Source organism: Dreissena polymorpha, chromosome 16 (assembly GCF_020536995.1).
Source record: "Dreissena polymorpha isolate Duluth1 chromosome 16, UMN_Dpol_1.0, whole genome shotgun sequence".
Lineage (NCBI taxonomy): Eukaryota > Metazoa > Mollusca > Bivalvia > Myida > Dreissenidae > Dreissena > Dreissena polymorpha.
The window spans coordinates 29,121,817-29,531,806 of record NC_068370.1 but is presented as its reverse complement, the minus strand read 5'-3'; the positions used below and the strand labels follow the sequence as shown (position 1 = coordinate 29,531,806).

Sequence of the window (409,990 nt, the reverse complement as noted above, 5' to 3'; positions counted from 1 at the left end):
AAATGTAGTGAGGTATAGTTTAATATTGCAGTTGGCATAGGAAATAAAGTGCTAAGTAAATCTTTATAGAAATTTGACGGTTTGCCATTTCCAATAGACATTAAACATTTGTGTGATGGCCCCTCATTTCCGTTGATTCCCTCCATTTCAAAGCCCAACACAAGAAATGTATAGTTCAAACTTCCAACAAAAAACACTGCAAACATCGTCCCCTTCCTTAGTGTAACACAGTAAAATATAGACCTGAGCTAGGTTATATAAAGAATCTTAGTGGATGCTGAATACAAATCTTAAAATAAAAAATAATAATGATAGATTTTCACACTATCAAGTATGCAACTTTCTTAGCATTCTAGATTTAAATATTATTATGCCCCCCTTCGAAGAAGAGGGGGTATGTATGTTGTTTTGCTCATGTCCGTCCACCACCAGATGGTTGAATTATAACTCAAGAACGCTTAGCCTAGAATCATGAAACTTCATAGGTACATTGATCATGACTCGCAGATGACCCCTATTGATTTTTAGGTCACTAGGTCAAAGGTCAGGTCACCGTGACCTGAAATAGTAACATGGTTTCCGGATGATAACTGAAGAACGCTTATGCCTAGGATCATGAAACTTCATAGGTACATTGATCATGACTCGCAGATGACCCCTATTGATTTCAGGTCACTAGGTCAAAGGTCAAGGTCACGGTTACCCGAAATAGTAACATGGTTTCCGGATGATAACTGAAGAACTCTTATGCCTAGGGTCATGAAACCTAATAGGTAGATTGATCATGACTCGCAGATGACCCCTATTGATTTTCAGGTCACTAGGTCAAAGGTCAAGGTCACGGTGACCCGAAATAGTAAAATGGTTTCCTGATGATAACTCAAGAACGCTCATGGCTAGGATCATGAAACTTCATAGGTACATTGATCATGACTCGCAGATGACCCCAATTGATTTTCAGGTCACTAGGTCAAAGGTCAAGGTCACAGTGACAAAAAACATATTCACACTATGGCTGTCACTACAACGGAGAGCCCATATGGGGGCATGCATGTTTACAAACAGCCCTTGTTTGAAATTATATTAATTTGTAACATTTTTTTCCACAAAATACTATGCAAAAAAAAACAACCTTAAAAGCAACAACAAATTGTTGTTACGGTTATTAACCCTAAGGATTTATGTCAAAATGCTTTCATTCTTACATATCCTATGAAATATATAATCACAAGAGGAGGGGAGATTTATAGAGGAGGGCTTGTAACAAATTCTTTATCTCATGCAATATTGAAAAACAGAGTTAGGACTTTCGTGCTGACTGCACAGGCTAATCTGGGAAGACATTTGCATTGATATTATGCACATGCATTAACCCAGTTTTCCCAGACGCGGCTTATGTAAGCTAGTTATTCTCCTCGAACGTTTTAGGGGAGCATATAGTTGCAAGTTTTTCCTTCCGTCCGTCACACTTTTCTTTCAGCTTCTCATAGCGCTTTCATTATTTTACCGATCTCTTACATATTGGCATGGACCGTCTACCTTTTGATGAGGTTTGAGGTCACTGGGGTCAAGGTCACCGAGGCTAATAATGGATTTTATCAGGTCACACTTTGGTTACAGTTCCTCATAGGAACATAAGGGGAGCATCCATCGTTTTCAACAATACTTGTTTTTGTTTTTATGCATTCGAGCTAGAATAAAAAGTATTGATTTAATCTTAATACAAATTTTCATCAAAAAAACTATTTCAGAACTCTGCATGTTGAAGCCTAGTTTCCCAGATACTCAGAGGCTCCTATAAGCAAAGGCTCTCAATGCAGTTGATCCCGAATAATTATGTTTTAAAAACAACTTTATAACCAATTATCATAAAAACTATTTCCATACTCTGCAGGTTTCATCCCAGTTTTCCCAGAAACTCATATAAGCTAAGGCTTTTAATGCATTCAATTCCAAATAATAATTAATAACAAATTATCATAAAAACTATTTTCGAACTCAGGTTTAAGCCCAGTTTTCCCAGAATTAAAGAGGACTTATAAGCTATGGCTTAGGATGCAATTGAATAATGATGCTGGAATAAATAGGTTACAACCAAAATTAATAATAAAATTATCACAACTATCCTGACGCTGCAGGTCTGCCTGGTGGAGGCCGAGAACAAGCGACTGAAGCAGGACGTGGAAAAGATGCGTCGGCGAGTGGCGCGCTGGGAGGAGCTCGAAAAGGAGAACATCACCGTTGAGACATTGCGCAGTCTGAAGGGACGTGCAGACCGCCTGGACGCAGTTGAGAAGGAGAACGCCGAATTGAGTGAAAAGATAAAAAAGTGAGTGAGACTTGTTTTGGGCTTATATTCTTCTGTCTTTTTTTGGCAGAATTACCTGCATGATGTAAAGTGTAATTAATGTACATTTTGTGCCAAGATCTCACAGCCGAAGATTAGGTTAAGAAGCACTTGCTTAGAATTAGGTTTAAGAGATCACACTAAAATATGATTTAGCCTAACTATGAGAAAACATGGTTTGATAAATGTGTGTAAAGTGTCATTCCAGATGAGCCTTTGCAGTTGGCACAGGCTAATCAGGGACAACACTTTCTGCTTAAAGTGGATTTTTCCTAAGAAGAGACTTCCTTCAAAGGAAAAATACCCTAAAAGTGGAAAGTGTCGCCCCTGTTTATCTGTGCGGACTTCACAGGCTAATCTGGGACCACACTTTAAGCTCATGTATTAAGCCCATTTTTCAAAGAATGAGACTCCAATGATTTCATATTTTGTTGTCCACAGAATGCAGGAGAAGTTAACGGCCAACACACGAGGTCAGAGGGGATCAGGCAGCTGGGAAGGTATGCTTTCATATTCAATCAGTCCTGGTAAAACTGGGCTTAATGCAAGAGTTATGTGTCGTCCCACTTAGGCCTGTGCAATCTGCAAAGACTAATCAGGGATTATACTTTCAGCCAAACTGGATTTCAAGAGGTTTCCTTTAGACATAAAAATTCACTTATGCGGAAATTGTCTTCCTTTATGGCCTGTGCAGGCTGACCGGAGAAGACACTTTAATGCAACTGCATTAAGCCCTGTTGTCCCAAAACTAGGCTAATATTGAATCCATTCTCTGGCATACACATTTGAGACACATTGTTGTATAGTGACATAATAGCATGCATTTCATTAAAGGAACTGTCAACCACAAATGACGAAAAAAGAAAAGTTCTAAAATACCGTATTTCATTACAATTATTATTGATTAAATATCACAACTGGTACACAGGTGGAAGTAACATACCCAGGATAGTATTTTTTTATTTTTTTAAGGAGCCCAATATATGCATTATTTGACACGCCTCTTTGTTTAAAAGGAATCGGACGCGAGCTATCGATTAAGGGGCAAAAACTGAGAAATATTGTTTAAAGTCTGTCGAAGATTTATTCGGGTTGACATACGGACTGGCAATATTGCTTGGTTATCGACCGACTGTGAGTTAACAGCAGGACAGATTTTTTTTCAAGTTAACTTTTTATGCCCACCTTCGAAGAAGAGGGGGTATATTGCTTTGCTCATGTCGGTCTGTCGGTCGGTCCGTCCACCAGGTGGTTGTCAGACGATAACTCAAGAAAGCTTGGGCCTAGGATCATGAAACTTCATAGGTACATTGATCATGACTCGCAAAGACCCCTATTGATTTTGAGGTCACTAGGTCAAGGTCACGGTGACCAGAAATAGTAAAATGGTTTAGAATGATAACTCAAGAACGCATACGCCTAGGATCATGAAACTTAATGGGTAGATTGATCATGACTTGCAGATGACCCCTATTGATTTTGAGGTCACTAGGTCCAAGGTCACGGTGACCCGAAATAGTAAAATGGTTTCCGGATGATAACTCAAGAACGCATACGCCTAGGATCATGAAACTTCATGGGTAGATTGATCATGACTCGCAGATGACCCCTTAATTTTGAGGTCACTAGGTCAAAGGTCAAGGTCCCGGTGACCTGAAATAGTAAAATGGTTTCGGATGATTACTCAAGAACGCATACGCCTAGGATCATGAAACTTGATAGGTAGATTGATCATGACTTGCAGATGACTCCTATTGATTTTGAGGTCACAAGGTCAAAAGTCAAGGTCATGGTGACTCGAAATAGTAAAATGATTTTCGGATGATAACTCAAAAACGCTTTTGCCTAGGAACATGACACTTCATAGGTACATTGATCGTGACCCGCAGATGACCCCTATTGATTTTCAGGTCACTAGTTTTTTTTAAACCTCTTATAAATTACCACAGCCCACATTATAATTTTTTTTTTTTAAACAACTTATAAATTACCACACCCCACATTATACCCCCCCTCTCACTCCCCCCACCCCCCCTACCCCCCCCCCCCAATTTTTATGCCCCCCTTCGAAGAAGAGGGGGGTATATTGTTTTGCTCATGTCGGTCGGTCTGTCGGTCCGTCCACCAGGTGGTTGTCAGACGATAACTCAAGAACGCATACGCCTAGGATCATGAAACTTCATGGGTAGATTGATCATGACTTGCAGATGACCCCTATTGATTTTGAGGTCACTAGGTCAAAGGTCAAGGTCACGGTGACCCGAAATAGTAAAATGGTTTCCGGATGATAACTCAAGAACGCATACGCCTAGGATCATGAAACTTCATGGGTAGATTGATCATGACTCGCAGATGACCCCTTGATTTTGAGGTCACTAGGTCAAAGGTCAAGGTCCCGGTGACCTGAAATAGTAAAATGGTTTTCGGATGATTACTGAAGAACGCATACGCCTAGGATCATGAAACTTGATAGGTAGATTGATCATGACTTGCAGATGACTCCTATTGATTTTGAGGTCACAAGGTCAAAGGTCAAGGTCACGGTGACTCGAAATAGTAAAATGGTTTTCGGATGATTACTCAAGAACGCTTTTGCCTAGGATCATGACACTTCATAGGTACATTGATCGTGACCCGCAGATGACCCCTTTTGATTTTCAGGTCACTAGTTTTTTGAAACCTCTTATAAATTACCACAGCCCACATTATAATTTTTTTTTTAAACAACTTATAAATTACCACACACCCACATTATACCCCCCTCTCACTCCCCCCACCCCCCTACCCGCCCCCGCCCCCCCCCCCCAATTTTTATGCCCCCCTTCGAAGAAGAGGGGGTATATTGTTTTGCCCATGTCGGTCCGTCCACCAGGTGGTTGTCAGACGATAACTCAAGAACGCATACGCCTAGGATCATGAAACTTGATGGGTAGATTGATCATGACTCGCAGATGACCCCTATTGATTTTGAGGTCACTAGGTCAAAGGTCAAGGTCACGGTGACCCGAAATAGTAAATGGTTTCCGGATGATAACTGAAGAACGCATACGCCTAGGATCATGAAACTTCATGGGTAGATTGATCATGACTCGCAGATGACCCCTATTGATTTTGAGGTCACTAGGTCAAAGGTCAAGGTCACGGTGACCTGAAATAGTAAAATGGTTTTCGGATGATTACTCAAGAACGCATACGCCTAGGATCATGAAACTTGATAGGTAGATTGATCATGACTTGCAGATGACTCCTATTGATTTTGAGGTCACAAGGTCAAAGGTCAAGGTCACGGTGACTCGAAATAGTAAAATGATTTTCGGATGATAACTCAAAACGCTTTTGCCTAGGAACATGACACTTCATAGGTACATTGATCGTGACCCGCAGATGACCCCTATTGATTTCAGGTCACTAGTTTTTTTTAACCTCTTATAAATTACCACACCCCACATTATAATTTTTTTTTTTAAACAACTTATAAATTACCACACCCCACATTATACCCCCCCTCTCACTCCCCCCACCCCCCCCCCCAATTTTTATGCCCCCCTTCGAAGAAGAGGGGGTATATTGTTTTGCTCATGTCAGTCTGCCGGTCGGTCTGTCGGTCCGTCCACCAGGTGGTTGTCAGACGATAACTCAAGAACGCATACGCCTAGGATCATGAAACTTCATGGGTAGATTGATCATGACTCGCAGATGACCCCTATTGATTTTGAGGTCACTAGGTCAAAGGTCAAGGTCACGGTGACCCGAAATAGTAAAATGGTTTTCGGATGATAACTCAAAAACGCTTAGGCCTCGGATCATGACACTTCATAGGTACATTGATCGTGACTCGCAGATGACCCCTATTGATTTTCAGGTCACTAGGTCAAAGGTCAAGGTCACAGTGACAAAAATCGTATTCACACAATGGCTGCCACTACAATGGACAGCCCATATGGGGGGGCATGCATGTTTTACAAACAGCCCTTGTTTTGAAAGATTGTCCAATTGCCCATAGGAGGATCAAGGCATGCTTTGAATTAAAGCTACTTTTGACATTTTTGCGACCTGCAAAGACAGGTCTATGATAAATTCTAGTTAATGACCTTGTTATGATTCCAATATCAGCGGTTGGGGATTTTTTTTCATGGCTCTTTGTCAATTTTTTCTCATTACACATGATTTTATATATTTATTTGAATATATTGGGCTCCTAAAAAAAAAAAAAATACTATCCAGGGTACGTTACTTCCACCTGTGGACTGGTATATTACAATACTTGAAAAAAGTTCATATTTTCAGTATATTCGGTAATAAAATTTTGTGATGTGAAATAGAAAGTACATCGCGAAAATAGGTGACATAACGATATACACACTATAAATAACGCAAGTAGATTGTTCATTTTATGTATAAATATATACAATTCACTATTCATGTACAATTTGCATTCCTGGGTTTACCACGTGACGAATATGATCAATCTACTGACGTTATTTATAGTTAACTGGTAGTTACCTGGTACAAAGACCTATAGATAACACAGATTGGAAACTCTCGTCTTCGCGATAGCGATATGCGATAATATCTAACGCCGGACGCGGGTCACGTGACATCGATTTTGGAGATGCCGGTGTACCTGTAGATTCTTCCCTGTTCCAGCTACTTGCGGCCATTTTGTTTTAAAGCAATCAATTATTGGCAAAGTCGGTCGCCGCAAACAAACATTGAATATTTTTTGTGTAAATAATAAGTTTTTATTTTCTTTGTTGATAATGCTTCAGGTTTTGGTAGTTATTATTCTTATGTATTATTAATTTATCGGAATTTGAAAGAGAACAATGGATTTGTTCATTTTCGATAATTTTTGAAAAATCGAAAGGCCCAAACGATTTTTTTCAAAAACTTCTTCATTTCTCATCACAGATTGATTAAGTAAGATGGTTATGCTAGGTGAGATGTTAATCTAGGTATGATTTATAAAAGAAGACAAAAATAAGGCATTTTAAAGGATTTTGCCTTTGTACAATTTTATACTGTTATTTCATTCAATCATTTTCACACCTGTCGCCAAAGTGGTTTGTTTCTTTTTTTTAAACTTTTCTACTTCTCATCCCAAATCGTTGAAGTATGATTTTTATGCTAGAAGAGATGTTAATCTAAGTATAAATTACAAAAACGTAGAAGAAAATGTTCAATCTAAGTATTTGGCCTTATACAATGTTGGTACAATTTTAAGCTCTTTTCCTCTTTTGTACACGATTGCTGTCAAACGTGTTTTTGTTCTTTTTGATAAACTTTTTTATTTTTCATCCTAAATAGATAAAGTAAGATTTTTATGCTTGGTGATATGTTTATCTAGGTTTTAATTAAACAAACTGGAGGAAAATGTTCATTTTAAAGGATTTTGGCCTTGTACAGAGTTGGTACAATTTTTAGCTCTTATACCCTATTGTACACACCTGTCGTCAAACGTACTTTGGCTCATTGTGAAAACCTTTGTCATTTTTCATACAAACATAACATCTCCTTCAGTTTGCTAATTGATCCGACAATTTACACGCGCGTGAAATGTTTTTTTGTTGTTTTTTTTCCCGAAATCCTTGTCCATGACACTTAGAGCTTTTATTTATTACCAATGGGAAAATAACTTGGTTACAAACAAAACTTTGATAACCTATAACTCATGAATAAGATCTAAATAAAAAATAGAGAATTAAAAAAATTGAAAAAATCCACAGAATCAATATTGAAATAAGACTAACTGAAACTGTTTTGGATCTAACGATCATAGCATTTATTATACTGCAATGTTGTTTTTATCAGAGACCTAGATCTATGTGTCCACATATTTCTATCCGTTTTGAAATAATATTATTTTATAAGGTTTTAAATGTTTGGATTAAAAATGAATACAAGAAAATTTTATCAGCAAAAGCCTTTCAAATAAATTATTCAACGGCATTCTCGCCGCGATTTGGAAATTCTTATAGCGCTATTACACCTAACGATCGCTGCATTATAAATTCATATTTAAGGTTAATAGAATCGAGATTTTGTAAAAGCATAATTACTCAGGTTTCTATGAAACTTTATTTTATAAAAATTGGATCATTATTGACCAAGCTACAGCCGCCTTTCTATAGCGAACTAACATTTTCGCATAACTTTGCTCGATAATCGTAGCCGTTGCTACTGAACACGTCTCTATCTTATCGCAATCGTGATACATCGGCTGTCTTCGAAATCCTCCGATTGATTGATCGAGTAAATCGTCTGCTGATCCAAAGTGTTCTTATCAGTTTCTCGACCACGTGACCCCGCCTCGAGATAGCCCGATAAGGCGCGAAGTTTCCAATCTGTGTATTCTATAGGTCTTTGCCTGGTAGACATACCCAGTAAATTTTATTACCAAATATACTGAAAATATGAAAACTTAACAACTTGTTTCAAGTAATGTAATATACCAGTCGTGATATTTTAATCAATATAAACTAATAATTGTAAAAAATACGGTATTTTACATCTTTTCTTCGTCGTCGAGGTTGACAGTCCCATTAACATATGCTGTAGTGTATATTTAAGTGTGGTTAAAATATTGTGAAAAATCTAAATATTAATTAACAAGTAGGTAGTTAGTTAAAATAATACTGTTGTACGGTCTCGAGGATTATCTACATGATGAGATATTCTTTTTACACTGCATCATTTTTAGCTCGGCTCTTTTCGGAGAAAACACGAGGTATTGTCATTGCCAGCTCGTCTGCTTCGTGCTAAAACCTTAAAATAATATGCGCATTTTTATGCCCCCAATAGGGTGGCATATAGCAGTTGAACTGTCCATCAGTCAGTGTGTCTGTCCGCCCATCCGGAAAAAAACTTAAACATTGACCATAACTTTTTAAATATTTTTGAAGATAGCACCTTGATATTTGGCATGCATGTGTATCTCATGGAGCTGCACATTTTGAGTGGTAAAATTTCAAGGTGAACATCGTCTTTCAAGGTCTCGGGTCGAAAAAAACGAAGTCAAGGAAAGTAATAAGTTTTAAGTGGACATAGTTATCTGACCTGCTCACGTATATTTTTGTTAAATAAATCAAAGCGGCGCAGAAGGCGGCATTGTGTTTCTGACAAACACATTGTGGTAAAAGGTCAAGGTCATCCTTTACGGTCTACGGTAAAAAATACAGATTTAAGGGAAGTAATAAGCTTTAAAAAGGGAGAAAATTATTCAATATTGAACATAGCCACTTCATATATTTGGCATGCATGTTTATCTCATGGAGCTGCACATTTTAAGTGGTGAATCTACAGTCACGGTAGTGGCTTTTAATTATTTGCTACTAAAAATAGACATTTGTTTACAGACAATTATTATCAAGGGAAGTAATTTATATAATTATAAATCTCATATTGTATATTTCCTTACCAAGAATTGAAGTTCTATTCACAGTTATTGTACAGATTTTTTATTTTGATTATTTATAACCCAAATGATTGATTTGTCAAAGTTTTTTTTTAAATGATATAATTATAATTTCTTTGATGTTCATTACATACCTGTGGACTAATGTCCATAGATACATGATCAACTCTGGCTATGAATTTTATGAAAAAGAAAAAAAAACACTCTTGCTATGATCTCTTTTAAACCACAGGCTTTGGTTGTCAGTGATGTCTGACATGGTCATAACTGACTGTGAGACCCCCCCCCCCCCTCCCCCTACTAGGGAAGTAATAACCTTTAAAGGGAGATGATTTCTATACCTGCCAAATGATAAATAGAAATTTTATTCCAATGCGGCGCAGTAGGGGGCATTGTGTTTTTTGACAAACACATCTCTTGATCACTGTTGCATTGAGCTGAAAAGAATTAACAAGTCAAAATAGTTAGTTAAAATGTGGTAACTGACCAATTATCTGCAACTCATCTTGCTACCAGTTGTTTATAAAAAATATATATTATATTCGATATTTTACATGACAGTACAGTCCTCTTAGCCGAGTGAAACTGTCTTTTTATTAGGATCGAAGTTAGTGTTTGTGTGTCGTGTGAACAAAGCTGTACTTAAACTGAAATTAGATTCACATCGTATATGCATGATCAGTTGTCAAACCAAAGTACGGTTGATATTCAAATGCAGTATTTTTCTCTTTCTGTGATATTGTTTTATTATATTGATGCTGCATTAACAAATATAAGTTTATATGAAGTGAAAACACCAAAAATAAACAACAGTTGCGATAGACACCTATAAACATAGCATAATACTGTTAGATGAGCATATCACTTTAACATATGCTCTAAAATCAAAGAGCTTCCACCTACAACTTTGAAACTTCATATGTAGCTGCACCTTGATGAGTTCTACACGCCACACCCATTTTTGGGTCACTAGGTCAAATTCCAAGGTCAATGTGACCTCTAAAAAGAATAATTAATACTGCACTCGCAGCCGAGTGTTGGCATCCCGCTTTGCGGTGCTCTTGTTTATATTAAAAATTAATAATTAAAAGCACTATTCAAAAAGGTTTTCTGTATCGTTTTATGTTAAAATTAATGTATTAATCAATGTTACACACCTGCATGTAACTTTCATTTATTTTATTTAGACTTTACTAAATCACATATCTGTTAACAGTTAAAACTGTCTAGTTAAATGCATTTTCCAATTATGAGTTCTGATTGTATGTGAACAATTCACATGCTCTAATAGTCTAGAACATGATCTTTGTGTGTGTTCCTGCGCAGACAAGTTTCGGCGCGGAATGGACTGTTCCATGTTGGAGGTCAGCACACTGAGCGCCAGTCCCAGCAAGTCTGCACGCAGTCCTAGCAAGCCTGTAAACGGCCCCAGGTACCACGTGCCAGACCTGAATCCTGGGCCCAAGAAGACACCTGACGACGTGGATGGCTGCAAGCCCTCATGAAGGAAGAAAACGGGTTTAAATGCATGTGTTTAAAGTGTTGTCCCAGATAAGCTATAAGGGTTATTCTTTCTGCCTAGACTTGATGGCTGAAAAACCCTTGTGGGAACGCTCACACTTTGCTAGAAATACATTATGACTTCAAGTGCTTGAAATGAAGTAGCATTGAGCTGTTGATTTGGTTCTAAAATGTGTTTTAAAATGTTTGCTACATTTGTTATTTCCAAGAGATGTTTATAATTATCTAAAACCAAAAATGGCTTTGCGTTTGAATGTGTTCAAAATGACCCCAAAAAATGTGATAATATTTAGTAAAATTTGTAGCTTTTTATGTCCCCCACTATAGTACTGTTGGTCTGTTGGTTGGTTGGTTGGTTTGAGCCAACTTTAACATATGCAATAACTTTTGCAATATTGAAGATAGGAACTTGATATTTGGCATGCATATGTATCTCACGGAGCTGCACATTTTGAGTGGTGAAAGGTCAAGGTCATCCTTCAAGGTCAAAGGTCAAATTTATGGGTCAAATCGCTCATTTAATGTACACTTTTGCAGTATTTCAATATTTAAGATAGCAACTTGATATTTGGCATGCATGTGTATCTCATGGAGCTGCACAATTTGAGTGGTGAAAGGTCAAGGTCATCCTTCAAGGTCAGAGGTCAAATATATGTGGCCCAAATCACTAATTTTATGAATACTTTTGCAATATTGAAGATAGCAACTTGATATTTGCCATGCATGTGTATCTCATGGAGCTGCACATTTTTAGTGGTGAAAGGTCAAGGTCATCCTTCAAGGTCAAATATATGGGTCAAAATTGCTCATGTAATGTCACTCCTGCAATATTGAAGCTAGCAATTTTATATTTGAAATGCATGTGTATCTCATGGAGCTGCACATTTTGAGTGGTGAAGGGTCAAGGTCATCCTACAAGGTCAAACATCATATAGGGGGACATTGTGTTTCACAAACACATCTTGTTGTTTTCATTCTTGGGGAAATAATTGTTTTTCATTTGTTACATTATGGTTGATTTCTTAATCAATAAATTTCTATGTTTTTATCTATGTCCAACAAGCCAAAAGTGTTTAAGCAGGATTCCAGGAGAAGAAGGGCATTCCATTTTTTGCCACACACATTAAAATGAATTCCAACCTGTTTTGTGCATTTTCCATTTGTACAGATAGACCTGATGTGTTTTTGTAAAGGCTATTGTCAAATTTATTAAGTATCACAGAGTATAACTTGATATCAACATCAACTTACTTTTACCTAACACAATGTTATATGAAGTATTTGCTGAATTAATGTGGAAACAGCACAATTAAGTTCTGTAACTTACAATTAAAAAGGTTACCTATTTAACCCTTTCAGTGCGGGAACCGAATTTTGAAGGCCTTTGCAAACAGTTTGGATCCTGATGAGACGCCACGTTCTGTGGCGTCTCATCTGGATCCAAACTGTTTGCTATTCTGAAAGTATTCTTTGAAAAAAATCAAAGAAAATGCTAATTTTAGAAATTCAGCAGACGACATTTTAGCAGACGACAAATTTCCCAGCATGCAAAGGGTTAACAATAATCATTAAGGAGGTCCGCACATTCCCGCCTTTCAGGCCTATATAGTTTTGTATATAGTAAGGCTTCATTACTAAATGTTTAGATTGTTTCATATGACTGATATAAATGTTTGTAAATACACAAGTAACTATAATATATTCAATTTATATTTTGATGCTCGTATATACACGACCTTTGTAAATATGTTTGGTTTGTACAGACTTGATTCGCACATAACAAGAATTGTTTCTGTACAAAAAAATTCGGGGAAGCATATAGTTCGCAGTTTGTCCTTACTTCCTTCTTTCCTTAATTCACACTTTTGTTACACTATCTCATAGCGCCTTCAATAATACTTCCTTGTTTACTTCTTTCCTTCCTTCACATTTTTGTTACACTTTCTCATCGCGCCTTCAATAATAATAGATTTTCTCCAAGGGAGCATCCATCATTTTCAACGATACTTGTTATGTTTACCGCACCTAGTGAGAGAAACACTTGAGAGAAACACTGGGCGTAGAATCAAATGTCAATACCTGTAACTGAATCAGAGTACCGGTAATATTTTTCCGTTTGTATTGTATATTAGATGATTTTGAGTGTACTGTAGGCATGCAGTTGAGAGACATTGGAAATTGTGTGGCATTTTGTCTGTCAATGATATTCTTGTGTGAATAGTGTCAACAGTCTGCACCTAGCTACGTATATTAAAATACTGCATGCAAGTAATAATCTTTTGTTATTGTTTGGAAAACGCACCAGAAAAGTAGAAATTCTGAGTACAAAACAACAGACCTGAAGATAAAACAAAAAATATACATGTATTATCGTTTTTACTCAGGTGTTGAAGTCTTTGTAGGTATTGCTATTACAGTGTTACACAACGGTAATACATAAAGATAGATATAATAAGGATGTCACCCTTTATGTACCAGTCCCCTTATGTACCACCCCTTTATGTACCACTATCTGACCCTATATGTACCATATATATAATATATAGAGATAAGTAATATATGGTTTAATATGAAGGTGTGTTAATAATTAAATGTATTTTGTGACATATTATTTATGAATTTATACTTACAAGTAAATTCGTAGAATTGATATCCCCCGCAACATATGCTTTGTTTGAGGATGGGCGCAAATCGGACGGATGAACAAACTGACAGATTTTTTCAAGATACAAAGGGCCATAACTCTGGTTTTAACAGATGGTGTACAATGCCATTTGGCGTGAATCATCCTCTTATGCATATATATACTCATACGAAGTTTCAATGAAATACGCCAAAGCAATTCCAAGATATGGCTCCAGACAAAAAAGTGACGGAAGGACGGACAGCTGTACGGACAGCCGGACAACACCAAAACAATATCCCTCCGCCTCTGGCGGGGGATATATACTTATACCAAGTTTCAATGAAATCCGCCAAAGCACTTCCAAGATATGGCTCCGGACACAAAAGTGCCTATAGTAAAAAGCATTTTTAACCAGGTTTTCTGAAGGAAATTAACCAGGTTTTCCGAAGGAAAACACTGGTTATTAGATTGGCTGGCGGGCTGGCGGAACAAGCTTGTCCGGGCCATAACTATGTCGTTCATTGTCAGATTTTAAAATCATTTGGCACATTTGTTCACCATCATTGGACGGTGTGTCGCGCGAAATAATTACATCGATATCTCCAAGGTCAAGGTCACACTTTGAGTTCAAAGGTCAAAAATGGCCATAAATGAGCTTGTCCTGGCCATAACTATGTCATTCATTGTGAGATTTTAAAATCATTTGGCACATTTGTTCACCATCATGGGACGGTGTGTCGCACGAAAGAATCACGTCAATATCTCCAATGTCAAGGTCGCCACGACTAAAAATAGATTTTTTTTTTAAACAAACTTACAAAGGGGGTAAATTTTGTTTGTTCATTTCAAAAGTTCAGTTTGAGTTTTCTCCCTTTATCAGTTTTTTTTTCACAATGAAAACCTGGTTTTGTGACAATTTTGTCCCTTGTTTCAAAATAGAAAGGGCCATAACTCTGTTTTTAACAGATGGTGTACAATGCCATTTGGCGTGCATCATCCTCTTATGCATATATATATATATACTCATACCAAGACAACGCCAAAACAATATCCCTCCGCCTCTGGCTAGGATAATATGCTATATGCCGGTTAAGTCGTGGGTAATTTTAATAAAGATGTTGCATCTCAAATATTTTATAAATATATGACCATGAATCATAATGAAAATAATTATTAACCTTTCGTCTTTAAGATGTGTTGCTTTTTTTCAAATGTTTATCGTCTTTAAACATCAAAATAATCGACTGTGTTGATAGTGTCAAACTACCATCATGAAAACAAGCTTCCGGTTGATTCGTGGGTTCTGATTGGCTGCCAGAATTTCAAGATTTGCATACTATAAATAGGCGCGCCCTATAAATAGCCTTTAAACTGACCTTGCAGGACAGGTTAATTTCTTGTGAAAAAATGTCAACAGACGATGTAGCATGGTAAATACTCAAATAAACAATTTTGTGTTACTTTGAAACACTATATGAACAATACATAAATGAGAAAATACTTCATAAGGACCTATCAAGTTATGACGAATTACACTATTTACTTGTTTTTGACGCATTTTTTATCGGAAAAAAATGGTGACCGTGTCAAAACATTTTTCCGTAACGAACTGCATCATGTACGAACGTTCTATCGCGAGATTTCACGCGATTTCTATACCCACGAATCAAACAGAACCCACGACTCAACCAGTAACAACCATATATTGCAATATATTATATTTTATGCCAGCTTGTGTGTCAGTGACTGTCTTAGTATAATTTATTAGCCCCAGTAGAAATAAATGATTCATATTCTTACCTGAAATTAAAGTATATTATAAAAATCCATTTGTCACTATCTTATCCTGACTAAGTATAACTAAAATGTTTGTATTTCCTATATCTTATTTTCCCCGACTGCATTCATAACGGGCTTGTTCACATATTATAGAAATTAACTTGTTTGTCATAAAATAAAGCACCGTGTGTAAATGATTGAAGCACATAACATCAATATAGGGATAATACACGTTTTCGAGGGAATGATCATCTGCGGGCGCTCGAAAAATCCTTGCGCACTCGGACAGGAACGGATTTTGAGAGCGCCCGCAGATGATCATGTCCGAGAAAATGTGTATTTTCGCTATTATTGCATAAACAAATCACACATACCAAAATAAATTAAAATAACATTGAAAACAATGTTTTGATCATTCGACATCGACAAAATAATTAGATTTTTTCAATACAGTTCAAGGTTGTGTTTTACATATGCCTCACTCGGTCATCATCCGAAATGACGAGGCTTTACCTTCGGATAGGCAGTTTACGATTTAAAATGTGTTTAAACAGTGGATTAATGCAAAATTGAAATGCATCCGCGCAAATTAAGAAATGAGTACTTATTTTGGAATTTACAGCAGGATCGTTGAAGGTACATAATCACTTAAATTTACAGCATAGCCTTTTGAAAGTGTTGAGTAAATAACCTTAACTTCATTGACGTTGCCAATACAATAACGCTGTTGTCAAGAGAGTGCAGATGGTATAAGTTGAAAAGTGGATTGAAATAGTCATTGCCATTATGCCTGCATGCATGAGGAAACTGGTGCTTATTTAGTTCCCCATTTATGCTTGTAAAGTCGTCGAATGCTGGAGAAGGGAAGTAACTGCGTGTGGACCAGATTATGGATATGAAAAACACATAACAGGGCTTGAACGGCACGTGAATCGCCTTGTTAAAGCACGATTTCTTCCGTTCAAGCCCTCCTTTTGCCAAGTTTCTGCACCCCACCAGAAGGCATTATAGATAGAGTTTATGCAATAATGACCTATAAAACATGTTTGTAAAGGTCCTTGCAAAGACGTAGACCGCTACAGAAAATGTCAGTAATCCTCATTTGATAGTATAGAGCGATTCAGACGCGAAATGAAAACTTTCGAATGCAGGGAATAATCTACATGCGCGTCCCGCGTCTATGACGCACAAATATCGAAATAGACGCATAGTTTTGAAATATGTGCGTCCTCTCGGACGCATTGCTGAAACGAATCCGTTAACACATACGCGAATCACGATAAGTACAAACCATCTTGGGTACGAGTCAAAAGTGTAGCGATGAACGTTGAGTTTAACCGAATGAGGCTTGAAGACTGCAACAAGTCTTTTGATTGGCTCTAGTCGAGCCGCTGCTGTATAATACGAACCAATTAGAATCGACCTTTTAAATAGACCTTCTAAATAGAGTATGTTATGATATTTTCTAGAGTCCCCGGATGAAAACCTGCTTTAACTTTTTGTAACTTAGTCATAAATAATACAGAAAAAATGCCTCCGAAATAAGGTGTTAAAACAAACAACTCTAAACTTTAAAGGGATCTTTTCACGCTTTGGTAAATTGACAAAATTGAAAAAAGTTGTTTCAGATTCGCAAATTTTCGTTTTAGTTATGATATTTGTGAGGAAACAGTAATACTGAACATTTACCATGGTCTAATATAGCCATTATATGCATCTTTTGACGATTTTAAAACCTAAAAATTATAAAGCGTTGCAACGCGAAATGATTGAATAATTTGGAGAGTTCTGTTTTTGTCGTTAAATTTTGTGAAACTACGAAGATTTCTTATATAAGGTATAAAATACCTCAACTAAGGGTACTCGGCGGAATAGCTCAGTAGGCTAAAGCGTTTTTACTTCAGGAATCCAGGGGTCACTGGTTCGAAACCTGCTCCGGGCAATGTTCTCTTCCTTTTTTTAATTTTATTCTTGATTTTTTACTGGAGCTTTTACGATCCAATGTTTACAATTATCAATATAAAGCATTTAATGAATAAGTTAAAAAATGCCAAAATCTGTGAAAAGGCCCCTTTAATAACGGTTGGTCAACGGCTCACAATTCGGACGTTAACAATAATATTATCAAGCTCGCAATTCGGATCTTAACAATAATATTATCATCGATTTGAATCAAGTTGAAATGTTGTAACAGGTTACATTCATGTAACAGATAATGTTATAGCCTATGTAAAGGCAAACAATATAGTGATAACCCTGATTTTTTTTTGGTTTCAACATGTCTTTGAGATAATGATTATTAAAAGTTTAATGCAAAATATAGTTATTGAGCTAGTGTGAATTAGACTCATTTTCTTCACTACTTGGTATCTTTCAAAATTTGGGACCCATTCTTTTTCAAGGTGGACTCATTAATTTTGGCCTGGGACTAATTGGTCTAAAATCTGCGAGTTCAGGGACCCATAGATTGTAAATTCTAGATTATTTCCTGCGAATGTGGTATTTTTGTGTTCTACAAGTGAAACCATTTGGTTGCTATGCAAACAAATATATATATATATATATATATATATATATATATATATATATATATATATATATATATATATATATATATATATATATATATATATATATATATAGTTATATAAGTAAAATGTAATAATCCAGATTGTGAATATTATATAATAAAAGTGAAAACACGTGTCTGGGATTTTAAATATATATTGATTTAGCCAACGCGTTTCGCATAGCTCATCAGGGCATAATACAATATATTACAACGTCAAAATGTCATGGAGATAACGTCATATCAATTATGACGTCATAACGTCAATAAATATTAAATGAAATTTAATTTGGGTTTAAATACATGTATAAAATGTTGTTCTTTTGCTAACCTAGCTGAAATATTGTTCGAAAATAGCTTATAAAATGGAAATATTTTAAATTTTGGTTCATTATGTGAACATTCATCTAAATGTTTACTTAAAGGCATCTGTCTTGTTGAGGGGTCTCGCATTTGTTGTTCATGGACAGATCGCCTATTTCTAAGTTTATCGCCAGTTTGACCTATATAATATTGTTTGCATCCATTGCATACTAATACATAAATCACATTTTGTATATCACATGACATATTAGTTTTTATTTTGAACATTTTGCCATTAAAATCAAAAGAATTCCCTTCAATAATATAACCACACAGGGCGCATCTAGGGTCATTACATTTGGATACTATTGGTTCTTGAGATGAAAAGTAAGATTTGGTTAACAGACGTTTTAAATTAGGTGGCTGTCGCTTACATTTTATTATCTTCTGATTTGAAATTATTTTATTCATAACCGGGTCTGTTTGTAAAATGTCAATGTTGTTTTTTAATACGCCAAACAGTTCTTTATTTTTTGGATTTTGTGTTGAAATAAATGGAATTATATTACTCTTGTCTTTTTGTGTTGATTTTGAAAGTAATTCATGTTTAGGGATGGAAAGTGCTTTTTTAATACCTGTATTTATAATAGATTGTGGATATTTTCTTTGAATAAGGGAATGTTTAAGTTCATTTAAACGTTTTAGTTTAAGTTTATCATTCGAAACTATGGTGCAGATCCGTTTCGCTAAAGTGAAAGGAATATTTATCTTTGTGTGTTTATTATGACACGAGGTAAAATTAAGATATTGTTTAGAATCAGTTTCTTTGTAATATATATCAGTATTAATTTCAGTATTGTTTTTTATAATCAATATATCAAGAAATGGTAACTCGAGTGTGCTTGTTTGCATTGTAAACTTGATATCCGAATGTAAGTTGTTTAAAATAGTATAAAAGTTTTGAAGTTCATGGGGAAATTTTGTCCAGAAAATAAAGCAATCGTCTAGAAATCTTTTCCAAAATGTTTTTATAAAAGAAAGAAATTCATCATTATAAATTGATCCAATTCTTGCATATAGTTTTTGTTCTAAAAATCCCACTACCAATGTAGCGTATGTTGGCGCGAATTTAGTACCCATTGCAGTCCCTTTAGATTGGTTGTAGTACTTATCATCAAAATTGAAGTTATTATTTTCAAGTATTATTTTTATGCCTTCTTTTATAAACCGTTGCGAAAACCTTTCATTAACCGAATCTGGATATTTTTGAAGCCAATATTCAATAGCTTCTAAACCAAGAGTATGCGGTATATTAGAATATAAATTAATTACATCAAATGATACTAATGTACTTGACTCTGGAACTTGTGAAGGTATATGTTTTAGGAAATCTATGTTATTTGTTATATTGCTATTGACATATTTTACAAACGGTTTTAACAAGATATCCAATAAAGAACTTAAACGACTTGTTTCACAGATAGTTCCAGCGACTATTGGGCGAAAGTTTAAATCGTCTGGATCCATTAACTCTATATATTCTGAATTGCTATGTTTAATTGCATCCTGAATGATTTTACTTTTATGAATTTTTGGAAGACCATAAAATAGGCTTGTTTTCCATTCGAATTTTACTAAGAAATCATTTTCCTGTTGAGTTAGTTTATTATTTTCCTTTAGTAAATTGCGTATTTTTGAAAGTGTTATTTGACTACCATTATCAGGGATTTGTTTATAATATTCAACGTCATTTAACATTGCTAATAATTTTCTTCTATAAAAGTCTGTATTCATTATAACAATTCCGCCACCCTTATCTGCTTCTTTAATAGTTATGGATTTGTCTTCTGCTAATAAATCTATAGCTTTTCTTTCTTTTAATGATATGTTATGTTTAGTGTCATTTTCCATTTGAGAATGTTGAAGGCAAAGTGTTCGAGTAACATTTATATAATGGTCTAGTGTATTATTTCTATGTTTAGGTGGATAAAATGACGTTTGATTTTTTACAATAGAATTGTTTGTATTATTATGATCACTATTATTAAAAAACTCTTTAAGCCTAAGTGATCTATGAAAATCATCCACATCTTTTATTTGATCATAAGAATCATTTTTATATTTAGGTGTTGGTGTAAATTTAAAACCCCTCAATAAGACGTCAATTTCAGTTTGAGATAATGATCTTTTTGAAAAATTGTAAATTTTGGTAAATAATTTTGAATTTTCAGCTAGGTTACCTAAAGTTTCTATGTCGGACTGCTCCACTCCCTGCCTCCTTCTAAAAAATCAACGTTAAATTCGCTTGGTTTGTCGTCGTTATCTTGCAATATGTCGTCGCTCGTATTGTTGTTGTTTCTATAGTTTCTTCTGTATGAAGACCTTGTGTTATCTCTTATATTGCTTCTGTTTGAAGTGGAATTGTTTCTTTGGAAATTGTTATGTAATTCGATGTTGGTATTATTAATTTTTAAAAGAACTTCTCTTACAATACTTTCCACGTCTATATTTTGTAAACAGCTTGTTTGATTTTGTTGCAGATTTCTTCTTTGCGAATGTTGTTTATTGGTGTGTCTTTCTTGACTGTTGTAGTTGTATGTTGTTTTCAGATTTTGGTAGTTGGTGGTATTTTTTCGGACAGCATCCGCATATGAAGAGGGTTGATTTTTGTTTACGAAGTCTTGTTTTTTAAAAAATGGATTTTTATTTTCATGTTCCTTTATGAATTCTTCTTCGTATTTTGAAAGCCATTTTTCATTGTTTCCCCATCTTTTATGTGAAATTTCTTCATTTCGTTGTGTTTCCGTTTTCCAAAGTTCTACCAGTGTCCGTGCTGTTCTTCCGTTGCATTTTGAATGTATCAATTTGAATATTTCTTCGTCGATGCGCTTGAATTTCTCACAGTTTGAAGAAGCACGTAATGACTGCAATTCTGTTTGGATATTGAAGTCATTCAATACGGCCCTTTCTCTAACTGATTTCTGATCGATATTTTCATTCGGTATTTCTTTTTTCTGTAAATGTTTTGGTATTACCATTGGAGTTGATGTTAACCATTTAGAATATTTTTCAAAATGGCCTTTATTTTTTATCATGGACCAGTACGTACTTTTTCGTATTTCCATTTTGTTGTGCCATATATTTGATATTTCCATTTTTATTTTTAGTGCTTCTCTTTCAAATATGTTATTGTTTTCCTCGTTATTTTCGTGGTTCACGGATATTTCGGTCTTCGGTATATTTTGAGAAATTTCATGTACAGCTGATTTTATGTCAGCGACAATGTCATCTTTCCTAATGGCAGTATTATTATTTTTTGCAATTGCCGCGCTCAAATCGTTAATTGCGGTCAATATCAGCGACAGTTTATCGTCTATTGATTTTAAGAAACAACTATTATCCTCCTCCATGACTTCCTCATTCGAGTTTGATTTCGAGCAATCCGACGAATCAGACAATTCTTCAAGTTTTGCTCTCTTCGGTCCCATGAACACGCTGCACAATCCGTTATATATAGTTATATAAGTAAAATGTAATAATCCAGATTGTGAATATTATATAATAAAAGTGAAAACACGTGTCTGGGATTTTAAATATATATTGATTTAGCCAACGCGTTTCGCATAGCTCATCAGGGCATAATACAATATATTACAACGTCAAAATGTCATGGAGATAACGTCATATCAATTATGACGTCATAACGTCAATAAATATTAAATGAAATTTAATTTGGGTTTAAATACATGTATAAAATGTTGTTCTTTTGCTAACCTAGCTGAAATATTGTTCGAAAATAGCTTATAAAATGGAAATATTTTAAATTTTGGTTCATTATGTGAACATTCATCTAAATGTTTACTTAAAGGCATCTGTCTTGTTGAGGGGTCTCGCATTTGTTGTTCATGGACAGATCGCCTATTTCTAAGTTTATCGCCAGTTTGACCTATATAATATTGTTTGCATCCATTGCATACTAATACATAAATCACATTTTGTATATCACATGACATATTAGTTTTTATTTTGAACATTTTGCCATTAAAATCAAAAGAATTCCCTTCAATAATATAACCACACAGGGCGCATCTAGGGTCATTACATTTGGATACTATTGGTTCTTGAGATGAAAAGTAAGATTTGGTTAACAGACGTTTTAAATTAGGTGGCTGTCGCTTACATTTTATTATCTTCTGATTTGAAATTATTTTATTCATAACCGGGTCTGTTTGTAAAATGTCAATGTTGTTTTTTAATACGCCAAACAGTTCTTTATTTTTTGGATTTTGTGTTGAAATAAATGGAATTATATTACTCTTGTCTTTTTGTGTTGATTTTGAAAGTAATTCATGTTTAGGGATGGAAAGTGCTTTTTTAATACCTGTATTTATAATAGATTGTGGATATTTTCTTTGAATAAGGGAATGTTTAAGTTCATTTAAACGTTTTAGTTTAAGTTTATCATTCGAAACTATGGTGCAGATCCGTTTCGCTAAAGTGAAAGGAATATTTATCTTTGTGTGTTTATTATGACACGAGGTAAAATTAAGATATTGTTTAGAATCAGTTTCTTTGTAATATATATCAGTATTAATTTCAGTATTGTTTTTTATAATCAATATATCAAGAAATGGTAACTCGAGTGTGCTTGTTTGCATTGTAAACTTGATATCCGAATGTAAGTTGTTTAAAATAGTATAAAAGTTTTGAAGTTCATGGGGAAATTTTGTCCAGAAAATAAAGCAATCGTCTAGAAATCTTTTCCAAAATGTTTTTATAAAAGAAAGAAATTCATCATTATAAATTGATCCAATTCTTGCATATAGTTTTTGTTCTAAAAATCCCACTACCAATGTAGCGTATGTTGGCGCGAATTTAGTACCCATTGCAGTCCCTTTAGATTGGTTGTAGTACTTATCATCAAAATTGAAGTTATTATTTTCAAGTATTATTTTTATGCCTTCTTTTATAAACCGTTGCGAAAACCTTTCATTAACCGAATCTGGATATTTTTGAAGCCAATATTCAATAGCTTCTAAACCAAGAGTATGCGGTATATTAGAATATAAATTAATTACATCAAATGATACTAATGTACTTGACTCTGGAACTTGTGAAGGTATATGTTTTAGGAAATCTATGTTATTTGTTATATTGCTATTGACATATTTTACAAACGGTTTTAACAAGATATCCAATAAAGAACTTAAACGACTTGTTTCACAGATAGTTCCAGCGACTATTGGGCGAAAGTTTAAATCGTCTGGATCCATTAACTCTATATATTCTGAATTGCTATGTTTAATTGCATCCTGAATGATTTTACTTTTATGAATTTTTGGAAGACCATAAAATAGGCTTGTTTTCCATTCGAATTTTACTAAGAAATCATTTTCCTGTTGAGTTAGTTTATTATTTTCCTTTAGTAAATTGCGTATTTTTGAAAGTGTTATTTGACTACCATTATCAGGGATTTGTTTATAATATTCAACGTCATTTAACATTGCTAATAATTTTCTTCTATAAAAGTCTGTATTCATTATAACAATTCCGCCACCCTTATCTGCTTCTTTAATAGTTATGGATTTGTCTTCTGCTAATAAATCTATAGCTTTTCTTTCTTTTAATGATATGTTATGTTTAGTGTCATTTTCCATTTGAGAATGTTGAAGGCAAAGTGTTCGAGTAACATTTATATAATGGTCTAGTGTATTATTTCTATGTTTAGGTGGATAAAATGACGTTTGATTTTTTACAATAGAATTGTTTGTATTATTATGATCACTATTATTAAAAAACTCTTTAAGCCTAAGTGATCTATGAAAATCATCCACATCTTTTATTTGATCATAAGAATCATTTTTATATTTAGGTGTTGGTGTAAATTTAAAACCCCTCAATAAGACGTCAATTTCAGTTTGAGATAATGATCTTTTTGAAAAATTGTAAATTTTGGTAAATAATTTTGAATTTTCAGCTAGGTTACCTAAAGTTTCTATGTCGGACTGCTCCACTCCCTGCCTCCTTCTAAAAAATCAACGTTAAATTCGCTTGGTTTGTCGTCGTTATCTTGCAATATGTCGTCGCTCGTATTGTTGTTGTTTCTATAGTTTCTTCTGTATGAAGACCTTGTGTTATCTCTTATATTGCTTCTGTTTGAAGTGGAATTGTTTCTTTGGAAATTGTTATGTAATTCGATGTTGGTATTATTAATTTTTAAAAGAACTTCTCTTACAATACTTTCCACGTCTATATTTTGTAAACAGCTTGTTTGATTTTGTTGCAGATTTCTTCTTTGCGAATGTTGTTTATTGGTGTGTCTTTCTTGACTGTTGTAGTTGTATGTTGTTTTCAGATTTTGGTAGTTGGTGGTATTTTTTCGGACAGCATCCGCATATGAAGAGGGTTGATTTTTGTTTACGAAGTCTTGTTTTTTAAAAAATGGATTTTTATTTTCATGTTCCTTTATGAATTCTTCTTCGTATTTTGAAAGCCATTTTTCATTGTTTCCCCATCTTTTATGTGAAATTTCTTCATTTCGTTGTGTTTCCGTTTTCCAAAGTTCTACCAGTGTCCGTGCTGTTCTTCCGTTGCATTTTGAATGTATCAATTTGAATATTTCTTCGTCGATGCGCTTGAATTTCTCACAGTTTGAAGAAGCACGTAATGACTGCAATTCTGTTTGGATATTGAAGTCATTCAATACGGCCCTTTCTCTAACTGATTTCTGATCGATATTTTCATTCGGTATTTCTTTTTTCTGTAAATGTTTTGGTATTACCATTGGAGTTGATGTTAACCATTTAGAATATTTTTCAAAATGGCCTTTATTTTTTATCATGGACCAGTACGTACTTTTTCGTATTTCCATTTTGTTGTGCCATATATTTGATATTTCCATTTTTATTTTTAGTGCTTCTCTTTCAAATATGTTATTGTTTTCCTCGTTATTTTCGTGGTTCACGGATATTTCGGTCTTCGGTATATTTTGAGAAATTTCATGTACAGCTGATTTTATGTCAGCGACAATGTCATCTTTCCTAATGGCAGTATTATTATTTTTTGCAATTGCCGCGCTCAAATCGTTAATTGCGGTCAATATCAGCGACAGTTTATCGTCTATTGATTTTAAGAAACAACTATTATCCTCCTCCATGACTTCCTCATTCGAGTTTGATTTCGAGCAATCCGACGAATCAGACAATTCTTCAAGTTTTGCTCTCTTCGGTCCCATGAACACGCTGCACAATCCGTTATATATAGTTATATAAGTAAAATGTAATAATCCAGATTGTGAATATTATATAATAAAAGTGAAAACACGTGTCTGGGATTTTAAATATATATTGATTTAGCCAACGCGTTTCGCATAGCTCATCAGGGCATAATACAATATATTACAACGTCAAAATGTCATGGAGATAACGTCATATCAATTATGACGTCATAACGTCAATAAATATTAAATGAAATTTAATTTGGGTTTAAATACATGTATAAAATGTTGTTCTTTTGCTAACCTAGCTGAAATATTGTTCGAAAATAGCTTATAAAATGGAAATATTTTAAATTTTGGTTCATTATGTGAACATTCATCTAAATGTTTACTTAAAGGCATCTGTCTTGTTGAGGGGTCTCGCATTTGTTGTTCATGGACAGATCGCCTATTTCTAAGTTTATCGCCAGTTTGACCTATATAATATTGTTTGCATCCATTGCATACTAATACATAAATCACATTTTGTATATCACATGACATATTAGTTTTTATTTTGAACATTTTGCCATTAAAATCAAAAGAATTCCCTTCAATAATATAACCACACAGGGCGCATCTAGGGTCATTACATTTGGATACTATTGGTTCTTGAGATGAAAAGTAAGATTTGGTTAACAGACGTTTTAAATTAGGTGGCTGTCGCTTACATTTTATTATCTTCTGATTTGAAATTATTTTATTCATAACCGGGTCTGTTTGTAAAATGTCAATGTTGTTTTTTAATACGCCAAACAGTTCTTTATTTTTTGGATTTTGTGTTGAAATAAATGGAATTATATTACTCTTGTCTTTTTGTGTTGATTTTGAAAGTAATTCATGTTTAGGGATGGAAAGTGCTTTTTTAATACCTGTATTTATAATAGATTGTGGATATTTTCTTTGAATAAGGGAATGTTTAAGTTCATTTAAACGTTTTAGTTTAAGTTTATCATTCGAAACTATGGTGCAGATCCGTTTCGCTAAAGTGAAAGGAATATTTATCTTTGTGTGTTTATTATGACACGAGGTAAAATTAAGATATTGTTTAGAATCAGTTTCTTTGTAATATATATCAGTATTAATTTCAGTATTGTTTTTTATAATCAATATATCAAGAAATGGTAACTCGAGTGTGCTTGTTTGCATTGTAAACTTGATATCCGAATGTAAGTTGTTTAAAATAGTATAAAAGTTTTGAAGTTCATGGGGAAATTTTGTCCAGAAAATAAAGCAATCGTCTAGAAATCTTTTCCAAAATGTTTTTATAAAAGAAAGAAATTCATCATTATAAATTGATCCAATTCTTGCATATAGTTTTTGTTCTAAAAATCCCACTACCAATGTAGCGTATGTTGGCGCGAATTTAGTACCCATTGCAGTCCCTTTAGATTGGTTGTAGTACTTATCATCAAAATTGAAGTTATTATTTTCAAGTATTATTTTTATGCCTTCTTTTATAAACCGTTGCGAAAACCTTTCATTAACCGAATCTGGATATTTTTGAAGCCAATATTCAATAGCTTCTAAACCAAGAGTATGCGGTATATTAGAATATAAATTAATTACATCAAATGATACTAATGTACTTGACTCTGGAACTTGTGAAGGTATATGTTTTAGGAAATCTATGTTATTTGTTATATTGCTATTGACATATTTTACAAACGGTTTTAACAAGATATCCAATAAAGAACTTAAACGACTTGTTTCACAGATAGTTCCAGCGACTATTGGGCGAAAGTTTAAATCGTCTGGATCCATTAACTCTATATATTCTGAATTGCTATGTTTAATTGCATCCTGAATGATTTTACTTTTATGAATTTTTGGAAGACCATAAAATAGGCTTGTTTTCCATTCGAATTTTACTAAGAAATCATTTTCCTGTTGAGTTAGTTTATTATTTTCCTTTAGTAAATTGCGTATTTTTGAAAGTGTTATTTGACTACCATTATCAGGGATTTGTTTATAATATTCAACGTCATTTAACATTGCTAATAATTTTCTTCTATAAAAGTCTGTATTCATTATAACAATTCCGCCACCCTTATCTGCTTCTTTAATAGTTATGGATTTGTCTTCTGCTAATAAATCTATAGCTTTTCTTTCTTTTAATGATATGTTATGTTTAGTGTCATTTTCCATTTGAGAATGTTGAAGGCAAAGTGTTCGAGTAACATTTATATAATGGTCTAGTGTATTATTTCTATGTTTAGGTGGATAAAATGACGTTTGATTTTTTACAATAGAATTGTTTGTATTATTATGATCACTATTATTAAAAAACTCTTTAAGCCTAAGTGATCTATGAAAATCATCCACATCTTTTATTTGATCATAAGAATCATTTTTATATTTAGGTGTTGGTGTAAATTTAAAACCCCTCAATAAGACGTCAATTTCAGTTTGAGATAATGATCTTTTTGAAAAATTGTAAATTTTGGTAAATAATTTTGAATTTTCAGCTAGGTTACCTAAAGTTTCTATGTCGGACTGCTCCACTCCCTGCCTCCTTCTAAAAAATCAACGTTAAATTCGCTTGGTTTGTCGTCGTTATCTTGCAATATGTCGTCGCTCGTATTGTTGTTGTTTCTATAGTTTCTTCTGTATGAAGACCTTGTGTTATCTCTTATATTGCTTCTGTTTGAAGTGGAATTGTTTCTTTGGAAATTGTTATGTAATTCGATGTTGGTATTATTAATTTTTAAAAGAACTTCTCTTACAATACTTTCCACGTCTATATTTTGTAAACAGCTTGTTTGATTTTGTTGCAGATTTCTTCTTTGCGAATGTTGTTTATTGGTGTGTCTTTCTTGACTGTTGTAGTTGTATGTTGTTTTCAGATTTTGGTAGTTGGTGGTATTTTTTCGGACAGCATCCGCATATGAAGAGGGTTGATTTTTGTTTACGAAGTCTTGTTTTTTAAAAATGGATTTTTATTTTCATGTTCCTTTATGAATTCTTCTTCGTATTTTGAAAGCCATTTTTCATTGTTTCCCCATCTTTTATGTGAAATTTCTTCATTTCGTTGTGTTTCCGTTTTCCAAAGTTCTACCAGTGTCCGTGCTGTTCTTCCGTTGCATTTTGAATGTATCAATTTGAATATTTCTTCGTCGATGCGCTTGAATTTCTCACAGTTTGAAGAAGCACGTAATGACTGCAATTCTGTTTGGATATTGAAGTCATTCAATACGGCCCTTTCTCTAACTGATTTCTGATCGATATTTTCATTCGGTATTTCTTTTTTCTGTAAATGTTTTGGTATTACCATTGGAGTTGATGTTAACCATTTAGAATATTTTTCAAAATGGCCTTTATTTTTTATCATGGACCAGTACGTACTTTTTCGTATTTCCATTTTGTTGTGCCATATATTTGATATTTCCATTTTTATTTTTAGTGCTTCTCTTTCAAATATGTTATTGTTTTCCTCGTTATTTTCGTGGTTCACGGATATTTCGGTCTTCGGTATATTTTGAGAAATTTCATGTACAGCTGATTTTATGTCAGCGACAATGTCATCTTTCCTAATGGCAGTATTATTATTTTTTGCAATTGCCGCGCTCAAATCGTTAATTGCGGTCAATATCAGCGACAGTTTATCGTCTATTGATTTTAAGAAACAACTATTATCCTCCTCCATGACTTCCTCATTCGAGTTTGATTTCGAGCAATCCGACGAATCAGACAATTCTTCAAGTTTTGCTCTCTTCGGTCCCATGAACACGCTGCACAATCCGTTATATATAGTTATATAAGTAAAATGTAATAATCCAGATTGTGAATATTATATAATAAAAGTGAAAACACGTGTCTGGGATTTTAAATATATATTGATTTAGCCAACGCGTTTCGCATAGCTCATCAGGGCATAATACAATATATTACAACGTCAAAATGTCATGGAGATAACGTCATATCAATTATGACGTCATAACGTCAATAAATATTAAATGAAATTTAATTTGGGTTTAAATACATGTATAAAATGTTGTTCTTTTGCTAACCTAGCTGAAATATTGTTCGAAAATAGCTTATAAAATGGAAATATTTAAATTTTGGTTCATTATGTGAACATTCATCTAAATGTTTACTTAAAGGCATCTGTCTTGTTGAGGGGTCTCGCATTTGTTGTTCATGGACAGATCGCCTATTTCTAAGTTTATCGCCAGTTTGACCTATATAATATTGTTTGCATCCATTGCATACTAATACATAAATCACATTTTGTATATCACATGACATATTAGTTTTTATTTTGAACATTTTGCCATTAAAATCAAAAGAATTCCCTTCAATAATATAACCACACAGGGCGCATCTAGGGTCATTACATTTGGATACTATTGGTTCTTGAGATGAAAAGTAAGATTTGGTTAACAGACGTTTTAAATTAGGTGGCTGTCGCTTACATTTTATTATCTTCTGATTTGAAATTATTTTATTCATAACCGGGTCTGTTTGTAAAATGTCAATGTTGTTTTTTAATACGCCAAACAGTTCTTTATTTTTTGGATTTTGTGTTGAAATAAATGGAATTATATTACTCTTGTCTTTTTGTGTTGATTTTGAAAGTAATTCATGTTTAGGGATGGAAAGTGCTTTTTTAATACCTGTATTTATAATAGATTGTGGATATTTTCTTTGAATAAGGGAATGTTTAAGTTCATTTAAACGTTTTAGTTAAGTTTATCATTCGAAAATAATACTTGAAAATAATAACTCAATTTTGATGATAAGTACTACAACCAATCTAAAGGGACTGCAATGGGTACTAAATTCGCGCCAACATACGCTACATTGGTAGTGGGATTTTTAGAACAAAAACTATATGCAAGAATTGGATCAATTTATAATGATGAATTTCTTTCTTTTATAAAAACATTTTGGAAAAGATTTCTAGACGATTGCTTTATTTTCTGGACAAAATTTCCCCATGAACTTCAAAACTTTTATACTATTTTAAACAACTTACATTCGGATATCAAGTTTACAATGCAAACAAGCACACTCGAGTTACCATTTCTTGATATATTGATTATAAAAAACAATACTGAAATTAATACTGATATATATTACAAAGAAACTGATTCTAAACAATATCTTAATTTTACCTCGTGTCATAATAAACACACAAAGATAAATATTCCTTTCACTTTAGCGAAACGGATCTGCACCATAGTTTCGAATGATAAACTTAAACTAAAACGTTTAAATGAACTTAAACATTCCCTTATTCAAAGAAAATATCCACAATCTATTATAAATACAGGTATTAAAAAAGCACTTTCCATCCCTAAACATGAATTACTTTCAAAATCAACACAAAAAGACAAGAGTAATATAATTCCATTTATTTCAACACAAAATCCAAAAAATAAAGAACTGTTTGGCGTATTAAAAAACAACATTGACATTTTACAAACAGACCCGGTTATGAATAAAATAATTTCAAATCAGAAGATAATAAAATGTAAGCGACAGCCACCTAATTTAAAACGTCTGTTAACCAAATCTTACTTTTCATCTCAAGAACCAATAGTATCCAAATGTAATGACCCTAGATGCGCCCTGTGTGGTTATATTATTGAAGGGAATTCTTTTGATTTTAATGGCAAAATGTTCAAAATAAAAACTAATATGTCATGTGATATACAAAATGTGATTTATGTATTAGTATGCAATGGATGCAAACAATATTATATAGGTCAAACTGGCGATAAACTTAGAAATAGGCGATCTGTCCATGAACAACAAATGCGAGACCCCTCAACAAGACAGATGCCTTTAAGTAAACATTTAGATGAATGTTCACATAATGAACCAAAATTTAAAATATTTCCATTTTATAAGCTATTTTCGAACAATATTTCAGCTAGGTTAGCAAAAGAACAACATTTTATACATGTATTTAAACCCAAATTAAATTTCATTTAATATTTATTGACGTTATGACGTCATAATTGATATGACGTTATCTCCATGACATTTTGACGTTGTAATATATTGTATTATGCCCTGATGAGCTATGCGAAACGCGTTGGCTAAATCAATATATATTTAAAATCCCAGACACGTGTTTTCACTTTTATTATATATATATATATATATATATATTATAATACTGACAATGGGGGAGTTTCACCGGTAGGGGACAATATTGATGGGCAGTCTCTTGTTTCGTTATGTTTTGTGACAAGACGTGGATTGCTTATATAGGTTTAAAATGCACTACAATGTAACAGCCAAGATAGCCTTGTGGTTAAGGCGACAGCTTTTTCAGCTTAAATTATATTCTTGTTTAATATCGGAGTTCGGACTTTGTCAATTTAATGCTTCGGCGACGAACTTTAAAAAAAGCAAAAATTCCTTTATATCAACATATTAACAACACATGCACATGTATTTATATGTTTGCCACACAACAGTTAAATGTTAACATAAACCTCTCTGACGCATAATTTGGCCGACCGCTCATACAGAGGGTGTAATCACGTGATAGTCAAGATGGCGACGGCCATAACGAGACGGTTATTTTTCGCCGTTTTATACTCTATTACTTGTGTTTATTTTTTAAATAACGCTCACTTTCCAGCCATATCAGTAACAAGTTGATAAGCGTTTATTTAAATAAATATATATCGACTTTACTCCGCGCAAATGTTTTTAGTGGAGCCCTAATTAGGTCATCCCGCTAATAAATTTCGCACCGAGTAAAGTCGAGATATAGAGCGAATATCACTATGAAATAAAAGCCAGTAACTGTCTTCCTAATATGTGGAAAGTGAGCGGAATACAAAAAAATAATACAAGTTATACAGGGTTTAAAACGACAAAAAATACCTGCCTCGACATGGACGTCGCCATCTTGTTTGTCACGTGATTACCCCCTCTGTCATACAGAGATATAATGCAGATCATAGATGCGAGTCAATTGGTTACTGGCTGTTTTCAGCCTTGCCAACATATTGGGCACGCCGTGTTGGTGCGTGCGCGTCTCACCGAGGCGACTGGGTTCATTCTCCAATCCAAGCGTATGTGTGTTAGGTTGGTGGTCACCATACCGGACAGGTGCGGTTTCCTACTGGTACTCCAGATCCCCCCCCCCACACACACACACACATACCTAACACAATACCACAACAAGATTTAATATATATTTCAGTAAAACCTTTAAAGCTGGAAGTTGTTCCAACTTTTGTGCGGCTTGTAAATTAACACATGATACAGCCTCATGCGCGGAAGGAAAATATTAACTTCGAAATGCACAGTGGACTACCGGTACTCAAGCATCTGCATACTTTGCCATGCTTCTATAATTGAGCCTCGCTCTGGGAAAACGGGGTTTAATCTATGTGCTTAAAGTGTCGTCACAGATCAGCCGGTGCGCTCCGCACAGGCTAATCAGGGAGGATTTTTTCCGCTTAAACTGGATTTTTCGCTAAGCAGAACTTCCATTGAACAAAAAAAATATATCTGAAAGCGTGTCCATGATTAGCCTGTGCGTTTTCCATGATCGAGGCTCGATGTTATTCAAAAAGTTTAAATCTCGTTTGTACAATAGAACACCTAGGCAACAGAATTCGTGAATCGCTCGCATTTATCATTTCGCAAATCGCGCACAATCATGACTATAAGCAGTTGTTGAGCACAGATGGTGAAAACATCCCGGCAGAAATGTCGCCAGCAGGTTTAAATGTCGGCGGATCAATATAAACGTTTTAACATTAAACTACCTCATTCTGTTAATTATTGAATGTTGTTGTGAGACAGTATATATAGCAAGTAGTTAAAATGGTTTAAATTTGTAGCATTGTATCTTTGCTTTCAAAAGACGGAATTAATTAGAAGTATCAGCAATATCGGTCGTCTGTTACAAAAAACTAGAAAAGTAAACAAGAAGATGGTGTCCATGAAGGCAATACAAAAGGATAGCTTTTTGAACAAATATGATATGCATTGGTTGCTAAATTACAGACCACTGTAAATATCTCTACATAAATAAACATATTTCAAGTTTGGATAACTTAATACTGTTCACTGTTCTTGGACTAAGTGGGAATCTGTAAATCTATAGACTCACGCCGGTGTAATAGGAGATCGTCCCCAGTGTGCTTTGGGAACTTAACATGTTGACAAGGGACTTGAGGGGTATATCCAGTTATGGTGAGAACGATGTTCCAAACACGACAATCATTTTCAAGGATTTTAACAACTCGTCTGCTTCTGGCGGGAATTTTTCCACAGAGGCGGGAACTGACATCGTCAGAAGAGACGACCTTGGCGCGATGATGTATGTTGTTGTTGTAATTTGTGTGTACAGCTTTGGAATGGGTGCCTTTATTGTGGGGCACATTTATAGGAAGAGCGCACGCAAACGTTTGGACGGTCAGATTTCGGACTTTTTTACGCCAGCGCATGAAGCTAAATTGGAACGATTAAAGCGTCTAGAACGCGTGTACAGGACTTCTTTAAGTGCGCCAGACGAACAAGTAAGACGACAGTCGTTATATAAATATATGTATGAACGTAAACGTTCGAGTAATGCTGAAATAAGAGTCAGCCATAGAACAGTATTTGAAAAGCAGACAGATGTTAGGAAAGTAGCTGGACTAGAAATGACGACGTACGTAAACGGTGAAACTGGGCCAGTTAATTTAGAAATTGATGTGGACGGGCTTGACGAAAACTCTGATCTAACTCCAGTTAACGAAGAAAGGATTAACGAGGACGATAGCTTTATATATTGAATCAGCGAAATACAGACTAAGAGAAAACAACCTCAATCTTGTTGACCGCGAAATAAAACAAATTCTTGAAGGATTCTAAAGTCACGAAGAAAAAACCTGAAACATGCCTGCTTTTTATCGCTGTATTAAATACGAAAATCTTGGTCAAATATTGGCGAAAGCGACACCAATATAATGCATCAATGTTTGACAAGTTATTGTATTTAATTGCATGTAAAAGTCTCTATTGTTGCTAGGCAACTAGTTGTGTGTAGTAAATCAAGCATATACATATACATATTGACTTGCTACTCCGTAGTTTCAAACTGTAAGAATGTATATATAAGAAACTGGTAAGTTTCAATATAAAAAAATTGTGTTTGTTTAATAATTGTTTCGCGGACATTAGGCATACTTATTTACATGTAACCAATGATGTCGGTCGATAAAGATCAGTCAAATGTCAGGTGTTTTGTTTTGTTCTCTATCAATCCCGTTCAACAGTTGTTCGCATGTGTTTTCGCGCGCGCGTGACTCCTGACCCCTTACACAAAAGTCCCATGACCTTGGCATATCGTTATTTTACATGTGTATTTGATCATCGTCAAATATGTTATGCTGTTAGTAGTTGTTGTTTTTTAATTGCAAATCCAACAATTTGTTGGATCGATTAAGTACAGTGCTGATATTTGCGAGTAACGAGCCAAAACAGAGCTCTCTTATCGTGAAATTTATAGAAATGGTCAAAATGGTACATATTCTGAACCAGCAAGCCGATGCTGATAAATCATAGCAAAACTAGAGTGAGACCAACGCTTGACAAGCATACTGAGCGAAACTAAGGCGTTTGGCAAGCGCAAGCAAGTTAAATATGAGCCTTGTTCTGTGAAAACTGGGCTTTATGCATGCGCGTAAAGTGTCATCCCAGATTAGGCTGTGCAGTCCGCACAGGCTAATCAGGGACTACCCTTTCCGCTTTTATGGTATTTTTAGTTTCAAAGAAGTCCCTCCTTACCGAAAGTCAAGTTGAGGCGGAAAGTGTCGTCCTTAATTAGCATGTCGAACAAGAATATATCACTACTCTCTGCTTGGCACTGATCCGTTGGTCGACCTTTCGGTCGTCGTTCTGATGACCATTTCGTTTCCTCGCTATATCTTGAGACCGTTTAGAACTACGATCATGATAATTAGCAATCTCCACGTAGGGTCGTTGTTCCATGCTCTCAAATACAATTTGATCTAGCTATGCGGGTTCAAGTCAAATCTCTGCACAGAGATTGGCTAAAGCCGCTAATTAGTGTGATGATTACTTGATATAATATGACGACACTTTTTGATTTTGCGATCAAAGGTTAAGGTCACAGCGGATTGATACATTTCATGTAAACCATTTCGTAACGCAACGATTTTTACAGAATTATTATACCAATGATAATTCCAATTGGTATGGAAAAACACGCCTTACCTTTTCGAATCCACAAATTAAAGGGGCTTGTAACATGATTTGTAGAACATTTTATTTCCGCAATAGCGAGATAATCATCTAACCTAGGATCACATTAATTACCATGAAAGCAGGAAAATTAATATCTATTTCAGATAAGCAAGGCAACATTGATGGTCGTATAGGCATGGAATATTAAAATATATCGTACAAATTGCGCGTACTGACACTTGGCTGCATATAAGGCCGCATATGTTTTACGAACATCTTTTGTTAATGAGATATTCTTCTTCAGTTGTTTTTTTACTCGAAGTAGTTTCTCTTTTTTTCAAGAAGTAAAGTAAACTTTCTATGCTAAATAAAAACTTAGATGAACGTTCAAGTTGAAAGTCCAGACGCCAAGCTTTGGATATTTGAAGTTGTTATGTGTGTGGCAGAAGTTTTTGAAGTCTTCTGACAAAACTGTGAGAAAATTCCTTCCTTTGTCGAATTAATAAAAGACATGCGACCCTGCATTTACGTGCATGCGACGTATTAAACATCATTTACATGTATACATGTACCTAACGTAGTACGACGTATAAAACATGTACATTTACCTAACGTAGTACGACGTATAAAACATGTACATTTACCTAATGAATCTAGTATATCTTCATACACCAGCGTATACGAAGACCAATAAGCAGGTAATCGTTAGTACCATTATGCAATAGAGTGGCATGACCCAACATATAAACCGCATTTGGTGTAAACATATTTATTCAAAAATGTGTTTTACAACATAAGGTACACGCATCTTAAGTTTATAGGATTGGAACGATAGCTAGGCTAGTAGGGTTCCTTTCATCAGTAGTATATTTACAAAACATAGTGGCGGTATTTGCATTTTGAACATAATTAAATAATCATTCGTGTTTAAACAAGTTTGTGAGTATGATTGGAATCAAAGTTGTTTAAAAAAAGTTGAAACAATGTAATAAGAATAAAATATATTGCTGGTGTAATTGAAATCAAAGACTTTGTTTGTAAAAACAAATGTTGAAACACAGAGAAACGATATTTATACCACTCTGAACCTTCCTGAGTCTTCGATGAAACTATGAACTGCATCAAACATTGCATAATTATCTCTGATGGAAAGATTTTCAGCTCCATACAGTTATATGCGGAGTGATATATCCGTGTATTGCTCTGCATTCCTTACTAAAGTTAATCTTATATCTGCAGATAATCGACAGACCAGTAAAAAGCGAGAAGTTTCCTCTATTTTTCCGCATTGACAAAGTGGCGATGGAACCAGATTTATATCAAAATAAGTGTTTATTAAGAGAAATACAGTTAGTTCTTAGACGTGTGTGCAGCACTTGCTGTCTTCGCTTACCATAATTGAACAATAGATTACTGCGAGTTTTGTTAAGATCCAGGGCCTTTTTAAAATCATATATGTTATCAATAAGTTTGCTTCGTCTGGAAGTGAATTCCAAGCAACAATTGTTGACGGCAAGAAGGAATGTTGAGAAGTCCTAGTCTGAGCACCATATAAATGGGATGAATTACGTAATGATCTTGCAGATCGCTCGCCAACTGATTGTGGGGACAGAGAGGAGAAATATTCCGGACTAAGGCCTTGGACCATTTTAAAGAAAAGAACCGGTTTGTGTTTGGACCCTCTTGTGCCAATAGATCCCAGCCAATTTCGTTAGAAAGTAATCTTAAGTCAACAAGTCGGGTACAGCCGGAAACAATGCGGGTCAATCTCCACGCAGAGTTGTCGTTCCTTGCTCTCACATACAACTCTGCGAAAGGCTCAGCCCTCCATTTTGTCTATAAAATAGATAAAACCGAACAAACGCATTCAACGTATATTTGATTGGATATTTAAGATCGCATGCATTAAATTAAGAAATATGACTTTTAAATGTACGATAAATCGTGCAAAAACTTGCGAGTTTTAATGCAACTCTTTGGAACTAATTTATTGCCCATTTACGCAGATGGAAACATTCCATGCACTTCACAAATGTAAACAATTGAACATATTTTTTTGAGTGACGTTAGGAATTGCTTCGACGTGTGTATGTATGTTGGTTTCTTAACATAAAAAAACATATCAATTTTATAATAATGAATTAAGACTGATATAAGATATCATGGTATGAGATGGTTTTCTTTAATGCAGTGAATGCAATGTAACCGTCGTGCAAGAGATTGTTTAGTATTCTGTAACCTCAATTATGAACGCTTGGAATGATCATGGCATAAATGAGACGCTTTCATAACAATAGTCCGTTCTGAGCCCAACACAGAGGTAAATGTAATGTAACCGTCGTGCAAGAGATTGTGAATGTAATGAAAGCGTCGTGCAAGAGATTGAATGCGGGCAGCTTCAGTTTGAATTTAATCTAACTCATTTTTTTTAACGCGCCGGTATCAAAGACAGACTTTTGAACTGGTTTTCTAGCTATCTGTATCAAATGCATCAAAGGGTAGTGGTTCCCGGGACCTCATCTTCCCTAGCCGAAATCAATGCTGGAGACGAAACTAGTTTATTCATGCTTGTTGACAGTCCAAATTCTGCAGCCGCCGTTTTAGAACGCGATATAAACAAAATTGCAAAATGGGCAGATTTATTATTGGTAAAATTCAATCCATTGAAGTCAGAATCACTTGTTATATCGCGTAAGAGGGACAAACCTTATCATACTCCTATCCATATGTACGATACTCCGATTCTCGCAGTGAATAGTCATACACATTTAGGCGTTATTCGTTCTGATGATGGAAGTTGGCATCACCACATTCAGTGTATTAACCTTTTAAAAAAGCTTCGTTTTCGCCTTGGTCGATGATCACTTGAAATAACTTACTTCACGTTTATTCGACCTATTCTAGAATATGCAGATGTTGTATGGGATAATTGTATGATATATGAAAAAAATTAGTTAAATTGCATTTAACAATATAGCTGCTGATTCAATTCTTGTTCGTTAAACATGCATGATATTTCACCTTAAAGACCAGTCAAATTTCAGAAACACAATATTCTAATTGCCGACTTGTGTATAATTCACGCACAATACGATTATTATAAAGTCACGTGACCAATAAGTTCGGATTTGATTCAATACGGTACGTCATTGCAATGTGGCATTTAAACACGGTATATGATTTTCATGCTTTGTTTATCCAATTAACAACAACCGTCTGCCTATTGATTTTTGTTAAACTTTTTAAGAAATCACGATCATCCTCTACTCAAAATAACAGAGCACCTAAAATAGTTGCAGTATGCACAGGCTAATATTGGCGACACTGTTCGCCTTTGTGGAATTTTTCGTGTAGAGAAAGTATCTTTTAAACAAAAATCAAGTCTAGGCGGAAAGTGTCGTCTCTGATTATCATATGCGGACTTCATAGGCTAATATGCCACGAGACTTTACGAACATGCATTAAGCTCCGTTTTCCCCAAACCCTGCTCATTTGCAACTCCTTCAATGATGCCTTCAGCAGGGATTGCTAGTTCAGTGGTTGGAGTGTTGGACTGTTACTCAGGAGTTCCTTACATCACTCTCTCCAACTCGGTCAAATAAGTTGTGTGGACTTCGGTCATAATACTGCAACATATCAACAGGTGTGTGATTTCGGACAGGGCAGTGAGAATCCCTTATTCCAGGACTGGGTTCCTCTAATCCTAATACTGGGTTCATCAAACCCAACACTTGGTTCATCTAACCCCAATACTGGGTTCATCAAACCCAATACTGGGTTCATCAAACCCTAATACTGGTTTCATCAAACCCAAATATTGAGTGCATCAAACCCCAATACTGATTTCATTAAACCCAAATACTGAGTTCATGAAACCCCAATACTGAGTTAACCAAACCCCAATACTGAGTTAATCAAAAACCAATACTGGCTTCATTAAATCACAATACTGGTTTCTGTGTCTGGCGCTACCACCGGTCTTTCCGGTTTGCCTGGCCATATCACTGGTCATGCAAACCCTTCCTTGAGGGAGGGAGGCGCTGCACGTGTGTCACGCTCTGTTCAACCGGATTACACCATCCGGCTAGACGATGACACGACGTTGTCGGCACTTCACACCCGTAGGCGCAGTCGCGTTCCTACACTTCGCCACAGACGTAGATGTAATGTCTTCGGCCATTCCTTCTCTCGGAATCGTCGTCGAAGGACTCATCGTCTGCTTCGACGAGCCTTCATCACTACCGGAGTGGACATCGGGCACGCTTTCCTTCTCCGAGCAGTTCTCGGCGTCGATCTTTTTGAAAGCGATCACGCCAACGCTCGGGGAGAAGCTACTCAAGGAGACCTCATTCCCAGCGTCGCCTAACAGTGTCTCGGCATCGCAGGGATAAGGGACATCGTCCCTCCTCACGTAGGCACTCTCGGACCCCCCGGTCCCCTTGGCGGCCCCCTCTGGTTCCTTTACTGAATATCAAGACTACTTTCCACATGTGTCGTCTCCAAATTGGCATCCACACACGTTTCAGCCGCTTCTACAGCCACTGGGCCTATTTTGCCTACGAACAGAAGTTCATTTAACTCTCAGGCTCCAGGTCAGGGGTTCACATCGCCACTATCTTTTCAGCCCCACGGGTGTCTTCTACGTTGCCTAAACGTATACACCCGGCTGCTACCCCATCCAATCCAAATACATTATGGATTCAGCAGTCTTCAGGACAAATTGTGCCCTTCACTACTGATCCTCTGCCGGCGACCGCTGGTTTCCAAAGTCAGTCCGCTGACTTGGTCTTTGGTCGGCCTTCTCCCCAGCTCTTTCCATTCTCGTGCTCATTCTGACAGATGACCAATTGATGCTAGAAGGTCAGGAAATACCTCCCTCAGGGTTTTCTCCTTCTGCTCGTCGGCTACATGCAGACCACTGTTCTTGTAGACGGTTCGGCTGAAGCGGGCTTGGAGGCTTACGTTGAGGCCGAACATTACCATTTGGCCTCTATTCATCAGGTCTATGAACTTATGTTCGAGACCCTAGATGATGACTTTTGCCGCCGCCCTTCCCTGTCGGCTACAGGCTCTGCGGTCACCGTCACGGAACGGGTGGTCCGCAGACGGGAGCCCGACAGGATTAGCAAGGCGACGTCTCGCGTCGACCTCCGCCTTCCAATCGGCTCGACGACAATGTCTGTCAGCGAGTCACTTGAATCAACAAATAACCCTTCTCCATCGCCATGGAAAGCCCCTAAGAACCTAGCTGAGCCTAAACCTCTTGAGGGCGGTAAAAAAGTCCCCGGTACCCGACCCGACCACCGGTTTGGACCTATCCAAATGGCCGGGTCTGGATCCTGACATTAGCATGCTTTCGCTTACTGTGCCAGTTGCTTCTACCCCGATCTCAGTTCCTTACTCCATGTTGGAGAATTGGGAACTGAGAGAGCGCCGATCCATAGGTCTGGCTAACTAGCTAGACATCATGGCGGCCACAGCCTTGGATATGGCTTGGGATCTGTCGGAATCAGTTCCCGAGGAACTCCGGACCTTATTAATTCATCTTTCGCGGACGACGCAGTTTTTATCACATAATGCTGCGTCTTCAATGTCCGAGATGCTAAGCTTCCGGAGAGACCTCCTTCTCTCCTCCCTGCCTCCAAATTTACTGTTGGAAACAGGGGTGAGCTCGCTAAGAACTGCTCCTTTCACAGCAGAGCCCTTTTTGGGGGCAGGATACAGGCGGAAATCACGGCTGACCGGGAAGACCAGATCCATGCTTCTTTAGCGAGAAACAACTCTGGCCAGCGCCAAGGGGCTTTTTAGCGTCCTGCTTCTAAGTCCCCGGCAGTCCCGCCGGCCAAGAATGCTAAGAAGAACAACTTTTTCCTTAAGCTTTATCCCTAAACTTTTACCTTCTATTCCGCCTCCGACCCCAAACAGACCGTCTTCTTATCAAAACAGGCCGTTTTCCTATCAGAAGTCGTCTGGTAAAGGACTCTTGGAAAAATGGCAAACCCAAGCCGGATCAGATGACTTTCAAGCCTTCGACCGGCATGGGTGGACCTCCCCATATTGTCACCATAATGAAGTGGATCAAAGCTTATTGATTATTATTATTATAGATGATTGTTGTCGTAAACTAGTTACCTTGTGAATTGAAATGTGTCTGAGTTGGTGTCTGTAGCTATAGGGTTTCATGACCGCTTCGAGGTTATATGTACAGTCTGTCCTCTATCCTGCTCATGTTAAACGAATACTGAAAAGAGATCAATCCAACACTATCATCTCAATGAAAATATTCTTGATAATACTTACCTTGGACGAAAATGCTACTTATCTACATCATCAAATGTGTTAAGCATATTCTCACAAAAAATATACTTTTTTACAAAAATACTTGATGAATTGATCTCTGAAAGCATAAAACACAGTATACAATCTGTAGGAAATAAAATGCATTTTCAAGTTGTTTAAATACATTTCCAATGCCAAATCATATTCATACATCATGTTCTGGTCACAAACTGTATAGTAATCGGGTAAAATGTTAGCCTGTCTTTGTATGCACTTGTCCCTATAGCATGTGGAATTATTTTTAAAACAATTGAACATGCACTTAAATGACAATACATGTATCCTGAAGGGATTTCTTCAAGCAAAAAACAGCAATCCAAATAAATATGAATAGAACTGTCTGGAGGAAAAAGAACATTTTCAAATACTCGCAAGCTATAACAAAAAGCAGCTATACCGAAACAGGCTAGCAATAAAATTCCTATTGAAAATAAAATTTTGATGATCCAGATAGCCAATTTCGTATACGAAACTAACATTTACAGTGCCTTTACATTAGATATGTATCGCTAAATGTACCCGAACATGCCAATGCGAGGTTGTTTTAGACTTATTGGGCGGAGAAAACGGTATTTCTTGACATGTGCGTGCTCAATATCAGGTTGTTCAATCGCCAAACCCTATCGAAACTCAACTTTACCTTGAAAAAAACGCCATGAGCAATCGATGTATACATTTTTTGTCAACCAAAATGCGTCCACATGAACAACTGGTACTTAAACAGTGATTATAAGTGTGAATGAAAACATTGATATTATAATTAGTCCGTGTTCAATTTCAATTGACTGTTCAGGAAATCGCAAAATATTCCAAGACTTATCTCCACACTCAAACCAATCAGAGGAAAACGGTTGATACTCGCTGAAACCGCTTCCGGCATGCCCTATGATTGGCGTCATCCGAATAAAAACAAGTAAGTAATAAGGAAGATGTACCTGTTTAAAAACTCGATTTCTCGATCGAATCGAGGCATCGGCGGCCATTATTTCTCAATTCTGACCACGTGATTGCCCGCATTGGGAGACTTCATACACAAATCTTTGTAACATTTCAGGCAGATGCATATCTTGTTATTCAAATATACATATCCGCCTTTGCCATCAACTTTACTTTTTCTAAATTAACATTTCATGTTTGAATATTTAGAGGTAATATAAAAATCTATAGCCGAAGCAGTTTAGAAGATATTCAGTGTAGAAACTTTGAAAGATTTCAGGCCGTGGCATTCTTTTTTAATTGGAAAATTCATATCTGCCTTTGCCTTAAACTGTTATTTGATTTAAGTTTCTTAATCAAGAATCATTTTAAAATTAATATAAAAAACTAATGGCTGCAATAAAATAGATTAATTTATATCAAACTATTCCGGTTATGTTTTATATAATTCCTAAACTGATATATTTCTGTATTAAAATTTTCAAATTAAGTGTAAATTTTATATTTATCTATAAAACAGGAAACCAATATATTGATTTTGGCTTCACTTATTAATGATAAATAATATTTGCAAGACAATAAACATTTTGAATAAACATCTGCGATAGAGGATCAACCGCATTCTTTTTAAGGGAGACCATGTCCCCATTGCGGATTAAGAGCGTTTACTGTTATGCTTGTGACACACCATGCCTGAACGTGTGTAGATAAGATTATCACAATACTATGACGCGCGTCATTTTCTCACGTGACTGAAATCTCATCGCAGGGCGAATTTCGGTGAAAACCCGATAACGCTATTTTTTGTTTTTTTGATATTACTTTGAAAATACAGATAATGTTCCCTTGCAAAACAACTACTCCAAGCATTCCAATCTTAATCAAAATGTATCATTACAACAACACTTAATAGATACCTTTTTAAAATTTCTCAAAATAATAATTGAAATGTGTTTTTTTTGCCAAATTTAGGTACTATTTTCTGTTACCCACTTGAAAAACCAACCTTTCAGGGGAGCAAGATCGGGTCTAGGAAGGGCAATTTCTCACACCCCTTTTGGGCACTCATTGGTGGATTCTATCCAATCATTGTGCTCCAGTATAAACTCGTCCCCTATATCCTGGTCTTTTAGCTTAATCTGAAAATAGATTTTATCTCATTAAGCACAAAAAGAGATCTAGAATGTTCATTTAGAGGTGGCAAACATAGTAATATATCCACAACAGTTATAATGAATACCACGATAGAAAATGTCATTTGAGGACTTTAAAACACAAACAAAAGACAGTAATAAAACTATCGACAATGGATTAAATAGCACATTCAATGACAGCATTTTCTAGCACACATACAATGATACCTTCCCCACAACTTTAATGTCACAGTGGAAAACAAAACCATTAAACAAATGAATCAATGCTGGCCAATTGTTTTCGCATGTGGGTTGTTATCGCTATATTTAACCGTTAACCTGCAGTCTGAAAGCTCCAAAAACAAGTTGGGCAAAATAAAGATGCTTAAGGGTATTGTAGCAATGATCTGAGACTTTTTTGTCTGATCATAACGCTTCGACGACCATATCAAACCTGCAGTGAAGGATTGGAATTGCAATCAAAAACTTCTGCATCAAATTTTGCAAGTTAAAAATATGGACACCAATTGTGATTGTCAGTGACCCTTTTTTGTTGTTCGGACACTTCTAACCATTCTGGAACCAATTGATATTGCAGGATGCAAAAAGACAGCGTTAAGCTCAATGAAGATGTTGGGTGGTCACAGTGGAGTGAACAAGGATATACTTAAGGTCGAAAACTCATTAAGAAGATTTTTGGTTTTATGAAGATGCAAAACAATTTGTTTTAGAACAGTCCAAAGGATGCAGAGTTTACAAAACATCATGCAACCTTCTTGAATGAAACTTTTTGGCATCCATATTTGTTTAGATAACAACATTTTGATACCACTGTTGTTGTTTAAAAAAAACAACAACACACAATGACTCCAGATCATTGCATATTGACCTTTACACACAATGATTTGCCAAAGTCACTATCGCAAAAGCTTTGAAGCATATGGACCCTGACACATCATGATTTGCCAAAGTCACTAATGCAAAAGCTTTGGGAACCAAGTGGAAGGTAAAAGGTTTTAAAAGCCTGTACTTATTAAGAATGTTGGTTTAGTCGTCGTGAAAAACAAGTTGTAACTGGGTGAAGAAGGCGGGAATAAGAATAAATATTAATCCATGTTAAAGCAGGCAATGGAAGAGCCTCACGTTCCCCATCCTGACCAGCTGGCACTGGGACTAGTTAATAAACCTTAAGTTACATCTCTAATACATAATGTTTATGTTCAATAGGAATTTATTTAACAAGGTTGTTTTTTTCTTTTATTACAAAATATGTTTTGTCTTTGAAAAAAAGGCAGGGGCACCTCTTTTTAGATCTGATAAAGCATAGAATGTTAACAAACTAATCAATTACAAAAGCATGAAACATTCAAAGTTATACATATTTTTTTTTTGAAAATTGGTATTTATTTTATGCTTTCCGGTGGTTTATAGAGAAATATCAGTGTAATAAAACTGATATTTCACTGTTTTAAACAGTGAAAAATAACAGTGAAAAATATCGATATTTTTCACTGTTTTACTGTGGAATGACATCATTGTTTCGACGAAATGACGTCATAAATCCAGCCAAATTATCCAGTTAAACACTTTTACAATGTAAAATAACGATGAAAAAAGCATAAAATAAAAAGAAAATTTGTTGGATTCGATGGAATATCGATTTTAATTAACCCGTGATCATAAAAATACATATTTTATATAATCACTTTTGAAATAAAATCGATATTCCATCGAATCCAACAAATATCCTCTATACATACACCAATCACGTAACGGCAAAGAATAATCTGCAATCTTCATTTTGGCCTCAAATTATATTGGCTTTTATGTGCTTAACATAACAATTGTTTTTTGTTCCCATCAAAATTTAATAAGACAATCAAATCAATCTTTATTTAACAATTACATTGACAGGGATCTTTTTGTGACAGAAAATGCACTTTTCATGACAGCTATTGACAAAGATCATTTTGTGACAGTCATTGACAGGGATGACAGCTATTGACAAAGATCATTTTGTGACAGTCATTGACAGGGATGACTATATGACTGCTCACAAGCGTGGTAGGCTAAAGTGCCCTTCATTTTTTTGACTTGTTTACTTACTTGTTTTTTTTGTGTGTTTTAAATAGCTTATTATTACTCTTTTTAAAGTTTATGTCACTATGGCTAGTGTCTTTTTCAAGTCTTTCTATTTCATCTTATCAACAAAACTGCAACAACATGTAACAGGAATCATATTTTTTCATATCAACAAAATTGTAACAGGAATCTTAGTTTTCAATAATATTGGACATTTAAATAGGAAATGAAAATGTTATCATGCTTGGCAGAAGTTTTTGTGCTTCAATCTTAAATGTGGTAAATGCAAATCAAACTGCCAGAACCAAGATCTGGCTGTTAATCTCTTTTTCTCTATCTTGTTATTTGCTCACGTTGGCCAAGTACCAGGCAGATCCAGGATGTTTTTCGTGGAAAAAAGCGCACTTTAAACGACAAGCAGCCAACGTTCACGGGCTTCACCTGTGATTAATAAGTACAAACAGGAGATGTTATGGGTCTGGCGTTGTTGTTGAAAAGCTTATTGCTGAACAATAAGTTGAATTAATTAATGAATTTGAATCAAACTGACCTTGTAGAAAGCTAAATTTTATATTGCAATACAGTGAAACCGGTCGAAATAAACCTCTGTAAAAAAACGAATATCTGTTAAAATGGAAAAGCTGCATCCGTCCCATTTTTACTATATTCATTTATATAAATACCTTAATACATTCAAATGTGTCTGAAGTGAAAACCAAAGGGGATGGTTGTTAAACAAACACATTGTCTTATGGTGGTTGAAATGTCACAGTTTTTTTTTCAAATCTAACAATATACTGCAAAGTCAAGGCTAAAACAGGAAGAATGCACAGATGTACAAATGAACAGTGTGTCTGATATATGCCGCCTTTTTAAATAGTGGGCTACATATGTCCACATTAAGTATTCATTTTCATAAAGTACTTGATGTAGGATTTATTTTTAACATTGTCTTATGTCTATAATATGTATGATTAATAATAAAATATTAACTATAATACAATTGTTTACTGGCACATATTGTTGGCTACGTGTTTCAAAGAATAAACATGGTTAATCCCCTGTTCACATTGAAAGGACAACACATTTAGTCTGAACCATAATAATGAACTCTGAAAATCGATTCTAAGATTCGAGTCTTATCTGATAATAACCAAAGGAAACTAAATAAAAAAAATCAAGAAACCGGCGCCATTTCACGCTTTGAAGAGATCTTACCAAAACTTAGGTGATAATGGAGCATGAAAAAAACATTCAGTTTGTTGTAACAGAGAGTGTATATATGTTTTTTTAATGGATCCATAAGAGACATAAAATCAACAGTTTTTATACTTTACTTTTTTAATTTATTTAGCAAATAACACAGTTTAAGATAATTTTGCGGTGTTGCTGGATAGCTTGGGTATAAAGATAGGAATATTTCAGTGCCTCTTGTTTCACAATGGAGCCAGGATTCAGGTCCTCTTTGATATTTAAGATGACTGGTGGACTTTCACCCTAAAGGCCACACAACACAACATTGATCTTCTCTTTGGTTCCCGTCTCATTCTCTGAACCGGTAGAGATGAGTACCAGCCATCTTCCTTTGCTGCGGACAAGTTTTTCAAGATCCCTTGGTATGGAGTCTAACAAGTCCACCAAGCTGGACGGCTGAACCTCTGAAAATAAATCAACCATTATTCAATTCTTACTTTTGGAAATCAGCATTTGATGAAGGCCAAAATAATGATGGTTGAAAACAGATTGCTCTGAACTTTATGCCCAAGAACACAGACTTCTTCTAGCTTTCCTATATTTCTTGGAAATAATGGCTAACTTTATACAACTATTTCCTTGACTGCAGGTGTTTCTTTGATGTAAAATTGTGTATAGTATAATAACTATAGCTAAACAGACAGTTAGATACCACATTCATTATTGCAATATAAATATATATTTATCTTATTTGTATTTTGATATAATTGTGAGCAATTTCTCAAATATGTCGATGAAGAAGAGATTTTTAAGTAAACAATTCACAAAACCAGGACAACAGCGAATCCTGTCCTGCCAGATATTAGTAACTCGGTGATTTGTGAGTCACTGGGCAGTATCCATTGGTTACAGTAGCTCACAAACTGAGTAGGTGACTTTGACCCCTCACTCGAAACCACCTGTTGAACGTACCAGCGCTCGAATGTCATATTGAAACAGAGGGGGTAATCACGTGACAAACAAGATGGCGAAATTCATACCGAGGCAGGTATTTTTCATCGTTTTATACCCTGTGCTACTTGTATTATTCCGCTCACTTTTCAGTCATATAAGGAAGAAAATTACTGGCTTTTATTTCATAGTAATATTCGTTCTATTTCTCGACTTTACTTGGTGCGAAATTTCTTACCGGGATGACCTAATTAGGGCTCCAGTAAGAAAATTTACGGGGAGTAAAATCGAGATATAAAGCGAATTTAAATACGAAATAAACGCTAATCACCTTTTAACTGATATGGCTGGAAAGTGAGCGTCATTTAAAAAATATTCAGAAGGAATAAAGGGTATAAAACGGCGAAAAATGAAAAATGACCGTCTCGGTATGGACGTCGCCATCTTGAATATCACGTGATTACCCCCTCTGTTGAAACAAAGTTACATGAATTGCCTTGATCATATACACATGTATTGACCACCTTCTGGACAGTAAGGTTCGAGCTGACTATGATATTAAATGGCATGAAAATGATCAAAACAATGTTACATCAGGATTTATTTTTGTTCCCCGTGTTTTGACTTTTGACATTAACATGTTGACTATGATTATAACTGATTTGGACATATTTGGTGATTCTGTTGTGAACTTGCTGACGGACAAGTTAACACAGTATTCTAAATGCTTACCTTGAGCACATTGTGCTCAGGCCAGCTTAAAATAGTTGATGTTATTGTTTGACAAGAGGGCTTAAAACCTGAGACATAGTGTGACATAACTGATTTGATCATGCTTTTGCCATCTTTTGGGAGACATTTTAGAGCTCAGCCAGAATATTATAAGAAAATTAATCTCAGCACATTTGATAAAAATATAAAATATAAATATAATATATAAAATATAGCTAAATATCTGACAGTGTTTCATATAAAACAAGAAATATCTTTAAAAAAGATATACGGCGTAAATTGTTTAATGAATGAGATCAAGGATAGCGAATGTCTTTTTCTGTGCAGTTCTTAGCTGCATCACACGCAGTACGGGATGTTACGGAGAGTTTTCGCGGCTTATTTTACATTATAACATATTGCTGGTCATAAACCTATAGATACAAAACAGAAAACCAAAAGAAGAATGGAAGTGAAATTTAAACATATGAGTCAACCGGCCACACGAGAAGTATCCGTATTTATAGGCGCGTTCTTCGAACAAACCTGTTTTAGTGGTTTGTCGGGCATTGCTATTTGATTCGATTATTAACAGTATCGAGAATCATCGTGCTCATGCTTAAAGTGATATTATGGGCATTTTGCACTGTTGAATTGAGCTGAAAAGAATTAATAGGTCAAAATAGTTAGTTAAAATGTGGTTACTGATCAATTATCTGCAACTCACCTTGCTACCAGTTGTTTATAAAAATATATTTTATATTCGATATTCTTACGTGACCCACCCAGTCCTGTAAGCCGAAATGATCCGTAAAACAATATTGTGTCTTTGTGTCGTATGAGCAAATCTGCACTAAAACTAAATTTAGGTTCAACTCGTAAACGCATGATCAGTTGTCAAACGAAAGTACGGTTGATATTCAAATGCATTATTTTTCTCTTTCTGGTATATTGTTTTAGTATGTTGATGCTGCATTAATTAATATAAGTGTATATGAAGTAGAAACATCAAAAATAATCAACGGTTGCGATAGACACCTATAAACTGTTACATGCTCATAATATCACTTTAGTACATTAGGCAATATGGTGGAATAATTATTATTAAATTTATCAAAAAAAATATTTATCATTGAATTGTTGAAAACACATTAAGAATCTATTATTGACATACCATAATTATCTTCATTTAACATATTTCTGGTCTAAAGAAAATTCCAGGTCACCTAGTTCACGGATAGCGTCTTTATTATATAACGATTATTTTACTGGCCGCGAACTCCGGTGATGACCTGTATATAAACTCTGAATGTCCGCGAATTGACCCGAAAACTCGCGGGTTGAAATGCAATGCTTTAAAGTGAGGCCTCGCTTCCACTGCTCTTTATACTTTTACATGTTAACATGTTGACAGGAATATGGAAGTAAGTACTAAATATGAGAACATAGCCTTTTAAGTATAAACGCTTTTGCGCTGGTAATACTCTGAAAATAAAAGGTGTACGCACAAACTGTATTGATGTCGAGAATTGAGTGTAAAACTGTTCTATCTATTAAGCCTTTTCATTAGAGATAAAATTGTGTCATACAGTAAAACAGTGTTACAAAGACGCGGATATGTTTCCAATGTTCTGGTGGTATACTCAAATCAGCCAATGGAATAAATGAAGTGTATTCATTCGTACCTAGCCGCGGGAAATTTTATTTGAATTTTATTGGACACTTACAAAGGTCAGGCTAAGGTGAAAAGCTGGCTTAATACAGCTTACGCCGAAAAAAACAACACACCCGATAGCAGAAAATTTCTACGTCCAAGGCTAACTTTGCAAAAATTCAATGGACCAGAACGACACTCATACTTAATCTGTAAGTAATGTAGGTAAATAAACAAACCAAAAAATTACCATTTTATACAACGTTAAAAGCCCTGTAATGTACTTTAAATGTTTACCATTCAATAACTTCGTTTCACTAACATGCTATGACAGGAAACTTAACAAAGTGAAATACATAATAAAGCAGAATATGCACATGAATCTGATTATGCACAGATCTACAAACATATAAATCAAACCATTTGTGTCTTCTTTTTTTTCGAACAATAACAGTGTTACTGTGTTTTTCTTTGAAAGTAGGATGAAACCAGTTAAGAAACATTTGGTTTCCTGACACACATTCACTATTTACTTTCATGTGTTGTTTGTATCTAAAACGCATTAGACGTTAGAGGACACACACTTTTCCTTAATCCATTCTTAATATATGTTGTCCGTCCGAATTTGATTATTATTTGTCATTTTTGATGAGAATGGTAATTTTTCTTAATTTTCGAATGGAGATTGGGACATCTTTGAATAATGACATATACAACATCATCATGTGTGCATAGAAAAGTAAAATCGTAAATGTCCAACCACATTCGAGTACCAATAGTTAATTCTGATGGCGTTCAGAGAAAACTCAAAAGACTCCATTAACTTTTAGAATCATTCTCAGAATTCTTAGATGTTGCTTTCAATAAACTTTTTGTAAATCATATTCTAAAAATTCTCATAAAACGTTTTTTACATTCGACTATCACACAAAAAGCAAAGTTACCGGTGTGCCAGTCTATGAACCAGTCATATATCTGTTTAGGGGTTGAATGCAAACATATAGCCACAGACAGGTCTGTTCCACACAGAATTCTGATAAAGTGCTTTAAAACAGAGATTGCATTTCAGCATCAAACACAAATTTCTTTCAGCCCTCAATATGTTTTATAAATAAAAGGGAAGCTAAACGGACCTGAGAGAAGTGACCAGGAACCTACAAAACAGCTTCACAAACAAGGATGATACAAGTGCATCAATAGTGGATCAACCAAAAGAAATAAGTGACCATGCACATACTGAACACAACTGGAAATATCAAGTTCTAAAGGCATTTAAATATGTAAAGATGGCAAGGTTTTCAATGGAAAAAAGGATCAATAGTATGGTTAGCCTTTTGGAAAAAAATAATCAAGACATGGTTAACCTTTTGGAACAAAAGAAATAAGACATGGTTAACCTTTTAGAACAAAATAATCAAGGCAATGTAAAGATGTTTGCAGAAATGAAAGAAGGTATATCATCAGTCAATGGTATTCAAGAAAAGCTGGAGGAAGACAATGTAAAGTTGCTTGCAGAAATGAAAACAGGTATATCATAAGTCAATGGTATTCAAGAAAAGCTGAAGAAAGACAATGTAAAGATGTTTGCAGAAATGAAAGCAGGTTTATTATCAGTCAATGGTATTAAACAAAAGCTGAAGGATGAACTGAAAAACCTTAATTACAACTGGTTTCATGGAACCTAAATGCACACCAACACTAGCTGGGATTAATAAGAGTACAAAAAACTGTATGATTGTATTTAATGCACATCAACCAATAGTATAGGACATTTGGAACCCTGGCAAACAATCGTCTTTGAATATGTTATTACCAATCATGGAAATTCCTATTCAGGAACAAGTGGAATATTTACAGCCCCAAGGCCTGGAGTGTATGTGTTTCATGTACTTATTCTTGGCTCAGAACGTATAATGGAAATCTGCCTGACGAAAAATGGTTCCTGCATAGTTAACCTATTTACCCATGGCACAGTGGATTATGGGGCAGATGATTTTACAGCTGTTGTGGACCTAGCTGAGGGTGACCGTGTGTACGTAGTGATATATGATAAATGGGGCAGAGCCCCATTCTATGTTCACAGAGGGTATAGCAACTTTTCAGGCTACATGTTATTTCCGTTGTAAACATTGACACTTGACTAACAATACAATCAGAGTTAAAATAACTATCATGGAAACATGCATTTGTAAAGAATGCATACATAATTATTGTAAAGGAAATTGTAAATGATTAATGTAAAAAAATATACACAACTACGTTCCATGCTTAAAACATAGCCTCTAGTTAAAATGGTAAACATCAATTGTTTGTGTTTCTTTTTCATATGTTTGAAATAATATGATAATATTATGCAAGGAGATTTTTTAAAGAAGAGCCATCAAAGTTTACATGTTAAAACAAAATACCCGGACAAAATAAGTTCTCAAATTACACCTCACCATATTTTTTTGTATTAAGCTTAGTATAAACATACACCGCAGAGCTATATTTTTACCATATATATTGTTGCCATTATAGCTCATTCATGAAAATGCATAACAGCACTACATTAAGTGAAATAGAATTACATTAATTACTCTAAGTTTTTGGACACTTAAAAATAATAAAAAATAGTGTCCGAAAATTTAGGAATTAAAAAACCCAGATGCTGAGTCTCTAAATCTTTGTAATACAAGACGAGACAAAGTTGATAATACATGTTTTTGTTTAATTTCATTGATGAAAGTTTCCAATTGTTACTCTGCTTTGCTTCCAACCATTGAGTAATGTTAAAGTTACTAATTCCTAGATGTTCATATTTAAAAATGTCATTAAATTGATCTACTAACAAAACAATATTGTTTCAATGTAAAATAATTATTATATTCACAATACATATCATGGTGGTAAACTATAATACGCTACAATTGGGTAATGCAGGCTTATGAACTGTAACTGTGAATTTTAAACGTTATTTTAGTAATGCACATATGGTAACTCGCCCTTGATTTGTGTGTTTTAATGGTAAAATGCTATAATAGCAAGCTATTAAAGCCGGAACTCAGCTTGTGCAGGCTTTAAGTATCTTATCTTATTAATTTATATTTGAAAGACCTATTTGGTTACAAGCTATTTCATTGAAAACTAGTTGATTAACAATAACCACTGAATTTGCCCATGAGTTGGACACATATTCCCTTAACTCAGACACATATTTGTCTTTAGCACTGATTGGTTTATACATTCCCTATATTTATAAACATGCAAATTTTCACAGTTACAGTCCAGTAATGAATGTGTTAGTTTATCAATTTGTCAACATGTTTTTGACGAAAATGAGTTTTTAAAAAGAGGACAATTTTTAATGTCATGGTAACTCGAGAGCGTTTATATAAGCCTTACAGTAGGCTTTCCAGGGGGGCACGCGTATACGGGAGCTTACCGCGTTTAAGTGAGAAAGTTGTTGCAAAACTTCAAAGATGGCGTCGTTTAAGTGTTTTTCGTGAAGGAGTAGCGGATATTTTCACCCGGTAAGCCAGTTTATATTTATATTTCTTTTAAATGAATAAGGCCTTTCGGCTCTACGGTGTTTGTGCTCCCCTCGGTTTTTTGTTTCAAAACCGTAGACGTCGGAATAAAAAAGTTATTGAAGCAAAACCGTCGACAAATTTGTTGTTTAATTTCTTGACCTTCGAGATGTTGGATGTTCGAATATCATTTTCTCTCATAATAAACAGTATTTGTGCATGTGTATAGTAAAATATAACATAAATCACGAATATTTTATTATCTCGACGCGTTGTTATGTCTATTAATTCATTTAATGCCGAATTATAACGGGTTAACCCCCATTTTGGGAACTTAACTTCGTTTTAAGCACATTTTCGGACCTGACTTCCAAATGATTAACAGCTCTTTCCTATATTAAATTGTTTTATGCGAAAAAACTTTCGTGAATGAATTCCGCATTGGTGCGAATGTCTTGGAAAACATTTTCACTCGAAGAAATCAAGAGTTTTCTTTTTTTTCTATTAATTGTTTTATTAATAATTTGTATTATTATATGTTTTATCGCGTACTTAACGCTAACATTTAGTGTGTGTAATATAAGACATTCGACGGTATTATAAACACAGTGTAATTCTTACCTGTTTATTTTAACACATATGGACATACTTATGTTTGAATATGCATTCAACGGAATACTATGCTTACTACTTCCAGATATCAAGACGCCAGTTATATATGTTGAGGATGCCAAGATTAAAAAAGACGGCGTAACGAAGTGTGTACCGCTCTAGAATGCGATAGGTACATGAAAACCCACCAATCAAACAAAAAAGATTACGTCGAAGTACCTTGCCCAACAATCACACCTGACATCTGCTTAGAAGATGCATATCGGTGGATGTTTTTTTTATGATACTTAAATATGAATTGTTTATTTAATACAATGACATTTGACGCGTTTTACCATAACGATACTGATACATGTATGTGACTTTGATGTGACACATTTTGGACGACCTTCTTTTAAACCAGTTCTGAGTTGGTCACTATATTATAATCGCAAAAAGTGAATTCGTAGTGGATAGAAAGACTCGTGCAAATGCATTACACGATAAGATTTCAGTAGAAGTGATCAATATAAGTTTTATACATGTATGTTTTTTCTCTTTTATACGTATGTGAATACATATTATTTATGTCTGTTGTATTGAGGGAATAAAGTATTGGTTCACTTAGAAAGATTATTTCGTTTGTTCCTAGCATTGCCTTCTAATCGTAAGTAATGTTAATATGTCAAATGCATAACGAATAAAATCCGACCCAAATCTTTTTTTAGCATGTATGTAAGTGCTGAATACAATTGAAAATTTATGCAGAGACATCGTAGGAAGAAATGACGTAACACAGATAATGGTTTATACAAAGTGATAAACTAGCTTCATGACATATACGGAATAAAACGTGTAAATAAGTAGCACTCATAGCAATTATATGTCAGACGTGTCTATGTAGACTTTATAAATAAAACAAAACACTACAAACATCAGCTGTACATGTTTTGTTATGTTCGTGTTTTTTATTTGCTGTTTTAGTCCGGCTCTGTTGAAGGATTCTTTCTTGCATATTCTACATTTAAAATCATGTGGTCCATGAATGAGGCATGATAACTCAATCCTCCCCCGATGTAAAATTCGTCATTACATATACTGCAACGAAAGATTCACTTATTTTCGCCCTTTGACCTGCATCATCTGAAAAGACAGTAAAAGAATGGTTAAAAAAAGTTCATAGCAGAATAAGGTCGACACGTCATAAAATACATGAAATTAATTATAATATTACTGAAAGATAAACGTTCTATTATCTCGTACATCAGCCACCACACAACCCATCTTCTTGCAAATATGTGAATTGATTCAATTGGTCGGCAGGTTTTTCGAACAGCTTTATTATTATTCTACAGTAAGTAACGTGATTAAGAAAACACTTATATTGCACCACGTAACATGCTATAAAACTAAAATATTGAAGAACACATATACACTTTATTTAAGATGGGTAGGTATATCATGTCAAGCTCTTTTACATATGAAAGAGCTGTTTGACATTTGGAAGTCAGGTCCCAAAATGTGCTTAAAAGGAAGTCAGTTCCAAATAAGGGGGTTAAACCAATAATGTTTGCCAATAAATTAATTATCAGTGATAAAACGGCGTCGGTAAAATGAAATAATCATGATTTTATTTATATTTTACTGTTCACGTGTGTCAATACTGTGTATTATAAGAGAAAATGATATTTGTACATCCAATTTCTCGAACGTCCCGTAAGTAGACAACAGATTTGTGGACGGTTTTCCTTCAATAACTTTTTTATCCCGACGTCTACGATCTTGAAACAAAAAACCGAGGGAAGCACACACACCGGAGAGCCGAAACGGCGTATTCATTTAAAATAATTATAAATACAAAGGGTCTTACCGGGTGAAAATATCCTCCCTTCCTTTAAGAAAATCCAACAAACGACGCCATCTTTGAAGTTTTGCAACAACTTTCTCACTTAAACGCGGTAAGCTCCCGTATACGCGTGCCCCCCTGGCTTTCGATGCAATCGAGCTTAAATAAATGAATAGGTTTAAACTAAAACTAACTTCTAGCGTATATTCAAACTTTACAACCCAACAATGAAACAATTTGTAGCAATTGGGATGACACAGAAAAGTACGCAAATACAAAGATAGAACATTATGTGATTCTTGATGTTTGTGAGATCAGGGATTTTTTTATAGATCGAGTCCTGTTTATTGGAATGGATATGTGGTTAATTTTCATCCGTATGCCTCTGACAGTAGGTACACTCGTGTTTGACATAAGGGCAAATTGTGTTCGCCTTAAAGGCTAATTGAGTTGTAACACATATTTATGGAAGCATATTTGTGCCACTACTTACCAGATGTAATAACGTGAAAATAATGGCGGATTTCGCGAAAAAAAATGTTTTTCTCGATAACAGATAAATGTTCACGAAAAGAAAATAAATTATGTTAACACGAATTTTTCCCTGTTAGTCCTCTAAACTGCCACCACATAAAGATAAATTAATTAAACGAAAATAAATCACTTATCTCGAAAACATATAACTTTGCATGAAACCTTACTTTTCGTGAAAACTTTTCACGAAACCTTAAAAAATTCGCGAAAATTGCCAGGTCTAAAAATAGATGCACTTCAGAGCCTTTAACGTGAATACCTAACGTGGTGTTCTACGCGTGGTCTGTTAGTATGTTTTAATTAACTTATACAAAATAGATCTATTAATTGTATAATATAGTGATATTAATTGTTATTAAAAATGTTTGAAATGTGTTTGTTCTACACTTCTTTTATAAATATAATTTGGGAAGGCACGTATTCATAAAAATCAATGTTTTCATTGGTAAACTTATATTTTTTGTTACAGCTGTCCCAGAGCTTTTTTTTTACTTTTTGCTGTGTCTGAGGCACTTTATAAAACCTTGTAAGACCTAAATTATTTAACATGAAGTGTTAAAACTGTTAGTATGGTCTTTTGTGAGTGTTTTTGTTTTTTTCTTTTCAGAGTATTACCTATCCTAGAATTCCAACATGCCAGATTTTCAGAGATAGATATTGCGATACCTTTTTAGACTGTGAGCACATGCTGTGCTACGTTTGCAGCTGCAAAGAAAGGGGTTCGATATGCCCCATTTGCAAGTGTCAGTTCAACATGTCAAAAAACGGTTTTACTTAATAAAACTATATTTCTTGGACTGATTTATGGCAAGGGAGTAGTTGGGTACGATTGATTAACCAATGAAAACCCAGATGGTTTTTTTATACATCAGTAACCAAGCTCATACTATGTACTATGTAGTTTTAATCAATATTTAATGAAAAGTATTAAGAAATACCCAAGGAGGGTGACACTTATGATATTATGATGTTTTTTCATTTTTTGGAACTTAGGTTTTACACACTTGAGCACAAAGTATTTCTTCTTTTGATTTTCTTGCTGTCCTGTTGGTAAATAGTTTTACATAGACTTATTTAGCGCCATCTTTGCCTTGTATATTTGACTTGAGGGTTTTAAACATGAGATGCCAGCATATATGTTCATGTATACTTGTGTACTGTAGGATTGTGTTTTATAATTGCTATGTTTTTACAATTCTTATAGAGCACTTATTAAACCAGGGTATCTTAAGTGTGGATATTAATTTGTTCAAATTTGGATATTGATTTCAAATTTCTAAATGTCAGATTGACATTACATTGGTAAATATTTGGATATTTTTTTATATAACATAGTTTGTTGAAATTTTTCCAGATTTCATTTTTTACACAATGAAAGTGTATATTTTAGCAATAGTGTCAAATGAACAAATTTATGACAATGGAAGTCATTTTTGATAAGGCTGAAAATAATGAATATTGTAAAATTAACTGTAAAATACATTTTCAATTCATCCAAACATTGCTTGATAGCTGGTAGAAATATTCCTGCTAATGAAAAGGAAACTGTGTCCCTTTATGTAAAACGGTAATTTTTGTAGAATTTTATTCTTGAGAACAAAGTTAAAACTTAAGTTTTCTGATAAAAAATGTATTCTTTTAGTAACATTTAATACAATGTTAATGTACACTTTTAGTAACATTTTAATAAAAAAAATAGCAAATACCAATGAACATAATTGTTATACATTGTCATCTTTGAGATTATTAAATAAAGCTTACTCAGTTTAAAAGGCCTGTCTGTGAAGAGTTTGAAATAGTTCTGTATTACACAAATTTTCAAGTTTTTTTCGCATTTTATAACCTTCAGTTTAAGTTGTTATCCCCCCTGATAGGTCGGAGGGGAATATGGGAATCGCGATCGTCCGTCCCTCTGTGTGTCCGTCCCTTTTTTGTCCGGGTCATAACGATTTGTCTCGCCGTAAATTAAGATTGCTACCCCCAAGATCAATGTCACACTTATAGGTCAAATGTCCATATATGACAATATGATAGTGTTTCGCGTCCAGAGTATAATTTCGTCATTTATCAAGCAAATTTCTTTTAACTTGGCAAAAGTGATCCCCATCATAAGACGATATGTCGCGCTTTACAAACCAGGGTCCCTACCTCCAAGGTCAAGGTCACTCTTATAGGTCAAATATCTATTTATGACAATATGATACAGTTTTTGGTGTCCGAAGCATAACTTTGTCATTTATCAAGCAAATTTTAATTAACTTGGCTCAAATGTTCCCCATTATTTGATGATGAGTGGCACATAACAACCATGTCCCATTCTTCAAAGTCAAGGTCACACTAATAGGTCAAATATCTATATATGACTATATGATATAATGTTTTGTGTCCAAAACATAACATCTTCATTTATCAAGCAAATTTCATCTAACTTGGCACAAATGTTCCCCATCATTTGCCTATTTGTCGCGCTTAACACCCAGGTTCCTACCCCCAATTTCAAGGTCACACTTATAGGTCAACTGTCCATATATGACAATATGATAGTGTTTCGCGTCCAGAGCATAATTTCGTCATTTATCAAGCAAATTTCTTTTAACTTGGCAAAAGTGATCCCATCATAAGACGATATGTCGCGCTTTACAAACCAGGGTCCCTACCTCCAAGGTCAAGGTCACTCTTATAGGTCAAATATCTATTTATGACAATATGATACAGTTTTTGGTGTCCGAAGCATAACTTTGTCATTTATCAAGCAAATTTTAATTAACTTGGCTCAAATGTTCCCCATTATTTGATGATGAGTGGCACATAACAACCATGTCCCATTCTTCAAAGTCAAGGTCACACTAATAGGTCAAATGTCTATATATGACTATATGATATAATGTTTTGTGTCCGAAACAGAACATCTTCATTTATCAAGCAAATTTCATCTAACTTGGCACAAATGTTCCCCATCATTTGTCGCGCTTAACACCCAGGTTCCTACCCCCAATTTCAAGGTCACACTTATAGGTCAACTGTCCATATATGACAATATGATATAGTGTTTCGTATCCGGGGCATAACTTCGTCATTTATCAAGCGAATTTCATTTAGCTTGGCACAAATGTCCCCCATAATTAAACGATGTGTCACGTTCAACACCCAGGTCATAACCTCCAAGACCAAGGTCACACTTATAGGTCAAATGTCTATATATGACAATATGATACAATTTTTTGTGTCCAAAGCATAACTTCGTCATTTATTAAGCGAATTTTAATTAACGTGGCACATATGTTACCCATCATTTGAAGATAAGTAACGCTTAACACCTAGGTCCGTACCTCCAAGGTCAAAGTCACACTTATAGGTCAAATGTCTATATATGACAATATGATACAAGCTTTTGTGTCCTGAGCCTAACTTCGTCATTTATCAAGCAAATTTCATTTAACTTGGCATAAATGTTTCCCATCATTAGATTATATGTTGCTTTTAACACCCAGGTCCCTACCTCCAAGATCAAAGTCACTCTTATAGGTCAAATGTCCATATATGATTATATGGTACAATGTTTCGTGTCTGGAGCATAACTTCGTCATTTATTAAGCGCATTTCATTTAACTTGGTTCTAATTTTTTCCCCATCATTAGACTATGTGTCGCTCTTAACACCCAGGTCCCTACCTCCAAGGTCAAGGTCACTCTTATAGGTCAAATGTCCATATATGATTATATGGTACAATGTTTCGTGTCCGGAGCATAACTTTGTAATTTATTAAGCGCATTTCATTTAACTTGGTACTATTGTTCCCCATCATTAGACAATGTGTCGCGTTAAACACCCAGGTACCTACCTATAATGTCAAGGTCACACGTATAGGTCAAATCTCCATATATGATACAGTTTCATGTTTCATTCGTGTCTGGAGAATAACTTCGTCATCTTTCAAGTGAATTTTATTTAACTCGGCACAAAGGTTCATCATGATTGTCCAGTGTGTCATGCTTAACAGCCAGGTCCCTACCCACAAGGTCAAGGTCACACTAAGACTTATAGGTTAAATCTCTATTTATGGTACAATGTTTCATGTCCTGCCTGCGTCCGTAGCACAATTTCGTCCGCGAAGTTCTTGTTTTTTTGGGGTTTTTTCTTCTTATTTTCTTACCTTTTTGATAACATTGATTTCACATTGATTGCTATGCTGTGATATGACAAAAAGTCTGTCTTATTTTATATAAAAATTTTCTAAAATAAACAGTGTCATTATTAATTTTATTTGCCCTTGCTTAACTTAATCATGTTTATGTGTTTAGCTCTACTTTTCGACGCATGTTGAGTTATTGTTGTCAGACCATTGTAGTTGAGGACATCAGTCTTGTTTAAGTGTGTGACTGGTGTCCATTTTTCAAAGGTTTTCACCTCTAGCTTTGAACACTTGCAGCCAGTTGTGTAAACTTTGATAAAAGTTATCATTGGTTATCTTTTTCAATATCTCTGGTGTTTGGATAATTTAATTTGGATTCCAGTTGTATAAAAAGATTCACGAGACCATTACATGCTTTGGATATTGTTTTGTTGTTGTTAAAGTTAACCAAGGTCTTAACCAATTTGGACAAATTTAAGCAGTTCGCAAAGATAACCGGCGGATAAGATATCCAAGTTTTATACAATAGGCTGTTGTTAACTATCAAAAGGAGAACACCAACTTGCAAGACAGATAATCCAAGAAATATTTTGGCAGAATTATACCCCATTTTCAACGTATATTTGTTCACTTAGATTTTCATTTTATAATAATTATCTAGCACTGCCCTGAGAAAAGTCGAGTGTGTGGATGTCGAACGGTTCTTGTTTAAATATCAGCTTGATTACCATCAAACAAATTCAACTAATACAGCCACCTCTGACTTACCTTTGCACTTTCGCATACTCTGTGTAGTTGTACCTTAACAAATAGTTAGTTGTACATAACTATTGATGTATTTATCCATGTTTACTGGTGTGTTTGAGGTATGTTACTCAAAGGTCAAGGTCACATGTAGACTACTGCATAATAAAAATTAGTTTGGATATGAAACACTCTTATTGTATGGCATAAAACTGCTATTCTCACCTCACATTGGCGGAACAATGCAAGACGAGAGGTGCCTTATAACAACCCCTGCATTCAAGGGAACACGAGAAAATGACACCTGACAGCCCTCTGACACGACTGCAAGAAACAATGATATCAAATTTGACAGTCGTAATGAGTCAGTTTCTCTCGTTTATCTTTAGTCTTTACAGAACCGTCTCAAGGCTCACCTTGTGTTGCATTGTTCATACCGTATGCCCAAAAAAATTATAACTATTTGACAGTATAAGGGCGATTACCACACATGGGCAGAACAGAAGCATTCCATCGTTCATATGACATTTGAAAGTGTTACGCAAACAGTGCAGTGATCCAGAAATTATATTTCCAGACACTCTACCCTTCGTGTAACAGTACTTCCCCCGTGACGGTATTGATTCCATATACACCGTAACCTGGTTTGTGTTTTATTTTTATTTCAGGGTGTTCATAACAAATGAAGCTAGCATTTTGGCCACATATTAAAATGATATTTTAAAGCGAAACTGACAAAACATGTATTGTTTTATTGACACACAATCATACATGGCAATGACAACGCATACAAAGCCAACAGCTTGTTTAAAACTAGTACTTGCTCTGCTTTCAGACACAACTATATATATTAATTGACATTTTGTCAACCAATGCACAAGTTAGCCAGCTTGTAAGGAAGTATCATTAAGTTCATTTTTGTTTCATTTCCGTGTTAAACGAGGCGTTCAATGTACATGATTATTGCAGCAAAAAGCTCTGTTCCTTCTTCTCTGTTTCTAGGTGGGTATTGAAGATTCAAATCTCCGACAGCTGCTCTTGCAATTGTCAGGAACTCTTGTGATATACCAAGTTCTGGAGGGCGTTGAGAATACTCCCGTTCCACATCATTTAATTCCCTTTGGTCAACCAGTGATATTTTACAATCTCTTGCGCCATGTACTTCTGGCTGAAAGAACAACACCTCAGGTTTTCCTGCAGGACATGAAATTCGGTTATTTCGACGAACACAATGAGTATTCCAAATATTGCAAACTTCATTGAGGTCTTTACTAATGACAAGAAGAAAACAATATCTAATGCATTCTAAGTGCACACTATCAGATGTGTCCAGTAATCCGAAATCACTCATATCTTTAAAATGGTTCATCCAGACATTTCCACACATTTCTCTAAGACTTCGCCAAAACCTCTCAATTCAGACATTTCTGTTAGATGAAACATAGACGAAACTTTGCATCCCCTGGTACTGATCTGCGTCTGTCCATCGTAATGCCATTTGCACATCACGGACAATAGAATTTTCTATACCGCGTCACCGTAAACCCGAACTGGAATGCCATCAATTTCCCTAATGTAATCTAAATAAAAGCTAGATATGTACATCGGCAGCACCTTGTGAATCAATGAGTCCTAAAATAAGACGAACCATCTCAAATGTAGCTGCAAGTCCATGATTAATCAGGAGTCTTTGACGCATTTGCCGGTAACCAGCATTTTCACCGGAAGCTGATAACTCAAGCAATATTTCTTGAATAATTTCGTCGAGACTGTGCTGACTTTGGCCTCTAGTCAGGCGGTAACGTCTCAAGACTCGGAAAATTGATCGTTCGCTTGTTATTGTTCCATGTCGTATGGCCATAACTCCAAGAATTTCACGTATAGAATAACCTCTCTGACGATACAAAACAATAAGCTGTGATGATGACATACCCCGAAGATCGGCGTCCTGAATATCGTATGCGGGCATGATCTGGAATTACCATAAAGAAAATTAGAGATCTATTATTCAAATAAAAAATCCAATGGTCTAACAGGTGGCTTTCCAAAGGGGGAAATTGGTACTGTACCGTTTTCGACCTTTGAACTCTAAATGTGACATTGACACTGTATTGACCTTTTCGACATTATTTTAAGGGAGACAACTCTGAGTGGATTAAGTGAGGTCGGGGGGGGGGGGGGGTACTCAATCATCTACTGCAGTGCGTCTGCATAGAGTTCTGTGTTGATGCAATTATAATTTCCCAATAATTTGCAGATATAACTTATATGGTATGATTTTTTTTGTAATTTGTTATTATCTTAGTATCTTTGATTTAATTGTAGTTCATGTTTATGCTTTATTTCGATTTTATTGTGTTTAAAGTAGGTAAAAAAGAAACATGCCAAAAGCGGGTGGGGTATGGAAAAATATATTATTTGTTAAGTTTGGGCCAATTAGAAGTTTGATTACCTTTGGTAAAATACTTTTCTTTGAAAAGAACAATTATTTTAAAACAGATAACTATGCTGTCTTTAAATGTTATTGAATGGTTTATTGTTGTAACTTATAGAAACCTTTTTTTCAGGAACATCACAGTGTCAACAGAAGTCAGAAACTGGAATACTGTATCTCCTTTTGCATGAAGCTCAAGAATTCTACACCTGGAATGTTATTAACTCTTGCAATTAATACTATACATCACCACAGTTACATAACTATCTTCTTTGAAAAAAATAAAATAAAGATACTTCAGATGTGTGTCTCCTTCATACCCTTACATTAAAAAATATCCTACACATTCAGAAATATAATAAAATGGATGGTGGTTTAAGTTGCTACACATCCAATGTTGTCATGTTGTCATTTAACATAACATGTGATGTGTTGACATGACTATTAACCAGAGGGGGTAATCACGTGATAGTCAAGATGGCGACGTCCATACCGAGACAGTTATTTTTCGCCGTTTTATACCCTTTATTACTTCTGTTTATTTTTTAAATGACGCTCACTTTCCAGCCATATCAGTAAAAAGGTGATTAGCGTTTATTTCGTATTTAAATTCGCTTTATATCTCGACTTTACTCGTTGCAAATTTTCTTAGTGGAGCCCTAATTGAGCATCCCGCTAAGACATTTTGCACCGAGTAAAGTCGAAATATGGAGCAAATATTACTTTGAAATAAAAGTCAGTATCTTTCTTTCTAATATGGCTGGAAAGAGGGCGGAATAAACAATAATAATACACGTAATAACGGGTATAAAACGTCGAAAAATACCTGCCTCGGCATGGACGTCGCCATCTTGTTTGTCACGTGATTACCCCCTCTGTTAACACTGCTAAGAAAACATTTACTTCGAATTAAATAAAGTGTCCCTGGTCAAATGTCCATTGGCTAAATATCCATATTGGTGAAACTTTCAGCAGTATCACAGTCATCCTGAACAGGTTGTGTGTTGGGCTATCCCCATTAACTACCCCATTAACTACCCGTCATGGCAGATTTGTTCAAAACAAGACAAGTATAACTGTTTGAAGAATTTTTATTGCTTTAACAGTCTTGACGCTAACCCCTAGCCCAACAGCCCGGGGCTAGTGAAATGTATTAAAGTTTGGCTATTAAAATTTCCTGATTCATATAGTCGGGCTAGTGGGTATTTTAATCTGTCCTATTAATGCATAAAGATTCAGGCTAGTTGTTCAAAAATGCTAAAGTGAAGACTGCTTGTATATCCTGGTTAGTCTGAGACATTCCAACAAGCAATAACTGTGACAGTCCAAATACTTGCTCATTAAAGTGTGTATAAAATTTACAGGAGCTTGTGTGTGTGTTTGGTACAAGCTCATCTCAAAAACTGATTCACTATTTAGTTTTTAACCTAATAGAAGTAAAACCTGACTGTAAAATGAATACTATCATTATAAAGATTTTGTTGTTGGGATGAAATATTATAAATTGTACCAAGGCTAATTCCTGTTGATGTAGCAGAGCCAAAAGACCTGGAAGTATAGATGGTTAATGGATGATGTTTATTATGAAAGTACTAGTAGGTACTAGTTGGTTTGTCTGTTTGATACATCTAATAGTATGTTTAATGTTTTTCATTAATAATATGGGGTTAACTTAGTTATCCTGCATAGTGGTTGAATCTTCAGGAAATGTTAACATAAGCACATACATTGTATTTGATACATTTATGTCGGTGACCCTCGACTGCAATTTGGGTTACAGACAGGGTAGCCTAAGGTGTAATTATTTCTAAGAGATGAACCCGAGTTGAGGCTTAAACTTACCAACCCATGAGCGAGTCAGAGATCAGCACTCTACCGGTTTAGCTGGCCGGCGTAAGCTGTCGGTCAAAAGCCATTCATAGCTTTAGTTATAATGTTTGTATACCATACCGACAATAAATAAATATTGATTTGATTTGGGGGACTTACTTTTGCTTAATAATGATCTTAAATAATATTATAGTTGTCAACAATATGATTTTTATGTATTTTAAAAACACAACAAGTTAGGCTTGCAACTGAACTAATAAAAATATATAGATTATTATACAATTTACAAATCAAACATATTTAACTTAAATTAGGCTTGCAACAGAACTAATAAAAATATATAGATTATTATACAATTTACAAATCAAACATATTTAACTTAAATTAGGCTTGCAACAGAACTAATAAAAATATATAGATTATTTATTTATTATTCAATTTACAAATCAAACATATTTAATAATCAAGCAGTCTTAGGTTTACTGAAATTTGCAAATACCAATTGGTTTTTATTTCTGAAAATTTAGAAAAATGAGCTAATATAAAAAAGGTTTAATTTTAATAAGTGGGTGTGTTTAAATTAACTTGAACTAAAAAATTATAATACTCATTATTAATAGTCTGGAGTTGTTTTAATTTCTGACAGGTTTCTGCACACCGTACAGTAAGGTATGATCATGTTATTTTTGTCAGTAGTTAATTACGGCGCCGCTAATTACAATGGTACTGAACTATTATCGAGCAGATGGTCGTTGAACTATATAATAAAAATAAAGATTGCTTTTATTAGTTACCAATCGGCAATTTATCGCTTCTATTTTATTTATGAAGTCCATATAGCGGATAGGTAAGGTGTGTATACTGTAGAGCGAATACTAGCAGAACCCCCCCCCCCCCCCCCCCCCCCCGAACCCTTAATCTCGCCTTATCTCGGCAGTCTCGTTACGCGTGATTTAACAAGGCGGCCCATTTAACAATGTCGAAATCGTGAATTGACCTTATCGCAACATCCGGGCACTTGCGTCAGTTAGAGTTTCTTGCCCCTTGACGACGGTGAAAACAAAAGCGCTGTCGCCATTTTATTTGCATTGAAATATTTAACACTGCTCGCAATTTTCTTAAGTTAAGGCACATCTTCGCGACCATTTTTTATAATAAAAATACCCAGAAATAGAAATTCTTTCATAATAAATTTAATTTAATGAACGAACACAAATAAGGATGAAAACAAACAACCAATAAATTTTAAAATTATGCAACATATACTATAGTAGCTGATTTGAACCTCTATATTTGTTACCTTATTACCTTGTTACGTATTAAATAAATTCTCATGATAAATGTTATTGTTTTTATTGAATTCACACCAATTTCGACACTTTTTGTTTCCGCATGTTAGGTATTTGAATGCCCCTTTCTTCATCACAAACCGATTATCTCGTTATGATCGGATACTGTCCAGACAAAGAAAACATGGTGTCATAAAGCCAGCTGAGGACCTATACTTGGGGCTCTGCATAAACCACATGTGGTCATTAAACACACTTTATGATAACTCTATGTCATCTCTTGTCATACTGAGCAGTCATTTAAGCCAAATTTTTGATGCCGAAATAATTGAATATACAGTTGCTTTATAAAACACGTTGACACCTTAAATAAACATTCAATTAAATTAAATGCAATATTTTTCATTTGATTGTTTGCTTCAGTCTTAAAATCGTGTAAGCTTTTGTATTCTGGTGTTTAATTGCCCCTTTGTTTTGCATAATTCGATTATCTCGTTTTGATCAAATATTGTCCAAACTTAACTGACAAAAAGGTGTCATAAACCACACTGGGTGGTCCAGACAGTGTCATTTAACACGATAGATGCCACCATGTCTCCTCTTTCTGGTAGTATTAAGCAGTCATTTGGATGAATAATTAACGCCGATGTAGTTAACAGTTGCTTAAATTAGATATGTGACATATGGTCAAATAAAAAGTCATGTCCAATTTAGATTATCAGAAATTTACACCGTAAAGATACTAGCCCGATTAATTTATTAAAGTATTTAATAATAATAAAATTTACGTAAAAAAAACAAGTAACGTTTATAGCGTGTATCAGTTAATTAAAAAGACGTCATTCCGTATTAAGATTTAATGTTACGACAATAAACGATCGACATCATAAAAAAGAAATTACGTTTGACAGCAACGGGGGTAAATAATGTTTGAAAAACAATTATTTATACAGATATATGTGTGTTAATTTTAATATTTGTCACTCGTACTCATTACAATGAACACACCTAAGGCTTTCAGTAAGTCATGTACCAGATGTCCCTACGTATTTTACAGCTTCACATTAGCATGATGAATTGACATAGTAGAAATATAATTTTAATGTTCGAAGATGAATGAACCCTGAAAAGAACGACAATACTCATTACATCAACATCTACAAGGATACTCCCATTATTACAGAATAAACGAATTTACCCGGTGTCTCAGTGAGAAAGTTAATCATGAATGTCGTCGTACTCGATCATCGGCCACTTGGTCGCGTCATTTTTCCAACATCCAGCTTGCAATTTGTACGGACATTCATTAAGTCCAATTAGTTTTATTTTCTGATCATATCGGGCTTTCGAAGTGCAAGCTAACCCTTCATAATAGTCAAAAGGCATTTTAAACACCAATTACAGGACATTTAATTACCTATCGACTTCCCAATAGGAATGCAATTGACGAAATATCAGCAGAGGTGCTCAATCAGCGTAGTAAATCGACCGTATCTAGGGCATTGTTTTCACCGTCGCTAAGGGACTGCCCCTTTTGTGACGTCATCGCGATAAGGTCAATAGACTGTTGCATTAATGAATACAGAAAAATCGCACATCCATTTCTCACCCAGTAATTCCATTTTTGTGTCTGAAAATAAATATGTAAAAACAGCTTCATGTATTTTCGTCAACAAAGATGCATTTACATAAAAAATAAAACAATAAAAGGAAACTTACTACTTGCTATAGTATGCACGTACACTCCAGTTCTTGGTCTGTAGGATAAAGACAATGTTCACCAATTGAAGAGCATCTATTTTTATATAACTGACATCTTTCGCGAATTAATATTCATAATTTCATGAAGTTATCTGATTTCGAGAAAAGTTATTTGTTTTGCGAAATCTTCCATTATTTTCATGAACATTTTATCTGTATCTTGAAACAATGACAATTTAATTACAAATCGGTGAACGAGTCAATTTAATGAAAATGAAAAATATTTTCGCTGATTGCTGTGTTATTGAAAGATATTTTTGCTTATTGCCATTTGCCTTATTTTATCAGTTTAGAGCACTAACATGCATAAATTCGTGTTAACAAAATATATTTATTAACGTGAAAATTTATCTGTTTTCGCGAAAAGAATTTCTTTTTCGCGAAATCCTCCATTATTTTCATGTTATTTTAAGTTGTTAAGTGGTGGCACAAATATGCTTCCATACATATTTACTGTCTTATCTATTAAATAAAACTAACCACTAAAAATAGACTTTACAGATTAAGGTAATTTCTCAATATCAAGTCATTGATGAATGATGTGAACTGCATCTGGCTTAAATGTTGATGGTATCAAAGATAATGGATATTTCAAAATAGATTTACCGTCAAGAGAAAATATTTCAGAACATTTCATTTAGAAATGTTATTACTTTTATAAAGTTTCAAATCATGTCAAACAAAATGTATCTTTGCCAACGACAATGAAAGAAAATGTCCGACTAAAGGGCAAATTACCATACTTTTTTAATTATTGGTGAAAAAAACCACACATCATTACTTTATCCATAATGATTGATGATTATCAATAAACCATACACATTTTCAAAAAAAAGCCATCAGTGTTATTTAGTCTGTTCGAACATAAACATAATTAATACATTCTTTGTTGAAACAATGACAATTTAATTACAAATCGGTGAACGAGTCAATTTAATGAAAATGAAAAATATTTTCGCTGATTGCTGTGTTATTGAAAGATATTTTTGCTTATTGCCATTTGCCTTATTTTTGCTTAGACTTAATAAACGGAATTCAATAAAAAATAATACCTTTTCCTTTACTAGTGTAGTTTACGGAAACAGCTTCTGAAAAAAATGTCTGTCCGGGTTGCCACAGCTGTCCGTGTTACGAAACCGCGCCAGCTAGTTACAGCAGCTCTGTGTCGCCGGAATGCCGGACAAAACCCCTCCCGGATAAAAACCCTCCCGTCAGTTTTATAGGGGCCGGACGAAAACCCTCCCATGAATAAACGGGTACGGACAAAAACCCTCCCATGGAAAAAACGGGGGAGGACAAAAACCCTCCCATGAAAAAACGGGACCGGACAAAAACCCTCCCGTGATCTGAGCCACGAATACACTATCAACAATTGTGCGCCGGCCAGTGCATTAAGAACATCAAAGTCGTGTTTCTTTTTTAGTCATCATCGCAAAAATCACAGAGGCGGACACAGGCTTCCCAAGACATTCTTTATTTCGTTTTATAACAAGTATTATGAAGTCTAGACAGTATAATGTTACATACATTGACAAATAAGCATAATCAATTGATAAACAAAAACCAACATTGTAGACACTTGTGTGCCTTTACACAAACAAATTGCTTTTTATATTTGCAGATTCACAGTAAAATATTTTGAACAAATGTTGTCAGCATTGAGTGATTTTTTCGGGTTAATGAATGCAACATTGTGTGAAGCAAATACATTTGTCGGCGTTTAATTGCTTTTAATTAATTCTGTGATTAAACTACTTAAAAACTAAAAGTAGTTGCGGAATCACAGTTTGCTATTTTTAGTAAATTTTACGGATTAATGAATGCCACAATGTGTGAAGCAATTACATTTGTCGGTGTTTAATTGCTTTCACGGGAGGATTTTTGTCCGCAGTTGCAGATTCACAGTTTGCTATTTTGATACATATTATTGATGCCATTAACTAGTTAATTGTTATGATTAGCTGATTAGTGGGCCTCAATAACCGAATCATTGACATATTTGACAATACAGTATGCTTTATATATTGTCTGCAAAAATGTAATTGAAAACGTTACAGTCAAAGCTAAATTAAATAAGTAATTGAGACAAATTAGTTACATGCTAACGAATTGTTAGTTGTTAACATAATTTTACTTTCATTTTCGCAAAGTTTTCAGAAACTTCCCGGAAAGCACTTTTTTGCATGAATGATAGTATGACGCGATTAAACGTTGCACTGTATCGTATTGCATTCAATTTAAATTAAAATTCAGTCGTCTATAAATGGCCTCATTTTATGTTTTAATTGATGTTGTTATTATATTGGATTATCGGATATATATGCAAATTAGAAAGCGGTATGTTTACAGTAAATGGATACACATTTTCTTTCAATTTCACACCCCTGAAAACACAATACACACGATGGGTAATTTTATCGGATTAATGAATGCAACACTAAGTGTTTCTTTTACGGGAGGGTTTTTGTCCGGTCCCGTTTTTTCATGGGAGGGTTTTTGTCCTCCCCCGTTTGTTTCATGGGAGGGTTTTTGTCCGCCCATGTTTATTCACGGGAGGGTTTTCGTCCGCCCCCTTTGAAAATGACGGGAGGGTTTTTATCCGGGAGGGGTTTTGTCCGTATTCCGTGTCGCCGTCTGGTCCAATCAGGTTGACCTTAACCTCACACTGTTCTATCCCAGCATCTTTGTAACTTCCTGTTGTCACAACTATCACATACCGCAGCACTATAATGTGATAAACAGCAAAATAGAAATCATAGTTTACAGGCAAAAACATTAAGAACAAGATGTGTTTGTGAAACACTATCCCCCCCCATATATTTGACCTTTGACCTTCAAGGATGACCTTGACCTTTCACCACTCAAAATGTGCAGTTCCATAAGTTCCTGCATGCCAAATATCAAGTTGCTATCTTCAATATTGCAAAAGTTATGGTCAATGTTAAAGTTGGACGCAAACAAACCAACAAAAAAAACAACAACAAACAGACAGGGCAAAAACAATATGTCCCCCAGCATAGACTGGGGACATAAAAATTCTTAAAGATATTTATTTATATATATATATGCTATAATAGAAACAAGGAGTGCAACTTCATTTGTCGAAAAATACACCATCTTTACTGTAAACCATGTAACTTGAATATTTTTTAACAAATCAATTACACACCGGTTGTTTTCGAAAGCTAATAAAATAATTTATCAGGAAAAATAAACATCAGTACAATTGATCCAGCAGTATTTCGATACCAGCCTTCAGTAGTTGACACTCACGGAAAACAATTTGGTCGGACACAAGTATGTCCAATAAAGCTTCAATTTCCGATCGTTTCAAAGAGCAGTTCTAAACACAAAGATTACATGACTTTTCGTTATTTAAACGGTTATTTCTCATTCAATAAACATTAAGGAATTGATAACAATACATTTTATAGTTATTCACACACCTTCAAAAGTGTTTTCCACTCCGATTTGTAAATAAACAACCAAGAGCTTTTTAAAGGACGTATGGGAATCCTCTGACATCATTCAATAAAGCATAAATTTGCTACGGGTCTTTTTATTGGTTGTTCGGAATTTCCCAAGGATCTCCATATAAAAGGTGAGTGAGAAATTGATGAAAACCAACTAATAGTATTTTGTGTTACAAATCCTTGACGTCATCACAGGGTATCCCAGAGTCAAAATAGAATTTTCTGTTTAGATTTTGTACTCGCTGATCAAAAGACACGATAAAATGGTGTTTACCATACTTTTTCGATAACAATAGTCAATGGGTTTTGTAACCGATTGAAAAATGTTTAATGTGCATACAGGTGCTGTTTATCCACCGTTTAATGACTTGGTTATTGAGTTTAAGCTCCTTTAAGTGATCAATATGGACAATCTCTATGCGGACACATTAATTTGATCAATTTCTGAGGGCTGGTATCGAAATACTGCTGGATCAATGGAACTGATGTTAATTTTTCCTGATAATATATTTTATTAGCTTTCGAAAACATCTGGTGTGCAGTTGATTCGTTAAAAATTGTACGAGTTACATGGTTTACAGTAAAGATGGTGTAGTTTTACGGCAAATGAAGTTGCACTCCTTGTTTCAAGTATAGCATATATATATATATATATATATATATATATATATATATATATATATATATATATATATATATATATATATATATATATATATTGTTTTTATAATACTATGGGCTTCCCTCCTGTGATACAGAGAGGTCCACCATTGCCAGGACAGGAGGACCAAAATTGTCAGGGACAGTTTACCATGTTAGACAGGGATGGCAAACCATAGCAGAATGGGAGAGCCAATTGTGCCAGACAGGAGGGCAAACAATACCATGACGGGAAGGGAGGGTCAACAATGCCAGGCAGGGAGGGCCAACAATGCAAGATAGGGAGGGCCAACAATGCAAGACAGGGAGGGCCAATGATGCCAGGCGGGAGGGCAAACAATGCCAGATAGGGAGGGCAAACCAGAGCAGGATTGGAGGGCCAATGATGCCAGGACGGGAGGCCCAACAATACCAGGACAGGAAGGGGAGGGTCAACAATGCCAGGCAGGGAGGGCCAACAATGCCAGGCAGGTAGGGCCAACAATGTTAGACAGGGAGGGCCAACCACGCAAGACAGGGGGGGGGGCAAACCATGCCAGCCATGGAGGGCCAACTATGCAAGGATGAGAGAGCCAACCATGCCATGTTAGGAAGGCCAACAATGTTATGATTGCAGGACCAACAATGCCAGGAGGGGAGGGCAACAATTACAGGCAGGAAGGGCCAACAATGCCAGGATGGGAAGGTCAACAATGCCTGATAGGGAGGGCCAACAATGCCAGACAGGGAGGGCCAACCATGCCAGACATGGAGGGCAAGCCATGCCATGATAGGAAGGCATACAATGCCAGGACAGGAGGGCCAATAATGTCACGGCTGGAGGGCAAACCATGCCAGGACAGGAGGGCCAACAAAGCCAGGACAGGAGGGCCAACAATGCCAAGCAGGGAGAGCCAACAATACTAGGAGGGGAGGGGATGGTAAACAATGCCAGACAGGGAGGGCCAACAATGCCAGACAGGGAGAGCCAACCATGCCAGACATGGACGGCAAACCATGCCATGATGGGAGGGCAAACAATGCCAGGACATGACGGCCAAAATGTCACGGCAGAAGGGCCAACCATGCCAGGTCAGGAGGGCCAACAATGCCAGGACAGGAGGGCCAACAATACCAGGCAGGGAGGGCCAACCATGCCAGATGTGGAGGGCAAACCATGCCATGATGGGAGGGCAAACAATGCCAGGACAAAAGGGCCAAAACTGTCACTGCCAGAGGGCAAACCATGCCAGGACAGGAGGGATTAAAAAAGCCAGGACAGGAGGGCCAACAATGCCCAGCAGGGAGAGCCAACAATGCTAGGAGAGGAGGAGATGGTCAACAATGCCAGACAGAGAGGACCAACCATGCCAGACATGGAGGGCAAACCATGCCATGATGGGAGGGCAAACAATGCCAGGACGGGAGGGCCAAAATGTCACGGTGCAAGGGTCAATCATGCCAGGACAGGAGGGCCAACAATGCCAGACAGGGAAGTTAAACAATGCCAGAAACAGTGGACCAACAATGCCAGAGATGGATGTGCACCATTGCCAGGACAGGAGGGCCAATATTGTCAGTATTGTCAGTGACAGAGATACATGTCAGACTGGGAGGGCAAACCATGCCATGATGGGAGGGCCAATTATGTCAGAACAGGGGGGGGGGGGGGGACAATGCCAGACAGGGAGGGCCACCATTGCTAGGACAGGAGGGACAAAATTGTCAGGACAGATAATCATGCCAGACAGTGGGAGCAAACCTTGCTCCCAACAGGATTGGAGTGCCAATTATTCCAGGACCTGAGGGCAAACAATGCCAGGCAGGGAAGGCCAACAATGCCAAGATGAGAGGGGATTGTCATAAATGCCAGACAGAGCAGGCCAACCATGCCAAGCAGGGGTAGCCAACAATTCTAGACAGGGAGGGCCAACCATTCGAGACAGGGAGGGCAAACCATAAAGGGATGGGAGGGACAACCATGCAGAGATGGGAGGGACAACCATGCAGGGATGTGAGGGATGTGCCTGGATGTAAGCCACAACTAATGTGTTGTCTGTTGACACCATCACACACGAGTCCCAAAGATGTGAATGGAAATGAGATGCAGCTAGAAAGACTGCTCACATTTCGAGATTGTTGATGTGAGGAGACCACATTCCTGAGATTATCAGGCTGAGTGGTTCCAGGTGAGCGCCCCAACCTTCCTTGCTTGCATCCCTTATGAGATGTAATTAAGGTTGCGGGGGAAAAAGCAGTACTCCTGCCAAGAGAGTCGCCTCGTCTAGGCACCACTAAAGGTGGGGGACTAAGGACGGAAGGATGGGAATCTGTGTAAGCAGATTATCGGGAGACCATTTCCAACCACCCGAGAGATAGTGCTGATGTAGTAAGAGATGTCCCAGCTACACAAAGTTGGCTACAGAGCTCAGGATACTGTTGAGCGAAAGGAATTCTTGAGCTGTGATGTGAAATTGGGACAGAACCCATTTGACCCGCAGGAGGAGGTCTGATACTGATTTCATCAAACCCCAATACTGAGTTCATCAAACCCCAATACTGAGTTCATCACACATAAATAAAGGGCTCATCGAACCCAATACTGAGTTCAAAACACTTAAATACAGGGCTCATCGAACCCCAATACTGAATTCATCACACCCCAATACTGATTTCAACAAACCCCAATTCTGAGTTCATCAAACCCCAATACTGAGTTCATCACAGTTTACTGAGTTTATTAAAATCAAATACTCAGTTTATCAAACCCTATACTGTGTGCATCAAACCCAAATACTGAGTTCATCAAACCACATACTGAGTTCATCAAACCCAAATATTGAGTTCATCAAACCCCAATACTAGGTTGTTTACAAGGAAATCTTTGCATTCAGGTTGGAGAAAATCAGCTGTGTTGAGAAGAAATCACAACCCTGAATGAATATCAGAAATGGAACCTTGCAGCATGAATTGGCTTCTTTTATCAAAGCTTGTATAACATTGAAATAAACACATGGCTATGATTATATATAAACAAATAAAAAGTGGTAGCAAATATTCACATGTTTATTAATGTATTGTAACCAGATGATAGCTTATAGTTTGCATACAACAAATACAAAATCTACACAATATTGAAAAACAGAAGTAAGTTTGCCAACATGATGTACTGCATATAAACATTCTTTAAGTGTATTGTTCTCACATAAATAACATTACGGGTCCGAAATTGCAAAGACACCAATACATCTATCGGTCTTAATATAAAAACCCTGAAGTAATAGTAGATGCATCATAAGTGTGTACTATCATATCATTTGATATGAACGTGGATAATGATAAATAAGAGTCTTTTTCTTGCAAAACCAGACTAAATGAGTCGTGTTCTGAGAAAACGGGGCTTAAGGCATGTGTGTAAAGTGTCGTCCCAGATTAGCCTGAGTAGTCTGCACAGGCTTATCAGGGATGACATTTTCCGCTTTTGTGACATTTTTCGATTAAATGAAGTCTCTTCTTATCAAAAATCCAATTTAGGCGGAAAGTGTCGTCCCGTCCCTGATTAGCCTATGCGGATCCACAGACCAATCTGGGACGACACTACGCACATGCATTAAGCCCCATTTTCCCAGAGAGTGGCTCATGTAAAGTCAAAGTGTAATCATTCAAAAGCGTGGGTGATAGCAAATACTAGTACTACAAAAAATTCACAATACTATGCAAAAGTTTAATGAACCCATCAAAAGAGAAGACTACTTAAATGTTTTCCAAATGATAAGTACCAGTAATATTGTTTCTTAAATGGAAATTACTGATTACACATGTATATGGGATCAAATTGTTCAAAAGTAGAAATTGTTTAAATATTATACATTAATTACTAAACTTAACATATCACAATGTATGGAAATAAAAAATACAGGTCATGAAGACAGTGTGTGACTGTTTCATGAAAAATTCAATATAGCTGGCAAATTATCTAATCAACTTAAGTGAAAGTAATGTATTTCTCACTTGTAATCCTAATATTAGTCTTATTTTAGGGGGACTTAACCATCTGGTATAATATAACTAGTCCAATTTAACAATTTGTTTAATGATTTTTTATGCACCATTTTCACATATAAAACATGAGAAACAAACATAATCATTTTTTGTCTTTATAGATTTGTATTTTTTGTTTTGGTTTCCAAATATTCTTACTTGAAATTACATAAAGGATATTTGTTGGATTCAGTGGATTATCGATTTTAATTCACGAGTGATCATAGAAAAATATATTTTATATGATCACGAGTGAATTAATATCGATAATCCACCAAACCCAACAAATTTACTTTTTGTTTAATGCTTTTTTTCACAATTTATATACATTGTTAAAGAGTTTAACTAAAGAATTTTGCTGGGAAAATGACGTCATTTCGTAAAAAAAATGACGTCATTTAACATAAACACTAGGCCGTACAATCCACACAGGCTGATCAGGGATGTGACTCTTCACCTTAACTGGATTTTTGCCAAGAAGGGACTTTCTATAAACCAAAAATGCCATACAAGTGGAAAATGTTGTCTGTGATTAGGCTGTGCAGACTGCACAGGCTTATCTGAGACAACACTTTACGCACAAAAATCAAACCCCCTTTTCACAGGGCACAGCCCATATATTTTAATCAGTTTTATCAATATAACTATTGTATGGAAATTATTTACAAATCCTATCATTATTTAAGATAATTAAGTATCAGTATAGAATGACATACTATTAAAGTTAAGGATAGTTATGTAAGAGTATAGCGTAACTTACTTTTAGCCGTTTTAGATAGTAACGTTACAGTATTGCATAACATACTTTTAATCATTATATATATATAAAAAATTTACTACCGCATACCATTCTTTTAATTGTATAAAAAAGTGTTTATTACAGATCTGGTTTATAATTTATTAAATATAATGATTGGATACAATCGTGTAATTACAGAACCTCTAAACAAAAATACAATGAAAGCTTTTTTATTACCACTTTTTTCAATATTAATTGCATTAATCTATTTCAACACATATATGAAAGGAAATTTAGATTGAATGTATTATATTGACAATATTAACAAAGCAAAGAGGTTGATTTTAAGATGTATTTTTAAAATTGGCCTAAGAACTGTGTCATGTAACCCATGTTTTGCAAACTATATTAAGCATCATCATAAAAACGTGTCATTATTCTAAAAACATTTGACACATCTATACATGTTCATACAACTAGCTATTTAAGAAATAAGCTAAACAATTATTTATACAATTGCCACTTTATACAAAATATATAAAACATTCAAAATATACAACATAGAACTGTTTAAAATATTTATTCGATAATCTGTGACAAATATATGGGGGGAAAATAAGCATAAAGTAATATAATTGTTCTTTAAAATAAGGCAATTAAATATTTGTATAGACGAAAAAAGCCTAATATAAAGAAACATGGCAATTTATAACAAACCACAGTTTCTCTTTTCCAAAATTTTGTAAATTAATATTGGATTGATGACCACTCTATTAACAAATAAAAGTGTCTATACTGTCAGTAAAAAGTTCTAACTTTTCTTACTTAAAATTATAACAATCAAAATATTCTTCTATTGTTTACTTATTGCAAGCATGAATGAGATGAAGTTATGACATACATGCCAGACGTCCCGATCTTGGCGGGACAGTCCTGCTTTTGGGGTGTTTGTCCCGGTGTCCCGATGTAACACTATTTGTCCCGACATTCGAACAAAACGATACATGCTTTTTAAGTTCACAATAAAATTCACTATTCAAGCTCCGTCTGGCTTTAATTACCATCGCTAATCCCTTTATTGACCCCTGTTAACAAACCATATCTACTAGTCCAGAGATCCAGTGTTGTTTTTGACACATTATCAGCGATATATCGGCAAATTATTGATTTTATCGGGCATTCACACCAGGGCATTTTTATGATGAGGGTCGTTAATTGCTAGGGATAGATGCATAGTGCATTAAGCAGATTGCTTTTGTATTTCATGGCCCAAATCAAGTCCAAAGATACTATTATTACGCGGTATTCAGTGTATTATATGTCAAACAAATCGAGCGCTGACCGATACCAGAGACATAAATTTACATTTGTTTTTGGCTGATTCTCAGAAAAGTATTTGTACATATTGCATCAATCTAAATTTAGAGTTAATGGATGATTGATTGAATAAAAACAGTGCTCGATGTGCGCACATCTAGTTGAACGTTGCCTTAGTCACAAATGGGTTCATCTGCATAGTGCACATGCTTGTTTACTTCCGGAAAATGGAGAAAGTCTGTGTTCATGCAATTTTAAACACATTTATCATCAATATTTGCCAGAAATTATGAGGTTTTGTAAGTAATTAGCTGATTACTGACTTCAGAAAAGGTGGCATGATTGATCGTTTTAGGTGTCCTGCTTTTTGGCAAAATGTCCCGACATTTTTAATGGACTGTCCCGATTTGGATCCGAAAATTTCTGGCATGAATGAGTTATGATTACTGGCATTGTTAAGTCGCCATGCCTTAAGCATCAACAATTTGAAAGGGCTCTGGGAAAAACCAGCTTGATGTATGTGCGTAAAGTTTCGTCCCAGATTAGCCTTTGCAGGCCGTAAAATTTGTAAAGGATAACATGTTTTGCCTAAACAGCGATTTTGGTTAGAGGAGATATCCTTTAAAAAAGCAATAAAAAGGGAAAAGGTCGTCCCTGACCAGCCTCTGTGAACTGCTAGTCAGGGACAACACTTTACAGACATTCATTAAGCCTGGTTTTCCCAGAGACCAGCTCAAAGATTGATGACAACAATGTTTGATTGCACTTAACTTTTCATTAAGATATTCCATTATACACATTTTTTCGAAAGCCAATTAAAATTGAACATGTGCTTCTTTTTCAAATGTAACAAAGAAGTGGAGACGTAACAATATCTGCATTAAACTGGAAAACTGTTTGTGAATTAAAAATCCTAAATGAAACTGTCAATTGAAAGTTGTTTGTATTTTTTTTTGCTAAATCATACTACACATGATTTTTTATATATAAGGACAGTACAAAAATAGTAGACTTAAATTTGTGATACAGATTTGTGTGAAAGATGACAATTAATGTTCCTGTATTTGCAAAACAACAAAATGTGTGAAATAATACTGCATCCTTCAAATGTTAGCTGTCTCACTGGATCAGAAGGTGAAAAGAGTATGACTTTAATTGTCAGAGTTTATTTACATAGTATATCAGAAAATATTCCACAACATACAATACAATATACCATGTAACTAAACCATAACATAAACTAACATTGCAACTCTTTTTTTTACGTCAAACAACATAATGATATATAACTAAAAGAACAATTAGTGATAATATATGGTCAAAATGGTCCGGCAAGTTTGAAAAATGAAATCATACAAACAGAGGGAACTGATAAACATTTAAAAGGGAAATAACATTTTTCACCAAAAACAATTAGATACACATAATGTTGGTGCTAATAAGCATAATGGTCTGTTAATACACACCATGAACCGCATTGTAACACATGTAAGCTTCATCAATGCGATTTCAAAAATTGCACGATGGACACTGATGCAAGTTCTAATATATTATTCTGGGTGGGGGGATTATAGTGCGTACAACACTGATACAAAGAAAACACGCACAAACGTTTAGAATGTCGAAGAGATCACAAATTTCCGCATACCATATACAGTGTTTCTGACATCTTTGTACAAAGTAATGCTTGACCTTTTGACCTTCACAGCTTTGATATCTGTGTCCTGCCCTGCACTGCTATCATTCCATTCATGAGCTGGGTCATAAAACAAACGGGTGAATCCATGAGATACCCAGCTGTTGAACGAATACTTGCTACGAATCAGCCAATCCACTGGCAGTAAGAAATAAGAATTCATGACATGAGGAAAAAATGCTGCACTTGTTATAAGTGGAAAGAACAATAGTTATTTTCATCAATTGATGAAAAAGTTTGGTGCATAATGAAAGAATACAAATTTGCTCTGATGATTGTGTGTGATCAAATATACGACAGATGAAATAATTTTCTGATGGCACTCGTAATCCAGACGTCAGGTTCTTGTTTTTTGCAGTATGCATTATGCTGTCTCATATTCTGCATCCCATTTTAAATTGCATGTTTCCATGGGAACCAGGGGAAGGTCTATGTAGGCCTGGCTGGATATGAACCTCTTACTTGGCCCTGGCTGTCTGTGGTAGCATGGGCCACTCAGGATGAACCTTCTAGCGTGATTATGAAATGGGTTGTCAAGGGCGATGGAATCTGTGAATGCAAAGAATTGAAAATGAACTAGAAACTAAAATACACATCTTGACATATTACTAGTCCCTTAGAAAATCTAAAATATTTAAAGACCTTTCTTAATAAATTCAAGTTTTGAAGGCTTCATTTTAAACACTGAGCAGCAAACAGCATAAAACAGCCTGCGAGTTACTGGCAGGCTATACTGATTTAATGCTGGTTGCATATAGTCATTTTTATGTTCTTTTTTTCCTTTTTTATCATTGTTCTGCATTTGTTTGCTGCATAAAATTATGTTGAAATCAGTTAATTTGTTTTAAACAAGTGTTTTTTTTTCAATGTCATGGTACAAATATTTAGAAATGCAATAATTAAAAAAGAGTTGTGGGTTATTCAAGCTATATATTTTTTCGCCTTAAATTTTAAGATGAGAAGTGCTGATTTTTCTAATCACCTCAAAAAACAAGACTTTCAAAGAGTCAATACCTGGTCAGATGTTTGCTGTCATCATGAACTTCCATCTCCTGAGCCTTGAAGTCATTCAGTTCCTTTCTTATGGCTGCCTAAAACCAGGATAACTGTCATTAACACATGTTTCAACATCATTACAATAAACGCACAATTCATGCACATGCGAATGCTTCTAGGTTTCTAAGCATATAAATTGAAAACTTGCAAATATTTTTTTTTTCAAAATCTACACAACATTCTGTTGTCAACAAACACAGTTAAAAGCAAACTGATTAAGGATTCTGGCTTGTAAAGAAAAACATTTACATATCAGGACTATCATAAACAAATGCGAAAATCCAGTTAAATCCAGTTAAATGCAGTGGAATATGTTGGCCATGATAAGACTGTGCAGTATACACAGGCTACTGGGACAACACTTTACCAAATGGTTTAAACCCCATTTTCCCAGAGCAAGCTCCATCCCGGGCCCATGTGCGTACCTTATCACGCGGGGTCAGTCTGGTCCAGGGTTTGTCTGCCCGTCTGTCATACTCGCTGGCGTCTGTGACCTCCAGGTAGTCGTTGAACTTAATGATCTTCTTCTCTCTCAGCTCCTCTATCGTAGGCCGGAAACTCAGCTGGGAAACGAGAGCCGAGGTTGTCATGGTAACAATGTGCTTAACGATATCTTGCACAAACAAGTTCAGGCTGTTAAGCATTATAGAACTGTAACAGCAAGCTTTTATGACAAAGTGGGTTTCCTACGCTGGAACAACACTTAATAATTGCCTTTGGAAAAGTTAGCTACAATCCCTTGCTCACTAGTTGCCACTTTTGACAAATATCACTTCAGACATTTATTTTGATTAAATATAACAAATGATCTTTTCTTATTAAAATAATACTGGTGTTAAAAATAATACTGGTGTACTTTTATATATTTTGACTGGCAAAATACTAATCGCTGAATGACCTACACAAGATTTTCCAACCTTATATATGAAGAGCCTGATTGGCCCTGATGACATACAGATTGACAGGGGCATAAATCACTGATTGCTAACTGTCTGGTAGAGCTTTGATTTTAGCACAAACTGCTACAAACATGTGACAGTAGCTCAGGAGACCAACTGGTCTGGCCAGTAGGGATAAACACATCAACAGGCTGTCAAAAGCCATGACTGTCTTTCATTTCAATAACACTGTTGTTCACACCTCACTAATTGAGAATAATTAGACACTATTATACTTTTTATAGAGTTGCAAATGTTGAAAATTGATGTTTATAGTGTTGTTATAATTTTTACAATCATTGGTTATCATGATTGTAATTGTCATCTGTGTAGATATTTATTAATGCAGGTAGAAATGTTCAGATCTGAGAGAGATCAAAAGATAAAATCTGGAAATGAATAGATAACAGATCAAGCAATTTATCTTGATAGCATCTTTGCACATTCAACTGATCAGACAATCAGTTTAGATTATTCATAAATTAAGTAGGAAGTTTCTGCATTTACATGCATAAGTGTGGCATTTATATTGGTAGTGATCTACAAGGTTGTCTACAAAAACATTGAACAAATATTTTTGGAAATATAAGGCTTTCTTTACTAGATCTTTTTAGAATATTTCGATTTTGGTGATAGACATTTTTAAATAGCATATGACTTGTTATAAATTTATATTGCATATTGAAATGGTATTTTGTTACATAAATTATTAGTAGGACTAGATAATAAATTGGCACACACATGATGGAAACAAATGAGTACATACACTCCATCAAAATAATGGAGTAAAGGGACATAAATCTCTATTACGAACAACTGTTTGCAAGTATTGGGAAAGTGTCTACCTTTCTTATAAGTAATTTCTTTCTTTCTTCTTTTTCTCTCTGTGCAATATCATCACTTTTCACTGAAAAACAAAACCAAGAAATTGAGTATAAAATATAAAATGTATGAAGTACATTACTGAATTCTTTTACATTCATATACATATTTTTGCTTCACAAACAAATTAAGTTACAATAGTATCATCAGGTTCACATTGTCAAATTCAGTTTCAAATGTTTAACTTAAGTTTTGCACAGTTTAAACTTAAACTTAAAGTCTCCAGTCTACTTTGAGTGTTTTAAAGAAATAACAGAGGTATATTTATATAGTCTTAACTAAAGTATCTGTATGATAGAAATTGAAAGCCATAACATGTTAGCCAATTACTAGTTCTTGGTCTCAAGTACGTTTGACTACCCACTTACTGTGTAATATATTCCTTTGCTCCAACTCCTCCTGCGATGGTCTCAGACTCAGTCGCCTAGAAAACAAAACATTCAACATAGACACAGTCTGTTTGAGTATAATAAAGTTCCTTAATTTCAGATATTGCCTTAGTTACTACAAAGTTTATAGCTTGTTCTATTTGTATAAAGACAAGTGTAGCATTTTACTAATCACATAAGATAATGAAAATAGTTGACTCTTTTTTGTACGAGTGTATAGTTTCCTAAAATGCTATTGCCCTGAAGAAATAGTGATTGTGAATTCTAAGTCGCCCTAGAAAATTTGTACTTCCCCATACTAAAAAATGTTATGGTAAGGAAACAAAATTACATATGTCTTTGTTTGATTACAGGTACATCAATTCTTATTTTCTCAGTACAATACATTAAAACCCGAAGAAAAAAGTGCAGATGTTTTAGAAAAAATAACAAATTTGTATTATTGGTTAACTATTATTTTATGGACATACATGAAGTGCCTAATTGAATACCCTGACATAATTTTTCACTAGCAACGGCAACCGGGCAAGTGGAATTTTACACAAATTCTTTTCTTTTACAGAGAGAGTTCAATTTTTTAGCGTTATCAAACAGTTCAAGTCCTAAGAAACTGGTCTAAACAAATTCACAGCTGTAATTTTCGCTCAGAATGTTCACAGCTACACTTTAACAATCTGCAGATTCAAGGCTATCAATACTAACACTACTTGCAAACCTTTTCACAACAAGCCCCGCCCCAATTCCCTAACCTGATCAGTTTGGACCCAATCTCCGCTCTATCATGGTGTATCTGGTCCTCCGATTTGACTGGAATTATGTTTTTCTCCACCAGTTCCTGCCGAGATGGTCGGTTGCTAAGGAAAATGGCGAGACTGTCATGCCTGGCAACCTTCGCAGCGAGGCCAGCTGGAAAGTATTTTTTGGTTTTGCGAGTAACAAGTCGGGACCAAAAAAGCTTATGCTTTAACATTCTTAAACCATTACCATTTTGATACGCACTCTGATGCTTTTGTAGTCCCTTAAAAAAATCAAATTAAATTTGAGACCATTATTTCTAGATTCAAGTTTTAAAAGCATTTTTCACCCATGTTTAGTCCCTAAGAAATTCACAAAAAATTGAAGACTTTTCTAACAAGAATCACATTTTAAAGGCTGAATTTCCAACCCTTAGGTACTGATGAGCAGAAAACAGCATAAAACCTGAAAAGACTGCGAGTTACCAAGGCTGTTCTGGGTTAATGGTTGTTGCATATAGTCTTTTAATTTGCTCCTGTTCGGGAAAGGGTTCAAACGGATGGAGGTCTAATCAAATAAATTACATGCTTGTGTCCTTTTCTCCTCTGAATTTAAAATAAGAACCAACATGAACATGTCAGGTTTCAAAGTGGTAAATGTGACAAATGAAATACAATAAACAAAGTTGAACATTCCACCCATATTCAACAATGTTGTTGACAATAGGACACATTAAAACTTCTTTGCATTTAAATCAGATAAATGCATCTTTATTCAAAACATTTTAATACATATTTTTAGCAAGAACTTACATCAGCCAAATACATGTAAGGTTTGATCATACTTTCTTTGTTGGCATGTAAAAAATGCTGGTGAAAACCTTTATCTTGTCTCATTTTATATATCGTGCAACAAAAGTTATGGTATCATTTTTGCGAAAAAGTATAATTGCTAATCAACAATTGGTACGCTAAGGCTATCACTACAAAATATAAACCCATGATTGGTCAACTTATCTCCTGGGCCCGTGTTCACAAAGATCCTGAGGGAAAACTTAAGGAAAATCCTGAAGTCTCTGGCAATGTTATTCTTTAGCAATTTAAACATTTATATGTTTTAACCCTTTATCACCTAGATACGTATTTTAACGCATTTATAGTCCCTAATGGAAAAATTAAATTTAATTAAAGATCTTTCGAACTTAATTCAAGTTTCCAACCCTTAGATACTGATGAGCAGCAAACAGCATAAAACCTGAACAGACTGCAAGGAACTCGCTGGCTGTTTTGGTTTTTTGCTGTTTGCACATAGCCATTTTCACTTTACTTCTGAGTGGGAAAGGGTTAAGCAAGTACACATTACTAAAGTGGAGTAAGATTTAAACCCTTTTTAAAGCCACACAACTTATTTGGCATACTTAATTCAAGTTTAAATAAGAAACATACTTTATTTTTGCCAATTAGAATATATCTGGTGGGTACGAGGTAGAAATCCATCTTTTTTGCGCTTTAAAAATTAAGAGTAATCGCGTTTGTGGAAATGAACGCATATGTCTAGAAATCTTACTTTCTGTTTTAAAAGCGGTACCGTTTGAAAAATAATAAATAACTTGCTAATTAGGCTATAATTATAATTTTATCTATGCCAATTAGAATATATCTGGTGGTTATAAGGTAGAAATCCGTCTTTTTTGCCCTTTAAAACTTAAAATAATCACGTTTGTCGAAAGGGACGTATATATATATAAATCCACTTTCAAATTGCATCTATATGTATTGATTAACATTGATTTCATTTCAAGGTCAGAGACTTTAAGCAAAACACTCAAGATTTCTTAGAGAAAACATTATCTGAACTTCTCCCTAAGTAAAACTCAAGTTAAAATTTCCGTAAAGAGCTTTGTAAATATTGGCCCAGGTCAATTGCAAGAAGTTCAACAACATACTGGGCTCATCGTCGTCTCGGTAGTTGATTTCCTCATCATCCGACGATGAAGACTCGTCATGTGCCGACGCCGGCGGCTTGTACGGGGGTGGGGGATGCTCTGGAACCATCTGGGCAGGGTAGGCAGGCGGCGCAGGCAGGCTGTCAGGATCACAGGCTGGAACACCCCTGGGAAGAAACAAGACTCATGGATCATTGCGACCCGTTCTGGGAAAACTGGGCTGAATGCATATGCATGAAAAGTCAACCTGTATAATCTCCACAGGCTAATCAGTGACGACACTTTAGGCCTAACCTTGATATAGATAAGAAGTGACTTCCTAATAACAGGCAAATATCCAGTGTAGGGGGAAGTGCTGCCTTGATCAGCCGGTGTACATGTGTAGGGGGGAAGTGCTGCCTTGATCAGCCGGTGTACATGTGTAGGGGGAAGTGCTGCCTTGATCAGCCGGTGTACATGTGTAGGGGGGAAGTGCTGCCTTGATCAGCCAGTGTACATGTGTAGGGAGAAGTGCTGCCTTGATCAGCCGGTGTACATGTGTAGGAGGAAGTGCTGCCTTGATCAGCCGGTGTACATGTGTAGGGAGAAGTGCTGCCTTGATCAGCCGGTGTACATGTGTAGGAGGAAGTGCTGCCTTGATCAGCCGGTGTACAAGTGTAGGGGGAAGTGCTGCCTTGATCAGCCAGTGTACAAGTGTAGGGGGAAATGCTGCCTTGATCAGCCGGTGAACATGTGTAGGGGGAAGTGCTGCCTTGATCAGCCGGTGTACATGTGTAGGGGGAAGTGCTGCCTTGATCAGCCGGTGTACATGTGTAGGGGAAAGTGCTGCCTTGATCAGCCGGTGTACAAGTGTAGGGGGAAGTGCTGCCTTGATCAGCCAGTGTACAAGTGTAGGGGGAAGTGCTGCCTTGATCAGCCGGTGTACAAGTGTAGGGGGAAGTGCTGCCTTGATCAGCCGGTGTACATGTGTAGGGGGAAGTGCTGCCTTGATCAGCCGGTGTACATGCATTCAATCCTGTTTCCTCAGAGCAAGGCTCAATAAATTACTTCTTAACCCTTTGCATGCTGGGAAATTTGTCGTCTGCTAAAATGTCTTCTGCTGAATTTCTAAAATTAGCATTTTCTTCGATTTTTTTCCAAAGAATACTATCAGAATAGCAAACAGTTTGGATCCTGATGAGACGTCACGTTCTGTGGCGTCTCATCTGGATCCAAACTGTTTGCAAAGGCCTTCAAAATTCGTTTCCAGCACTGAAAGGGTTAACTAAGTCAACAAGACACTGAGTACTTCTCCCACAAAGTAAAGGAAAATCATCATGCCTTCAGTATCACATAGGCATAGTTCTGGGAAAACTGGGCTTAATGCGTAAAGTGTTGACCCAGATAAGCATGTCCAGTGCGCACAGGCCAATCAGGGACGACAATTTCCGCCTTAACTTGATTTTGTTTCAAAGATACTTCCTATAGACAAAACATTCCATAAAGTGCAAAGTGTTGTTCTTGATTAGCCTGTACATACTGCAAACTCTTATCTGGTATGACACTGAATGCACATGCATTAAGCCCTATTTCCCCAGAATGAGGCTCATACTAAGACAAAACATCTGACAAAACTACTTATGGAGTGTTATATTTTTCATAGTCAATATCGATTATTGCAATTTTAACAAGAAATGTGTTTGTCAGAAACACTATGTCCCCTTCTGCGCCCCTTTGACTTTTTTTTTACCTTTGATCTTGAAGGATGACCTTGACCTTCCAACACTCAAAATGTGCAGCTCCATGAGATACACATGCATGCCAAATATGAAGTTGCTATCTTCAATATTGCAAAAGTTATGGCAAGTGTTAAAGTTTGACCAAACCAACAGACCAACAGACAGGGCAAAAACAATATGTCCCCCACTATAGTGGTGGGGGACATAAAAAGTATAACTTCATTATAACAAAGGCATAAATTATAAAATGTTTACACACATATCACTGTTCATATGGCTACTTTACTTGTAAGAAAATGTTTAATACTCGAGTACCATAGAAAAGCGTTAGATGTTCTATTTTTGTTAATCCAAACGTATATTGTTTATAATTGTAGAATTCAATATATCTTCACTTTCAACTATGTGTGTATAAATAATTCTATTTAGCATAACTTCACACATATAACACTATTTGCTGAAACAAACATTCCTTGCCTGTTAATAAGATTACAATTCATGATTTCATGTCATTACATGTACAGCTATCAGACAAGACGGCCATGTTGGCCCTTGATCCCCCACCTGAGTTTACAGACACTCAATGTTGATGTTTTGACCTGATTTAAGGCACAAACTTAGAGAACAATAGCAAATAACAAAAGAACAAGACATATGTCCATATGGCAAGGATGCATCAAAATCTAACTTTTGTCTCAAACCACAGCTTATGTCTCGAACAAGCTGTTAATAGCCAAAATGGACTTTTGACCTCTACATGTGACTTGACCTTCGAGGTAATGAGACAAGTGATTCACGGCACACCCAAGTCTCCTCATGGCAGTAATGTATGGTAAGTTGTCTTACAATGAAATGACAGGACAAGTTATTTATTGTAAAATTTGACCTTTGATTTCTATGTGTGAACCAGACCTCTGAGGTGGGGAGACAGTTCTTACACACAAAATGCTGAATGCAGTACCCTCATGAGTGTCTTAAGTGGGAAGTTATCTTAAATGTGCATGATTAATGACGAAGTTACAGTCCAAATAAGCTGCTTTATGGCCAAATTTGATCTATGAAATGTGACCTTGATTTTTGAGCTACAGGGACAACCTGCAATACGTTGAATAAAGAATAAAGAATGATCGAAATATGAGAACTTTGTGCTCAGGTGAGCTAAAAATGCTTATGGCACTGATATATTATACTTAATATTTTACTGATCACTATCTGTACACGAAAACTGCTACTGGAAATGAGCAAAACGAGCTTCATTAAAGAACTTTCCTATACCTTAGAAGAGTTACCCTCGGCTTGGGTCGCGGAGCACCTTGCGTCACAGGAGTTGCATTCGGCGATGGCAAAGCGCTGTTTGTAGCCTCAGTGTCTTGCAACGTTAGGGGCGTGCTAACCGGTTTAGTCTGAACATTATCACCAGCACTTTTATTTTGTTGCGCAATACTGTTCACCATTGGCGTCTTTTTTAAAGCACTTTTCACTGGTTGTTTGTTCAAGTCTGGTTCTTTGGCCTCAGTTTCATAAATCCTCGGATTTTTGGTACCAGGCTGAGGTTCGTATTCGTATTCCTCTTCTTCACTTTCATCCTCTTCACTACCTGAAATGAGAGTCAATCGAGATCATTTAAGGGTAAACCAATTATTTTAGCCTTGTTCTTGGAAAACTGGACATAATGCAGGTTAAGTTTCAGTTTTAATGAAAATTTTCATATAAAGGAAGTCCCTTCTAGACAAAAAACCAATATAGGCGGAAAGTGTCGTCCACAATTAGCCTGTGCAGACTGCACAAGCAAACCTGGGATGACACTTTACACACATGCATTATACCAAGTTGTCACAGAACAGGGCTCATAAAATGCTTAATGCCCTGATACCTGTAAAGATTACTGCAGTGTTCTCCGGAAGCACCACTTCGAAACATGGCAAAAACGCCTGTGTCTGTGTTTATAACAATTTTAACTTGATATTTTTCCTTTTGTGTTTCAAGAAACTTGTTGGATGTTATTATTCTAATTTGCATTATGTTTGCAAAGAAACAAGCACGAATAAACTAACTATAAATATTTCATATCTTTACATAACAGTTTTTCACCCGCTTTTTGAAACGCTTGTTTATGGCGAAGATTGCGGAACATGGGTATTTTTTAGCTTACTACAGAAAATTTACACCTGGCTAATTTAAAATTCGACCAGTACTCGGCACATAAACGAGCTGTATTAAACGCGTTTGTTTGAATGAGACCAAATTATGCTGAGAAGCAGACGTCATAAAAAAGAGACTAATATAGTGCCCAGTAGACTTCAGTCAACAAACCCTAGCATTAATGTAGGCCAATTCAATGTAGAATGAACAATCTGTCAATAGACCCATTATATAAGATTAAAACTTATTCTTTCAATTTCATGTGCAAAATCTTGTATATACAAGACTATTGCCAAGCAATATATGTCCCCTACCGGCTCCACCATTGTCAGAAATTCCAGAATTGTCAGATTTTTATATTTTTTATTTGTTGCCATAGCAACCAGAATTTTTGACGTAGGAACAAAATTAAATGACGTGCATAATGTCCATATTGCCATCTATCCATTTTCAAGTTTCATATAAAAATATGAAGAACTTTTAAAGTTATCGCAGGATCCAGAAAAGTGTGACGGACAGACAGACAGACAGACAGACAGACAGACAGAGCGCAAACCATAAGTCCCCTCCGGTGAAACCAGTAGGGGACAAAAACAAGACTATTGCCAAGCCATGTATGTCCCTTACCGGCTCCACCATTGTCAGAATATTTTTTTTATTTGTTGCCATAGCAACCAGATTTTTTTACGTAGGAACAAAATGAAATGACGTGCATAATGTCCATATTGCCATCTATCCATGTTTCAAGTTTCATGAAAAAATATGAAGAACTTTTAAAGATATCGCAGGATCCAGAAAACCACCATTCTCAGCAGTATTTCTAGTCTATTTGTTGCCATAGCAACCTTAATTCTTGACGTAAGAACAAAATAAAATGACGTGCATAATGTCCATATTGCTATCTATCCATGTTTCAAGTTTCATGAAAAAATATGAAGAACTTTTAAAGTTATCGCAGGATCCAGAAAAGTGTGACAGACAGAGCGCAAACCATAAGTCCCCTCCGGTGAAACCGGTAGGGGACAATAAGCACCTTGCATATAACCAGTAGACTGTGTAAAAGATGCTCTTCTGCATTTATAAACAGATGTAACATGGGCTGCAAGGGTCTGTGCAATTGTGTTGTTTTTAAGGGTACAAAATCTATGAAATTTTTTAAGATGTTTGGATGAGATACGTGTGTTAGACATTTTTGAGATATCACATGGTTTGTTTAATATTCTGCATAAAATATAATCATTAAAACTTCAGTTATAAACAGATTTCAAAGGTAAAATGTAATGACAACGCACATCAGACTTCTAGACTCACCAAGTCACTTCAACACATTCTCAAGGATCAGCAATGATCAATATCTGAATTCCAGATTGCAATGTAAATAGCTTAAACAATGATGCCAATAACTTAAACAGTACACCACTCAAAACAGATTAAAAACAAGAGCTGTCACCATAGGATGACTTATGCCCCTATAAACGCTTGATAGAAGTTATGAGCTTTTTTCGAAACCTAAACGCAGATTTCGAAACCTTAACGCGGACCCAAAGTTAAAGGTCAAGGTCACAGGGGTCAAAAATTGTGTGCGTATGGAAAAGCCTTGTCCATATACACATGCATACCAAATATGAAGGTTATATCTCAAGGGACATAGAAGTAATGAGCATTTTTTAAAACCTTAACGCAGATTTTGAAACCTAAACGCGGACCCTAACTTCAAGGTCAAGGTCACAGGGGTCAAAATTTTTGTGCGTATGGAAAGGCCTTGTCCATATACACATGCATACCAAATATGAAGGTTATATCTCAAGGAAATAGAAGTTATGAGCATTTTTTGAAACCTAAACGCAGATTTCGAAACCTAAACGCGGACCCTAAGTTCAAGGTCAAGGTCACAGGGGTCAAAATTTTTGTGCGTATGGAAAGGCCTTGTCTATATACACATGCATACCAAATATGAAGGTTATATCTCAAGGGACATAGAAGTTATGAGCATTTTTCAAAACTTAAACGCAGATTTCAAAACCTAAACGCGGACCCTAAGGTCAAGGTCACAGGGGTAAATTTTTTTGTGCGTATGGAAAGCCCTTGTCCATATACACATGCATACCAAATATGAAGGTTATATCTCAAGGGACATAGAAGTAATGAGCATTTTTTAAAACCTAAACGCAGATTTTGAAACCTAAACGCGGACCCTTACTTCAAGGTCAAGGTCACAGGGGTCAAAATTTTTGTGCGTATGGAAAGGCCTTGTCCATATACACATGCATACCAAATATGAAGGTTATATCTCAAGGAAATAGAAGTTATGAGCATTTTTTGAAACCTAAACGCAGATTTCGAAACCTAAACGCGGACCCTAAGTTCAAGGTCAAGGTCACAGGGGTCAAAATTTGTGTGCGTATGGAAAGGCCTTGTCTATATACACATGCATACCAAATATGAAGGTTATATCTCAAGGGACATAGAAGTTATGAGCATTTTTCAAAACCTAAACGCAGATTTCAAAACCTAAACGCGGACCCTAAGGTCAAGGTCACAGGGGTAAATTTTTTCGTCCGTATGGAAAGCCCTTGTCCATATACACATGCATACCAAATATGAAGGTTATATCTCAAGGGACATATAAGTTATGAGCATTTTTTTCGAAATCTAAATGCAAAGTGTGACGAACAGACGGACAGTCCGATCACTATATGCCCCCTTTTCTTCGAAAATGGGCATAATAACTTAACCCATTCTCACTCAGAAGCAAATTTAAAATGGCTATATGCAACCAGCAAAAAACTAAAACAGCCTCGAGTAACTTGCAGTCTGTTCAGGCTTTATGCTGTGTGCAGATGCTCATCAAGTTTCTTTAGATTTAAAAGGAAGGCTTACACTCGAATCTTGTAAAAGGTTTTAAATTTAATAAGATTTTCTTATGGACTTCTAACATCGCAAAGTGTGTATCTGAGAAGTAAAGAGTAAAATTTAAAACTATGAATAAATAAAGAATGCTCATTTACTTACTTTCATCAAATCGTGTCCTAAACATTGGAGATTCCCTTATTGTAGTAACATTATTACTGAAGGAGGTCATTGGTAACCGGGGGGTAATCTCCGGGGCAGTGCGAGGGGCGGGCTCCAGGGGCCGGGGGGTGGTACCAGGTCCTGTGGGCGTGTCCTGAGGCGCAGCGTTAACTGGGGGCGTGTCAGCACTGCTTGGGGGCAGGGCCGAGGACCCCGTTACCAAGGTGATATCTGGAATGCTTTTCGACGGCACTGATGATATGATCACAGGTCTAGCCTGAGAGGTGGTAGCTGAAAGAAGACGAAGGGGAAAACTTCTGAAATAAATGCTCTCAGAAAAGGGAGTTTAATGCACGTGCCTAAAGGGTCGTCCCAGATTAACCTGAGAAGTCCTCAAAAGCTGATCAGGGACACCTGTTTCTGCCTATACTTTATTTTTGCTTAAAAGAGAAAAGTGTCACACCTGATTATTTCAATTACATATAAAAAGTATAGTATAGAACCATCATTTATCTGAATCTGATCTTCTAATTTGAATTACTACATATATATATATATATATATATATATATATATATATATATATATATATATATATATATATATATATATATATATATATATATTAAATTAGTTTTTACCAATTCAGTGAACATTAAAAAAAAAACAATTCCGAAATAACATTTTTCATAAAATGGCCAGGAAAAGGCCTGAATTTTGTAGTTTTTTTTTCAAGATAATTCCGAATCAAACAAGGACTGTTTGTAAAACATGCATGCCCTCCATATGGGCTGTCAGTTGTAGTGGTAGCCATTGTGTGAATAAATTTTTGTCACTGTGACCTTGACCTTTGAAAATCAATAGGGGTCATTTGCCAGTCATGATCAATGTACCTATGAAGTTTCATGATCATTGGCCTAAGCAATATGAGATATCATCCAGAAACCATTTAACTGTTTCGAGTCACTGTGACCTTGACCTTTGACCTAGTGACCTGAAAATCAATAGGGGTCATCTGCCAGTCATGATCAATGTACCTATGAAGTTTCATGATCCTTGGCTTAAGTATTGTTGAGTTAACATCCGGAAACCATTTTACTATTTTGAGTCACTGTGACCTTGACCTTTGACCTAGTGACCTGAAAATCAATAGGGTCATCTGCCAGTCATGATCAATGTACCAATGAAGTTTCATGATCCTAGGCCTAAGCGTTCTTTAGTTATCATCCGGAAACCATCTGGTGGACGGACCGACCGACCGACCAACATGTGCAAAACAATATACCCCCTCTTCTTCGAAGGGGGTATAAATATTCAAGAATGTCAAATTTCTCATTAATTCACACTTCTGATAAATGAAGGCTAACTTTAAATGACCCACAAGATACTTGGACATTAAAATAAAGAATTAATTGGGACACACATAGAAATTGTGCAGATAATTCAGCGAGGAATAACATTATCACCAAATAATTTGAGGAATTGATCATCATGCAACTAGGTGGTACTTTTAATTACTTAAACATTTAGGCATGGAACGAACACATTTGTTCACACATGCAAATACAAAACAGTGCTCAGAAAATACCTACAATATTTAAATTATAAATAACTAGCTGGATGACTATCCCCAACATGTCGAGCTGATTATTTATAATTAATTTAACAAGCTGCACCTTACACATGTTTGACCTTCGACCTTTAGTGTGATCTAGATCCTTGTCCAAGGGGTACCACTGCTTGCAAGTGACAAATGTGTTGTAAATTATTTTTAAAATTGAGCAACAGTAGAGACAAACTATATCATGCCCAAATTTGATATTTGACCTTTGATAGTGACATTGACCTTTGAGCTAGGAGACACATCATCCATGTGACAAGCAATCAACACTTGATGAACATTAGTGGTAAGTTATTTTAAAATAGCATTATGGACTATGAAGTTGCTGTCATGATCTGTTGTATAATGCTCAACTCTGACCTTAAACTTCAATGTATGACCTTGACTTTGGAGATGGAGAGATCCCATTCCATATGGTGAGGTTTGTGGTAAATTATTATAAAATTGCATGATGGATGATGAAATTTAAGTGCGGACAAAATGTGACACAGCCAATTGAAACAATAGATCGTTAAGTGGGATATCGACCATCGAGGTGGGGAGACGGCAATTACATGCAACAAGCTGTTTTCACATCGGGGACATTGACTTTTGAGGTAGGGAGACTGATGGTATGCAGTGGTATGCTTTTCAAAATAGCACTATATACAATAAAGTCACATTCTGTAACAGCTCACATGCACATAACGATTGACCATTGTGATGGCTATATCAAGCTTTGTGCACTGCTTGACAGTAATAGGAAAAAGAGATATGTTTGTCAGAAACACAATGCCCCCTAATGCGCCGCTTTTTTTTTTACCTTTGACCTTGAAGGATGACCTTGACCTTTCACCACTCAAAATGTGCAGCTCCACAAGATGCACATGCATGCCAAAGATGAAGCTGCTGTTTTCATTATTAAAAAAGTTATGAAAATTTATGATTTAAATATTTTGACCTTTGACCTTGAAGGTTGACCTTGAAGGTTGACCTTGAACTTTCACCACTCAAAATGTGCAGCTCCACGAGAAGAAAGTAAGAGATTGATTGGAGAAATGATTTTTTTTTAAATTATTTTTGACCCTTGACCTTGAAGGATGACCTTGACCTTTCACCACTCAAAATGTGCAGCTCCACAAGATACACATGCATGCCAAATATGAAGTTGCTGTGTTCAATATTAAAAAAGTTATGATAAAACTTTAACGAAGATTAAAGTTTTAGGACAGAAAAAAACAATGATATTTGACCTTTGACCTTGAAGGATGACCTTGACTTTTCACCACTCAAAATGAGCAGCTCCATGAGATACACATGCATGGTAAATATCAAGTTGGTATGTTCAATATTGCAAAAGTTTTCAAACTTAAACTAAGGTTAAAGTTTTGGACAGAATGACAGGACAAAAACAATATACCCCTGATATATCGATCCTTGGGGAATAAAAACTCATGAACGTCATACAAACAGAATTATTTAAAAACATATTCATTTATCAGAGTTGTTAGTTTCAAGATTATTACAAAGGGAAAGAACAACTTACTGGCAGGCACAGACGTTAGGGATAAATTTTCTGTTTGTGCAGTGCTGGACAAATCTGAAGAAGATAGTGACGTGTTAGTATTAATAAAGAAAATGGCTGCTTAAATTACAAGTTTGTACAATGTACAAAAACTATGTTTCCATAAAAATATTTTCAAAGCTTTCTTCGCAGAACTTATATATTTTTTTTTCTATTATGGAAACTACAGTAAAGAACCTCTGCTAACGAAGTCTTATACCCAGAATACCCAATAGTTAACCCTTTGCATGCTGGGAAAATTGTCGTCTGCTAAAATGTCGTCTGCTGAATTTCTAAAAATAGCATTTTCTTTGATTTTTTTCAAAGAATGCAATAAGAATAGCAAACAGTTTGGATCCTGATGAGACGCCACGTTCTGTCGCGTCTCATCTGGATCCAAACTGTTTGCAAAGGCCTTCAAAATTCGGTTCCAGCACTGAAAGAGTTAAAGCAGATTCTCACAGGTACTGCTCTTACACAGGTGTTACAAGTGGTTGGCCCTTACAACTGCTGAAATTTGACCTTTAATGTCAAAGTATGACGTAGACCCTGAAGATGGCAATGTGATTCATGCATTTGATACATCAATTCAGGCTGCACCAAACCATCTCAAGATAGAGCAGCCACACACCAACAGACCATCCAACATAGTCACTCCGGTATGCCCCCTTCAAACTGAATTTGTGTAAAGTATAACATGATACAAACCTACAGTATGACCAAAGGATGTAAGTGACCATTTCCTACATGTATCTACAACACTAGTTTTTTTCATTTTGGTCGCATTTGGGGCCAAAATTCATCTCCATGCCCAATCTTAAAAGTTCTATATTTTTCTTAATTTACTGCATACAATTCCAAATAAAGAGTTTCTAAAAAAGGACAATTTAAAACAAAAGATATTTCAACTTTTACATTATTTTTCAAACTAGCTCTAAAAGTTATCCCTTAGCTTCAAACAAATAAAAAACACACCTTTTTTTCTCAAGTTTTGACTATTTGTTGGCGAAACACGACAACATAAATTTCCCAATTTTAGTCAAAATCATGTGACTTTTTCCAATGCAAAGGGTCCTGGCCCTATTCCTAAAATGATTACAAAATCTCAGACCAAAAATCTACCTATAGTATCGAGTCTAGGAGGGGCAATCTCAGCCTCTGTAGTGATGACACTGGTCTGTACATTCACAGCGTTCTTCACTGAACCATTCTCTGTCACCTTGCCTGCATCACTGAAGTCTGCCGACTTGCCCGCAACACCTAAAATAACACAAATATTGGAAGTGGTTATTATTAGACTCCCTTTGTGTTGAATAGTATCCCTGTAACCCCTGACCACTCAGATACACACTTTGACGCATTTGTGGTCCCTGAGAAAATCAAATTAAGTTTTATAAATTTCTTACTAAATGGAAGTAGCAGCGAACAGCATAAAACTTGAACAGACATTGAGTTACTTGCAGGCTGTTCTGGTTATTATTCTTGTTGCATATAGCAATGTCTTCTGAGCAGAAAAGGGTTTAAAGGAAACTAGAGACTTAGTGTAACTTGTCTGACAGTCTCAAATAATCTGATACACACAAAACATGTCTGAGGCATTTAGGCATTGTCAGACACAATGTCACAATGACATTAAAATCTCACTTTTAGCAAACATACATATCTGCCAAATAGACCAAATATCTGACAAGATTCCAAAATAATTGAGCCTTGCAGTGTGAAAATGTGGCTTAATTTTGTGCATAAAGTGTCATCCCAGACAAGCCTGTGCAATCCACACAGGCGTATCAGAAAAGTAACTTTCTGCCTACATTGGATTTTTGTTAAGATGAGACGTCCTTTTAACAAAAATAATTCATGTTTCATGATGATGATTGTAACAATAAAAAAATGATGTTTCATGATCCTAGGCCTAACTATTCTTGAATTATCATCAGGAAACCATTTTACTGTTTTGAGTCACTGTGACCTTGACCTTTGACCTAGTGACCTGAAAATTAATAGGGATCATCTGCCAGTCATGATCAATGTACCTATGAAGTTTCATGATCCTAGGTCAAATTATTCTTGAGTTATCATCCAGAAAACATTTTACTATTTCGAGTCACTGTGACCTTGACCATTGACCTAAAGACCTGAAAATCTATAGGAGTCATCTGCCAGTCATGATCAATGTACCCATGAAGTTTCATGATCCTAGGCTTAAGTATTCTTGAGTTATCTTTCGGAAACCATTTTACTATTTCAAGTCACTGTGACCTTGACCTTTGCCCTGAAAATCAATAGGGGTCATCTGCCAGTCATGATCAATGTACCTATGAAGTTTCATGATCCTAGGCCTAAGCGTTCTTGAGTTATCATCTGGAAACCATCTGGTGGACAGACCGACATGTGCAAAACAATATACCCCCTCTTCTTCAAAGGGGGACATAAATATCATCATAGGCAGCAACCTTGTGCTGAAGTGAGCTACACACACCCACACCCATGTATATAAACTAGTGTGTTCACAAGGCTTCACTGAAGCCATCAGGGGCGTAACTAGCATTTTTTCGGCGTAGCTGTATTAAGCCAGCTTTTCACCTTACCTGACCTTTGTAACTGTCCAATTAAATTCAAATCAAATTTCCCGCAGCTAGGTCAGAATTAATACATTTCATTTATCCCATAAGCTGATTTTTTGAGCATACGACCAGAAGATTGGAAACATGTCCGCATCTTTGTAACACTGTTTTACTGCGTGTTCAGCATGAAACAATTTTATCTCTAATAAAAAGGCTTCAGAGATAGAACAGTTTTACACTCAATCTTGACATCAATACAGTTTTTGCGTGCACCTTTTATTTTCAGAGGAATTCCAGCGCGAGAACATTTGTACTTTAAAGGCTATCTTATATTTAGTACTAACTTCCATATTCCTGTCAACATGTTAACATGTAAAAGTATAAAGAGCAGTGGAAGCGAGGCCTCACTTTAATGCATTGCATTGCAACCCGCGAGGTATCAGGGTCAGATACAGGTCATCGCTGCATCTTCTCGACTACCTTATGTGCTGACCAAAGTTCGCGGCGAGTAAAATAATCGTTATATAATAAAGACGCTGTAGCGTGAACTAGGTGAACTGGAATTTTTTTAGACCAGAAAGATGTTAAATGAAGATATCCAGCGATATAATTATGGTATGTCAATAATAGATTCTTAACGTGTTTTCAACAATACCGTGATAAGTATTAATTTAAATTAATTTAACAATAATTATTCCACCATAGTGACTAATGTATTAAGCATGAGCGAGATGATTCTCGATACTGTTAATAATCGAATCACATAGCAATGCCCGACAAACCACTAAAACAGGTTTGTTTGCAGAACGCGCATATAAATATTTCAAACATGTACGGATACTTCGCGTGTGGCCGGTTGACTCATATGGTTTTAATTTCACTTCCATTTTTTTTTGGTTTTCTGTTATGTATGTATAGGTTTATGACCAGCAATATGTCATAATGTAAAATAAGCCGCGAAAACTCCTTGTAACATCCCGTACTGCGTGTGATGCAGCTAAGAACTGCACAGAAAAAGACATTTGCTATCCTTAATCTCATTCAATGATTTCTTTACCTTTCAAAAACTCCAACCACAATCAACGTCGTATATCTTTGTAAAAGATATTTCTTGTGTAGGCCCAGATATGCTACATAAAAATGGGGGGTCCGGTGGTCCTCCCCCTGATAATTGTTAAATCCTATAACGACTGTGGTGAGATTTAAAGCATATCCAGACAAATAATAAGATAAGAAAATATCAGACCTCGGCCTGTTTTTCTTTGATGGTTAACTGTTTTATCTCAATGTCAACATTTTAATGCGTTTTTTCAAAGTTGAAGCATTTATATTTTTTTAATGTTTCAAAAGAAATTGTAGGCCCGGGCCCGCTGTGCCTAATAGCAGCTACGCCACTGGCCATATAAGGAAACTGCCCCACACCCTGGCTTGAGCAAACGGAATAATTTTCTAATACAACTGAGACACAATTAGAAAACAAGAGCACCGCCTTGCGGGTGCAGACCGCTCATCTATTTTCTTTTTAAAGGTGAAGAGACTCTCATTTTCAATCACAAAAAAGGGAGGGGTGAAGTGAAGAGGGGTGTATAGTGTGGGGGTGTGGACATTTTTAACATTATTTTCCATAAATGCGGAAAAAAATGCAAAAAGAAAAAAATTTGGGGGGGGAGGGGGGGGTTCTTGGGTACGATGGTTGGACGGTATTTCAAACATAAAATAATAAAAATAAATATTTGTGTTTTTTAACCGTTTCATGATCTTAAAAAAAAAAAAAAAAAAAAAAAAAAAAAAAATTAGGGGGGAAATTCGGGTGGGGGGAGGGGGGGGTGGGGGGGATTCTTGGGTGCGATGGTTGGACGGTATTTCTAACATAAAATAATAAAAATAAATATTTGTGTCAGGTAAGAGTAGTTTTGTCAAAGTATCAATCAAATCTAATCATAAATAAAGAAGTTATGGCAATTTTAGCAAAATTTAATAATTTGACCTTGAGAGTCAAGGTCATTCAAAGGTCAAGGTAACATTCAAGTTGCCAGGTACAGTAACCTCATGATAGCATGAAAGTATTTGAAGTTTGAAAGCAATAGCCTTGATACTTAAGAAGTAAAGTGGATCGAAACACAAAATTTAACCATATATTCAAAGTTACTAAGTCAAAAATAGGCCATAATTCCGTAAAAATGACAACCAGAGTTATGCAACTTGTCCTTTTACTGAACCCTTATGATAGTTTGCGAGTGTTCCAAGTATGAAAGCAATATCTATGATACTTTAGGGGTAAAGTGGACCAAACACAAAACTAAACCAAATTTTCAATTTCTTAGGAAAAAAAGGGCACATAATTCCGTCAAAATGCCAGTCAGAGTTACATAACTTTGCCTGCACAGTCCCCTTATGATAGTTAATAAGTGTTGCAAGTATGAAAGCAATAGCTTTGATACTGTAGGAATAAAGTGGACCTAAACACAAAACTTAACCAAATTTTCAATTTTCTAAGTATAAAAAGGGCACATAATTCTGTCAAAATGCCAGTCAGAGTTATATTACTTTGCCTGCACAGTCCCCTTATGATAGTTAGTAAGTGTTGCAAGTATGAAAGCAATAGCTTTGATACTTATGGAATAAAATGGACCTAAACACAAAACTTAACCAAAATTTTAAATTTTCTAAGTATAAAAAGGGCACATAATTCAGTCAAAATGCACGCCAGAGTTATCTAACTTTGCCTGCCCAGTCCCCTAATGATAGTAAGTAAGTGTACCAAGTTTGAATGCAATAGCATTGATACTTTCTGAGTAAAGTGGACCTAAACGCAAAACTTAACCAAAATTTTCAATTTTCTTAGTATAAAAAGGGCACATAATTCTGTCAAAATGCACGCCAGAGTTATCTAACTTTGCCTGCCCAGTCCTCTTATAATAGTAAGTAAGTGTACCAAGTTTGAATGCAATAGCATTGATACTTTCTGAGAAAAAGGGACCTAAACGCAAAACTTAACCGGACGCCGACGCCGACGCCAAAGTGATAACAATAGCTCATATTTAAAAAAAAAAAAATAGATGAGCTAAAAATGTTATGCCAAAGTTCAATTAAGATTTTACCATTAATGTGATGTGTTAGCAAGCTTTTTCTTCAATTTGATCACCTGACCTAGTTTTGAATGTCAAGTGACCCAGTTTAGAAGACGTTCAAGATATCATTGGGACAAAAGCTCTGACCAAGTTCTCACAACAATTATTATTCACATGGCAAATGTTGATGACGGACGACACACTATGGACAAAAGGCGATCATTGAGAGCTAAAAAGCATTTCAGAAATGAATCAGTTCTAACTTCATCCCCAAAGAGAAACAGGCACATAATCCATTCATCATTTACAATTAAAAATAACCCAGTCATGAAATACACACACGGTGCCGACTCATTTATTGCATTAGACCGACTCCCTAAGGTTTCCTTATATTACCTCAAATTTCAACATCAAATCTGCTGAGCTGTTAAAATCATTGGAATACAGACGTTTTCCATGGCATTTACAACTTCAGAACGTGGGCGACAGCCATTAAACTGCTAGAGTGCGTAGGATGGAAACCCCCTATGCCCGAGTTGTTATTCCATAATGGCCGTATTATGTTGACAATTTTTTTTCTACCATTTATGGTATGGATCTTTCAGAGTTTGTATTATGCAAAAATTTAGCCATCTCATTTAGGGAGCAAATTCAGCGGAATTTTGCTTTTGGTCTTATGTGACACAATAATTCTTGATGACAACATTAGTGATGTGCCTGAAGATACCAACTGTAGTTGTATTATTTTCCAGATGGTTTTGTATTTGGACAATATTATTGTGTAGCAGTATTTTATGTTTTAACTAAATATGAGCCTCACTATTGGGAAATGGGGTTGAATTCATGTGAGTAATGTGTCCTCCTGGATTAGCCTGTGCAGTCTGCACAGGCTAATCAAAGACGACACCTGTTTTAACGGCTTTTTTTCTTAAAAGTCTCTTCAAAACAAAAATTCATTCTAGGCAGAAAGTTTGCTGACTGCACAGGCTAATCTGGACATTGACATTTTACACATATGCATATTAAGCCTAATTTTTGCAGAATGCGGCTAATTAATTTTTTTTAACTAAATGTCTATTAAGATAATCCCAAGTGTTTCAATAATCATTCATTAATGCAAATTTGGTCTATTCAACTTTCTAATAACAATACAAAGCCAAAACTGATTTTTTTAAATTCTTATACACATTTACTTACTATTTTTAAAAGGAGCACTCAACTTGTTACGAATCAACCAAATCCAAACAGGTGATTACACAAATAGACAACTCATTTACAAATATCACACAGATTCCCTTTGTGGGATAAACCATCATGTCTTTTTATGTGCAACAAGAGATGTGTTTGTCGGAACCCCAATGCCCCCTATTGCGCTGCTTTGAAGCCATCTATTCAACCTTTGACCTTGAAGGATGACCTTGACCTTTCACCACTAAAAAATGTGCAGTTCCATGAGATACGCATGCATTTTAAATATCTAGTTGCTATCTTCAATATTGCAAAATTTGACCTTTGACCTTGACCTTGAAGGATGACCTTGACCTTTCACCACTCAAAATGTGCAGCTCCGTGAGATACACATGCATGCCAAATATCAAGTTGCTATCTTCAATATTTAAAAAGTTATGGCCAATGTTACAGTTTTCGAACGGACGGAATATTTGACATTTGACCTTGAAGAATGACCTTGACCTTCACCTTTCACCACTCAAAATATTCAGCTCCAGGAGATACACATGCATGCCAAATATCAAGATGCTATCTTCAATAGTGAAAAAGTTATGGCCAATGTTAAAAGTTTTTGGACCGACGGACAGACACCATATATTAGACATTTGACCTTGAAGGATGACCTTGACCTTCACCTTTCACCACTCAAAATGTGCAGCTCCATAAGATGCACATGCATGCCAAATATCAAGTTGCTATGTTAAATATTTAACAGTTATCATATCCGCTTTTATCTAGACACACATATGCATAGTCTACTGTGTAACCATTAACCAGCTTGTCACTCGCTTACTTTCCCAATCTTTAAAGACTAACAGACATCAGACATTACGGAAATGAGAAGCATAGAAATTGTATATTTTTTAATAAGAAATCTGAACGTCGAAGCAGGAAGTAAAATGATTGGATAGCAAAAACATTTTATAGTAGATCTGTTGTTTGTTTTTTTTCTTTTATATCATGAAAGGAAATGTGAGAGCTGCAGCAATATTCGCATTGATGTATGCAAAATATTGCAATTTAAGATTGCCTAGAGTTAAATGATTCCCATCATAGAACCTGTTGTATTACACTATTAAAATAAATATGAATTTTTACTTATCAGGTCATTAAGTTTTTTACCTTAGAAAAATAATCACCAATATTAATGAACAATAAAACTTCTTTTGATTACTTTACACAGTTTCTCCCAAGATATAGACAGAGTTAATGAATCTTTCATTTTATTATATTTCCAGAGGGACTTAAAACTATATGTTACTGGGAAAAAAATCAGTAATAATTAAACTAAAATGATGGGAAAGAACACTAAATTTAATAGTCAAGAAGCATGAAAGCAAAACTATTGGACAATGATGTTTTGATAGCCTTGGTACAAACTACCAAAATTATTGTAAGGTGGCTGTTTTTAAATAAAATAATTAATTAAATAAGGTTATAGAAGGGCAGCAAAATAACATCTGAATAAGTAAAACCCCCAACTGATTAGACATAAATCAAATCTTACCTTAATTGGAACACCAAACTGCATAACACTACATGATTAACACGCAAAGTTAAGTGGTATTTGTATCTTTTTTGAGGTGCTAACATAATATCATCCCAAGAAAGAGATTTATATAATGTACATCTTCACAAGCACTTGCAGTTTGGTAAGTTATAACCATAAAATATACCAGGCTTTCGACAAGTTATGATGTGATAGCTGGTACATTAAGTCAACAGCAGAAATTGGTACTTACAAACCTTTACCTAAGAAACAAAGCCACACTGATGTTTGCATGTCAATCTACTCAAAACTATCGTATATAATGTAGAAATGTTGAGCTTATGCAACCATTTCATAATGAACCCTTGAAATGGAGAGCTTAGTAGAGAAAATAAGTCATGATTTATAATAATAATGAACTACCTCATTCAGTTTCAAACAAATAAATTTAAATTACATAATGAAAGTAGGTAGAATTTGTATTACTTGATCCACATGTTTTTCCCCTCATAGGCCACAACCACTTCATTAGTACCGTTCATAAACATACAAGCATTGCACTGGGAATATGGGGGTTAATGCAATGTGCCTATTACGTGTTGTCCCTCATTAGCCTGTGCAGCAAGAAAAGGCTAATTAGGGATCACACTTTCCACTTTTATGGTATTTTTCATTTACATGAAGTCTCTTCTCAGCAAAACCCAAGTTCAGGGAGAAAGTTTTGCCCCTGATTAGCATGTGCCGACTGCGAAAGCTAATATGCGAAACACTTTACACAAATGTGGATATGCCTTAACCCCCAATATCCCAGATGAAGGCTCATATAAAAAATATAAAACTATGAAAGTAAAGCATGATTTCAATGTAAAGATAATCTTGTTTTTACCTGTAGCACAGGTATTCAATTTCTAGGAATTCCACGTAACATATGTCCCACTTCATATCACCTCAATATAAAATTAAAGATATTATATTACCTTAGCCGTTCAACAATTTTTTGAATTTCACAAAAACGTCCCCAAAATAACTGAAATCAGCACTTGAATCAGGTCACAGCTTCCACACTCTATAACCACAGGTGGGCATATAAACAAGATCCAGATATCTTACTCAAACATTTACATAGAACATCACTTCCCTTGGCTATAGCTCTCACTGGGGATGATGCTAGTACTGGAGCCAGAACAAATGGTTTCTGTTAATGATTCAGAGAGAAAATACTCCAATGCATAAACAGATTCACTGCTATTAGATGTATTATATGCCATACAGTGAATTTCTATTTGTTCAAACCATTTGGTTTGAGCAGTGGGTGTAAAATGTTCACAAACAAAATATCCACCAGTAATTAAAGGTGTATTTTTTATGCAAATGGGTCTAGTACACAAATAACAGGTATTCAACTGACAAGCCCTTCTTTGCAAATGAACTATTAAGACCTTGAAATAATAATCTTAACCTTATATTATAAGAGGTAGCCATTTTTTTGCAAATTGCCACATGAACTCTCCTGAAGTTGAACATTTTGTGAAGTTATTTTAACCCTTTCCCACTAGAAGATACGTATTTTATGCATTGTAGTCACTTAAAAAGTTGCATTTAATTAAAGGTCTTTCTAACAAGATCCAAGTTTCGAAGGTTTCAGTTCCAACCATTAAATACATATGAGCATCAAACAGCATAAAACCTGAACAGACTGCGAGTTACTCACAGGCTGTTCTGGTTTTATGCTGTTTGCACATAGCCAATTTCACTTAGCTTCTAAGTGGGAAAAGGTTAAAGTAATGGTATCATTGTCAGGTAATAGAGCTGACAAGTCTTATTTTGATACTAAAATGCTGTATTTTGACCTTTGAACACAAATGATGACCTTGACCTAGCTGTGGTTTTTGAGTACACCATCTCAAGCAGGTTAATCTTTTCCTGCTCAGAATCAAAGTGAAAATGGCTACATACAATCAACATAAAACCACAACAGCCTGCAAATAACCAACTGCAACTTGCAGTCCATTCAGGTTTTATACAGATGGCTGCTCATCATTATCTTAGGGTGGGTAAAGAAGCTGTTAAAACTTGAATCTTGTAAGAAAGGTTGAATTTAATATGATCTAAAGGACTGCAAACATGTCACAATGCATATCTGAGTGGTATAGGGCCAAGTTGTTTTGTGAAATCCTTAAATGCATGGAAAAGTTACAGTTTTGAAAAGTTTCAGAACACATTGATGAACAGACATACAGGACTCAGTGACTCCTACCGTATGTAATAACCCTAACAAGTGGGTGTGGGGGATGGATTATTGTAATTTGCAAATTTTATGAGTATTAATAACACTTAGGCAATTAACATAATTCACAATCTCACTATATCAATCAAAGGAATGACACTTCCCTCTGACATATGAAGCATAATTCACATCTTACAGAATGACGATAGCCCCATATTTGAAACTTTTATGAAACAGTATGTAAATTTTACAACAATTCATGCACATTTCGTGTCAGGTCTTTGTTATACAATGAATTTAAACAAGAAACTATGACAGTAGTAATGTTTTACAGACTGGGATGTCACACAACGCAAGTGTAAATCTACTGTATATTCTGCAGTGGACAAAAAGGCTATTTCCACAATAAAGCCAAAACAGGTCACAATCAAAATTCCTTTCTTTATGATCATGATGAGAGTGCACATAAAGGTCATTCAATTGAGAAAGTTTGACAGTTCAGGGATTAGACAAAGAGGAGTTACTAAAACAAAATTCGGGGAATATATATGTCATTGTGGAAAAACTAACAAAAGGTTGCAATTTTGCCAACAATTGTCACAACATCATCATTATTTATCATCAATTTTCTACATATTAAGGTCATCCAACTGAGAAAGTTTAAGTCAGACCCAAAGAGAGTAAAAAAGACAAGCTTCGTGATGTATTACCATAGGTACAGACATAAAGTAATAACGTATGTACAGACATAAAGTACAGATGGACAGCTTAGAGCAATCATATTCTTAATGCCTAACACTCTGTTAAGGATTACCAAAGTCTATCAATATGCAGAAGGGCATTGTTAACCCATTAATGCCTCGTGGACTCTCCCATCCTTCTAAATTGGATCAATTTATTTACAAAATTAGGGATGTTTAATATATTTATTTCTATATTTAGAATATTTCTTACAGAAATTCCTTAAAGCAATCAGCGCCGACCCTGATGAGACGCCGCATGCGGCGTCTCATCTGGATCTACGCTGTTTGCCAAGGCCTTTTTTCTAGATGCTAGGCATAAATGGGTTAACTTTACAAGAGTTAAGGTGGAACGCACTTCTTGTGTTTTTGTTTCCTTGTAGTTTTTGTAGCTGTTTTATCATACTAAACAGTATTTCAATGATATAATGGGGGTCAGTAATAATAAATCAACAACATTTACATTTTATTGGTGCAAGTGAGCTTAATCCTTAACCCCATAAGGAGCTAATGAAAATGGCTTTTGCAAACAGCTTAAACTCAGAACAGCCTTCAAGTAACTAGCAGTCTGTTAAGGTTTTCTGCTGTTCGCTGCTCATCAGTATCTAAGGTTCGAGATGAAGCCTTTATAAATTGAATGTAGTAAGAAAGGTCTTAAATAAAATACAACTTTCATAAGGGACTACAAGCATGTCAAAATAGTATCTAAGTGGTAAAGGGTTAACCCTCTATCATACCCCTGCACCCAGATTTGGTCTTGCACATTTCACAAGTTAATTGAGGCCATAACACTGAACTTAGTGAGGTACACTTCATTGGATACAAATGGCTTCCAGTATAGAGGGTAATGAATTAATCCTATGAGTATTGTAATAAATCTCTTCCAGTATAGAATCTAATGTATTCATCATATGAGTATTTTAATACATTCACTGAGTAAAGGCCAGGGCCAAGTTTATTTCTTGCAAGCTTTACCTTGGCAAACTTGTTTACTGAACAATCTAAGGCACATAACTGACACATGCAATACTTGAATGAGAGGTATGCAGGAAGATTGGAATGGCATCATAATAACAATACAACTAATTTGTTTATGAACTTTTTGTCATTTACCAGTAGACATAAGGTTTCAGACCGGTCTTTGACAATACTGAAATAAACCTGGGTCACATTACAAACACTTTAAACTCCAGACTGAGGTGTAGTGGACATGGTGTCTGCCTCGAGATCAGGAGGTCATGGGTTCAATCCACACAGTGAAAGCATTCTTTAGATTTCCCCCATAGGCACAAAGTAACTGTTTCTAGTCCCAGGAAACGGACATCTATCCATGTTGCAAGTTTCATTAAACAAGAGGGTCATGATGGCCCTGAATCGCTCACCTTACTAACCTTGCTACATGAACTTAAATTCTATCAGACCCATATACAATCCCAAGCCAGATTTCATTAATTAATACATTGACAAAATTTCATTAAGACATGATGAAAACTGTGACCTCTTTCATCTACACAAGGTTTTACTAGAATTTGCCCGGTGACCTAATTTTTCACCCCAGATGACCCATATATGATCCAAAATCAGATATTATCAAGATAAATATTCTGACTATATTTCATTTGGAGTTTTGTTTGATTATATTAAAGTTTTTTCAAATTTATGCGGGCAATTTCGTCTTTTTTGTTGTGAATGTAACGTAACGTTATTTGCCGCGCCGCGCTTTAGTGTAGTACGTCCTTGACGTCACGTTATATTTGTTGTTGTTTATATATGTCATTGATTATATTTGAATCAGAAGTAAAAGGAAGAACCTGAACACACAACGCTTTGTACCATTATTATCCCATACGTTGCGATATTTTTATTGATATTCTTTATGGAATAATGTCCACGTCTTTTTCCAATTCTGCAATTTTGCACTTAGACAAGTTGATGTTCTTGATGAGTTTATTTAAATTCTTGTTTTGCTTAGCACACAAATACCTTGTCATTTTATAACATTTTGTATTGTCCGAATCATCATCACACTTAAAATTTGTTTGACAAGACACTGACTGTTTTTTTTCTTAATTTAGGGATGTTTCAGATGAACTACTACTACTAGGCGGTGGGGGAGTAGGCCATGAAATTTCAGTCACGGTTTGGCACACAGTCAAATCAACGTTTTCATTGGAAACATTAATGCATGTTTTGGCAGGCACCATTTGTTCAAAATGTTTACTGTCTGTGAAATTTTGTTTCCACAACTCTGGCAGAGTTTTTGCACTTTTTTTTTATGTTGCAGTTTCTTTTTGTTTTCAGACAGACGCTGACTTTGCATAGTAACTGCATGTTCCTTACAGTTTACTAAAGGGGCCTTTTCACAGATGTTGGCATGTTTTGAAGTTTGTCATTAAATGCTTTATATTGATAAATGTAAACATTTGATCTAAAAAGCTCCAGTAAAAAATCAAGAATTAAATTAAACAAGACTATTGCCAAGCAATATAGTCCCCTACCGACTCCACCATTGTCAGAAATTCCACCATTGTCAGATTTTTTAAATTTATTTTTGTATTTGTTGCCATAGCAACCAGAATTTTTGATGTAGGAAGACAATGAAATGAGGTGCATAATGTCCATATTGCCATCTATCCATGTTTCAAGTTTCATGAAAAAATATTAAGAACTTTTAAAGTTATCGCAGAATCCAAAAAACCACAATTTTCAGCAGTACTTCTAGTATTGTTGCCATAGCAACCAGAATTTTTGACGTAGGAACAAAATGAAATGACGTGCATAATGTCCATATTGCCATCTATCCATGTTTCATGTTTCATGAAAAAATATTAAGAACTTTTAAAGTTATCGCAGGATCCAGAAAAGTGTGACTGACTGACAGACAGAGCGCAAACCATAATTCGCCTCCGGTGAAACCGGTAGGGACAAAAATAGAAAAAAAGGTAACCCACAGCAGGACTCGAACCACTGACCCCTGGAGTACTGGAGTAAAAAGTCTGCGCATTAGACCACTCGGCCATCCTTCTTTCCACAATGAAAGAAGAATTTTATACTTCATATAAGCGGTCCTCGTAGATTTTGACCCCATATGACCCAAATACAATCCCAACCCAGATTTCATCAAGATAAACATTCTGACCAAATTTCATAATGATTGGATGAAAACTGTGACCTCTACTGTCTACACAAACAAATTGTTGACGGATGCACACATGCACGCACACACGCACAACGGACATCCCACGGTCACATAAGCTCACCATGTCACTTCTTGACAGGTGAGCTAAAAATATTAAGAACTTTTAAAGTTATCACAGGATCCAGAAAACCACCATTTTCAGCAGTATTTCTGGTCTATTTGTTGCCATAGCAACCAGAATTTTTGAAAAATGAAATGATGTGCATAATGTCCATATTGCCATCTATCAATATTTCAAGTTTCATGAAAATATATGAAGAACTTTTAAAGTTATAGCAGGATCCAGAAAAGTGTGACAGACAGACAGACTCACAGACACACAGAGCGCAAACCATAGGTGCCCTCCGGTTTTACCAGTAGGGGACAATAAATAGATATAAACTTAACCCCAGATCACACCTAGTGACTATTACACTGTCAATACAATTATTATACAGTCCAACCTGTCAATAAAGACCAATCAAGGGATTTGGTCGTTGTGGTCTTTGTTCACAGGTGGTCTTTATTCGCAGGGTCGATCGAAACTTTGCAAAATATGCTAGTAGTTTTTTAACAGGTACCTTATCTATGTATGTGCTCTATTGTTTAAATGTTTCAATACTTATGCATGTATATGGAAATAAAGGATTGAAAACACAGTTTTGTTTTACATTTGTATATTTATTACATGTTGCATTTCTACACTTATGCACTAAGTCATTCACTGACGCGAATTCCGACTCACGCTTAGGGCGTTTACTTTCACAGTTTACGTTCTCCGCGAATTCGTCCACAATCTCATGTTTACGCTTTAAAATGCTCTGAATTTGAGTTTTTCCTACACCAAGATCACTAGCCACTCGTCTACAACTGTGTCCTTTACCTAACAAACTAATGACCTTAACGCGTTCTTCCAACGTCAAGAACTTACGCTTGGAAGCCATGACCTGTACGAAAAAGTTTGGGCAGACTGTAACCAGATTATGTGCAGAATAAAATATACAAAATCTGTATAGAACCTGTGCAGAAAATATTTGGTGTCCATTAAAAATGAGTTGAAGCAGATTTCTATTTATAGATTTTTTCAATATAAACAAAGAACGAATTCTGTACAGATTTTACGAATTATTTAAATTAAGCAGAATATTTTAGGGGCAGAAAAAATCTGGGCAGAATTAAATGTGGGTAGAACCAAAATGTGAGAATGGGATTCTGTGCAAAATAAAATCTGTACACAAAATAAAATCTGTACACACAAAAAATTCTGTACAGAAAAATGTAGCAAAATGTAAAGTAAAATATATAAGCTGTAAATATTAAACATTTTTATTTAATGATATTATGACATGTTTATATATATATAAGAAAAGTAACAAATACTGACAGTCAATAAAATAAAATAATTTACTCTTACACATCCCGTTAAGAAATAAATCCCTAAATACAACACACATTACTGTATCACTGTTATAATGACATAAAAACACAGTAAATAAAGTAAGTTTATGTTTTAAGAAATTACAGTTATTATATTGAGATAAAAATCCCTTTTAGAGATCTTCATTTGCCTGAACTAGACCCTGGTGAGGTACCATCACTCTGTGACTGCACTTAACTGAGCCAGTGGTCGTTGTCAGGGGAAAGTTGCTACACAATCTTTTTTGATGGTTGCTGAAAGCAAAAAATACACATAACTATTTTTAAATCATTTTGTTTAGTCAATCTGAATGAAACGATCATATGGGATCTACTAAAATTACAACTTAAATAACGCAACATGGTTCACCAACTTGCTTCTCTTTATATTTTGCTTTTCACATTATAAAATAAATATGACATTTTTTCAGATGTAGGTCATTTCATTGGGTGTTTTATAAAAAGACAATTTGTAATGTTGATTTAGTTACAAACCACATTCTTTTAAGTTTTTGCTTCACACCTTTTAAGTGATAACAGCACCATTACTCTGTGACTGCACTTCTGAGGTCGTTGTCAGGGGTAAGTTGCTACACAATCTTTTTTGACAATCGCTGAAAGCAAAAAAAATGCTATTTAAAAATTACTTTGTTTAGCCAATCTGAATGAAGTGATCATATGGGATCTACTAAAATTACAACTTAAATAAAGCAACACCCCTTAAGTGATAACAATCATAGCTTTCGTAAATATGTAATTGAAAAAAAGGCTTTACATTTTGTGACAGAGTAGTTATTCATAAATAAATCTAAGTATTGGTTACATTGCCCTTTCATTTGGTCACTGATTAGGCAATTGATTGTTACAACTATATGTTGGTTTTGTAAGATAGAGATACCTTTGACTGACATGTCTTTTATGTGAACTTACTGCAAAGATAATTGGTGTCATCATTTATTTAAAATGTTAATCACCCACCAAAACAGATCTTTGTAACTGTTAAATTATATCATTAAATTAAACATAACATTATAAGATAACAATGTAAAGAAAAACAATACAAACCTGTTTAACAGTTCAAAGCATTTCCAAAAGGGCCGCTTCATAACTCACTGAATTCCTCTTTTAGAGACTTGTTGACACACAAAATGTTGATTTCCACATTCTAATTAATTGTTTAAGAATGTCCATTAAAGTATATCAGGATATTGTTAAAACTTCAACTTTAAAAATTCCCAACATTGCTTTGAAACTACATTTCAGGTCCTGCATGGATCTATGTTTACACGTTCAAATTTGGCTCCCAACCAATCAGAAGAGATTATACACATTCCAGCAAGCCAGTAAAGATAGCCCCAGTTTCACATTACAAGTATCAAGCGGGCAGGATTTGTTTGTTAGGGGTTTATGACTATTTTCAAGTGAACTGTCACAGAGGTGTATACAAGCACTGACATTACAATTTTTCATAGATAGAGTCAGAGGAAGGCAAACTAAACATTTAACCCCAGTGGAAATACATATGTACTACCATTAAAGCAAAGCAGTTTTCATAAGTCAGGGGGGGGGGGGAATTGAAAAACAATTTTCAATTTGTATTCAACCCTAAATCAAGTTTACTGTAAGAACCTTAATTCAAAGATATTTTATGATTATAGTAGATCTACATGTACTTTAAGTGTTTTAAGGTAAATTATCATTACATACTCACATATTTTAATATTATGACATGTAATATATACATGTATGGCAATTATTGTATAAATTGAACTGAACATAAATATTGTTTTTCTTGTATAGGGCAAATGTTTCTCATAATAAACATTTAGAAACTTGAATCAGAAGTCAATTTTTTTAATTATTTAAGTCCCATTTTGAAATTTTGTTTCAATAGTTTTCTAAGTCCAATATTCTGCCTTGCTTAATACTGCCAAGTACCAAAATTCTGTCTTGCTAAAATGCAGAGTGCTAAAAATCTGTCTTATAAAAACGATAAGTATAAAAATTCTGTTTGGTATAGTAAAATGTACAGATGAAATTCTGCTTCATTGTAATTCTGCTTAAAAAATCTGTACAGTTTTCCAGGCAGATTCTAGGTCTGTGTCCTCTTTGTACAGAATAAATGAATTCTGTCTTGATTCTGGGCAGATTTTGTACAGACTCAGTACAGAATCTGCAAAGAATTTTCGTACAGGTATGGTTAACTTGAACTGACAATTTACTTTTCTATAATCTATGAACGTTTTATTACGGAGAAATTTAAGAAGAGAATGACTATCAAAATGTTTGTCTTTAATAGGCATCGTAAATGATATGAAACCGTTAATTTCCTTAATGAGTTTATGAAAGCCCAAATTTGTCTTTAATATTTTCGGCAATTAGTACATTAATCGCGAGTCACTTAAATACAAAGGCAAATCTTTACACTTTTGACAAACTGTCAAATGCATAAAAGAAGCAGGCGACTACCAATTAGCTATGCATGTTAAATAAACAAACTATGCTATCGAGTGCAATAAACTGTCACTTGCCAATATCTCCATAGCGACCGACGAGTCCACTGGTAAGATGTGTATCACGTGACTACGCAGCGTCCTGGCCGCCATTTTGTTTTTTGAAAGTTGCAAAATCGTTGATTTTTATGATTGCAGTGGTCGTTGTAAGCTATCAAAATGGAGATTTGGGAATGTGAAAGGGTGGTCGTTGGTCTTTGTTCACAGGTGGGCTTTATTCGCAGGTTCAATATATAGTGAAATTGTTCGGGAGGAAATCGGTGTGGTCGCTATTGACTGTTGGTCGCTATTAACAAGCGGTCGCTCGGGCAGGTTTGACTGTACAGTACATTTCTCTGCTATCAAAAACCCAAGAGAGCCACAATCGACCTTGATTACTCACATGTGTAATGGGCGTGGCCAGTTTCTAACCTAGGGGCATGATTTGAAAAGTCGTTGTACACACTGAGGCCTGGCATCCAAAGTCACACAACGCATAAAGCACAACAGACAAAAGGTAGCCCCAAAGGCTCGCCTGTGTATTGCTAAAAAACGTAACATAAGATACCAAATTATCAGTCATTTACCTCTTCCAAAGCATGGACAACGTAAGCTGAGTGTGAAGCCACGTCCTCTCTTCTCTTTACTCCACATTCTCAAATCAGAAGACTGATCACTTTCACATCCATAAATCAATGTCCAGTATCAGATTATCCAATCTTCTCAATTTATCTAACATTTCATTATTCACGGTTATGAAAAAGTTCCTGAACTGTCCAACATATGAATAATTTGTTGGTACTTTAGCAGTACCACACTTTGCATTTAATATGTCAAATTTGCATTCCTAAATGTGCATGTCTGTCATCTTCATGTATTGCCTTTATACATACACAAACGTTAAAACATTTGAGCCTTGCATGCTTTGGGAAAACAGGGTTTGATGCATGTGCATTAACCCTTTCAGTGCTGGAACCGAATTTTGAAGGCCTTTGCAAACAGTTTGGATCCAGATGAGACGCCACAGAACGTGGCGTCTCATCAGGATCCAAACTCTTTGCTATTCTGAAAGTATTCTTTGAATAAAACCAAAGAAAATGCTAATTTTAGAAATTCAGCAGATGACATTTTAGCAGACAACAAATTTCCCAGCATGCAAAGGGTTAAGGCCCCGTTCTCCCAGGACGAGGCTCACTTTTGTTATTGTACAATTATGGTACTTAAACCTTCCCCACTTAGATACGCATTATTACGTATCTGTAGTCCTTTAGAAAGTTAATTTAATTAAAAACCGCTCTTACTAGATTCGAGTTTAAAAGGCATCATTTATAACCCTAATTGACCTTTCGACAGCGAGAGTGAAGCCACGCCCACCGATTTCAAGGGGGGTCACTCCGCCGAAGTCCGTCATAAAAATGGCTACGCGAATCGGCCGCATAAGTGAACCAAAAAGGCCTCATGGTATACCAGAAAGGCCATACAATAGTTTTTATTATCATTGAATAGTGGTGCTGAATATAATTATCATATCTATTAAATAGTCAAAACTTTTTTATTAGTCTACTTAAAAGCCGTTAAATTTATCATCAAAGTCGGCAAAATTATCGCCAATTATCGCATACAGTATGAATTGTTCGTTATTCACAATATTTTTCCTTGAGTAATAGATGTTTCAGTTTTTTAATTAAAAGCCGTTAATTTTTGCAACCGATGGCAACATCGCAAATGTGGCACAGGTAAGTAAATTTATTATAATAGAAGACGAAGAACGTTTCTATTGAAATCCGATATAACACATATCTACAATGCGTTTGGTCAAAATGACCCATGCGCATTGTTATAATCGTATAACAAAGTCATAGTCGTCAAAAAAATAACATACACAATATATTATTATATATTATTATTTCCTCGAAAACTATCTTCTGCAATGTTTAAAATATAAAAAGTTGAAAGAATTTTCATGTACAAAAAAACTCGCTAATCAGACCGGGTTTTCAAAGGGTCATTCACAGTTTGCGGCATCTGTTTTGATAACGGATTAGTAGAAAGCCCACATATGGTGTAAAATGACACTTATTGGCCCCTATTGATAATTACTTGCGCATTTGAAAATAGTTTCTTAACTTACATTAAATTTGGAAGACTTAAACCGAAAGAAATAAAAAATGTTTTATTCTATGTGATATTATTAAAAATAATAACTGATTGTCTTTATTATTACGATTTCATTAGCATTAAAAAAATCTAGCAAAGTTTATAATGTCTTATTTATTTGCCGACTGCATTAGAATGTCAAATTTATTTAACGTTGGCCACCTTTGAAAAATGGTTTTAAATGTTCCTTTCTAATTTGTCTATATAGAGGATAAACAAGTACAAAGTTATACTCTTTTTTATAACGTGTCCGTTGCAAAACTTACATTTTCTATTTTCGCGTAGTATCTTATTATAACGACTGTGTTTTGCTTTCGGGCGATCGCTTAATATGTTGAGATTAAGCTGTTCGTGTGGACGACCACAAAGACGAATCCAACGTTTGAATTTTTCAAGATTAGTACCCGGTTGAGGGAACGGAAAAAACGTACTTCCATCTTTTAACCGTTCTGGATACCTTGTGTCTGAATAACAAGTGCCATAACAGGACCTTTCAACCATTTTCTTTGTTTAAAACACAGAATTACGTATAAGCTTATGTGTCGGACAACGGCGAGTTTGACGGACAAAATGGCGGATAGTAACGGGCCTAATCTATGCTGTAATCTGATTGGTTAATAAGCCTGTCAATCAATCGGCTGTCGAAAGGTCAATTAGATACTGATGAGCAGCAAACAGCACACAACCTGAACGAGTTACTCACAGGCTGTTTTGGTCTTATGCTGTTTGCATATAGCCATTTTCACTTTGCTTCTGAGTGGGAAAGGGTAAATAAAACAGATTCCAAAAAACTCTCATCTTGAGGTTATTTCTAGGAGACATGTGTAAGAGATAATTATTTATATGTAACTACAAAAAATTTACTGAAATACTTAAGAAATGTATCTCTTTCACATAATGTAAATTTCATGGTCTTCCATTACTTTAAACTTGAACACTCCAACAAAAATTGTGTTATAACGAACACCTACACTTTCAAATATTCAATAACTTCATTTTTTTAAACTTGATTATTCCAACAATCGCAACAAATAGAAAAAACACGTTCATAAGTAAATCCAAATCGACCAATCACAAAACCATTATTTCACGTATATAAAAGTACAAAGGACTGCAACTTTATCCATCAATAATATGCTTTTAAACACCCACAATAATTTGCAGAAAATGCACCACCATCTTTCCATATCTTTAAGACTCACAAAGTTCCCATTCATAATTCCTTCCTGATATATTCCAAAGCATGATGCTATCTTCACAATCTTATTGCTGAGTTGTGGGAATTTTGAAATAGTACATGCGTATTTTGAACCACCTGTAGCAGATTATTACATAGTTGTATTATATACTCTCATCCAAATAATTTCATTTCAAGGTGCCAAAAAGTCCTACACAATTTTTGGCTTAAAAACTATGCTCTCTCCAAACATATCAATTCAATTTTCAGGGAAAAAAATGTCCTAGCAAAACATGAGGCATGCCATTTTATGATTATTGCATTCTATGTGGACCCGAATTTTTTGCTTAATATTTAACATATCAAATGATTGCTTTTTTGCATAGAATTCTGAATGAGACTGATTGTAGAAGCAATTACAGCATCAGGAAAATAGAATTTTATATATGGTCCACACTTAATACCATACATCCAACATCAATTCAAAGATGCATTTACTTGAGTTGCATTTTTACATTTTTAACAACTTTTTTGACAGCTATGCTTTGAACCTCGCTCTAAGAAAATGGGGCTTAATGCATGTGCGTAAAGTGTCGTCCCAGATTAGACTGTGCAACACTTTCCACTTTTTAGCCTATGCAACACTTTCCATTCTTTAGCCTATGCAACACTTTCCACTCTTTAGTCTATGCACCACTTTCCACTATTTAGCCTATATAACACTTTCCACTCTTTAGCTTATGCAACCCTTTCCACTCTTTAGCCTATGCAACACTTTCCATTCTTTAGTCTATGCAACACTTTCCACTATTTAGCCTATATAACACTTTCCACTCTTTAGTCTATGCAACACTTTCCACTCTTTAGCCTATGCAACACTTTCCATTCTTTAGCCTATGCAACACTTTCCACTCTTTAGTCTATGCAACACTTTCCACTCTTTAGTCTATGCAACACTTTCCACTCTTTAGCCAATGCAGCACTTTCTACTCTTTAGCCTATGCAACACGTTCCACTCTTTAACCTATGCAACACTAAAATCCACTCTTTAGCCTATGCAACACTAAAATCCACTCTTTAGCCTATGCAACACTAAAATCCACTCTTTAGCCTATGCAACACTAAAATCCAATCTTTAGCCTATGCAATACTAAAATCCAATCTTTAGCCTATGCAACACTAAAATCCACTCTTTAGCCTATGCAACACTTTCCACTCTTTAGCCTATGCAACACGCTTCCACTCTTATGGTATTTTTTGTTTACAAGGAGTGTCTTCTCAGCAAAAATCCAGTCTAGGCGGAAAAGTGGTATCCCTTTAGCCTGTGCAGTCTACGCAGGCTAAAATTGGGCAACACTTTACGCATACTTTATGTATTATTAGCCCGGTTTCCCAAGGGCTAGCCTCATGTATGATGATTTCTCTAAAAATCAAACATAATCAGCTCCATCAATAAAACAATCATTAACATGTTCACGGTGTGAACTAATGGAACAATTTACTGAAGATCACTTAGCAACATCTACATTTTATGCCCTCATAAACAACAAAACATCAATCTTCAAACACTGAACAGATCTTCCATGAGTAACTTATAAAATTGTTCCCACTTTACACCCTCAACCCACCTGTACTCATTGAGGGATGGACTCACATACCAAATATGTTGAAGAGACAAACCACTGCAAAATCCTTTATTCGTCTGCATGAAATTTCATGGTTTTTTAATGACTCAAAAATAAGTGGATTTTTTATATTGGAAAAAAGGAGACATTTGCGTTGGTCTTCTTCTGATGTGTTTGTGTTAACCCTTTACCAGTAGATACGTATTTAACCCTTTACCACTTAGATACGTATTTAACCCTTTACCACTTAGATAATTATTTTGGCACATTTGTAGTCCCTTCCAAAGTTAAATTTAATTCAAGACCTTTCTTACTAGATTCAAGTTTTTCAGGCTTCATTTTCAACCCTCAGAAACTGATGAGCAGCAAACAGCATAAAACCTGAACAGACTGCAAGAAACTCCCAGGCTGTTCTGGTTTTATGCTGTTTGCACATAGCAATTTTCACTTTGCTTCTGATGAGTTTGTGTTAAAATCGTGAAGGCACTAAATGCACAAACATTGATATCACACAAATAACACTAATTTTTCAGTAATCAGAAGGGTGATTTATTCACAATTGAATTTAAGAAACTGACCATCTTTATGGTCTGAGCGTAATAAATTGTTCAACAGATGTCATTTGTGCACACCTGCAGCTCAACAGTTTCTGAATCAATATCAAAAACCATGCTTATCCTGTCATCATGTTAACATGTTTATTGCAAAACATACACTTTTATTAAATCGGGTAATTATTAAACGTTCCATCATCGTTATTCATAGCTTGTGTGCAAAAATCTCCACACAAATCCCACTGTAACAATCTTTAAGATTGTTGTGGTCGTTCAGGCCACGGTTACAGCAGATTCTTTAAGGGCTGCAACCATATACACTGTAGCGGCAAATATAATTTATAATGTGACGACCAAATTGTTACAATAAAAAATATATATAAAGACATTAAACACCAAAATTGACTATCCCAAGCATAGAACAGTCTAAAACTTCTACATAAAACTCATCAATTTAAACAATTGTGTTGTATTCTTTATAGCATTCATACTACTTTTTCCTTAGCTATCTTTTTCATCACTTAAACCATTTCACACAAAAATTTCTTTCCCAACACACACAACATGATATTCAGTTAATGTTTGCACATAAATCCTAAAAATGTCCTCACATTGCAGTCACCTATCACTTTCATCTGCATGCCTCTATAAACACACTTCATCGCCTTCATTCTTACTGTAACACCATCATCATTCACAAAAACTTCAGATGAACCAGCCTTTATTGTACCAAAATACACAAAAATGGATCAAATATACAACAGGTCTTCCAACAAATACACACACCTACCACCTCATTCACTGTATATAAAGTATTCTACATTTCACATAAGCTAGGTAGTTTGGGCAATAAAACAGCAAACAGGTCGTGATGGGCCTGCATTCATAATTGATGGCTAAGTAGAGGTAATATGTAAGCTAGGCAACAACTTCGCAATTTTGTTCATTGCTTGCATATCGCATCAGGTGGCATCAGGTGTCAATTAAACGAACAAATGGCTGGTAACAGTTTCATTGATTTTCTAATGATAATGCAATGAGATAGAAGGTGTAATGCCCTGAAGATGTGTTCTTTTCAACTATGGGTAAACCTGAACTTGTATTCAGTTATATTCCAGACTAGGTCAACCATTAACAGGAACAAATGGAATGAGATTCAATAGCATTGTTGCATGAATATCTACCTTGCATTCTAAAACCTTCAAACTCAATCATAATTGTAAAGCTGCACTTCAGCACAAATCTGGTTCATGCTTAATTTGTTTCTTCAAACCTGTCAAAGGGGAAAACAATTTCAGTATTTCTAGGGCTTTCCAAATTTTGTATGATTGATTATTTGGATTTTTGTGCAATTGATTATTAAGATTTTTGTACGATTGATAATTAAGTTTTTTGTACGATAATTTAGATTTTTCACCGTAGTCATGTCAAAGTTTACATTTAAATATGACTCATACTTTTCCTGGGTAGGCTGTTTTATAAAAACAAAGTGCTCATACTTATGCAAGTAACTGACAACTGTCCCACTTGAATCAAAAACAGGGGGGACAAATGGGTTCAATTGACAATCATCTTAAAGATAAGTGGCAAAGCAGGGAATCAGACCCGCAATCCTCAGATTTGTAGTCCTATGCTCTAACAACTAAGCTAGCTGGCCCTGTTACATCAATGATATACCTGACCGAAATCTGTCTAAATGTCTTACAGTACAAGAATGTTATAAAATTAAGATCATTATGCTAATTTTGTATTCACAGAACCAACCAGATATCCAGTTGTTTTTGAGTGGCACTCTGGGAAAATGGGTCTTAATACATCTGCATAAAGCGTTGTCCCAGATGAGTGCAATCCACACAGGCTAATCAAAGACAACACTTCCCACTTTTATGAAATATTTGTTATAAGGCTGTCTTTTCTTCATGAAAATCCAAACCAAGTGGAAAGTCATTAACCCTTTTAGTGCTGAAACCGAATTTTGAAGGCCTTTGCAAACAGTTTGGATCCTGATGAGACGCCACACAACGTGGTGTCTCATCAGGATCCAAACTTTTTGCTATTCTGATAGTATTCTTTGAAAAAAATCGAAGAAAATGTTAATTTTACAAATTCAGCAGACAATATTTAAGCAGACGACAAATTTCCCAGCATGCGAAGGGTTAAGCACCATTTTCCCAGAGCGGGGCTAATTTAGTACTTGGCCTGCCTATAGGTATTTTTAATGTTACTAAATAAAACAATCAACCACTGTTGCCAGAATAGATGCAAGCCAGGTGTGATAACAAGATTGGCCAGTTAAGAGGAAGCAGGTTTTCTGAGAGAAAAAAGCTGCCAATCTTAAATGTTTGGTACTTAGACATTATATGATGAGTTACAGTAGAGGGTCATAAGGAACAATTCATCTTCGTTCTGGGACAACTGGACTTAATGCATGTGTGTAAAGTGTCCTCCCAAATTAGCCTGTGCAGTCTGTACAGCTAGTCTAATCAGAGACAATACATTCAACCTAACTGGATTTTCTCTATGAAGAGATTTCCTGTAAATGAAAAATACGAAATAACAAAGTATCATACCTGATTCACCTGTGCACTGCACAGGCTAATCTGGTACGACACTTTACACACATTCATTAGCCCAGTTTTCCCCGGAGGCTCAAACAGAAACAAAACCCAACAGAACGCATCATGTCTAAAGTTGTTCTGAGGTTAAAATCATTTATTCCTGGAAAAATTATAGAAAGAGAAAATGTCTCTATTACCACCTCAAATTACACCAAAACAGGCCAAACAAACAAGTAATTATTAAATATATCTCCAGACACTCATTCCTGGATGTGCTGTCAATGGGGTTATAATCACGTTGCTATGGAAATTAATTTGAAAGCAAAAATCTTTTTAGAATAATGAGTTTTGTTCGCAGTCACATGGCAAAATCAGCTACCCATGTTAACAGTTCTTTGATAACAATTGCAGTTATGAGAACAAGGTAACAATGTCACTGGAAAAAACCATGAAATCCATATTCTTAATTATATGTAGATTGTAACATACTGAAAATACTAGTTAAGTAATTAAGACATGTTCTTTACATATGGGACATAACAGCTCCGCAAGGAACAAAACATGCATACAGTACATTCAAGTTTGAATATTATACATTAAAAACGTAGAAAGTCTTCCCAGAAATTTGCAGGGTTTTAACTCTGCCATTTTTCAAATAAGCCAATAGATCAGTAAATATGGATAAAGAAATTTCTATATTGCTACAACTTTTCTTCATAAAACTAAACAAACCACCCATAAATAATAATTCTGTAGCATTTCAGTATGAATCCCTATATAAAATTTGAGCCCAGGGGAAACCCTTCAAAATGACGGACATTCATTGTATTTCCCGTATACCTTTGCCTGCTTTAAATCAGGGGCTACATTTGTAGAATAAAAATGAGCTGTTCCCTGGCAAAAACTGTGCTTAATGAATGTGTCTATAGAATCATCCCATATTAGCCTGTGCATTCAATCCAGGGAAATCAGAGACAACACTTTCCTTTCTAAAGGCATTATTCATTAAAAAGAATTCTTTTCTAAACAGAAATCAATTCAAGGTGGAAAGTGTCTTCCCTGATTCGCCTGTGCAGACTGCACAGGCTAATCTGGGATGTCACTTTACCCACATGCATTAAAACCCAATTATTCCCAGGGCGTTGCTCAAACTGTTGCAAGACTGGTTTTAGGACTTACCTCCGTTGGCCTCCCCTCCCCCGGTGCATTCTGGGACTGTATCTGTGGCTGGCAGCCGACTGGTTTGACTAGTTTCCTGATTGGCCGACTGGTTCTCATTCACCTCCTCTATGGCGTCTTCTGGTCTCAACTTGATGACTCCCTTCTGTATCAGCTCCTCGCGCGTTGAACGCACAGAGAGATTCCTCTCGAGTTCTAAAATATTGTTGTCATACTATTTTTACTAAATGACTGCCTAGAATTCCCAACTGAAGGTTACCAACTATAAATGAAATAAATCTGAACATTAAGGTTATCTCCCTATGCAACTGTATTAGTAGTTAAACCTAAGTAAATAAAATATTGAAAATACTTGTTTTTCGCAATTTTTAATAATTGGTTAGCAGACAATAACAACACAAATTTTAAAATTAAAGTAAAAAATACGTGATTTTACCAAGCCAAAGGGCCCCCCCTGCCCCATTTACAAAATGGTGAGAGAAAAACATTATTAAGTGTTTGAGTGGATTTTTTCACTCATTTCAACAGTATTTCAGTCAAGCAACAGCAGCCACAGCAGCAACAACCCTACAACTTTTCTCCTGCATGTGCAAGAAGGTTTGGTAGTTCAATGTGCACATACTTATGTAATTTACTTTTTGCCTACTTGAGCCAGAGGAATGGAGAGAATGGACATAGAAATAAAATGATGACAATTCACCACACCGTTATGTTTGATGTCCAACCCTCTACCAACTGAGCTCGTTGCCCAGGTCATTTTAAAATGAGTTAATTTTTTGTTTATATCAATGTTATTTATTAACAGTATTTACCAATTTATGACTTAAACAATTTTGAAAGCCTGGATTTTATTGTTCAAAAGAGCTGTCATCCTAAACATTTGCTTCACTGTGAACGTGTTAATTAAAGATTGACCCGAGAATATGTGGCTATTTAAAAAACAACACTTATTTGATAGAAAAAGCATAGGATACAGTCATGCATTTCTTTGTAAAAAGCCTGGAATCATCTTCCAAAACATTGATTGCATGCATTTATAATTATCATAAAACACTCATTTTCATCACATAAACCGTTTTAGTAAGATGTTTAATGCTTAATTCATCTCGCAGATATTCTCAGTTTATGAACTTTTCACACTGTGACTCAAAAGGGAGATTACAATTAATTTAAGAGGAAAACAAAGTACACAGTTCTTCCCCTTGATAATATGGAAAGTTAAAAAAAAAAGCTTTTTTCTACATCTTGAGCATACTTTTAAAATCTTGCAAAATATTTGCTTAGACCATTCACTGAACTATTCAATTTTTTAGTGCTAACTTAAAAATAACCAATCCAAAGAAAAGCTTTAATCCACTATAAATACAAGACTGTTTCATCTGTTAAACAACTGTATTGTTCTTTCTTAGTTGATAAATTTTTAGTTTTTCTTTTAATTTTATGAAAATGTAAATTCCAAAACGTTCACAACATACTTTTGTTATAATGCGCTACCAAACTTTCAACCAAAAGTAAAATATCTCAAAGTTCTTATTTGGTTATCAATATGCCGACGCTTTTAATCTGAACTGCACAGTCCTTTTTTATTTTTAATTAGCCCCATTTTCTCAAAGCAAAATCACCTTTTACAGTTTTCTCGATCTTTTCACTTGTCTTCTTTTTTCGCTTCCACTTCCATGGTTTGAATATTTTTCCTATGGCTGCAAACTTGGACTTTCTCTCTGGGGGAGGGGTGGCCACCACAGACGTGTTGTTGTTACCCATGGAACTGGACTTTAGGTCACCATTTTTCTTTTTATCTGAAAAAACACAATAACCGTAATTTTTAAAACAACAATGGTAAAGATAAAGAAGAAAAGTATTATGTAAAACATAACAGTACCATCAATGAAAACTTCTAAGATGGTGACCACCAACCAAACTCTGCAAATGCTTCAGGGGAATTAAACCCGGATTGCCAAGGTGAGAAGCTCGTGTATTAACCCTTTGCATGCTGGGAAATTTGTTGTCTGCTAAAATGTTGTCTGCTAAATTTCTAAAATTAGCATTTTCTTTGATTTTTTTCGAAGAATACTATCAGAATAGCAAACAGTTTGGATCCTGATGAGACGCCATGTTCTGTGGCGTCTCATCTGGATCCAAACTGTTTGCAAAAAAGTCCTTCAAAATTCGGTTCCAGCACTGAATGGGTTAACCACTGTGCGAACAAGACAGCCTGAAATTCCGGACAAAAATGATACAATTAATCAGTTTAACAACAGAGCTCTTTATTATGAGAAATCGCACTCAACTGCTAACACCCTATACTGGTTTGTTATTTACCTAATATGGGGATGTTTTATATAACAATTACTTTGCACAATCAAGTGCGACACAATTAATATGCCTATCAGATAGTCTCATAGAAATACTTCAGGTGCTATGCATCGGACAGTCTTTATGATATGGAAACACACTCAGAAAATGTAAGACATAAAACCCCAATGCTCAATGGTTTCAAAGTGAAGCCTGGTAACCATTGGCTTCCATCCGTATACAATTTGGGTCTGTTTGGATGGTCACTATCTTGTCATAGAGTCCTCAATGTGGTTTTAAATTAAAGGTTTTATCCGTTCCACAGAGTAAATCAAGCCAAAAGTACATAGAAATAAAAGTGAAACCCAAAAGCACAACAAATATTCACATCAAGATAAAATTCAATTGTAAACATATTTCCTCCTTAATATGTAATGTGATACATGTAGCTACACTCTTCACAATAAAATACCCATACTATAAATTCCTGACTTCTGAAATAAAACCATTTAAGACGAAAATTGAGATAAATTCTGTTTACTGTCTGAATTCGGTCAGTAACCGCAAAAATCATCTCTTAATGAAGAGCAAATACTGAAACTTAATCTGTAAGGAATAATTTTAAAAGGTTATTTCCTTTTCAAGACTCAAGGTTAACACATTTAACATTAAAAATCCTTGGTTTAGATGAAATACAAATATATTACCATTTTTTCAAATAAAAACTTTCATGTGGGTATTTTGATACTTAACAAAACTTTTCCAAGTATGGAATTCTCAACTATTGAAATTAATGTTTTTTGAGGTCAAGAATGTGGTGTTGAATAAGTATAACGAACATTTCAGCAATAAAATGACAGCGTTTTCCAAATTGAATGCCATGCAGAAAAAGGATGTACAAATAAGTGAGGGTAAGCACAGAGAAACATATTTTTTTCAAATAAGAACACACAAATTATTTAGTTAATTGATGATCAATTATTCAACAAAGAGTTTCACTAAAAATAAGTTTTTTTAATGAAACAAACTGTTTGATGGTGACTAAAATGACCCTGATAATTACAGTTCACAAGTGTTCCATATGAAAATACTTTAAAAAGAACAGTGAGCTCAGTCTGATGAGAGAGGTCCCCTTGACTGAATCTACTTCACAAGCGGAGAGATACTAACAAATCTCAATAAACCACTGGCTGTTCAGACTGAAAAACTTCAAGCAAAAAAACTCAAGGAAGAATTTAAGGTTGCCTCACAAAAAACATCTAAACCTGAGACGTATGAAAACAAATGTTTGCATAATGTAAAAATGTCAATTCCCAGATCTTTGATGGAGCCCTAAGAATGTGGTACGAACACACATCATGGAGCCACAATCATGGTCATTATATTTGTAGGGCATTTCACCTTACAATTTCTTGCTGCTTAACCCAAGGGATTGCCAAGCAATATTGTCCCCTACCGGTGAAACTCCACCATTGTCAGTATTTTTTATGTATATTTGTTGCCATAGCAACCAGAATTCTTGCGTAAGAACTTTTATAGTTATCGCAGGATCCAGAAGTGTGACAGACTGACTGATAAAATGACTGACTGACAGACAGAGCCCAAATCATAAGTCCCTCCAGTTTCACCGGTAGGGGACAATAACAAGTGTATTTACCCTGTTAATGGAGACCCATGGATGATAACCTCCCCTGATAAGTCTGTTCAAACTGGTAGGTCCTCATAATTGGTTTACTCAGTTTTTATCATTGATCATTATAAGCTATTTTGTACACATATTTCTCTAACATCTTTTAATTTATAAACTACTTTATTTTCAGCTTATGCGTACAAGCTTTTCAAACTAATCTTCATTAATTTTATGTTATTGTTTCCTGCTTAAGTTAACATAAATTTGACAAAATAACCAACACATTCCTTCATTATTTATTGGAACACAACCATGAAAACAAATTATTCCGAATTGTTGGACCAAAATATAATTGGACTTCTGCCTTAGTCTTCATCTGCAAAGGGAGATAATTGTAAGCCACTTGATTTACAGTCTTTTTCCGACAACAGCCTTTCTACCATATTTTGATAAAAAATATTCTCTCCTTAGACAAGCAAATTTCAAAATGATATTTTTTGTCAATATTCAAATTTAAGCCTCTATAACGCTCAAAATCTATGAACCTTTCATAAAGTTTTAAGTAAAATAAAGTTAACACCTAAACAATCAGTGTTCCTTACAGCAATAGCCACAATAACACTAGATGTGGTTTGATTACATAGATTTTTGTAGATACAAAAGCTCGTTTTTATTTATTTGTTACACAATTAATTCCATTTTAATTTCCTGCAAATATATCTATAAACATGAACACCATGTTATATATATATATAGTGTTCATGTGTTGTATGAATAGATATCGTTGTGGGAAATTAAAATGGAATTAAATATGCAAAACAATAATAACAAGAGTTGTGTTTCTGACACCATGCCCCCTATTGTGCCACTTTGAAATAAAATTTCAATATATCATTTGGCAGGTTTAGAAATTATCTCCCTTTTAAAGCTAATTACTTCCCTTGGATTGTATTTTTTACTTTTGACCTTGAAGGATGACCTTGACCTTTCACCACTCAAATTGTGCAGCTTCATGAGATACACATGCATGCCAAATATCAAGTTGCTATCTTTGATATTGCAAAGGCTATGGGCAATGATAAGTTTTCAGACGGACAGACAGACAGAAGGACGGACTGATGGACAGTTCAACTGCTATATGCCACCCTACCTGGGGCATAAAAACGAGCATTTTGTATCTACAAACATCTATTTTACCAGACCAAATCTGGCGTTGAAATTTTGGCAATGGCCATAAAGGTGGGTTCTCACTGCCGATCTAATCAACTCGATAATCCCGATCACCGAAATTTCCCTACCAAACTCGACTAAAAAGGGTATACACGACAACTTCTCGACCTCTTGTCGATAACACACGACCCCCACACGACTCATTCACGACATCCACTCAACCATCTTTCCAATTTCCGCTTGATCATCTCGTCCTATACGCGACCCTATACGATCTCAGCTCAACCAAGTGGACCTCAGCTTGATCGCCACCAGATCACCACACGACCCGATCGTGATTGCCGTACTACAGTCGTATAAAGCAATTTAAAATAACTCGGGTAGAGGTCGAGCGGATCGGGTACAGAGCTCGTGTATGGTCGAATAGCAATCGGAAAGTGATCGTGTACGGTTGAGTAGCCGCCAGGTAGCAGTCTGGTAAATCTGTACATCAAATCGAATAGAGGTCGAGTGGATCGTGTTGCGAGCTATAATAACTCGGGTAGAGGTCGAGCGGATCGGGTACAGATCGTGTAAAAGATGTCAATCCGATCGCCACACGATTGCTTCACGATTAACTGTCTTGATCTTCTACTCGACTAATACAAGACCATTTCCCGAGCACTTCTCGATCCATTTCCTACTCGACCGCTACTCGATATTTTTTGACATGTCAAAAAATGTCGGGTAGGAAGCCAGACCAATGCCGACCTACCCGACCACTCATGCCGACCAAACCAGACCATTACCCGACCGCTTGGACAGGTTTGAACGAGTCGATCTGATCAGCAGTGGGAACCCAGCTTAAGGAACACTGATTTTTAATTGGTTAAGTTTATTTACGAACAAGAGATGTGTTTGTCAGAAACACAATGCCCCCTAATGTGCCACTTTTTTTGTTGTTGACCTTTGACCTTGAAGGATGACCTTGACCTTTCACCACTCAAAATGTGCAGCTCCATGAGATACACATGCATGCCAAACATGAAGTTGCTATGTTCAATATTAAAAAAGTTATTGCAAAACTTAACTGTAAGGTTAAAGTTTTTGGACATAATTTATTTACCTTTGACCTTGAAGGATGACCTTGACCTTTCACCACTCAAAATGTGCAGCTCCATGAGATACACATGCATGCCAAATATCAAGTTGTTCTGTTCAATATTTCAAAAGTTATTACTGTACAGTAAAGTTTTGGGACAGAATGACAGACAGAAAGAAAGACAGGTCAAAAACAATATACCCCCCATCTATTGATCCAGAGGCATAAAAATTCTATGAAATTTTCGTTGATTTTGAGTAGTTATGTTACTTTAATTCAATTTATTTGGATAATTTCCCCTAAAATCAAAGACTTTGAAACATAAATAGTTGAAATGACGAAACAAAATGACTCATTAATAATACATTAAATCAATCAAAACACTTTCAAGAGTCTAACAAGTGAATTACAGAAGGATAAGCCCTGGGACACGTACATGCTTCGAAACATCACACAATACAGCCTGAAGAGCACAAACTTAGAAATACACACACACGCACATATATAAACCATAGGAAATTAAAAAGACCATCTACCATCATTACCCCATTTTTCCAGTTATATGATTATCAGTGATAATACTTCGATGCATTTAAGTGCCATGGATCATATCAGTATTTAATTACTCATAAAAATGTATGACCTAGAAGCCTTACTATTTTACATGTTCACATTGACTTATTACACATACCCTTTCCCTCTCAGAAGCAAAGTGAAAATGGCTATGTGCAAACAGCATAAAACCAGAACAGCCTGCGAGTAACTCACACTCTGTTCAGGTTTTATGCTGTTTGCTGCATGCTCATCAGTATCTAAGGGTTGGAAATGAAGCCTTAAAAACTTGAATCCAGTAAGACAGGGCTTATATTAAATATAACTTTCCAAGGGACTACAAATTCCTAACAAGAGCACCGCATAACGGGTGCCACGCTCGGCCGTGATATTGAATAAATGAAAGGTTGTCAGAATTTTTTTTTATTATTTTGTTTTTTAAGAGGTCACCTTGACCTGTGTGCTATGTAGAACTCATCAAGGTGCAGCTACATATGAAGTTTCAAAGTTGTAGGTTGAAGCACTTTGATTTAAGAGCCAATGTTCAAAACCTTGACAAAATGTCATGGTTTTAGCGGATGGCGGACACGACACGACGAGCTGCCTATCAAAATACCTCGGGTTTTCTCCCAATACAGCCGAGCTACAAATACGTATCTTATAAGTAGTAAAGGGTTAAACAAGCTAAAACAATACATATGAAGAAGTCAGAAAACAAGAGTTTGCAGCATTAACTATTTAAAACATTTACTTAAATCTGAATACATGCACTTTAAAAAACTTTTATTACAGTAATTAACATAAACAGTAGTAATTTATAATTAAATGAAAGATGCACAGCACCTGTTGGTGTAATTCTCCCCAAAATAATGTTTGATACATTACTGCAATAACACTATAACACTATAAACTACATATACAACTAGACCCACTACAACTGAACATAATTATGTTTTTTTAATCACATGATTGTCATATCCAACTATTGAGACTATCACCTCTAACAAATGCCTTGTATTTTCTTATTTTATGAAGACAATTTTGTTCTATATCAACTGCAATCTACATATTGCATTTGATAACATTCAATGAAATTTCTACCTAAAACCTACTAAATATAAAAATAACAAAAAAACACTGTTGTATTACCGCTGTCAATACCAATGGGAATTAAAAAAAAACAACGACAAAATTGTTATGTTACACACAAAATGACGCGCAGAAAATTCAAAATACACTCAATCACTCACAATCCTCCAGACGGTACCAAAGAAACAAGTGTGTCCTCATATTTTATGTCCAACAACTTTAATTGACGTATAGCATCTCCCAAATACAATAGATAAGCCCCTTTTTATTCAAATGCAAATTCAAGCAAGCAATTAACAATCTCAGTAAAAAAAAACACTCAAGTATTATATATTACAGGCAAACAAAACAATGACCTCATCAGCCAAAAAACGTAAATATGCTGTTTAACAGTATATGTTCGCGGGTGTGTTTTTTTTGTCCACATAACTATTATTTATATTCTGGTTTATCCAAACGATTTAATGATTTGGTTACTTAAACAATGCAACATTGATTAGTTTTCAAATCAAGAGATTGCAAAATATTAGCATTTCCAGTAATAAACCACTTTCTGACCTCATATTAGAAAACCATCATTATGAATTATTGCTTCACCAAGCTTAATTAATAGACCACATAAGTCTTGAAACCATTGTGATAAAACACAGTTTAATAGGAAATACATTTATCACATGCAGCCTTTCTAATTCCAACTTTTACAGAAAAAAAAATACGTTTATCTAAGACTCTGAGTCTGCATACCAGAATGTACACATTTAAAATGTTTCACAAAACATGCACAAAGCCAATATCACTCATTGTACAACACCACTTATGAGGATAATTACCAAGGCCTATGATTTGTATGGCACTGACCTGGCTGGGGTCGGTGTCCAGTGGTCCACTGAGACTTGTCTTGAAGAAAACATCAATATTTACCCAGGTATGGGATGGTATTGAACTGCGCTACTTAAGCTCGCTCACTTTGGCCTGTTTATCTTAACAAGACTATGTAGAGTAAATTTTTGTTTGTTATTAGGCTAAATACTAAGTAAAATAATTTGGGCATAGAATACTTAGGCAAGGTTTTTATCAAGTTGTTTAACAGGCGTGCCATATCAAATTTTAGGCATAGTGAAACAAAATTGATGAGTTTTTTGTTGTGCACCACAATAAAACTGATCAGATGACAAAGTTGAGAGTTCTCTAAATTTCCGATAAAAATACATGTGAAAAGGTTCAAACAAACATATTTTTTAATACTTTCCAATTAAAATTAATCAAATTTAAATAAACAAAGTAAAATTGTGTAAACAATTTTGCATTTCAAAAGAAGGGACTCTGAAAGGTAAGCAATGGTTAATACAAACTGTTAAAGCCACTATTCCATGAAGTTTCTATTTATAACAAAGGTGACACAATCTTAATGATAAGGATTATCAAAATAGTAAACCAATATCCATTTTGTTTATCTACATATATTTTATTATATACTCTCCATTAAATACAAATAACATTTTCCTATAATTCTCTACATGCTGAAACTATATATAAGTAAAGTTAAAACAATCAACCCAACATGGCACAGAGTATTCTCTCACTACGCTTCTAGCGCAACTTGACCTTATAATTGCAGGAATCACACATCATCAAAAAAATCAATACCAATAACGATTCACAACTAACCAGCATTTTGCTAGAGCAGAACATAATGACAGCGAAACTGCTAAATATGTATTTAAAATATTAGAACCACAAGGAATGACATCCAGCAAAATGCCAAATTGATGGGAAATCCTTCAACATCATTTGCTTTTGAGATTCTCACATTTCTTGTGGCATTAAGATGTTCTTTAAAACATACACTCACACTAGATCACTGAAATGTCAGCAAAGAAAACAATACAAGAGGGCCATGATGGCCCTGAATCGCTCACCTGACTCATTAAGATCAGATGAAAACTATGACCTCTATTGTCTACACAATGTTTCTCTATGATTTGACCTAGTGACCTAGTTCCTGACTCTAGATGACCCAAATACAATCCCAATCCAGATTTCATCAAGATAAACATTCTGACCACAGTTCATAAATATTGGATGAAAACTGTGACCTCTATTGTCACTGACTATTGGGGTTATTTACCCTCGGGACTTCGGTTAAAAACCATTGCCCGAGCACACTGCTTAACATAGAACTCTGCATAAAAAGCCGAAAACGGCCATAAAATGGACAGCCCGATTTTACTGGGCTGTACCATTGGTATAAATATAAAACTTTGCAGTGTTGGTGCGGTGCCTTAATAAAAATCTATTGGTTTAAAAATATATAACCTTTATATGAAGCGTTAAAAAGACGCAGTGCTATACAGTGAAAAGGCCTAACGCGGTTAAAAAGCGGCGTTTTAATTGGTTGATGCGCTTATATAACGATGGCGCTGATAAGCCGAAATTTCTTATTAAGGATTGCCAGTAGGTCAATCCGTTTTTAAAATAGATTTTCCCACGGCTGACTTTGTACTTTTAAGAAAAAGTAAACAATGATGGTTTATATGCAAAAATATAAATGAAAGAACAAGAATGAGTTAATCCAAAAGAACTTGGAGTTGTTTTTTAGTATTAGATTACTATGTTTTGTTACGTTACTGTACTTATTATTAATTTATATCATTCATATGATGTTGTTATTGTATGTTATTCTTTGTATTGTTTTTTAAGGAGGAGAGAGAGAAAGAATAGCCCAATTTTTATAAGTAAAGATGGTGAAAACACACATACTGTTGTATGTGGCAGCATCATTACCAGACCCACTGTTCAGTATATACTGCAATGGGTTTGTTGGAGTCTTTAGACTTTGTGATCTGTGGTTTAAAAATTTGAATCCAAATAGGACTATTTTAATATATTAATTATAGAAAAAAGGAATACACAGATGTGTAATATGTTTGTGTAACAATATAATAATATTTGAGGGTTTTCAAGATCACAAAGTGGTTGAACATTGCCACAATATGTTTACATGCATAGTCAAGTACCATTTTTATGTGTATGTTTAAAGTTTAAACTAAATGCCAAACAACAAGATCTAATCATAAGAGAGATATGTTTATATCTAAGAACATTTATTAATAGGGATGCCAGAGCCTGATTTAACAGCTCTCAAATGTAGAGTGCAGTTTCATGTGCAAATGCAATTATATGAGAAGGAAAGGAAAAAAAAAAAAAAAAAAAAATAATAATAATATATGATATCACATAGAGTGTGTTACTCTCAATTATATATTAATATTGCAATTGAGTATTGAGTTGTTAAAAAAATTAATGAGTACAAGTTTATGTATGTGGCTCAATGTTGAACACTTGCAGACAGGGAATATAGCCGTAATGCTCCAACATAAGACCCTGTCTGTATGGAACTTAAGGAGGATTGGGCTATGGAAAAGAGAGATCCCCCCAGAGTGGCATTAAAACAATATTTAAAAGTGGGTTTAGTAATAAACCCTTATATGTTAAGGGCAATAACTTACGTGTCTCCAAACGGTCACCTTCATAGGGCCACATAAAAATTAAGGGTAAGACAATGTACTTTACAGTTAAAAATAAGACAAAGACAGCTAAATTTGTACAAGATGTACATTATTTACAATATGTACAGGACTATATGCATTTATATATTTAAAATACATGTTGCCACCCTGGAGGGTTGAAAGGAGGAGAGATTTTATGGAAGTGTAGGCCGATGTGGGTGGGGGAAAAGAAGAGCCAGCAGGGGTGGTGTCACTCAGTTGTACTAAGGGAGGTAATTGTGATGATGAAGTCTACAATGGTTGTTTCCCCTGGACCAGAGGGAGTGCACGGTAAATGAAAAATAGTTTGTATACTATTGAAGGAAAATTGATAATGGTAAAATGTAAAATGGTAAAAAGACCAAATATTACCTAGATACGTTAAGATAAACCCAAAAAGCTCTAATCTATCCAATATTATTAGTATACTGATGATAGCATTGTAGGAAATAATACTAAAGTACCTTATATGGTATCCAAAATGACAATTAGACAGTAAAACCGAGGCAATTTGCTATATAAAATAGCAATTTAATATAAAAAATTAGGATATTTGCTATTAAAGTAGCAATTTGAACATGAGTTACTGCAATAATAATAAAATTAAGGCAATTTGCTATATAAAATAGCAGTTTTCACAAAAATAAGGAAATTGCTACACAAGATAGCAGTTATAATAATCCTTAATGTGCTCCAAGGTACAAGATTAGTACTTTCAGCAAGGTCGACAATACTTTGTCCTAGATAGGGCTAAATAGGTGTTTATAATGGTATAAGGCCCTGCACCGTGCACTCCAGTCCGACATGGTTCTTCGAGTTTGAAGGGGAAAGGGTGGGGTGTCAAAGAGGAAGGGAGGGGGTGCAATGCAGCCAACAATCCCAGGTTACTGGACAGCCTCGTCCTTTCTTGTAATAAGAAATGCCATAAAATATGATTATATTAAAAAACTGAAAAATGTAAATGGTGGACTAACGTCATGCTCTCATAAAAAATGTATTAAAATAAAGAAGACCAGGTAAATGCCATTGGCCTGATTTAGAAAGGGCGGGGTAGAACAATAAACCCATTAAAAACTAAAATAAAGGTTGTGTAAAAGCGACACAAATCCAACACAATTATTTGATTACATCAGGTTTGTGCAGAGATTACACATTTTTAAAAGAAAACAGTCACAAGACTGTATAATTAGGTGGGTGTTGGCTGCTCTCCCTCCCCCAATGACCTAGATTTTGTCAGTTATTTGACAATCTAGTAAGTATTTGGCGAGGGCAGAGAAGACCGGGCCCCTAGCTGCTCCCTTGGGGTCTAGCACGTTGGTAAGGTTAAAAACTAGTCCATGGGAGTGCAATGCAGCTTCAAGGTGGTCCCTCTGCGCCTTATGGTTAGGACAGTGTAGCAGCATGTGGGGCGCAGTGAGAGGTTCCTGGCACCTAGGACATGCAGGGTCTATACCGAGGACATACTTTCCTGCGCCACCGGGTAATATGGTGGTTCCCATCCTCAGGCGCGTGATGGCTCTGTCAAGCACAATGCTTGCCGAGTATCTGTCAGGCGGCCTGAGGGTTTTCGCAGGTCTAGTAAAAGTATGTCGACGGGAAGACAAATTGTCGGTCCGGAGATTCCACTCGCCCAAAACAAATGTCTTTGTCAGGGAGTAGATCTCAGAAGGTGCCAGGGGTTCCCCAACATCTACGGCCCCCCTCAAGAGGCCCTCTTTGGCCCCCCAAATAAAATCCCAACCCAGATTTCATCAAGATAAACATTTTGACCAAATTTCATAAAGATTGGATGAAAACTGTGACCTCTATTGTCTACAGAAGGTTGTTCTATTATTTGACCTAGTGACCTTGTTTTTGACCCCAGATGACCCAATTACAATCCCAAACCGGATTTCATCAAGATAAACATTTTGACCAAATTTCATCAAGATTGGATGCAAACTGTGACCTCTACTGTCTACACAAACAAATTGTTGACGGACGGACGCACGGACAAACGCAGGTACGCACAACGGACGCCGGACATCACACGATCACATAAGCTCACCGAATCACTTCATGACAGGTGACCTAAAAATATGTGTCGGAGATAAACATGAACAGTTGTGGTTAAAATCCCATAGAAACAAGGGCTGTTTGTAAAACATGCATGCCCCCCTATATGGGCTATAAGTTGTAGTAGCAGCCATTGTGTGAATACGTTTTTTGTCACTATGAATGGTGGTGGTGGTGGTGGTGGTGGTGGTGGTGGTGGTGGTGGTGGTGGTGGTGGTGTTGGTGGTGTAGTAGTAGTAGTAGTAGTAGTAGTGGTAGTAGAAGTAGTAGTAGTAGTAGTAGTAGTAGTAGTAGTAGTAATAGTAGTTGTAGTAGTAGTAGTAGTAGTAGTAGTAGTAGTAGTAGTAGTAGTAGTAGTAGTAGAAGAAGTAGTAGTAGTAGTAGAAGTAGTAGTAGTAGTAGTGGTAGTAGTAGTAGTAGTAGTAGTAGTAGTAGTAGTAGTAGTAGTAGTAGTGGTAGTATTAGTAGTAGTAGTAGAAGTAGTAGTGGTAAAAGTAGTAGTAGTAGTGGCAGTAGTAGTAGAAATAGTAATAGTAGACGTGGTGGTGGTGGTGGTGGTGGTGGTGGTGGTGGTGGTGGTGGTGGTGGTGGTGGTAGTAGTAGTACTAGTAGTAGTAGTACTAGTAGTAGTAGAAGTAGTAGTAGTAGTAGTAGTAGTAGTAGTATTAGTAGTAGTAGTAGTGGTAGTAGTAGTAGAAGTAGTAGTAGTAGTAGTAGTAGAAGTAGTAGTAGTAGTAGTAGTAGTAGTAGTAGTAGTAGTAGTAGTAGTAGTAGTAGTAGTAGTAGTAGCAGTAGCAGTAGCAGAAGCAGCATTACAAGACCAATACTTAAGAATGATCAAATGGGAAAAGGTAACCTAGCACTGGCAGTAAATATGGGGCTCATTTACAGGTCAGATTTGGAATCTCTGCTGTAAAATGAGATTTTGAATGAATTAAAGGGAGGCAAATCTGTAATAAAAAAGAACATGCATAAACCGTAGTTGTTTCCCTTGTTTGAACCATGCTAAATCCTTACAAGTTTGGAAAGATTGGATGAAAAATTTGGACTTCATTGCATAAACACCATTTTCTCAATTCAAGGGGAGGTAATTCTGTACTTCATGGACCAATAATGCTCATTTTTTGTAGGGTTCGTGTCCTCATTGATATAAAGACACTGTGCAAATTTGGAAAGGATCGGACAAAAAATGTGGAAGATTTTTGAAAGTTTTCACAAAATAGGCAAAAACGAATAAACATGCAAAGTTCAGCGAGCTCCTGCGGCCATGTTTTTTGACGAATCAAATTTCTTTGAACAACTTTTTCAGGGGAGCCTTCAAAGGTCATCCCTGTGAAATTTTTTGAAAATCTGATGAGCGGTTTCTGACAAGAAGATTTTTTAAGGTTTTTACCATATATGGTCATGGCGGCCATCTTGGTTATGTGATCAATTTTTTTTTAACAATTCTTTTGTCCCATGACCTAGGGATGCTCCACATGAAATTTAGTTGAAATTGGCTCAATGGTTTAGTAGAAGAAGATGTTTACAAATTGTTTACAGACAGACGGACGGAAGGACGGACGCCGGACGCTGAGTGATCACAATAGCTCACCTCGAGCTATCGCTCAGGTGAGCTAAAAAGTAGACAGATTTTCCACTTGGTACCACTGTATAGACTATAACATGAATAGCTTGATGAACTAACTTTGATATAAATTAAAGAACTATGTAAAGGTTGCAGTTTATATTAAACTGTGTTCTCATTATACCTAGATTGATACACTGAAATATGCAAACAAAATAATCAATATACCGATAAATTGTCTTAAATTCACATATAACTATTTCCTTAGGCATATGATTTCACGCTTATTGATCTCGGTGACTTCACAATTTGGCCATTGTTAATGACCAAGTGATTACCATTACTATAAGTGCACGTTGTTTTGTCTTTCTGGCATCTATATTTGTTGATCTTTAGTGTTGGGGACATTTTCAGTCAAAACCAGCAAAACGCCATAACATTATGGCAGAAGTAAGCCATCATACATTGGTTTTCAGGTAAAGCAAATTTGTCCTGGCATATGTTTACTCAAATTAAAAATTGAATACAATTCAGAATTACATTAAGCCAGCTCATCTTTATATGCCAGTTATCTAAGTTTTGTAATCCTCTTTGATTATCCATTCTGTGATTTCCTTGGAACATTATCGGAACTACAATTTAGAAGCATTCTGAAAAAGTTTAAAAGAGGCCATGCTGACCCAAAAACATAATCGTTCCTTTATAACCAATGGATAACATTCAACCAATATAGATTCTAAATACTATGATACTACCTTCACAAGATGATGAATAACTCTCCATAATTAGACACTAATGATATTAATTAATGCAGCAAGCAAAGACCTCTCATCTTTTTCCCAACCTATTGTATCAGGTTTAAACGTCTCCACTTAATAAAGTTGTTAAATGCAGCTGCGGTCCCTTCCTGTGACCTGAAGTTTTTCAATCCACTTCCATGAATACTTCAGAATTAGTGCAGTCTGTCACCCACTTCCATAAATACTTCAGATTTAGTGCAGTCTGCCTCCCACTTCCATAAATACTTCAGATTTAGTGCAATCTGCCTCCCACTTCCATAAATACTTCAGATTTAGTGCAGTCTGCCTTCCACTTCCATAAATACTTCATATTTAGTGCAGTTTGCCTTCCACTTCCATAAATACTTCAGGTTTAGTGCAGTATGCCTCTCAGTAATTAGTGACATGTTTCCTTTCATGTTAAAATTTGTCCATGCAAGGGTTGCAAAAATCAAATATCTTTTTTCTGGCAAATTTGGGTCGAATAGGTTTGAAAATAAATGTCACATATTATCATGGCTCTGAAGTGAGACATTTGTTCACAAAGTCTCACATAGTGTTATGGGTCTAAAGTAAGACAATTGTTAACTAAGTCGCACATAGTATTATGGGTCTAAAGTGAGACAATTGTTAACTAAGTCTCACATAGTATTATGGGTCTAAAGTGAGACAATTGTTAACTAAGTCTCACATAGTATTATGGGTCTGAAGTGAGACAATTGTTAACTTATTCTCACATAGTATTATGGGTCTAAAGTCAGACAATTGTTAACTAAGTCTCACATAGTCTTATGGGTCTAAAGTGAGACAATTGATAACTTATTCTCACATAGTATTATGGGTCTAAAGTGAGACAATTGTTAACTAAGTCTCACATAGTCTTATGGGTCTAAAGTGAGACAATGGTTATCTTAGTCTCACATAGTATTATGGGTCTAAAGTGAGAAAATTGTTAACAAAGTCTCACATAGTATTATGGGTCTAAAGTGACACACATGTCAAGTAAAGTCACATATTATTATGGGTCCAAAGTTGGTAAAATGTCCCATATTGTGGGTCTATAAAAGGACTAATGTCCAATGAATGTCACATTTTATTATGTGTCTTAACAAGGACATGTGTCCCATAAATGTAACACATTATTATGGGTCTTAAGTGGGAATGGTGTCAAATAAATGTCACATATTATTAAAGCATGTCTAAAGCAGGAAAATGTAAGTAAAAAAACACAATTTTAAAATGTATTTACTTTTTAATTAATTAATTCAAAAAAAATAATATAATATTTTGACAAATTGAATAGCAGGCCATTGGGCATTTTTAATATATGATTATTAAACTTAAGACCACAATGAAAATAAGGGATATTGCTCTTTTTTGTGTAATCCTTGGCGTAAGTGTGCATGCCATAGTGCATTCTATGCATGTACTTTTCAATTATGATTGTTTTTACTTCATATTGTTTTATGTACATGTTGTTCCAATATATTGTGAGTATGAATGCTATCTCCGAAATAAATCTATATATCTATCTAACTTCTTATTTCCTGCTGTTTTCAAAACCTGCCAATTTCACATTGTGAAGAGTGTGTTCATTTTCCTATGTTTGTTGCTCTGACAATCCGAGAACCATATATTTGTAAATATGAAGTCAAATACCAGTATGTTATACCTTAACAAATATGCATTCTGGAAAGCATCATCGTAAAATGTTTATCAAATTGAATTCCCATGGTTCTGTTTATCAGGAGCAGTTAATGTGGGGAATCCAATAGAGAAATACTGAAAGACATTTGTTAAAACATACTTCTCTGGTTGCAGTGCTTATCACAAATATTGGCAATCTGATTCATGGATGTTAATTGCAAGCTATTTTCTGTTATTAATAGTTTTCTCTTCATTGAAAGAATTCAAAACATAAGGGTGAAATGGTATAATTGCCATTTAAGTATATCATAGTGTGAGCATCTAATGCATACATGTAATTGTAATTGTTAACAGAATCAATGCCTTTAGAAGTTTGGCAAATGTAGTTATTCCGATGTTGATTTAGTAACCAGATCATATTTTATTCCAACTTTGTCTTTTTAAATTTATTCTTAAAAGTTAGATCACCATAATCAAACATTAAACAAGAGATGTGTTTGTCAGAAACACAATGCCCCCTATTGCGCCGCTTTGAAATAAAATTTCAATATCATTTGGCAGGTTTAGAAATTATCTCCCTTTTAAAGCTAATTACTTCGCTTGGATTGTATTTTTTTACTTTTGACCTTAAAGGCTGACCTTGACGTTTCGACACTCAAAATGCGCAGCTTCATTTGATACACATGCATGCCAAATATGAAGTTGCTAGCTTCAATATTACAAAAGTCATCAAACTTTAACCAAGGTTAAAGTTTTTGGACAGAATTACAGAATGACAGACAGGCCAAAAACAATATACCCCCAATCATTCGATCCGGGGGTCATAAAAACAAACATATGCTGTGGTGAAAAATGCAATACTTTGCCCCTTGTACTATCCCTGTAGAAAAGTAATAAATTGAAAAAGACCCCCCCCCCCCCCCCACCACTAATCCAAACAAGAGGGCTCACCTGAGAGGAGTCGGTTCATTCATACCAAACGTCAAACTTGACCTAGATATTGTCCAGACAAACAGTCTGGTCAAGTTTCATCATTATTGAACCAAAACTCTGGCGTTTGGAGTGTTTTTGTTTTTGTAAGATCTGGTGACCTATATTTTGAGTTGACCCCCCTTACCAAACATCAAACTTTGCTTACAAAAATAAATATTATGACCAAGATTCATAAAATCTGAAACAAAATTGTGACCTCTAGAGTGTTTACAAGGATTTTGTATAATATAATGTTAATATCGGACAATCTGAAGGCAATAATTATTGCATTAATTATGTGATATATATAAAACCAATCTTTTCTGACCAAATTACATGAAAATTGGACCAAAAATGTGACTTCTAGAGTGTTCACATGTTTTCACTATATACATAATGATATAGAGAAAAATGCCCTGCCCACTGGTTGCCATGTTTTTTCACCAATCTAGACCATTTTCAAACTCGTCTAAGATATCAATAAAACCAATGTTTTGACCAACTCTCATGATGATTGGGCAAAAATTGTGACTTCTAGAGTGTTTACACGGATTCTTTATAGCCAAATAAGGAAAACTGCCCCCCCTCCCCGTCGACAGCAATATTATTCAACTGACCGGAACCATTTTTGAACTCAACTCTAATATCAAGGAAACAAATGTTCTGACCAAATTTCATAAAATTGGGCCAAAAATGTGACATCTAGAGTGTTCACATGTTTTTACTATATACATATAGAGAAAAATGCCCCGCCCACTGGTGGCCATGTTTATCACCCATCGGGACCATTTTCGAACTTCATCCGAGAAATCAATAAAACCAATGTTTTGACCAACTTTTATGATGATTGGGCAAAATATGTGACTTCTAGAGTGTTTACAAGCTTTTTTTATAGCCAAATAAGGAAAACTGCCCCCCCCCCCCCCTGGCAGCCATGTTATTCAACTTACCGGAACCATTTTTGAACTCAACTCTAATATCAAGAAAACAAATGTTCTGACCAAATTTCATGAAAATTGGGCCAAATTGTGACTTCTAGAGTGTTCACATGTTTTCACTATAAACATATCGAGAAAAATGCCCCACCCACTGGCAGCCATGTTTTTTCACCGATCTGGACCATTTTTGAACTCGTCCGAGATATCAATAAAACCAATGTTTTGACCAACTTTCATGATGATTGGGCAAATATTGTGACTTCTAGAGTGTTAACAAGGATTCTCTAAAGCCAAATAAGGAAAACTGCCCCGCCCACTGGCTGCCATGTTTTTAAACGGGCCGGAACCACTTTTGAACTCAACCAACATATCATTACGACAAACATTTAGATGAAGATTGGGCATGAAATGTGCCTTTTACAGTGTTTATAAGTTTTTTCTTTTTTTTTACCTAGTGACCTAGTTTTTGACCCAGTTTCGAACTTGACTGAGATTTCATTGGGACAACGCTTCTGACCAAGTTTCATGAAGAATGGACAATAAATGTGGCCTCTAGAGTGTTTACAAACAATTGTGGACGGACGCCGGCCGGCCGGATAACGGATGGACGATGGACAAAGACCGGTCACAAAAGCTCACCTGAGCAATCAGCCTTCTAGCAATAATCCTAATGAAAACCCTGTTATTGTGGTAATAACCAACATTTTTTTTTGCACCAATCCTTATTATCAAACCATTTTGGCTTTTTGATTATTGCAATGCATCAGAACATAAACGGTTTGTTTAATACCTTTACCACTTACATACATAATTTGACCCATTTGTAGTCCCTTAGAAAGCTAATTCATTTAAAGACCTTTCTTACTTTTTTCAAGTTTTATAGGCTTCATTTCCAAACCTTAGATACTGACGAGCAGCAAACAATATAAAACCTGAACAGACAGCGAATAATTAGTTACTCGCAGGTTGTCCTGGTTTTATTCTGTTTGCACATAACTATTTGCACTTTGCATCTGTGTGGGAAAGGATTTATTTCACAGAAACCAACACTTAGCCAAAAATGATTTCTCAAATAACATTTCAGCTTCCTAAACAAGTCATAACTAGACAGTTATTTGTTATCAAAAGTAAACATTGAGGAAGAAATGTTGACAAACAATATTTGAACAATATCTTATCGAAATTTATCATCTATTTATAGTAAATCACTTATTTGCTATCAGCTTAACTTCATGGCTACAATTAACAAGAGGGCCTGAAAGGCCCAAAGTTGCTCACCTGAGATAACAAGATATTATTTGGACAATTGACATGACGCCTTATGTATGATCGCTCCGCCCACTAGAATTGATCCACCAATCAGCGATCGGTTAATCGGGCGCACTCGTTAGCAACGACCTGTCCGCCATTTTCTAGACAAGCTACATGTTTAGGTTCACTTTTATTCCAACGAGTTTCTTTTGTTTTCCTCTTTAAAAAAACGATTAAAAATGGTTAAACGGTGTCAATGGGGATTATGCAACTCGGACAATCGATATCCTGACAGATTAGTTGGTGACATTGAAGATAAGTTAAATGAATTAAATTTATACCATTTCCAACGCGGCAATGCAGTCTTGACAAGAGCGAGTGCGGTCTTGACAAGAGCGAGTGGAAGCTTCCAGAATTACCGAGATCCCTTTTATAGAACATTAATTTATTTCACAAACTTGAAATGTCATATACTGTGAAACCATTATTATTCGTCTGACAATAATTTTTGCCTTTTTCGTCCTTCGACCGCTGGACGGATTCAAGATCCTAATGAACAATCATGTCCCATATTTGAAACAAATAAGACTGAATTACCGTAGGCATGAGGCATTTAAATCCAGCGTAATCCACGCATATACACAGGGCTCGAAATTAACACTCGCACACTCGCAAAATGCGAGAAAAAAAGATTGCAAGGTAAGCTATAAGCCACTAGTATTTTTTGCAAATAAAGAAATAGTGAAAAAAACGAGTTATGTTGCTTAATGCGTTCGACGGCATGAACGCTAAACCGTAGGTCAATTTTTTGAAAGCCCGAATACCCATATGCGAAGCGCGCACCTTGTTTGTTGACTGGTATACTTATAATACAGATACACAGATTGTATTGATACAAAGAACATGAAACAGTCGACTATTCACACTCAAGTTAAATCCGGTTTTGACACAAAGGGGTGTTCATTATACATTGTACTGACAACTGACATTTCCTGTAAAACGCGAATGCAATAAGGGTGTATCGAATGCGTCGACTTTGTTTAGGTATAATAGTGTTGATTAGCGCTAATTGTTAACAACTTTATTACCCATTGTGTGTATTGTGTTTTTCAAGGGTGTTGCAGATTATACAGCCTACACGCGGCGAATCCGGGTTAGAGACAATACTATAAAACGCAATTAAAGTATGACGATGTGTGATCAACACCTGACCGAAATATATTCTGCGCTTTGTTACAAATTAATAAAGAACATTTTGATTTGTGTTTGGTTGTTTGGTTTTAACTGCATCTACTATTTTTGTAAATATACATAAAAACCCATACCTTTGTTTTTTTTATAACACTTAAAACTTTAATGAAATATGACCAAAATAATTTGCTTACGTTAATTATAACCCATAATGTTCGCACCTTCTCTAATTGGCGCCGATAAAGGTAAGATTGTTATCAGTTTGACCGTGATAGTAATGGAAAAAGACTAATTGGCAATTGGCTTTGTTGTTTAAAACACTCATTACTATTATTCAATCCCACCTATCCGCTTATCATAACAATGAACGTGTCAATGACATAAAATAATAAGGGACAGTTACTATCACCTAAAATAACAGACTTGTTAATTGGCATATGCCAAACAAGGCCCACCTCCTGCAAGTGACTACCAAGTGTCACCTCTCTTTCCCCAGCACGATTTTTTCGCAACCACGTATTACATGTATTACAAACAAATCGGACGTTGTTTTTTTTCAAAACCAGAAATGGACGAATTTAAGAGCGGACGAAATAGTCATTTTTATGAAAAGGGCGAAATTTTGTGCCGACGAAAATAAATGGTTTCACAGTAAGCAATAACTAAGCATTATTGAGTATGTATTATGTCACGTGTGCATGTAAAATAATTGAGAATTTTGGTACCCAATTTGTGTGACTTCACGAAATCCCCGTTAAAAATCAGAAAGCGCGTAAAACTTCACCGAATTCCCAGTTATAAAGCGCTATTTCGTGTCAAATACACGGGTAGGGGGGAATGTTTCGGTAATAATTTTGTTAATAACACGTGTAAATACCGGTGAAGTGTTAATTTATTGCAAATACCACCATTACACGTAATAGCGGGTTTGATTTCGGTAAGCGTGCAAGCGTTTGAGAGCGTGTTTAATGTACCGATTAACCCGTTATAAATAGCTGATGTTCTCTTTAATCGTATATTTTTTGCATTTGCAGAATATCTTAATGGCATCAACCCCTTTACAAGTGTAATATGGTGTTAAACAAGTCCATAAAATCATCCGGAATATCGCGTAAATCTATATGCAGTCTATAGGCAAAGAAGCCATTTTGGTGTTAGCTTGTCTAGGTTTTCTTCCCGCTGAGCCACGTGATTAAGTGGGCGGATCACTGATAAGGCGTAATGTCAATTCCTCTGACCAAGTTTTATGAAGACCGCCCCTTGGAAGCCATGTCTTTCAAGCAAACATAATTATTTTCGAACCCATCCAAGATATCATTGAGACCAATCTTCTGACCAAATTTCATGAAGATTGGACAATAAATGTGGCCTCTAAAGTGTTAACAAAGTTTTAATATAGCCATATAGGGAAAAATGCCCCGCCCCCTGGCGGCCATGTTTTTCAACCAAAGGGCATCATTTTTTAACTCTCCCAAGATATTATTGGGATGAATCTTCTGACCAAGTTTCATGAAGATAAGACAATTAATGTGGCCTCTAGAGTGTTAACAAGATTTTACTATGGCCATAATATAGTCATATAAGGAAAAATGCCCCGCCCCTTGACAGCCATGTTTTTCAAGCAAAGATTACCATTTTCAAACTCATCCAAGATATCATTGGGACAAATCTTCTGACCAAGTTTCATGAAGATCGGAAAATAAATGTGGCCTCTAGAGTGTTAACAAGGCTTTACTATAGCCATATAAGGAAAAATGCCCCGCCCTCTGGCAGCCATGTTTTTCAACCAACCGGCATCAATTTCGAACTCGTCCAAGATAATATTGGGATGAATCTTCTGACCAAGTTTCATGAAGATCGGACAATAAATTTGGCCTCTAGAGTGTTAACAAGATTTTACTATAGCCATATATAGCCATACAAGGAAAAATGCCCCGCCCCTTGGCAGCCATGTTTTTCAAGCAAACGTAACCATTTTCGAACTCGACCGTCATATCCAAAAAACACATGTTCTGACCAAATTTCATGAAGATTGGACCAAAAATGTGAATTCTTGAGTGTTCACATGTTTCCACTTTATACATATAGAGAAAACTGCCCCGCCCCCTGGCAGCCATGTTTTTTCACTGATCTGGACCATTTTCGAACTCGTCCGAGATATCAATGAAAGCAATGTTTCCCCCAATTTTCATGATGATTAGGCAAAAATTGTGACTTCTACAGTGTTCACAAGGTTTCTCTAATCTCAACTAACATATCATTTAGACAAAAAATTTGACAAAGTTACCTGAAGATTTGGCAACAAATGTGACTTCTACAGTGTTCACAAGGTTTTTCTTCTTTTGACCTAGTGACCTAGTTTTGACCCATCATGACCCAGTTTCAGTCGAGGTATCAATGGGACAAACGTTCTGACCAAGTTTCATTAAGATCGGACAATAAATGTGGCCTCTAAAGTGTTGACAAGGCAAAATGTTGACGACGCACGACGGATGACGCACGACGGACAAAAGGCGATCACAAAAGCTCACCATGAGCACGTTTTGCTTAGGTGAGCTAAAAATGTACCTACAATGGTTTTGTGAAATGGATCCCAATTCAATCCATACGGAACAAACATTTTACACTGCAATAAGGCTTCAACAATTTAAAATGTCTTAAGGCAGAATGAACTGACAATATATGATCATAATTATTAACTTAACGCTAAAACGTTGCAGCTTCATCAATATAACAAAGCTTAAGGCAGAATGAGTCAATGACCTGAATGAACATAATTATCATAAATTTAATGCTAAATGTGAGCAGTGAAATATATAGTGTGACATCTCTAAGACGAATACAGCAACAGGTCAATTGAGCCTAAAGGCAAACTGACCATCCAGGCGACAACATAATTGAAAGAATTGTCACATCTTGACATGCCATACATCCCCCTCTCATACCTCATCCACTTATGAAAACATTAGACAGCAATTATATATTACTTGAGATAAATACTGGCTGAGGGTTTGATGAGTAACTCATACAATCAAAGTTAAATCTTAAATTAACAAGAGCTGCCAGAGGACAGCCCGCTCGACTATTCAAGTGCTTGACAGTATAACGTAAGCCATCATGGAGAGGGGTGGGGTTGGGGGGTATAATGTGGGTGTGTGGTCATTTAATAGATGATCTTTCAAATATAAGGAAAAACATTTTTTTTTTTGGGGGGGGGGGGGGGGGCGGGGGATTCTGGGTAGGGGCATGGGGAATGGTTTGGGTGGAGTGCATTGTGGTATGTCAGGTAAGTGTTGTTTTGTCAAAGTATGAATCAGATGTAATCATAAATAAAGAAGTAATGGCAATTTAAGCAAAATGTTGAATTATCTAAGTATAAAAGGGCCATAATTCTGTCAAAATGCTTGATACAGTTGCATACATGCCATAATTTTTCAGACCAATTCCGGGACATTGAGTTAAATTGTCCGGGACTTTTGCCGATTTGCAGGGACATGTAAAAAATGTAGCGATATTTATAGACATATGCATTTTTGGTACGTTTTTTTTTTTGTTTCGCATCGTTAATTGCAAAAGTTCGAAAGCCTATCCGAAATACACTTGATCTATTAACGTCAAATTAAACATTACTACTTCCGTTACTAGATACAAGCTACGTGTTTTCAGTGTAAGCGTTCTAAACAAAGATGGTGACATCACTGCGTTATTGTTATTAAGACCGGTGTGTAACGCGTAGTTGTTGATACGCCTTTATTCATTTATAACATTTATATCATAAAAAATACAACAATACAGTACCGTTAGATCGTCAACTCAAATCAATTCACAATACATACTGCTTTTAATTTTTTACTCAGCGATGTTGGACTTCAGATGTGTGAACAACTATCCTTTGCCCTTACGCAGCGGGAAATAAAGACGTAGTAGATTAAAGTCAATTAACAACCACATTAAACAATGCCGCATTTCGGTTTGACCGCGAACGTGAGACAATCGATATGATAACAGGACCCCTGTTAATTGATCGATTTTGACACGAATCGTAGTCTGCCTATTCGGGTAGGCATTGTCATGGAGACGCTGCAGATATACACAGATTCGAGGTGCAGTTAAGCCTAAGATAAGGTACATGTATATATGGATTTTGTAAATTCCGGGACATTTGACAGATTTCCGGGACAGCGGGACAAGTTCTTCATTTCCGGGACTGTCCCGGACAATCCGGGACGTATGGCATGTATGCAGTTGTCTGCTCTTGTTTATAGATTGGGATCATGTTGGTAAAGAAGTATGCAAAATATAAAAGCAATATGTCAAAGGACATAGGAAAAATTTGGGGTAGTACCACATTTGCACGCTAACCGGAATGGTAACGGAAACGCCGACGCCGGGTTGAGTAGGATAGCTCCACTATATATATTTCATATTATAATAGTGGAGCTAAAAATGCGTACTCACAATTGTATTGATACTTGTTCTCTTAATAAGTCAAATTGTCAGAGTCTCAATAAGATATTCAATATATCTTAATATTTTCAATTGCATTTGGACTCTAACATGATGATGTCTATTCAATACATTTAATAATTAAAAAAAGATTTAAAAATATTTTCTTTCATGTTTGTCATACATAAAAATTAAAAATCAACATGTTTATTTAACATATAACAGCACAAAATGGTTTAAAAAGCACAATACAATTCTGAACTTGTAGCACTGAGACTGTTGTAGCAGTAAATTATGTACAATGCCATTGAAAGGCAGTTTATCATTCAAGTACATTAAGATTTAATAACAATATTTGTTTACATGGACACAAAAGAAGGCTTATCATGTTCAGGTAGTAAATTTCTTCTCATTTTATTTTTGATTGTTAAATTATTCTCCTGAACCTTAAATAATTATTCCCTAAACCATTACTGTATCTATATACTGGACAACTACTGTACTACTTAAAATTATTCACTTGACTGCTGTACTATTTTAGACCTGTAATGTATCCAAGGTCAGTGCCCGGGCATTGGATCCCTGTTCTGTGGATAGAGCAACCCACAACCATTGGGTAGGCAAATAACCATGTTAATTTCTTTCTAAGTTATGATCTTGTCAATCAATTATTGAAACTGAGACAAAAAAGCTACTCTATAAAAAAAGCACACAGATTCACCTAAACATGCCACAGAAAAAAATGACGCATAAACGGTATCATGAAAATTTGGATCATAAGGTTCTGAAGTTTTTCATGGAAATAAAAAATACATTCACAAAATTCAATTATTAATCAATGGCAATAACTCCCTCAAAAATCAAAAGAGCTTTAATGACCCTATCAAGATGGTATTCATAGAAGTTTCATATTTGCACAAATACCCGAGATCTCTCATGGAAAAAAGTACCGAAGGGACAGAAGACATACATCCAAAAAATGGGTACTATCTTTATATGTAACAAGAGGGCCAAGATGGCCCTAGTTCGCTCACCTGAGAGGAGTCAGTTCATTCATCTTTACCAAACATCAAACTTGACCTAGATATTGTCCAGACAAACATCCTGGTCAAGTTTCATCATTATTGAACCAAAACTCTGGCATATGGAGTGATTTTGTTTTTGTAAGATTTGACCTGGTGGCCTATATTTTGAGTTGACCACCCCTTACCAAACATCAAACTTTGCTTACAAAAATAAATATTATGACCAAGATTCATAAAATCTGAAACAAAATTGTGACCTCTAGAGTGTTTACAAGGATTTTGTATAATATAATGAAAATTTGGACAATCTAAGGGCAATAATTATGGCATTAATTATGTGATATATATTAAAGCAATCTTTTCACCTAGTTTCATGATGATTGGGCAAAAAATGCGACTATTTGAGTGTTCACAAGCTTTTATATAAAAAACTGCCCCCCCCCCCCCCCCCCCCCGCCCATGTTATTCAACTGACCGGAACCATCTTCAAACTCCAATCTCATATCAAAGAAACAAATTTTCTGACCAAATTTCATGAAAATTGGGCCAATATGTGACTTCTAGAGTGTTCACATGTTTTCACTATATACATATAGAGAAAAATGCCCTGCCCACTGGCGGCCATGTTTTTTCACCGATCTGGACCATTTTCAAACTCGTCCGAGATATAAAAAAAACCAATGTTTTGACCAACTTTTATGATGATAGGGCAAATATAGTGACTTCTAGAGTGTTTACAAGGTTTATCTATAGCCAAATAAGGAAAACTGCCCACCCCCCCCTGGCAGCCATGTTATTGAACTGATCGGAACCATTTTCGAACTCTACTCTCATATCTAGACAAAAATTCCCTGCCCAGTGGTGGCCATGTTTTTTCACTGATCTGAACCATTGTCAAACTCGTCCAAGATATCAATAAAACCAATGTTTTGACCAACTTTCATGATGATTGGGCAAAAATTGTGACTTCTAGAGTGTTTACAAGGTTTCTCTATAGCCAAATAGAGAAAACTGCCACTATATATACAAATAAAGAAAAATGCCCCGCCCACTGGCGGCCATGTTTTTTCACCGATCTAGACCATTTTCAACTTGTCCGAGATATCAACAAAATGAATGTTTGACCAACTTTCATGATGATTGGACAAAAATTGTGACTTCTATAGTGTTTACAAGGTTTCTCTATAGCCAAATAGGGAAAACTGCCACTATATACATATAGAGAAAAATGCCCCGCCCACTGACAGCCATGTTTTTTCACCGATCTTGACCATTTTTGAACAGGTCCGAGATATCAATAAAATCAATGTTTTGACCACCTTTCATGATGATTGTGGTCTCTAGGGTGTTTACGAGCAAATGTTAACGGACGGACGGACATACGACGGACAAAGACTGGTCAGAAAAGCTCACCTGAGAAATCAGGTGAGCTAAAAATCAATAGGAGTCAATTTTTTGCCAGTCATGATTTATGTACCTATGAAGTTTCATGATTAGGCCTAAGCGTTCTTGAGTTATCATCCGGAAACCATCTGGTGGACGAACCGACCGACATGTGCAAAACAATATACCCCCTCTTCTTCGAAAGGGGGCATAATAAATACAGTAAATAAACTTAAAATAGACATTTAAATGGGTTACAAGCCACATTAAGTACAAACCTTTACAGATTTCAACTATACAGGCACTTAACCCTTTCAGTGCTGGATCTGAATTTAAAAGGCCTTTGCAAACAGTTTGGATCAAGATGAGACGCCACAGAACATCAAGTATGGTCGATATAATAATCGAAGAAATTCGTTTTACTGACCCCCAAAACTTAAATTTCTACCAAATTAGCACTTGAACCAACAGGATAAACTTCTATATCTTGCCCCCTTTTGAGAAGCAGAAAATTCTTTGTAAGGATTCATTTTATTTGGAGTGTGAGGTAAAAAGCAATCACAGTCCCTAACAGTCTTGATCGGCTCATAAATACACAATAATATAACTGTTATTCCAGTAAGAGGAGAAACAATGACCTAATTGTAATTAAATCTTGATTGCAAAAGTATCACATACTTCCTGCTTGAATGTAATTTCATTTAAACAACTTGATTGTTGTTTAATGATCCATTGTACAAATTCATTTTATAACAAAGAGAAAAGCTGGTCATATAAATTATACATTTTAAATAAATATCAACAGCTGTACTATTTTTTTGGATATACCCATTTTAGAAAAAAGATTCAATATATTGCAACAACAACAAATTTGAAAAAGCCCCGATGTTACATCAGTCACATGTTTTAAGTGTTATAATAGTCAGTAATGTAATATAAAGTAATATTATCAAAATTGATAAATACCTCTATGTTTCCTTTTCCAAAATCTCATTTTTCAGCAAATAATGAAAAAAAGAGCACATATTAGGTCAGCATTGTAAGCTTTATCTTATCCAGTTGTAAAACTGCCTTCACAGCCGAAACAACTTAATAAAACTGTTTCAAAACACCCACTCTTGAATTTTACACAAAATTCACCACACTGTTGCGATAGAAATACCATTCATGTACCCAAACAACTGTAGACTGCATTGCATCCTATGATTACCAAATTATCTGCTCTAACCACCCAACATTTTCGTTTCAAGATAAAAGCCTGCAATATCATATTCAGCCAGTCTAACCTATACAACTGTCAGCCTGGGATGAGCAGACCAGTTTTTAATACGCCCTCACAAGCATATTGTCAGATAGGTAACACTAGACATGGCCAACTAATCACCTGATAGCCAGGACCTGTCACTGTGGAGGCTTTTGAAGATGAATATAATATATATATATATAAAGGAGAGGAAATGAGATACAATGTGGCATAGATTGTATTGGGGTTTATGTCGGGGTTTTTTTGCAAACAGATGTTACATAGTGTTTTTATAAGAGTAAAGATAATGGAGAATTTGATGGTCTTGATGCCTTTGTCATCTAAGGGACACCACTGTGTAAAATGATGAAAGTTCCCATTAACCCATTTATGCCTAGTGGAGTATCCCATCCTTCTAAATTGGATAAATTTATTTCTAAATTAGGGATGTCTAGTATATTTATTTCTATATTTAGAATATTTCTTACAGAAATTTCTTTAAGCAAACAGCGTAGACCCTGATGAGACGCTGCATCATGCGGCGTCTCATCTGAGTCTACACTGCTTACAAAGGCCTTTTTTCTAGATGCTAGGCATAAATGGGTTGCAGACAAAAACAACCGTTCACAGAGCCCCTCGTATTCTTAAAAAAATATATTTATAAAAACTTGTCAACTTATTGTGCTATGTAACCTATGCTCCTGATTAATGTGTCAGGCACATCATCGAAATTGCACAATAGTAAAATGGGTGATGATTTGAAGTTCGATTTGCAAGTTTTCTTCGTCGAAAACTTTTTCCCTACATTTTGGAATTAAGACATTGAGTGCGTGCAAAACATGGTTGAGCGTAATACATGGTAACGTATGGTATCATTTGGTGAGGAAAAGTTGTATGTTTTCCCCTATCATGAAGAAGCAATGATTAAGTATTGCTTTACAAAAGTTTTGGATAGTGACAAGATTTTCCTTCTTGGTGATTTCTGAAATGGTCTATTTATAGGCCTGTTTACCTTGTTCTGAATATGATGTAATACAGACAATTAAATAGGTTGCAATATGGAAAAGCAATTAGTCTGTATTCCTCATCTGATCTATTGTAACCAACAAACTAAGCTATGTTCACTACCCCAAATCAAGTAACAAAAGCAATTTTCTTAACCGTATTTTCCTATACACTCAGCCAATGCACTTTTGTAAGACTGCATATTTTACAATCTACACTAGGGTGTTACCTAGCAATATCATTCTATGATAAAAAGAATACTTAAACTTGTATGTGTAAAACTGATTTATATATATTTTAGCTACACTTATCTTATTCATGGCGCTTTAAGCATTTTCTCATGTGGTTTGCATGGCAAGTGCATATTTAAGGCCTCCTTAATCTTGAGGTTGGCTGTTGTCCACAGTTAACAAAATTAAATAAAACACAAATTACAAAGGATTATATTCATCTTCACTAATTTCTATAATTAAGATACTCATAAGCAACTAAGCAACCATTCAGAGCTGGATAATGCCCAGACCTAAATTTCACACCAAAAAAGACCCATCATCAGTTATAAACCTGTCGGGCTCATTAAATATTCACATTAATCATTAGGCAGCCTAATTAGACGGATTGGATAATGCACCAGCATGCACCTATGGTGAGAAAGCAGGTCAGCCCTGATATGGGAAAACCAGGCTTAATGTGTGTGCATAAAGTATCCTCCTGGATTATAATCAGCTTATAAGAGACAACCTTTCCACTTTTATGGAATTTTTTGTTTATAGATTTAATATTGTCTAAAGAAAAATCCAGACTAGGCCAACTGCCCAGGCTAAATTCGGACAAAAATTGATGCATATGCATTAAACCTTTCCAAGAACGCAGCTCATATCTAAACTTAAAACTTTACTACTAGATCATAAAGATTCCTTAAATATAATTTAAACTTCAAAATGTACACTATTTGTGCCATTGGTCCTTTAAAACAACATTTTGTGTTTGAAATCTTACATTGACCATATCAGATTTTCAAATAGTTGTAACACTCAAACATTCATTGCTGCCAGGTTCATTTTTTTTTATTTAAAGTAACATAAATACTCAAAACTAACAAATATTTTGTAAAATAAATTTTACCCATATAATATCAGTGTTCCTTATAGCAATAGCCAAAATTTCAACGCTAGATATGGTACAGTACCATAGATTTAATTTAGATAATTGTTCAAAATGCTCGTGTTTTTTTTTGTGGCATAATATATTCTATTTTAATTTCTCACAACGATATCTATTCATATGACACACAACACTAAAAGAACATGAACATGTTTGAATATTTTGTCCCACAAAAAACTTAAAAGAGCATTGTTGTATCTTGATCAATCTATGTTTAGAGACCACACCTAGCGTTGAAATTTTGGCTTTTGCTATAAGGAACATTGATTTTTGTATGTGTAAACTTTATGTTTCTAAATATTGTTTGAAATATTCGTTGATTTTGAGTGTTTTATGGTCTTTTAATTGTCATTTCCTGAAACTGTTTTATTTAAAAAACAAGAGATGATTTGTCAGAAACACAATGCCCCCTATTGTGCCGCTTTGAAGCCACAAATTTGACCTTTGACCTTGAAGGATGACCTTGACATTGACCTTTCACCACTCAAAATGTGCAGCTTTATGAGATACACATGCATGCCAAATATCAAGTTGCTATCTTTAATATTGCAAAAGTTATTGAAAAACTTAAACCAATGTTAAAGTTTTGGGACACACACATACAATGACTGACTGACTGACAGACAGACAGGCCAAAAACAATATTCCCCCGATCTTTTGATCCGGGGGCATAAAAATTCACAGGGCTCAATCTATATTTTTAAAGATATCTGAAGCTTATAAATATCATATAATTATGAAAAGTAGCCTTAAAAGAGTCCTAAATGACAACATTTGTGCCATTATGTGTAGGAACATCTAATCTAAAACAAACACAGTTTAACCCATTTATTCCTAGTGGACTCTCCCAACCTTCTAAATTGGATCAATTTATTTCCAAAATTAGGATGTCTGGTATACTTATTTCTATTTTATACAGAATTTCGTTTAAGCAAACAGTGTAGACCCTGATGAGACGCCGCATTATGCGGCGTCTCATCTGGGTCTACGCTGTTTGCAATGTCCTTTTTTCAGGACGCTAGGCATAAATGGGTTAAGAAAACAAACCATTGCAGGCAATCATTGTGGGTAGAACTTTAATGTCTGATTATGCATTATGATGTCCTTATCAAATGATGTGCTAGAATCTTCTTGAAGGACAAATCAATTAAAGATCTGAGACTTTATCTTTAAGGAAATAAATCTTATTGATAAATTCCCTGTATCACTTTAAAGCTTTCGATGGCATGACATTCTTTATGGTTCCGACACTTAATTTTTTACCTGTAGTGTCAAAAATGTTTAAATATTTTGGTACCCAAGCCACACATACAAATGTACAAGAACTAATTTTTTTTAAACATTAAACAAATACGTTAACACATTTGATGCAACTGAATATGCAGTTCACTTGGCTTAGATACAAACTCCAACAAGCAAATTCGTTGAATTTAAATCCCTCGTCAATATGCTTCTGGACACAAAAGTGTTATATTTGACACTCAAAAAAGCATTTTTTCAAGATACAAAGGGCCATATCTTCATTATTAATAGATGGTGTACAATGACATTTGGCGTGCATTATCCTCTTATCCATATATATACCCATACCAAGTTTCAATGAAATCTGCCAAAGCACTTCCAAGATATGGCTCCGGACAGACGGACGGAAAGATGGACATACAGACGGACGGAGGGACAACGCAAAAACAATATCCCTCCGCCTATGGCGGGGGATAAAAATGGTACACATTAATGTTTTAAAATAAAATAGTATTCACATAGATGAGCCAGTGTAGATAATACCTTTCCACTTCCATAGTGATGTTCCAACCAACTAACACACAAGTAACTGTACTACTATGATATTCTGCTTAATGGTTTTAACAAATTGTATATTAAAAGTAATGATAACCACAAATAACTTGTTAATTACCAAACACAAACTATAGAATAAACCTGCAATTCACCAATGTTCAGTATTCATTCCCACACATTACTAGCCTTTGGTTTACACATACGCTAACACAGTGGGGGTACTGCGCTATATATACTTAACTAATACCTACAAAATTTCTTGAGATTAAATCTCCATTTGATGTGCATATTTTATCTTGACCATAGCTTGCATATCTCATATGATGTAGATAAGTGCCTTGCTCTGGGAAAACAGGGCTTTATACATGCACTGTAGTGACATCCCAGATTAGCCTGTGCAGTCCAAACAGGATAATCAGGGATAACACTTTCAGCTCTTATGGAATTAACATTTAAAGAAAGTCTTGTTTGAAAAAAAATCCAGTTTTGTGGAAAGTTTTGTCTAGCCTGCAGACTGCACAGGCTAATGTGCGAGCACACTTTATGCACATGCATTAAGCCCCATTTTCACAGAGCAAGGCTCATACAGCTTTTTTTTCAAATTTATGGTACCACTGAACGACAGCAATAAAAATTGGTCATCTAGTCTTAAGCTGTGTGCCTTAGGGTTTCATGTTTCCATACTTTAAAGGCACTCATTCACATATTGGAAAATGGAATTTGCTTGATAACTCTTCATGCACGATCAGTTTTGGGTTAAATACATTTTAACAATGAAGTCATACTGTCTGTTTTACTCATTGGTTGTCAAAATGAATAAAACTACAATTAGTAGAATGGCACACAAAGCATTATTGAAATAATACAGTCAAAATCCAAGATTGTTGTCTTATTTTGGACATCATGTAAAAGTGTGTTAAATTTAGTTACAGCTCAATTTGTTGTTTTGGTCTGATGTTCACTGCATCCATCTGTGTTTAAGCATTATAAAAATGCAGAATAAGCATTCAGGCATGAAGACCTGCGATAAAATCCAGTCATATAACTGTCATCCAACAGTAAAAAGTTGTAGGCTATTAAACTTGCTAAACATTCCATAATCCATATGAGCTGTGCTCTGTGAAAAGGGGGTATAATGAATATGCGTAAAGTGTCGTCCCCAATTAGCCTTAATGCAGTCTGCTTTTATGATAATTTTCATTTCAAGAAAGTCTCTTCTTAGCAAAAATCCAGATAAGGTGGACACTTTACACACATGCATTAAACCCTTTGCATGCTGGGAAATTAGTCATCTGCTAAAATGTTGTCTGCTAAATTTCTAAAATAAGCATTTTCTTCTGGGTTTTTTCAAAGAATACTATCAGAATAGCAAACAGTTTGGATCCTGATGAGACGCCACGTTCTGTGGCGTCTCATCTGGATCCAAACTGTTTGCAAAGGCCTTTAAAATTCGGTTCCAGCGCTGAAAGGGTTAAACCCTTTTTGTACAGAGAATGGCCCATATCTATCAAATTTTAAAATCAGCACATTGTCAAGCCTAGAAGTACACTGGCAGTTACAACACTAAACTATACTGTTTGTTAGTTGAATAGTTAATTGCATTTCATGTTGTTTTAAGAAAGACTCAACTCAAATCGCTATTTACAGCTTTTCTTGGCAAGCCTAGGGGATCTTACAGGTAAAATAGTACCACCAAGCCAGGATTGGTTTAAATAAGTGCTCAAAGATGTTGGCCAAATCATACCCTGCTATGACTGAAGTTAATATAATTTTATACAAAATATAAAAAAACAATTGTTGTTTCAAATAATTTTAAGTCAGGGCAAATATAAAGTATTTACTTATAAGTTAAGCTAGTTTCAAGTCACGAGAAAACCTTTGAGTAAAGGGAAACGATCCTAAACTTGTTCTCAAATATATACAGGAGAGTTATCTTTCTTTACCTTCATTTAAACTTGGGAGAAAGGATGTTAACAGGCAGCCATAATGCTATGTGCAATACCCTATTTATTAAAAGGTTATTGCTATATCTTATTTTATCCTCTTAATTATAAATTTTTATAACTTAAATAATAATTATTTTGACTCCTTAGAAAACCTCTAAGAAGCTGTCAGAAGACATTTCAGTATGGGTTATTCTAATATATGTCTTAACTTAGTTTGAACAAAATCCCTCAAGCCACTAATTAGACACACACTTACCCAAAACCATTTAACTCCCTATATAGTGCATTATGCAAATGTCTGAATTTACAATGGCCCCAATTTGTGACAAAAGTCCGATGAGAGATACTACACTTTGCCTTTTGAGCCATTTCAATAAGGAAAATAAATGTTTTAAGCTTGCATGAATTCCCTTTAGCAATTCCTTACAAACTACCTTTAGCCTAATACTGGAAAAACTTGTATCTGCCTTCATAGGGAGTGTTCAAATTTCCATGCCAAAAATGGCCCACAAAATTTGGAAAAAAAGACAAGAACTGTTAAACTTGGTATATGGGTCATTTTGATATTGAGAAAGCATGTTTAAAGTTTGAACAAAATCCCTCAAACTAATCCTGCCAAACTAGCTTACAGTAAAACTTAAACCTAGCTAGGATGCTGAAGCCAGGGGGGGATTAGAGTAGAATAGCTTTCCATTTCTTCAAACAGTCCAGCTAAAAATGATAAAAACTGTAACAGGAACACTTCTATCATGGAACCACACCCCATTAAAAACCCTTACAAATCACGAGTGTGCTCTAATTACAGTGAAGAGCTTAACTATTGTAGCATTCTATGTCAGCACTTTCTTCCTTCAACCAATACAACATATTCCATAGCACAGAAAAGAATATTGTACATTAAAGAGCACGCATTTATAGGAGAAAGCAATAAACTGCCCAGTAACAGTAATTATTTACTGCTTAGGCAATTACCCTTGCTTTGTGAAAACTGGGCTAAATGCATGTGTGTAAAGTGTTATCCCAAAGTTAGCATCTTCACAAGAAACCCTCTAAACAAAAAAAGTTCAATGAAAACTTAAGTGTCTTTCCTGATTAGACTGTGTCTACTACACAGGCTAATCTGGGACAACATTATACGCACATGCATTAAGCCCAGTTTTCCCAAAATAAGGCTAAATTAATAAGCTCTTGGGCAGCAATCGACTCATTAGTCTTAGACCTGCCTCCATTGAGCACGTTGATTAACTTGTGAAGTCTCAGCACAGGCCAATCAGGGATGACAATTTCCCCCTTAACTAGTCTCAGCACAGGCCTATCAGGGATGACAATTTCCCCCTTAACTAGTCTCAGCACAGGCCTATCAGGGATGACAATTTCCCCCTTAACTGGATTTTTGTTCAGAAGAGACTTCCTTTAAACGAAAAACAAAAACAAAACAGGGAAGTGTCGTTCCTGATAAGCCTGTGCAAACAGCACAGGTCAATCTGGGATGACACTTGATGCAAATGCATTAAGTCTAGGTTTCCTAGAATGAGACTCAATTAATAAGCTCTTGGGCAGCAATCAACTCATTGAGTCCAAGACAAGCCTCCATTGAGCCCATTGATTTTCCTGATTATAACTTCCGCCAGGGATATTGTCCCAGTCAATGAAGTAACAGAAATAATACTTTACTGTTCTACTGCTGCAGAGGCCTAAGCTGTCAAGAGCTTAGAAAATTATCCAAATGAGTTTTCAATGGGAATCATTTTTAAATTTATCGTTTTTCACATATTCTTGACACAGAAGTCATTGAAATCATCAGTTATTTTATAACAAAAATGGACAAAATGTTGAGTTGCCAATATCAACACTATTCTAACCATTATGTCCAAATACAATGAACCAACTTTTGGATAGTAAACTAGCTAGTACACTGACAATGACAATTGCAAACAAGAAACATGACAACACCAGGTGTTCAATGTTTTAGTAATTAGTTTCAATAATGGTGCAATCTCGAGCTAGGTTGCATGTAAGCAACCTACCAACCTAATTTCAGCCAAATACCTTGTCCCAAACTCAAATTATTGAGCGGAAAACAACTAACTCGCACAACATAGTCTTATGAAGGTTTATATTTCAGAAAGTTTGGTGAGAATAAGATGAAATTGTTTTTTATGTATATAAATACACGGACCATAATTTCAAAGTGCCTGGTAAGTTTTACCTAGTTATTGTACTTGGCCTAATGCTCAATCTGTTTTAAGAAAGTTTGTTTTATTGACCGGATTAAAACAGGTTGAGTTAGAGAGTGGAAACATGCAAAAGCAGAAATATGACAGACAGAACTGCAAAGACAATACGTTAACTTGGCAGGCAAAAAAATGTTTGTTTAAATTACTAATTGAAAGTTGTCTTAATAAACGTTTGTATATATAATTTAAATTAAATATGCCTACTAAAGTATTATTTTAAATAAATTCTCACCTTTACACAAGAACATAAATTGTTACATATCACAGTAAACAAAAAGATCTTAATCTGATTTGTTGTACCTGTAAGTATATAATGCTGATGTTGACATATGCCAAAAATATATTTTTCAGGTAAATGGTATGCGTATATATGAATTACACCAAAACTATCAAAATACAGTAATGTAATAACCCACCAGAATCACTTCCTTTCACAAAATATCGGTACAAATCCATTTATAATATGTTAACAATCCCATTCCTATACAATCCACATGGTAAACTAGAGAGACATTGAATGTGTGTGTTTAAAACATGTCTCAAATCATATTTCCATTCCAAATGAAGCGTGTTAATCCATTCTTTTGTTTCTGTTTCAATGATCAATGTCTCCCCATTTGCGTACCAAGAGCTTGATCTATAGCCACGTTCAAAGGCTCTTGTCATCAAAGATTCTTATCCTGATTTAATATGACAGCTTTAATTGGCGCAAGACATTTAGCAAAATTTATAACCTTATAGATCATGATCAAACATTTTGAATAAAGTTAATATTTAAAGGGAATTTTTTTTTAAACATAAAAGTCATTTTTATAAAAGAAACAAATTAATGAAATTCATATCTGCAATAATACAATCATGTTATTTGTATAAAGTAGTAAAATCTGCCATTAAAAACGTAAATAAAATATTCACAGCTACAATAATTTGCATTTACATTGATTATATGCATGTATACAAATAAAAATTAATATTTTGAAAACATGTCAATATGGTGAAAAATATCTTAATATAGTACAGTTTTGTTAATATTAATAATATGTAATATTTTATATCAATAATATAATACATCATACATGTAACTGTTAACAATAATACATTGTTTAAGAATAGTAGCATGGTAAAATGTTGTAGTGTTAACCGATGTGTAAGCCAATTGTTCTTTTGATTAAAAATTACACTGGCATGTTAGAATTTAGCATGCAATTCAGACCAGATTATGTGAAAAGCTTTAAAACATGCAATGGTGTTATAGATTAAATCAAAACAAGTATGAATATTATTAAAGATGTCAGATTAACAGATGTAGCATAGTTATCCATTATAATGATTGTCTGGACTCCTTTCAATGTAGGTTCTACCTACATGCATTTAAAAGCCTATACAAACTCAAAATAAACAAATATTTTGTACAATATTTAACAAGAGGGTCATGATGGCCTTGATTAGCTCACCTGACGGAAGTTTTACAATATTTTTACCAGATGACCTACTTTATGACCTCAGATGACCCATATACAATCCCAAGCCAGATTTTATCAATAAATACATTCGGACAAAATTCCATTAAGACGTGATGAAAACTGTGACCTCTTTCATCTAAACAAGGTTTTACTAGAATTGGCCTGGCAGGTGACCTAATTTATGACTCCAGAAGACATATACGATCCAAAATCATTTATTATCAAGATGAACATCCTGACCATACTTCATCAAGATCAGATGAAAACTATTACCTCAATTGTCTAAACAAGGTTTTTCTATGATTTGACCAAGTGACCTAGTTTCTGACCCCAGATGACCCAAATACAATCCCAATCCAGATTTCATCACGATAAACATTCTGACCAAATGTCATAAAGATTGGATGAAAACTGTCACCTCTATTGTCTACACAAGGTTTTTCTATTATTTGACCTAGTGACCTAGTCTTTGACCCCAGATGATCCAAATACAATCCCAACCCAGATTTCATCAAAATAAACATTCTGACCAAATTTCATAAAGATTGGATGAAAACTGTGACCTCTACTGTCAGAGCTTTTTTTCCTTCTTTGCGATGGGCCGTGGACGGACATTTCACAATTTTGACACGGCCAATTCACAAACCTGACATGTCCGTGAATATTTACAAAAACGGCCGTTTTAAATCGTGACAAACGGACTTTTTGTGCTCAAAACTGTCAAAAACGGCCATTTCGGAACAGAAATATAGGTTTCAAAACCTCGTTTTTAATTCCGAATTCGCGAAAAATTGTCGACTCGCGTTACCGATGTTTGCTTGTTTTAATCGATTTTTAAGTGTTGTGTAACCGGTGAAACCGGCGTAATAGTAAAAGCTCTGCCTAGCAACGTCACTATAAAAAAATGGCGACGCGGAACGCTCGTTACTACACGAAGAAATTTAAAACCCGCAAAATAATCCCGATTTATTGAAATTTGGGATAACAGTGAAGAAACAAAAGCTTTCTATAGAAGGGTAAGTTTTGAAACATGCACATTGATAACATTATAAGAAGTCATTTGATTAAAGTGAAAGCATGTAGTAATGTGGTCCCTTCATATATATATTTTTTTTAATTTAAATGCAAATTCATGACGCATATTCATGATTCAAACTTTGTATGTAGTCTATTTATGCTTTGTGAAAAAATGTGAAAAATAAAATAACTCGTTTACATTTCTTACAAAAGTACTGTTGTTCAATGTATACCTAATGTTTCAGATCAAATGACAACTTCCTAGGGAGATCATCATGCACTGGCGAGGGTCAGGCTCACAGAACATGAAAAATATCATGAAGAAAGAATTATCCTCTTTAGATATTGAGAGAATTATTGACATTTTCAAGAGTAAAATGAACAGAGGTTTAAAGCTGTAAAGTCCAGAACATGTCTGAGTTATGTGCCCTTGAAATGCTCTATGTTTATAAATGTTTTTCCTGTGGTAAAGAAGTGTTGGGACCATGTATTTTAATTGCATTTGGTACATGAATGTTTTGCAAATCAGATATATGTATATGTGTTGTTATTGTATCAAATACAGTATTCATAGAAGGAAAATATGCCTTTATTGCATTACTTAAGGAAATGAAATTTTGATAATATTCAAGTGTTTAACATGCTTTAACTATATTAATGCATTGAACTTTGAATTTCACAATTTTAAGAAGTTTGCGGCTCGTTTTTTCACAATTTTAAGAAGTTTGCGACTCAATTTTTCACAATTTTGACATGTTCGCGACTCATTTTTCACAAAGTGAGGGGCCAGGGCCGCTTCACAAAGTCAGGAAAAAAAGCCCTGACTGTCTACACAAACAAATTGTTTACGGACGCACGCACGCACAACGGACGCTGGCCATCACACTATCACCAGTGATTTTTTTTGCTCAAATTTACAGCCGATTTTCGGCTGCTTCCCAATCGCAAAAATACACGTTTTTTCCCAAAAATCTTACCAAAATTTCCCAAAAAAAGCCCAAATTCCAAAAAAAAATAATAATTTTTTTTTTTTTTATTTTTTTTTAGAAAGAAGTCTCATCTAACTTAATTATGATTTTATACATTTAGATCTCAACTTTATTTTGTAAACAAAATATATAACTTGAATTTAGTCATTTTTGTCCATAAATCATTCCCAAACTTGCCACTTTTATTGATTAAAAAAATCCCAATTTGACCAGACTCCTTTTCTAGAAAACTCCCTGAACATGCACTTAAAAACAATATCACTTCTGTTACTTATAATCCTATTTATAATGCTTAATTTTTCCCAATTTCATGGTTTATCACGCTATTTTTCCCAATTTCACGGTTTATCGCGCTAATTTTCCCAATTCAAAAGGCACAGGCTGTAACAAATTAAAGCAAAAAAAATCACTGATCACATAAGCTCACCATGTCACTTCGTGACAGGTGAGCTAAAAAAATAGGTATTTATGTTACTTTTAACAGTTGGCTACTTCAGTTTCTAGCTGATTATCTCTAAGTTAAACTTTAAAGGAAGGCTGCTTAATTGAAAATAAAAGATATAATATTATTATAAAAATTTCAAGGGTTACCTTCATCATCTATTATCTTCAATAGCATGATTTGATGAACACAAACAAGCTGTTTGAACTGTAAAGCAACATGTTGGAAACAAAAAAACATGAAGAAACACAGAACTTGTGTGTAATTAGAGTCAAAGACTAGACAAGGACATTAAGTTGAAGGCTTAACAAACTATGTGAGGCAGAAGGTGTTCTTTATTGGACATCAGTGATTACATACGAAGTGTTGTGGACTGTAAGTTACAAACAAAGTGTTGTAGACCTAATAGTAAAGATTAGAAAAAGTTTTGTGCATTCAACAAAATTGGAAAGACAAAGTGCTGTTGACTGGACAATACAGATTTGACAACTGTTTTGGACTAGACTATACAGGTTAGACAAATGTTGTGGGGTGGACAAAAAAGGTGTATCAAAGTGTTGTGGACTGGGCGGTACATATTATATAGAAAGTGTTGAAAGACTAGAAAAAATATTACATATTAGAGCTGTGGAATGGACAATATTAGTGTGAAGTGTTGTGGACTGGACAAGACAGATAAGAAACATATAAAACAAGAATATCAGTGAAACTGATGGATGCTCCCCAATGATGCCCTTTGTCAATCTATGTGTTAATAACCACCTAAAAAAAATCTATTATTAGCCTCTGTGACCTTGACCCCAGTGACCTCAAACCTAATCAAAAGGTAGGGGTTCACGCAAGGTACCTACATGCCAAATATGAAAGAGATCGGTAAAGTATTGAAGGTGCTATGAGAAACTGTAACAAAAGTGTGACAGAAAAATCTATTATTAGCCTCGGTGACCTTGACCTTGACCACAGTGACCTAAAACCTCATCAAAAGGTAGAGGTCCATGCAAGGTACCTACATGCCAAATATGAAAGAGATCGGTAAAGTATTGAAGGTGCTAGGAGAAACGGTAACAAAAGTGTGACGGAAGGAAGGAAGTACGGAAAGAACTTCAACTGGCAACTATATGCTCCCTAAAAATTTTCGGGGAGCATAAAAATAGACACAAAGTTTTGTGGATTTAAGATTGCAAGTAAGACAGAGAGTGTTGTGGACTGGGTAATACAAATAAAATAGTATCTAGTGCTGTGGACTGGAAATGGCTGGATAAAACAGATTTTGTTGTGAACTCGACAATGTTAAGTTTATAGACGTTTTTTTAATTAAAAATACATGTTAGACAGAAAATTGTGTGGACTCAACAAAAAAAATCTCAAGGTCTGGACTGTTCAGTCAGTTTCATGTTTTTCTGTAACCATAGCAACAACAAGGTGTTTTATTATGAAACAAGAGATGTGTTCGTCAGAAACACAATGCCCTCTTTTGCGCCACTTTGAAAAAAATTATATATTTTTTGTACCTTTGACCTTGAAGGATGACCTTGACCCTGAACTTCCACCACTCAAAATGTGCAGCTTCATGAGAACACCACTTTGAAATATTTGTTTGACCTTTGACCTTGAAGGATGACCTTGACCTTGAACTTCCACCACTCAAAATGTGCAGCTTCATGAGATGCACATGCATGCCAAATATCAAGTTGCTATCTTGAATATTGAAAAAGTTATGGCCAATGTTAAAGTTTTTTTCGGACGGAAGGACAGACTGACATACTGACTGACATACTGACTGACGGACAGTTCAACTGCTATATGCCACCCTACCGGGGGCATAAACAAGAGCTGTCAGAGGACAGCGCGCTCGACTATTCGAGTGCTTGACAGTATATCGCAGAGCTCCAGATACCTTTTTTGAGTAATTGGGTAAATACCCACTACTTTTGAGTTTAATTGGGTATTTTCATTTTCAATTGGGTACAAAAAAGTCGGTACCCACTACTTTAATTGACAATTGGGTATTTTTGTATTAAATTTGGGTATTTTCGATGTCTTAAATTTTCACCTGAATGAGCTGGTTGAAGTTCCACTCTTAATTGATTAGTTTCAAAGATCTTGTGTAATTATGTAGATGTATCCATAATATCTTCGCTGTCGTTCTCAAACCTCGTAGCTACAAAATGCCAACTTTTCAGGAGAGAGAAAAAAACGTCTCATTTTTTATAACGATGTTTTAGAAATTGAAATTCTGTAAAAATACCAAACAAATGAAGCTGCAAAATACGGTATAAGCCGTAGACGCGTAAGTCATACTGATAAGTCATACTGACAGTCAGACATGGTAGCTACGATATTTTGTCACCACAGTTTTGTCATTTTATGAGGTACGACAATTCGTCCTGATAGGAAACCTCGTAGTTGCAAATAAAACAAGAGCACCGCCTTGCAGGTGCAGACGGCTCATCTATTTTCTTTTTAAAGGTGAAGGGACTCTCATTTTCAATCACAAAGGAGGGAGGAGTGGAGTGAAGAAGGGTGTATAGTGTGGGGTTGTGGCCATTTATTACATTATCTTCCAAAAAAGCGAAAAAAAAAAAAAAAAAAAAAATCGGGGGGGGGGGGGGGGGCGATGGGGGGGGGGGGGTTTGGGTGCGATGGTTGGACGGTATTTCAAACATAACAGTTTTAAAAAAAAAATGGGAGGGGGGGGTATAGTGTGAGGGTGTGGTGGTAATTTGTGAGATGATCTTAAAAAAAAAAAAAAAAAAAAAAAAAAAAAAAAATGGGGGGGGTGGGGTGGGGGGGGGGGGGTGGGGGGGGGTATAGTGTGAGGGTGTGGTGGTCATTTGTAAGATGATCTTAAAAAAAAAAAAAAAAAAAAAAAAAAAATAAGGGGGGGAGGGGGGAGGGGGGGGGAGGGGGGGAGGGCATGGGGGATGGTTTGGGTGGAGTCTATTGTGGTATGTCAGGTAAGAGTAGTTTCATCAAAGTATCAATCAAATCTAATCATAAATAAAGAAGTTATGGCAATTTTAGCAAAATTTAATAATTTGACCTTGAGAGTCAAGGTCATTCAAAGGTCAAAGTAAAATTCAAGTTGCCAGGTACAGTAACCTCATGATAGCATGTAAGTATTTGAAGTTTGAAAGCAACAGCCTTGATACTTAAGAAGTAAAGTGGATCGAAACACAAAATTTAACCATATATTAAAAGTTACTAAGTCAAAAAAGGGCCATAATTCCGTAACAATGACAACCAGAGTTATGCAACTTGTCCTTTTACTGTACCCTTATGATAGTTTGTGAGTGTTCCAAGTATGAAAGCAATATCTATGATACTTTAGGGGTAAAGTGGACCAAAACATAAATCTTAACCAAATTTTCAATTTTCTAAGTATAAAGGGCCCATAATTCCGTCCAAATGCCAGTCAGAGTTACATAACTTTGCCTGCACGGTCCCCTTATGATAGTTCATAAATCTTGCAAGTATGAAAGCAATAGCTTTGATACTGTAGGAATAAAGTGGACCTAAACACAAAACTTAATCAAATTTTCAATTTTCTAAGTATAAAAAGGGCACATAATTCTGTCAAAATGCCAGTCAGAGTTACATTACTTTGCCTGCACAGTCCCCTTATGATAGTTAGTAAGTGTTGCAAGTATGAAAGCAATAGCTTTGATGCTTAAGAAATAAAATGGACCTAAACACAAAACTTAACCAAAATTGTCAATTTTCTAAGTATAAAAAGGGCACATAATTCTGTCAAAATGCATGCCAGAGTTATCTAACTTTGCCTGCCCAGTCCCCTCATGATAGTAAGTAAGTGTACCAAGTTTGAATGCAATAGCATTGATACTTACTGAGAAAAGTGGAACTAAACGCAAAACTTAACCAAAATTTTCAATTTTTTAAGTATAAAAAGGGCACATAATTCTGTCAAAATGCACGCCAGAGTTATCTAACTTTGCCTGCCCAGTCCCCTCATGATAGTAAGTAAGTGTACCAAGTTTGAATGCAATAGCATTGATACTTTCTGAGAAAAGTGGACCTAAACGCAAAACTTAACCGGACGCCGACGCCAACGCCAACGCCGACGCCGACGCCAAGGTGATGACAATAGCTCATAATTTTTTTTCAAAAAATAGATGAGCTAAAAATTATAAAAACGTTTTTGTCAAATTTGTCCAAACGAAACGACGTACCTATAGGTGAAATGGCGTCGCTACGACTTTTCGCCGGGAAAAAAGCCAACAATCATTCCACAACATTTCGTCACATGGCTTTTTCAAGGGCTCTGATTGGCGTAGAGCTACGAGATATAGCACAAAACACGCGCCAGACTGAATATATTCGGAAAAGACGAAAAAAATATTTTGAAAATTTTGGAGCTACGAGGTTTGAGAATGACAGCGACGATATACAGTCTTGATTTTAAAAAAAGTTCGACAATTTTTTCCACCAGTGTTCTTACAATGTAAGCACTGTCAGCGCTTGCCTCCGACACATTATCATCAAGAATTAGTTTCACTATATTTTCCGCTTCTGATTTTGTGTTGCTCGTGGTTAAATAACTTAAAATTTCCCTTTTTACAGCCTCGTGGTTTCGACATTTTCACAACAATAACACGTAGTTACATAGACGCTTTCTTCCATACATATTATTGTGCTGAAGGTTATACTGAAAGTGCTTGGACAAAATGGAAAGAGTCTGGGTATTCGGACCCGGGTATTTCCGGAACAGATTTACTTGTTATGCAAAGGAAAAATGCGATATGCGTAATCAGCAATTTCAATTGGGTTTCGATACGCAGAGTTTTATTTTTCAATGCGTAATCGGCAATTTTACATTGGGTATTTACGCAAATACGCACCTTATCTGTAGCTCTGATAACGTAAGCCATGATGGGGAATATTCAATAATTTATTAGACGATCTTTCAAAAATAATAAAAATATTTATTTTTTCTTTGGGGGTAGGAGGGGGGGGGTTGAGAGGGGGGTATAATGTGGGGTGTCGTCATTAATTAGACGATCTTTCAAAAATAAAAAATGAAAAAAAAAATGGGGGGGGGGGTAGGGGGGGTAGGGGGGAGGGGGGGTTGAGAGGGGGGTATAATGTGGGGTGTGGTCATTTATTAGATGATCTTTCAAAAATAAAAAAGGAAACAATAAAAAAAATGGGGGTGGGGGTGGGAGGCAGGGATTCTGTGTTGGGGCGTGGGGTATTGTTTGGGTGGAATCCATTGTGGTATTCAGGTAAGTGTTGTTTTGTCAAAGTATTAATAAAATCTGATCATAAATAAAGAAGTTATGGCAATTTAAGCAAAATGTTCAATTATCTAAGTATAAAAGGGGCCATAATTCTGTCAAAATGCTTGATACAATTGTCTGCTCTTGTTTATAAGTTGGGGTCATGATGGTAAACAAGTATGCAAATTATGCAAGCAATATGTCAAGGGACATTGAAAATATTTGGGGTAGTACGCAAACTTTAACATTTGCACCGTACGCCAACAGGAACGGATACGGGAACGGCAACGCCGACGCCGGGTGAGTAGGATAGCTCCACTATATATATTTCATATATAATAGTGGAGCTAAAAAACACACTAAAATAACATGCATATTTCACATATAACCTTCTACCCACATTATAAGTTTCATCAACTTTCATGAGTTAAAGCAGGAACCAGTCTCAGACAGTCAGGTGGACCAGATGTAAGAGTATGTTTCTTGGTGGAAAAAGAGAAAGCAATTAAATAGAATCCAGGCAAGATATGGAAGCTGTGTATGCTGCATACAAAAATATATGTCCTCTACATGCTGAAGACATGCTCAGAAAGACCCTGATTCAAACAATTTACATTACATAAGATTCATGTATTATGAATAATGACTTATTTCCAGTATTATTAATAATGACCGAATTCATGGGCTTCTCAATGTTAAAAAAATATGCAAGTGAATAATAGTATATGGAAATTTAAAACATAATTTGCTCATGTCTAATTTACAACCTAAATTTTGAGCAAACCACCACATAAAACATCATTTGAATGAGTGTAAGTGTTTTATATCAAGACAATAGAAATAATTATATATGAAATTAAATAGACTGAACAGCATGAAAATACCGATTCACTATTTACAATTAGTATCTTTGTTTATCATGGCAACCAAAATATTTGTTCAAGGATAGCAACATAACCTTTTTTTTAAAAAGATCAACTAATTTGCATTACTGTTCCAAAAATGTGACACATTTCCTTATAAATTAAGATGTCTGACATCACATGCACTTCTTGAATCTTTAATGATGCTGACAATACTGGGGATTACATATCAGTGATAAAACATCGATAAAGAGCATGCCTTCGTGCTCCATACATGTATTGTAGGACTAAAAGTTAATCAATACAATACGTGAAAGTAAATCAAAGTAGCATGCTGGCATTTTAAACGATTTAAAATGTTACATAACTTATGAAGTAAAAGATGAGCTTCTGATGTTGTTTTTGCTCGCCGGAGTAAGGTAGTTCTATTGGTTTGTAATTGAAGAAAGACCTCACAGAAAAGTTTGCTTTATTATAGTACTTGATATCACTGTTTTACCTTTTCAGGCTTAAAAAACGTTGTAGAAAAATCAATATGAGATATCAAGACTTGTAACAATGCGACAACTCCTGTAGATGTCTGTGTCTTTTATTATAACTGTAGATTAAAAACAAATACTGACAAAATTTATTAACTTTAGTTTATTATCATTTATACATGTATTATAATCATAATATGCATTCTTCTTAACTTGACCATTTTACTAATGCATAATATATACCTAATTTCAAAGTGTGTTTAAGCTTAAATATACTATGAAAGTAAAAGAATGGTTTGATAAGTAACATATTAATATTACGCCTTGAACATCATCTTAATAAGTATTGTTTAATTCACAGCAAACTTTATAACATAAAAAATGAAATTCTTCAATAAACCCACATTTTCACTTCCTACACTCATGCTTTCTCAACAAAATCAGCAGGAAGAAAACTTAATTTTAAAGAATAAAAAAACGGATGGTTTCACAGCATGAAAATTTACTTTAACACAAACTGCACAAAGTGATTTATGAACTTGAAGAATGAAAATAAATAATAATTAATATCATCATGATATTCAATTATGATCTTTCTGAGCATGTACATTTTGAGTGTAAACTGACCTGGTTTATGACTTCGAAGTTTGAACATGGTTACTGCTGAATATCTTGATGTGATTCTAAAAGGCAAATAAACCAAGCATAAACAATCTAAGTAAAAATTCTATCTATTTCCAGAGAAAGTTAAATATGTGACAGAAATTCAAGCAAAAGGGTGTGGGAAAAAAGCAAACTGGTATCTAGATCATGCAATGGTGAATCTATGAAGATGTCATTTTCATTAAAAAACAACATAGTAATATACCAGTGGTAGATCAAAATGTGCAAATAAAAAACTTAACAATAACATGCTGCTAATCAGAACTGCTTACAATTACAATGGAACTCACTGTTTACTGTATTAATGTACGTTATCAATCTGGCCTGAATGGCTATGCAAGTTGCTACAAAAGAGAACAGACTCTGCTTCCATGTCTTATTGTTGTTTCCAATGCAATAATTATCAATAAGTACCATGATGATGTAACAACTACCGGTAGCACTTAAATCTAGGCCAGAATAGTGAGAATGCTGTGATAAAAATCCTGTTTAAAGCCTTGTGTGAAAGTAAAACTGTAAAATGTTCATGTTCTGCTCTTTCCACAATGGAAATGGGGCAGGATTAATTACAGAAGCACTTGTATGATTTCATGAACTGGAATAAGGTTCATAGGTAAAAGAAAACTCCACATAAATTACTGTTATGGTGTCATTTATCTCATCGAACAGGAGCAAGAACACATCAGGTATTATTACAGGATACAATTCAAGCATGCAATTTATGCTTATACATGTAATTCAAATTATGAGCACAACAATAGGGATTCATGTTAGCAAGTTTAACAGCAGGATGAGATCTGTCAGCATCTCACTGTTAACAACCCTATTCCTAAAAGTAAATGTGTACAATTAACTGTGAACTTGCTGATGTCTGAATTCGAACAAGCGCTTTGTGACAGCCAAACAGCAGTCCCTAACTTTTTTCTTCATAAACCTCGCTTTTTTTTGTTGAGTTATTGCAGGAACCAGAATTGAGTTTCTAATTACTCCTTTCATCATAGCATCTGTAATCATAGTGACATAATTTGTGCCAGAATAATAAATAAAATAAAGTGGATGTTCCCAAATGGCCCTCCATCCAAAGACAAAGCTTCATCGAACTAGCATAGGTTCTTTCAGTCATCACTGAACCTGATTTGGATGGATAGAAGGACATACTGAAGGACACCGGGTAAACCTATAGTCCCCTCCTGTTTCGCAGCGTGGGGACTAATAAAATCAATACTGTCTAAGAATATAATTCATAAAAAAAAACAAGTCTTAGATATAATACCAATATCTGTGATTTATTTAAATTGATACATACCTGCCAAATACCGTTTACAGTAATTTAAATAATATTTTATTTCTTAATGGCAAAATACTTTATAACTCAAAATTACCAAGTAGGCCTTCCATATGAAATCATCTTTAGGAAGTGTTAGTATTAGCAATCAGTATAAACAGCAAACACTTACCAAAAATCAACACACTTAACATTATGCATTTACTTTAGCAATCACCATAACCAGACTCAACAGAAACAAGAGCTGTCACCATAGGATGACTTATGCCCCCTTTAAACGCTTGATAGAAGTCACGAGCTTTTTTCGAAACCTAAACGCAGATTTCGAAAGCTAAACGCCGACCCTACGTTCAAGGTCAAGGTCACAGGGGTAATTTTGTGTGTGTGTATGGACAGGCCTTGTCCATATACACATGCAACCAAATATGAAGCTTATATCTCAAGGGACATGAGCTTATGCGCATTCTTCGAAACCTAAACGCAAAGTGTGATGGACAGACGGACGGACAGTCCGATCACTATATGCCCTCTTTCGGGGGCATAAAAAACACTAGTAGAAATATTTTTCTAAATTTCTGAGAAATAATTCAAGAGGGAAAAGTTATTTATTTCATAGAATTTAAACTTGAAAAGAAAAATCTAGCTAAAATGAAATACCAGCAGGAAAAAAAGGCATTTATTTTTTGTTTACATTCATATGTTATTGTGCATGCCCACTCAAACACTATCTAATACATGTATGCAAGTAATTATGTGTAAACAGTAATTTTCTAGGCAAACATACCAAACAAAAGCATAATCTGCATCTCGAATGTTTGTGATCATGGTATTAACAGTTCATTTCCGTTCAAATTTATGTTTAAAAGAGCTTTTTCATTCATTTATAATATATATCTTTGTGACCAGTTTGTTGACATTTGTATCTAAATTCTGAGCTGTCATATAAGTTTGCGGCCTGGAAATATTTTTTTTATTTAAGTTTCTAAATTCTTATAATTGCTTTGTGTTTTTAAAACTGTGTCTATTGAATTATGCAAAGTGTATCCTACATGACATTGCGTTATGTTGATGCAAGATACCGGTACTTCATTGATTCCTTACAAGTATTAATGTCTATTTTGTGAAGATATTGATTCTTCTGCCACTGTCACAATCATCAGTTTCTGAAAATATTTATTTCAATGGCAAGCTGCATACAAGTATATATTTCTTGAATTTTCAATGGATAAATAAATTGTATTGTTTTAAACTGTTGGTTGTTTTAATATTTATTGTTCAATATAGTGTTGTTTAGTCTCATTTTGTAGTAACTGAGTTCAGTGACCAATTATCATAATGTCAATAACTTTACTTGACATTTTGGTCCTATGTATCCCAATCCGGTTCTGTAATTTAACAAAGTCCACAATACTGGAAGTCCCGTGGACCTTAAAAACGTTTGGAAATGTCTGGTTGTCTTTATATTATTTAAGCTTGAGTAGAATTTTGTATCATTTCTCAACAATAAGGAAGCATCAAACAATTACTGTAAACACTTTACTTTAGTTACAGCCAATCAGGCTTCCTGAAAAGTCCCAAAAAGTGCTGGACAGGCTGATGGAAAAATTAGCCTGTCAAAAAAAAAATCACCTGTCAGACCGAACAGCGTGACTTGATAACTTAATTAAGAATTAAGTAAAGTTTAACTCATATTTATTGCAATGTGCAGTCTGTGTATAAGTACACTTAATAAAGAAAAACAAAACACTTGCGTGTTCTAGCGTTGGCTTGAAGTCACCCCAGGGTGACATAAATTGGCTTCTTGTCACCCCGGATGACCTGTGGGCCATTTCAGGTCGACAATGACCCAATGAGCTTTATTATCATAGTATCAGACCTAACACTATCGTGACTTTAACGAAAAGCCCTCAAGAAATGCTGGAACATTGATGTGTGTTTTTAATTTAGTTGATGGTTATCAATGATAATAACTGCGATTATTTTTATGATTTCCAGTGTTCATTCGAAAGTAGGTCATGATTATTCCAGGGTGATACTATGAATTTTAAATAACGTACATGTAATACCCAATTATGTAATATTTGTTTATGGATTAATAGTAGCTTTATAAAATGTTTTATATGCCGCTTATTTTTTATAAAATGTAAAAAAATATGAACAAATGAGTAAGACTTAAATTTCGTTTCTTCTCAACAAAAACAAAGGGAGAGCACTCTTGCGTAAGTGTTCTTAATGACAAAAAGACTCTAAATTCATGAAAAGAGTGATTCTAACGGGGTGTTTTCGTTCTTTATGCAAGAATTAGACTTTTCAGTATTTAGTCATAATTTTTTTGGCCTTTCACAAAGACCGGCATTATTGGAAACTTCGCCGGACCGTAAAGAATTTTGCCGGACAAGACCAACGGCTGACCTTTTCAGGAAGCCTGGGCAATCAAGATGTCCACTTTTTTATTTACAATTTTGCACCTGAATATTTAAAGCTCCGTAAATGAAAAAAACAAAAGTTTGACCCCAAACAAGTCTTATCTGTTTTTATGTAATTAATAAATAAACAAGAGATTGCCAAGCAATATGGTCCCCTACCGGTGAAACTCCACAATTGTAAGTAATTTTATTTTGTTATGTTATTTTTTACATATTTGTTGCCATAGCAACCAGAATTCTTGATGTAGGAACAAAATGAATTGAAATGCATAATCTCCATATTACCAGCTGTCCATGTTTCAAGTTTCATGAAAAAATATCAAGAACTTATAAAGTTATCGCAGGATCCAGAAAAGTGTGACGGACTGAAAGACAGACTGACAGACAGACTGACCCACACAGCGCAAACCATATGTCCCCTTCGATTTCACCGCTAGGGGACAATAAATGCACTAATAATGATGAAATTAAAAAATGCCATCAGTTTGTTTGTATACTACTATCTGCTTTGCTATTGGCTGAAATGTAAATCATATATATGCACATAATGTTGAGACACAAAAAATCATTTTGAAGAGTCACACATTTTTGCATGTACAAATAAAGCGTGCATGTCAAATACATGCCAAATCTAGGAAAACAAGGGCTGTTTGCAAAACATGCATGCCCCCCATATGGGCTGTCAGTTGTAGTGGCAGCCATAGTGTGAATACGTTTTTTCTCACTGTGACCTTGACCAGGGCTCGAAATTAACACTCGCACACTCGCAAAATGCGAGTGAAAAATACCGATTGCGAGTTAAGTTTTAAGCCACTAGTAATTTTTTGCGAGTAACGCAATAGTGAAAAAAACAACAGTAATATTGCTTAATGCGTTCGACATCCTGAACGCTAAACCATATGTCATAGAACGTCCTAATACCCGTATGCGGAAGCGCGCACCTTGTATATAGACTAGTATACTTATAGTTCAGATACCAGAATGGTATTGGTACAAAGAACGTTAAACAGTCGACTAATTCACACGTGTTCATTGAACTTGAACAGACATGGCGTAGAAGCGAAAAATAACTAGTTTCATTTTGCCCACAGATCGAAATAACAATACGAAAGATAACGCAAAGCTAACTGTTGAATAAAAAAATGAAATTAAATTATGTTTTCAGCAAAATTTGCGAGAATGTTTTTGATTTTGCAAGTTGGTATTAAAGCTGCTCGCAATGTTTTGCAAGTAGGAAAAAAAGTTAAATTCGAGCCCTGCTTGACATTTGACCTAGTGACCTGAAAATCAATAGGGGTCATCTGCAAGTAATGATAAATGTACCTATGAAGTTCCATGATCCTAGGCCTAAGTATTCTTGAGTTATCACCTGGAAACCATTTTACTGTTTCGAGTCACTGTGACCTTGACCTTTGACCTAGTGACCTGAAAATCAATAGCGGTCATCTGCCAGTCATGATCAATGTACCTATGAAGTTTCATGATCCTGGGCAGGTTTTTTTTGCCCGATTTTATAGCCGAAATTCAGCTATATTCCCAATCGCAAAAAGTATACTTTTTCTTAACCAAATTTTCAATTTTCTAAGTATAAAAAGGGCACATAATTCTGTCAAAATGCACGCCAGAGTTATCTAACTTTGCCTGCCCAGTCCTCTCATGATAGTAAGTAAATGTACCAAGTTTGAATGCAATAGCTTTGATACTTTATGAGAAAAGTGGACCGAAACACAAAACTTAACCAGACACTGACGCCAAGGTGATGACAATAGCTCATAACTTTTTTTTCAAATGACCTTGACCTTTGACCTAGTGACCTGAAAATTATTAGGGGTCATCTGTGAGTCATGATCAATGTACCTATGAAGTTTCATGATCCCAGGCATAAGCTTTCTTGAGTTATCATCCGGAAACCATTTTACCATTTCGGGTCAGGGCTTAACACTAAGGCAAATCCGAACGGCATTCACTGCCTGTACCTAGGTCCGGGCTAGCCAATAAGCTTTTGAAAGATGCAAAAATCTTAATACAGTATGATCAGATGACAATTAAATCCCAGAGTGAAGTCGGAGATTACAAACAGATCGTAACTCGAAATAGATTTGGAACCCCCTGATTGCAATCAAAAAGAGGCCGACAATTCAGAAAATCCCCAGCGGTTTTCCTGGTAAAACACGTCAGTCCCTTTTTTTAAACTGAATTCCGCTAGATACGGTTTTGATTGGTTTCCTCGAAGTGACGTGTTTTCTCGATAAAAATACGTTTGATTGCCCAGGATTGTCCGAGATCGATGAAGGTATAAAACTCGACATTAATACAAAGTTAATATAAAATTATTATTTATTAATCAATTTTAAATAATTGTAATTTGTTTGATCGATTAGAAGTGTTTTGACAATCTTTTTTATGCAATTCAATTAGCAATACTAATATTAATGGTCGATCCCGGCTTTTAGTAGAGAGTTAACCTTGTACAATTGTTACGACTACCGTAAAACCTTATTTGTTATTTTGCGACACCTAAGATTCACTTACCGTTTGTTGTCAGACGGAAACTGCCGCAATCTATGTAAAAAGGTTCTAACGTTCATGTCATTGTTTAAGTTTGTCTTTAAAGGTGGGGATGGGGGTTCCTTGGATAAGAAAAGAAAAGGGAAGGAGGAAAGTAAAGAAAGTATGAGGAAAAAAAAACAAGGAAATTTCTCCCGAAATGGCTTGAAGATTACAAATAGATGTCTTAAGTAGATGAATATTGATTTCATTAGCATTACTAAGACAAGCTAATAAGAATGATTGAATCATAACTGCGCATCTCCACGCACAAGAAAATACAAGTTAAATGATAAATATAAAGGTTTTGATAATACTTTGGTCGGGGCACATGAAAGATTGGTCAGTTCTGCATTTACTAGCCCGAATGGGCTAGTTGAAAAAAAAGTTAGTGTTAAGCCCTGCGAGTCACCATGACCTTTGACCTATTGACCTGAAAATCAATAGGGGTCATCTGCGAGTCATGATCAATGTTCCTATGAAGTTTCATGATCCTAGGCATTAGCATTCTTGAGTTATCATCCTGAAACCATTTTACTATTTTGGGTCACCGTGGCCTTGACTTTTGACCTAGTGACCTGAAAATCTTTAGGGGTCATCTGCGAGTCATGATCAATGTACCCCTAGGCATAAGCGTTCTTAAGTTATCATCCGGAAACCATTTTACTATTTCGGGTCACTGTGACCTTTGACATAGTAACCTCAAAATCAATAGCGGTCATCTGCGAGTCATGATCAATGTACCTTTGAAGTTACATGACCCTTGGCCTAAGCGTTCTTGAGTTATCATCGGGAAACCATCTGGTGGACGGACATACGGACGGACATATGGACTGACATGTGCAAAATAATATACCCCCTGTTCTTCGAAGGGGGGCATAGCAAAAATTATGGGCATCAAATCCCAAAGTTTTTGGTCAAACTGAAAGTCATGCAATGAGGTAGCAGACTTTGAAGAAATTGCAATACTGCAACGCCAACAAACTTATTATGAAATAAATTGCATATGGACTGTGAGATATATTTACACGCGTTCTTAAATTATATCACATATACATTTGTAGATAAATCTAGTTTTGTCAGGATTTCACATCCAGAATAAAACAGTTATTAATATCATATGTGATGTTGCAAACTTTGACCACATAATTAATTATAAATAGGGCCATTAAGTGATCTTATCTTTATGAATAAATTAATATAAAGTAATCACATAATATTGTCACATTGAATAACTCCCTAGCAGGAGAACCTTGTCACAACATCTTGCCAAATATCATTGATCAGAGGATCTATGTCCAATGTGGGCACCTTTGTAGCAGGATGATGAAAAGACATGAAGACATGGCAAAAAAGCGTCCCAATTTACAGGCTAGACTCGCCTACGAGAAAAAATTCACAGGCCAATTGTAAATTTCACAGGCCTCAAATATAAGTGTTTTACCCAGGTGGGCATAGAGGCATGGCAAAGTAAATTTAGATCCACTACCATAAACAAAATCATGTTTGTATTTTTTCCATTTTCAAATGACAATGTTTTTAGATGTATTTTCATGTGCAAGTAGACTCAAGTCCAATTGACAAGCAAATTCTGTGACATTCAATACATATATTTTTATTATCAGTGTTTCATTTGTATCTTCATTATGTATTCTCCATAGTTTAATGACACGCGCTTACAAAACTAATCCTTACTACTTATGTGATGTCTGTTGTTAATTTGAAAATTATTTGTTATTTTGGCTGAGCTTGGTCATTTCTTTTAATTGTCCACCATCTTGGAAGCATATTTATTTTAGCAACGCCATGTTAAATTGTATAAGTCTGTCTATGTTTGCAACAACTCGAGACGCTTGGTTAATGTTTAGAATTGTTCTGGGAATTTATTGTTACTTGAGTGTCCATGTCGGGGTAGTTACAAAATTTGACAACATGGTTATTTCCAGAAATATCATGAATAGGTTATCAAGAAATAACATTGCTGCGAAAACTGCAAGAGAGTTACAATCTTTGGAGGCATAAAATTACAAGACAGTAATTCTGACAATCTGACAAAAAGCACAGAATAAAAAAACTCCGGTCAAAAGTGACCCATTAAATAAGATAATTTTTTATCAATGGAGTACATGTTATGTTTTTTTTAATTATTTACTTACTGGAGTTTGTTTTAACGTTCTCGCTTTTCTTGGTCACTTCTTCAAAACCACTGTTTTTCTTCGAAAGATTAGAACTGTCTTCTGTCGTTTCTGTTTTGGTGGCCATTTCATGAAATGACTTCCGGATAGAAACCGAATAAGGAATATCATCATGGAATATAGAGGCTACATGCAACTAAATTTGAAATCGGAAACCGTGTTAAGAAAACGCAACTAAGTATATTCATTACTCCACTACCTGTAAACTTACCAATCCATCATTTATATGTTGATATATAACGATAAGACGATAGTTTAAATACCGGCTGTTGTACTATTATTTTCTTTTGCTCATGAAACTTTTCGATGTATACCAAGTATATATTCATAGTCGGTTCAAAAGCTCACATGAGCTTATGTTTGTATATGTTGCTGTCTTGCCGACTTTAAATAAAGCTTATCTTATCTTAAGTGCTAATGTTTATATTTAAACGACAATTCAATTCAGATGTTAAACCTCGACTTTTCTTCATAGAAAACTCTGTGTACGGGATCCAATAATAACCATGCATTATAATGGATCATAACAAAATAATAATTCGTTGGATTCCTAAAAGGAATTATAATTAAGCGATTTAATCGGGACAATGAAACGCTTATAAAAATGCATCATTTAAATAACAAAAAGCACAATTTTTTTCTGAACATAAATACGTTTCACGACAATTATATATTGTGTACTTTATAGGGTCAAGTGGTCAACTACCCGTACCTTTGTGTGTATGTACGTGTGCGCGCGCGCGCGTGTGTGTTTATACATCTGACCTTACAAAATGCCAAGACGAAATGAGACAACATAAAACGAATGACATTTCACATGCGAGTGATAAGTACGGCAAATTTTATTGAAAACCAATGGAAAAGAACACCGTGATTGCCGGTTTCAGCGCGAAAATCATGTTCCTGCGCGGATCGTCACGAACATTTGACAGTGTAACGAAATGTAGCCGACATACGTTATCCGTGTTCATGTTTTGTCGCGGTTGCATCTTTTTGTCGAGTATGTATTACATAATTGTTTATCCGTATCCATTAATGCAGGCATTCGAGAAAAATCGACCATCGAAAAATTACATTTTAGCTCGAATTTCCGAAAGAAAAAAAGAGTTGTGGTTTCTCTGTCATTTGCACCTTTGTTATCGTCTGAGCGAGCTTTTATTTTTCCGATCCGAGCTCTACGAAGACGATGCTTCGTATGCATAGCTTCGTGCATTTGCGTAGTGTCGTTCAATATCAACCAGTGCAGTAAGCAGCTGCTTGGTAGGCAACCGCCATGTCAGATCAAGCTCCGTGAAAGACTCAAACCGTAAACCTCCCGCTCAAAAGGCGAACGCCATAACCTCGTACGTGGTATGTGGTGTACATGTATACTAGTTATTACATAAGCCCATCGGGTAATAACCCCTTCCTAAACCAAATCAAAATGCCAATTAACCACATCTAGTGTTTGACATGTAGAGGTAAGATACAATTATTGTATATGTAGGAGTAAGTAAGAACTGAACATTAAATAAACTGAGAAATAAATTAGTTAATTTACATTTTTTAAACACTTAAATTATACTTGAATGTATAGATATTTGACATTTGTAAATTAAAAATATTTTTGTGAAATATTTGTGAATTTGTTAATAAAAATATATAGTGTCATTGTTATCGATAAAAGCTACGGTGGTGACACCGAATTAATATATGTTCGTGTGATATATTTATGTCGTTTCCACGAGTTATTCACTCTTCGGAGGGACTAACTAACTTTTGGGAAAGACATAGCCTATAAGTGGAACGACTTCTGGGAGCAACATATTCCACCAACAGCAATTTACGCAGTTTGAAAATCATTTAAAAGCGAGAATCTATTATATATTATTTCATGCGAAATTATAAAAGACTCCCCTTGTGTCACATGCATAAGACAAAGTTAAGTAGCTACTTATGTCTTTCCACGACTTATTAATTCGATATCACGGGTAAGCTATCTCGTCCACACGAGTTTCTTAATCGTTCTAATGACTTAGCTTTGGCGTTTCCACAGATAACAAGGTCGTTACCACGGCTTACTTAGTCGTTCAGAATTAAAAATCTCGTTACCATAACTTATTTGTGGAAATGACATGAATACAAACATTCACAAACCACTTATGTGCCGCGGTGGATAGCTGATAATGTCAAGATTTAAATATATAGCACTGAAGGTATTTTCATTCCGCTGAAATTCAGAAATTCGTACATTATAATGATCATACTTATACATTTCATACCGAAAAGCCAATATCCACGAAGAGTTTTCGTTCCTTGCTCTCACATGCATTCTCTGCCATCCCCGGCTGCCATCACAGAAAATCCTACCAGATTTGGTAGGATTTTTTGTTGTTTAAGTCTTATATTGTGAAAATAAGAATCATTTTCTTTTATATTTTGAAAATCGTGTTTAAGGCTTGGCTTGTTGTGAAAAATATATTACCTAAATGTAAAAAAGTAAAATAACAACGGTAAAATAATTGTACCACATGGCTCGGCTATCATCACGTGGTTGGTTATGAAGGCGGGGATTGGATTCAGCTATGCTGGGTCCAGTCAAATCTCTGCGCAAAAACCTGCCGCAACATCCTTTTTGCAATATGAGTTTTGATAATATAGAGGTTATTGTACACAATTTGACATACCTATAACCATATAATTATTTGGAAAAAAACACTAACGACCAATTTAGCGTAAGAATTCCTGGGTCCTTTTTAGTATGTTTACCCCGATGTTTACCGTACCCGGGGTACATTTAAGTATACTTAAGAGTACCTGGGGTACATTTAAGTAGTTCCAGAGCTGACAATGACCAATCGAGCCAAAGTAAGGCTTAATGTTTAATTAATGTATAAATATGTGAGTTTTTTTAACATAATAACACGCCTATTTTTCATTTATTTTTGTCATTTTAACATGAGTTGTTTTACGTCAAAATATTGAATCTAGTGTGCGCAGAGTCACGTCGCATTGTTTATATGTTGTGTGCACATTTAATATGTACTTCGTGACATGCTTGCTGTATGATTTATATCTTTTCCGGTAAACGGAAAACTAGTTAACGTGTTTTGACCAGCTTAGTTAACGGTAAGGAACGTCTTTAAACGTAGTTGAATATGTCATATATGAAAATAAATATATATGTGGTAGAACATGGCGTAAAGCATATATAACATTCAATGTATTAAAATAATAAATGTAAAAGAAACAGTTTGATGAAAAAACTCTTTAAATACATATGCTCGGTTTCATTTGGTTTTTTCATTTTACGATAGAAATATTTATAGCTAAAAAACATACATTTACTTTGCAGAGAGATCTCAAAAGCGTTTTATATTGGTTGGGTTAGAGTAAGTAGTTGATTGTAGACTATGAACCCGTTCACTTGTGTTATGAGGAATTCAAAAGTTCGTATATCAAATGCTATAAACAAAGAGGGTATGACTAGATACCGAAAACAGTACTGTTTTCGCGAAAACAGTAAATTTACCGAAAACAGTTAGATTTCCCACCTTTACATCGTGATAGCTGCGTTAAACTACGATTTAATGAACGTAAACTCCAGTACGCATTTAAATGAAACTAAATATTAAATATATTTTTTACACCAAAGCATTTTATTCCTGTTTAAAAACGGATGCATTATATATTACGAGGACATGATACCGAAAACAGTAAATTTACCGAAAACAGTTAGATATCTCACCTTTACATCGTGATAGTGGAGTTAAACTATGCTTTTAATGAATGTTTACTATTCGCATTTAAATGATGCTATATATTTTTTTTACAATAACACTTTATTCAGGCACTGTTTTAAAACGGAAGCATTATATAATGCGAGACCATGATACCGAAAACAGTAAATTTACCAAAAACAGTTTGATGCCCCACCTTTACATCGTGTTAGTGGCGTTAAACTATGATTTTAATGAGGGATTACTCCAGCACGCATTTAAATGATGCTATATTAATTATTTGTTTCTAATAAAAAAACATTTTATTCCTGTTTAAAACGGAAGCATTATATAATACGAGGCCATGATACCGAAAACAGTAAGATTTCCCACCTTCACATCGTGATAGTGGCGTTAAACTATGATTTTAACGAATGCTTACTCTAGTACGCATTTAAATGATGCTGTATCTTAATTATTTCTTTTTTTTTACAGAAAGTGTTTTATTCCTGTTTAAAAACGCAAGCATTATATAAAACGAGGACATTATACCGAAAACAGTTAATTTACCGAAGTCAGTTAGCTTTCCCACCTTAACATAGTGATAGTGGCATTAAACTTTGATTTTAATAAATGTTTGCTCCAGTACGTATTTAACGATGCTATATATTAATTATTTATTTTCTCAAGAGATTTCGTGATACTATGGTATTTAAAATGACTCCAGGTATGGCATACCTGAAAGAATAAAAAAAACACTTCTGAATGCGTTAGTATAATGGAAAGGGATAAATAGAAGAATGAAACATACTTACTCTAAGTTTTCGGTTATTTTTTGTGATTCTTAATTTCGGACATACGGGTTTTCGTCCATATATTATGACTCTTAATATTCAGTCAGTACATTTTACAGCGCTATTTTACCAGATTTCTTTCCTATTATCACTTATCTTGTCACACTTCGAGCATGCATTTTCATGACCAGATTAAAGTTATAAAAGCTGGCAGATTTATTATTTATTCAGGGCATTTGCGTAATTGGGTTAAAAACCATGTATGCCGGTATTAAACAATGGTTTCACACCTATGACAAATACTTTACACTCCAAAAACGTAATGCACGCCTATTGTTATACAAACAGTTGATGGTGTTAGACAACGACTGACGAACGAACAAATAATTCATAGATTGCATATTTTGTTTATTTTATAGTAACTTCCTGTACAAGAATAAATCATGTGCAATTATTTCTAATAAAATGAAAATATTTATAAAAGTAAGAACACACGAACCGGTACGTTAATAAACGATTGCTGACTTTGCAAACTTATATATTAAAGCGATCAATTATGACACCCATTTGCTATGCTGTTTTCGGTAAATATGTTTTCGGTTGTATTTATTTGTTTCATAGTTTGAATTAGGATTCTTGAATTAATAGACTTCTGTATAAAAAAATTGATTATGTAGTATCGATATCTATTTGTTACTAACTTATTGAATACATACTGTTTTCGTGTAATTGTTCTCTGTTTTCGAGAGTACATTTTACTATTTTCGTATATGAAATAAACTGAATGCGGATTATTTTTATTAAAATAAATTTTATTAAAATGTTTTAACATATATATATACTGTATATATATATATATATGTACTGAAATATCTTTAACTTAATATCCCTTTTTAAACCAAACATAGGAAAAAGCGATGCTTTCGTCTAAATATTCAATGTTTTCATATAATAAAACACTGTTTTCGGTAAATTTTACTGTTTTCGCGAAAACAGTACTGTTTTCAGTATCTAGTCATACCGAACATAGACAAAGCCAAAAAATAAAATATGATATCAATCGCTGAATCAAGATTAAAATGTGCCATTGCATCACTCAACGTCGACAGAAACGTTATCGCCTTTAATGAATTTCATATTCGGATCTGGTTGCGGATTAAGCACAGTTGTGGAATTAAGCACTGCTCAGGCATTCGACTTTTTCCGGAATATAAACATTCGTTTAATTATTAGCTATTCCATGAAAAGAACCCGGAAGTAAACAAAAAAGTAAGAATTTCGTGTTAGCAACTGCAGGGTGTTATATCATATAGTTGGTGAATATTAACTACTACATCCCAGCACACACTACACGAAACATAGCCTCACGTCACGGTGTATGATTATTCATTGTTGTTTACCTCTGGTTTCTATATTTAGATTGTTTTCTCACAGGCACATGATTGTTGACGTCATATGACAATCCGTGCACAGTTTCTCTATCAAACCTGACGAATTTTAATCACAAGGCGATCATTGCGAAATCCCCCTCGTATATAGTGAAACATATATTATTTGAATTAAAAAATTAAACCTGTGTACTAACTAGGACTGTATTTGTGTCAATTGGTTTAGATTTAAATTTTACTTACCACGGCAAGGTAACTACTAATAAACTAGAACTTTTACTTATTGATTTATTATCATACACTTATGCTGTTATTTTATTTGTTTATTTAATTACGCTGATTTGAAATTTATAATTGAAATAACTACACCATTAAAAGTAAAAATGAACAATGGTTGTTAGAGGTTATTATAAAATTAATTGGTCACTTTTTTGCTTTTGTTGGTCCACATACTGAACATCTAATGATATGTACATGTTGAAACATTTCAGGAAGTCAACTACACAGCATCCAAGATGTCACTTTACCCATCCCTGGAAGATATGAAGGTGGACCAGATGGCTAAGGTAATTAAACAGTTTGTATATTCTGTACCAGATGTCTTAAACATGCTTAGGAACCACCAGAATGCAGGTACAATTTCTAAAAGCGAGTGTATGAATCTAGATTTAAAACAAAAATAATAACAATACAATAATAAATGTTTTTATCATTGCCAAAAGTGTTTCATTCTAGTTATGTCTGTAAGATGTATGAAAATATATGATATAATTTTTTGTTTCTATGTAACAATTTTGCATTTTACTAAGAATAGGTTTTATAATACCCAATCTTTTAAAAAAATGTATATATTTAACACCTTTTATTGATGCACATTTTCAAAATCAGTGAACAAGTTTCAAATAGTTCTCCTGTATATCTACTTAAATTGTTAACTTAGCAACCAGGGATGTGGTTTCTCCTGTAAATGGATTTAATTTATTTGAATGTTAAGTTTTTTTTAACCCAGTTAGTGGAGCTCGATTGGTCATTGTTGGCTCGGGTACTACTTACATGTACCCCGGGTGCTTTAAAGTATACTTACATGTACCCCGGGTACGATAAATATACTTACACGTACCCGGTCGATAGTTGACTGTACCAGAGTTGTATTCCCGTCCAAAATCCGATGTCGTAAAACGCGCTACCGATTACTGTAAAACGATATTTTGTATCTTAAACAAACTTCCCTTTAAAAAAAACTGCATCAACATGCTTTTTGAGTATAATATAGAGGCCATTTAACAGAAAAATGACATAAATAAGAACATAATTAATTTTAAAAAATAGCCGACAATGACCGATTTAGCATGAAAATTTCCCGGGTACGTTTAATTATATTTACCGTACCCGGGGTACATGTAAGTATACTTAAGAGTACCCGGGGTACATGTAAGTAGTACCCGAGCCGACAATGACCAATCAAGCGTTAGTGGATAGGATACTTTTCACCCTGAAAGGTTTTCAAAATCACACCACTGACAACCATGGTAAATGTTCTATCATTAATATTTAATGTATTGTAAAAAACATTGTTTACCAAACGTTTCTATAGTCAGATCCATGAATTCAGTTTGGTATTAATTTAAACAAATTAAAGATATATTATTCCAAGATATTTTTTAATTATGTAGTATTTTTATATTATGTGTTTTGTTAATTGACATGACCAGTGCTCCAGAAACATGCGTAAAGGCGTAAAAACGAATTAAATTTCTTAAATAATGATTTAGATTTAAAATCTTTGCGTTAAGTTACGCATTGAAAAAATAAAACACAAATTCAAAATTTTGGAACGTGCGTAAAACTTCCAGTAGCAAATTATATACGGTAAACATTTCATCTCTGTTCTGACTAGTCTAGGCGATCAATTAAAACTACAACTTTAAGTCAACGGCACTCAAGCGTTTGCTGTGAGGAAGAGCCACACCTTAGAACGGTCGAAAGGCCAAACGGTCTCGATTCTGTTCTCCTAGTATTGCAGGCGAGTCATTACTGTTAATTGTACCTTTTTAATTACCCTTATAGCAATTTTTATACACAGGTAATATACTGTATACCTATTCAAAATGCCATTAAAATTAAATGTTAAATATAGTTTTTGATATGACTTTAACGGCGACCAAAAGGCCATTATGACCTAAGCCGAAGTGTCAGTGACCGTTTTACATAAAAAATCAAAATGGCCGACCGAAGTGTGGAAGGCAAAAAAGCCATTTCAGTGTCAAAAGTCCACGCTGCATGCATTCTTTCAATTAGATTCAAATACCCAAAGCATGGTTTCGTCAATAATTGATGAATTTATAAGCTCTTGCGTTAATGACTCAATTTGTTGATGTGTCAAAAACAATGAATAAACAATTATTTTGTAATATATTGTTAAGAATTAATTTTATAACTAGGGGGTAAAATAAGAATTAAGTTTTAAAATAGGGAGTAAATAAGAATTTGACCAACATTTTATCTGGAGCTCTGGACATGACCAATAAAGAAAAATATGTTTGCTGCAAGAGAACACAATTTTCGAGTTCTAACATCTATGCATGTATAAACATTAAATTTCATTTGTCAGGTAAAAATTCACTCAGCTCTGGCAAGTTTTGAAAGGCTTACTGACCAAATGTCAGATTTTTTCTGGTGCATTTGTGAACTCTGTTTATTACTAGGATATTTAAACTTGTTTCAGGCCCAGAGGCACTATGAGCAGCAGGTGACCTACCCTGGTGCCCCACCGGCATACCCCCCTGGGATGTCCCAGCAAGCCCTACAAGCCCCTGGGTCGTCAGGCGCTCTGTATCCAGTGCTTGATGAGTACATGGGCCTGCAGCTTACCCCGCAGTTCTTGCAGCAGAACATGCCAGAATATGTAAGCTTTTCCTTTTTGTTTGCTTGTTAAAGAGTTGGTCAGTATTGTATTTCTTTTTCTATCTGACGCTTTTTATGTGTAGGAAACCATTTGATTTTATCAGAGTTATTGTATTGAAAAAAAGTAAATGTGAAGTGTTTTGTGGAATATGGATTGTTTTTTACTCTTTATTATACAAAAAAAACATAATACAGATTTATATTGTACTAATAATCTTATCAAATTTATTTATATTTTTTACTATGCCATTTTTGAAAATATACTATGATGATTTGTGAATTCAGACTTTTATCAGGTAAAAATATCCTAAATAAGATAAAATGGGTTATTTCTGGTAATTTGATAGATTTAATATTGGAAATGAATTTTCCACCCACATTCTGACATCCATAGATGCAAATTGTTTATTTCCAAATGATTTAACTCAATTAGTTTTCTGTGTATAATTTTGAACAGTATACAACAAATACAAACATGAATTTTGGGATTTACCTTGCCTTAATTATAACTACATATTGAAGAACATGTAAAAAAATAACAGTAAAAAAAATCATGTTAAAGTTACGAAAATGTGATGTGTTTGTTATCTGAGAGGTAATCCCCTTACCAAGTTGTGTCTGGTAGATAACCTTCAATGTATCTAAGGCTATGGGTATTCTTTGGTTCAGGAACTGGAGTATGAAAATGAACAAGTATGCATGTATGATTATAACAGGAACAATATAACAAATAAGTCATGCTCTGGGAAAACAGGACTTAATTCATGTGCGTAAAGTGTTGGCCCAGAAATCATGTGCAGTCCACACAGGCTTGTCAGGAACAACACTATGCTTAAACTGTATTTTCGCTAAGAAGAGGTTTCCTTTAAACTTAAAATACCATCAAATGGGAAAGTGTCGGACTGCACATGCTAATCTGTGACAACACTGTACACACATGCATTAAGCCCCATTTTCCATGAGTCAGGCTTCAATAATTATTTTGATTTATATGTAGATCAAAACATGTAAATTGTTTTATGAAATACAAAATTGAAAGGCTAAGTATCCACGCTATAACAGAAATAAAATCAGTTTGTACACTTACTGTTCAAAATTTTAAATATTTTTATACATGGAACACTTAAAATTAAAACCATGTTGACAAATGCATCTCACTGTTTGTAATGTATGTAGAAATTCATTAAGTAGATATTAATTTGATAACCAATAACTTTTAATCATATAAATTAAATCTGCTATGTGCTTAGAAATTATAAAGATTTTTTTTGTTATTTGATTGGGAAACAATTAACCTTTTTAAAATATAATTTTACCTCAACAGTGACTAATATAGGAAGTTATATTTTAGGTGATAAATCTCGCATGCTGACAAAGGGTTTATTTTACTAAAAATGAAAAAATTATTGACAGTCTTGAACATTTTTCTGGACATAAAAAAGTTGGGTGGACTTGGCCAAGGGTTCGTTGTGCTATTTGTGAATACTCCATGTGAATATAAAATTATGGTGATATCTATTATCCTCATAAGTAAAAGCTGAAGATAAAATTTAGTCTGTGGTCATCTTATTTGAATACTCAATTGAATTTAGTTTTAAATGAATGTAAATCTGGTAAAAAAAATGTTCTAATCTTTACTCCAATTTTTTTTTACTTTCTTAAATCTATTGGCATTTCAAACTTTCATACATTTGAACTGAAGTTTTATTTGGTTCAGAACTTGTCTACATTTAATATCTGTTAACCACGGATTTCAATAGATTTTGAACATCAGGAGTCAAATGTTTGAAAATGCCAGGGGTCACATGACATTTTCATGGTTAAAAACACAGAAGCACAGAGTCATTTTATTTGTGCATATTAATATAATCATCTGCAATTGACTGCAAATGTTTCTTAGTATAATTTTGTCAAATGCTATGCTATTTAGCACAATTTGTATTGTATTAACTATATGATCGATTTATCTCTCCTATAATTTCCAACAAAATGAGGTAAAACAGATGGTTTGAGCAATTCAAAAGAGAGTAAATTGCAAAATGCTTGCATCAAAAATCAAGATTCTTCTTCATTTCAAGTGCCTGTTGATGTATTTCAGAGCCAGCAGGTGGCTATTCCCCAGAACAGGCCCAGCAACATGCAGGTGGCGCCTGTCAGTGGGGCAGACCTGGGGATCAAGCGGGCGGAGATCAAGCAAGGTCTGAGGGAGGTTGTGGCCTGCAAGGACGCTGAGGGAAAGATTGGGCTGCGTATACGACACGTAAATAATGTACGTGGATTCTTGGTCGGGGCAGTTTTATGGGTTGCCTCGTTCTGGAAAAACAGGGCTAAATGCATGTGGACAAAGTGTGCTTAGGCTCATCTGGGACAACACTGACTGCTTTTATGGTTGTTTTTGTTTAAATGAAATTTCTTTTAAACAAAAATTCAGTGAAGGCAGAAAGTGTTTTTTTCTGATTAGTCTGTGCGGACTGCATAGGCTAATCTAGGAAGAAACGTTTAGCACATGCTTTTAGCCCCATTTTTCCAGAAAGAAGCAAATTGGTTGCTCTGGGGTAGCGGATATAGTGTCTGACTAGGTTTGTGACGTTTCTGGTCTAACTTTCCATTCTTAAGGTTCCTTAACGCACCTTAACACAGTACTATGTGTATAGTACTGGTTTTACCCGGAAAATTGACGTTTGAAGAAACAAAGCAATATAAAATAAAAATGTTATGCTAATTATTTCATTTTGTTGCCTTCTGCTAATTTTTCTCTTGGTACTGTACAACTAAGGCTTATAAAGACAAAGCTCATTCTCGCAAAACTAGTAAATAATATTAAAAACATTAGAATTCCATGTGTCTTTTAAGTATTGATTATCTATTAAACAGGTTGTTGAATTTTACCATTTGAATGTATTACCTGAAAATAATCATCCCTAGACAGTTGCATATTTCCCTTGGATTTTGTTTAATGCTTTGTGTAAATGCAGTGTGTTTTGTGAAAACTGGTCTAAATGCATGTGCGTAAAAATCTTATCACTTCCCGTTTTTATAGGAATTTTGTTTTCTGGAGGTCTTCTCTGAACAAAAATCCAGTCTTAGTGGAAAGTGTTTTCACTGATTAGCCTGTGCAGATTGAAATGTCTTTATCTAGGCAATCACTTTATGCTCATGCATTAAGCCCAGTTTTCTCAGAACATATCTTATATACAGCCTGCTATATGTAATAGTCTTGTTTTTATTGTGCTATATTTACTGTTGTCTTGTCTATATCCAAGGGTCTGTTTGTTGCCCTGGTGCAGAAGAACTCCCCGGCGGCCCTCGCAGGTCTGAGGTTTGGGGACCAGATCCTGCAGATCAACGGTCAGAATGTGGCCGGCTGGGACACGGACAAGGCCCACAAGGTGTTGAAGTCGGCCAACGGTGAGAGAATCAGCTTCGCTGTGAGAGACAGGTAGGAGGCATCCTTCTTTATATATATATATTTTGTAAACCAAATTAAGCTTTTTATAAAACAATTTGTGATATTTGTATGGGTTTGCATAAAGATTAAATTGAAGCCTTATTGTAAGATTATTTTAGCAGGAAGTCTCTTCTAAGTGTAAATCCAATATTGTTAGAAAGTGTCATCCCTGATTAGTCTGTGCGAACTTCACAAGCTCATCTGTGACGACACTTTATGCACATGCATTAAGCCTCCTTTTCCTATGCTCATATAGCTATTTCTCTTCACACTTTCTACTATCATAACTACTCTTTGCAGACCGTTTGAGCGGATAATCACGATGCAGAAGGACAGTCAAGGCTACATCGGGTTTGTGTTCAAGGACGGGCAGATCAAGTCTCTCGTCAAGGACTCGTCTGCTGCCAGGAACGGCGTGCTTACCGAACATCAGCTCATTGAGGTCAATGGACAGAACACTGTTGGTGTCAAGGTGCGTAGTTTTTGTAGCTCATTTTTAGCGAGGCTGTTTTCGGAGAAAACCCGAGCTATTGTCATAGCATGCTCGTCGCCCGCCGTAGGAGTCGTGCTAAAACCTTAACATTGGCTCTAAAATCAAAGTGCTTCCACCTACAACTTTGAAACTTTATATGTAGATGCAGGGTTCGCCAAAACTTGAAAAATCTGTCAGTCATTCGGACTGACAGACTTGAAATTTTTGTCAGTCCGAAACAGTTTCTGTCAGTCCCACTGTCCGACTAAACTATAACAGCAAATCACAACAAAAGAAGTACCTTTTAGATGTTTATTGGTTTTGATCACATTAAAATACAATTAAAACATGTCCAATGTCGATATAATTAAACAATTATTATATTAATAATAAACCACATATAAACCAAAGGCATACTTTTTAGACTTCTTTTTGTCAAACTGTTTTTTAGCCTCCACAGCTCTACAAATCCGTGTTCTTGAAAAGTTAGGGTGACATCCAATCAATCAAGTTTGACTTAAATGCACACACCCATTCACTATACTTTGGATGACTTAAATTTCTGTTTATTAGCCAATTCACAAGGTCTAAAACAACACCTATTGTTAAAATATTTTCTCTTAGCTGAGGTGGTTGATTTCCAGGTTCAATTAAATGAATGTATTTCACACCTATTTCTTGATAGAAAGGCCCATGATAATTACCACCATTCATTCTTGTTGTATGAAATAACACAAAACATATTGCTACAAACTATCAACAACAAATCAACACATAAATATCCCTATGTCCGAATTTTAAAATATCCGAAATATAGTACATCGGGTGAAAAATCAAATTTTGATTTCAGAAATTGTTGGTATGTAAATTGAAATATATCCTTCCCAGAACAATATAATAATGAAACTATTTAACAATAATGCTCACAAATGCCTGTTGAAACAAGTTTTCATGCGGTTTTTGTTGTGGAGAAAATAAATGGAACAAACAAAATTGCGGACGCACTCGGTTGCTTTTTTTAACAAAGACCATTGGTTTTGAACTCGGATGTGATAGTCAATTCTAATTCAACTTTAAACATCAAAATGAAGGTAAGAAAAAAAGGATTTTGACAGTAGTTGAACAAAAAGCATTTACCTTCTATTAATTTAATAGAACATTATTATTATTATACAATTTGAGTGATCTTTTTGAAACCATTTTTCATGCGATTGTGTCGGTCAGTCGGACCGATTATCTTAAATCACTTGTCGGTCCTGAGAAAAATTTACCGGTCAGGACCGGCGGACTGACGGTTTTGGCGAACCCTGAGATGCACCTTGATGAGTTATACACGCCACACCCATTTTTGGGTCACTAGGTCAAAGGTCAAGGTCGCTGTGACCTTAAATATCAAATTTTAACATAGGCTCTTAAATCAAAGTGCTTCCACCTACAACTTTGAAACTTCATATGTAGATGCACCTTGATGAATTCTACACGCCACACCCATTTTTAGGGTCGCTAGGTCAAAGGTCAAGGTCACTGTGACTTCCTAAACAAATAAAAAAATTCTGACAAGCTTTATTTATTCAGAACTGCACCCGCAGCCGAGTGTTGGCACCCGTTATACGGTGCTCTTGTTTTTATTTGTTACCTTTGCAGCTCAGGTACCGGTATGTATTTGAACCCATTTACTGTCCTTAAGAAAAACATGTTAAATTGAAGACCTTTTTTTAATACATTCAAGTACATTTAAACTCTAGTTTCCCTAATTAAGGAGACAAAAAATACCATAAAAGCCAAAAGTGGGTTCCTGATTAGCCTGTGTTGACTGCACAGGCTAATCAGAGACGACACTTTTCACACATGATTTAGGTCCAGTTTTTCCAGAATGAGGCTTGTTTCGTAGAAATTTAACCAACTTGTATTCTTTCAGGACTCCGTGATCAGTGAGATTATAGACTCCAGCCCTAGAACAGTGACCATCACAGTGATGCCGACAGTGATTTATGAGCACATCGTTAAATGGTAGGCTGTCTTCCACACAGGCTTATAATCTTATAGTCTAATTAAAAAATATTATATTAATCACAATATTTATTTTTTTTAATCTTATTGAGAACAAGTTTGGCCTTATCAGTGTGGCCTTATCAGTGTTTATAAGCCACATTTCATAATTAATTAATAGAAAGAGACTCAAGAACATTTCAAATAGCCTGTGCTTTTGATTCCATCAAGGTTCATAAATAAGTTAAAATTAAAAATCCATGGAGTAAAGTCATAATAGATTTTTATTTTCTATGCTTAACTCAGAACCAATACTTTGTTTTGCTTTGCTAATTTTGAGTTTAACATGCAGACAATGAATGTCTTCTTGATAATAGAAAAGTCAGCAATTATGCTGTGAGAGTTAACAATACAATTATTATACATGTACCCATTTTTGTTGGTCAAAACATTGTTTTCTTGATTAAGGTCTAAACAATGTCTATATAAAAAATTTTTTGGAAACTATAATCTTTTAATTATTTTTTTGAAAAATCTAAAATCATATGAACAAATTTTGGATGATTTAAAATTGGTTATTTCCCAAATGCTCGATAAAATGATGAAATTTATATCCAATTGTCAAGCCTACAGTACATACCTCTACAACACGTTTTGTAAAGCACTCGATGATGGATTGGAAGTAAGGGTAGTTTTTTTCGATATAAGCAAAGCATTCGACAAAGTCTGGCATAGTGGCCTTATATTAAAACTGAAACGCGCCGGTATCAAAGATAAACTTTTGAACTGGTTTTCTAACTATCTGTATCAAAGGCGTCAAAGGGTAGTGGTTCCCGGGGCCTCATCTTCCCTAGCCGAAATCAAGGCTGGAGTTCCACAAGGCTCCATTCTTGGTCCCCTATTATTTCTTGTATATATAAATGACATTGTAAATGACATTCAAGCTCATATAAACTTATTTGCAGACGACACTAGTTTATTTGTCGTTGTTGACAATCCTAATTCTGCAGCCGCTGTTCTAGAGCGCGATATAGACAAAATTGCAAAATGGGCCGATACATGGTTGGTAAAATTCAATCCATTGAAGTCAGAATCACTTGTTATATCGCGTAAGAGGGACAAACCCTATCATGCTCCTATCAATATGTACGATACTCCGATTCCCGAAGTGAATAGTCATACACATTTAGGCATTATTCTGTCAAATGATGGAAGCTGGCATCAACACATTGAATGTATTAAATTAAAGGCCTGGTCACGTGTCAACCTTCTAAAAAAACTTCGTTTTCGCCTTGACCGAAGATCACTTGAAATAACTTATTTCACGTTTATTCGACCTATTCTAGAATATGCAGATGTTGTATGGGATAATTGTACAATGTATGAAAAAAATGATTTAGATAAAATTCAAACTGAAGCTGCCCGCATTGTTTCCGGCTGTACCCGACTTGTGTCCTTAAATTTACTTTCTAACGAAATTGGCTGGGAAACTCTTGGCACAAGAAGGTCCAAGCACAAACTCATTCTTTTCTTTAAAATGGTCAAAGGTCTTAGTCCAGAATATTTGTCCTCACTGTCCCCACAATCAGTTGGCGAGCGATCTACAAGATCGTAACGTAATTCATCCCACTTAGATGGTGCTCGGACTAGGACTTCTCTGTACCAACATTCCTTCTTGCCCTCAACAATTGCTGCTTGGAATTCACTTCCAGACGAAGCAAAACTTGTTGATAACATATCTGACTTTAAAAAGGCCATCGATTTTAACAAATCTCGTAGTAATCCGTTGTTCTATTATGGTAAGCGAAGACAGCAAGTGCTGCACACACGTCTAAGAACTAATTGTAGTTCTCTTAATAAACATTTATTTGATAGAAATCTGGTTCCATCGCCACTTTGTCAATGCGGAAAAATAGAGGACACTACTCACTTTTTACTGATCTGTCCATCTTATGCAGCTATACGATTAACTTTAGTAAGAACCATAGAACAATACACGGATATATCACTCCGCACATTACTGTACGGAGATGATAATCTTTCAATCAGAGATAACTATGCAATATTTGATGCAGTCCATATTTTCATCGAAGGCTCAGGAAGGTTCAGAGTGGGATAACTATCGGTTCTCTTATTTTTAACATTTGTTTTCACAATCAATTTCTTCGATCACAATCACACCAGCAATATGCTTTTTCTTACTACATGGTCTCAACATATTTTAGCAATGTTGGTTCCAATTATACATATAAACTTGTTTAAACTCGAATGATTATTCAAATGATTTGTGTTTAGAATGCAAATACCGCCACTATGTTTTGTAAATATACCATTGAGGAAAGGAACCCTACTAGCCTAGCTATCGTTCCAATCCTATAAACTTTAGATGCTTGTACATTATGTTGTAAAACACATTACTGAATAAATATGTTTAAACCAAGCCTACAGTAAATTGTTGCTTCTTTGCTTCATGTAGCCAAAAGAACATTCACATGACCGTGTCTCATGTTCTGTTTTATGTACTGGTTCTAGCACAGTTTGAAAACATACAAAGGTTTATACAGCTACCACATGTTATGGCTGACTGGAGAGTGCAGAAAAAAATTAAATTAATGCTGATAACTCAACAGTATGTTTGATTTTAAGTGTAGTTTTTGCAAATTTGAAAATTGTTGCTGAATGTCAGCTGATTTGTACATAAAAAAAGTATTGTGAACTTTGTAACCTAGATGTTAATTTAACAGTTTTTGCTAGGGCAGATGTTTTATATTTATAAAGCTGTTTCCTATTTTGCAATGAAGGCAAGTTAGATAGTTACAGATGATGTTCATGTTGACAATCATGTTGGAATAGCTTTAGTTTGTAAAAATTGAATGTTTAGCCCTTGTTAATGGACACACAGCAGTGATAGTAGTTAGTGCTTATATAGGAAAAAATAAAAGGCTATAGAGCATATTTAATTAAGTAATTGTAATATGCCACGTATGAATTGTTTCCTTTTGTATATTAATATTCAATTTTGTTTGTTTTGGAGTCCATTTTGCACCCACCATGTGTAAAATAATTGACTTTTGAATGAATTTTGATTCTCTAATTTAAATAAGGTTAACACCATTTAATTATTACTCAACAATTGTTATAAATCCATAGCATAGTGGAAAATAGATGATTATTGTTTTAAAATATTTAAAAAAAAATATTTTCGTATATTTGTAGCCAAAAAAATAACAATGAGTATCATGTGTGCATATTTCAGCCGTACTCTAAGAAAATTGGGCTTTATGCATGCGCGTAAAGTGTTATCCCATATAAGCCTTTGCAGTTTGGACTGGCTTATCAGGGATGACACTTTCAGCTTTCATGTGTTTTTGTAAGCTCACCTGAGCACATTGTGCTCATGGTTTGCTTTTGTGATCGACTTTTGTCCGTTGTGCGTCTTCCATCGTGTGTTTTGAACATTTACCTTGATAACACTCTAGATTCCACTTTTATGGTCCAATCTTCATGAAACTTGGTGAGAACACGTGTCCCCTTGAAATCTTGGACCTGTTCAAAAATGTTTCCGACTTGTTGAAAAACATAACTGCCTAGCGGCATGGCATGGCCCTCTTGTTTTTGTTTAAAAAGGAAGTACCCAGTTTACAGGGTAACGCCCCTGATGGGGTGGCACTGTAAGCACACGCATTAGGCCGAGTGTTCCCAGCAAGAGCCTCAACTGATTATTGTGTTAACCCTTTTCATGCTGGAAAATATGTCATCTGCTAAAATCTTGTGTGCTGAATATAAAAATTAGCATTTTCTTCGATTTTTTTTTTCAAAGAATACTATCAGAATAGCAAACAGTTTGGATCCTGATGAGATGCCATGTTCTGTGGCGTCTCATCTGTATCCAAAATGTTTGCAAAGGCCTTCAAAATTCAGTTCCAGTGCTGAAAGGGTTATATTATTTTATATAATGATTTTGTAACAATGAAAACAGTAATGAGTATCATGTTTGAATAATTTATATTTGCAGTATGGGGAACAGTATTGTTAAGAAGTTCATGGACCACTCCATCCCAGATCTGTAAACACACGGAGCCACTGAGGACATTGTATGGAATATCATGTACAGGAATCTTTGTTCGCACTTTGATATGGGCATCCAAGGACTTGCACTCATGTTTCCGTCACGTGTTGGAATTCATCTAGTGCCAGTGTGTGTGTGTGATTTGCAAGTATATCTGAATAACTGACAAAACTTGCCAGGATTAATTGGCCATGCTAATGCTGTATGAAAGTGCGCACTTGAATGATTACTGTTTATATAAACTTTGCCTGACAAATTGAGAACATTTTCAAATTGTGACATGGTCATGTGCCGTGGTTATTGACTATTAAAAGCTTAGAAAATAGCATAATTTTTTTACCTGTTTTTATACATTGAATGGTGAAAGGTTGTATACCGATGGAATTATCAATTTCGAAGCTTTAGTTGAAGAAAAGATTCACTTTAATTAAGAACCTTTTTCTATGAAACATTTTAGTGATCTGTTAACCAGTGTTTTGGTTACTAAGTGTGCTTTAACTTGTTATTGGTTTGACTTAATTATATTAGGTACATAAAAATCACAAGTTTGTTTGTTGTAATTAAAACTTATTCTACATGTACATTTAATGTATTGTGTACTCAACTTTCAGTACTATGTTAGTGGCCATTTTCATATAGATATTGCATTATCCTTCTGAATTGTTTGTACCAGTAGCAAATTGGTACTATGCAATTATGAATTTGCACAAGTAAGGTTTTTATTAAAGATTCAAGTTCATTTTATTCTTCAGTCTTGTTTAAACAATGTTAATTTCTTTTTATATGTTCATTAACACTTCCACTGTTTATTCCCAAATGTCTGTCAGATAATTTCACAACTTGACAGTTTATATAACTTTATTTATTGGATGTCGTCTTTAAACCATATTTGTTTGTAGATAATTTTGTGGTTTTTTTTTATGTAAGATGTAACAATCTCTATAATACATTTTGTATTTGGATCTGAGGTTGTTATTCTGCTATATGCACAAACTAGTTTACTACAGAATAGATTTTAACCTTAAGCCTGTTCAAAGGGCCAATCTTCATGGACATATGGCTTTCTTTCCACATTTGATCATACAACACATGCAATTGCAGTTTTTATGTCCCCCACTATAGTAGTGGGGGACATATTGTTTTTGCCCTGTCTGTTGGTCTGTCTGTTGGTCTGTCTGTTTGTGCCAACTTTAACATTTTGCAATAACTTTTGCTATATTGAAGATAGCAACTTCATATTTGGCATGCATGTGTATCTCATGAAGCTGCACATTTTGAGTGGTGAAAGGTCAAGGTCATCCTTCAAGGTCAGAGGTCAAATATATGTGGCCAAAATCGCTCATTTTATGAATACTTTTGCAATATTGAAGATAGCAACTAGATATTTGGCATGCATGTGTATCTCATGGAGCTGCACATTTTGAGTGGTGAAAGGTCAAGGTCATCCTTCAAGGTCAGAGGTCAAATATATGTGGCCCAAATCGCTTATTTTATAAATACTTTTGCAATATTGAAGATAGCATCTTGATATTTTGCATGCATGTGCATCTCATGGAGCTGCACATTTTGAGTGGTGAAAGGTCAAGGTCATCCTTCAAGGTCAGAGGTCAAATATATGTGGCCCAAATCGCTTATTTTATGAATATTTTTGCAATATTGAAGATAGCAACTTGATATTTGGCATGCATGTGTATCTCATGGAGCTGCACATTTTGAGTGGTGAAATGTCAAGGTCATCCTTCACAAGGTCAAGGTCATCCTACAAGGTCAAACATCATATAGGGGGACATTGTGTTTCACAAACACATCTTGTTCTATCTTAGTTTAAGTTAACAACAGTTACTTAACACCAAACATGATTTTTGGCAATGTTTCAGTAAATATATTTTTGGCTTGAGCAGTGCGTATCAATGCAATGTACAGATAAACCAAGTTGTCGAATATCAACAGTCATCATTATAACCAGACATAATTAGTGTACAAGAACTCAACAGAATTACTTAGATAAACTTGCCTTGTTGTTTTATGTTTATGTAAATAATGCCCCTCCAGAAGGTTAATGAATTTTTTTTCGGAACTAAGAATCCCATTAGGGATTTGTTTCATGATTTGATTTCCTTCCACCGTGCGGAGAAATTTGTTACTGGATAAGAATTGCACATAATGGCAGGGGATTTATCTACCCCATTCCTGCTTTCTTTGCTAGTGTTTTAAATGTGTTGTTGTTTCTTTGTTGAATATTTTTGTTCTATAGTAACATTAAATCAATGAATAAATCATCCAAATAGTGTGTGTTTGATCCGTTTGTACAATGCTGACTAATTTAATTAACAGATAAATTGGCAGATAAGATATACCGGTAGATATACCTGAAATTAAGCTGCATTTTAATATAGGTCACCATAGCTAAAAATTAAATTAAAAAAAGAAAAGAAAATTAAAATAATCTCTGAAACTAAGTGGCTCAGAGAGTAAACATTTGGTTACATAAAGATGTAAAATAATTTATATGGGCAGTGCTCTGTGAAAAAGGGGTTTACTGCATGTGCGTTAAGTGTCTTCCTAGATAAGCCTGTGCAGTCCGCACAGGCTAATCGGGGATGTCACTTTCCGCTTTTATATTTTTTGTTTCAAGAAAGTCTGTTCTTAGCAAAAATTCTGTTTTGGCGGAAAGTGTCGTCCCTTATTAGCCCGTGCGGACTGCACAGGCTATTCTGTGATGACACATTACGCATATGCATTAAACCCCCTTTATACAGGGCACAGCTCATTTATATAACAAAGAAAACTCCGAAACAACCACACCCAGACGTGTTATATGTGGCATGTAACATGGTGTGTTGGTCCTCTACCAAGTTTTTTCAAATCATGCTACTTGGGTCTTAGTTGGCCACGTTTTTGAAGGCAAGTTTGTTAAAATCTTTCTCTTAAGGTCAAAACTTAACCTGCCCCGTTGGTTACTTGTTTTGCTTTTATGTATAAAGTGAAAACAAACACAAAATTGAAACTAAGAGACCAATAAGTTTGGTATTTGGTAACATGGTATTGTGATTCTCTACCAAAGTTTTTCAATTCCTGTCCTGTGTTCAACATTTGCCCCACCCTAGGGATAACTTGTACACTTTGTATGTATATAATGAACAGTTTATGAATCTCAGAAATTCCAAGGCAAGTATTTGTTTTTAACGTCAAATGATTGCCCTCAACCAAGTTTGTTCCAAGCATGTCCCTTAGGTTTAAATTGGCCCACCCTGGGTGTTGTTTCCATTTATAAAGTGAAAACCTTAAATCATGTCTGAAACCTCAAGACTGAGAGGTGAGTTTTTAGGCATTTGGGATCACATGGTTGCCTTTTACCTGGTTTGTTAAAATCATGTCCCTGGGGGTAAATATTGGCAACACCTTTGAATAACTTTTTTGTTATGTGCACTTAGTAAAAACTTATTTTTAGCGAGGCTGTTTTCGGAGAAAACCCGAGCTATTGTCATAGCCAGCTCGTCGTCCGCCGTCGCATCGTGCTAAAACCTTAACATTGGCCATTACTTTTTAAATATTGAAGATAGCACCTTAATATTTGGCATGCATGTGTATCTAATGGAGCTTCACAGTTTGAGTGGAAAAATTTCAAGGTGAACATCATCCTTCAAGGTCTAGGGTCGAAAAAACAAAGTCAAGGGAAGTAATAAGCTTTAAATGGACATTATAAGTTATCTGACCTGCCCACGTATATATTTTTGTTAAATAAATCAAAGCAGTAGGCGGCATTGTGTTTCTGACAAACTGATTGTGGTAAAAGGTCAAGGTCATCCTTTACGGTCTATGGTAAAAAAAACAGATTTAAGGGAAGTAATAAGCTTTAAAAAGAGAGAAAATAATTCAATATTGAACATAGCCACTTTATATATTTGGCATGCATGTGTATCTCATGGAGCTGCACATTTTAAGTGGTGAATCTACAGTCACAGTATAGTTGCTTTTAAATATTTGCTACTAAAAATAGAGATTTGTTACAATTATTTTCAAGGGCAGTAATTTATATAATTATAAATCTCATATTATATATTTCCTTACCAAGAATTGAAGTTCTTTTCACAGTTACTGAACAGATTTATTATTTTTATTAACCAGGTTTTCCGAAGGAAAAAACTGGTTATTAGATTGGCGAATGCGGGCGGGCTGGCGGGCTGGCGGGCTGGCTGGCGGGCGGAACAAGCTTGTCCGGGCCATAACTATGTCGTTCATTGTCAGATTTTTAAATCATTTGGCACATTTGTTCACCATCATTGGACGGTGTGTCGCGCGAAATAATTACGTCGATATCTCCAAGGTCAAAGTCACACTTTGAGTTCAAAGGTCAAAAATGGCCATAAATGAGCTTGTCCTGGCCATAACTATGTCATTCATTGTGAGATTTTAAAATCATTTGGCACATGTGTTCACCATCATGGGACGGTGTGTGGCACGAAAGAATCACGTCAATATCTCCAATGTCAAGGTTGCCACGACTAAAAATAGATTTTTTTAAAAAACAAACTTACAAAGGGGGTTTATTTTGTTTGTTCATTTCAAAAGTTCAGTTTGAGTTTTCTCCCTTTATCAGATTTTTTTTCACAATGAAAACCTGGTTTTGTGACAATTTTGTCCCTTGTTATTTATAACCCATATGATTGATTTTTCAATTTTTTTTTTAAATGATTAATTATAATTTCTTTGATGTTCATTACATACCTGTGGACTTATATCCATAGATGATTTCTATACCTGCCAAATGATAGACATTTTATTTCAATGCGGCGCAGTAGGGGGCATTGTGTTTCTGACAAACACATCTTTTGTTGGGTCACTAGATCAAAGGTCAAGGTGACCTCTAAAAAAAAAAAAAAATTCTGACAAGCTTTCGCAGGCAAGCGTGGCACCCGTTATGCAGTGCTCTTGTTCATCCCAAACTATAAAGTTGTATGAGAGCCTTTTGGTCTTATGTGTCATGTAGTGGTCTAGTCAAAGTTTGTTCAAATTTACAATGGGATCAAAACATCCCACACCCCAGGTGATCAGATGGTATATATATACAGAATTAAACATTATTTAAATATCGCTGAAACCATGGGGTGCAGTTTTTGGTATGTAACATTATATTGTTGTTTTCTACAAATGTACTGAAATCTTAACAATGTCAATGTAGACGAAATTCCCCACTTTTGCTAGTAACTTGGGTTTTCTTATAACACTGATATATTTAAGTTTTATGTGAATGTCTTGGATAATAATAAAGATAATTAATTTTATAAAAACTGTTACCTTAACAAGACATATGTAATGTTCAGATGAATACTCATATAATGGGATAATGAACATTCTTATCATAGAAGCCAGAATGTAAGCGAATGATAAAAAATAATGTCAACCATTATGGCTATAAATTTTAGTGCCTCTACAAAAAGTCATATATTTATATTTAAAGGATATAAATTTTAACATTTTAATGTTTTTAAAGTTTATTTACATTAGTTAGACAGTTATACATTTAAGTTTTTTTTCTAGCATTGAATACTGAATATTTGTAACAACAAGTGAATGTAAATATATGAAATATATATATGCATCATCATTTATGTACAGATTATTGTAAAAGAAATATAGTAACAAATGGCCCCATGAGCATAGAATACATAATAATATTAAAAAGCAACAACACATGTATCTAATCGAATAGAAGTAATACATTTGCAACAATTAGCTACACATTGGAAGACTGTTAAATTGGGTTAAATTACATTAACAGTTTAATGTGTATCTCTAAAACATGCAAAAAAACATTTTAATAGAAAATATAAGATAAGCCATTCAAAGTCATATAGAAAAAACTAATTAAATAAAACCTAGAAAGCGAAGTGTAAATTTGTTTTTGAACAATGTCTTGTGAAAATGGGTCTTATGCCATATGGGGTCAGGGTGGCTTCAGACAAGCCTGTGCAATCGAGTAGTCTGATCAGGAGCAAAGCTGTTTGATATTAAGTCAGCCAAGCATTTGAGGTCTCATACTCAGTCTCAGACAGGGTAGCTCCAAACCAGCCTGCACAAGCTTTCATGGTCTCATAAGCAGACACGATAGCTCTAAACCAGTCTGCATGTTTGCACACGCTGGTCTGGGGATACACCAGCCCTATATGGCATTAGGCTCATTTTCGCATGATGCATGTCATCTCATGGTTAATTTTTAGAAGTTTTTTAAATGAAACACATGGTGCTTTGAAACTCAAAGAATGCATTGTTTAACATGGAACACAGCACTTCAGTACTTCAAGAAAGCAGTATTTAATACATTGAGCAAAATAACGTGCTGGTCTGACAGAATTAAACCAGCAAAAATCATGTTGCATGCATGAGGTTTTCTAAAACACTGTTCAGCTAAGATATGCAGTTCTAGGCATCTGTAGTCCTTTAGAAAATAAAATTTAATATTTGACCTTTCTTTCTAGTTTCAAGTTTTAAAGGCTTCATTTCCAAACCTAAGATACTTATGAGCAGCAAACAGCATAAAACCTTAACAGCCTGTCAGCGACTCACAGGCTGTTCATGTTCTATGCTGGTTGCATGTAGCCATTTTCAATTATGCCTCTGAGCGGAAAAGGCTTAATCCTTTGCATGCTCGGAAATTTGTCGTCTGCTAAAATGTCGTCTGCTGAATTTCTAAAATTAGCATTTTCTTCGATTTTTTTCAAAGAATATTATCAGAATAGCAAACAGTTTGGATCCTGATGAGACGCCACGTTCTGTGGCGTCTCATCTGGATCCAAACTGTTTGCAAAGGCCTTCAAAATTCGGTTCCCGCACTGAAAGGGTTAAACTGACACTAACTTTCCATGCAAAGTTGTGTCATACAAGAACCATTTGGCTTTATTACCCTTTTTTACATACCAAAGTTTCAAAGCAGCACAAACTAAATAGTACAATAATTCATGAAACAAAAATTGTTGCTGTGACATGGTAAACATGATATTCTTTAACATTTTGTTCTCTAAAACATGTTTGTGTGAACACAATGCCATGAATGTATAAATCAAATATTCATAGCTGACGCATGTCTTATCATAAATATGGAATATACAAAAAAATAAACATTTAGAAAATTCAAGTACATATAAATTTTGCGAAGTGTATAAAACATCAGAAGTTGTGCAATTGCTGCTCAATGGACATCAATTGAAAATTTTAAATATATGATTTCACAATGACACATAAATATCCTGCAAAATTATTATTATATGTGCGATATTTTTTGTTCATTTTATGGGTAAACCAATCCAAGACATTAAGATCCCCACAAATAAGTACCGGGTATTTCACATCTTTCTTTTCTTTTGAGAAAAAATATGGTAGGCATGTATCACATTGAGATCCAACATAATCCACGCATACATCCTGCGTTTGTTTCGCAATTCATATACTAGAAACAGGGGAGTAAATTACACTGTGTATTGATCTGATACTTCAAATTTCTGGTAAAACACTGATGCAGTAAAACTCTATCTATACCATTTACTTTGTTTAGGTAGAATAGTAATGATTAGCACTAATTGCTATCACCCTTAATGCCAAGTCAGAAATCAACAAATTAATAAGATTGTCATTCTTTAATAAAAAAACAAATTTAATTCCAACGGATAAACATGATTTTGCAGTACTTAGAATTACAAATGGGGATTCATCAGTCTCAAAAGATCATCATCATTTGACGTTAAGAACAATTATTACCAGTAAATATAAAAACAAGGGACAAAATTGTCACAAAACCAGGTTTTCATTGTGAAAAAAAAATCTGATAAAGGGAGAAAACTCAAACTGAACTTTTGAAATGACCAAAAAAAATTAACCCCCTTTGTAAGTTTTTTTTTTTTTTTAAATCTATTTTTAGTCGTGGCGACCTTGACATTGGAGATATTGACGTGAATCTTTCGTGGGACACACCGTCCCATGATGGTGAACAAATGTGCCAAATGATTTTAAAATCTCACAATGAATGACATAGTTATGGCCAGGACAAGCTCATTTATGGCCATTTTTGACCTTTGAACTCAAAGTGTGACCTTGACCTTGGAGATATCGACGTAATTATTTCGCGCGACACACCGTCCAATGATGGTGAACAAATGTGCCAAATGATTTTAAAATCTGACGATGAACGACATAGTTATGGCTCGGACAAGCTCATTTATGGCCATTTTTGACCTTTGAACTCAAAGTGTGACCTTGACCTTGGAGATATCGACGTAATTATTTCGCGCGACACACCGTCCAATGATGGTGAACAAATGTGCCAAATGATTTTAAAATCTGACAATGAACGACATAGTTATGGCCCGGACAAGCTTATTCCGCCAGCCCGCCAGCCCGCCAGCCAGCCAGCCAGCCCGCCAGCCAGCCAGCCCGCCAGCCAGCCAGCCCGCCCGCATTCGCCAATCTAATAACCAGTTTTTTCCTTCGGAAAACCTGGTTAATAAAATGATAATGAAATCCGCAAAAACACTTCTGCTATGTAACAAAGCAATTAGCTTTTACATTTATATGTAAAACATCAAGATCATAATTCTAATTAAATGTACAATCCATATATATTGATTGCATACGAAAACAATCACAAATTAACATTACTATGGAATGCAATTATGTTACACAAACAATATTTTATATTCAAATCAACTTACAAAAAAAGTATATAAGTATATTTGATTTCAATCACATTTCACCAGACTTGCTACCTAATAAGATAAAAGGCTATATGTGCAAATTAAAACACGCAATCGTGAACAACAAGGCAAAACCCAGTTTGGATTTGCAGTAAAAATAATTTAACGATTTTGTCATACAAACCAATGAAACCATTGCTTATGTTATTATTTATAAAGACTTTCATATTACAGTAAATGGTACACTTCTGATTTGCAAAAACTTAAGTATTATTCTTATAGTCTGTTCTTATAGTCTGTAGTCTTTAAAAACTATGCTTTTAATATGATTTTGACCTAAAATAGAATGGTTAAAATTGTCCATTGTTGCACAATCTGTCATTGCCAAATACACCTGTGAATATAATTGGATGGAAAGTCTCGAAAAATTAAAGTATACTAGAGCTTTTTCACAGATGTGCACCTAAAACCCTGCAGTTCTGTGTCACTTATGGTCAAGGGCAAATAAGTCAGGGGGGATCACTGGACGTTAAAAATGTCCTGCACATCCACACTTGGTGATGACATAATATAAGTTTGAATATAATTGCTTCAGAAATGTACTTATATTTGGCTTTACAAAGTTTTGCAGACAGATCAAAGGACGGATCTTTTGACAAACCAATAATGTCAGTCCAACACTTCTAGCTGAAGTATTAATAACCATGGAAATCATATGAGGTGGTTTAATAAACCATGGAAATCATATGGGGTGGTATAATTAACCATGGAAATCATAAGGGGTGGTATAATAAACCATGGAAATCATATGGGGTGGTATAATAAACCATGGAAATCATCTCAGAAGATATAATAAACAATGAAACCATGAAAATCATTTAAAGTGGTATAATAAACCATGGAAATCATAAAAGGCGGTATAATCAACCATGGAAATCATAAAAGGTGGTATAATAAATCATGGAAATCATAAACAATGGAAATAGGCAGAGGTTTGGCAAAAAGGGGACCATTAATGTAAGCAGTACCAGCAGAGTTGCTTATAAAAATTTGAACAGCAACAGTTTGTGTCCAAATTTTTAAAGTTATCACTGTCAATATGATACATGTTAAACTAAACTAACAAATCATCAATTTACATATGAGCCCTGCTCTGGGAAGACCAGGCTTATTGCATGTGGGTCAAGTATTGCTGCAGATTAACGTGTGCAGTCCTAGTTATGTGGGTCAAGTATTGCTGCAGATTAACGTGTGCAGTCCTAGTTATGTGGGTCAAGTATTGCTGCAGGTTAACGTGTGCAGTCCTAGTTATGTGGGTCAAGTATTGCTGCAGGTTAACGTGTGCAGTCCTAGTTTTCACAAAGAAATGCTCAAATAGATGTAGTTAACTAAATACCTTGGTACACACAAAAATCGTTCTTGTGTCTGACGTTAACCAACCTTGTTAATGGAAAATGGTCTAACAAGTCATGGCGACTATCTATGGCACTATATGCATGATACAAATAAATGAAAACTAACAGGCCAGTCTTTACACAGGTCCTTATAGAAAACTAATATGAACGACCAAAATTAAACACCATCATTTTATTGGTATGTTGCTGATAATAACATTTAAACAGCGCTGTAGACCTGACTTGAAAAAAAGCATTAGCCAAATACCTAAAAAACATCAAGATTTACCCATACATCCAGAATATCATACAAAACAATGTGATATTCTTAATGAGTACCTTTCTGACAAAATCAAATGTCAGTGATGTTTCATGTTAAAGTCATTTTTATTCTAAAGAATCATATTTTAAATTACTGAATTTACTGCTGAACTGTTTTAAATTTAACCAGCCATTTTTTGTAAACATAATTAATTGGGCACCATTAACGAAGTTTGATTTGAAATTATCACTTCAAAAAAAGTATATCTGTGGTCAAGATATCTGTAAGGAGCATTGTAAACACTGGACAGTATACATATGTTTGAATACTGTGTTGTCATAACATACACACTGGCACAAATGAGTCCGCATAAAGTCACTAACACTGCCAATATCTTCAACTGGTTTTTGTTTTTCACCTAAGCCTAAACATTAGAGCCATGTCATGGAAAAACTGGGCTTAATTCAAATGCATAGTATCATCCTAGATAAGCCAGTGCAGTCAACACAGACTTATGAGGGACATCAATGTCTGCTTGCCTGGTATTTTTTGTTTACAGGAAGTGCCTTCTAATAGAAAATCCAGGAGAGACAGAAAGTGTCTATTCAGATAAGCCTGTGCAGTCTAAAATTAACCTGCATGCATTAAGCCCAGTTTTCCAAGAACGATGATCGTTATGTTATTTCAGTCAAGAATAATGGATTGACAGTACAATGAACACCAAGCCTTGTCACCTTGCATACTGAGCAGCATATTGCAAGAATGAAGAGAATAATACATTCAAGAATACATGTATAAATTACTTAAAAAAATTATTTGTACCACTTACAAACAAGAGAAATACATGTATATATTTACTGAAATGTTAGTAGATTGCAGAACATAATAATTATTATGATTCTTTTATTCACAGCTCTATTAATTTAATTGTTAAAAGTTTAACAAATTTTTTTTTTACATACAGAAAATACAGCATTCGAAACATGAAAGACTATACATCTATAATTTTCTTAAATATTTAATGTCATATTGATTTCAAAACAGACACTTCACTTAAAATACATGGTTAAACAACACTAAATCATTTATGCCTAGCGCCTAGAAAAAAGGCCTTGGCAAACAGCGTAGACCCAGATGAGACGCCGTATGATGCATCGTCTCATCAGGGTCTGCACTGTTTGCTTAAAGGAATTTCTGTAAGAAATATTCTAAATATAGAAAGAAATATACTACACATCTCTAATTTTGGAAATAAATTGATCCAATTTAGAAGGATGGGAGAGTCCACTTGGCATAAATGGGTTAAATCATTGGTCAGGTTGCTCAAAACATTAATGGCCAATTAAGCTTACATCTGTGAATTTTTGGATTAAGTTATTTATGTACTTAATTGTTAAGCTTTAATACATGTCATAATTGTAAACAAATGTCTTTGCTTGAATAATCCGCACATGGAAGATTTTTTTTTTAAATAAAAACACTTCAACTGGATTCTTTGTATTTAGGCTCGGTGCTCACAAAATAGTCATCAAAGAAGCATTCAAGGTACTCAAAAGTGGGACGTTGTTCCTCCTTGCGGTCCCAACACTGCAGCATGATCTCATACATGTGAACGGAGCAGTCCGCAGGCTTTGGCATACGGTATCCCTTGGGCACTTGTTCAAGCACTTCTCGATTGTTCATTCCTGCAAATAAAGAAAGCCGCATTCTGTAAAAACTGGGTTTAATGCATGTGTGTAGTGTTGTCCCAGATTAACCTGTGCAGTTCGCACAGGCTTATGAAGGGGGGGACACTTTCCGACGAAACTGGATATTTGCTGAGAAGAGACAACCTTTATGGAAAAATACTATAACAGCGGAAAGTGTCAAACCTGATTAGCCTGTGCAGATGGCACAGGCTAATCTGAGTAGAAACTTTAAGCACATGCATTAAACCTCATTTTGCCAGAGCACTGCTCATGTATTCCTGAAAGTACAATTCAGGATTCTTAGGGTATAGAGGCTAGGGTCCAGAAACTAAGAACATCATCATTCTTAAGCTTAAATGTTTAACCAATACAAACCAATATTGAGGGTTCCGATTGGTTGATATCTTAAATTGAGGCTTAATTTTTGCATTTTCGAACTTTCACAGTCAGGTCAGTGCTATATTGCAAAATTAGACAATAGACAATTGATGAAAAGAGAATGTCTGAACAGCATATTGCTGCACAGGCTTAAACGATCCTGAGGCAATTTGTTCATTATCCAACGTGGTTAGATGATTGGCTTTCAAACACAAACGCAGGGTGGAGTGGAATTATGCATGTGATTGCCATTAAACCCTAACAAATACCAACAAGAGATATGCTTTAGAATGATTAATAACCTTCTACAGCAAGTATTGTTTTTACCTTTAAAATCAATCCATGACCTTTGCCTTAAATTGAATCATGCTGTTCTTGCCAACATCATACTGTTTATACATGGCAACATTTGTGCCATACTATTTACAAAAACATACTTAGGAGGGTTAGATAGCAGATAAGCCCTGTTTTAAGAAGAAAGTGTTTAATTTTGTTATAAGACATCAAGATTTTCTTGACCTTGACAGAAGCACATGCACACACAGCCTTATATTTGTATACATTTTTGCAATTTTTAAAAAAAATATCTTGATGCCTTGGCAAGTGAGAGAAGTGACAACATTCGAGACAAACAGCAGACTGACAAACAGACCATTGACACCAACAGTCACAATAACCGCCAACTTTAGTCCTGTACAACCCCATAAGGCTCTCCAATGGGGAAATTTGAAATGCACATAGATGTTTAATACTCATAACATTTAATAACAATAATAACATTTAACATTTCAGATAGTTACTGAATTGTAGGGCAGGCGTAGCAATCCCTGGCATGTTTTTAGCAAAACCTACAATTGCACATACAATCTACAGGGCTTTTCATCAGGAAATTGGGAAGAGTCACTAGCCTTTCAATTTGGGAATTTCATTTCTTTTCTTTTTTACAATTTAAGAAATTCCTCTACCCGGTATCAATTTTGGGAAAAAATGACCTTATTTTCAATTGGGAAGGTGCCGAATTTCAGCTCCTGTTACAAAAGGGTGAAAAGCCCTGATCTAGTAATATATTTGTAATGTTTAAACTTCAAATCACGAAAAACGGGAAATAAACATGTATGAGTAATTCAAAAGGTGTAAACCAAATACTAAATTAAGTTTTTCAAATAGTATAATTTCATGCTAAGAAATGTCCTTGAATAGCAAGTAAGCAATGCTCATATGCATGTTATAGAAGATTTCAGTTATATATACAAAGTATAGACAAAGTAAGGTAAAAAAGTATGCAAAGCCTTTATATCTCAGTCACAATTTCCACAGATTGAGTCAGGATGAAGAGAACCACGATTGCATCTTTTTACGTATACCTCTTTCGTTTTGAAGACAAAAATATACACAAAGGGAAACCTCAAATGCACCAGAAGGAGAGATATCTTGTTATACCATGCGGTCCCTTATGGCAGGAACCTATTACCAAACACTGAGGCACAAAACGAATGTACTGAACAAGAAACACAAGTATGCAAGAAACACAAAATATGAAACATAAGCCATCAGCCCAGTTTGGTGGGGTAACAAAGGGGTAAATAATATCCCGCCCTAGACTCCATAATTTCTGGGATGGCTTGGATAGTTATCAAACTTGCCAAATCAATTACATGTACACTGCAACGCCATTATATCGCGGTTGGCGGGGTCCAAAGATCGCGAGCGCGATATGTCCAGCACGCGATATAACTCGAGAAATGTCTAACTTAATTGTATTGCGGTTAATTTGTCAAATTTCCCCAATTTTTTCATTTTATATACGGCGCTGCTACATATTTGTATAGTAATAATTGCAAACCAATTCTACAATAAACATTTTCATAACTATATATGTATCTGTATTAATCATAAAAACCAAAATGTAAATTATATTTTTTATTTTTATGTGCAATCGCTCACAATTCAGCTAAAAAGAAGAATTCTTGCCGTAAAAAAAGTATAAAATATAATTGTGCATAGATTCAAATTTACCTTTATGAAAAGTCCTTATGAAGGAACTGAAACAGCGTAACAGTAACGATACAGCGTGTTTGAATTATATTTTATTAAGAGGAAATGTCAATGCCACATAATTCGCGAGATACCGCGGTACTTTAGTTGAAATTTACTACGAAACTTTTCATGGAAATTAAATTATCTCAAGGTTGTACCTGCTACGAAATTTTTATTTACAAATAAATACACTCACGCCAATTTTCGCGCGCTGTTTATCAGGACAAAGAAATGCATGACCAGTACCAAAATTTAACAAATTATATACCAGTAAACTATCATTATTACCTTTGCAATGACACTAATTGGTTATTTCTTAAGTGTTTGAAACAACCCTAGCCGTGTGTAAACAACACTGTCACTAATCAACTGTTTTTCACGCTTCACTGCGTGCCATAGTACGCCACAAAATATAGGGTGTTAATACTAGCTAGAACCGGTTATTGGTTAAGTCAGCGAATTCTCAGATTAAAACATGTCATTTAGTGATCATGCTCGTCGGATTTTTGGGAGCCATAGCCAAAGCGCGAAATATTGGACAGCGCGATATATCGGCGTTGCAGTGTATTATTAAAATAAGATTGATTATGTTTTTCAAAGATCCCATTAAAACTGCTCATTTTAAACAGTAAAAAGCCAAGAGGCCAATTTCACTAAAATAAAGGACCAAAAAAGCACAATTATTTTTATAAAGTTATTATTGTCAAATGTTATGTACCTAACTGAAAATGGATTTGGCAGCAATGACCCTAATATTCCCTAATTCTCTTGATAGCTGGGCTCAGTAGCAATGAAGTAGTCATCAAAGAAATTAAACAGATATTCAAATGTCGGTCTCTCTTCCGGCCGTTTGTCCCAGCATTTCACCATGATTTCGTACATCGCCGGCGAGCATTTTGAAGGCCTGGGCATGCGGTATCCATTCTCGACCTGATTAATAACCTCCCGGTTCGTCATACCTGAAATTTGTTACATGCAGAAGGTAGCCAAAGACCACAAAGGATTTGTAGACCAAGTTTTACACAAGAGATGTTTGTTAAACGTGTATGCCACACACTTGAAGCAAAGTTGTCTTTAAAAATAGATAAGGTTCAGACTTCATCAAGACTAACCAGCACTTATTGATGTTATTGATACACACATGATCTCAAGAATTCTCCGGATATTGTGTGGAAACCAATTTCATAATACAATCTCCTGTGACCTTGATCTTTAATCTGATGACTTCATTTTCAATAGGATTTACTGCCCCCATCCGCCCATCCCCCCCCCCCCCCCCCCCCCACCCCCTGTAACCACTATACCAATTTACATGATTGTAGGTCAAAGCATTAAAGGTAAAGTTATTGTGCGAAAACGCATTTTCTGTTATGACTTCTTGTGACCTTTACCCTGTTGACCTTTTAATAAATATATTCATTATTTGCACACCTATTTCAATGATCAGAGGTTAAAACATTTTCTATGTTTACAATAAAAACCAGTATCTTGATGCAAGATCATGTAGCCTTGACCTTTGAACTGATGACCTAAAAATGAAAATGTGTTCACTTTTTCTAACATGTAATTAATATACAAATTTAAATGATCACAGGTCAAAGAATTCTAAAAAATTAGTGCCAAAGTGAATTTCCTTTTACAAGACCCTGTGACATTCACCTTTGACAAACAAAATCATAAGGGGTCTTCCCTTTCTCAGAAGTAACTGCTATACTAATGTGTATGATATTCAGTCAAAGCATTCTCAAGGTATCTTGAGGATTTAATTGTCTGCAACAAGTCCCTGTGAGCTGTTTACCAACATCCAACATCTTTCGGGCCTCAATAGTAACCATCAAACCATTTTGAATGATTGTAGGTGGTATCATTCTCTAGATAAAGACTGGAAATGAAAGGTCTATGGACAGCCAGACCTACTGACTGACAAATGCCAAGCACTATACCCCTATTTCTTCGAAGAGGATCATAATAAACAGAAAGCTGAGGTATAAGGATAATCAGACTTTAAATTAATTCTTTATGTCGAGTATATTTATTTATTTTTTTCATGATTTTAAAATGAGTTATTAACAAGATTACAAACGCATATGTAATGTATGTTTTAAATTAAGAAACATACTTTTCTTTCCATAAGGATTTATTACCACACACTAAATTATTGTTCTCTTCAAAACCTTTTGCTAAGATAACAAAATATATGTGTCTCACAGAAAGAATGGAATTTTTAACATCATAAAATCAAGTCTGATCATTCATTCATTTTCTTGGCTGATGAGGCAGAGTCATTACATTCAAGCATGCTAACAAACGAATAACAAAGTTATTAAGTTAAAGACAAACAAGTTAAAAGCCAGATGGATATTGAGACATTGAGTGTACTTTTTTTCAGACAATGTCCCTTACATCTTTTATGGTAAATTAGATCATCTGAATTTTGATTTAACAGGGATACAATTCCCTTTACCCAAATACCAATTTCACAAGATCAAATATGAAAAACAGAAGGAACATTATTTAATACATGTGAATCATGAACGGAATAAATCAGTGATTACCTAACAAGACAGTAAAGGGAAACTGATGATATTGAGCATGTAAAATATATCAAGAAATTTCAATATATTTTTTAATATCTTTCAGTGTTGGTACAATCAATAGTTCTAATATTAAGAAGTTGTGGACCGTTCTAAAATAAAATCTTAAGAAACAAAAAAAAAAGAAATTGATAGCAGCATTTGTTTCGTTTTATACCAATTATTTAAACAAGGTGAAGGCTTTTTGTAAGATGACACAAGGTCAATTAACAGCAAAACATCACTTCCCAAAACAAAAGTGTCCCATCACATTAACAACACAAGAGCATCGCATAACGGGTGCCACGCTCGACTGCGGATGCAGTTTGAATAAATGAAAGTTTGTCAGATTTATTTTTCAGAGGTCACAGTGACCATGACCTTTGACCTAGTGACCCCAAATTGGTTGTGGCATGTAAAACTCATCAAGGTGCATATACATATGAAGTTTCAAAGTTGTAGGTGGAAGCACTTTGATTTTAGAGCCAATGTTAAGGTTTTAGCATGACGACGGCGGACGTCAGACAACGAGGTGGCTATGACAAAACCTCGGGTTTTCTCCAAAAACAGCCTAGCTAAAAAACTGGATATGAACAGAATTAAGAAATAAGCTCAATAATTGAAAAGCGCATCTGTACACATGATCACGTATCAAATCTGTGGAAAAGGATGTATTAATAAGCTAGCAGCAGTAAATTATTTCAATGCATTTTTGTCGTCGAATTTCAGTCAAAGCTTCAGCATAAATATATAATAAAACAATTATAATGCAATTGTAAGCAAGATTTAAGTTGTCAGTGATTTGTATGTGTTTTTTATTTTAAAAACAATGATAGTAATAAATTCGATTGTTGGTTCTAAATGTAATGATAAATATTAAAATGCAAATGAGCAGACCACACAGGCTAATCTGGGATGACAATTTACGCACAAGCAATAAGCCCAGTTTTCCCTGAACACGGCCGCGTCCACATACCTGGATAAGGCACTTGGCCATGGGTGGTCAGTTCCACGAGGAGAATACCATATGACCACACGTCAGACTTGATTGTGAACCTCAGGTACATGGCTGCTTCCGGGGCAGTCCACTTGATCGGGAATCTTGTTCCTAACAAGGTGGCATTTAATTAATTAGAACTTGATCCACTTTAAATAGTACATAAAGTTCCTGCTTAAAGCTAGCAGGTTTTCACAGCCTTTTTTGCATACTGTAAAATCACTATTATTTGTGGGACACTAATTTTCGTTGATTTCGTAAATTCACCCATCCAGGAACTCTACACAAACTCATCAGAAAGTTACAGAAGCAAATTCCATTTCTTTGAGTTCTCCAAAAACAGTTATCCATTACGTACATGACCACACAATTGTCATTTTATAAAAACCCACAAAATTAAATGACTACAAATATCAATGATTTTACAGTATACCCATAGGTAACCGTCAAGGTTTTTATATTATCACAGGTGGCTAAATCTTCCTTACTTGGTCTGATTTGTATAAAAACATTGTATTATGTGAATTGGGAATAAGACATCAAACTGGGAATGGACATCATTTTGGTGATTTTAAATTTCTCATACAAAACTTTTCATTTCATTATCTACATTTATTTTTGTAATATATTATCTATAATTTAAGCTTAATAAGCAATTTTCCATGACTTTTTCATTAACAGTGATTGTATTTTTATCATTTAAAGTGTATTTTTAAACCGTGTCCATGCGCGGCATGGACACAGTTTCATTTCATGAGGAATTTTTGTTAAATTAATAAAAAATCCAGTTTTGAAGTAAAATCAATTTAAATGATACTATTATAATGCAAGTATCTGTTTTAATGATAAATTGTCAAAGTAGATAAATACAACATATAAAACTGCATATTATGCACTTTTGATAAAACACAATTTAGTCCCAAATTGATGTCTTATTCCCAATTCACATAATACAGTGTTATAAACATTATTTGCAATTTGTCTATATAGCAATTATCTAGAAAATTCTGGAAAAAAGTTTCTGTTACTGCTCAGTTAAATAAAAAAGAAAACAGTATATTTATTGCATTAAAAAAAGCACCCATAAATAATTTTGTTATTATTGTGTGTATATATTTTTAAATCTTAATTTCAAATCAATAGTGTTAACTAATCTGCCTGAACCTACATTTTACATATTTCAAAGGCAAATAAGTATAGAATAACAAGAGGGCCAAGATGGCCCTAGTTCGCTCACCTGAGAGGAGTCGGTTCATTAAATCTTTACCAAACGTCAAACTTGACCTAGATACTGTCCAGACAAACATCCTGGTCAAGTTTCATCATTATTGAACCAAAACTCTGGCGTATGGAGTGTTTTTGTTTTTGTAAGATCTGGTGACCTAAATTTTTTGTTGACCCCCCCCCTTACCAAACATCAAACTTTGCTTACAAAAATAAATATTTTGACCAAGATTTATAAAATATGAAACAAAATTGTGACCTCTAGAGTGTTTACAAGGATTTTGTATAAATTATAATAAAATTTGGACAATCTAAGGGCAATAATTATGGCATTAATTATGTGATTTTGCTCATTATCAAACTTGACTGAGATCTTTCAGCAACTTTCATAAAGAATGCTTGAGAAGTGTGAATGCTAGAGTGTTTACAAACCAAATGTGGACAAACGGACGGAGGACAAAGACCAGTTCTAAAACCTCACCTGAGCAATCAGGAGAGCTAAAAAGTGTGTTTCACCGATCTGAGCCATTTTCCAACTTGTCCGAGAAAACAATAAAACCAATGTATTGACTAAGTTTCACAATGATTAGGCAAAAATGAGACTGCCAAAGTGTTCAATCACAAGGTTTCCCTCTAGTCAAATAAGGAAAACTGCCCCCCCCCCTTGCAGCCATGTTTTTTACCGATCGAGACAATTTGCAAACTCATCTGAGATAAATATATAAAACCAATCATTTCATCAAGTTTCATGATGATTGGGCAAACAATGTGACTTCTCGAGTGTTCACAAGATTTTTTTACTATTTAAATATAAGAAAACTGCCCCCCCCCTGGCAGCCATGTTATTCAACTGACCGGAACCATTTTTTAACTCAACTCTCGTATTAAAGAAACAAATGTTCTGACCAAATTTCATGAAAATTGGGCCAAAAATGTGACTTCTAGAGTGTTCACATGTTTTCACTATATACATTTAGAGAAAAATGTCCTGCCCACTGGCGGCCATGTTTTTTCACCGATCTGGACCATTTTCAAACTCGTCCGAGAAATCAATAAAACCAATGTTTTGAATAACTTTCATAATGATTGGGCAAAAATTGTGACTTCTAGAGTGTTTACAAGGTTTCTCTATAGCCAAATAAGGTAAACTGCCCCGCCTACTGGCGGCCATGTTTTTCAACGGACCGGAACCACTTTTAAACAATACCAACATATCATTAAGACAAACATTTTGACAAAGTTACATGAAGATTGGGCATGAAATGTGACATCTACAGTGTTTACAAGTTTTTTCCTTTTTTTGACCCTAGTTTTTGAACCGGCACGACTCAGTTTCGAACTGGATCAAGATTTCATTGGGATGAAGTTTCTGACCGAGTTTCATGAAGATCGGACAATAAATGTGGCTTCGAAAGTGTTTACGAACAAATGTGGACGGACGGACAGACGACGGACAGAGACCGGTCACAAAAGCTCACCTGAGCAATCAGGTGAGCTAAAAAGACTTAAATAGCCCTATATATTTTACAATTTACATTTTAAATATTAAGATAATCAAACATACATTTCCCAGTAGACAGGAAAATGAACCTAAATCTTTAAAAAGCATGAATGTAACATACATGAAGATATTTACATTTAAAAGCAGTTTACCCTTTCTCACTCAGAATCGAAGTGAAAATGGCTATGTGCAAACAGCATAAAACCAGAAAAGTGTGCAAGTAACTCGCAGTCTGTTCAGGTTTTATGCTGTTTGCTGCTCATCAGTATCTAAGGTTTGGAAATGAAGCCTAATAAAAACTTGAATCTTATAAGAAAGGTCTTCCATTGAATTAATTTTTCTAAGGGACTACACATGTGTGAAAATACGTATCTGAGTGGTAAAGGGTTTAAGTGCATTTTGAATTGTTAAAGGATCTATCATTATTACAAACAACAGATTAAGACAACACAACTGTTACAGATACAGAATAAGTATATATATATTATTACATATATGTAAGTATGTTAATAGTGCCTAGTGCCTTTTACATAAAGTAATGTTTTTAATTCTGTTAGGAAAAGAAGGCAATGATCTCCCTTAAGCGCTCACTTGAGTTCATGGACACCAATTGTTGAAAAAACTTGACCAGGTGATCTAGCTTTTGACCATCCTTGACCCACATTCAAAAACATGGCCTTCATATTGTTAAGATAAACATTCTGACCAAGTTTAATCACGACTGAGTCTCAATGTAGCTATGCAAAGGTAATGCTTTTTTTGTTTATAGAGATTTGACCTAGTGACCTAGGTTTAGATGCATTTGAAACATTCAAAGTTGGCCTGAATATTTTCATGATAGACATTATGACCAAGTTTCATCAATCTTGAGTCATAAATGTTGCCCCTAAAGTGTTTTTTTTAATGTTTGACCTGGTGACCTACTTTCTATGAAAAATCGTTACCCAGAGCTAACAAGGGTTTTCTATGATTTGACATGGTGACCTAGATTTTGGACGCATGTGACCAAGATTCAATCCCGGCCTAGATAATGTCTAGATATACATTCTGACCAATTTTCATAAGATTAAATGAAAAATGTGGCCTCCAGTTAACGGCTTAAAGTTGATGACGCATGCCACACAATGCAACAATATGACACCAGACATAGGTTGATCACAATAGCTCACCTTGAGCACTTTGTGTTTAGGTGAGCTTAAAAGACGTTGATAAGTGGCAACTGAAAGAACAAAGTTTAGCAGGGAAAACATCAAATGATATGTGAAAAAACCCACAACATATCTTAGCAAAGAAATAATTGATAATTGTTATGAAACAATAAATACATTTTGATACGTACATAAACATGATGTTAAGAAAAAAATGTACCAATATCCATAAATATCAGTTACTTAATTTCTTAAAAAATAATCAATTAAACTTTTTTTTAAATATTAATCAAAGGATGTACAGAGTAGAATAAAATGAAATAGAACATATACTGTAAAACCATTAAATTTCGTGTGGTACGAATTTTCGTGGATTTCGTTGTTCCGCTGAACCACGAATTCAAGTACCAACGATTATTTTTACATTTTTAATCCGAAATCGGTCCTTTCCGAATGTCATCGCCGACATTCTCTTTTGTTATCGATAATCTGAGATATTTGATGGAGATAGGCTAGGTAATACAATATGTTGTTTTCTTGATAAGTGTTTGGGTAATAATACTTTTTAAATCAAGCACGGAATTTAAACTGTACATCAACTATTGTTCTCTTTTACCTGACGTCGTCAATTGAACAGTTTGCAGATTTATCACACATGTCAATTAGTGCCAATTAAAGTTAAAAGAGACATAACGGTTTTCACACCTGTATTTTGGGGGCCTTATTACTCAATTGTTACTGCTAGGGGACCGATTGAGCAGAGAATTGCAAATTTTGTCAAAACAACATTTATGGCAATTAGCGAGCGGGGACCCACAAGATCGCCGCTTATTCGCTCTTATCGACAATTATCGGCAACACTTTCATGCTTCAGTGCACATTAATCACAAGCCTTGTTGTCAACACACATTAGCAGATTATTCTTCGTTATTACTCTGGTTGTTTTAAGAAAAGTTTAATTATTATGACTGTCAATCTTCCCCGAAAATTTGAAATCCACGAAATTACGTGTCAACGAATTATTTGTTTTTTATTAAACCACGAAATTTCATACCGACGAATTTCTATACGTTTACAGTATTTAAGATCCTCATACTAATTTAAATTTTGCTGTCATAAATTTTCAGTATAAGAACAAAAAAACTGCAAAAATGAAAACAAGAAACACCATAGGCCCTATTCACATAATTATGCATTCAGACTTTGATGACTATATGTACATGTCACAGATGAATGAATTGTCAAAAAAGTCAGTGACTTGCACAAATGTATCACTCAAACATGCACATAAACCAATTCACCACTTCTTTCATCCGTGACTTAATCCCAGTAAAAATGCATAACCAATAAGCCTAAATTTACTGTGTATACATCACGTGATATGTGAACAGAGCCTCATAGGAAATATAGGAAGCAGTGACATGCAATTTACCAGAAGACGATGGTGTGTATTCATCATCTTCAATAATTTTTGCGAGTCCGAAATCGGCCACTTTGACAGTGCCGTTATCGCCAATTAAAACATTTCGGGCCGCAAGGTCTCTATGAATCAGCTTGTTTCTCTCAAGGTATGCCATGCCACTAGCAATCTAGAAAGAATGGATTGAGGAATTTGTATTCAAATTTATAATTGTATCAATGTAGTGTTCAAACTCGTGAACATTAAATGAGTGACATTCTGGTAAAACTAGGCTTAATGCATTTGCGCAGTGTCTTCCAAGATCAGACTGTTTAGATAATCTCTGGCAACCACTTAATGCAAATGGTTTATTAGCCCAGTTTCTCCAGAAAAGACTCAAGTTATCACTGCTATCTTCTTCAGTGGTTGCCCGTCACTGGTCCTACCTTTCAATAAAATTGAGGAAAACGGGTTAGTAGTTAAAGCTGTTAAGAGGCACAAAGGTAAAAATGTGCCTTATTCTGGGAAAACAGGGTTTAATGCATGTGTATAAAGTGGTGTCCGTGATAAACCTGAGCAGTCTGCATTGAATTTTTCATCTCAAGTTAGTATCTTCATAGCCAAAATTCCAGGCTTTAAGTGTCATCCTAATTTTGGACAATAATTTAAGCACATGCATTAAGCCCCTTTTTCTCAGAGCGAGGCTCATATATAACACTGTTTATAGAATCCCTTTCAAATATACAAAGACCATGCACGCGTTGTTAAACCTACAAGCACAGATACTGGACTGGGGTTAGGAAATTTGTTTCAATAATAAAAATATATGTAGTTTTTATAAATTTCCATTCATTTTTTTTTTATTAAATGATATATTCAAAAAAAAAATCAAATTAAAATAAATAATGTAACAACATCACGCAATTAACTTCTTTCAAGCATTTGCTATGTGTTCTTTGCAGAGATTGTGAGATATCATGAAATCAAGACAGAAGAAATGGGAGTGATTTATGAAATGTACTAAGGTGATTGCTTAGATCCAAAAAAGAATCAAAGTTCTGCTGGCTTAAAACTGGAATCATGGAATCAAAATGCCGAACAGTTTTTGAGAATTTGACATGGCCAAGCGTTGTTCAGAATTTCAGAGGATTTCTACGGTCATTTAGAAAATGGTAGCAGCGTCATTCGTCTCAGGGGAAGGTAGGACACTGAAATCCATTATGGTAGCAGTGTCAATTGTCTCAGGGGAAGGTAGGACACTGAAATCCATTGAAGCTGAAACCTATTTAAATAAACTTCTTGTTAAGTGAATTTAATAACAGTATGAAAGAGTAGAAAAGAGAACATTTAAGAATAGAAAAAAGGGGTTAAGTTTTGAATAACCTTTTTTTTAAAGTTTTAAGATTTAATGAAAATTGTCCTTAACATATTTTACAACGATTACAAGGAAACCAAAAGCATACAGCCCTCACGATGAATGTAAAAATTCACAATGGAATGCAGATATGTCAGAAACACTATTGGATGGCTCACAAGAAAAGCAACGCAAAAAACCATATTGTAACGGCAGCAGTTGTCAAATATATAATATCATTATATGATATTTATTAGAGAACATTGTTCCATCAAAAGCTTTTCAGAAAATAGGATGTGCCAAAATTGTGTACACTGTAGAGGACATCCATAGATGACATGTAGAGGACATCCCCAGATGACATGTAGAGGACATCCAGAGATGACATGTAGAGGACATCCATAGATGACATGTAGAGGACATCCATAGATGACATGTAGAGGACATGCAAGATGACATGTATCAAAGAACAAATGAGCCAAACTCTGGGAAAATGGGGTTTAATGCACGTGTGTAAAGTACACAGGAAAATGTAGGACGACGCTTTCCACTTAAACTGGATTTTGTTCTAGAATGAGACTTTCTTCAAACTAAAAGACAACAACATGACAAGTGGAAAGTGTCGTGCCTGATAAGCCTGTGCATACTGCACATGCATTAAGCCCGGTTGTCTGGAGCAAGGCTCAAATGAACAGCCTCAATAGCAGGCAGGTACCCTGTTGAGGAGTGTATTCATCATCATCAATTATCCGAGCTAGCCCGAAGTCAGCCACCTTACATATGCTGTTATCACCAATGAGAACATTTCTGGCTGCAAGATCGCGGTGGATTAGCCTTTGTCTTTCTAAGTAGGCCATTCCAGAGGCGATCTAAAAGAGGTTTTATTGCATGAAACCTTCACTTTACCATTGAAATATATAAAAGAGGTGGATTTATTGCATGAAACTTTCACTTGGACCATTGAAATATCTAAAAGAGGTGGATTTATTGCATGAAATTTTCAATTAGACGACTGATATGATATCTAAAAGAGGTGGATTTATTGCATGAAACTTTCACTTAGCCTACTGATATGATATCTTAAAGAGGTGGATTTATTGCATGAAACTTTTACTTTGACCACTGATATGATATCTAAAAGAGGTGGAATTATAGCACAAAACTTTCACTTAGACCACTGATAAAAGAGGTGGATTTATTGTACGAAACTTTCACTTAGACCACTGATATGAAATTTAAAAGAGGTGGAATTATTGCATGAAACTTTCACTTACACCACTGATATGATATCTAAAAGAGGTGGATTTATTGCACAAAACTTTCACTTAGACCACTGATATGACATTTAAAAGAGGTGTATTATTGCATGAAACTTTCACTTACACCACTGATATGATATTTAAAAGAGGTGGAATTATTGCACAAAACTTTCACTTAGACCACTGATATGATATTTAAAAGAGGTGGAATTATTGCATGAAACTTTCACTTACACCACTGATATGATATCTAAAAGAGGTGGAATTATAGCACAAAACTTTCACTTAGACCACTGATATGATATTTAAAAGATGTGGAATTATTGCATGAAACTTTCACTTACACCACTGATATGATATCTAAAAGAGGTGGATTTATTGCACAAAACTTTAACTTACACCACTGATATGATATCTAAAAGAGGTGGAATTATTGCATGCAACTTTCACTTACACCACTGATATGATATCTGAAAGAGGTGGAATTATAGCACAAAACTTTCACTTAGACCACTGATATGATATCTAAAAGAGTTGGATTTATTGCACGAAACTTTAACTTAGACCACTGATATGATATTTAAAAGATGTGGAATTATTGCATGAAACTTTCACTTACACCACTGATATGATATCTAAAAGAGGTGGATTTATTACAAAAAACTTTCACTAAGACCACTGATATGATATCTAAAAAAGGTGGATTTATTGCATGAAACGTTCACTTACACCACTGATATGATATCTAAAAGAAGTGGATTTATTGCATGAAACTTTCACTTAGACCACTGATATGATATCTAAAAGAGGTGGATTTATTGCATGAAACTTTCACTTAGACCACTGATATGATATCTAAAAGAGGTGGATTTATTGTACGAAACTTTAACTTTGACCACTTATATGATATATTAAAGAGGTGGATTTATTGCACAAAACTTTCACTTAGACATCTAAAAGAGGTGGATTTATTGCACAAAACTTTCACTTAGACCATTGATATATCTTAAAGAGGTGGATTTATTGCACAAAACTTTCACTTAGACCACTGATATATCTTAAAGAGGTGGATTTATTGCACAAAACTTTCACTTAGACCATTGCAATTATATCTCAAAGTGGATTTATTGCACTAAACTTACACATGTTCCATTGAAATGATATCTAAAAGAAGTGGATTTATTGCATGAAACTTTCACATGGACAATTGAAATGATATCTTAAAGAGGTGGATTTATTGCAAGAAAATTTCACTTGGACAATTGAAATGATATCTAAAAGAAGTTTATGACAAAGTACTAAAAATTTAGAATTCATATTAAACGCAACCCATACAACCCATAATAAATTGCAAAGCAACTAAATGTTTCATGACTTTTTCAACATTTAAGCAGTATGTGAACACTGTTAACAAACTCAGAATCAACAGAATAAAATTTTCAAATATTTAAACCAAAATAAACAAGTTCAGCAGTTTGAGGTCAATGAGATGCAATGTGCATGGAAAGGCAGAAATCGTTAGAAAAGAAGGGTCGGCCAGTGCAAAGGTGACTGGGATCAATTACACAATCTCCTGGTGCTTAAATCATGTGTCAGTGGTCTGTTCTGGTGAATAAAATCTTGTTAGTTTACTACATACTAGTATATATAATGTTCTATAGGATAATAAAGAGTCAAAACTGGCATATGCTTACAGTTTCCTTTATATTAGTTCAAAACTTTGCAATCATTTACAGTTACATCTTTTCCATAGACTCAAAGGGATAATTCCATTGAAAAGTACATTATTCAACAAAGTATTTATTTCAAATTACAAATCAAAATTCAAAGGAATGTGTTTGTGTAATAAAAAGTAAGAAAGCAAATAAAACTTCTTTTAGATTTAATGTTATTAAAATGTAGCATAAGCCAATTCGAACTCATCTACTAGTAAGCCAAACTCCGCTAACTCCGGCTATCAAAATGCAAACTACAACACAGGTGTTATGGTATGTACCCTTTGCAGGGCTCCGTCTATCAAAATGCAAACTACAACACAGGTGTTATGGTATGTACCACTACAACACAGGTGTTATGGTATGTTCCACTACAACAACTACAACAAAGGTGTTACGGTATGTACCCTTTGCAGGGTTATATTCATCATCCACAATCACTCGAGCTAGACCGAAGTCTGCCACTTTACAGACATTGTTCTCTCCAATGAGAACATTTCTCGCCGCCAAGTCCCTGTGGATTAACTTCTCACGTTCTAAATAAGCCATGCCAGAGGCAATCTGAAAGAGTCATGTGACAGGGCTGGATTTGGGTCAGTGCTTTGATTCTCGTAGTGTAAGTTTTTTGAAACCTGAACATATATCCTTATCTGGGCAGTTGCCATGGCGTATTGGATATGGTGTCTGCCTAGCAACTGAGAGGTCAAAGGTTTTATCCCCATTGGGTTAGGGTTCTTAAGATCTTCCAAAAAAGACACCAAGTACTGGTTCTACCATGGAAGCAGACTCAATAGTGCTTCAGCTTTCGATGAAATCATGCTGAAATAAATACTTTTCAATAAATTATCTATGCCACCAAGGTTCAATGCCCATGCCCTGAGCACATGAAGTTGGTTCAGCATACTGGACAGGAGGATTTGTGTATGGATACTTATGTTTCAGACAACAGTAAAAAAAAACACATAATTTTAATAATTATTTATATTAAGGTAATAAAAACAAGCGAACACCACAAAGCAAGTTTTTCAAAGTTTTGATAAATAATTTAAATACAATAATTGTGCAAACCCGAGTTCAGCTACAAACACAAAAGGAGACAGCTAATTACTATTTTAGTAACAGTGACCTTGACCTAAATAAAATTGACCCGAATAACAGTCCCAAGCTATGTCTACATGTAAGTTTCCAATGCACACAATTTCAGCAAATACCTCCATCAAAACCCCAGTTATTGAGTAAGCCTTTTTTCCCCTTTATGATCAAACAGTATAAATCTCAACACAACTGGCCAAAAATTTAATTCCACGCTACGAAACCCTTAATCTACCTCCCCACAAATTTTCAGCATAATAACTCCCTCCAATCATAAGCTTAGTGTGCATGCGTTCTACATTCACACAAAATGTATGAACAAACTCAATTTATTGGACTAAGACTGTTTTTTGTTTTTAGTACCAATGATCTTGAACAAGTATCTTGACCTTAACGAGACTGGTCTGAAATGCAATCTCAAGCTAAGCAAGCTAGTTATACTTAAAGTTTCATCACAATTGGTAATTATAAACTTAAGTTACTGACCGGAAACCACCAGTAGGCAATTATTGTAGTTTTAGTTACAGTTACCTTGAACTTGACTAGTTGCAATCCCAGATGCATTTCAAAGTTAGGTTTGCATGCTAACTACCTACATACAAAAAATGGTTTAATTGCAATATCTCCATCCAAACTAAAGTTATTGATCAGAAACCATTTTGCTTTTTTTTTGTAACAGTGACCTTGACACAACAGGCCATAATACAATCTCAAGAAAGATCTCCACGCAAGCAAGTTTCATTAAGAATATCCCCCCCCTGAGTCCTTTTGTCTTTCAAAAGGTGATATGTGTAATTTTGTCAGGTTCTTTTCAGCATACGTTAATGAAATATGTGTACCATTGGTTTTCCTTTCCCTTACAAAGACTTATTTAAAGGAATGAAATTATAGAAATATTCTTACTGAAAATTAATAAATTCAATAACAAAAATACTAAAATAAATTGTACAACAGTTTTTCAGATTTTTATCTTTTATAATTGTTAATAATATTAATTAATATTCATACATTAAAAACTTTTGCAATACAATTTTATTTTAAACTAATATAAAAATTTTTTACAAAACATTAATTGTTTTATTTGTTCCAAATTATTCCAATTGAAACTAAATGCATACCTGCCCAGCATAATCCACCATATCCGGGAACTTCAGAAATCTGCCGTCGCCCTCGCGCAGGTAATTCAAGAGACTGTCTTTCAAGAGTTCCGTCACGATGTATATGGGTTCCTCCTTGGAGCAGACAGCATAGAGCCTGCAGTGATATTTTTCACTTCAAATTTCAGTCAGGTAGGGGGACCCATTCCCAATATATATTTTTCCCTGGTCCTTTAGGGTAGGGGGACTCATTCCCAAGCCAAAAAGTATATATATTTCTAAAATGGGACCTAAATATCCCAATTAAAGGTTTCCAAAACAAGACGGCCAAGATGGCCCTAAGTCGCTCACCTGAGAGGAGTCGGTTCATTCAATCTTTACCTAATGTCAAACTTGACCTAGATATTGACCAGACAAACATCCTGGTCAAGTTTCATCATTATTGAACCAAAACTCTGGCGTATAGAGTTTTTTTGTTTTTGTAAGATATGAAATGGTGACCTATATTTTGAGTTGACCCCCCTTACCAAACATCAAACTTTGCTTACAAGGATTTTGTATAATATCATGAAAATTTGGACAATCTAAGGGCAATAATTATGGCATTAATTATGTGATTTTGCTCATCATCAAACTTGACTGAGATCTTTCAGCAACTTTGATAAGGATGCATGAGAAATGTGAATGCTAGAGTGTTTACAAACCAATGTGGACGAACGGACAGCGGACAGGGACCAATCCTAAAACCTCACCTGAGCAATCAGGTGAGCTAAAAAGTGTGTTTCACCAATCTGAGCCATTTTCCAACTTGTCCGAGAAATCAATAAAACCAATGTATTGAATAAGTTTCACGATGATTAGGCAAAATTTGTGACTTTTATAGTGTTCGGTCACAAGGGTTCTATCTATATAGTCACATATGGAAAACTGCCCCACCCCCCTGGCAGCCATGTTTGACCCAGCGGGACCATTTGCAAACTCATCTGAGATATATATAAAAGCATTCTTTTCACCAAGTTTCATGATGATTGGGCAAAAAATGTGACTTCTCGAATGTTCACAAGCTTTTTTTTAATATATAAATATTTAAAAAATGCCCCCCCCCCCGGCAGCCATGTTATTCAACCAACCGGAACCATTTTCCAACTCAACTCTCGTATCAAGGAAACAAATATTCAGACCAAATTTCATGAAAATTGGGCAAAAAATGTGACTTCTAGAGTGTTCACATGTTTTCACTATATAAATATAGAGAAAAATGCCCTGCCCACTGGCGGCCATGTTTTTTCACCGATCTTGACCATTTTTGAACTTGTCCGACATATCAATAAAACCAATATTTTGAGTAACTTTCATGATGATTGGGCCAAAATTGTGACTTCTAGAGTGTTTTAAAGGTTTCTCTTTAGCAGCCATGTTTTTCAACGGACCGGAACCACTTTTGAACTCAACAAACATATCATTACGACAGACATTTAGACAAAGTTACATGAAGTTACATGAAGATTGGGCATATAAGGTGACTTCTACATTGTTTATAAGCTTTTTCTTTTTTTTTTACATAGTGACCTAGTTTTTGACCCAGCATGACCCAGTTTCGAACTGGATCAAGATTTCATTGGGACAAATCTTCTGAGCAAGTTTCATGAAGATCAGACAATAAATGTGGCCTCTAGAGTGTTTACGAAGAAATGTTAACTGATGGACGGACGGACGTACGACGGACAAAGACCGGTCACAAAAGCTCACCTGAGCAATCAGGTGAGCTAAAAAAAAAGTCTCAACATTTAGTTAATCTCCCATCAAGCTCTAAAAGTTGAAACTTAGAAAATATAATATTGAAATCACTTTTATTCTCCATTTTTAAGTTATTTAAGGAAACAAAAAACACAAACTTGTCCCAATTGTAAGCAAAATGCAATCTTTCCCTATCCAAAGGGGACTTGCCCTATTCCCAAAATGGTGAAAAACCACTAGCCTGACGAGCTTGTCGTGCCGACACTGCTTCATGATCTGGGCTTCTGCCAGGAACGCCTCCTTAGACATTGTGCCTGGCTTCAGCGTCTTGACCGCCACGAACGTCGTCTTGTTCCATTTGCCTGAAAGGAGGAAATCATTTTATCCAATCATCATGCATGCATTGACAAAAAAAAAAAACCCATTAAATAAACTGTATTTCCATCTAGCAGAATACAGTGGAGCTTCGTTATGGCAAAACAGGTCTTAATGCATTAAGGTAAAAATGTCATCCCAGATTAAAACTGGATTTTCATTTAGATGACCATTGAACCTGAGAGTATCGCCCCTTATCCCTTTGTCAGACTTATCTTGGACAAAATTTAAGCATATGCATTAAGCCCAGTTTTCACAGAACGCAACTTATTTTATCCCATTATGAGCTTGCATGGACAAAATAACAACCCCATGAAACTGTATTTCCACTTTGCTGAATACCGTGTATATGCATAGTATAGTGATGTTAACTGAATTATGCGCATCAAGAATAAGAAATCAAACTTTGAATGGATTTCATCAGGTGATTTTCTTCAAGAAAACTGTTAATAATATCAAGTTCTGAATGTAGTTTTGAAATATTCTGTCTATACTTTTAGTATAATAAGCACTTCTCCAATACTTTTTCATTAACAGTCATTGTATTTTTATCATTTTAACTGTATGTTCAAACTGTGTTCATGCACACATGGACTCTGTTTCATTTTCAAGGGATTAAAAATAATCTAATTAAGCATCTGGCTTTATAATAAAAACAATTTTAATGATGCAATTATATATGCAAGTTTTTTTTCTTCTTAATATTTGTCAAAATTTATAAATATAACCTGTAAATTTGAATGAAAAAACAACAACAATTTATTCCAAGATTGATAGCTTGTTCTAACTTCACTAAATATTGTTTTAAAATATCATTTTGTTGTTTGTTTTGACATCCTTGATGTTTTGTGTATCATTTAGAAGTCATCTTTAGTTGATTTTAAAAATAAAGACAGAAGTGAAAAAAAATTAATGAAAAGAAAAAACAAGTGCTGACTTGACTTAGTTTATCTATTTGGCATGAACACATGAACTATTTTTTTCAAGGCTCATAGATAATGTAAGGAAATAATATAACAAAAGGGTGATTTTACACCAGGAAAAGATGCATTTAAATTTAAATGCTTCTAAATGTTGACTGCGGAGGCAATATTGAACTAACTGACACATTACGCTCTTACACTCAACATATTTTTGCAGCATTAAATGTGTGATTTTCTTCAATTTCTCTTCCTGAATTTAACAACAAGTTGGATTACCACTTGAAGTACTAAGGTTGTGATGCTGGTGATGTTTATACTATGTCTAGCATTTCACTTCCCTTTTGATATCACCAAATGTGTCTAAAGTGAGATGAAATCTTTGAATGCGGTATCTTAAATGTCTAGGATGCGTACAAGTGTCATTAATTAGATAGTGTCACTAATTAAATTGAACAACCTAACAATTATATGAGTCGAGTTCTGAGAAAACTTTCCGCCTAAACTTGATTTCCTGTAAGGAGGGACTTCCTTGAAACTAAAAATACCATAAAAGCGAGAAGTGTTGTCCCTGATTTGCCTGTGCGGACTGCACAGGCTAATCTGGGACGACACTTTACGCACATGCATTTAGCCCAATTTTCTCATAACAAGACTCATATAAATTGCTCAAAAACACCTAAGAGTGAATATCAGAAATAAGCAAAACAAAACAAAGCTCTCACAATCCTGCTTAAATTCTGTTTAATATTTCAAAAACCAGTCTACATAAATTCTTATTACACTCTCTTAACTCTTTCGAATCTCTCTAAATTGTTCCTTTTTCCACCAATTTCTTACAAGTGTCCCTAAATTCTAATTAGTATGTACGTTCTTCCCAGGGAAAAGAGCCAGTCTTGAAAAAATAAAACCCAGCCTGACCAAAGCTTTCCGAAATTCACAAACCAGTCTTGAAAAACCAAAACCCAGCCTTATCAAAGCTCTTCAAAATTCACAAAACCCAACCTGAGCCTACCTTTCCAAACCTCCCCAAACTGTCCAGCACCAAGCCTGTCCATGAGTTGCAGGGTGGAGCGGTCAATTTCCCAGGCATCCTTTGTTTCCCTGCTTAGGTCCACCATGACAGGGGCAGCCCTAGGGCAGGGAGACGACAGGGCTCGACACAGGCCGTCTGCTGCAACTGGAAATGTCGGACAAAAATTTTAAAACATGCCTGCTGAAACTTGAAATGTCTGACAAATTTAAAAACATGTGTACGTCAATGGAAAATGACAGACAGCAATGTTTAAACATGTCTGCTGCAACTGGAAATGTCAGACAAAAATGTTAATACATGTGTACGTCAATGGGAAATGTCAGATGACAATACTTATGAACATATGGCTGCATTAACTGGAAATGTCAGGCAGCAATGTTATAACATGTCTGTTTCAACTGGAAATGTCAGCCTTCAATGTTAAAACATGTCTGTTTCAACTGATAATGCCAGTCTTCAATGTTAAAACATGTCTGCTGCAATTGAAAATGTCATATAGCAATTTTGAAGAATGTCTGTTTCAACTGGAAATTTCAGGTGAAAATGTTAACATATGTCTGTTCCAAATGGAAAATTAAGACAGCAATGTTAAAACAAATTTTTTAAATAAAATTCATTTTAATTATTAAATACTTACCTGTTATCGTATGCTTATACTTTCCAAGGGGAAATAACTCATCCGGAATTTTAACTGGGAATCCGCCACCTCAATACCGTAATACAGGCCAGGTTAAACATAGTGCAATGCAACCTAGCCAAAAATCGGTAACCAACCCTCAATATTCTTTCAATATATATACAAAAATATTAATCGAATAGCGGGGTGGGAGGTGGGACTTACCGATAACAGGTAAGTATTTAATAATTAAAATGAATTTTATTTAAAAAATTTGTTTTAATGTCATAAATACTGACCTGTTATCGTATGCTGATTTTGCAGCTGCGGTGGGAAGGTTCGTATATATTTTCCCAACACAGTAGAACCCATAAACAGGGTTATCAGCTAATGATATCAAGTAATCTTCGTTAAAACGGTATTAATTATGACTTCTCGGACAGAGTAATATGTCTATGTCGTAAAGAAGACACTACCGTTAGTGAAACCACAACAAGCCCAAACCTATACAAATTGTATTGTTGGCACTTCAGAAAACGAAGATAAAAAGATGACAAGGTGGTCGGATTCCTCCAGTAAACAGCTTAGAGCACGTCAAAAAGTGGGGTGTGATTAATATATGCCCACAAAACAGACAGAGCTCTTAATTCATGCGGTCAGATCCTAAAAAGGAATGAATCCTTAGATAGGATAAGATTAACTTTCCTTAGTCGAGGTCTAACCCCGAGAAATAGAAGCCGCAGACACATCTCCCCCCCCCCTTTTTTGGGGAAATGAAGAGTGTCTTTGAGAACCTCGAATGGACTTCTGACTAACACTGCTGAGATAGAACTTCAAAGCCCTGATTGCCCAAAGAAGTTTATCCTCATCTTCATGACTACCAGTTTAAGAAAACTTGGAAACTTGAAGGTAGAAGCCATATAGAGGACTTGATATTAAGCAAGGAATCCTGGCTGACACAACAAAGTGAAAACGACAATAGATCCAACTGGAATTGGTCGTATTCAACAGAAAAAGCATGAATTTCACTTCTCCGTATGGTAAAAGCCATAATAAGAAGGAAAACCGTCTTAAAATTATATTGGAACTGTTAATAAGCCTGATGAAAAAGGTTCATAGGGAGCTCATTAAGCATCCCAACATGTTACACAAGTCAAAACCGCTTAAGAAGGTAAAGGAACGAAAAACATAGTGTTGACGTTCCATAGTTTGGATCAGTTCCAAAATAGGTAAGACAGCACAGAGTTGCGATGACTTACACAAAACAAGGTATACGAAAGCATAATCTCTATCCTTTGATGAAGAAAAGAACAAATTTCTTATCATCAAGAAAAAGATGAGAAAACCCTCTATGTATCTAGCAGAGTGATTAAGGTAATAACTATGCTCTCAATTACCCAGTAAAAAATGAATTTCCATAGAACCTTTATACAGTTCTGATGGAATTATCCTTGCACAAGTAACAAGGATTGAAACTCTAACAGAAAAACGTTCTTCTGTAGAGATAACTAAAAGTTATTAATGGCCAGACATGAAGTGGCACATGTTTGGATCAGTAAAAATATGTCTCAGTGAGATATGATATTTGACCTGTGAAGAAGTTTCCTGAAAATAATTGTACAGGAGACTTAAAAGGTCGTAGAACCATAATCCCATGGTTCATTAAGTATATTTCATGAAATTATGGCAAAAACTCAGTTATTGCAAAAACTCACCAAGAAGGCAAGATATTCCAGTTTATGTCAATGGACGAATGTATAACAATCGCACACCCTGCTGGATCGATTTCTGTGAACTGCATTGTTGACGTTGTTCAGCATACCGGTATACACTGCGATATACGATCGCATAACGCTAATAACTAGCGTTTGATGATAAACAACATTCTTTGATATACTATGTACACCATGCAACTCGTCTGCAACTTCACTGCCGCGCATGCGCAATTACATTATTGAACCCAACGGAAAAATAATTCGAAAGAAAGAACTGCAGGACAAAAGGTCCAACAGGGCGTTGAGATGAACTGGTATGAGAAAGACGATAGAGAAAATTTGTTGTTCTTGCAAAGAACGAATAAGTTCCTGATTTCCAGTTACAAGGAGTGATAATATGATCACCTCCGTGTCTGTAAGTAAACCACGACCGATGTGTGATAGTTGAAACCATCACAAAGGAATCGTGAAAATGTGTTGTAAATGAAAAACAGCTAAAAAGAATTTTCGCTTTTCAAGATGTAGATGTGCAGGTGATATTCGTTAGGATACCACATAATTGTGAAAATCAAGATACGTTGTTCTATGTGATCGTCCATAACCTTATCTGCTCACATCTGTATAAGATGTAAGGAAGGTTGTGGTAGAATAAACTATATTCTTGCCAAGATAATCTTCTAGTCTAGACACCACTGAATAGTGGTAAATAATGACAAAAAAGATGGAAATCTGTGTCATTAAATAATCCCGAGATTAATACAATTATCTTAAAAATAAAGCTGAAACGGACGTGAGAAAAGACGTCTCAGCAGAAGGACCGGTGACCGGACCGGTAAATACCGACCGGTGACCGGAACCATTTGTCAAGGATGGGTGGGCAAAGAAACCACGGCAAGCCGAACTTTCCCACTCCAAACACACTTGAAAATTGGTAGAATAGGACAGTGTTTAACACTTATAAGTTTATGACCTATCTACAGAATATAGCCTCTTCTTGAACCAATAACAGACGCCTTTAAAAGCCTGGATAATACAGGTCGCGAAGTCATCGATTTGCGAAGTACGGAAATATGATTGATAGTGGTACCTCCGGAATCGGAGGTGTGATGGCAGAAAAAGGTGAAAACCCTAGGGGTAACCTTAAGCGGGTCCACGCTTGCCGGTAGAATGCATGGAAGTCTTAAATTCTGACTTGATTAATCCATTTACTTCAAGACTTCTAACCTGGACGAATTCCGAAAGGAATACGACCAGTTATAGGAAGACGGCCTGTTATGGCCAGAAGTGTAATAGAAGAATAACTTTAAGATGAGGTCCCTCCAGATCCTAGTATCTAAGATCTGAGTTCAATAGGTCCTAAGCCATCTACAAGACTGTAGCCGCTATGCGGTCAATCTGATAGGCAATCCTATGTATCAGAACTCTTGTTGATTCCAGTAGCCTGAAAATATGCACTGCCGTAGGAGCAATAGAAAAGCAGAAGTCGATACAAATGTCGTCTTGGTAATCCTGTTAGCGTCATTAATGTGTCCCAACTGTTCCGTGACACTGACTGCAAAGTCTGTAGCCGACAGGTAAAGGCGGTTAAAACAATTCATCCTTCGGGTCTCGAACATAAATTAATAGAGGTCAAATAGTAATGTTCGACCTCAATGCTAGTCTCCGAGCCCACTTCAGCCGATCTATCTGCAAGACCAGTAGTCTGCATGTAGCCGGTTGAGATAGAAGTACAAATAACAGATATAGCATGATTTGGTAACCGTCGCCAGTAAAACATCAGTATTGAAAAACACAAAAAGTCATGTAGATTGTTGAATCCATAAAATATAGTATTCAATACAATCATAGCCAGGGGTATACAACTATGTAATGTAGACGATACCCGTGATACTAAAAATTGACCGATGAAAACACAGTGGAATACCGGTAATTGGTAAGTGGTGACCGAACCGGACCGGTCAATGACCGGTAACTGTAGCCCGGTGAACGGACCAGTCATAATATGACCGGTGACGTTACCAGTTAAAGACCGAAAAATGGTGGAATCCATATGGTCTGTTATCAATGTCAAGCACTGCTCGGAAAAGAAGATCATGCCAAAAAAAATCCAATCCGATGGCGATGAGACATCACTTATTCTGACCGGTGATCAGTGATCGGTGATATGACCGATGAATGGTGACCGATGTCCGGTGATCGGGACCGGTATAATATAACTGCGTCAGAATGGAAATATCTGGTGCAGAAGAATGACCATCCACGAAGTCATCTGATAATGTTAACCGGAAAACAACGGTAGATTATCAGTATTAATAGGCATAAGTGTCCTTGTAGTCGTAGTGGAGAAAAGAACAGCTTATCCCGAAGCCTGAATGTTAAACGAACTAGTGTTCGTATACAACTACGGCTCGGTGACTGCAACATGTGTGGATGCCATAAGAAGAACCATCACACGTGGAATGGAGACATGATATTCCTAAAGGAATAAAATGGAGAACGTCGATATGACCAGTAGGTTCATTAACGCCTACGTGAGAAGTGGCGACATCCATATAACTTCGATGCCGAAATATTGTTCGGCTACGCTGGAAATATTGTCTTCTACAATATTGTCTCCGTGAGCATTGACATGATCGCTTACGAGCGTATCAACGCCGAGAACTGCTCAATGAAGGAGAGGTATGTTCGATAAATATCCAGTGGTGCTCAATGCAGTCCGCTGATGTCTACGTGAAGGTTGACGACGTCCTCGTTTCCTGCGATGTCGAGATCTGGATCGCCCGAGATGTGGATCGGCTGCGATGAGACCGAGATCTTCTAGAATAACGTCTCCGTGAGTGACGACGTGATCGCTTACGAGAGCCGCGACGATGAGAACTGCTCGACGAAGAAGAGCGTGTCCGATGTCTAATCCTTGATGAAGACGATGTATTCAACGAAGAATAGGAGAATAATTCAATGAAGAAGACCGAGTTCTTCTTCTTGACCGGTGACTGGTGTTATCGGTGGCAGGCCTAACTGATGACTGTTGACCGGTGACCGGAGCGGTGATCAATGACCGGACCAGTGACCGGACCGGACCGTTGACATTACCGGACCGGTGACATGACCGGACCGGTGACATGACCGGTGACCGGACCGGTGACATGACCGGTGACCGGACCGGTGACATGACCGGTGACCGGACCGGTGACCGGACCGGACCGGTGATCAATGACCGGACCGGTGACCGGACCGGACCGGTGACCGGACCGGACCGGTGACATGACCGGTGACCGGACCGGTGACATGACCGGTGACCGGACCGGACCGGTGACCGGACCGGACCGGTGATCAATGACCGGACCGGTGACCGGACCGGACCGGTGACATGACCGGTGACCGGACCGGTGACATGACCGGTGACCGGACCGGACCGGTGACATGACCGGTGACCGGACCGGTGATCAATGACCGGACCGGACCGGTGACATGACCGGTGACCGGACCGGCCGGTCAGACGTCGATCAATGGTCCGTGATCAACGTCCCCGGTGACGTACCGGTCATATCATGACCAGTGTTGTCACCGGATAATGACCGTATGGCGGATGCCAAATGGTCCGGCATTGGTCGATGTCCTTGACCAATGCCATCGGGCAAAGACCGGCTGACGGGTGTCGCCATATGGTCTGATGTTGACCGACTGTCTAAGAGACTTAGCATAGTACGGTCGCGATCGTGCCCGATACCCGGTGACTGATACTGCAACTATCATCCATGATCTGCGAAGTCACCGGGTATTTATCCACTCTTGTTTCTGCGACCATCATGTAGTCGAATATATGAAAAACAAGAGCAAAGCATATTCAACCATAAACTGGTCACAGACCAGATCATCATACGGCACATAAAATCATTATTTGACCATAATGAAAATTATAATAATACTGCCGTAGATCATAAATTAAACAAAAGTTTAATTCAAAACAGATGAAAAATAAAATGACGATCAATTAGATTGTCATACGGAACGTTAAAATCATTATTGCACACAATGGCAAATGATAAACAATCTGTCAATAGAAGAACACGCTTTGCACGATCTCGTAACACATTAGAAGAACTTGCTTTGCACGTTCTAGCAATGTATTAGAAGAGCACGTTTTGCACGTGGTCGTTCGCGCCTGAAAACACCCAGCATGGTAGAAATAAACCATTGTTCGATAAAAACAAGCATGGCTTACCTTTTACAAATGAAACAAAATCCATTAAATCCACACAAATTAATCCGAATGAGAAATAAAAAGATAAATAACACAATTTATCTATTCAAAACCCCAATCAACCAAGTGAAAAACAATATTTTAATTCAGAGCCGTAAAAGACACGTATACACCTGGTTGATCCGGAAAGAATATTGAGGGTTGGTTACCGATTTTTGGCTAGGTTGCATTGCACTATGTTTAACCTGGCCTGTATTACGGTATTGAGGTGGCGGATTCCCAGTTAAAATTCCGGATGAGTTATTTCCCCTTGGAAAGTATAAGCATACGATAACAGGTCAGTATTTATGACATTAAAACATGTCTGCTGGAACTTGAAATGTCAGCCAGCAATCCTAAAACCTTTCTGCTGTAACTGGAAATGGCATATGGCAATATTAAACGTGTCTGTTGCAATTTGAAATGTCAGCCAGCAATATTAAAACATATCTGCTGGAACTGGAAATTTCAGACGGCAATATTAAATCATGTTGACTGCAACTGGAAATGGCATATGGCAATATTAAGACATGTATCCTGTGAGTGTCAAGATGAAACAAAATTTAAACTGTTTAGTGGAGCTATGAGGCTTTAACGGGGCCCGTTGGCTTGTCTCAACACTAAGTCTACATAATGGATACCAACACTTTTGACAGAGAAAACCAGCCTTTAGTTTAAACCTATTCATTTTAGCTTGATTGCATCTAAAGCCTAGGGCTTATATAAATGCTCTCGAGTTAGTTTCCTGGGCCTAGAACCAGTACTTGGTGTCTTTGGGGGAGTTCTAAAGAACGCTCCCACGGTGGGGATCGAACCCGTGACCTCCAGGTCCCTAGGTGGGCACCATATCCATTACACCACGGTGACCCTAAAACCAGCCTTTGTTTGAAATATAAATTTTAAACATAAATGTTACTACAAAAGTTAAAATGTATATGCTGTCACAATAATATCTTGCATGAAAATGAGGGTATTTTTTCCTCAACAATTTCAAAATGGTTTTTAATTTCAGGAAGATATCAATGTTTAGGATTCAGATGTTCTCTGCGGTTTAACACAATAGGCTGAGTAACATACAAACATGAGCTTTTCAGTTTGGCGCTTTAAACACATTTATGACTGAACTAGTAAATTGTTGAGCTGTCACAATGAAGCAAATAATTTTTATTCACGATAACAATGGGACACCACACATACCTACACCATTTAACCTCTTTCATAATTATTCATTTTCAAGTTTATCACTAAGCTTTAAATACAATTTTCTGTTAACTGGCAATTATTATGTTCTTGAGTTTATTATGCAAACCGGATAAAGTTTTGAATTGGCCATTAAAGGAAGCTACAGCCCTACCAAAGCAATCATAAATTAATTGTTAATGAAACAATCATGTAACACTGGTTTTATCATTTAGTAACTCGCAGTCTGTTCAGGTTTTATGCTGTTTGCTGCTCATCAGCATCTAAGGGTTGGGAAATGAAGCCTTTCAAACTTGAATATATTAAAAAAGGACTTAAATTTAATTTGATTTTCTAAAGGACTTCAAATGCGTCAAAGTGCGTTTCTGAGTGGTAAAGGGATAGGCAGTTTGGTCACAAGCTTTAAATCAAAGACTAGCTTGGGCTAATAAATATTTCTCTACTGGTAATTTTATCTGAAATGTCCTTATTCTTTCATATTCAAACCTCTAGCAAGTATTTAATGTCAAAAAGAAAACTTTTCATGACAAAATATACCTAGATTAGTTTCTGCTACAAGTTCAGTTTTTTTATGAAGTAGCAAATAGCTATGTTATGTAAAACATACGTTTGTAATGTTCCACAAGCTCCATGATGTTTCTGAATGGTCTGCGCGCCGCGATATACACCCCGCCGTCATCCATGTTGCGCATCTTATAGTGTTTGACGCAGTCTGGAGCCTGTTTTGTCTGGTCGTGATCATGTATGGAAAGCACATAGCTCCCTGAGGAAGACAATATATATGTACTGTAAGACTTGCTCGGTGAAAGCATATAAACATAATATAGTGTCATTAACAAACATTAGCAAAGTATGAACAGATAAGATTCAATGAGTCACATTCTCAGAAAACATGGTTTAATGCGTGTAAGCCCAGATAAGCCTAAGCAGTCGGCATAGGCTTATAATGGACAACGCTTAAAGCTTTTATGGGTTTTTGTCGTTTCAAGGAAGTATCTTCATAGCAAAAACCCTCTTTAGACTTGATTTGATTGTGCAGACTTCACAGGCTAATCTGGCACAACACTTTATGCATATGCATCAAACCTCTTTTTCACAGAGCCCAACCAAAATATTAATCATGATTTTAGTGACTTGAAAAGTCGTTATTGTTACACATATTGCTACTCACTTGTTTTTACATTCATGGTACAATATGCATTGAAAACCCTCTACACTGACTCTTCTTTAGGCCAGATTCCTCTCCAAACCAAACAATGTTATATAGGTCTATATAGGTGGATAAAGGTCTATATAGGTGAATAAAGGTCTATATAGGTGGACAAAGGGTTAGAAAAGAAAGGAATAAACCAGCTTCAAGTCTCTACCCGTACAATCCCACTAGTTCATACCTGGACACGTCTCGCTCTCCCGTATCAAAAACACCCCGACTGGATTTTCCTTCACCAGCAGGTTTCTCTCCGCCTCTTTACGTGTGACCTTTCCAAAGAACCAACTGAAAAAAGAAGAAAAAGTGAGGTCAAAAACCTTAAGTGTGATCTTTCCAAGAACCAACTGCAAAAAGAAAACAAAGCCATAAAAAATAAACACCTCTAGCACCAAAATACTAAAAACAAATACTGAAAAAAGAGGAGAAAGCATGTGATCAAAATAACCACTTTTTTCCCAAAAGACTGAAATTTTTTAACTAAAAATAGACAGAATATCAAACAAGGTTTCAAAAAACACAATGAACATGTAAAAGTGTAAAAATAAAGACTTATGAGCCACCATATTGAAATCTAATAGCCTATAGTAATACCAACATGCAAAACCAAACCATTTCAGCATGATTGTGCAGTCCTTTTGATGTAGGCCATTGGTAAACAGCTGCACAGAAAGTGATTCAATACAATCATTTATTACAATAAAAGGTTAAAAGTGCAATAATTTTGCATCCAAATGAAGAATTATGCTTTAACTTAATTTCCAGTTTAGCATGAAAGTATTGTATCGACCACTGTTAGGCAATTCTTTACCGTACACAGAATATTTCTGAACTTTTGATAGATAACCTACACTATGCAAAAATGGATCTTATGCCATATGTGCTCAGTGCAGCTCCAGACCAGCCTGCACAAGGGTGCAGTCTAGTCAGAAACTACCCTGCCCATTTATTTGACCATGGAACATTGGGTAACTTCACAGAAGAAAAGGTAGCACCTGACCAGACTGTGCAAATGCCCAAAAGCCAAAACTAGGTAAATTTCATTTTAAAAATGAGGTTATATGATGTTGGTGTGTTGAGAGTGTAGAACTATAACATAAATGCAAGTATCAAAGCTTTGTTGCAAGTATTATCAATGTTAGATGAAAGAGGTAATGTTGGATTTACCAAGACTTTCTGCATCATTGTAAGTCTTGATGTAGGTAAATGACAAGGTTGATGGTTGACCTCGTCAGTAAATGACAGGGGGATAATAAAATACAATAAAAACCCTGCCTACCAAACCATTTTCTTTCCAGCAAGTTTCAGAAGGAACAATATTTTGTTTAGGCCTATGTAACATACTACGTATCAAGTACTTGAAAAAGTAAAAGTAATACAAACAGGTCAAAGATTAATTAATTAATTGCCCATAAATCACTAAATTATCACTTTTTTCAAAGTGAAAGGGCATCAGTTATCATAACTTCATGACAGGCATGTCATAAATGTCTAGGGTATAGTTTCAATGTCAAAATAATAAGATGGGCTCAAATACAGTTCTTGATTGTAACTTCAGTTATACATGTGCAAACAACTGTTTAACTGTCTTTTTCAAGCATTTGTTCATACCACTTGTAAATTGTTCTCTGATAAAATTGTTTGTTTAAAATTGTTATCATTTGGGATATTACAATACCATAGTAATCTCAATAAGTGCACACAGGCAAAGCACATGTAAGTTGTATAAAGTAGCCAACATAAAGGTGTGTACTTTTAGAGACAATATGGTAAATGATAAAAAAAAACAAAAAAACACTGTGATTGTTGTATCTTCAATTCCCCATTACATCAACATGACATCTGTCATAATTCTCATTACAATATGTATTGCAAAACTTAAATGTTCAATTAACAAGTATTTATTCCATTCATATTTCATTTTTCTCCAAGGTAAAATTATTTATTACAAACTTATATGAAGGTGCAAAATAGGTTAATTATCAATACTTCAAATAAATGTTTTTGTTTCCACTTACAAACTAGAAATCAATGTAACAAGCCAGAATATGAAAGAAAAAGGTTTTCAACTATTTGTAAAATGAATATTAGTTTTCTGCAGTTATCTCAAAAACTAAATAGATAACAAATAACCCCACAACCGGTCGTATGAAATGCAGATTAATCAACAATCTTAATTTTAACTCGATAATGAGTACTCAAGAATGTGTATGGCAATATTTTTATTTTCACAGTGCGCTTTCTGTATGCTGACTGCATTTAACAAAAGAAATTTGATATATTAAGTTGATAATCACGTTGTCATAGGTTTGGAAGCTTGCCCAACACAATATAAAAGAGAAAACTATTTGCATACAAAAAATGTCCTTAACTTTTTTAAGTTTGAAAAACGATCTATTATAGGCATTCATGAATGAGTAGACACAACCATACGAGCTAAAACAAAAATATAACGTAAGGGTAAGACATCCATCTAAATGAAAGAATGTAAATAAATGCAATTTATATTTTCAATTCATGGCTATATAATTTAAACATGATCAAATACATAAAATCGTACGATTATATAGAATAAAACTGGACCTGGTACAGGAACTGATGCCCTTATAATACATGTTTGGAAACAGACAAAGCTACTAGTCAGTGGCTTCCACACAAAATATCTATATTATTTATATTTTTTATAGAACCAATACAAAATGGCTACATTGCAACCATTCAACCACCTTAAAATTTAAGTTGTTCAGCTATGACAGTTTCAGCCCAATCTTCCAAGCAGTTGAAGGGGATTTGAGCACAAACAATTTAAGGAATTCCACTGTGGAAAAAAAGACAAATTGCCATAATTCTGCAAAAAGAATTGCAGCAACAATTCCTTTCTAAATGATAATTATCAAATTTTTGTCTTTAAACTGTGTAATTTTAAGCAAAATCCAAGCAGTTAAAAAAGGAGCTGAGTTCACAAAATGTTGGTGAATAGTCATGCTGACCTGGAAAAAGGGACCATAATTCTGCAAAAACAGGTTGCACCAAAAGTTCCTGCCTTATTGTGCATCTAAACATAAATTCATTAAGCTGTTATTATTTAGCAAAACCTACCCATCTGTTTAGGACAAGTTGAGTAACCAAAGTTTTTAGGCTAATATACTCGATAGTGCTGCAACAATATACCCGTATATCTGTATATATCGCAATACGCAATCCGCATATTGTATTGTGATACGATTTTCGTCATACCGATACGAAAATTTTACAAACATGCACCTACATTTCGTTCAGAAAAGCCATCCAAAATAATGATATCAAGGTAAACAAAACAAAGCGGTATTTTGTAAAAATAAATTGTTACGTAAAAATGGCATTCTAAAAAGTCTATTATACAGAGTAGCGTTGTTACATGGGAGTATTCATTCTATGCTTTTAAACGGATTATCGTTGAATTAATTTCGCACAACTAAATGTATCTTTAGATTCTGAAATGAGCATTATTAAATTTGTTATCCGAATTTCGGAAACACGCTTCCGAAATGTAATGCTAACGCGACAATAAAAAAAAGTGCTTTATTCTTTTTCTCAATAAAAAGCACGCGAAAATTATACAGACATGTAGAACGTCGCGTGCAAAGTGTGGGTGTATTTGTGTTGTATAAAACGGGAACATCACGTCAGGCGATTTACTCGTGTTGAGTGGGAAAAAAAACGCCCGATTGGAAGTTATTTCATCACATTTTTAAATAGTAACAAATGCCAAAATGTATTTGATATTTAAGAAAATTGGTGAATGTTTGTGTTTTGTGTTATTCTTGAGCATTTTTATAGTAAACATTTACCAGAATTTGCTTTAAAACTGGAATATACAGGATTATTGGTTAATTGGCGAGTTATAATTCTGGTACAAGTAAGCAATATATTGCGATATATTGCAATACGGGTTTTTGAACTGACAATATATCGCAATACGCTTTTTGGCGTATTGTTGCATCACTAATACTCGATAGTTAAAAAATAAAGAAAGGACCATAATTCTGCCATACTTTGTCCCAGCCAAAATCCTCCCTTCACGAACATCTACACATCAAGATCATAAAGCTGTGAAAATTTTAGCAAAATCCATCCAGTATTGAAAGAATAACTGTTGCGGATTGATGACTTATGACTTAGGTATCTATGTATGTAAAATCAAAGAGCTTTGAATACCCCTTAATCTAACAGTATTAACTCTGTATACCACATAGATACGTATTTTGACACATTTGTAGTCCCTTAGTAAGTTACATGTAATAAAATACCTTTCTTACTAAATTCAAGTTTTAAATGCTTCATTTCCTACCCTGAGATACTAATAAGCAGCAAACAGCATAAAACCTGAACAGACTGCGAGTTACTCACAGGCTGTTCTGGTTTTATGCTGATTGCAAAAGCAATTTTCACTTTGCTTCTTAACAATTTTCACTTTGATTCTTGTGAGGGAAAGGGAGGAATGGTTCTAGAACCAAACAGTTTGATTATCTTAGAGCTATGAGAATAGCGGACATTGTTCTCACATGACTATGGAATGATTAAATTTAATGATCCACGACTGTGATACATCAAACAGCTTTAATGATCAATGACTATTATACATCAAACAGCTTTAATGATCCACGACTATTATACGTCAAACAGCTTAAATGATCCACGACTATTATACGTCAAACAGCTTTAATGATCCATGACTATTATACGTCAAACAGCTTTAATGATCCACGACTATTATACGTCAAACAGCTTTAATGATCCACGACTATTATACGTCAAACAGCTTTAATGATCCATGACTATTATACATAAAAAATCTTCAATGATCCATGACTATTATACATCAAACAGCTTTAAAGATCAATGACTATTAGCATGTCTTTCTGTGGTATCGGCCCTCTTAATGAATACATACAAATTTTGGAAGTGAACAAAAACACGCATGTATTATATGTCAATATATAGTTAAATGTGTATTCTTGGACATAACAACGAAAACTGCATTTAAATCGGCCATGTTTTTACAAAATACCGGTTAGACTTAGCTTCCTTTAGTAATCTGTTTCATCTACACCTTGTCTCATTGTATCGTCACTTCTGATTGGTTGTTAAGATTTGTTACTATGTGCACGTGCTTGTTCTAAAAATAGTAACTTAATGGAAAACTGAAACTCTTGCTCATTTTGTTTTTAAAATACTTTTACACTTTATTGAAAAATAAGCAGCATATAACAAATTTGATAAAGCTACTATTAATCCATTAACACTTTAACTACTTAATTGTGACTAACATAATTTAAAAATCATAGCATCACCCTGGAATAAACATGACCTACATTCCAATAAATACCGGAAATTCAGAGAATGATCGTCATAGTAGTCATGGATAACCATCAAATACATTACAACTACTAAAAATTGAAAAACATTATCTTTCCAGCACTTCATAAAGGTTTTTTGTTAAGGGGACGATACTATATATATATAATGAGTAGGGCGATGAAAGTAAGGGATATACATCAAACAGCTTTAATCCATGCATGACTAGAAAGACGACCAATCCAACCCTTTTTGTCAACTTTCAATGAATTTGTGCATAAGCCACATCAACAGAGAATCCAGTATTATAAAGGTCATGTTACTTAAGAACAAGAGCTGTCAGAGGACAGCATGCTCCACTATTTGAGTGCTTGAAATTATAACGTAAGCCATCATGGGGAAATTGTTCATATTCAATAATTTATAAGACGATCTTTCAAAAATAAAAAAAGGGAATTTTTTTTTTTTTGGGGGGGGGGGGGGGTTGAGAGGGGGTATAATGTGGGGTGTGGTCATTTATTAGACGATCTTTCAAACATAAAAAAAAGGGAAAAAAATTGTTCTAGGGGTCGGGGGGGGGTGAGACTTCGTTTGTGGGGGTATAATTACCACTCTAATGACATATTTCAAAGTTGTATTTCAATCTGGTAAAAAAGGGAGCAGTTTGCTTTTTATGTGTGATGTGCTTGGTCAGATATGTTCAAGGACTTATTACTCAGAAATGTGGGAATCAATTAGCATAAATTTAATAAGTGACATCCACTCTTTATTTTGATTGCGATCATAATTGCATGAAAAATATTGAAATGCAGTTCATTTCTCAAACATTTTGTGACGGCCATTCTTTGTTAGATATTTTGAAAGGCAAATTACTCATAAATGTATGTATTAATGTGCATCCGAAAAATGTCTTGAACATAAATAATTATTCTCTTCAATGGTGATGACATATTTGAAATTTCAATTTGACTACAACAGAAATGTGGACAAAAATGGCAACATAAACTTGTGCCTGATCAACAAATCAACAGAGTGACTCCTATAAACCCTCATTCTTCAAGCATATGATAAATCACTTAAAACATCATGATGAGCCTCTATCTGGGAAAATGGGGTTTAATGCATGTGTTTTAAATGTCATCCTAGATCAGTCAGCACAGGCTTATCACGGGCCACACTTTCTGCTTTAATGTAATTGCACATTGAAAGGAATTATCTTCTAAGCAAATATCCAGTTAAGGCAGAAAGTGTTGTCCCTGATTAGCCTGTGCAGACTGCACTTTAGGCACATGCATTAAGCCCCATTTTCCCAGGGCATGATTCCTATGTATCACATACTCCTGGGACTCCAGTGTATCCTCCAGAGCCACGTAGTTGCGGGGCACGTATCCCTCCATCTGCTGGTTGTTGTACTTGGGGTCCGTGTGCTGGGCATACCACCAGTCCTCATTTCTGAAAACATATCACTTGTTCAGTTAAAATCTATATATTTTAGCTAGATTTCATCAAAAGTTGAAGGCTTATTGAAAAGCTCTCCAGTCCGTTTTCTGGTAAAAAATCAGTACTTATTGTCTTTGAGGATACTTTAAGAATGCCCCCACAGTGGGGATCATACCCTTAGCCTCCCAGTCACTAGACAGACATGATATCCACTACACCACGCTATCAGTCCTTTGAATCACCAGAAATAAGGCTACATTGAATGTAAATCTTGTATTGCTAGACCTGTCAGTGCTGAGTAGTCATTCATGTCATTATATAAAAAAAAAATATCAAAATATAAATCTATGCTATGGTACCAATTGCAATTTTTTTATTTCTTACTAGTTATACACAAGTTAATTGGAAAGGCTGTGAACATTTGTATTCTTAGGCCCTAATTCACCAAACAATTCTTAGACCATAGAATAAAGCATTAACTAAGTATAAAAAAAAATACATAAAATGTTTGAATTTATACAGGCTACCACTGGTGATAATGTCATTAACAAAATGAAGAACGATGCAGATGGGGCAGATTGATGCAACGTTCAACTCAAAAGAAAAGCAATTGTTGAATATTCCAATTTAAAGAATATTCTTTATTGTAAGACTTACGGGCCCAGGGCTCTACAAGCCTAGCACATTATGTAAAATGTGACAAAAGGTTTTTGTTGCATCAATCTGCCCCATCTGCATCGTTCTTCATTTTGTTAATGACATTATCACCAGTGGTAGCCTGTATAAATTCATTAGAAGTTAAAGAACATTTATCTATTTCATCACTCACTCTTCAGTTTGGTCAAGTAGTATCAAGATGTCCCCCTTTTTGAAAGAGAGGTCGTCTTCCGTCCTGGCATTGTAGTCATACAGGGCATGCACTCGCTTCTGAGGACCTGATGGGGCTTGTGCAGATGGAGCTATAAATAGAATGGGGATCATGTGATGTCATTGATTATGTCACTGACTAGCACAAAAATATAAGCTAACAAGAAACCGTCGGAGACGGGTGATGCTCCCCAAAGTGTTTTTTTGTCACAATATTGCACTATATATTCAGATAAAAGGAAACGTCTTGACGGGCATAACTTTGGACAAAATAATACAATAGATGGTTTAGCAACTTAAAAATTTCAAAGGGCCATAACTCTCTAAATAAATCATCTAACCAGAACCCACAAATAACATGCGCATCTCCTCAAGGTAGTTAAGCTTCCCATAAAGCTTCATTGAATTCCAGTCAGTAGTTGGGGAGAAATAGCCCGGACAAGAATTGCACTATATGGACAGTTTATAGAAAATTTCAAAGGGCCATATCTCTGTGAAAATCATCCGACAAGAACCGGCTGACAATATGCACATATCCTCTTGGTATTGAAGCTTCCCATAAAGTTTCATTGAATTCCGGTCATTAGTTGCTGAGAAATAGCCCGGACAAGAATTGCACTTTATGTACAGTTAATGGAAAATTTCAAAGGGTCATAACTCTGTGAAACAAAAAACCCTCGGAGACGGGTTATGCTCCCCAAAGTTTTTTTTTGTCACAATATTGCACTATATATTCAGATAAAAGGAAAAGTAGTTGGGGGGACAAGAATTGCACTATTATGTACAGTTTATAGAAAATTTCAAAGGGCCATTACTCTGTGAAAAATCATCCGACCAGAACCTGCTGAAAATATACACATCTCCTCTTGGTAGTGAAGCTTCCCATAAAGTTTAATTGAATTCCGGTCTTTAATTGCTGAGAAATAGCCTGGACAAAAATTGTGCACAGACGGACGGACACGCACTCGCACGGACAGACGAAGCGGCAACTATATGCTTCCCCCCCCAATTTTTTTGGGGGAGCATAAAAATCATCTGACTAGAACCCGCTGATAATATACACATGTCCTCTTGACAGTGAAGCTTCCCATTATTCAGTTTCAATGAATTCCGGTCATTAGTTGCTGAGAAATTGCCAAGACAAGAATTGCACTATATGTACAGTTAGTGGAAAATTTCAAAGGGCCATAACTCTGTGAACAAGAGCACCACCTTGGGGGTGCAGACCGCTCATCTATTTTTCTTTTTAAAGGTGTAGGGACCTATCTCAATTTTAATCACAAAGGAGGGATGGGTGGAGTGGAGAGGGGTGTATAGTGTGGGTGTGTGGTCATTTGTTACATTATCTTCCAACTTGCCCGTCTGTAGATCTGCCATAGTCATTAGCACTTTTCTATGGAATTCCATAGAAAATATTATGGAATTCTACGGAAATCGATGGAAATCCATGGAATTTGATGGAATTCCATCCACTTGCCAATTTTCCATCTGAAGCTGTTATGGAATTCCACGGAATCTCGACTAAAATTCCATGCATTTCCACGGAATGTATGGAAAACACCATGGAAAGTTGGACTTAGCCATTTTTTTCAACGGAAATCAGTATGGAAAATAACTTATACATTTTCTTGGATGGAAATCAATGGAAAATAACTTAGAAAATTTTCGCTGGTTGTCTGAAATGTATTTGTAGTTTAATACATGTATGAATTTATTTGCATCATGTATTTTGTATTTAAAAGAAAATGCAATAAAGATAATTATAAATTTGTTCTAGAAATTGGAACAGTTCTGGAACTGTTCCATATTTGTGTTCTGGAATTGTTCCAAAACAGTTTTTTTAGAATAAATCCAGAACATTTGTGGAAAATGGCTTAGGACTAAAACTGTTCCAATAATTTCAAGAACCTTTTTAGAACATTTCAAGGACAAAATATGGTCAAAAATTTCTAAAAATGTTTTAAAATGTAGTTCTAGAACACATCTAGAAAGCTTTAAGAACCAGTAAGTTCTACAAAAGTTCTAATGGGGAATAAGAACACATATAGAACACCTTACACTTACAAATAGCCAAATAGACTTCATAGTAGCGACAGCAGCAGCAGCAGTAGTAGTAGTAGTTGTAGATGTAGTAGCTGTATTAGAAGTAGTAGTTGTTGTTGTTGTAGTAGGTGTTGTTGTTGTAGTAATTGATGTAGTAGCAGTAGTGTTTTTTATATCAGTAGAGGTTGTGGTGGTAGTAGTAGTAGTAGAAGTAGTAGCATTAACAGTTTCTGTAGCAATAGAAGTAGCAGTAGTAGCAGCTGTTGCTGTAGTAGCAGTTGTTGCTGCTGCTGTTGCTGCTGTTGTTGTTGCTGGTGTTGTTGTTGCTGCTGTTATTGTTGCTGTTGTTGTTGTTGGTGGTGTTGTTGATGCTGTAGTAATTAAAGTAGTAGTTCTGCAGAAGTAGGAGTAGTTGTTACTTTCAAAGCAATTTCTACAAGTTTAAATTCCTTAACCCTGTCCAAGAGGTATACACACTGTTTTTTCTCAATATCAAACTCAGCCAGTCCAGGTTGTCAAATAACAATCTATCTGATAAGCCAAGCATGTGTTGTACATCAAATGTTGGGTATGTTTGCTGCAAATCTATTGGTTATAAGATATAACAGCCTTTTCTAATTGGCTGAATTCAAATACAGAAAGTTTACCTGTTAGATTGAAACATTGTACATGGTGGACAATGTACTGGTTTAACTTGTTAAAATAAAGTTAAAGAAATTTAGCAAACAGAAGAGTTCATTAGTTTATCCATTAAAAACACTTTCTTAAAATACTTATGTATTTATATCATTTGGAAAGTGACATGAAATTTTGCTAAAGAGTGATGCATACAGTGTTTGAGCAGTATGTCTAGGAATAGAACAACAACTGAAGGTTTGTGATTTTTATTATTTCTAAATATTCCTTTAAATTTAATTTTCTTATGACATTATTGTAGACCTTTTTATGTGATATTTGAGGTTTTAGTATGGCAAATATTAGTTTAAAAGCAGCTGTCACCCAAATTTTCACTTAGTGGAGTTTGCAGGTTGAAAAAGGAAGTAATAAGACCTATGTGGAGAAATTAATAACGTTGAATGTAGTATCGGTTATGGAACTGCAGGCTAAGGAAGTTTTGTACTGTGCATGTTGAGACTCAATGCTCATTAATGGTGTTAATGTTTATTATTATTCTCCCCCATAGGCGGAGGGATATTGTTTTGGCGTTGTCTGTCCGTCCTTCCATCCTTCCGTCTGTCCGTCTTTCCATCCGTCCGTAGCCATATCTTGGAAGTGCTTTGGCAGATTTCACTGAAACTTGGTATGAGTATGTATATGGATAAGAGGATGATGCATGCCAAATGGCATTGTACACCATTAGTTAATAACATAGTTATGGCCCTTTGTATCTTGAAAAATGCTTTTTTGTGTGTCCAAGGCCATATCCTGGAAGTGCTTTGGCGGATTTCATTGAAACCTGGTTCGAGTATATATATGGATAAGAGGATGATGCACGCCAAATGGAATTGTACACATCTGTTAAAAATGGGGTTATGGCCCTTTGTATCTTTAAAAAATGCTTGTTTGAGTGTCAAATATAATACTTATGTGTCCAGAAGCATGTTGGCGGGGGATATCAATTCAACGTATTTGCTTGTAAATAAAAAAATAAACCAATGAAATTGGTTTTTAGGTATCTGAGTGTGCATTTTCATACCAATAGAATTACACATCACTCTAATTATAGCAATAATAAATTTGTACTTATCATACCAACAAATTAAGTTATGCTTAGTGCTTTGCGATGTATTCACTTCGTTTTTAGTTCTCTTTCTAAAGATCATTTAACAACTTAATATTTAAAACAATTCATGAATTACGTTCCCTATACATTTTCATTATGTGCTTTAATTACCATTGACCAGTTGATGGAAGATACTGCAGAGTTTGGCAGGGAAATAATCCAACAGCAAAGCGGCTCTTTAAGCGCATACTTACAGGGCCACAAATTCATGGTAAATATTGTCATGCCCTGGGCTAGATAAGTTATTTAATGTTAACCACCTGAAAGTATTTTGTCTTTTTGGAATTCAATATATTGGTCTAAGTCAGCTACACTTTTCTGGATCCTGTGATAACTTTAAAGGTTCTAAGTATTTTTTCATGAAACTTGAAACATGAACAGATGACAATAAGGACATTTTGCACGTCATTTCATGTTGTTTATAATGCAAGAATTCTGGTTGCTATGGCAACAAATATATTTAACAAACTTAAAATAGTGAAGTTTAACAGGTAGGGGACCATATTGCTTTGCAATCTCTTGTTATAGTTTGAATGTAAATAACTCTTTGCTTTACACATTTTTATGATTTTTTATTCTGTAGAGCACATGTGAGCAGTATACAATGTACCTCATACCAAAAAGGACCCGGAGGCAGTGACTGGTGTTCAATATTCTCAGAAGAAAAGGAAAATGGCAGTGGAAAACTTGGACAAACATTTTTAAAAACTAGCCTCTGTGTTAAGCCTGGCAGTCTGTGGCTGGTGACATGTTTTATTTTGGTTACTTCTTGTATAAAAAAGACCAGTTATTTATTTTGTGAATTGTATTTTGTGTTTGTTTTTTGTCTTAATTTATTTTTATTTTTTTTAATTTAGGAATTTGAAACTTGGATAATTGAATTAAGTCCATGTTCAACAGTACTGAGCATAGTATAATAAATAAAAATTTACAACAGTTGTTAATTTGTTATGTATTATTATTAACTATGCTCAGTACTTGAATACTGGCTGTCTGCATGGGAATTTGTTTTCTAGAAAGTTGGTTTTCAGACTTAAATATTTGAAGTTAACCTTCGGAACTTTTCTAGAATTGTACTGGAACACATCAACTAGAACTGAACTTCTGTTATCATACTGAAAGTGTTCTAGAATTAATAAGGAACAGTTGTTGAACGTTAAAATTTATGAGAAAAAACTCTAGAACAATTGTGCGTGATGTGTGTGTGCATGTAATTGTGTGTGTTTATGAACATATGTGAGAAAGGAAGTATACTGGTCATAAGAGAAATGTAAAATTCTACTTCTATGTTTTATATTGTGCTTTTTAGTTTTTCTTTTCTCACCTGTATATGCGTGCATGTTTATGGATGTGTTTTTGAATGTGTGCATGCATGCCTGTGGTTAAGAGAGTTGGTACTTTATAAAAATGTAAAACCACTCATTTTTGAATATGTACTGTGACTGCATGTGTGTGGTTAATGATTGATGCCAGATCTTGTTCTTGTTTAACTTCTATGATGAAACCTTTAGTTACGTTCACATTTGTTTTTCAAAATCAATAAAATGCCTTTGATCTATAATCTGTTTTTTTTTCTATTTTATTCCAGCTTTTTATTAAATTCCATAGCTTTTCACGGAATTCCACGGCATTCTATGGAATTCCACGGCATTCTATGGAATTCCACAGCATTCTATGGAATTCCACGGCGTTTTATGGAATTCCACGGTGTTCTATGGAATTCCATGGCATTCTATGGAATTCCACGGCATTCTATGGAATTCCACGGCATTATATGGAATGCCACGGAATTCTATGGAATTCCACGGCATTTTATGGAATTCCATCCCATCCCATATCAAGTCCCCCTTCTGTTTTTTTTTCACTTTTCCATTGATTGCATGGAATCGGATGGAAAGTTAGTGCCAATACTCCACGGAATTCCATCTAACGATTTCCATAGAATTCCATATGATTCCACGGCAGATCTACAGACTGGAAAATGCCAAAAAAATGCCAAAAAAAAAATTAAATTTTTTTTTGGGGGAGGGGGATTCTTGGGAGGGATGGTTGGACAGTATTTCAAAAATAAAATAATAAAAATAATATTTGTGTTTTTTAACAAAAAACAAGAGATGTGTTCGTCAGAAACACAATGCCCCCTATTGCGCCGCTTTGATTTTTTATTTTTATTTTTACCTTTGACCTTGAAAGATGACGTTGACTTTGAACTTCCACACAAACACAAAATGTAACCATATATTCAAAGTCAAAAAAGGGCCATAATTCCATAACAAGAGGGCCATGATGGCCCTGTATCGCTCCAATGCTGAAAAAAGGCTGAAACAAATATTCTCTGCATGTGCAAATACTTAAATGTAAGCACACCCTATTAAAGCACATGTACACTTTTGTGACCCCCTGGGCTGGGTCAAATTTAACCCCAGGGGCATAATTTGAGCAAACTTTGTAGAGGACTACTATATCTCACTACATGTACATACAAAATATGGTAGCCCTAGATCCTAGAGTAAAGATCAAGAATATTTTTAAAGTTTTCACAAAATAAGCAAGATATAAGCGTATATAATGTACAATTTTGTGACCCGCGCGGTCAGGGTCAAATTTGACCCAAAGGGCATAATTTGAACAAACTTGGTAGAGGACTATAAGATGTAACTGCATACCAAATTTGGTAGCCATAGTCTGAATGGTTTTCGACAAGAAGATTTTTAAAGATTTTACAAAAAAGGAGCTTTATAAGCGTTTATTCAATTTTGTGACCCCCCCAGGGCAGGGTCAAAGTTGACCCCAGAGGCATTATTTGAAAAAATTTGGTAGAGGTTTATTAGATGTCACTACATACCAAATTTGGTAGCCCTAGTTTCAATGGTTATGGACTAAAGACTTTTAAAGTTTTCACAAAATAGGCCCCATATAAGGGTATGTTCAGTTTTGTGACCCCCAGGGCAGGGTCAAATTTGACCGAAGGGGCATAATTTGAACAAACTTGGAAGAGAACTATAAGATGATGTCACCACATACCAAATTTGGTAGCCCTATGCCTTATGGTTAAGGACAGAAAGATTTGTAAAATTTTCACAAAATAGGCACTATATAAGCATATAATCGATTTTGTGGCCCCCAGGGCAGGGTCAAATTTGACTCCTGGGGCATAATTTGAATAAACTAAGTAGAGGACTATACAATGTCATTACATACCAAATTGTGTAGCCCTAGGCCTAATGGTTATGGACAAGATTTTTTTTTAAGTTTTCAAAAAATAGGCCTTATATAAGCATATGTTCAATTTTGTGACCCCCGGGGCAGGTTCAAATTTGACCCCAGGTATGAAATTTGAACAAATTTGGTAGAGGACTATAAGATGTCACTACATACCAAATTTGATAGCCCTATGCCGGATGGTTATGGACAGGAAGATTTTTGAAGTTTTCACAAAATAGGCCTTATATAAGCGTATGTTCAATTTCGTGACCCCCCGGGGCAGGGTCAAATTTGACCCCAGGGATAAAATTTGAACAAATTTGGAAGAGGACTATTAGATGTCACTACATACCAAATTTGATAGCCCTAGGCCCGATGGTTAAGGACAGAAAGATTTTTAAAGGTTTCACAAAATAGGCCTTATCTAAGCATATGTTCATTTTTGTGATCCCCCGGGGCAGGGTCAAATTTGACCCCAGGGGCATAATTTGAACAAACTAAGAAGAGAACTATTACATGTCACTACATACCAAATTTGGTTGCCCTATGCCATACAGTTATGGACAAGTAGATTTTTAAAGTTTTTCCACAATAGTTATAAGCATATGTTCAATTTTGTGACCCTCCGGAGCAGGGTCAAACTTGACCCCAGGGGCATAATTTGAACAAACTTGGTAGAAGACTATAAGATGTCACTACATTCCAAATTTGGTAGCCCTAGGCCCAATGTTTATGGACAAGTAGATTTGTAAAGTTTTCAAAAAACAAGAGTTCCGCGGTCGGAGATGACCGCATTGAAGCCGGATTTTTGATTTAAATGACAGGAAAGTACCTTTCGTGTTTTTGTCAATGCAATACTTAAATTACTGAAATATTGTTCAAAGGTCAAAATGAAATGTAAGTACTTTTCAAGGCATGAGCAAACCTTGTGTTATGTTTTGAATGCATGCATATACATGAACAACAATAACATTTAAGGTCACAAATATGAACTTGAATTGACAATTAGGAAAGTTTGATCTCAATTTTTTTATTAGCAAATTAGTAACATATTGTTTGAAGTTTCCATCAATTTCATTATCAAATGTAAGAAAATAAACTTAGATGAAATAATACTATTTATTGTTTTGCTTTCACATACCTACACAGAAATCCAGACAGCCTTATGATCACTCCAAAAGATTTCTATCACACCATGAAATTGAAAGACTTTAAAATGACCAGTTGTTCTCTTGACCAGTGGTCATCTGTTAGTCATGGCAAAGTCCATGTCCAAGCATACGAAAGTTAAAACAACTTTTAATTTTTAACATTCAAGGTCACAGTGACCTTGACCTTCAATGACCTTAAAATGACCAATTGTCATCTACTAGTGCTGGCCAACCTTCATGTCCAGTTTGAAGACTGTAAGTCCAAGCATAAGAAAGTTATACCATGAAATAAGAATTTTAACATTTTTACATTCAAGGTCACGGTGACCTTGACCTTAAAATGACTAGTGGTCATCTACTAGTTCTGGCCAACCTTCATATCAAGTTTGAAGACTCTAGGTCTAAGCATACCAAAGTATTAACAACTTTAACATATTTACATCCAAGGTCACAGTGACCTCGACCTTCAAATGAATGACCTTGAAATGACCAGTGGTCATCTAAGTGTGCTTGCAAACCTTTACGTCAAGTTTGAGATTCTAGGTCCAAGCATACCAAAGTTACAACAATTTTAACATTTTAACATTTAAGTTCACAGTGACCTTGACCTTCAAATGAATGACATTGAAATGAATGACCTTGAAATGACCAGTGGTCATCTAAGTGTGCTTGCAAACCTTTACGTCAAGTTTGAGATTCTAGGTCCAAGCATACCAAAGTTATAACAATTTTAACATTTTAACATTGAAGGTCACAGTGACCTTGACCTTCAAATAAATGACATTGAAATGAGCAGTGGTGATCTTCTAGTACTGGCCAACCTTTATGTCAAGTTTGAAGACTCTAGGTACAAGCATACCAAAGTTATAACATGGAATAAGAACTTTAACATTTTTACCTACCAAAGTTATAAGAACTTTAACATTTTTACATTCAAGGTCACAGTGACCTTGACCTTAGAATGAATGACCTTGAAATGACCAGTGGTCATCTAAGTGTGCTTGCAAACCTTCATGTCAAGTTTGAAGACTCTATGTCCAAGCATACCAAAGTTATAACAATTTTAACATTTTAACATTTAAGGTCACAGTGACCTTGACCTTCAAATGAATGACATTGAAATGACCAGTGGTCATCTTCTAGTACTGGCCAATCTTTATTTCAAGTTTGAAGACTCTAGGTACAAGCATACCCAAGTTATAACATGAAATAAGAACTTTAACATTTTTACATTCAAGGTCACAGTGACCTTGACCTTCAAATGAATGACCTTGAAATGTCCAGTGGTTACTTACTAGTTCTGGCCAACCTTCATGTCAAGTTTCAAGACTCTAGGTCCAAGCATACCAAAGTTATAACAACTTTAACATTTTTACATTCAAGGTCACAGTGACCTTGACCTTCAAATGAATGACCTTGAAATGTCCAGTGGTTACTTACTAGTTCTGGCCAACCTTCATGTCAAGTTTCAAGACTCTAGGTCCAAGTATACCAGAGTTATAACAACTTTAACATTTTTATATTGAAGGTCACAGTGACCTTCACCTTCAAATGAATGACCTTGAAATGACCAGTGGTCATCTGTTAATCCTGGCCAACCTTCATGTCAAGTTTGAAGACTCTAGGTCCAAGCATACCAAAGTTATACCATGAAATAAGAACTTTAACATTTTTACATTCAAGGTCACAGTGACCTTGACCTTCAAATGAATGACCTTGAAATGACCAGTGGTTACTAACTAGTTATGGCCAACCTTCATGTCAAGTTTCAAGACTCTAGGTCCAAGCATACCAAAGTTATAACAACTTTAACATTTTTTATATTGAAGGTCACAGTGACCTTGACCTTCAAATGAATGACCTTGAAATGACCAGTGGTCATCTGTTAATCCTGGCCAACCTTCATGTCAAGTTTGAAGACTCTAGGTCCAAGCATACCAAAGTTATACCATGAAATAAGAACTTTAACATTTTTGAGCACGCCGCCACCCCGCCCGCCCGCCCGCCCGACAACATCAATCTATAAGCCGAGATTTTTCGAAAAAAATCCGGCTAATAAAAAGACCTTTATAAGCATATATTCAATTTTGTGACCCCGGGGCAGTTTCAAATTTGACCCAAGGGGCATAATTTGAACAAACTAAAAAGAGAACTGTTACATGTCACTACATACCAAATTTGGTAGCCCTATGCCATACAGTTATGGACAGAAAGATTTTTAAAGTTTTCACAAAATAGGCCTTATGTAAGCATATGCTCAATTTTGTGACCTCCGGGGCAGGGTCAAATGTGACCCCTGGGGCATAATTAAATAAATTTGGTAGAGGACTATTTGATGTCTCTACATACCAAATTTGATAGACCTAGGCCCAATGGTTATGGACGAAAGAATTTGAACGTTTTCACAAAATAGGCCTTACATAAGGAAATGTTCAATTTTGTGACCCCCGGGGCAGGGTCAAATTTGACCCTGGGGCATAATTTGAAGAAATATGGTAGAGGACTATTAGATGTCTCTACATATCAAAATTTTATAGCCTTAGACCCAATGGTTATGGACGAGTAGATTTTGAAAGTTTTCACAAAATAGACCCTGTATAAGCATATGTTCAACTTGTGACCCCCGAGGCAGGGTCAAATTTGACCCCAGGGGCATAATTTGTAAAAATTTGGTAGTGAACTATTAGATGTCTCTACATACCAAATTTGATAGCCCTAGGCCCAATGGTTATGGACTAGAAGATTTTGAAAGTTTTCACAAAATAGGCCTTATATAAGCAAATTTTCATTTTTTTGTGTCCACCGGGGCAGGGTCAAATTTGACCCCAGGTGCATAATTTGAACAAATTTGAAAGAGGTTCACTCCAGGAACATTCCTGAGAAATTTCATCAGAATTGGGCCAGTAGTTTAGGAGAAGATGTTTTAAGGAAAAGTTAACGCACACACTCATGCACGGACGCACGCACGACGGACACAGGACCATGACATAAGCCGCGCTGGCCTCTGGCCAGTGGAGCTAAAAATGACAACCAGAGTTATGCAACTTGTCCTTTACTGTCCCCTTATGATAATTTGCGAGTGTTCCAAATATGAAATCAATAACTATGAAACTTTAGGGGTAAAGTGGACCAAAACACAAAACTTAACCAAATTTTCAAGTATAAAGGGCCCATAATTCCGTCAAAATGCCAGTCAGAGTTACATAACTTTGCCTGCACAGTCCCCTTGCGATAGTTAGTAAGTGTTGCAAGTATGAAAGAAATAGCTTTGATACTTTAGGAAAAAAGTGGACCTAAACACAAAACTTAACCAAATTTTCAATTTTTTAAGTATAAAAAGGACACATAATTCTGTCAAAATGCCAGTCAGAGTTACATAACTTTGCCTGCACAGTCCCCTTATGATAGTTAGTAAGAGTTGCAAGAATGAAAGCAATAGCTTTGATACTTAAGGAATAAAATGGACCTAAACACAAAACCAAAATTTTCAATTTTCCAAGTATAAAAAGGGCACATAAATCTGTCAAAATGCAAGCCAGAGTTATCTAACTTTGCCTGCCCAGTCCCCTCATGATAGTAAGTAAGTGTACCCAGTTTGAATGCAATAGCATTGATTCTTTATGAGAAAAGTGGACCTAAACGCAAAACTTAACCGGACGCCGACGCCAAGTTGATGACAATAGCTCATAATTAAAAAAATAAATAGATGAGCTAAAAATCATCCGACCAGAACCGCCTGATTATATGCACATCTCCTCTTGGAAGTGAAGCTTCACATAAAGTTTAATTGGTTTCCGGTCATTCATTGCTGAGAAATAGCCTGGACAAAAATTGTGCAAGGACGGACGGACACACGCCCAGACCGATGAAGCGGCGACTATATGCTACCCCCAAAAATTTTGAGGGAGCATAAAAATAGAAATTTGATCATATGAGGTAAATGACTAATTAACTACCCAAATTAGAATTTGAGACAGAAATTATTAATGCCCATAATCCAGAATGACCCAATATGAAGACAGTTGTAATTTATTCAATAATCGACTTACAGAAAAAACCTGAGTTCAAAACATGAAGAACTTTAAGATAGTTTTAAACCATGCAAGTTAGAAAGATTTTATGATCATCAACAAACTTTTAGCTTGGATGGATAAAACATGAAGTCTCTAGCATATAAACAAACTAATAAAGGCCACCATAGGGATAATGGACTTGCACTCCAGTCAAGAGGTGTTCGCTACATCAATAGCTCTGGGATGTATATTATTTTCCAAGTAAGTGAAGTCTATAGTAAACAAGAGGGCCTGAAAGGCCCAAAGTCGCTCACTTGAGATAACAAGTTATTATTGGGACAAACCTTTTGACCAATTTTCATTAAGATCAGAAAATAAATGTGGCCTCTAGAGTGTTAACAAGGTTTTACTATAGCCATATAAGGAAAAATGCCCTGCCCCCTGGCAGCCATGTTTTTCAACCAACTGGCATCATTTTAAAATTTGTCCAAGATATTATCGGGATGAATCTTCTGACCAAGTTTCATGAAAATCGGACATTAAATGTGGCCTCTAGAGTGTTAACAAGATTTTACTGGAGCCATATAAGGATAAATGCCCCGCCCCTTGGAAGCCATGTTTTTCAAGCAAACATAATTACTTTCAAACTCATCCAAGATATCAATAAGACCAATCTTTGACCAAATTTCATGAAGATTGGACAAAAAATGTGGCCTCTAAAGTGTTAAAAAGGTTTTACATAGCCATATATAGTTATATAAGGAAAAATGCCCCGCCCCCTGGTGGCCATGTTTTTAAAGCAACCAAAACCATTTTCGAACTCATTCAAGAGATAATTGGGACAAATCTTCTGACCAAGTTTCATGATGATCGGAAATTAAATGTGACCTCTAGAGTGTTAACAAGGTTTTACTAAAGCCATATTAGGAAAAATGCCCCGCCCCTTGGCAGCCATGTTTTTCAAGCAAAGTTTACAATTTTTGAACTCATCCAAGATATCATTGGGACAAATCTTCTGGGCAAGTTTCATGAAGATCGGAAAATAAATGTGGCCTCTAGAGTGTTAACAAGGTTTTACTATAGCCATATAAGCAAAAATGCCCCAACTCCTGGCGGCCATGTTTTTGAACCAACTGGCATCATTTTCGAACTCGTCCAAGATATTGTTGGGATGAATATTCTGACCAAGTTTCATGAAGATCAGACAATAAATGTGGCTTCTAGAATGTTAACAAGATATTACTATAGCCATATATAGCCATATAAGGACAAATGCCCCGCCCCTTGGCAGCCATGTTTTTCAAGCAAACGTAACCATTTTCGAACTCATCCAAGATATTATTGAGACCAATCTTCTGATCAAATTTCATGAAAATTGGACAATAAATGTGGCCTCTAGAGAGTTAACAAGGCAAATGTTGACGTCGCACAACGGACGACGGACAAAAGGCGATCACAAAAGCTCACAATGAGCACGTTGTGCTCAGGTGAGCTAACAAAATAAATATTAATAATTCCAGTAATTTTAAGATGAAAAAGGATAACTATTGTAATTCTTAATGTAAGACCATAAAAATCACACATGCTCAACTTCATGTCATAAGGAACAATCCTTGCATGTTTGAATATTTAACATTGCAGTGTTGGAGAATGCCTAATACAAATTTTTGCCAAGGGACAGACAGACAGAGGGATGGATGGATGGACAGACGTCCATGGTGATTCCAGTATATCCCATTTACTTCATATCGGGTTGTACAAACACAAAAACCAGTAAATCTTTAGGAAGACAAATTGCAATAAAATAAAACCATTGCAAGTTGATATCTCATTTGTTCTGAAATCACAACAAAATTAAACAAAACAAGGGCTGTTTGTAAAACATGCATGCCCCCCATATGGGCTGTCAATTGTAGTGGCAGCCATTGCGTGAAATCACACATGCTCAACTTCATGTCATAAGGAACAATCCTTGCATGTTTGAATATTTAACATTGCAGTGTTGGAGAATGCCTAATACAAATTTTTGTCAAGGGACAGACAGACAGAGGGATGGATGGATGGACAGACGTCCATGGTGATTCCAGTATATCCCATTTACTTCATATCGGGTTGTACAAACACAAAAACCAGTAAATCTTTAGGAAGACAAATTGCAATAAAATAAAACCATTGCAAGTTGATATCTCATTTGTTCTGAAATCACAACAAAATTAAACAAAACAAGGGCTGTTTGTAAAACATGCATGCCCCCCATATGGGCTGTCAATTGTAGTGGCAGCCATTGCGTGAATACATTTTTTGTCACTGTGACCTTGACCTTTGACCTAGTGACCTGAAAATCAATAGGGGTCATCTGCCACTCATGATCATGTACCTATGAAGTTTTATGATCCTAGGCGTAAGCATTCTTGAGTAATCATTCGGAAACCATTTTACTGTTTCCAATCACTGTGACCTTGACCTTTGACCTAGTGACCTGTGAATCAATAGGGGTCATCTGCCAGTCATGATCAATCTACCTATAAAGTTTCATGATCCTAGGCCTCAGCATTCTCGAGTTATCATCCGGAAACCATTTTACTATTTTGAGTCACTGTGACCTTGACCTTTGACCTAGTGATCTGAAAATCAATAGGGGTCATCTGCCAGTCATGATCAATCTACCTATAAAGTTTTATGATCCTAGGCCTAAGCGTTCTTGAGTTATCATCCGGAAACCTTCTGGTGGACGGACCGACCGACCGACGGACCAACCGACCTGTGCAAAACAATATACCCCCTCTTCTTCGAAGGGGGGGCATAATAACAACAAAAGCAATTGAAAACCTTCGTCATTATGTTATTATTCAAGTGACCAATAATACTTGTAATTGCATAGAGAATGTTTGACTCAGAAAGAGGGAAATCAAAGACATCTGAATTGTTTTTGACTTCCTCCTTCTCTTTAACAACTTATGCATAGAGGGTCTAGATTAAGAGTAAGCTGTCAAGGTTCAATGGTAGTCTGTATAACTGTCAGAGCAACAATGTGACTATGAGGAAACAAATGTTATGGTGTAACATAGTACCTAAATGTATTCTTTTGTCATTTAAGAACAAAACAAAAAATAATTATCCCGCTCAAGATGCCTTGCACTTCTTAAATTATGAAATCACCAGGTACAAAGATTCTCATTAAAACAAATATAACAGGAATTTCTTTTTGATGCTTAATTTTGGTGCTTAACAATTGTATACATGTGTCTCACCACCCTCCGGGAGAAGTCCCTCCTGATCTCAATTAAAGTTTAAAAGGCTTACAATTATATAAGAACAAGAATATTCGAGAAACTGTTTATCCCTTCCTGATAATCAGAATTTTCCAACGTATGGGTTCTTTGAAAGGGAACGAATAAATAGTATGCTAGTACTCTAGGAAGGAACAACCTCTGTAAGTAATCAAGTAATAATATAAGAATTCGGGCTTGAAGTAGGGCTTGCTTGGTAAATGTAATGAATATGGTGTCTGCCTAGAGACCACAAGGTCATAGGTTGATATCCCCACTGTGGGAGCGTTCTTTAGATCTCCCCAAAAGACACCAAGCAATTGTTACACCCAGAAAACAGACCCAATTGTTTAAATAAGCCCTAGGCTTTCAATGCAATGGAGTTAAAATAATTAGGTATAAACTAAGAACACTGTATTATGTGAATTGGAAATAAGACATCAATTTGGGAATAAATTGTGTTTTATCAAAAGTGCATAATATACAGTTTTATATGTTGTATTTATCTAGTTTGACAAATTATAATTAAAACAGATACTTTCATATATAAGAGCATCATTTAAATTGATTTAACTTCAAAACTGTATTTTTTATTAATAAAAAAAAAATCCTCATGAAATGAACTGTGTCCATGCCGCGCATGGACACGGTTTAAAAATACACTTTAAATGATAAAAATACAATCACTGTTAATGAAAAAGTCATGGAAAATTGCTTATTAAGCTTAAATTATAGATAATATATTACAAAAATAAATGTAGATCATGAAATGAATAGTTTTGTTTGAGAAAATCACCAAAATGATGTCCATTCCCAGTTTGATGTCTTATTCCCAATTCACATAATACAGTGTTTAAGGTAATAAAATGTCCTTTTGTAAAATTGCCACAACCAGTGATTATTTTTGCCCAAAATTACAGTCGAATTTCGGCTGCTTCCCAATCGCAAAATTCCACGTTTTTTCTCAAAAATCTGACCAAAATTTCCCAAAAAAAATCCAAATTTCCCAAGAATTTTTTTTTTTTTTTTTTTTTTTTTAAGAAAGATTTAGTGTCTTATGATTTCTTAACTCTAGATCTCAACTTTATTTTTTTTAAACATCTAACAAACTATATACTTTTAATTTAGTCCTTTTTGTCGCTAAATAATTCCCTAATTTGCCACTTTTATTGATTAAAAAAAATAATCCCAATTTCACCAGACTCCTTTTCTCAAAATGGCTAGAAAACCCCCTGAACATGCACTTAAAAACAATATTAATTCTGTTACTTATACTCATATTTATAATTCTTAATTTTTCCCGATTTCATGGTTTATCGCGCTATTTTTCCCAATTTCACGGTTTATCGCGCTAATTTTCCCAATTTAAATGGCACAGGCTGTAACAAATAAAAGCAAAAAAAATCACAGACAACAACAACATAAGTTTTAGCAATTCTCAAATAACTATTAAAGTGACTCGTTCACAGTCTGGTGAAATAACGATTTTCAAAATAATTGATGTAAATGAAATTATAATGTATGAATTATGTTTAAAAAAATTAAATAACACTCCTGACAAAGAAAGATGTATCAACTGTGGTTCATTTGCTGATAATAATCATTTGAAATTGGTAAAATAATAAAGCGTTTGTTATGCTTTTCCTCGATAATTTGGGGAATATGTTGATAATTATTGTGGCGTTTATGTTTTGCTAGTATACATAAAAAACCTTTGAGGTTTTACATTTCCACTTAAGAAAGACACACATATAAATTGTACTGCAGTATCATCCTATCTTCATACGCCCACAGATTGGCCCTGTGCACAATACTTCAGGACACTTGTGACATCCTAGTCATCTGATATACTCATATATGTCTTCCTTTAAGGAAATAAAGCTGTAGAAATTATGTTAATGTAAAACAATTCTTAAAACTGATGTGCCTAGTTCCAAAAAATGACATACAAACCCACAATTCATTCTTAAATTACGCCTTCTCACTTAAATTGCCACTTAATTGATGAATTATTTTGGTCAGTATGCATTTTAATGAAAAACATAATGCATGTTCGATTTAACCACATTTGCACAGACTCGTGTTTACATGAGATGAAAATAAATTAACTTCCTACAGGATATTCCAAAGTCAAATTAACTGATGTAGCCCCCATTAAGACTTTGATTTTCCTTGATAATAATTGTCTAATTAACAGTAGAATTAGTGTACAGTGGTGCTACAGCAACTAAATGTATGGCCACCTTCCTTAAATTTGTAGCATTAAAATTGTCTACATAATACATGGTGCCTTATTATTTTAAATAAATATGATACATTTATTGTGTGATTTTCATAGCATGCATTTAATAAGGGCTATTATAGATATACATTTTAATTGTTAAATTTTGGATTAGTTTTCACAGCTTTTGTTCAAGTTTCCAAAACTTTCCTTGATTCTTGCCTAAGTCCTGATATGTTTTACTGAAGGGAATAATTCGTGCACATTTGCCCTGTTTTTAACCCATTTATGCCTAGCGTCTAGAAAAAAGGCCTTGGCAAACAGCGCAGACCCAGATGAGACGCCGCATGATGCGGCATCTCATCAGGGTCTACGCTGTTTGCTTAAATTAATTTCTGTAAGAAATGTTCTAAATATAGAAATAAATATACTAGACATCCCTAATGTTGGAAATAAATTGATCCAATTTAGAAGGATGGGAAAGTCCACTAGGCTTAATTGGGTTAAGGGTGTGTGGCTGCCGTGTCCTTTGAGTAAAAAAACGAAGTTTGTAACCATCAATTTCATTGAGTGCACAATTAGGGAAATTGTCTCTTATATAACACTGATATAGCAATTTTCAGTAGCAGGCCCTGTAAATTTAGGTACGAAAAATACTGCGAGTTTTATTGATCAAAATGTAAACTTTCGAGTCAAGATAAATATAATTCCTCTGGTTAACCTAGATGAAGCAAAATATGGTATTCCAATAGATAGTGGTATCTTGTAAAAAGTACATTGAGTGATAAATTAGCGCACATGTTTTGAAATCGAGCCAACTTCCTGGTTAGATGAATATATCAGCGTTAAGACCAGTGATATCACACATTGACGTGCACAAGATTTTGACCAATGTTTACTGATAAAAATAACACCTTATAATCATTTTGTGTCATCTAATGGTATTGATGTTTGTTAAATAAAGATTTCTTCATGTAATGTTATAAAAGATTAATATCAGAGATATTTTTCAAACAAGTTGACCTAATGCCATATCAAAGTGATTCAAACTATTCAAACAAGCAAGCCAAATGCCATTACACAGTGATTCAAACTATTCAAACAAGCTGGCCAAATCCATTACACAGTGATTCAAACTATTCAAGCAGGCCAAATGCCATTACACAGTGATTACAAATATTCAAACAAGCGGGCCAAATGCCATTACACAGTGATTCAAACTATTCAAACAAGCAGGCCAAATGCCATTACACAGCGATTCAAACTATTCAAACAAGTAGGCCAAATGCCATTACACAGTGATTCAAACTATTCAAACAAGCAGGCCAAATGCCAATACACAGTGATTCAAACTATTCAAACAAGCAGGCCTTATGCCATTACACAGTGATTCAAACTATTCAAACAAGCAGGCCAAATGCCATTACACAGTGATTCAAACTATTCAAACAAGCAGGCCAAATGCCATTACACAGTGATTTAAACTATTCAAACAAGTGGGCCAAATGCAATAACAAAGTGATTCAAACTATTCAAACAAGCAGACCAAATGCCATAATGTGTTTACTTCAGACCCCAAGGAACTGCTCAGAGCATGAAATGTTCATGAGGTTTCAAAAAAAGACTAATTAATAAAACTTGCCCAACCATGGGCATTCATGTTTTTGAACAAACAACAATCATCTTTAACACAGCCTAGAATTAATTTTGTTTTTGTTATGTTCTTTTTTTATTTAAAATTTTACATGTGATCATTTCACTACATTAAGGGCCAGCTCACCATAAAATCATTCATATCCCCGATGATCGGACGCTTCAGCACCTGGGGTATGTAGCCGTTTTGCCAAAATGCCTGGTTGTGCTTCTGAATATTCATATGAGTCATACATTTTTTGTATGTGCAGATCCTAAATATCATAACAACAAATGTTCTCACCAAGTTTCAAGAAGATAGGGCAATCAATTTGACCTCCAGAGTTTTCACAGGCTTTTTCTATAATATGACAAAGTGACATTTTTGACCCCACATGACCCAGTTTAACACTTTACCAAGATATACTTAAAAAAATTCTGACCAAGTTTCATGAAAATTGTGTGTATAAATGCTGCCTCCAGCGTGTTAAAAAGTAAAATGTAGACGATGGTCGATGCACAATGGACTACAATACGATGACAAAAGTCGATGAAAAATGAGATCTATCTATCTTTGAAGTGTCAAGTCTTCACCTTTGATAGTATAGAGTTCAAACAAGAAAATCTGAAGTCTTGACAACAACAACAACAACAACAGATGAAAAACCTCAAACCAGTATTGCACCCTAACAACTTTGTTTTGTGCGCAGTATTATAAAAGATTTACTCTCAAAAGCAGTACATTTTGGAAACACCAGCTTATCTGTTGGTAAAAACCCTTGCCGCATCAATATATATATGTATATCCATATATATTGCACTCCAAGTTCTAAATATTGAACAGGAAAATAATATTTGCCATATTAATATGCTATAGTTATACTATGAAACCATACTAGAACTATCACCTGGCAATAGTAAAATGTCTTCATAAGAAAAGATTCACTTAAAACCTGGAAGTGACACAATTGTTCACATGAAAGGGAAGCATCATGTTTTTTTCCAAACAAACAAAGTCAGTCAACAAACTCCTACACAATGGTACAATTTCAGTATTATTTCAACTGGATTACCTTCAGTTTCAGAATTAAGCATTCAGGTCAAAACATATTAGGTTAAAATAGAATGCCTTAAAAAAATTGAAAGCTGAATCCTGTAAATTTGGCCAAACATTTTTACTATTACCATCAGTTCTGGTGGTCGGGAGATTGGTTGGGTCCTTACTGTAGCTGTTCCTTCGGCCCCCTTTTGTCTCAGCATCTTTGCCTATATCCGTAAGGGTCAAGTCTTTGGGTTTCGACTGACAACACCCCATGGTTGTAGCGTTACTTCAGACTTTTGCCAGTTTCAAGAGTTCACAAGGTTAATTCGTTCATTTTACAGTCTTTGGAATTATGGTTATGGTTACTCTCCTTTCCTTTCTAGACTCTCTATGAATATCTGAAAATAGAAATGGGAAGTCTATATTATATTAGTTGTATAATTATTAGTGAGTAAATTCAGTCCATTGTTCAGGTTATTATAGTAATAACTTTTTTAAAGGTGGAAAGATGTGGTTGATCAGTAGCAAAAAGTGTACCATACAGAAGTAATAAATGACATAAATCTGGATAAAATCATTTATCTTAAGATGTATGTGCTATGAGCTGCCATATTGTTCAGCATTGTGTCACATTTACAACTACATAATATCATGGCCTAATTTGGCTTAATAGGGTTGTTGTGGCATAGTGGATATGGTGTCCGCCTAGAGATCAGCAGGTCACAGCTGGTTCGAATCCAAACAGTAGGAGCGTTCTTAAGATATCCCACAAAGCCACCAAGTACTGGTTCTAGTCCAAGGAAAAGCATTTCAAATAAGCCTTAGGCTTTCGATGCAATAGAGCTAAAATAAATAGGTTTAAACTATATATATATATATATATATATATATATATATATATATATATATATATATATATATATATATATATATATATATATCTAATAATTTGGCAGTTATTATAATACCACGAAAATGATAAATACATGTTCACACATTTTCTGAAATAAGGAAGATGAAAAGAAGGCAATGCAAATGTGACAATATGACTATGGAACCAAAGTTCTTTAACCCGTTATAACTTAGATACGTATTTAGACGCATGTGTAGTCCCTCAGAAAGTTTAATTGAAATAAAGACCTTTCTTACTAGATTCAAGTTTTAAAGGCTTCATTTCCAACCCTTAGATGCTGATGAGCAGCAAACAGCATAAAACCTAAACAGGCTGCAATTACTCGCAGGCTGTTCTCGTTGTATGCTGTTTGCGAATAGCTATTTTCCCTTTGCATGTGAGTCGGAAAGGGTTAAATGGAATAGACCTGAAACTTCCATGTGAATTGCGTTCTATCTATTAATACATTCAATATTTTGGTTGACGCCATGACTGCAAGAATTCGACACCAAATAACCAGAAATCCATTATCACTGGTTGTTAATGAACACACTCTTTGTTTATCATATGCCAATCTGCAACCATTTTATTTGCATTTGTTTTGCTTTTGATAAGATGTGATCACTCAACCATTTCCACAATTGTTCTTAAAATTCATAGAACACTATATTATGTGAATTGGGAATAAGACATCAAACTGGGAATGGACATCATTTTGGTCATTTTCTCAAACAAAACTATTCATTTCATGATCTACATATATTTTTGTAATATATTATCTATAATTTAAGCTTAATATGAAATTTTCCATGACTTTTTCATTAACAGTGATTGAATTTTTATTATTTAAAGTGTATTTTTAAACTGTGTCCAATTTCGCGGCATGGACACACTTTCATTTCATGAGGATTTTTTTTTAATTAATAAAAAATCCAGTTTTGAAGAAAAATCAATTTAAATGATGCTATTATATATGCAAGTATATGTTTTAATTATAATTTGTAAAACTAGATAAATACAACATATAAAACTGCATAGTATGCACTTTTGATAAAACACAATTTATTCCCAAATTGATGTCTTATTCCCAATTCACATAATACAGTGTTATAGATTCTTACAGTGAAATAACTGTTTTAAACCATGACTGATAAAAAATCACTGACCACATTAATGAAATATTAGCTGGGATGTACTTAACATTGCATATCTGAATGATTAATACCAGTGACGATATTCACATTGTAATGAATTAAACAAGAGCACCGCATAACGGGTGCCACGCTCAGCTACGGGTGCAGTTTTGAATAAATGAAAGCTTTTCAGATTTTTTTGATTTTTTTTTTTAGAGGTCACAGTGACCTTGACCTTCGACCTTGTGACCCAAAAATGGGTGTGGCGTGTAGAACTCATCAAGGTGCATCTACATATGAAGTTTCAAAGTTGTAGGTGGAAGCACTTTGATTTAAGAGCCAATATGAAGGTTTTATCACGGCGGACTGCGAACAGCAGATGCCGGACGGCAGACGACAAGCTGGCTATGACAATACCTTGGGTTTTCTCCGAAAACAGCAGAGCTAATAAAACTAGCTAATTTTCAGAAATACATATAATTTTGTAATACAGTCAGGTATTTTCCATTTAAAGCAACACAATTTTTTATTATGCCCTACGCTTATAGAATAAAGAGTCTTTTGTAACATAAGTGCTGTCAAGGAAAAGGGTAAAACACCATGCAGTAATATTTGAATAAATGTGCAATAAAGCATTCAATAATTCAAGGTTTAAATATCATATATTTTCCCTCTTCCTAGTAAGGTTTGATTGAATAGATCTAGTTTATCTTTAAGATTCATATCTCAGAGCAATTTAGCAAGTAAATAATGTGTATTAATACTATTTAGATCATCAACTTGAATTGTCAGTTGTCAAAGATGAATATCCTGGTTGGTAAGTAAAAAGAATTGTAAGCAAACAGTAGCAAACTTTTTAATGTGCTTAATGTGTTGTTGGTTTTCCTCAAAAACATAGTCAAAGCCTTTCCCCTCACATTGTCAGTTCATAATTATGCTCTCTTATTTTCCTTCTGAGACTGTAAAACATCTGACAAAAGAGAAATGACCCAGTGATCATCAAATATCTCAAAATCATTATCATTTACAGTGGCAATATGAAATATTTTTTTGCAAAATCTGTAATCCACGAATCAACGAATCCACATGTCCACGAATTTATCTTTTTGTTCAGACATCATGAAATTTCATGCCAACAAATACAAATAAAATAGCAGTATGTTATATAATAATCACAAATCACACACTTCCTTACCTCACCATTCAACCATAAGATTTCCATTCTTAATACAAAGAAATCCAAAAACTGCTCCAATCAATCAATCAATCAATCAATTCAACAACAATACAAACATAATCAATATTTTTTCTCCTGAGTTTCACTGCCATTTGAAATCCAGACTATGAAACCAACATAATTCAACTAACCACATGTGAACAGCTTTTTTTTTTAATTTTAATTTCATTTAATATAGTAGGAAGATAAATGCCAAATGAACCACAAGCCACAGCTGATTGTTTTTGTTAATAAAACACAAGATTACTAGTAATACAGTGGTTACATTTGTTTATGAAACTCAAACTGCTTATTAGCAAACCACACAACCAAAATAAGACAGTCCATGCATGCAATAAATATAAGACATTCAACGTATGCAATAAATCACTGACAAACAAATGATTCGGAACATCATAATCACCTCAGACATGCATGCACATGTTCACCCAATGGAGTGATATTAGAATAATTAATGCAAGGATGGTCAAAAAGATGACAAAATCACATAGCCCTATTATTTTACACATAGCCCTATTAATTTACACATAGCCCTATTATTTTACACATAGCCCTATTATTTTACACATAGCCCTATTATTTTACACATAGCCCTATTATTTTACACATAGCCCTATTTTTTTACACATAGCCCTATTATTTTACACAAAGCCCTATTATTTTACACATAGCCCTATTATTTTACACATGGCCCTATTATTTTACACATAGCCCTATTATTTTAACTGAGAATTGCTCTGGGAAAACAGGGTTTAATGCATGTGCCTAAAAAACTAATCAAGGACTAGACTTTCAGCATAGACTGGATTTTGGTCTAGAAGAGACTTCCTTAAAAGTGAAAAAAAAAACAAGAGATGTGTTTGTCAGAAACACAATGCCCCCTATTGCGCCGCTTTGAAGCCATAAATTTGACCTTTGACCTTGAACGATGACCTTGACCTTTAGCCACTCAAAATGTGCAGCTCCATGAGATACACATGCATGCCAAATATCAAGTTGCTATCTTCAATATTCAAAAAGTAATGACCAAACTTTAACAAAGGTTAAAGTTTTAGGAACTAAAAATACAATGATATTTGACCTTTGGCCTTGAAGGATGACCTTGACCTTGACTTTTCACCACTCAAAATGTGCAGCTCCATGAGATACACATGCATGCCAAATATGAAGTTGCTATCTTCAATATTGCAAAAGTTATAAAAGTTTAACCAAGGTTAAAGTTTTGTGCCACACACATACATTGACTGACTGACTGACTGACACAATGACAGACAGACAGACCAAAAAAAATATACCCCCGATCTTTCGATCCGGGGGCATAAAAAAAAACAAGAGCACCGCATAACGGGTGCCACGCTCGGCTGCGAAAGCTTGTCAGATTTTTTTTTTTAGAGGTCACAGTGAACTTGACCTTTGACCTAGTGACCCAAAAATGGGTGTGGCGTGTAGAACTCATCAAGGTGCATCTACATATGAAGTTTCAAAGTTGTAGGTGGAAGGACTTTGATTTTAGAGCCAATGTTAAAAACCTTTACAAACCTTGACACGGACGGCGGACACGACAATACCTCGGGTTTTTCCGAAAAAAAAACAACAGAAAGTGTCGTCCCTGATTAGCCTGTACTAACCGCACAGGCTAAACTAGCATGACACTTAACGCATATGCATAAAGCCCCATTTTTCTAGAGTGACAGTTATATGGAATACAAGAGTTCCGCGGTCGGAGATGACCGCATTGAAGCCGGATTTTTGATTTAAATGACAGGAAAGTACCTTTTGTGTTTTTGTCAATGCAATACTTAAATTACTGAAATATTGTTCAAAGGTCAAAATGAAATGTAAGTACTTTTCAAGGCATGAGCAAACCTTGTGTTATGTTTTGAATGCATGCATATACATGAACAACAATAACATTTAAGGTCACAAATATGAACTTGAATTGACAATTAGGAAAGTTTGATCTCAATTTTTTTATTAGCAAATTAGTAACATATTGTTTGAAGTTTCCATCAATTTCATTATCAAATGTAAGAAAATAAACTTAGATGAAATAATACTATTTATTGTTTTGCTTTCACATACCTACACAGAAATGAATGACCTTGAAATGACCAGTGGTCATCTAAGTGTGCTTGCAAACCTTTACGTCAAGTTTGAGATTCTAGGTCCAAGCATACCAAAGTTATAACAATTTTAACATTTTAACATTGAAGGTCACAGTGACCTTGACCTTCAAATGAATGACATTGAAATGAGCAGTGGTGATCTTCTAGTACTGGCCAACCTTTATGTCAAGTTTGAAGACTCTAGGTACAAGCATACCAAAGTTATAACATGGAATAAGAACTTTAACATTTTTACCTACCAAAGTTATAAGAACTTTAACATTTTTACATTCAAGGTCACAGTGACCTTGACCTTAGAATGAATGACCTTGAAATGACCAGTGGTCATCTAAGTGTGCTTGCAAACCTTCATGTCAAGTTTGAAGACTCTATGTCCAAGCATACCAAAGTTATAACAATTTTAACATTTTAACATTTAAGGTCACAGTGACCTTGACCTTCAAATGAATGACATTGAAATGACCAGTGGTCATCTTCTAGTACTGGCCAATCTTTATTTCAAGTTTGAAGACTCTAGGTACAAGCATACCAAAGTTATAACATGAAATAAGAACTTTAACATTTTTACATTCAAGGTCACAGTGACCTTGACCTTCAAATGAATGACCTTGAAATGTCCAGTGGTTACTTACTAGTTCTGGCCAACCTTCATGTCAAGTTTCAAGACTCTAGGTCCAAGCATACCAAAGTTATAACAACTTTAACATTTTTACATTCAAGGTCACAGTGACCTTGACCTTCAAATGAATGACCTTGAAATGACCAGTGGTTACTAACTAGTTATGGCCAACCTTCATGTCAAGTTTCAAGACTCTAGGTCCAAGCATACCAAAGTTATAACAACTTTAACATTTTTTATATTGAAGGTCACAGTGACCTTGACCTTCAAATGAATGACCTTGAAATGACCAGTGGTCATCTGTTAATCCTGGCCAACCTTCATGTCAAGTTTGAAGACTCTAGGTCCAAGCATACCAAAGTTATACCATGAAATAAGAACTTTAACATTTTCGAGCACGCCGCCACCCCGCCCGCCCGCCCGCCCCCCCCGCCCGCCCGCCCGCCCCCCCCGCCCGCCCGCCCCCCCCGCCCGCCCGACAACATCAATCTATAAGCCGAGATTTTTTCGAAAAAAATCCGGCTAATAAAACTTATGTTTAGCAAAAATGAAATTACTAAGAATCAGGCAAGTTAAAAAAGGGTCAACAAAGATAATTTGTGGTGGCAATAACATGAAAAAACTTGACATTTTATATGACTTCACTGTCTATGACAAACCACACATTGATTTTAGACAAACACAAGCAAAGACAAAGCAAAAATTGTTAAAAATTGGATGAGTATCAAGCTTTAAAGTCCATAACACCAGCAGTGAATAGATTCTTATCTCTGCTAGAAGGATTAGCTCAAATGAGCTGTTATAGTTCTGTTTAACAGTATTGCTTGTTGTTGACTAATTAATTGGTACTAATAAAAATATTGGTCATGTTCTGGGAAAACTGGGCTTTATGCATTTGACTTAATTGCCGTCCCAGATTAGCCTGTGCCATCCTCAATCAGGCTTATGAAGGACGACACTTTCTGCCTAAACTGGACTTTGAATCAGAAGAGACTTCCTTTAAACAAAAAACTCAATAAAAGTGGACATTGTAGTCCCTGATTAGCTTATACGCACAGCACAGACTAATCTGGGATTTGCTTAAGTACATGCATTAAGCCCACATTTCCCAGAGTGACACTCAATTTCTGACCACAACTATTGTATGATATGTAAAAATTATGGTTGGGAAAATGAAATGCCTAAGAATCAAGTGAAATTAAAGTTACAGTAAACAAAGATAATTTGTGGTGGCAATGAAATAAACGAAATCGACAATTTATTACATTTCACTGTCCAAAACAAACCAAACATTGATTTTAGACAAATAAAAGCAAGACTTCAGAATAAAAAATAAAATTGCAGCTAATAAAAATACAACCAGCGTTTGAATATATAAAAGCTATCACTGGTAATTATGTCATTATGAAAATATTCAACATGAACAGATACAGGAGTTTAATGACAAGATTGACTCAAAATTTTTAAAGTTTTTATATACCCCAATTTAAAGAATTTTCTTTATGCTTAGTCTAGACATAAGTCTAAGAACTGGTTGGTGAATACCTGCCCTGCTTCTCTGAAAATGTGGTACATTTTAATTATTTGATTTTAGTTTTAATCTTATTTGATATTAAAAAACTTGAAACCAGAGCTATGCCACCAACATGACCCGGGCCACAGCTATGTCAGCTATGTTAAAGGGCAATAACTCAGGAATGTATGTGTCGTTACGAACGTTAGTGTTTGCACCTCTCAAGTTCATGGTAATTAAATATTGTAATATTGTAATTTTCAATACAATTGCATTAGAAAAGTGCCACTAGTTGGCTCGATAAACTTATAGTACTAAATGCTAACAAATCTACAGACCAACTGACGTACTGACAGTCGAGTAACTGCTATATACCACCTCCTCATTGTAGTTAAGGGTGTCACGTTTACAGATTTTTCTAAACGTTTAAACGAAATGAAATAAACGAAACGTTACCGTTTAAACGGTATCCCTATGTCCGTTTAAAAAGCATCAGTACCATCACATTTCCAAACCGAAAATAGTATTTTATTTCCGGAAGTAATATTCAGTGCATATCCCATTCGCGCAATGACATCATATTAAAACCATAAAATATTATAAAACAGAGCATCCGAATCACCACATGTGTATTCGTCATTCTGTAAAAACAATTTAAAGAACCTCGAAAATAATGTAAAATCAATGAAAAATACTGTTTCCGAAAACGACACTCCGAAACAAATGCACGTATTTTGCATATGAAATACAATGCGTATATCATTTGACCGCAGAAAATGAAAAAACAGTTAACTAGCAAAAACGTTATCAATATATAAGTTGGTTAGAATATTGCTTTTCAACATGTTACCGCAGTGTATGACTTGGCTAATCAATCTCTTAAAATATTTCAAGATGGCGGCATATGCACTGTTTCTTTGCCAAGTTGTAAGATTTTCGGAAAGTAGCGAAGATTTTCCGTTAGTTTCCGTTCATGTCTGTGCCATACGCTAACCAATCAGAAATAAATTATTGCCGAATTCGGTAGCCCAGATTTACCACAAGTACCCGGTTTCGCAGTTTGTCATCGATATACTTCGTACAGCTAGTCGGCTACGTTATTAATTTTGCACCCCAATATTTATTATATTGATATTGACTGTCGTTTAAACGTTTACTGTTTTGGTAAACTTTTTTCAGCAAAACACGAAACGCGACCGTTTAAACGTTTAAACGTGACACCCTTAGTTGTGGTATAATAAGTTTGTTTGCTTTTTCAATGAGATTTTCAAATGAGGTTAGTTTATTCAGGTACCAGCATACCAACATGGTAGTGAAAAAAAACATTTTTTTCTTTTATCAGAAATTTCCTACTAATGAGTTTGTAAAATCGAGGTGCAAGTTAAATTCAATTCGAGCAAAAATTTATAAAACACTAAAACACAATTTTGAGCAACGGTTAAAAGATTGGCAACCTGAGAGAACAGTGGACATAAGGAAGACTTCCTCAACAGCCCTTATAATTGATTTTATTCTAAATGCAGCTGCATCTTAAGCATCCCACAGTGAAGTGATACTTCTCTCTACTAGAAGGAAGCTTAACAAAAATGTCTATTATAGATCTGTTAACAAGTTCCGCTATTTGTTGGTACGAATAATAATTTGAGCCGCATTTTGGAAAAACTGGGCTTAATGCATTGTGTAAAGTGTGGTCCCAGATTAGCCTGTGCACTTTCCCCAGGCTAATCAGGGACAACACGTTCAGCCTTAACTGTTTTTTTTTGTTTAGAAGAGACTTCCTTTAAACAAAAAATTCCATCAAAGCTGACTGCACAGGCTAATTTTGAACGACACTTCACATAAATGCATTTATCCCAGTTTTCCCAGAACAAGGCTCTAACTTTCTTGATGTTTCCGAAAACAGGTTAAATGTCAATAAAGGGTCAATGATCTTAAATTACACTTCAATGTGTAAACTGGCGAGAATATACCAATTAAATGTGCCTAAAGGTAGCAATAGCTTTTCCTCTACTCAATATTATTATATACTAAACATTATAAATCTGAAATCACAAGTTTAGATTAATTGAAGTAAATAAATCATTGTCATTAATGTTTAACCTTAAGAAAATATTAGTTTCACCTTTTTGAAGGTAACAAACTTAATAAAATTTCAGAAAAAATAAATAAAACAGTCCTCATATTTTATACCACAATTTAAGTATTTTATGTAGTCTGAAAATATTAACCTACATACAAGTAACCTGTCCTTTAATTATTCAACAAATAAACAGCCAAATGCATATTACCAAGACTTAAGTGATTTTGTTACTTTAATTTGCATACAGCCAGTCCATGGTGTTTGAGGCCATACATTTTGACAAATAATACAGTCAAGTATACATGCAAATTGCTAGTATTTACATTCAGTTAGAAAAGCTTTTCTAGCTGTGATGTTTACTACGCTTAAATATTAGTATTTATACCTCGCCAAAAAATGTACAAAAGAGACATCAATAGTAAAATATTTGTTTAATAAAATACACATATTCTCAGAAAATCTTTACTGTGGCTTCCAAACATATAATGAATTATTATATAACATAATAACCAAAACACATACTAGAAATGGCGCGGCAGAGGCCGACGCGTATCCCCACGCCGAATGTTTGACATAGGTGTGCCCCAGGGTTGGTAATGGGGCCATGCATAGCTGAGATTGACTGTATTGTCATAAGAGAAGTTCATCATCAATTAGAAGTGAATTGGTGTAGAAATGAAGAAGTTATAGTAAAAGGCAATTTTGGGTGGGTGTGACATATGTGGGCAGGGCGCCCCAGGGTTGGTAATGGGGCCATGCATAGTTGAGATTGACCGTATTGTCATAAGAGAGGTTCAGTATCAATTTGAAGTGAATCGGTGTAGAAATGAAGAAATTATAGTAAAAGGCAATTTTGGGTGGGTGTGGTCTATGTGGGCGGGGCGCCCCAGGGTTGGTAATGGGGCCATGCATAGTTGAGATTGACTGTATTGTCATAAGAGAAGTTCAATATCAATTTGAAGTGAATCGGTGTAGAAATGAAGAAATTATAGTAAAGGCAATTTTGGGTGGGTGTGGTCTATGTGGGCGGGGCCCCAGGGTTGGTTATGGGGCCATGCATAGTTGAGATTGACCCTAATGTCATAAGAGAAGTTCAGTATCAATTTGAAGTGAATCCGTGTAGAAATGAAAAAATTATAGTAAATGGAATTTTTTGGTGGGTGTGGCCTATGTGGGCGGGCGCCCCAGGGTTGGGATTGGGGCCATGCATAGTTGAGATTGACCCTAATGTCATAACAAAAGTTCAGTATCAATTTGAAGTGAATCCGTGTAGAAATGAAAAAATTATAGTAAATGGAAATTTTTGGTGGGTGTGGCCTATGTGGGCGGGGCGCCCCAGGGTTGGGAATGGGGCCATGCATGGTTGAGATTGACCGTATTGTCATAGGTGAGGTCCAGTATCAATTTGAAGTGAATCGGTGTAGAAATAAAGAAGTAAATGTAAAATAACCTAAAAAAATGAGTGATAATTTCTGACGCGGCCCCACCCCAACCCCTATAACTTTTGACCCAGGGGTCAGATCAAAATTCCAAATAGTGCAGGGTCGCACATATGCTCATAGCTACCATGTGTGTAAATTTCAAGGTTCTAGTGCTTTTAGTGTAGGAGGAGATAGTGGCCAGGACGGACGGACAGACGGACGAACGGACGGACGGACGGACGGACGGACGGCGGAGATCACCACAATATCCCCACCTTTTTTTCAAAAAGCGTGGGGATAACAACTTCCTTTATTTATAATTGATATAATTGTAATTTGAAATAGCAAACAACATGCAGGCTTATTCAATAATTAATAATTCCAACAGTAATATTTGGTGTTCCCATACATTCATTTCCATTTTATATCCAGGCTATAAAAGAACCTCAGACGCAACCAACTACAAAAAGAAATACTGTTGTCATTGTTGTTGTGATTGTTGAAAATGTTGTCAGGCATTGCTTTAATTTAGTTTTAAAAGGCAAGAGACTCTCTTAAAGCAAACATAGTAATTTTATTATTATCAACTTTTATGAACAATTCACAGTTCATAATTATGTATTGAGGGTTTTGTCACTTCAAATTTAGGATGTTCATTCATTTTGGGGAAAAAATTAACTATATTTGTCGCTGGGAATTCTTTTGTTTAGCGGATTGAATAAGAAAATCAATCACTGGACAATCAATATCTTGTTTTACCAACTAATAGTGAAGAAGCAAAAACATTAACTTAGCAAACGGAATGTTTCTCTTACTACGGCAAAAGAAGTTAAAATAAAATATTCAAGACCTATTCTTAACTGCTCAGTTTAAACATTGAGAATTATGTGTTCATAAATCACAAGAAAACAATTTAAGAAGATCAAAAGAGCACCAGTGTGAATTTTGAGATATAACATGACAAGTGAACAGCCAAGATACACACACTAAAAATATGACCCTCGCTGAGCGAAAAGGTGTTTAATGCATATGTGTGTAAAGTGTGTAAAGCAGTCCACACAGGCTATTCAAGGACAACACTTTCTGCCTTGACTGGACATTTGTTTTAAATCACTTCTTACAAACGCAAACTTCCATAAAAGTGGAAATTTTCATCCCTGATTAGCCAGTCGGATCTGCACAGGCTAATCAAGGATGATAATTTATGCACATACATTGAGCCCCATTTTCCCAGAGCACAGCTCATATAGGTCAAGATTATTACTTAATGGGGTGTGAGATTAAAAAATGCATAACTCTTTCAGGGGTGGCCATAATATTTGCTTGCTTGTCCTTTTTTGTAAAAACTGTTTTGTCTTGGCTGTATATTATGTCAAAAATTTTCACGTTTCTATACTAACACACCTCAAACAATACAGACAATTCATTTTACCAACCCCCTTTTAAACCAGTACAACTCAGTGTCCGTTTTTTTTTAAATCTAGAACAAAAAGAAATACTCTACAGTTGCTAATAACTAGAAAGAAAAAGTAAATCAACTGCTTGCTACTTGCCAAATTTGACTTCGATGATTAGTATCCTTTCTAGTAAACACAATATATGAAAATCTATGCGCCACAATATACTCCTGCTTAACTTTTGAGACCACTTACTAAAACACTTGTGAACAAGGAAGTAGGGAATTACCCGCAATATTTTGCAGGGCGATAAGTTGCAAAATGTCACAAACGTCTAACTTCTAGTGGCTACAATGAACTTCTGTACAGTTAGTTGATAACATAAACACAGAAAACAGTTTGGGAGATCCTGGCAAGCGGATAACCCTTATATTAAAGTATTAACCCTTTACCACTTAGATACATATTTAACCTTTCACCACTTAGATATGTATTTAACCCTTTACCACTTAGATGCATATTTTGACGTGTTTGTAGTCCCATAAAAAGTTACATTTATTAAATATCTTTCTTACTATATTCAAATTTAAAGGTTCCATTTCCAACCCTTAGTTCCTGATGAGCAGCAAACAGCATAAAACCTGAACAGTCTGCGAGTTATTCGCAGGCTGTTCTGGTTTTATGCTGGTTGCAAAAGCCATTTTCCCTTTGCTTCTTATGGGGGAAAGGGTTAACGTATTGATTATCTGACATTTTATCTATTTGATTACTCAATTATTATCTTATATGTCAAAATGTTACATCTCTATATACATATGTAGTATTTTTCATTTTACAACCTTAAATTTTTACTGTCTTTTAATTTTCTTACCGAATATTTTACTCTTCTGTGATATTTTCCTATTTTTCTTTTTTTTTTAAATTAGTTGTTTTCAAGTTTGTGTATAATTTTTACACATACATTTCTAAAATAAAACCTCAATTGCATACATAATCAACGAAATTATTAAAAAAACTATAAGCTAATTTAACTTAATTTATCTTATCAATGCCCCAAACAATTCCATTAAACAAGAGGGCCATAGGGCTTAAGGCGCTTACCTGAGATCTAAAGGAACTTAACTTTAACATTTCAATAAAATGAGAACTGAAAAATTGTGACAGCGTATTCTTTGTTATTTTTCATTCAACTTATTTCAGACATATATTGTAATTGAATAATGTTAAACAACATACAGCTAAGCAAGAGAAACAGGTACATAAATAGCCATCTGAAAATTAAACTTGCCTTGTTGGGAAAATTGCTTGCAACTTTATACTTACCCAAATGGAAAATTACTATCTCAAGGCATCAGAAAAGTGGCTACATTTAAAGCCTGGATTATAATTTAAAAACGAGAATAACACTTGAGAAGTAGTACCAGAAACTTAAAGAAAATAAGAGTTTAGTTCTTTCGCAAATATTTTTCTTTAGAAAAGCAGAAAATTCCTACATGTACAAAAACATGTACACTGTTTGGAAATACCGATGAGTATGTGGAGATTTGTTCATAAAACACATAGAAAAAATTTTGGTACTGCAACAAAAATGAAAAATTTAATCAATCAGTGCTAATTTGTTGAATGTTCATTTTATATTTCTTTGAACTAAACAATATTTAACTATGACACCATATAAAGATTGTTTATTAATTGTATATTATAGTCCCCATTCAAAATAATATGTTGCATTAAAATGCCAAGAAAAATTGATGAATTTTAAATTGTATAAATGTATATATTTGCTTTAAACTGGCTGAGGTCCCAAATGAAAGCCTAGTAAGTAACTTACCTATTCATTTGCCCATATTAAAAAGTCTTATTCGAAAATGACATGTAGGTCAATAGCAATGGAAGGTAATGTAAGTATACTAGGAGTTGGATGGAATTATAAAGAGCTGTTTAGTGAGTATAAGTATTGATGGAACATTCAATTTGGTTTTAACAAGACTTTTGACCTTCTGAATAAGTCCAAAAATTGGTCAAGGTCAAATGAGGTCAGGTGAGATGAGTTAGATGATAGTGTTCATAGATTACATCCATCATATTCCATGCAAGTATCAATGCTTTGTACCAATCAGTTTATATGTTAGACGAAATGTGCCATTTTGGGTAAACCAAGGAATTGAAAATTTTGAATAGGTCCAAAACACTATTAATGTAAGTATAAAAGCTTTGTAGGAAGTATCATTAATGTTTACAAAAGGCATCATTTTGGGTTCACCACGAATGTTTGACTCAATGAATTCCTCCTAAAGTAGGTCAATGTCAAGGTCAAAATGATATAAGGCGATGTGCGTGTGTTTAGGGTGTTCAAAGATCACATCCATGTAACTATCAGTGTGTTTAGGGTGTTCATAGATCACATCCATGTAACTATCAGTGTGTTAAGGGTGTTCAAAGATCACATCCATGTAACTATCAGTGTGTTTAGGGTGTTCATAGATCACATCCATGTAACTATCAAAGCTTTGTAGAAAGCAGTATTGTTTAGGGTGTTCATAGATCACATCCATGTAACTATCAGTGTGTTTAGGGTGTTCAAAGATCACATCCATGTAACTATCAGTGTGTTTAGGGTGTTCATAGATCACATCCATGTAACTATCAAAGCTTTGTAGAAAGCAGTATTGTTTAGGGTGTTCATAGATCACATCCATGTAACTATCAGTGTGTTTAGGGTGTTCATAGATCACATCCATGTAACTATCAGTGTGTTTAGGGTGTTCATAGATCACATCCATGTAACTATCAAAGCTTTGTAGGAAGCAGTATTGATGTTACACAAAAAAGGTATGATTTTGTGTTATTGAGATACTGAACATTCCGAGTTGGTCAAAGTACAAAATTTGGTCAAATTATCATGTCATTAGGTTCAAATGAGGCTAGGTTACATGAACATGGGTGTTGAAAGTGCTTAACTTTAACATCCATGATAGTATAAGGTTACAATACACTAAATGATCGCCTCATGTAGGGCTGTACTCTCTAAAAAAATATCATAGTTGACAGGAAGGCATGTTTTACACTTTTTACCATTATTCAGGTGTTATCTTGCGGAGATAATGGTAGGGCATGAATAGGTGTTCACTTCTGAATCCCTGAAATATGATACACTTGAAGACTATAGTAAACCATTGCACTAGAAAAGGTTACATTCCACTAAGAAACGGCCGAAAAAAAAAGTTGCAAAAACAGTCGATTTTGATTTGTGTCAAGTTCTTTCTTGCATTGTACATGACATATCTTTTTTATTGCATAAATCGATTCCGCTTAGAATGGCCTTTAAGAAAAGGTATGGTTATGGGGGTCTCTATGTGCAAAATGTTGCATTCATTTTCGCTCAAAGTTGTCGCTTTTACATTGAATTATATAGGGAAACTATTTGGTGTATTATGACCTTAACGCAAAACCAGGCCTAGTCACAAAGAAGCTGTATTTACAGAAAATCATCATTTTTTTAGTGAGATATGATGCGTTTTGGCAAATTTCACGGAATAAATGCGTTTGTTTCACGAATTTAAGGAGCATCGTGAGTTTTTAAGAAAAAAATACGTTTTCAGAGAAAAATAAGAAAAAAAATGTACAAAAACTCGTCTTGAGCATCTCAAATCGCAACAATTTGTGCTGAAAGAGCTCATGAACACGTTTTAATAGTTGTTTACTTCTTTTTCTACATAGCTTGTAACAATATTCCAGTATTTTGACCGATTGTAATTATTTAGGGTAATCGTTTTACGCCTGAACGCCCGTTATAAATCAAAGCTCCGAACGCGAAAGCCACATGGCTTATCAGGCGTTATAATAAAATGCATTTTCAAGCATTTCTACGTGAAAGATCGGTCTGAAAATTGGCATGCACATAGAAAATAGGTTTATAAGTATCGAGAAGTGCTTATTTTTCGCGATGTTAACAGTAAACGTTGTCTTATAGGTTACAATACACTAAATGATCGCCTCATGTAGGGCTGTACTCTCTAAAAAAATATCATAGTTGACAGGAAGGCATGTTTTACACTTTTTACCATTATTCAGGTGTTATCTTGCGGAGATAATGGTAGGGCATGAATAGGTGTTCACTTCTGAATCCCTGAAATATGATACACTTGAAGACTATAGTAAACCATTGCACTAGAAAAGGTTACATTCCACTAAGAAACGGCCGAAAAAAAAAGTTGCAAAAACAGTCGATTTTGATTTGTGTAAAGTTCTTTCTTGCATTGTACATGACATATCTTTTTTATTGCATAAATCGATTCCGCTTAGAATGGCCTTTAAGAAAAGGTATGGTTATGGGGGTCTCTATGCGCAAAATGTTGCATTCATTTTCGCTCAAAGTTGTCGCTTTTACATTGAATTATATAGGGAAACTATTTGGTGTATTATGACCATAAAAGCTTTGTATCAAGTGGTATTGATAATCTACTTTAAATTTCTATAGTGTTAACCTCTTACAAACAGCCTGAATAATGGACAGACCATTCGCTATATATTGCTCCCTAGCTTTAAGGCATAAAAAGTCAAGGCCCTTGAGATATTTATTCAGTAATATATGGTAAAACTGCTAAACATGTTTGAAGTTTCTATTTATATTAATTATTTCCCTTTGCTTTCCCGAACTGTTCTGAAGCATTTGGTTAGTGAAATGGAGGTTCCTTGGTTTTCACAATACCACACACACACACAAATTCATTTATTCATTGCTCATAATTTTAAGATACAAAATACATAAACAACAAGAGCTGTCTCTATCGAAAGACATAATTATGCCTCCAAAAACGCTTTTTCGAAACCTAAATGAAGATTTTGAAACCTTAATGCGGACCCTAAGTTCAAGGTCAAAGGGGTCAAAATTTGAGTGCGTAATGAAAGGCCTTGTCCATATACACATGCATACCAAATACATGTATGAAAGTTACATCTAAAGCGACATAGAAGTTATGAGCATTTTTCGAGCGGAAACACAATTTTTTAATGATTCAAGAGCCATAACTCAGGAGTGCCTGGGTCAATTTGGCTGATTATCGAACTTGACCTAGATGTTATAGCCTTACACATTTTCATGAAGTTTAGTGAAGATCCTATGACATTTGCTCAAGTTATTGATCGGAAACGAGAAACCCCCCCAATTTTACGATAATTCAAGGGCCGTAACTCAGGAGTATCTGGGTCAATTAGGCCGATTATCGAACTTGACCTAGATGTTATAGCCTAACACATTTTCATGAAGTTTGGTGAAGATCTGATGATATTTTCTTGACTTATTGAGCGGAAACTAATCCAGACGGACTGACTGACTGACGGACGGTGCGATTTTAATATGCCCCGAGAACCTATGTTCTGGGGGCATAAAAATGAAACAAAACAAAGCAATAACAATTGTTGATTTTAAGATTTTAAATCATACACGCTACACCAATTAGATAAATATATAATGGCCATCTAAATAAGAGTGTTTCCTGTTTTTAGAGATGATTTTCTGTGAACTTGTTTAATACATACACAACTGGCAATAAGGAAGTATTTGTATGCCAATCCTTCTACAATTCACTTATTAAAATTGTTCCAAGTGTTAGGGTTCAAGATAAACAAAACATTTTCTTCAACATTTTCTGATTGCCTTAAATAAGGACATAAATAGACTGATCCCGGAATTGGTTTAGAAAACCCCACTAATCCATCAGTACAAACCACGCAGGTCAATTATATCAACTAATGATACATGTAGCTTGATTTAAATGATTACGGTTGATACGGTGTGTGACAATTAAAACATAAATGGGTCAGCTTTATTTGCACCAGCAGATAAGTGGGTTTTCCAAACAATTTATTTTCCAGGATACACAATTATATAGGAGTGTAATGAAAAAGAATTTGATATACACTGACAGAACTTGTAAAAGTTCTGTATATATAATAAAACAAGAGTGCCATACACTCTTCACATCCCTTTAACCCGTTACCACTTAGATACATATTTTGACGGATTTGTAGTCCCTTAGAAAGTAAAATTTAATTTAAAACATTCTTACTAGATTAATGTTTTAAAGGCTTCATTTTCAACGCTTCTATTCTGATGAGCAGCACAGTATAAAACCTGAACAGACTGCGAGTTACTCGCAGGCTGTTCTGGTTTTATGCTGTTTGCACATAGCCATTAATCACTTTGCTTCTGAGTGGGAAAGGGTTAAATTAGGGTTCTGAACCTACAACTGAAGGGAAACAATAGATAAGTAATTTGAAAATGAACTAATCCAGAAGCTTCAAAGATTTGCTGTTATATGAATTTGCATCACATGAATCAATACATATGGAAAAAATATTTGAGGTCTCTAAAGTTTGAATGACATATAAAAACAAGAGCACCGCCTTGCGGGTGCAGACCGCTCATCTATTTTCTTTTTAAAGGTGAAGGGACTCTCAATTTCAATCACAAAGGAGGGAGGGGTGGAGTGAAGAGGGGTGTATAGTGTGGGGGTAAGGACATGTATTACATTATTTCCAAAAATGCGAAAAAAAATGCAAAAAAAAAATTCGGGGTGGGGGGTGGGTGGGTGGGGGGGAGGGGATTCTTGGGTGCGATGGTTGGACGGTATTTCAAAAATAAAATGATAAAAATAAATATTTGTGTTTTTTAACCGTTTCAAAAAAAATATTGGTGGGGGTGGGGTGGGGGGGGGGGGGGTAAAGTGTGAGGGTGTGGTGGTCATTTGTGAGATGATCTTAAAAAAAAAAAAAATTAGGGGGGGGGGGAGTGCACGGGGGATGGTTTGGGTGGAGTCTATTGTGGTATGTCAGGTAAGAGTAGTTTTGTCAAAGTATCAGTCAAATCTAATCATAAATAAAGAAGTTATGGCAATTTTAGCAAAATTTAATAACTTGACCTTGAGTCAAGGTCATTCAAAGGTAAAGGTAAATTTCAACTTGCCAGGTACAGTAACCTCATGATAGCATGAAAGTATTTGAAGTTTGAAAGCAATAGCCTTGATACTTTAGAAGTAAAGTGGATCGAAACACAAAATTTAACCATATATTCAAATTTACTAAGTAAAAAAAGAGCCATAATTCCCTTAAAAATGACAACCAGAGTTATGCAACTTGTCCTTTTACTGTACCCTTATGATAGTTTGCGAGTGTTTCAAGTATGAAAGCAATATCTATGATACTTTAGGGGTAAAGTGGACCAAAACACAAAACTTAACCAAATTTTCAATTTTCTAAGTATAAAGGGCCCATAATTCCGTCCAAATGCCAGTCAGAGTTACATGCCTTTGCCTGCACAGTCCCCTTATGATAGTTAATAAGTGTTGCAAGTATGAAAGCAATAGCTTTGATACTGTAGGAATAAAGTGGACCCAAACACAAAACTTAACCAAATTTTCAATTTTCTAAGTATAAAAAGGGCACATAATTCTGTCAAAATGCCAGTCAGAGTTACATAACTTTGCCTGCACAGTCCCCTTATGATAGTTAGTAAGTGTTGCAAGTATGAAAGCAATAGCTTTGATACTTAAGGAATAAAATGGACCTAAACACAAAACTTAACCAAAATTTTCAATTTTCTAAGTTAAAAAAAGGGCACATAATTCTGTCAAAATGCACGCCAGAGTTATCTAACTTTGCCTGCCCAGTCCCCTCATGATAGTAAGTAAGTGTACCAAGTTTGAATGCAATAGCATTGATACTTTCTGAGAAAAGTTTACCTAAACGCAAAACTTAACTGGACGCCAATGCCAACGCTGATGCCAAGGTGATGACAATAGCTCATATTTTTTTTTCAAAAAGTAGATGAGCTAAAACATAAAATTGTTTTAATCTCAATATTTTGTTCATCTCCCATCCATATAAGATCAACCTTAGTAAATATGATACTGGACACACTTGTATGCTCAATTTTTAAGCATTTGTTAACAAAACAACAACAAGAACACTATATTCCCAATTTTAGTCAAAACACAGTGAATTTTCCAAATTCAAAGAGACCGGGCCCCATTCCCAAAATGGTGAAAAAAAACACTGAAAATTGCGTGATGAAGTTACAGCCCAGACAAGCTGTTTTATGGCCATATTTCACTTTCAACCTCTAAGTCTGACCTTGACCTTTGATCATATAGAAAGATGAATATTAAAAGCAACATATCATGTGATTGTTGGAGGTCATTTGTGGTACGTTATTTTTAAATTTCATTATGAATTGCTAAGTTACAGTCTGGACATTATTATTTAGCTTGGAAGCAAGCAGGTACAGATACTCAACCATTGTAACTGCTATACATGTATACTGCTTTCCCTGCGCTGGCTCTACAAAAGTTTGGTATTTACAAAAGAAATATATAAATGTAAAGTTACAACAAAATGTATTCTGTAATGCTTTATCAGGGGTGTGATTGAGGCGAAGTCAGAGGGGAGGAAAATTCTGTCGACTGATTTTGACTACGCGAATCGCGCGAATAACGCAATGACAAACCTTAAAACAGACATTAAAATAAAACATACATTAAAATAAACAATTTCTTGAACTTCATAACACTATTTCTTTATGAAAACCTGTTTAACTTCACATTTCACATACTGAGGATGCAAAGTAAACAATATTTACTGTGATCAAAAACAGCAGTTGTTCAATATATTCACAGTAAATGGACTTATTTAATTAAATATCAAATGGGGAAAACATTAATAAATATAAACAAACACACTTGAGTGTTCTTGTTGAGTTAATGATGTATTAAACTGAGTAAAATTAATATATTTTAATGTGTTTACCTTTTAGAATCTTGCATTTCACATCTACAGTTCAATGCTATTTCAGTTAACTGAACAGTGTGACAAACATAATAAAGCAGAATATGCATATGAATCTGATTATACACAGATCCACTAACATATAAATCAAATCATGTTTGTCTATTTCCATTTTCAAACGATACTCTTCTAAATTGTTTTACTTCGCAAGTAGAGTGAACTCCAATTTGCAAACACTGGTTTCCGAGACACAATTTCACTGCGCACATATGTAAAAAAAATATGTGTTGCTTGTATCTAAAACGCAGTCTTCATCGATGACAGACACATTTCATTTATCCTATCTAAAACTATATGATGACAGTCACTAATTCGATTGATATTTGTCATTTGGATAAACTTAATTTTCGCTTTGCAACTGCGCCATTTGCAGACAAATCAGAAAAGAAATACCGAACGCATTTAAAAAGAACGATTTTAATTGGTAGATTGGAAAACAACAGCCAATGACATCGCTCGTTTCAAATTGCTTAGGCAGAATCTACCAGTGTACTATGCGGAGTGATTTCGCGAGCCGCGGATATTTCGGGCCGCACATAAAAGACGTCCGCGGAATCGGATGTACCCCCCCCCCCACCCCCAATTTTTGTTACGAATTTACGCGAATTTCAGAAATGACCTCCAAGACAACCCGATCCGCGGAAATCCGCGGATCCGCGGAAAAATTACACCCCTGTTTATATACATCCAGGGTTTTCCTAGCCATTTAAGAAAGGAAGGATTCTGGTGAAATTGGGATTTTTAAATTGACAAAATGGCAAATTTGGGAATTGTTTTTAAAAAATAGACCAAATTGGGATTTTGTTTCAACAAATATTGACACACCAGGCCTTTTCCTCGCCATTTTGGAAAAAAATCATGTAAATTATAGTTATATACTTTGTAAGATGTTTATAAAATAATCATTAGACAATTCTTTCTATAAAAATACTAATTTTTCTGTTTGAAATAGGATTTTTTTTTACAATTGCGGTTTGTGATCAGGTCCATTTGCTTCGGAATTGGGTCCATTTAACAGCCTTTTTTACATAGCAGAACCCCTGACATATCTTTTACTTAACTCTTTAATAACCAAATTACATATCAAGTATACAGTACACTCCACGCGTTTTCCCCAATTTCCCTCCATACTCCGCGGGTTTCGACCTGGAGGGAGATTAAGAAAATCCCGCTTTACGCGGCGTTTGCATGATTTTGGACGCGGCGGTTAACGATCGGCAAAACTGATAAACCGACGCGGCGGCCCTCGGCGTTGGCAACGCGGGGGAAACTCCGCGTTTTACGAGATAACGATCAATTTAATTTTGTTTGACTTCCTGATTTTCAAATAAAATTACATTTATTACAAGTACATACACTACGCGTCCCGCGATTTTTGCCTAAATCACCGACACGCAGTGGTCATTATTTATTTTGGGTGAAAAATCAACGCGATCTCGCGCGTTTCATCACGCTAGGTCGAGCATGATCACCGTGTATGCTATAAATATCATCTCCGCGGTGATTCACCGCGATTCACAGCGCTCATGGTCAACGCGGTGAAGAACGATTTTCCTACGTTACATGTGCATGTCTAAGCTTCACAGAGATAATAGCAATATGGGATTATTAGCATTGTTGGCAGATATAAGAGAGTAGCCTTTTTAAAATGTCAACATGTATTTCACACCCATGTCCCTGACAGGTTATTTTTGTCTTTTTAAATGCTGCGTATAAAACAAAACAGTGTTCGCACCTATGGGTATGATACCGCAACTGGAGGAGTGATAATTGCGTTTTTGATTATGCAATTAACAGTTTGAAGCCATGGAGAACTCATAACTGATTGTAATGTAATCGTCGTATTTTCCCCGAGTCTCTCGATTCCCCGATGAATACGTTTCAACTGTCTCAATCACATACATGCAACTTCTTCCGTCTTTATCCATTGCTCCATAATCCCGCATATGCCCGATTTCCATTTTAAAAGCGAATTCTGGTTAATATTGACGATAAGAGTCCTAAAGAATGTCATACACGCTGTATTGTAACCGTTACGCTGTTTCAGTTCCTTCATTATTAAACAATTATTGTATTGTATACTGACTACACACTTAAATGTCATGTACAGTTCATAATCTTCTTCAACGACCAATAAACATCTTAATTTATATTTAGATTTTATGCAACATGTACACATCATTTTCTGGGAATCGAGAAAGTGAGTTTATTTTGTGAAAATAAACCAATATCTGTTTATTGAATTTGTCAAACTTTTATATATATATATATATTAGCAATTCTTATGAAAATAAATATCGTTATTTTAAATGTTTTAAGCAATTTAAGTCTTTTTCTGAGAGCATATATGGGAATTAACTGTGTGAGCTACTTCAAAATGTTAACAGCCATACAATCATTGTTTTGACAGACGACGTGTGCTTATCTTAAGTTTGTTTCTGGTAATACACCGGATATTGGATGTTTGGGGCTTGATTGGATAATAAAACAAAGACGCAGTCGGCGGTTTTCAGTAGAACTTTTGTACAAACCAACTTAATCAACAGTGCACATGCTTATCTAACATTTAGGGATCATCAACACGGGCCCAAGCAACTTGCATGGACCATAATACACAGTCCGATGGTTACATTTAGTAGCACATGTGGTCAGAAACTAACAAGTTCGAGTAATAAAGCACAGAGATTATGATCTGAAAAATTGCATGGGGTCCGAAATGAAACAAAATGCCACCAAATCAAACGATTCACCGCCTAATTTTAAGTGTAACAAACTATGTTGGAAACATTTAAAATAACGATACTTCCGAACGCTCACAGCTTTCATTTTCAAAAGTATAGGCTGTTCAACATTGCTCGAGAAATTGTTAAGATACACGTTTACTAATGTTCCATTAAATTAATTTTACACGCTACTATTTTATTAAATAGATCTAGCAGCCCAAAGCATGGCGATTGGAGACGCGTACATTAACTGAAGCAATGTGTAAATTTAAATTTAGATGCACATTTAAGTCATTTTCTGAAAATCGGGACGAAGTGAAAGTATTTATTTTACAAATAAACCAACATTTGATTTTATTCAAATGGTCGACATTATTTATATTTGTGTCGTCTGTGTACTTTAGCAACTCTTAAGCAAATAGATATCTTTTATTTCGACGTTTAAAGCAAGTCTCATTTCCGATATTAAACTATGTAAATTTCTTCGGTATGGTTAATGACCTACACAATCATTGACAGATGACATCCGATGGTAATTGTATGAAGTATGCAGAGAAGCTGACGAAATGTTAAAACAATCGCGTAAAAGTAAAAATATCAGGTTATTATCTGTACCTGTTTCTTTCGGAGTGAATACTCGTTGTGGCTGCAGAGAAACTTCCAGAACAAAAGAATCTGTAGCTGCGAACTTTGTTGGTTTTGTGTGAGCCGTACTGTACAATTGTCATTTCAACAAATAAAGATATTGTTTGGAAATCAGGATTCGACATTCAACAAGTACGGTGTTTACTTTCATATTTGAATACATTTTCGCGATCCAATGTGATCTAAATCTAGTAGTCACCGCGATTTGCGGTGTTTCGCAATGATTCTACAGCTGATCTTTATCGCCAGATGGTCGCAGTGAAATCACGGCGGAATCACCGTGAATCAACCACAGAGTGGATTCACAGCGATTTGCGGCGAATCACTGCGACTTGCCACGTTGGCCCAAACGCGGTGGTCGGTGATTTAGGCAAAAATCGCGGGGCGCGTAGTGTACATGTACATGTAGTATAATATTTACAATTAAAAAAAACAACCAAGATAGATCGATCCCGACGTGGTTGTAGAAGTAGTTGTGGTTGTATAGAAAACTCGTTGATTTACGACACACAAAACGTCGTCTTTTAACTAATACTTACCAATTAATATAAACACAGTTTGCAACATTGTTTTTATTTTGATAATTTAATCCAAAGTTTTCATGTTAGCAGGTGATTTTCTATAATGAACATGTATACAAATGACCAAGGACCCTAAAAATCTCGCAAATCTGTGTGAATTGACAGTTTGACGTAATCAAAGAAAAGCCGCCTCCTGTCTAAAGGCATAACTTACTCAAGTAAACACGTTCAACGAATGCATAAGGAATGGTTTTAATTGTCGGAACAAAGTCTATTCTCTGCTCGCTAATGCATTGATTTTCTCTTTGTTTGTAGGTTATTCCATTGATTGCTAAAAGGTGGTAACTATTGAGTTGATAATTGCATTTAATATTCACAGTTGTATTCTTGTTGCGTCGACATTCTAAACAATGTTTACCAGTAATTATGGACCAAATCGGCAGAGTGACATTCACACATGTTAATCCCTTTTGTCAAAACACCGAATACAGCAGTCTACACAATAGGTCAGTAGACAAGCTTTGCGTGTTTTCATAACGTCAAACACTTAAAATCCAGTTCCGCCCAGATGTCTTCTGTAATCAGTTTACAGTACAATTAGTGTTAAAATAATTACTCTACTAAAATACCGTAACGATAAAGATTCGGCGTGTTCGATTTGAAATTATTTTAGAGGAAATATCAACTTATTCGCGATATAATTTCGTTAATAAATACCAAAGAAACTTTTAACCGAAATCAACAATGTTCTCTGCGCTACAAAGTTTGTATCAAAAAAATCAATACACGCACGCTTTGCAGGAGTATACATTGTACCTTGACCTTGTACATTGCAGCATAATTTTCGCGCACTTTTGTCGGGAAATATACATGACTGTATATTGGAAGCATTTGTAAAACGTCGTGTTAACAATTAAAAATCGTAGTGTGTTTCGGATTACTAATTATTATTCTCATTTGGAAATTTTACGGAACATTTATTCTTGTGTCGTATGTGTTATGATTTAAATATTAATTTGTCAAATGTATTATATTAGACTAATTCATATTGTAGACGTACCTGTGAATTAAAAAACATAATTTGTATACGTATTAATTTTCTATACAATTATCTTTTTATACATGTACTACAGTACTTAAACAATTTATTATAACAATGTTTTTATTTTTTGGCATGCCCAGTAGCACACTGCTAACGCGGCGTTGCGCGGCGATCACTGATAAGAACGGAAGGTGTCTGCATTTACCGACTAGCCTATAGTAATACACGCCGCAGGAATTAGCGAACGCGGAGTAACGCCGAGCGTTTTATCGAGTTCACCTCGCTCTTCCAATTCCGCGTGAACACTCGCTAGCAGAAAAAACCCGCGGAGGGAGCGCGTTTTTTGGGGAAAACGCGTGGAGTGTACTGTACATACCAACTTAACAACCAATACTGAGTATAAGCATTTTAATTCCATGGGATAGTTCAATCCAAATAGCCAAAACAATTTCTCTAAAAATAATGCACAAATAGTGACTCGCCATCCAACTTTTCATGACCAGGAATGTACAGACCAAAATATATAATACAAATATACTAAATTCTTGAACCACAAATTAAATACACATCAACAAAACTCTGTGCATCAACCTGTCATCTAATTAATTAACTTAACGCTAATTTAGGTATGTATTAAATGAAAATGTTTACCAAAGCTTACCCCCCAGGCCTATCGACTGTCTGACCAATTATAGTACAGTATGTGACCTTACAATATCATGGATAAGTTATGTATGTTTAAATATGTCAGCTCATTGCATACAATATCATGGATAAGTTATGTATGTTTAAATATGTCAGCTCATTGCATACAAATATAACATCTAACAATTAAGGTACATGTTCAGATACTGTATGACTGTACCGGCATTGCATTTAGACGATTTCTGCTGGTAAATCATGCTGGTCGCAGAGTAACACCTACTGAAAACACCCTTGTGGGACACAATGTTATCATTTGTTGAAACTTAATGCTACAAATCACAAAATGTTGCTATATTACAATTTGTCCACTTATCTTATGAAATAATTATTTATAAAAAATTAGTAATTCAGAAATGTCATATAATTGAAATATTATCATAAAATTGATGTATACCAAATTGCAAATAACATATGGATACAAATATGACAATAATGTCCCATCATATTGTATCCAGTTTTCTGTGATAAAAATGAAGAAAAAAGTTAGTGTTATTAATTATACAGTAGGATGCTCTATTACTTTTAAGTCGTGTGCAATTTTCATAACGATGTTACATCACAAATATTGTTTTAAATAAATAACATCGTTATTCTCTTTTTGTATATATATTTGTTGCTTTTTTTCAAATATCAATCATCAGTAAACAAGGCCTGTTTGTAAAACATGCATGCTTTGGGCTGTCAGTTGTAGTGGCAGCCATTGTGTGAATACGTTTTTTGTCACTGTGACCTTGACCTTTGACCTAGTGACCTGAAAATCAATAGGGGTCATCTGCCAGTAATGATCAATATACCTATGAAGTTTCATGATCCAAGCCTAATCATTCTTGAGTTATCATCAGGAAACCATTTTACTGTTTCGAGTCACTGTGACCTTGACCTTTGACCTAGTGACCTGAAAATTAATAGGGGTCATCTGCCAGTCATGATCAATGTACTTATGAAGTTTCATGTTCCCAGGTGTAAACAATCTTGAGTTATCATCGGGAAACCATTTTACTGTTTCAAGTCACTGTGACCTTGACCTTTGACCTAGTGATACTATTTCGAGTCACTGTGACATTGACCTTTGACATAGTGACCTGAAAATCAATAGGGGTCATCTGCCAGTCATGATCAATGTTCCTATGAAGTTTCATGATCCTAGGTGAAAGCATTCTTGAGTTATCATCCGTAAACCATTTTACTGTTTCAAGTCACTGTGACCTTGACCTTTGACATAGTGAACTGAAAATCAATAGGGGTCATCTGCCAGTCATGATCAATATACCGATGAAGTTTCATGATCCTAGGTGTAAGCATTCTTGAGTAATCATCCGGAAACCATTTTACTGTTTCAAGTCACTGTGACCTTGACCTTTGACCTAGTGACCTGAAAACAATAGGGGTCATTTGCCAGTCATGATCAATGTACCTATGAAGTTTCATGATCCTAGGCGTAAGCATTCTTGAGTTATCATCCGGAAACCATTTTACTATTTCAAGTCATTGTGACCTTGACCTTTGACCTAGTGACCTGAAAATCAATAGGGGTCATCTGCCAGTCATGATCAATGTACCTATGAAGTTTCATGATCTTAGGCCTAAGCGTTCTTGAGTTATCATCCGGAAACCATCTGGTGGACGGACGGACCGACCGACATGTGCAAAACAATATACCCCCTCTTTTTCGAAGGGGGGCATACAATATCAAAATAATCAATTGTGTTGATAGTGTCAAATCGCGGTATTGAACAAGACCTGCATTTGTGAAACAAAGTGCCACCTACTGCACTTTGAAGCCACAGAGGCGCCATATCACAATCAAAAACATAATTATGAAGTTACGGTCCCTTGCCATGGCGCTCGAAATCAGAGTCCACAGGGCGTTTGATATTTACTGATTAGTGTATTTTACAGTAACTGCAACTAGTCATTCTGAAGATCAAAGGGATATTGACTTCGCCTCATATTTTTAGAGCCGATTTACAATCTTCAGTCAATTACATGCATCTCTTAACCCTACTTAAGCCCACCTAAAGGCAGAGCATTGTTGAATTGGACAATCAATATTGGCCAATGAGAGCTCAAGCTTTGCATGAGTGACAGCATTCGTAGGCATGCAATACCTGCAGTAAAATTATGCAGTCCACAAATAACATAATTGCCATAAGTATGTGGTTTGGTGACAATTTGTTGTCTCTGTCACCTACCACACCCATCAGTCCCTAGGTCTACATGAGACCTCAAATACTTAATGATGTCAACCGGGTATAGACCTTGTGGTAAATTGTGCATTGAATGCACAATATGGTTAAATAATTTATTCGACTTGTAAAGCGTTTTAACAAATTAAAGTTGAATTCTTTACACACAATTAAAACGTTTTGTCGAATTCTCAAATTCTAGCGCAAGTAAATTTGTTATCCGAGACACGCTTCCGAATTTTAATGTTTAGGTGACAAAAACAAATTTCTGGATTCAAATAAACAGTTCTTCTTCATCAAGTTCATGATTTTCTCCTGTTCCTTTGTCTCAATAAAAAATGCGCAAAAACTATGCAGACATGTACAACATCATGTGAAAAAAGTGGGTGTATTTATTGAATAAAAATGCAAGCAGCAAGTCAGGAGATATACATGTGTTCAGAAGGAAAACACCTGTGCCGATTAGACGTTATTTCATAAAAAAATTAAATAGTCACTGATGCCAAAATTCATTTGCTACTTAAGAAAAAAAGCAAATGTTTGTGTATATGAAATTCTTGAGCACTTTTATACAGTGGAAACCCTCTAAACCGGATCCTCTCTATACTGGAATCCTTTCTAAACCAGACAAATTGTCAGGTCCCATTTGTTTCCCTGTGCGTAAAATATCTCCTCAAGACCGGAATCCCCTCAATTCCGAATACCGGTCATTATGTGGATCACAATTGGGTAATTCCATACATAATTGTACCTCTCTAAACCGCTCAGGGCCGGTTTATTGCACCTCAGACCTAGTGTCAAAAGTTGTGAATAGCGGATTAAAGACGCGTGAAATTCATAAATGTGGTCGAAAAATTTCCAAACTGTTAAAATCGCAAAACAATTTAAAGACACTTGTCCTGTGATGTATATATCGCTCAATAGATGTTATAATACTGATTATAATTACTGAAAACAAACAGAGTTCTTTAGTGTGTTTTGTTTTTGATATAGGAAGCCATGCTAAATTTAAATAATCTTTATGCTATTAAATTTTGTGTTGTTTATTACAATTGCTAATTTAGTGTAATAAAAAATGTTGATTTGCAGAGTTCTTGAAGCAGTTGCATTTAAATATCCATTTAGATTTTCAAATTGGTAATTAAGATAACTAAGACTAAAAATGTCCGAACCTCCTTCTAAGCAATGGCGCGTGGAAATGTCTCTAGAAGACAAAATCAAACTGATAAAAGAGTCAGAGATGTTGCCAAAACCTACACTCAAGATGCTGTCAGAGTAATATTGAATAAGAAAGTCGACGATCGGGAATATCGTTCAAAACAGTCGGCGTACATGTTTTTCAGTGTGAAAAGGAACTAAATTCACCTAACACATGCATGCATGTATAAAATTGTTTGTTTTTCAGGGTGCACTGTTTGATCTATGTTGTGACTGATATTGCTTTCGAATCAACAGATTAAGCAACGTATTTTCTTATGTGATGCAATATGAATGAATGTTATATATAAATAAACTATGCAAATTTGCTGAAAGTGTTTTTTGCACATAAGGCTATGTAATTGACCTTCTGGAAGTAAAAAAACGTCAATGTCCCCTCTAAACTGGAATCCTCTCTAAACCGGAATTTCCTCTCGATCCCGGAGGCATCCGATTTAGAGGGGTTCCATTGTACTCAATATTTTCCAAAATTTTCTTTTTAAAAACGGAATATACAGGATTTATAGGGTAATGAAAATCGACGGGAAATGAAGTAAGGCCGCATTGATAGAGTTGGTACAGATTAATTTGGGAATCAATCAAGACGGTGTTATACGTTATGCTTGAGTGAAAGTGTTAAAACAATGTCGTTATCTATGATTTTATACTTTTTTTCTTGAAGAGTCATCACTCACCCAAAAACGTCATAAATACGTCCAGTGGGTGCTACTCTCTCTACCCCCACCCCTAACGGCCCCCGGGCTTCTAAACAAAAATCCTGTGGTAAGCAATGCTGTCCATAGATATTAGACAAATTTACAGGACTTGGAAAGTATAAGAAAGTGCTTTGGAAAAAAATTAGATGTGTTATTTGAACGAAAATTGAAAGAAAAGTCCAAGGACAATAACTTTGCCAAAAATCAATGGAGCGAAACAAAACTAAGGCATGTAGGTAGACTCACACACCAACCATCAGCTGAACATCTTAAATCTCCGAAAAAAACGTTTTTTCAGAGAAAATTTCCAAAACCAAGGCCGATAACTTCCCAAAAATTCAAAAGAAACGCATAACTCACTTCATCTGTGAGTCATGTACGTAGACTCACATACAGGACAATAGGGCATGAAAAATACTGATAAGTAAACCAGTTATATTTACTAAGAAACACTATATGAACAATACATAAAGGAGAAAATAATTGTATAATCATGTATGGAGTAATGATGAATTACAATATTTACCTGTTTCATACATGCCAGATATTTTCAGGTCCAAATCAGGACATTCCATTAAAAATGTCGGGACATTTGACCAAAAAGTGGGAAACCTAAAACGATCAATCATGCCCAATTTACTGTAGTCAGTTATCAGTATTTTACTTGCAAAACCTCATAATTTCTGGCAAATTCTGAAGATAAATGTGTTTATGAAATTCATGAACTGTGGGCCATGCGTCTACTTTACTTCAATTTGAGACAGAGGCATGCGTAATCGTTCAACGTAATGTGTATGTCGAGTACGAGTTGACTCGGGTAGGGACGAGTTGACCAAAAAACTGGGACGAGTTAACCAAAATGGGTACGAGTTGACCATGGGACTTGTTGACTTGGGGACAAGTTGACCGGCACCCTAGCCGATAGATCGCTCGTATAAAAGAAACTAATGTGCCTCATTTCTTGTTATAAACTGCAGGGCTCACCCTGGGCTCAAATTTTAGAGAGAAGTAACTTCTCCCTGGACACTGATTTAGGGAGAAGTGAGGAGACTCTAGGGAGAAGTGGAGAAACTTGGACACAAGGGTTTGCATGTAGGGCATTAAACACACATATATGTGTATCACATTATTGAAGTATACCACTGTAGTACACATAATTATATTTCTTTTGTGTATTTTAATTTTTCCAGCAGTTCTAATTATCCAAGTAATAATAAACACGACAGATAAATAACTAAAAATTTACTAGCTCTATATTCAATCCATTTTGATGTAAATATCATATTATACAGACTAAAGTATTTCAAAGATAATATGTTTATGAAGCAGTAGATAACATAAGCTTAATAAAACTGTCAGACCAGATAAATATTTATGTTTGAAATATGACATTTAACATATGCTTTCTTAATAATTATTTGTTATTTTTTATAGTCTTTCCAATTGCCATTTCATGTAAATACAATTCAAAATATGATAAACCACACCGTCCACATCACCCCATCTGTATTCTTCATTCTATTTCTTCTTTAAAGAACTTCGATATTAAATTATAATCGACAAAAAAAAAATGAATCCGAAAATGACAGTCCGAAAAATTCTACGCATTACGCACATAAAACAAATTGTGCATATCGTTTGACAGCAAAAAAATGAAAATCGGAAACCTAGCAAATACATAATTAATATACAATTTAATTGACATATTGCTTTACAATAGCATAGTTTGTGGGTAAAAAACTAATTAATTATCACCTTTTAATTTCAAAAGATAATCGGCAGAGAGGTGTAACATCATCAACATAGATCTAATTATTTAATGATCATCCTTTTGTTAATTCAGATTGATAGTCGGTAGAAATGTAAATTGATCAACTTAGAAATAATTTTTTTATTGTAAGGCTCCTTTTAATTTGGTTATCTTTAAATACGAGGTTTGCCATCAGCCGCTATAGTGTTGGCAGACGACAATATCAACTGAGTATTTCCAAGTATACAGTGTCTGCGCATGGATGACCAAATATTATGTGTGACCGAACTCAATGTTGATTGGCCAGCTAACATGTGACTTGAATGCTGACTTGACCAATATCGATCGCCGATTAGATAAGCTCGGAGGTTGGTAGAATCGGGGCGGGGTTTACCTCAAATTACCTGTCGCTCAATGGCGACGCGCTCCAGGCTGCTACAGTGTGTATTGGAAAATTGAGTCAGACCTTGACATTGAGAAAACCAGATGTAAACAAATTCCAATAAGAGGGAGACTGGAAGTCGCTATATATCTACAATTTCTTAAATTTTATGCAACGTTTGGCGTAAGAAAGCGACTTAGTCGCTCACGTCAACCCCTAGCGTGAGCCCTAATTAACTGTTTAAAACAAATAATTTTTGACAACTTTACAAGCAATATTGCTTGTATTATAAAGTTGTAAATTTGTCAAAATTTATTTGTTTTACACAGTTTATAACAAGACATGAGGCACACTAGTCAGTTTTATACGAGCGGATAGATCATCTTTTGGCACAGTCCAACAAATTGTAAAACAAAAGTCTAAATTTGTCTGTGTTCATTTACAGATAAACATTCGGCATAAGCACAGGTTAGTTGCAATAATTCAACTCTAAGCTTTATAGCCCAATAGGCTGCTTCAAGTTGCAATGTGCTCTCTCTTGTCCATGGGTGCAAAATGTTATCAAAAATGCAAGGGTTAAGGAACACTGAAACTGCAAGAACTTATTAAAGTTTACCTATCTAAACCACAAACTCATACAAATGGTACCATTAAAGCAAGAAATAATTGATTTTATTGACTTAGGTTTTGTTTTGTTCGCTGTATCCGCCATATTGGAAAATTGACCCAATATTGGTTAGGTCGCAGTACACCAATATTTTACACGTCGGGTTTTGTGCTCCAGCCTATAAAGTCGATAACGATGTGGTATTCCATACAGAATACACTGTTTCAAATTTAAACATAAACATGTCAGCAAGAAAAGTGTGTTGAAACATTGTCGTGTTTTATAGGGTGCATGCAAAGGATAACATCCGTAGGTTGCCATTCAGGTAAATTTAACATGTTTATGAAGTTTATTCATTATTTTTCTCAATTTGTCTCGAACGACGTCTGTTTAGTGAAGCGCACGGATTCGCTGCGCTGAACTGCACCCATGTTTATGAAGGGGCGCATATGGACTGCCAGAGCGGCCATAGCAAAAATTATCAAAGGCTCTGGGAGTCCGTTTATATGGACTAAAGCACAGGTACTTGAAAAAAAAATTGGTACTTATATATATATATATATATATATATATATATATATATATATAAGTACAAAAAAATTGTTCAAGAACCTGTGGGCATAAGGTGCTCCCACTCTAGTCTCTACATTACTTGACTCCCAAAAAAGATAACTAAAATCTCAAAGGCGAAAGCCGAAAGTGTCAAACACTGGAATTATTATAAGAATACTAAAGTGTCACTCCTTAAAGGCATATCAATTAAAAAGAAATAATTACCAGATTAAGAACATGAAAGTGTTCTCCTGTTCAAAACTTCCTTCTTCGACTTTTGCAGGAAGTTAAATGTTCAGTTGACATATGACACTTATTGGTTCCCTCACTATCCACTAATTGCCTGCCTTGCGCTGGTAGACTCGGGGTACAATCCATAAACATAGCACCTGTTAAGGGAGACAATGCACGTAAACCTTGAAATTTATAAGTTGGTCCGTCTTTCCTAGTTCTTTATTCCTTATTCGACTCAGGAATAAGGTACAGTTCATAATTCATCATCCAAGCTTAACAAATATGATAATATTTTTTAGGAAAAATAATTCCAACAATTATTTAATTAACTCAAAACAAAACCAGACGTAGTACAGGTCGAACCTCAAAGACCTCGTGAAGAGGCCGGTAGGACCTGTAAATAAACTCTGATTTAAAAAAAAAACAGACGTAGTTTAAGCAGAGTTGAATTTCGGTGACCGGTTGACTTGAGATGTAAGCCGTACACCAAAAAAGAAAGAAAGAAAAAACCGTCTCGCAGACGTCTTGCTGTGTCTCTAAAACCACTAAGCAAGGCACTTGTGACGGCTGGCTTTAGGTATATCAAGGCCAAAAACCCAGTTTCCAATGTGGTGCTTTCAACATATGTCTAAAACAAATACAAAAGTTATACATTTAACCACCATGGATGGTCTCTACTTTATAACAAAAACGCTATTTATTACATACCCAGGACACCGCGATGCCATCCGTTTCCTTCTCGCTCTGACCTGTAGCTAGCTCCCTATGCCAATGGGGAAACACTCATGCAGTCAATAAACTTCTATACATACATCACTGGAAGATGCAAAAGTGCGCTCTTGAATCGCCCGGTACGATAGTGAAACCCCTTATGATAGTGTACATAACGTGTGAATCTTAATTTGATATGTGTGCGATATTACTGTGAATTCATGCTCTTATTAACCCATATGTTTATACATCCTGTTGTCAAAAATAATAAAATATGTTGGGTAAGGCGTACCAGCGGACATGACACATACCTATCCCGTCCGCGCGTTTTCGTCCTGATGACATGACTTACTTAATAGTTCAGAAAAAAAGATAATGCGATTCTATGCATGTCTTTTTTATGTTCATCGTCTATCCGTTTTTCTACCTAACCTCTTTTTATATGCATTATTTTTTCCATATACATAACTGCACGAAATACGAACATTTTGCAGACCAAATATAGTGGTTTTTCTCTTTTAATATTAACTAAACATTTTGCCATACCAATCACTGCACGGAATGCAAACATTTTGCAGGCAAAGAAAAGTAGTTTTCTGTTCCAGTGCAATCACAACGAGCGGGGTCACTACTCATAGTTATTGCTTAACACTGTAAATTGTTACTTACTTATACAAACTAAACTGTCTTCCGCGAGGGACGTTAAACGGGGATGCACTGTATCGGTGCTATACACCGGGCACTTAAAAGAACCAGGGGCACCTTTGAAATCGGGCACTACCTGTATCCCGCTCCAACCCCCACTAACATCTCTCTTGGGCCGAACTGCACATAATCAAAGCTCAAGTAAAAGTCCTCAAATTATTACAATCAATAAAACATATTGATTAATATTCCAATCGTGTAGTATTCCACGGACTCTAGATGACAATATATGCTCCGTGAGTATTCCTATAGCCATTATATAACTATATCAACAACCATTACACAACTACTGAACATTTACAATAATAAGTATGGATGTAAAACATAACAATAAAACATAATTAATCCGGCGAAATACATACCACATAACTCGTCATAACTTAATAAAGGCATCCACATATCCGGCCTAACTATATATAACAATGTAAGGCATATCGGTAAAATATAATATGTCATGGCTTCTTTACCTTACGACTTCTTAAGTACCCACCTGACGAGCCACAGATGAACCTCTCTACCAGAGCACATTAAGCACATTAAGGTCTCATTGGCCAACGTTCACTGGTCTATTTGGTATGGACCTGGGTAGCAGGGGTAAATTTAATCCACTTTGGCTCAAAATCAATTATTTTCCCCTGAAAGGTCACACGGCCAGGTCCACCCTATAGATGCACTCTACGAAGAGGCTGATGGACCCGTAAATAAACTCCGAAATACACACCAGACGTTGTTTTTATTCATAAATTAATTTACGAATAAGTAGTTATTAAACAGTTCCCTATTCGATATTCAAACAGTATAAGCAACTGTTGCGTTGTAACTTACTCGTCTAATGTTACCCTATTAATATTAAAGAGACATCGAATTCAAAAATTTAAGTGTACTGTAGATTAAGCAACTCGAGTACATTTAGTTTATGTAGTACGATATATGTCGTTTTTTCTTTGCGATTGACTAGGATGCTTTTTAACATGTTTAAAATGTTTAAACCGAACTGACATAATCTATTACAATATCATATATAATATTTAAAAAAGACATTATATCATTTATACTTATTTATTTTATTTACTATCCATTTCTTTTTTTTTCGCGGCTGAATCAGGAAACAGGAATCAGTTCCTTATTTCTTAGTCAAGCCGAAAAAGGAACATGCATTTTTTTACTTAAATAATAACTTGTAATAAAAATAGAACTATAAAGAATTATTTTATTTTTATTTTAAAATATAAAATATTGATTACACCACTTTTTCGGTTTTTATTAGGCCTAATAATAACCTAGTGCCTTTTTCGCGGTTGAACGAGCAATAAGGAACCAGTTCCGTATTCCTTATTCAAGCCGAATAGGAACTACCATTTTCTTACTTAAAAATAGGTTCAATTGAAAAAATCAACAACATACCTCAGCTAAATTAAAAGCATTGTATATGTAAGTCGGAAACCAAACATAATTATTGTCATGCATTATTATGAAATGATAAGATACCAGTTTTTTTGTGTGTACCTTAAATTAAAACAAACCAAAGTGTGCTATATATCAATGAAAACGATTGTATGTGTAGTTTCAAGTTTGGATATTATTTAAAAAAAAGAATTGTAATATATTTCGATTTAGCATTTTTATATTATAGCCCAGATCTGTGTGCACGGTTGAATAAAGACTATTAACCTGTTGAGCTAACTTCGGCGTAGGACAGGCCACCAGAGACCTTTTAAAAGTCATAGCGGTCCTTAATACATAGTTGAAGGTCGCCAGATACATACGGAATACCGTTAGTGCCATCGTGGTTACACTTTAAAATCCAGAGGGCGAGAATGCGGGAACGCGATAGTTCAATGGCGACAATGCGACAATATGATGACGACAGTGCGACAATACGATGGCGACAATGTGATAGTACGATGGAGAGAATGCGATAGTACGATGACGACAATGCGACAGCGCGACAATACGATGGTGGCAGTGCGATAGTACGATGGCGACAATGCGATAGTCATATCGTTCTGTCGCCATCGTATCATCGCATTCTCGCCATCGCACTATCGCATTGTCGCCATCGTCTTGTCGCACTGTCGTCATCGTATTGTCGCATTGTCGCCATCGTACTATCCCGTTCGCATTCTCGCATTGTCGCCATCACGTACTATCGCACTGTCGCCATCGTATTGTCGCACTGTAGTCATCTTATTGTCGCACTGTCGTCATCGTACTATCGCGTTCTCGCCATCGTACTATCGCATTGTCGCCATCGTATTGTCGCACTGTCGTCATCGTATTGTCACATTGACGCCATCGTACTAACGCGTTCTCGCATTCTCGCCCTCTGGATTTTATTGTGTAACCCCGATGGCCTAACGGTATTCCGTAGATACACCATTGGTCTGTAAGAACGATAAAACGCTAATGAAAAACAACAACAACACGACCTTTGAGCGCGATTGATTGCCTACTGCATTTTATTTAATAATAATCCAGAATCTTGTTCGCTGTTGAGTATGGCAAAAGAAACTTATTCCATTCCGTATTTAAGCCGCATAAAGAACTGACATTTTCTTACTTAAAAATGAGTTCAAAGGAACCAAATTGTACCACTTGTAAATGAAAATCATTGTATATGGAGGTTGAATATTAACTATACTCATTGCAATGAATTTATTCTCGATTTTACTTAATATGCTCGACTTTCGGTTGTCGTATTTAGAAGAGTTATAGAAGCAAGGAAGCATGTTCGCGTAAACTAACGACTCAAAGCAATAGGGAAGATCGGTCGGCCAAAGCAAAGACCTATAGAATACATTCTGTATTCTTTTCTTTATTCTATAGGTCTTTGACCACAGTGTTGTTCTTCATCGTAATGATTTACCGGTAAACGACTTCGGTCGGCTTAAAGTAGGATGACCATGGCGAGTTTTACCAGATTAAAAATGTTTTTTTTTGATAGGCATCTTTCAAATCTCTTTCTAAAATTATAATTTTTAAATAAATATACGATACAAAAACTCAGCCTAATATTCAAAAACAAATTTGCTTCGGCTTAAGCAAAAAAGAATTTGGGCGGTTTACGTATTTTTTCGAGAAGCAGCTCTCAGTTGGTTATGGGAAGACTGTTGACACAATCTTTCTGGACTGAGTGAGTGATATACGCAAATGATTGAAATTGATTCTGCATGCATAATTTAATGCGCTGCATATTTAACAGTCTTGCATTAATATCGCGTATTAAAGAATACCAAAAGATTTATTAAAATGTGTACAAAACCCCTCTTTTTACACGTTTTAAGAGGAACTAAACGCCTCAATTATGTTAAATCATGTTCATTTAGGATACAAGCCTCCTTAAGCTATTTCATCGTCGCATAAACATTACAATATGCTATAATAATAACGTTAACAACTATTTATGTCAGTGTTAAGGGCATAAAGTGATTAAAATCTAGGTTTGTATATTAATTTTGATTCCGGAAATTGGTTCATACTTACGATGGGTTCTATGCAAATGTTGAAACTGGCGGGTATTGGTTCCTATCTGATTTTGAAAACCCGGACATAGGTACCGAAACGACACTGACAGTCAGGGCATGGGTTCCGACATATTTATAGACCGGACAGTGATTCCTACATTATATTGACACCCGGACATTAATTAATACATTGTTGCTGCTCCGGACATTCGTTCGTTATATTTCTTTATAAGGTATATACTTATTTTTAAATGGAATTTGACATGACAACCGCTTAAGAAGTTTGCGTGTTTTTCTTGATTTAACTTGTAATTATGATGTTATATACCACAAAGCACAAAAATAAAAAGTAGCACATATTTTATCTTAAATAGACCAGAACAGACTGTTTATTAAAACTTCTACATCGTCTTTAATACATATTATTACAAATACAGTAATGTCACGTGTCAGTATAATATACAAGATGCCTGTACCACGTGACTTTTTCGGCTATGTGTGGGACAATCGGATGTCAGCAAAACGTCGCGTCAGATAACGTTTTTGATAATTTCTTCATTTACAAAAAAAACAAAGACGAGTGCCCGGTCATTGTCAAAATAAACAACTTTGTTCAGTTTTCGCAAAATTAATGAAGTATTTTTTCCAAAAAGTGCAACCGCGTGTTTGAAAACACACGAAGTGAAAAGCTATGTGTGATATATTGTTTTTATTCGATCAACAAAAACGTTGATTATAATGTTGTCGAAGGTTTAAAACACAGGGCGGACATTGTAATTCTTCATAGAGAAGGTACTTCAATTCTATGTTTGCGCAAAAAGAGTGTGTGTATAAAAATGTAATAATGCTATGTGTGGTAAGAACCAATATCTGCCTATGCCAGAATTAAGGTGGAAACCATTGTACGCAAGAAAAAATGTTCGGATACCATACATGTCTCTACAGTTTGTAAAGTATAGTTTTGTTAATTGTGACTTGTGAATAAAACTTTACATTTATAAGCAGCATCAAAGAGGAAATAATACACTCATAAATCACCCTACCAAGTATAGTTATGAACAACGTAGTATTCCGTTAACTAGTATTGTCATACGTCATAAAAACGTATAAATAAGGTAGTTTATACTAGACTATGTTTTGAAATATATATCGTATACATGGTACAGTCCTATCGCTATTGTCGTCATTACATGCGATATAAAGGCCGACCGGATGTTGATAATTGATGGGTTTGCTATTTGTACAAATGACAGTTTCACAAGGACTCCATCGTATAAATATATGCTCGAAACGTTTATATTTGCAAGGTTGTCTGGTAAGCGTAGCGGGTGATACACGAGCTTCTCACTTAGGTGACCCGGGTTAAATCCCGTTCCCGAAAGGATGTGAGTGTGGTTTGTGGTCACCATACCGGGCTGATGGAGTTTTCTCCTGGTACTCTATCTTTCCTTTCCCACAACTCAAGGTCACGCCAAAATTGGAAATCGTTCAGTAATAATTTAATAGGATCTCATTAACTTCGAAATACACACACTTATATTCAAGTGTTAATTGTGATCAGAACAAAGCACATTTTAGGAACGGAAGGACCTCATTCACTTCTAATTATACACACTTTTAATTACAACTGTTCATTGTGATCACACCATTGCATATATAAGCACTGCCATTTTGTTATATGTTTATTGAGCATTTATTGGTTCATATCTTGTTCATAAAGTGCGTGTTGTTAGAATACCTCTGATAATTAACCATAGCCGGAAATTTCGCGTATCCTGGAAAGCGGACTCGACAGTTCCTAACTTTCATTCGCAAGGTGCGTCCCTGCTTTCCGTAAGTAATTTGTTCAACTTATTTATCGTCTCTTTTTCTTTTTAACTCTTTTCCTTTTTTCCTTCAAAAAAACCGATGACCTTTTACTTGTCATGATTAAAAATATACATATATGTATACGTTTGCATGTAGATTCGCATCATTAACCTTGCACGTAATAACTCTATTTAGGATCGCTAGTCTTATATTAAAAAGTGCACTTGGTTCACAATATATAAGGCAAAAAAACACTAAATGAGTTGAATATTTTATTAAATAACTAAGTAAATAAATTAATTTGGTGCACGTATATACAATAAATAAATAAATAAATAAATAAATAAATATATATATATATATATATATATATATATATATATATATATATATATATATATATACCAATATATAGTGCCAGTTACGCGGTCTCGGTAGTTTTCAGACTGTACTTACGAGGTCAATATAAAAAACGGGGTCTATATACAACCCCGCATTCTAGGCTCCTTTAATTACTATGAGGGGGGTGTAGGGGAGGTAATGCAATCAAATCTCACAATAAGGTCTTAAATCGAAAACCACAATCAGGTCTGAAATTGAAATTGTATATACCTCGCAAATAAGTTCGCTATATATTTCCTTGTATAAGACGTTAAATAAATGACGTATTTATATACAATAATAATAGTAGGTACCCCTATATACCTTAATTCGTGTTTATATCGGATAAAAAAGGGTATGGAGATACATGTATTTAAAGTGGGAACCCCATAACCTATTTCTAAATCAGAGACCCCGTAACTGGCCATATGTGTGAATATATATATATATATATATATATATATATATATATATATATATATATATATATATGTAAATATATAAATACATAAATTTATAAATTTATAAAAATTATGTTTTGAAATACGCATTTAGTGTACAATCAGCAAAGGAATGTATGTGCTTGATAAAGTAATATTTTTCCGTTGTAAAAATGTACAAACATGTTTGCATACGCATGACAAAATGTGCGTTTATTTGTAAATCTTAATTGAAACTTTGTTTTATATTCCATTTACAAGATTTAGCAGCGTAAATAAACGTTAAAACAACGATTGGCGAGTTGATAGCTACACTTGGCGAAATTATGGTAGAAAAAAACAACACTTTACAGTGAACAACAAACCAATATAAAAGCTTTTAAAAAACACAAACAATCAAATGCGTCGTTGATGACAGGTGTATTAAATATGCTTATATGTTCGCAAAAAAGCTAATTTAATAATAAAGCGGTATTTGTTTATAACGAAGAGAGCGAAGCTTGTCTGGGTCTACCGGACGGAATACCGGAAACGAAATAATTGCCAACACAAAAGCGACAAAACCATCTCATTTACACTGTTTAATTAAAGTGTTCAATGAATGCGTTCAAAAAAGCACATGTAACGGCAACGAAATACAAAAACGTGCTTGATTTCAACAAATATTTTTATAGTTCAAATGCAAAACTAAAACGCAATGTCGAGTACTAGAAAAACAAATATAGCCATAATTGTTTTATGTGTGTTGTGTATACCGGGAAATGGCATATACAAGATTAAAGTCTATACATGACTATTAAGGTGAAAGGCAATGGAGTTCGTCAGCTAATTACCAATATTCAAAACGCGACGCGGAAACAGCAATTTTCGCATAAAAACGTTTGTCATCCTGATATAATAATTAAGTCATTAATGCAGAATTTACAGCATTAATTGCATCAAAAGAAAGCCGTTCAAAAGCCGCGGTAATACTAATAATCATGACGAAATAAAAAACCAATACAATCGTAAACTATTAGCTCAAACATGACACGGCCTTTAAAACCATTAGTGATATTGACATTCAACTGGTATCGGTTATGGGGATCTTTATGGTTACAGGTTATAGGAATCGCAAATATTCGGTCACAATTTCCCCCAAATAATCGTGGTATTCCATGCAACAACGCGATGCTATAAGACAAAAAGTATATAATTTAAATCAACCAAGCGCGAAGGAAAGGAGGTATTGCAAAGGATGCTCACGATTAAATTTTTTAATAATGTTGACGAGACCCTAAGTATGAGGAATGCATCCGTTATTAAAGCGACATGGCAAACAAAAATATGCAATTTGATGTGTTAAAAGTCATATCAATTCTGAAGTCGGTTCACACACTAGTACACCATTGTTATTTATATCACTTATTTATTTTAAAAATTATTAAAGTAAAATATTTTAACCAGAATGAATACGTTAAAATGACTCCAAATGTTTCTTGTATGTAACGAACACGATTTAGAGTACTGCCGATATGATGAATGTTTCGACTATATATGCAGCGCGAATGTTCAAACTAAACACAATTCTATGTTGACATCATTTCCGGGTATTATATTTAAATTAAACTTATGAGAACAAGACATAACGAAAACACGAAATGTTATTAAATCATCAAAGCACGTGAAGATATATTCCCCTTTTAGGCTTTAAATTTCTTATTAAAACGCAAGGTAGGGGAGGGTAAAAGTGGGCTTCACTTATCTGAACAAGTATCGGTCTTTGATGAAGATAAGGGTCACTAGGTTGCTGCTACTGAATTCAGTAATTAATATTTTTTAATCAAATTCACTTCAACTCATATTTATAATTGGGTCGTGTTGCTTATGCATGACAATCAATTTTTTTTCTTTTTAACAGCAACCCATGCGAGCGTCGGACATTTCCGATAAAATATCCTTACATTTCCAAAACTGGCGGTCATCGTGTCAAAGAAAAAAAATATGTAAAACTTGTTTTAATTAGAAAAAAAGTAACTTCGAATTTGTTAAAAAATATCGACTGTTATCGTTGTTTTTTTTTCGATAGATGGTTTCACGATAAAATAGAACGGTTCATTACCAACCAGTCCAGCCAAATTGCTTTCTGTTTTGGTGACGTAACAAGTTCAAACACTCCGGATCAGCAGACGATTTATTGCTTAAATCTGCCTATCTCACGGAGGATTCCGAATGTAGTTGATGTATCACGATTGAAGTTCTAAGTGCTTTCTCAGAACCAGTAAAATCCTGCAATGAGTCAAGTGACGTCAGCGAAACACAACAGTTTTTCATTGGTTGACATGAAGTGTACTGGTTTCAATCCTTGTTATGATTGTCAAGCGGAAGCGGGGAACGATACGAAGTTTCCCCGTTCAAGTTCCCATTTTCCTTGACCTTGGTAACATATTATGATTCGAAAGTAAGCACTTCAGACAACTGTAACGTTTTACCGAGTACTATTTGATTTAATACATCAGCCTACAAATACAACACACCAAGCTTTCTTCACTTTTAATTGGAAGTTTTATCATATGTTTTAAAAGAACACGTTTAAAATAAGTTAGCATTTTACAGTATGTTATATTTTTAAAATATCACGAAAGTCAATATAATGGAAAAAAAAAACTGATAAAAGGTATTTTTTTAGGTGTGCCTAAAAGAAGAACAAGGTCCGTTTAAATGTGGTGGCTTTGGTCTCGTGACTTTGTCAAGGGACACTGTTTTTAAAAGTATATTTGTATGTATTAATTAAAGAAAGGCCTATACGCTTTACAGTGTATTTTTTAAATCAATTTCCTTATTTAAGTTAAAAATCAAAATATTAAGTTGCACCAAAAACTGTTTACAATCCGGAGAGTATATTGGATGTTCCTATTAGATTAAATAACGTAAAGAATGAATTTACCAAAAGAACTTTGCTTTAAATAAACAGTCAAACAGCTCATGGTGGTAAATATATATATCGCGCGTATTAAACTTTTATGCTTGAATAACCTGCCTTTTATATACAGAATTATCTGCTAATGTATATACTGGTAGATGCAAACATACAACCATTCATACACCATACTGTTTGACTCACCGTCAATTATACATCAGACAAACAGTCTAACCGACTCAAATTGTTCGCACCGATCCTAAACTATTTTTAACTATCAAGTTAGATATATATATAAAAATCGACACGAAGGAAGTGACATGGACAGACTGAGTTTAACTACTAAACTTGTGAAAACAATACTGACAAGGAAGGAAATATAGAATATATGGTCCTATATAAAAAAGGTAGTAAATGACAGATTAATTGTTCTACATCAAAGATCTATGAATATTCTGTTTAATGCATCTGTGTCGTTTACGCAATGTAACAAGCAAGTAATGTTTTGCTAAGCCCCGCGCGATTAGAAATATATGTTCAATATATACATACCTTTAAATGCCATCGATATACTTACTCCAATACTTAACTGTGAATGAACTAACAGTAACTATTCACACCGTGAGAAAATGTAAAGCCACAATGGGGAGGCCAATTAATAGTGGGCGATCACAATTAATATCGAACCGATTTGTACACCGATTTGTCCACCGACGATAATTGAAGAGTCAAAAAATAAAATAATTCAATACTATGAACACACATATGAATTTATAGAACGTGTCTTAGGCTTAGATTTTGTAGTAAGGCTGTCTAATATATTATGTTGTTTTTTTAAAGCATCTGAAGAATGAATCATCTTATGATTTTTGCAAAATAATCGTTATAAACGTGCTAGAACACGAGTAAGCCATATACTCATGCTTCAATATTAAAATTTGTAAAATATACTTTCCATTAACAATCATACTTGCATAACTAAAAGGATGAGCTCGTTATGCGCTCTCTAGTTTTATCATGCTCGCAATATTAATCTGACCATTTATGTTGTCAGTTCTTTTGATTAAAATAATATAAAAAGTTCGAACCAAGACAATTATTCCACAATTATTTTGTTACATTTAATCCTGTCAGTAAACATATTACCATCCTTCTTGATTTACCCAGATATATTTGTTCTGTAAGCCAAGTCAATCAATAACTGCAGTAGAACTGCATTAACACAATCTGAAAGTATTATTTTAATAAATATGAAAAAAATATGAATACATGTTTGATTACTTATCATGCATCTTTAACGAAATAAGAAAAAATCGTGTGTTTTTGTTAACAAATCAGTTATAAATGCGTTTTGAAACCGACCCGATGGGCCTATAAGTCACCAAAACAGAATATTTCAAATTATATACAATAGCAGCACACACACTGATACGTATGAATAATATATTTCGAAGATGAATATGAACAAAAATGTACATGAATTTATTTCGATGATATACTAATTCAGAACTAATTCAGTTCGTCTTTTAAATATGCTCAAACAATAAATTAAGCCGGTTTTCGTGGACATAAAGACATAAGTATATTAATTTTACTAATAGAATTGTGGTTCGTCAGCTCAGATGATATATTTGCCAAGTGTCTGCGCCTAAAGTCATTGTATGTATCATATTCAAACAGAAAGTGTGCTTCATCTTCTATACGATACCGTGGCACAATGTACAAGTCCTTTGTTCTAAAGGTTCTCCTACATATCGTCCAGTTTCAATCCTTAATGGCAGTTTTATTTACCGTGTGTTTCTAACGTTAAAAATTGAAATTAATATTAAAACAACAAAAGAACATTTATAACCACGTTAACGGACCCAGATCACCGTCTGCGTTTTCCTTCTCTGTTTATAGCGTTTTCCTATGTACTCTATATTCTATGCGTTTAAGAGAAAGGCTTTTTGTACATGTAGACATAACTTGCTTGGAATAAAATGGAGCTTTTAGCGCAACCTTCAAACTAATTTCCGGTTAGCGCAGTAGTTGGTACATTGACAAGGGTTTATATCCCCAATAAAGGAAGAATGGTAGTTTGATCGGTGGTCAGCATACCGGATAGGCGGGGTTTCCTTTGGGTACTCCGGCGTCACCTACACAACAAGACCACACCCAGTGCTATTCTTTATAGTTTGCTTTAGATGTATTTTTTAGTACCCACACCCTGCAACACACTGGAACAGAAAGTGTAATTAACTGTATAACATTATACCATTTGATTGTTACTCTAAAGTGTTTGGTCTTGGTTGAAAGACATTTATCGCCCAAATTGCATTTCTATATCACTACATAATATACTTCATCTGAATGTTTTTAGTATGATATACGATTGTCCACCAAGAAAAATGTTCATTACTCTTCAGAGTGTTATTTCACGTTTTAAAGGGATCTATTCACGGTTTGGTAAATTGACAAAATTGAAAAAAGTTGTTTAAGATTCGCAAATTTTCGTTTTAGTTATGATATTTGTGAGGAAACAGTATTACTGAACATTTACCATAGTCCAATATAGCCATTATATGTATCTTTTGACGATTTGAAAACCTAAAAATTATAAAGCGTTGCAAAGGTCGCCTTGGTGTAATGGATATGGTGTCCGCCTAGCGACCGGGAGGTCACGGGTTCGATCCCTAACATGGGAGCGTTCTTTAATCTCCCCCAAAGACACCAAGTACTGGTTCTAGGCCCAGGAAACGGACTCGAGAGCGTTTATATAAGCCATAGGCTTTCGAGCCAAAATAAATAGGTTTAAACTAAACTAAAGCGTTGCAACGCGAAACGATTGAATAATTTGGAGAGTTCTTTTGTTGTCGTTTAAATTTACGAAACTACGAAGATTGCTTATATAGGGTACAAAATACTTAGACTGTGTATACCCGGCGGAATAGCCGAGATGGCTAATGAGTTTTTAACTCATACTAACTCCAGGACTCCGGGGGTCACTGGTTCAAGCCCTGGTACCGGCTACTTTTTTCCTTTTTTTAAATTTTTATTTTCGATTTTTTACTGGAGCTTTTAAGATCCAATGTTTACATTTATCAATAAAAAGCATTTAATGACAAACTTCAAAATTTGCCAAAATCTGTGAAAAGGCCCCTTTAAGGGTCCGTAAGAATCAAAGGAAGTCGGTGGAGTGTTTTTAAGCATCTGTTGATATTCAATCGTCAAGCAAGTAAAACTTTAATACACTTAAGGGCATTACTACACTTGAGGTCGGCAATCGAGTGTATTATGTAAAAGGCATAGCACCCTTCCAGGCGTTCAATTGACTAGAAGTTAGTAGATTAATTTCCTTTTTTAATGAAATAAATGCTCCTATTTAAGTGCAAGGTTGTTAACCATATCAAGTGTTGTAGCCTGCAGACGAGCTCTACGGTAGATTGCAGATGTTCTCAATTGTTACGTTATTTGTTGCACAACTTGCTGATATGCTTAAATATGCGTATAAGTATGTTTCTTGACTGGGTATATTTGCATTAAGAGCAATTCTGAAAAGGGGTTCAAAACGCTGATAGTATTGGTGCTAACATGTCTTAAGGTAAATCTAATTCATCGCTACGGTATTATGAACTATTAATTCTGAATTTGAATTGCATTAGAATATTACTAACACACTTTACAAGCTTTAATTCTTCTTCTTCTACTTCTTCTTCTTCTTCGTCTTCTTCTTCTTCTTCTTCTTCTTCTTCTTCTTCTTCTTCTTCTTCTTCTTCTTCTTCTTCTTCTTCTTCTTCTTCTTCTTCTTCTTCTTCTTCTTCTTCTTCTCGATTACTACTTCACTTGGAGTCCACTTATGTAAACGGGTGGTGTTCTTTAGAGCATATCATGGTGTCAAATGAAAAACTTTACATTCGAATGATTCTGTAATTTTGTTTACTGATGGGCGAATTTCTGTCAGAAACATTTGACCAAAAGAAATCTGATTATGAATAGTGGGGTGCGTTGAATGAACCATAACACAAAGCAATATAAAAAGCGAAATACATGACAATATTTTGATATTGCGTTAAATGAATTTAATGACTGTTATGAATTTAATGACACAACTGAAAAACTAACTTTGCGCATGATGCAAGTTGTACTGTCTATGTATTTCTTCATTAGTGATTATAAGTGATATTTATTAAGCATTTTATACAATATATATATGAATAAACCACGGTTTGAAAACCAGCGGGTGCGCGTGACGTCACTAGTCAACTCGTCTTTAAGAATAATAACGAATTCTAACACGGCACGCGACTTGTTTTCTATAGACAAAGAAGGGAATCAAGTGTGGGTTATTCTGCAATAACTTATGGGCGGAGCTTAATGTTTCGAAAATAGTTCCGAATAAATAAAGAAAATATTGTAGTAAAATGCACGTGCTAAAACCCGCTCTAAAAGAAATGTAATAAATGTAGCATGTATATAAATGTAATGAAACAATAAATTGTATATTTGGTGATAAGTGGCATAACCACGTCTACAAAGAATGTTATTTATTAGGAAACGTAATTCAGAAAACATTTATAGCATGTCAGCTTTTCAGTAGCATCAATAAACGTGACGTCATTAAGTTTCTATGATTGTTGTTTTCAATGAAAATGACGTCATTTGCAAAATATTTATAAATGAAAATGACGTCATGAATATGTTTGTACAATTCAATGACGTCACTTAATAGTGAACTTTGTACTAAGAAGAGCGGAGTATTGAAAAATATAGTTCACGTCCTAAAGCTTGAACCAAATCAATCAGAATCGTGTTAGAATCGAAATAATATTTTTCTATGATGGTTTGTTGTCGAATAACCCACAGTAAGTTGTATAGATGCGTGTTATCAAATCACTCGTGCTTCGCACTCGTGATTTAATTCCTACGCATCTATACTCCTTACTGTGGGTTATTCGACAACAAGCCATGATAGGAAAATATTATTTCTTAAATATAAAGACAGTTTATTGTGGTATGCATCTGGCAGAAATGACAATGAGTATATATATTTACAAATCAAATGTGTGTCACTACGGTACAAGTATGGGCCCACATATCCAAAGTCATTTCATCCTTATCAGCTGAGCATACTTCCGATTATCAATTATAGATTTTATTACATTAAAATTGAAACGAAATATGAATGGGGAAATACGTTTATGTATTTGGTAAATAATTTGTACAGCAAAACCCCATATTAAAAAGTCACCTTGGTTTTCATATTTTTCTTTTGTTCCGGTTATTAGGAAATCGCAATCTGTACTAATATTTGTTGATTTTCGTGTTTCGTTTATTCGAATGCAAAACCAAAAACGAAAATACGGTATATACTCGACCCTCTGCTCAACAAAGCGATCCTTATCGATCGGCGATTTTTCATAAACCAAAAACCTCATTTGAAGCGATAGTCTTATTATCAAAAATCAATAAGTGCGCGAAATGAAGATATTTTGATTACCGTTCGATTTTTGCTCTCAATAACACACATAGGTTGCTAATACGAATAATTTGAATATATGTTCAATTATAATGCCCAACTTATAATTACTGAATTTAAGATAGAATAATGCTAACACAATATATGATTAACTTTAATAATAATTTTGCAGTACATGTACATTTCTTAAAATCCGAAATTATTTCCGTATTATAACATGACATATCGAATATTTCATGCAATAAAATTATAATTAAATGTTTGTATTTCCGCCTTAAAAATGTTTATATGGAACTTGCTCAATCTTATTATCCAGCCCAAAGTGTCACTTGCAATGTATGGGACAAAAATTCAGAGATCGATCTATGAGAAATGGTCATAAATCTTATTGGATTATGTTGTCCAGCTGAGTAGGAGCGGGGAAAAGGGGGGGGGGGGCTCGACTGCAGCGCTGGGGTGTCGAGCTACGGTTTATTTTTCGACAAAGGAGTCACTTTTTATTAAAACTGATAAACTGAAAAATACCATGTATCTAGTTATTATTTATATGATTGGAAGTAATTTAATGCCAACAATGTCTTAATTATGAGAGTATAATGTGAAACAAATTCCAACTAATAATATACCAATAAGGAAAGCAAACTTCTTATTTCGTCTTGTTTGTATACAAACGATGCAGTGTTCCGGAAAATTCAAAACAAACTCAATATGGTATAGGCAACAATGTTACGTAATGAATATTATCGGTCATTATTATATATAAATACAATAATAAAATTTTGAAAATTATAAATAAATTTATTAGACATTATTAAGGTCAAATAATAATTGAATGATGGGAATTATAAAAAGATTATTTGAACATTATTATATATAAATATAAGAATTTAATCTTGAAAATTATTAAAATATTTTTTTGTATAAATCGAATATTAGAAATTATTAATTAATTTATAACAGGCATAATTATATAAATGGATTACTTGAATTTTGGAAATTATTGATAGATGTAAAATTAAGAAGAATATGATAGTATAAATAAAATAAAATAATTTTAGTAGAATATTTTGTTAAACATTAAATAGGGAAATGCAAAAAGGTATACCTAAGAAAACACAAAACACACAGCAATGTGATGAAGCAAACCTTAGAAAATACGATTATGAGGGAACCTATGTTGTAGTGTTCTAGGTCAACGAAGTGACTTGTAACAGATACTTGAGTAACGGGTTACCTATGTGCAAAAACTGTTACCTACAGTGAGTTATGTGTTACAGACTAACAATATATTTTATACATCAAACGAACATTTTCCTTATACAGTAACATAACATATACCACAATAATTAGTATACATATTGGAAACCTAAATGGTTAGTTATTAAAGGCAATGTCCACACCACTCATCGACATCAAGGCACTCTAATGTAACTTAAGATAATTCTTATTATGGGACTTATTCAGCAAAAATAGTATATTTGCCAACCAACACTGAGCAAGTGCAAAGGCGGAGTTATATAGACCAGGTAAACCATTGGATACAGACTTGTGGCTGATTGTCGGGTATCTGTCGATATATAATGTTGCATGCTTGGTTAGAAAGAACACTCTGTGGATAGGTTCAAATGAACACTTTATATTTGTAGCTATAAATAGAAATTAGTCTGTATTGTACTTTACTTTAAAAGAAAAGTGAAAGAAAACTTAGAATTATTTAGAGAATTATCTTGTTCATAAAAAGTGATACAAATAGTGCCTAAACATGTAACTACTGTACAACAACATTTATCTGGAAGGTGTATTTTCAAGACGCTTGTAAAGCATACGCGTGGGCCGTTCTTTTAAGAAAATGGAAAGGCTAAACGTTTTTATTACAACTAAACAAATGAACATGACCACGTTGATCTGTATCGATATCATTTTTCTACAGATCTGATTCGACCGAATATTGGCTAGTATAGTTAATAAAATATGGTTTTCGTTGAGATCTAAACATCAACTGCTTAAACCTCATGAAATAATTAACGGTGTTACACACATGCTACAATATGTTTAAGCAACTTTGTCTTAATCGTATGGCGATCCTCTATTTTTATTAACTACCAAAGACAAATCATAACGATCGATTTCCTGCTACAACTTTTACTTAGTATATAATCTTAAATAAAACGCATCTATAAGCGTGTCCGTACTTCATCGTACACGCTATATATTTTACTAAAGGACTGAATGCGAAGTTGAACGGGTCATAGTACTACCATTATCTAGAATTACTTTAACTAAAATAATAATAAAACTACGGTCTAAATGCCAAAGCATCAAACGGTAAATGATTTCTTATAGGGATTGCACACGTTCAATCATAATTCAAATATAGAAATATAGTTTTTTGCAACGATTTCTTAGCCAGGCGCCCGTACATTTTACTGGAATCCCTATGACAATAACATACAGCATATCATGAAATAAGTAAAACAAATCAAACTATTTGCTATGTATACCGATGAATAACAAGCTATAATTATCATTGCATGCATTTCTAATAAGAAATTTTACAAGGTAAACTCTTCAGATTGAATTGCTATAGCTTATTGAAATAAAAAGTTTATGGCAAAAAACATTTGCCATTATACATGATTTAACATTTGCACGTTGTTGCACATGGTTGTAAGATGATTTCAAAAATTATATGTTTGTACATGTAAGGAGCTACAGTTTTTAATTTGCGCTTATTGTGTGGTTCGAAGTATCACTATACATTACATTTTTACTTCCTATGTTGCCCTCTTAAACATCAAACACGTTTCAAACCCACTCAGAAATAAGGAGATATAGTTTGACGGGGTTAAGATAATAAGTTAGAATCCTGTATTTAAATGTATTTTCGAAAACAACATTTAAAAATATTTTTTCGGCATGGACGTTATAAGTATAAAATTATATTAAGCGTTTTCGTTGAGAGATTAATTTCGCATATGTAAGACATATTTAAAGATCGTCTAAAATGCGATGGTAGCGAAGATCTTTAATTTGTATGTTACATGTGTTCCTTTCAATTACGTACTATCTCGACTCCACGCGATAACTCAAAATTGTTATTTGGAACTCGATGGAAACATTTTTAATGTTTGAGAGGTTAATAGATTCACACTTTAAAATGTGTTCTAACTGCGTGTATTCTGGGTTGATTTATTGAGCAAATAGCTTGCCACTAGGTCACATGCTCAACAATACACGGGGTGGTTCATTAATATATATTAATTAACTAACCTTGCACGATGTTATGAAGGATCTGCTCAGCCTTGGCTTAATGAAATTTTAGGAACACACATTTTTCAGAATTTGGATAACAAATAAAATTTGAAATTCAACACAGCTATCGTTTATTGGATTTACATTATGTTCTTAGTGTTCCTTTTACAATGCATTACAGGTAAAATCTGCATCTAAAAAAAGCTTGGCGAATCATCGGTATTTTGAGGTCTGAAAAAGCCTATTTCAGGTCCAATATAGAACAAAATGTATATTGATTTCATCCGATAGCTTCTTGAATCTTGAGACGCAGTCTAGATTAACTGCTCTAACCAATTAAGCACATAATTAGAAGCTATACATAATGAGTCAGCTAGAATATGAACCGGCGCCACTATTTTTTTTATATTCACTCTCTATTAAGCGGTGTAAATTGCAAAACACTTGTAATAAGAATGCAGAAAACAAACTAACATGTTCATTTTACAAAGTAAAACGCAGCATATGTCCCTTATACCCTTCAAATCGCATAATAATCAACCCCAGAAACAACGAATCAGTTATTCCTATTCAGGCATGAAGTGAATCATGTCAATGCTCATTTCTTCCAACAACTTCACGAGAATAAAATGCCCTTACGTCAGACTTTCAACTTTATCACCCGGTGTCTATCTGTTAAGTCTCTCTGAGCGAAAATCTAAAAAATCGTCTTAATTATTAAATATTGGTACATAAGCTGGTAAAATTCGCAAGTTTGCGCCTTCAGATCCCTAAATAACGACCTATTCCGAAAAGCACTATTAGAAAGTCCTCTTAGCTCATGTAAAGGAAATGAAACTTTCAACCGTTTTCCTCTACATAGTCAACACCATAATTTTGTTTGGAATAATCTGTTTGGAAATAACCTCTGTCATCTTATAAGAAACAACTTACTATTCGGATGTAAAAACATTGAACCTGAGCCAAAACATAACTCGTAGTCTCAATTTCGGAATCCAACGATATATCGTCTTTTCAAATCGTTGCTCATAAAAAGAGGCCACAGCAAACCAAATTTTCCGTTTATGTTCTCCATAATTCTACTTATTCCTACTCGTTTCCTGCTCTACCTCGTAATATACTTGATACATATTGTATACACTTGTATTATAACTTTATATATGTCTTGATATACAATTCATCATTTCATGTTCACTTTAATATACAGACGCTGCAACATTCACCACCAGTTGGTAATTGCTTTAAATGGTCACATGTGATAAAATCCTAAATGCATGGTGAATATCTATAGAGAGAAATAAGTATAAGTGTGAAGCAACTTGTGTTTTTATCAATTACTGCATGAATGTAATTCATATGTCATAATCAAATTATCGTAAGAATAAAAACTGTTTAAACCAAACATGAAAACAAGTGTGAATACGCTGACAATACTAATTCCGATAATTAAAAATAGTGGAAGTATTTGAAACCTCTCACGACTGATTTTATCTAGATAACACATCAGACTATGATGTTCACATATCACTCGTGCGTGTTGGTGATGATTCTTGCGCTGTGCACGGGGGTCTCGAGGGGCCAGTGTCCAGAGAAGTGTCATTGCGAAGGACTTCGGGTAAACTGCGAAGGACAAAAACTGTCGACCATACCTCCTCCCCTACCCAACGCTACCGTCTTGTAAGTACCGGAACAAGTTTTTACTGTTGTATGTCTAAAATCCATCTGTCTTTCTTTCTCTCATCACCATCATCAACATTATCATCATAATAATAATCCTCATCATTTTCCCTTTCATCATCATCATCATCTTCTTCTTCTTATATCCTTCTTCTACATCATCTTCTTTTTATCATTATCTGTATCAACTACACCGTACTCTAAAGCATGATATATTTGTTTAATACTTGTGTTGTGTCGTCAAAGGGCGCTGTTTGGTATTATTCGATAGGCGTCGAAAATTGTGTCACCTAGGAGTAATGTCCAGTCTGTGGTTTGCTTGATTAAAATAAAAACATGTGTGCCTTAGTCTTTTGAGTGCCGTCACGACTGCGAGGGTTTTCTCTTTTCCCCGCTTACTGTTTGCTGCAATATTCTGGTTATTTTTACGCGCGGTTTGAATAAACTCTTTCCTATATAAAGGAATTGGCAAATGCGTGTTAACCAATCCTTTACTTATTAAAAATGTTTGATGCTTGATTCGTAGCATTATAAATATCTTTTGTATTGCAGTTGATTTTGTTTTTGTTCTAGGGACCTACAGAACAACACGCTCGCAACCCTAACCGACGATTCATTAACAGGATGGCAGAATCTAACGGAACTGTAAGACGTTGTCAGAGATCAAAACCAGTACATGTAACGAATGTGAAGTTAGAATTTCGTAATATTCTAATTTTTTCTTCAAACTGTTCCATCAATGTATGTCGTTCTCAATTACTGTAAATCATTCGGAAATACAAAATACAATACGACCTCACATGTTTTTTTAAACATCATTAGACAACGTTGAATACATTTTATGAAATATCATTTTTTAAACAATCAACGGAAAACCTTTTCGAAACAGATTTTTTTTTGGCAAACTTAAGTATCCTTTATCTTTACAATATGCCTATATACGAAACTGATTATCTTCGCTAATGTTTTTTAATTGTTTGAAACACTATTTGTATTAGTATGTTTGCCGTTGATAATGTAATTAATAAACAGCAAACGATATTCAAACTAAATGGCGCTTCTTGTCAATAAATGTAACAAGTTCATACTAACGGTTCAATCTGAATTCACTGTAAACAGTTTTAGTATGTACTGTTAAATGAATAATAGTAGTAAGTCAGCTTATTAGTTGTTGTAGTAATGTTTAACGTAATTGTGTTGTCGTTGATATTGGTCTAACATTTATAGTTATTGTATAAATTAGTACTTAGTTAAATGTGAATAGTATGCGAAATAATCATGTTCTCGTTAAAATTTGATTGTGTGATGCTTCGTAAAAAGCTCTGATGATAATGCTGATTATGATGATTTTGATGATTTTGTCTTATGTGTGTCATTTCTTAAAGGTGTGCTGTTAAATAATCAAACTATGAAATGTTCTTGTTGTTGGTACGTGTAGTTTGAATAAAGTCTTCCGTGCTCATAAGCATAAGCAGATGCACATTTACCATGTTTAGCTTATTTAAAATATTTGATTATTTGTTTCGTAGAAGAATAGTTTTATTTGATAACTTCAGTTGACGTCGTTTGTATTCCAGGGATTTGTCCAAGAACATGCTCGCATCCCTTTCTGACGATGCCTTTAAAGCACTTCCGAAACTACAGATACTGTAAGTTGTTATCAGAATTCAAACGCAGTACATATAATGTATGTGAAATTATAATTTCGTAATTTTTACTAGTTGCTTCAGACTGATGCATCACTGTTGATCATTTTAAAATATAAAATACAGTATTTGAATAAATTTTTAGTTGTTAATTTATAAAAGTTGATAAGAAAACTAACACGTTTCTTACATTGAATAAAGTTTCATTTTTTAAAACCGGTCACCGGAAAACATTTGCGAAACCGAAAATTTGCAAAAATTAAGTATCTTTTATCTTTTCAATATGCCTTTATACGAAACAATTATTGAATATATGTTTTTTTGTGATCAATCACTGATTATCCTCGCATGATTTTTTCATTATGGAAGTTGTGTGCAAAAAATAGCCTTTCAATTAGATCGTTACCTTTTCTCGTGGGATTTCCTTTTTTCATTGTGATTTTATTATTATCCTAAGGGATATTTCGCCATTGTATACATGGAACACATCTAGATGTATTTTTGCTTGATTTAAGTAGGCTTTTTATTTATAGTTATAAATTTTAAGCAGTATTGATGTACTTGTGTCAATAATCGTTTGAAATATATTAATGAAAATGCATTTTTAAATGGGGAAAAATTTTGTAATGGGAAAAAAGTTTTATTTTCTTGCATGTATGCCACCATAAACTTGATTTAGTTGTATACGTATAATTGCTCAATAATTGCACTTTAATACTATTTTCATAACTATTTAAATTTCATATTTCCCGATATTATATTTTCCCATTAAAAATGGGGAATATACCGGATGGTAAAGTAACCTGACTTTTAAAACGGTAAACAAATCTACTACTTAAGAGTGGCGAAACTCATTATTAGCCGGTGAACCTGTTAACCTGGATATTTTGAATAATTGTTTCACAAACTCGGAGATTTAAAGCCTTTTAAGTATTTTTTTATTTTGATCTTGCGACGCAATTAACTTACACGTATGCCCGCTAGAGCCATGCACGTTATGTACTCAAATGAAAAATCACTTGAACTCGCGCACCTGGATATTTCGGTGCATTTTTTACATTTATCTTTAGTGAGTACAGCAGTGGAATAGAGTATATGTGTGGCCTTAGGACTCAATTCATCTTAAAAAATATGTCTGTTTTTTTTAATAATAATTACAATTCAGTGTGTTCTCCTTCTAAAATCAGTGGGCTTATGAGAAATAACAACCATACTATGTTACAGTGTAAAATAAAACGAGAAGAATAACAATAATTAATTGGTATACATAAAAAATACTTTCCTACACTATTTTATTTAACAAAATAAGAACATTTCTTCCGTGCATTTGTCAAATGTGCTTTTGCCGCGCATCTTGATGAAAAGTAATTCAGTTTATGTAATATGTTTGCATCAATAATCATTAAATATATATATTTACATACCGTCATTCTAATAAGTTTAATTACGTAAAATTCTTTTTTTCTGATTGTGTTTACCGTTGATAATTTATTACTTAAAATCAAACGATATTTAAACTAAACGGCGCTTCGTTTTGATAATATTTAATGTTATTATACTTTTGTTTTGTCAAGAATGTATTTGGCAAGATTTCCCTTGTTTTGTCAGTACCAAGACACCTACTAATGATACAGCAACATGCCATTTAAAGTTAACAGTTGATCTTATTGAAATATTTCATGCACATATCTCTTTATCTTCTTTTTAAAACACTAATATACTAATATATGTGAACTTTTTTCGAAATTTAAATACGATAGACACTATCACTATTCAATGACAAATAAATTGCATTCGGTGTATAGGTGTAAGACTTTCTTTACAAAGTTGTTTTGAGAGGAAAAGCAACGAGCAAAACGAACGCCATCGAAAAAACAGATTCTGTTTTTTAGGAAAAGCTTAATTATTGCGCTTGCACATATATACTTAAGAAAAACAAGGACTTTAAGAAAATTAGTAAAATTTTCCGTCATTCCCATGGAAATAGTATGACTTTAAAATATATAACAATATTTTGTCAAGGCAAGAAAACGTAATATTTACAAACGAATTCAATAAAATGAGATGACTTTTTCGTTTCGTCTTAATACAAAAATGGAATTTATCCCATATGAAACAATAGCTCTTCTTCGAATCGGAGTGCGTTATAAAACGATTTATTTATACATTGTAAAATTAAAAATGTATTTTGAAATTTAATTAAGTTTATTATATAACCATCAAAATAGTGTGATATATATTGGTATGTTGAGTACATGTTGCCAATGTTGACTAGAATATTATATTCCGAGTTTAAGGCTGTTTTAGTTTTTGTGTAAAACCTATCTCAAAACTTTCAAAACCGTGCATTTGTATATAAAATAATGAAGTATGGTCCAATTTACATATTAAGATTGATGAAATCCTTTGATTTTTTAAAACAAATATCATATCGTAATAGATAAATATACCATTTAAGTGTTTTCTTCTTCAAACAGTCGGAAGCAGTAATCTATACCTCTCATTTAGCAGGATCTCTACTTGCTTACCACTGGACTTGTCCATTCAATGGGTTTGCGTGATTTCATCTATTTGTTATATTATCATGAAACTTGTGAACTGGGTTGGTTTTTTAACCCACACCGGGAACCTTTGAAATAATTAAATGAATGTATAAGCATATGACGTTGTTTGTTGCTACTTCAGATACCTGGGTTACATCCGGTTACGCAACATTTATAGGGCGGCATTAAGGGACTTGATAAAACTTACAACACTGTAAGTTGCACTATACACATGATTTGAAGTGAAATAATTGACGTCCAGATTTCCATGTACAAATGTGTCAGTCTGTTGTCTGCTTGATTGGATTGAAGAAATGTGTTTGTCGTTGCTTCAGAATCTTTGTTTTATGCTTTCCAGATATCCGGTTTTCTAAGTTTCTAGTTCGAATTAATGACACTGTTAACTATTTCGACTGCTAAATGTTTTTTTGAATATAGAAGTCTACTAATCTTTCCCATATAAAGACATAATCAGACGAATTTTAACCAATAAATAGCTTATTTAAAATGGTTATCGTCGATTGCATTAGTTACCTCGTTTTTCTTGAAGGTATTTATACGGTAACGAACTCGAATCCACAGGCGACAGTTGTTTGGAGGAATGCTGGACATAAAACATCTGTTAGACGTTTTCAGAGTTCAAGTTTGGGTTAGGCATCACTGCTGATCGTTTTCAATCGAAAACAAAAATTATTTACAGAATGTCTTTGTACATTCACATTTTGAAAACAGTTGAGTGAAAACTAACATATTTCTTAAATTCTACGAACTGTTGACAATACATTAAATACGTTATTTATCATAGCTCATTGTGGTATGTATATGTATGTTGCAGAATATACATTTCTAGGAACATAGATCGACGTATTCGACGACAAAACTTGTTTTTCGATATCCGTTCGAAAAGGTTCTGATGGGCCATACACTCTTGACTGTATTGCACACTGGTCTGAGTCATTGTATTAAGTAACGAAAGTAAATGTATTAGGGCTCAAATCTTTAGACGATCAAGATAAATGATGAAAGCAGTTTGAAGTATGAATTAAACTGCATGACTTTGATACAGTCCACCAGACTCATGCCTTCATTACGAGCACAATATATATCAACAGCGCGTGATGTCAAGACATCGCACACACGTCATAAATCCAAAAAATAACATCAATTTTAAAATTCATGGGGTTTTGTGAGAATTTTAACATTTCACGGATTCAATTTAATTTTAATGTTCTATTTACGGTACATTTATGAATCTATAAAGACTTCAACAATAACATTTATCAAATTTTATCAATTTATCAATTTTTAGTTTCATACAATATGAGGTCGTTGCATCGATACTTATAACTAAGTAATTGTAATATTTGTTTTTTTTTTAAAGATTTATAAATATCTTAGTCTTTAACAGAATAACATTCCACGTAAGCGTTTATTATCCCCCGACATAGGCGTAGGGATATTGTTTTATTGTTTTGGCGTTGTCCGTCTGTCCGTCCGTCTTTCCGCCCGTCCGTCCGTCCTTCCTTCCGCCCGTCCGTCCTTCCGTCCGTCCGGAGCCATATCTTGGAAGTGCTTCTGCGGATTTCATTGAAACTTGGTTTGATTATATATATGGATAAGAAGATGATGCACGCCAAATGGCATTGTACGCCATCTGTTAATTACGGAGTTATGGCCCTTTGTATCTTGAAAAAAATGATTTTAATATAAGCTTCGATCTTTATCTCCATTAACACTTGAGCCAGAGCCATGAAACTTGCCATAGTTGTTCTCAATCATCTGGGGGTGCTTCACATTCAACACCCATAATCCTAGGGTCAATGTCGCACATTGAGGTCAAAGGGCGTTTTCCATCCGTCCAGAAAACTTTTGTGCACAGAAATATATTGGCGGGGGATATCAATTCAACGAATTTGCTTGCTTGTCATGACAATAGGTTGGTGCACCGGCATATTAATGCTTTAAATATGACAACTGATGGTTAATGCATTTCTTACTTCTGAATATGAATTGCTATATCTACAATGCCTCTATTGCAGGCTATCATGCTCACAATCTGAAGTGTTAGAAATAGGTTCCAGTGGTGTTGCACTACACATGGAGACAACGATTAAAGAGCAAAAAAAACTAAATTATAATTAGCATACTGACTGTAAATATTAATTGACGACGACTAAAACTTATTTTTCGATATTTGTTCAAAAATGGTCTGATAATACTTAACGTTTTTATTGTTTAAAAAGCTGGAACTTTGATTCGTAGGATACGATTGAGGGCTTAATGCTATAGTCGTATGCGAATAGTGCTGAACGTAGTTTGAGTTTCGACTGAAAATGCATGTCTTCGGTACAGTCCACCAGATTATTGCCGTAAATGCGAGTACAATACAGCGTTTGATGACATGCCATGACACATAAGGCATGCATCCAACAAATACAATCGAGTTTTAAAATAAATGGGTTTTTGTGAGAATGTTCGCATTTTATGTATTCAATATTTACTAGAGAATTTAGTTACGGTACATTTATGAATCTATAAATGCTACAGCACCAACATTGGAAACAGTCACGTACAAGTAAATACTGATCAAAATAGTATGTACGAATGCGTTAGAATTAAAAATACATTTTGCACATTATTGTATTTCTGTTTTCAAAAGATTTGTTACAGATTAAGGGTCAAGTTAGAAAATGGCATTTGCTTATTCGGCTCGAATTATGAATAAGGATATATGTAGTATTGATAAATACATATATGAAATAGAAATGTATTAGAATAATTAGCCTTCATAACGTCATCCGGTATCAAAGTTATGGGGTGCAGTTCGGTATATGTTAAACTATCATTTAAAATATAAAAGTTGATTTACAATGTGGCTTCAATGAAGAATTTGGAACCAGTTCGTTATTCCTTATTCAAGCCGAATAAGGAACTGGCATTTTCTTACTTAAACATCCATTAAATTGGTCCAAAGTTAATCATATGTAAATGAACATAATAATAATAATAATAATAAAATCTTTATTTAAAGAAGATAGACTTGTTAAGAAATACATCAGATGAAATTCCATAATATGCAATTTATATAATACATTTCTTATTTTCAACAAGGTCTTCTAACAAGATACAATTTACAACAAATACATCATATTTCATCTTGAGCAATAAGAACAAAACATAAAGAATCATATATGCATACACATATAATGATATATATTATAATTAAAAACAAATGACAAACATAAAACTACAATAACCATTTATGCAAGAACAGTATTTAAACATTAAACTAATGTTATTTACTAAAACAACATGAAGCATGTTCAGTTTATTTCATAAAGTGTGGAAGAAAGATAAGCTTTTAATTTTTTCTTAAATGTAATTAAATTGTTTGTTTGACGTATAGATTGGGGTAACGAATTCCAAATTGTTTTGCTAGAAAATTCAAACGATTGTTTGAAATAGTTTGTTTTGGGTATTCGCACTAGCTTTAAATCCCCCTTTTCGCAAGATCGCAAGTTATAGTGAATATTTTGTGAAGGTGTCAAAAGGTCACGTATGTATGTTGGGGTTTGATTGTGAAATGCTTTAAATACTATAACTGACATGAAATAGTGATTACGCTGTTCGAAAGTCAACCATTTTAGATCTTTCAATAGTGTTTTTGAATTAGTGTTGTACTTTTTATTTAAAATATGTGCACCACAACGCTTTTGTATTTTGACTATTCTATTAATTTCCGTTTTGGCCGCTGAACTCCAGGTAACGCATGCGTAGTCGGATATAGGTGAGATATAACCATTATAGAAGAGCTTACGCATTTTAAGGGTTAAATATGGTTTTATTTTTTGCAAAAGAAACATTCGTGATGACATTTTTGAACAAACGCTGTTAATGTGTAGTTTCCAAGATAGAGTATTGTCAATATAAAGGCCAAGAAGTTTTTGACAATTTACTGTTTTGATCACCGTATCTGAAATTTTAAGTTTTAGATCTGTCATGTTTTGAGCTTTCCGTTTTGACCCTAATACCATACAAGTGGTTTTTAGTGGATTAATAATCATGTTATTAGTTTGGCACCAATCATTTACAATTGAAAGATTTGTTTGTAGCTTATTTTGAAGTGTTTGAATATTTGTTCCCACAAAGTGCAATGTTGTATCATCAGCATACATTGCAGAATCACATGTAAGATCTAGCGAAAGATCATTAACGTAAATAAGAAATAGAAGAGGTCCTAAAATAGATCCTTGGGGAACACCAGCAATGATGCTTTTACAAGTAGAGGTAGTGTTTTCTGCTTTGATAAACTGAAATCGATTGCGGAGATATGAAGAAAATAGGTCGCATGACCTATCATTAAAATGATAAAGTTTTAATTTGTGTAAAAGAACCCTATGGTCCACAAGATCAAATGCTTTTTTTAAATCCAAGAAAATTGTACCTACCAGATTTCCATTATCAATTTGTTTAAGCCATGAATCAACTATATTAATCAATGCTGTTTGACAAGAATGATATTTGCGAAAACCCGACTGGGTTTTGTTTAATAGACTTGTAGATTCTAGATATATATGCAATTGTTTAGCTATATGCTTTTCAAATATTTTAGATATAGTAGGTAAAAGTGATATTGGTCTATAATTATTGGGATCTTCTATCGATCCACCCTTATATAAAGGTATTACGTTTGCAATTTTAAGCATGTCGGGAAAAGTTCCATGTGATATACAGTTATTTATAAGAGCAGTGATTGGTTGTATAATGTAATCTTTGCAAAGTTTAATAATGCTGGGTCCTATACCATCAGCCCCAGCAGATTTGTTTGAATGAAGTTGATTAATTAAAGTACTAACTTCTGATGTGGTAATAAACTGAACAGAGAAATGCTTAGACTCTAGCTTAGCATCTAGATATGTTTTTAGTGAGTGGAAATCGTGTTCAGCAAATTTAGTCTTATTAATAAGTTTCGAGATGTCAACAAAGTGATCATTAAGTGCATTAGCTACATTTGTTTTACCAGATATTATCCGATCATCCTTCCTTATTACATTTGGCAAAATAGAGGATTCTGTGTACATCAATATATATAGGTTGTATATTTAAAATACTAATTGCAATACATTTCTACTTAGATTTATGTTATTATAATCCAGTTCCTTATTCAGTTTGAACCAGTTCCTTATCCCTTATTCGCACTGAATACGAACAGACGCTTAATTGGCTTAATTGGCTTCCGGCAACGTCGGAAGCACGAACGTTTGCTATTAATAATACAGTTTGAATTCTATTTTCTATCAAAAAGTATTCCGCTAAGATGTTTCATTAATAAGGAAAAAAAGATTTGTTTGAAAACACGCGTCATACGAAAATGGGTTTTATGCTATATGCAGCCAGCGCAGCTCAAGCCCAGTCTGCGCATTTGCGCAGCTTAATAAGGAGCTGCGCTGTCTGCTTTATATAAATCGAGCAAGGTACAATTTGTGAAAAGGGGTCCTACAAAGATACAAGTTGTGTGTTTTGTGTGAATAAGAAATAAGGAACAGTAGTTTGAATAGGTATGAATAAAATTAAGAAAACAATTGTTAGAGGATAGGTTATTAAACTCGGAACTTGTGATGTCATGCATAATATTTAAAGACATTTTTTTACAGAATGTACAGTATCGATTATGAGATGCAAAAACGAAACCATAACAAAACATGAACGTCGAAAAGTGGTGATGTTATTTTTAAACGGTGGTGGCTTCTAGACAAAAAATACATATTTATTTCTTCTTGAACACCAAGGTACTTTTGAAATATATGGAATGTACATGTTACATTTTCCATAATTCAAGTCAAAATACCTTGCCTTCAACACATAGAAAATGTTACAGTCCATTTAATGTCGATACAATAAAGCAATATCTCACGATGATATCAATGAGTTGTGACATTTGAAGACATTTTCTTTTTTTCTCAAAACAAATTAGAATTTACCGCTAAAATAATTCAATAGCTCTTTTCAAATTACAAAATGTAATATTTCTACCTTGGAAAAGCGAAGTTCATTTTAAAATTTAAATAAGTTTACAAAATTAAAATCACAATTGTTACATGTATATGGGCACGTTTAGTTAATGTGTCCATGTTCAATGTTGTTTTTTGTTTTTAACGGTGTAAACTCAACCGAAAACACAGTCTAATCAAATGTTATATAAATATATGAAGTATTTGGCAATATTTGGCATTTAACATTTTAGTTAAAAAAAAAAGACTTTTATGTATGCATTCATAAATCTTTGTAGATCAATATACCAATAGCAGTGTATTTCACATAGCATGCAGCAGACAAGTATGCATCATATTTAGTTTGGGCTTTAGTGGCTCACGACTAGACTCACCCATTCAATGGTTTTATGTGATTCCATGTGTTGCTTGTATTATCAGGAAACTTGTTACCTGTTGGTGTTCTTTAAATCAACACCGAAAACCTGTCCAATGTGTTAACCTGTATTGTTAAAATTATTACTCCAAGGGCGTTGTTTGTTGTTACTTCCGGTATCTGAATGGCAAACGGTTGCGCAACATTTCTCGGAAGTGGTTCAAAGGCTTGACTCAACTACACACACTGTGAGTTACAATAGACACATTATTTGCCTTGAAATACAAACCATCCAGCTGTAAATGTAAACATGTGTTAGTCTGTGATCTGCTTAATTTTATAGATGAGTTTTTGTTGTTGTTGTTTATTTGCTTCATGATTACCCACTAGACAGCTTGATTAAGTTCACTTTCTGGTAAAAATGCTGTTAAAAATGAAACGCTTAAATATTCTAACTGTTGCTCTTGTGGCTTTTGAATACAGACACATGCTATTCTTTGCTATATAAAGAAATACTTAATCAAAGACTAAAAATAAGTTAAATTTTCCATATTAAACTCAATAGAAAACAACAATTTGAAAATGGTTTGTTTTAATCATTTTCAAAATTATTGTTTTTTTTAATATGTTTGAATTTTTATAATTATATATCCCTCAGTCTTGTTAGGAGATACCTTGTGAGGCCGTGAAACCTTGCGTGATTTATAGAGTATAGCCCAGCTCCTAAACAGACTGAGCAATGGCGCAGTTTTGAATTAAGTTTTGCTGGTCGAAACGCTATAAGACCCATTTTCGCATGACGCTGCTTTGAAAGTGTGATTTGAATATGTCCAAAGAAATCTGCGCGTTAATCAAATATTAAAATTCCGTATATTTCGATGTTGAAAAAATATACTCTTAAATAATCATGTGAGGACACATATTATGTGATATTCCTTTGTTTAATTTTATTTACGAACATTTTCTTGTAGTTTGAATATGCGTTCACTACATAACACACATGTCATATGGTGAATATATGAATAACAAGTGAGAAAACAAATTAATTTAAACCTTTGTTTTTAATTGATTTATTTAAAAAAGGTAATATTCTAACTTTATTTCAAAGTCAGGATATATGTCGAATATCTTTTTTTATCGATAGTTCTTTTTTAAACTAAGCTTCATCTTTGTAATCATAAGTGGAGTTTGTGTGAATCCTGTATTAATTATGAGAAATTGTAAGTCAATGTCATTTTCCTTCTTGATGTTTTTGCAAAATCTCACCACTGTAGACAATTAAAAGTAAATTAAATCGACGTTTGCATTTTTTCCCGGCCGTTTGATTGATCTACGTTAAAAAGTCGAACTTCATGCCCTGTGACTGTAATGTCAAACACATTGAAAGAGCAAACAACTGAAGTGCCGATAGCGCTTTGATTAAACTATTGTGAACAAAACGACATGATTTGTTTACCGGAGGTAAAACAATCTGCGTTTTTGAAGTACGTATTTTGTTTCTGAGCTTGGAGACGACGATCAAAATAGGATAACATTTTAATGGAATACTTGTATTAGTTAATTGCGATTTGTCTGCATGCATTCGATATGTTATCGTCATGACGGCAATAATATGAATACGAATTTTTCAATAAATCCATTCAATAAACGGACTATTTTAGAATTCATTGCTGGTCTATTATAAGCCGGTAAGCTACCATTTCATTCGCCTTTGTTTTTTTGTCGGAAAAGATCTGATGGTTTGGTTATTTCCGCCATTCCCAATACACATAATGGAGTCGAACAATAAAACTGGTGTGTGTATTTTTTTCGACGAACACGAGAAAATGCCCCTTTACTATTTAACAAATATCTAACATCGAATTATTAAAGAAATAATTCGTGAACGTTATAGTTTGTTGTTGAATAACCCACGACCGGAAGTTGAGATGCGTAGGGATTAAATCACGAGTGCGAAGTGCAAAAGATTAATGATGCACGTGCTTCCTCGGACATTGTGTCAGACGCCCGTTTAAGTCCCCAAACACCAAGCAACAAGGAGAGATCTTCCGGGTTCAATCCTGACTGGAAATCGGAGTTTCCTTGGGTTCGTGAAGTGGAAAATGGTATGTGCACATTTAACATTTTTCTTTTTTACAAACTTATTTTTGTGCGACCATGCTCTGAAACAACGGTTGGTATCATCTTATACATAATTTGTATGAACAAGACGTACAAACAAATAACATTTTTAAGATGTTAATAAATCTGTAAGACGATGATAACTTACGTAGTTTTACTAAGTTAAAAGCTCAGTGTATTACAAGATCTCACGGAACGGGCGGTTAGCTCAGCAGTTTCAGTGCAGAGTTATGTGTCGGTTGTTTGACAGTTTTAACGCAATTATTTCACAAACGCATACAATTGTAAATATTGTGTTCGTTGATATTATTACTCATTTTGCTGTCTTTTTATACTTATGCTCGTAGTTCTTTTATCTTGCTGTGATATTTTATGTAACTTTGTTTTAATCGTAAATAAATTAATAAAATAATACAAATTGAATGTATGGCTAGACTATTTGCGCGGTTGCGAGGTATATTTTAGAAGACACATTCCAATTGAAAGCGTGTTTACTGTAATAATATATTTTAACAATTGCATCTGTTAAATACATGCATATTTATGTGCTTCCCTTTTCATACTGAAGTTAACCGAATTTCAACTCGTTTCAGGCATGTTGTGCTCACTGTGCATACGACACGGGAAAAGACCGGCACGAACAAAAGTAGGATCGGCCACGTGGGTCGACGTTCCGTGCACGTGAGTCGTCCGAAAGGCGGTGAAACGTTATGCGGAAGCTGCCTGTCATATGGAGGCCGTCCAGATGGAGGCTGCCCGCGCTACCCCTCAGAATGTAGAAGATGGTTTAGCCACTATGGGAACATTACAGAAACGGGCCCTCGTCTGCGCTTTCCGCAACATCTATTGGCTAATGAAAGAGGAAATACCACATACCGCAAAGTTCGGCCATCTTCAGGAGCTCATGACACTGCAGGGAGTGAGCATACTCAACAATCTAAACCACGGCGAAAACAACAAGGCGACTTCGCAACGGTTTATTCAAGAGACTGTTCTGACAGTGGGAAATCAGGTACGAAGTGACCATCTTGAGAAAAAGAAGGCCTCGCCGTATTTCACGATTCTCGTCGACGAGACGACGGACATTGCCACTGTGTCGGAAATGATAGTGTACATCCGGTTTCTGGAAGATGGAATGAGTAGAACGGTTTTCCTATCTGTTCTTCCTCTGAAAGACGGCAAGGCGGAGACGATCTTTAATACACTGATTTCATTCATCGAGGACAGTGGATTGGACATACAGAAGCTGTGATCCTTCGGTAGTGATGGCGCCAGTGTCATGTTAGGCCGCGAGAATGGCGTTGCTGCTCGCCTGCGAAACAGAGTGCCACATATTGTAAACAACCACTGCGTTGCGCACTAGCCGTCGGCCAAGCTTCAAAAGGTATTCCCTACCTTTTGAAGTTCAAGGACATACTAGGCGACCTACATCGGTTCTACTCAAAAAGTCCGGTCCGAATGAGCGGATTGCGTGACCTGCAAGTAATAATGGACGATCCGGCCATCAGGCTTAAGGAAGCCAAAGACGTTAGATGGCTGTCGCATGACCAGGCTACAGATGCGATGCGCAGGTGCTTGCCATCTGTTTTTGCCAGTTTGGAGCGGGAGGCATCGGAACGTCACGACGCCCGAGCGGCCGGTCTTGCGCTGTTCACGCAAGACTATTGGTTCGTCTTCGCGGTCCTGATGATGTGCGACGTTCTCCCGCCACTTTCGGAGCTGTCGAAGGCAATGCAGACGCGGGACGTTGTATTTACAACCGTGAGACCGCTTGTTCGTGGGACTTTGGCACATCTACGTGCTCTTCAAGAAAAGCCCGGGGAAAATTTCGTCACCGCAACGAAACGCGTCACCGAACTTCGAGAAGGAGGAAATAACATCCAAATTCCTACAAATGAACAGGTAGACACTTTCCAGACAGCTGTGTACCAGCCGTTCCTTGCCGCTGTCATCGAAAACATCGAAGATCGAATCCCCGACCTGCCCCTTCTCAGGAACTTCAACGTTTTTAACATGAGGGATCTCCTAGAAGACGATGTCACGGGCTCCCGGGCTACGGGCTACGGTGAATCGGAGATACAGTGTCTGGCCGAACACTTCGGTCTACCCGTAGCTGTCACAGTTAGCCAGTGGAAGACTGTGAGAGGAGCCCTCTCCGATTCTGGGAAGACGGCAGATGATGCAATGGCGTGGGTAAAAGGAAATTTAAAAGAGAGCCGCGTCAACATCTTCAAGCTTGCGACCATCGGTCTTCTCCTGTCCACGTCTACTGCCGACTGTGAGCGAGGGTTCAGCGCCCTCAAACGAATCAAAACAGACAACCGAGCTACTCTGTCAAACAAGGTGCTAAACTCCCTCCTCACTGTCAGCATCGAGGGTGGGTCCCTCGTTGAAGGTTTTTGACTTTGCTCGCGCGGTTGAAAACTGGCACGGTGCCAAGCCACGTAGAACAGACATAGAGTAAGCGGTGGTGTGACATGTACATTGTATTTATGTATATTTCATTTTTTGTTAAAGGGTGCTGATGTCACTGACGTGACTGATGACTGGTGCAATTTGTACGTGTCGAGTGTTTGTAATAATTTTTCTCAAATTTCGATAGGTCGTTTAAACCGTTTTTTTTGTCTAATAAAAGTATGCTTAGTGTTAAAACGTGTTTTGTCTTATTTAAGTATTCTTAGTGTACATGGATGTGTAAGAAACGATTTACATACCATTATTTTGTCACCAGCAGCCTGAAATAGTTTTGTATTTAAAAAATAAATAAGAATGATTGAAAAACTAATGCTTCATTTATATTTGTTATACATATTTTGTTCTTTCATCTTTGTTGCACACATTACCGACACACACAGAACACCGAAGAAGTTAGCATAATGTAAAAGAAACAACAGTAAAAACACATTTACTCAGATAACACAACGTTTCTAAATATGTCCGATAATAGGGGGCACAGCATGCAAAGCTAAGTATCAGTGTGACAGAAACGTGAGCTTGGTGCTAAATCAGTCATTAATAGAACGTTCCCGATCGTTGCAGCAGCTTGACTCTGTATCGTTGTAATCAAAGGGAAGCAACTGCTATAACGACAGTTTTCTAACTTAGTTGTTGTTAGCCTATCTTCGTCGTCTACCTGAAAAAGAGCTCGGAAAGGATGAAATGACAGTTTTAATATTGGGAATATAATGAGTGTTAAAAACTAAGATGCTCGTAATTTGGATACAACTTTCAAACAATGTAAACATTTATCCTTACCAATCACTTCATATCTGTTTTTCTTAGATTTATAACGCACCACAGTTAATTGACACATTAAATAAATAAAAAAATCTACGTCGGGAGGTGAAACACCTCCCGCACCCACCCCCGATCGGCCCCGGGGCGCCTGAAAAAATTACTGGGGAAGGCGCTGTATCATATAACATATTTTTTTTATTATTTAATGTGACAGTTATTTATGTAAAAGGTAAAAACATGAACATCTCCATCATGCACCTTTTTAACGATTTCTGAAAGCGTTATACAACGTACATGACATAAATAAATTCATTTATTAGCGGAACATGCAAATGTATGGCACCTTTTATCATTTTCACGTAGTATTTCCTTATTGTGTTTCACTGTTAGGGTTTTAACTGATTTATCAACATGATATATGACATCACACATAAAGCCTTATCACAGCCTTTTCGTTTTTTTCTCTTTAACTTTATCTTTAATATCGGTTTAATAAGCATGTCAAGTGACATGACAACGCGTAATGTCATTTGTTTTCCTTTGTGTATGCATTGTCATGGCAAGTGTTGCCATATGCTCAAAATTACGATAGCTCAATAATAAATGTGCCTGTGTTGAGGTTTATTACAACAAGGCACTACATGCGCTAATATAACTCTTTAAAAAGAAATATTTGTTTATTATTTTGTCCTCCTGTATTTGACTTATATATGCATGTGTTATCATGACGTACGTTTTTCTTTTATAATCACTGTAATATAATTAATATTATTATACACATTTAGTTTTTATATTAATGATATTAAACTTAATTTTCAAATGTAATGTAGGATAGTCATGACACCTTTTTTGAAAGTACCTGTTGATCAATTGTACTTAGGTCACCAGTCAATAAGTAAAAATACATATATCGCATAACATGTTTAAGTAAAACAAGAAGAACAAACATACAAACATATGCATATAATTATGCAACAGATGTGATGTTTAATATGTAACGAACACACAACAGCAAAATGTAACACGCAGCTATTATCAATACTTTTATATTACACATTAATATTGCTTAAAACTTATTGAGAACTCGACAGTGTAACCACAACACATTATACTTCCTAATGTCATGATATAAACGATAACCATGTGCAATTAATCCGTGTCCTGAAAAAGGAAAGTTTTACAAGATGATTTAATGCACATTTTTCATTTTTAGATATATGCATTAATTATACTTTTATATTGATTTACCATGTTTTAGGTAAAATTATTCTGAAAAGTTTCTAATTAATCTTTGTAGTATCCGGAAAGCAAAATCTGTAAGATTGTGTCTCTGATTGAACGCGAATATCAATGCGAATCCAATCACATTTTGGAAAATATTGTTCTTAATACGCGTCATTCAATCCATATGACTTAGGAAAAAATAGCGCTGAGATGGGTAACGATTATGTTGAAGTGGTGTAAGTTTCACTCAGTATGTAAAGCATCTTGAAATATTCGTCACATTTAGCAGCAAATGTATACACTATCCAACCTTGTTTTGCAACTGAATACGAACAATGAAACTTGTTTCTTGCTCCTTATTTTTAACGAATGATGAACAGCGAACTTCCTTTTTCAAACCGAAATTTGAACTAACATGTTCTGCTTTTATAAGAACTACATTCTCAAAACTGGATTACCAATGTTTTTAAGTTATTTCATATAAAGCTTTAATATACAAATAATATTCTAAAATATATTTACATAGTTGTGTTTATAACTAACCCCAGCTCTTTATTACGGCTGAAATACAAGCAATTAGACAGTACGCACCATTGTAAGCGAATTAAGAACTGGCTCTTTAAAACCGTAATAATAACTGTCCATTTTCCGAACCGCAACCCTTAACAATGAAACAAATTAAACATGCAGGTATGACATTAACATATTTCATACAACATATCACTACATATTTGTATTAATTCATATTCATTTTCCTTCGTCAAGGGTAAGCAATAACTAAGGGACATTCTCCTTATTATTCATTAAAACTAAATGAGGAGTAGTATGTTTTAACTTACCTAATGGCTTTATATACATCAATATGAGACACGTAACTTTTACAATCATTTTACAGTCCTGATGCGATATTATTTATTCGAACTAATGTTAACAAAGGTTTACTTATTGATAAGAAAACAATTCATCTTTCCTTATTCAAACCGAATACAGAACTGGCTTGTCTAATTTTACAATTATTACGGTAGATTATTCAAACTGCATTCCCTTTCTTTGGCAATCAGGATATTCAAGTCAAATAGAGGACTATCATTTTCTAACTTAAATAATAACTTAACATTTTAATTAATGCATAAATAGTGGCATTTATAGTTATGTGGTATATTGTGTTATATGTGTACGTACTGTTATAATTAGACAATTATTTTCCTTATAAGATTTTTATAAGAAAACGGAACTAGTTCCTTAGTTTAAATTTAAAGCGGATATGGAATATAAATACATTACATGCGTTAGATTACGTGTACGTGACAATTCAACAAATTTCACGTTTAAATAATAGTTTTCCATCTTAACGTGCGCCCTGTTCAGTGATTAAACGTTTGAAACAAGGGTTGTCTCGGACTATTGACTTACACGCTCGTTTTTGTAAAGTACATGCACAGCTAACATGCTGATACTGTCACGTGCCGTCTGAATTCTTCACTTGCACATCACAATTCATTCGATATTGCGGTAATTAACTGCCTCATTGCTCATGTTTCCATGCCCTATTTAGTTTACGTGTGAAGTCACACATATTTTGCTGTGCTTTTCTTTAAACCAGGCGGATTTAAAGTCAAACATCATATTAGTGCTTGACGTGCACATAAGTAATGATACACGTGTGTCCATTTAACCATATTATATATTTTTCTTGTACAAAAGATTTCAGACAATACTTGTCCCTGTGTTTTGGCAAATATATACATCTTTTTAATATGAAACTATCTACTAATGAAACACTCAAGTTTCGTTTGAGTTCGCCAGTTGAGCTTATAAACGTTTCAAATACGCATGTTTTAAATGACTTATTTTGTCTTCTTCGATATCAAACTATGCACATTAACTACCACTCAATTACAAAGAATTCATATTCGGTGAAGCGGTCAAAGACTTCCCGTGACAGGGGTTTCTTGAGTGGACATATGCAACTGGATGGAACGAACTCGAACTCATAAAAATACTCGTACAATGGAGACGAATCATAACCCCTAAAACTTGAAATACACGATAATAAATTTACTACTGCCATTAATTTAAGGTTAACTGTTTGGATTAAAATGTACGACTGGTGAAGGTATATTGATAATAGTACATGTACATTAATAAATTATCTAAGTGGACGACAATAAGTGAACGTAATTCTATTGACATCATTTGTAATTGTTGAAGAAATCAATCAGCGAGTTTATGAACTAAACGCACACTATTTCTGGCTTTCATTTGTTTGTTAAATTTTGCGTTCTTGGATAACCATATTTCGAAAATCTATTTCACACATATGTCAGTGACGTAGATCTTCCCAACCATTCAAAGAAAAGGTAAATTGAACTTTGAGTAGCTGTCGTATTTTTTGTCATCATGGCATCAATATTTATCCAACATCACATAAGTCTTTTTCAAGACAATAATTGTTTACATTGCCTACGATAATTACAAAGCACAATGTTCTTATGTTCTTAGCACTCTAAGCATGATTTGGACATATATCTTACAAGTAAAAAAGTGTTCAAAAACCTCTGCCGTGCAAAATGTTTGTCTCTTTAGAGGCAACAGGGAAATTCGCTTATTGAAAATAGTAAAAACCCAAGATGTTTTTGGAGAAGTATTTAACATGCTTGTGGCAGAGAGAACTGTAACACTAACGTTATTGATGCAGGTAATTGGTGGGAATATTTTGAAAAATTGTTCTGTGACACTAATGATAACCATGTGTACGAAAATATTTTCGTTTCTGTAAGAGACACTAGAGACAATGATATAGACTGCGAAATAACTCATAATGAAATTGTGACCAGCCTAAAATCATTACGCAGTAGATGTGCTGTAGGACCAGACGGGACATGTATAGAAATGTACAAACATAAATTACACGTTACACTGCCGTAAATAAGAATACTGTTTAACTGTTGTATCAACCGGACATTTTCCAGTTGATTGGTGCGAGAGCCTGATTACTCCGATACATTAGAAAGGATTAAAATCGGATCCAAATAACTATAGAGCTGTCTCGGTGCCAAAAAGCTTGGGTAAAGTTTTTATGAAAATACTAAGTTCTCGATTGACACGATGGGCTGATCAGTATGAAGTAATAGACGAGTCACGAGTGGGATTTAGATCTGGTTATAGTACAACGGACAATATGTTTAACTTAAGCGCTGTTATTCAAAATATATAACAAAACGACGAGGAAGAGTATACGAATTTTTTATCGACTATTTTAAAGCGTTTGATAGTTGTAAGCATCAGCATCTGTGGAGCAGCTTAGTGCGAAAAGGGGTCAACGAAAACAGCCTGTTGTTGGGTGGTTTTTAATCCATGTATAAACAGCTTCGCTCGTGTGTTAAACTGTCAACAGGCCTCACTGAATATTTTGAGTGTAACATCGGAACAAAACAAGGATGCGTCAGTTCTAGCGTAATTTTTGCGCTCTTTATAAACGACCTTGTAACTCTCTTGAAGCAGTATGCGGAAGTGGAATCTTTATATCCAACCAAATAGATGAAATACAAGCACTGATGTTTGCAGACGATATTGCTGCAGCTGCCGAGACCGCTATCAAACTGCAGATACAAATTAATCGAATACAAGTATTCTGCGAGGCCACGGGTATGCAGCTTAATTTGGATAAATCGAAAATTATAGTGTTTAGAAATGGTGGCCCACTTAGACAGTATGAGCGATGGTTCTATAACAATACGCCTATTGAAGTCGTGTCGCTCTACAGATACCTTGGATCATTCTTTAAATCAAACTTATGCTGGACGAAAACCATGGGTACGTTATGAATGCAAGCAAAAAAGGCAGCCGACTCAATATTTCGTTACCAAACATATTGCGGCAACTTCCATTACCACGAAGCTTTGTAAATTGTTCGATGCAATTGTCAAACCAATATTGCAATACTCGGTTGAATTATGGGGACATCAAATGTGTGATAAAAAAGAAAGCGTACAAATTCAGTTTTGCAAACGGTTAGCATGCTTGAATCAACACGCAACAAACAGTTTCGCATGAGCAGAATGTGGACGCCTATTACTTATCGTTGACTATATGTTCAAGTGTGTCAAATACTGGGTGACTCTGACACAGATGGCTACTACCAGATACCATAAGCAGTGCTACTTAATGTTACGGCGCTTAGACGACGTTGGTTGAGTAACGTGGGAAACGCATATTAAACATTTACTTTTTTTGTTCGGGTTTAGTTACGCATGGATACGTAATGAACTTGGAAACAGTGTTACCTTCTTAAACATATTCCATACCAGACTAGTTGACTGTGCGAAGCAAACCTTTTAGGGGATATACATTCTCGTGCAAAAGGCTTACTCTATAAACTGTTTAAAAGCTTAATCAGCCCGAGTGCTACTTATCTACACCATTGTCATATCGTTTAAAGCAGTGTCTGTCGAATTTTCGTTGTTCTGGCCACCAACTTATTATAGAAAAAGGTCGTCATATCGGTATTGGCAGGGAATATAGATTCTGTCCATTGTGTCTACAAAGAAACGTGTATAGTATCGAAAATGAGTTTCACTTTCTATAAGTCTGCCCTGTTTATAATCATATAAGAGATCAATATTTTATAAATGACTGGTTGGAATGTACTATATCAGAACATTTATTTGTGCTAATTATGTCTGACACTGGGCAACAAGCTATTTTTGCATTCAGCAGATATCTTGACATTGCATATAAGTTACCGGAGAGTTTACTGTAACTGAAGGAATACTCGCATATAGTGTATATTTTGTGCGATACTGTTTCATTCGTAAATGTGCTATTAAATAATTTGATAACACATGTATTCGATAATATTTCAAATACATATAAATAACGCTTACATGATTGACTATATGTCTATAAGCCTTATTCTTTTATGTTTTTACATAAAGGGGCCTTTTCACAGATTTTTGCATGTTTTGAAGTTTGTCATTAAATGCTTTATATTGATAAATGTGAACATTGGATCTAAAAAGCGCCAGTAAAACATCAAGAATAAAATTAAAAAACTGAAAAAAGTAACCCGTAGCAGGGCTCGAACCAGTAACCACAGGAGTCCTGAAGTAAAAACCAATTAGACCGCTCGGCCATCCTGCCAAGTATATATGAGCGACGTATTTTATAGTCTATATAAGCAATCTTTGTAGTTTCACAAAATTAAACGACAACAACAGAACTCTCCAAATTATTCAATCGTTTCGCGTTGCAACGCTTTATAATTTTCAGGTTTTTAAATCGTCAAAGGATGCATATAATGGCTATATTAGACCATGGTAAATATTCCGTATTACTGTTTCCTCACAAATATCACAACTAAAACAAAAACTTGCGCATCTAACACAACTTTTTTCAATTTCGTCAATTTACCAAAACGTGAAAAGATCCCTTAAACACATCTTACCATTATTGTTGTTAATATTATATACCATGCCACTACTTATGTTTATTGCATGTATGTTTGTATTTCGGGCCGGAGGCCTTACATTACAAATAACACTCATTGAATATGGTGTGGTTTAACAGTCAAATAACACGATGAGCCTAGAAGAAATCTTTAAAAACATTATGCAATTTCTTTTTATACGGCCCTTTAGGTAACTTTTTGTCCAGACACGTCACTTTAATAATAAAATATCATTATTATAATACAACGTGTTTTTATTCTATTCATCGTATAATGCATATATCATCTTCTTGTCTAATTCGTACAAAGTAAGGTATACGAGTGTATGTTACAAATGTGTTGGTACGACAAGATTAGGTCATTTAAGGGTTTACTGTCCAACCAAATATGTGATTTAGAATTATAAAATGTTACCTATGTAAACAAAGCATCCTTTGTTCATATACAAATGTCCTGATAACATGCAGGTCATGCACAGTATGCATAAAGAATATATTTTACTTATGCTCGTATGTGATTTTAGAGTTACTTAAAACAGAAAAACTAAGAAAATGGTAATTTCGCAACATTTTGTGCCACTTTTTGTCGTTATTATTTCATTTGTGGTTTTTTTCAGTTAAAGGGAAATACTTGTTCCTTACTTTGTTACTCGAAACGTATAATTGTTTGTTGTGTGGGTTTTTATATTTCTATACTTATAATGCTGTGCATCTTATAGCTGTCTACACTTTTCGGCGTAGCTGTCTCACCTATACTTTTTACGTCGGTTAATATCCAATGAAATGTTGATAAATTTCCCAACTATTTTTCAATAATGACTAAGTGGAGTACGCCTTTGAAAAAGCACACTAAGGTTTGTAAAAGATGTTCACTGCTTTTTAAAATAGCATGACGAACTTTGACGACATATGACTTTGACTTTTTACTGAATCATTGTCACTGTACGTTAAAATCTTCTACAAACACTTAATTTGATGAAAGATCATCCGCTCGTAACTAATATAGAGGAAAGCTTACTATGATAGCATGATAGATGCTAATGTACTCTTTAAGAACGTGTTTGCTTTTTATTGCTTGTTAGTAAATTCACTTAAAATAAGGAAAACACTTGTTTTGACATTTTGATTCTTTTACATGGTCGTTGTATTTTACAATTTAAATTGATTAATGTACACGTACATATGATTTATTAGGACGCATGTTTTTATATCAGTTTATTATATGCTGATGCCATCTACAAGAACTTTCAAGTCTGGGACATCTACTGAACGGGACTTTGTACCCTGAACAAAATACTGCATTTAAAAAGAAAAGTAAAAACAATAGCTAAACTATAAACGAGCGTTAATCCATGCTCAGCTAAAATGTCTTATTGAGAATATAATGCGAGAATATTTGGGCACTTTTTTTCGTTTTTCGTTAATATAAACTCATAAATAAATACAAAGGCTTAATCTGAAGTCTGTTGACCTTGCTAGATTGGTAATTACTTGACTGTATATCCTAAAAGAATCTGTCCGTTTCTAGTAAACGAACTCTCTTACGTAATCAATCTAATTCAATAACGTTTAATAAATATCACAACGACATAATCCATATGTTTCGTAGTTATTCAGATATGAACACATAAAAATAAGACAATGAAAGACAATATATGTTCCTATTTTGGTTTTTATGAGAAATAAGGATCTGATTCCGTTTCCATTATTTAACCGGGAAAAAGGAACGGGACTATTAATTGCAAACAGAAATGTGTTAAAGCGAGTAGTGAGATATAAAAACATACATGTACACATTACGTTCACGAATATCTGTTTTTGATATTCGTAACAAACGTATATTGAGATATTCAAATAGTCCGTTATTAATGGTTTTAACGTGTGCACAGTTATTAAATTGTTTTACTGTGCTGTGGTATGTTTTATCCATTACTCATGGCATGCTAATAGATTGATACAAATTTTCTAAAAACAATACTATTTTATGTGCCGTTTAAATAATATACTTACTTATACTATTATGTTTACGTTTAGGTAAAAAAGAGCAACTGAGAAGAAAAAAAAACAAGTGCAACTTCATTAAGGCAAATGCGTCTAACGACTTTAGTATATTATATTATATTAAGAACTTCCGTTATATACAGCTCATCAAATAACCACTTAAGTCTTATCACTTCGTACCATTGTCGATTTAAAGTAATGAAGTCTTATAAAAATCCATCATTCTGTAAAGTTTGTTGGACACATTTTATCCTCTTGGTTTCATCGGTATATCATAGGCCATAACTAAATTATACATGCAATTATAAATGTTCTCAATGTTTAATACAGTATTCTTAGTGTAAACACTATATCCTATGTAGTCCTCATAGCGATTTGTAAGAACAAAACACGATGATTTGATTTGAAAATGGACGATACATATTTATATTACTGTTAATGGTATTGATTTTATTTTATTTAATTCGTTCGTAGATCCATTGTATTGGCCTTAAATAAAAATATTTTACTACCAATATAATGATTACCTATAATGGAAGACTTCTTAAATTGCAATCAGAGGTATACTTAATACTTAATGATCTCAATTTCTTATTTTCCTGTTGATAATCTTGATTCGGGAATGTCGAGAAATTATTAGTGCAGTAGTTGAACTGAATAACATTAACTTAGTGTTGATTTACTATGATACGATTGATTTCACCAAACTATAAATGATTAAGAAACTTTTGTTCAGTAAACTTTGTAGGTTTTTTCGGTATGGGAAAAGAGGTATAAGGTACACTGGGACATTAATGCTTTAAATATGACAACTGCTTGTTAATTATCTTAATTTCCCCCGCCATCATCACATCCATTATCAGTTTCCGCATCATCATCATCATCATCATCATCATCATCATCATCATCATCATCATCATCATCATCATCATCATCATCATCATCATCATCATCATCATCATCATCATCATCATCATCATCATCATCATCATCATCATCATCATCATCATCATCATCATCATCATCATCATCATCATCATCATCATCATCATCATCATCATCATCATCATCATCATCATCATCATCATCATCATCATCATCATCATCATCATCATCATCATCATCATCATCATCATCATCATCATCATCATCATCATCATCATCATCATCATCATCATCATCATATCATTTTCATCATCAGCAGCAGCATCATCAGCATCAGCTTCGTCATTATAATCATCATTATAATCATCATTATTAACATCATCATCATCATCATCATTTTCTTCCTATTTATTCATTTGACGTGAATGCAACAAGTTCATAATTGGGCGAGTCTAGTCATCCAAATGATCAGTGCATATAACTGACCACCAAATCCGATTTGCTTTCAAGATCAGGCAAACTGGTCTTGAACAAAATAAATGGTCCACTGACCACAAAAAACACACACAGCGAACAAAACAATTGACTTAATACAAATGATACTTAAAACAAAACACACATTTTCTAATCAATTGTTAAAGGGGCCTTTTCACGTTTTGGTTATTTGACAAAATAAAAAAATGTTCCAGATTCGCAAATTTTCGTTTTAGTTATGATATTTGTGAGGGAACAGTTATACTGAACATTTACCATGCTCTAAAATAGCCATAATATTCCATTTTTGACGATTTAAAAACGTGAAAATTATTAAGCGTTGCAACGCGAAACGATTGAATAATTTGGAGAGTTCTGTTGTTGTCGTTATAATTTGTTAAACTTCGAGGATTGCTTATAAGAAGTATAAAATACGTCCTTCATTGTATGAGCACGGATAGCCGAGTGGTATAAGTGGTAGACTTTTACTCCAGGACTCCAGGGGTCACTGTTTCAATCCCTGTTAAGGGTTGCCTTTTTCCTTCTTTTAATTTTAGTCTTGATTTTTTACTGGAGCTTTTTAAACCCAATGTTTACTTTTATCAATATAGAGCATTTAATGACAAACTTCAAAACATGCCAAAATCTGTTAAAAGGCCCCCTTAATAATTAATTGTTCATCTTACACGTTCTATCGACAGCACATCATTCAATTCACTGTAATAATACATCGTTACGTTCTTCAAAAATCTAAGTTTAGTGAAATCGAAATATGTCTTTCAATGAATGTTTGACATAACAGTCTTTATTGGAACCTTTTTTCCATCTAACATGTATTTGCCACTGTTTTTCCACAGTCTTGTTATTGGCACTTATTGGTGCAACACCAGATCTGAATTAATGAAGTCCATATTTTACAGAAACATGAGCCAGAATAAATAAATTTTTCTTAAAACTCTCATTCATACTGGAATAACTTCTATGCTTATCATAAGCAATCATTTTGACACCATTTTTGACATTACAAAATAAAACTGGTCTAAACACAAAGTCATGTAATATCTACAAGACACATATATCGTTCAAAACGTTTTACATGACAATTATATTTATTAGTTCTAGCAATTTAATATGAATATCCATCTCTTAAAAGTCAGTTTTTTTTGTCAACTTTTTTTTCACAGTGAGTATCCAAAAAAACACAACATCTGATCGTTTAACAGATACAATTTAAATTATTTGAAAATAAGCATATGTAAAGAAAAATATCGTTACGTCTCGATGATATATGATAGCCTATATGAAATAATATATGCGAGTATAATTGAAATCCCAGTTGAATAAAATCCTTAGTGTATACATCAAATTGTATGTAGGCTTCGTAACGGTTCGTAAGAACGAAATACCATGTCATGATTTGAAATTACTAGATCCACACATGTGAAAAATGTGAATGTTTCATTGTGTGGATTCGGGACAATCACTGCATTATTAATTCCTCGGTTTCAGTTGCATGGTTTTCAAACGTGTGGATTAACTCTTATACTACTGATTGAAAAGAACGCACAGTTATAACTAAGTAAGAAAATATAAGCTCCTATATTGGTTTGTGTTCGAAATGAGGATCTCGTTTAATTATTTAAACGGTTGAGTTTCCTGATTCGGCATATCGGGAATATTAGTGCAGTATTTGAATGAATTGACTTTAGTACTCAGTGTTTATAAACTATGATACGACTGATTATTATTGACATAGCTATAACTAGTTTATAAATTTGTGTCCAGTGTAATTAATAGCTTTAATCGGAATGGGCAACGTGTTATAAGCAATGTGTCAATTTATATTGTACAACACTATTAAGTTATTGCTCGGTAATAATATCTTTATTATTCTTATACATGTTTTGATTTAGATAAACAAATGTTAGTCTTTAGTAAATGAGACAATCCACGTATGCGTGCATATATCTTGACAACGGGTTGGTACACTGGCTCATTAATCCTTGAATGCGCCAACTGCTTTTTAATTGTCTGTTGAATGCATTTCTTTCTTGTGAATAGGGATTCCTCGAAATACAATGCCACTTTTTCAATCTATCATGACATTATTTTAATTGTTATTTTTTAATGAAATTAAATTATATATTTTTATGACCAACACAAGATATACACGGTATAACAATATGAAGCAATCACACACACTGTGTCACGGGATGTCAGACAGTAAAATATGATGAGTGCGTTTATAGAAGAACATTTTTGCACAAGGCTATCATTTTTTCTCGAATGACGCCGGGCTACCTTGTTTTTTATATCCAGAAAAAAACTATTGGCAATATGTTAACGGTATTGCGGATACGGAGTATGAAAATATTCCCTGACAATCAAGGAAAATATTTGTCATTGATACTCTCCTTAGTTCGAAGATAACAAATACATACGTAGCTACACATAGGGCGTAGTTATGCTAAAATGTATCTATTTACGTGTTTGTATAGATTAAGCGTAGAAAATGCACACACTTTATCCACAAAACTATAATAATAATAAGTGTACGCATTAAACCCCTAGTGTCAAACAAGTTCAATGTAACGTCACATGTTTGTCTTTATTGGATATTATAATTAACTAACAACGACAGTGTTTCGTGAAATAACAAAATTTTACATTTTCAACCACAGGCATTTATAAGGACATCAATTAACACTTCTAATCTTAGTACTTTGCATGTTTAATAAACACTGAAACTGAGCAAGTTTCAGGTTCTTCATGACAGAGTGTGATATTGGTTGACTTCAGTAGATTAGTCATTACACAATTGAGACACTTCAAGTATTTGTTTACAACAAATGTTTGTGATATCACATTGTTTTCTATGTTTTCAATAATCTGATCAGTGTTTAAAGTAAACATTGGGGAATGGTCTCGGTAATTAGTACAGTAACTTAATCATATGCTCAGGCTTATCATATACACATTTGTTTTCTAAATTTTCCTTGCCATCATCACACTCATCATCATAATCCGTATCATCATCTCCCGCAATGACTACTATCATCATATTGATAATTATCATATTTAAAATCTTAATGTCTATATTAGAATACTAATAATAAATATTCTGGAGTATCTTTATCTATCTTCATCACCACATCTAACAATATCATCAAAACCACCACCACCAGCAACATCAACATAGTCACTGCCACCTCTACTGTTATAACCACCACCACAACCACAACTGCCACCACCGCCGCCGCAACCACCACCACCACACATCCACCACCACCACCACCACCACCATAACCACCACCACCCACCACCACCACCACCACCCCCCCCCAACACCACCCCAATCACCACCACCACCACCACCGCCACCACAAACCACCAACAACCCCAAACGAACACAACCACAACCCTACCACCACCACGACCACTACCACAACAACCACAACCATCACCACCACAACCACCACCATCCTCCTCAACTAATAATATAATCTTCGACAGCAACATCATCATCTTCATCATCGTGAACTTCGTCATTTACATCATCATCAACAGCATCAGCATTTTCTTCCTCATCATTAATTTGACACTAGTTAAACGTATTGCTAGTCTATTCTGCCATCTGATCAGTGTTTGGAGAAAATAAGAGGTATATAAGTTGACCTGCTGAAATGAGACTACACAAGTTTCACTAAAAGCAAAATTAGCAAAATGTAAAATTTTGAAGCCAATATATTACTTCTTTTAATATTTCCTTTACTATTACTATTTTGTAACGCCAATATATGTATTACAAAATAAGTTAAGTGTGTTAATTGACGAACCCGCTCCGTGTTTGATTCATCTAAGGATCATACATAAATATAAATATTATGCATTTTTGCCTAAATGTTTCATCTTCCCTTCTGTCAGCGGAATTAGATGGCTTATAGATGTGCACTTTTTGTGTAAATATATCCGTCCGTGTGTCAGTTTTTTGTCGCCCGTATCTCAAAAGCTTTTGTTGTTAATGTTGTGGAACTTACGAAAATAGTAATAAACAAGTTGTATTTTAAATGTTCTCTCAACATAATAGGAAACTTTTTTTACCTTTTTTGTAAAAATGTAATTTTTGAAAGTGTTACGCGATAAATGAAAACATTATATCCGCAAGAGTTATGCATATGTTTGCTCATATAAAACACATTACCTGCTAACCTTGGTAACTGGGTGATATTTTCAACATAAATACTGTTAGTTTTTATACAAAAGTTAAATGTGGATACATGTATATGTGTGTCCTATAGACCCAAGTCAATTAAGACAATCAGTGCGTATGTTTTATAATAAAATATAATGTTTTCGTTTCGTTTGTCTGAAAAAAGTGGGCTTATAAGTTAAAACTATCACACTTTAATTTATTGTTGTGTTCAAATAAGCAAGAAATTAACACTCATTTATTGATATACCTTTTAATTACAACATATTTCCATGAAATATTTATCTGAACAAAGCAAGAACATTTTATTTCTCGCAATTCTTTCAAGAAGACACTTATATCTTGTTGGTGATTGCTTTGGCAGTGGTTTGTTTTAACTGCGGCGATAGTTGTTGTTGCGGTTGATGAACTGGTGGTGGTGGTGGTGGCAGTTGTGTTGATGTCGGCAAAGTGACGGTGGTGGCGGTTGTTGCGGTTGTAGCGGTTGTTGCGATGGTGGCAGTGGTGGTGGTTTTGGCGATGGCGGAGGTTGTGGCTTTGTTGGCTGTGTGCCTGTGTTTTCAATGGTTTTGGTGGTTGTGGTGGCGGCGGTAGTGTTAGTGGTTTCTATAGTGGCAGTGATGGCAGTGGTTGCGGAGCTTGCGATAGTTCGGTAGTCGCAACAATGTGTGTGGTGTCAGTGGTTTTGGTGGCGTAGGTGGCGGATGTGATGGCTGTGTTTTTAGTGGTGGCAGTGGTGGCGATGTCAGCAGAGGTCATTGAAGTGTTCAATGGGGGGGGGGGGGAGAATTAGTGGTTTTGATGGTGTCAGTTGTTGATGTGATAACGGTGGCAACAATGGTATCGTTATTGCGTGGGTGTCAGTGATGTCGGTGGTTGCGGTAGTTTCGCTTGTTCTTTTGTGACGTGGTCGACAGTGGTTTTGGTGATGGTTGTGGTGGCGGTTGTGGTGGTGGTGGTGGTGGTGGCGGTGGTGGCTGTGGTGGTGATAATGGAGGTGATTGCTGTATGGCGAAGGTGTCATTGATTTTTGTGCGTGCGGTGGTGATAGCGGCGTCCATGGTGGTGCAGTTGGTTCGCTAGTTGCAGTGCTTTCGGTTAAAGCGCTGGAGTCAGTAGTTTTGGTGGTGGCGAAGGTGTCAGTGATGTCGGTGGTGGCGGAAGTTAATGTGGTAGCGCCGTTGGCGTGGGTGTCAGTGGTTTCGATGGTAACGTTAGTTGCGTGATTGTCTTTTTTGTCAGTGATTTTGGTTGTAGCGGTGATAGAGGTGGTGGCTGTGCTGGCGGTAGAGTCGATGGTGTAGTTGGTGGTGGTGGATTAGGCGATGATGGCTGTTTGTGGTTCTTGTGGTGGTGTTGGTTTTGTCATTGGTTTCGGTGGTGGCGATGGTGGCGGTTGTGTCATTGGTTTCGGCGGTGTCCTTGGTTTCGGTGATTGCGGTATAGTCAATGGTATCTGTGGTAGCGGTTGTGGCGTGAGTGTAAGTGGTTTTGGTGGTGGCGGTGGTGGCGTGGATATGAATGGTTTCGTTGATTACTGTGATGGCGGTGGTTGCGGTGGTAACGGTCGAGGCGATGGTGGCGGTGATGGTGGTGGTAGCGGTGATTAAGATGATTTATGTGTGTTAGGTTGGTGTCAGTGTTTTTGGTGGTGTTGGTGTTTTTAGGTGGGTGACGGTAGCGTAGATGGTGGCGACGGTGGAGATGATGGGTGTGATTGCATTGCGATGGTAGCCGTTGTGGCGTTGGTTGCTTAGATGACAGTGGAGGGAATGGAGGAGGTGATGATTGTGAATGCGATGGTAGCTTTGTAAGCAGTGGTGGCGATTCTTGCATTTTTGGCGATGTGTTCGATGTTTTTGGTAGTGGTGGTGGTGGCGGTGTTGATTTTGGTATCAGTGCTTCCAAAACTGGCTATAATTGCGATTGTGACAGTGGTTTCGATGGTGGCGGCGATTTCGGACTTGGCGGTTTAGGCGGTGGTAGTGGTGGTGTCATTATATCCGGTGGTTGCAGTGATGACACTGTTGTAAATTGTTTCGATTGGTCATTAGTGGTGGTTTCGGTGATGGCAGTGATGGCGATCATGGTGGCTGTGATGGCAGTGATAGCTGCGTTGGCGGTGCTTGCGATTGAACCGGTGGTGGCGGTGATGGCGATTTCGTTGGTGTCAGTTGTTTCGGTGGTGTCGGTGATCGCGGTTGATTCATGCCTTCTGTGGTTCCTGTTGTTTATGTGATGGCGTTGATGTCAGTGGTTTCGGTGGTGGTGGTGCTGGTGATGGTTGCTGTGATTTCATTGGTGTCAGTGGTTTCGGTGGTGGCATGGGTGATTGTGGTTTCGTTGGTTGCGGTGATTGTGGTGTCATTTGTTGCGGTGATGTTGGTGGTTTGGATGTTGGCGGTGATTGTTGTGGTTGCGGTTGTTTCGGTGTTGTCGATGGTTGCGATGGTATCGCTTGAGGCGGTGTTGTCAGTGGTTTCGGTGATGGTGCTGATTTCAGTAGTTTTGGTGTTTTCGGTGGTTTCTATGATGGCGACGGTGTTAGTAGTTTTGGTGGTTTTGGTGGCGACGGTTGTGTCAGTGTTTTCAGTGTCGGCGGTTGTCTTGGTGGTATTTGCGGTGGTTTCGAAGGTGTCGAAGGTTTCGAAGGTTGCGGTAATGGCGGTTGTGGTGGTGGTTTTAGTGGCGCTAGTGTTTGCTATAGACTTGACTCGCAAAAATCAATAATTTTAAGTGAGTTCATTTGTCGGTTGTACTTTCAGAAAACTTGTGAACTTTGGTGTTTTTTTATCCACACCGATAACCTTTGAATTATGTTAACCTGTGTGTAAATTGAATGTTTAATCATATGACTTTGTGTGCTGTTACAACTTACATAACCGATACCACGAACATCACCGCAACGGCGATGGTGTCAGTGGTGTCGGTTGTGTCAGTGATGTTGATGGGGCCGGTGGTGGCAGTGGTGGCGATGGTTATGATGGCGCTGATGCCGGTTGTGGCGTTGGTTTGGATTGTTTTGATGCTGGCGATGTTAGATGTTAATGGCGGTGGTTGCGATGGTAGCTTCGATGGCGGTGGTGGCGGTGGAAGCGCGGGTTGTGCTTAATGTGGTGGTTACGTTGTTCACCGGACGGCGGTGGTGGCGTTGTTTGTGTTAGTGGAAGTGATGGTGGTTGCGACTATGGCGGATGTGGTGGTGGTGGCGGCGGTGGTTGCTATGATAGTTATGGTGGTTCTGGTATTCACGGATTTGTTGGCGGATTTTTGAAAATGTACATAATTTATTATTTTCTGAAAACACAAGAACAAAACAATGAAAACCAATGAATATGGGAACGTGTTGATGCATTTTGTAACAGACAGGGTTTTTTAAGACAATATATACTTTTTTTAACAAATAGTTACTGCCGAATAAAAGGACTTTAAGAATATAAGTAACATTTTCCATCATACCCGTGGAAATATAATGACTTCAAAATATATAAAATGATTTTGGCAATTCAATTCAGAAATACTAAGTAATATTTACACATGAATTCAATACAATGAGATGACAATTTTTTCCGTCTTAATTCAAATTTATTTTGTAATTTAATGAAGTTCGCAAACAAGATAAAAATAGTGAGAGATATATATTGGTATGTTGAGTACATATTGCCAATGTATGACTAGAATAACATATTTAGAGTCCATGGCTGTTTAGGTTGGCTGTTTCAAACCAATCGAAAAACGTTCAACAGCATCCAGTTTAATATACATAAAGGGAATATGATACAATGTACTCATTTAGATTGATAAAATCATTCGCGCTTTTAATACACATATCTCATCGTAATAGATAGATATAAGATTTCAGTGTTTCTTTTTTCAAAAAGTCGGAAGCAGCAATCTCTACCTCTCAATTAGCAGAGGCTCGCTGGAGATCACTCTACTGGCTTACCACTAGACATTTCCATTCAATTGTTTTGCGTTTTTCATCTGTTTTTTATGTTATCATTACACTTGTGAACTTGGGTGGTATTTTAATCCACACCGGGAACCTGTGAATTATGTTTACCCTTGAGTAAATTGAATGTTTAAGCATCTGACGTTGTTTGTTGTTACTTCAAATTTACCGCACTGAATGTTGCACTAGACAAATGTTTTAAAATACATGTAATTGACGTCAAGCTTCCTTGTTCAAATGTATCAACAACAACAACATAACCTTTATTAAGCTCACATCACAAATATTAGTCTGTGGTCTGTTTGATTGGATTTAAGAACTGTGTCTGTTGTTGTTTCTTTCTTTTTATGCTTTCCCAATGGACTGTCCAGTTTTCTGCGTTTCTGGTACGAATTAATGGCACTGTGAACTATTCTGACTGTGACATGTGGGTTTTGAATATAGAAATCTACTTGTCTTTCCTATATATGTTAACCAATTATAAGCTTATTTAAAACACGGTTTTCGTCGATTGCTTTAGTAAACGTCGTTTTTCGTGAAGGTATTTATAAGGCAACAAACTCGAATCCAAAGACGACGGTTGTAACGGTAATGTTTGACAAAAAACATATGTTAGATGTTTTCAGAGTTCAAGTTCGTGTAAGGCATCACTGCCAATATTTTCCAATCGGAAAAATGTTATTAACAGAATGTCTTTGTACATTTACATGTTATGTATGGTTCAGATAACCATTCCTAAAAAATAGATCGACGTAATTCGACAACAAAATTTGTTGTTCGATATCGGTTCGAAAACGTTGTGATTGCCCTGACAATCTTGATTGTATTGCGCAATGGCCTGAATCATCGTATTTATTAACGAAATTATACGATTTAGGGCTCAATGTGTTTGTTTTAGATAAAATACAATAGATACCAGTCTTTATAAGAATAGCATTCCACTTAAGCGTTTATTTGTTATGGCCATAGGTTTGTAAACCGGGACATTAATGCTTTGAGTGTATCAACTGCTGGTGAATGCATTTATTTCTTCTGAATATTGCAATAAATACAATGCCTATATTTCAAGCTATCATGCTCACAATCTTAAGTGTGAGAAATAGGCTCCAGTTGTGTTGCACTACACATGGAGACAGCGAAAAAAGAGCAAACACCTAAATTATAACTAGCATACTTATTGTATACATAAATTTACGATGACTAAACTTGTTTTCGCTATATGTTTGAAAATGTTCTGGTGGACTTTACATTTATGATTGTTTACAAATTTGAAACTTTGTTTCTAAAGGATACGATTGAGAGGTCAATGCTATAGTTGAATGCGATTAGTGGTAAACGCAGTTTTAGTGCCGAAGGAAACTGCATGACATCGACACAGTCCACCAAACTATTGCCTTCAATGCGAGTGCAATAGATATATCAACAGCGCGCGATGTCACGCCATCAAACACACGCCATGAATCCAACACATAACGTCACATGGGATTTTATGAGAATGTTCTCATTTCACGGATTCAACCTTTACTTTTAATAGGATTTTATTGCGGTATATTTATGAATCTAAAACACTTCAGCACTAACATCGGTGAAATGACACGTTTTCGTAAATACTGGTCGAAATAATTTGAAAAATGTATGTGCGAATGCGGGATTTGTTCAAATGAATTAAAACAATGATATATGTCCTTTTCCCGTATTCAGTGCCTACACACAGAGTATAACGGATTACATGCATTAAGTAGAAAGGTACTGGAATAAATAGTTATCTTTCAAAACGACATTGAGTATCAAAGTTATAGTGATCAATCTGTTCATGTTATATGTAACGGTATATGTTTTAATTATATTGTTTAAAATATAACATTTCGTTGAAACTTTTTTCAATACAGTATGGAACCGGTTTATTTTTTATCAGCCGCTCAAAGTGACGGAATATACAATTGAGTAGAAATATGTTGGAATATACATTGTATAGCCTATCTACACGTATACTTATTATGTATTATTATAAAACTTGTTCACTGTTGGTGTTCTTTTAATCAAAAAACGGGAACCTACGAAACATGTTTACCTGTATAACTTGAATGTCTAATCACTTGACGTATTTTGCTGCTACTTTAGGAATCTGAGTCACAACTATTAATGGTGTTCGTTATATTCTTCACCGGGTAAATTTGAAATATGTTGACATATGTTACTTGAATAGTTTATCAAATGGCACTGGTTGATATTTTTCAGGGATCTGCAAAACAACCAATTACGCAAAATTTCCCGGGCGGCGTTCCGGGGCTTGGCAAAACTAAGCATTCTGTGAGTTTTGATAGACAAATGATTTTTCGTGAAATAAATGCCGTCCGGCTGTCCATATATACATGACTTAGTCTGTGATCTGCTTGATATTCTTTAATAACTGTATATCTTCTTTTGTCGTTGTCTTTTGATTGTACAATGTTTTTGGCAAATTATGTGAAGAATGCTGTTCAATGAAACTGTGATTTTTTTTTTCAGTTGCTTAATTTTGTTTTTGAATATAGACACTTGCTTGCTTTTTCCATATAGTACATAAGCAGACGAATGTTAAAAAAATCTATGATTATTTAACATGTCAATATATTTGTTAGAGCATTTAATAGCGGTATAGTTAACGTCCGTTGCTTAAGTTTACGTTTCTTTTTTTTTCTAAAGGTATTTATACGGCAACAGACTCGAATCCATAGACGACGGTGTATTTGAAGAAATGCCGGATCTAATAGGACTGTAAGAAATTTTCATATTACGAATGTGAAATTATGATTCATAATTTTCTATTTTGTATATGCATTGCTTCCTGTCTTTTCAAGTACAAGTATTTTTGTCTACTTATACTTACCTATCATTTTATACGTCGCTTGATCATGAGTTATACTAATTTTTAATGTTATTTTACTTATGTTTAGTCGAAAATGTAATTGGCAAGATTTACCGTGTTTTGTCAATACCAAGACACCTATTAATGATACAGTCACATAACATTTAAAGTTAACAATTGATCTTATTGAAATACGTCATGCGCACGTTGTCAATGATCTACTTTCTCTTCTTTTTAAAACACAAATATCATAATATATTTGTCCATTTTTCGAGATTTAAATACGATAGACACTATCACTTTTCAATGACAAATAAATTGCATTCGCTGTATAGGTCTAAGACTTTTTTACAACGCTTTTTTAGTGGAAAAGCAACGAGATAAACGAACACAATCGACATAACAAATTCTATATTTTAGGAAAAGCTTAATTATTTCACTAGTTAAACGTACATAGAAACACATATATTTATTGATCACTAAATTCTATATACAAAAAAGAGATTCTTCAAAACGGCAAAAAAATAATGCTTCACTTAATAGGTTGGCAAGTGGGATGCCACACAAGATATCATCGGCGTGTCACTTATGTTTATTAATAGTTTCGATGGTCAATTTTAATAAATGATTAAATATAAATATTCGATTACTATAATATACGATTTCGAATTGTGTGGAAACAAGAAAATACTAAATTTCATGGAGCTTATATATTCTATTATTTATGTGGTAACATTTTACTGATTATTGTTACTTACTATCAAACCAGTGACTTTAGCTTATCTGGCGATTTCTAAAACTCCATGGAATGTTTTTTCTTCTGGCGATAGCGCGTGTATGTGTTTCTGTAAACCCAATATTTACAGCAAAGACGAATCTGCAATCCCTAAATTTTGAATAGGTAGTGGATAGGATGTCCGCCTAGCGACCGGAAGGCCAACGTTTCGATCGCTTTTGGGGGGGGGGGGCGGTTTGTTAAAGCCAAATAATAGTATTATAATGATTGCGAACAATAGTTATTCCATCCTTTAAATGTTCCCTTAAATAAACAGCAACACCACCGCTAGATCTACGTGCGTTTAGGTGTAGATTTTTCCTATAAAAGTGCAAGATATTAAATCAATAAGAGAAATAACGTTTGACTTGTTATTCTAAGTTTCGTACATTAAACAGATATCATGGGAAGAAATTAAATTAACAAAATTAGCATTACTTTTTTACAATCTGTAAAAACAATTAACGTTTCAAGACAAAATAGAAATCCCACTGTCACCGTGCCCCTACGCGCGCGGCGGTACCGCATCTTTTTAGAGGTTGTCGTAAGCAAGGTACGCACGCTTCCCTTTCCGCCTCGCGTCTTTCATCTTGGGAACCAGCTTCCGCCTCTTCTGGATAACATTCTGTGGAAATATCTCAAACATCCTAAAAAGTGTTGCATTCCTTCCAATGCTTTCGCGCCATTTCCTTGTCTTTGAAGAACGAAAACTTCGCCACAATGTTTCTTACCTTCCCTGCAGTCGGTGCGCCAGGGGAACGATGCACACGTTCGAACCTGATGGAATCCATCAACTCACGTGCCATTAGGAAATCGTCCTCGAAATATTGACGAAGCTTACGCTCCGTCACTTCCGGCGTCTCGTTACCTGGAGCGTTGTCTTCCGGAACACTGGTGAACATAAGATTGTTCCTCATGCTCTGCGACTGGAGGTACGAAATATCATCGCGCATGGCTTCTCGCGCCTTCTCGAGCTCGTCGATTCGTGACGCCATCTGCGCTGCGAGAATGTCCGCCCCGTCAACCTTGTCTTCAACCCGCTTCACTCGATCGGCCCCCTTCTTCATCCGATAGTCTTATGCCACCCACAACTTGTTCATGTCCGTCTCCTTGCCCCTGATCTTCTTCTCAATTACTTAAAAAAATCTTAGTTTATTCTACGGATTCAAGTTGGTTACCTGTAGTCTTCATTGTCTCCATAAGGTCCCTGTTCGTAGGTTTGGAATTGCTATCGTCCGCCATTTTTGTGACACTATTTTAGCATCCACTGGCACAAAAACACTATCACGCAGTTGATCTCCGAACAACACCGACTTTGTCCTATTGAGCAAATCGTTTACTGAAGTAATTTTTGTACTCGAACTCCCGGACGGGCCTTGTTGTTTATGCACTTTACTATTGTTGCTATTGTTTTGGCCATTGTCACTACTATTGATATGTTATCTCTTTTAATTGTTTAAATTATGCTACGTACACCATGGAATCCAAGTCAAATACTATTTAGCACGTTTAATTCTTTTTACTAACATTTACAAATATGCATTTAATCCAGTAAATAAAATATTTTTCTCTCTCCACTTAAAAGCGCGGCCATGTGCGGCTTATCACGTGACGTAGCTCAAACTTCTTGAATGACAAATAATGTTCCATGTTCCTTATTTAGCGGCGAAAATAAACTAACTTAGTATTGATAAATACATACAAAGTTGACTCGTTTTAGAATTATTTTTTTTATTTTTATAACAAGATTGATTGTCAAAGTTATCGCGTACAGTTTAATACATGTTCAACATTATTTAAATTAAAACGTGCCCAGATTTTATATAATATTTAATTTATCTGCTTCACAAAGACACTGAATATACAGTCGAAACTGACCTAACGGTCACCTGAATTAACCGGTCACATGCAGACAACGGTCAGTCTGGAATCCCCCCGACGAAAAACACTCTATATTACACTTGAATTTAAAGGCCACCTGAACATAACGGCCAACGGCCACTATATTTCACCCCGAAATTCATTTTTGACCTGAAATCAACGGTCACGCGTCAGCTGTCTCAAGTCGCGAAAATTATAAAACACAGCACATCATTTGTCCGTCTATTTAGCAGTGAAAGCGTCTAAAAGCGTTAATTGTCTTTGATATTATAAAAGCGGCCCGCTGCGAGTAAACAAATATTAAGGTGTTGAGACGGTGTGTTCTCCGGGGATAATTGTGGGGGTATCTTCAAAAGAAAATATGTCAGAGTTTGTGACACGTTTAAAGTAATCATCGCTAATTAAATGACCGCTAATTAGAACATGGTACTTTCAACGGTACAATTACACCGTACTATCGGTTTATGACAGCAAATCCGCTTTTGAGACTTGTGCGGACGTGACGTCAACGGCACGTGACAGACTTTATTTACTAAATGTACGAGATACATGAGTAAACAATTATACCAGCGTTGATAAAGTCATTGCTTTAGTTTAACAAGATGAAATAAAATCAATCTATAAGATATTATTCTGTATAATTCAATGTACACACGTAAGTTATTTCTGTTATTATGCTTAGTTAACGTCAATGAGCCTGTGTTTTACACTGTTTGCAAACGACTGTGTGTGGTAACGACGTAGCAATACTAACAACTGACAAACCATCTTAAAACTGTGATCCGAATTCAACGGTCACCTGTGGACAACGGTCACTTTTGTCATTTCCCTTGACTGACCGCTGTTCTCAGGTTTGACTGTACGTATAAGTAGACATGTATTTTAATATATATTCATAGCATACTGACATACTAAATCATGCTCAATGTAAAATGGTACCTTTTCGTCTCCGTAAATATTTATCATTTTGGAAATGTCAGTTCCTTATTCGGGTTGAATCAAGAACTAATTACTTTCTTCGTTTTCAGACGCAAACCTAATATTGAAGCAGTTATATTTAAGAACAATTACTTTTGTATTTATTCCATTAATTAAGTTATAACTAGTTTTATGGTACATTCTGTTACATGGAAAAGCACTGTTATAATAAGGATATGCTTTTACTTATTCGATTTGAACCAGTTCTTATTTCTTATTTCAAGGGAAAACGAATTGCAATTAAATCCGATGTGTTTGATAACATGTACGTGGCCATTAAACTCATTTATCGTTTGAATAATCTTCTTCTATCCTAATGTGCGCATTTTTAAGTAACCAAACGTCCCAAAGAAGGGTTTCCCCGGACTAGGGACTTACACGTTCTTGTAGAGTAAATGCACATCTACCATACTGATACCATACTAATACTTTGATGTGCCTCTAAATTGTTTACATGCACATAACAATTTATACAATATGGATGTTAATAACACAATAACGTTCAGTTCTCATTTTCATTGTTCCGTATATGTTTCGCATGAACATACGTATATTTTAGAACACATTTTGTCTACCAGGCGGATTAATACTTATACATGTATATCATTTTTATGCGATGCTTGGTCATTAGTTATGCTTATATTTAACGTGATTAAACCGTTTTTTGTAGAAAAGATATAAGGCAAGATTTCCCGTGTTTTGCAAGTACCAAGACACCTACTAATGATACATTCACGCGTCGTTTAAAGTTGACTGTTGGGCTTATTAAAATACATCATGCGCTAGCGGTCAATGCTCTTCTGTCTCTCTTTTTTAACACTCATATATTAATGTTTTCGTCCCTTTGGAAATTGAAATACGATATACATGAGACAATACCACTCTTCAATGAGAAATAATTTGTATTCGGTGAGTCGATCTAAGACTTTCGTTACAAAAAAGCAATAAGCAAATCGAACGAAATCGAAAGGGAGAGTAACATTTTTAAACGTACATGGTAACACATTTATTGATCAACACATTATGTATATAATGTGTTTGGTTTTTGGATGGGCGGATTGATGGATGGATGGATGGATGGACTGATGGATGGATAGTTGGATGGATGCATGGATGAATGAATGGATGGATCATTGGATGGATAGATAAATGGATGGATAGATAAATATATGGATAGATAAATATGTATATATATATATATATATATATATATATATATATATATATATATATATATATATATATATATATATATATATATATATATATATATATGTATATGTTTATATATATATATATATATATAAATTAATATAGAAAGATAGATAGATCGATCGATAGATAGATAGATAGATTGAGAGGTAGACTTTAAGTTTTTATTTCCATTATTTTGCCTCTACTTTTGCAGAGGAACTAAATCTTTTGTGGATGAACGAAAATGGTTATTATAAAAGGCCCATTGAATAATATTGTTTCCCATTCATGCCTCTTAAAACAATTATGTGAATAAGGTAGAAAGAAATACTTTACTTACATGAACACAACTTTTTCAACCAAAAATGAAAGTTACTCAAATATCCTACTGGCTTCAAATTAGGCAAGCGATACTGGCTTCAAATTAAGCAAGCAGGATACGTGTTTTCATGATAAAGTGCACTCACGACTTAACTAGCAAACTTTTTCAAAATTACAATCAAAGTACAAAATTAGTATGTATCTATAAGTTTTTCGGTACTTGTTAATTTATTTGATGCATGAGTGTGTTGCAGTTTTTGGGAGAAATTCAATATATTGCTTTTTATTTTAACTCGTGTCCATTCCTTGTATAACTATATTTTTGCCGCAAATAACGATCGATGTCCGTATTCGCATATCGAAAAATAAAACGTACATGTTAGACGCAATTGAACCAGGCGCAAGTTGCCAATTTTTATTTATTTACAATATTCATTTTGATTTGACATATATACACTGATGATGAACGTTTAAAATATTGACCATGTCCCCACTTAAACGAGTTCGATTTTGCAAATGTACAGTTTCCTCAACCAGAAAAAACTGCCAAACGATCTTTCTTATTTTTCTTACTTAGCAGCAATATGCACCATTTCCTATCATTACCGGTACTTCTCATTACAAGATGTTTTCTGTGCGGAAGTATTAAATGAAGATATTGCTTTTTATTATATCTTAATAAATCATTTGTTTCTTGTGTTATATTTGCACATGCCTTAAAATCGCATTGCATCATCAAATGCATTTTTTCCAAAAGACAAATGCATTTTAATCTTAATGCAGGTGTTGTGTTTTAATGCAGACTTGTTAATGGAACTTTCACTTTGAAAACCATCTATAAACAAATAGTTCCAAGTATTTAGTGATTCATCTAGACACGTGTTTGAAAACGATGTCACCATGATTATTGAACAATATTATTGCATGTGAACGTCTATCATTTAGAGAAGAAAGTTTTCCAATGATTTGTTGAATACATGGTATCTAAAATCGGTGTGTTTTCATTATTTTAGTTCTAAACACACAATGTTTGAAACAGGCATTCGCAGAGAACATTAATTTGTGTTGTCAATGTCTCGCTAGGCTGCTTGCAACTACTCAGATCTTGCTCTCCGTCGTATTCATTTCCTTTAAGACTACGCGAAAGAAACATGTGGGTGTTTTCAACAAAACTAATGATGTTTTCGCGCAGTCTACTTGGGTAAGCATATGTTTTCACTTTCATAATTTTAATCTAAAGGCGGACTACATCACCAGATGTTGTGATTAGAAAAAAATAATGAATCTATTCACTGAAAAAAATCATTTGGCAGATTCTTGTTTAAGTTGCTGATATGAAATTAATGTTGTATTACCTACACGCATAAGTAAACTTTTGAACAGACCTCATTTGCTAAATATTAAAATGTAGGAATTTTACGTAAATATGCTTACAGCTTTACGACCTTATCTGAAAGTCTACGATGCTTTATAGCTCCGAAAAACGATAGAAACGTAAACAAATGCCATAAAACTTTATAATACTTATTTTCTTTGTCCTATATATCTAATTGTAAATAGTAAGAGTACGTCTATAGAATATTAATCGTTAGGTATTTCGCATAATTCTTTCAACACAAGTAGTTGACAAATGCCTTTCGATCGTTTTGTTTTCGTTTGCCATCACTATTACTATCATAGCGTGAATCATAACATTGATTATCGGAAAAGATCTACAACAACAACGCAATTAATAAATATTTATAGCAAAACTTTATGTTTACCTAATATGCAATGCCTTAAATGTTTCAGACATTAATAAAAAACATCAAGTTTAATATCGGAATAAGATACTAGTGAATTGTTTTGCAAAATCGATGTAATAAACACTTTTTTAAACATTTAATCAAACTCATTTTCCCAAAAATGACTCATACAAAATAATATCATAACATTATAATTTACCTGATTGTAAGAAGAAATTTAAATTAAGCAGCACTATCTATCAACACATTGCAGTTTAATATTTTATTTAAATGATAAACAAGTAGCTTAATGGTAATATTATTTATACTATATCATTGTCCCCATTATCCCAGATTTCCTTGTTTATATTATTTTGTCATACATTTAATGGCCTATTTATCCGCATAACACTGGACCGAACTCCTTACTGCCAAAAAATAGTCCGTTTTTGTGAAGAGCCCATGCCCATAATCTGCTCAGAAGACCGATTAATGTTTCAACGTACAAAATACAAGTTATGTCAACCATTGAAACCGACACCTGCATTGTGTTAACTACGCGTGAAAGCGATGTTAACTCCTCGTTCTGTGCGTCTTCACAACGTTTGTTCTGCGATTGACCTTCGGTCACGCATCAATCTTCAAGGATGTCATGGCGGCCTCACTTCATATTTGGCATGTCTTCTTCGACTCAAATATGACATCGGCGTTTGTCACTCGACGGCACTATAACCAAGTACGTGACAGGGTTTTAAAAACCCATATACTTATTGGTAAGGAATATGTAACGGCCCAGAGTCTCCGGATGTCAAATGTAACGATTTTCGGCTTTACCATGGTGACTCTAGTACGTCTGTTCTACTTCCCAAAGCTGCTGCGTTTTTGATGTCGTTTGGGCAACCATACGGCGTTTTGGCAAAGTGGCCATTATTACGCCAAAGCCTGGCGTTACATTTGCTACTCATGGCCTTCTTGCTGTTAAGACGCCTTTTCATGCACTCTCACGAAGACCTCGCAGTCTCCTAAGCAGTCCTTGCGAGTCCTTTCATGCATTCTCACGAAGACCAAACAGTCTCCTTAGCAGTCATTGCGAGTCATCTCATGCGTTCTCACGACGACTTCACAGTCTCCTTATCTGCCATTGCGAGTCCTTGGTCGTCGTAAAAAAGACAGACAGAACGCCAGTCCAGGAGGCGTGGGAATAAAATGGAGGCAGTGTAAACAGTATATATTTGGAATTCTGAAGTTGAACAGTAGTTTCCAATATAAATTGTTGTATTAAGTTATTATTTATCATATAACATATTTTAAAATATTATTTAATGTGACAGTAATTTATGTAAATGGTAAAAACGTGAACCTCTCCGTCATGCACCTTTTTTAACGATTTCTGAAAGCGTAATACAACGTTCACGACATACATAAATTCATTTATTAGCGGAACATGCAAATGTATGGCACCTTTGATCATTTTCACGTGGTATTTCCTTATTGTGTTTCACTGTTAGGGTTTTAACTGATTTATCAACATGATATTTGACATCACACAGAAAGCCTTATCACACGCTACATTATGACACGTTAAAACTCATTGCTTTCCTATGACGTTCTAAAGGATGCCTTAATGATTATCAACTTATGTTATAATTTACCGAACATAATAATAATTAAAGTCCAGAAACAGTTTTGAAGAATTATTCTTGTTACTGTCAGCGATTTGGAGCGGTCAATCCAAAATTGTAAACCAGTAAAAAGGCGAGCATTACCTCGCACTTAGCACAGAATAAGTCCTTACATATATCCACGTGTTTGCTTTTGAGTATTCTGTATATTTTTTATCCATGTGTATTGTATCGTTTTTTATTAATCTTTTACTTATTCCTTTTCTCTTTATCTTTATCTTCAATGTCGGGTTAATAAGCATTTCAAATGACATGACAACGCGAAATGTCATTTGTTTTCCTTTGTATATGCATTGTCATAGCAAGTGTTGCCATATGCTCAAAATTACGATAGCTCAATAATAAATGTGTCTATGTTAAAGTTTATTACAACAAGGCACTACATGCGCTAATATAACTCTTTCAAAGAAATATTTATTTATTATTTCGTCCTTCTGTATTTGACTAATATATGTATGTGTTGTCATGACGTACGTTTTTCTTTTATAATCACTGTAATATAATCAATATTATTATACACATTTAGTTTTTATAATAATGATATTAAACTTAATTTTCAAATGTAATGTAGGATAGTCATGACACACTTTTTGCAAGTACATGTTGATCAATTGTACTTAAGCCACCAGTCAATAAGTCATAATTCATATATCGCATAACATGTTTAAGTAAAACCAGAAGAACAAACATACAAACATATGCATATAATTATGCAACAGATGTGATGTTTAATATGTAGCGAACACACAACAGCAAAACATTACACACAGCTATTATCAATACTTTTATATTACACATTAATTTTGCTTAAAACTTATTGAGAACTCGATAGTGTAACCACAACACATTAATACTTCCTAACGTCATGATACAAACGATAATCATGTGCAATTAATCCGTGTCCTGGAAAGGAAAGTTTTACAAGATGATTTAATGCACATTTTTCATTTTCAAATATATGCATAAATTATACTTTTATATTGATTTACCATGTTTTAGGTGAAATTATTCTGAAAAGTTTCTAATAAATCTTTGTAGTATCCGGAAAGCAACGTCTGTAAGATTGTGTCTCTGATTGAACGCGAATATCAATGCGAATCCAATCACATTTTGGAAAATATTGTTCTTAATACGCGTCATTCAATCCATATGATTTAGGAAAAAATAGCGTTGAGGTGGGTATGTTGAAGTGGTGTAAGTTTCACTCAGTATGTAAAGCATCTTGAAATATTCGTCACATTTAGGTGCAAACGTATACACTACCCAACCTTGTTTTGCAACTGAATACGAACAATAAAACATGTTTCTTGATCCTTATTTTTAACGAATGATGAACAGCGAACCCCTTCCTTTTTTAAACCGAAAATCGAACTAACATGTTCTACCTTTTATAATAACTACATTCTCAAAACTGGATTACCAATGTTTTTAAATTATTTCATATATAGCTTTAATATACAAATAATATTCTAAAATATGTTTACATAGTTGTGTTTATAACTAACCCCAGCTCTTTTTACGGCTGAAATACAAGCAATTAGACAGTACGCATCATTGTAAGCGAATTAAGAACTGGCTCTTTTAAAACGTAATAATAATTGTCCATTTTCCGAACCGCAGCCCTTAACAATGAAACTAATTAAACATGCAGGTATGACATAAACATATTTCATACAACATATCACTACATATTTGTATTAATTCATATTCATTTTCCTTTGTCAAGGGTAAACAATAACTATGGAACATGCTCCTTATTATTCATTAAAACTAAATGAGGAGTAGTATGTTTTAACTTACCTAATGGCTTCATATACATCAATATGAGCCACGTAACTTTGACAATGATTTTACAGTCCTGATGCGATATTATTTATTCGAACTAATGTAAACAAAGGTTGTCTTATTGATAAGATAACAATTCATCTTTCTTTATTCCAACCCAGTACAGAACTTGCTTATCTAACTTTACAATTATTACGGTAGATTATTCAAACTGCAATCCCTTTCTTTGGCAATCAGGATATTCAGGTCAAATAGAGGACTATCATTTTCTAACTTAAATAATAAATTGACATTAACCAAACTGTAAAAATAATTGAACATATTACTATGATGTCAGAATAATTATCCCTACGTATTTCCACTTCGTTTTGTTAACTAGTCATCCAGTTCATTTTCGCGGCTGAATATAGAACCCGCATTTTAAAAATTTATTAAACGGTCCATGTATTAAAATCGCTTAATTAATAATTAATATAGCAATAATAATAATAACACATTTTAAATCAGTATAAACGTTTAGATTTTTCTAACGCAACACTTTTCAAATTTGAATATTTCAGTTATAAGTTAAGATTTTGATTTAAAACTTTACGTGTGATAATTTGACTACAAGAAGAAAACATACGAAACTATACATACCCCACGTGCTGAAGCGTGCAATTGTCATGGACGAATGATTTTATAGTGAGCTTGCTTAGAATGTAGTCAAATGATCACATTTACAATTTTAAATCTAAATCTTTACTCATAACAGAGGTATTCAAGTTTGAAAAGTATTGCGTTAAACAAATCGATAAGTCTAGAAACGTTTGAGGTACGAATTAAACTACACGAAGTCAATATAGGCCACCTGGCTATAGCTTTTAATCGGAAATACACTAACTGATAATTGATTTTTAAAAGCTTTTTTCAAAGCTGTCGGGTACACTTGTTTATATGTTCAAACTTATTTAAATAAGAACATTCAGTTGTACATAAGGCTTTAATAAGGAATACGGCAAATAAAGGGTAATTGTTCTTTGTTTTTCTGTTGCACAGCAAAACAGAATAAACGTATAGGTTGATATGTTTTTAATATATATTTATATCACCCTAACATGCAAAAGGATGTTCAGGGTAATGTGTTACAGATTCTTCTATGAAAATATTTTTCAAGTTAAAAATACCGGCTCCTTATTCGGATTGAATCAGGAACTAGTTAATTTAACTTATTCGGCATCGAACAATACAATGAAGCAGAACTATTTTAGAACAATTACTTTGATAATTAATGCATAAATATTGGCATTTATAGGTTCCTTAGTTTCAAAGTTCCAAATTTGAAGGGGAAATGGAATATACATAAATCAAATACGTTTTATTACGTGTACGTGGCAATTCAACCAATATCACGTTTTAATAATATTTTTCGATCTTAAAGAGCGCCCTGTTCAGTGACCAGTTTGGAACAAGGGTTTTCTCGGACTATTGGCTGACACGTTCGTTTTTGTAAAGTACATGCACAGCTAACATGCTGATATTGTCACGTGCAGTTTAAATTCTTCACTTGCACACCACAATCCATTCAATATTGCGGTAAATAACTGCCTCATTGCTCCTGTTTCCATGCCCTATTTAGTTTGCGTGTGAACACACACATATTTTACTGTGCTTTTCTTTATACCAGGTGGATTTAAAGTCAAATATCATATTAGTGCGTGACGTGCACATAGGTAATGATACACGTGTGTACATTTAACCATATTTTATATTTTTCTTGTACAAAAGATTTCAGACAATACTTGTCCCTTTGTTTTGGCAAATATTTACATCTTTTTAATATGAAACTATCTACTAATGATACACTCAAGTTTCGTTTGAATTCGCCAGTTGAGCTTATATACGTTTCAAATACGCATGTTTCAAATGAATTATTTTGTCTTCTTCGATATCAAACTATGCACAACTACTACCACTCAATTACAAAGAATTCATATTCAGTGAAGCGGTCTACGACTTCATGTTACTGGGGTTTCTTGAGAGGACATATGCAACGGGGAGATGGAACGATCTCGAACACATTTAAAAACTCGTACAATGAAGACGAATCATAATCTCCAAAACTTGGAATACACGATAAAAAATTTACTACTGCCATTTATTTAAAGTTAACTATTTGGATTAAATTGTACGACTCGTGAAGTTATATTGATAATAGTACATGTACATTAATAAATTATCTAAGTGAACGACAATAACTGAACGTACTTCTATTGAGATCATTTGTAATTGTTAAAGAAATCAATCAGCGAGTTGAACTAAACGCACGCTATTTCTGGCTTTCATTTGTTTGTTAAATTTTGCGTTCTTGGATAACCATATTTCGAAAATCTATTTCACACATATGTCAGTGACGTAGATCTTCCCTACCATTCAAAGAAAAGGTAAATTAAACTTTGAGTAGCTGTCGTATTTTTTTGACATCATGGCATCAATATTTATTTCAACACCACATAAGGCTTTTTCAAGACAATAATTGTTTACATTGAATACGAGAATTACAAAGCACAATGTTCTTATGTTCTTAGCACTCTCAGCATGATTTGGACATATATCTTACAAGTAAAAACGTGTTCAAAAACCTCTGCCGTGCAAAATGTTTGTCTCTTTAGAGGCAACGGAGAAATTCGCTAATTGAAAATAGTAAAAACCCAAGGTGTTTTTGGAAAAGTATTTAACATGCTCTGTTAAATGCCACTGCAGAGAGAACTGTAACACTAACGTTATTGATACAGATAATTGGTGGGAATAATTTGAAAAATTGTTCTCTGACACTAATGATAACCATGTCTACGAAAATATGTTCGTTTCTGTAAGAGACACTAGAGACAATGATATATAAGACTGCGAAATAACTGATAATGAAATTATGATCAGCCTAAAATCATTACGCAGTGGATGTGCTGTAGGACGGGACATGTATAGAAATGTACAAACATACAATACACGTTACACTGACGTACATCAAAATACTGTTTAACTATGTTGTATCAACCGGACATTTTCCAGTGGATTGGTGCGAGAGCCTGATTACTCCGATACATAAGAAAGGATCTAAATCGGATCCAAATAACTATAAAGCTGTCTCGGAGGCAAATAGCTTGGGTAAAGTTTTTATGAAAATACTAAGTTCTCGATTGACACGATGGGCTTATCAGTATGAAGTAATCGACGAGTCACAAGCGGGATTTAGATCTGGTTATAGTACAACGAACACTATGTTTAACTTAAGCGCTGTTATCCAAAAATATATAACAAAACGACGAGGAAGAGTATACGTATTTTTTATTGACTATTTTTAAGCGTTTGATAGTTGTTAGCATCTGCATCTAGGAAGCAGCTTAGTGCAAAAAGGGGTCAACGAATACAGCCTGTTGTTGGGTGTTTTTAATCCATGAATAAACAGCTTCGCTCGTGTGTTAAACTGTCAACAGGCATTACTGAATATTTTGAGTGTAACATCGGAACAAAACAAGGATGCGTCAGTTCTAGCGTAATGTTTGCGCTCTTTATAAACGACCTTGTAACTCACTTGAAGCAGCATTGCGGAAGTGGAATCTTTATATCCAACCAAATAGATGAAATACAAGCACTGATGTTTGCAGACGACATTGCTGCAGCTGCTGAGACCGCTATCAAACTGCAGATACAAGTTAATCGAATATTCTGCGAGGCCACGGGTATGCAGCTTAATTTGGATAAATCGAAAATTATAGTGTTTAGAAATGGTGGTCCACTTAGACAGTATGAGCGATGGTTCTATAACAATACGCCTATTGAAGTCGTGTCGCTCTACAGATACCTTGGATCATTCTTTACATCAAAATTATGCTGGACAAAAACCAAGGATACGTTATGAATGCAAGCGAAAAAGGCAGCCGATTCAATATTTCGTTACCAAACATATGTTGGCAACTTCCACCACCACGAAGCTTTTACATTTTTCGATGCAATTGTCAAACCAATATTGCTATACTCGGTTGAATTATGGGGACAGCAAATGTGTGATAAAATAGAAAGCGTACAAATTCAGTTTTGCAAAGTATATATGAGCGACGTATTTTATAGTCAATATAAGCAATCTTTGTAGTATCACAAAATTAAACGACAACAACAGAACTCTCCAAATTATTCAATCGTTTCGCGTTGCAACGCTTTATAATTTTCAGGTTTTTTAATCGTCAAAAGATGCATATAATGGCTATATTAGACCATGGTAAATGTTCAGTATTACTGTTTCATCACAAATATCATAACTAAAACGAAAACTTGCGAATCTAAAACAACTTTTTTCAATTTTGTCAATTTACCAAAACGTGAAAAGACCCCTTTTACACGTCATACCATTATTGTTGTTAATATTATATACCATGCCACTACTTATGTTTATTGCATGTATGTTTGTATTTCGGACCGGAGGCTTTACATTACAAATAGCACTCATTGAATATGGTGTGAATAAAAAGTCAAATAACACGATGAGCATAGAAGAAATCTTCAAAACACATTATACAATTTCTTTTTATACAGCCCTTTAGGTATCTTTTTGTCCAGGCACGTCACATTAATAATAAAATATCACTATTATAAAACAACGTGTTTTTATTCTATTCATCGTAAAATGCATACATCATCATCTTGTCTAATTCGTACAAAGTAAGGTATACGAGTTAATGTAAGAAATGTGTTGGTACGACAAGTGTAGGTCATTTAAGGGTTTACCGTCCAACCAAATATGTCATTTATAATTATAAAATGTCACCTATGTAAACAAAGCATCCTGTGTTCATATACAAATGTCCTGATAATATGCAGGTCATGCACAGTATGCATAACGAATATATTTTACTTATGCTCGTATGTGATTTTGAAATTACTTTAAACGGAAAAACTAAGAAAATGATAATTTCGCAACATTTTGTGCCACTTTTTTTCGTAATTATTTCTTTTGTGTTTTTTTTCAGTTAAAGGGAAATACTTGTTCCTTACTTTGTTACTCGAAACGTATAATTGTTTGTTGTGTGGGTATTTATATTTCTATACTTATAATGCTGTGCATTTTATAGCTGTCTTCATTTTTCGGCATAGCTGTCTAACCTATACTTTTTACGTCGGTTACTATCCAATGAAATGTTGATAAAATTCCCAACTAGTTTCCAAGAATGACTAAGTGGAGTACGCCTTTGAAAAAGCACATTAAGGTTTGTAAAAGATGTTCACTGCCTTTTAAAATAGCATAACGAACTTTGACGACATATGACTGTGGCTTTGTACTATAAAGCACGTAGTATCAAAGATCCAGGAAAAATCTTGATTGGGATTCTGGAAACTAAATCATTGTCACTGTACGTTGAAATCTTCTACAAACACTAAGATCATCCGCTCGTAACGAATATAAAGGAAAGCTTACTATGATAGCATGATATATGCTTATGCACCCTTTAAGCACGTGTTTGCTTGTTATTGCTTGTTAGTAAATTCACTTAAAATAAGGAAAACACTTGTTTTTGTCATTTTGATTCTTTTACATGGTCGTTGTATTTTACAATTTAAATTGATTAATGTACACGTACAAATGATATATTAGGACGGCATGTTATTATATCAGTTTATTATATGCTGATGCCATCTACAAGAACTTTCAAGTGTATAGTCTGGGACATCTACTGAACGGGACTTTGTACCCTGAAAAAAATACTGCATTTAAAAAGAAAAGTAAAAACAATAGCTAAACTACAAACGAGCGTTAATCCATACTCAGCTAAAATGTCTTGTTGAGAATATAATGAGAGAATATTCGGGCACCTTATTTTTCGTTTTTCGTTATACAAACTCATGAATAAATACAAAGGCTTAATCTGAAGTCTGTTGACCTTGCTAGATTGGTAATTACTTGACTGTATATCCTAAAAGAACCTGTCCGTTTCTAGTAAACGAACACTCTTACGTAATCAATCTAATTTAATAACGATTAATAAATATCTCAACGACATAATCCATATGTTTCGTAGTTATTCAGATATGTTCACATAAAAATAAGACTATGAAAGACAATATATATTCCCAATTTTGGTTTGTATGATATATAAGGATCTGGTTCCGTTTCCATTATTTAACCGGGAAAAAGGAAAGAAACTATTAATTACAAACAGAAATGTGTTAAAACGAGTAGTGAGATATAAAAACATACATGTACACATTACGTTCACGAATATCTGTTTTTGATATTCGTAACAAACGTATATTGAGATATTCAAATAGCCCGTTACTAATGGTTTTAACGTGTGCACAGTTATTAAATTGTTTTACTGTGCTGTGGTATGTTTTATCCATTACTCATGGCATGCTAATAGATTGATAAAAATTTGATAAAGACAATACTATTGCTATGTGCCGTTTAAATAATATATTTACTTATACTATTATGGTTACGTTCAGGTAAAAAAGAGCAACTGAGAAGATAAAAAACCAAGTGCAACTTCATTAAGGCAAATGCGTCTAACGACTTTAGTATATTAGATTATATTAAGCACTACCGTTATATACAGACCATCAAATAACCACTTACGTCTTATCACTTCGTACCATTGTCGATTTTAAGTAATGGAGTCTTATAAAATTCCATCATTCTATAAAGTTTGTTGGACACATGTTATCCTCTTGGTTTCATCGGTATATCATAGACCATAACTAAATGATACATGCATTTATAAATGTTCTCAATGTTTAATACAGTATTCTTAGTGTAAACACTATATCCTATGTAGTCCTCATAGCGATTTGTAAGAACAAAACACGATGATTTGATTTGAAAATGGACGATACATATTTATATTACTGTTAATGGTATTGATTTGATTTGTATATCATTTGTTCGTAGATCCTATGTCTTGGCCTTAAATACAAATAGTTTACTACCAATATAATGATATCCTATAATGGAAGAATTCTTAAATTGAAATCAGAGGTATACTAAATACTTTATGATCTCAATTTCTTATTTTCCTGTTGATAATCTTGATTCGGGAGTGTCGAGAAATTATTAGTGCAGTAGTTGAACTGAATGACATTAACTTAGTGTTGATTTACTATGATACGATTGTTTAACCAAACTATAAATGATTAAGAAACTTTTGTTCAGTAAACTTTGTAGGATTTTTTCGGATTGGGAAAAGAGGTATATGCAATGTATAAATTTTTATTTTAATACAACATAATAAGGAACACTGGCACATTAATGCTTTGAATATGACAACTGCTTGTTAATTATCTTAATTTCCCCCGCCATCATCACATCCATCATCAGTTTCCGCATCATCATCATCCCCCGCAAATAGACTGTTATTATTAATGTGATGATTGTAATATTAACATCTTCAACACAGTAATCAAATAATAAATATCAATATCTTTATAATTATCATCACTATCAACATCTCCACAACAACCACCACCAAAACAACAACCTCCACCACCAACAGCAGCAACACGATCATCACCGCATCCACCACTACCACCACCATTACCACCCTAATCAATGTATAAAAATAATCATCAATACCATCATCATCATCATCATCATCATCATCATCATCATCATCATCATCATCATCATCATCATCATCATCATCATCATCATCATCATCATCATCATCATCATCATCATCATCATCATCATCATCATCATCATCATCATCATCATCATCATCATCATCATCATCATCATCATCATCATCATCATCATCATCATCATAATCATCATCATCATCTTCATCATCATCATCATCATCATCATCATAATCAGGAGCAGCAGTAGCAGCAGCAGCAGCAGCAGCATCAGCTTAGTCATTATAATCATTATTATAATCATCATTATTAACATCATCATCATCATTTTCTTTCTATTTATTCATTTGACGTGAATGCAACAAGTTGATAATTGGGCGAGTCTAGTCATCCATGTGATCAGTGCATATAACTGACCACCAAATCCGATTTGCTTTCAAGATTAGGAAAACTGGTCTTGAACAAAATGGTCCACTGACTACAAAAAACACACACAACTAACAATACAAATGACTTAATACAAATGATACTAAAAACAAAACACACATTATCTAATCAATTGTTAAAGGGGCCTTTTCATGTTTTGGTTATTTGACAAAATTGACTTTTTTTCCAGATTCTCAAATTTTCGTTTTAGTTATGATATTTGTGAGGGAACAGTAATACTGAACATTTAACATGCTCTAAATAGCCATTATGTGCCATTTTTGACGATTTAAAAACGCGTAAATTATAAAGCGTTGCAACGCGAAACGATTGAATTATTTGGAGAGTTCTGTTGTTGTCTTTATATTTTGTAAAACTTCGAGGATTGCTTATATGAAGTATAAAATACGTTCTTCATTGTATGAGAACGGATAGCCGATTGGTCTAAGTGGTAGACTTTTACTCCAGGACTCCAGGGGTCACTTTTTCAAGCCCTGTTAAGGGTTGCTTTTTTTCTTCTTTTAATTTTAGTCTTGATTTTTTACTGGAGCTTTTTAAAACCAATGTTTACTTTTATCAATATAGAGCATTTAATGACAAACTTCAAAACATGCCAAAATCTGTGAAAAGGCCCCTTTGATAATTAATTGTTCATCTTACACGTTCTATCGACAGCACATCATTCAAATCACTGTAAAAATACATTTTTACGTTCTTCACAAATCTAAGTTTAGTGAAACCGAAATATGTCTTTCAATGAATGTATGACATAACAATCTTCATTGGAATCTTTTTTCAATCTAACATGTATTTGTCACAGTTTTTCCACAGCCTTGTTATTGGCACTTATTGGTGCAATACCAGATTTGAATTAATAAAGTCCATATGTAAAAGAAACAAGACCCAGAATAAATAACTTTTTCTTAAAACTCCGATTCATACTGGAATAATATTTCATTGTGTGGATTCGGGACAATCACTGCATTATTAATTCCTCGGTTCCAGTTGCATGGTATTCAAACGTGTGGATTAACTCTTATACTACTGATTGAACAGAACGCACAGTTATAACTAAGTGAGAACATATATGCTCCTATATTGCTTTGTGTTCGAAATGAGGATCTCGTTTAGTTATTTAAACGGTTGAGTTTCCTGATTCGGGAATATCGGGAATTATTAGTGCTGTATTTGAATGAATTGACTTTATTACTCAGTGTTTATAAACTTTGATACGACTATTATTGACATAACTATAACTAGTTCATAAATTTGTGTCCAGTGTAATTAATAGCTTTATTCGGAATGGGCTACGTGTTATAAGCAATGTGTTAATTTATATTGTACAACAATATAAAGTAATTGCTCGGTAATAATAACTATATAATTCTTATACATGTTTTGTTTTAGATAAACAACTGTTAGTCTTAAGTAAATGAGACACTCCACGTATGCGTGCATATATCTTGACAACGGGTTGGTACACTGGCTCAATAATCCTTGAATGCACCAACTGCTTGTTAGTTGTCTGTTGAATGCATTTCTTTCTTGTGAATAGGGATTCCTCGAAATACAATGCCACTATTTCAAGCTATCATGACATTATTTTCGTTGTTATTTTTTTAATGAAATCAAATTATATAATGTTTATGACCGACAAGAGATATACACGGTATAACAATATGAAGCAATCACACACACTGTGTCACGGGATGTCAGACAGTGAAATATGATGAGTGCGTTTAAAGAAGAACATTTTTGCAAAAGGCAATCATTTTTCTCGAATGACGCCTGGCTACCCTGTTTTTTTATATCCAGAAACAACTATTGAAAATATGTTAACGGTATTGCGGATACGGAGTACGAAAATGAAATACATACGGAGCTACACATAGGGCGTAGTTATTCTTAAATGTATCTATTTACGTGGTTGTATAGATTAAGCGTAGAAAATGCACACACTTTATCCACAAAACTATAATAATAATAAGTGTACATTAAACCCCTAGTGTCAAACAAGTGCAATGTAACGTCACATGTTTGTCTTTATTGGATAGTATAATTAACTAACAACGACATTGTTTCGTGAAATAACATAATTTTACATGTTCAACCACAAGCATTTATGAGGACATCAATTAACACGTCTAATCTTAGTATTTTGCATGTTTAATGAACACTGAAACTGAGCAAGTTTTCGGTTCTTCATGACATAGTGTGATATTGGTTGACTTCAGTAGATTAGTCATCACAATTGAGACACTTCAACTATTCGTGTACAATAAATGTTTGTGATATCACATTGTTTTCTATGTTTTCAATAATCTGATCAGTGTTTAAAGTAAACATTGGGGAATGGTCTCGGTAATTAGTACAGTAACTTAATCATATGCTCAGGCTTATCATATACACATGTGTTTTCTAAATTTTCCTTGCCATCATCACACTCATCATCATAATCCGTATCATCATCTCCCGCAATGACTACTATCATCATATTGATAATTATCATATTAAAATTCATAATGTCCATATCAGAATACTACTATTAAATATTCTTGAGTATCTTCCCAAGATTATTTTCATCACCACATCTAACAATATCATCAAAACCACCACCACCGGCAACATCAACATCATCACTGCCACCTATACTGTTATAACCATCACAACAACCACAACCGCCACCACCGCCGCCGCAACCACCACCATCACACAATCACCACCACCACCATAACCACCACCACCACCCACCACCACCACCACCACCCCCAACACCACCCCAATCACCACCACCACCATCCCAAACCACCAACAACCCCAAACCAACACAACCACAACCCTACCACCACTACGACCACTACCACAACAACCACAACCATCACCACCACAACCACCACCAGCCTCCTCATCTAATAATATAATCTTCGACAGCAACATCATCATCCTCATCATCATGATCTTCGTCATTTTCATCATCATCAACAGCATCAGCATTTTCTTCCTAATCATTAATTTGACACTAGTTAAACGTATTGCTAGTCTATTCTGCCATCTGATCAGTGTTAGGAGAAAATAAGAGGTATATAAGTTGACCTGCTGAAATGAGACTACACATGTTTCACTAAAAGCAAAATTAGCAAAATGTAAAAATTGTGAAGCCAATATATTACTTCTTTTTAATATTTCTTTTACTATTACTATTTTGTAACGCCAATATATGTATTACAAAATAAGTTAAGTGTGTTAATTGACGAACCCGTTCCGTTTTTGATTCATCTAAGGATCATACATAAATATGCATTTTATGCATTTTTGCCTAAATGTTTCATCTTCCCTACTGTCAGCGGAATTAGATGGCTTAAAGATGTGCACTTTTTATGTAAATATATCCGTCCGTGCGTCAGTTTTTTGTCTCCTGTATCACAAAAGCTTTTGTTGTTAATGTTGTGGAACTTACGAAAATAGTAATAAACACGTTGTATTTTAAATGTTCTTTCAACATAATAGGAAACTTTTTTACCTTTTTTGTAAAAGTGTAATTTTTGAAAGTGTTACGCAATAAATTCAAAAAGTATATCCGCAAGAGTTATGCATATGTTTGCTCATTTAAAACACATTAACCTGCTAACCTTGGTAACTGGGTGATATTTTCAACATAAATACTGTTAGTTCTTATACAAAAGTTAAATGTGGATATATGTGTGTCCTATAGACCCAAGTCAATTTAGACAATCAGTGCGTATGTTTTATAATAATATTAAAAGTAATGTTTTCGTTTCGTTTGTCTGAAAAAAGTGGGCTTATAAGTTAAAACAGTCACACTTTAATTGATTTTTATGTTCAAATAAGCAAGTAATTAACACTCATTTATTGATATACCTTATAATTACAACATATTTCCATTAAATATTTATTTAAACAAAGCAAGAACATTTTATTTCTCGCAATTCTTTCAAGAAGACACTTGTATCTTGTTGGTGATTGCTTTGGCAGTGGTTTGTTTTAACTGCGGCGATAGTTGTTGTTGCGGTAGATGAATTGGTGGTGGTGGTGGTGGTGGCAGTTGTGTTGATGTCGGCAAAGTGACGGTGGTGGCGGTTGTTGCGGTTGTAGCGGTTGTTGCGATGGTGGCAGTGGTGGTTGTTATGGCGATGGCGGAGGTTGTGACTTTGTTGGCTGTGTGCCTGTGTTTTCAATGGTTTTGGTGGTTGTGGTGGCGGCGGTAGTGTTAGTGGTTTCTATAGTGGCAGTGATGACAGTGGTTGCGGAGCTTGCGATGATTCGGTAGTCGCAACAATGTGGGTGGTGTCAGTGGTTTTGGTGGTGTAGGTGGTGGATGTGATGGCTGTGTTTTTAGTGTTGGCAGTGGGGGCGATGTCAGCAGAGGTGATTGCAGTGTTCAATAGGGGGGGGATTAGTGGTTTTGATGGTGGCAGTGGTTGATGTGATAACGGTGGCGACAATGGTATCGTTATTGCGTGGGTGTCAGTGATGTCGGTGGTTGCGGTAGTTTCGCTTGTTCTTTTGTGGCGTGGTCGACAGTGGTTTTGGTGACGGTTGTGGTGGCGGTTGTGGTGGTGGTGGTGGTGGCGGTGGTGGCTGTGGTGGTGATAGGGGCGGTGGAGACGATAATGGAAGTGATTGCTCTATGGCGAAGGTGTCATTGATTTTTGTGCGTGCGGTGGTGATAGCGGCGTCCATGGTGGTGCAGTTGGTTCGCTAGTTGCAGTGCTTTCGGTTTAAGCGCAGGAGTCAGTGGTTTTGGTGGTGGCGAAGGTGTCAGTGATGTCGGTGGTCTCGGAAGTTAATGTGGTAGCGCCGTTGGCATGAGTGTCAGTGGTTTCGATGGTAGCGTTAGTTGCGTGATTGTCAATTTGTCAGTGATTTTGGTTGTAGCGGTGATAGAGGTGGTGGCTGTGCTGGCAGTAGAGTCGATGGTGTAGTTGGTGGTGGTGGATGAGGCGATGATGGCTGTTTGTGGTGCTTGTGGTGGTGTTGGTTTTGTCATTGGTTTCGGTGGTGGCGATGGTGGCGGTTGTGTCATTGGTTTCGGTAGTGTCCTTGGTTTCGGTGATTGCGGTACAGTCAATGAAATTTGTGTTTGCGTTTGTGGCGTGAGTGTTAGTGGTTTTGGTGGTGGCGGTGGTGGCGTGGATATTAATAGTTTCGTTGATTACTGTGATGGCGGTGGTTGCGGTGGTAACGGTCGAGGCGATGGTGGCGGTGATGGTGGTGGTAGCGGTGATTAAGATGATTAATGTGTGTTGCGTTGGTGTCAGTATTGGTGGTGTTGGTGTTTTAAGGTGGTGACGGTAGCGTAGATGTTGGCGACGGTGGAGATGATGGGTGTGATTGCGATGGTAGCCGTTGTGGCGTTGGTTGCTTAGATGACAGTGGAGGCGATGAAGATGGTGATGATTGTGAATGCGATGGTAGCTTTGTAAGCAGTGGTGGCGATTCTGGCATTTTTGGCGATGTGTTCGATGTTTTTGGTAGTGGCGGTGGTGGCGGTGTTGATTTTGGTATCAGTGCTTCCGAAACTTGCTATAATAGCGATTGTGACAGTGGTTTCGATGGTGGCGGCGATTTGGGACTTGGCGGTTTAGGCGGTGGTTGTGGTGGTGTCATAAATTACGGTGGTTGCAGTGATGACGCTATTGTAAATTGTTTCGATTGGTCATTGATGGTGGTTTCGATGGTGGCAGTGGTGGCGATCATGGTGGCTGTGATGGCAGTGATAGCTGCGTTGGCAGTGCTTGCGCTTGAACCGGTGGTGGCGGTGATGGCGATTTCGTTGGTGCCAGTTGTTTCGGTGGTGTCGGTGATCGCGGTGGATTCATGCCTTCGGTGGTTCCGGTTGTTTCTGTGATGGCGTTGATGTCAGTGGTTTCGGTGGTGGTGGTGCTGGTGATGGTTGCTGTGATTGCATTAGTGGCAGTGGTTTCGGTGGTGGCATGGGTGATTGTGGTTTCGTTGCTTGCGGTGATTGTGGTGTCGTTGTTTGCGGTGATGTTGGTGGTTTCGATGTTGGCGGTGATTGTTGTGATTGCGGTTGTTTCGGTGTTGTCGGTGGTTGCGATGGTGTCGCTTGAGGCGGTGTGGTCAGTGGTTTCGGTGATGGTGCTGGTGTCAGTAGTTTTGGTGTTTTCAGTATGGTGGTATTTGCGGTGGTTTCAAAGGTTTCGAAGGTTTCGAAGGTTGCGGTAATAGCGGTTGTGGTAGTGGTTTTAGTGGCGCTAGTGTTTGCTATAGACCTGACACGCAAAAATCAATAATTTTAAGTGAGTTCATTTGTCGGTTGTATTTTCAGAAAACTTGTGAACTTTTTTTTTATCCACACCGATAACCTTTAAATTATGTTAACCTGTGTGTAAATTGAATGTTTAATAATATGAATTTGTGTGCTGTTACAACTTACAATACCGAAACCACAAACATCACCGCAACGGCGATGGTGTCAGTGGTGTCGGTTGTGTCAGTGGTGTTGATGGGACCGGTGGTGGCGGTGGTGGCGATAGTTGTGATGGCGCTGGTGCCGGTTGTGGCGACGGTTTGGGTTGTTTTGATGCTGGCGATGTAAGATGTTAATGGCGGTGGTTGCGATGGTAGCTTTGATGGCGGTGGTGGCGCTGGAAACGCTGGTTGTGCTTAATGTGGTGGTTACGTTGTTCACCGGATGGCGGTGGTGGCGTTGTTTGTGTTAGTGGAAGTGATGGTGGTTGCAACGATGGCGGAGGTTGTAGTGGTGGCGGCGGTGGTTGCTATGATAGTGATGGTGGTTCTGGTATTCACGGATTTGATGGCGAATTTTTGAGAATGTACATAATATATTATTTTCTGAAAATGAATATGGGAACGTGTTGATGCATTTTGTAACAGACAGGGTTTTTTCCAGACAATATATACTGTTTTTCAACCACATAGATACTTCTGAAAAGAAGGACTTTTAGAATATAAGTAACATTTTCCATCATACCCGTGGAAATATAATGACTTAAAAATATATAAAATGATTTTGTCAATTCAATTCAGACAATACTATGTAATATTTACACATGAATTCAATACAATGAGATGACAATTTCTATCCGTTTTAATTCAAATTTATTTTGTAATTTAATGAAGTTCGCAAACAAGATCAAAAATAGTGAGAGATATATATTGGTATGTTGAGTACATATTGCCAATGTATGACCAGAATAACATATTTAGAGTCCATGGCTGTTTAGGTTTGCTGTATCAAACCAATCGAAAAACGTTCAACAGCATCCAGTTTAATATAAATAAAGGGAATATGATATAATGTATATTAACATATTAAGATTGATAAAATCATTCGTGCTTTTAATACAAATATCTCATCGTAATAGATAGATATAAGATTTCAGTGTTTCTTTTTTCAAAAAGTCGGAAGCAGCAATCTCAACCTCTCATTTAGCAGGAGCTCGCTGGAGATCACTCTACTTGCTCACCACTAGACAATTCCATTCAATTGGTTTGCGTTTTTCATCGGTTTTTTTATGTTAGCATTACACTTGTGAACCTAGGTGGTATTTTAATCCACACCGGGAACCTGTGAATTATGTCTACCTTTGAATAAATTGAATGTTTAAGCATCTGACGTTTTTTGTTGTTACTTCAAACTTACCGCAGTGAAAGTTGCATTAGACACATGTTTTAAAATACATGTAATTGACGTCAAGCTTTCCTTGTTCAAATGTATCAACAACAACAACATAACCTTTATTAAGCTCACATCACAAATATTAGTCTGTGGTCTGTTTGATTGGATTGAAGAACTGTGTCTGTTGTTGTTTCTTCCTTTTTATGCTTTCCCACAAGACTGTCCAGTTTTCTGCATTTCTGCTACGAATTAATGGCACTGTGAAATATTCTGACTGTTACATGTGGATTTTGAATATAGAAATCTACCGTTTTTCGTGAAGGTATTTATAAGGCAACAAACTCGAATCCAAAGACGACGGTTGTTATAAAGAATACTATGTTAGTGTGATTGTGTACTTAAATTTATCCCACGAGTGAAGAAAGGGTTACATGGCGAGGCTTGCCGAGCCTTGTAAGCCTTTCTGACACGAGTGGGATAAATTTAAGTACACAATCACACTAACATAGTATTCTATTTATCCTACAATATTGTTTTATTTAATTTATTCCTATAATAAAAGCAAAAACACATGAAATAAACTGAATCTTACAATGCGTAGTAATATTTATTGTGATCTTTCCTGTTTACGGAAATCGAAATAGTCCTTAAGAATTCCACGCAAAAGAAAAGTAATGAGACAAAATATCGCTATACGCCTCGATTCAAATTTAATCAGCGTTCCAAATGTAACACACTCAAGTAGAACACAGACGGTTGTGTTCAAACTACAATTCTTGTTTCACCACTGTAAAAATCCAAAAAACAAACATGGCTCCCGCCATTTTGAAATTTACAAAATATGTAGACACATACCGTGGCTACGTGAAGCATGATTTAGCATTTATTCCCGCCGATATTGTTAATTTTAGTCTTTAAACAAGTCTTCTTTTACACACTTTATTTTTACTAACATAACATTATTGTTCTACTCACCGAAGTTGTATAAAGACCACGTCCATGTTTATTTTCGTAATTTTTAATTTGCTTCCATGACGAGTTAAAATTCTAGACAAATTTTTTCATCGCCATCCATCTTTTCCATTTTAAAGCACTGGATGTAAGCAGGCAATTCTTTATGGATAGACATTCTTTGATTGACTGACAAAGGAACGACTACACCATCAAAGAAATTACCTTTTTAATTTAATTTCTAATTAAACATCGATTTCCTTCGAAAAGTTAAAGGACAATTCACTGACACTTTTCTTAAATTTAATCCTTCAATTGTTCAACAAAACATTGCGTTATTCGAGTACATTCGACATTTTAACTAAATCGAAAATGCAGTCTCACCAGTTTCATTCCAGTTTTATATCCAAACACTGTGTTTTTCACATTCATAATATTATAGTAATCCATCGTAAACACACACACAATCGTAAACTCGTTAAACGACTGCGTACCCAATGACCTAAATGACGCAATCAGGGGTGAAAGGCCAAAAAAAACAAGTCCCTACGTAATGTTCTAAAAATAAGTGTGGATGAAACCTGATCTAAAAAAACTGTGGAGAAACCTTATCTTTTCTTTATGAGTCGTTTTTGTTCTATAAAATAATTTAGCTGTAGGATTAACGGTAATGCTTGACAGAAAACATATGTAAGATGTTTTCAGAGTTCAAGTTCGTGTAAGGCATCACTGCCAATATTTTTCAATCGGAAAAATGTTATTAAAAGAATGTCTTGGTACATTTACATGTTATGTATGGTTCAGATAACTATTCCTAAGAAAATAGATCGACGTAAATCGACGACAAAATTTGTTGTTCGATATCGGTTCGAAAACGTTGTGATTGCCCTGCCAATCTTGATTGTATTGCGCAATGGTCTGAATCATTGTATTTAATAACGAAATTATACGATTTAGGGCTCAATATATTACACGATAGCGAATAATGATGAAAGCAGTTTGAGGTAAGAATTAAACTGCAGGACTTTGATGCAGTCCAAGAGACTAATGCTTTCAATACAAGTACAATATATATCATCAGCGCGTGATGTCATGACGTTACAAACACGTCATGAATCCAAGAAATAACATCAACTAACAATTTAAAATTCATGGGGCTTTGTGAGAATGGTTACATGTCACGGATTAAATATAATTTTAAGAAGGATTTATTTACTAATAACTAAATAATTTTAATATGTATTTTGTTTTAGATAAAATACAACAGATACCAGTCTTTATAAGAGTAGCATTCCAAAGCGTTTATTTGTTATGACCATAGGTTGGTAAACCGGCACATTAATGCTTTGAATGTATCAACTGCTGGTGAATGCATTTATTTCCTCTGAATATTGCAATAAATACAATGCCTATATTTCAAGCTATCATGCTCACAATCTTAAGTGTGAGAAATAGGCTCCAGTTGTGTTGCACTACACATGGAGACAGCGAAAAAAGAGCAAACACCTACATTATAACTAGCATACTTATTGTAAACATAAATTTGCGATGACTAAACTTGTTTTCGCTATATGTTCGAAAATGTTCTGGTGGACTTTACATTTATGATTGTTTACAAATTTGAAACTTTGTTTCTAATGGATACGATTGAGAGGTCAATGCTATAGTTGAATGCGATTAGTGGTAAACGCAGTATTAGTGCCGAAGGAAACTGCATGACATCGACACAGTCCACCAAACTATTGCCTTCAATGCGAGTACAATAGATATATCAACAGCGCGTGGTGTCACGCCATCGAACACACGCCATGAATCCAACACATAACGTCACATGAGGTTTTGTGAGAATGTTCTCATTTCACGGATTCAGCCTTTACTTTTAATAGGATTTAATTGCGGTATATTTATGAATCTAAAAAAAACTTCAGCACTAACATTGGTGAACTGACACGTTTTCGTAAATACTGGTCGAAATAATTTGAGAAATGTATGTGCGAATGCGGGTTTAAATGAATTAAAACATTATCGTATTCGTGTATTCGAAGGATTCGTTACAGATTTAGAGTAAAGTTAGAGCATGTCATTTGCTTATTTGGCTTGAATTATGCATAATGATATATTTCCTTTTCCCGTATTTAGTGCCTACTCACAGAGTATAACGGAATACATGCATTAAGTAGAAAGGTACTGGAATAAATAATTATCTTTCAAAACGACACTGAGTATCAAAGTTAAAGTGAACAATCTGTTCATGGTATATATAACGGTATATGTTTTAATTATATTGTTGAAAATATAACATTTCGTTGAAACTTTTTTCAATACAGTATGGAACCGGTTTATTTTTTTATCAGCCGCTCAAAGTGACGGGATATACAATTGAGTAGAAATATGTTGGAATATACATTGTTTAACCTATCTACACGTATATTTATTATGTATTATTATGAAACTTGTTCACTGTTGGTGTTGTTTTAACAAAAACAGGAACCTACGAAACATGTTTACCTGTATAACTTGAATGTCTTATCACTTGACGTATTTTGCTGCTACTTTAGGAATCAGAGTCACAACTATTAACGGTGTTCGTTATATTCCTCATTGAGTAAATTTGAAACATGTAAACATATGTTACTTTAATGGTTTATCAAATGGCACTGGTTGATATTTTTCAGGTATCTGTATAACAACCAATTACGCAACATTTCCCGGGCGGCGTTCCGGGGCTTGGCAAAACTACGCGCTCTGTGAGTTTCAATAGACATATGATTTTTCGTGAAATAAATGCCGTCCGGCTGTCCATATATGCATGACTTAGTCTGTGATCTGCTTGATATACTTTGATAACTGTATATCTTGTTGTTTCGTTGTCTTTTGATTGTACAATGTTTTTGGCAAATTATGTGAACAATGCTGTTCAATTAAACTGTGAAATATTCTTGTCAGTTGCTTAATTTTGTTTTTGAATATAGACACTTGCTTGCTTTTTCCATATAGTACATAAGCAGACGAATGTTAAAAAATCTATGATTATTTAACATGTTAAATATTTTTAGAGCATTAATAGCGGTATAGTTATCGTCCGTTGCTTAAGTTTACGTTTCGTTTTTTTAAAGGCATTTAAGCGACAACAAACTCGAATCCATAGACAACGGTGTATTTGAAGGAATGCCGGATCTAAATGAACTGTAAGAAATTTTCATATTACGAATGTGAAATTATGATTTATAATTTTCTATTTTGTTCATGCATTGCTTCCTGTCGTTTCAAGTACAAGTATTTTTGTCTACTTATACTAACCTATCATTTTATGCGTCGCTTGATCATGAGTTATAATAATTTTTAATGTTATTATACTTATGTTTAAACGAAAATGCATTTGGCAAGATTTCCCGTGTTTTGCCAATACCAAGACACCTATTAATGATATAGCCACATAACATTTAAAGTTAAGAGTTGATCTTATTGAAATACGTCATGCGCACGTTGTCAATAATCTACTTTCTCTTCTTTTTAAAACACAAATATCATAATATATTTGTCCGTTTTCCGAGATTTAAATACGATAGACACTATCACTATTCAATGACAAATAAATTGCATTCGGTGTATAGGTCTAAGACTTTTTTTACAATTTTTTTAAGTGGAAAAGCAACGAGGAAAACGAACACATTCGACATAACAAATTCTATATTTTAGGAAAAGCTTTATTATTGCGCTTGTTAAACGTACATAGAAACACATATATTTTTGATCACTCAATTCTATATACATATAGAGATTCTTCAAAACGGCAAAAAATAATGCTTCATTTAACAGGTTGGCAATCGGGATGCCACGCAAGATATCATCTGCGTGTCACTTATGTTTATTAATAGTTTCGATGGTCAATTTTAATAAATGATTAAATATAAATATTCGATAACTATAATATACGATTTCGAATTAAGTGGCAACAAGAAAATACTAAATTTCATGGAGCTTATATATTCTATTTTAACTGTGGTAACATTTTACTGATTATTGTTACTTACTATCAAACCTGTGACTTAAGCTTATCTGGCGATTTCTAAAACTCCAGGGAATGTTTTCTTCTGATGATAGCGCGTGTATGTGTTTCTGTAAACACAATATTTACGGCAAAGACGAATCTGTAATCCCTAAATCTGAATAGGTAGTGGATAGGATGTCCGCCTAGCGACCGGGAGGCAAACGTTCCGATCGCTATTGGGCGGGGGGGGGGGGCGGTTTGTTAAAGCCAAATAATAGTATTATAATGATTGCGTACAATAGTTATTCCATTCTTTAAATGTTCCCTAAAATAAACAACAACACCACCGCTAGATCTACGTGCATTTTGGTGTAGATTTTTACTATAAAAAGTTCAAGATATTAAATCAATAAGAGTAATAACGTTTGACTTGTTATTCCAAGATTCGTACATTAAACAGATATCAAGAGAAGAAATTAAATTAACAAAATTAACAGTACTTTTTTACAATCTGTTAAACAATTAACGATCCAAGACAAGATTGAAATCCCACTGTCACCGTGCCCCTACGCGCGCGGCGGTACCCCATCTATTTAGAGGGTGTCGTAAGCAAGGTACGCACACTTCTCTTTCCGCCTCGCGTCTTTCATCTTGGGAACCAGCTTCCGCCTCTTCTGGATAACATTCTGTGGTAACATCTCAAACATCCTTAAAAGTGTTGCATTCTTTACAATGCTTTCGCGCCATTTCCCGTTCTTCGAAGTACGAAAACTTCGTCACAATGTTTCTTACCTTCCCCGCAGTCGGTGCGCCTGGGGAACGATGCACACGTTCGAACCTGATGGAATCCATAAACTCACGTGCCATTAGGAAATCGTCCTCGAAATATTGACGAAGCTTAAGCTCCGTCACTTCCGGCGTCTCGTTACCTGAAGCGTTGTCTTCCGGATCACTGGTGAACATAAGATTGTTCTTCATGCTCTGCGACTGGAGGTACGAAACATCATCGCGCATGGCTTCTCGCACCTTCTTGAGCTCGTCGATTCGTGATGCCATCTGCGCTGCGAGAATGTCCGCCCCGTCCACCTTGTCTTCAACCCGCTTCACTCGATCGGCCCCCTTCTTCATCCGATAGTCTTATGCCACCCACAACTTGTTCATGTCCGTCTCCTTGCCCCTGATCCTCTTCTCAATTACTTAAAAAATTCTTAGTTTCTTCTCTACGGATTCAAGTTGGTTACCTGTAGTTTTCATAATCACCATAAGGTCCCTGTTCGTAGGTTCGGAATTGCCACCATCCGCCATTTTTGTGTCACTATTTTAGCATCCACTGGCACAAACACACTATCACGCAGTTGATCTCCGAACAACACCGACTTTGTCCTATTTAGCTAATCGTTTACTGAAGTAATTTCTGTACTCGAACTCCCGGACGGGCCTCGTTGTTTATGCACTTTACTATTGTTGCTATTGTTTTGGCCTTTGTCACTACTATTCATATGTTATCTCTTTTAATTGTTTGAATTATTCTACGAACACCAAGTAAAATAATATTGAGCACGTTTAATTCTTTTTACTAAAAATTAAAAAATATGCATTTAATCCAGTAAATAAAATATTTTCCTCTCTCCACTTAAAAGCGCGGCCATGTGCGCCTTATCATGTTACGTAGTTTGAACTTCTTGAATGACAAATAACTTTCCATGTTCCTTATTTAGCGGCGAAAACAAACTAACATGGTATTGATAAATACATAAATAGTTGACTCGTTTTAGACAAAAATCTTTTATTTTTATAACAAGATTGATTATCAAAGTTATCGGGTACAGTTTAATACATGTTCAACATTATTTAACTTAAAACGTGCCAGTTTTTATAATATTTAGGTTATCTCCTGCACAAAGACACTAAATATACGTACAAGTAGACATGTATTTTAATTTAATATATTAATAGCATACTGACATGCAAAATCATACTCAATGTAATATGGTTCATTTTCGTGTCAGTAAATATTGATCATTTTGGAAATGTCAGTTCCTTATTCGGGTTGAATCAAGAACTAATTACTTTTTTCGTTTTCGACCGCAAACATAATATTGAAGCATTTATATTTAAGAAGAATTACTTTGGTATTTATTCCATTAATTAAGTTATTACTAGTTCTATGGTGCATTATGTTACATGGAAAAGCATTTTTATAATGAAGAAATGCTTTTACTTATTCGATTTGAACTAGTTACTTATTTCTTATTTCAAGGGAAAGTAAATTGCAATTAAATCCGATGTGTTTGATAACATGTACGTGGCCATTAAACCCATTTATCGTTTGCATAATCTTGTTCTATCCTAATGTGCGCATTTTTTAAGTGACCAAACGTCCCAAAGAAGGGTTTCCCTGGACTAGGGACTTACACGTTTCTTGAAGAGTAAATGCACATCTACCATACTGACACTGTGATGTGCCTCTAAATTGTTTACATGCACATAACAATTTATACAATATCGATGTTAATAACACAATAACGTTCAGTTCTCATTTTCATTGTTCCGTATATGTTTCGCATGAACATACGTATATTTTAGAACACATTTTGTCTACCAGGCGGATTAATACTTATACATGTATATCATTTTTATGCGATGCTTGGTCATTAGTTATGCTTATATTTAACGTGATTAAACCGTTTTTTGTAGAAAAGATATAAGGCAAGATTTCCCGTGTTTTGCAAGTACCAAGACACCTACTGATGATACATTCACGCGTCGTTTAAAGTTGACTGTTGGGCTTATTATAATACATCATGCGCACGCTGTCAATGCTCTTCTGTCTCTCTTTTTTAACACTCAATTATTAATGTATTCGTCCTTTTGGAAATTGAAATACGATATACATGCGCCAATACCACTCTTCAATGAGAAATAATTTGTATTCGGAGTGTCGATCTAAGACTTTCGTTACAAAAAAGCAATAAGGAAATCGAACGCAATCGAAATGGAGAGTTATATTATTAAACGTACATGGCAACACATTTATTGATCAACACATTATAAATATGATGTGTTCGGTTTTTGGATGGGTGGATTTATGGATGGATTGATGGACTGATGGATAAGTAGTTGGATGGATGCATGGATGAATGAATGGATGGATGGATGGATTATTGGATGGAAATATAGATATATGGATAGATAAATAAATAAATAAATATATATATATATATAATATATATATATATATATATATATATATATATATATATATATATATATATATCTCTATATTCTATCTATATATATCTATCTCTCTCTCTCTCTCTCTCTCTCTCTCGCGAGCTCGCGCGCGCGCGCGCGCGCGCGCGCGCGCGCGCGCGCGCGCGCGCGCGCGCGCGCGCGCGCGCGCGCTCGCGCGCGCTCGCGCTCGCGCGCTTCTCGCGCGCGCGAGCGCGCGCTCCGCTCTCTCTCTCTCTCTCCTCTCTCTCTCTCCTCTCCTCGCTCTCGCTCTCTCGCGCTCGCGGCCTCGCGCTCTCTCTCGCGCTCTCGCGCTCTCGCGCGCGCGCGCGCGCTCGCGCTCTCTCGCGCGCGCTCGCGCGCTCGCGCGCTTCGCTCCTCTCGCTCGCGCTCGCTCTCTCGCGCTCGCGCTCTCTGAGCTCTCGCTCTCGTCTCTCGCTCTCCGCTCGCTCTCTCCCCCTCTCCTCCCCCTCCTCTCTCCCTCCTCTCTCTCCCTCTCCTCTCTCTCTCTCTCTCTCTCTCTCTCTCTCTCTCTCTCTCTCCTCTCTCTCTCTCTCTCTCCTCTCTCTCGCGCGCGCGCGCGCGCGCGCGCGCGCGCGCGCGCGCGCGCCGCGCGCGCGCGCGCGCGCGCGAGAGCGCGCGCGCGCGCCCGCGAGAGCCCCGCGCGAGCCGCGCGCCGCGATCGCGCTCGGAGCGAGCGAGAGCGCTCTCGAGAGCGAGAAGAGAGCGAGAGAGAGCGAGAGAGAGAGAGAGAGAGAGAGAGAGAGAGAGACAGAGACAGACTAACAGACAGACAGACAGACAGACAGACAGACAGACAGACAGACAGACAGACAGACAGACAGACAGACAGACAGACGGACGGACGGACAGACAGACAGACAGACAGACAGACAGACAGACAGACAGACAGACAGACAGACAGACAGACAGACAGACAGACAGACAGACAGACAGACAGACAGACAGACAGACAGACAGACAGACAGACAGACAGACAGACAGACAGACATGTTACATGTGGATGTTGAATATAGAAATCTACTTGTCTTTCCTATATATGTTAACCAAGTATAAGCTTATTTAAAACACGGTTTTCGTCGATTGCTTTAGTAAACTTCGTTTTTCCTGAAGGTATTTATAAAGCAACAAACTCGAATCCAAAGACGATGGTTGTTACGGTAATGCTTGACAGAAAACATATGTTAGATGTTTTCAGAGTTCAAGTTCGTGTAACGCATCACTGCCAATATTTTTCAATCGGAAAAATGTTATTAACAGAATGTCTTTTTACATTTACATGTTATGTATGGTTCAGATAACCATTCCTAAGAAAATAGATCGACGTAATTCGACGACAAAATTTGTTGTTCGATATCGGTTCGAAAACGTTGTGATTGCCCTGACAATCTTGATTGTATTGCGCAATGGTCTGAATCATTGTATTTAGTAACGAAATTATACGATTTATGGCTCAATATTTTACACGATAGCGATTAATGATGAAAGCAGTTTGAGGTAAGAATTAAACTGCAGGACTTTGATACAGTCCAAGAGACTAATGCTTTTAGTACAAGTACAATATATATCATCAGCGCGTGATGTCACTACATTACAAACACGTCATGAATCCAAGAAATAACATCAACTAACAATTTAAAATTCATGGGGCTTTGTGAGAATGGTTACATGTCACGGATAAAATATAATTTTAAGAAGGATTTATTTACTAATAACTGAATAATTTTAATATGTGTTTTGTTTTAGATAAAATACAACAGATACCAGTCTTTATCAGAATAGCATTCCACTTAAGCGTTTTTTTTTATGACCATACGTTGGTTAACCGGCACATTAATGCTTTGAGTGTATCAACTGCTGGTGAATGCATTTATTTCTTCTGAATATTGCAATAAATACAATGCCTATATTTCAAGCTATCATGCTCACAATCTTCAGTGTGAGAAATAGGCTCCAGTTGTGTTGCACTACACATGGGGACAGCGAAAAAAGAGCAAACACCTACATTATAACTAGCATACTTATTGTTAACATAAATTTGCAATGACTTAACTTGTTTTCGCTATCTGTTCGAAAATGTTCTGGTGGACTTTACATTTATGATTGTTTACAAATTTGAAACTTTTTTTCTAAAAAATACGATTGAGAGGTCAATGCTATAGTTGAATGCGATTAGTGGTAAACGCGGTTTTAGTGCCGAAAGAAACTGCATGACATCGACACAGTCCACCAGACTATTGCCTTCAATGCGAGTACAATAGATATATCAACAGCGCGTGACGTCACGCCATCGAACACACGCCACGAATCCAACACATAACGTCACATGGGGTTTTGTGAGAATGTTCTCATTTCACGGATTCAACCTTTACTTAAAATAGGATTTAATTGCGGTATATTTATGAATCTGAAAAAACTTCAGCGCTAACATCGGTGAAATGACACGTTTTCGTAAATACTGGTCGAAGAAATAATTTGAGAAATGTATGTGCGAATTCGGGACTTGTTCAAATGAATTAAAACATTATCGTATTCGTGTATTCGAAGGATTTGTTACAGATTTAGGGTAAAGTTAGAACATGTCATTTGCTTATTTGGCTTGAATTATGCATAATGATATATGTTCTTTTCCCGTACTCAGTGCCTACACACAGAGTATAACGAAATACATGAATTAAGTAGAAAGGTACTGGAATAAATGATTATCTTTCAAAACGACATTGAGTATCAAAGTTATAGTGAACAATCTGTTCATGTTATATATAACGGTATATGTTTAAATTATATTGTTGAAAATATAACATTTCGCTGAAAGTTTTTTCAATACAGTATGGAACCGTTTATTTTTTTATCAGCCGCTCAAAGTGACGGAATATACAATTGAGTAGAAATATGTTGGACTATACATTGTATAGCCTATCTACACGTATATTTATTATGTATTATTATGAAACTTGTTCACTGTTGGTGTTCTTTTAATAAAAAACGGGAACCTACGAAACATGTTTACCTGTATAACTTGAATGTCTAATCACTTGACGTATTTTGCTGCTACTTTAGGAATCTGAGTCACAACTATTAACGGTGTTCGTTATATTCTTCATTGGGTAAATTTGAAATATGTTGACATATGTTACTTGAATAGTTTATCAAATGGCACTGGTTGATATTTTTCAGGTATCTGCAAAACCAACAATTACGCAACATTTCCCGGGCGGCGTTCCGGGGCTTGGCAAAACTACGCATTCTGTGAGTTTCAATAGACAAACGATTTTTCGTGAAATAAATGCCGTCCGGCTGTCCATATATACATGACTTAGTCTGTGATCTGCTTGATATACTTTAATAACTGTATATCTTCTTGTTTCGGTGTCTTTTGATTGTACAAGGTTTTTGGCAAATTATGTGAAGAATGCTGTTCAATTAAACTGTGAATATTCTTGTCAGTTGCTTAATTTTGTTATTGAATATAGACACTTGCTTCCTTTTTCCATATAGTACATAAGCAGACGAATGTTAAAAAAATCTATGATTATTTAACATGTTAAATATTTGTTCGAGCATTAATAGCGGTATAGTTATCGTCCGTTGCTTAAGTTTACGTTTCGTTTTTTTAAAGGCATTTATACCACAACAAACTCGAAACCATAGAAGACGGTGTATTTGAAGGAATGCCGGATCTAGAAACCCTGTAAGAAATTTTCATATTACGAATGTGCAATTATGATTTATAATTTTCTATTTTGTTCATGCATTGCTTCCGGTCGTTTCAAGTACAAGTATTTTTGTCTACTTATACTTACCTATCATTTTATGCGTCGCTTGATCATGAGTTAAAATACTTTTTAATGTTAGCATACTTATGTTTAGTCGAAAATGTATTTGGCAAGATTTCCCGTGTTTTGTCAATACCAAGACACCTATTAATGATACAGCCACATAACATTTAAAGTTAACAGTTGATCTTATTGAAATACGTCATGCGCACTTTGTCAATGATCTACTTTCTCTTCTTTTTAAAACACAAATATCATATTATATTTGTCCGTTTTTCGAGATTTAAATACGATAGACACTATCACTATTCAATGACAAATAAATTGCATTCGGTGTATAGGTGTAAGACTTTTTTTACAAAGTTTTTTTAAGTGGAAAAGCAACGAGGGAAACGATCACAACCGACATAACAAATTCTATATTTTAGCAAAAGCTTTATTATTGCACTTGTTAAACGTACATAGAAACACATATATTTATTGATCACTAAATTCTATATACATAAAGAGATTCCTCAAATCGGCAAAAAAATAATGCTTCATTTAACAGGTTGGCAAGTGGGATGCCACGCAAGATATCATCTGCGTGTCACTTATGTTTATTAATAGTTTCGATAGTCAATTTTAATAAATGATTAAATATAAATATTCGATTACTATAATATACGATTTCGAATTAATTGGCAACAAGAAAATACTAAATTTCATGGAGCTTATTTATTCTATTATAACTGTGGTAACATTTTACTGATTATTGTTACTTACTATCAAACCAGTGACTTAAGCTTATCTGGCGATTTCTAAAAGTCCATGGAATGTTTTCTTCTGACGATAGCGCGTGTATGTGTTTCTGTAAACACAGTATTTACAGCAAAGACGAATCTGTAATCACTTAATTTTGAATAGGTAGTGGATAGGATGTCCGCCTAGTGACCGGGAGGCCAACGTTTCGATCGCTATTGGAGGGGGGGGGGGCAGTTTGTTTAAGCCAAATAATAGTATTATAATAATTGCGTACAATAGTGATTCCATCCTTTAAATGTTCCATAAAATAAACAGCAACACCACCGCTAGATCTACGTGCATTTTGGTGTAGATTTTTCCTTTACAAAGTGCAAGATATTAAATCAATAAGAGAAATAACGTTTCACTTGTTATTCCAAGTTTCGTACATTAAACAGATATCATGAGAAGAAATTAAACAAACAAAATTAACATAACTTTTTTACAATCTGTTAAACAATTAACGTTCCAAGACAAGATAGAAAACCCACTGTCACCGTTCGCCTACGCGCGCGGCGGTACCCCCATCTTTTTAGAGGGTGTCGTAAGCAAGGTACGCATGCTTCCCTTTCCGCCTCGTGTCTTTCATCTTGGGAACCAGCTTCCGCCTCTTGTGGATAACATTCTGTGGAAACATCTCGAACATCCTAAACAGTGTTGCATTCCTTCCAATGCTTTCGCGCCATTTCCCTGTCATTGAAGAACGAAAACTTCGCCCGGCAGTCGATGCGCCAAGAGAACGATGCACACGTTCGAACCTGATGGAATCCATCAACTCACGTACTATTTGGAAATCGTCCTCGAAATATTGACGAAGCTTACGCTCCGTCACTTCCGGCGTCTCGTTCCCTTGAAGCGTTGTCTTCCGGAACACTGGTGAACATAAGATTGTTCCTCATGCTCTGCGACTGGAGGTACGAAATATCATCGCGCATGGCTTCTCGCGCCTTCTCGAGCTCGTCGATTCGTGACGCCATCTGCGCTGCAAGAATGTCCGTCCCGTCCACCTTGTCTTCAACCCGCTTCACTCGATCGGCCCCCTTCTTCACCCGATAGTCTTATGCCACCCACAACTTGTTCATGTCCGTCTCCTTGCCCCTAATCCTCTTCTCAATTACTTAAACAAGTCTTAGTTTCTCCTCTACGGATTCAAGTCGGTTACCTGTAGTTTTTATTATCTCCATAAGGTCCCTGTTCTTAGGTTCGGAATTGCCACCATCCGCCATTTTTGTGACACTATTTTAGCATCCACTGGCACACACACAGTATCACGCAGTTGATCTCCGAACAACACCGACTTTGTTCTATTGAGCAAATCGTTTACTGAAGTAATTTCTGTACTCGAACTCCCGGACGGGCCTCGTTGTTTATGCACTATTCTATTGTTGCTATTGTTTTGGCCATTGTCACTACTATTCGTTTGTTATCTCTTTTAATTGTTTGAATTATTCTACGAACACCATGGAATCCAAGTAAAATAATATTGAGCACGTTTAATTCTTTTTACTAACATTTATAAATATGCATTTAATCCAGTAAATAAAATATTTTCCTCTCTCCACTTAAAAGCGCGACCATGTGCGCCTTATCACATGACGTAGCTTAAACTTCTTGAATGACAAATAACGTTCGATGTTCCTTATTTAGCGGCGAAAACAAACTCACTAAGTATTGTAACAAGATTGATTGTCAAAGTTATCGGGTACAGTTTAATACATGTTCAATGTTTAATCCTTTTGGAAATGTCAGTTCCTTATTCGGGTTGAATCAAGAACTAATTACTTGTTTTCGTTTTCGGCCGCAAACATAATATTGAAGCAATTATATTTAAGATCAATTACTTCGGTATTTATTCCATTAATTAAGTTATTACTAGTTTTATGGTACATTATGTTACATGGAAAAACACTGTTATAATAAGGAAATGCTTTTACTTATTCTATTTGAACCAGTTACTTATTTCTTGTTTCAAGAGAAAATGAATTGCAATTAAATCCGATGTGTTTGATAACATGTACGTGGCCATTAAACCCATTTATCGTTTGAATAATCTTCTTCTATCCTAATGTGCGCCTTTTTTTTAGTGGCCAAACGTCCCAAAGAAGGGTTTCCCTGGACTAGGGACCTACACGTTCTTGTAGAGTAAATGCACATCTACCATACTGATACTGCGATGTGCCCCTAAATTGTTTACATGCACATAACAATTTATACAATATGGATGTTAATAACACAATAACGTTCAGTTCTCATGTTTCAATGTTCCGTATATTTTTTGCATGAACATACGTATATTTTAGAACACATTTTGTCTACCAGGCGGATTGATACTTACATATTATTTTATGCGATGCTTCGTCGAAAGTTATGATAATATTTAACGTGATTATACCGTTTTTTTGTAGAAAAGATATAAGGCAAGATTTCCCGTGTTTTGCAAGTACCAAGACACCTACTAATGATACATCCACGCGTCGTTTAAAGTTGACTGTTGGGCTTATTAAAATACATTATGCGCACGCTGACAATGCTCTTCTGTCTCTCTTTTTTAACACTCATATATTAATGTTTTCGTCCTTTTGGAAATTGACATACGATATACATGCGCAAATTATTTGTAATCGGTGTGTCGATCTAAGACTCTCGTTACAAAAAAATCAATAAGGAAATCGAACGAAATCGAAAGAGAGAAATACATTATTAAACGTACATGGCCACACATTTATTGATCAACACATTATATATATGATGTGTTTGGTTTTTGGATGGGTGGATTTTGATGGATGGATGGATGGACTGATCGTTGGATAGTTGGATGGATGCATGGATGAATGAATGGATGGATGGATGGATCATTGGATGGATAGATAGATATATGGATAGATAAATATATAAATATGTAGGTAGATATATATATATATATTTATAGATGGACAGATAGATAAATAAATAGATAGATAGATAGATAGATAGATAGATAGATAGATAGATAGATAGATAGATAGATAGATAGATAGATAGATAGATAGATAGATAGACAGACAGACAGACAGACAGACAGACAGACAGACAGACAGACAGGCAGGCAGGCAGGCAGGCAGGCAGGCAGGCAGGCAGGCAGGCAGGCAGGCAGGCAGGCAGGCAGGCAGGCAGGCAGGCAGGCAGGCAGGCAGGCAGGCAGGCAGGCAGGCAGGCAGGCAGGCAGGCAGACAGACAGACAGACAGACAGACAGACAGACAGACAGACAGACAGACAGACAGACAGACAGACAGACAGACAGACAGACAGACAGACAGACAGACAGACAGACAGACAGACAGACAGACAGACAGACAGACAGACAGACAGACAGACAGACAGACAGACAGACAGACAGACAGACAGACAGACAGACAGACAGACAGACAGACAGACAGACAGACAGACAGACAGACAGACAGACAGACAGACAGACAGACAGACAGACAGACAGACAGACAGACAGACAGACAGACAGACAGACAGACAGACAGACAGACAGACAGACAGACAGACAGACGAAGAGATATTTTGTAGAATTAGCTTACTGGGAATATGTTGTGATCAAATTGGTATCATCTCTTTCGCCGAACTAAATAACTCATTTATCAAATAAAAACGGCACATTTTTAATGCTGTTCTTCAGAGGTTGGCAAGTTCGATATAACGCATGACGTCCTCTGCGTGTAGCCTATGTATATTTATAGTTTCGATGGTTAATTTCGGAAATGATTGAATATAAATACTCCCTTATTTTAAGAGACGATTTCAAGTTAAGTGCAACAAATAAATACTAAATTTCTTAGAGCTTATATTTACTATTATCTTTGTGGTAAATTTTTACTGACCATTGTTACAGATCACCAAACAATCCACTTAAGATAATCTGGCGATTTTTAAAACTTTATGATTTTTTTTCTTCTAACGATAGCTCGTGTTTGTGTTTCTGCAAATTCAGTATTTACAGTAAAGACTAATCGTGAACCCTAAATTTGAAATAGGTAGTGGAGATGATGTCCGCCTAGCGACCGGGATGCCATCATTTCGATCCCCATTTTGGGAACGTTTTTTTATCTTCCACAAAATACACAAAGTACTGGTTTTACCAAAAACAGACTCGAGAGCGTTTCAATAAGCCTCCGGCTTCGATGCTATAGAACTAAAATAAATCGGGGAGAACTTTACTTGGAATACCCACTCATAAATTTACTAGCTACCACGCTTATTTAAACAAAAAGTGTTGTTTAAATTGAACGACTGACTAAGACATCTTTATAATAGCCTAAAAATTATATTCATGTATTAACTATGTTAACGAAATTTACTGTACGTAACTTATAGATAATATCGATTATTGGCAATGGCTCAACATTTGGGATGGTGTGTGATCGTAATCAAACTTAAAAGCTGGATTATACGCAGTAAGTTAAGCAATCAATCAGCAAGTATACTATCTTATGGGACGCTGTTGTTGGTTTTGATTTTTTTTAACTTTGCCTACTTAAACAAACATATTTGGAAATATGTTTAAACATGTTCCTGTGACGTACATCTGCCCGACCATTTATTATAACGTCACACTTAACGCTTATTCGAGAATTAATTGTTTACACTCTATACCTTACGATATTACACTCTATTTTTGTATATATCAAGGCATAAATAGGGTTTTGATTAAACTTTTAAAGTACACGATGAATATGGACGAAATATACAGAACACATTATAAAACGACTTGTTATATCGTTATATTTAAGTACCTGTATGCCCTGACTTGTCACTTAATGTATATAATCATAATACAACATGCTTTTTTATTAATCAAATAATACATGCATCATCTTCTTGTTTGATTTGGCGTACAAAGTAAGGTATTCAAATTTCGGTTAGTTATTTGTTGGTACAACATAGTTGGGTCATTTTGCTGCTCAACCTGATATGTGATTGATATTTATAAACTGTCCCTCTGTAAGCAAAGGATCCTGTTTTTGCATAAAAATGACATGGTTTCATTCAGGTCAAGTTTAGTATGCATAACGATATATTCTACTCATTCTCGTATATAATTTTCGATCATTGAAAACAAGAAAACCGGGAATAGCGCTCATTTCGCGACTTTTTGCTTTAAAAAATGGAGAGTGCCTTACCTTGTCAATATCTATGTACATAGCCGAACTTTTCTTTTTTTTAGAACGAAGTTTTGTCGGACTATTTTTTATTGATTTAGTATGTGTATGCGTTATAATAAACAACGGGTAACTAAATAAAAACAAAAACAACAACATTGCCATCGAGCGCCTATGGAGGGTAGGTGACTATATCAGCATGATAGATACTTTTGTAGTCTATAATCACTTGCTAGTAAATTCCGGGAAACCAATTGTTTTTAAATGTTGGATTCTTTTTCATGGTTGGTGTATTTTACAAAATAAATAAAGGCGCTGCAATAAAATTTGATTAAATGACACGTGAAGGTGATTTATTACGACGGCACGTTTATTTGTACGTTTGTAAAATGCTTATTTTATTAAAAAATAATAATTATTTTATGGTTTGGAATTACTTTCGTTTAGAAACTGAAAAACTTGGTGATGTACGTAAATGGAAAAGTCAAAAGAATAGCTAAACTACAAGCAGGTGCTAGTGCATACATCGGTAAAATGTATTGTTTTTAATATTTGACCACGTCAAGTTTTAAGTAAATAACAACTCTGAACATATAAACACAGCTTATCCTGACATCACGTAACCTTACTAGCTTGTTGTGTACTGAAACACGGGCACTATGCGATAAAAAACGATAATACAGGGACGCTTAATTAGTTGTAGCCTAAAACGAATGCGAAATAAGTTGCGTAGTTGTTACAGGTCTGTTCAGATAATTTTATAACAATGTTAGAAATCTCTGTTCGTATTTTGGTTTGTTTTTGGAATGAGGATCTGGTAATCGGCGTTCAGAATTTCCGTTATACACAGCCCATCATGAAACCACTTAAGTGTTATCTCTTCGTGCCACTCTTGATTTAAATTAATGGAGTTATATGTAAAATGAAACATTCTACACAATTTAGTGGAAATTGGTTATCGAGGTGGTCTTATCGTTATATCATTAGACCATAACTAAACCATAAATGCGAATATAAATTATGTCATTGTTAAATATCTTTCTCACTGTATACACTAAATCCTATATAGTCTTTGTAGCGGTTGGTAGGAACCGCCATGAGATGATTTTTAAATAAACTATACGTGTTTATATGATTATGTATATTATTCGTTGGATTTAAGTATCAACCGTTCGTAGATTCTAGTGTTGGCCTAAACACCAATACAACAAATAGCATGATAACCCATATTGGAAGACGTTTATAATTGCAATCAGACATTATAACATTTACTATTTAATCATTTTATTTACTGATTTAAACTGTTGATTACATTGATTTGGGAATTATAAGGAATTATTAGTGTATTACTTGAATTGCAAGACTTTAAAATTTAGTGTCGATTTACTAAGAAAC

General features: G+C 35.1%; 7 protein-coding genes and 4 long non-coding RNA genes across 35 annotated transcripts; 4 read left to right on the top strand and 7 right to left on the bottom strand.

Annotated features, from left to right (window-relative positions):
• The first annotated feature begins 1,526 nt into the window (after positions 1-1,526).
• LOC127861739 (uncharacterized) lies at positions 1,527-14,707 on the top strand. Its single transcript, XM_052400421.1, has 4 exons — positions 1,527-1,550; positions 2,139-2,329; positions 2,789-2,847; positions 11,088-14,707. Exons 1-4 carry the CDS (start codon positions 1,527-1,529, stop codon positions 11,264-11,266), a joined length of 453 nt encoding a protein of 150 aa, XP_052256381.1. The 3' UTR covers positions 11,267-14,707.
• A 4,822-nt stretch (positions 14,708-19,529) lies between these two features.
• Positions 19,530-28,197, bottom strand: LOC127862667 (uncharacterized). Its single transcript, XM_052401877.1, has 2 exons — positions 28,105-28,197; positions 19,530-24,359 (listed from the first exon to the last, which is right to left on the bottom strand). The coding sequence occupies exons 1-2, from the start codon at positions 28,139-28,141 to the stop codon at positions 22,276-22,278; spliced, it is 2,121 nt and encodes a 706-aa protein (XP_052257837.1). The 5' UTR covers positions 28,142-28,197; the 3' UTR covers positions 19,530-22,275.
• A 34,877-nt stretch (positions 28,198-63,074) lies between these two features.
• On the bottom strand, positions 63,075-69,769 carry LOC127861565 (uncharacterized). Its single transcript, XR_008040263.1, has 2 exons — positions 69,610-69,769; positions 63,075-64,309 (listed from the first exon to the last, which is right to left on the bottom strand). It is a non-coding gene; the product is annotated as an uncharacterized LOC127861565 (long non-coding RNA).
• Positions 69,770-76,815: 7,046 nt separating this feature from the next.
• On the bottom strand, positions 76,816-182,899 carry LOC127862669 (phosphatase and actin regulator 1-like). Of its 12 annotated transcripts, XM_052401888.1 has the most exons (15): positions 182,773-182,899; positions 174,323-174,378; positions 126,817-126,993; positions 125,195-125,389; positions 98,660-98,797; positions 97,520-97,573; positions 94,374-94,664; positions 90,495-90,816; positions 87,502-87,668; positions 85,571-85,727; positions 84,801-84,856; positions 84,396-84,457; positions 83,038-83,175; positions 82,571-82,647; positions 76,816-82,105 (listed from the first exon to the last, which is right to left on the bottom strand). In XM_052401888.1, the coding sequence occupies exons 2-15, from the start codon at positions 174,348-174,350 to the stop codon at positions 82,090-82,092; spliced, it is 1,878 nt and encodes a 625-aa protein (XP_052257848.1). In that variant the 5' UTR covers positions 174,351-174,378; positions 182,773-182,899; the 3' UTR covers positions 76,816-82,089. The 12 variants fall into 12 exon arrangements, with proteins under 12 accessions (XP_052257848.1, XP_052257845.1, XP_052257847.1 ...); XM_052401885.1 differs by lacking the exon at positions 174,323-174,378 and having other exon boundaries at positions 182,773-182,895; XM_052401887.1 differs by lacking the exons at positions 174,323-174,378; positions 182,773-182,899 and adding an exon at positions 163,622-163,676.
• LOC127861566 (uncharacterized) lies at positions 113,430-115,302 on the bottom strand. The gene is made up of 3 exons (XR_008040264.1): positions 114,518-115,302; positions 113,976-114,066; positions 113,430-113,707 (listed from the first exon to the last, which is right to left on the bottom strand). It is a non-coding gene; the product is annotated as an uncharacterized LOC127861566 (long non-coding RNA).
• Positions 182,900-188,484: 5,585 nt separating the features above from the next.
• On the top strand, positions 188,485-203,863 carry LOC127861545 (syntenin-1-like). Of its 6 annotated transcripts, none has more exons than XR_008040254.1 (9): positions 188,759-188,943; positions 189,183-189,257; positions 191,417-191,596; positions 193,694-193,864; positions 194,859-195,034; positions 195,344-195,515; positions 197,434-197,525; positions 201,520-201,940; positions 201,973-203,863. XR_008040254.1 is itself a non-coding variant. In XM_052400151.1 (8 exons), exons 2-8 carry the CDS (start codon positions 189,207-189,209, stop codon positions 201,572-201,574), a joined length of 897 nt encoding a protein of 298 aa, XP_052256111.1. In that variant the 5' UTR covers positions 188,485-188,572; positions 189,183-189,206; the 3' UTR covers positions 201,575-203,863. The 6 variants fall into 6 exon arrangements, 4 of the variants coding, with proteins under 4 accessions (XP_052256111.1, XP_052256110.1, XP_052256112.1 ...); XR_008040253.1 differs by having other exon boundaries at positions 201,520-203,013; positions 203,306-203,863; XM_052400151.1 differs by lacking the exon at positions 188,759-188,943 and adding an exon at positions 188,485-188,572 and having other exon boundaries at positions 201,520-203,863.
• A 3,187-nt stretch (positions 203,864-207,050) lies between these two features.
• On the bottom strand, positions 207,051-307,102 carry LOC127861532 (tyrosine-protein kinase SRK3-like). 9 transcript variants are annotated; one of them, XM_052400116.1, is made up of 13 exons: positions 306,943-307,102; positions 272,573-272,827; positions 252,034-252,163; positions 251,103-251,216; positions 244,612-244,715; positions 243,828-243,983; positions 235,426-235,590; positions 233,357-233,477; positions 231,400-231,535; positions 229,597-229,750; positions 219,569-219,700; positions 216,738-216,978; positions 213,458-213,601 (listed from the first exon to the last, which is right to left on the bottom strand). In XM_052400116.1, the coding sequence occupies exons 2-12, from the start codon at positions 272,700-272,702 to the stop codon at positions 216,779-216,781; spliced, it is 1,542 nt and encodes a 513-aa protein (XP_052256076.1). In that variant the 5' UTR covers positions 272,703-272,827; positions 306,943-307,102; the 3' UTR covers positions 213,458-213,601; positions 216,738-216,778. The 9 variants fall into 9 exon arrangements, with proteins under 9 accessions (XP_052256075.1, XP_052256073.1, XP_052256070.1 ...); XM_052400117.1 differs by lacking the exon at positions 229,597-229,750 and adding an exon at positions 226,931-227,084; XM_052400114.1 differs by lacking the exon at positions 229,597-229,750 and adding an exon at positions 224,895-225,051 and having other exon boundaries at positions 306,943-307,101.
• On the bottom strand, positions 260,326-262,228 carry LOC127861563 (uncharacterized). The gene is made up of 3 exons (XR_008040261.1): positions 261,968-262,228; positions 261,353-261,667; positions 260,326-261,019 (listed from the first exon to the last, which is right to left on the bottom strand). It is a non-coding gene; the product is annotated as an uncharacterized LOC127861563 (long non-coding RNA).
• A 6,428-nt stretch (positions 307,103-313,530) lies between the features above and the next one.
• On the top strand, positions 313,531-329,396 carry LOC127861570 (uncharacterized). The gene is made up of 4 exons (XR_008040268.1): positions 313,531-313,664; positions 327,566-327,747; positions 328,321-328,392; positions 329,325-329,396. It is a non-coding gene; the product is annotated as an uncharacterized LOC127861570 (long non-coding RNA).
• An 11,757-nt stretch (positions 329,397-341,153) lies between these two features.
• On the top strand, positions 341,154-341,675 carry LOC127861738 (uncharacterized). The gene has a single exon (XM_052400420.1). The coding sequence runs from the start codon at positions 341,154-341,156 to the stop codon at positions 341,673-341,675; it is 522 nt and encodes a 173-aa protein (XP_052256380.1).
• Positions 341,676-387,025: 45,350 nt separating this feature from the next.
• Positions 387,026-387,774, bottom strand: LOC127861737 (uncharacterized). The gene is made up of 2 exons (XM_052400419.1): positions 387,629-387,774; positions 387,026-387,257 (listed from the first exon to the last, which is right to left on the bottom strand). The coding sequence occupies exons 1-2, from the start codon at positions 387,772-387,774 to the stop codon at positions 387,026-387,028; spliced, it is 378 nt and encodes a 125-aa protein (XP_052256379.1).
• Between the last annotated feature and the right edge of the window lie 22,216 nt (positions 387,775-409,990).

Excerpts from the sequence above, each read along its gene's own strand:
- LOC127861737 (XM_052400419.1), bottom strand. The coding sequence starts at position 387,774 with ATGGACGCCGCTATCACCACCGCACGCACAAAAATCAATGACACCTTC. Across the intron at positions 387,258-387,628 it reads CCACAACCGCCACCACAACC|GCACACAGCCAACAAAGTCA; the intron begins GTCACCAAAACC and ends TTGAAAACACAG.
- LOC127861739 (XM_052400421.1), top strand. The coding sequence starts at position 1,527 with ATGGACCGTCTACCTTTTGATGAG. Across the intron at positions 1,551-2,138 it reads ACCGTCTACCTTTTGATGAG|GTCTGCCTGGTGGAGGCCGA; the intron begins GTTTGAGGTCAC and ends CTGACGCTGCAG. Across the intron at positions 2,848-11,087 it reads GGGATCAGGCAGCTGGGAAG|ACAAGTTTCGGCGCGGAATG; the intron begins GTATGCTTTCAT and ends GTTCCTGCGCAG.
- LOC127861545 (XM_052400151.1), top strand. The coding sequence starts at position 189,207 with ATGTCACTTTACCCATCCCTGGAAGATATGAAGGTGGACCAGATGGCT. Across the intron at positions 193,865-194,858 it reads GTATACGACACGTAAATAAT|GGTCTGTTTGTTGCCCTGGT; the intron begins GTACGTGGATTC and ends TCTATATCCAAG. Across the intron at positions 195,035-195,343 it reads AGCTTCGCTGTGAGAGACAG|ACCGTTTGAGCGGATAATCA; the intron begins GTAGGAGGCATC and ends TACTCTTTGCAG.
- LOC127862669 (XM_052401885.1), bottom strand. The coding sequence starts at position 182,878 with ATGGCCACCAAAACAGAAACGACAGAAGACAGTTCTAATCTTTCGAAG. Across the intron at positions 126,994-182,772 it reads GAACGTTAAAACAAACTCCA|ATAAAAAGAAAAATGGTGAC; the intron begins GTAAGTAAATAA and ends GTGTTTTTTCAG. Across the intron at positions 82,648-83,037 it reads GACTGACCCCGCGTGATAAG|GCAGCCATAAGAAAGGAACT; the intron begins GTACGCACATGG and ends TCCTGGTTTTAG.
- LOC127861738 (XM_052400420.1), top strand. The coding sequence starts at position 341,154 with ATGGAGGCCGTCCAGATGGAGGCTGCCCGCGCTACCCCTCAGAATGTA.
- LOC127862667 (XM_052401877.1), bottom strand. The coding sequence starts at position 28,141 with ATGTGGATGATTTTCATAGATCACTTAGGCTTAAAGA. Across the intron at positions 24,360-28,104 it reads AGATCACTTAGGCTTAAAGA|AGTTTTTTAATAATAGTGAT; the intron begins GTTTTTTAATAA and ends TTAGGCTTAAAG.
- LOC127861532 (XM_052400110.1), bottom strand. The coding sequence starts at position 272,702 with ATGGGGTGTTGTCAGTCGAAACCCAAAGACTTGACCCTTACGGATATA. Across the intron at positions 225,052-231,399 it reads TGGTGGATTATGCTGGGCAG|ATTGCTAGTGGCATGGCATA; the intron begins GTATGCATTTAG and ends CATTCTTTCTAG. Across the intron at positions 213,602-219,568 it reads TGGCCAAGTGCCTTATCCAG|GAATGAACAATCGAGAAGTG; the intron begins GTATGTGGACGC and ends CTTTATTTGCAG.